Source organism: Furipterus horrens, unplaced genomic scaffold, assembly GCF_987537825.1.
Source record: "Furipterus horrens unplaced genomic scaffold, mFurHor1.1.pri manual_scaffold_8, whole genome shotgun sequence".
Taxonomy (NCBI): domain Eukaryota; kingdom Metazoa; phylum Chordata; class Mammalia; order Chiroptera; family Furipteridae; genus Furipterus; species Furipterus horrens.
The window spans coordinates 72,824,589-73,401,304 of NW_028327178.1; the positions used below are offsets into that span (position 1 = coordinate 72,824,589).

General features: G+C 39.4%; 2 protein-coding genes and 4 pseudogenes across 2 annotated transcripts; 2 read left to right on the forward strand and 4 right to left on the reverse strand.

The window, feature by feature from the left end:
• Positions 1–27,582: 27,582 nt before the first annotated feature.
• On the reverse strand, positions 27,583–50,349 carry LOC150003159 (histone-lysine N-methyltransferase SUV39H2-like; annotated as a pseudogene).
• A 9,435-nt stretch (positions 50,350–59,784) lies between these two features.
• Positions 59,785–99,317, forward strand: BFSP1 (beaded filament structural protein 1). Its single transcript, XM_090285195.1, is given in 11 exon segments — positions 59,785–60,137; positions 64,416–64,476; positions 76,565–76,660; positions 81,097–81,189; positions 87,819–87,926; positions 93,019–93,239; positions 95,923–95,955; positions 95,957–96,006; positions 98,240–98,599; positions 98,602–98,670; positions 98,673–99,317. Coding segments are annotated over 11 exon segments (1,968 nt in total). The 3' UTR covers positions 99,197–99,317.
• On the reverse strand, positions 69,157–69,559 carry LOC150003161 (chromosome transmission fidelity protein 8 homolog pseudogene; annotated as a pseudogene).
• A 19,386-nt stretch (positions 99,318–118,703) lies between the features above and the next one.
• PCSK2 (proprotein convertase subtilisin/kexin type 2) lies at positions 118,704–482,906 on the reverse strand. The gene is made up of 12 exons (XM_090286024.1): positions 482,433–482,906; positions 405,685–405,789; positions 270,831–270,944; positions 268,187–268,295; positions 258,155–258,192; positions 195,970–196,046; positions 175,539–175,627; positions 161,709–161,884; positions 143,725–143,940; positions 141,511–141,611; positions 130,141–130,368; positions 118,704–119,411 (listed from the first exon to the last, which is right to left on the reverse strand). Exons 1-12 carry the CDS (start codon positions 482,607–482,609, stop codon positions 118,925–118,927), a joined length of 1,917 nt encoding a protein of 638 aa, XP_090142150.1. The 5' UTR covers positions 482,610–482,906; the 3' UTR covers positions 118,704–118,924.
• LOC150003163 (nucleophosmin pseudogene) lies at positions 349,063–349,925 on the forward strand (annotated as a pseudogene).
• Positions 482,907–531,049: 48,143 nt separating the features above from the next.
• On the reverse strand, positions 531,050–531,129 carry LOC150003164 (U4 spliceosomal RNA; annotated as a pseudogene).
• Between the last annotated feature and the right edge of the window lie 45,587 nt (positions 531,130–576,716).

Here is a 576,716-nt window from a genome sequence, read left to right on the forward strand (position 1 = left end):
ATTTTGTTACAGCAGACTGAGCTAAGACACAATCATTATATATATATATATATTTAATTTTAAGTCAGTCTTTTTAAAGATCACAGTCCTAACTGACATAAGATTCTCTACTCAAATCTGAGAGGCTATGATGATCACAGTCTAAATAATTCCTCTTCATACCCAATCTATCCTCTTTTCTGTCTCTATTTTTTTTCGAAGCAATTTAAGCAACTGGCATTGTTTACTTAGTTATTTATTGTTTCTTTGCCTTAAAAAAAATATGTGGCACTCTATGAAAGCACAGACTTTATTTTCCTTGTTGCTGAATTGCCAGTTCCTAGAATATCACTTGGCACATAGAAGATAAACACTAAATATCTGCAGAAGTTGTTCAAGTAATTATTCTTTTGAGGGATTCTTCTGTTTACTCTATTGACTTTATTTTCTAAAGGTTAGTTCTGCTTGTTGAGTTGAGTATTTCATTCTCTTAGTTTCATCCCCACCACTTTCCTGAAACTGCTCTTACTGTGGTGCCCAGGCAACTTCATATTGTTAAATCCAGTGGTCAATTCTTAGTTCTCATGTCATTCGACATAGTGAATCACATTTTACCTTTTTCTTGAAACATTTTACCTCCTTGGCTTCCAGAATCCCACACTGTCCAGATTTTCCATCTACCTATGTGGCTATTGCTTTTCAGTCTCTTTTGCAGGTTCTTCCTTTTATCTCCTGATCTCTCATCCCTAGAGTGCCCCCATTATCAGTTCTTACGCTTATTTTCTATCTACCCTCATTTCCTTGGTATTCTTATTTAGTTTCATGACTTTAAATATCATCTCTCTGCTGATGGTTCCTAAATTTGTATCTCCTTTCTTAACCTCTCCGAAGAGCTCCAGACTCAGAGAAGCAGCTATCTATTCAACATTTGCCCTTGAATGTTTGATCAATATCTCAACTTACCATGATTAAAACAGAACCCTGAGATTCTCCCTAAATCTATTGTATAATCCTTCCTATCTTGCAAATGCCAATTTCATTCTTCGTTCTAGTTACTCTGTAGGGGCACCAGATATTCCCTGTAAAAAGTTGCAGAAGTCTTCTAAATATGTAAATATGTAGGGGCTTCAGATGTTCTCTGTAAGAAGTAGCCAAGGCCTGCTAAAAAGCCTTACAAGAAAGGAATGTTATAGCCACTCGGTGATTTACAAGCTAAAAGACCTCAGCTTAGCCCCTATCTCCTTTCATTTGCTTGTAACTTGTTTATAACTCTTGTAAAGTTATGTCTTACAGAATGTCTAGCTTTTTTGCAAAATTAATTGGTTTATAAAGAATGCGAAATGACTAAGAGGCTGCAGCTGCAGATAACCTTATAGCCTTGTGAATTTCTGTTCCTGTTACTGCCAAGACATTCCTGTAGCCCTGCCCAGTCCCGAGGGCTGCTTTCTGCCAAAGAAGAAACAAAGAAGCACAACCCCTATATAAGGCCTGCCCTAAAACCCATTCAAGGATGGAGCTTTGTTAGAAACCATCTCAGGGTCTCTGCCTGAATGCCAGCAATTATTAAAATCCTTTGTTTGCTTTATACACTGCTTCAGAGTGTTCAATCTTGCCTATGTAGCTGCAACAACTCAGGCAAAAATCTTCAAAGTTATCCTTAACTCTTCTCTTTCTGTCATACCCCCATCAGAAAATTATGTTGGTTCTACCTTCATAATTTATCTAGGATTCTCCCACTTCTCAGCACCTCCATTGCTACCACCCAGTCCAATTCACCATCATGTTAAACTGAATTATTACAATAGCTTCTTAACTGGTTTTTTTGCTTCTGTTATTCTTCTTCTTCTCTCTCTCTCTCTCTCTCTCTCTCTTTTTCTTTTTTTTTTTGAATACTTACCTGAAGATATGTTTTATTGATTTTAGAGAGAGGGGAATGGGGGGAGAGAGAGAGAGAGAGAGAGAGAGAAAGAGAGAGAGAGAGAGAACTCATGAAAAAAACATCAATTGGCTACCTCCCAAGAATGAAACCCACAACCTAGGTATGTGCTCTCACCAGGAAATGAACCCATAGCCTTTTTGATGTATAGGACAACACTCCAACCAACTGAGATTCCCAGCCAGGGCTCTGTCATTCTTAACACAGCCATTCAAGTAACCCTATTAATTTGTATTAAGTTTATGCCACTTCTTTGTCAACACTCTTAATGGCTTCCCTTTATTCTCATAGTAAAGCCAAATCATTATGAAGGATTTTGTAGAAACCCTCTAATATTTGGCTCCTTGTTTATACTTTCTGACCTCAGCCCTTCACTCTGCCCTCACTTTCTCTGCTCTTACCAAGACAGCCTCCCCACTCTTCCTTGAACAAACCGGGAATACTCCATTATACTTACCCTTCCCTGTGTTTAAAATGCTCTTCCTTTAGGCATCCAAATAGCTTGCCCATCACTTTCCTCAATTCTCTACTCAGACATTACCTTCTTAATAAAGCTGTCCCTGACCACCTTGTCTGAAATTACCACACACACCTCTATCCTTCCAGTTCTCTTCTCTGTTTTATTTTTCTCCATATCACTCATCACCATGTAATGTAATACATTTTTCACTTGTTTATATTATTGATTTCTATTTTTCACATTTGAATATACCTCTATAAGAACAGTGATTTATATCTTTTCTTCCCACTTCTCCATTTCCAGTGCCTAGAGGAATATTGGCATATGGGAGGTTCGGAATAAATATTTGTTGCAGAAATAAGTGAATCAAATTCCAAAGAGTTGGTGGGAAGACACTGCGGGTATAGACATGATGCCTATAGGACAGCAATCATCTTGTGAACAGGGACACCAAAGCCACATACTAAGGACAACATTGTGAAGAGTATGAAGAAATCTAGATTCCATGAATCTACTGCACCAACCCTGAACTACCTGCCTCTAGACTCCATATTATAAGACAAAAAATAAATCTTATTTGGTTAAGCTATTTTTGTTGGGTGCCTATTGTGTGCATCTGAATGTAGTCCTAGATGCTACCAATCAGTGGCCCAGAAAAGGGTTAACTCTTCTGAGGGTGAAAAGAGAATTGGAACAGAATCTCCCCCAGGAACCTCAATAATTCAAAGATGTGAAGTTGAAGAGGATCCCTTCAATAGTCTGAGAAGGGGTAAAAAATCAGAGAACCTCCAGAAGCAAGTGAAATCATGAAATCAAGGAGGATATGGTCAATAAACTCAAATGTTGATGAGAGGTCCCCAGGAAGGGAAATGGGGTGTTGAACTGAGAACACAATAGGTAGAAGTTGAGAGAACATCTTTTTAATAATTTCTATTTTCTTTGTGGAGTAGCAGGCATGACCACCTGTTGTAGTAAATTTTATGTGTCAACTTGGCTAGACTATGGTACCCAGTGCTTAGTCAAACACTAGAAAGATGTTGATATATGGAGGTATTTTGTAGATATGATTAACACTTATAATCAGTTAACTTTAAGTAAATCAGATTGTCCTCCATAATGAAGATGGCCTCATTCAATCAATTGAACGCCTTAAGCAACAAAAACTGAGTTTTCTGGAGAATAAAGAATTCACCTCAAGACTACAACATTAGAAATCCTGCCCGAATTGCCAGCCTGCTGGCCTGCCCTATGAATTTCGGACTCAAGACTGCAATATCAACTCTTACCTGAATTGCTATCCTACTGTCTTGCTCTATAAATTTCAGACTTGCCGGCCACTCTCCCACCCCATATGTGTGTGTGTGTGTGTGTGTGTGTGTGTGTGTGTGTGTGCGCGCGCGCATTGGTTCTGTTTCTCTGGAAAACCCTGACTGATAACAGCATCCATTGAGAATATGGAAGGTTCAGCATTTGCCCAGTTATTTCTGTAGGCTAAATTCCTGTAAGGATTGTGAGGACAAAGTTCATGAGATATTTAAAGAAGTACAAAGCATATTGTCACTTTGCTTTTTAGAAATGTTATTAACAATATAGATTTCTAAGAATAGTATATGGATGTCTGGGTTCCTGAACCCATATAAACATTAGGTAGATATTTATGGTCTTTTCAATTTTCAACAATTTGTGGCGAAGTACCACATTTTCATTTTATATTCACTGTATTTTGATGAATAGTGAGGTTGAACATCCTTTCGTTTTTTTTTTTTTTTTCCACCACATAACTTCTTTTTTAAACTTCCACAGTTCATATCAAATTCTAAAGTAATTATTTACTTTAGAAACTTGGGCCACTTGTGTATGGCTATTTTCCTTTTCATTTGAAAGTATCACCAACGGTCAGGCTTTGTAATGTTAAATTCTCAACTGTTTCTATTCTTTGTCCACTTTTGTATTGGATGTTTATTTTAATCCTCACCCGTGGATATGTTTTATTATTTTTTTAATTTTAGAGAGAGGAAAGGAGAGAGAGAAAGATAAATGCGAGAGAGGGAACAACATTGATTGGTTGCCTCCCATACACGCCCCAACCAGGGATGGAACCCTCAACCTAGATGTGTGCCCTGATTAGGAATCAAACCCACAACCTTTTGGAGCATGGGATGATACTCCCAACTACTGAGCGATCCGACCAGGGCTCTTTTTTTTTTTGTAATTTTTCTTTATACAGTACTTCATCTTTTATCTACTATGCAAAGTTTTCCCCAGATTTTTGATCAAACTTTAACATTGTTTAAATTTTACTTTTTTTTGTAGCATCAAAATGTTATATTTTGTGTAGGCAAATCTGTCAATCTTTACCTCTGAAGCGTTACAGTCATAGGGTCTCTTAATGATGGAGACATATTCTGAGAACTGCATGCATGGTTAGGCAATTTTTGTTTTGCAAACATTATAGAGTGCACTTACACAAACCTAGAGGGTATAGCCTACTTCACATTGAGGCTGTATGGTACAGCCTATTGCTCCCAAGCTACAAGCCTGTACCCCATGTTACTGTATAAAACAACAAGAGATTACATCAAACGCAAGAGAATGGTGCAATCAAGAAATGAGGTAAACATAAGATGTATGAGGCTGCATGTAGTATAACACAGCATACTGTTTCACGGGAAATTGTTTTTTATAGGTAGAAAGAGTACACTCTAAAATAATGATTAAAAAGGTATCATATAGTATATATATAAACCAGTCACAGATTTTCATTATCATTATCAAGTATTATGTACTGTACATTATTGTATGAACTATACTTTATTATTGTTTTTTAGAGAGGAAGAGAAACATCAATGTGTGGTTGCCTCCTGTGCACCCTCAATTGGGGACCTGGCCTGTAACCCAAGCATATGCCCTGACTGGGAATCAAACCTGCGACTCTTTGGTTTGCAGACTGGTGCTCAATCTACTGAGCCACACCAGCCAGGGCTATATGTGCTATATTTTTAGATGACTGGCAGGTTTGTTTACACCACCATTACCACCAACACATGAGTAATGCATTGCCCTATGACATTGTGATGGCTGTGATATCACTAGATAATAGGAATTTTCAGCTCCATTATAATCTTACGGGACCACCATCATATGTCCTGTCCATCATTGACTTAAACATCATCATGTGGTAAATGATCATATTTATTTTAGAAATGTTGGTCCCATACCCAGCCTTTCCTCTTTCACTTGAAAAAGACTCAAATAATCAGATTATATAATAGATACATTTCTCAATGTAGGAATGGGGTTTATAGGTATTAATTATTTAGTATTTGAACATCTGTCGGGATGCATAGGAAAGTCTTGTTATGTTATTTGTCCTAAAAACTTGAGCTGCTAAAAGCTTGGTGCTTTGAAGAAAAAGAAGGATGCTTTCCTTTTTCATGAATACTTGCCTATTCCACAGCATAGTGAAAAATATTAGGTACACCCTTCACTTCAGGCAATGGTTATTAAGGAAGAGGCGAGCAGTTGAAAGCAGAATTAGGGTTTAAATTCCATACGCTATTCTCAATGCTGTGTTGATTTGATGGGAACTTAGGTACACATTTTCTTATCCTTACCTGCAGACATACTTACTGATTTTAGAGAGAGGGGAAGGGAGGGAGAGAGAGAGAGAAAACATCAGTGTGAGAGAGAAACATTAATTGGTGCCTCTTGTACACACCCCAGTTGGGGCTGAACTCACAACCTAGGCAATTGCCCTAACCAGGAATTGGATCCATGGACCAGCCAGGGCTGTACATGCTTTTTAAAGTTACATAATTTATTTCTTATCTTACTACTTCCATTAAAACTAGCATTGAATGAATAGTTTTTTGTTTTGTTGCATTATTATCACTAGAGGGTTGAGCCATTAAAACAAATATATAAAGGAAACTTCAGTTCATTTAATGATCTGAGAACAATGATGTAGGTTTCTAGCAGCTGTTACTGGCCCTCTCATATCCCCTTAGCACTTGTTTCTAATGTCAAAGGTTGCTTACTCTGAACTTCCTGCTATTTTTTGTCCCATGTCCTAGAGTGTTAGTGCCCTCAGGAACAGCTCTCATTCAAAGATGGACAGGGAGTTGGGGATAAGTACCCAGCTTTCTCACCCTTTGGGTAAGTTATATCTCATGTCTCCTAGAGGTCCCAGATGCAGTGAGCTCTAGTCACCCACATGGTAATACCCCAATATTGGCTGCTTTTACTTTCTTGCCTCACTACTCCGTTTGCCTACTGGTGTCCCAGGAACCTCCCCCAGACACACTACTTGTACTCAAATCCTTACCTCAGTCTCTGCTTCTAGGGGAGCTCAAAACTAAGACAAATAAGTCAGGCTACGTACAGAAAACAATGGCCAATATTTATTAAGCACTTATTATGTACCACACACCATTCTAAGCAGATCTTAAAACTCTCACAACAAGTCTTTTGGGGTGCAACTCTCACCTCCAGCTTATGGATGAGACACGTGAGGCTTAGAAAGATCACATAGCTAATGGGTCATGAAGGATTTAAATCTAGACTATTTAACTTGTGTCTGTGGTTTTAAGCATGGTATATCCTGTGACACAGTATACAAGGTTATTTCAGATATCTTCAGTGGTATATAATTAATGTGCTTTGTGAGGACATTTTGCTTGTAGATGAGCTAATAAGATTGTTTTGCAATTTATCAGGACTAGTAATGTTGCCTAACTTGAATAGTCTGCACTTATCCAACTAAAACCCAAGTCACTGCAATAAGCTTTTCTTTTTTTCCACCCACATCAAGATGTTTTCTTCTGGCTCTTCTGAAATGTAAGTCTGTTCTTATTGTTTTTGTCAAAACTAGCTGCCTAACTGTCATAATTTATTCCCTAATAACCAGCTGAATGGATCCAGGATTTTAGCTGCTTGGTTGTTGTGTGAGGCATGTTCATTACTGGTTTTGAAGACAACATTTCATGGGTTATGGATGACCCTTCATTGAACTGAGATATTCTTCCAGCTGCCGACCTTATCAAGTTTTTTTCTTGGTGGAAGGCAAAATATTATGTTTTTTCCTAGTCCCACTGCTGGTCTTCAGAAAGAGTAAAACAAATGTTTTGTGGTTCCTGAAAATGTTATAAAATTTTTCCCAAGTTAGGTCATTGCAGTTGCAAAATTTTTGTTTGGGTAGAAGACTTGGCCAAAAATAACAGAGCCAATGGGCAGCCATTATTTCAGGGAAAAATGATCTTGAGATTAGCTAGTGATTGCTGTCTTCCTTTCCATTGCAATAGAGACCAATTCCTCCAGCTGGGCCTAAACTATTTTTGAGATAAATCTCTTTCTCTCTTTATAGACATACATTTTAATTTACTGGCTGACTTTTCCAATTTTTGAACTGGCCCCATAAAGTTTTTAAAGGCATTTTAACTTTATAAGGCAATTTATCACACAGTAATTTTCAGAAACTTCTTGCGCCAACTTGAAAACAAAACAAACCATTTTTTCAGGTTGTATGCTCTAATTCTAATCTAGTTTTTAAAAACTGAACACTTAAACTTAAGATATCATTTTGAATAATATACTCAGAAAGACTGATTTTTATCTTGAGCTTGAAGAGACCAGAAGGGCATCAAAAGTGTCTTTTTAGCAATTTCAGCCACTGGCAAGATGAATCTATATTATTTCATAGATAATGTGATGCTGGTAAATGTTAAACAACTGACTTTCAAGAGGAGAAATGTCTTTATTTATAATATTTGTCAGTTTCTGTGGTATAAATACCCTACCCCAAGCTACCAATGAGGTGTCATCCAGCTCCCAAAATTCCTGAAAATTTAACAAAAGGCTCTTATGAGCTTTTAAGAAGCAGCTCTAGAACAACATTGCAGGTGACTCAGCCAAATAGTGCCCCAAATGCAGGCTTGGGAACATGGGTTTGTTGGCACTGTGATGCCCTGGAATTGATATTCAAGGTGACTAGGACATCATATACCAAATCCTGGCAAATGATACTTTCAGATCCAATGTGTGTGTTACCCAAAAACTCAGGTTACATTGAAAAAATAACATACTATGGAAAAATTTGGTCCCAAATATCCTGTTTAATTATTGTTCTTGCAGATACTATGTCATACAAGTAAGGTCATTGAGGACAGTCCAAAGGCATTTTAGAGACAGAGGCCACTCACAGCTCTGCGGCTTGAGTTTAAACTGCTAGTTTCAGCAAAGGCTGACCACAGAACGAAATATGCAGCCAGAATCAAACTTAGATGCTACCCTTTGTAATGCATTTTGTTTTAGGTTTACATCTGAAAAACCACAGCCTTTGAGGATGCCTGGGAAGCATCTTCATTATCTATCACTTGAGGACATTTCCTTTTTTTTCATCTTCTGAAAATAAAAAGCTCTTTTCCAAGGAACTGGTTTTTCCTTTTAGTGTGTCTTGTAACTATAGTCATTCTGCTTACTGGTGCATTTGTTTTCTTTCTAAATGAATATATTTTTGTTCTGTCCCTATTTATTTCCTCTAATGATGAAATACGACATAAACCTAGTCATCAGAGCAGAGTAAATTTCAATTTAGGGTTGCTACTAAATTTGACCATGCCCTTTGAAACAGCCTAGTCAGCAAATGTGGGGTGAGAGAGGCAGGCCTTAGTACAGTTGTTGATAAGAGCTTCATGGTTCATCTGTGGCCAAGTAATATTCAGTTTCCCCATTTAAAAGTTTCAAGAGGAGCCACCAAACATTCAGAAACTATCACTCATTTAAAATTTCTATCTAAGATTCATTCATTCTCTAATTCATTTTATTAGGCACCTACTTAATGTTTGAATCTTTACTAGTTGGTAAATGAGATAGTGTATCTGTCAGGGTTTTTAGTATCCAGCAGGAAATAAATGGCATAAACAAAAGGTTTAACTGAGGAAAATTGAATGAAGGGAAAATATCCAAATTTGTGAGCTGGCTTAAATGCATCAACAAAGCATGGTGAAGTTTCAGGAGTTTGCAATAGCAGGAATCTGTTGCTACCCCTATGCCAAAGGAACAAAGGATGGAGCATGCAATGGGGATTATGCCTTGAGGGAGAGGGGAGCACAAAGGGCATTTCTCTAATCTCCTGCCAGTGACTCCCATTTGCCAAACCTTCTACAGGAAGCCAGGGAGGCAGGTATACAATCTGGAAATACCAGCCTTTTAGGGTTCAAGCAGCCTAGGGAAGGATGAAAGATGGTTCTTTTTGGTGATCCTTTGGTGGAGGATGGCCATTGGGAAATGAATAGCATTGATCTCAACCCTGCCCTCAAATATCTTCATTGTAGTCAGAATAATCATATGGGCTGTTCTGTTAGAATAACTGAGAGGTAGAGCCTTAGCCTGGAGTGTATCTTGACTAAGCCAGTAAGGGGCTTGGGTGTGTGGAACCGAGAACCTCTATAGATGTCCATTTTCATACATTAATATGCATGATCAGTTGAATAAAAAGTGCAGAAGAGTAAGGGAGATGTTGATACTCAAACTGAGGGACACAGGCAAGTGAAGAAAAGGATGGTGTCTGCTAGGTGAGAAGAAAATCCTGATGACAAAAGTTTTAAATAAATGAAGGAGTGTGAGTCAGTAGGCCTCAACCATAAGCAGATAGTAGTAGGTGGAATAATAGAATAATAGTATTCACATCACTTATAGTCTTTTTCCAAATGTTAACAAGTCAGATGGTTGGATAAGTAGTTATTCAAAAATTTAAAAAATGATCTTTGTGTTATTCAATTTTATCCTCACCCGAGGTCATGCTTATTGATTTTAGAGGGGGAAAGGGAAGGAGAAAGAAAGGGAAACATTGATGTGAAAGGGAAACATTGATGTGAAAGAGAAACATTGATTGGTTGCATCTCATACACACCCCAACCAGACCTAGGTGGTTGCTCTTACCAGAAATTGAACCCATGACCTTTTAGTTTACTGAATGATGCTCCAATCAACTGAGCCACAATGGCCAGGCCAGGGCTGTAGTTCTTCAAATATTGGGTGGACCCCTGTGCCTTTCAAACAACGGGAATTTGCATACTAGCTCTTATTAGAAATTTCATTAGGAAACTTTACATGAATTTTAGGTCTGAGAGTTGAAGGCTAGGGCTTAAAATGTATAGATGTAGTATCCTGTACTGTATTTTAAAACTGTACAGAATCTGAAAATAGCTGACGAAGTAGCATAGGATTTCATTCCTCCCAATTTAAGGTCAGAGCTGAGAAGTTGGTAATCTTTGGAAGATAGAGCATCTCTTGTGAAATAGTTTAATTAGTTCCACTTGATATCAATAGAAAAGTAGATATGGATCTATAAAAGCAATAGATGTTATAGATATAAGTTTAAATCTATAAATGGGGGGGACCTCTGGTCAAGATGGTTGCATAGGTAAACATGGCCCCTCTGCTTGCACAATCACATCAAAATTATAACTATAAACTATAGAACAACCATCACTCAGAAGAGTCAGAAATCAAGTTGAATGGAAGTCTGACAACTACAAAATTAAAGAAATCACATTCACCCAGACTGGTAGGAGGAGCAGAGACACAGAACTGGCTGGTGCGACATCCACCTGTGGTGGATAAAAATGCAAGAGGGCCCTGGCTGGTGTGGCTCAGTGGATTGAGCACTGACCTGGAAACCACAAGATCATAGCTTCAATTCCCAGTCAGGGCACATGCCTGGGTTGTGGGCCAGGCCCCCAGTTGGTAATGTGCAAGAGGCAACCACACACTGATGTTTCTTTCCTTCTCTTCTCCCTCCCTTCTCCTCTCTCTAAAAATAAATAAATAAAATATTTTTTTAAAAAATTCAGGAGGGATATCTCAGAAGTGAGGAGTCCCAGCCCAGGATTCCAGTGCCAAGAAGATAAGCCCCCAGAACTTCTGGTTGCAAAACCAGTGGGGATTGAGTCAGTGTAAGAAACTTCTGGAGTCCCAAGCAGTTCTTAAAGAACCCACACACAGACTTAATCACACTCACTCCTGAGCTCCAGCACCAGCAGCATACAGGGAGAAAGTGAAGTGTCTGGCATCAAGGCAAGAGCTGGGGGACAGCCTTCTCCCAGACAGAAAAGTTTTATGTTTTCTGAACCCTACCTGCACAGAGCAACAGAGCAGGTAGGCTAGTGCCATATCTGAAACTTCATTAACCTGGCTAACACTGTTTTCCCCACCTTGGAGATCGTGGAGACTCCATCCCACCCAACCTATTGGCCCAAACAAGCTGCTTTTCCATATGAATGCCTGGACATGTCTCATGCTTCACAACTTCCCAAATTCTCTCAAACAAGCAACAGCCAGCCTCAGTGAACCCCCAGCCACCATAACTACTGCTAAAGGGCCCCAGCCTGGCACTAGCAGCAACCAACCTAGATTCACAACTTGGCTTTGTCCTGGAATCTTCAAGTCCAGTACAAGTACCAGCCATCTCAAGATTTCTTTTTAGCTCAGGCATGGTGGCTCCTTTCAAAACACAGGTGGGGGCTGACCTTACCCTGCACCACCCAGGAAAACACAGAGACTGCACACCCTGTGGACAGCTACAGACCACATTGGAGTACCGCTACCCTGCCCCTGCACAGCTGATTCTCCATAGAGGGCAGGGGTTGGTGGTAAGTGGTCATAGCCAGTCTTTGCAGCTAACTGGTCTGGGTAAATCCCTCCCATTGACCTGCCAATAGTAATCAAGTCTCAACTACAAGAGGAGGGTGTACTCAGCCCACACAAAGGGCACACCTCGAGTATCCAGCTTGGGTGATAAGGGAGGCTGTGCCACTGGACCCTAAAGGACACCAACTACATTACGCCACACTACCAAGAAAGGAAGTCATAGCAGCTCTACCTAATACATAGAAAGAAACACAGAGAGGCTGCCAAAATGAGGAGACAAACGTGGCCCAAATGAAAGAGAAGATCAAAATTTGAGCAAAAGAGCGAAATGAAATGGACATAAGCAATCTATCAGGTGCAGAGTTCAAAATGCTGGTTACAGGATGACCAAGGAATTTAGTGGGGACCTGAACAGCATAAAAAAGATCCAGTCAGAAATGAAGGATATGTTAATTAAAATAAAGAACAATTTACAAGGAAGCAACAGTATAGTGGAGGAAGCTGAGAATCAAATCAATATTTTGGAGCATAAAGAAGCAAAAAACAACCAATCAGAACAACAAGAAGAAAAAAAATTAAAAAAAAATGAGGATAGGGTAAGCAGCCTCTCGGACAACTTCAAGCAATTCAACATTCACATGATAGGGGTGCCAGAGAAGAAGAGAAAGAGCAAGAAATTGGAAATCTATTTGAAAAAATAATGAAAGAAAACATCCTTAATTTTGTGAAGGAAATAGACATCCAAGTCCAGGAAGCACAGAGAGTCCCAAACAAGGTGGTTGCAAAGAGGCCAATTCCAAAACACATCTATAAATAAAATGCCAAAGGTAAAAGATAAAGAGAGAATCTTAAAAGCAGCAAGAGAAAAGAAGTTAGTTACCTACAGGGGAGTCCCCATAAAACTGTCAGCTGATTTCTCAAAAGAAACTGTTCAGGCTAGAAGGGATTGGCAAGAAACATTCAACGTCATGAAAAGCAGGGACCTACAGCCAACATTGCTGTACCCAGCTGTCACGTCGGGATGACTGTAACCAGGATCCCTGCCTCAATACACATGTATTTTCCCAAATCATCCTTATATAAGAGAGTGCCTTAGTGCACAAGTGCTATGCTATTTCACAGTTCTTGTTGGGCCTGTGCCACTTTTGTTTAATACTATATATATGAGCCACTGTTGTTCAGGTAGGGTGGATGATTTGTTCCTGTCTCTTCTGCTGCCATGATAATAGAATAAAGGTGGATGCTCTACTGCTGTCTCATCTGCTACCAAAAGAATAAACTTGGTATGAATTTCCTCTGCAATGCTCCACTGTAGTTTTTTGGTCTTGCTGATCCAAAGTTAACCTGCCTGAAGCTGAGCTCCTGTAGTGTACTTGGCATAGTCAGCAGGATTTGCTGCCGTCTGAAAGTATAGAACAGGGGTTGGCCACAACTGCTCAGGTGGGCTATCGGGTTGGTCCGCCATGGGTATGTGATTCATGGTGGCAACTGTGTTGGAGGCTTGGTGATCCTGCAAGATTGGGGGGTGGAGGGTGGCAGTGACTCCTAATCCCATAAAGGAGGCCCTGCTAAAGATAGGGGCTCTCTAGATAGAAAAGTGCCCAAGTAGGGGCCGGAGCTGCAGGCTGGTTATTTCTCACTGTTCTGCGTAAAACAGTCCAGGAGTTGCTTGTGTTGGAGACACAGGTCTGAGACTTGAAGAAGGACCTGTCCCGGAAGCAGGAAATAAGGAGCTATTAGAGGCAGAAATGGCTGCCCTGAGAGCCCGGATTGGGACCGGTTTCATGACGAGATCAGAGGTACAGGTCATAGACTCCTCAGAGGATGAGGATGATAGGGAGGGTCAGACCCCACCCTGTTTAGGGCATGACTGGTTGTAATGCAGAAGATTAAGACCGAGCATTCCCAAATGGCCAAGGGTCAAGCCCAGCCCCCTCCACAAGTCACAGAGCACTCCACCATGCATCCATACTTGTAAGCTGAACTGGTGAATTTGGAGATCCGATCTGGCAAAAGGCATCAGAACTTAACAGCTTGGTCGCTCAGATTATGGGATGTACGGGTGGACGGCATTTTGCTTTCCAGCCAGGAAATGGGTAAGCTTGCATCTGTTACTACACACCCAGCACTGAGGCATTGGCTGCAGAATGCACATCAGACTCCAGGTAATCATTCCCTGTTAGATTGGATCATGGCAGCTGCTTGCATTACGTGGCTCAACGCAGGGGATTTGCCATCTACGACCAGTAGGTGGCAGTCATATACTGAGTTACAACAAATATTGCAGGAACTGGTAATGAGGAATGCTACTTATAATTTGAGTACTCAGGACCCTGATGAAGAAGTATACATGGCGGGAATGAGGGATTTGGTCCTACAAACTGCGCCATCATAGTTATTCGGACCCTTAGTAGCTATTCTTGCCCTTGATGTAGGCCATGCTATCAGTGTGGTGACAAGAACCACAGCTGACCTAGGGGAGGCAGAAGCTGCTTGTAACAGGAAGGACATGTAGGCAGTAGGGCCTGTAAAGGGAATGAAGGGCCTACTAAGGTCACTAGAACCAAGATGTGGATTATCTCCTGGAGGTAGGAGCCAATAGGGAGAAATTAGACAGAAAGGCTAACAAGGTGCTCTTGGAGCTGTGGCAACACTTGAAACCAGAGCAACAGTTTTGCCCCCTACAAAGTAAGGGAGGGAAAGCAGAGTGGATAATGAAAAGCAATTTGTACCTGAGTTTGGGTTTTGAATCTATTGCAAGATTACTTGCAGAAGACTTCCAGCAAGGCAGAGGACCCACCTGATGACAGACATTGGACTTTCTGGTTTGATTAAGGAGAAGGCTGAGGTACCCACCTAGTGGGACCAAGTGGGGACCGGAGGCCATATGTAGAGCTTGCTATCTATTGGTTCCCACAAAATGTACAATGGGTACTGGTCTTAGTTGACACCAGAGCAAAATGTTCCCTTTTGCATAGAAACCCCAGTCACTTCCCTGGCATGGGAGCCACCATAGAAGGATATGATTGTACTGCTATATGCGTGAAGCAGGTGTCCCTTACATTGGGGATAGGGTGCCTGCCACCCAAGGAATGTTCAGTCTATGTCTCCCCAGTACATCTACATCTGGGAATTGATGTTTTGAAAGGGTTGTGTCTCACTAGTACTGCCGGGGAATTCCATCTTTGTGTTTAGGTCATGAAGACTGTTGTTAGGGGCATGTCAAATATCCCCCACTGGTTTTACCAGAATCATAGTGGGTGATCAATACCAGGCAATACCACCTCCCTGGAGATATGGTATACTATCAAGGAACTGGAAAAGGTCCAAATAGTTCATCCAGCCCATAGTCCTTATAACTCCTTTGTGTGGCCTGTGAGGAAACCAGATGGCACATTCAGGATGACAGTAGATTCGTCGTCGTCGTCGGCAGCCGTCCGTCTCGAGAGACGATGGTGTAGCTTCTTAAGAGTCTATCTGCACCGCCGAGAATGGCTGTGCAGTCCGACTCAGGAGTGACACGGTATCTGTCTCCTCCCGTGTTGAATTGACATCTTGCGATGTCGCTGGAGTGTCCTCTCCAGTGAAGCTGAAGCTACAGAGCCTGGGCAGGGTGATATGGAGGGTCTGCTGTTGCCCATGCAGCAGACCCCTCCTCTCTTCGCAGCTGAAGGATCCAAGGGAAAGACGGAGTCAATACAGCTTGGCTTCAGGTGTGCCGCAGGAGTTGCCGGTGTTGACTACAACGTCAAACCGCCTTAGGGACTCCGGCTCCGTATTTTCTGTCGGGGTTTACTCCCCTAGCCTTTCCCCTGAAGAGGTATGCCGCAAGGCAGCGGAGGTTTTTTGGAATCAGAGTTTTCCTTCTCTGATGTGCCCTGACTGGACAGTAGATTACCAGGAATTAAATAAGGTAATATCACCATTACATGCTGCCATGCCCTCAGTAGCCAATCTAATAGATAAATTGAGCCATGAGCTGGGAACCTATCATTATTTTCTTGATTTGGCTAACGCCTTTTTCTCCATAGAGATAGCAGCTGAGTGTCAAGCTCAATTTGCCTTCACCTGGAAAGGCCACCGATGGACCTTCACTGTATTACCGCAGGGATATCTACATAGCCCAGTACTGTGCCATGGGCTTGTGGTGTGAGATTTAGCCATGTGGCAAAAGCCCCAAATGGTACAATTGTATCATTATATTGATGATATCATGATGACTTCTGATTCTCTTACAGATTTAGAAACTGCAGCACCTGACTTGCTGAAGCATTGCAGCAGTGAAGATAGGCAGTAAATATGAACAAGATACAAGGACCTGGTTTATCTGTCAAGTTATTAGGGGTTGTCTGGACAAGTAAGACAAAGGTAGTGCCAGAGGCAGTAATTAATAAAGTATAGGCATTTCCCACACCCACAATGGTCAAACATCTACTGGAATTCTTAGGTGTGTTGGGCTATTGGAGGGTGTTTATTCCACATTTGGCCCAAATTCTGAAACCTTGTACTGCTTGGTATGGAAAGGAGTCTGATGGTACTGGGAACACAAGCAGGAGATGGCTTTTTCTGCAGCTAAATAGGCTGTAAAAACAGTACAGGTCTTGAGTGTTTTAGATCCAACACGATCTTGCAAGTTAGATGTCCATGTCACACCCAAAAGGTATGGTTGGGGTCTATGGCAATAGCAAGAATGGATTTGACAACCTATTGGGTTTTGGTTGCAACTTTGGAAGAGAGTGGAGGTTTGTTACTTCCTAATTGAAAAGCAACTAGCTGCCACCTATCATGCCTTGGTAGCTACAGAGCCTTTTAGAGGTATTGCCCCCATAAAGGTGACCACAACCTATCTAATAGTAGGCTGGGTGTGTGACTGGATGCAAAAGACCAAAGTGGGGTGGCACAAATGCCCACAGTAGCAAAGTGGGATGAATATTTGCAACAGTGAAGTACCCTGTCATTGAGCCCCCTAAATGGGGAGCTACCAGTGCTAGGGCCCATAGAATACCTTGGGACACAGGAAACTGAAAGACCAATGCCTGAGCTGACTGCCCTTGTGAGTCCCTATAAAGAAGGCCGACACTTTATACCAGAGGATGTTTGGTATACAGATGGGTCAAGCCAGGGGAAGCCTGCCACGTGGAAAGCCTTGACTTTCTATCCTGTGACAGAAATCACATAGATGGAACATAGAACAGGACAGAGTAGTTGATAGGCAGAGTTATAAGCTGTGTAGATGCTTGTCACCAAAGAACGCTCTTCTCTTGTCATTTGCACCAACAGCTGGGCCATGTATTGTGGTTTGACCCTCTCGTTGCCCACATGGCTAGAGTCTGAATAGATGGTGGCTCATAGGCCCTTGTAGCAAGGTCTATAGATGCTAGGGCAGTAGAAATAGGTGACCCTGTACCATGTTACCAGATATGCCCCATTGGCCTCACTTGGAAATGATTAGGCAGATACCCTTTCTTGGGTACAGTGGCTAAAAGAAGCTCTGGACTCAGACATGGCCACCTGGCTCCATAGGCAACTCCTTCACATAGGTCAGTGCACTATGTGGATGGTAGTGAAACAATGGGGATTGCCCCTGACTTTTGATGCAGTGGTACAGGCATGCCAAAAGTGTGTGGACTACTCCAAGTACCAATTATGGCAGGTTCCCTGAGAAAGAGGTGACATAACCCAGGGTGCATTGCCACTGGTAAGACAGCAAGTAGATTATATTGGTCTTTTACCAATTTTGGAATGCTTCCAATATGCTTTGACCTGTATGGATACTGCAACAGGTTTGTTGGTGGCATTTCCCACCAGGCACACTCATCAGCAGACCACCAAGAAGCACTTAGAAAAACTGTTTGCCACCTATGGCTGCCTGCTAATTATAGAGAGTGATGAAGAAACTCATTTTACTAGACAGGTGTTACAGGCTTGGATAAAGGACCTGGGCATCCAATGGAAGTTTCACATCCTGTATAATCCACAGGGGGCTGGCAACATTGAAAGGTATAATGGTTTGGTATGATATTCCTCTCCAACACTCCACTGTCATTTTTTTGTCTCACCAAATCCAAAGTTATCCTGCCTGGAGCTGAGCTCCTACCATATACCAGCGAAGATATCATTTAGAATCGAAGGGTAGATAAAGAGCTTCCTAGGCAGGAAAGAAAACTACAGGAATTCATCACTACCAAACCATTATTATATGAAATTGTAGAAGGACTTATTTAAGAAAAAGAAGATCAGACTCTCTGAAGGGGTAGGCCTCATGATTATGGACTGTGTTATGCATCCTCAATCAGTGACCAAGGAAAGGAGTGCTCTCCCCTATCGACTCTTTGCTTCAACTAACCATGGCCCCTATACAACCGCAAGTACACACCAAAGGTGATATGTTGAAGCCTGGTTTTGGAAGACAAAATAACATTTTCTTGCCCACGCTGACAGACTTGAATCCGGGTGACATGGTGCAATGGCCGTGGCCTTGGGAATTTTGCCACATAGATCAACGATGGATAGCATTAATAGTCCCATGTGGCCAAGGTATTATTCAAGCCAACTTGATGTGTATACCTCGGGTAATAGTCATATGGCTTCCTCAGGTCATGGTGATATACCCAAAGGGTGCAGAGACCACAAGCATCTTGCTGGGCAGTTTTATTCTTTCATTATGGCTAATACATGCCCCTCCAATAGCCTTACATATTGATCCAACAGTAACTCCCCTGGGGTGGGGAGTAAAGGTATAGTATACAAAACCAGGGAGGAACTCTATACTTACTACTGTTATCTCAAGATTCCTCTTTAGCATGCATCCTACCAGACAGGCTGGACCTACCCTTGTTAGTACCATTAAAATATGTTTTTTATCACCCTTAGTGTTGGTCTATAGCAATATATACATGGATTTGGCATACAACTTTGCTGATGTAGCAAATGCCTCAGCGTGCTGGGTCTGCATAGAGATGCCAAGCAGCATTGCCAATGACTTATTGTAGAGAGTGCAACCTGCCAATGACTCTGCATGGCAGTGGCTGTGCCATTGAATTGATGCTGACCCCGCCTTCTCATGGAAGGACACATAGACTGAAATTAAGGTCTTGGTACACAGCCACGTGAATTGTCCAGGTCCCTGGGATGGGCTAGGTTGGCTAATGGCAGTGATGGTTAAGTTAGCATATTCTGCTACCCTGTGTCCAGAATGCCAAAATGGCACCATGCCCAAGATCCCCGTGGCAGTCGGGTGGTTCCCAACACCCCTGTGCCATGAAATCCATGTTATCTCCATTGTGGATTGCTGCAGAAGACATAGGGTTGCCCATGTAGGCATATTCCCGGTTCCTTGGGGGACACTATGGTGTGCAGGACCCACAGATGGCTCTATTTGCCCTTTAATTGGACAGGATGCTACACATGGCGGCAACCGTATGTTCCAGGTCACATCTTATCTATTCTGAAGCAAGTGCCTACTAATGGGGAAACTTTTAAGGCTAGGCACCAGGTAAAAAGAAATGCTTCATAATTCTATCCATTAGCCATGTTCTCCCCTTAGGGTGCAAGCATAGTCACAGAGGCAGAGGTAACTGCCTTGGCCAAGCATACAGCACAGGCCTTTAATGTGATTCATTGCATCTTGTCCCTTCTCAATAAGGAGTTGGGCAGCTGCACAATATAGTGCTGCAAAATAGAGTGGCACTAAGTATGTTAACTGCTGTGCATGGAGGGGTATATGCTTTGCTCCACACAGAATGCTACATGTATATCCCTGATGCTCAACACAATATATCCCTTGTTTTACTAGAATTACAGGATGAGATGATGAGTATAACCAAATTCACCCATGACCTGTTGGGGTGTTGATGGGCCTCCCTAGCCTCTGGATATGTACAGTCTTAATTACAGCTCTATACATTAGAGTTGGTATTTTCTTTTGTTGTTGCAGCTTATATTGCTGCTATAGAATTTGGATACGATGCTACAGTCTTCTTGCCCAGGGCCCTATTTAGAAGAACTCTGTCATGCAGATTGTAAGGTGTGAATCCTGGAGGGATATAGTGTTGTGTCAGGATGACTGTAGCCAGGATCCCCGCCTCAACATGCATGTATTTTCCCAAATCATTCTTATATAAGAGAGTGCCTTAGTGTGCAGGTGCTATGCTATCTCACAGTTCTTGTCAACCCTGTGCCATTTTTGTTTAATACTCTGTATATACGAGCCTCTATTGTTCAGGTGTGGTAGATGATTTGTTACCATCTTGCCAGCCACCACAAGAATAAAGGCAGATACTTGGTGCCTGTATTGCCTGCTGCCATGAGAATAGAATGAAAGTAGATACTCTGTTGCTGTGTCATCTGCTGCCTTGAGAATAAACTTGGTGTGAATTTCCTCTCCAATGCTCCATTGTTGTTCTTTGGTCTCACCAAATCCAAAGTTAACCTGCCCAGAGCTGAGCTCTTGTGGTATACCAGGGTAGATAAAGAACTTCCCAGACAAGAAAAAAACTGAAGGAATTCATCACTACCAAACCATTATTATATGTTAAGGGGACTTATTTAAGAAAAATAAGATCAGAACTATGAACACTAAAATGGACAGCAAATACATATCTACCAATAATTGAATCTAAAAAACAAACTGAGCAAAAAAGTAGAACAGAGACAGAGTCATGGATACAGAGCATGTTTTGATGATGCCAGATGGGAAGAGGGTATGAGGAAATGGGTGAAGAAGGAGGGGATTAAGAATACCAATAAGTAGTTACAGAATAACCATGGGGATGTAAAATACAGTATCGAAAATGGAATAGCCAAATAACCTACACGTGACCCATGGACGTGAACAATGGTGTGGGTATTGCCTGAGGGAGTGGGGAGTGCTGGGTTAGGGAGAAAAGGGGAAAAATTCGGACAACTGTAATAACATAATCAAAATATAATTTAAAACAGTAAATAGTATATTAAAAATCTATAAATAGATATTTCTATTATAAATGTCTTCATGGATATGTACAACAAATTCCTTGGGGTCCATTTCCTAAGTGATACAAAGCAGGGTGTAGAACATCCTTAGGGCAAAGTTGGCATGTCAGTTGGCCAAATATGGCTGGATTATACATCAAACCACTTGACAATCTATTCCCAGAAAAAAGGGACTGTGGTTCAGATGGAGGCTGACCCACCTTGAGAGTGGTAATAGGTCTGTTTAATAATATAAATAAGTATGGAGTACAAATATGACTAGCATGGCCAGATTTAACTCCACAAGAAATTATAACCATGAAAAAGACTTCTTCAAACTCAGTCCTGAGGGTGGCGCCTGTTGGGATAGTGATTCATTCCTGCATCCCTGAGTTCATGGGTATGACAACTTGAAAAAATGTTAAGTTTATTGGTTTTTTTGAGGGAGAGAGGAAGGGGGAGAGAGAGAGAGAGAGAGAGAGAGAGAGAGAGAGAGAGAGAGAGAGAGAGAGAGAGAGAGAGAAACATCAATTTGTCGTTCTACTTATTTATGCATTCTTAGATGCACCCTGACTGGGGGTCAAAAATGAAATTTTGGTATATTGGTATGATACTCTAATCAACTGAGTTACCCAGCCAGGGCATGGCCCCTTTTCATACATAACCAGAGTGATGATGAATAAGTAGGTGTGATAATGTCTACACAACATTCCAAGTCCGTGTTCCATTGTTTGGTGTTCAGGGAAGGCAAGTCTAGGTTCTTTTCACAATCCTTTAGTCATTAGTGATGTTAAACTTCACCAATGTCATCAACAAAATCCAGTTTGCTGAGATCTGTTGAATCAAAGGAGTGTTTGTTCATTTTCTTGCTGTCACTAAGAAATATTTTTTTCTCAGCACAATTTTCCCAGAGGTGTTTGGGATTTGGGGAAGTAACTTTTTCTTATGTTATAATTTCAAACTTACAGAAAACTTGCAGGAAGAGTACAGGGAATTTCCACATATATTCTTTACTCAAATCCACCAATTATTTACTTTTTATTCCATTTGCTTTATTATTCTATGTAATTATATATGTTTATAATATATATACATATTTTTAATTTTCTGAACTATTGAGAGTAAGTTGAACAGAGTACCTCATTATTTCTTAAACTAGAGTGTATGTCCTAAGAATAAGTCATTTTTTGGAGGTGGTATAAGGGATAGAATGGGCATTAAAAAAATGTCATTTTCTTTTTTTTTTTTTTTTTTCAGATTTAATGTGTTTTATTGATTAAAATATTACATTTGTGCCAATTTCCCTTCCCTCTGCTCCCCTCCACCCGGTGGCCCCCCTCCCTCCAGTTGTCCCCCCCTTTTAGATTATGTCCATTAGTTGTGCATACAGTTCCTCCCAACCTCTCTCCGTCTATTCCATTCCCTCTTACCATGATCCCCAATTCCTATATCATCTCCCTCCCTCTCCCCACTCCCCCTCTCTGTTGACCTCCCCCCACTATGCTTCCCTTACCCACAGTTCCTTTTCCACTCTCGTTGCCTGTTTCGTTTGCCTTTGTTTCATCTCCCTAGCTTCTGTTTTTTAAACCAGTCCCTTTAACCTCTCATATAACAGTGGTTTGGATCTAATGAACTCTTTCAGTTTTATTTTGTCCTGGAAACACTTTCTCTGTCCTTCTATTCTGAATGACAATTTCGCTGGATAGAGTATTCGTGGTTGTAGGTTTTGGATTTTCATTACTTTGAATATTTCTTGCCAGTCCCTTCTTGCCTGTAGGGTTTCCCTTGAGAAGTCAGCTGATAGTCTAATTGGGACCCCTTTGTACATAATTCTTTTCTTCTCTCTTGCTGCTTTTAAGATTCTCTCTTTATCTTTAATTTTTGACATTTTGATTATAATGTGTCTTGGAGTGGTTCTCCCTGGGTCCAGTCTCTTGGGAACTCTCCTTGCTTCCTGGACCTGCAAGTCTATTCCCTTCCCCAAGTCTGGGAAGTTCTCCTTTATTATATTTTCACTCAATTTTTCAAGTTCTAGTTCATCTTCCTCATTGTCTGGCAAACCAATGATTCTTATGTTGGGCCTTTTATAGCTGTCCCAGAGGTTTCTGATCCTCTCATTGTTGCTTCCTATTTCCTCTCGCTGCATTGGTTGACTGCTTGTTCCTTCTCCATATTCCAGTTTGTTGAAATGAACTCTGGATTCCTCACCTTCTGTCTCGTATGTGGTTTTGTTCCTTTCGTTATGAAAGTTTTTCGCTTCTTTCATATCTTTTTCCTGCTCTTTTGTGAATTCTGTAAGCCACCTGATAACAATGGCCCAGAACTGAGCCTCTGACAGGTTTCTTATCTGTTCATCTGTCAGGTTCTCAATCTGCTGTCTGGTGAGTTGTGCCACTGGGATCTCTATATTTGTCTGCCACATTTTGACAGATGCGTTTTGTTTTCCTGGGCTGGCTGTCGGGGGCAGTGCCTGTGTACGCGTCACAAATCAGCGACCGGCCGGCGCCTGCCTGTCCGCGACCTATTTCGCAGCCCTGTGGTGCTTTCTGTGGGGGCGGGGGTCCAAGATGGATTCACACAGTTATTCAGCTAGGAGACCGGGATCCGTCCTCCCGCCCCCCTGGGCCTCACTGTTCAAGGCGATGCTGCGGCTGCTTTCCCCAGCGCCGGAGTCGCGCACGCCAGGGGCTTGATTGGAGTCCCGCACGCCAGGGGCTTGATTGCCTTCGGGATTTTTCGCTGCCCCGCCGCTGTCCCAGGTGCGACCGCAAACAGCGCTGCCCTCTTTAACTCTTACCTGCCCAAATGGCACCGCTGGTTTATAACTTCATGTGTTGGGCTTCCGTGTAGTTTTATTTTCTGGAATTTCTAGTTATCCTTTGTTTTGAAGTAGTTGTATTCCTCTATAGTTGTAGAGGGAGACCTAGCGTGTCCGTCTAAGCCTCCATCTTGGCCGGAAGTCCAAAAATGTCATTTTCTTAAATGACATAACATAATACAACAGTCAAGATCAGGAGTTTTAACACAATATGGTTATCTAATCCATATTCCATATTTAAATTTCATCCAATATCTCAATAATATTCCTTTATAGTTGTTTATTTTTTTCTGGTCTAGAATCCTATCCAGGATCATGTATTGCCTTTAGTTGTCATGCCTTTTGTTGGGCTCATCAATCAGAGACTACAGGGAGCACATCTGTCTTCAGGCAAATTAGATTTGTTGATACTTGCTTAAGTTACTATATTAGATCCAGAGAAAAGCAGGTTGGGCACTTAGTGCCCTCCTGTCTTTGATGGTGTCTGAATCCACGGGCTTCACTTTACAGAAAATCTTCAGAGCCAACTATGTGTGTGAGAGAGAGCCTTGCTTCTGAGTGTGTTTCTCCATCAGTTGCCACCCTTCATGTTTACTCATCACTTAGGGGGCAGTTGACCATGCTTTACAACATGTCTTTAGAGCCTGGGGCCTGATGGAGAGACCAGTTTAAGGAAGGAGGGACCCAGAGGTGTCTGCCCTTTGATTTTGGGGTTCTTGATCACCTTACTTGAAATGAGTCTTTCCAGGCTGACTGCCTTTTGAATTGATCCAATTTGATGGAAAGACTTCAATATCTGGGGACACATCTGCCCTCTCTGCTACGTGTAGTGTCACCCTTGGGGCCTAGAGCCAGGGTGTTCATTTTTAGGGCAGCATGGCCCTCTTGTGGCAGATATTTGACATTGTGTGTCCTGGGAAAAGGATGGACTATAAAATATTCAGAATCAGACTGTTGGAGCAGTGTATTAATTTGCTGGGCCTGACATAACAAAGTATCACAGACTGAGTTGCTAATAACAGAAATTTATTTTTTTGGACTTCCGGCCAAGATGGAGGCTTAGACTGACACACTCGGTCTCCCTCTACAACTAAAAAAGAATACAACTACCTCAAAACAAAAGATAACCAGAAATTCCAGAAAATAAAACTACATGGAAGCCCAACGTACGAAGTTATAAACTGTGGTGCTCGTCCAGACGGGTAGGAGGGGTGAAAAATGGTGGTTCTGTCTGTGGTAGCAGCAGGCTTAGTGGTGGGACTGCGAGAAACACCAGGCGAGCAAACCTGGCTGCAGTCAACTCCTGGCAGCTCGCGACCCCAATGTTGGGGAAGGCAGCCCCCCCATTGCCTTGGATGGTGAGGCCCAGAGGGCAGGGCAATGGATCCTGGTCTCTCAGCGGAGAGTAATGAAAGGAATCCATCTTGGACCCCCACCCCCACACAAAGCACCACAATGTGGTGAAAAAGGTCACTGATCGCCGCTGGTTGCCAGGTATTGACGAGTGCACAGGACCCTGCCCTGTATAGCCTGCCCAGGAAGCAAAGCTAAACACAAGTCTGTCAAAATGAAGCAGACAACGATTGAAATCCCAGTGATGCAGCTCACCAGGGAGCAGATGTGGAATCTGACAGATGAACAAATAGGAAACCTTTCTGAGGCACAGTTCAGAGCTATAGTTATAAGGTGGCTTACAGAATTAACAAAAGATTTGGAACAAGACAGGGAAGGAATGAAAGCTACTCATACTGAAACAAATGAAAACACATACGAGACAAGTGGTGAGTAAATAAAATCCAGAGATCAAATCAACAAGCTGGAACATACAGAAGGAACAAACAGTCAACAAGTCCAGAAAGGGGAAACAAAAAGTAAGGAAAGTGAGGAGAGGATCAGAAACCTCTGGGACAGCTATAAGCGATCGAACATTCGAACAACAGGATTGCCAGAGGGCGAAGAAGAAGAACTAGAAATTAAAAAATTATGTGACAAAATAATGAAACAGAACTTCCCAAACTTGGGGAAGGAAATAGACTTACAGGTCTAGGAAGCGCAGAGAGTTCCAGAAAAATTGAACCCAGGGAGAACCACTCCAAGACACATTATAATCAAATTGTCAAAAGTTAAAGATAAAGAGAGAATCTTAAAAGCAGCAAGAGAGAAGAAAAGAATCATGTACAAAGGGGTCCCAATTAGACTATCAGCTGATTTCTCAAAAGAAACTCTGCAGGCAAGAAGGGACTGGCAAGAAATATTCGAAGTAATGAAAATCAAAAGCCGACAGCCACAAATACTCTATCCAGCAAAACTGTCATTCAGACTAGAAGGGCAGAGAAAGTGCTTCCAGGACAAAGTGAAACTGAAGGAGTTCATTAGAACCAAACCACTATTATATGAGATGTTAAAGGGACTGGTTTAGAAGAAGGAGGATCAAAACTATGAACATTAAAATGAAAACTGCATCACAAGAACCAACAACAGAAGCTAGGGAATTAAAACAAAGGCAAACTAAATAGGCAACAAGAGTGGAAAAAGAACTATAGGTATGGGGAACATTTTGGGGCGAGGTCAGCAGGGAGGGGGAAGGGGGAGAGGGAGGGAGATGGTACAGGAATTAAGAAGCATAGTAGGAGGGAATGGAGTAAATAGGAAGAAGTTGAGACATGGACTAAAAGGGGGGGACAACTGGATGGAGGGGGGCCACCTAGTGGAGGGGAGCAGAGGGAAAAGAAATTGGGACAACTGTAACAGCATAATCAATAAAAGATATTTTAAAAAATTTATTTTTTTATAGTTCTGGAAGCCAGAAGTCTGAGATCATGGTGTCAGCAAGGTTATTTTTTCTGAGGCCCCTCTCCCTGCCCTGTAGACAGCTGCCTTTTCCTGTTTTCACATGGTCTTCCCTCTGTATCTGCCTGTGTTGTAATCTCTTCTTATAAGGATACCAGTTATATTAGGATCCACACAGTTGACCTCATTTTGCTTCAATTACCTCTTTAAAGGCTCTGTTCCAAATACAGTCATGTTCTGAGGTCCTGGGGGTTAGGGCTTCAATATATGAATTTTGAAGGACACAATTCAACCTGTGACAAGTAGGATGGAGATCTTAGGGATTCTTTAGCTAAAATTCATCATTTTGGAAATTCTCTACATTGCTCTTTGTGTCTGTAAAAAACTGAAAGCAAACTCAGAATGTACGATATCTTAAAATTTTTCTTCTACACTTAATTTAAGACCTCACATTTCTGTATCATTAAGATCCCAATGTTTTAATGAAAGAAAAAGAAAGTAGAGTATAATTCAGCATCACCTATTTGTCTCCAATTCAGGTACTACAGTATTTACAATAATAAAGAGATAAACAGAAATGTAACATAATAACAAAAATAAGACTTTGTATATTTGTACAAACTGAATTAACTATTTTTCTAAATTCAAGCTGAATGGAAAGTTGAATGTTTGATTTTAGCAGTTATGACATTATCAGGTTAACACTTAAAACACTGAAGGAGGCATTTATCAACACAGACTTCTTAAGATACGCTGATTTGTAAATAGTTTTTCTTTATTGTTTGGTATCTAATCACTAATTAGGTATAGTTCAAACTAGTCCATGTGACCCTGTGTTCCTCTGTTCAGAAACATCGGTAATGCATTTTGGCCAATAGTCTGAAAAAGGAATTGCAAATTAACGTAGTGTACAATCTTGATAATATGAAAAGAGTCCCAAATATTTATTTTTTAAAATGTTAACATTAGAAAAACACAAAACTACAATTATCCTCAGCTCTATTTCTTGAAAATTCTATTGAGGTAACCTCTGCAAGTCACAGCTCCACATTTGCACACAGTTCTGACTCTCTTGGCTGAGCTGTAGTCAATAGAATCTGAAGATATATCTCCACAACCTTCCATTTGGAATCAAGTGAGCTTTTCTCGAACATTTATGGTTCTTGTGGAAAATAATGCTATTCAGGGAAGACAAGTACTGAGGTTATCAAAGAAAACATTAAATACTGGCAGATTTGAGTCACAAGTGTGATTCCCAAAATGAGACACGTTTCCATATTGAGCTGCATTCACTGTGAATTCATCAGATTCATAGTTCATATCAGAGAGATATATGATTCCTAAATTGTCATACAACTGCCTTCATTTGTGATGACCTCGCCAACATATTCCATTACAACACTCATTTTTAAAATCTTCACAGTGATTTTTACACCCTAGCCACAGCCATTGCTAGTTAGAAAGATGCAAACTGAGTGCTGTGTGCCTTTTTGTACAATCCTGTTGTGACAATCAGATCCACATTCATATCTTGAGCTACATTCATAAATAGGGGATTTTAATTTGTTGGTTTTTATTATAAGGCTGCCTCATTCAGCAGGACAACATTTCTCAAGAAAGCAATCTGTGCATAAACAACTGAAGGCAGCTTCATTTACTAAGCTGATTCCAGGAGAGGATTTGCATTCATTAATGTAGTAGAAGTCTGAAGATGGGCCCTCTAAGTCAACAAATGATATTTAACAAGTATCATTCTTTTATGATTTTTTTTCTTCTGTTGAGTTCATCTTGCCATCTCTGCAGAGCTATCCTTTGTTTAGAGTTCTTTAAAATGTATTTAGCAACAGCAAGTTTCAAAGTTTTGTTATTGTTTAGTCATTGCTTTGCCTTTTTCTTTTTAATTAATTAATTTTTTATAACAATTACCCCCTCTCAGACTTAAGACCCTTTATAATCTTATAAAAGACAATGGTCGAAGGTCTCGTGCTCCTCTAGCTGCTTCAAGCTGGACATGGTCATCGTCCTACCTACCCTTTGGTCCAGAAATCTCTAATAAGAGTGGGGGTATGAAGGGGCCAGTCGTCTTCCCACATGGGAAAGGATCTTGCAGACTCCAATTCAGTTGGCTGTACCCTGCTATTTTGCCAAATTCACTTATTATGTCAAGTAACTTTTTAGTGGCATCTGTAGGGTTTTCTATGTACACTATTATGTTGTCTGCAAATAATGACAGTTTTACTTCCTCTTTTCCAATTTGGATGCCTTTTGTTTCTCTTTCTTGTCTGATTGCTGTGGCTAGAAATCTAAGACTATGTTGAATAGGAGTGGGGAGAGTGGACATCCTTGTCTTGTTCCTGACCTCAGGGGGACTGCTTTCAGTTTTTGCCCATTGAGTATGATGTTGGCTTCAGGTTTCTCATATATGGCTTTTATTCTGTTGAGGTATGCTCCCTCTATTTCCATTTTGCTGAGTGTTTTCATGATAAATGGGTGTTGTACTTTATAACATGCTTTTTCTGCATGTATTGATATGTTCACATGGTTTTTGTTTTTCATCTTTTTTTATGTGGTGTATTACACTTATTGATTTGCAAATATTAAACCTTCCTTGCATAGCTGGGACGAATCCCACTTGATCATGGTGTATGATCTTTCTAATGTGTTGTTGCATTCGGTTTGCCAATATTTTGTTGAGGATTTTAGCATCTATCTTCATCAGCAATATTGGCCTATAGTTTTCTTTCTTTGTTGTATCTTGACCTGGTTTTGGAATTAGAGTAATACTGGCTTCATAGAAAGAGTTTAGGAGTCTTCCCTCTTCTTGGATTTTTTGGAATAATTTGAGAAGGATAGGAGTTAGTTCTTTCCTAAATGTTTTACAAAATTCACCTATGAAGCCATCTGGTCCAGGGTTTTTTTGTGCCGGGAGTTTTTTTATTACTGCTTGAATTTCACTAGTTGTTATTGGTCTGCTTTGCCTTCCTTTACCCAAGGTAAGTAATTATTCTTGTCATTGGAGAATTGCTGAAGTAGTAATGGGCACTTGAGATTTTGCAAAGGTTCCCAAGTATTTGTGGAATCTGGCTACCCATTCAATTTTACAAGATAATATTCTTTATCTTCCTTGCATCTCTATCTGGGATAGCATGACATCCACTCCTATGCAGCCAACTCAAGAGAGGGGGGCAGGGCTGAGGGGCTGGAACCTAGAGAGGGTGCTCTCAGAATGCACCTTAATTGAAAGGGACAGTTCAAAACTCTAGAGTATGATATTGACTAAAATGGAAAACTATGCCTATTTTACTCAGGCTTTTAAAATGTTTGTTTGGTGAACAATGTTTATTTGAAAATTTAAAACGTGTCATATATTTAAACAATTTTAAATGGAACTAAAAATATGTGACAAACATAAAACCTGGTATATTATGTTAATTTCTGTTATATATGTACTCTTATATGACTGTAAATATCTGGCATTTTGTTTTTCTGCTACCATTTATGTTTGTTGTAAACACTTTTATTTATATCATATTTTCCACATTTAATAATGATTACAATTTTTCAATCGTTATAGTTTATTTTCTTCTACTATAACTGCGCAATTGACTAAACCATTTTCCCCTCTGCCCCCTCCCTCTCTTTGCTATTATACATGTATACAGTTATAAAGTAAAGCAAGTAATATTTATTAAATGCCTACACTGCAAAGTATAGGGAAATTATACATTTTGCAAATGTTTTTGAAAATAATTTCCAATTTTCTAAGAAAAATTACCAAAGAGCACAAACATTCACATACTCAGATTTATCTGTTGTTAATATTTTGCCCCAATTTAATTCTTACTCTGTCCATACATTTTTATATTTATACATGCAATTTTTCAGAATTATTTAAGAATGAGTTGCATATATCATGGGTTTTATCCCTAGTTTAGAGTATATTTTCCTTAGGGTAAAGATACTATTTTACTTGATTGTGGTATAATCACAAACATCAGTAAATTTAACACTGATACAATTCTTTTATCATCTACTATCCACATTCCAATTTTTCAATGCATCTAGTCATGACCCTCATAGCATTTTTTTCTCCTCCAGTACAGGATCCAGTCTAGGATCTGTATTGCATTTAGATATTATTCTTGTCTCTTTAATTTTAATTGGGGACATTTTTATAACCTCTCTTTTTCTCTTGTAATATTTTAAAAATATTTTTAAAATTGATTTGAGAGAGAGAGAGAGAAACATCTATTTGTTGTTCCACTTATTCATGCATTCATTGGTTACTGCTTGTATGTGCTCTGACAGGGAATTGAACCTGCACCTTTGGCATATTGGGATGACACTCTAATCAACTGAGCTACCTGGCCAGGGCTTTCTTTGATAATATTAACATTTTAAAATAATATAATCCCTTTCTGTTTTTATTACTAGAATGTTCCTTCTTTGGGGTTTGTCTGGATGTTTCCTTATGACTAGATTCAGACAGTACATTCAGGCTATGCAGACAGAATATAGGATGCTGTATTCTTCTCAGACAAACCAAGAAACTCTTGACAGTGAAAGAGGGTGCTTATGTTGAGATAAAGGTTTAAATGTGGATTGTCTTACTGAGATGTATGATGCCTATATTTATGTAAGTGATTATTCCCATTTTATTAGTACTCACAGTGGGAGAAGGTTGGTTAAATCACTTACCAAGGCCAGAATTTAACCTCAGGGCTTTGTGACTGTCACATCAACCCACTTCCCAGCCCCGCCCCAAAGTAGTGTCATTTAACTATATTTAGTGCAACTCTTACATATCTGATCACTCACCAAGTCCTGTGAATTCTGTATCTACACACCTCTTGAATTAATACATTCATTCAGCAACAATTTCTTCCTCATGTATATGATCTTTATTTCTACTGAATAATCCCCACCAGTGGTGTAGTCATTAGGGTTGTTGATAAATATGCCCACTCTCGCTCCTCCCAGGCACATGGAAGAATTGCACTTCCCAGTACCTAAATTAAGGGTGGCTGTGTGATTTTGTTTGGCCAACCCTATGTAATTGAGTGGAAATGTTATAAGCCGGTTCATGCTCTCACTCTTGTCTTATGATGATCAACAATGTTCAAGATGGTGGCTGCCTGCATAGTCTGTATGCTAGAGTAAGGATGACATAGAGCAGAGGCCCCAGCAGAACTTAAATAAGCATGTACCATGAGTAATAAATCAATGCTCATTGTTTTAAACCTCAGAGATTAGGGGAGCCTTTGTTATTGCAGTATAAAGTAGCTTATGTGAGCTGCTTTACCAGCCTGCCTTGTTTTTGTTTTTAATTTTTGAGAGTCAAATAATGCTATAAAGTTTAATTTTATAATTTTATAATAATTTTATTGGTTCTGAAATCCCAGAACCAATAAGTTTTAGCCCTGGGTATTTAACTCTATATTAAATATTAAACATTCTATAATTCTATGCTCTGTACTAAGATAATACTGTTATTTCTTGGTTTACCTCTTATAGACATTATTATCTTTCTGCTATGAAACATGAAGAATGAATCCTTTTACATGTATACCTTTCTCACTACCATTTCCTTTCTCCTAATTATTTATATCACCATTTTTGGTAAATCAATAATTAGTGTTTCATCAACAAAACCATGTCTATGTAGTTTTTGTATTGAGTCAAGCAGAATACTTTGCTTATATTTCATTTCTTCCTCAATTTTTTGTTTTTCCTGGAATTAATAATTGCCTTGTTTTTAGTTTGCTCATTTGTCTAGGGCACTCATCATTCATTTCCTCAAACTTTCTAAGAGAAATATGTAACCTACCTCAATAGTTATTTCTACATGTTAAATTGTCATTTTATGTTTGTTTTAGAGACTTATATTAGAAGAAAGTATTAATATCCAATGGACTCACATATGATAAGATAAATTTCAATAACTGGTATAACTTTAAATATATCCTAGATCCATCACTTTTATTTTATTTTGCAGTTTTGGTGAGTTATGACTGATATATTGTACTGTATAGGTTAAGGTATACAGTATAATAACTTGACTTACATATATTGTGAAACTATTACTATAATAAGTTTAGTTAACATCCATCATCTCATATTGATAGAAAACATTTTTTTACCTCATGATGAGAAATCTTAGGTTCTAATCCCAAAACCAGGTCAAGACACAGCAAAGAAAGAAAACTACAGACCAATATCACTGATGAACACAGATGCTAAAATCCTCAATAAAATTTTGGCAAACAGGATCCAACAATACATCAAAAAGATCATACACCATGATCAAGTAGGATTCATCCCAGGGATGCAAGGATGGTTTAATATTCGCAAATCAATAAATATAATACATCACCTAAACAAAATGAAAGACAAAAATCACATGATCATATCTATAGATGCAGAAAAAGCATTTGATAAAGTACAACACCCATTTATGATGAAAACACTCAGCAAAATGGGAATAGAGGGAGCATACCTTAACATAGTTAAGGCTATATATGAGAAGCCTGAAGCCAACATCATACTCAATGGACAAAAACTGAAAGCATTCCCCCTGAAATCAGGAACTAGACAAGGCTGTCCACTCTCTCCACTTCTATTCAACATAGTGTTGGAAGTCCTAGCCACAGCAATCAGACAAGAAAGAGAAATAAAAGGCATCCAAATTGGGAAAGAAGAAGTAAAACTATCACTATTTGCAGACGACGTGATAGTATACCTAGAAAACCCTATAAACTCCACTAAAAGACTACTTGATATAATAAGTGAATTTGGCAAAATAGCAGGGTACAAAATAAATATACAGAAATCTAAGGCATTTCTGTACACCAACAATAAAATATCAGAAACAGAGGCAAAAAAGGAAATACCATTTACTATAGCAACAAGAAAAATAAAGTACCTAGGAATAAACTTAACCAAAGAGATAGAAGACCTGTACACTGAAAATTATGCAACATTGAAGAAAGAAATTAAGGAAGATACAAATAAATGGAGGCAAATACCATGTTCTTGGATGGGAAGAATCAACATCATCAAAATGGCCATACTACCCAAAGCAATTTACAAATTCAATGCAATCCCTATTAAAATACCAATAACATATTTCACAGACCTAGAACAAATCCTCCAAAAATTCATATGGAACCAAAAAAGACCCCGAATAGCAAAAGCAATCTTGAAACAGAAGAACACAGCAGGAGGAATCATGATTCCAGACATCAAACAATACTACAAAGCCACTGTGATCAGAACAGTCTGGTACTGGCATAAGAACAGACATACAGATCAGTGGAACAGAATTGAAAGCCCAGAAATAAACCCAGGCCTCTATGGTCAACTAATCTTTGATAAAGGAGGAAGGAACATAAAATGGAATGAGAAGAGCCTCTTTAACAAATGGTGCTGGGAGAACTCGACAGGGACGTGCAAAAAAATGAAACTAGACCACCAACTTACACCACACACGAGAATAAACTCAAGCTGGATCAAAGACTTAAATGTAAGCCGTGATACCATAAAAGTCCTAGAGGAAAACATAGGCAGGAAAATTTCAGATATCACATGTAACAATATCTTCACAGATACATCTCCTAAGGCAAGAGAAATAAAGGAAAAAATAAACAAATGGGACTACATCAAACAAAAAGTTTCTGCTCATCAAAAGAAAATATCAGCAAGATGAAAAGGAAACCAACCATATGGGAAAACATATTTGCCAATGATATCACAGACAGGGGACTGATCTCCAAGATATATAAAGAGCTTATACAACTCAACATCAAGAAAACAAACAACCCAATTAAAAAATTGGCAAAGGACCTGAACAAACACTTCTCCAAAGAGGACATACAGAAGGTCCATAGGCACATGAAAAAATGCTCAACATCATTGGCCATCAGAGAGATGCAAGTAAAAACCACAATGAGATACCACCTTACACCTGTCAGAATGGCCATCATCAACAAATCAACAAACAACAAATGCTGGCGAGGATGTGGAGAAACAGGAACCCTACTGCACTGTTGGTGGGCATGCAGACTGGTGCAGCCACTATGGAAAACAGTATGGAATTACCTCAAAAAACTAAAAATGGAACTGCCTTTTGAACCAGCGATTCCACTGCTAGGATTATACCCGAAAAATCCTAAAACCCTAATTCAAAAAAACCTATGCACCCTTATGTTCATAGCAGCACTGTTTACAATAGCTAAGTGCTGGAAACAGCCTAAGTGCCCATCTGTAGATGAGTAGATCAAAAAACTGTGGTACATCTACACAATGGAGTACTATGTAGCAGAAAGAAAGAAGGAACTCTTGCCATTTGCGACAACATGGAACCAGAGAGAATTATGCTTAGTGAAATAAGCCAGGCAAAGAAAGCAAAGTACCATATGATATCACCTAATACAGGAAACTAAAGAGCAACACAAACAAACAAACTAAATAGGCAAAGACTAGAATAGTAGTCAGTAGGGGGGAGGGGGGAGGGAGAGAAGGGGGTAAGTAAGGGAAGGGTCAGGTCAAGGAACGTGTATGAATGACTCATGGACATGGACAACGGGGAGGGATATAATTGTGGGAGAAGGGATGGGCTGGGAGGGGGGAGCAATGGGGGAAAAATGGGACAACTGTAATTGAATAACCAAAAAATAAAATTAAAAAAAAAAAAGAAAAAAGAAAGCCAAGTATGGCTGTTAACAACTTAAAAAAAAAAAAAAGAAAAAGAGAAATCTTAGGTTCTACTCTCCATTCCTTTTGAAAGTGGATAATGCCACAGCAATAGCAACAGGGCTCTTTACCTACCGCCAACTTGTATATGCATCCAAATGCCCAGATTGCCCTCAAAATCAGTTCCTTACCTAAAGAAAGCAGACCACCTTTGATGGAAGTTGATTCCATATATTGAGGCATGGAAAAAAGCAGGTGTGTCTAGTATATCTCATTTCTAGCAAGCAAGGATGTTTTCCAGAGCATTAGAAGCATTGCTTGAAGAACAAAGGAATCAGTAAGTGGGACTTCAACTGTCCACGTTGGAATAACATGCACATAAAATAATTAGAATGAAGATAAGGTTTAATTAAAATAAGTGAAGCCATGGCTAGGTGGCTTGTTTGAAGTGTTGTCTCATATACCAAAATGTCGTGGGTTCGATCTCCAGTTTGGGTGTGTACTGGAGGCAACTGATCAGTGTTTCTCCCTCTTGCTCCCCCCCCCCTCTAAGATGAATAAACATGTCCTCAGGTGAGAATAAGAAAAAAAACGTAGAGCCCATAAAATACTACTTACAATATTAATCAAAAGGCAAGTTACACAAAGTATTCTGAAAATATTTGTAAAACAAAAGGAGAATGATTATAGATGAAGCTTAATATTTATTGATCTTAACAAGAAGGAAAACATTAATGTGTATGGATATTTTGTTTCTTCTCTGAATCTTGTGGAATTGTACAGTGCATGAATGTGTACCTGTTTCTATATCTGTTTCTATCTGTTTAAACAGGAAAAAAGTGAGTCCTGTTCTCTTTAATCTGTTGTAGGAGCTGCTGCGGACACCCATTACATCCCTGAGCACTGACTATTCCCATGCTTGCTGGAAACTCTTCCCACTGCCAGCAGCTGTGTCTCTTCCCCACAGGGCTTCATCTGGCTATTGGAATACATATGGAACCTATTCTGCAGGCCAGAAGTGCCCCTTAGATCAGCCCTCAACCAAAGGGAATGGTAGGGAATCTTCAGCTTCCTTCCCTTGGGTGGAGTGGCTGAGCTGTCTGTTCTAAGCTGTCTCCCAAAGTCTCCACCAGAATTAAACTGCATTTCTCCACCATGGAAACTTGCCTGTTATCACAAACCTTGCTTTGCATATCCCCTCTTCCTCCAACCTCCATACAAGGGCTTCATGGCACCACCTCTCAAATAAACTATTTACCTATTAACTCTTGTCTCAGAGTCTGCATTTTGGGAACCCAAACCAAGTAGAAAAGAAATCCAGCTGTGGATTAGCACTGGTTTCAGGTTTTATGGCCAGTTAAAAAACAGATTTAAAAATATTTCTCGAAGTCACAAACCAGCCAAATGTCCTACAAAGAAGACCTAACTATACCAACTTAGTCTCTTTTCTCTTAGGGAATGAAAATCCTATTAATTATATTAAAATTCTAATACAAAATATTTATGCTCTTAATAACATCAACAGATGGGGACAAAATATCATGATAGCACTATTGTCCTAGTATAGGACAGTATAAATTATACAAATCTGTATTTTATTGGAAAACACTGTTTCAAAAACAAAAACTAAGTGAAAAAGAGAGATTATAAATCCCATGATATAACCAGTAAAACTTTATTATAAGATGGGTCTTAGTCTGATGATCAATGGCTTGATTTGAATTACCTTGGACCACACAACCATGTTCCATGTTCACCCAAAAGCCAAGTAGTAAGCATTTCAAAATCAGTATCTAAATGAGATTTTTTCTCTGAAGTCATTCAGTTTCTGTAGGAAATAATCCCAACTCTGCCTGGGGAATATGTGCCAGGTGACCAGCCTCCTGGGAGTGAAGTGATGAAGGGGCAATGGGGTAGCACTCAGTTCAGCCTTTCCTATGCATCTGCTCCCTTAAGCCCTTGTTCAGTATGGCCTTATCCTGCCCTTGGTTATACCTGGTGACCTTGAATTTAAGATCTCTCTTGTTCAATTTCACCAGGGAATAACTACCAGGATCCCTGTCATGATGGGGGTTGGGTTTAGTTACTGGATTTGCAAGAATGTAGTAGATTAAATTCTAACTCCTTTTTATGCAGACTCTCTGTCCACCCTCTGGAGTTTCAGCTCTACTCTTCATCCACACCTTCATACATCTAGTACATCCAATTCCTAAGCTTTTCTGAGATTCTCTCACATAAATCACTTGTTTTTTTTCCCATTTCTCTCTGTAGGCTCTTAGGTTTCAGCTTTCTCCATTCTGCTAAATCAGTTGCCACTACTCTATTTCTTCTCAGTCTTTCAAAATATGTTGACATATTTTGTGCACTGTGGTTTTTTCTTTTCTTTTTTTTTTTTTTTTGAGAAAATATACTGAGGTGTACTGGAACTGACATCCAAAGGACGACATGGGAAGATGTTGGTGGTGATAATGGCAGCAGATATTAGACCAGTGGTGTCAGACCAGACCTTGGTTCAGCAACCTCAGTACTTGAGTTCTTGTTAGAAAAGAATACAGAGTCAAGACAAAAACTATAAGAGAAAGTTTATTTAGAAAGTCACAGAGGTAGAAGAAGTGAGTGTTAGAAGAAATGGACTCAGGAAACAAGTTACAGAGGTAAAATAAGGGCCTTTGGAGTTTAGGACAGAGGAGGGTAAGGGTAATGCAACAGGTGGAAAAGGAGAGTGAAGGGAAGGGGAAGGGAGAGCACCCGGGTTCTATATCCTAAGGGCTTTTACTGGTGGACATTTTAGGGGCAGCCCCAAGAAAAGATCTCAATAGAATATTTATCAGCTTTCCAGGTGTGTCATTTCAGGATCATGGTCTCCGTTTGTTACCACAGACAGTCAATTGGAGCACTGGGGAGGCTCCCTTATTGGCCAAGATGGTGGCAGGGGAGGTTCTTACACTGAGCACATCAAAATTTAGAAAGATGAACGGGCAGGACCTGAGCATGCCAAAAGCTAGCAAGATAATAAGATAGAAAAAAAGCCTTCCCCTGTGTATCCCCATAAGAATGGCAGGCTTTAGCAGGAAGGGGAGATAGTCTCTGAGACAGGAGTCCACCCTTCTCCCAGGTCATGTGGAACCTGAATTAAACCTCTTAACTTTTGCACCAGCACCTGCCTCACAAGTTTGGTTTTCATTGTAGCAAGCAGCCAAATCTTCATTTTCATGTGTGTTTTGGGAAGGTAACAGGTTTTAAGTGATTCTGCTGGGACAATGTGGACTTTGATAAGCCTGAGAGGGTCCAGGCTCGAGTTGCAGCTGCCCGTGCCAGGCTGACCCCTGGAGAGGGACTGTGGGGACTTTCCAGGAGGTGCTGAGAGCTTTTCTTGGTAAATATCCCTGCACTCCTTCTCAAGGGATCAGTTGCCTGAAATGCTTGGCTGGTGAAAGGAAACAGGTTCCTGGGAGCAGACAGACTCCCAAGACTGGGTAAGTCAAACCAACATGCACACTAGGGGTCTTCTATCCCCACTGCTAGGGTTTTGTGCCACTTGGGCTTTGTGCCATTTGGGCTTCATGCCATTTGAGTCAAGTTAGGGCTGCTTGCATATTGGTTGGCAGGAGATAAGACTCTAAGATGTGCTTGTGAGTACTCTTTTGGAATAAGGAAATTATGGATTCAAGTTCTGTTTATATGTTCCCACTTTGTCTGGGGTCTTGCTATGGTTATGGTTTGCGGTTTGTACTTTTGTGCCATCAGGGATTGTTCTGTTTTGAATACTGAAGGGAGCTCACTGGGCTGAACTCTGTCAGAGTGGTCCATTGGTACAGCTATGATCCAATGACTAAAAAGGAATTGGTTTTCTGCTGTAACACTGCTTGGCCTGTGTATATTTTAGACTAATAGGAAAAATGACCCTTAAATGATTTCCTAAATTACTACCCCATCACACAATTGAAATTGTTTTGCCAATGGTCAGTGAAATGGGTCAAAATCCCTTATGCCCAGGCATTTATGTCTTTACACAATAAGAATTTTGCAAAGAAAGGGGACAACTTAATGATGCAGAGAAGAGAATTGGTTTCAAAACTCCTCCCTGATAATAAGACACAAGAAGAAAAGGAAAATGAGGAAGTGAGTCTCTTTAATGTCCTGAACCTGCAGCTCCCAGGATTAGCATCAGAAAGATTTCCCCCATCATCACCCTCACTGCTAGATGCCCCTGAAATAGGACCCAAAGGGATGACAACCTTACCTCTGTTTGATAAAGGAATGGTCTCCTCAAAGACCCAGCAAGGCACCCAATTTGCCCAGGGAGCATCTCTATCTGGAGAAGGACAATTTCCTTTGGGGCAATACTTTAGAGGCCAGTCCACTGGCTACTTTTGGGCCTATAACCCATTTTCAGCTTTATACTTACAGAACTGGAAGAATTCCCTCATATAGGAAGAATGCTCAGAAAATGGCAGATTTTATCCCCTCCACTTTTGCCATTTACTATCCAAACTGGGCAGAAGTAGAGGCTCTCCTTAACATCCTGCTAATGGCAGATGAAAATCAGCTAGTTATAAGTAAGGCTAAGGAAGGGGCTCATTGCTTCCATCAAGAGAATCCCAACAGGACCCCCAAACTAGCTGGGGCAATGCCCTTGACCAAGCACAACTGGGACGCAAATAGCAGGGACCTTGCCTCTCTAGAACATTACAAAAGTTGCATATTGAAAGAACTTATGAAAGGGGTGTCTAAACACAAGAGCCTGAATATGACATGTGGAGGAAAGGTTACACTGGTGGCAAGGTCCTTGTTTTCCCAGTTTTGTCCTTTTCTAGGCACCTAGGGCCTTCTGTCCTGGTGACCTACTGTCCTGGGCTTTGCTCACATTTATCTAACTGCATACCACAAAGAAACAAAAGAAAAAGGCCAACAACTACAGAAATAGAGTTTATTAAGGGAACTTATAGACAGAAGCAGAGTCTTGGTCAGCAGCAAGACAGTGAATATCCATAAAACAAACTATATGAGGTTTCAGGAACATAAGTGGCAAGGTCTTGTTAATAGCTATATATTGCAAAACAGTAAACAACTTAATGGGGCTGCTTTTCTATGTAAGAACTTCTTTTTTTTTTTTTTTCCAGGTAATATGGGCCCTCTACTCTCAAGAGAGGATATCTTGCTTCTTAAAATGGAGTTGGTCACATTAAGCACTAAAACCCATTTTGCCTAACATCGTTTCTTCCTTATTTTTGTGGAGTTTCATTCTAAAAAGAAATGTGTTGCTACCATTTTTTTTGGTGGGATTGTCAACATAAGAGACACTTAAACCTGTAGAGAATTTTTATGAGTTTACCTGAGCCAAACTGATGACAATTGCTGGGAAGCAAAATCTCAACAGATTGAGAAAATGCTCCAGAGAATGCCAGTTTTGCACCTTATTTTATATATTACAATCAGGAGGAGGCATAAGGGGTTACATGAAATCCATTGGTGATAGATTAGAGAGGCAGGAGAAAACAAAGTGGGGAAATCTTTGGGATTGGATAAAAAGTAAAATAGATAGACCCATACTTCTTTTACATTTGTGGGCATAGAATAGTTAGCAGTTAACAATTACTACAATAACAAGGAGTTTTCTGGTCTCTTCTCTGGTAGAGTGAGGGGTCCATAAAAAAGAAAAGAACCCTGAAATTCAAAAGTATGTCATCCTAGATACAAAAAGACAATAGACAGGCTCAGTTAAGGTAAAGACTGACCTTTGTCAGGGAAGATATTGGCCTAGGGCATGAATACCTGCCACAACTTACTTTTAGTTAGAAAGTTTTAATTTCACACTGTCCTATGTGGTTACTTTAGGTCTCTGAATTTCTAAGGCCCACCATGCAGGCCTGCCCTGAGCTTAGGTTTCATATGTAGCCCACCTTTCATCCATAAGGTTTAGGGGAAGGAGTAGATATAATGCCCCTGCTCAATCCATTACAACTAATAGGAAGCTCAGCCATCTCTCAAACTTTCCTTTTGGGGTCCCTACTTGGCATGCACACCTAAACTCAGCTTCACCACTTTCTGAGAGCACATAGCTGATTCCACTGCACTTCACACCAGGTGCTCTCTCACCCTGCAAATTTTATGCTGTTGTGTCTAGAATTCTAACTTCTTTACCAACCCACACACTAATCACTGAGGCTTCCTTAATACAAACCTCAGGATTTTGTAAAGATCTCTGTTTCAGAACTTATCTTAGATTTTTTTGTGTTGTTGATGCATGTGAGGTCACTCACTTTATATCCGGGGTGGAGTGTAGGAAAACTCACTGTAGATGCAGTATGGCTCCAACAGCAAAGGCGTCAGGAAATATTGGACTCTGTTTAATGTGCTGTGGCTGCCTAACTCTCTGGAGCCTCAGGCTTGGCTGACCACCCAGAAAACTGGAACAGCGCCCAAAGATAAATGTCGTGCCCCCAGGGAGGAGGTTAGTGAGTGCATAGAGTGTGAAAACTGCCTGATGTTATCTGTTAACTTAGGAATGCGTTGTTCTTTCTGGTGGTCTATGTGACTACCCATTGTATGGTTTTACTAGTAACCTGTATAAAAAGAGAACCTGTCCTGGGAGGGGGTGTGGATTTTTTTCTGGTCCACTACCATTCAGAGCAGCTGCTTTGCTCATGTATGTAAGTTTCTCCTATTAAAGCTCTTAAGACTTTGAATAAGACTATGTGTCAGTTCTTCAGAACCGAACCTGAGCTAGACTTTTGGGATTCTCCCCAACAATTAGCTAGGGGCAAAATGGGGAAAAATGGGCTCTGCTGGGGGAAATCCTAGGTTGACCAAGTGCCCATGCTTTGGGCCAGCCGGCACAAGCACGGGAGACTTGGAAGCCTGTGTGTGAATATGGAGACACTCCAAAAACACCTGCTGGAATAGCAGGGTTATGGGAGAGGCTGTGGGTAGACAGCTAGTAAATCAAGTGGCCCAGACTGTTGTAGGCTGAGAAGAAACTGAGAGAGCCAGAAGATGGACTGATATTTGGGCAACTGGCAAGAAGGATGGGAAGTGTGGAGAGATTTAACGAAAGTGGGTGCACCATCAGAGAAAATTGACAGACAGCCAAATGCTGTTTTGGTACAACGGTGACAGAAACTAAAGCCTGATCAGTAATTTCAGAAGCTGCCACCTAAGAAGGGACCTCACATGGACAGGAACCAGGTGGCACCATCTGCTTCTCTGTCTGCTCCACCTTCATAAAAGGAGCTTGAGCAGCTAGACTATGAAAATGGGCAACCTCCCTTGGTAAGGATGGTACAGGGGACTGGAGGCCCCATGTAGAGCTTATCATCCATTGGATGTCACTAAATAAACAACAAGTCTTAGCTCTAGTAGATACTAGAGCCAAATTCACATTGATTTAAGATAATATGTATAAATTTATGGGCCATATTACTGTTATAGATGGCTATGGGAGTAGTTCTGTAAAGGTAAAGCAAGTTCGCTCTGTATGCAGATTGGTCATTTGCCCCTGAGGTCCCATCAGGTGTTCATTTTACTCCTGCCTGAATATATATTGGGCATGGATATCTTAGCTTGATTAGGTCAAATATCCACAACAATAGGAGGCTTCTGTTTGCAGATATGAGCAATCAAAGCCAAGCTCAGGGAAAATGGACCTCTGTGGAGCTCTCCGTGCTGCAGTTGCTTATATCATTCAATTATGTATTGAATGAAGTTAGTGAGCCTCTGGGAACATATCAGTATGTATTAAATCTTGCTAACACCCTCTTCAGTATTCCCATGGACTTGCAAAGCCAAGACCAGTTTGCCTTCTGCTGGAATGGAGAACACTGGATGTTTTGGGTGTTACTGCAAGGCTACCTGCATTACCCCACCATCTGCTATGGCCTAGTAGCAAAAGATATACATATGTGGAAAGGTGCAGAGGGGTAGTATTACATATTATACTGATGACATTATGCTAACTGGTAATGATCTTGCTATTATACATTAAGTGTCAGAGAGTCTACTGGAGCACCCAGAAGGCTGGGTGCTCCAGTAGACCATAAACTGCAACAAGGTGCAAGGGCTTGGTCCTCTGTCTAACTCTTGGGAGTTATCTGGTCTGGTAAGACAGAAGTCATTCCAGCTGCTGTACTGAATAAGATTCAAAATTATCCTATGTCAGAATCAGTTAGGCAACTGCAGACTCCCTTGGAATTGCTTCGATATTGGAGGCCTTTTATTCCCTATCTAGCACAGCTATTGCATCCCTTGTATAGATTAGTAAAGGAGCAGTTGGGGATTGAAGACAAGAGCACACTGATGACTTTACCAGTGCAAAAGTGGCAGTAAAACAAACTCAAGAATTAGGGGTAGTGGATGCAACCATCCGCTGTGAATTTAATGTTTCTGCCTATCCAGAGGCCGTTGGGTGGGGCTTATGGCAAAAGCAGGATGGGAGGAAGATGCCCCTAGGTCTCTGGTCCCAATTATGGAAGGGAACTGAACAGATAGTTCTATGGAGAAGCAATTGCTGGCGGTGTACCTTACTCTACAGCATGTAGAGAGTATCACAAAAGCCTTGCCAGAGACACTAAGGACACAACACCCCATTGCTGGATGGATCTGGGAATTTGCTACACCCCAATTGGAGGTGGTCAGTTCACCACCCTGTACAAGTGGTATGTCTACCTGCAGCAACAATTTGCTCTATCAACTAGTCTACTTAGTGCTGAGCTGCATGCCATCTTGGGTTCAGTCATATATATTAGTGAAATGCTAGTGGACACTGACATGGGTTTGTGGACACACCAACCATTAGAGTTACGTATTAAAGAAGGTCAGTCATGCCCTGACCGCTGTGGCTCAATTGGTTAGAGCATTGTCCATGGCTGAAGGGTTAGGGGTTCTATTCCTGGTTGGGGCACATACCTAGGTTGTGGGTTTGATCCCTGGTCTGTGCGTGTATGGTCCCCAGTCTGGGTGTGAGGCAGCTGATTAGTGTTTCTTTCTCAGATAGATATTTCTTTCTCTCTTCCTTCCTCACACCCTTCCTCTCTCTCTAAAAGCAATGAAAAAATGTCCTTGGGTGAGGATAAAAAAAAAAAAAGAAGTTCAGTCACTAATCCCTGTGACTGCCTAGTACACTGATGGGTCCACTAAGGGCAATACACCCCACTGGACGGCAGTGGCCATACAGCCAAATAAAGACATTATATGGTTAGATGAAGGAGGCCAGCAGAGCAGTCAATGGGCAGAGTTGCCAGTGGCTTGGATGGTACTGATGCATGAATCAAGCCCTGACAGTTGGGCTGTTTACAAAGGCCTAACTTTGTAAATGTAACAACTGAAAAACAACAACTAGGAAGTTTAGCACCTTCCCCTAGAGCAGCAGTTCTCAACCTGTGGGCTGTGACCCCTTTGGGGGTCGAATGACTCTTTCACAGGGGTTGCCTAAGACCATCGGAAAACACATATATAATTACATATTGTTTTTGTGATTAATCACTATGCTTTAGTTATGGTTGGCGGTTACCACAACATGAGGTACTGTATTAAAGGGTTACAGCATTAGGAAGGTTGAGAACCACTTTCCTAGAGGAAGCTGAAATGTGGAATGAAATTTGGGAAGGGATAAGAGGCTTGAAGGTCACAGTGTACAATGCACTGGCCCACAGTATTATGTCGCCTCTGGAGAATCAGAAAGTGGATCAGTTGGCCCAAGTCCAACACATAGAGGAAAGCAATGGTGCTCAAGAAGTGACCTGCTGGCTACATAGAAAGACTGGGCACAAGGGGGTACATACCATTTGGGAAATTGCCAAACAGATGGTCATGAAACTCCCCATGTCCATATTAAGGAAACATGCCAGGAGTTACCGCTTGTTCTCTTGAATGTGAGACAATTACTATGGCATATTGGACAGATAATGAGAGCAGAAGCACCATCCATGAGATGGCACTTGGTTTACATTGGAACCTTGCTATTGTCTCAGGACAGCAGCTATGCTCCCATTAGACAAAACAGTGACTAAGGGCACCCCCTTTATGATGATTTGGAATATTATCATTCCTCCCTTCGTGTTAGTGCCCCCAGTCCCCTGTCTCCTGGCTAGAAACTTGATGTGGTATTGCAAACCAGGGTAGAAACCACTCCCAGGCATGGTTCTTAGTACAGATGATGAAGTAGCCTGTATTTTGCCTGAAACTTACAATTTATTATTGTTAGTGCCTGTAACTTCTTTGTCCTTCTGGCCATAGCATGCAAGGTAACCTATTTGCCATCTGGGCTCAGGTTGGCGGCACTCCAAAATGAGAGAGACTGCTGGGTCTGCAGAGAAATGCCCTCTTCTTCTGCTGATGAACTCCCATGGAAGATCCATCCTGCTCACCTTACTTCCTGGTGTGGGCTTGCTAGCTGGAGACTTGGAGACTCACAGTGGTCACTGCAGATTTCCCTCTGTCCTGTTATGTAAACACTGCTTTTTTTTTTTTTTTCCTCTTTCATGGAATAAGACTTTTAGTACTATAATCTATTCCCTTGTGTGGGTGGCTATCCTCCATTACCATAGTTCTTGCCCATCTTCCCTCCTACTGCCTTACTACTTATGATGGGAGTCACTTTATAGGTGCTTTTGCCCCTGTTGATTGCCTAATTAATATAGCCTTAAATGACACTCAGTGACTTCAATGCCAAACACCTAATAGAACTGGACCCTTATTAGTGCTTGCAGGGTGGCTGTGGACATGGGCACTTAGGGTTGGCCTTACCGGCTGTCCAACTGAACAGACACATGTAAGCTAGGATGGCCGTGTACTTGTCCAGTTACATCTGGAAGACTCTGGACACACCCTCAGCTAATTTGCCTGCCATGGATGCCCATTGGAGGGGAAACAAGCATGAGACACGGTGTATGTATCCTTTATCATTTTTCTCCCCACCTATAGCCACTGTTAGCCTATAATGGCAAATCACTGCATTAGCTAATCATACTGCCAATTCCTTAACAGTTATAAATAAGTACACCACAACTCTCTTAGATCAAGAAACTGTGCATGGCTTTAGATATACTTAGTGCTGCCCAGAAAGAAACTTGCACTCTTATTCGTAATGATTGTTGTGTATCTATTCCTGATAATTGTTATAATATGTCCCTTGCTCTGACCCAAATAACTAATCAAATCTCTACAATTCAGCAGTTAGGAATTAATCCTCTGTCCACTTGGTTTTAATCTTTATTATTGCCTTGGAAGAGGAGTCTATTAGGCATTATTATTGTTTGTTTGTTAATTATGCGGGCATCTGTGGAGTATACTGCTGTTGTGCCTTCAGTTTCCAATCCATTATGGTGCGAAGGGTCTGAGGGAATTTGTGAAAGATTGACACATGAAATGAAAGGACCCATATTACATCTAGGTGGAGTCTAAGGTAATTCACTTTAGATGAAATATGGTTACATCAGCAAAGGTGTCTGGGAAATATTGGACTGTTCAATGCTCTGTGACTGTTTAAGTCTCTGTGACTACTTAACTCTCTGTAGCCTCAGGCTTGCCTGACTACCCAGAAAACTGGAATGGCACCCAAAGAGAAATGTCATGCCCCCAGGAAGAAGGTTAGTGAACGTGCAGAGTGTGATAACTGACTGATGTTATCTGTTAACTTAGGAATGCATTGTTCTCTCTGGTGATCTATATAAATCCTCATTGTGTGGCTTTACCATTAACCCCTATAAAAAGGGATACTGTCCTGGGAGAGAGTATGGATTTTCTTCTGGCCCACCACCACTGGGAACAGCTGCTTTGCCCATGTATGTGAATTTCTTCTATTAAAGCTCTTAATTTGAATAAGGCTATGTGCCAATTTTTCAGAATCGATTCTGAGTTTAGAATTTTGGGGCTCTCCCCAAACAAAGTTAAAAAAAGATTTTCTATGGAAAGTAACCTCACAGGGCGACCTGATCATAAATTCCTAACTGGGCAGGTCATGGTGGGTAGTCATTACCCAGGTCTGTCCATTGTTATTGTGCATATAGATTAACACATCTTTGAAATACCAGAAGAAATGTCCCTCCAAGGGGTTATTAACCCTCAAGAAAGCACACAATTTTAAAAATTATCCTGTAATCCAATCCCTGCCTGACTTTCTCCAATCTTATTTATGTTCGCTCATTCATAAACTTCAAATGCATAAAAGAAGCTGGAAAACTCTATTTTTCAAGAACATTTGAGATCTTGCCCCCTGGCATATGTAATCAGTTTTGCTCAAATAAACTCTTGTAAAAATTCTCTACAGGTGTATACGTTTCTTGTATTAACAGTGTCTTCATTAGTTGGGTAGGAATTTGTCTCCTGCACCTTGAGGGTTGGGACCTGACCTTGTTCAATATTGATCTTTCTAAGAATATGCTTTGTGAGTAGATATTTTCTAAGTTTTTATACTATAGAATAAATTGAAATTACATTTATTCCTTTGTTATATTTCTGGGATACAGTTTTCTCAAATGGGATTATTATGTGTGGTAGACTGAATTTCTAGACCCCATTCTTCACTCCAGTGTAAGAGAGTTACACACTCACAGCCTTACCATTTCTGTTGCCTGCCTCCTTGCCTTGGCTGAGGCCATGTGATTTTCTTTGACAAATGAGATGTTGAAATGAGTTTGTGTGGAGAGGCATGCTCTTGTCCTTTTGTCACTGGTGGTTCTAGAGGAATGAGAGACATTTAGAGCAGAGCTACTCCAGCTAATCATAAGACCTGCAGCTTAAAGAACAGCTACCCAGCTGGCCTGCAGACCTGGGACTGTAGCAATACATACTTTTGTGTGCCACTTAGTTTTGGGGTCAGTTTGTCCTGTAGTGATATCTGACTGATACATGATGTCATAAGGAATGAATGATTTTACAACCCTTGTTCTATGTTGGTTTGCTCTCTAGGAAACCTACAACCACTTTACCATGCCATCAACATGGTATATGTATACTTGCATATATACTGACAAGGGTCTCCTTTATTTCATCACCAAATTTATTTTTAAATGGCTAAAGAAAATAATAACCACACTGCCAACACAACTTAGACATTACATAGCTTCAATTCAGACTGAATTTATTACGTTACAGTCTTTTTGGAGCAATAATAAACCCAATGGAGATCTGTGTAATTTTCTTGATCTTTGGTAACCATGAGTTTATACTATAATTATGTACAGTGCATATAGCTGTTAATCATATAGTACTACTAATCCTTATTTTTATAAAAATAGCCTTGGTAATACTTTTTTAAATTGGAGATATGACAAAATATTTATATTTAGTAACATTTTAATTAAATGCTACTATTTTTTTCAGCACCTACAATTTACTTTTAAATTTGTGAAAGTCTAGCTTTATTTTCATAATACAAATTAAAATAAAATATAGTGGCCAAAATATGTCATATCTTTGAGAGTATGACAATTTATATAATCTTAGGCTATAAGGATTTTTCTCTTTAGTTCAAATAATGTATTATGAAAATGTCTTGATGGAGCTCTAGTTGTTTCTCCCACTCCAGGAATGATATCAGAATCCAGAAAAGCAAGGGTGACACTGAAGCAGGATAGTGAGAAGCTAGGGAAATTTCTTGGCAAGTGAAATAAGGGAAATTGAGACAAAAATAATTAAACAAGGCCAAAAAATTTGAGCAACTTACAGACAGCTAAAATCACAAACTTTTATCTTCTCTAACCAAGGCCACTTAGGAGCAAATGGTTTACACATTCCAGACCATCACAGGGCAGACCAGCCTCAGTCCCTGTCCATCTTAAATGATGTTTTTTTAAAATAAAACCAACTGGAAAAATAACTCTGATCCCTCTATACACACATTTTGATGAATCAACATATTGAAGGTCACAACTGAAAAGGTAATAAATATTCTGTTAAGGCCCTCCACTGAGACCTCTCCTAGGATTCTGGCCAGCCAAAGAAAGATAAAAAGCCTCAAGACAAAGAATCCAGTGTGCTTTCACTGGAACATGGGCATGCCTTGTATGTATCTCTGCCTATTTTCTCCTAAACTCTGAGGGATCCCTTGAGACTTGCAGCCAGAGGAGCACTGAGCAGTGGAAGCTCATTCAGGCTTACCTCCTGAACTTGTCTCCAAGTCCCCCTTTTCTCTGTCTTTCTCCTGTTGCTTCTTCTACCTTAAGCCTTTCTTTGTTTCACTGTCCCCAGCTTTAATAAACATACTCTCAAAATCACTGGGACTCATATTGTGAAATCTTTCCTACACAAAGTCGAGAACCCACACACCACTGGCAAGATTAAGACAGACCCTATAGGGAACCAGTCCGCGTGGCAGTGGCGAATGTAGCTCAGCCCTGGTCCAGAAAACTGACAGGTGCGAGGCGGCACACAGGATCCAGGCCCACAGATCGGCTTTCCTCTGGGAATCAGGCCTGCATTGTATCTAGGCTGCTTTAAAGCTTGCTTTTGCTAAAACTCTCTTACCCTAAGGTTGAGAACAACAGATGTTCAGCATATAACCTTGAAGTAACTTCCTAGGGTTTATTCTGAGCTGTTTCAAGGACAGGATGTGGCCAGCTTGCCCATCCTTATCATCCCCCTGCATGCACAACATTCTCTTCTTTTCTATCTGTAAGCTATAACCATTTAAAATCATTTTAGTATGACAATTTATGACTCTCTTAGATGTAATTTCCCAAGAACGGTAATAAAAAGCCTCTATAGGCAAGGGTCAAGGCGCTCTCTCACCTAGAGGGTGGCCATTCTGTCTCTTTTCTCCATGGGATTAACTGAGTCCATGTCCATTTGTTTTCCCCTCATCCACAATGCCGTAGACCCCGCTGGTCAGCGTCTGCAACATCTGGTGCCCAAACAGGGACTTGAAGAGGCTATGAGCCATCATTGTGGACAACACACCAACTTGTTTGGAGTGTGCGCATCAGTCCAAGTAAAGGTAGATGACACCGAGTGCTTTTTGGTAATGTCGTAGCGTGTGCTGAATATAAGAGAAACAAGAATCTCTTCTTTCAGGCCACCTCTTGTGATCCTTTCAGCTTGCGCCTTTTCCCTCCATCCACTCTCATAAAGAAAGCGCATAGTTAATGAGTGTTTCAGTCTTGACCAGACTCCAAAGGTCACTTTCAGGAAGCAATTATTGTCAGTAATAGGATTTTTATGAGAGTGTTTGGCACTTGCCAAGCTCCAAAGATAAAAGGCACTTCCTCCCCTCAGGTATTCCCACGTGAGTGGGGACCTTGTGTGGGTGTCTGGGATTAATTCCTGAGATGTGAAGGGGCCTTACAGGGACCTCCAAACCAATTTAATATAATTTCTGGCTCATCTAGGGAGGTACCATATAAAGATTGGACATCTAAGTGCTGTGAGCCTCCCCACCCCCAGTTTTAGATTCTTGGGGGAGAAGCCAAGACCCATAAGCAGGGTTAGGGTACCCGGAGTCTCCAGCAGCCCTCCCTGACCATGTTATACCAACAGCCCATCTTTGACCCACCACACAGTTTTCCCCAGCAGTTAGCTAGTTAAAATTCAGCAGGAGCAGCCGAGATCGAGAAGATGCAAACTGAAAGCAAAATAGACCTTCTTGCCAGACAAGAATGGGCTCCTGTTTATCCAAGGAGCAGGAAGTTTACTTCGTGTGCTATAACAGATTCTCCAAGGAGCAGGATGTATGGTAAAGGAAGAGCATCTCATTCAGCTTTTGCAAATTATAAAGGAATACTACCCTGCTGTTCCTGACAAAGGAATTCCAGATAGTGAAGTTGGGGAAAAGGCAGGTGACAAGGTAAAATCTCTACAGTATAGTATTGTTTCTATTAAAGTTCATCTGATTAATTTACTGCATACTGCTGTAGCTCATAGTGCTGTGGTCTCAGAAAAACAAAGGAAAAGTAAAAAAAATAACTCAGGTTTAGAAGGCGCTGCAGCTGTGATGGAAGTAGGAGAGGGGGATGGAGAAGGGGACATGCGGAAATTTGCAATCCCTGCCAAACCAATTAGGTTCACTGGCCCCTTCCGCCTGGGACCTGGAAGGCCACAATAGCTCTTGCCACCTCCGATGGCTAACACAGGTCCACCTACTCCTGCCTGACCTAAACCTTGACAATGGCTTTAAAACTAAGGTTTTGTCTAATAAAATAATTATATAATGTGGTATATTATTCAAATACTCAACTAATGTTCAAAAATTCATGTCTCTTAATGCTAAGAACTAATTTTTGTCAGCCTATATTAATATTATATACTTTTTAATACCACTTTAAATAAATAGTCAAATATCATTTCATAATATATATTCCTTGGTTGACAGAATTTCCAAGATTTAAAACTTAAAAGACTTCCTTGGGGTATTTTAAAGAGCCCTTAAAATATCTCAAGAATTTATTATTTTCTTCTTACCAAAAAGAAGAAAACTCTAGACCAATCAGGCTTAATACATTTTGAAATAATTGGAAAGCTTTGTCAGATAAGGAAATTTGATAAAAATCTCCAAAAGTTTACAAAGTTCTAATTATTTATAATTCTAATAATTATTTTAGAATGTTATATTGCAAAATTACATATATTACAAAACACCTAATCATATAAGTCTTTAAAACAATAACTAAACTCTAAACCTAAAAACAATTGGCTAATACCTTTGCTCATTTACAGCAATCTATAGCCCAGGCAGGCTCACAAGTAACTCCTAAGAAAGTACAACAATCAGAGCCTTGGTGACCTCAAGTGCTCCAAATTAATTCTCCAAAGTCTTTAACTCTCAATAACCTCCAACAATTGTTAGGCATTATCAATTGGCTAAGGCTTAGCCTTGGTACAACTACCCATCAGCTTACTCATCTTTTTAACACCCTTAAGAAAGACCCAGATTTAAATTTGTCTCATACTTTACCTCATCAGGCTCTAAAAAATCTAAATATTATAACCAGCATATTAAAACTAGGCAAATAGATACAATTAATTCTTCTTATCCCATCAGACTTTTCTGCTTTCCTATATTATACTCCCCTACAGGAATTCTTGGACAGCTGCAGTCAAAGCTCACTCTAATTAAATGATTATTTCTTTTCCATCAACCTCAAAAAACTATAACTATGTATGTCTCCGCCCTTTGCTAGCTAATAATCAAAGGGTGAAATAGAACTCAGCAATTATTTGGCTATGATCAGGAGGTATTCACTTACCCCTAACTCAAGTTTATTTACAACAGCTTCTTAGCCACTCCCTAGATTGTCAATGTGCAATAGCTAATTATGTGGAAAAAGTCAAAATCAATCTTCCTTCAGATAAACTTTTACAAAATATACCTCAATTGAATCTACATATTAAAAGCAAAATTAGTCCTACCCCAATATCTGAAGCAAAAGCTATGTTTATAAATAAATCAGGAAAAACTGGAAAATAAATAAGAAGAAAAAGTAAGCATATAAGTGTTTAAAATATTGTAAATTTTAGAACTAAAAACCGCGGCCCCCAAAACGAGCCATGCCAAGCTTGCTGTCTCCTCTGCTTCTTCTCTAACCTCTGTGATGCTGTCTAAAATCACTAGATAATAAAAATAGTCCACTTTTAAACACACTAAAGGAATGCAGTTATCACCAAAAATAAAGTTGTTTCTCTTTTTCTAGCAGAAATGGAAAAACACTCTATAATCCCAACTCCCTCCTGGGGAATAGCTGCCTTTGTTTAACCCCTTAATTCTCCCTTGCTATTTTACAGAAATAGGCTTGTCTCCACTTTACATCCAAAAAGTCCTAGGTTTATAACATCATCAAAGATGAAATATTAGACTTCTGGCCAAGATGGAGGTGTAGACAGTTGCGTCTCCCTCACAACTAAGAAGGAATACAACTACCTCAAAACTAGAAACAACCAGAAGTTCCAGAAAATCAAACTGCATGGAAGTCTAGAAAACAAAGATATAAAGAAGAAATACTCATCCAGACAGGTAGGAGAAGCGGAGCCAGGGTGGAGACGATGTGGTGTGGTGGCAGCAGCAGCAGTGGTGGCAGTGGCAGGCTGCCAGAAAACAGTCACACATTTTAAAAAGTTGGGAGGCACACCTGGGGAGTGTTCCCAGCTCCTAAACAGACCTCACAGCTCACCGTCCCAGAACCAGGGAAAATCAATCCTCATTGCTTCTGACTGTGCAAACCAGTGGGAGTTGGGGATGGAGGCAGAAACTGCCAATCTCAGCAGAGTCCGCTTGTTTAAAGGGCCCCCATGGTCCTAGAACGTTTTCAGACCCACCCACTCTTGGAACAACGGCCAGGGCAGCAGCTAGAGGGGTGCCAGTCTGGTGCAGAAATGGGAGAGGTGCTGGGAAAAGGGGTGAGTGCTGGTCAGGCAGCATTGTTCCCTATCAGACCCCTTCCCCACATACAGCGCCACAACGTGGTGCAACAGGTTGCCCTGTTCTGACGAATCCCTAAGGCTCTGCCCCTTACAATGCAACAGGAGTGACAGCTCCACCTGGGATGTGGAGGCAAATAAACACAAGAGCCTGTCAGAATGAGGAGACAGAGAAGTATGGCCCAACAGGGGGAACAAATCAAGGTTCCAGTGGGAGAACTAAGCGATGAGGAGATAGCTGACCTCACAGATGAGGAGATAGACAACCTAACAGACGCAGGATTTAAAACACTGGTGATATGAGGTGGTTGGAAGTTGCTCTGTCCGGCAGAGGCTTCATGATCATGGCAGAACAAACATTTCCCCAGCATATTTTATTATGTCTGGGGGAAGGAAGGTGGCTGCCTCTCTAGTGGAGAATAGCGATTAGACCTTCTTCCCTGGAGCCTTTTATTGAGGAGGATACACATGAGACATACAAGGTCAAGATTCATGAATCATCAATAGCTTTTAGGTGTTTGGATAACAGTTGACAATAACAGATTATGTGTACCAGTACAGAGGGCACAGTGACCAGTCTGTGTCAAGGTCGATCAAACATCTTGATGCCACACTGGCATTAGGTGCAAGGTTTCATACATTCCTTGCTAGAGATTGTTTATGTTACATTAAAAGATAAGCAGAGAAAATTCTAAAGCATAATAAGCATTCTTTAAATCCAATTCCTATGGAAACCCTCTGAGGGGTATTTGGTTATGTTCCACACACAGCGTTATGTTGAGACTTAAAGACAAGCACAGCCGGAGAGCCAGCAGCAGTTATGCTCAGGTGGGGCTACAATTCCCTAAACAACAAGGAGTGGTTCCCTACAGTGATAAAGATGCTCACAGGCTTGACAGATATGCTTGAGTACGGCAAACGCATAAGAGAAGAAGTGAAGGCTATGCTAAGTGAAATGAAGGAAAATTTACACAAAACCAATGGTGAAGAGAAGGAAACCGGGGTTCAAATCAACAATTTGGAACATAAGGAAGAAAAAAAAAAAAACAGTCAACCAGTACAGAATGAGGAAGCAAGAATTGAAAAAAATGAGAAAAACTTCCCGAATTTTGTGAAGGAGATGGACATACAGGTCCAGGAAGCACAGAGGGTCCTGGGCGAGCTGGTCCCAGAGGGGACCACACCAGGATGCTTCATGATTGAGGTGCCAAAGATGAAAGATAAAGAGAGAGTCCTGGAGGTAGCAAGAGAGAGGCGAATCGTTGCCTACAGGAGGGTGCTTATAGGACTATCAGCTGATTTCTTAGAGGACACTTTGCTGGCAGGAAGGGACTGGCAAGCAGTATTCAATGTGAGGAAAGGCAACCTGTAACCAGGATTACTCTATTCAGCAAGGCTGTCATTCGGAATGGAAGGGCAAATGAAGTGCTTCCCAGACAAGGTGAAGCTAAAGGAGTTCATCATCACCAAGCCATTATTATATGAAATGTGAAAGGGACTTACTTAAGAAAAAGAAGACCAAAGCTATGAACACCAAAATGACAAGAAACTCACAACTATCAACAACTGAATCTAAAAAATAAAAACAAAACCCAGCTAAGCAAACCAGAATAGGAACCGAATCATAGGTATGGGGATCATTTGGAGGGTTATCAGCTGGGAGGGGAGAGGGGGAGAAATGGGGAAATGGTGCAGGGATTAAGAAGCATAATCAGTTGGTACAAAATAGACGGGGAAGTTAAGAATAATATAGGAAAGGGTGAAGCCAAAGAGCTTATATGCATGACCCATGGACATGAACTAAGGGGGGTGGTATTGCTGGAGAGAAGTGGGGTACTGGTCAGAGGGGAGCAAAGGTGAAAAAAATTGGAACTACTGTAACAACATAACCAATAAAGTATACTTAAAAAAAGATGAAGTCCTGGCTGCTGTGGCTTAGTGGATTGAGCATTGGCCTGTGAACCAAGTGTCGCTGGTTCGATTCCCAGTCAGGGCACATGACTAGGTTGCATGTCCGGTCCCAGTTGGGGGTGTGAGTGAGAAGCAACCACACAGTGATGTTTCTCTCCCTCTCTTTCTCCTTTCCCCTCTCTCTAAAAATAAATAAATAAATAAATAAACAAATAAAATTTTTAAAAGAAGATGAAATATTATTCCAGCCAAGGCCCTATAACTGGATGTCTCCACAGTCTAACAGACTAAAAGTCTAGTTTATGAGTTATTATGCAAATTAACCTTTTTGCACAAATTTATTCATTACAGGTTTATCATTCCAACCGAAGAAGCCTCTGCAGCTGCTCCAACTAGGGGACCAAGTCTTACTGAAGACCTGGAAGACTCGAGACCCTGAACAGCTGCTGGTTAAACATCCTGTTGCAGACCTGTATTGATTAGGAAATTCTGACCTGACTCTCAGCCACAAAATTTGCTGTACTGTAGCTGGGAGAAAGACAGATTGCCCTGGTCACTAGACAACAGCTCACCTGTGACCCCAGATTCTCGAGACTATATATCACCCCACTAAAATAAAACTCAAGTCAGCATTCTCAGGCTGACATACAACATCATTTACAAAATGCCTTTTCCACCATCCTAAAAGGCCGAATTGATCGGCTACAATTTGAACTCCATCAACAACATATAGACATTAAGCAGCTCACTAAGCAAGAGGTTTTCCAAACCCTCCATGATAATCTCAGCTAGCTAAACCCAAAGAACTTGTTTGATGGACTTAACCTAAGGGTGTAGGTCCTAGGAGCCACCAGTTGCTTACTGATTTTAATAATACTCTGTGTGCTTCGCTGTATTTGTAAACTATTTTCCCAGGGTCACGTAAGAGACCAGCAAGAAGCAAGCTTTGTAGGTCTTATTACTATAGTTGACCTAACTAAAAACAAGGGGCGGGGGGCGAGGTATAGGGAACCGGTCTGTATGGCAGTGGTGAATGTAGGTCAGCCATGGTCCAGAAAACTGACAGGTGCAAGGTGGCACAAAGGAGCCAGGCCCGCAGATCGGCTTTCCTCTGGGAATCAGGCCTGCATTGTATCTAGGCTGCTTTAAAGCTTGCGTTTGCTAAAACTCTCTTACCCTAAGGTTGAGAACAACAGATGTTTAGCATATAACCTTGAAGTAACTTCCTAGGGTTTATTCTGAGCTGTTTCAAGGACAGGATGTGGCCAGCTTGCCCATCCTTATCATCCCCCTGCATGCACAACATTCTCTTCTTTTCTATCTGTAAGCTATAACCATTTAAAGTCATTTTAGTATGATAATTTATGACTCTCTTGGATGTAATTTCCCAAGAACGGTAATAAAAAGCCTCTATAGGCAAGGGTCAAGGCACTCTCTCACCTAGAGAGTGGCCACTGTGTCCCTTTTTGCCATGTGCATTTGTTTTCCCCTCATCCACAATGCTGTGGACCCTGCTGGGCCCTGACTCCATCCAGTAACAACATTATAATAGTAACTGTGCATTTGTTTGCACAAAGAGTAGATTCTTCACAAATATGCACAAGAACTTTCTACATACAACACACCTCACAATTTAGTGAGACATGACATTTTATTTTGCTTTCATTATTAAGAATCCTTACCACAAGGAGCACTCCTGAATGCCAAGTTATATTGTAATTAAGAAAAAGAACTGTGGACCTCTGGTCAAGATGGAGGTGTAAGTAAACAGCCTCACCTCTATGCACAACTATAGCAAAAAACACAGCTACACCACAAACCAAATATCATGCAGAATTGTCAGAAAATGAACCTGTTTGCAAATCAGACAACCAAGCACTTAAAGAAGCCACATTCATCCAGATGGGTAGGAGGGGCAGAGACATGGAGAGGTGTGGAGAGGCATAGGGACACAGAGTGGTGCAAAGAGGTGCAGAAATGAAAGTGGATGATCCCATATCCACATGTGGTGGATAAAAGATATGAGGGATGCCTTGGGAGCATGGGATTTCACCCCCAGTCCAGATCACCCAGCCCAGGAAAATAAGTCCCCATAAGTTCTGGCTGTAAAAGCAAGTGGGGGTTGGGACAGTGGAAGAAACTGCATCCTTTTAAAGGACCTGCAATGGACTTAGGACTCATGTAGACCCACCCCTCTCTGGGATTCAGCACCAAGGCAACAGCTGGAAGGGCACCAGCAGCATATGGGGAGAAAGTCAAGAGACAGCATCCTTCCAGGAAATACTCTGTAGCCCAGGCAGCAGCATTAGCCTCTCTTCGAGCCCTCCTCCACACAGAGCAACAGAGCAGTGACACAGATCGCCCTTCCCTGGTGATTACCTAAGGCTCCACCCCATACAACTTAACAGGTGCACTAAGATAAGGAGTCAAAGCAGCTTTACCTAATACACAGAAACAAATACAGGGAGGCTGCCAAAATGAGACAATGAAATATGGCCCAAAAGAAAGAACAGAACAAAGCTCCAGAAAAAGAACTAAATGACATGGAGATAAGCAACCTATCATATGCAGAGTTCAAAACACTGGTTATCAGGATGCTCAAAGAACTCATTGAGTACTGCAACAGCATAGAGAAGACCCAGGCAGAAATGAAGATTGCATTAAGTGATATAAAGAAAAATCCACAGGGAATCAACAGTGGAGGGGCTGGACCAAGAATGAAATCAATGACTTGGAACATAAGCAAGAAAAAAGCATTCAGTCAGAACAGCAGGAAGAAAAAAGATTTAAGAAAAACGAGGATAGGCTTAAGAATTAAACATTCAACCAGAACAGAAAGAAGAAAAGAGAATGCAAAAATAATGAGAAGAGGCTTAGGAACCCCTGAGACATCTTTAAACGTACTGACACCTAACTCATAAAGGTGCCAGAAGGAGAAGAGGAAGAGCAAGAAGTTGAAAATTTATTTGAAAAATAATGAAAGAAATCTTTCCTAATTTGGTGAAGGAAATAGACATACAAGTCCAGGAAGCACAGAGACTTCCAAACAAGATGGACCTAAAGAGGACCATATCAAGATACATAATCATTAAAATGCCAAAGTTTCAAGATAAAGAGAGAATTTTAAAAGCATCAAAAAAGGAGTTCCCATATGACTGTCAGCTGATTACTCAAAAGAAACTTTGCAGGCTAGAGGGGATTGGCAAGAAGTATTCAAAGTGATGAAAAGAAAGGACCTACAACCTAGATTACTCTATCTGGCAAAGCTATCATTTGAATGGATGAGCAAGTAAATTGCTTTTCAGACAAGATAAAACTACAGGAGTTCATCATCACCAAGCCATTATTATATGAAATACTAAATGGAATTATATAAGACAAAGAAGAAGATCAAAATAATGAACATTAAAATGGCAATAAATTCACAACTATCAGTAATTAAATCCAAATAAACTAAGCAAACAAGCAGAACAGGAACAGAATCATAGATATGGAGATCATTTGGAGGATTATCAGTTGGAAGGGGGAAGGGGAGAATGGGAGGAAAGGTTCAGGGCTTAAGAAGCACAAATGATAGGTACAAAATAGGGGAATATTAAGAATAGTATAGGTAATGGAGTAGTCAAAGAATTTACATGCATGACCCATGGAAATGAATTAAGATGGGGAGGGATTGCTGGATGGAATGCGGGTACTGGGTGGAGAGGGCAAATGAGAAAAATTGGTACAACTGAAATACATGATCAATAAAATATATTAAAAAAAAGAAAAAGAATTGCTTAAGTAGTCAGAAAATGACAATATTAATAAGAAGTTCTGTAATTTAAAGTTTGACTGAAAAAGACAAAGTGAGGGGTCCTTGGGCTCTTCAGCTAGTCCAAGTTTAATAGTCTCCCTTGGGCTTCCTTCACAATCCCAGTGGAACCAGTGAAAAGAAAGTCATGCCCTTCTTGTCCTCCTGACCCTCCATTCAATCATATAGCAATAGGTTTTAACAATCACGGAACAAAAACCTCATTGCCCAATTTAACTTTCCAAGAACTGGAGCTGTATGGTCTGTTAATCCAGCTCACAAAAGCATGCCTGCTGCTCTTTTATTCTCCCGGAGGCTAGACACAGTGTTACGTTCAACAGCTGATTAGCTCTGGAACGTTCCAGCAGCGTGCCAGGGGCCTCCAATGTTTATTTAGCGGGCTGCTGGCTCTGCCAGGGCCCCGCTGGCGTCGGCTTGCTGCCCTCGCCCACAGAGGAACCATGTACAGGCGCAGCTACGTCTTCCAGTCCCGCAAAGAGCAGTACAAGCGCACCAAGCAGGCGCCCGACAAACTGGCCGGGAGCTCCGCCTGTACGCCCAACCTGGCTGCGCTGCAGGAGCTAGGCGGCCGCGTGGTTGCCCACGTCCAGCGGGCCCCCGCACTGGAGCAGCGCAACGGTGTCCTCCAGCTGGACGCCTTTCAGCGCATGCGCGAGCTGGCCTATTCCGAGGACGCACTTGTCCGCCAAGTGGAAGGCAACCGCCTGTGCGCCCGATACCTGGCGGCTGAGCACGCCCAACTGGAACGCCGGGGCGCAGAGGCAAAGCGTGCGTTCGATGAGTACCATAGCAAGTAAGCATCGGTTGTGGGGGGAAACTGAGGCAGGGCAGGGGCGGCACCCGCGACGCGGATCCGAGAGCAGGCTCCCACCCGAGGTTGGAGGGCCATCTCTGGTTGCAGACTCTCACCCCAGCGGAGAGGTGGGGGCATGTGCTTGGTGCATTTACCTAAGATAAGACTAGTTTATATTTTGATGGCACTTAACAGTTTACATGAAACTTTATTTACTTTTAATATGTTTTAAAATATAGGTATAATTTACATATAAAATATGCACAGATATTAAGTACATAGTTCAGTGAGTTTTGACAAATGTACATACCCATGTAACTACCAAAACAAGCAAGATACTTCCTCTGTCCAGAAAGTCCCCTTCTGCCCTTTTCAAGTCAATCTTAAATTATCATATCGCCCCCCACCCCCGCAAAAAAACACAGAGGCATCCAGTGTTCACATTCCTATCACAATAGATTAATTTTGCCTGTTCTAGAATTTCACAAAAATGAATTATTACAGATGTACTCTTATATGTCTGGCTCCTTTTGCTCAGCACAAGGCTTTTGAGATACAGTAGTTATTTAATCCTCACAGCCAGTTATAGATGGTATTGCCTGCACCTATTTAACATGAGGGTTCTGAGCCTCAGAAAATGTAGGGATTTGGAGCAAGGACACTCAGCTAGTGAATTGCTGCACTGGGACTGGGTTGAAGTGATGGGCATGCTACATCTAATTGTTTTCGCTGCATCACACCCAACACCTGGAAATTGCTGTTCAAAGTACGGTCCATGGACCAGTAGCATTGGCATCACCCAGGAGCTGGTTAGAAATGGCGACTCTTGGGCTCATCCCAGAGGTCCTGAATCAGAAACTACATTTTAACAAGACTTCCTGGTGATTTGTAGTTTAAGAAGTTTCAGAAGCCTTGGTCCAGGGCATAGTTCTACTTTCAACTGACTGAATAATGTGTTAAAATCAGCTACTAAAAAGAAAAAAAGATAGCAATTTGTCAGCATCTTTCCAAGTTATGAATGCATGTGCTCTTTGACTCAGCAGGGCCATATCAAGGAATTGACTCTATGATACTCCAGCAGAAGTCAAGTTTGTATCTATAAGGGTATTCACTGCCATGGGATCTGCAGTAGCAAAAGCCTGGAACCAACCTAAATAACTATTAATAGAAGACAGATTATAAAATTGTGCTTCATTCATATAATGGGATACAATGCAATTGTAAAAAAGCAAGAATAGTGTGTTATTGACATTTATTTTTTAAAAAGGAGGAAGAGTAGAGATATTTTTGCTTGCATAAGGAAAAAGCTGACAGAAGCACACACACAAAACTAATGACACTGGTTACACGTGGGGGATAGGGAGTAAGAACTGGGAGACAGGCAGGCGGGAGATTTTAACTGAATGTCCTTTTATATAGTTAAAAATACTGTTTAACCATGTAAGAGGTTTATCCATTTTAAAATTATATAAATTAATTTAAAATATATAGATGTCAAGGCTCCACCCTGGACCTCAGGTAGAGCCCAGGAATTTTAATTTTTCTGACCCCCCTGGTAATTCCAGTGAACACCTTAGTCTAGAGTAGCCAGAGGGCTTTCTCCAGACATGTTCTCTGTTTGAGTTCCACACTCTCAGTCCAAATCTTGAGCAGGTTATTCAACATTATGTACTGAGGATATTTATCAGATCAAAGCATGGCTTCCATTTATATCAGTCCTCCTGTTCTGGTTTTGATTCAGAGACAAACATATTTGGAACTAGAAAAAAGGACCTGAAAATTCCCATTACAGTCCTTCATGGGAAAACTGAGACTTGGAGAAGGCCTTTGGGTGGCCGGACTTGAACCTGGATTTTTTTCTTGCCCTGGGTCCATACTCATTCTAGAACACTGTCTTGGAGAGGTCATTCTTGGACTCTTGTGGAGTGCGATCCAGTGATAGGACTAGACCTCATTCAAATGAAGCTTACGTTCTTTAGAGCAAAGGCAAGTGTACACTGGTTCTGACACCCAGCTCCAATAGGAGCCTCTAGATCCCCAGATGGCTTTCACCTTGGTCGTTAGACCACAGCCTACTGTGATTTGGCTGGGCAAGCATGACTCCCTTGAGCCCCCGAAGGAGAAATGGCCATATTGAGTTCTCCTGATTTCACTTGGTTCTGAGTTATATCTCCACCATGGAGCAGCCCCTTCGGGTTCTGTGATTTATTTAATAATTCCCATTAGTTTACTTCCTCTCTTGCCCTCTTGGGGAAGTTGTGATATTCTGATGGAGGTAATGGGATTTGAAAATTATTATTAAAGCCATAATGCATAGATATACCACACCAGGTTTGGTTTCACATTCCAGAGGGGAGTTGATGGCTAGCCAAAGCAGGTGAAAATAATGCAGAAACAGGAAGGTATATGCAGCCTTCTTAGGTGTATTTACTACTTGAATAGGTTAATAATTTCAAAATCAGGTCTTTAGCATGTCAAAGACTAAATATAATCAAACTAAATAAAAATGAATTAAAACATCAAAATACAATGATGAATATAGTCAACTGTGCAGATTGCTGAAAACCAAGCTAATTATGTAAAACAATGAGATAATTGAAGCCAAAGTATTTTTTCACTTCATGAATTCACTTATATATTCACTTATATGAATATATACGAATATATCTAATTGTTATTATGAATTTTTATGATGAAGTCACTTTTCTTTGATATAATATATAGACTTTTCTATAGCATGAAAATCATGTTATATGTTGTTTATCAAACCTATTTTTAAGCTAAAGAAACTCTTAAGCTGTTTCTAGCAGAAAAAAGCGATGAGAAAATTAGATTTTCTCAAAGCCAATTAACCATTTAAAAATAATTTCTGGCTCCATTATAGCCACACACTGCTAAATGTGACATCTCGGTGTGAAATGTAAAACTTGTACAACTATATTCTTTTTAAAGAGAGAAAGGTTGTGCTCTTGATGATTTAAAGTATTTTTAAAAATTATTTTTACTTATTTTTTTAGAGTGAGGGGAAGGGAGGGAGAAAGAGAGGAAGAGAAACATTGATCAGTTGCCTCTCTTACTGAACCCACAATCTAGGCATGCGCCCTGACCAGGAATCAGACTAGTGACTTTTCACTTTGTGGGACAACATACAACCCACTGAGCCACACCAGTCAGGGTTGTGCAACTCTGATTTTATTTGATTTCACGCCTCTCTTAGTTGGGAGTCTTCCAGGAGCAGAGCCTGAGACAGAGGTTTGAGGGCTAAGTAGCTTTTCTGGGAGGTGATGTCAGGGAGTGTAGGTTGGGGAGTGAGGAAAAGACAGGAAGGGAAGGCAGCTAACACTGAGTGCATTATTTAGCAAGTCACCATTGTGACAGCTAGGACTAACCTTTGGGGTGGAGGACACATTTTACATGTCCCAGCTGAGGGCAAGAGAACTGGGTATTTATGCACCATTCATCTTCCTGCCAGGGGCGCCCTGGCCCATCCAGCCTGTGCTGCTCACTGACCCAGAACAGGCTTTGATGTGCAGGGAAGATACCACAAGGGTTTCCCTGCCCTATAGATAGGTCATAAAAAGTTATTTCTGGTGATAACTCTCATTAAGGGCAAGGCCCCTAATTTAAATTCTTTAACGGAAAGGGAAAAGTTTCTTGTGTGCCCACAGGGTCTTGATTGCCTGCAGCTCAAAATAATTCACATGCCAGAGTAGCACATTTTGGGGCAAGCTGTTCTGATTCCCTTTAGTGGGAAGAATAACTGCTTTCTTCCAGGGTTTTGTGAGGATTATATGGCATAATCTAGAAACACTGACACATGTTGCTAAATACGGTAGTGCAGGAAATCCAAACAAGGTCAGGTTAATGGTGTTTGTTGTAGATCCTGCAAGGCAGCCTCCCAGTCTCTGTGCCACTGTTGTGTTTGCTTGAGTTACAGGTGTGCTAAAATGTGATTTCCTCAGCCTTGGGGTGCCTGGTGGGGGTTGGTTGGGGGATTGCGGCAGGGCCTCCACACTGGGAGATTCCTGTTCCATTTACTGCTCCCAGTTACCCTGGGCGCAGTGCCCATGGCAGCACTTCCTGTGTGTGTCGTGCAGTGAAAGAGATTGGGAAGCAGTGTGCTTGGAAGTGTAACATCAGCTTCTGCCTTAAAATTAGGAATCCCTAATTTTAACAGGGCATAGTACTCATATCAGATTAAATTTAATGCTGATTGTGTGATCAGCACTTGTGGAATTATAGAAGCTGCTCAGCTTTCACTTATGTGTTAATTTTCAGGTATGAAAATGAATGTGAATGTCAACTGTTGCTAAAGGAAATGCTTGAGCGTCTCAACAAGGTGAGCTGAGCACATCCTTGGGTTTGAGTAGATTAATGACAGGACTGGACTAAATGACTGCGATGAGTGTTTCCCACACCTCCTCTTCATATTATTTCAAGATCCACCTATTCCTTTTGCTGTCACTATCTTTCTTGACCTAATTTCACCTAAATCTTTGTGTAAACTCATATACCCTTGTGGTAGACACTCCTCTAACACAAGATACAGGATCTTGAGAGAGAACTTATACTATTAAGCTTACTGCTTGTGCTGGGCTATCAAAACGTGCTAGCATTACAGTGACTGGTTTTGTTTTGCTCTTCAGACATCCTGGTCCTAAACACCAAACTTAGGAGGGAACTTACTTTGGGCAGTGCTTATTTGGATGCAATTATACCTCTATTCCTTTGGCTAAGAGTCTTGAGATTACTTCTCCACAGGAAAACTTTCGAGAGAGCACTGGAAAAAACTTCCATTTCCCCTGAAGCTCCTCACTCTTGAAGTAGCCACGTAGGGGACACCAGGGATTCTTAGCTTCTTGCTGGAGACACTCCTGCAGAGGTTGTGTGGAGTTGTTCTTTGCAGGGGCAGCTTCCTTCTTCTGAGCCTCCATTATCCTGACAGATTAGATGTTTTGCTTATCAGGAGAACCTGACTACCAAATAGCAGAATAATCCTGGACCGTAGAGGTTGGATAAATCAAGGATGGTAAATAGCTATAATTATTCTTTCCTGATCATTTCAGAGCTCAAATGTCAGAGCACAAGGACCCACAGAGGCTGTTTAGATAAAGTTTGGTTGAAGGGTTTCTCATTCAGGGTCCATGGCTGCTCTTCCCCTCTCCCTCCCTACCCTGCCCATAACCTCATCAGAATTGCTGATAAAACATACCCCCTTCCCTTCTGTGCACTGATGTGGCCTAGAGATTCTTTTCTACATGGAACTCCAGGCAACCACTTCAGACATTCAGGGTTAGCTCAGGATACTTGCTTTCTGTGGCTTTGTTCAACCTCAGTTGTCTAGGATTAATCTGCTGGTTGGTGGGAAAGTCAGAAGTAAAATCTGCGAAAACTGAATTTTGCTTTGTCTGTGTTACCTACCACCTGATACTTCTGTGCTCTTCTCTGTGTGAACATATAATGTATTGTCCAAACTAGGACACTGTGTTAGAGGAGGTGCAGTTTGTGTGATAGAAACTGGGACTGTCTCAGGCCCACTGGAACATATGAGCACCCCAATACAAACATAAAAGGTGGGAGAGAGTGTGCTTCAGTGATTGGCCTTGTCTCAATAGTTGCAATGGCCCCAAGCCTGGAGCTGGGATTTGGGCCTTAGTAGCATGTGACAGTACCCACTGCTGACACTAGTAATTTATCCCATTTTTGTTTTGGTGGTGATCCCAGGTTTCCAGATGGGGTTTCTATCCTGTCCACAGACCACCTTCATCAGGGACATAGATACCTGACACTCTTCAGGTAAAGGCCAGTCTAGCCTGTCCTCAACACCCCCCACATTTTGGTTTGAGTGTTTGTCCTTGCTGCATGAAGAGTTCTCTCTGGAGTCACCTCTAAGGTTGTTACACACCAGGTGTCATTATGTGCATTCCATAAATAAGGAAAGTGACACTGGATTTAAAAACAAGCTCAAAGCCTTCTGTTTTTCTTTTATTATAAAAATAATGTATATTCTCAGTAGAAAAGATAGTAGAGATAGTGAAAAATAAGGGAACAGCATCCTATCATTTCCCCCACTCAGAGAACACAGCTGTAACACCTTTATGTACATTGGGACAGTGTGTGATGATTGAAGTATCATCCTTGTGAGAATGTTATGAAAGGTTCTGGGGAAATATGCTACCAAGAACATGGGTGAGGGCCAGTTCAGGACATCGCTGTTGCTGTTCCTGGGTCCAGGGAAAGACACGTCTGCCCACAATGGGCTGTGTTGTCCAAAAAGGAGTTCTTGTTAATAGGGCCCTTCACACTACTGCTGAGTATCTGTGAGACTTTGGGTTAATTGCCTCATCTCTCAATAATAATAGTTCCCATCATCATAGGAGTGGCTGTGTGCCTACTGATATTAAATGACTTAACAATGTATGTGACTTGCCCATCATCATTATGAATACAGAGCACTTGCTGTGACGGATGCCAGCTTAGTTTTCTCCAGATTGTGGGGTATATAACCATGGTGCAGGGGGAGATGATCTTAGATGGTGCATGGAGGAACAACTTTTTTTTTTTCCCCTCTCATCCCATTTATTAAAGAAACAGTAAGAAAAGATACAACGCAGGAAAAACAACCATTCTTTCACATCAGGTTGAACAAAGCACAGTGATTTCTCCCCTTCACCCCACAACCCTCCACCCCATGTTCTATCCACATCAGTGTAAATTCTGAGGTTCTTTGATTGGGAGTACCAGTGGAGAGAGAGTTGGATGAGCAGGGGAGCCTTGATTCTGGACTCCTCTAAGTCCCAGAGAAGGAAGCTGCAGGACCAATCATCAAGTGGACATTGTATTTGGTGGGTCGTTAAAGTGGTTGCTCACCTCCCTGTTCTGTGTCTAGCGCCCAGGGAAAGGTATGGCAGTAGAGGATAACCAGGTCCAAGGTGCCCAGGTCACAGCTGCTGAAGCATGGTCCGTTCACCAATGCAACATTTCTAGAGAGCAGTGAGCCAATTCTCCAGTGGTGAGCAGAGGACTACATATGAATTGGGACCTGCGGGTCAATGAATCCCTGAGGAAAGTCCACAAGAACAATTCAAGAAACTAGTAAGAAACAAGGGGCAGAAAGTTGTGGGACAAAAGTACAGCAGGCTTTTGGAAGGCTGGAGATCCTTTCTCTTGAGGTTAGGATCATTCCCACCTGCTGTAGTCCTTGTCCCACAAATAACATTTCACCTTCAATCAAGAAAGAAGCAGAACTTGAAAAAGATGGCCCGTCTGAACTTGAGCCCCAGCTGTGTACTTCACACTGTAGCTCCATATCTACCCTTTTGCCTAAAACACAGCCTCTGCACAGAACCACGATGCCTGGAAACCAAGGTGGTCCTGGAGAGAAAATGCTATTTAAGGGGGTAACATTCCATTTGGGTACATTGCAGCTATTGGACCCCCTGGTCTGGGGAAAGCAGCTGGGTTTATGCCAGGGAGACTGCCTGCTCTAGGAAATGGGACCAAAGTCTTGGCTACAGGGCCATTCATCCTTGGAAAGGAAGTTGGGTTTAGACCCAGGGTCCCAGTTGGCCTTGCAAAAGGAGCTGGGTTGATACCCACAGGGCCTGCTGCAGAAGAGCCCAGAGGCCCAGGAGCTGACCTGGGGAAAGTAACCTGACCAAGGCCTAGTGGGCCAGTAGACCTTGGGAACATAGTTGGACTAGGACATTGTAAGTCAGTGGCCCTTGGGAAGTTAGCTGGGTTGGGCCCTAAAGGCCCAGAGGCTCCTGGGAAAATTGCTGCATTTGTGCCCTGGAGGCCAGCAGACCTCTGGAAGGTAACTGGGTTTGAAGCCAATGTGCCAGAAGACTGAGAAAAGGCAGTTGGGTTCAGTGCCCCTGAACCTGTCCCTCTTGGAAAGGGGTTAGTGTTTACCCCCATGGGGCCAGCTGGCCTTGAAAAATGAGCTGAATTAGGGCCTATGGGGCCAGCAGCCCTTGACATGGGAGATGGACTTGGCCCTGGAAGGCCAATTCCCCGAGAGCCAGGACCCGAGTTTGAGCCCATGGGGCCAGGCAGGTATTCTTGCCATGGAAGATGGGCTTGTGCCCATGTTTCCAGAGCCTGTGAGAAAGAAGCTGAATTTGCTCCTAAAAGACCTGCTGCTCTTAGAATGGGGGCAAGATCTAGGCCTTGAGGTCCAGCCATTCTTAAGCTAAGACCAGATCCTGTGCCCAAGAGGCCACTTGCTCTGGCATCCAGATTAGGACCTGGGCCCAGGCCACCTGCCCTTGGGTTGGACCCAAGGCTTGGGCCCAGGCCACTTGCTCTTTGGGTGGACCCAAGGCTGGGGCCTGGAAACACACCCAACCTTGGGGCAGGGTTTGTACCTACAAAGCCCGATCTCAAATTGGGACTTGGTCCAGGGCCCAGGCCAATGGGCATATCATTGAGAGGACCATTTGCAGAAGTCAAGAGGACACTCGTTCTCAGATTGGGTCCAGATCCAGGGCCCATGGGGCCACCACTTCTGGAGTCAGGACCTGTTCCCAGGAGACCACCTGCCCTTGAGTTGGGCGTAGGACCTGGCCCTGGGAGACCCCCTAACCTTGGGTTAGACAGAGGCCCTGGGCCTGGAAGAGCCCCTGCTCTAGGGTTCAGAGCTGGGCCGGGGCCTGGGCCTGGGCCCAAGAGGCCACCTGGCCATGGGAAAGAAACTGCACCTGTGCCAGTGGCATTCATTCCCCTTGTAAAAGAAGCCATGCCTGGGTCACGAGCACCAGCAGGGAACGGTGCTGGATTTGAATCCAATGAACCTGATGAAGATGGAAAAGGAGAAGGGTTCCTTGGAAATGGGGCCAGATTTCCACCAAGAGAACCAGTTGGCATAGGAGGGAATCTGAGATCATGCCCAGTGGGTGGCCTGTGTTTAGAACAGGACCCCCCTGTGGTCCCAGGGAACCATCGAGCCGTCCTCGAGATGGCAGTGGAGCACGAGTTCAAGGAATTGGCCACTCTCTAGGGAAAATCCGGGGTTCTTTCATACTTTTTTGGGAACATTGGTGATAATGGGCTTGGGGAGAGTTTTGAAAAGAATCTTGTTTTTGATGAGTGCTGTCACGAAGTACCAGGTGCCAGTCTCGCAGCCACGCTCATCACAGTCCTGCTCCCCAGAAGTGTGTTTGACAAGGACCGCAAAAGGTTTCTCCAGGTGAGTGGTTTTCCCATACAGAATATGATGTCCCACGATCACAGGGATTCCCTCAGTGGTGTAATGTAGGTCTCCCAGGAGGTTTCCAGCTAATCCAGTGCTGTAGCGGGCCTCAATCTCCCCCTGTAGCTCCATCAGCCAGGCCTCCAGCCCCAGCACTGGAAACAATAATTTGCACCATGAGCCTCTGTCTTTAAAAAAGCAACTGAAAATAAGCTGCAATGGTGGCCACCAAGCGCAGCGTGGCGCGGCCAACGGGTGACAAACGAACCTCCTGCCGCCGTCGTCGCCGCCGCTGCAAGCACTCAGGAACAACTTTTTAATAGTTGTGCATTTATTTTTATGATTACCTTTCTCTATAGTAGGTGACATAAAAAAGTTTCTTTTGAATTACATGCAAGAAAGAATGAATCAATTTGAAGAAAATACAGGGTATTTGAATAATGCAATAAGTGGTACTCAGATAAAGTGGAAATCATGAACACAGCACGCAAGTGCATTGAGTCGGGAGGTCATTCCACTAGGTTGTGGGAGCCTTGAAACAGCCTTGTGGTTGTTGGTTCACCCCCCAAGAAATGACCTAGTCCAGCCCCCTCCCTTTGCCAGTAAGGAAACTCACCCTTAAGTTAAATAACTTCAGAGCCTCACCACCCACCTGTGACAGGTAAAAGTGGGAGTAGGGTCTTTGTGTCCATGGTTCATTTTCCATCCCTGAAGGATAGTCAGGGAATCTCTGTCTCCCATGGGACAGACACAAAGCTAGTATCTCTGGTTAAAGATGGTCCCTTCAGACTTGATGTTAGTGCCCTGTGCATCTTCCCTGGGCCACCCCCACAGTCACTCAGACATGCTGAGCACACTGGCAACTTCCTGTATCTCTCTGGCTATGGGAATGTGCATGGTCTATAGGAGGCATAGTCCAGAAGCATGGGCATTAGCATTCCAGGGTGACCTTCAGCCACTGAGGGACAGGAGATGGATGAGTCCTTCAGCTGGCCCACCCCTTGTAAGAACAGTTCAGAGGCAAGCTTCCCAGTGTCTCAGTTGTTCAGTGTGATGACCTGCTTATTACATACTTTTCTTGGCTTTCTTCCTTTCCTTGTATTACGCCTGCTTCCCCTACCAGTGCTCCTGGAATCACCTCTCAGATAAATGACATGTCCCTCATCCTTGCCTCGGGGTCTGCTTCTGAGGAACCCAAACTGAGAGAACCCTTGAAGGGTGGGCAAGTGAAGGCTGGACCTTGAGGTTCTTTGTCCATTGAGATTGTCAGATGAGAAGAAGGGGGTGAAATGGAAGAGTAGAATTCACATCTTGGCTGATCATAGCAATGATTTTGGTTGACAAATCTTTGAATGTCTATGCACATCATATCAGCAAGGTTTTGACTATCAACTCAGTCTCAATGCCCATTTACTTTTGTCTTGTGGAAGGAATTGCCATAGGAAATGGGGTACAGCTGGCATCATTAACCTAGTCTGTGAATCTTGCTTGGAAAATAATCACAGTGTATGTAACAGGACTGATTACCATTGTTTTCACAAAATTGCTATCTATTAATACCTCCTATGTAATTATATCTTCATTTAACTAAAGAATTATGGTATGTTTAATAGCAAGTAAACTGGAGCAAGCCACTATTTGCTATGCACTTTGAAATGAAATAAATTCCTCAACATACGACTAACATACTATAGCCAAAGTTATTCAGATTTGAAAACTTGATGTAGTAAGAATTCTTGATGACTTTTAAGTATTTGAGTTTGGTCAACCTCTAAGACTCATTATATATATATATATATATATATATATATATATATATATATATATATATTCCTATAATACCTCTAGGACTGTGTGTTTGTGTAAATAAAATATACATAATATCACATCTGGATACATATATCTGGGAATATATACATATATATTCCAATAATGCCTGATGTTGCCTATCTTAAGAAAATTATAAGGAGCAGGTTTTATTTTTCTCTCTTTTTTTTTCTTTAAAATCTGCAGAAGTTAAAAATGATGTAGGCTCTACTCAAATGCTTTCCATATGATTCGTGTATCTTAAACCTGTAGAAAAGAGTGAGAGGCAAGGGAGTTTAGGGAACAAAGCATGGGCAGGGAGCCTTTACCTTCATATGCTGAAAATTCCTCTGAGACTGGAATAAAGTTCTAGAGCAGAGAAGGAGAGGGAACTGGGAAAGGGGAGTTTTGGAGGAGGTTAGGGGTGCAGAGGCCCAGATAACGGAAGGGCAGAGGAAGAGTGAGGAAGAATGTAGAGGGAGAGAGAGCAGAGTCAGGAATGAGGCAGTGGAGAGAGAGGGTGGAGAGTTGGCAAACACGCCCAGCATCTTTCTCCAGGCCAGACTGAGCACCTGGGGGCAAAGTGACCAGAACATTTTTGGAAAGGTTTTTGACATCCAGGATCAAAGTAGGTATTGTTGGACTCGACTTCCGGCCAAGATGGAGGCCTATACAGACATGCTGCATCTTCTTCCACAACTAAGAAGGAATACAACTACCTCAAAACTAGAGACAACCATAAGTATCAGAAAATCAAGCTGCATGGAAGTCCAACAAACAAAGATATAAAGAAGAAATACTCATCCAGACAGGTAGGAGGGGTGGAGCCGGGACGGAGAGGACGTGGTGTGGTGGTGGCAGCAGCGGCGGCAGTGGCAGGCCTGCGGAAAGTGCGGTCTCATGTTTAGAAAACTAGGGAGGGACACCTGGGGAGCGCTCCCAGCCCAGCCCAGACCATGCAGCTCATGGTCCCACCATCAGGGAAAATGGAGTCTCATTGCTTCTGACTGTGCAAACCAGTGGGGGTTGGGGTGGAGGAAGAAATTACTGGTGTCTCAGTAGTGTCCGCTTGTTTAAAGGGCCCCCGTGGCCTTAGAACATCTGCAGATCCACCCACTCTGGGAACAACAGCCAGGGCAATAGCTAGAGAAGCACCAGTCCCATATGGAAGTGGGAGAAGTGCCTGGAAAAGGGGCGAGTGCTGGGCAAGTGGCATTGTTCCTTCTCAGACCCTTCCCTCACATACAGCACCACAATGTGGTTGCCCTGTACTGACGAATACCTCAAAGCTCTGCCCCTTAAATATAGCAGGTGCGATGGCTCTACCTAAGACACAGAGGCAAACAAACACAGGAGCCTGTCAAGATGAGGAGACACATAAGTTTGGCCCAAAAGGGGGAACAGATCAAGGTTCCAGTGGGAGAACTAAACGACAGGGAGTTAGCCAACCTCACAGATGAGGAGAAAGCCAACCTAACAGATGAAGAGTTCAAAACAGTGGTGATAAAGATGCTCACAGGCTTGACAAATATGCTTAAGTATGGCAAACGTATAAGGGGAGAAGTGAAGTTTATGCTAAATGAAACGAAGGAAAATCCACACAAAACCAATGATGAAGGGAAGGAAACCAGGGTTCAAATCAATGATTTGGAACATAAGGAAGAAAAAAACAAACAGTATAGAATGAGGAAACAAGAATTGAAAAAAATGAAGAGAGGCATAGGGACCTCTGGGACAACTTTAAACATGAAAGGGTGAAACCAAAGAACTTATATGCATGACCCATGGACATGAACTAAGGGGGGTGGGATTGCTGAAGGGAAGGGAGATGCTGGGTGGAGGGGAGCAAAAGAAAAAAAATTGGGACTACTGTAACAACATAATAAAATACACTTAAGAAAAAGTAGGTGTTTTTAATTAAACTTAAGTAACTAGAGATCTTAATGAACTTGAATATTCATTTTTTAACAGTGTCTTTTTTGTTTGTTTTGAGTTGGGCTGCTCAGAGGTTGGATTTTGGGCTGGGTATAGATACAGACAGTGGGATTTTTAAAAAAATCCTAACCTGAGAATTTGTTTTTGTTGATTTTAGAGAGAGAGGAAGAGGGTGGCAGGGTTGGTGGGAGAGAGAAAGAGATACAGAGAAACATTAATGTGAGAGAGAAACATCGATCGGTTGCCTCCCATGTGTGGCCTAACCAGAGATCCAACCCACAACCTTTTGGTATACAGGACTATGCTCCAGCCTACTGAACCATCCAGCCAGGGCAGACAGTGGGCTTTTTAATGCATTTTTAACATCTCTATGAGTGGGTTGGCAAGGCTGATTTTTCAAGGGTCCATTGGATTCTAGTTATTTCTCCAGACCCTTCCCCAATAATAGTCTAGATCAGCAACTCTGAAACTTCTGTGTACATTGATATCACCTGTAGTGCATGTTAAAACAGATTCATGGGCCCTGATCCTAGAAATTCTAATCCAGTAGGTCCAGGAACTGCCAGAACTCTAACATTTTAAATTATTTCCCAGGTGATGTGGTCCAAGGGCCACACTTTGAGGACCACTGACCTAGATCTAAAACATACACCATATCAGGGTTGAAATGCTTGCTAAAACTAGACTATTGAACCAGAGCCTTGATTTGGAAAAATCTAGATACTTCTGCTGGTGGAGCTTTTGAAAATGCCCCTGGCTACATTCAAAGCACAATAAAAATAAAAGTGTCTACACATTTCTGAGTTCCCAAACCATCAAAGGAAAACACTTCCAAAGAAATTCTTCTCAACATACAAGCAATTGCACATTCCAGTGGCACCTACTTACCTTTGGGATTTTCTGGGGCAGTTCATCAGATGATTTTCTCTAAGGAAGAGAATGTGCTTGCAGAAGTATCTGGTTTATCTCTTTTGAGGACAAATGTTGTTGGGGCTTTTATTATCTCTATGAGCAGTTTTAGAGGGTTGGCTGATGGGACCTATGAGTGGTTGTTTTGGCATGATCTGAAGAGGGAGGAGAGGGAAGAATGACTGCTGAGGATGGGGTGGGCAGAGAATTCTCAAATATCTTAATTTTTATAGAAAATTTATCCACAATTGATATGCAATTATTTGAACTGAAGAATAAAATCGGGTTTCAAGTACCCTCCATGTTATTGCTAATAAAGGGATCAAGTACTCAGAATTTTAGAAATAGAGAAGGGACCCTAGAAGTCATTGATTCTCAAACTTTTTAAAGCATGGTTCTCAACCTTCCTAATGCCACGACCCTTTAATACAGTTCCTCATGTTGTGGTGACCCCCAGCCATAACTAAAGCATAGTGATTAATCACAAAAAAATATGTAATTATATATGTGTTTTCCAATGGTCTTAGGCAACCCCTGTGAACAGGTCATTCGACCCCCAAAGGGGTCATGACCCACAGGTTGAGAACCGATGTATTTAAAGCCATACTCTTCAAACAAAATATCCTAGACAAGTCAAAGTATAGGGTCAAAGCAGAGATACTCTTCTTAGGGAGATGATGGTGGAACAGGCACCCCACCCACCCAGCAACCCTCCATGCTCAGAGCCCCTTCAAGCAACTCCATAGAACCTGAGGGCTCTGCCAAATGCAGCTCAGAAACTAGTCTGCCCTCACAGATGGGGAGGCTGAGGCCAGATTGACCCAGAGGGTCATGTATTCTATAGCTAGTTAATGAACATTAACAGAAGACAGTGGGACTGGAATCTGTCTTAGGCTTCTCTCTACTAGTTGGGAGTTGAGTGCTGAGTTCTCATTCCACTTTCTGAGACTGAAGAACTTCAGCTCTGAACTGTCATGCAAAGAGGTAGGCCAGCTGAGGGCCTCATCCATCTTCTGTCCCTCAGTGGCTGAAGGTCATTGCTGGAGTGCTAATGCTCACACTTCTGGACTATGCCTCCTGCAGATCACGCACATTTGCATAGCCAGAGAGATACAGGAAGCTGCCAATGTGCTCAGCATCTCTGAGTGACCTTCGGGGTGGCCCAGGGGAGATGGACAGGGCATATCAAGTGTGGGGGCCATCTTTACCCAGAGACACTAGCTTTGTCTCATGGAAGACAGAGGTTCCCTGACTGTCCTGTCTATACCTGCCACAGATGAGCTCTGGATTTGGTGATCCTTTCTTCCTTTTGTCTTGTCACCCAGTGTTGACATCCTTGGTACCCATGAAGGGATTTCAGAATCTTCAGAGGAAAGGACTTTGTAACTGTAAATTAGAGTATAGAGAGATTGGGGGATTCACCCTGGAGCAGAAACTTGGAGGACTCACTGAGAAGGAAGGGGATGTTCCACTGTGCCTAAAATTAATCCTCTATAGACCTGTGTTGTCCAGCCTGGGACCAACTGTCAGTGCATGGCTGGGAGTGATTGAAATGCAGACCACTCAAATTGTGATGTGTTATAAAGTGTAAAATTATACACCAGGTTTTAAAGATCTAGCCTGAGAAAAAGAATGTGAACTACTTAGTAATAACAAAAAATATTGATTACATGATGAAATGTCAATATTTTTGGTATATAGGTTAAAAGAAAATATTAAAGTTGCTTTCACCCCTTCTTTTTATTTTATTTAATGGGCCTACTAGAAAATTTAAAATTATGCCTGAGGCTGCTGTTTTGGAATAAATTAATCTTTACTTGCATAAATTATGCAAAAAGGAATACTTTAATATACATTCCTAATGGTTGTAAATTAACTGACTTGACCTCGTAGAATTATTAAGTTCTTAAAGGTAAACTCTTAAGTTCTTTTTGGTAGATAAAATAGCTTCAGGAGTTTGAATTGGGTGAGGGATAGTCAGTCCTCTACAACTTTCCTGACATTTCAGACCAGATCCATACATGTATATATTTCTGAAATAATGATTTATTTTGCTGCCTGCCCCCCAAAATTCATACAGCCTGTTTTCTCAGCTCTATGAATTCCTGACTCTCTGATGTTTTAGCTGCTAAGGCAACACTTTGCATGAAAAGTTCATTCAAGGCAGGTGGGCCAAGAGTGAGGATCCTGGTATCTTTAATTGTCAACATCAGACACTCTCATATCTTCCTTCTCCAGTGGGCTTTTACAGGAGCAATTAAGGAATCAAGTGTCTTTCCTAAGAGACCAAGCCAGAGGCCTTCCTATTAGTGGTGACAATAAAATGTCTTCAGGCATTGACCAATGTCCCTTTGGGGGCAAAAATCACTCCCCATTGAGAACTACTATTCTAGACCGGTCCAATGGGCTCACCCAACACCTTTCTAGAAATGCAGAATCTTCGACCCCTCCGAGACCTACTGAACAACAATCGCATTTTAGTAAGACCCCAGGTGGTCCATGGTATACATATCTGGCCAATTTTACACCCGTCTTGGCTGCCTGCACTGTGCCCCTGCATGTTCAGATGTGTGACTCATTGCAGGAAGCCGATGAAACATTACTGCGTAATCTGAGCCTTCAGAATGAAGCCCAATTTCTGCAGGATGATATTAGTGCAGCAAAGGACAGGTACAAAAAGGTAACCATGACCTTCTGAAGCTCTTCACCCAGAAAACCCAGTTTGGGTTTGGCTAGGCAGTCCCAGGCACTTGTGGCTGAAAGGTGAAACTGTGAGAGTGGGTTACTTTTGTGTGCATTGTTTCTGAATTAAGTGGGTGATGGGTTGGTTGCTGGACAGCTGTTAGCCAGATGTGTGTAGAGGAGGAGGCAATAATGTATTTGGGTTGGGTGTGAGGAAGATAATTAATATCTGTATAGTATATTACAGTTCACAGAGTGATGTTTTTATAGACCTGTCTTGATTAAGCTACAGCTTGTCAGTTGTTTCAGCTCAGAAAATGCAGAAATGCAGAAAGTACAATATATATATATTCTAACCTTTCCTCTGAGCCAGTTAATTGAGGAATACATGCCATTCAGCAACCTCCTCTCATGTAATGCTCTTCTCTGCCCCCCAAACCTGCCAGCTTCTTCTAGGCCTGGTTTTGGTGGGGGGCTTTGGTGTACTGGAAAAATCAAATTCTGGAGCTGTGTGATGATGCGTGAGTAGCATAACCTCTCTGAGCTCTTTTATCTTCAAAATGCAAACAACGGACTCTCCTTTCTGCATGGCTGTGTGGTTATCTCAGTGTAGCTGACGTCTCCAGTGGGCTCTGGCCTACCTCTAACTGCCAGTATTTACAGCTCTACTCCAGGACTTGTTTGAATAAACGGAGGAGCCAGGGTTGCCTGGGTAGATGCTGCGTCTTCACGTGATGCCCCGGAGGGGCTGCGGGCAAAGCAAAGACAGCTGGCGCTCATTGCCGTCAACAAGACCTTCCTCATCAATCCCGGCTCTGTCTGGCCGTGTTACTCCCAGCCCCAGCCCATTTGAAACCAGAAGTCAAAATCCGTGGGACAGGCCCATAGATGGAGAGCAGGATGGCAGCTTGTCTGTGTGTGTATTGGGGGGCCGGGGGAGGGGGAGCAAAAAGGAGAAAGGACTCCTGGACGTGGAGAACAGTGAGGGGATTGCTGGGGGGAGGGGGCATAAGGGAACTAAATGGTAACGGGAAAAAATACAATACAGATTAAATTAGAGAAACAAAACCCATCCACAGCCTTAACTGTGACAGCCAACAGGTTGGCGTCCTTTAAGAGGAAAGAGGAAACCCTTGTCCGGAATATGCTGCTCTCGTCCTTGCAAAGGATCCCTTGGTGTCTTAAAATAATAAAATGGCAACTTCCTTGTAAGCCCCGAAGCAATCTCCTGGAAGGAATGATAGCACTTCCAGGATTACAGAGGACGTGCTGGGAGAAATTGAGGGAAGGAGAAATCTAGGGAAGGGAAAGATAGTTCATCAAAGTTCACATGGGTGACAGCGCTTTTATGGGCCTTGGTTACGGCCGCGTAGCCCAGCCGGGAGGAAGAAAAACTCTGAAAATCCCGAATCCCATCAATTTTACAACTGAGACGTGGCGCAGTTCTCAGTGTCCTTGGCGCATCAATCTAATTACTCACACAGTACTTTGCAGAATGATCAGGGTAAATAAAACCAAAATAAAACCAAAAGGCTTGTTAAACTGGAACTCTCCTACCACCAGAAAACCCAACATCGAGCAATTATTTCCATGTGATAATTTAAACGATATGATCATTTAACTACCATACTCAATGGGAGACTTGTTTATCCTCTGTGTGCTCCCATGTAGCTGTCTTGGGAAGACTTTCACTTTTAGGGACAACAACATTTAATTAAGGCAGCAAAAGAGAGAAGACAGAATGATCACAAAACCAAAACAAGGGGCAAATACCACCTTGACTCTCTTCTGCCCTCTGCTGGGTATTGTTTATATGTTTGGCTCAGTGGATTGAGCGTCGGCCTGCGAGCTAAGTGTCGCTGGTTCGATCTTCCAGTCAGGGCACATCAGAGAAGGAAAACTCTGACTCCAAAAAACCTCCGCTGCCTTGCGGCATACCTCTTCAGGGGAAAGGCTAAGGGAGTAAACCCCGACAGAAAATCCGGAGCCGGAGTCCCTAAGGCGGTTTGACGTTGTAGTCAACACCGGCAACTCCTGCGGCGCACCTGAAGCCAAGCTGTATTGACTCCGTCTTTCCCTTGGATCCTTCAGCTGCGAAGAGAGGGGGGGTCTGCTGCATGGGCAACAGAAGACCCTCCATATCACCCTGCTCAGGCTCTGTAGCTTCAGCTTCACTGGAGAGGACACTCCAGCGTCATCGCAAGACATCGATTCAACACGGGAGGAGACAGATACCGTGTCACTCCCGAGTCGGACTGCACAGCCATTCTTGGCGGTGCAGATAGACTCTTAAGAAGCTACACCATCGTCTCTCGAGACGGACGGCTGCCAACGACTCCAGGACTTTCTATAGGCAGCAAGGGCTGCTCCACCTCATGGGGAGTGTTGGGAAATTAATGCCCTTGGGAGCAGCCTTAGTCAATGATGGATGTGAATTGCTGGATATGTCCCCCAGCTCCCTCTTACCTGCTGTTCTGCACTGGCTCCCGGAGATCCCCACTGGGCCAGAGCTTCAGGGGCCTGAAGCAGTAACTTACCTGATAGCACACCCCTTCTTGGCTGCCATCTCTTCCCTGTCTCACCTCTTCACTCCATTACTCATGTTTACTGGCATCTTTGCCCAAGGAAATTGTTTGTACTCAGACTGTTTTCTTAGGATACGTACTTAGCTCAAGCTGCTATAACCAAGTACCACAGCTTCGGTGGCTTATAAGCAACAGAAATTTATTTTTTATAGTTCTGGAGTCTGGAACAACCAAGATCAGGATGCCAGGCTAGTCAGGTTCTGGTGAGGGCTCACCTGGCCTTTCCTACGAGCATGTGCTTGGAGAGGGGGTGGGGGGAGAGGGAGAGAAAGAGAGAGAGAGAGAGAGAGAGAGAGAGAGAGAGAGAGAGAGAGAGAGAGAGAGAGAGAGAAGAGAGAGAGAGAGCCAGCTAGCTCTCTGGTGCCTCTTCTTATAAGGGCACTAATTTCATCATGGGGCCCCACCCTCATGACCACATCTAAATCTAATTATTCCCTAAAGGCTTAACCTCCAAATACTATCTTACTGGGGGTTAGGGCTTCAGCTTGTTGAATTTGGCAGGGACACAACATTGTATAATAGTGTCCTTCTGGGGAAACCTAAACTGAGGCTACATGATAATTCAGGTGAAGCACCTGGTATAACCTGGACCTTGGCCAGTGCTCAACAAGCCTTAGAATCTCTTCCTGCCTCAGTGTGTACCTGCTTCAGCATGAAGGCAGTCCTCTTGCTTTGCACTGAAGGGATGTTCCCCTCCCTTTGGCTTCTTCAAACTTACCATCAGTCTGGTTCCTCCTTGTCTCCTGCCTTCCTGACTCTGCTGTACTTTCTGGAATCCTGGGAGCAGTGCCTAGGCCAGTTTTTAGCAGCTCAAAACATTCTTCAGGGCCATTAACAACAACAACAACAACAACAGCAACAGCAACAACAACAACAGTGACCACTCACACGATGATGCTTTCATACCTCATCTCATTGGATCCCAATAGCAGTCTCATGAGATAGTGTCTTAGACCAAGTTCTCCCCATCAGCAGACCCTGAGATGGTGATTTGTGTCTGTGTATGTGTGTGTATGTGCGCACGTGCGTGTGTGCATGTGTGTGTGTGATTGCTTGCTGTTTCGATGGAGAGCACCCAGGCGTAGGGGAAGGAGGAAGCAGAGTGGGACAGCACAAGGGTAGGAACTGGACTGGAGTCCAGGCTTAGCTGGAGCCTCACTCTGATCCCATCACAGGGTTGGGGGCTCTGGATCATGAGTCACATCACAAGGTTGTTCCCACCTTCAGGCAAGAGGGCTGGTCTTTTGTACTCCTGTGCCAGCTAGTCACTGCTTTGTGTTGGGGATGGGACCTGATTGGGAGGAGCTGAGCCACTTCCTGGGCAAGATAACCATTGTCTGGCCCAGGGCAGGTCTCTGGAGGGAAACAGCTGTGAGATATTATTAGTCCTCAGCACACAGCTGGGCACAGCTGACCTTCAGATTGTTATCTTCTATTGAAGACCTGAGTTTTAGGAGGTATAAGTAGCTTGCCCAACTGACCAAATTCTGTCCTTTGAAGCACTGCCTAGTTCTGGTGTCAGAAAGGGTTCTTTGTACCCTTTGGGGCTTCTTTGTTCTGCACCTCTACTTTTCTCTCATATCCCTACCTGCAGGGCTCGATGAAGACAGCAATAAAGCATCCATGTAAGGGAAGGAAAATGGTGAAGTAAACCACGCCTCAGTTTATTCATCTGTGCCGCTGATTCTGTGATGATTAAAGATGTAAAGTGCCCTCTGCACAGATCACAGCCTGTCCTATTTGTGACAGTGGAACATGAGAAAGCATTTGTCCCTGGGGTCACCTAGTCCTGGAGGGAGAAACTTGGGCAGTTCAGGTTTTAATGAGAATGCTTTCTTTCCTTCAACAGAATCTTCTGGAAATTCAGACCTATGTCAGCATTCTGCAGCAGATCATCCAGACCACCCCTCAAGTATCTGCCATTACAGGTGGGATGAGGGAGGTAAGAATTGGAACCCATATCTGCAGATTTTTCTTACAAAACCATGGGCCTAGTTGACAGACATGCAGGGAGAGGTGGCAGGTCAGACAGCACAGAGCTGTGGTGGGTTAACTCCTCCTCACACCAACTTCACATTCACATCAGAAGTTCACCCTTATTCTTCTATGCACACTGTGAGCACTGCCCTTTAGACATCTGAGGACATAACTGTGTCCCTGGTCATTTTCTTAGAAGTTTTCTCTTGAGAATCCTGGACTATTCTTCCTCGTACAGTTTATAGAAATTGCAGACTGTTCCCAATGTGGTGGAGCCTTGCTGCATTGCCACCACCAAGTTTAGGAGTTTGTGTTGCTTTGGGCCTTTGAAGTGCTCGGTATGTCGGGTATTTACTTGTTTTTGCTTGTTGGACTTCTCATAGGTATGTTGTGCATCTCACTGTGGTTTTAACTGCCTCCCCTAGAGACTAATGATGTTGAACATTTTTTCATGTCCTTATTTGCCATCTCTATATTTTCTTTGTTGGAATATCTCCTCAGGTCTTTTGCCCATTTTTAAGTTGGGTTGTTTGTTTTCTTATCCCTCTTAAGAGTTTGACCATAAAATTTGAAAACAGAGAGCCTCAGATAATTAGTGACTATATTTTTAAGGTCTGGCTCTGCTAATGATTATGCAAGTTTATGGCTTAAAACCTATTTGAAAAGGGTAGATATTATTGAATCTGGCTTTTTAAAAATGGAAATTTAGAGGTAAAACATTATTCCCAACAAAATGTTCCACATTCCTTCTCCACTTAGCTCTCTATCTGCTCAACAGGATGCTAGTGTATTTTTTTCTTAATGCATTTTAGGGATTTTGTGATACATAATATGATACATTTAAATATACACTGAAGAGGATGCAGATTAAAACAAAATGTCGTTGTGAAATTTCCAGCCAAGTTGGAGGCCTAGGTTGACATGCTCCATCTCCCTCCACAACTAAGAAGGAATACAACTACCACAAAACCAGAAATAACCAGAAGTTCCAGAAAATAAAGTTGCATGGAAGTCCAACATATGAAGTTATAAAGAAGTGGTGCTCATCCAGATGGGTAGGAGGGGCAAAGCTTGGGTGGAGAGGTCAAGCTGTGCTGGTGGCGGCAGCTGTGGTGATGGCAGCGGGACAGTGGTAAGCACAGACACCCATATTTAAGGGGAGGTGAGAAGCACCAGGGGTGCACTCCTGGCTGCAGACCAAACCCATCAGCTTGTCATTCCAATGCCAGGGAAGTCAGACTCCCATTACCTTGGACTGTGAGGCCCAGAGGGCATGGGGATGGAGGAGGAGGTATCCAGTCTCTTAGTGGAGAGTGAATGGCAGGAATCCATCTTGGACCCCCGCACTCACACAAAATGCCACAATGTGTTGAGAAGGGTCACCCGGTTGTGATGAGTGCACGGGTCTCCTCATGCTATAGCGTAGGAGGTGTGACAGCCCCGCCCAGGAAGCAAAGGTAAACACAAAACTGTCAGGATGGCACAGATCATGATAGAGATCCCGGGGACGCAGCTGAGCAGAGAGCAAATATCTAATCTAATGAAGCAGCAGATAGGAAATCTTTCTGAGGCACAGTTCAGAGCTTTGGTTAAAAAGAAAATGCTTACAGAACTAACAGCAGATCTTAAAGAAGACAAGGAAGGAATGAAGGCTAGTCCTGCTGAAATGAACAAAGACACATATGAAACTAGTGGTGAGGGCAAGAAAACCAGGGATCAAATCAAGAAATCGGAACATAGGGAAGGAACAAACAGTCAACCAGTACAGAAAGAGGAAACAAAAAGTGAGGAAAATGTGGAGAGGCTCAGAAACCTATGGGACAGCTATAAGTGGACCAACATCTGAATCATAGGGTTGCCAGAGGGCGAAGAAGGAGAACTAGAAATTGAAAAATTATTTGAAAAAATAATAAAGCAGAACTTTCTAAACTTGGGGAAGGAAATAGACTTACAGGTCCAGGAAGCACAGAGAGTTCCAAAAAAACTGGACCCAGGGAGAACCACACCAAGACACATTTTAATCAAAATGTCAAAAATTAAGGATAAAGAGACTCTTAAAAGCAGTAAGAGAGAAGAGAATTATGTACAAAGGGGTCCCAATAAGACTATCAGGTGATTTCTCAAAAGAAACTCTGCAGGCAAGAAGGGACTGGCAAGAAATATTCAAAGTAATGAAAAGCAAAAACCTACAACCACGATTACTCTATCCAGTGAAGCTGTCATTCAGAATAGAAGGGCAGAGAAAGTGCTTTCAGGACAAAGTAAAACTGAAGGAGTTTATCAGACTCAAATCACTGTTATATGAAATGTTAAAGGGACTTGTTTAGGAGAAAGAGGATCAAAACTATGAACATTAAAATGAAACTGTATCACAACAACCAACAACAGAAGCTAAGGGATTGAAACAAAGACAAACTAAGTAGACATCAGAGTGGAAAAAGAATGATAGGTATAGGGAATATATTGGGGTGAGGTCAGCAGGGTAGGGGAAAGGGGAAAGGGGAAAGGGAGGGAGATGGTACAGGAATTAAGAAACTTAGTAGGAGGGAGTGGAGTAGATAGGAAGATGTTGAGAAGAAGTATATGCACAACCAGTGGGCATGGACTAAGGTGAAGGACAACTGGAGGCAAGGGGGAACAAAGGGAAAAGAAATTGGGACAACTGTAACAGCATAATCAATAAAGCATTTTAAAAAATAATGTCATTGTGTCCCTAGTTTGGAGGTTGCGATATTCTGGTAAAGGGTTTTGTGGATAGGTCAACTGATAAGATTCTGTTAAATTTGTTTTCGTTTTCGTGTTTTTGATTTTGGTAAGGATGACTTAGACAGTGGTTCTCAATCCTGCTGACATCTGGAATTGCCTAGAAGTCTGCCCAGACCACACCCCAAGTCAATTAATTGACCACCTGTAGAACCAGTGGGATAGGGTAGCTGACTGCTTTGAGTTATTTGTTTTAAGTTAATTTTTTTATAGTAAAGCTAAAGAAATCCCCAAATTTACTTTCAAAAGCACTCTGCCAAGTTTCTTCTAAGAGACATGAAAGTTGCTTTTCAGGACCTTCATTGGAATATTTTTGTCCACTAATGACCATTTCAAGTTTCTGTTCTTCTCAAGTGATGTAACCGAGGTTGCTACGAAGGCCTAAAGTAGCTTTTTATAAAGCCTTAATTTTCTTTGTCAGCAATTTCTTTCCAGATATATCATTTTTATTTTGCAAACATATTTTTTTTTCTTGTAATTCAAAAGTGTTTTACACCAGAGCATGCTTTTAAAATAATACCATCTTTTCTTTGTAATGAAATTGTGAGATTATAGAGACTGGATTTATTTTGAGAGCATCAATAATCATTAGTGATCATCAGCATTGCCCAGGCACTTAGAAATTCATAACTTGCATAAGAATATGCATTTTAGCAAGATCTTTAGGGATCCATATGAATGTTAAAGATGGAGAAATAGATTTAGAAATCATCACTTTTTTTTTTTTTATTAATCTTAGATTAAAACTTCTACGTACAGTTAAATGGTCACTTTCAGGTTTGTTTCATTGATTCTTGTTAGTGTCCTAGAAAATGTCTGTTACATTGATTCAAATGAGAATATAATTAGCGGTGCTAATTATACGAACACAGGTCAATTGATTAATGGGTCAATAAGCATAATGTCAGTACCCTGTAGCCAGAGGCTGCTAGCTACACACCTGTGGTCACATGAAGCTGAGCTCATTTTCCATTGCAGGCAGGGAGGGTGTACAGGGTAGAGACTCAGGGGCATCCTGTGTAATCTGTGGGGAGGGGTCAGGTAAGCAGGGCCCTTCTCTCAGTTGGGTGCTCACAGGAGGGGCTGGTTCTATGATTGAGTATCTTGATAATTTCTGTCAAGGAGGCAGAGGAATGGAGTGTGACTAAAGCTGTATTTGGTGGTTAAGCAGCATCTCTTATGTCAGTGGGGAGAGTGGATGGTTGGCCATTTTTGGGGTTGTATAAACGTCTTTTGGTTTGAGCTCAGACAGAGTTACAAAGGGCCTTGTTTCTATCTCATTCCCCCACAGGCCCTGAATAATATCTTTAGACAGTGGGGGAGGCGTTTTTATGTTTATAGTAGGGAACACCATGGCCTAACAGTTAGTGTCAGCTAGCCGCTTACAGCTGCAGAGCTGTCTTTTTTTCCTCTTCAGTAAATTTCCAAGGGTCACCTACATGAGAGGCACCCTGTGGGCAGCTGTGGGGAGGGATGTAAGATGAATAGGAGCTGGGCAGGGAGGAAGGTGGGGCCAGAGAAGCAGGCAGGGTGCTGGAGGGGGGCAGTGTAATAATGTGTTTGCACTGGGTCTGCCTCCATCCTGAGGCTGCAGGGCTAGAATTCACAGTGTGTTATATATCCTCCATCTACTGGCACAGAGGGGCACGAGGTCCCTTCTGTTCCCGGTCATTCTCTTGTCTGTATCTTTGAGGCAGGGAGGTGGGGACTGAGACACAGGAACAAAGAGGACAGACACAAGCAATCAGAGGCAGAGAACCACCGAGGACATGCATTCCTTCATGCACCAAGAAACACAGAACTAAAGACACACAGTTGAGAGGGTCTTTCTGCAGCTACATCTCAGGTCCTACTTTCCCCATGGGGTCAGGCCACAGGCACAGACTGTCACGTCCTCCCTTTAAGCATGGCTGTCTTGCTCTAGCTGACTTTGTGTCTGTCTTGTTGCTCCAGCCACTTTGCAGGGTGTTGGAGAGCAAGGGACTGCCTTAAACATGTGGCCTTGAATATGGGTGCACTGGGAAAATGCTTGTTTCTGATTTTGTCTGGCTGCGAGGCTGCACACTCTATGTCAGAAGGCACTGCTTTTGAGCAGTTAGGCTTTCATGGAGCAATTTGGACATTTTCTTTTCTTTTTTTTAAGTATATTTTATCGATTATGTTGTTACAGTTGTCCCAATTTCTTCTCCTTTTACTCCCCTCTTCCCAGTACCCCACTTCCCTCCAGCAACCCCACCCCCTTTAGTTCATGTCCATGGGTCATGCATATAAGTTCTTTGGTTTAACCCTTTTCTATATTCTTCTTAACTTCCCCTGTGTATTTTTTACCAACCAATTATGCTTCTTAGTCCCTGCACCATTTCCCCATTTCTCCCTCTTCCCCTTCCCAGCTGGTAACCCTCCAAATGATCCTCATACCAGTGATTCTGTTCCTGTTCTGGTTGTTTGCTTAGTTTGTTTTTGTTTTTATTTTTTAGATTCAGTTGTTGATAGTTCTGAGTTTGTTGTCATTTTAATGTTCATAGTGTTGATCTTCTTTTTCTTAAATAAGTCCCTTTAACATTTCATGTAATAATGGCTTGGTGATGATGAACTCCTTAAGCTTTACCTTGTCTGGGAAGCACTTCATCTGCCCTCCCATTCTAAATGAGAGCTTTGCTGGATAGAGTAATCTTGGTTGTGGGTCCTTGCTTTTCATCACATTGCATCCTCTCTGCACTGACTCCGCCCCTCCTACCTGTCTGGATGAGTATTTCTTCTTCATATTTTTGTTTGTTGGACTTCCATGCCGCTCAATTTTCTGGAACTTATGGTTGTCTCTAGTTTTGAGGTAGTTGTATTCCTTCTTAGTTGTGGAGGGAGACGCAGAATGTCTATCTAGGCCTCCATCCTGGCTGGAAGTCTCGATTTGGACATTTTCTAATAGACAGTGGAGAGGTCTGTTGGAAACCATATTCCTGCTCTGCAGAGTATGGAGAAGTTGAGGGACTGACTTCCAAGACATTCTATGGAACATCAATAGGTGATGCAGCTCCCTCACCATTTCCCTGGCTTCCCTTATGCCCCTTGACTTCTGCTTTGTGCAGCAGTGATGTTTTAGCACAGTCAGTGGCTCAGGGCTCAGGCTGACTGTGCTGTCTGCACAGACACAGAGAATAGACCCCAATGAAAAACTGCGTTCCAAGTTTTTCTTTTCATAGTAGGGAAGGTGCCTTGTCCAGTATCTCTTATCCAGTTACTGGCACTATCAGCTCTAAAATGCAGGTCTCCCGACATTGTTCTGCACTTCTTATACTCACAATATTAATGCTCAAATGCTGAAGACAAAGTGTAAAGGTATTAACAGTGGCCATGATGGGTCTGTCTTAGTCAGCTTGGGCTGTTGTAACAAATTCCATAGACTGGGTCACTCAAACAACAGACATCTATTTCTTATAGTTCTGGAGGCTGTAAGTCCAAGAATATGGTGCTGGTAGATTTGGTTTCTGGTGTGAACCCACTTTCTGGTTTGCAGATGCTGCTTTTCTGCTTGTCCTCAGGTGGCCTTTGGTGCAACACAGAGAGATGGAGAACTCTGGTATCTTTTCTTACAAGGACACTAACTAATCCCATACTGGGGCCTCACCTTCAGACCTCATTGAAACTTAATTATCTCCCAAGAGTCCCACCTCCACATACCACCCCACTTGTGGTTAGGGCTTCAGCATATGAATTTGTGGGGGTGGGGGACATAAACATGCAGAATATAACAAGGACCCTTGCTCCTTTCTTTTTTGGGTTTCTTCATTTTTCAAGCATGTGTGAGTGCTGAGTCTGGCCTTCTTTGTGTAGGAGAAGCTTCTGAACACACAAGAGGTGGCTGCCTTGCACGGTCAGCTAGAGGAAGGCTGGGAGGCACTGACTCTCCTGCAGGCGCATAGAGCTGAGCTACAGGCCCAGGTAGGCCCCACATCCTTTTGTCTGCTGCTTCCTGTTGGGCATTCAGTCACACATGTGAATCAGGGTTTACAACATGTTTTATTTAGTGTCAGGTGCATGCGCACAAGTACACACGTATTCAGTTCAGTGATTCTCACAAACTAAACACAACTGTGTGCCCAGCCTTCAGCACCAGAAACAACACTCTGAATAGGGTGACCAGCTGTCCTGCTTTGCCCTGGACTGAGGGTTCTCTCAAGGATGCAGACTGGAAAAATCCTGGGCAAAGGGAGTTAGTGGTCATACTAATTCCCAGCCCCTCAGAGAGTCTCCTTGTGCCCCCTCACATACCATGGGTAAGGCTGTCTGCATAATCCACTTTTTGCTTAGTTTAAACTTAAACTTGTTTTTAAAAATAAGAAGAAAGACACATGTTGGATTATTTATTTATTTATTTATTTTTAAAAATTTTATTTTTTGGTTATTCACATGTTGGATTTTTATTCTATACTTCCTCAAATCTATGCTTCCTGTTTCTCTTGTCATGACCATACATTTCTCCTTTGAATTTTGATTACAAACCTGGGAAAGAGTACTTTTGTCAGTATTTTTTTTATTCAGAATTTGTTAGTAGAAAGTTCACTTTCCCTTTTATTTGAGTGAATCCTATTTTGAAAACCAAACTCAACAGAAAAGCTCAATCCTGATTTCAGCGTATACCATTCTGATGACTTGGTAGTGTTTGGTTTCTTCTGAGGCCCTAAAAGAACAGAGAGAAGGGGTATATGTGTGTGTGTGTGTGTGTGTGTGTGTGTGTGTGTGTGGTGTATTGTATATATATGGTATGTATGTATTATGCATATCTGTGTGTGTGTGTGTATACACGTATATATGTGTATGTGTGTGTACATGTGCACACACACATGTGTGAGAATTCAGAGGAATCCACTGGAATTAAAAAAGAAATTGACAACACTAGACGAAGATAGGAAAAAAATTATAGAATCCATGACAGGTAAAAAGGTAGGATTTGTTTTATAAAACCTTGTTTTAAATAAATGTGTATGTATATTTAAATATATATAGTTGTTCAAACACACACACATATTTGTATGGTATGTATGGTTCATGATGTAAAATGTGTTGCTTCCTGTGGCCCTTGTTATAAAGTTGAAAAACACTGTTCAGATTCTGAGAAAGATGAGAGCCCAGCCTAATGTGATAAATTCTAGTTCCAGGGTAAAAGAATGTTTCTCCCTCTATGTACATATGAGTAGTTGTTGAATATAAAAATAAAACATTTCATAAAGGATTAACCTACTTTCTGAGAATATGAAACAACCTGTAGTTGCTGCAGAAAGGCTTACTCGTTTTACTCTGATGTTGTTTTCTTTTTCTGTGCCATGACCCCACTGGTGGTCTGGAGAAGCCCCTGGACCCCTTCTCAGGAAAATGTTAAAGCATATAATAACAATAAAGTAAATATAATTAAAAGGAAACCAATGATATTGAAACATTTATCAAAATATTGCCAGATCACATCCTACGTAATAATACATGTGCTTATATTAAACACAGTAGTCTCTCCTTATCTGTGGTTTTACTTTCCGCAATTTCAGTTATCTGCAGTCAACCATGGTTTGAAAATATTAAATGGAAATTTCCAGAAATAAACAACTCACCAGTTTTAAATTGAGTGCTGTTCTGAGTAGCTTGGTGAAATCCTGTGCCGTCCAGCTCCCTCCCACCCAGGATGTGAGTCATCCCTTTGTCCAGCGTCTCCACACTGTATATGCTCCATGTCCATTAGTCATCTACTGATGACTAATACCACTGTCTTGGTTTCACAGTGCTTATGTTCAAGTAACCATTATTTTACTTAGTAATGGTCCCCAAGCACAAGAGTAGTAATGCTGGTAGTTCAGATATGCCAGAGTAGCTGTAAAGTGCTTCCTTTAATTGAAAAGGTAAAAGTTTACTACTATCTGCATTTTCAGACATTCACTGTGGGGCCCTGGAATATATTCCCTTGCAGATATATATGTGCAAACTCTAGCAGTGGGTCTAATGAAACACAGGTTTGTATTTGTTTTCTCTTTCTGCCATAATGAATTACCACAAATGCAGGGCCTTAAAACAGCACTTCTTAATCTCAGAGTTCTGTAGGTCAGAAGTCTGGGCAGGCTCAGTTGTTTGCTCTGTTCTAGGTCTCACAGGCTGAAATAAAGGTGTTGGCCTGCCTGGGCCCCCTTAATTGGAGGCTCTTGGGGTGAATTGCTTCCAGTGTCATTCAGGTTGTTGGCAGAATTCAATTCTGTGTGCCTGCAGGACCGAGGTCCCAATTTCTTTGTCAGCCTTTGGCTAGGAGTTGTTCTAGAAGCCACCCACATTCCTTGGCTATGCCCCCCTCTATCTGCAAAGCCACAGTGCTGCAAGTCTTGTGCACTTAGTCATTCTGACTTCTGCTTTTAAGCGCTCATGTGATTAGAAATAACTAGAATAATCATTATATTTTTTAAGGTCAACCATTAAAGTACCTTAATTACATCTGCAAAGTCCCTTTGGCTGTGTAAATATTCATGAGTGTAACACCAAGGGGCAAACGTCATAGGGACTGAAATTTTGCCTAATTAGCTTCAATTAAAATACAGATGTGGCTAGGCCTATCCAAGAGTTTCTGACTCAGTAGGTCTGTGATGTGGCCCAAGAATTTGCATGCATAAATTTTCAGGTGTTGATGCTGGTTCAGGAACCATGCTTTGAGAACACTGAAGTGAGGTGGGTACCATCTTGTGTCAGAATGTTCTACACCTGGTCTACCCGAGTCTCTTGCTTGCACCCTCCACAGCCTTATTCAGGAGGTGTTCATGGCTGGCTTTTTGCTGATTTAAAAAAGATTTTAGTGGCTTCGCAACGTAGTAACTAAACTGAGTGCTCAAAGTGATTTGGTAGCATGGCCAGCTATGACTGTGGGACTTGGTGGGGAACAGGGGAGGGAGAGCCCTTTGGACCTGAGGGCTCCAACTTGGCAGGGCTGTGGCAGCTGGTTCTGCCTGTGGTTAGGGCATATGATGCTTCCAGAACCCTCCGTAGCAGGGGCCTCACAGTGATGTGTCTGAAGTAGCAGCATCAGCATCACCTGGGAGCGTGATAGAACTGCAAATTCATGGACCCATCCCAGATATTCTGAATCAGGAGCTCTGTGCTGGGGCCCAGCAAGCTCTGTTTCAACAGGCCCTCCATGTGTTTCCACAGGCTCAAGTTTGAGAATGTTAGTCCACAGGATGAGAGACACAGCGTTGATCCCTTTGGGGATGGCACTTCTTATAGGGGGAAGAGAAAGGGCAGGTGCTTCTGGTTGCCTAAATTGCATTGATGAGAATTTCTGTGACAAGAAAGTGAAAAAATGTCATGTGTTACTTGGAAAGCGTGAACCTCCCAGCTATCAGGATATTCTCATTGAAGTCGGTTTGCACCACCTAGTGGTAGGGTTGGGAAAGACTGCGTAATCAGTAAAGGATACTTGATTCCTTCCATTTCCTTTCTTAAAAGAAAGACCTTGGACCCAAAGGAGCCTGGTGACCTAAGAGGACTGAAGCAGGAGGTTACTCCACTAAATGGGGCTTATTGTGAGGTGCTGTCCTGGGTCCCTGTCTGCCCCTGCTGTGCAAAGGCAAGCCCCATAGCTGTGCTTGAATACTTAATATTTTGTTCAACATTTACTGAGAAGTTTAGGATGATGTTCAAGTTGCCGAATGGCCCACACCTTCCACCTGCCTCACTTCAGTATTCACTTGGCTGCTCTTCTGACAGAAGCCCTGGGTTGGCTGTGGGCTGCTGTCTCCTCCTCTGCCTCTCTGACTCCTCCTGCAGTTCCTGGCATCTGCTCCTTTGCTCATCACTTCTCCTCTTTAGTCCCCAGGATCGGTTCCACTACCTCCTCGAAGACTTCTCTGAATCCTTTAGCACCACGGGGCCTCTCTCTGTGCTCCACGATGTCCTGGGCATGTCTCTGTGCCCGAGCTGCTTCCCCCACTGGACTGTGGCCTCCTACAAGGAGGGTCTGTGTCTCATTCTCCAGCAGCCAGGCCTATCCACTGGACAGTGCCCTACACCTGTGCTGAGGTTGCACACATCAGAGACATTGCCTTAGTCCCCTTGGAGCTGGTGAAAGTAGAGCTCTTATTATTTTTCCTCAATACTCCTCCATCTGATGAATAGTTTAAATGATTGAGTTCTAAAGCCCACATTGATGTGGACCTAAGTCCAGTTTTATAAACCTGGTCAGCACTTCACCAGACTGTGGAATCTTAGTTTACTCAGGCAGAACCATGCAGAGCATCAGAGCCACTCACAGGTTGCAAGTTGTCCATGGAGCCTCCCTCCCAGGGCAGGTGACCCTCCTACTGACTCCATCACAGGACAGCTACCAACCAACCACCAACCCATGAGATATAAAGAAAGATCATGCTTGCCCTGATGGTCCAAAGATTATAGATGACGTTTTGCTAGTTCCTGATCTCCCAATTTGTGACAACCCTTTGATATCCTATTTACGGTTTAAAAGTTTGTTAAGTGAAAACACTTAGGGAGGGGCCTGATGGGGGTCACACTGAGTCCCCTGTGTCTTCTGTGAGAGCAGGCTGGTGATACTTGCCTATTGATCTGTGGGAATGGGGAGTCTTCCCTGGGCCTTGGAGTGTGTGTGTGTGTGTGTGTGTGTGTGTGTGTGCGCGCGCGCGCGCACATGGGTATGAGCATGCACACTGCTTGCCTACAGCTAGGAGGAGGCATAGGCAGCAGGGTCTGTGGTTTCTGAAATTGTCTCAGCCTGTAAAGGTGGGTCTGAATCCAACTGCCTGTTTGCCACAGTTCCCTCATGTGTAAAGTGGAAATAACAACTGCCTTTGGGTGCTGATGCAGGTGTAAGGAGAGGAGCTCAATTTTCACATTCCTCCTTGGTTTAAGGATTCAAAAGTGATTCCATTGCTAATGAGAAATAAGCAAACAAAACAAATACAACTTGACACACTGAGTCCATATTTTCCCTATGAAGTCTGAGTTTTAAGGGAGAGGATGTGATGGGTTTTCTTACAACTGTCTTTGCCCACAGACAGCGACCCTGGAACTGGCTATTAAAGATACTCACGAGTGTTATGATGATGAGATTCAGCTCTATAATGAACAGATCGAAACTCTGCAGAGGGAGATTGAAGAGACTGAGAGGAGCTTGGAGAAGTCTCCCTATGACTGCCAGCAGGTGGTGGTCGCCCGGCAAACCCTGAAGAACGAGCTGGACCAGTATCATTGGATCATTGAGAATGAAGGCAACAGGTGTGGTCACTGAGGGGCATAGAGACTGCCTCTCTATCCATGCTGTTCACTTACTTATACCACAAATTTTTGTTGAGTGCCTCCTGTGTGCCAGTTCTGTGCAGTGGGGATGTGGCAGAGAGTGAAACACAAAAATCCATGACCTCATGGAGCTTGAATATTAGTGGGGGTGACTGATGAATGAATTTGTAATGGGGAGTATGACCTATGACCAGTGCTGTGGAAGAGATTATAGCAGGGAAGAGTGGAATGGAGATGGGATGGTGGTGAGAATGTTTGAAATTTTGAGTTGGGCAGTCAGAAAAAGTCTCAAGCAGAAGGCTACTTTTTACTTTACAGGCCTCTGGGGACCTAACTGTCTCAGCAGATAGGGTGATCAGGAGTATTTATAAAGAGAAGCTGCAGGTGAGGTTCCTAGCACAGTGCCTGGCACTGCACAAGTGCTCTGAGGTGTTGGTACTACTGCCAGCATGATTTATACCACCTGGTTGGGTCTATAAGGTGGACATTCAATATGCTATCTGTTTTTATCCATAATGGAGCTTTGACTTGAACTCCACTCACTTCAAGCTGGGAAATAAATGTCTATCTCTAGCTCTGTCTCTATCTATTTGTACATCATCTACATGTATAGCTTTACCGACACCTACATCTAGTCTACATCATCTATGTCTACATTTACATCTGCTTCTACACCATCTACGTGTATGTGCACCTCCATGCCTACATCTACATTACCTACATCCTCTACATCTCTGTATCTTCCATACCTATACCTATTGATATATCATATATATCTGTATTTATACCTACACTTAAACTTACATCTACATCATCTATACTTATATCTACAACTATATTATCTACGTAGAGAAGGAAAACTGATTCCAAAAAACCTCCGCTGCCTTGCGGCATACCTCTTCAGGGGAAAGGCTAGGGGAGTAAACCCCGACAGAAAATCCGGAGCCGGAGTCCCTAAGGCGGTTTGACGTTGTAGTCAACACCGGCAACTCCTGCGGCGCACCTGAAGCCAAGCTGTATTGACTCCGTCTTTCCCTTGGATCCTTCAGCTGCGAAGAGAGGGGGGGTCTGCTGCATGGGCAACAGCAGACCCTCCATATCACCCTGCCCAGGCTCTGTAGCTTCAGCTTCACTGGAGAGGACACTCCAGCGACATCGCAAGACGTCGATTCAACACGGGAGGAGACAGATACCGTGTCACTCCCGAGTCGGACTGCACAGCCATTCTCGGCGGTGCAGATAGACTCTTAAGAAGCTACACCATCGTCTCTCGAGACGGACGGCTGCCGACGACGATTATCTACATCCTTGCCTACACACTAATTATCTACATATGTATCATTTATATCATCTACAGTCACATCATCTAAGTCTATACCTACACCTATATCTACATCATCTACATGTACATCTACACCTACATCTACATTATTTACATCTACATTTATATTATCTATACCTATATCATCTACCTCTATATCATCTCTACTCACACCTAACATATCTACATTATCTAGATCTACATCTTCCTCATCTATATCTATATCCACATCTACATCTTCTATATTTGTATCTTCATGTACACATACATCTACACTTACATCATGTACATGAACATCTGTAACTACAGCTGCATTATTTGTATTTAAGCCTACATATATGGCTGTGTGAATATTCATATCCATATTTATGTCTGTAATTATCTACAGAAAGAAGATTGGGCAATGCCACTTCATATAAGACATCTGATTCTCTATTAAGTTCTGATTCTTTGATTCATTCTTGCTGATATTTTAGGTTTAGATCGAATTAAAATAGAAGCACACAGAAGTACCCAACAAGGAACAGTTCTTCCTTTTTCTCTGGGTGCTCTGTCTTGGCTGCAGATACTTGAATGTTTAACAGGAAAAACAAGATTTTTTTCCCTCTTGTTATGATCGATATATCGTGCATAATTCCATATTATATGTATGCCACAATGAATGCTTTATGCACACATTTATGAAAATAAATCTTGAACAGGAGTTTAAATGTCCTTGTGAATTTTTTTTGTTTTGGAGGCAGGGCTTCACAATAAGGTAATTGGACACCCCTTTTGTTGGTTTGTATATAACTTCTAATTTTAACATACTTATTTCAGATTGAATGAGATGTTGCAAGAATAGAACAAGGAACTCCTGAATGCTCTTTACTCAGATTCATCAGTTGTTTACATTTTGTCTCAATTGCTTTATCCTTTTTCTCTTTATTTATATATAATGCATATTATTTAAAAAAACAAAAACAAATTGTAGATATCATACCCTGGTTGCTCTAAATACTTCAGCCAGGGACGGCCACTGTTTTATTTAAAAAAAAAAAAAAAAAAAGAACAACAAAAAAACCCTCTCTAACTCAAAAGTAGCATTGTGAGATTATAAGCAATCCCCACTACAGTTTTTCTGTGTTTCATAATTTATGACTTGAGCTCAAAGAAATGATTATTTCCTTTATATCCTCATCCAGTGTGCAAATGTGTATGTGGTTCATGAGAAGTTTGATCTAGACAAAGCTTTTCTCCTTTTTGCTCATAATTAGAGGGCCACTGTTAGTTAACCCCTGACCATCTGTTGGCTTTATGGATTAAAGATGGTGACCACGTCTTTCTGGTTCTTTCTGCGAGGCTGAGCTCCATCTTCATGGAAATGCCTGTCACTGCTCACCACGGGCCATGGAGTCTCTCTCAGCCCTCGACTCAGCGCGAAAGGTAATGCTTTCAACCTTGGCTTCTGCTGTTTTCTTCCATTGAAAAAATGGAAACAATTAAGTGGCTTTCTTCTTGAACTTAACATTTAAGCTTCCTTCCAATCATCAGGAAATTAAACACTTTTAGGTGGGGTTTCCTTCTCCACCTCTCTGAGGTATTCCCACAGGTGCTAAGGGACTGAGCCAAAAAATTCACAAGAGAAAAATCCAACTGAGTGACAGACCACCTTGGGAATACAGAGCACATGCTCAATTATTGCTCATTTTCTTTTCTGTTCAGAGCTGAGCAGAAGTATCTTGGTTGGCAAGTGTGGCTTCTGCCTTTAACATTTGGTCCTTTGGGGATGGTTTCACCCACCTGTGAGATGCCACCTCACAGGTGAACCTCCTCAGTTCTGAACTAACAAACAGTATTCTACACTGTGTTCTGGGAGAAGATGGTAATATTGGTTTCCCATTTTTTTTTTTTATATTAAGATTTAAGATTTTATTTATTGATTTTTATAGAGAGGGGAAGGGAGGGAGAAAGAGTGGGAAATAAATGTCAATGTGTGGTTGCCTCTCCCATGCCCCAACTGGGGACCTGGCCCACACCCAGGCATGTGCCCTGACTGGGAATGGAACTGGCAACCCTTTGGTTTGCAGGATGGCACTCAGTCCACTGAGCCACAAAGGGAAGTTTTCTATTTAAGAGTGCCTTCAAATCCCCATGTCTCCAAAAGCTCAGAGGGATTTGTGGAAATGGGGGTCCAGAGTCAGAACACTGTTGGAAAGGACAGTAGTTCCCAATCCCCAGACACTCAGGGCCAACTCTAGGGCTGTGTGGCCCATGCACATGGTGCTGTACTCATAGTGGTTCCCACCCTGGGCTTACTGCTCTGCTGTTGGTGTCTTGACATTCTTAATCGTTTTGAAGAGGGGCCTGCCTTTTCCTTTTATATGGGGTCCCAAAATTCTATAGCTGGTCTTTCAAGCAGCCCCCACCCTTCTTCCATATTTGCTCCCTGCTGGTGTCCTTTGATGTGTCCTTCTCTGTATCTCCTCATTCCTTATGGCTTCATGGCCCCCATTTCCTGTTCACTCTTCCCTCTCATCGGGAGTCACGCTAGATGCCCTTGCATTGCCTTAGTCCTCTGCTTAACAGACGGAAGGAATGGAGAAAATCTTTGGGATGAACAAGTTAAAAAAAAATTACTTCCCTGCCTGAGGTGGCTCAGTGGATTGATTGCTGGCCTGTGAACCAAAAGGTTGCTGGATTGATTCCCAGTGAGGGCACTGGGCCAGGTCCCTGGTTGGGGGTGTGTGAGAGGCAATCAATTGATATATCTCTTGCACATCAATGCTTCTCTCCTTCTCTTTCTTTCTTCATTTCCCTCTCTCTATATAAATGAATAAATAAATTTTAAAAAAGTCACCATGTGAGTGAAACAGAAAAGCTTCCTGGATGAGGCAGGGTTCTATTTCTATGTTTTCTTAAACTTTTAATTTTTCCTTTTAGCTAGTCTGAGGAAATAAATATGGTCCTGGGAACAGGTGGTTCCTATTAGTTCTGAATTTAATAGCATCAGTTCCCCTTTTTACCCAGGAGGATGGGGATGCTGGTCAAGGGATGATCATATTTATTTAGCTTGGGATGCATGTGGAGCAAGGGATTTTTCCACATGCAGACCTTTTGGATTGATATGATTCCCATTCCTGAGGCCACTCTGAATATGTCAGAGGCCCAGGCAGTTCTGCCGTCCTTTCTTCTTTGGGGAAGTCCAAAGTGGGAATGACTTCATGGAATGGATTTCCATCATCTAGTCTATGGATCCACGTAGTCACTAGGAGCTCAGCAGGGGTCTGGGATGGGAATGAGGTGTTGCTTCCACCAAGTATTATTTCAGTAGAATCATGCATCTCAGTAAGTTGTACCCAGTGGGATGGAAACTGTGAGAGTCAGAATAAGCAGCATCTTCACTCTTTTCTGCAAGCCCAGAGGTGACAGGTAACTTGTCTAAAGTTACACAGTTGGTGGCATAGCTGGGTCCTTAACATGTGCCATGGATGCTACAGATCTAGACCTCTTTCCCCATGGCTTTGCCTCATGAGTAGTAAATCCACCATAATGCTAGGCATTGGTCTCTAAGACAGGTAGCATAATTTTCAATGGACACAGTTTCTTCCTCTTTCATTGACAGTTGTATTTGATTTATTGCCTCTTTACTTTTAAATTTTGTTTATTTATTTTTAAGATCTCGCCAGGGCTGTGCAGGATATAACAACAGCAAAACCAAGACAAAAAGGCCTCTCCAAGAATGTTCCAAGAAAAAAGGAGATAATAGCTAAAGACAGAGGAGATGAAAGTTTGGAAGATGCACAACTGAAAGGTCTGGAAGACACAAAGCCAGTGCAGGTGGTAGTTAAAGAAGAAGAAAAATCTAAGCTTGGATCAGGGGGTGAAGAAGCAAGTCCTCCCACCCCAGAAGGGGCTCCAGAAGACATGCCAGATGGAAGACAGATAAGCAAAGCCTTTGGGAAACTCTGTAAGATGGCCAAGGAGAGAGTGAGAAGCCGCAAGGAGCCTGAGCGCCCAGCTGACCTCTACACCAAAGGTGGTCTGTGCTGGTCGTCGGGGATGCCGGTTACATGGACCCCGGATTCTGTTCCTTGTTTGTCCCAACCAGGGCAGAGTTGTTTTCTTCCCTGAGGATGACTCTCTGCATTGTGACACCACTGTGGAGCCCTCTCTCAGGCAGCCCCAACCCCTTCCGGAGAATGGACAGGGGTGTCCACAGGGGAGAGGAGATGGACACTCATCCAGTCATCATACTGCAGACAATTAGATAAACACTGAAGAACTGAAAGGTCCCGGGGAGAAGCATGATGGCCAGAAGGAGGAGGAAGGGCTCAGGAGGCCCTGTCTCGTGGTCATACCTGGTCCAAAAGGACCGTCTGCACCCCCACCCCAAAGGACTGGGGCCAGTCAGGGTGGATCTCAGGGGCAGTGGGATAGGAGCAGCAGCTTCCAAGAGATAAGTCCTCCCAGGACTTTGGCATATAAGAAAGTGGAAGTGATGGAATCCATTGAGAAGTTTTCAACTGAGAGCATTCAGACATATGAAGAAATCACTGTAATTTTGGAGACTATGATTGGAAAGACAAATGCAAACAAGAAGAACTTGGGAGATAAAGGCCCTCACCATGTCTAGGCTCATGGGAGAACAATCTATAGGCCACTGTAGGGGGACTGCTTTGATGTTGTAGAACAAATGATAAAGAGTGAGGGCTCCTGTTTGGATTAGACCATAGTTGGCCTGTTTGGCATTGCCAATGAAGCCTTAATTAAAAAGTATTTTTTGCTTGCACATAATTTTTCTAAATAACAGGGGCCCTGGGAATGTAGGTGGATCAGCCACACTCAGGACAGGATGATCTGTTAAAAGGCCACCAAGCTGTGCTCGTTTAGGAAAGAGACATGCCCTTCCTCATGGTCCTGAGACTCATTAGAGACTCAGACAGTCCCTGGATTTCACACAGAAAATGCTAGTTGATAGCAGTGGTTCATTTTTATTGCATTTCAAGCACATGTTCATGCTCATGTGGAGGAGTGTTTTGTTAGAGGTAAAATGATTAAAGGTGCTTGTCTTAGTTTGGGTTTCCCCAGAAGCTGATCCTGAATGTAGGTTCTTAGGGATGTGATCTCAGAAGGCACCCATAGGGCAGTGGAGAGGGAGACAGGGACAGAAGGCAGCCAATAAGAAGTGTGCTACCAGGTCAGTTAGCACTGTGGGCAGCTGGAGCTCAGTCTCTCCTGAGGGATTCTGGGAGATGAAATAGAACATGTGCCACAGAATTATCTTGCCCGAGGGGTGAGGGAGAGGGGTTTTCATCCACCATCTTCTGTTAGCCAATGGGGAGAGCTGCTCCCAGAGGGTTAACATGGAAGTACATGGAAATGGTAAAGGTCATGGGGATATAAACAGGACACCAATACCAGCTGCCATAGCATATGTTCCAAATGTCCTTTAGTCTGACTTAAAATTTTCTCAGAGATTGCAATCCTAGGTCAGATTTCAAAAAGCAAAGTCAAATGTCACCTCATAGTTTCCTGTTGAGGAATTAATTCATTCAACAAGCACTTATTGAGGATACACTATGCCAGACAGTGTGCTATGCTGGTAAGGAGAGACTTGCAGATTTATTAACAATTACCATAATATAATAAGCTGGGATGTAACTGTGCATTATCTGTGTATACATGCACACACACACACACATGCACATGTGCACATAGGTACCTCCTGTAACACATCCTAGGAAATAGAAATTTTTTTTTAAAAGACAAGTTACATTTATATTTCTTTTAAGATTTTATTTATTTATTTTTAGAGAGAGGAGAAGGGACAGAGAAAGATAGGAAGAGAAATATTGATCGGTTGCCTCTCTCACACCCCCAGTTTGGGACCAGGCCTGCAACTCAGGCATGTGCCCTGACTGGGACTCGAACCAGCGACCTTTCAGTTCACAGGCCACACTCAATTCACTGAGCCACACCAGCCAGGGCAGAAATTAGTTTAAACCAGAATCTTTACAGAAATTTTTACGTTGCCTTTAAATATCTATTTTTCTACTAATGGTCCACAAGTAACTTTTTATTTACACTGATTAAAAATGTCCTCCCTCACTGTGTCGGTGCTCCAAAATACATTAAGGGCTTAGATGGATTGGTGCATCTGCCTAAACAAAAGCATCTGGCAAGACAACTACATATTCTTAGAGGAAAGTTGATGGAGTCACAAGTTAAATTCTCTTATTTCTTTGTTATGAATAGTAGGGAATATTAAAATAAATGGAGTCACCTTTCCTTTCTGTTTAGATCTTTAAAAACCTTATTCTGAATTTATTTGAGGTTTTGATTTCAATTAAGACATATACTTTTATTTTTTTAAAAAGATGGAGAACCTACTCCATTGCAAAGTTTTAAAATATTTATAATTTAAATGCTTTAGAGAGAATGATGGAGATCTCTGGTAGTCTCCAACAGGCTGCCTAGGCCCAGACTGGTACATGATCTGATGCCACCAGGGGCAGATCCAGGAAGTGCAGATCAATCTAAGAAGCAGCAACAAACAAGAAAAGTCACAAAAATGGGGAGAAGAGGAACAAACCCCCACCAAAAGGAAAGGAAGAATCCCCAGAAAGAGTGCTAAATGAAATAGAGGGAAGCAAACTATCAGACATGAAATTCAAAACATGGATTATAGGGGAGCTCAATGAGATCAGTGAGCTCAAAGAAAACTACAAAGAACTCCAGGAAAATTACAAGGAATTCCAGGGAAACTACAAGGAACTTACTGAGAATTATACCTGCATGAAAAAGGACGTAGAAGCTATCAATAAGAGCCAGGAGCAAATGAAGAATACAATTAATGAACTGAAGAACACAGTAGAAGGAATTAAAAGCAGGCTAGAAGAAGCAGAAGATTGGATCAGCGAGCTGGAGGACAATGTAGAAAAAAAATTCCCAGACAGTGCAACAAAATGAAAAAAGACTGAAAAAGAATGAAGAGGTTGTAAGAGAGCTGCAGGACAACATGAAACATAATTATATACATATCATAGGAATTCAAGAAGGAAAAGAAGAGGAGCAAGGGACAGAAAACCTGTTTGAAAAACTAATGACAGAAAACTTCCCTAACTTGATGAGAGAAAGTCATGCAAGTCCAGGGAGTACAGAGGGTCCCAATGAAGATGAACCTCAACAGGCCCACTTCAAGACACATTATAATTAAAATGGCAACATTGAATGACAAAGAGAGAATCCTAAAAGCAGCAAGAGAGAAACAGCTAATGATATACAAGGGAGCTCCAATAGGCTATCATCAAATTTCATCAGAAACACTACAAGCCAGAACGGAATGGCAAAAAATATTCCAAGCAATGAAAAACAAAGGCCTACAACCAAGAATACTCTACCCAGCAAGGCTCTCATTCAAAATGGAAGGTGAAATAAGGAGTTTCCCAGACAAAAGAAGGCTAAAAGAATACATCTCCACCAAACCAGCATTGCAAGAGATGCTAAAGGGTCTGCTTTAAGAAGAGAAGAAACAGAGAGAGAAAGAGAGGAACACAAGTACAAAGGGGGGAAAATGACAATGAATAAGTACCTATCAATAATAACCTTAAATGTAAATGGATTAAATGCACCAATCAAAAGACATAAGGTAGCTGAAAGGATTAGAGAGCATGACCCACCTTAGAACAAATGATCTACACAGACTGAAAGTGAATGGATGGAAGAAAGTATAGACATAGATATGAAAAAAAAAAAAAAGCTGGGGTAGCAATACTTATATAAGACAAAACAGATTTCACAGCAAAGGACATACAAAGAGACAAAGAAGGACATTTCATAATACTTAAGGGAAAACTCCATCAAGAAGATAACCCTTGTAAACATATATGCACCCAACATAGGAGCACTGAAATATGTAAGGAAAATTTTGAAGACTTCAGAAAGAATATAGACTGCAATACACTCATAGTAGGAAACTTTAACACCCTATTGTCAACAATGGACAGGTCTTCCAAGCAGAGAAACACCAAAAGTATTGAGGCATTGAACAACACTCTAGATAAAATGGACTTAGTTTATAAATATATATATAGGACTTTTCATCCCAAAGAAGCAAAATATACATTCTTTTCAAGTGCCCATGGAACATTTTCAAAGATAGGCCACATGGTAGGACACAAAACAAGCCTCAACAAATTCAAGAAAATTGAAATTATATCAAGCATCTTCTCAGATCACAATGCCTTGAAACTAGAAACCAACCTCAAGGAAAAAACTCAAAGACATTCAAACTCATGGAGAATGAATAACACGATATTAAATAATAAAGGAGTTAACAACGACGTCAAGGAAGAAATCAAGAAGTTTCTGGAAACTAATGATAACGAACACACAACAACCCCAAACCTATGGGATACAGCAAAAGCAGTCCTGAGAGGAAAGTTTATAGCAATACAGGCCTACCTAAAAAGGATAGAAGAATCTTTACTAAAAAACCTAACCCTACAGTTACAAGAACTAGAGGAACAACAACAAACAAAGCCCAGAGCGAGTAGAAGGAAGGAAATTATCAAGATCAGAGCAGAATTAAGTGACATAGAGACTGAACAAACAATTCAAAAGATCAACAAAAGTAGGAGCTGGTTCTTTGAAAAGATAAACAAAATCGACAAGTCTTTAACCAGGCTCCTCAAGAAAAAAAGAGAGAGGACCCAAATAAATAAAATCAGAAATGAAAGAGGAGAAATCACAACCAATACCACAGAAATAGAAAGGATTGTAAGAAATTATTACGAACAACTGTATGGCAAGAAATTTGACAACCTAGATGAAATAGAGAAATTTCTGGAAACATATAATCTTCCAAAACTGAATCAAGAAGAAGCAGAAAGCCTGAACTAGTGAAATTGAAGCAGTAATCAAAAAACTCCTGGCACACAAAAGCCCTGGACCAGATGGCTTCACAGGTGAATTTTACAAAACATTTAGGAAAGAACTAACTCTTATCCTTCTCAGACTATTCCAAAAAATCCAAGAAGAGGGGAGACTCCCAAACTCGTTCTCTGAAGCCAGTATTACCCTAATTCCAAAACCAGGTCAAGACACAACAAAGAAAGAAAACTACAGGCCAATATTGCTGATTAACATAGATGCTAAAATCCTCAACAAAATATTGGCAAACCAGATCCAGCAACACATTAGAAAGATCATACACTACAATCAAATGATATTCATCCCAGGGATGCAAGGATGGTTTAATATTCGCAAATCAGTAAACGTAATACACTACATAAAAAAAAAGGAAAGACAAAAACCACATGATCATATTAGTAGATGCTGAAAAAGCACTTGATAAAGTACAACACCCATTTATAATGAAAACACTCAGCAAAATGGGAATAGAGAGAGTATACCTCAACATAATAAAGGCCATATACAAGAAACTTGAAGCCAATATCATACTGAATGGGAAAAAATTGAAAGCATTCCCCCTGAGGTCAGGAACAAGACAAGGATGTCCACTCTCCCCACTCCTATTCAACATAGTCTTGGAAGTTCTAGCCACAGCAATCAGACAAGAAAAAGAAAAGGCATCCAAATTGGAAAAGTGGAAGTAAAACTGTCATTATTTGCAGATGACATGATAGTGTACACAGAAAACCCTATAGACTCCACAAAAAAGCTACTCGACATAATAAGTGAATTTGGCAAAATAGCAGGGTACAAAGTCAATATTCAGAAATCGAAGGCATTTCATTACACCAACAATAAAATATCAGAGATAGAAACTAGAAAAGAAATTCCATTCACCATAGCAACAAGAAAAATAGAGTACCTAGGAATAAATTTAACCAAGGATGTAAAAGACCTGTACTCAGAAAACTACATAACACTGAAGAAAGAAATTAAGGAAGATACAAGATAAATGGAAGCATATACCATGTTCATGAATGGGAAGAATCAACATTATTAAAATGTCCATACTACCCAAAGCAATTTATAGATTCAATGCAATCTCTATTAAAATACAAATGACATTTCTCACAGACCTGGAACAAATTCTTCAAAAATTTATATGGAACCAAAAAAGACCCTGAGTAGCCACCGCAATCTTGAGGAAGAACACAGTAGGAGGAATCACAATACCAGACATCAAACTATACTACAAGGCCACGGTAATCAAAACAGTCTGGTACCAGCATAGGAACAGACATATAGATCAATGGAACATAATAAAGAGCCCAGAAATAAACGAAGGTCTATATGGTCAACTAATATTTGACAAAGGGGGAAGGAACATCAAATGGAGTGAAAAGAGCCTCTTCAACAAATGGTGTTGGGAGAACTGGACAGGGACATGCAAATAAAATGAAACTAGACCACCAACTTACACCATACACCAGAATAAACTCAAGATGGATCAAAGACTTAAATGTAAGCCATAGCACCATAAAAGTCCTAGAGGAAAACATAGGCAGGAAAATTTCAAATATCCCACATAGCAACATTTTCATGGATATATCTCCTAAGGCAAGGGAAATAAAGGAATGAATAAAGAAATGGGACTACATCAAACTAAGGAGTTTTTGCTCAGCAAAAGAAAACATCAGCAAGATGAAAAGGGAACCAAGCATATGGGAAAACGTATTTGCCAATGATACCTCAGACAAGGAATTGATCTCCAAAATATATAAAGACCTTATACAACTCTAGACCAAACAGACAGACAACCCAATTAAAAAATGGGCAAAGGACCTGAACAAACACTTCTCCAAAGAGGACATACAGAGGGTCCATAGGCATATGAAAGAATGCACATTGTCACTAGCCATCAAAGAGATGCAAATAAAAACCACAATGAGATACCACCTCACACCACTCAGAATGGCCATCATCAACAAATCAACAAACAACATGTGCTGGTGAGGATGCAGAGAAAAGGGAACCCTGGTGCACTGCTGGTGGGCATGCAGACTGGTGCAGCCACTATGGAAAACAATATGGAATTTCCTCAAAAAACTAAAAATGGAACTGCCTTTTGAACCAGCAGTTCAATTGCTAGGATTATATCAGAAGAATCCTGAAACACCAAAAGAACCTATGCACCCCTGTGTTCATAGCAGCACTATTTACAATATCCAAGTGCTGGAAACAACCTAAGTGCCCATCTGTAGATGAGTGGATTAAAAAAACTGTGCTACATTTCCACAATGGAGTACTATGTAGCAGAAAGAAAGAAGGAACTTCTATCATTTGCAACAACATGGATGGAACTAGAGAGAATTATGCTTAGTGAAATAAGCCAGGCAATGGAAGAAAAATACCTTATGCTATCACCTATTATAGGAGAGTAATGAACAACACAAACAAATGAGGAAAATTGAACCAGAGAATACAGTGAAGATGCCAGCCTGTTAAACCAAGCATGCTGTGGTCTGGGGACAGCCAACTGACCTGGAGTCTGCAAGATCCTTCCCCATGTGGGAAGGCCACCCTCCCCATCCACACCCTCACTGTTATTAGAGACTTCTGGACCCAAGGGTAGGCAGGACGACGACCATGTCCAGCTTGAAGCAGCTAGAGGAGCATGAGACCTTCCACCATTGTCCTTTGTAAGATTATAAAGGGTCTTAAGTCTGAGAGGGGGAAATTGTTATTTTTTATTGTTATAAAAATTAGTTAATTTTAAAAAGAAGAATATAGGAAAGGGTGAAGCCAAAGTACTTGTATGCATGACCCATGGACATGAACTAAGGGGGGTTGGATTGCTGGGAGAAGGGGGATACTGGGCAGAAGGGAGCAAAGGGGGAAAATTTGAACTATTAAATAGAAGAGAATGGTGGAAACCATTAGCTGGAATCCAGAATATACTAGGAATTTGGCCCAGTGTATATATTATATTCAGCTTAAGCCACTGCAAACCTTTTTGTTTTCCCCATGAAGTCTTTTTTTTTTTTTCTTTTGACCATGTATTTAGTTAATACTTATATTTTAAAAGGCAGGGGTGTCATTTTGGAAAGAAAGTCATTTTTATATTTAATCATCAAAAATGAATTGAGGACCTGTTCTGTGTCAGGCATAGTTCTGGGCACTGAGGAGACAGCAGTGAGCAATCAGACATGGTTCTGCCCTTACAGATATGACATTCTGGTGGAAGGAAATATACAAGCAAGATAATTGAGTAAAAGAAAATTAGAGACAATACTATACAGGACATCAACAGGGTGATGTGTAAGTGTGACTGGGGGTCTATTTTGGATTGGGTGGTCCAGTGAAGATCCCATGGATGAGGTGGCATGTGATCTGAATGACAAAGTGGATCAGTCATGTGCAGATCCAAGGGAAGAGCATTTCAGGCAGAGGGAACTGCATGTGTAAATTCCCTGGGGCAGAAATGAACTTAGCCTGTTCAAGGAGGGAAAATAAATGGGATTGTAGGAGGACAATGGAAGGAGCTGAGTAGAGACCAGGTAAGTACTATTTTTTGGCAGGCTCACTTCTGCCTGAAAGCCAGTCTCCCAGTGTGAAATGTAGGGGCTGCCTGCAGTGGATACATTGGAGTCCAGTCAGGTTCTTTGTCCATCCCGGAGCTCTAATTGCTGCTACTCCACTTTCTGGTGGGTTCTGTTTTCCCAAAGAAAACTGCAGTGGGTTCATTTCCTGGCCATTTCCTCTCCCTGAGGCCTCTGAAAACAAGCGCTTTAGTTTATAAAAAGCATTTCTTGTTAGGAAATATAGGAGCTTAGAGCTGGCCTGTTATTATCATTGATGACAAGAGAATGCTGAACTTCAACCAGGCCTTAGGTAGCTGAAGTGCTAGTGTGCGGTTGCCTGATCCTAACTGTTGTACCTGAGGCCCATGGCCTCCTCTTTCTGACTCAGCCTCAGGTCCAGCATGGACGCTCTCCTGAAGCTGCCTCCCCGTGGAGAAGCTGTGTCCTGGCTTTCCACCCCTCCCATTCTTTAAGCATTGGAGTCGATGGCCAGTAACTGCTGTCATTATCAGCTGCCCTGTGTGCTGACCTCCCATGCCCCCCAACTCTCACTGTTCTGGTTTTTGCTTAGGCTCCCAGGGGCTCCAAGCCCACCTTTCTATATGCTGGTGCTGGGCTGGAACCTGCCAGCTCCTTCTTGCTTTGACAGTGTCTTCCTGGTATGGGAGAGTGAAGGGCTGGAGGAGGGAGAAGCGAGCTGTCCCCATTGCCACAGCAGCACCTCTTCACCCAGCAGTGGTTGCACTTCTTGTAGCAGTGGTTGGATCCATATTTTAGTTTTTCCAACATTTACAGAACCAGCCCCATGATCATCTCCACAGAGATGCCTGCACCAGACAGTTGATGCCTCTCCACAGAGGTCTGGGTCTTCCAGTGGCTGCTATGTGCACTCCCTCTCCACCCATGGGCATGAAGGGCGAGTCAGGATGTGGTGTCCCCTCCCCAGGACCCAGCATGATCCAAGCAAGTCCCTGATTCCCTCCCATATTAGGTTGCTTGGTCCTTATGATACTTCAGTTCTCTTTTGCCTTTCTAATTAAGTAGGTAATACTTCTTTAAACTACTTAGTTTACTGTGCTTTATATTTAATTCTATTATTATCACTGCTGGGATTTTTGTCTCCTGACTGGTGAAGGAAGGGGCATGAAACAGGAGGGAGGTGCCAACATAGGCAGTACTAACCAGCTGCCATCGCTGAGGGTGACTGGGGTTCTATCCCACTAGGGACCCCCAAAGAGACCTGGTAGAACATCTTCAAGTGGACTCAACAGGAGGCAAGGAGGCTGAGATCTTTCTGCACCAGCTCCATTCTTCCTCAGGTGAAGTAGTCCTGGGGCATTGATCCCCTGACATTTCTTCTTGTAGCACAGCAGGTCTAGTGCATCTCTGCAGGCAGAGAGTACCCTGGCATACATGAAACTATGTACAGATTACCTCTTTTGTGGGCCAAGGAGATATTGGATTGGCCAAAAAGCCCCCCCCCCCATAATATGGCTCTAGTAGTGTTTAGTTGTCTTTAACTTCATTTGGAACAATTTTGTTAGATTTCATTGTGACAGCTGTCATATTACCATGCATTAAAAAAAAGAAAATTGGTGAATTTTTGTGTAGCCACTTTAATGTTGAAGTTGGAAGAAAATATGCAACATTTTAGGCATATTATGCTTGGTTTGCAAAGTTTCATGCTGGAGGTTTCTCATTGGATGATGCTCCATAGTTGGGTAGACCAGTTGAAATTGACAGTGATGAAATTGAGACATTAATTGAGAATAATCAGTGTTCTACCATGTGGGAGATAGCCAATGTACTCAAAATACCCAAATCAATAAAGTTATTGGTGAAAATGAAAAATGTGTCTTTTATTTTATGGAAAAAACTAAATAGCATTTTTGGCCAACCCAATAGCTATAGGGCAGAAGTTAGCAAACGTTTTGTATGAAGAGCCCGATTATAGGCTGTACAGTGTCTGTTAAAACTGTTCAACTCTGCCATTGTTGTATGCAAACAGCCACGGACAATAAAAAAAAGATAGGCATGATTGTTTCCCTTAAACAGGCAGCATGCTGGATTGGGTCCTTGGGCTGTAGTTTGCTGATCCCTGATGTAGGTTGTGCACCAACAGGGTCTAACACAAAATTCAATTTACATAACAGAAGACACTTCTAACCTGGCATCTCTTCCTTCCTTCCCCTTTCACATTGGAAAGTTCCACTGAGGTCTCTGCTTGACTTGAAGCTTATAAGAATGGATCTTCAAACCATCATTATAATCAAGTTTATCCTAAAATTGTATCATGGGTTTGTAGTTGGGGTCTTGCTGGTGAATGAAGTCACCTTAAACTCATATGGCATTTGGCACATTGATGCTGAAGGACACCATTCAGGTGAATAGATTAGTACAAATGCTTGACTCCAATTTCTTATGCTTGGCAAATAGATGCCACAAAAACTTAAGTTTGATTCAAAGAAATAGCGTTTTTGAAATGATACAGGAGACAGGTCCTTGGTTAATACCTTCACTGTGCTGTGTACTCACCAGTCACAAGCCCCTTCACCTACATGTTCATGTCCTTACGACCAGGAGCTTACCAGATGGCTTATCTCTCACCTGTTGTTGGTTAGTGGCTCCAGAATATGGGGCCAAAAAAGAAAATGGGTTGCAGCCTCTTCCTTCTATCCAGCTTGGAGTAGCCCATGGGGTGTCCCCTTGGGTGGAGAGGGACAACTTTGAGGGCGCCATAAGATGGGGCACTCCACCCTGAAATGGTAAACATTGGTTGGCCTCAATTGGTGATGCTTAACATGAGACCTGAGGAATTTCCAGCCTTAGTTGGCTGTTCTGGCATCTAAAACTCTGTGGGCTGGGATTTCTAATTGCCTGCACCCCACCCCAAACCATGCAGGACTGAACATTATGAATTTAGCAATACAGAGTCTTCATTTCTTTGGGCTGAGTGATTTCTTGTGGTCAGTTCATTCTGTGCCCAGGTTCACAGTGAATCTCTTCTAAGTTTTAAGAGAAAGATAAAGCCGGCAGGTTAGTTTGGAAAATTTGCCTCAGATCAGACCTTGATTCCCTGTCCCTTGTAAATCCTAAATCAAATTCAGTGTTTTTTGAACCCAAGGGAAGAAACTCTTAGCAACGAAATGCACAGATCTCTAGTGGAAGAACTTGAGTATTAAGCTGATTAATTTGCAATTCAAAGAGGGGGGCCATCTTCCCTAGAAATATAGGTGCTGGTATCCCTTATTCTGATTACCCCCTCTCCTGGTGTTAATGTCCTTGGGAGGCCAAATAAAGCACCAGGAAGCTGTGGGTGGGTGTGGAATTAGACCATTGGCAGGAGAACAGTGTTTCAAGGCACTTTTCTGGGGATGGCTTCCCCAGTGTATTGGACTCTGTCCTCAACAGACTTCAGTTCTTCAGAGACTGAAATTCCCCTTTTATACCAGCCTCTGTGTTTCCCTATGTTGAACACCACCAGATATTGTCTGCCCACTTTCATCCCAGACTTTCCATTTTTGTAATATTCCATCAGCTGAGTGCAGGCGCCTCTTAGTGCTCTTTCTGTTTACTCATTCCTTCTTTTATCCAGCTGGCTACAACCAAATAACCTTCGTTGGCTCAGGACACATTCTATGCTGATGTTATTCAAACTCTGAGTTTTTAGAACTTCTTATTCTCTACCACAACCTCTGTTTCTACTCTTGGCTTTTTGATTTTTAGAAATTTCTATCAAATTAAATTCTTTGTATCCAAGAACTTACTCTGGTTGTGAGGGTACCAGTTTCCTTAATCCATGATCTCTCTCTCTCAATATAAAATGCTTGGCTGTTTCCTAAAGGTTTTGTAGTGTGTGGTTTTCATGAGATCACTCCAACTAATGAAATTGTTAATCACATGAAAACCACTTTTATTAATTTATAAGTGACAATAATAATGACATGTCATAGTAACTCTGTAAGAATTACCATTTATTAAACTCAGTCTTTTGGAAATCAACTTTTGAATTGAAGTATTGAAAAGCAGTATCTCGATTTGTCACAAGATCAGACTTTGTACCTTACATCTTTCAATATATGTCTTTAGTCATAGGCTCTCTTAAGATTTTACTAATTGGGTATGATAAGTATTGTATCATAGGACACATTTGAAAATTGTTTTTACAATGAAATATAAATACATTAATATTTTATTAAGAGCTATTTAGATATGCTGGAATAGCATGTAGTCACATAGGATACAGCCAGTTTATAATACGATTTACGGTACTTTCCATGAAGAGAGGTTGCCATATAAATCAATACTTAAGAATATGTCTTTAGTGTCGACCTGTGAACCACGTGTCACATGACTAGGTTGCACGCCAGGTCCCCAGTTGGGGGTGTGTGAGAGGCAACTGCACATTGATGTTTCTCTCTCTCTCTTTCTCCTTTCCCCTCTTTCTAAAAACAGATAAATAAAATAAAATAAAATAAAGTAACCTTGTTAAAAAAACCAATGAAACAAAAGGTGTTACTATTAAAAAAATATATATCTTTAGGGCATGTCAAACTCTTTCTATGGGAGACAGTTTAATGCTTATCAAACATTCTGTTAGTTGTCCTACATTTCCCAGTTGCTTAAATTTAAGCAGGGTTATTGAGCAGTAATGGCCAATGCACAGTGGGTCAAGCAATGTGTGAGCCCTTCAGGTTGAACATAAAAAAGTAGGTAAGAGTCCTCCATGAGTTCTCTTCTGCATGGATTGTAGGCACCTTGTGTTATGATTACGAACCATAAGATTGAAGATTGAAGCAGCCTGAATCCATGAGTCACTGCATGAATGTCTGTGGCCTTGGAGAGTCACCTAAACCCTTAGTGGGATTTATATGAATAAAAATTGAACATCTTTTTGTGATAAACCATGGAGATTCTGGGGCTGTTTGTTACTACAGTATAACTTAGTTTGGCCTGATGAATATATCTTAGAATGGTGGTTCTAAAAGATTTTGACCATGACCCATGACCAACAATAAGAAATGTATTTTACATTGTGAGCCAATTCACACACTTAGACATGAACACACATATACACCCCTAAAAAACATATTTCAGGAAAAAATGCTTATTATTTTATTCTATTCTATTCCACAATGATGGTCTTGCCGCCCCTAAGTTTATTTTATTTTACAATCAGGGATGTAACTTGAGTTTTAAAAATGCTGCTATACGTGTTATGATTTATTTGCTAATTATGAATCATATATATATATATATATATATATATATATATATATATATATATATGAAAGCAGGCTTTTTAGATCTCTCCTTGGCAACTCTTTATTATCTGCTCCTAGAATGAATGGTGGTGTTTTTATGTAATAGATATCACATCCCACATAATTTCTGGAAGGTAATGTTTTATTGTTAAGTCTCCTAATTTACATGTCTTTTAAAATTTATTTAAAAAATTTTATAGGGAGTAACAATGTTAACTTGATCAATCATTATTTACTTATTTTCATTTTAAAAATAAATGACTATAAATATTTCTTGCATAAGGATCAGGGGTATCATAGAAACCCCACCAGCTAGACATATTTTAGTGTTAATACTAATACTAGTGCAAAAATTGAATAGAAATCAAATATTTTTATATAGCTCTCTCTATATATATTTTTTATTTTTAAGTATATTTTATTGATTATATTGTTACAATAGTTCCAATTTTTTCCCCTTTGCTCCCCTCCACCCAGCACCTCCCCTCCCCCAACAATCCCGCCCCAAGTCCATGCCCATGGGTCATACATACAAGCTCTCCTGCCTCACCCTTTCATATATTCTTCTTCTTTTTTAAAAAATAAATAATTAATTAATTATTTTAACAATAAAAAATAACAATCCCTCCCTCTCAGACTTAAGACCCTTTATAATCTTATAAAGGACAATGGGCGAAGGTCTCGAGCTCCTCTAGCTGCTTCAAGCTGGACATGGTCGTCGTCCTATGTACCCTTGGGTCCAGAAATCCCTAATAAGAGTGGGGGTGTGGAGGGGAGGGTGGCCTTCCCACATGGGGAAGGATCGTGCAGACTCCAGGTCAGCTGGCTGTCCCTGAACAACGGCATGCTCAGTTTAACAGGCTGGCATCCTTGTTGTATTCTGGAGGCAACAGATTTGGCAACGGGGTTAAAGGACATCGTTCAATCCATAACCACTAGATGACAAAAGACAGGTATTAATTTTTCAATGTCCCACATTAGGGAAAAGAAGGGTTTCTTGGGAGGAAGGTGTGCCAGGCACATCTCACCTGTCCAAAACCCTTTTGCCCATTATACTTAGTTTGGACTGAGGGAAATATTTTAGGTTTCCCCCCTCTCAGTCCTCTGGGCTCTTTCTGTCCAAGACTTTAGGACAGAAAAGAGAAACCAGTTTTAAAGTGAAGCCCACAGACCACCCCATTCTTCACCAACCCAGCCACTTAGTTCAGTCTAACCATTGAGTCTCAGGAGGCAGCGATGCAGACAGGATTAAGTGAGGCCTATATGTACAGACAATCACTCAGGTAATGAGATCGTAGGCTTATGCCCTTCGAAAACAGGGAACACATGTTAATTTATGTAACATAACCCACATACAACTCTCTAAATCTGTAGGACTGTCTTATCGGAAAGACATCCAGTTGCAAGGCACTTGACATTCTTCTTGTCTGTAAATTAAACATCCTTGATAATGCCACAGACATAGTTTAACTTTCAAATGAGAACAAATTTTAAATGAAAAGAAACCTTAAAGATGGTTAGCTGCACTACTTTACAGTCCACCACTGAGCATTGTGATTTTCCTTGAATAATGATTTTTCTCCCTAAGATTACCCTCCTTGTCATTAAAGGGACTGCATTAAGTCCATTTTTAATTTATCCTGTTCATTTGCATAAACACAACAAGAGCAGAAAATGATCACTTATGATCTTTAGTTCCACTTTGTTGGAACTTACGCAAGGAACATTTAGGGTGACCTTCAGTCTGCCCTTCAAGGCCCAGAAGCAGAACCACATACCTGGCATTCAGCCTTGCCTGTAAACACCTGTGTTTTCCAAGTCCTTCTGTTTTTTCCATTGTGCCTTAAGGTCCCATCTAGCCATCTTTCAGGAAAACAACCTTCATTCCTTCCCTGGAAAGATTGCCATGAACCGCGCATCCATCCAAGGTACCAGGCCTTTTATCTCATGGACTTTTATTACCTTTGAAAGTCAATTCCAGTTCCTCAGGGCTTTTTGGTAAGAACCAAAGCCCAAGCATGTCTCCTTCAGGCATGACATTCCAGTCAAAGTCTTAGTTAAAAAAAAACAAACCTCTATTAACAACTGGTCTTACTAGTTTTATGCAAAGAAACCTATGTCATTACTTACTTCTTTGGAATGCCAAACTCTGGAGGGATCAGATAGAGAGAAAAATATACAATGTGAAGGAAAATCCTTGCCTTTCTAATATTCCCTGAACTTGCATTGCCATTCTTTATATTTTCATTTTTTCCCCCACTAAAAATTATTTTGTTTGTTTTTCCATTACAGTTGTCCCACTTTTTTCCCCCTCTTGCTTCCCTGCACCTTGCCCCTCCTTCTCCCACATTCAGTCCTCACCCAGTTGTCCATGTCCATGGGTCATTTATACATGTTCTTTGACTAGACCCTTCCCCTTCTTACCCCCTCCTCTCCCTCCCATCTCCCTCTTTGTTACTGTTAGTTTATTCCTTGTTTACATACCTCTGGTTCAATTTTGCTCATTTGTTTGTGTTGTTCATTAGTTTCCCGTAATAGGTGATAACATAAGGTATTTTTCTTTCGTTGCCTGGCTTATTTCGCTAAGCAAAGTTCTCTCTAGTTCCATCCATGTTGTTGCAAATGGTAGACATTCCTTCTTTCTTTCAGTACTTATTCATTGTCATTTTCCCCCTTTGTACTCATGTTCCTCTCTGTTTCTTCATCTTTTTAAAGCAGACCCGTTAGCATCTCTTGCAATGCTGGTTTGGTGGAGATGTATTCTTTTAGCCACCTTTTGTCTTGGAAACTCCTTATTTCACCTCCCATTTTGAATGAGAGCCTTGCTGGGTAGAGTATTCTTGGTTGTAGGCCTTTGTTTTTCATTGCTTGGAATATTTTTTGCCATTCCCTTCTGGCTTGTAGTGTTTCTGCTGAGAAATCTGATGATAGCCTTATTGGAGCTCCCTTGTATGTTATTAGTTGTTTCTCTCTTGCTGCTTTTAGGATTCTCTCTTTGTCTTTGAATGTTGCCATTTTAATTATGATGTGTCTTGAAGTGGGCCTGTTGGGGTTCATCTTCATTGGGACCCTCTGTGCTTCCTGGACTTGCGTGACTCTTTCTGTCCTCATGTTAGGGAAGTTTTCTGTCATTAGTTTTTCAAAGAGGTTTTCTATCCCTTGCTCTTCTTCTCCTTCTGGAATTCCTATGATACGGATATTATTACGTTTTATGTTACCCTGCAGCTGTCTTAGAGCCTCTTCAGTCTTGTTCAGTCTTTTTTCATTTTATTGCACTGTCTGGGAGTTTTTGTCTAAGTTGTTCTCCAGCTCGCTGATCCAATCTTCTGCTTCCTCTAGCCTGCTTTTAATTCCTTCTATTGTGTTCTTCAATTCAGAGATCATATTCTTCATTTGCTCCTGGCTCTTATTGATAGCTTCCATGTCCTTTTTCATGCTGGTGTAATTCTCAGTAAGTTCCTTGTAGTTTTTCTGGAGTTCTTTGTAGTTTCCGCTGATCTCATTGAGCTTCTCCATAATCCATGTTTTGAATTCCATATCTGATAGTTTGCTCCCCTCTATTTCATTTAGCACTCTTTCTGGGGATTCTACCTTTCCTTTCGATGGGGCATCGTTTCTCTGTCTCCCCATTTTTGTGACTCCTACTGTTCGTTGGTGCTTCTTACAATGATCTGCACTTCCTGGATCTGCCCCTGGTGGCATCAGATTTTGTACTAATCTGACCCTAGGCAGCCTGTTGGAGACTTCCAGGGATCTACTGCCTTTGTCTGTCTTCTTTAGTTGTTAATCTACTCAATCTGTGATTAGCCATCAGGCTTAAGGACTGTGGGTGTGGCAGCTTAATTCCTGTAGGCTGGGCTTTTGCTTCCCCTCAGGCTGATGCCACTTGGTGGGGAATGGTCTGCCTGCAGTGTGGGGATGAGTCAGCACTGGGACCCGGTCGGCCGCTTCCCCAGTTCTCCCCTCAAAGCCACCACACCAAACTCTCCCCAAGCGTCTCCAATCCTCTCTGCCTTCTCTCTGCTCGAATCCAGGGTAAGTGGGGGCCAAAATATTTTTGTATGTGATCTGCTTAAGAGCTCTTTGTCTCCAGCTGTTACTTTCAGGCCAGCAGTAAAAACCCTGAGGCTTTTCACTTTTCAAAGCTGGATGCTACCTTACTTTCTGCTCTGTTGCTGTAGGCTGGGAAGCTCAGCTGGGGGTTTAGACCCTGCCCTTCTCAGGGGGAACCCCCTGCTGCTGAGCTGTTTCTCAGTCCCTTCAGCTGCCACCTGTGGGAGCCCAGCCAGCCCTTCCGCGTCTCTGCACTCCCTACCAGTCACGTTGTGATGTAGTGGCCTTTTCTGTCTCTCTGTGGTTATAAGACTTCTCTCCAGCTAGTGTTCAGTTAGGTTATTCCAGATGAGTTCTCCAAAATAAGTTGTAAATCCAGACTGGTCCTGGGAGGAGGTTAGTGCAACTTCCACTTACTCTTCCGCCATCTTGTTTCTCCCCGCTCTCTATATATTTTATATACTGTGTTCTCATATCAAACCTTGCCATTTCTATTAAGCAGCTGATAAATTACTCTCTGATTTCAAAAATTATACCACAACTGTGAAAATATTGACAACTATTTTATATTTTTGCTTCTAAATAAGTCATTTAATGTTTATATAGAGCTGCAAAATGACAGAGGTGATACAATGGGAATCAATGAACATTTTCACCTGAATTTACACTGGCCTTTTTCTTCAGCCAGAATGATCTTGATCTTTTCTGAATATTCTTTTAAAGATGTATATGGTGTCTGTTTCTTCAATAAATACATATACACACATTTTCTATATATGTGTGTATATACATTTAAACAAGTGTATGTATAGACACATATACACACATGTATATAGTATACATGTGTATATATGTATTTCTTTGTGCACTTATACACACATGCACACATAATGTCCTTTGGTTTATTTTCAGACTGTAAATGTGAAATTAATTTTTGATGATTTCCATTTATTTTTTTCTTTAAATCTAAATGGTTTAAAAAGACCTTTGCAATATGTAATAAATTTCTTTTAAAATAATATTATTACATTTTAAAGCATTACATAGAGAGTGTAATATGGTGCTACAGAAGACAGAAATTCATGCCAACCTGGCAGGGGGAGGGGAGAAAATGAGTTTTCCAGACTTCTCTCTTAAAGTCACAACCTTCAGGGAATGGAACCTAGTGCTCTGGTGTTGCTGGCTTTGAGGAAGGGAACTCCAGGGTTAGCTATGTGCTCCCAGGGGAAGGGAGCAATGTAGCCAGAAGTCGTTGATCAATTATTGGGAATCAAAACAAAAAAATTTCTTGGGAGTGAGTGGGCACTGGGATTGGGGATGAGGATATAGTCTTTGAGTAGGAAAACAAAGTGTCAGCAGGTTAGAAAGCATTTCTATTTGAAAGTGAAATGGTGTGATGTCTTTTGGGGTTGACAGAGGAAAGGAATGTATCAGTTTTAGATGACCTGTTAAACACCCTCATGGATTGCTTAGTTGTCAAGATGATAACTATGTTTTCCCAACTAGGGTCTTCTCTTGCTTCCTTCAGGCCTCACATTACTGGAGAGTGACCTGGCGTAAAATATTGCCCTCCAATCATATGTTTTGGAAATGGAAGCCCAAGTTCATGTGTGAAAAACTGTCAAAAATACTCACCAGGCCTCTTTCTTACATGAGATTAAAAAGTCTCAAAATGAGTTAGGAAAAGGAATGTTCCTGGGTTAGAAACTACTATGATGTGTTGCCAGACCTGCCTTGCATTTTTTCCTCTTGGATAGCTATGTGAGAAACCCCAGAAAATTGGGGCTGAGGTGAACTCTGTATAGACCAAGAGTAACTTGGGCTTCTCTAGAATATTTTACTGTAACTCAGAGCAGTAGCTGGTGAAAAGACAGCCGAGCTACATAGGTTTTATCTTTGTCATGCTGGCTGAGCAGGACAAGTTATGATGTTGGCATTGGTGGTAAGGTTCCAATGCTCATGCTTTTTGACTCTTCCTTCTCCAGGTATTAGGGCTCTCATGGATGGCATCTTTTGAATCATGCCATCTTCATATACACCACTGAAAAAATCTTGCTAAGTTCAAAACATCTTTCCCCAAAGCATTTACAGCATCTCCTGTGCTTTAAGAGATGAAGAGCTCACCCTTCGTCACAATCTTTGATTTTCTTTTTATGTAACAGGTCAGTTGAGACCATGAATAAATGTTCTTGGAGTCACTGTGTATAGCTTTTTAAATACATTCTTTTTTCTTCTCAGATATGAAAAAATAGAGGGGAAAGTTGTCCCAGTTTTGTTCTCAGGATAACACCTGTTTAAATGACACAAATAAAGAGCCTAGAGTCACAAATAGAACATAGGTGTTTGTGGGAGCACTGTATTTCGGACATAGAATAAAAAAGATTCCTTCCATTGTAATGAAATTAATCATTGACAGTGAGCGAAGCTTCAGATCAAGAAGTTGGAATTGCTTGTGTGGGGGTGACAGTCGCTAGGTGCCTGACAGAGTATGGAGTGAGGATGGAGGCAGAGATTGGGGAGGGAGGGAGGCTCTGGAGCAAGGGTACAACACTAGTTCTTGTGTAGGATGCTTTTCAGACTTCTCTCTACAGCTTCATCCAGCTCTTCCTCCAGCTCCTCCTTCTTAGACATGGCCAACTTGGACTGGTAATCCCTCACAACCTGGTCAATGTAAGGGGCGCTCTGTGTGCCATGCAACATCAGTGTCCACTCCTTCAACACCCCCTTCTGGGGTGTGCTCCCAACAAACCCCAGTTCCAGGGTCCAGATTCCTCGGGCATCTTCACCCCAAGTGTGGGTGGTCATGAAAGGCCATTTGTCAAAGCCCACCTTGGAGTCATCATCCCTTGGACGCCGACTCAGCAAAATAGACTTGGTACCCATAGGGGAAGTCATGTTGATGTTTAGATCTCCTCTCCTGGTTGCATTGACTGTGATGACAGCTTGGACATGCTCAAGGTAGCGGACAAAATTTTCCTTCCCTTCACAGGCATCAGTGGTGAGGGTCAGCACCAACTTGCCAGTGGATGGTATTTTCCTGAGGGCAAAATAATGAGGAGATATGGTAAGGAATGGGCATATTACATGAGGGGTTTCTGAAGACAACTTCAGGTAGCAGAAAGAGCAAGGGCTTTGAGATTAATCAGACAGACCTGGGTCAATTCCTACCCCAGCTATGTGAGTATGAGCAAGTTGCTCATTCTTTTTGAATCTCCATAATGTAGCAGGTACTGTTGATGCCCCTCCCACTTCTCCTAAGTCACCTCTGACTTCCCCTACAATGGTGGCTTCCGTGTATCCTGACTGCTTCCCACCTCAGGTATCAGCATCTTCCAGCTTCTCTCATGGAGCTTTCCTCTGTTCTATGGGAGTTTGCTCAGTCTGTGTGCAGGGCAGCCCAAAAGTGTCAGTGATTTAACTCCTCAGGGACAATTCTCTATGAATGACTGACAAGGTGGTGGATAAGTATAGCCTAGCTTCTCTGTTCTTCAATGGGGTAACTCCGTATCCCCAGTGGAACCGAGCCTAGTTGCTCACAGTGGCAACTTGCTCACCAGTGTACTCTTTGTTGGCTTTTATTCCTCTGTCTTGTCTCACATCTCTACTTCCCCACTTGTGTTTCCTGGGATCATTTCTCAAAAAATTGTTAGCACCCAGCAAGATACAAAATTAATATTCAGAAATCCGTTGCATTTTTATATGCCAATAATAAACTATCAGAAAGAAAGTTTAAAAATATCCCATTCACAATTGCTTCAAAAATAATAAAATACCTAGGAATAAATCTAACCAAGAATGTAAAACATCTGTACTCAGAAAATTATAAGACACCGAAGAAAGAAACTGAAGAAGATACAGGTAGGTGGAAGCAAATATCATGTTCATAGATAGGAAGAATTAACATCATTAAAATGTACATACTACCTAAAGCAATCTATAGATTCAACATAATTCCTATCAAGATTTCAATGACATACTTCACAGAACTAGAAAAACTATTTCAAAAACTTATATGGAATCACAAAAGGCCCTGAATAACAACAACAATCTTGAGAAAGAAAAACAAAGTTGGAGGAATCACACTACCTAATATCAAGCTATACTATAAGGCCATAGTAATCAAAACGTAATGGTACTGGCATAAAAAGAGACACATAAGTCAATGGAGCCCAAAATAAACCCACAGCTTTATAGTCAATTAATATTTGACAGAGGAAGCAAGCACAAACAACGGGCTAAAGACAGTTTATTCAATAAATGGTGTTGGGGAAATTGGACAGATACATGCAGAAAAATGCCATGCACAGGAATAAATTGAAAATGAATTAAAGAGTTAAATGTAGACCTGAAACCGTAAAAATCCTAGAGGAAAACATAGGCAGTAAAATCTCGGATGTTGCTTGTAGCAATATTTTATCTGGTATATCTCCTCAGGCAAGGGAAACAAAAGAAAAAATAAACAAATGGGACTACATCAAACTAAAACATTTTTGCACAAGGGAAACCATCAACAAAATAAGACAAGCCAATGAATGGGAGAACATATTCGCCAATGCATCTGATAAGGGGTTAATATCCAAAATTTTTAAAGAACTTACAAAACTCAATGCCAGAAAAACAACAATTCAATTAAAACATGGGCAAAGGACCCGAGTAGACACTTCTCCGAAGAGGACATACAGATGGCCAACAGACATATGAAAAGATGGTCAATGTCACTGATCATCAGAGAAATGAAAATTAAAACCACAATGAGATATCACCTCAGACCAGTTAGAATGGCCATCATTAACAAATCAACAAGTGCTGGCGAGCATGTGGAGAAAGGGGAAGACTTTTGCACTATTGGTGGGAATTCAGATTGGTGCAGCCACTGTGGAAAGCAGCCTGGAAATACCTACACAAATTAAAAATGGAATTGCCTTGTGACCCAGTGATTCCACTCTGGGAATTTATCTGAAGAAACCCAAAACACTAATTTGAAAGAATATAAGCACCCCTATGTTCATTGCAGCATTATTTACAATTGCCCAAATGTCCATCAATAGGTAAGTGGATAAAAATAACTGGGACATTTACACAATGGAATACTATTTGGCTGTAAAAAGGAAAAAAAAATCTACCCTTTGCAACAGCATAAATGGACCTGGAGAACATTCTGCTAAGTGAAATAAGCCAGTCAGAGAAAGACAAATTTTGTACCATATAGTTTCACTCATATGTTGAATCTAATGAACAAACTGAAATAACAAGCAAAATAGAGACAGACTCATAGAAAGAAAGCAGTCTGACAGTTCTAGGGGTGGGGATGGGAGTTAGGGGGGATAGGGTGATCAAGCAAAAAGCAAAAAGGACTTATGGACATAGAAAACAGTGTGATAACTGTGGGGGAGGGGCATAAATGGTAACAGAAAACATACGATAAAAAAATAACAAAAAGTTGTTAGCACCCAAGTCCCATCTCAGGGTCTACTTTTGGGACAACCCAGACTGAGACAGAAGCTCATAATGACTTTCTCTTAAAGTGCTAAGTACCTAGATAAATAAAAGCTATTGCTAATGTGATTGTTATTGTTATCATGAAAAAAACTGAAATTGGGTTAATTAATCCTAGTGAAAGACAGTCCTTTGAAAAATCAGAGAAATTTGTGAGTCTGGGTCAATCTAAGCATTTCAGTTGTCTTTACATACAACCGATATCCTTTAAGGTGAGATACTTAAAGGCTCTTGCACCAGAAACATAATAAAGGAAATTATTATTATGGAGATTGCATGGTGTTATGGAAGCACTCTAAACTTTGGGAACAAAACTATTTGGGTTAGATTTCTGCTTCTACATTTACTGGTCAGGAGACTTTGGTGAAGTTATTCAAATACTTGAAGTCTCACTGTTACTATGGGTAGGTTTTCTGAGGTTAAATAAGACCATTCATGAAAACACTGAGCACAGTGCCTGGCACATGGTGCTAGTTCCTTCTCCTTGCTCTTTACTTATGTCAATATCTTTCCTTGACATGGCTTTAATGTTGGAGCATAAAATGGTAAATATTTTTAAATACATCTTGTAGAGCACATCTACAAAAAGATGCTCATCACACACATGGCTCAGAGCCAAGCCTTGGTTCTGCATTATCTTTAAGAGTCAAGGCCGCAAACCTGAAGCTTACCTTGCTGCTCCTTGATAAAGGCAAGAGTCTCCTGAGAAACTTGAAAAAAGTATACTTAAACAGTTTCAAGGAGTGCTGCCATATGCACTCTGCATGGACGCTGATGCTGAATAATGCATGAAGCATCCATTGGCCTCAGAGATTCAGTGATAAAGGTGCAGATGGCGTTCCCAGCACCAACTCTGGGGAAATCATTCAGTTTGGTGAAAGACAGGCATTAGGCCAGGTTTGAAGGTCAGAGTATGGATAACTATTACCTGGATCTCTCAAAGAAGATGCTGTATACTCAGACCCTGTTATGTCAGACATGTAACAGGTAGCTGATAAATCACTAATGATCATTTACATGACAGCCCTCAGGCAGAAAGCTATGAAGGATGGACTAAAGTTCTAATTGTGGGCAAGGCATCTGAACTGTCTGAGCTGATTTTCCTTACCTGTACAATGGGGATATTACTTCCTACCTTGAAGAGTTGCTGTGAAAGTAAAATATATACACACACTCACGTGCATTGTTTATTTACAAATGTCTAGACCAGCACTGGCCACTAGAACTTTCTTCAGTGATGGAAATGTTCTATATCTGTTCTGTTCAATATAGCAGTCACTGGTCACATGTGGCTATCAAGCACTTGAAATGTGACTAGAATGAGTAAGGAACTGAATTTTTAATTAATTTCATTTTAGTCATTAATTTATATTCATTTAATTTTGTTAAATAGTCACATGTGGCTAGTTGTTTCTGTATTGAATAACACACATCTAAACTGTTTGTGTACATCAACTTTAAACTTGATAGCAAACCACCACTCAGAAGGTCTCTGGGGTTTCTGCATTTGCTGTGGCTCACAAGGTCTAGGAAAAGCAGCTGGGGAAACAGTGGATCCTGCTAGGCTAGTTTTCTGGCTACCCTACTGGAGGCTTCTGGAATATCCAGAATCTTAGGTGTGAGTGAATGCCATATTCTGCCACACAGACAAGCAGGCAGGTCCAGAGTGGAGGATTTTCTTCTAGAGTGGCATCTCGGAGGCTCTGGAACTTTCCAAGAAGCACGTGGTGGTAACAGAGGTTGACTGGGGAGCCCATAGTGGAAAGAGAGACACCAGCTCTGAGTCCTGAATTGAGTTTAAATTCTTTTCCTATTTTGCAGGCCAGGCCACCTTGAAAAATTAAGAAGGAAATTTACAAGCCAACACATGGTGACTTTTACCCTGAGTAATAGCCATTCCAGGTGGTATAAAGCATCACTAATCATTGTCAAATGCAATAATCACTATTATCACAAGGATTCAAAACACAAGCTGGATTCTAAAAAATTTTATTTTTTGTCCCCATTTGCATCCAGAGCACTTATGGACTGGAGTTCACAGAGTGATAGTCCCTTTACAAGTCAGTTTGTGAAAACTCTGGCAGGAAAGTGACATTGTTTCCCTGGGGAAAAACTGAAAGTAGTTCTTTATTGGCTAAGAGTTGGAGACAAGATGGGCACTTTAGCTGGAAATCAGATCCACAGTCCCTACCATTCAATGGATTTTCTGTAAATGCACAACAAGGTCCCTTGCACAAGAAAGAAGTTATTCCAGGCTGGGATGATCTTGTATGATCAAAGGAGAGAAATAGGGATCGGACCAAGCCTGAGACAACCATCAGGCACATCATGGCTAAGTGGGTTTCACCAGACCAGAGTGCTTCAGCCAGTTTCCCTCCATAGCTGCTCTGAGCTTTGGTTGCCAATTAGGCTCTCAGGTCTCCCCTTCTCTGCAGAATCACCCTCAGGCAATGGGAGTGGCCATGACTGGCTTCTCACATACTCTGCCAGGCTTGGTTGATGCCTGGCAGATATAGGAATATATATATGCCCAGTGCTGCTGATACTGGATAAATTTTCTAACAAGTTGTAAACTGTTGGGATGGTCACATCTCTGGGCCTCAAAGTGGGGACAACTGCGTGGTGCTGTTGATGCTCTGCTCACTGCCCGTGGTTGGTCCAGTGCAGATGTGCACAGCCAGTGGTATTTTTCCCTCTTATTTAGTCAAGCACCCTTCACTGACTCTCCTGATAAAATCTCTTTAGAAAATTGCTTTTCAAATTGACTGTTTTGCTGGGAAGACGAATGTTGAGGAAACCCATAAACCTGACAATCACCATTCACCCCTCTCAGAGGCTGTTTTTGTGCACATCACAGAAAGTGGCTGTTGCCTGGGCTATTGATCACTCCATCCCAGGCCCTCAGAAATGCAATTCATGGTGATAAGGGCCTCCTCTGTCAGGGCCTCAGCCAGCCTGGGCATTGCCCTACAGACCTTCCTGTCCAGCCTCTGAGTTTTCTACCAAAAACATTTGCCCTAAACATAGCTCACTTTCATCTGAGAACAAATTCAGATGCAGAGTGGATGAGAGAGCAGAAGGCACTGAGGAATGCAGAGCCCCTCCAACAAGGCTATGCCTCAAAATTCCCTGGCAGGTCCGCTGGTCTTATTGCCACCATTTAGACATCTTCTTTGTACCCGGGTGATGCTGGCTAAATAGCCACTTATTCATTCATTAAAAAAATATTTATTATGTATTTACTAAGTGCCAGGTGCTGTTATACGCTCTGAGGATGAACCACTAAACCAGACAGACCAGGTCCCTATCCCCATGTAGGGCCCAAACGAGTTAATCCTGAAATCCTCTCTGATTTCCTTTTAATAAAAATACTGCTGCTAATACTGGATAAATTTTCTAACTAGTTGTAAACTGTTGGGATGGTCACATCTCTGGACCTCAGATTCCTTAACTATAAAATAATGGATATGGACAACATATTTCCAGCATTGCCTTTGGCATCAAATTCGAAATTTATGTGGATTATGACAGAATTTTAAGCATATACAGAGACTGGGAGATAAATTGTCATTCATCTCAGCACAGGCCCTCCATCTTTCTCCTCCCTTCCCCCTCACTCACAAACCCAGAGGGCTCAAAGATCAGTAGAGATCCACCCTTCTTGTCCAGTGCAGCCTTAGAAAATAAGGTCTGATGTCAACATGTACCTCGATTAATAGGCCTCAGTGCATCCAAGATGACCGTTCCCCTAAACACTGCAACCGAGCTACTTTCCTGTTCATTATGAATATAGCCAATGTGCAACTAACTGTAGACACAGCTCCAGTGGCACTGACTATTGACGATGTTTTGGCCCCCTACTGCTGGTGGAGCCTCCATGAAAGCACAAACACTGGAAGCCTTTACTTCTCAGCAAGTTCTGCTTCATAAATCTCTCTCTTTGCAATAAGGGAGAAGTTCCAGGTCCCAGGGCTTTGCAGACTGGATAGGCAGTGGAGTTGCTCATTCTCTGAATTAGAACAATTTACTTTATCTTGCTGAGCCACTGTTTTCTCACCTGTAAAATGAGACTAGTGATGCTAACCTTCTGCCTTCTGTGATTAAATGACATGGTGGGAGAAAAGTGCTGGCTGGCTGACTGAGAGCATTTCTTAGTAGGAGGCAGCCATGTGCCTGCATTTTCTCAGAGCCTCCCTCAGACAGACAGCCTGGCCTCTGGAGTGTCTTACTGTCTGTGTGTGGAGAGTGAGCAGGGGGCCCGAGTGAAAGAGGTGCTGGGGGAGAACCAGCTGTGAAATGGACTGGCCCAGTTTCCTGCACACCCCTTCATGGAGTCAATATTAATAAATTTACACTTCCCATTCTTTTTGTGCTATCTAGCATCTCTCTATTACCGTGTGATCACCCGATGTGTCTTAGAGTCAAGCTAAGATGGCGGCCACTAGACTTGTGTGGCTATTTAAATTTAAATGAACTATTACTAAAATTAAATCAAGTGGAAACTTTAGTTCCCTTTCACACTAATTACATTTCTAGCACTTCATAGCCACAAGCTATTGTATTGGACACTCAGAGAACATTTCCACCACTGCAGTAAGTATCCTGGACCTTTCAAGTCACTCAGATAATTCTGACCTTTAACAAAGAAACCACAGTTGTCAATGACTGCTTAATGTTTACACTGGGTAAAGTTAGTTATGGTGAATAAGATTTATCCTTCAATTCTCCATTTCGATGGTAGTTTCCAGTCTTGTCTCTATTTGGTCACTCTTTTCATAGACCCAGCAGTGATAGGGTCTTTGGACCAGCATTATGGCATTTGAGAATGGGAGACCACCCACTAGGTGGGTGTTTCAGAGTCCTGGTGGGGGAGGGTATTAAAAAAATCTCCCCAGGTCCTTCTGATTGCCCTGAGCTTCATCTTCTCCACTGGAGAATCACTGAAATACATTGAGAAGCCTCACAGGGTGGAGTTCTAGAGTCAGAGGTTCTGGGTTCAAATCCTAGTTTGGCTGCTCAGTTAGCTGGGTAACCTTTGGCATGCCCTTAATCTTTGTGAGCCTCTTCTCATCCCTAATGACACTCCTGAGCCAATGCAGGGCTTCTCTAATATAGGGCCTGAGTGCACACTAGGAACTCATTAAGGTCAATGTCTTATGTTGAAAAAAGCCTGGGGTTTGCATTCATCTCTTAGGCTTTATGCATCAGCTCAGTTTCCTCACCAGTAAAAAGTACGTACCTCCTGGGCTTATGAGGATTAAATATAATCAACGTATGTAAAAGGCCGCATGCCAGGCACACAGTGATGCATCTTCCTGAGACACAACATGGGACTATGTTAATATTGCAAAATATTCACACCCTGACTGTGAGGTGAGGCACACCCTGAAAAACAGGGTGTCTATGAAGCTTATGTGATTGTTAAGTGCATGACACATAGTAGGTGTTCATAATGGTTCCTTCTGTGAAACTGACTGAGTCAACCAAATTGTTGGGGCCACATAGAAGCCTGTCTTCAAGTGGAGTGATACAAGGACAAACAGAAATGATCTATGCACACGGCAGCCTTGGGGAAACTGATAGGAACTCTGCAGAACTCTGATATATTTTATATGTATCATGTGGGGCTTGTGATGATCTCTTTTTGAAAAGTCAGAGGGTTGAAGCTTTGCTTTCCCATGTAGTGCTGTTGAGATTATGAACTAGTTCCTGGGAAATTAGACACAGTCCTGCAACAACCCAATGGGCGCCACTTTGTAGGAGCTCCGTGAATGAACACATAGGGTGTTGACTCATGGGAGGGTGCTGCCAATTAAAAGGAGACACGATTTTGAATTCATGTATGAATTAGGCAAATATGCATCCAAAATTTTATGAGATTATTATCTTACTTTTTTCTAAAGTTGTGAACTCCGGGTGTCTACAGTCATGAATAAGAGGGATAGGCAAAGTTACCTTTATTGAGTGCCTACGGTGTGCCAGCTCTATGCTGATTGTCTCACTAAAGTCTTCCAGCAGGTGAAAACAGAGATATTAGCTCCATTTTACTGGTGAAGGAAGAAAGGAGAGGTCCTTGTTTGGTGGCCCATATAGGCAGAATTCAAGGAGTATATAAATTTATGTAGAAAAGCCCTACATCTTACTTTTCACTAACTTATAATGGAAACAGCTTCTTCTTTGATTATTAATACAGAGTCTTGCCAGAGTGGTATTAGAACTTCCTCAGTTTCTCACCAAAAGTTTATATCCTATTATAGTTTTTGCAGTTATCTTGAAGTAGCATTTTGGTTATTATCACTGTTTTGAAATTATCGTGGCCATTAGACTTGGCACTAGGAGTGGCATAACACATTTTTACTTAATGTATTGATAAAATGAAGGACATATATCACTTCATCACAAATTTGTTTTTAAAAATTTATAGCTGGTTTCAATATATTTGGCTTTCTTTGTAACACCATGTATTTTATCTAAAGCATATAAAAACAGTATACTGAGATGTGGCTCATAGATTTCACCATACTGCCAAACGGGGTCAGGGTACAAAGGTTGAGAATTGCTAAAGTAGAGGTTCTGAAAGCCAAGTATTGTCTAATTTCATGAAATTAAGACTTGAATCCAGGTCTGGGTAAGTTATTACAGAAGCTTCAAGTCCTTTTCCAAGACCAAAGGGAAATGGAGGGGAGGATGTATTGTGAGAGGGCTCTGACTCCGGCTAAGCTCAGATGATCAACAGAAAGAAGACCAGGGCAAGGGATGGTTAGAGATGTATTTTACCACCATTTACTATCAGTTTCCCCAAGGTTGCCGTGTGCATAGATCATTTCTGTTTGTCCTTGTATCACTCCACTTGAAGACAGGCTTCTATGTGGCCCCAACAATTTGGTTGACTCAGTCAGTTTCACAGAAGGAACCATTATGAACACCTACTATGTGTCATGCACTTAACAATCACATAAGCTTCATAGACACCCTGTTTTTCAAGGTGTGCCTCACCTCACAGTCAGGGTGTGAATATTTTGCAATATTAACATAGTCCCATGTTGTGTCTCAGGAAGATGCATCACTGTGTGCCTGGCATGCGGCCTTTTACATACGTTGATTATATTTAATCCTCATAAGCCCAGGAGGTACGTACTTTTTACTGGTGAGGAAACTGAGCTGATGCATAAAGCCTAAGAGATGAATGCAAACCCCAGGCTTTTTTCAACATAAGACATTGACCTTAATGAGTTCCTAGTGTGCACTCAGGCCCTATATTAGAGAAGCCCTGCATTGGCTCAGGAGTGTCATTAGGGATGAGAAGAGGCTCACAAAGATTAAGGACATGCCAAAGGTGTAGCCTCACAATGGAATATGACAGCAATGGGAATAAATGGGCTATTACTACACATAATAACTTGGATTGATCTCAAAAACATAATGTTAAGTCAAAGAAACCATGCAATTTAGTCAGATAAAGTCCAAGAACTGTAAAACTAATTTTTGGGGACAAGAATGAAAACAATGTCTGTCTATGGCATGTGGGGATTAACTGGGAAGGGACGCAAGGAATCTTTTTGGGGTGATGAAATGTTCTAGTTCTTGACTGGATGGTGGTTACACAGGTGTATATACTTATCAAAACTCAAATAAATCACTTAAGTTCTGTTCATTTCATTGTATGTATATAATACCTTAATTAGAAATAACAATGATAAAACCTGCTATTTCTAATTTATTGATTGTGTTCTGTTTACTGATCTGGAAGCTGATTATACTGGATGGTTTTTGCAATTAAAAATAATGGCATAAGGCACTAAAACAGTTAACTCTCACACCTACAAATAGGGGTTCCCAGTTCCAAAACTGTGTTCTATGTAAGTGGCACACCCCTCCCTCCCGAGTTGTGCAATTCTATAGCTCAGTCTCTCAGCCTGGAAGCTGGTTGTCCCTGAATCAAATCTAGTACATCATCCCTGGCTGGTGTGGCTCAGTGGATTGAGCATCAACCTGTGAACCAAAGGGTCACTGTTTTGATTCCCAGTCAAGGCACAGGCCTACATTGCAGGGCCAGTTCCCCAGTTGGGGGCATGTGCGATGCAACCACACATTGAAGTTTCTCTCCTTCTCTTTCTCCCACCCTTCCCCTCTCTCTACAAAATAAATAAATAAATAAAATATTTTAAAAAAATCCAGTACATCTTCCTGACACGGAGAGGTAACCTGATGTTGACCCCAGTACCATGGCACATTTTCACATGCAGCAGAAGAACCACACCCCCACTTACTCAGGGTCCTGCACCAAGCCTCCCACGCAGTGGAATCTCTCAGGCACGGTTTTCCAGTCTTTAGCCATTTTCACCATGGCGCCTGCATCAAGGACCCCATACCCAAATAGGTGATTAAACTCCAGGCCGACTCCATTTCGCCGCCACTGATGAACCTCATCATGAAGCTGATTTCGTTTCGAGGTGAGCACAGTCAGATGCTGCATGTCTCTCCAGGTTAGATCCAGGCTGCACACCGGAGGCAGAGAGAGTTGGAGAACAAGGGCAAAGGGGTAGGCAAGAGAGGGAGAAAGACACAATGACTAAGGCAGGGCAAAAACCCCTTGTAAAAATTGGAACATCTATGAACCCCCAAATCTAGGGAGAATTTCCATGCTAATTTAGAACCATTTTATATATATGTCAATTTTTAAAATCTTGCATTTTTTACTTACACTTATTTCAAATGTCATTTTAAAACACATACTCTGAAATGGATAAAATGAAAAAACTGACAACAGTAAATATTGACAAAGATGTGAAGTAACTGGAACTCATGTACTTTGCTCACAGGAGTGTAAATTATTGCAACCACTTTGGAAAACTATTTGCTATATCTTCTTATGTTGTCTATATACTTAAGCTACGGTCCAGAAGTTCCATTTCTAGGTATGTATCCCATGAAAATATGTGTATACATTCACCTGACACATGCACTAGAATGTTTAAAGGTCCAAACTGTGAAGCCCTCAAATGCCCATCCAGAGGAAACTAAATAAATAAGTTGAAATATATTTATAGAATGGGGAATAATACTATAAAGCAACAAGAATGAATGAAGTATAGCTACTCTGAATAATAAGGATGAATCTCACAAATAGAACGGTGACCTAAGCCAGGCATGGAAGAGAATTTATAGTATTATTCCACTTGTTTAAAGTATAAGCAGGCAAAACTAATCTATGTTGTTAGAGGTCACATTAATGGTTAGTGAGAGGACACAGGGCCTTCTGGATTCTAACAGTACTGTTTCTTGATCTGGGTGTTGGCTACATGCATATGTTCTATTTGTGAAAATGAGTCTGTCACTTCTTCAAGGGCAGAGACAATATCTTTTGCATATTTTTATCCTCAGTATCCAGAACACAGGACAGCCATTGGCACACTGTTCAGTGACAAAAACAAGTTTACCTGCAAATGCTATTGTTTTTGGAAATTAGTGTCTAATGTTACTCGGTGTCTGTGTTTTTCAAACTGCAAATCATGACCCATTTGTGGGCTAGGAAATCAACTTATTGCACATGTTACCAACCTTGGATGTACATTAAAATCTTTTGGCAAGGGCATTTAAAATCCCACTGCTTAGGCCACACCTCAGACCAATTAAATCACACTCTGCAGGAGTGGAACACAGGTATTAAAAATTGTTAACACTTCCCAGTTCATTCCAATAGATAGCTAGGGTTGAGAACTAGTGGTTTAATAATGGGACTATCATTAAAAAATGAATGGCATAGAAAAGAACTGTATACATTTCATATGGAAAACTACTTTTTTCATGGAATTTTTGGGAGGTGTGTGTGTGCGTGTGTGTTGGGTTGCAATGCAAAATTTATTTCTCACTGAGCATCATGGTCAAAAAAGTTGAAAAATCCATAGTCTCTTCAGAATTCAAAGGACTAGGAACAACATAACTCTGATAAAATTTTGATACATGCAGTGTTCATTGGTTCAAAGCTTTGAATCAGAGCCAAAAAAATTCTTATGATTCATATGTTCTTGAAATGTAGATCTTTAGCTTTTAAGGAGAAAGTTTCAAGGAAGGTCAATCGTTATTTGAGAAAATTAAGAACTTATCTTGGAATATGATTCCCAGGACCCAGATAAATGGTGTGAAACTTCCTGAGGTTGATTATCACCAAAATTTTGCTCAGTGTTTTGCCAGCATGGGATTCTGAATTAATTAAACTTAAAATGGTTTATGGTTGACAAGTAAAGGATTTGGTGCTTTGAAGTGACCTGAGGACTAACTGGCAGGTAGAGTATCTCTCATCTTTGCTAGGGGTCTGCCACAAAAATGTGCTGCGCTTCCTGACATTTGGAGAAGGACTCCCTCAGATGTTTCTCCATGGACTTATTATCATGGGGTATATGAGAGAGAGAATGTGTCAGAACAAGGATTTTCTCACTTCCAAAATAAATCAGAGCATAGTTCACATTCCGATGTAATTGAGTTTGTGATACTGTTTGGCCAGTCATTTGCATCTCTCAGAAAAGTAAAACTACATCCCTCCTAGTTCCCTCTTCTGAGCAATTTCAGAACTGACAGAATAGATTATTGTGTAAACTAGCTATTTTATCAACCTGCTTTTAGCTTTAATTCTATCATAGCAGTTCAAACATCTTAGATAATGCCTATTAAATAATAAAAAATATTAACAGAGTATCTACAATATAAAGGTCACTGCATTAGAGGACAAGTAATGGGACATATTCTTCCTTGATCTCAAATATTTCTTATAATAGTTGCGGAAATAAGACACATATATGTAGAAAAATACAGCACAATGAAATGATTCCATGAATGCCTATTCAATGTCCACCATGTCCAGGCACTGTGCTAGCTCTGAGTACATTGTAGGAAAGTCCCAACCTCAGGTGACAGACACATAATCAATATTTAAAAAGGGAATAAACCATGATGAGATGTTACTTATGTCTGTTAGAATAGTTATTATAAAAAATACAAAAATAAGGAATTCTGGCAAAGAAGTGGATAAAAGGAACCCTGTGCACTGTTGGTGGGAATGTAAATTGATGCAGCCATTATAGAAAACAGAACAGAGAACCCTCAAAAAAATTAAAAATAGAATTACCATACGATTCAGCAATTCCATTTCTGGTAATATATCCAAAGGAAACAAAATACTAACTTGAAAATATATCTGCACCACATATTCGTAGCTGCATTATTTATAGTAGCCAAGACATGGAAGCAATATAAGTATCCATGAATGAGTAGATGGATAAAGAAGTTTTGTCCATTATATATAAAATGGAATATTATTCAATCATAAAAAATGAGGAAATCCCGCCATTTATGACAACATAGATGGACGTTGAGCATATTATGCTAAATGATATTCTAGACAGATTAAGACAAATACTGTATAATTTCACTTGTATGTGAAATCTAAAGAAAAAACAAACAAATCCAAACTAATAGAAAAAGAGATAAAATTTGTTGTTACCAGAGTTAGGGGTGGGAGTGTAGAGGCCTTGGAGGAAGGTGGTCAAATTGTATAAATTTCCAGTTATAAGATAAATAAGTACTAGGGATGTAATGTACAATATGATTACTATATAGGACAGTTGTTAACGGAGTAGATCTTAAGAGTCTCATCACAAAGAATTTTTTTTTCTTTTTCTTTTTATTGTATCTATATGAGATAATGGATGTTAACTAAACATATTGTGTTAATCATTTCACAGTATATGTAAGTCAAACCATCATGCGGTACACCTTAAACTTATACTGTATAATGCTGTATGTCAATTATCTCTTGATAAAACAGGAAATAAATAAATAGAAAGGGAGAGCTGTCATGAAAGGGGTCCTAGGATACCAAGGAAGGCAACAGTAGAGCCTGTTATTCTGCCAAGGAGGTCTCAGAATGTGGTCCTCAAACCCCCTGTGTCAGAACCACGTAGCGGGTACTGACAAATGCAGATTTCTGGCCTTAACCACAGCTCTCCTGAATCAGCCTCTTGGAGGTTGTGAACCTGAGAATTTGAACTTAAGACAACCTGATGATTCTTCTGTGCACAGATGTGTGATAACATTGGTCTAAAGAGGCAGTTCTCAACCTTGGCTGCATGTGAATCAAACATTAAAAAATAATGATGTCAGACAGTACCCAGAGATATTGATTCTATGGGCTTGGCCAATATGCAGCCAAAAGCTTAAGCAAAGTTGGTCCAGGGGGGTGGTTCCTAACTTCTTAGGCATTACTGAGATGTTTGCTAAAATTCCAGCTTTCCAGGCATGATTTTGGAGGTTCTGAGTTGTGGATCTGACATCGACTTGGAGGTCTGTTTTTAACAAGCATGTCAGGGCTTCTGATTATCAGGAAATTTGAGAAACTCAAGGATCTCTTAGGAAGTGACATTTTAAGGCAAGATTAAGGGTACTAGCAGGAGTGACTGAGTGAAAAGATAAGGAAGGGGAAGGTTCTAGGGGAGAGAAGCTTCTGGAAGGATATCGTCGGCAGCCGTCCATCTCGAGAGACGATGGTGTAGCTTCTTAAGAGTCTATCTGCACCGCCGAGAATGGCTGTGCAGTCCGACTCAGGAGTGACACGGTATCTGTCTCCTCCCGTGTTGAATCGACATCTTACGATGACGCTGGAGTGTCCTCTCCAGTGAAGCTGAAGCTACAGAGCCTGGGCAGGGTGATATGGAGGGTCTGCTGTTGCCCATGCAGCAGACCCCCCCCTCTCTTCGCAGCTGAAGGGTCCAAGGGAAAGACGGAGTCAATACAGCTTGGCTTCAGGTGCGCCGCAGGAGTTGCTGGTGTTGACTACAACGTCAAACCGCCTTAGGGACTCCGGCTCCGGATTTTCTGTCGGGGTTTACTCCCTTAGCCTTTCCCCTGAAGAGGTATGCCGCAAGGCAGCGGAGGTTTTTTCGGGTCAGAGTTTTCCTTCTCTGATGTGCCCTGACTGGAAGATCGAACCAGCGACACTTAGCTCGCAGGCCGACGCTCAATCCACTGAGCCAAACCAGCCAGGGCTCTGGAAGGATATAGAGGCAGGAGAAAGCAAGCATTGTGCAGGTGATTAGCTTAAGATAACAGAGGAAGGCAGAAGCCCCAAGTATGACAGGGAGGGTGAACCAGGGTGTTCATCCACATGAGAACACTGGGACTTTATCTCAATGACAGCCAGTAAAGGCAGAGTGAGATTATGATTTGATCTTTATAAACAATTCCTGGGAGAATGGAATCGAGATGTGTGGGACTGGAAAACAGGGCCATACTAGTCAGAGGCTGCTACAGGAATCTGGCCAGGTATAACCATAAGGAACATAGCTGGGAGCTGTCACAAGGCCATGCATGAGTAAGTCATAGGTGAATTATCAATAAAAACTTATGTTCATGCTGTTGGCTCCAATTATTCATAGGACCTGTGATATTCCAGAGATAAATAAATGTTAGTAGATGGGTCGTAGGCTACTCAGAGTAGACCAGCTGGCTCTTGGTTTAGAGCAAGCTCCCACAGAAATCAAAGTGGAACCCAGGCTTCTAGAGGAGACAAAAAGGATGGTTACACTTTCATTTGGAGAGGCCAGAGCTCCAAAGAAAGAAGTCACTCAGGACACTGGAGAAAATTTTGGACAGATGTGGCAGAGGTCTTGAGCAAGGAGAGTGTGGGGCTATTGGAAAAGTCAGTCCAGAGCCCAGGAAGAGACTGGCCTCCTGTGGCTGAAAAAAGAATCTCGTACCAGGAAAACTAAGGGCTGTTTCTTAAACCACCTAAAGCTGGTCCTGGCAAGTGAATTATATGCTTTAAGATTGTTCACCTGTGTATAATCAGCAGCCCTGGATATCCTGTAGAGCCCTCCACTTGCCAAAATTTATAGTCAGGTTATGAACTTCCTGCTAAGAAGAGTAAAGTACAAAATATTGACTTTTTTTTTGGTGTTCTCTGTTTGTGAGGGCTGCCCATCACCACTGTGTTTCAGAGTTCTTTTATTTATGGTATAAAATTCACCTGGACCCGATTTTCCTCCTAATGATAAAAGTAACAAAGGGAATTCAGGAGAGAACATACATCTTTAGAGGACTTGAAAACTGAAGTGTTTTAAAGAGGTTGTAGTATTAAGGTCGGAGGAATGACTTCTGCTAATGTCTGGTAAATGCTAGAAGCCAACAAAATCTTAACCCTGTACATATTGGGTATGATCTTTATCTGAACAGAGTAAGGTATGTGAACCTGAGCAAATAGCTTCATTCCTCTGGGCCTCCTTGTTCTCTTTGTACAGAAGAAGAGATATTTGAAGTAGTGAAAGATCTGTTTGTTTTCTTTCACCTTTAAAATTCAGTCTATTCTCTAAACTCTGACAGGATTATAAACCAATTTCAAAGTTCTAGATTATTTCCAGTCTGAGAAAAAGAATGCATTTCTAAGTCAAGCTAGTGTTTTCTCCACAGTCTCTATTTGTCTAACTACCATGAACTGTGAGAAAAAAAAAAAAAAATTCCAGTTTACTTGTTGCCCTGGTGTACCTATGATGTGCAAAACCTCATACTGAAGAAATTGAAACCTGATTTTGTGCATAGTTTTTGAGGAAGAGTCAGTTCATTCACTTCAGCCTATTGCCCTGGGCAGAATGAGTAGTGAGAACCTCAGTCCAGGTGGTGGTTCTTCCAAATATCATAGTTGGGCCAGGGGAAGACCCTGGGGTTGGAGCCTAGGATCCCTAGGGTTTATATCTCAGGTCTGCTATTTTTCAGCCTTGTGAATATAACAGTCTGAGGCTCAGGGTCCCCATGCATAAAATGGGAATAAGTCCTTAGAGGTTTGTTGTAGGGTATAAATGCAGATCATTGGGTGAAAAGTAACTAGCATGGTACTGACCACTTAATAAAGAATTTATTATTATTATTAATAATAAAATCTATCTCATATCAAGCATCAATATAAGTTAAAAGAGAATAGGCACTATTTCCTGGTAAAGTATTGGTCACAATATTTAAAAGTAAGTGAAAGCTTTTCAGCTTTAAGGCATATTCAACCCTCAAATAAACACATATCCAATTAAAAAATGCACTTTCCTACAAGCATGACTTTTTGAAGCAATCCTACAATATTTCAGGAAATCATAGGAGACCTTTTGATGATTTAGCTCTTTATTTTTCTGATAAGACAACAGAGATCCATCCATAGGAGGTAAGTGATTGCCCACTTAGTTGCTGGAACGTGCTAGCAATTTTCTATTATATCTATCCTCTTTCTTTATTAAGAAAAACCTCAATTTTACTGAGAACGGCAATGCTATGAGCTACATAGCTATATTTCCCAGCCTCTTTTGCAGTCTGAGGTGGTCATGTGACATTTCTGGCCAATGAGAAATAAGCAGAAGCCACTGGGTGGAGTTTTTTGAAAAAACCTTTAAACGAGGCTGACTCAGCTGGTGGATTTCTTTTTTCCCTTTACTCTCCTCCTCTTTCTGCCTGAAATGTAAACACGATGACTGGAGCTCTAGCAGCATCTAGAAAACATGAAGGTGGGAGAGGAGAAATCCAGAAACAGCTGGATTCGCTGATTCCTGGTAGACCCCCATACTTGACCTGGACTTCTTATATCTTCCACCTGACAGAAAAATAAACCCTTTTTGGTTTAGCTATTGTTATTTGAATTCTATGTTTCCAATCTCGATCTAATACCAGCACCTGATCAGAGCCCGAGTCTAGATATTTACATTCTGCATGACAGCACCCTGATTCATAGGTTCATATAGCCATTGCCTTACTGAGTGCCACACACCAGTACACAGACAGCAATGGGATGGCTGCTGATGTAGCCTCTGGAGTGATGTTGAAAAGACAAATTCTTGGGACATTCATTGCTAGGGATTTGTATTCAGTGACTCTTGGAGGACAGTTGGGAATCTTTCACTTTCAAAACTCCCCCTAGTGCTCAACTTCATTAGTTATCAGGGAAATGGAAATTAAAACTATAATGCAATACTACTGCACTCATAAGCATGGCTTAAATGTAGAGGACTGACAATACCCAATGTTGGCAGGGATGTGGAACAACTCTAAGTCTCATACACTGCTGGAGAAAGTGCCAGTGGGTACACCCACTTTTGAAAACTACTTGGCAGTGTCTACTAGAGCTGCACATATGTATACCCCCAATTCAACATTTTGATTCTTTAGTAAACACCCAACAGAAATGTGTCCATAGCTTCACAAAAAGACTTGTACAAGAATGTTCATAGAAATATTACTCGTAACAGCCCTAAAGTGGGAACAACCCAAGTATCCATTTATAATGGAGTCATACTCCACAATGAGTATGAATGACCTATAACCGCACACAATAGCATGAAGGAATTTCTCAGAATTTCAGAGTAAAAGAGTACAGACTGGCACTTACATAACAGTCTGCTTCTTGATTTGGGTGCTGGTCACGTGGATCTGTTAACCTTATAAGAAGTCATTGAGGTATACCTAATATTTGTACACTTTTCTCGGTGTCTATTATACTTTGATAATGAATTTACATGTAAAAATCCATCCTTTGGAAGGTCAGTTTTGGAAACATTGTTCTAGTCCAATATGTGGGCCACTTTACTATGGATGGTTCTTTTGAGCCCCAAATGTGCCTCTTTATGACATCTGTCCCTCAAACCTAGCTCCACCTCTAGGACGACACAGAAAGCCCCAGGTCATGGAGAGAACCCCAAATGAAGGTGGTAGTTACCCCGAACACACCCACTAAAGAAATTCTTTGAAATTTCTCTAATATTGGTCACACTGGGAAATGTGAACAAAATTCCTTGTGACTCAAGAAGCCATTTTCAAGCTTTTAGTGGAAAACTACTCGATAAGACTGAATAATGGTGGTGACTGGGCAGGACAGAGGAAGGGTATCCTTTTTTCCCTGGAGTCAGGGGGGTGACTGTTCTCTCTTTTTCATAGTATTGAAGGGCATACACTGAGACAGTATAATTTGTTTACTGCATTCACATTGCTTTGTAAAAGTTTTTAACTGGACCTCCAGGAGGGAAAGAGCCCTTGACTGCTGTCACATGTGTCACCAAGGACTCCCCATTGCCTTGTCTCAGGATAGAGAAGAGCTGTAGGAACTGTTCCTGAAGAGTCTTTCCTTCCTTGTCCCTCTGAGCTCTCTCTTGGGGCTGTTTCATGCTGACCAGTGGTTTTAACTGCTGGCTACTGGAGCCCCTCTGCCTACAGGTGCAGAAAGCCAGAGGTCTCTGGAGTTTATGTCCTTAGGCATGACTCTTAGCCAAGGACTGGCCAGCACAAGAACATGGCAGCCCAGCTCACTTGCCTTGAGGGAGAAGAAACTCTGAGGCATAAAAATTTATACTCCAGTGCTCTCCATGGGATCAGGCTGAGTCCTGAACTTCTGAAACTGCATACTTGCTTGGCTTCTCCCCATCCCTAACTTGTTTCTTCTACTTCCTTCTGGTCTCTCCTCGGAGTCCTTACTTAAGAAATCACTTGCAAGAAACTCATCTCAGAGTGTGCTTCCCAACTCAGGTTGTTGGTACTCTGAGGGATTCCAGGACTGGCTCCCATGATGGGCTTGAAACACCTACTGCCAGCTATCCTTCTTTTCTGCTCATGACAATAGAGCACTAAATTCATGGCCATTTCTCTAAGACAAAGTGTGCCTAAGTGATGTCTGCACTCTCTTCTGTAAGGAATTCTACAAGTGTGTGCTCAAGAAAGCTGGTGCAGAGCCCATGAATCTGTCTAGAGATCCAGTGGCCTTGATCCATCACTTTGATTTATTTAGGCTGTCCCTTTGCATGCATATAGACCTGGGCAAGTGGCTTTTTGCTTGCTAAGATCCAAGGAGACTTTGAGTCAAGTTCTACCCTCTTAGATTTAAAAAGAGACCAGAAACTCCTTTGTGCCTTTGGAGCACTCCTGCTCCTGTTTTCTGTCAGGCTCAGTGGCAGGCAGCAGCCTCATCTACTTGTCTGCTCCCAGATTGAGCGAGCAAAGCCAGCTCAGGCTCCAGGGCCCAACAGCTCTGCAATGACGAATTTCATCTTCAGGACATGCATGTAATCTGTGAGTAAGTTTTGGTCTCTGCACTTAATAGGAACTCTTTTATCAGTGTCCATCCCTTGGTGTCCTAAAATTTCCACCTGACTTTTGTTAAAAGAATCGAAGTTTGGTTTGGTCCAAAGAGAGGAGTCATTTCCAATTTGGGGCCTTGTCTGTAAAAGGAGGATGATTATGCCTATCTTGCTTGAAGGCAGAGGGTTGGACTAGATAATCTTTCAAAGTCCCTTCCTATTCTAGGAAGCAATTCTTGCATCTTTTGCAAATCAAAAATGCATATGTGGAGAGAGACAAGCAGGGCTGCCTGGAGATTGATGCTCAAAGCTCCAGTTACCTAGCAACAGCTGAGTGGTCTGGGGTGGGGACTTAATTCTGCTTTTCCAGGAGTCTGAATCTAACTTCTCACAAATTGCTGGTGTTGATTTCTCAGACAAATCCCTGCACGGTAGCCATTTGCACCCACACCAAGTGTGTGGTGCCTGAAGCTCACATGTTTATTGCTCAAATACAAGGCCAGCCTCTGGATTTCGCTAGGAGAATATTGTGTCACAGGTAAACAAGTACCTCAGTTGATACTTACATCCAAGATGTGCCCAGCAGTAGTGATATGTGGCCTTTCTGTGGGATGGTGAGAACAGAGAGGGTGGTCACCTCTTACCTGTAGCTTGGAAAGTTTCCCAGTAAAGCCCATTTCTTGGTCTATACTGTGTGACTTTGACCACCTTGTCTCTGTTAAAAAGTGAATTCACCTTACAAGTTAACAAATCTTGAGTGGGAGTACCCCGTTTGACACATGTTATGAAATACCTTCCTAGACACCCAGCTTGGAAATTTTTTTTCATTTAGCTGATTGTATTACTGGAGTAAAATAGCCAAAGAATTAGTCAAAAGATAAAGAGAAGTTTTTAATAAAGAAAAAATATCTACTTGCTCCTATCTGGTACCTGAGCAAGAGGCTGATATGTGTGGTTGGGTGTTGGGGTCATGTACTCTCCTAGGGATGCACTCTCCCAAGGGGTACTGCATCAACGTTTCTTTTCCCTTCAGGAAGGAAAGGCACTCCCAAAGAGGGAAGAATAAATAGGCTCGGCTAAAGCTTACCTAAAAGGACAGGCCATTAAAGAGAGTGTTTCTTTGTATCTAAGATTCATGGAGAGATTATGAGACATGTTGAGCCAAGATAACCAATATATGAGTGATCCCTCCACAACTCTTCTTAAGAGGGGGAAGGGAATACCTTCTTAATGGTCAACCAAGTTTTAAAGAACTTTCACAACGAGGAAAACCTCACTTTCAATGTCTGTGATAGCCAAGTTTTCATTAAAATCATGCATGAGCCACAGGAATTTTCCTTCCTCCTCTGTAGAATCCTCAAGTGGGCCTATTGTACTTTTGTGGTATGTATGTGTAAGACTTAGAAATGCCCACCAGAGCTGATTGATTCTGATTGTTCACAGTCTTTTGCACCCATTTTTGCCTCCATGGGTACCTGGTGTTGGGTGGAGAGACACATATTAGTTCACCCTGCAGAGTTGGCCTTTGGCCCTGAGCTGGAAACATACTTAGCCTCTAAAGCCAGAGCAAACACTCCAGCTGCCTCTGGAGCTGCTGCAGATGTTCCAGAATGCCTCAGAGTGCAGTTGCCATACAAATCTGTGGTTGCCTGAAAGGGAAGATATTGGGTAATGAGTCACACTATTTTGAACTCCAAAACGATATGGACCAGAGGATTATGTTTTATTTTACTTAAACTCTGCCTTGTTCTGAAGAAGATTAAGATCTATTTTGCCATACATTTTATCTGTGTTTCCTAGCAGCTCATTCAAAATGGGATACACAATCAGTTATATTACAGTGCCCACAAGATAAAAACAAGCCAATTGTTCAGAGAAGCATATCTAAAGCTATTCCAGAACTAGAGAGACATTTATTTTCTGGATCCTACAATGAGACACGATAGATGGAGAGTCACAAGTCAATACCACCACCATAGTCAATAGATGGTGGGCTTTGTTGCACTGTGATTCGCTTGCAAAAAGCCCAAGGGCTATTGCATCAACATTTCTTTTCCCTTCAGGAAGGAAAGGCACTCCCAAATAGGGAAGAATAAATAGGCTCAGCTAAGGCTTGCCTAAATGAACAGAGTATTAAAAAGAAAATGTTTCTCTATATCTAAAATTCATAGAGATTCTTAGACATGTTGAAGCAAGATAACCCATATATGAATGACCCCCTCCATAACATTTCTAAAGCGGGGAGACCTTCTTTATGATAAATCAAGTTTTAAAGAACTTTCACAGAGAGGAAAACCTTACTTTCAATGTTAATGAGAGCCAGGTTTTCACTGAAATCATATATGAACCACAGGAATTCTACTTCCTCTGTTTGTAGGATCTTCAATGGGCCTATTATTTTGAGTTTTGAGGAACAAAATATCAAGGAGGTTTAAGTGCATATATTGGGGAAAAATTACAATATTCAGGGAAAACTCAAGGCCCTTCCTTAGCTCTAGTAAAAAGAGAGTCATAGATAAGGTTGGGGACAAAGTGACACCATTGGAAGTCCTTGGGTTAGGGAGTAGAGCTTCTGGGGGATGAAAGAAGCACTACAAAAAAACACAACAACAACAAAACAGGATTGGGGCCTCCATCACTCGTCCTTTCTACTCTGTTCTCCCTTTTGTCCCATACCTCTCATAGGATAGGAGAGGCTGAAGTCTACTTCGCTCAGAAGGAGCTGGCACACTCTCTGTTCTTGCTCAAGATCAGGTGGGGGTACAGGAAGTCTCAGGGAGGGAACCAGGCCAAGGTCTGTGTCTCTTGTAGGTAAATGATCTCCTTGCTCACAAGAGAGCCTGGCCAGCTTGCCAAGGTAGAGCCCAGGTGGGAACTTGGAATAGAAGCACTGGTTGGTAATAATGACTGTGTTCTGAGTTCTTGTCCTCCTTTTCTGGGAAGCCCCAGCTGAGGTGGTGGCCAGTCAGAATGCAACTGACTCAGAAGGACTGTTGAGCGACCTACTAAATTCCTGGCTTTCAGGTCTGAGGAAATGCTAATCTGTGAGTGAAATATCCAGAGAGAGGAGAGATCCAAAAGGGTTCATTATATTCAGCAGATATTTATTTTTAAGGGGCTTGGAAAAATTCGCCATTATACCTAGTTACCTAATAAAGAAGAGCTACTCAGAAAAGTGCAATAAATAATGTAAGTCTGTGATTTTTAATCTTTTGTTTCCTCCATCACTGACTCATTTTAAACTATGATAAAAACCAATACTCTTTCCCTGAGAAAATACACATGTGTGCCCAATTTTGGGAAGTTTATAGCATGGATGCTATTTTGTAATTAGTGTAATACATGGATGGGTTTTTGGTTCAGATAGGGTGGTGATGTGGTGACCCAGTTCTTTATATTAGTTCTCCTTATTTGTGACCTGCTGGGGCAACTTTTTGATAAGCCGGGCTTTATCATTATTTGTAAATCTTTATTATTTGTAAATCAAAACAATAAACAAGAAAGGCAATTTGTGGAAAGTGAGTTGAAAGGGGTCATCATATCCTTGCTTTCAACATGCACACCTTATGACTTACATATGTCTCTACCTTGATAACAAAGCATTAACAGGCCTCAAAGAGAATGAATCTCCCCTCAAGACATGCGATGACTTTTTAGGGAAGTGGGTTGCTCCCTTTCCTTCCATGATATTACAGTGTCTGTGCATGAGGTCACAGTGCCAGTGCATTCCACAGCCTCAGGGGGGCCATTGGCTACACTCACCACTCCGGCCTCGGGGTTTCTCTTCCTTCCATTGCTGAAGGTGGAGGCCAAGGTGGAGGAGCAGCTCTCATCATACAAGGCCGTCCTGCCATCGTTGATGGCCGAGTTGATGGAGATGGTCCACATGCTCGAGGCATAGCCATCGCAGTTGCAGTCGTCATAGCTGCCACCGTCCCCAGAGGCCCACACATAGATGCTGCCTTTGCCACCTCGACCCTAGGGGAGGAGAGAAGAGATGTTGCCAATTCCTGTGCTTGCAGGCCCTGGGACTGCAGGGGGGTCCTGCCAGGGGTTGGGGTTCCTGGCCTGGAAGGGACTGGACTTGGGGTTTGTGAGAAGCTCAGTGAAATGATTTGGTTCTGTCTGCCCATGAAAACCACTATCATCTAGTAGGGCACCCTGAGTATTTCTTTTTCCAGGAAGGATTCAGTATATAAAGTCATCCAAATTTACAATTTAAGCTGGGGATAAGGTGATGAGAAAAACTCGAAGAATCTCTGTAAAATTTACAAATGAACTGCTTTTAAAAAGTCAAAGTATATGGAGAGGAAAATTTTTAAAAAAATCCCCATAGGTGTAATCATTATCTAATTCTTGTGTATCCTTTCAGACATTTTTCAACAAAAAATGTGAGTATATATTTATACTTAACTATATAATACAGAAAACATATTTATATCTTTTATCTTACATAAGCATTTACAGATATAGATATTATAAATATAAAATACACATTTTATGCCAAAATATAAAAACATTACAAATCATACATATATATATATACACATATACACATAATATGTATGTGTATATATCCATGTGTGCACATACACATATATATACACATGTACAGGGTGGGCCAAAAGTAGGTTTACAGTTGTAAGTGCATGAAACAGTTTGTTCTTGTATTACTATTAATTATTATTTTCCATATGAACAACTATAAACATACTTTTGCACCACCTTGTATATGCATATATACAAAACATATGTATATATACATGTAAATATGTGCTTATATACAGACATATACATATTTTTTACTCAGTTGGATCATACTAGAATTCTTTTAAACATGGTTTTATATGACATTTTACTTATGAAGGAGGATACCAGATATAGAGAAAAAGTCCAATATAACCAAGTAAAACAGAGCAAAAATAACTTGAAACACAGAATGATATGCACAATGTTATTACCATATGCTAATTAGTTATAAACACCAAGCTTAGTCATAAATTCTGATAGTTTGCATTGTTTTTCTGGTTTGAACAGAACTTTTTTTTCCCATTCCCTGTCTTCTAGGAGTATTTTCTCTACCTTCACTACCCAGAAGTGGCCATTCCTTCCGGCTTCCTGTTTTCTGATCCAGGATGATAGGGGTGGGGGCTACTCTGCTTTCCTCTGTGTGCTGAGTAGAGAGCAGCCATGCCGTGGGGGAGGTGAGCAGCAGGTATACAGCCTTTCCCTTCTCCATAGGCTGACCCAGGTCACCAGGTAACCCTCTAGGGGCAAGAAGACAGAAACTAGGGCAGAGAAAGATTGTCCCCTTCTCTGGTCACCAGGGATCCAGGGTCCTGACTCAGTGGTTTTTAAGGGTGGATATGCCAAAAGGAAAGAAGATGACTGGACTACCTCCAGGGTCTTTCTGCCTTCTTCATGACCATGAGAAATGACATTTCAATTGCTTCTCACAGAAATTGGAGTTAATTAGCCTGTGATTGATTGAGTCGATATGTTAACAATGATTTATTCAACCACTAGCTGAGGACTGTCCTCAGAGTCTTTGGTAAATCTATACTGGAAAAACTCCACCAAAACAAGCAACTGCTCTCAGAAACCAGAACAGAGAGGGAAACAGATCATCCTGACAGCTAGTGCAGGGATCACACTCCCAAACAGACTCAGATGTGTAGGCTCATTGTCAAGAAATAGCACGCTCTGAAAGCGAACCATATGAAAACCAGGGTAAATGGATCTTTCTCCTGAACCAGTGCACAGGTGGGCTGCTAGTGAGTGTGGGAGATTGATTGTGACTAATATTTCAGGGTTCTCTGTATTCATGCCCCTTTATGTCTTTGCAGTCCTGCCCACCAAGAGGACGGCTCCACTTCCCACCCTTTGATTTGGGGCTGGCCTCTTGTCTTGCTTTGTCTAACAGACTGTGGTGGAAAGTGATTCTGTGTCAATTCTGATCATAGGTCTCAAGAGGTCCTATGCACTTTTCAGAACTCTGTTTGCACCATGGGAACAAATCCGAGGTTACCTGCTAGTTGATGACAGATATTGCTCAGTCAAATTCACTGTCTCAGCTCACAGCCAGTGTTGCCAGGCTCTGAGGAAGGCCATTCTATACCAGTCTGTAGCTCCCTCTCTAGCGGACCACAGATGCATGGAGCGAGCGCAGCTCAGATTAGCTGAGGCTGGTCCAGATCAGCAGAATAACCTAGCTCACCTGTAGACCATAAGCAAACTTGAATGCTGGTTATTCTAAGCTACTGAATTTTGGGGCAGTTATGTGGCCTAGTTCACTGATGCACAGAGAGCAACTCAGAAGAGTAAGCAGCAAATGTTAGTTTTGTATTGTAGTAAGTATAAGATTTGCCTACAAGAATACTTCTGTTCCTAGGAATATTAAACCTGTTGTTCTAAGCAAGAAAGAACACATGAGAAAATAATTATATTCTTTTTTCTAATGACTGGGTATTAGCACCAGTAGTTCCAGGGTAATATGCACCAGTGAGGAAAAAACCCTAGTTCTGGAGGAAGATAAGTGGGGATAGTGCATCTGTAAGAAGATTGAGAGCTGGTTATGGGATGGGTCTGTTATTGGCATGCCTCACTTTCCTGCAGTAAAAATAATTTAAATAGAGCCACTCTACAGTAAATTCAGAAGTGCCATCCTAAAAGATCTGTCTTGTACCTCTCACTTCTTAGACCTTTAGAATGTTAAAATAGGGCATAAAGCAACATTGTATTTCAAACAACTATTTGCAAAAATGACAAGAAAGCAGATACTATAGAGACTGAAAATGAAAAACATTTTTTAAAATTAGCTTCACTATGCTAGCTTATCTGCACCTATAGAAATTTCTTCCTTTTATTGATGTAATGGTTCCCCTTCCCTTTCTCATAAATATTCCTTGCCTTTGCCTCCTAATCAGAACACTTTCAGTTTCTTCTGCCTGAATCAGTGCTTCCTGAACAGCTCTTCTTTTAGATCACAAACAAATGCTTATTGCCTCTCTATTTGCCCTTTTCTTTTTAGATTAACACTGTTAAAATGATGTCCTAAGATCAGTTCTGCTCTCAGCTTCACCTAAACAGGAACTGGGCAGCAATCAAGATACAACAACTATGACCCACATTCAAACAGGAATCAGTTGGAGGATACAACAGAAGAAACTAGGATGATAATGAGAGCAAGCACTTCTACGGCACTTACTCTATGTCAGGGACTGCTCTAAGTCCTTTATATATTTACCTAGTGAATCCTCACAGCAATCAGCATCAAGTTACACCAGCTACATGAAAGATAAAGTACCCAGGAAGAAACTAAAAAACTGAAAAAAAAGCTGAGTACTAAATAAAATTTTGAAACTCAATGGAAGGACAAATGACTTGACCTATTGGAAAGACATCAACATGTCATGTTCTTGGCTAGACAACATTACAGTGATGTCAATTTTTCCCAAGTTAACTTATAAATTTAACATCATCCTAATAATTATACTGTATCATTCAAGATTCAGTTGGACAAACATTGCCATACTGGATAGTCCAACAGAGAGAATTTTATCTAGGGAACAAGTGGCAAAGAAGAGCCCAAAACCCAAATGGACATGGGAAGTCACTCAGCAATCAAATTGGGAGGAGATGGCTCAGGAGCTTGAATTGTGGGCAGAAGCTGGGTCTGCCAGAGTGGGCTGTCTTCTGGGGAGTCTCCTGCCCTTATTCTGCAGCACATGGTCAGAGAATAAAATGGCAGATCTGCCCTTGCTGTTGACATTGTAATTTCCTGTTCTCCTTCTACTCCCCTTAGTACATTTTTTCTTTTCTTTTACATTATTTTATGGTATTTTTTTCATTACCATATATTCCCCTTACCCTCTTCTCCCACCTTCACCCAGCCCCTCCACCTTGCAATCACCACACTGTTGTTCACATCCATGAGTTATTTTCCTTTTTTGCTCATTCCCATTACCCTCCCACCAAAACTTGTCAGCCTGTCCTATGAGTCTGTATTTTGCTTGTTTGTTCAGTTTGTTCATTAGATTCCACCTATGAGTGAAACCATATGGCATTTGTCTTTCTCTGACTGGTTTATTTCACTTAGCATAACATTCTCTGGATCCATCCATGCTGTTACAAAAGGTAGAATTTTATTCCTTTTTATGGCTAAGTAGTATTCCACTGTGTAAATGTACCATAGTTGTTTTACTCATGCATTTACCGGAGGCCACTTTGGCTGCTTCCAAATCTTGGCTATTATAAATAATGCTTTAATGAGTATAGGGGTGCTTTTAGTCTTTCAAATTAGTGTTTTGGGTTCCTTGGGATAAATTTCCAGAAATGGAATCACTGAGTCATAAGGCAGTTCCATTTTAATTTTTGAGGTAACTCCATATTGCTTTACACAGTAAAGGCAATAATCTGCATTATCACCAACAGTGCAAAAGTCTTCCCCTTTTGCCACATCTTTGCCCGCACCAATGTGTTGATTTATTGGTCATAGTCATTCTTACTGGTCTGAGGTGATATCTCATTGTGGTTTTAATTTTCATTTCTCTGATGTTTAGTGACATTGACCATCTTTTCATTTGTCTTTTGGCCACCTATATGTCCTCTTTGGAGAAGTGTGTATTCAGGTCTTTTGCCTATTTTTTAATTGGGTTGGTTCTTTTTGGTGATGATTTTTAAAAGTTCTTTATACATTTTGAATATTAAACCCTTATCAGATGCATCAGCGAATATGTCCTCCTATTCAGTGGGTCATCTTTTAATTTTGTTGATGGTTTCCTTTGCTGTGCAAAAACTTTTTAGTTTTATGTAGTCCCATTTATTTGTTTTTTCTTTTGTTTCCCTTGCCTGAGGAGATATATCAGAAAAAATACTGCTATGAGCAATGTCTGAGATTTTATTGCCTATGTTCTTATTCTAGGATTTTAATGGTTTCCCATCTAAAATTTAAGTTTTTAATTCATTTTGAATTTGTTCTTGTGTGTGTCATAAGAAGGTGGTCTAGTTTCACTTTTTTTTTTTTTTTGCATTATTTGTCCAATTTTCCCAATACTATTTATTGAATAAACTTTCTTTAGGCCATATTATATGTTTGCTTCCTCTGTCAAATATTAATCGGCTATAAAGGTATGGGTTTATTTCTGGCCTCTCTATTCTGTTCCATTGATCTAAGTATCTGTTTTATGCCATTACCATGCTGTTTTGATTACTATGGCCTTATAGTATAGTTTGATATCAGGTAGCATGATTCCTCCAACTTTTCTTCTTTCTCAAGATTGCTGCTGCTATTTGGGGCTTTGTTTTTAAAACATTTGTCTAGTTCTGTGAAATATGTCATTGGAATCTTGATAGGAATTGTATTGAATCTATAGATTGTTTTGAGTAGTATGTACATTTTAATGATGTTAATTCTTCCTATCCATGAACATCATGTGTGCTTCCACTTATTTGTATCTTCTTCAATTTCTTTCTTCAGTGTGTTATAATTTTCATAGTGCAGGTTTTTTACATTCTTGGTTAAACTTATTTCTAGATATTTTACTGTTTTTGAAGAAATTGTGAAAGGGATTATTTTCTTAATTTTTCTTTCTGATAGTTCATTATTGGCATATAAAATTCAACTAATTTGGCTAAATTAAAAATGGACTTAATGCAGTCCCTTTAATGACAAGGAGGGTAATCTTAGCGAGAAAAATCATTATTCAAGGAAAATCACAATGATCAGTGGCAGACTATAAAGTAATGCAGCTAAACGTCTTTAAAGTTTCTTTTCATTTAAAATATGTTTTCATTTGAAAGTGAAACTATGTCTGTGGTATCATCAAAGATATTTAATTTACAGGCAAGAAGAATGTCAAATGCCTTGCAACTGGATGTCTTTTCAATAAAACAGACTTACAGATCTAGAGACTTGTTTGTGGGTTATGTTACATTAATTAACATGTGTTTTCTGTTTTCAAAGGGCATAAATCTATGATCTCATTACCTGAGTGGTTGTCTGTACATATAGGCTTCACTTAATCCTGTCTGCAGCACTGCCTCCTGAGACTGAACAGTTTGGCTGAACTAAGTGGCTGGGTTGGTGAAGTATGTGGTGGTCTGTGGGCTTCACTTTAAAACTGGTTTCTCTTTTCTATCCTAATGGCTTGGATTGAAAGGACCCAGAGGTCTGAGACGGGGGAAACCTAAAATATTTCCCTCAGCCCAAACTAAGTATAATGGACAAAAGGGTTTGGACAGGTGAGATGTGTCTAACACACCTTCCTCCAAAGAAACCCCTTTTTTCCCTAATGTGGGATATTGAAAAATTAATCCCTGCCTTCTGTTATCTAGTGTTTATGGATTGAATGATGTCTTTTAACCCTGTTGCCAAATCTGTTGTCCCCAGAATACAACAAGGATGCCAGCCTGTTAAACCAAGCACGCCATTGTCCGCGGACAGCCAACTGACCTGGAGTCTGCACGATCCTTCCCCATGTGGGAAGGCCACCTTCCCCTCCACACCCCCAATCTTATTAGGGATTTCTGGACCTGAGGGTAGGTAAGATGACGACCATGTCCAGCTTGAAGCAGCTAGAGGAGCTCGAGATCTTCGCCCATTGTCCTTTATAAGATTATAAAGGGTCTTAAGTCTGAGAGGGAGGGATTATTATTTTTTATTGCTAAAATAATTAACTAATCATTTATTTAAAAAAAGAAGAAGAAGAATATATGTAAGGGTGAAGCGGGAGAGCTTGTATCTATGACCCATGGACATGGACTTGGGGGGGGATTGCTGGGGGAGAGGGGGTGCTGGGTGGAGGGGAGCAAAGGGGAAAAATTGGAACTATTGTAACAATATAACAATAAAATATACTTAAAAATAAAATTCAACTGATTTCTGGATATTTATTTTGTATACTGCTACTTTATTGAATCCATTTATCAGCTCTAATAATTTCTTGGTGGAATCTTTAGGGTTCTCTATATATAGTATTATGTCATCTGCAAATAAAGACAGTTTCACTACTTCTTTTCCAATTTGGATGCCTTTTATTCCTTCTTTTCTGATTTCTATGGATGACTTCCAGTATCATGTTGAATAAGAGTGGTGAAAGCAGACATCCCTATCTCATTCCTAATCTTAAAGGGAACGCTTGTAGGTTTTGCCAGTTGAGTATGATGCTGGCAGTGCTTTTGTCATATGTCACCTTTATTATGTTTAGGTATGTCCCCACTACTCTTACTTTGTTGAGAGTTTTTATCATAAATAGGTGCTGGATTTTATTAATTGCTTTTTCTGCATCTATTGATATGATCATGTGGTTTTCATCCTTCATTTTGTTTATGTGGTATATCACACTCATTTATTTGCAAATGTTGTACCAACCCTGCATTCCTGGAATAAATCCCACTTGATCATAGAGTATGATCTTTTGGATGTATTGCTATATTCAGTTTGCTAATATTTTGTTGAGGATCTTAGCATCTATGTTCATCAGGGATACTAGCCTACAATTTTTTTTTTGTAGTGTCTTTATCTGGTTTTGGAATTAGGATAATGCTGGCATGATAAAATGAGTTTGAGAGTCTTCTCTCCACTTGAATTTTTAAAAATAGTTTGAGGAGAGGTGTTATTCCTTTCAAAATATTTGGTAAAATTCACCCGTGAAGCCATCTGGTTCTGGGCTTTTGTTTCTTGGGAGTTTTCTGATTACTGCTTCAGTTTGACTAGGTGTAATCTCTCTATTCAGATACTATGATTCTTCCTGATTTAGTTTTGGAAGATTGTACATTTCTAGGAATTTATCCATTTCATCCAGGTTATCCAATTTGTTGGCTGTATAGCTGTTCATAATATTTTCTTACAATCCTTTGTATTTCTTTGGTGTTAGTTGTTATTTCTTCTCATCCACTTCTGATTTTATTTATTTGGGTGCCCTCTCTTTTTTTCTTATGAATCTGGTTAAAGGTTTGTCAATCTTGTTTTGAAGCTTTTGGGGCAGCTTGTTACAACAGCATAAGATAGCCTCTCTTGACTGATACAGTTCATCCTGTTTACTTCCATTTAGATTATATTAGATAGAGCTTTAAAAAAAACTCTCTGTATTACAGTCTCTGGTACTTTTATCCCAAACCACTGATAGCCATTTGTATAAAATTAGAACATTGCTTTTTCCACTTTCCTTACTCTTGACAACTTACTCTTGACAACTTAACCACCTGCTGAATTGCTTTTTACTTTTTTAGTGTGAATAAAAACTTTCTGATTTGAAAGACTTTAAGCACTACAGAAGTAGCGTGAATAGTATAATGATTCCCGATGTATCCATTACTCAGCTTTAACAATGATCAGACTTGCAGAAGTTTTTAAAGATTTTATGTTATAATATATATTATTCTTGTTTTATAAAATATTTCCCTTTGTGTTTATGCTTAGAGAGTCTCTCTCTGCCACAATATCAGTGATTGGATTATATTTTTGTGCAGCTGTTTATGTTTTTATTCTTTATCTACTTCTTTTCCATACATGGAGTGGTAGAGGAGGTGGTGAAGTCATACAAGGTCTTAAGTAGGGGCAATGGGTGAATGGATCCTCCTGAAAGGAACCGGCTTACTTTCAGAGAACTGCTGGCCACACTTATAGGGAGAAAGAGGTTGGTTCCAATTTATGTTTCTTCAAAAACAGATGTTGAGACAAAGAATTGATAACAGCTAGTTAATTTGTGGAGAGATAATCTCAAGAAGCATTAGTGAGTGATGGAGGAGCATGAGATGGAAGAAGAAAAGACAACCAAGTGTGAGCTGATGCGCAGGTTCCCCTCACAGACAACTGGGCTCAGTCCCTCTGGAGACCTCTTGTGAAACTGCCACTAGGACAGAGAGGCTGGCGGTGGTCCCTGGGGCGTTAACTCCCCTTGGATATGCACCGAGGAGCTGCTTCCATGGGACGCTCAGGCAGAAGAGCGGAGAGAGGATGGCTGGTTCCACGGGAGCTGCACCCCGCAGTTGACCTTGGGCATCACACAGTCTGTCTTGGTGCCCTTGTCGGGTCTGTGGAGTTCACCAGGAGTGGGGTGAGGGTCTCAGAATTTCAGGGAAAGCTGAACAGAGTACTGTGCAGTCACCTGAAACCCACCAACTCTGGCTTCCCTTTCTTACCAGAAGTGAAAGGACGAATTGTAGCTGCAGCAACCTTTTCAGAGGCTGAACTATATACTCCCCGCTCTGGCAGCCCCTGTTCTGTTGCCACCCTTTATTTGGTTTTAGAGCATAAATCAGGGCTCATGGAGCATTTCAGAGAGCTCTTGGCAGGAGGCATTCACTGTTTGCCAGAGGCCCTGGCCCTTGCTGCCACCGTGTCAGACCCACTGCTCTGATTAAATTTCAGCAGGCAGCACCTGGGCCTCACCTGGCCCATTCCTGATTAATCACTGTCTCCCTAGGCAGCTCCCTCCCTTTTCTGGATGGTGGCTTTTGAGCCAGTTTCTTAGAAGTGACCCCTCTCTAGTACATTCCAACTTGATGATCTGGGATCTGCGCTTGTGCCCTTTGCAACCCCTTCCAGGGAATAAACAATCAATGCTTTGTCTGATCTGTACCTCAGAGAATTTTCTATTGTCTTGCCTTTAAAGATTCCTAAGATTCTCCCCTTGGTAGAAACCCTGAGTGTGATTAATAAGAGGTTGGGGTGTAGTCATCAGAGCCAGCCAAAGACACACCAGGGTTACTCTGGGTTGCTGCATTTCCTCAAGATGTGGAAAGAAGTTCATGAATCAATTGTCACTTTCAAGGCCCTCTAGTGTTATCTGAATTCTTCTGGTTATTAGAGCAAGATAAGATGCTGTGTCCCATAATGGCTGGCTTTTGTTGCTCCATCAGTCTCTATGGAAGGGCGATATCTTTTTCTGATCAGCAAGCACATGGCCTGGTCTTTTAATACCCAGAGAGTAATGACTCTGGGTCTCTGATTAGGTTTTACTCAAATTGCACTTGGGAGATTGTAGCAGAGATGGCAGTAGATATTAGCTCATATCCTCTAGACCTCGTATATTCTGTGCACTGGGGATTTCCAAATGCTAGCATAGGCATCCCTTTGTCTAAGAGCTTTATCCCAAGAGGATGAAGGCTGCTCTCCACACCTGCTCCTGGGCTGAAAGTACTGAAGCATTCACTTAGACAATGACATTAACCCCAGCTCCCTTGTCATCACATGGGGTAACTTCAGTGTGTGTTCTACATGGTCTGCCAGTTCCCCAGTGGGATTAAGCTCTAGTTGCTCAAAGTTGGCTCAATAGCATATTTATTGGTCCTTGTCCTTTTCTTCCCTATCATATTTCCTATTCACTACTGGGGGTCCCTTGATTTCCCAAATTAACTGCTTGAACTCAGTCCTTGTCTCAGGGTCTGCTTCTGGAAGATCCCAAACCAAGACAGAAGTTACTTATTAGATATGTCATAATTTGGGAGTTCCTGACTCACCCACTTCCCACATAGAATGTGAAGATTGCTTTAACTGTAAATTCAACATGTAGACTACGAAGTTAAAGATGAAAAGACTGACCTAAAGGGGAAAAGTTCTCCTTTTTCATTCCTCTCATCTTCTCTTTGTTGCCTCAAGTATTTATGGATCAAACTTAGGAGAAGCAAACTCAAATCTCTAGGGAGCCAAGTAGGTAATTTTTTTATGTGAAGCAGATGTAATAGAATTGGGAATGGTGGGGTCTCTGGCAAACAGTACACTCCACATAAAGGTCTCTTATCCTCATTCCTTGTCCTCTTTCTTTTTATAATTAATATATCAGTCAAACAAAACCTATTTTCAGAATGTTAAATTTCAAAGGCAAGCATAAGAACTGCCTTTGTATAGAAGGTAATTATTTGACTCTTTTGTTTAGGTGGAGACCACCTTTCAGAGGTGGATTTTCCTTTTTAGTAGACCAGACAACTGAAATAACTGGAAGGAAGTACAATAGGAATACATAGCACTATTCAAAAATGTCACCTTGAATCCAGAAAAGAATAATCCTCACAGCCTGGGGGCAAATCAAATGAGAAATCATGTAATTCTTTTTATCATGCTCACTTCACTTTCTAAAATATTTACATGCTGTCACCTGAAGATGTCATAACAATTTTTTCTCTTAATTTTCAGCGTGTTTAGCATGCTTTGCAGAACAGTCACACTTGAAAAGCCCTTTTTAGTTGCAGCAGGGGAGGCTACAGATGGAGGAGAGAGAAATGCCGAGACTTGAAATGCTATGGAGCAGTTCAGAAGGGTGTGGAAAATGACAGGAGCCACCCAGGATGTGCATCATTGAGTCCCATCTGCATTGTAAATTCTCACTGAGGGCACATATCACCTACTTGCCTGATTCTCTTTTGGCCTCAAGTGTCAAAAATTACTTCTCAGTGAAAATCCATGTCTCCTGGGGAAGGGGGACATCTGCCAAATGTTCCTCTGGGTATCTGCTGTCATATGGCTTGGGGCTTGGATGTGTAACTCTTTCTTTACAGCCACACAGTAAATAATGCAGTAAGGAAACAAGCTGTTTGTATTTAAGTTTCATCCTAAAAACTCCCAGGCATCTGGGCATTGAAATGGGGCCACACCACCACCACCTCTCCCAGGATCCTATTGGTAGACCCCCCCTCTGTAAACAGCATCAAGCCATTCAAATGTCAGATAGGCTGAATGTCAATGGCTGATTGGCATAACCTTGTAATAAAACATGATTTTGTTACTTACTCAACAGGCCCCATCCTAGTGTCAATATTTAGCCACTGTCATGGATGCTATTTACTTTCAAGGACTCAGTCTCCTATTTCAAAATTGTGTTTATGGGATCCTTTTGATGAATGCTGGAGTGCTGAATGGACTAAGGTGTGAAGTCTTTAGTTGAATTACTTAGAAAAGTTTTTCCTGCACAGTCTTGGGAAACTTGTCATTTTTGGGAAAAACAAAGTGTTTCAGGTGTTTTTGCTCTTCGCAAAGGGAATTTCCATACTTCTGAAGACAAAGCTGGCCTTTTGTTACAGGAAGAATAAGTGGGCATCTTACTGTTCTAGTTGAATGGAAGCCAGCAGTCCTCTAACCAGGGTGTGCTGGCAATGCTTAGCAACTGGCTCTCTGAAGGCGTCACACAAAATCACTATTTGCCAATTTTCATATCTAATTTCAAGCTACCAATATGATGTCATCAGGAGCCAACTCCAGCATGACACTGCCCCTAATGCAGAAACATTTTCCTCTCCAAGTATTACATCATAAGAAATTTTGCATGCTTCCCCTTTGAGGGATCCTGTTAGAAAATGGAGGAAGGATACTTTCAAGGTCCCAGATGAGAAGAAAAAAGATGCACTTAGATCAACTATCATCCATCTTGATTATAAAAGAGAGAGCGAGGTAACATCAAGAGTAACCTGGAAAAGAGTTCATGTTTCCATGCTGCCTGAGTCTTGCCACATCCCTTTTTTGGCTGTCTGTTCTAGGACTGAAAATTACATTGATTTTCTAGGGCTCCTTGGTGGTATAAACAACAGAAACATATTGTCTAGAAGTTCTGGAGTCTAAAAGTCTGAGATCAAAGTGTTGGCAGAGTTGGTTCCCTTTGAGGGTTGTGAAGGAAGGATCTGTTGTCTTTCTCTTAGCTTCTGGTGGTTTGCTGCCAATCTTTTATGCTCCATGGCTTGTTGAAACATAAACCCAATCGCTGCTTTCATCTTCTCCTGGCATTCTCCCTGTGTGTGTGTCTATATCTAAATTACCCTTTTCACACACACACCAGTCATAGTGGATGAGGGGCCCACACTGTTCTATATAGTATGGCCTCATCCTAACTCATTATATCTATAATGACCCTATTTCCAAATACAGTCACATTCTGAGATACCAGGGATTAGGACTTCAACATATGAGTTTTAGGGGACACAATTAAACCCATAACAGAGAGGGAGCATATGGTCTCAGACTTGTGTTTATATCTTTGAAAGAAGTCAACAGCTCAGAAGAAACTTCATCTGAAGACTGAAAATCCAGCATGAATATAGATGACTGTCACCTGATGTTATTGAGATAGAAAAGAGAGGGGCTGTGCTAGCAACCTTGTAATTGTCCTCTGACCCTTCAAGGTCTAAATATTTCCAAAAGAACTGCATTTCTTACTTTTGGAACCTAGCATGGGGAAGGGTGTCTCCCCTAATTGGGCCAAAATCAACCCTAAATTATTGGAGTGGGAGCAGATGGCAGCTGGGTAGAGGCTGTCAGGTTGTAATAAAGGAGGGTTCTGATGGAGCCCTGTCCAAGCAGAAGTACTGTGTGAGATAAACCTCAAGGAAGAGAAAAGATGGATTGAAGAGATGAATATACAATGTCAGTGAGAAACAGGCAAGGTGAGAGTGGCCATGCCTCATAACTGTGGGGCCCTAGTGGGGATCTCTACTCTTTGGCTAGCATCGTGCAACCACCTTGAGTCTAGGACATCTGTCTGGTCCCAGTCTGTATGAGGTCCTCCCTGAACCTATCCCACTGCCCTCAACACTCCTCATGCATCCTTACAGCAATAAACACCTTCAATTGCCCTACCTGGGCCTCTGCTCCTGCAACTCAGAGACACACTAGAGCATATGACTTAGCCATCTACACATCCAATGTACCACCCTGATGAGAATATGCAGCAGTATTACCTCCAGAAAATGAGTTGCCACTATTGCCCTTTTCTATACATTGTGGACTTTTTTAAACAATATATCTTATGGTCTTATTATCTTAGGGTCAAATGATACAGATCCTAGAGATCAGTTAGAGTGGCACCTCTCAAACATGAATGGGATTCTGTTAAAATGCATCAGGTGAGTGGGTGGGGTGGGGCTGAGATTCTGCATCTCTTATAAACTCCTAGGGGGTGGGCAGTGGCCACACTTTCAGAAGCCTTGATGTAGCTATTTTACAGAAGAAGAAATGGAGAAACTAAGTGACTAATATGAAGTCCCACAGCCAGCAAGGGACAGTATCTAGGTTAGAACCCAGATCTCCCAGCTCTCAAGCTCAGTTCTCCATTTGTTCACACTAATAATTTAAAACAATCCCCACACAAAGGAAGCAGACCTCCTTTAATGCGATGTGAGTCATCTCATGAAGATGGAGTTGTGGACAGGCCAGCAGACAAGCCTGTCATTCTGAGCGATGATTCCATTCATGTGCTTCCTCCCATGTGAGCTGTGACAGTTCTGATTGGAAGAGAAATTGTGGCTGGAAGGACACAAAGGCCTTGATGGGCCTGGCTGTGTTCCAATAAAACTTGATTTTCAAAGAGAGCTGGTGGGCTGGATTTGGCTTGTGAGCCAAGGTTGGCCGACCCCTGTTCTGAGGTTGACTTACTGTTTACTGTTGTTTAGGGCCCAGATATTGTCAATTTTTGTCCAAGGAGAACTTTAGTTCATTGATACTAGTAATGAGTGTAAACAAGCAACAATTTGATGACACAAAGTTAGATTTTTTTATGTCCAAATTTATTCTAATTGAATTGAGTGCATTTCATCAATTTTTTAATAAATTTTATAGGACTTTGCATTCAAAGGCTTAGATTCAATAGGATTACAAAAATGGATGTAGGAACAAAGGCTAAGGAATGATTTTGGAGGTCATGATTGCTGATGAGAAGGAAAGAAAAGGAGTAGCAGAAAACCTAACCTGAAAATATCTATGTTGTTAAGTACAAATTTAGTTCTGAGCTTCCTGGAAGCCGAGGAAAAGAGCAAACACTAATGGGTTAATGTCATAGAGTGATTTCCCTAGAAGCAGAACTAGAGGTAGGGACTTGGATGCTCCAGACATATTGAAGGAGAGCTCTCAGGAGAAACCTGTGAGTGAGGGAGTAAAACAGGTGAGGCAAGGAAAGGAACCCTAAAATGATGTGGTCTTGAGTAAAGTTAAGCATTGATTGGCTTGATTCATTAGGAACTCTGGAGAATAAATTTCACTCCAGAGTCGTCCCTGTGGGAGACAAGCAAGCTGGCTCTTTCTGTCCTGAATCTGTCCATCATTGACCATGGGCTGCCCCATGGGTGTGGACAGAATCTTCTGGGTGAGAAAAATTCCATCAGCTAGGGCAATTCTCCAGGAAAGGGGCAGTTGTGAGTCATCAGCAGCAGACACAATAGCCACCAAGAACTTTCACTACAGTTATAGACTTCTATATGACTTTTAATCTTTCAGCCATCAAATTTCGCTTATGTATCAATTCTATATCTATATAGTGAACTGATCTATCATGGTTTCAAGTCCTAGGCTATTCCTGAGAATTAGCTGGAGAAGAAAACGTGTTCTCTGACATCAGGAAATGTATAAAAAAGTAGCCTTTACTATTATAAAAAAGACAAGAGATAACAAGTGCTGTGGAGCATATGGGGAAAAGAAAACCTTGTGCAGTTGTTGGAGGGAATGCAAACTGGTATAGCCATTATGGAAATCAGTATGGAGGTTCCTAAAAAACTTGAAACTAGAACTACTTTATTACCCAGCAATCCCACTTCTGGGTATACAGGGTATGGCAAATGTAGGTTTATAGTTGTTAGTACAGAAAATAATACAGTAATTAATAAATAATAATAAAAAATAAGCCCTGCATTTTGTGTACTCACAATTGTAAACCAACTTTTGCCCTGCCCTGTATGTTCATGGGCTATGAAATCAGTATGTTGAAGAGATATCTGCTCCGCCATATTTATTGCAGCATTATTCACAATAAACAAGACATGGAAACAACCTAAGTGTCCACCGATGCAAGAATGGATAAAGAAAATGTACATATATAAAAAATAGAATATTATTCAGCCACAAAAAGGAGAAAATCTGTAACTTGTGAGAACATGGATAGTAAGTGAAATAAATCGGACAGAGAAAGACAAATACTGTATGATCTCACATATGAAAACTGAAAAACCAAATTCACAGAAACAGAGTAGAATGGCTGTTGCCAGGGGTGCAAGGATTGGGAAGGTGTTGGTCAAAGAGCAGACATTTCCATTTATATGATACATGAATTCTGAGTATCGAACATACAGCATAGTGACTACAGCTAAAAAATAAAGCAATGCTTAGCATATGGTAACTCTTCAAAAAAAAATCTAAAAGAAAAAGTAATCTTCAGCTGTCTGCTCTAATTTTCTTTAATATTTTTACCTTTTCAGGCTACTGTTAAACATGCAGTGTTTTGTCCATATATGTCTTTTGGTGTCATCAATGTATAAGTAATGAATTTATGTGTTCTTTACATACAGACTGTAAACATTTTAAACATATACACAGAATGGATTCATTTTACAATTTATTTATGATAATAGTAGTTTATATACCCAAATATGGCTATAGTCATTTTGTCTACTTGAAATTTGTCATAATCCAAGAAGCAAAATTTTAAGTTCTTAAAATGGCTTTTCCAAAGTCCATATTCTAAACTTCTTACAGTTGTTTGTCCCCTCACTTAGGATTTAATTACTCTTACTCTACACACCACTGTTGTAATCTTTGGGATGTGATTCCCACACTATAGTTGATTAAGACAAGAAAATGGAAAGTATGGAGAAGACACTGATGTCAACCCCATGGCAAGTCCAAGCCTCAAAGTGCAGGCAAAATGACTACACCCCCATGTAATGGGTGTGATGGCACCAACCAGGAGTAATTCTGAATTCAGCCCATTGCAAGAACATGTGAAAATACAACATTTTGGTAATCCAAGTCATGAGTCTTCCAGCTGAGGCTCAGGAAATGTGCAGCACAGACAAGCATCTCCACTGGGCCCATCTGAATTACTGATCCACAGATTCCACAAGCCTAGTAAAACTGCTTCATGCCACAAAGTTTTGGGACTGTGGGTTTAACTTCCATAATGACCAGGGCAAGCACCGGCCCTTTATGGGGCATTTCCCAGTTTCAGGCACTTGCATATTTATCTCATTTACACCTCACAATGATCCCAGGAGGAATGTATTGTTATCACCATTTTACAGGCAAGAAAACTGAGACAGCGAGGTCAAGTCACTTGCTGATGGATGCTCGGACACTGGGCGGCACAACTGGGACCTGACTCAAGAGAGACTAATCCAGCAGCCTTGCTGTCTTGTCTGGGGTGGCCGCTGCCCTGGGATCTCAGTGAGGGACTCTGCTTTGTCTCGCTGTGCAGCCAGACTCTTAACAGTGACCCGCATCTCCCCGCTGCCCTACCTCTGGGCTCTGCCTTGTCCCATCTCCTTGGCTCTGTTCCTGTGCTAATCTCAGGCAGGTGCGGCAACAGAGACGCGGGGCTCAGACCTCCGGCCTGGGAAAACCGTGGGTTTACAGCCCCCCGCGGCTGCGCCTGGATCTACACTGGGTTTGCACAGACGCCCCGCTGCCTGTGGGCTGCTCTCGCCAAGGCTGGCGTGGTGGCGGGGGTCGCTAGTCAGGTTCCTTCCTGCGGGCACCAGGGAGGAGTAGGACCCTCCTTCTCAGAGACCAGGCCTGCGTCACTGTCTGTGTCTGAAGGCGCCCCCTGCCTCCTTCAGCCACCTCCCCTTTGTCTTCACAGGCATCCCTTTCAAAAATCTGCACGCGTAACCCTGTTTTGGGATCCATTTTTCTCAGAAGCTGAGCTAAAGCAAAGGGTGACAACCACACCTCCGCCCACTGCCCTGTCCTTTCCTCCTCTATCTTCACCTCTTCTCCACCTGCTGTGCGCCCCACCAAGTGGTGGACCAGGGCTCGGTGGCAGGAACGACTGTACCTTGTTCACACCATCAGCCATTGCCTGCAGCGTGAGCTCTCGGGGCCCATCCACCGTCTTCCCGTTGTCTGTTGGTCCCCAGCTAGCGCTGTAGATGTCGACCAGCTGGGGCATGTGGCTGATGGAGGAGGCTTCGATGATGTCCGTCATAAATGGCTGGTCCAGCATCCGGATACCTGTGGACATGGGCAGGTAGGTAAATACGACTTTTTGGTCCCCAGTTCACAGGAGACATCGGGTGGCGGGGAGGGCTCAGATCAAGGTTATGGTTGGTGGATTGCCCTGGGGATTTCTGCAGAATCCTGAGCCTAACTTGTGTGTGGCGTATGGCTTACACCTTCAGAGGATCAAGAAGGAGGCACAGACTGGCCCACCCATTCTTTTTAGATCCCACCCTCACCTTTCTTTTTGTAACTATTTGAAGACAACTATATTCGCCTAGTAAACTTTACTAGAATTCCCAATGGGGAGAGAACCACTTCTGTTCAAGACATTCCTAGATAAACTTGCTTCTAAGTGGAAGGTCAGGCTTCGAGAGAACTGGGTGTTGACTGGAGCCAAGTTTCAGAGGAGAAATAAAGCTACTGTGCATGATAGTGAGGGGGAAGCAATAGATAACAGATATTTAAGGAGAAATTCCAAAAGGCAGAGAGTGGGGCAGGGCAGGGACAGTGTAGGTCATCAGTGTAGGTTCAGAAAAGAGGAACTCTCAGTTGCATTTTATCTGACAAGGGACTTTGGGAAGGGCAGAAATGTTGCATAGCTTATTCTAAAATACACTAATAATGGGTTCATGTTACAAACCCCTTCTCTTTGTCCCCTATGGCATCTTTGTAAAGTTGGTGTTACTCTCTGATGCCTTGTGTGAGTTACTTCTTGCTGGGCAGTTGAAAAGAAGCAGAGTCCTGCAGTCCTGGATTGTGCATGTGGTGGGGGTAAACTTGAGCTGGGCAGAGGAACACAGAGAAGGGGCATGCCTGTAGGCACCTGTGATTCACATCACCCTGTGACTGGCCCTAAAAAGTCTCTTCAGAGTTAACTCAGCAGCAGCCGGTGGGATGGGCTTTTTGTACCTCAAAACGTTGGTGTTTGGTGCCATATTGTTCTGTGCTTGATACACTATTTTGTGGCAAGGAGCCTAGAATTTTAGTACACCAACTTGAATCTTTTTGTCAACGGAAATTTTGAAATGAAGGGGCTGGGCTACACACAGTCAAAGCTTGGATGCTGATACTTCTTATTTTTCCCCATGGTCAAAGGACATTATTACACAAGCATCATTCTCTAACATGGTATGTGAATCAGTTTAAAGAAGGACAACTATGGTTCTTGCAGGATGTGTAAAATTGACATAAAATTGTCTTCTCTCTTAAGAGTCTCTCATTTCTCTTCAATGTTTCATAGCCCACCCCTTGGGTATGCATTGCAGCTTCCACCAGGACTCGCCCTCCTCTTGACTAACCATAATATGTGTTCAGCAGGCTTTTCCCCAGAAGACTTTCTGGATCCAGTTCTCCAGGTTTTCCATTAACACCACACTTTCAGCCTTCTTTTAACATTGTTTGTATGTTTCATTCAGCACAAGGTAGCAAGGTCTTTGAGTACAGGGTATGTGTCTATTTTGTTCACTTCTGTGATGCAGGGCATCATCATGGTTCTTGGAATTTATCTTAAGCTTGATAAATATTTGGTAAATAAATGTATAGTATTATTACTTAATTTGGTTGCTTTTCTCCCTAACAGAAACAATAGCCCAGAAGAACAAATAAGAACAGGTTGAGATTTCCATCCTCTGCCATAACTTATAAATCAAGTCACCATTTTTTCCAACAAATATATATTTATGAGTTAACATTATTTCTCCTGGAGGAAGCTTATCCAAAATAAGCATGGTCTGAACTTTCTGGGAGTTGAATTTTATGGTTCATTTTATAAAGAATAGAAAATTTAAAACTCCATCTTTTGTTTTTTGTTCATCTATATTTTATTATTTAAAAAATTTGTTCAACAAAAGTTGCCCACAGGTCACAGAATAAACTAAATAGTACAGCTTCTTCCTGGCTGGTTTGGCTCAGTGGATTGAGCGTCGGCCTGCGAGCTAAGTGTCGCTGGTTCGATCTTCCAGTTAGGGCACATCAGAGAAGGAAAACTCTGACCCGAAAAAACCTCCGCTGCCTTGCGGCATACCTCTTCAGGGGAAAGGCTAAGGGAGTAAACCCCGACAGAAAATCCGGAGCCGGAGTCCCTAAGGCGGTTTGACGTTGTAGTCAACACCGGCAACTCCTGCGGCGCACCTGAAGCCAAGCTGTATTGACTCCGTCTTTCCCTTGGGCCCTTCAGCTGCGAAGAGAGGGGGGGTCTGCTGCATGGGCAACAGCAGACCCTCCATATCACCCTGCCCAGGCTCTGTAGCTTCAGCTTCACTGGAGAGGACACTCCAGCGTCATCGCAAGATGTCGATTTAACACGGGAGGAGACAGATAACGTGTCACTCCCGAGTCGGACTGCACAGCCATTCTCGGTGGTGCAGATAGACTCTTAAGAAGCTACACCATCGTCTCTCGAGACGGATGGCTGCCGGCTGCCGACAGCTTCTTCCTGTAAGAAGTCATGCTCACTTTGTGGACAAGGAAATATCACAGAGACGATGGTACTCACTTTCTTGCAATAAGAAACTTCAGATGGTTTTGAATTTGTCTAGTGCTCAGATGACCAGGACTGAACAGCCACCTTAAATGGAAGGTGAGACAAATTTGACCCTGGCCAAAGTAGGCCTGGACTGTCCCACTACCTGCCAGCCAATAGCAACACTGGATTTTGTCATACAGCCAGTGCATGGTGCATCCAGCTGTGTCCTGTACCCTCTCTCTTTGCAGCTCTTATCCCTTTGTCTCTCCCCCTTTTCATCCCCTCCCTGGCTCCCTTTGTGCAGCACAGAACATCAGAGCTGGTGTGCATTAATCTTCTGACTGTTTCAGCATCAAGAGAGACAAGGGCAGCCACAGATCGGAAGCAAGGCTCTCATTTATATTCAGGGGCCAGGCGCCTGACATTTTTTAATCTCGTTAAGCTCTGGAGGAATGAGGCATATATTAATTGAATGAGACACAGCATTAATTTTTGCAAGTGACTGCACCATTAGCAGCCAAGACACAGGCTCAGGGTGACCCAAAGGTTTTTAGGGAGAGCTCCTCCTCTGTCTCTCGGTACTCTAGGAGCTACAGGAGGACAGAGAGGGAGGACATAGAGAACGCATGAGAGTGAGAGACAGAGTCAAAGAGGGAAGACCAGGGAGCTAGGATGCAGTGTCTTCACATTTGTAAAAATGCTCTGCTGGCTAATGTGACTCAATGGTGAGGAGACATGGTGCACATCAAGCATCTATTCCTCCATCCCCCTAACCCCCCGGGCCTGATCACCACATTAATGACCAGTGGTGGCTCTGCATCTCCCTCCTCTCTTCTTTTAGGTTCTGAGCCTCATGCCTGTCTGCACAATTTACACTACTGCTTGCCTATAGAGCAGCAATTTTCAACTGGTGTGCTGCAAGAATTTTTAAAACATGCAATACCTATTTAGGCAGGGGCACTGACCTCTTTTCCCTTAGACTGCCAAATAAAAAAATGACAGAAGTCTACAACAACAAGAACAACAAAATAGCCATCCGCGGTAAATGCCCTGTCTTGAACTATAAATATGTAGGTCATGTAATAGAGTAGGATCTTATTGGTCATGTTGTATAATAAAGTTGCATCTGATTGGTTAATTCTTGGTACCAGAAATCCGCATATACAAGTATAGGCATCTGATTTGTTAAAAAGTCACGTTGGAGCAAAAAGGGTAAGTAATTATTATTATTGGCACGACTAAACATCGACATTGCGGCTCTACAGGAGACCCGGTTGGCCGACAACGGAACTATCAGAGAAACCAACTACACCTTCTACTGGCAAGGGAAGTCTCCGGACCAACCAAGACAGCACGGTGTTGGGTTCGCTGTGAAGAACACGCTTGTTAACTCCATAGAGCCACCCACAGGAGGCACAGAGAGATTACTTACCCTCCGATTGTCAACAACTTTCGGCCCAGTCAGCATTCTTAGCGCGTATGCCCCAACCCTCTGCGCCACCACTGAAGAGAAAGAACAGTTCTACCATGCACTGGACAAAGCATTATCCAAGATCCCCAGAAGTAACGCTCTTTATCTCCTTGGAGACTTCAACGCAAGAGTAGGAGCCGACCACATGGCCTGGCCCACCTGCCTCGGAAACTTTGGGAGAGGAAAGATCAATGAGAATGGTCAGCGACTGCTTGAGCTTTTGTGTCACCACAGCCTGTGCGTGACAAACACATTCTTCAAGTGCAAAGAGATCCACCAGGTGTCATGGAGGCACCCCCGCTCCCGCCACTGGCACCAGCTTGACCTCGTCATCACCAGAAGAACGGATATTGGCAGCACCCTCCTCACCCGCAGCTACCACAGTGCAGGCTGCGACACGGACCATGCCCTCGTGGTAAGCAAGGTGCGCATAATGCCGAAGAGGTTGCACCACTCCAAGATGAAGGGTCGCCCACGCATCAACACCAGTTGTGCCAGCAACCCAGTTAAGACCCAGCAATTCATCAACAGGATGGAAGATGCACTCGGCGAGGGAATGGCGGCAGATGACATTATCGAATCCAATTGGCCACGTCTCCGCGACGCCATATACAACTCCGCCATTATTGCTTATGGGAAGAAAGAGTGGAAGAACGCTGACTGGTACGAGGCTCACTGGGAAGAAATGGAACCCGTGATCGAGGCTAAGAGGAAGGCCCTACTGGCTTACAAGGCCACGCCCACTCCCAGTACACTTCAAGCTCTACGGGCTGCCAGGAACAAAGTCCAGAAGACCGCCTGCCACTGTGCCAACACCTATTGGCTAAACCTGTGCAGAAGCATTCAGGAAGCCGCCGATATAGGCAACGCACGAGGAATGTATGAGGGTATCAAGAAGGCAACAGGCCCAATCCCCTCCAAGATCGCCCCCCTTAAGTCCAAGACAGGTGAGGTCATCACTGACCAGGAACAGCAAATGCGGCGGTGGACCGAGCACTACCTCGAGCTGTACGCGACGAGGAACATCGTAACAGACACTGCTCTTAACGCCATCCCAGACCTACCAGTCATGGAGGAGCTAGACACCCCACCTACTGCGGCAGAGCTCGGCAAAGCCATCGACCGCCTCGCTTGCGGGAAAGCACCAGGAAGCGACGGAATCCCTCCAGAAATCCTAAAGAGCGGGAAACCAGTCCTGCTACAGCCGCTCCACCATCTACTCTGTCTCTGCTGGAAGGAGGGTTACATCCCCCAGGATATGAGAAACGCCAACATTATCACCATGTACAAGAACAAAGGAGACCGCAGCGACTGCAACAACTACCGGGGCATCTCTCTCCTCAGCGTCGTCGGCAAAGTATTCGCCCGGGTCGCTCTTGCCCGCCTGCAGACCCTTGCTTCCCGCGTCTACCCAGAGTCCCAGTGTGGCTTCAGAGCTGGCCGATCAACAGTGGACATGATCTTCTCCCTACGTCAGCTGCAGGAGAAGTGTCACGAGCAGCATAAACCACTCTACCTCGCCTTTATCGACCTCACGAAGGCGTTTGATCTGGTCAGTTGAAGCGGACTCTTCAGCTTGCTATGGAAGATTGGCTGTCCACCACATCTGCTTGCTGTGGTCATGTCCTTTCACGACAACATGCACAGCATGGTGTCCTACAACGGCGCAACCTCTGAGGCCTTCCCAGTCAGCAGCGGAGTAAAGCAGGGCTGCGTCCTCGTGCCTACGCTGTTCGGAATCTTCTTCTCCATGCTCCTCCAATACGCCTTTAAGGACTGCAGCGAGGGTGTCTTCATTCACACCAGATCCGATGGCAAGCTCTACAACCTGGCCCGTCTACGGGCCAAGACCAAAGTCAAAGAGGTGCTCATCCGTGAGATGCTCTTCGCCGACGACGCAGCCTTGACATCACACTCCAAAGAGGGACTCCATCAGCTAGTCACTTGCCTTTCCCACGCATGCAAGGAGTTCGGACTAGCCATCAGCCTGACGAAGACGAACGTTATGGCTCAAGGCACGGGGACTCCCCCATGCATCACCATCGACGGATACACCCTGGAGGTTGTCAACGACTTCACTTACCTCGGGTCCACCATCTCGAGCTCTCTGTCAGTTGACTTGGAGGTCAACCGGAGAATCGCCAGGGCAGCCACAGTTATGGCCAAACTGAACCGGCGAGTGTGGAACAATCCCAGCCTCACTGAGAAAACCAGACTGCGCATCTACCAAGCCTGCGTACTCAGCACTCTCCTCTATGGCAGCGAGACGTGGACCACCTATGCAAGGCATGAAAGGAAACTCAACAGCTTCCACATGAGGTGCCTGCGATGCGTCCTGCATGTCGCCTGGCAGGATAAGGTTCCCAACACCGAGGTGCTGAAGCGAGCCAACATGAGCAGTTTGCATGCAGTTCTTAGTGAGAGACGCCTCAGGTGGCTCGGCCATGTCAAAAGAATGGATGCAGGCCGTATTCCCAAAGGCCTCCTCTACGGCGAGCTAGCAGAAGGCCAGAGGATGACAGGGCGCCCAAAACTGCAGTTCAAAGACATCTGCAAAAAGGACATGACACAATGCTCCATCAATCTCAACACATGGGAAGTTCAAGCAGACGACCGCCTAGCCTGGAGGCTCGCGGTCAGGCAAGGTACGTCACGCGCAGAGGCTGCGCGCAAAGAGGAGGCGGTCCAGAAAAGATCGAGGCGGAAGCAGCGTCAACAGCAGCAACAACAGCCATCTGCCTCCACCTGTAACAAGTGCGGCAGGGATTGTCACTCACGAGTCGGACTGCACAGCCATTCTCGGCGGTGCAGATAGACTCTCAAGAAGCTACGCCATCGTCTCTTGAGACGGACGGCTGCCGGCTGCCGGCTGCCGGCTATATTATTGCTATATTGCTATATTTTTGTAAATCAATAAAAATTATACCTATTTTTGTCAGATCATATATATATATATATATTTGGTGTGACATGGAATTTTAATAATTAGTTTATGTGTGCCATCAGATGAAAAAGGTTAAAAATTGCTGCTCTATGGGGATCACGGCCCTGGAAGAAATCTTTTCTTCCTCTTTTCCTGTTACAAAACATGAGCTTGTACCTGACACCAGGAAATGCAACATCTACCCACCAACCTCTTTATCTCTAACTGCCACATTTAGCACTTATGGATGTTAATCAGCAAGCTAAGGAGCAAATTCACATTGATCAAAGTTTTAAGGAAATGAAAATGTTATTTATTGTACTAATGGGTGATTTTATTGATTTATTTAAAAACTCAGATAAAAAATGTGTAAACCCAAATATGTAGATGCAGTTCATTGCTGGTAGCAAAATTCCAGGTTATTTTAACAATGATCAACAGTGTGATTTTCAAACTCTTCAGAATCTTTGGTCAAGGGGATTTCATCCTGAAGCCCAATAAATAAATCTTTATGTTCTAGCTTAAAAAGGAAGGGAGGTGTTGGGCCAATCGCATCTCACCTGGCTGTACCCTGTGGCTGACAGGGATGATGCTGTAGAGCCCACCCTTAAGTCTCTTGCTGTGCCCTGTCCCAGTTACTCTCTGCGACTTGGCTTTGTTCTGTCCCTACCAGCAATCATTATCTGATATTATCATGCTTATTTGCTCATTGTCAGAGTCTTCTCTTAGACTATCAGCTATGTGAGAGCAGGTATTTTGTCTGCAGGCTCACTTGCTGTATCCTGTCAGCCACACCAGGACTGGGCATGTGGTATGCACCCAACAGCAAGGTCCAGGTCTCCTTGGAACTGTTGATTTGATTGGAATAAAGGAACAGAGGTAAGATGGTGCTGGTGGAAAAGGAGATATTTTATTTATTTACTTTTAAAATATGCTTTATCGATTATGCTGTTACAGTTGTCCCAATTTCTTTTCCCTTTGTTCCCCCTCCATGCAGTGACACCCCCCCCAATGGTCCACCCCCCACTTAGTCCATGTCCATTGGTTGTGCATATAGTTCTCAACATCTTCTTGTCTACTCCACTCCCTCCTACTATGCTTCTTAATTCCTGTACCATCTCCCTCCCTTTCTCCTCTCCTCTCCCTGCTGACCTCCCCCCAATACGTTCTCCATACTTATAATTCTTTTCCCACTCTCGTTGCCTACTTAGTTTACCTTTGTTTCAGTTCCCTAGCTTCTGTTGTTGGTTGTTGTGATACAGTTTTCATTTTAATATTCCTAGTTTTGATCCTCTTTCTCCTAAACAAGTCCCTTTAATATTTCATATAACAGTGGTTTGGATCTGATGAACTCCTTCAGTTTTACTTTGTCCTGGAAGCACTTTCTCTGCCCTTCTATTCTGAATGACAGCTTCACTGGATAGAGTAATCGTGGCTGCAGGTTTTTGCTTTTCATTACTTTGAATATTTCTTGCCAGTTCCTTCTTGCTTGCAGAGTTTCTTTTGAGAAATCAGCTGATAGTTTTATTGGGACCCCTTTGTACATAATTCTCTTCTTCTCTTGCTACTTTTATGATTCTCTCTTTATCCTTAATTTTTGACATTTTGATTAAAATGTGTCTTGGTGTGGTTCTCCCTGGGTCCAGTTTTTTTTGGAACTCTCTGTGCTTCCTGGACCTGTAAGTCTATTTCCTTCTCCAGGTTAGGGAAGTTCCGCTTTAATATTTTTTTCACATAATTTTTCAATTTCTAGTTCTTCTTCATCTTCTGGCAACCCTATGATTTGGATGTTGGCCTGCTTATAGCTGTCTCATAGGCTTCTGAGCCTCTCTACATTTTCCTCACTTTTTATTTCCTCTTTCTGCACTGGTTCACTGTTTGTTCCTTCCCTATGTTTTGATTTGTTGATTTGATCCCTGGTTTTCTTTCCCTCACCACTAGTTTTGTATGTGTTTTTGTTCATTTCAGCAGGACTAGCCTTCATTCTTTCCTTGTCTTCTTTAAGATCTGCTGTTAGTTCTGTAAGCACTTTTATAACCAAAGCTCTGAACTGTGTCTCAGAAAGATTTCCTATCTGCTGCTTTGTTAGATTAGATATTTGCTGTCTGGTCAGCTGCCTCACCGGAATCTCTATCATGATCTGTGCCCTCCTGACAGTTTTGTGTTTACCTTTGCTTCCTGGGCGGGGCTGTCACACCTCCTATGCTATAGGGGGCAGAGCCCCATGCACTTGTCACAACTGGGTGACCCTTCTCATCACGCTGTGGTGTTGTCTGTGGGGGTGGGGGTCCAAGATGGATTCCTGCCATTCACTCTCTGCTGAGAGACCGGGAGCCTCCTTCTCCATCCCCACCCACTCTGGGCCTCACAGTCCAAGGCAATGAGGGTCTGCCTTCCCCAGCATTGGAATCACAAGCTGACGGGTCTGGTCTGCAGCCAGGGGTGCTCCCCAGGTGCTTCTCACCTCCCCTTAAATATGGGTGTCTGTGCTTACTGCCGTCCTGTAGCCATTGCTGCTGCACAGCTTGGCCTCTCTGCTCTAGCTTTGCCCCTCCTACCCGTCCGGATGAGCACCACTTCTTTATAACTTCATATGTTGGACTTGCAGACCTCCATTTATTTTCTGGAACTTCTGGTTATTTCTGGTTTTGTGGTAGTTGTATTCCTTCTTAGTTGTGGAGGGAGATGGAACATGTCAGTCTAGGCCTCCATCTCGGCCAGAAGTCTGAAAGGAGCTATTTTAGCTTCCTAGATAGAAACTGCATCAGCTTTGGTCCTTAAAGCCTCATGCCATTAATCTCTTCACTCCAATCATCCATGCATACTTCCATTCAACAGTAAAATTTCTACTGTTTATAATGGGTTTCTTCATTGGCCCTTCTTTTTTTTTATTTTGTCCTTGCTTTCGGCTGTTCAGGAAATAGGGGTTGAGCACCCACTGTGTGCAGGCCTTGTGCTAATTGCTGAGGCGTGAAAAAAGACAGACATGGCCTTTCTCCTCATGGAGACTGTCATCTACCTGAGGAGAAAGTTATGAATATATACAACAACATGCAATAACAAAAATATGCAATATCCAATAGTAGTTACAGTTGGGGTAGAAAAGTTCAGCAGGCTTTAGGTGATGTGGGAGAAAACAATGGGAACCTGAGAGCTGAAGGATGAAGAGAGGTGGCTCAGTACAGTGTAGGGATGGAGTATTCTGGACAGAGAGAAAAGCATATGCAAAGGCTCAGTAGTAGAAGGAGTGTGGCTAATACTTTCTAGATTATAGTTGCTAGGAGGCTTTATTTAAATTATATGTACCCAGAGACTAACCATGTATGAATGGGAACTTAATGTTCAATGAAGATGGCATCACAAATCAAAGGGACAGGCTGGGTTATTAAAGAGTGGAAACACTGACTCACTATTAAGAGAAATATAAAATGGGACTCCCAGTTAGCATAATTTACAAAGGTGGAATCCAGTTGGACTAATGACCTCCTGTAAAAGTTTGGAAGAAGGTATTTGCATTGATTAAAACTGATCAGAGACTAATATCTAGGACATAACATGAATGCTTGCAAATCAACAAGAGAAATACAGGATCCTCAATGGGATAATGAGCCAGGTTTATAATAGAGGAGAACCTAAGAAGCTAACAGGCAGAAGAAGAGTTGTTCAATGATTTTTAATCTTTTTTGTTTACCTTTGGAAGACTTATTTCATAATCTCATCTGTTTCCTTTCTGTTTCTAGACTAAGATTCTACAGCACTATAATTTTAGCCTTTTCTTGAAGACAAGGTGAAGAGAGACCCAGGACCCTGGAGGGACTTGGGATATTCGCTGCCAACACCTCCCCAACCTGTAACACCTTGACACCACCAGAAGCTAGCAAGAGCTTAGTAAGCCACCAGGTGGCGCTCCACACATCCCTAGCTCATTTAATATTAAAAAACAGCAAAATTTATAATTGCCAATCAGAATGAACAAAATGTTCCCCCTGAATATGTAAGATGGAGAAACGCGAAATTCTGCTTTTGTTGGGATTTTGAGTAACCCTTCAGCACTTCCTCATGACGATTTCCTTTTTGCTCCTCTGGGGAAGCCTAGAGAACACTGGATGTCCTAACCTAAGGGACACAGGACAGGGTATAGCGCTTCCTGGCCCTTGAGCAGTTAGAATCAGAGTGAGTGGTTACGGAGGAGCAAAGCTGGGGTTTAGGGAGTGGAAAGGAGAGAAAAGGAGGCTGCTTTGCTGAAAATCTTTGTGTGGCTGGGCATGCCTCCCACCAGCTCTGGTCTTGGTTTCTGTAATCCCAAAGCATTGCTGTGAGGGTGTCAGGGAGCACGGGTCCTGCCTTTGAGATACCAGGCTGCATTCACCCGCCTATGGGTTGGGGGTTAGTCAGCAGGTGAGATGGAGGCTGCTGTACTCTGCCTGGATCCACTACCTCCATCTGCATGGTTTTGCCTGGGGCCGTCCTCTCTGCTTTAGGAGTTCTTTTTAGCTCAGGTGAGCTGTCAGGCTGGGCAGGCCAGGGTGTTCACGTTCAGCAGCCTTCCCCACCAATGAGGGTCAGCCTCCTCACCTTGGGAGGGGTAATTTTGAGAAGTATTCCCATAGTCACTTAGGTCCCCAGTAGTCTATGAGAGCAATCAGCTCATCTACACACACTGCTGCTTCCTTTCTTTCTCCACCTTTCCCTTTCTCTGGCTTCCTGGGATCATCTTTCAAATAAACTTGCACCTGTAGGTAAACAAAATTTGCTATCACAAAATGTGTCTCTCTGGCATGAGGATTATTTTATTTTTAGGAAACAAAAGACTCAAGAAGAACCTTTGACCTTCCCTCTTACTGCCTAAAAGAATTTAGGTAGAGGGCCTGTCCTCTTAGGTACTACAGGGTAAGGTGAAATAGGTGTGGCAGGGCCTAGAGATCAGAGTCTGCTGTCTTTCATTGTCTCTGCATGGCCCAGCAAACATTTGTTTACCAAACACTGGCTTTTCCATTTCCTTGTGAATTGCTTTATTCCCCTTCAAAATCCCAAAATACTACCCCCTTCTCCTTAGCTCAAGATGGCATATGAGCCTCAACTGCTCTATCTGTTCTTCGGCCCCATATTCTTATGGAACCCCTGTATATATGCATATAATTAAATTTGATTATTTTCTCTTGTTAATCTGTCTCATGTCAATTTTATTCTTAGACTAGCCAGAAGAACCTAGAAAGGTAGAGGAAAATTTCTTTCTCTCAGTTTTGGTGTCTGGCTTTGCATCTAGGAAATGCAAATTAAGAGAGCAGTTTAATTATGTACATTTGATTAGCAGCTCAGATGTTTTCAGAGTTCAGATAATAGAGGAACAGACAGAAGAAGCAGATGAGTAAAGGAACCCCAATAAACCTCCAAAACATATTGAGCTGTTCTAACTCTTAATTTTTGTAGGCAGTGTAGTTTTAAGAAACCCTTGTTTAAAAAACCAATTACTTTGGGTATACAGAGCCTTCAAATCTATTTTGAAGATCGTCACTGGGAATGAGAAATTCAGGTTTGAATTTTTCAGTTGCCTCCAGTTTTGCCTTGTGAATAGAGGACACACCTCATCTCAGCTACTGCACGAGGTACAAACCTAGATTATAAAATATTACTTGGATGATATTCTTTCCCTGCTTTCAAAATGGCTTCTGACCTTTTAATGCTAGTATTTTGGATGCACACAAAGTAAAGAGGGCTGAAACGGGAGGGACAAAGCCTCCTCTATTTACATTTCAGAACCTTCCAGATATATTCTTTTGTGAAATTCAGCACCTAGCTCAGGGAAGCTTCTTAGTGAACAGTGTTGAAAGAGGTTAATTGTGTGTCTGTATAAGTTGCTCTTGCTTTATTTAGGTCCCTAGAAATGCAAGTGTCAGCACAAAGTATGTTTCTGGTTCCATTAAATCACCAGGAAAAATATCAAGACAGTTGTAAAAAAAGAGAAACAAGGTTGGGTGAGTAATCCTTAATAAATTAAGAACCAATTTGATGCTAAATTTAGAATGAGCCAGGAGCCACTCCATTCTCGTCTTGTTGAAAGATTATGAATCCTGCTTTTTCATCCTTTTCTCTCTCTCTTTTTTAGGATGGGCACTTATTTTGGTTTCTAGTGACTTGCCACTCTCATTTCTAAAGCCTTCTGTAAAGATTAAATTGTTAAATATCTTTCTTGTGGAACCTAGTAAAAAGTTCTAGGTAGAATATCTTTCCTTAAAGATGAAATACATTGTACAAAACACAAAGAACAGAAAACAATTTTGAAGATTCCAAGTATGTTTATAACAATTTATACACATCTCCTTGTAGTCTACAGTCTTTGTTTGAATCTCATTAAAATGTTTTTGATATTGACAAGAAAGAGTACAGAAAATACAATTTCATTTATATAAAGTTTAAAAACTGGCAATAACCAATGTCTGCTCTTAGAAATCAGGATTGTGATTATTTTTGTGTGCATGGATAGTAACTGGGAGGGGACACAAGGAAGGCTTTTGGACTCCTGGTAATGTTTTATGTTTTGGCCAGTCTGTAAAAAATCATTGAGCTATATGTTTGTGATCTATGCATTTTTCTGCATATTACACTTAAATAAAAATTTAAAAGTTTGTTAATATTGTAATATAGGTTAAAATAAAAATAATTTTTCATTCTTGTTAAACCTATGTGTCCCAGATCTCCTGCGGCAGTGGGAATTTTTTCCAGGCCTTGGCCAGCCCAGAGACTAGGATAATGCATTGTGGGGCTGGTTGCCTGAACTGGGGCCTGCTATTCAGCAGGGACAGCTTACCTGCGACCTTGGAGTTGTAAGCCACTCCGACGCCACAGATATTGTTGTTGGCTGCGGCAGAAACTTCCCCTGCACATCGGGTCCCATGGCTGTGGAGAAAAATAAAGACAAATTACAATTTCAAAAGACTCTGGAGATGGTTCCTTAAATTCTATCACTTGGAAGCAATTTGGTTCTTTTCAATGACTCAGTTAGCCCTAAGCCAGCACTTGACCCACCTGATTTTCCATCTGTGTATCCCAGTGTCCCTTTTTTTTCTCCTCCCACTCCAGCTGCCTTCTTGACCTTGGCTTATTTCTACTAAAAGAGGCTTTTCAGAACATTTCAATCTTGAAATTTGATCTTTACTTTAAAATTTTAAGTATCTTTCTGCACAAAACACATGAATCTTTGGTGAAAAAGAAACACCATATAAAACAGATTTGTACTGGTTGGAAGAGCTCTGATTTTTTTTTTTTTGAAACACTAGAATTGTGGGCTGATGCCTAATTTCAAGGCTGGCCCATCCATTGGGGTGTAATGCTTCCTGTCAGTAACAGGATAATGCTTCTTAATTTTTTTTTTTTTGATCACAGATTCCTTTGAAGATGTATTGAATGATATAGATTCCCACTTTGCTCCAGGAATTAAAAAAGCATATATTGCAACATTTTGAATAGTTTCTAGGGGTCCATAGAAACTTCGAGGCTGATCAGATTAAGAACTCCAGGCATTTATTCGATAATCTTTCTAAGGTTTGCCTGGCCTTGTAATTCTGAGCAAGGCCTTCTCAGGGCTCATGTTCTAGAATGTTCTCTGCAACAGATGCTGTAATTGCATTCATTTTCTCCCTTTTGTTTTTTCTCTCTTCCTTTATACCACAGGTTCCAAATAGTTCTTCCCTTCCTGTGTGTATTTTCTCTCTCCTTGAATTGGCCTTGTGACTTTGGTTGATCCATAAAATGCAGTGGAAGGATGATGAACTACTTCTTAAAAGGTCTGGAAGCTTCTGCTTCCATCAGCTGGTGCCAGCTGCCATATAGAGGAGCTTGAGTTAGCCCACAAATGAATGGAGCATCTGGAGAGAGGCCCAGCAACACCCTCTAATGTTTCAACACCTTTGATGAGGCGCCTGATGTGTGGGACACCTTCCTCCTCCAGACCAGTCAGATCACCCCAGTCAGCAGCTAGCAGAAAGAGATGGGCTGTACCTGCCCAGGTTACAGAATTGTGAGCAAATAAATGTTTGTTCTTTGTTAAGCCATTAAGTTCTGGGGTATTTTGTTAGTGGCACTAGGGAACTGAAATAAGCATAAACTCTTAAGTCAATCAGAATGCCGTGTTTTACTCCTAAACAGCAAGATGTGAAAGTCATCTGAAATTACCAGTCCTGACCCTGACAAGTTCATTTTAAAGGTATATGAGGCAGCTAATGGATAAAATGGTTCCATTACCAAGTCTGCTGGAACAGTGTAAGCACAGCCTGCTGAAGGGCCAGTTTGGGGAGGGCTGGCTTTTCCACTTGCTGCTCAAATTTTAGCACACAATAAGGAGATGTGGGTGTAGGGGTTGACTGGCCATAGGGGCCCTAGGCAGTCTTGATTTATGCAGTATTGACTAGTGTACTGTTTGCGACATCCTCTTGGGGCAAGCAGAGCTATTGCACCAGCCCTTATAGTACACACACAAATGTATTCACACTCACTTTTTTCTTTGTATGAATAAAAGTAAATCCTGCCTCCATAAAAACTATATACATCCTGGGCTGCAAGTTCCATTTGAAACAAGAATAAAATCTGTATATTGTGTCTAAGTAAACCCTAAAGTTATTATAGAAGTTGGTGCTTGTGGTGAAAGGTCTATGAAAATTTACAGTGTTGAGCAAATCACTGCCTACTAGTCTAACTAGTCTAACTTTTCTATAAACCACATCTGAGTTCTTGAGAAGATTCTTAGTTAGGGTGTAACTTGACAGGAGTGTCGTGGACATGGCTTTCATGGTTACTGCCTTCTTATGACAAATGCTGAAGAAATTGATAACTAAAGTGATGATGAACAGCATGAGAGCGCACACATGTATCTATATACATAAAATGATATATATCCCCCTTCATATTGATTCATATATACATTTAAATGTACATATTTATTTTATTCATATATTTAAATGAAGTAAACATATAGGTTTAAATGTATACAGTTAAGTATATATTTAAAGCATATATTTATTCTATATGGATATATTCATGAATATAGTCTTATATATTTATATATTTTACTCATGTAATATATACTTATACATTATCTATATAACCACATATTATATATTTGAATATATACTTATATAAAATACATACCATATATAAAGTATATATGTGCTTTATATATATATCGTCGGCAGCCGTCCGTCTCGAGAGACGATGGTGTAGCTTCTTAAGAGTCTATCTGCACCACCGAGAATGGCTGTGCAGTCCGACTCGGGAGTGACACGGTATCTGTCTCCTCCCGTGTTGAATTGACATCTTGCAATGTCGCTGGAGTGTCCTCTCCAGTGAAGCTGAAGCTACAGAGCCTGGGCAGGGTGATATGGAGGGTCTGCTGTTGCCCATGCAGCAGACCCCCCCTCTCTTCGCAGCTGAAGGGCCCAAGGGAAAGACGGAGTCAATACAGCTTGGCTTCAGGTGCGCCGCAGGAGTTGCCGGTGTTGACTACAACGTCAAACCGCCTTAGGGACTCCGGCTCCGGATTTTCTGTCGGGGTTTACTCCCTTAGCCTTTCCCCTGAAGAGGTATGGCGCAAGGCAGCGGAGGTTTTTTGGAATCAGAGTTTTCCTTCTCTGATGTGCCCTGACTGGAAGATCGAACCAGCGACACTTAGCTCGCAGGCCGACGCTCAATCCACTGAGCCAAACCAGCCAGGGTTTTTATATATATATATATACACACACACACACACACACACACACATATTTAAAAAAAAATGGATACTGATTAAATGTGAATTGCTTCCTTGCTGTTTGGCTCATACAGAACAAATAATTTTTAAATAAAAGTTTAAAAATTAATGCCATGTCTAATTTGACTGAGCACTAATTTCCTTATTAGTTAATGATCAGCCTTGTCAAGAGCTTTCTCCTAAGACCTGAACTGTGCAATTAGGCCATGCCTGGGCTAGTCAATGCTTTCATCGACAGCTGTGGAGAATGCAGAGGTACTGATGAAAGCAGAATCATGTGTGGAACCTGCTCTATGAGGCTCAAGAGATAGAAGGACCAATAGCCATCTGCTAGTTACTGAGTGGTTATTTATTAATAGGTACTGTGCTCAGTGCTTTCTTTACCTCACTTGCTTTAATCCTCATAGGAGGGCTACCAGTAGGTACTGCTTCATTTCACAGATGTCAAAGCTGACTCTTAAAGGTGCTGCTGGTTCCAAGGTGCACAGCAAGAAGGTGACTGAGGCAGGTCTGAGACCAGCACTCAATTACTGAACCACCCCACTACCTTTCCCTACAGTGATAAGTTCATCTCTAACTGAAGACTGTTCACTGATGTCTGGAGACAAATGCAAGTAAACTTGATTGAGCAAATAAAAGGCATTTGGATCCTTCTATATTCTTGATTTTGGTCTTTAAGTGGGGAGATGAATGTCATGGCCTTTCTAGAGGAACATATGGGAAGAAACATTTCATTGCTAGATTAGGCAACACTAATTAATTATAAGCAACTAGTAGAGGCTTTGTCCACTTGTTCATGACACCATCTTTTCCCATTTCTGGTCCTTTGTAAGCTTTGTTCCCACTGCTTTGAATGCTTTTCCCTCAATCCCGCCTTCTTGATTGTCTCAAGCAAATGTTTTTGCTCCCTGAATATCAGGAAAATATTCTTCCAAATCTATTTTCATTTGGTCTTTTTACTTTCTAAAAACATTCAGTAGCTCCCTGTTGCCTCTATAATAAAACATAAACCTGTCAGAAGTGAACATAGCTATAGAGGGTGAGGGACAAATATGGTTGCTTGATTTGCCTCTTTCTAATGAGTCAATAGGAGGCAAATGACAGGAGTCATGGGTGTGTTGCATTGCCCAAAATGGTCCCAATCTACTACTCTCTTGGATTCATGTCCTTGGCAATGTGATTTTTTTACTCCTCCCATGAAGAGTGGAGCATACTTCTCCCTTCCTTGAGTCAGTCTGTCCTTGAGATTTGTTTTGGCCAGAAGGATTTGGTGGAAATGATGAGCTTAGACCTCAAGAGGCCTTGCAGCTTCCCCTTTCTCTTGAAACCATGCTCAGGTGTCATGTGAACATGTCCAGGATTGCTTATTAGATGATGAAAGACATGCAATCCTTTGTGCCTGTCACCTCAGCTGATAGCCAACCTTCCAGCTGACCATGAACACATGGGTGAGCCCAGATACAAAGCTGAGCCTGGTTCATATCAGCAGAACTGTCCAGCTGACCTATAGACTTGGGTGCAATTGTCAGTGCTTATTGTTTTAAGCTAATAAGTTTTGGGATGATTGTTATGTGGCATTATTTGGCAATAGATAACTGCTACCCTGGCTGGTTTGGCTCAGTGGATTGAGCGTCGGCCTGCGAGCTAAGTGTCGCTGGTTCGATCTTCCAGTCAGGGCACATCAGAGAAGGAAAACTCTGACCCCAAAAAACCTCCGCTGCCTTGCGGCATACCTCTTCAGGGGAAAGGCTAAGGGAGTAAACCCCGACAGAAAATCCGGAGCCGGAGTCCCTAAGGCGGTTTGACGTTGTAGTCAACACCGGCAACTCCTGCGGCGCACCTGAAGCCAAGCTGTATTGACTCCGTCTTTCCCTTGGATCCTTCAGCTGCGAAGAGAGGGGGGGTCTGCTGCATGGGCAACAGCAGACCCTCTATATCACCCTGCCCAGGCTCTGTAGCTTCAGCTTCACTGGAGAGGACACTCCAGCATCATCACAAGATGTCGATTCAACACGGGAGGAGACAGATACCGTGTCACTCCCGAGTTGGACTGCACAGCCATTCTTGGCGGTGCAGATAGACTCTTAAGAAGCTACACCATCGTCTCTCGAGACGGACGGCTGCCGACGAGATAACTGCTACAATAGATAAGCAGGGCTGGTGGGACAAAACATGGTTAATCTGTGGGATAATGGAGTTAAAACCTGGACTTTCATGATGACTGTACTGGGACTTCTCCAGACAACTGCAGTTGCTACAGAGATGTCCAAGTAAAAAATGGAGGCCCTGCCCTGATCCTGGGGATCTCCAGTGAGAGAGGGCAGGCACACTTCTTCTTTCCATGTTGTTGGCCTTTCTTTAGAGTGATTGGTCATCTTGCTTATCCTTTCCAGCCAAAAGCATGTTTTTCTATATGTGCTCCATTCAAGACATAGAATAAGATATACTGAGCAATGTGAATATAACAAATATCATTTATTGATACCTACTGTGGGTTTGCCACTGTGCTGAGAGTGCTGACTGCATTATTTTATTTAATCCTTGCAACAAACTCTTATTCCCATTTTAAAGAAGAGGGAGTTGAGGCATAGAGATATTAAGTCACTTATCATTAGGAAGAAGAACCAGAATTCAACTCAAATATGTTGCTTCTAAACTCCTGCTCTTAACCATGACTTTGACTGTCAGAAATTCCTGACTATCAAATATTCCTGACTATGAGAAATGTGCAAATAAAAGTGTAATGGTTTTATTTTATGTGTCAACTTGGCTGGGCCAGGGGGTGCTCAGATATTTGGTCAAGCATTATTCTGGGTGTTTCTGTAAGGTGTTTTGAATGAGATTAACATTTATATAGGTAGAATTTGAGTAAAGCAACATAAATAATTCTGTGTATGACCAGTCAAGGCATCCTAGATAGCCTCAATGCCAAAAGAACCTGTAATTACAGGGCTCATTCATGTGTTTTATATTGGTATATATATTTTATTTTTTAATTAATTAATTTATTACCCTCACCTGAGGATATGTTTTAAGAAAATTGATTTTAGAGTGAGAGGAAGGGGGGAGAGAGAGAGAGAGAGAGAGAGAGAGAGAGAGAGAGAGAGAGAGAGAGAGAAACATTGATTGTTTGCTTCCCATATGTGTCCCAACCAAGGACTGAACCTGCAACCTAGTATGTGCTCTGATTGGAAACTGAACCCAAAAACTTTTGGTTTATGGGACAATGCTCCAACCAACTGAGAATTGCAGCCAGTGAGGTATATATTTTTAAAAGAAATAAACATAAAAAGATAAAATTGAAGCCCTCCTTGAACCCATTATGCCTCAGAGTTGACCACTACGCTAAGTTTGACAACTGGAACACCTGTCCATGAATATTTTTATGCAATTACCTTATAGTCAGATCTGCATATACATATGTTTTCAAACTTTATATAAATGTTTCATAGTATATGATCTATTTAAATTTTGCTTTATTCATTTGTATTTTTGAGTTTTTTCATGAACTCATTTTTAGTGCTGTGTATTCATATATAAATATGCTGAAATTTACTTATTCATACTAATAATAGGTTTTCAGATTGTTTGCAGTTAGCTTGCTATTAAAAATAATTGAAAGAAAACATTCTTGTATATTATTTCATTGTGCACATGTGGAAAGTTTCTCTGGGGGTATGTATTGGGTTGGCCAAAAAGTCCGTATGGTTTTTTAAAAAATATATTTTATTGATTACACTATTACAGTTGTCCCAGTTTTTCCCCTTTGCCCCTTCCACCTGCTACCTCCATTCCCTCCAGCAATCCCCCACTTAGTTCATGTCCATGGGTCATGCATATAAGTTCTTTGACTACTCCATTTCCTATACTGTTCTTCACACCCCACTGTCTATTTTGTACCTACCAATTTGTCCTTCTTAAACCCTGCACCCCTTTCCCCCATTTTCCCCCTTCCTCTCCCAACTGATAACCCTCCAAATGATCTCCATATCTGTGATTCTGTTTCTGTTCTGCTTGTTCTCTTAGTTTGTTATTTGGATTCAATTATTGATAATTGTGAATATATTGCCATTTTACTGTGCATCATTTTGATCTTCTTTTTCTTATATAATTCCCTTTAACATTTTATGTAATAATGACTTGGTGATGATGAACAACTTTAGTTTTACTTTGTCTGGTAACCACTTTATCTGCCCTTCCATTCTAAATGATAGCTTTGCTGGATAGAATAATCTAGGTTGTAGGTCCTTGTTTTTCATTACTTTGAATACTTGCCAGTTCCTTCTACCCTGCAAAGTTTCTTTTGAGAAATCAGCTGGCAGTCTTATGGGAACTCCTTTGTAGGTAATTGTATGCTTTTCACTTGCTGCTTTTAAGATTTTCTCTCTATCTTTCACCTTTGGCATTTTAATGATGACGTGTCTTGGTGTGGTCCTCTTTGGGTCCATCTTGTTTGGGAGTCTCTGTGCTTCCTGGACTTGTATGTCTATTTCCTTCATCAAATTAAGGAAGTTTTCTTTCATTATTTTTTCATATAAGTTTTCAACTTTTTGCTCTTCCTCTTCTCCTTCTGTCACTCCTATGAGTTGGATGTTGGTACATTTAAAGTTGTCCCAGAGGTTCGTAAGCTTATCCTTATTTTTCAAAATTATTTTTTCTTCCTGTTGTCTGATTGAATGCTTTTTCCTTCTTTGAGTTCCAAATTATTGATTTGATTCTCAGCTTCATCCTCTCTACTGTTGGTTCCCTGTAGATTTTTCTTTATTTCACTTAATGGAAACTTTATTTCTGCCTGGGTCTTTTTTATGGCAGTGAGTTCCTGGAGCATCCTGACAACCAGCATTTTGAACTGTGGATATGGCAGGTTGCTTATCTCCATCTTTTTCTGAATTTTTTTTTGTGTTCTTTCATTTGGGCCATATTCTGTTGTCACCTCATTTTGGCAGCCTCCCTATATTTGTTTGAATGTAGTAGGTAAAGCTGCTTTGATTCCCTGCCTTAGCACACCTGTTAAGTTGTACCAGGCAGAGCCTTAGGTAATTGCCAGGGTGGGGCAGCCAGTGTCATTGCTCTGTTGCTCTGTTGCTCTGTGTGTGGGAGGGTTTGCAGAGGGGACAATGCCATCACCTGGCCTCTGGAGTTTTGCCCATGAGGAAGCTGTCTCCCTACTTGCACTTCACTTTCTCCCTATATGCCCCTGGTGCCCTTCCAGCTGTTGCCCGGGTGCTGAATCCCAGAGAGGGGTGGGTCTGCATGAGTCCTAAGTTTATTATGAACTCTTTAAGAAGATGAAGTTTCTTCTGCTACCCCAACCTCCACTGGCTTTACAGCCAGAAATTATGGGCACTTATTTTCCTAGCGCTGGGACACTGGGCTAGGTGGTCTGGACTGGGGCTGGGATCCCTTGCTCCCGAGGTATCCCTCCCACTTTTTGTCTACCACACGTGGATGTGGGACTGCCTGTTCCCATCTCTGTGCTTTTCTGCACCTCTCCCCATCTCCACTCCTCCTACCTGACTGGATGAATGTAGATTCTTTAAATACGTTGTTGTTGGACTTCCACACAGCTCAATTTTCTGACATTTCTGCGTGGTATTTGTTTCGTAGTGTAGCTGTATTTTTTGCTAGAGTTGTGCCCAGAGGTGAAGCATATCTACCTATGCCTCCATCTTGACCAGAAGTAAGAGTATCAGAGTTATCCCAATTTTCCCTCTTTACCCACCTCTCCCAGCACCTCCCACTCTCTCAGGCAATCCCCACAACATATGCATGGGTCATGCATATATGTTCTTTGGCTACTCCATTTCCTATATACTGTACTCTATATCCCTATGGCTATTCCATAACTACTTATTTGTACTTCTTAAGGTGAGGTACCCCTCACCTCTTCACCCACTCCCCACCCACCCTTCTTATCTGGAAACCATCAAAACTCTCTCTGTATTCATGATTTGGCTTCTGTTCTTATTTGTTTGGTTTGTTTTTTAGATTTAATTGTTGATAGATATATATTTATTTTCATTTTATTGTTCATAGTTTTGATATTCTTTTTCTCAAATAAGTCCCTTTAACATTTCATATAATGATTTGGTGATGATGAGCTCCTCTAGTTTTCTCACATCTGGGAAGTTCTTTATCTGCCCTTCAATCCTAAATGATATCTTTGCTAGGTAGAGCAGTCTTGGCTGTAGGTCCCTGCTTTTTATCACTTCGAGTATTTCCTACCAATCCTTTCTAGCCTGCAAAACTTCTTTTGAAAAAATCAGCTGACAGTTTTATGAAAATTCCCCTGTAGGTAACTAAGTGCTTTTCTCTTGCTTCTTTTAGATTCTCTCCTTATCTTTAACCTTTAGAATTTTAATTATGATGTATTTTGGAGTAAGCCTCCTGAGACTCTCTATGCTTCCTGAACTTACAGGTCTATTTCCTTAATCAAATTAGGGAAGTATTCTTTCATTGTTTTTTTTTAAAAATAGATTTCTAATTTCTTGCTCTTTCTCTTCTCCTGGCATTGCTATAATGTAAATTTTGTAACACCCGAAGTTGTCCCAGAGGCTGCTTATACTATCCTTTTTTTTTAAATTCTTTTTTCTTCTTGGTTGTTTTTTGCTTCCTTATGTTCCAAATCATTTATTTGATTTTTGTCTTCATCCACTCTACTGTTGTTTTCCTATAAATTGTTCTTTATTTTCAATTAGGGTAGCCTACATTTCTGACTGGGTATTTTGTCCTCACTAAGCTCCTTGAGCATCTTTTTAACCACTGTTTTGAACCCTGCATCTGATAGGTTGTTTATCTCCATTTAGTTTAGCTCTTTTTCTGGTGTTTTGATCTGTTCTTTCTTTGGGCCAAGTTTCGTTGTCTCCTTGTTTTGGAAGCCTCCCTGTGCTTGTTTTTATGTATTAGGTAGAGCTGCTTTGACTCCATGTTTGGTAGTGTGGCCTAATATAGTAGGTGTCCTGTACAGTCCAGTGGCACAGCCCCCCCCCCCCCCCCCGTCACCCCAGCTTGGTACTTGAGGTGCATCCTTTGTGTGGGCTGATTATACCCTCCTCTTGTAGTTGAGACTTGGCTGCTGTTGGTAGATCAGTGGGAGGGATTTACCTGGGCCAGTCAGCTGTGACTTCTGGCCACCCATCTTTGCCCTCTGTGGAGGATCAGCTGTGCAGGTGTAGGGTGGTCTGTAGCTGCCCACTGGCTGCGCTGGCCCTGGGTTTCCTGGGTGGTGCAGAGCAAAGTCAGCTCCCACCTGTGTTCTGCCTGGGGCCATCCTACCTGAGCTATAAAGCAATTTGAGATGGCTGCTACTTATGCTGGGCTTGGAGACTCTTACATGAAGCCAAGCTGTGAAGCTAGGCTGGGTGCTGCTAGTGCTGTGCCTGAAGCCACTTAGCAAGAGGTTCTAGGGGCTGGGGGCTCACTGAAATCAGCTGTTGCTTGTTTGAAAGAATTTAGGAAGTTGTGAAGCATGCGCCAAGATGAGCCATTCATATGGAAAAGCCATTGTTAAGAGCTGTAAGTTAGGTGAGATGAAGCCTCAGAAGATGTTCAGGGCAATGTTAGCCAGGTTGATGAAGTCTCAGATGTGGCACCAGCCTGCTAGTTCTGTGACTCTGTGTGGTGAGGGTTCAGAAAATGAACGATGGCTTCTGTCTGCCTTTCTGTCTGGGAGAAAGCTGTCCCCCAGCTTTCACCTTGATGCCAGACACTTCATTTCCTCCCTGTATGCCACTGGTGCCTTTCAAGCTGCTATTCTGGTGCTAGAGCTCAGAGACAGCGAGTCTGAGTAAATTTTGTGTGTGATTTCTTTAAGAAGAACTGCTTGGGGCTCTAGAAGGTTCTCCACCAACTTAATTCCTGTTGCTTTTTGCAGCTAGAAGTTATGGGAACTTATCTTCCCAGCACTAGAATCTGGGTTGGAGGGCCTGGTGTGGCGCTGGGACTGCTCAGTCCCAAGATACCTTTCCTGAAGTCTTATCCACCGCACACGGATGTGGGACCAGACTGTTCACATCTCTGCCCCTCCTACTAGTTTGGATGGATGTAGTTTATTTAATTTCATAGTTATCAGACTTCCATTCAACTTGATTTCTGATAATTCTGAGTGATGGTTTTTCTATATTTTAATTGTAATTTTGCTATGGTTGTATGAGGTGAGCCTTGTCTGCTTATGCTGCCATCTTGACCGGTAGTCTAGTTTATATGCTTTTTTTTTTTTCATAAAATAAAAGACACATTTTTCATTTTCACCAATAACTTTATTGATTTCGATATTTTGAGTATGTCAGCTATCTCCCATGTGGTATAATGTATATTGTTCTCAATTAATGTCTTGATTTGATTGCTATCCACTTCAATTGGTCTACCCCAATTGGAGCATCATTCATTGAGAAATCTGCAGCAAGAAACTTCACACACCACTTTTGACATGTTTGATTAGCCACAGCACCTTTTCCATACACTGCACAAGTCATTTTTTTTGCATTTCAGTTGTGTTGTAACCTTTATTGAAATAATAAAGCAAAATATGCCAAAAATGTTGCATGTTTTCTTCCACCTTCAATATTAAAATGGCTACATAAAAATTCACCAATTGTGGTAAGTTTTTAAAAAATGCACGCTGATATGACAGCTGCCACAATACAATCTAACAAAATTGTTTCAAATAAAGTTAAAGACAACTAAGCACTACTAGAGCAATCTTATGGTAAAAACTAAAACTTTTTGGCCAACCTAATACATAGTGGTGATAACAGGTTTATGGATATATACTACCTCCTGCTCAAACATTCTTGCCAACATTTAGTATCAGCAAAGTTTACCATTTTTGCTGGTCTCATTAACTGGTGTGAAATGGTATCTTGTTGTTTCATTTTGGATTTTCCTCATTACTAGGGAGGATGAGAATCTTTTTCTATGTGAACTCACCCAGGTGTTCTCTTCTGTTAATCATTTGTGCATTTCTTCTTTCCATTTTTCTATTATCTTTTCTCTTTGATTTGTAGCCATTCTTTATATGTTTTGGACATTTAATCCTGTTCTTTTTATAAAACGCATTGCACATATCTTCTCCTAATCTGTGACTTGTCTTTCAACTTTGTTTATTGTGACTTTTCTTGAAGAAAAGTGTTTAATTTTAACATATTAAGGTTTATCAATATTTTCATTTTTCTTGTGGTTTAGTGTTTTGTTTAAAAAAATCTATTCTTTGGATCATAAAGATATTTTTCTACATTTTAATTCTAAAATATTTCTATACATTAGGTCTTAATTATCTTGGATTTTATTTATGCTGAGAATGTGAGGTGGACACCTATTTTCCATTTGAATAACTAGCCTTATTTATTAAATATCAGCACACCATCCTTTCCTCATTGTTTTAATTGCTATATTGGTCACATCTTTTTATATGGGGTGAGGGTGGGGTCTGCTCTTGGCTCTCTATTCTTTCTTGCCCTTTTTTGTTCTCCCTGTGCTAACTCTGCTCTCTTATATTTATTATGGTTTAAAAATATTTTGATATCTTGTAGGCAAAGTTTCCCTACCTTGATGTTGTTGTTGATCTCCTCTCTTCTTCATATTCATTCTCCTCCTTCTCCTCTCCTATCATTTTTGTCTATTCCTGGCTCTTTGATTTTCTATATCAATTTCAGGATTATTTTGTCTAATTTAACAGAAAATACTATTGAGTTTAATTAAAATTGCATTGACTTAATAGGTGAGTTTGACACCTTTATATTGTTACATCTTTTTTATTCATGAAACTAGTGTGCCACTCTATTTATCCAGGACTCCTTTCATGTGTTTTCTAGGTTTTATAATTTTCTCCTTAATGTTCTCACATACTTTTTCTTAGATTTATAATTATTTCAGTGGCTGTGAGATATGGCATACTTTTAAAAAAAGGAGATGTTAGGCAGCATTCTTATTTGTCCCAGCATTAGAGAGTATGCCATCAAAGTTTCACCATTAAGAATAATATTTGTACCCTGGCTGGTGTGGCTCAGTGGATTGAGCACTGGCCTGCAAACCAAAAAGTTGCTGGTTTGATTTCCAGTCAGGGCACATGCCTAGGTTGCAGGCCAGGTCCCTAGTTGGGGGCATGAGAGAGGCAACCAATCAATGTATCTCTCACACGTTGATGTTTCTCTCCCTCTCTTTCTCCTTCCCTTCCTCTCTCTCTCTAAAAGTAAACAAATAAAACCTTAAAAAAAAGAATAATGTTTGCTGTAGGTTTTTGATAGACAGTATTATCTTCAGTTAATTAATTATCTACTCAACTTTACCCAGGCTAGATTTTTATCTCATTCATTGGGATTTTATTCCAGAGGCTGTATTTTTCAATTGCAATTGGTTCTTTTTCATATTCATGTTTATTTTTGCTTGTGTTTCTACATCACTTATTTTTCTTTTTAAGCAGATGTTATTCATTCTGAGCAAATGTACAGATAAAAAGTATAGTGGTTAATTTTATGTTTTAACATGACTGGGCCATAGGGTGCTTAGCTATTTGATCAAACATTGTTCTGGGTGTTTCTGTGAGAGTGTTTTAAACATAATTTATTTTAATGTCTTTTTAAATACTCTCCATAAAGTTAATTGCACCTGTTTAAATTTATATCCTGTTTTTTATTTTATTGAATGTGTTTTTTTCATATATTTTTTGAAATTTGGTTTGCAGGCTAGTTTTGAGTGGGAGATTTTTTTCCTCCTCTTTTTTCTCTCCCTTCCTTTAAGTCTTTGTTCCTGGCCAATGATTTTATGGTTGTTTTGACTCCTTAGTTCTATATTTCACAGCTTCAGCTTATAATGGTGTTTTAGGGCTCTGGATTCACAAAGATATTGGGAATAGTATAGATTTATTCAGCAAGCCAGGGGGAATCTTAGCCAGGTTCAGCCATCTAGTCTTCACTCTTCTTAGGGCTACAGATTCTTAGATGACCAACGTTTCATAGTGGCCAGCTCCAGTCTTTTAAGCCATGTCTTTGCTGAAAGATGTTTAAGTGTTGGTTATATTTGAGCTGATATGCAGAGATTAGCCAGCTAGTTTGTCATCAACTATGTATGCTGGCTAATGTCCAATGAGTTCTACAGTGTACAACTTTTGGGTTTCAAGAGTCTTGATTAAATAGGTGAGGGTGTGCAGGTGCTTTTGGGGGCAAGACTCGGGTCTGCTGACAAGTGCCCGGTGCTTTATGGAGGAGTAAAGAGGCTCTCTAGCTTTCTGAGGCTAGATGCTAGGCTTTTTGATTTCACCGTTAGATTAAGTTTTCCTCATGCATACAAACTACCTTTGGATATAATTCCTCTTTCAATCAACAATGCAGATACACAGGCACCAAACTCTTGCTATAAACTTTAGCCTTGAGCTGACTATTATCTAGTTTCTGTCAAAATCTCAAATGAGAGAATGGATGTCTGAGAAAAATGGGTGAATGACTGGGGCATTCATTAACTCGTTTGTCATAAATTCTCATTTCTGTGTAACTGGAGACCGTTTGACTTAGCTCCTTAGAAATCCCTTCACTGAATTTCACAATTATATTTGTTGCCATTTGGCAGTGCCTACCTTGTGCCTGTACTAGGTGCTCTGTATACATGTCTCTAGTCCCTCACACAAACCTTCAAGGTGGAGTTTTACTTCCATTTCATAGGGAGGAGAAACTGTTTCAGAGATTATTTATTTCATATCAAATAATTAACCTAATACTCTACTTGCCCATTACAATCTACTGTATATCTCTCTGTTAAAATAATTGCCACTTGAGCACCATATATGGCATGCATAATATTGGTTTCCAAAGTAGAAATGATTATGCCAACATACAGATAATTCTTTTATAATTGTTATAATTCTTTCTATAACCCCCAAATCTGTATTACATCTATTTCTTTTAGCTGAAGGGAAATCTTAAATAATCAAGACTTGTCTAATAAGGTAGGGTACTAGAAATAAAATTTAAAAACATTCTTGTGTTTTTTTCCCAGTGACTCAGAATAGTGAAAAAAATTAAACTCTATTGTATTCCATTGTGCTCTGGATTGGATATAGGAAGGGTTTATTACAACAGCAACCTTTGAGCAAATATTGGCTTATGAGATACAATATTCCCCCATTATCTGTGGGTTCACTTTCCATGTTTTTAGTTACCCATGGTCAACTACAGTCTGAAAATATTAAATGGAAAATTCCAGAAAAAACAAGTTTTAAGTTTTAAACTGTGTGCCATTCTGAAATCTCTCACTGTCCTGCTCTCTATCCCGCCCAGAAAATGACTTTTATCCCTTTGTCCAACATAGCCATCTTAGCTATCAGATTGACTGTTAAGGTACCACAGTGCTTGTGTTCAAGTAACCCTTATTTTACTAATAATGCCATATTCACATAACTTTTATTACAGTATACTATTATAATTGTTCTTATTATGAGTTATTGTGTTAATCTCTATACTGTGCCTAACTTACAAATTACATTTTATTGTAGATATAGAATAAAACCTAGCATATATAGGGTTCAATACAATCTGTGATTTCAGGCATGCATTGGAGGTCTTGGAATGTATCACCAGTGGATAAGGGAGGACTACTGTATTCTCAAAGCTTACATAAAAAAAGTTAGATTAGGTCTTTGAAAGCAGTTTGAGTTTTATTACCCACGAGGTAATTTCAGAATTATCTATAGAGACAGAAGGAAAAGACATTTGTCTATTTCTAAACCATTAAGTGTCACCAGGGTAAATTATCAGTTTCCATCAGTATGCAAATAGCCAACCAGAGACGTCCATTTTTCTCACATGTTCATCTTTGGCTTGTCACATAGAGTTCTTCAAAATGAAATGTGATTTTTAATATGAAAAAAGTTAATCACTGAAAATCTTTATTATTTGAAGGTTTAACTAATGCTATCAATCAAATGAACTTATATATAGGTAAATGTTCCTCATCAACCATTTTTCCTTCCTCCAGTCCCCCATTTTGGTTGCTTGAGTAATAAATGTCTTTTCTCTTTCTAAATTTATAGTAAACTTTTGCAGCCAGGAATTGTATCTAATCCAGTATTTCTTACTCTTTAGAGCTCAATAGATAAAATGAGCTGCACCCTGTGATGCTCCATCAACATTGCCGAGGGCAGGGATGACATTTCAGTTGTGAGTGCTTGTCAAAGAAATGTTATGCAAGGGGGACTTTTATGGACAGCAGCACAGTAATGGAATACAGATCTGCAATGCATCACTACACATTGACCTAAAACCAAGCAACGCTGGAGGATTATTGACAAAGTAAGGGCTGCAAACCTTGGGAGAAGCAGGAAGCTCTAACATAGACAGATGTCAAGGTCACTCAGCATTTCAGCATAGCTGAGAAAGTGTGCCATCTATCTCTCCACCAGCCAATCAATATTTGTTGAATACCAGCAAGGAAAAAAATGTGTTATTGGCTCCTGATACCTCACAGCAAATCAGTTATATATGTTTTGCACATTGTTGATGCTCATTAAATGTGTATTATTTTGTATCTTTTTGCAGTTTGGGTTATTATTACTATTATTATTTCATTTGGCTATCTGTATTTCTCTGATGGTAAGCTAGGAGAAAATTATACTCCTGTTGCAAATTTCTCAAATGTTTCAAATATAATACCAGAGCTCAGATACTGCACATAATTATTAAATGGTTCACAGTAGAATAAATACAGTTGCTCTGCTTAAAAAAGAATAATCCTATAATAGAAAATTAGGTACAGGGCAAGAAATTCTAATACACTTATCTGCTAAAAGCAATTCTGCATATATATGAAGTTTGTTTTCATATAGAGTCCTTGGTTTGGAGTTTTAAATATGTTCCTAAATAAATGTACCCTTGAAGGAAAAACAAGTTTACAAATAAGTATAAAGGGGATGATATGATAGTTTAGAATGTTGGAAAAGCTCAGGAGAGATACACTGCTCTTTGAACTTGGTTTACCAACCAAGGGAAACATTTTATTTGCTTGCTTGAGAGAGCCCCTTGTAGTTCATTTTATTTTCTGCTTTTTATAGCAATGAGAACCCTGTGATGGAGAGCTACTGCCTTTTCCTGTGCAGCAGTTTCTTCTGAGTCCTAACTGGCCTTTGTGGCAGGCAGTGTGATTGGAATAGCAATAGCAGCAAGCCCATTGCTGGTCAGCATCAGTCAGCAGTTTATCAGAATCATGCTGAAATGAGCTTTCTCAAGAGCCCCAAGTCTGTGGAACAGAGATGGGGCCCAGAAGAGAACATGGCATGCCTTTGTGATTGCATAGCTGCCCAGAGATTCATGCTGGATTGGTAGTGAACCCTTACAAAGGCAAGTGATGGGCTAAGAGCTTCTGGAGCCTCTGGAGAACAACATTCCTTGAGTGCAATAGGAGGGTGGTCCATGTCTATGCTTCTGGCCCAGTTTGCTACCCAACCACAGAATCTCTCCTTCTTTTTTCCCAGAAACCTGTCCAAACCTTTCATGCTCACTCTTCCATGAAGTCTCCTTAGAATGCTGCCCATGCATCAGTCTCTAAATCCCAGACAAGTTATCCAGGCCACTTTGTGAACATGTTTGTACTTCCTGCCTCCCATTCTGCACCTAAATTTTATCCTTACTTCAGAACACCCTCTACCCACCAACTCTACCTATTACCTTCATTGAAATCCTAGACTAACTGCCATATTTTCAAGGAAAACTGTCCCAATTGTGCCAGCCAGAGATAATTTTGCATTTCTCTATGCTCTCCAAAGCATCTTTATTATAAGGCAGTGCATGTAATGGACCCCTCACTGGTGTCAAATCCTGTCTCTACTACTTATTAGCTATGTAACCTTGCACACAACTTACTTAACCTGTTTGTGCTTCAACTTCCAAAAAGGGGGTAAAAATGGTAATATCTGTTTCAGAGAATTATGATGAGAAATAATTGAATTAATATGTGTGAAGAATGCCTTAAACCTAGTGAACCTAGTGACTGCTTAATAGTGCTTAATAAACATTAGCATTTTTTTTGCTCTTGCTATAGATGCCCAATAGTGATTGTGGCATCTGTCACCTCCTCATATGACATTGCAAGTTCTTCAGCAATTTGCATAACAAAATGAACAGTTTCATGAATACTGAACTAAAGTCCCATTTCTGTTTTTTGCCTCTTTTTATGTCCTATACTTTTACAATTTACTTCTTGTTAAGGAAAATATCAAAGATATACAAGAATAGAGTGTACTCATTGCCAATTTTATCCTCCCTTCTGCCCCAAACCCTAAGCTATATTGAAGAAAATACCAGGCAAAATATTTTATCACAGGGTAAATTTTTAATAAATGTATCCTACACTCATGGGAAGGCTGCTTTTTTCTAATTCTCCTTGTGCTAAGGAGGAATCATCTCTGGAACAGAGTCAACCTTTTGAACCATGAGTCTTTACAGAGCTGTGGGCTTGAACTTTGACCCACTGTCCTACCATAATCATTTACCATAGTAGTTATGTTTTGAGAGGCCATGCTTTAAACTGTGGCATGATTTAATCTTTGTAACAAGTCATGATGACTGGGAATCTTTGAAAATGATTTGGCCATTGGGAAAAGTGCCATTTATTATCAACGTAGACACTGTGTCTTGAACCATTGGTTCCCTAGGAGGCAAGGATCATTCCCATCTGACTCACTATAACTGTGTCTCAGGCAATTGAACACTTGAGAATTTTTTACCACTGATAATGAAAAATTTTATTACACTAAGTGCTAATTAGTTCTAGCTAGAATATTTTAATTAGTTTAAAATTGTACTTCCAAGAACACAATGAAAATTAAAATATTTAAGATAGAAGTTGTCACTTTTTTTTAAAAAAGAATACTCTTATAGCATATCACACAGGAAGAGTTGCTTTGGGGAAGGTTGTGTTGGGTTCAGGAAATGGGGTAAGGAGGAAAATCATTCTGTCAGTTATATTTTTGTGCCTAAATAATCCCATCAAAGGTTAATTTAGCATCTACTAGCTGCAGAGAGATGGCAAGTAACTGGCACACATGTTGTTACTGCTCTTTCTGAAGTCAAGTGGACAAATGGTAACCAATCATGGTGAAACCAGGCAATCCCTCATGGCCCTTCTCAACACATTGTTCCTACCATCATTCCCAATTACAGCTCACCCCTGGTTGAGTGACATCTATTCGGTAATGTCTTATAGGATTTAGGGTTATAAGTCATGAAGGTAAAAGACATTTCATGTCAAAAGTTCTCAGACATTTTTATACATCCTTACCCCTTAAGCACACACTTCCAAACACTGCATGATCATTTTAAAGCTGTAGGTGAAGTTGATAGAAAGTGAATGGTGTTATTGGACATCGGTTAAATATGTCACGAATTTGAATTGTATTTTTTTCTTTATTTTTTTTTCTGTAATTGCCAAGACTTCCAACCTGTGTGCTCAGTCTGCACCCTAGACATTCTCTGGTCAACTTAATTGAAGGGACAGAGTGTAAGCTACCTCGCCACTGACTGGTCATCATACTTCTTGTCTTTTATAATAAAAATTATGCTTATAAAAGAATGGTATAATTTGGAATTAAAGACATTTATGAATCTTGGGTTCAAATGTTGGCTTTGACATATACTAATTGTTTGACCAAAGAAGTCACTTAACTTTTCTAAACCTGTTTCCTTAACACTATACTGAGAATGACAACATTTGTTTTATGTACCATGAGTTTGTCACGAGAAGTAAAAGAAATGAGTAAGGTGCTGTGCACATAATATATTTTTATGCAATTAATTGAAGTTCATATGTTTTCATGAACTTCACCCAAAAACATCAATAATAGGGTAACACTAGGTTTTAAAGTATGGTATTCTTTGGTTCAGCAAGCCATAGATCTTTATTGCTTGAAATTTCTTACATGCACTCAACCATTTAGGCAAAAATGTTACTTGGAAAAATGAGACTGCATTTACATGTTTAGTAGCCAAACAGGCTGAAGAAAATGGATAGAATGTTGAAGAGTTTTACATGGTTGGATGCTGAGCAAAACTTCAAACCTCTGCCAGTTGCACTTACCGTTTTGTTGAAAGGGACTACATGAACTTCATGAGGTTATAGCAGAAATGCTTTTCAGAAAAATACAGATGCAGACTTGTGGGGCAAAGAAATTCTCTACTCCTGTTTCCACAGATCAAGTGAAATCAGCATGCTTTAAATCACTTTGTGGCAGTTGTGAAAGGCTTTCTTATGATTTCTATTTCCTTCTCTCTTTAATACAGTGGTAAATACTTCCTTATTCAACAAGACAAATTGCCAGCCGATAATTCTAGAGGAGCACTGGAATATTTTAAGAAGTCCAAGAATTTAGAGAATGAAGCCACGAATAAGAAAAGTCACAATGTAATTTAGTGAAGCATTGAGATTGTTTTGCTTGTGATTTTCAGCCTTACAAACAAAACAAAGCAAAATAAAACCCCAAACCTAAAGTCAAAAGCACCTCATAGGTCCAGTTTACCTGTTAAACCAGTCATCTGTGTATCGAGGGTAGGGATAGGGGTCGTTGCTACTGAAGTCATAACTTGCTTCGGCATTCTGAAAAACACAAGGGGTCTCACTGGGTCAATAAAGACAGAGGCACAGGCAAAAAAAAAAAAAAAAAAAAAGTGCTGCAAGACACGACTATTTCATGTTTACAGTCTCTTTCCGGTGTGGTGGGTTACTGTTCTGCTTCAGATCAGCCCTTGCAAAATGGTGACAGACTGAAGTGTGTCTTTGGAACTTTTCATCCCCTCTTTACTCCCTTTTGAAGTTTCCTCATTCCATCCTATTTCAGGCCCTCAGAATAAACAAATTTGAGTAATATGCTCTCCAGGAGTGTCTCCATTTTAAGTTGTTACCACTTGTGGGTAAATAGGATTAACCTGGAATCTAGGGCTTAAGTTAAGCTTCTTTGAACTGATGGCCAGAATGTTCTAGTTCTCATGTCACAAATGAGATGGCCTTTTGAGTTTTTTTGCTTCATGCGGAAGGCTCATTTCCAGCTTCTTGCTTCAGACTGACTTAAGGCTTATCTTCTTTATACCTATGGGTGTTAAACCCCTGCCAAGCCCCTAATATGACCACATTATCAACCTCAGTTATTTATTCAACTTACTGTTTTGTTGAAAGGGACTACATGAGCTGTATTAAGGTTACAGCAGAAACACTTTTCAAAAGCATATCATTAAGAGACTAATATATGCAGGCACTTTTCCAAGTATGGGAATTAAATGATGATATCTCTGCCTTCAGGTAACTTATAGCCCCACTGGGGGGCAAGCATCAATCAAGATTGAACAAATAAATATGTGACTGCAAACTGTGAGTACTCTTAAGCCCTATAGTATTCAGTTAGAAGTTTAAATTCTGTGCAATCCAACACCTCCATTCCTCCCCCCACCGTGAGTCTTTCCCCATAGAAATCAATTATGTATTTACTTAAATTCTCTTTAAGTAATTTTATATTTTAATTTTTTCTATTTAGATATTTAATTGGCTAGCCTTTTATTTTGGTCTATGGTGGGAGATGATCCAGCACCGTTTGGTGACCAATCCATTCCTTCCCCACTGCCTTCTTTGCTTGCCCAGGGTTGCTGAGTTCTGTGAAGTTCCTCCTTCCTTAGCCTGTTCTTCTATCCTTTGTGTGAGATCTGTAATAAAAAGCCCAGATGGCTTCCTGGCCCACAGTGTACACTGGACTAGGAAGCACCAGGTTAGACACCTATGCCAGCTTAAGCATCTCTTGATTCCATGGGTCTAGAGACATTTTCAGGAATTCTGCTCCTTTATGAGGTAAAACACTTTAACTTGTGCTTCACTCTAGTCTGAAAACCTAATGGAATAGTGGCATAATGTTTTTAAGAACAAATCAACCAATTCCATTAGTTTGTGTTTCCATTTGTTGGATGACAGAGTTGTAATATTACTTTATTTTAATGTTCCTTGGGCAGAAGCCACCTGAAATTTGTTCAGATGTTTTTTAATTTTTAAGTTTTTAGCTTTACTCTGGTATAATTGATATACCAAAAATTCCACATATTTATGTACACATCTTGATGAGTTTGGGCATATGCATACACCCATGTTACCATTACCACAACCAAAGTACTAAACATTTCCATTACCTTGTGTTCGTGTGTGTGTGTGTGTGTGTGTGTGTGTGTGTTGGTAAGAACATTTAACATGAGATCTATCTTCTTCACAAAATTTTAATTGCTTCATATTTTATTGTTAACCATGTTGTATAGCAGAGATCTAGAACTTACACATTTGCATTACAGGAACTTTGTACCCAATGAAAACCATTTCCTCATTTCCTCTTTCCCACAACATTTTATTCAATATTTGACCCAGCCATTCTACCTTGAATCTTAAACACATCTATTCTTTATCCCAGAATCTAGGCTTTCCCTTGACACCTTGCCTTTAGAGAGGACAGTTTTCTGTCTCCACTGGCCATAATTATAGGCAAGATTTCAGTTTTTCTCCCCCTCAATTTAGATCCCAAACTATTTTTATTCGCCTTTAAAAATTTAATTCTCATCTGGCCAAGATGGAGGCCTGGACGGACATGCTGCGTCTCTCTCCACAACTAGGAAAGAATGCAGTTGCCTCAGGACTGGAGACAACCAGAAGTTCCAGAGGACTGAGCTGCATGGAATAAGCAAGGATGTGGGGAAGAAATGCTCATCCGGACGGGTGGGGGTGGGTGGAGCCGGGGCAGAGAGGGTGCAGTGTGGTGACAGCAGCAGCAGAGGCAGCGGCGGGGGTGAGGGGCCAGCGGAGAGCGCAGTCATACATTTTGAGGGGTTGGGAGGGATACCTGGGGAGTGCTCCCAGCACCAGACCAGACCACGAAGCTCACAGTCCCAGCACTGGGGAAAATAAAGCCTCGTTGCTTTTGACTGTGCAGGCCAGTGGGGGTTGGGACAGAGGGGGAGGCTGCTGGTTTCTCAGCAGAGTCCACTTGTTTGGAGGGCCCCTGTGATCCTGGAGCATCTGCGAGCCCACCCATTCTGGGGATGGCAGCCAGGGAAGGGGCTGGAGGGGCACTGGTCCCATGCCTGGGGGGCGGGGAGGTGTGGTAGTGAGTGCTGAGCTGGCGGCATTGTTCCCTCTTAGACCTCTCCCCCACACACAACACCACAACGTGGTGAAACGGGTCCCCCTGTACTGACGAATCCCTAAGACTCCACCCCTTACAATATAACAGGAGCGAAAGCTCTACCTAAGACAGAGGCAAACAAACACAGGAGTCTGTCAAGATGAGGAGATAGGGAAGTATGACCCCAAAAGGAGAACGAATCAGAGTTCCAGTGGGAGAACTAAGCGATGAGGAGATAGCCAACCTAACAAAGAGGAGATAGCCAACCTAGCAGATGCAGAGTTCAAAACACTGGTGATAAAGATGCTCACAGGCTTGACAGATATGCTTAAGTACAGCAAACGCATAAGAGAGGAAGTGAAGGCTATGCTAAATGAAATGAAGGAAAATCCACACAAATCTAATGGTGAAGGGAAGGAAATCAGGGTTCAAATCAATGATTTAGAACATAAGGAAGAAAAAAAAAGTCAACCAGTACAGAATGAGAAAAAAAATTGAAGAAAAATGAGAGGCTTAGGAACCTCTGGGGAAACTTTAAACATGCCAACATCTGAACCATAGGGGTGACAGAAGGAGAAGAGGAAGAACAGAAACTGAAAGCTTATGTGAAGAGGTAAGGAAGGAAAACTCCCCAAATTTGGCAAAGGAAATAGACATACGAGCCCAGGAAGCACAGAGAGTCCCAAACAAGCTAGACCCAAAGAGGACCATACCAAGACACATAATCATCAAATGCCAAAGGTGAAAGATAAAGAGAGAATCTTAAAAGCAGCAAGGGAAAAGCAAAGAGTTACCTACAAAGGGGTGCCTATAAGACTATCAGCAGGCAAGAAGGGACTAGCAAGAAGTATTCAATGTGATGAAAAGCAAGGACTTACAACCAAGATTACTCAACCCAGCAAAGCTATCATTTAGACTGGAAGGGCAGATAACGTGCTTCCCAGAGAAGGTAAAACTAAAGGAGCTCATCATCACCAAGCTATTATTATATGAAATGTCAACGGGACTTACTTAAGAAAGAGATCAAAATTATGAACACTAAAATGACAACAAACAACTGTCAACAACTGAATCTAAAAAATAAAAACAAAATCCAACTAAGCAAACAAGAATAGGAACAGAATCATAGGTACAGGCATCACTTAGAGGGTTATCAGCTGGGAGGGGGAAGGAGGAGAGATGGGGAAATGGTACAGGGATTAAGAAGCATAATTGGTTGGTACAAAATAGACAGGGGAAGTTAAGAATAATGTAGGAAAGGGTGAAGCCAAAGAACTTATAGGCATGACCCATGGACATGAACTAAGTGGTGTGGTATTGCTGGAGGGAGGGGGGAGTACTGGGTGGAGGGGAGCAAAGGGAAAAAATATTAGGACTACTGTAACAACATAATATATAAAATACACTTAAAATATGAAAAAAAATTAATTCTCTATCTGGTCTATAATCCCTGTCTTTGAGAGATCCTTTCAAATTTGGCTTTTATTCCCTTTGACTTTCTTCAGATATTTGAATCTCAATTCTTTTGAGAGATACTATTTTGAAATCATCACTTATTTGTCTTCCTTAAGTATGTTTCGTTACGCCTAATCTTCCCTGAATTGTTGAGATAAGAGGATTCTTACATAAAGTTGGTGGGATTGGAATATCAAGAGAAACACAGGTTAATACTTTTTAAAATTTTTTATTTATGCACCTCCATGTTCATAGCAGTGCTGTTTACAATAGCGAAGATTTGGAAACAGCCTAAGTGCCCATCAGTAGATGAGTGGATAAAAGAACTATGGTACATCTACACAATGTAATACTACACTGTAGAAAGAAAGAAGGAACTCCTACCATTTACAACAACATGGATGGAATTGGAGAGTATTATGCTAAGTAAAATAAACCAGTTAATGAAAGACAAATACAATATGACCTCACTGATAAGATAAATCTAATGAACAAAATAAACTAATGAGCAAAATAGAACCAAAGGCATGGAATCATGGAACAGACGGACAGCTGTGAGAGGGGGAGGGGGAGGGGGAGGTGGGAACTGATTGAAAGAGGGTGAAGGGATTAGTCAAAGAACACATATGAAGGACCCCATGGACATGGACAACAATGAGGGGACTGATTATGGAGTTGTGGGAGTGGGTTGGGTGGAGGGTAGACAAAGGGGAAAAAGTGGGACAACTATAATAGCATAAAAATAAAATATTAAAACAATAAAGAAAATATTAAAAACTTTTTCTTCTGTGTTTCAAAGCTGAGGTTGAAACCTAAGCAGTAGATTTGGAAGACTACTTCTAAGTCTGATTTATTTCTCCATAGAGATTAAAATTCCCTGGTTAGGGTGAGTTGGACATAAAATTCAGCATGTGCAGCGATTGTGGGACCTTCACAGGGACCCTGAGTGCTACCACTTTCTTCTGAACTATGTACTTGGAGTGGGATGATGTTATGTTGTAATGTCCAACTTCAGAGAAATCTGAAGCTCATCTTTGGATAAGGACATGGAGCTGTAAATCAAAGTGGCTCTGTAAGGTGTCTTAGCTGAGGAGCTTGGGGTAGCCCCGCTCTGTATTTCTGTGATCCTTGTTATAGAGCAGGGAACAATGCAACATTTTTTTGAAGGCTGATTGGTGAGAACATGACAGTGAGAAACATCTGGCCTAGAAAGTTCTGGGGTCAGGACAATGAGGATGCAGGGTTCAGGCAGGGTCTGCATGAGTTGACCTCCCAGTAGGCATGGGGATGCATGCAACAGGGGAGTTCAGGATGGACAGAGGATGAGACAGGAGCACCAGGATCCCTAATCCCTCTCCTTAATGCTATGCTCATCCTTTGAAGCTTGATGGCAATTCCAGAGACAAGAAGATGGTGGGATTGAGGGGACCTGAGTTGACTAAGGTCAGGTTTCTATCATTAGTGCAATTAGGCTGGTAGATAAAAATTAAATTCAATTAGAGAAAAGTCAAATCTGAATTTTCTGCAACTTTGCATTTGCTGCCTGAGCAATTGACCAGTTTCCCATGCTCTCCACCCTGGCTCACCTTTCTGGCTCATAACCATCACCTGTGTTTTGGGGTGAGGCCTTTTGGTGCTCATTCCTGATTCTGGAGAAAATAGCTTTCCTTGAAGTGGTTGGGGGCTCTTGAGAAGAATTGGGGAGTTCTGACTGCAGAACTGGTAGCCAAGAATCCAAGGAACTCTGAGACCATTTTTGTAACAAGAAGAGAGATCATGTATTACCTGGGGTCAACTTCATCTCTAAATGTTGAAATGAATGATGACTTAGGAAGTCTAAGTATTTTGTTGTGTTTACGATTAATTTGATGACTAATGCTTAATTCCTTGCATAACAGTAAATACTGAGTAGTAAATAAGGCAAACAGTTGTTATTATTTTGCTGTATGTTTTATGGCCAAAAATCAAATGGTTTATGGCAAGAAAAAACAGTAAGCAATATTTTGCAAAGGCTTTGTTTATAGTTTTATAGCCCAAACCAAATAATTTATTGATTTGAATTACAGTGTTGTCTTCCATGAAGTTATTTGTGTACAGGAACAAATTAAACTGATCTTGAATTATCCTGGGATTTTCTAAGATAGCCATTAACACTGACGTTTGAGGGGAAGGGGTATCTCTGTAAATTTAACTCTGGTCATCCTAGGCTAAGCTAGAAGCTTGTTTTGGTTTGAACTCTTCTATAACTTCTTCCTAAAATGCATTAGTCTATTTTATTGCTTTAGAAAATGCTAGATTTTTTTGTTAACATAATTTAATTATTGATGATTCAAGATCAAAATGATTCAGTCATTAAGAATTGAATTATCATCACACCATGACTCAGAAAATGAGAAGATTGGGCTAAATCCATATTGAACTAAGGGCTTCCCTGGAAGTTATGAACTTAATTTTTGAATATTTAAATGCATAGCCCCCCCCCCCAAATTGGCTAGAGTAGCTCTTAGCAAGAAAGTTTAATAATTAAGGGTTTGGCCATAGTTTGCACTGTGCACTTTTCCATCAGATGGCCTGTCTGCACACTAACCTAAGAAAGGATAAAGGACTTACTTAGATTTGTTAAATGTGAAGCACTGCATTTGTGTGGCCACCAAAGGCATAGGTACTCACATGGCACATATCAGACAGTAGAGCTGGTCTCACTGTGAAAGTTGGTGGTAGACCCAGTGGTCACTATGCCTATTGCTTCCATTGCTTTAACATTCTCAGAGAAGCTTCTGAGACTCTGGAGACCAAGACCTGACACTGCCACCCTTATCCCCAAATCTGGAATTTAATGGCTCTGGTTCCAGTGGACTTTCCTTGATTGGTTGCATAAGACAAATGTATCAGCAAACATCATTTTTGGAGCAGAGAAAGGAAGAGAGGCAATAAAGGCAGATAGATCTGGTTTTGAACTATACTGTTTGGCCTAGGCAATTTTCTTCTGTTTTAGAAACTGTAGTTTCCTCATCTTTAAAATGCAGATGATAAAACTGTAACTACTTGGTTGCTGTGAGGATAAAATGAAGGAATGGATATAAACTGGCATGTATGTTGTCTAAAAAGTATGGGTGTTCTCTCACTTCTTACTTCTTTTGTGTCCTTCATTTCTTTGATCACCTATGGCTAGGGTCACAAAAATGCCTACAGGCCAAATCTGGCTCACTACTTGTTTTTGTAAATAAAGTTTTATTGGAACATAGCCAAGTCCCTTTGTTTATAGATTGCCTTTGGCTGCTTTTACACTGCAACAGCAGACAGATAGTTGTGACAGAAGCCCACAAATCTTAAGATATTTGTTATCTTTTGTAGAAAGAGTCTGTGAATCCTTGGATGACATCCTCTCTACATTGCTGGGAGTTTGAAGTTTACCTCTTCTGGGTTCACACCAATCAAATATGGGTTATCAGGTATTCTTGTGGTCAGAAACTGGGGCTCACCAGCTAGAGTGCTCATAGAGGCAGTAGAGAGCCCCACTAACATTTCCCAACTCTGCTAAGCACTGGCTGAAGGCTTCTCCTAAGGGCACCAACCTTCTAACTCTTCTTTCTTTCCATCTGCAGTGTCCTTTCTATTCCTATGGTCAGAGCATCACCCTTGGAGAGAGGCAGGTGTTTGCAGTTAACAGCCCTCGGCATGCAGAAGCAATCATCCAAGTGATATGGGTATATATGGTGTCTGCTGCACAAGGCCTCATCAAACTTTCACTTTTAAATGTGATGCCACCTCAACATTTTGTCAATACCACACTTTTGCAATAGGCCACTACATTTAATGTGGGGGTCCAGTGCTATGATTGAACAAATGTATTTAGAGCCCTGAGGAGCAAATCTGTTGTCTGAATACAAAATAGGAAAGTGGTATCTTTAATCAGGGCTGCCATGTACAGCCCTGCAGATTGTGCTCAGCATAAGGGTGCATGCCCACAGGAGCAACTGTGGGCTGCGCTGGGTCTGCAAAGCCATTGCCCTGAGGGAGGGCTTTATTTTATTTATTTTATTCTATTTAGTTTTAAATTAAAATATTATTATTAAATTTTGATTTATTTTTTATTGAATGTATTGGGGTGACAGTGGTTAATAAAATTATATAGGTTTCAGGTATACAATTCTATAATACAATATCTGTATGTTGTATTGTGTGTTCACTACCTAAGTCAAGTAAGTCTCCTTCTGTCACAACTTATCCCCGTTTTGCCTTCTTCTACCTCCCCCTACTACCCTTTCACCCTTTCCTCTGGCAATCATCATACTCTTGTCTGTGTCCATGTGTCTTTCTTTCTTTTTTTCCTTTGCTTTATCCCTTCACCCTTTTCACCCAGCCCCAACTGCCTCTCTTCTGACAGCTATCAGTCTTTTCTCTGTATCCATAAGTCTGTCTCCACTTTGTTAGTTTATTTTGTTCATTAGAGTCCACATATAAGTGAAAATTGGACAGAAATGTGAAAAATAAAGAAACTAGACCATCTTCTTACATCATACACAAAAATAAACTCAAAATGGATTAAAGACTTAAATGTTAGACTTGAAACCAAAAAATCTTAGAAGAAAACATAGGCAGTAAAATCTCAGAATTTCTTGTAGCAATATTTTTTTCTGATATATCTCCTCAGGCAAGAAAAAAATTACAAATGGGGAAACATCAAACTAAAAAGTTTTTGCACAGCAAAGAAAACCATCAATAAAAATGATTTTTCCATTATTGTACATTTGGCATACAATATTATGTTAGTTTTAGGTGCACCTGGGGTGGGGCTTTAAATTGTAATTGGTCAGCCCTGAAGGGCTACCCTTTTCTCATTTGTCTGCTCAGAAGAGGGTAGATTTTCTAATTTGTTTGCTCAGAAGGAAGGGTGCTGTTCTGCAACTTACCACTGATAGGTAACACTTTTAAAAAATTTCACACAAATGCATTATGTAAGTACTGGCATATCTTTGAGCCATGGCAAGAAATAGGTCTTTCTAGTTATTGACATATATAAGCTCAAACCTCAGAGAAACTGTACAGGTGAGACAAGGTGTCCCCTGTGAAATGTCAAGTAATGCCAGACTTACATAATTTGTCCAACAATAGGAGTTTATGATTGTAAGTACAGCATGGCATATTAATAGTTGGCAATGTAATTACATAGCTATAGGAACTCAGAATAAGAGAGTACATTGCATTTGTCCCTTTATTCTGGCTTGCTGCTTTCCCTGAAGGCATTTAACTAAATAACCCAGCTAGGATCTGTGTAACAATATTAGATGAAATTGTACTGTGTTCCTGAACTAATGAAGGAGAAATGAGCTTCCCCAGATAGACTCTCAAATTGCAACCATATTGCCCTGGAACAAAGCTCATCTGTATGGAAACTGAGCAGTGAAACAGCCCACCCAGTCTATTAGAGTCTAAAGAATTTTGCTCTTGTGACTACTTGCACCTAATATGGTCATGGCAGAATGTTCCCAACTGTGCCTATTTTTATTTTCCTCAAATAATTCTCCCACATTCACCGGTTTAATGATAATATTCAGCTTACTTTAGACTAAAACCAACACTAAGAGAATATATGTCTATATAAAGTCTGACTATAAAACTTAATGAAATTTGATGTTTCTCCAGCACTCAAAAAAAAAGTTAAAAACAAAAAAAGATGCCCAGTCAGAAAACTGTTTGCAATCTTTCTTCTATAGTTTTGACATTTACAGATTTTTCCAGTGACAGAATAGTACTTTCTGATTGTGGATTTGACCCCTCCTATCATCACTTCCTTCTTACTCTTAAAATTCCAGCAACTTTTCTAGTCACTGGATACTCTCTAGGTGAGAAGAATGATGCAACATAATAGCCAGGCTGGCCAGTATTACCATGCCCCAAACCATGTGCTGGGCTTTGTGTATTTTCCAAATAGGAGAAGTTCTATCCTCTGGCTCTCAATGACACTCTTTTCAGAATATTTGAGAGAGGTTCTAAGCACTAACCATAAGAGGAGATAGAAATAATAATTTCTAATGGTTAACACAAAGCTCTAAATTAATAGAGTGCCTTTAAGTTTTTCAAAAGCATTTAAGTACTCTCATTTTATTTAATATTCTCTAAAACCCTGTAGGGTAGGAAAGAAGATGTACTGGAGGAAGAAGAAGAGCTGTTACTGTCTCTGACATAATCAAGGCAGCATGTCTGGTTAGCTTCTTTAGAGTTATTTCTGCCTGCCCATGCCTTCTTGGCTTGTCTTGCTATTTTATAAGGCCAATGAAAACTATATTAGGCTAGACTGAGGCAAATTCCCAATGCACGGAGTTTAATAGCCTCCCTAAAAGTATCAGTTCCCGGGGCTGACCAGATGCATTGAGGAGAAGGTGCCACTCACTGTAATTAAATTCAAAGAGCTGGCTCTAAGGTAGGGTCCAAAATTTGTTCAGAAAAAATTTACATCTTCATTTTCATGAGCTTCCAACTGAAAGTTAGCATTTCTTTCAATTCTGGTTGTAGACAACAAGCTATGATATTATTAGCAGTAGCTGTGAACTTGTCACCAATATGTACTTTCACATCGCATTCACTGGGGAACACAATTTTCGTTGAGTTAGATCTGACACTTGTTTTTGATTAACTTTTGGCATCTGAATCCAAAAATGACCTGAGTTTTTTCTCTGCCACATAAACGTTTTAAGGTACAAGACACCATCCCTTTATTCCAAAAATCATACAAAATGTACATACAAAGGAAAATAAAGAAAATATTACCTGAATATACTGTTTAGAGTTATTTTATTCATACAAAGGCAATATATTGTTACTGTAAGTCAAATTGTATACAAGTAGTAAAGTTCTGCTACCAAAGATACATATTAAGGTATTTTATCTTTTCAAAGGACAGGATAGGAAATGCCAAAATGAGACACTTGAAACAGTCTCCTTCAGTTGGCAAAGCTTTAACAAACTGCTTCATGAAACACAGTTTTATGTGCAGAGGTGGGAATATAATGTTCTTTCTGTCAACAAGTGGCTCATGTAGAATGTTTGGATCAGCAGGTTTGAGGTCAGATCTTGGAGGCCAATTTGACTCCACCCAATGCTTCTCATGAGCTCTGTTGTTCCACATACACAGAAAACAGGGGTACTTGGTGTATCTGTATTGCTGACCAAGAAGGAAGTAGACCATTTGAAGGTCAACACAGATGATCCAATTGTGCTTGTGATATTGCAACAGATCAATGACTTCCTTTATGTCTTCACATTCTTCATGGAAACAAACTGAATGGCCAATTGGGACTGCACCAAATAAATTGCCATTGTGAAGGAAGACACACTTCAAGCTCTGCTTTGAGCTATCAATGAACAGTCGCCATTCAGTTGTGTTACATATTGGAATTCCCAATTCTTCCATTAAACATGTATGTTATGGCAATACACAAAGCCACTCTCAGTTCGAAAGAACTGCAGAAATGCACTTTCTCTTGATTGAAAGTAGGATACCTTCACTCTTTTTTCAAGCAAGTTTTTCTCGTGTAATCTTGATCTAGGAGTTCTGAAGCCTTTTTGGATAGTCCCAAATCTCATGCCAAATCATTCAACTCATGCTGATCAAATCTCTTACGACCTGAGTCATCTTAATTTCAAAATCTTCATCATTACTGTCACTTAGTTCTTCACCATAATTCTGTTTTTTGAAAGAGAGTAGTTCAATGAAAACTGGTACTGGGATTTCAGCTGAATGAGGCACTGGGCATATAGCTGATGGTAAATCAGATACTCTATTTTACATTTATTTTTCTTGTTATATCCTTATGTTTTCACTATACAAAAGTAACAGTCACTTGAATGATCTCTGGGCTCTTGCCAAACCATAGGTATACCAAATGGCAATTTATCACATGTTCCCTTTGTCCACATGCGTAAACTCTTGACACTCTGCTTGCACACCTTGTGCAGGGCCCAAGACTTATCTTGATCACTAAGTTTTACTTTAAAATATGCAAAACAGGCATCTGCCTGACAAATGCGCTGATGTTGGTCTTTTAACTGGGAATGGTGAAACTACCACAGATATAACAAAATGAATTAGGGTTGTTTAGGTACTTATGATGAGAAGTAGCAAAGGCAGACATGATCTGAAGGAAAGGAAATAAGTATGTATGTAAATAAGAGAAATAAATTCTGCTAACTCCTTGTATACAGACTAGAACTCGGACTACACTTTGGAATATGATTCACTATATAGAGCGACATACAACCTCTCATCACACTGTCTGATGTGTAACTAAATAGCCTAGACAAGTATGAACCTGTTGCTTGTCTCCAAGGTCATCCTCCACCCCTCCCCACTCAAGGGAGATTTGCTCTCAGCCAATAGGAGAGCACTAGTGCTTCCCTTGATCCAGGCTTGATCCAACCTAGAATGGTCACATTAAGATAAGCTGTAGGAAAAAAATTGATATGATAGAAGAAAACTAACTGCATTTTGAAATCAGCATGCCTATTTAAGTCTAAATCAACTGAGAAATCAAACTCAACAGGAATTATGTTAAAAATAGTTCCCCTGTGTTATAGTTGTGGCAGACATCTTTTCTACTCACTCTTACCTGCCACGCAGTTTTGTCACTTAATGTATTATTAAAGAAGAGTACATATTACCATCTCGCAAATGTATGTTTTTATTTGATAATTGTACTTCAATATAATTGCTGTCCTCATTTATCCTATTACAATACTATTCTGAGAAGGATGAGAAAGAGGCACTTGTGTATGTGGGTAGTTAGTGTGCAAACTGGTGCAATCTCTTTGAAGAGAAATTTTACAATATCTAACAAAATAAAAGATCCATAGACTTTTTAACCCAGGGATCCCACCTCTAAGAATCTATCCTAAAGATACACACTTGCCTATTACATGAAAGATTTGCTTTTAAATGTATTCATGGCAACAATGATTACAAAGTGAAAGACTGAAACGGCTTAAGTGTCCAAGTGGGAGAAAACAAATAAATGATGGTGGTCTCATCCAATGCAAAACTTCAGTCTTGGCAAAGGATGAGGTATAAGGCTTGCAATGAACTCCTTCCCAGGAAATACTGTTAAGTAAAAACAACGACAACAATAACATGCAGCATAAAGTACATAGTGAGCTCCTGTTTGCGTAGAAGAGGGGAATATACTTGGTGGTAAATGCATATAGTATTTCTGGAAAGATACTTAAGAACATTTTTTATGGTGCTCTGCATTTAGGAAGAGAGGTGGGGTCTGAGGTAGAAGAAGATATAATTTTCATTGTGTAACCTTTTGTTTTGTGTAACTTTTTGGTCATAATAATAATAGGTAACATACTGGGTTGGCTAAAACATTCATTTGTTTTTTTTTTTCCTTAAGATGGCTCTAGTAGTACTTAGTTGTCTTTAACTTCATTTGAAACAATTTTGTTAGACTGTATTGTGACAGCTGTCATAACAGCGTACATTAAAAAAAACTTTTCAAAACTGGTGAATTTATGTGTAGCCATTTTAATATTGAAGATGGAAGAAAATATGCAATGTATTTTTCAGCATATCATGCTTTATTATTTCAAAAAAGGTAAAAACGCACTAAAATGCAAAAAACAATTTGAGCAGTGTGTGGAGAAGGTGCTGTGACTGATCAAATGTGTCAAAAGTGGGGTGTGAAGTTTCATGCTGGGGATTTCTCACTGGACCATGCTCTATGACCTCAAGTTGAAGTTGACAGCGGTCAAATTGAGACATTGAGAACGATCAATGTTATACCATGCGGGAGATAGCTAACATTCTCAAAATATCCAAATCAAGTGTTGAAAATCATTTGCACCACCTTGGTTATGTTAATAGCTTTTTTGTTTTGGTTCCACATAAGTTAAGTGGAAAAAAACTTGATCTTTATTTCTGCATGTGATTCTCTAATTAAATGTAACAAAAACATTCCACTTTTAAAACAAATTGTGATGGGCAATAAAAAGTGGGTACTTTACAACAATGTGAAATGGAAGAGATTGTGAGGCAAGCAAAATGAACCACCATCAACCACACCAGAGGCCAGTCTTCATCCAAAGAAAGTGATGTTGTATATATGGTGGAATTGGAAGGGAGTCCTCTATTATGAGCTCCTTCTGGAAAACCAAACAATTAATTCCAACAAGTACTGCTCCCAATGAGGTCAAGTGAAAGGGGCACTTGACAAAAAGCATCTGGAATTAGTCAAGAGAAAATGCATGCTTTTCCATTAGGATAATGTAAGGCTTCATGTTTCTTTGATGACCAGGCAAAACTGTTATAGCTTGGCTGGGAGGTTCTGATTCATCTGTCATATTCACCAGACATTGCACCTTTGTATTTCCATTTATTTCAGTCTTTACAAAATTCTCTTAATGGAAAAAATTTCAATTCCCTGGAAGATGGAATTATGAAGTTGCCAAAAAGATGGTGGAAAGTAGTGGAACAAAATGGTAAATACATTGCTGAATAAAGTTATTGGTGAAAATGAAAAATGTATCTTTTATTTTTACTTAAAAACTGAACAAATGAAGCTTTGGCAAACCCAATACATCACATGTTTATTTTGCACAAAAGACTCTTAGATGCTTTGTATGCATTAGATGTCCTTAGGTGATAGGACTCATCATGAGTCTCATTCTATGAGCAGGGAGACTGAGGCACAGACCCATTGAATATTTTGCCCAAGGTCACACAGATTAGAAGATGTAGAGCAGGGACTTAGACCAGGCAGACTGGTTCCAGAGGTCTCTCCCCTAACTGTCAGTTCTGCCTCTCTGCGTTAGACTGATAACCATCTTACTATACTGCTTGTGTTGTTTAAAAGAGAAAAACTAATACAAATAAAAAGTAATAATTTAGTGGATTTACTTTTTAAAATATCAATAGTTCATTCTGTTCAAATCCAAGTATGTAAGTTGAGCTAATGGTTTAACCCCCACTCATGAACACCCCTCATGAAGGAGCCAGAAAGCACATTTCTTATTTCATATGATCCATCCATATTTTAAAAAAATAATTTATTCATTTGTTTATTTATTTATTTATTTATTTATTTATTTATTTATTTTTAGAGAGAGGGGAAAGGAGAAAGAGAGGGAGAGAAACATCACTGTGTGGTTGCCTCTCACTTGCACTCTCAACTGGGGACCTGACGTGCAACCTAGTTATGTGCCCTGACTGGGAATTGAACCAGCAGCACAAGCCGACACTCAATCCACTGAGCCATACCGGCGAGGCTGATCCATCCATATTTTTAAACAGCATGGCTTTATCTAGTAAATTCTCCCCTCTGAGGTAGATATAATGCTTTTGAGGCCTAAACCAGTAAGTATGCCTCCGACGAGAAATCAAATTCCCATTTTCAACAGCAAGAAACAGCCTATTCCTTTTTTTCTCTGTTGATTATATTGTTTCTCTTAGAAGTAGTTCTTTTTTTTTGAAAAAACAAACAAACATCACACTATATATAAGACAAATGAAATTGATAACTGGATTCCTCAAAAACTGAAATATCGGAAATACTGCCTTTTTCCCAGATGCTTTTCAGCAGATCTGGTGACCCTTGGGTTTCTGAGTCCAGTTTGAAAAATCAATGGCTGAGAGTTGTGTTCCATGAGGCTTGTACATGTTGCCTTCTGCAATATGCCATTGCAGGGCCAGACTGTGACTTTTTTAAAAATGATTTTATTTATTTATTTTTAGAGAGAGGGAAAGGAAGGGAGAAATAGAGAGAGAGAAACATTGATTGGTTGCCTCTCCTATGCCCCCTGATGAGAGACTGAGCCTGAAACCCAGGCATGTGCTTGACGGGAATTGAACCGGTGACCTTTTGTTTTGTGGAACAATACCTGACCAACTGGCCACACCAGCCAGGGCAGATTATAACTTTTATCAAAACACTCCTCCAATCCTTCTTATGCCAATGACAAGTCTCCATTAGTGCTCCTGTGTCTTTAATTCACTGCTCCCCCTTTTCTAATTTATCTTCTTAATTGACGGAAGCATTGGCAGGCAGCAACATCCAGCTTGAGTTGCTTTCATTGCATTTATGTTGACAGTTACTTCTTTTTATGTCAAGGGACATTGGTTGTTTGTTTGTTTTTTATTTAGAGGAGTGATTTATAGTTTCCCTTTAAAATACATTCATTTATGTTAAAAAAATGAGTCAATGTAAGGAAATGTACCAGGTAAATAATAGCACAAAAATAGCAAGTTTTGACGGTGTGCTCTGATGGCAGGAGTAAGAGCAATGGTAATATTTATGGCTTTGACATCTCCAGTTATCAGCAGAGTCAACTTTCAGAGTGGACTGAATATCTATACAAGGGATCTGAAAGAACAATGGAGAAGACTTTTGCCCTCAAATTTCAGTCTTGTCACTTGTCTTTTCAATATTATGGCTTCAATTTTTTACATTACTGTTGGCCTCCATATTCATTCATTCATTCAGACAATCATTTACTTATTTTTTCATTGCTGAGTACTAACTACTTGTTGGGCATTGTGCAATAATACCAAGTCACTACTGGAGAGGAAGATGCCCTTAGCTCAGGTTTCTTGCCCTTAGCCCTCAGTTATGGACTGACAATCGAGTTTGCAATGTTATCAGCTAACAGTGGTTCTCAATTCATACTTAGCAATAGAATTTTCTGGGAATCTTTCAGAAATATAAATACTTAAGGGACCCCTAGATTTAATTGATCAGGGTTGGGGTCTAGGCATCAATAGTTAAAAAAATAAAACTATTCAGGTGTTTCTGATACATATGCAAGGTCAAGAACCACCGAGCTAACACCTTTTTAATCACTCATATTCTGACTCCCTTGCTGCTTAAAGTGGCTAGTGGACCAATGGCACCGACATCATTGAGAACTTGTTAGAAATACAGAATATCAGGCCCTACTCAGACTGACTGAACCTGAATCTCCATTTTAACAGGATCTCCAAGGGATCTGTGTGTGCAAACTGATTCTTTTACTTGTGAAAGAAGTGTGTGGGGCTAGGTTTCCTTCTGGCTCTTCACTTCCACCCCACATATCCATAACCTCCCTGATAGAATCTTCCCCTACTTGTCCTCCTCCCCTTCCACTTAAACTCATTGACAGGAAGAAATCAAATTTGATAAGCTGTTCATATCTTAGCATGAATAAATTTAGTACATCATTCTCCCCAATATTATTTGCTTTAATAGAAGAGAATGGACATTGGAAAAGGCTAAATAACTCTATCTCTAAAAGTAAAGATTGAAAGGTGGTATTTTGGAAGTGTCAGGAACTTCTTAGCATCTCTCAGACAGAAGTTCCTTCTATGGAGAAGGTCAGTTTTGAGAATCGAGTTGTCACAATGGATTCCTTTGGTTCTGAAGGAGAGGCCTGATGAACCAAAGCAAACAACAAGAACAACAACAAAAAGCAAGATAAAGTATGTGATTCTTATATGAAAGATTACTGGATTCTCTGTGCTTCTGGAAGGTGAGGGCTGTTGAGGGGATCAATTCTGCAAGAAAGAAGAGTAAAAGTTCAAAATAAAAGCTCTCCTGCTGTGAAATAAATTGTGGTGAATATTAAGGTATGAATTAGTTTTTCCTCCTGTTGCTTAAAATAAAGTTAAAACTTCAAAATACACTCAGTTATAGACAAACTAAATGCCAAGCTGCCTTAGCAGCAATAGGAGTTAAAACAGCTTTTAAAATATATTTATATTTCAATGCATATTTATTGTTATATCCTGACTCTGCTGAAAAGAAATGATGTTTCCTATTCTAATACATGACACAGACAAATGAAAGTTAACAATATAGTAAGATATAATTTGGATTTAGTAAAAATGAGGGTGCATATATGTAACCACATGTATGCTGTAATTCTGTGCTTAGTCAATGCTTGGCCTCATAGTCCAAACCTGACTGCTTTGAGCATAGATAGTGCTTGAAGCCAATCAACATTCATGACCCAATTTACTAACTGGTCAGCTCTCCAGCCCTCTGTTAGCCCTGCTGAATTTTTTCTCTTTCCCAGTGGCCTTCACTGTTGAGGTGTCTCTGTGCCCCACCCCCAACTCTCACCCCTACAATGACAAAGTTGACATTAAATGAGTTGTGTGAAAGTAGCTCGTTGCTGTGTTAAAACTTTATCACTTTATTGGTCTTCACTTTAGGAAGAGTGGCGCAGGAGCAATGAGTAAATTAGGTTGAAGGAAAGGAAAACACCTGGGTTTAAGAAAAGCAGTTGAATTTAGTCTTGATACGTTAATAAGAGGGTAAGGAGAACACCGCACTGGATGACCACAGGGATACACTCTAGGACCCAAGACAGAAGGAGGGCAGCCAAAAGATGGGCTTACAACAGCTGTTGCTATGGAACTTTCCCAGGTAGTATATTTAAAGGGCCAGGAGCAGCCAGCTCGAAAGGCAATTCAGAGCTGATTCTCGCAGTTCCACAATGACTGAGCGTGCTGTCAAGGCCCTGCAGTAGAAACAATACAAATCAGTACAAAGTGAGCCAGACACCATTCTGAAAAGAGAATCAGAAGATAATGTAACAGCCAGGGTCTAAATTTGTGTTGTCAAGGTGACGAGGGACAAGTCAATTTGTATTTCCCTGTTTTTGGCTGGGTGTTCTACAACATTGTAGAGATAGGTGCTCAAGGCTTCTCTACCTTTGCTTCCTCTGAATGTTCTGTTCACCTTTGGATGGCTGCTGAGGTCAAGGCCACTATCTCTGATTCCAGGTGTTCTGGGAGAGAGGGAGATGCTAGTTTATAGCCCTCCTTGTGCGGCTGATTACACAACTTCAGTATCACCTGCCTCTCTTTTTCCAGCCCTAAAAATAGCAAAGATGAGTTCACTGATAGCTGAGTCACCTCATGGAAGGAGCCGTTCTGTCCAAATATCATTTATGGGAACTTTGACTTAAGTATGTATTTTTATCCTGTCAAAGGCATAGTAATATGAATAATAAATATATTACACAGGAATATGTTGCTATTATACATACACATATAAGTTTTATATATGTATATAATTCAACACAAAGTGATTCCAGTTTAACCTACAGCAGTTTTGAGACTTGAGTACTGTAACCCCACTTTACAGATAAGAAAACTGAGGCTCAATCAGTATAAGAAAACTAAGGCTCAGTTAAAAGTGGCTTAGTACTAAAAATTAGATCTTCTGACTCAGGTTCATTCTCTTTGTACTGTGGGGCATCTACAGCTCTTTCTTATGATAAAAATAGAGGAAAAAAATACAATACTGAGCATCTTGCTTTTTCTAGCACCCTAAGCGCTGAGTAGGAGCATAAAGACCTAAGAGGGTAAATGATAACCAGATGGGAAGATTCAGGGCTTTGGGATGCCACTTGTTTTGTAGCCATAGTAAATTAAACTCAAAAACTTGTCATTCATCTCACTTGTCACTTTTTGCTTCAAACAGTTAATCTCATATTTGGTGGTCTTTTTTAGGACAACCTTCCTAAGAGAAGATGGAAATAGTGTTATGACCTTGGGATATAAGTGAAAAGGAAACACCAGGAATATTATAAATATCTCAGTGTTTATAGCTGGAAAAAGCCAAGTGGATCAGTTCTCTTTCATGAAGAAACTTGTTTGAGTTTTACCTTTAAACAATATCAATTTTTGTTCCCAGTTAATGTGAAAAGTAATACAAAAAAGTACTAATCCCCAACTGTTCTGGAGAAAGAGTAAATGCACTTCTGGTTCCTTTCACAGCTATTTGTCTTTTTAATTGGTATTGAAGCCAAAAAAACAGTTGTCATTTGTGATGGGAATCCAGCTTCATAATTCATAAACTATGGAAAAGTGATTACAGCTTTCATTTGGAGGCTGCGCACAAACCTTATTAAGTTGCTACAAGGATGGTGTACCAGAATCCACATTATTCACAGAATCACTTTGTGCATAAGGTTGTATCTTTTGAATTATGGACACTGATCTCTTAGGAAGGAAATACTCCTCCCTAGACCTTTTGGGAATGACATGTTTTGGATTCATGGTGTTCCTTGCCACCCATATTGCCACCACTATTCTCAGCATTTCAGAAGACCATGAAAAGTGGTCACCTGGCCCCTTACCCTTCCCAGTCCATGACCTTCACCTCCAACTCTAACAACTCCATTTCATCATGTTCCTTGATCTTCTCATAACCCAGAATAGAACTGCTGAAATCACAAAAGTGCACATTTTGTTATCCACCCTCCACTGCATCGTTTTCCCCTTCTTTCCTTCTCTAGTTAAACATATGTCTCTTTGGGGCCTGCAAATTACTCACCCACTCCACTTTGTTTTTCAATTTCTCCATCTGATTTTGCATTTACATGCTTCCTATCAACACTACACGACATCCGTAGGAGTTTTCAGGGTTGAGTTCTTACTCTTCAGCTTCACCAAAGGCCATTAATGATTGTCTTACTACCAGTTTCTCTCCAGCTTAGGAGTCACCAAACTTTTTCTGGAAAGGGCCAGAAGGTAATGTTTTAGGCTTTGTGGGCCATATGGTTTCTGTGATGACTCACCTCTGCCTTTGTAGTGGGAAAGTAGCCAACAATGTTATGTGAACAAATGAGTGTGGCTGTGTGTTCATAAAATCTTATTCACAAATAGCAACAACAAAAAGGCAATGGATAGACTGTAATTTGCAAAACCCTGCTAATTGTAAGTTGAAGTATGTCTCCTCAAAAAATTATGTTGAAGTAATAAGTCTGGTAGGAAAGATATAACCCCAGGGAATGTGATCTTACTTAAAATAGTGTCTTTGCAGAAGTAAACAAGTTAAGTGAGGCCATACTAGATTAGGGTGGACCTAAATCCAATGATTGATGTCCTCAGAGAAAGGCCATGTGAAGGGACAGACACAGATATACACAAGGAGGAGAACACCAGATGAAGATGGAGACAGAAATTGGAGTGATGGGTCTACAAGCCAAGGAAAGCCAAGGGTTTCCCACTACAACCAGAAACTAGGAGAGAAGCATGGAACAGATTTTCTCTCAGAGTTCCCAGCCCTGCTGATACTTTGATTTTGGACTTCTAGCCTCCAGAACTGTGAGACAATAAATTTCTGTTGTTTTAAGCTACCCAATTTTTGGTAGTTTGTTATAGAAGCTCTAGGAAATGAATCCATGGCTTTGGTATTATCATTTCCCTGCATGTAGCTCCATCCATACCTATTTTCCAAGCTGTTGCATCTGTTTGAAATTCTCTCCTCCTTGAATATGGCTCAACTGAATCAGCTTAAATATCATTTCATTTAAGAAGAGCCTTCCCCAACAGGTAACTTGTGGGAGTGGGGAGTGCAGCCTGGAAAGCGGGCGGCTGGAGGCAGTGGCGCTGGGTGGCGCTGAGGCCCAGGAGCCGCCAAAGCCAGCGGGAGCCCGTCCCCATCGTCTCCCTTCTCTCCCAGTCCTGTCCCTGTCATCCGTTCCTGCAGCAGAGACATCCAGCATGGGAGAAAAACATTTTTCCTGTTCATAAAAGTAATTTGAGGAGAAGATCCAAGATGGCAGAGGAGAAAGTGGAAGCTACACTAACCTCCTCCCAGGACCAGTCTGGATTTACAACTTAATTTTGGAGAAATCATCTGGAATAACCAACCAAACACTAGCTGGAGAGAAGTCTTATAACCACAGAGAGACAGAAAAGGCCACTACATCACAACGTGACCAGTAGGGAGTGTGGAGATGCGGAAGGGCTAGCTGGGCTCCCACAGGAGGCAGCTGAAGGTACTGAGAAACAGCTCAGCAGCCAAGGGATCTCCTTGAGAAGGGCAGGGTCTAAACCCCCAGCTGGGCTTCTCAGCCTACAGCAACAGAGTAGAAAGTAAAATAGTATCCAGCTGTGAAAAGCGAAAAGCCACAGGGTTTCTTGCTAACTGGAGAGAAACAGCAGGAGAAAAATAGCTCTTAAGTGGATCACATATGAAAATATTTTGGCTCCCACTTACCCTGGCTCAAGCAGAGGGAAGGCAGAGAGGACTGGAGACACTTGGAGAGAGTTTGGTGTGGTGGCTTGAGGGGAGAACTAGGGGAGCAGCCAACCAGGTCCCAGTGCTGACTCATCCCCACACTGCAGGCAGACCATTCCCCACCAAGTGGCATCAGCCTGAGGGGAAGCAAAAGCCCAGTCTACGGGAATTAAGCTGCCACACCCATGGTCCTTAAGCCTGATGGCTAATAACAGATTGAATAGATTAACAACTTAAGAAGACAGACAAAGGCAGTAGATCCCTGGAAGTCTCCAACAGGCTGCCTAGGGCCAGACTGGTACAGGATCTGACGCCACCAGGGGCAGATCCAGGAAGTGCAGATCATTGTAAGAAGCACCAACGAACAATAGGAGTCACAAAAAAGGGGAGACAGAGAAACAACACCCCATTGAAAGGAAAGGTAGAATCCCCAGAAAGAATGCTAAATGAAATAGAGGGGAGCAAACTGTCAGATATGGAATTCAAAACATTGATTATGGAGAAGCTCAATGAGATCAGTGGAAACTACAAAGAACTCCAGGGAAACTACAAGGAACTTACTGAGAATTACACCAGCATGAAAAAGGACATAGAAGCTATCAATAAGAGCCAGGAGCAAATGAAGAATATGATCTCTGAATTGAAGAACACAGTACAAGGAATTAAAAGCAGGCTCGAGGAAGCAGAAGATCGGATGAGCGAGCTGGAGGACAACTTAGACAAAAACTCCCAGACAGTGCAACAAAATGAAAAAAGACTGAACAAGACTGAAGAGGTTCTAAGACAGCTGCAGGATAACATGAAACATAATAATATCCGTATCATAGGAATCCCAGAAGGAGAAGGAGAAGAGCAAGGGATAGAAAACCTCTTTGAAAAACTAATGACAGAAAACTTCCCTAGCATGAGGACAGAAAGAGTCACGCAAGTCCAGAAAGCACAGAGGGTCCCAATGAAGATGAACCCCAACAGGCCCACTTCAAGATACATCATAATTAAAATGGCAACATTCAAAGACAAAGAGAGAATCCTAAAAGCAGCATGAGAGAAACAACTAACAACATACAAGGGAGCTTCAATAAGGTTATCATCAGATTTCTCAGCAGAAACACTACAAGCCAGAAGGGAATGGCAAAAAATATTCCAAGCAATGAAAAACAAAGGCCTACAACCAAGAATACTCTACCCAGCAAGGCTCTCATTCAAAATGGAAAGTGAAATAAGGAGTTTCCAAGACAAAAGAAGACTAAAAGAATACATCTCCACCAAATCAGCATTGCAAGAGATGCTAAAGGGTCTGCTTTAAGAAGATGAAGAACCAGAGAGAGACAGAGAGGAGCATGAGTACAAAGGGAGAAAATGACAATGAATAAGTACTTATCAGTAATAACCTTAAATGTAAATGGATTAAATGCTCCAATCAAAAGACATAGGGTAGCTGAATGGATTAGAAAACATGACCCACATATATGTTGTCTACAAGAGACCCACATTAGAAAAAAAGATCTATATAGACTGAAAGTGAACAGGTGGAAAAAAGTATTTCAAGCAAATGGACATAAAAAAAAAAAGCTGGGGTAACAATACTTATATCAGACAAAACAGATTTCACAGCAAAGACCATAAAAAGAGACAAAGAAGGACATTTCATAATACTTAAGGGAAAAATCCATCAAGAAGATATAACCCTTATAAATATATATGCACCCACCTTAGGAGCACCCAAATACGTAAGGAAAATTTTGGAAGACTTTAAGAAAAATATAGACAGCAACACACTCATAGTAGGGGACATTAACACCCCATTGTCAACAATGGACAGATATTCAAAGCAAAGAAACACCAAAGATATTGAGGCACTGAACAACACTCTAGATCAAAAAAACTTAGTCGATATACATAGAACTTTTCACCCCAAAGAAGCAAAATATACATTCTTCTCAAGTACACATGGAACATTTTCAAAGATAGACCACATAGTAGGACACAAAACAAGCCTCAACAAATTCAAGAAAATTGAAATTATATCAAGCATCTTCTCAGATCACAATGGCTTAAAATTGGAAATCAACCTCAAGGAAAAAACTCAAAAACATTCAAACTCATGGAGAATGAACAACATGCTATTAAATAATGAAAGGGTTAATAATGACATCAAGGAAGAAATAAAAAAGTTTTTGGAAACGAATGATAATGAACACACAACTCAAAACCTTTGGGATACTGCGAATGCAGTCCTGAGAGGAAAGTTCATAGCAATACAGGCCTACCTAAAAAAAGCTAGAAAAATCTCTAATAAAAAATTTAACCCTACAGCTATAAGAACTAGAGGAAGGACAACAAGCAAAGCCCAGATCAAGTAGAAGGAAGAAAATCATCAAGATCAGAGCAGAATTAAATGACAATTCAAAAGATCAACATAAGTAGGAGCTGATTCTTTGAAAAGATAAACAAAATCGACAAGCCTTTAGCCAGGCTCATCAAGAAAAAAAGAGAGAGGACCCAAATAAATAAAGTGAGAAACGAAAGAGGAGAAATCACAACCGATACCACAGAAATACAAAGAATTGTAAGAAATTATTATGAACAACTGTATGGCAAGAAATTTGACAACCTAGAGGAAATGGACAAATTCCTGGAAACATATAGCCTTCCAAAACTGAATCAAGAAGAAGCAGAAAGCTTGAATAGACCAATAACAACTGGTGAAATTGAAGCAGTAATCAAAAAACTCCCGGCACACAAAAACCCTGGACCAGATGGCTTCACAGGTGAATTCTACAAAACATTTAGGAAAGAACTAACTCCTATCCTCCTCAAACTATTCCAAAAGATCAAAGAAAAGGGAAGACTCCCAACTCTTTCTCTGAAGCCAGTATTACCCAATTCCAAAACCAGGTCAAGACACAACAAAGAAAGAAAACTACAGGCCAATATTGCTGATGAACATAGATGCTAAAATCATCAACAAAATATTGGCAAACCGGATCCGGCAACACATTAGAAAGATTATACACCACGATCAAGTGGGATCCCAGGGATGCAAGGATGGTTTAATATTCGCCAATAAATAAATGTAATACACCACATAAAAAAAAGAAAGACAAAAACCACATGATCATATCAATAGATCCAGAAAAAGCATTTGATAAAGTCCATTTATGATGAAAACTCTCAGCAAAATGGGAATAGAGGGAGCATACCTAAACATAATAAAGGCCATATATGAGAAACCTGAAGCAAACATCATACTCAATGGACAAAAACTGAAAGCAGTCCCTCTGAGGTCAGGAACAAGACAAGGATGTCCACTCTCTCCACTCCTATTCAACATAGTTTTGGAAGTTCTAGCCACAGCAATCAGATAAGAAAGAGAAATAAAAGGCATCCAAATTGGAAAACAGGAAGTAAAACTGTCATTATTTGCAGATGACATGATAGTATACATAGAAAACCCTATAGACTCCACAGAAAAACTACTCAAACTAATAAGTGAATGTGGCAAAAAAGCAGGGTGCAAAGTCAATATTCAGAAATTGAAGGCATTTTTGTACACCAACAATAAAATCTCAGAGATAGAAACTGAAAGAAAAATTTTATTTACCATAGCAACAAGAAAAATAAAGTACCTAGGAATAAACTTAACCAAGGAGGTAAAAGACTTGTACTCAGAAAAATACATAACACTGAAGGAAGAAATTAAGGAAGATACAAATAAATGGAAGCATATACCATGCTCATGGATGGAAAGAATCAACATCATTAAAATGTCCATACTACCCAAAGCAATTTATAGATTCAATGCAATCCTTATTAAAATACCAATGACATTTTTCACAGATCTAGAACAAATACTTCAAAAATTTATATGGAACCAAAAAAGAGTCTGAATAGCCACAGCAATTTTGAGGAAAAAGAACACAGTAGGAGGAATCAGAATACCTGATATCAAACTATACTACAAGGCCACGATAATCAAAACAGTCTGGTACTGGCATAAGAACAGACATATAGATCAATGGAACAGAATAGAGAGCCCAGAAATAAACCCAGGGCTATATGGTCAACTAATATTTGACAAAGGGAGAAGGAACATCAAATGGAGTTAAAAGAGCCTCTTCAACAAACGGTGTTGGGAGAACTGGACAGGGACATGCAAAAAAAATGAAACTAGACCACCAACTTACACCATACACCAGAATAAACTCAAAATGGATCAAAGACTTAAATGTATGCCGTGACACCACAAAAGTCCTAGAGGAAAACATAGGCAGAAAAACTTCATATATCCCATGAAGCAACATTTTCCCTGATATATCTCCTAAGGCAAGGAAAATAAAGGAAAGAATAAATAAATGAGACTACATCAAACTAAAAAGTTTCTGCTCAGCTAAAGAAAACATCAGCAAGATGAAAAGGAAACCAACCATATGGGAAAATATATTTGACAATGATATCTCAGAGAAGGGATTGATATCCAAAATATATAAAGAATTATATGACTCAACACCAAGAAGACAGACAACCCAATTAAAAAGTGGGCAAAGGACCTGAACAAACACTTCTCCAAAGAGGACATACAGAGGGTCCATAGACATGTGAAAGAATGCTTAACATCACTAGGCATCAGAGAGATGCAAATAAAAACCACAATGAGATACCACCTCACACCAGTCAGAATGGCCATCATCAACAAATCAACAAACAACTTGTGCTGGAGAGGATGTGGAGAAATGGGAACCCTGGTGCATTGCTGGTGGGAATGCAAACTGGTGCAGCCACTATGGAAAACAGTATGGAATGCCCTCAAAAAATTAAAATGGAACTGCCTTTTGAACCAGCAATTCCATTGCTAGGATTATATCCAAAAATCCTGAAACACCAATTCAAAAGAACCTGTGCACCCCAATGTTCATAGCAGCACTATTTACAATAGCCAAGTGCTGGAAACAACCTAAGTGCCCATCTGCAGATGAGTGGAACAAAAAACTGTGATACATTTACACAATGGAGTACTATGTAGCAGAAAGAAAGAAGGAACTTCTACCATTTGCGACAATGTGGATGGAACTAGAGAGAATTATGCTTAGTGAAATAAACCAGGCAATGAAAGAAAAATACCTTATGCTGTCACCTATTACAGGAAACTAATGAACAACACAAAAAAATGAGCAAAATTGAACCACAGGTATGTAAACAAGGAGTAGACTTACAGTAACAAGGGGGAAGGTGGGAGGGAGAGAAGAGGGTAAGAAGGGAAGGGTCTAGTCAAAGAACATGTATAAATGACCCGCGGACATGGACTACTGGGTGGGGACTGAATGTGGGGGAAAGGAGGGGCAGGGTGCAAGGAAGCAAGAGGGGGAAAAAAAGTGGAAAAACTGTAATGGAAAAACAAACAAAAAATTTTTTAGTGGGGGGAAAAAATGAAAATATGAAGAATGGAAATGCCAGTTCCGTGAATATTAGAAGGACAAGGATTTTTCTTCACACTGTATATTTTTCTCCCTATCTGGTCCCTCCAGAGTTTGGCATTCTAAAGAAGTAAGTAATGACTTAAGTTTCTTTGCATAAAACTAATAAGATCAGTTGTTAATAGAGGGTTGTTTTTTTTTTGACCAAGTCTTCAACTGGAATGTCATGCCTAAAGGAGACATGCTTGGGCTCTTGTTGTTACCAAAAAGCCCTGAGGAACTGGGATTGACTTTCAAAGGTAATAAAAGCCCACGAGATAAAAGGCCTGGTACCGTGGTTGGTTGTGCGGTCCACAGTAATCTTTCTAGGGAAAGAATGAAGGTTGTTTTCCTGAAAGATGGCTAGAAGGGACCTTAAGGCACAATGGAAAACCAGAAGTACTTGGAAAAGACAGGTGTATACAGGCAAGGCTAAATGCCAGGTATGTGGCTCAGCTTCTGTGCCCTGAAGGGCAGACTGAAGGTCACCCTAAGCGTTCCTTGCGTGAGTTCCAGCAAAGCAGAACTAAAGATCATAGGTGATCATTTTCTGCTCTTGTTGTGTTTATGCAAATGAACAGGATAAATTAAAAATGGACTTAATGCAGTCCCTTTAGTGACAAGGAGGGTAATCTTAGGGAGAAGAATCATTATTCAAGGAAAATCACAATGATCAGTGGCAGACTATAAAGTAGTGCAGCTAACCATCTTTAAAGTTTCTTTTCATTTAAAATATGTTTTCATTTGAAAGTGAAACTATGTCTGTGGTATCATCAAAGATATTTAATTTACAGGCAAGAAGAATGTCAAATGCCTTGCAACTGGATGTCTTTCCAATAAGACAGTCTTACAGATCTAGAGACTTGTTTGTGGGTTATGTTAAATAAATTAACATGTGTTTTCTGTTTTCAAAAGGCATAAGCCTATGATCTTATTACTTTAGTGATTGTCTGTACATATAGGCCTCACTTAATCCTGTCTGCAGCGCTGCCTCCTGAGACTCAACGGTTTGGCTTAACTAAGTGGCTGGGTTGGTGAAGTATGTGGTGGTCTGTGGGCTTCACTTTAAAACTGGTTTCTCTTTTCTATCCTAATGGCTTGGATCGAAAGGGCCCAGAGGTCTGAGAGGGGGGAAACCTAAAATATTTCCCTGAGCCCAAACTAAGTATAATGGAAAAAGGGTTTTGGACAGGTGAGATGTGCCTGACACACCTTCCTCCAAAGAAGCCCCCCCCTTTTTTTTCCCTAATGTGGGACATTGAAAAATTAATCCCTGCCTTTTGTCATCTAGTAGTTATGGTTTGAATGATGTCTTTTAACCCTTTTGCCAAATCTGTTGCCCCAGAATACAACAAGGATAACAGCCTGTTAAACCAAGCACGCAGTTGTCCAGGGACAGCCAACTGACCTAGAGTCTGCACTGTTGCAGGAACACAGATCTCTGGGTAGGGGCATTCTCATGCCCCTCCACCCAGGTGGCATCCCATGACTCAGGAGATGATGAGCAACTCTTGTCTCCGCCTTCAGCTTTAGGCTGTCGAGGCCACTGAGTCGTGGAATCCTGGGTAAAACAGGTTCTGTTGTGTACTCCATCTACTTCCTTGTTAATGAAGTCTTAAAATGGAGCTGGCCTTGAGGATTAGTGGATCTGCCTTGCTTCCTTGATAGGTGCTAGCTAAATCAGGAGTTACCCTGGCCGTATTTTACATATTAATGACACTGTAAGAATTCTTTCACTTGTAAAATTCTCCTGTTGTTGGCTGGAATGTCACACCCCCCGTTCTATTTTTAGTAACTTTTGAGACCCTAATAAAAAGAGGATGAGGCTTCTCGCTCTCCGCTGATGGTCTGAGTGAGCCACAGTCCTCCGTTCGTTACTGGCCAATAATCCTGCCTGCCGGATTTATTTCAGCGTCCGAAATCACAACCAATGCTACACTGCATGATCCTTCCCCATGTGGGAAGGCCACCCTCTCCTCTACACTCCCATTCTTATTAGGGATTTCTGGACCAAAGGGTAGGTAGCACGACGACCATGTCCAGCTTGAAGCAGCTAGAGGAGCTTGAGACCTTTGCCCATTGTCCTTTATAAGATTATAAAGTGTCTGAATATCTGAGAGGGAGAGATTGTTATTTTTTATTATTAAAATAATTAATTAATCATTTATTTATTAAAAAAAAGAAGAAGAATATATGAAAGGGTGAAGTGGGAGAGCTTGTATGTACGAACCATAGGCATAGATTTTGGGGGGGATTTCTGGAGGGGGGTGCTGGGTGGAGCGTAGCAAAGGGGAAAATTGGAACTATTGTAACAATATAATTGATAAAATATACTTTAAAAAAAAGTAATTTGAAATTGTTACAGAAAATTGGGAAATAATGCCAGATGTGTATAATCCTATCACCTAGGGGCAAAGATCACTAACATTTGGCTTATTACCCTCACATTATTTCTTTACAAGTTTTTTTGAGATATTATACCATCAATGGTTTTTAATTTGGGGGTGGTTGGTAAAGGACCCTTTAAAGTATATTTTAAAATCCAAATTAGAAACCCTTGCTTGATATATAAATATGCCTAGCCCCTTTTTCCTGCTAAACATTATAAAATAGGTATTTTCTTATCATTGTGACCTTTCTTAAATCTCTAAATTGTTAAGGTTTGAACTGTGTTCACCTCCCTCCCCCCCAAATTTATATGTGGAAGTCCTAACTCCCATTACCTCAGCTTGTGACCTTACTTAGAGATAAGTTCTCTATGGTAGTAACCAAGTTGAAAATGAAGTCATTAGAGTGGACCCGAGTTCATAAGAAGAGGAAATTTGGAGACAGAGGCACATAAAGGGAAGAGACCTAGAGAAGATGGCCATTTGTTGGTCAAGGAGAGAGGCCTGGACTAGATTGTTTCCTCGTAGCTCTCAGAAGGAACCAAACACAGTTACCTCAAACTTCTAGCCCTCAGAATGCAAGACAGTCAGTTGCTGTTGTTTAAGTCACCCAGACCTAGCTATTGAATACACTGTTTATCTAATCTTACATTCTACAAGCATTTGGATGAATATTTACTTTGTTTCAGGCACTGTGTTGGATGTCAGGAATACTAACTCAATGAAGTCAAGTTCCTGACCTTTAAGGTGCTTAGGCTGGCACACACGGAATGAACCCTGGGCCATGCTATGATGGGCAATGCACAGGGCATCATAGGAGCCCAGAGCTGGGCTAAGGATGAGGGCAGACTTCCCAGGAGAAGTACTACTTGACCTGAGTTTTGAAGAACCAGCAGAAGCCTATTGGTCAACTATTATTCTATTGTTGACCATTTGTTTAAACGTCAATTTCCTGGTTTTTTTTTGTTTTTTTTTATTATTATTTATTTAGAATAGATTCTTAGTAATGCATTACTGAGACAAGAATGTGAACCTTGAAACATCATTTTTAAGGCAGTGTAATATTTTATGAGATGGAAATTTTCTGATTTATTGACATCCTCTTTTATTGGATAGAAATCTCCTTGTTCTGTTTCCAGTGTTTTGCTATTATAAATAATGCTGTAGTGTACATCTTTTTGCATAAATTTTTTCATAATTAGATTTATTTCCTTAGCAATAGAGTTAGAAATACAACTATGGTCTTAAAAAGGTCAAATTGTTTTTTCAGAATGCTGATTTACATTCCCATTGATAATCAAGTGAAATTTATTAACAAAAAAAAAAAAAAAAAAAGCCTTCCCCATATGACACTGTACTATGTATGGATAGATGCCCCTTTATCAGACTCACCTCACTTTTCCATCCATTCTAGTTCACTGAAAGTGGTTCAGGGATGTGGACTGTGTCTTTTATTTGATGCCACTATGCACATAGCGGACTTTCGATGTATTGTGAATAAATAAATTAATTAAAAGACAAATGATTATCTAAATCATTTTGTATACGCCAGTACCATTTGATGTGATGGTGATGGGAGTTATGAGGTGATCTTGCTCATTTCTGTACATTAACAGAATTACTAAAATAAGATTTTTAAAATGTAATTGAGCAGAACAACACAAGTATGTTTTCAAGAGTTTCCAAACCTTTAAACATTCACCTTTCATTATTTGTGTTTTTGTACATTAAATGTTAATCTCCCCAAACCTCCTTCTTTTATGTGCTAGCAGCATAACACTTTATTTATACCACATTTAGCTATGGTGGTGTCATAAGTGGCATAATTTGCATATTTGAATTGCATTTTTCCCTTATTATTTTAGAAAAACAAGTTGAAGATGAAATAAGCTGACACTAGGGAAAAACAGAGGTCTCATAAACTTAATTCAATTGAAACAAGAGTGAAATCATTAGATGTGCTACAACAGCAAACCTTTAGCTTCCATCCAATACTCATTGGATTTAACTCAGCTATGTTCAATTGCTATAGAAAAGAAGAAACACTTAAAACTATTCGTCTTTTTGAAGAAAAATCACCAAAAATAATGACTGAGTTGAGATGTAATAGAATTTTTTTTTAGCTTTCTGAAAATAAAATTACATAAATTTACATTTAATGTTCAAGTTTGGAGACTGCATATATTTTTAAAAATTTCAAATGGAAAAGTAATCAATTTCCATTTAAATTTACTTCATTTAGTTAAAATCCCAGTATGTATCTATAAATCCTTTCTAAAATTAAAAAAAAAAGGATTTTATTTATCTATTTTTAGAGAGAGAAAGGGAGGGAGAAAAAGGGAGAGAAACATCAATGCGAGAAAGAAACATTGATCTGTATCTCACATGCACCCCAACCGGGGACCAAATCTGCAACCCAGACACATGCCCTGCCTGACGGGGAATTAAACTGACGATCTTTGCCTTGAGGAATGACACCCAACCAATGGAGTTACACCAGTCAGGACTATCTATAAATCTTTATAAAACTTTTAAGATACAAATACTAATGGGACAAGGAAAGAAAATGAAGTGTTTGATTTAGCTTGACTTAGAACATAAAATAAAAACAGGCAAGTGGTTTTCTGGACTCATTGGATGGATGCATTGGAGTCCACATCCTTATGCCATGCTGGGGATGCAGCTAGAATGGATGTCCAGATAAGCCCAGATCACAGCCCATTCACTCCCAGACCCATGTACATAAGAGAAGACAGTATTTATGGAGAAGGACATTCCCAACCCCAGGGACAACTGAACTGTTTCTAGTCTCCTTGCACCCTGAGCACAGTTATATTTTCTAGAGATTAAAGAGCAGTCAGTTTACCATATGACCCAACAATCCCTGGATAAAGGAAATCTTAATTTCACACAAAAACCTGTATGTGAATGTAAATGCTGACTGTATTTCTAATTGCTCAAACTGGAAGTCATTTAATGTCCTACAAATGGAGAGTGCATAAACAGACTGTGGCACAACCACATAATGGAATTCTACACAGCATTCAAAAGGAACGAGTACATGAATCAACCACATACATGAATCCCAAATGCACACACAAAAAAAGCCAAATGGAAAAAGCTATGTAGACTGTAGGATTCTAAGTATGTGGTGACATTCTCTAGAGAAGGCAAAACTATAGGGACAGAAAATAGATCCGTGGTTGCCAGGAACTAAGGATGAGGGCTGGAAAGGTGTTGACCACAAGGGACAGCATGAGGGAATTTTGGGGGGTGATGGGGATGTTTATTCTCTTCATTGTGATGGTGGTTACACAATTTTATATGTTTGCCAAAACTCATAAAAGAGTGCACCAAAAAAAGTAAATTTTACTTTCTGTAAATAAAGAGTGAATTAAAAAAATAGCGATTGGCTACCTAACTAGAATGATTTTATGTGACAGTAAGTAAAGTGCTCTTATCCTGGTGGAGTATTATAAATGATTTCTAATCATAGCTTTGGAATGTACTGCCTTTTGGCTCAAATATATATTTTTCTCTATTCTAAAGAACTATTTCCCACAAAATTGACTACTAGGGGGGTCATGACTTCTCTCTTAGTCAGCAAGATGGTGAATTGTTGCCTTTGGTGTTTTTCCTGTTTTTGCATTTCATCACAGAGATAGGCTCTTTCCTTCAGGGTCATATTCTTTCAGGTTCAGAAAGAGTTTAAAATCATTTAACAAAAATAATACCTTTGGGGATACAGGCAAATGCATTTGTTGGAGATTGTCCTATTTCCTGAAGGGCAAGCTATATAAGACAGTGTTCCTTTGGGATGCCAAAGCAGGATGAAACTCTGTTTATGAGAGCCCAACACACATTTTGGAAAATGAGAGCTGCATTCTTTTCTCAGTTCAGCCCAGTTTGGAGTTCTGGTTTTCCTATCCACACCAGTAACTCATTACTCAAAATTTAGATTGAGGTTTGGCTGGCAAGGGAGGCTGCCTTCAATTCATTTTCATCTCTGGTTAATTACTGTAATGGACACAACACTGTTTTCATCGCTAAATTTACTAACCAGCAAATGTTCAAGTCATAGGCTCTCAACTCTCATTAATCTCATTGCTTCAGAAAAACGTTTTTTAAAAAATCATGTGTTTTATTTCCTCTTTAGGGAAATTTCAAGTCAGCAGTAAAAATACAGATGTGCTGGCCTTAGCATCACCTTCGTTTTTCAAGGGCATTGGAGAGATTTGACCATTACAACATTCTCTCCACCTTCCCTTCCCTTATTGAGATGAAAATAGAAGTGAGGCTCTTGGGAGGATTTTAAATTGATTCCATCTTTTCTGAGAATAATTTTTTTTATGAACCCTCACCTGAGGATATGTTTATATTTTTTAGAGAGAGGAAGCAGAGCAGGGTGGAAGGAGAGACAGAGAGATATGTGAGAGAGAAGCATCAATTGGCTGCCTCCTGTACACTCTCTGAATGGGGATCGAACCTGTAACCTAGGTGTGTGCCCTGACTGGGAATCAAACCCACAATCTTTTTCTGTATGGGACAATGCTCCAACCAACTGAGCAACCTGACCAGGGATTCAGAGAATAATTTGATAAAGTTTATCAAAGCTAAAGTTGTATGTACTTCTTGGCACAGAAATTTCACAGTAGGAATTTATTCTAAAAAGACATTCACACAAAAATTTAAAGATCTATGTTCATAATAGTTTATAATTGCAAAACATTGGGGGAATATCAATATGTCAATTGTTAGGGGCTTGGTTGAATCAGTTATGGTGTTTCCAAATTACGGGAGAAAGTATGTTGTTAAATAAAACGGCAGATTAAACAATATGATCTACTGTATGATTCCAGTTTGGGGAAAAAATATGGAAGGATCTACACAAAACTGCTACATCACCCAAATCAGAAGTGAATAGTATTCATAGAGGAGGGGTAGGAGAGGAGAGAGAAGGGAAATTGCAGTTTTTATCTTATCTAATTTTTGTAATGTCTGAATCAGAGAAGGAAAACTCTGACTCCAAAAAACCTCCGCTGCCTTGCGGCATACCTCTTTAGGGGAAAGGCTAAGGGAGTAAACCCCGACAGAAAATCCGGAGCCGGAGTCCCTAAGGCGGTTTGACGTTGTAGTCAACACCGGCAACTCCTGCGGCGCACCTGAAGCCAAGCTGTATTGACTCCGTCTTTCCCTTGGACCCTTCAGCTGCGAAGAGAGGGGGGGTCTGCTGCATGGGCAACAGCAGACCCTCCATATCACCCTGCCCAGGCTCTGTAGCTTCAGCTTCACTGGAGAGGACACTCCAGCATCATCGCAAGATGTCGATTCAACACGGGAGGAGACAGATACCGTGTCACTCCCGAGTCGGACTGCGCAGCCATTCTCGGCGGTGCAGATAGACTCTTAAGAAGCTACACCATCGTCTCTCGAGATGGACGGCTGCCGACAACAATGTCTGAATCTGTTTTAAGATGAGCAAGCCTCACTTCTATATTAAAAATGGAAATATGGGAAAAGAGTGATGAAATTCTAAGAACTTGATAATCATAATTAAACAATATCCCCTTTAGTCTGTACAGTGATAGCAATTGGGAGTTCCCAAGTGTCTTGATATCTATTATCTTCTTTTCTTCTAGAGACGACTGAGGGAGGTGAATGGACATACATCCTCTGCCAGGTGGGTAGTGAGAAAGCCAATCTTTCAGGGCATGAGCAGGTTCTCACTCTCATTCTTTCCACATTCCCAGAATGTTTTCAGCTGTAACTGATTTCTGAATTGTCTCTTTTGCCAATAGGTTATTTTTAAAACAGCATTTTTATTGAGATATAATTTATCTTTAGTAAAATATGTGATGTTAAGTGTGCAGCCTGATGAGTTTTGGCAATGTATACACCTATATGACCTTGGAAAATTCTCTCATGCCTTTCTCAGTTAATCTCCATTCACCTTGGTCAACCACTCTTTGATTTCATTCACTATAAGTTAACGCTGCCTTTTTTTTTTTTTAGAACGTCATGTAAAAAAATGAAACAAAGGGTATGTACGCTCTGTATTTTTTGTGTGTGTGTTTGTTTGTCTTCTTTAGCTGAAGTGCCTTTGAGAGTCATCTGTTTTGTTGTGTTTATCATTAGTTTGTTCCGTTATTTGTGGAATAGTATTTCATTGTGTGAACACATTAAAATTTATTTATCATTTCACTTGATGGACAGTTGCATGATTTCCAGTTTTTGCTAATACAAACAAAGCTTCTATGAACATTCTTGTTTATATCTTTTTAAAAATATATTTTATTAATTATTCTGTTACAGATGCCCCAATTTCTTTTTCCTTTGCTCCCCTCTGACCAGTACTCTCTTTCTCTCCAGCAATCCCACCCCCTTAGTTCATGTCCATGGGTTGTGCATATAAGTTCTTTGGCTTCACCTTTTCCTGTATTGTTCTTAACTTCCCCTTGTCTATTTTGTACCTAACGATTATGCTTCTTAATCCCTGCATGATTTCCCCATTTCTTCCCCTTCCCTGTCCCAGCTGATTACTCTCCAAATGATCCTCATACCTATAATTCTGTTCCTATTCTGGTTGTTTGCTTAGTTTGTTTCTTGTTTTTATTTTTTAGATTCTGCTGTTGATAGTTGTGAGTTCATTGTCATTTTAATGTTCATAGTTTTGATATTCTTTTTCTTAAATAAGTCCCCTTAACATTTCATATAATAATAGTTTGGTGATAATAAACTCCTTTAGCTTTATCTTGTCTGGGAAGCACTTTATTTGCCCGTCCATTCTAAATAATAGCTTTGCTGGATAGAGTAATCTCAGTTATTAAGTCCTTGTTTTTCATCACTTTGAATACTTCTTGCGAGTCCCTCTTGTCTGTGAAGTTTCTTTTGAGAAATCAGCAGATAGTCTTATAGGTAACTCTCTTGCTGCTTTTAAGATTCTCTCTTTATCTTGAACCTTCGGCATTTTAATGATGATGTGTCTTGGTGTGGTCCTCTTAGGGACACTCTGTCCTTCCTGAACTTTTCCTTTGCCAAATGTGGGGATTTTTCCTTCATTATTTTTTCACATGTTTTGAATTTCTTGCTCTTCCTCTTCTCTTTCTGGCATTCCTATGATTCATATGTTGACATGTTTAAAGTTGTCCCAGAGGTTCCTAAGCCTCTCCTCATTTTTTTTCAATTCTTATTTTTTTATTCTGTAATGTTTGAATGTTTATTTCTTCCTTATTTCCAGTTTGTTGATTTGAACCCTGGTTTCCCTTCCTTCACCACTAGTTCCCTGTGGATTTTCCTTTGTTTCACTTAGCCTAGCCTTCCTTTCTTCCTGTCTGCATTTGCCCTACTCAAGCGCATCTGTCAAGTCTATTAGCATCTTTATCACCAGCGTTTTGAAGTCTGTATCTGTTAAGTTGGCTATCTCCTCATCGCTTAGTTCTCCCACTGGAACCTTGATTTGTTCCCTATTTTGGGCCATACTTCTCTGCCTCCTCAACTTGACAGCCTCCTGTGTTTGCCTCTGTGTCTTAGATAGAACTGTCTCACCTGTTACATTGTAAGGGGCAGAGCCTTAGGTATTTGTCATATGGGGCGACTCATTTCACCACGTTGTGGTGCTATATTTGGGGGAGGGGTCTGAGTGGGAACAATGTTGCTTGCTCAGTACTCACCCCATTTCTAGGCACTTCTACCACTTCCTGTATGGGGCTGTTGCCCTGGCTGTGATTCCTAGAGTAGGTGGGTTTGTGGACATTCTAGGACTTTAGGGGACCTCTAAACAAACAGACTCTGCTGAGAGATCGGCAGTTTCTTCCTCTGCCCTAACCCCCAGATGGAAGCAATGAGGCATTATTTTCCTGGTGCTGGAACCATGAGCTGCATGGTCTGGTCTGGTGCTGGGGGTGCTTCCCAGGTGTCCCTCCCTACTTTTTTTAGATGTGTGACTGCACTTTCTGCTGGCTGGCCACAGCTGCCACCACTGCCACCACATTGCTTCCTCTCCGCCCCAGCTCTGCCCCTCCTACCTGTCTGGATGAGTATTTCTTCTTTATATTTTTGTTTGTTGGACTTCCATGCAGCTTGATTTTCTGGAACTTCTGATTGTCTACAGTTTTGAGGTAGTTGTATTCCTCCTTATTGTGGAGGGAGATGCAATGTGTTTACCCTATGCCTCCATGGTGGCTGGAAGTTCTGACTTCTTGTTTGTATCTTTTTATGAACATTGCTTTCATTTCTCTTAGGTAAACACTTAAGAGTAGGATTGCTGATTGTATGGTAAGTGTGTATTTAACTTTGTAAGAGACTGCTGAACCTTTTCCCACAGGGATTGCAACCATTAGCAAGGCAGGTTTTGTCCCTGCAAATACTAATCTTAGGTACATCTGTAGGTATTTTCTTATAGAGCAAAGACTAAAGGAAACTTTCATTAGTAACAGTAAACATGGTACTGTGCTCTTATCCATTTGAGCCCCTGCCCATCCCCAGGTAATAGAGACACTATATAAGTGAATGAGTGCTGGTGAGTCCAGAAGACTAGTTTCTCTGACTTTTGGCTAGTGGTCCCTGGAGCTATGAAGTCTAAGAAGTCTCCAGGCCTGAGCATATTTTCACATCCTTTCCATGTACCAAAGAGCTTTTGCTTCTTTAGGTTCATACAGTTGATATTCATTGTTGGTCACTTGGGAAATCTTCGTCTCTTTCTCCTCTATTCTTTTCCTCTATCAATTGTGTTGTAGAGATAAACAGCTATGGGAACTGATGACCCTGCATATTTCTTTGCTACAAGCACTTCCCCATTCAGCATTTTTCAGGGTGTGCTGCTTGCACCATGGGCTGCACAGGGGAGATTTCAGGGGCTGACTGTATCTCTTTTTAATGATTGTTCTGACTGTATGGAAAATGAGGTTTTTCCATTTATGCTGGTAATGTACAGTTACCTTTAAATACAGCTTAAGTTAACTTTAAGTTAAAATTGTGGGTCGATTAAGTGAAAATGATTAAATAAATCATAGCACAGTGGGTCATATTTAGAAAACCTCAGATCTGGTCCAATTCCTCACTAGCTATGTGTTTAATCATCATAATCAAAAGAGACTTACTAAGCACCCATTGTCACTTAGGATGTAATGAACCCCAAAGACAACATGGATCCCTGTTTGAGATGGAACATCAGTGATACTGTTACTAAATATAGTCTTGTCAAAATCTTTATAATACTTAACTCTCCATGAAGTACAAAAAATCCGAGCATTCAATTAATTTCCAGATCAATGCTGCATGCTTTCTGATTAAGCATCGTAAATGCTATTTGGAGCTCTCTGTGGGCTGGCCTGGGTTCCTGCTGATGGTGGAGCGAGGTGTCAGAATTGCTGCTGAGTCCTTTTCTGTGTTTCCTACAGACAAGAGTCCTTCTAGACCCAGCAGCCTGAGCTTACAAGGTGCCTAATGAGGCCTACAGTATTTGACAATATTTTTGTATGTTCCTTTTAGAGACATTTGTTTTGTGGATATCATCTTATTTTAAATGTTCTTTATTTGTTTGTTTGCTTTTAAGAGAAAGAGGGAAGTAATATTTAGGGAGTGTCTCCTAAATTTGGTATACTTTACATTTTCTCCTTTTTTTTCTTTTAAAAGCACAATAGCTCTTTTGCGCAGACTCTTTCTTCTAGAAAAATTCCCCTGTAGGTCTCCATGCTTCCATTCTCACCCACCCTCAATCTGTCTCAATAGTGGACAGATCTTTGAAAAATATCAAATCCTTCAAGTGTGTCCCTTGCCCCCACCTGTGGCTTTATCCTTTGCCTCTAGGATGAAGTCACAAATCCTTACGACTCACAAAGTCCACACAACCACATCCTTTTCTACTTCTCTAGTGTCATCTCAGGTCATTTTCTGTCTGGATTGATATGTCCAAGGTCCTTTCCTAACACACATACTAACTTTTATTTAGGCCCTTAAAAAGGCTGAGCATATTCCTGCCTCAGCGCCTTTGTACAAACTGTTCCCGTTGCTGTCAGATACTTGGCTGACTCCTCCTCTTCCTTAAGGCATCAGAGTAAGTTTCTCTTCTCCAGGGAGACCTTCCTGCAACAGCAGACCAGATCAAATTCTTCTTGTTAAACACGTTTATAGGATCCAGTATTCTTCCACCATGGCAAAGCACCACAGTCATAAATAAATAATTATTTCTGTTATTATTGATTCTTTATTATCCCTTCTAGATAATAAAGTCTTTCAGAGTAGGAACTATGTCTGCTTTATTCATTAACTCATCTCTGCCTTCAAGCTGCCCCTAGTAATTCTTGCTTCCTGGTATTTATGACCTTGCTTTAGAGTCTCCCACAATGAACATAGCTGACCCTTATAACCAATAGGATTCTGCAAAATAGTGGTGGGTAATTTTTGAGGCTAGATCATGAAAGACATTGTAGTTTCCATCTTGTTACCTCTCTAGGACCAGATACTCTATGGAAAATCAGCTGCTATGTAATGAGGATACTCAAGCATTTCACAAAGACCCACTCAAGGGGAGGAACTGAGTCTCCTGCCAAGAGCCACTCCCATGTGAACCATCTTGGAAGTGAATCCTGTAGTCCCAGTGGCATCTTCTGATTACTGCAGCCTTGACCCTGCACCCTCATGAGAGACCCTGAACCAGCACCATCCAGGTGCTCCTGAATTCCTGATCCATAGATATGTGTGAGATAAAAAAAATATTTGTTATTTTATGTGTCCAAGTTTTGGGGGTAATTTGTTAGCAGCAATACATAACTATTACAACATAGTTCCTGGTATAGTATAAGATTCAATAAATAGTTATTGAATGAATACATAAAAACATTTTACAATATATAGTTCAGTAGTATTAAGTATATTTACACTGTGGTACAACCAATATTCAGAACTTGCAAAATTGAAATGCTATACCCATTTAACAGTAACTCCTCATTACCCCATCCCACCCATCTCCTGGCAACCACCATTCTTTTTATGTCTCTATGAATTTGACTACTCTAGGTACCTCATGTAAGTGGAATCATATGATATTTGTCTTTTTATGATTGGTGTATTTTACTCAGCTTAATACTCTGAAGGTTTGTTCATTTGTGTTGTCACATGTGATAGACCTTTTTTCCTTTTTAAAGATGAATGATATTTCATTGTATGTATATACCACATTTTGTTTATCCATTCACTTGTGAATGGACACTTGAGTTGCTTTCACCTTTTGTCTATTGTTATGAAATTGGTTATGTATTATAATTTTTTAAATATTTATTTTTTATTTTATCCTTAAATATTTTTCTTTTGAAACAGCCCACGTGCCCATCAGTAGATGAGTTGATCTAAAAACTGTGGTACATTTACACAATGGAATACTACTCAGCTGTAAAAAGAAGGAAATCTTACCTTTTGCAACAGCATGGGGCGAACCTGGAGATTATTATGCTAAGTGAAATAAGGCAGTCAGAGAAAGACAAATACCATATGTTTTCACTTATACGTGGAATCTAATGAACAAAATACACTGACAAACAAAGTAGAAAGAGGCATGGTTATGAGGAACAGACTGAAAGCTGTCAGAGGGGAAGGGGATTGAAAGGCTGGGTGAAAGAAGGTGAAGGGATTGAGCAAAATAAAAGATATACATATATATATATATATACACATATATACACACACACACACACACAAACACACATACATATATATTATATATATAGATAGATATAATATACAATACATAGACACAAACAACAGTGTGGTGATAGCCAGAGGGAAATAGGAGGGGGTGGTTGGTGGAGGTGGGCAAAGAAGAAATAGATGGGAATGGAAAGAGACTTTGCTTTGGGCAATGGGTGCATACATTTGAAACCTGTATGGTTTTGTGAATCAATGGCATTCCTATAAATACAATAAAAAATAAAGAAAAACAAAGAAAAAGCCATTGAAAAAATATTTTTCTTTCTTGGATGTTTTATAATGTACATAGCCCATTATTATAGTAGTACAACATACACTGTGTGAATAAATGATTGTGAATATATTTGAAGAGCCTACTCAAAAAATTTTATAGATAACGATGTGTGATTAAAAAGTTTGGCGGTATCTGATTTTATAAGTTTAATAGGTGCTGTTCGATGCCCCATTTACAACTCCTGGCTTTTAGCATTTTAATGCATATTGACTCATTCCTTGACCAGACTTCCATCTCTTTATCCCTGGAGCCCAATTTTCTCATAATCTTTGCAGCCCAGTACAGGAAATTGCCCTGCTCTCCATCAATGACTGATAGGAGTTGGTATATTAATACCCCAACACTTTCCCCTCATAGGGCCACACAGCAGATCTGAGCTCCAGGTGCCTACACATCACACCTGTCTTGAGTCCCTCCACTACTTGTGCTCCCTGGGACCATATCCCAAATTAACTACTGGTCTGTGAGTCCATTCACAGGGTGAGGTTTTGGGGAGATTCAAAGACAGTTAATTAACTCACAACTCTTTGAGCTCACTGTGCCACAGTGAATAATGTAGAGTGTCATGTGTGAAAAAAGAGCATAACTTTGACTTTATGTCTGTTATTCTCAAAATCAAGTCAAATAGTTTCAAACTACTTGACAATTTCAGTTCCTTGTAAAACCAATTCAGCTTTTGTTTCTTAATCAGTTATTTTATTGGAAGGAAGGAGAGTTTTTATAAAGTTTTAGAATTATGACAGACAAGTCCAATTTTCTCAGTTTACAAATGAGGATGCTATGCCCCCAAGATGTTTAACAGTTTGCCAGATGTCACATAGCTAGAAAGTGAAGCAGCCATGTCTAGAGAGTTGTATTGCACTCTCTGGGCTCATGTTTCTGACAGAGCCATTTTTCTATCTCTTGTTAGACAACTGGTTAACTCAGGGGATTTTGGCAGATTTTTCTTAAAGAATTAAAATGTAAAAACTTTAAGCTTTCTGGGTCTGATGGTCTCTGCCACAAAAATTCCACTTTGCTATTGTACTTTGAAAGTATCCTTAGACAGTAAGTCAACAAATGGGGACTTCTGGCCAAGATGGAGGCTTAGACTGACACGCTCTGTCTCCCTCCACAACTAAGTAGGAATACAACTACCTCAAAACCAAAGATAACCAGAAATTCCAGAAAATAAAACTACATGGAAACCCAAAGTATGACGTTATAAACCAGCGGTGCTCATCTAGACTGGTAGTGTAGGGGCACCAAATAGTCCCTGTAAAAAGTTTCAATATGTAAGTACATAAGGGCTTTAAATGTTCTTTGTAAGAAGTAGCAAGGACTTGCTAAAAGGCCTTGGAAAAAGGAATGTAAGAAGGAGTGTTATAGCAATTAGTGATTTACAAGCTAAAAGCACCTCAGCCTCTATCACCTCCCATTTGCTTGCTTGTGTCTGGTTTATAACATTTGTGAAGGTTGTGCTTTGCAGAATGTCTAGTCTTTGAAAATAAATTGCTTCACAGGGAGTTCATCCCTGGCTGAAAAGCTATGCTGCCACTGAAGATAACCTTATAGCCTTGTGAATTTCTGTTCCTGTTACTGCCAAGACATTCCTGCAGTCCTACCCAGCCCCCTCTTCCTAAGGCTGTTTCCCACCAAAGAAGAAACAAAGAGACTGCACCAGTATAAAAACCCAGCATTTAGACTCCATTGTAGGTTGGAGCATGTTAGAGACCTGCTCAGGGTCTGCCCAACTCCTGGCCATTATTAAAAATCCTTTGCTTAACTTTATACACCGCTTCAGAGTGTTCAATCTCGCCCATGTAGCCGTAACAGTAGGAGGGGTGAAATTGGAATCGAGATGGAAAGGTCGGGCTGTGCTGTCCACGGTAGCAGCGGGGATAGCAGCGGGACTGCGAGAAATGCCAGGGAAACAGTCCTGGCTGCAGTCAAGACCCGGCAGCTCGCGATTCCAATGCTGGGGAAGGCAGACGCCCCATTGCCTTGGACGGTGAGGCTGTAGGGAAGGAGCCTCCTGGTCTCTCAGTGAAGAGTAATGGCAGAAATCCATCTTGGGCCCCCACTCCCACACAAAGAGCCACAGAGTGGTGAAAAAGGTCACCGGTCGCCTGGTAGTGACGAGTGCATGGGGCGCTGCCCCTACAACCTGCCCAGGAAACAAAGGTAAACAGAAAACTGACAGGATGAAACAGACCATGATTAAAATCCCAGTGATGTAGCTCACCAGGCAGCAGATGAGGGACCTAACCAATGAGCAAATAAGAAATCTTTCTGAGGCTCAGTTCAGAGCTATAGTTATAAGATGGCTTATAGAATTAACAAAAGATTTGGAACAAGATGGGGAAAGAATGAAAGCTAGTCACACTGAAACAAAAACACATACAAAATTAGTGGTGAGGAAATGAAAACCAGAGATCAAATCAACAAGTCAGAACATATGGAAGGAACAAACAGTCAACCAGTGCAGAAAGAGGAAACAAAAAGAAAGAAACACAAAGAGAGGCTCAGAAACCTCTGGGGCAGCTATAAGCGAATGAACATTCAAATTATAAGATTGCCAGAGGGCGAAGAAGAAGAACTAGAAATAGAAAAATTATGTGAAAAAATCTTAAAAGCTGCAAGAGAGAGGAAAATAATTATGTACATTGGGGTCCCAATTAGACTGTCAGCTGATTTCTCAAAGGAGACCCTGTAGGCAAGAAGGGACTGGAAAGAAATATTCAAAGTAATGAAAATAAAAAATCTACAACCACGATTACTCTATCCAGCGAAGCTGTCATTCAGAATAGAAGGGCATAGAAAGTGTTTCCAGGACAAAGTAAAACTGAAAGAGTTCATTAGATCCAAACCACTGTTATATGAGATGTTAAAGGGACTGGTTTAGAAGAAGGAGGATCAAAACTAGAAACATTAAAATGAAAACTGCATCACAACAACCAACAACAGAAGCTAGGGAATTGAAACAAAGGCAAACTAAACAGGCAACGAGAGTGGAAAAAGAATTATAGGTATGGGGAACATATTGGGGGGAGGTCAACAGGGAGGGGGAAGGGGAAAGGGAGGGAGATGGTACAGGAATTAAGAAACTTAGTAGGAGAGAGTGAAGTAGACAGGAAGATGTTGAGAAGAACTATATGCATAACCAATGGACATGGACTTAAAGGGGGGGACTACTGGAGGGAGGGGCATCACTGGGTGGAGGGGAGCAGAGGGAAAAGAAATTGGGACAACTGTAACAGTATAATCAATAAAACATATTAAGAAAAAAACAAATGAGCATGGCTGGCTTCTACTAAAACTTTATTTACAAAAACATTGGCAAGTTTGTGGGTCATCGTTTTCCAATCCCTAGGTGAGATTATAGAGGAGACAAAGGTCCTCTTTGTCTTTATATCCAAGAGAAATATTTTAATTTTCAGGCTCTATTTATAGTTATTTAGTATTTATTAGTTGTTTTTAAATAGTCACTTAAATAATATACAAGTGTGCTTTCCTTACACCTAAACAATAGCTTACTCAGTCCCAAGATATATCATTGCCACTTGTCTTCTCTCCTGCCCACACCCACCCCCTTATTTCTGTAATGTTAATCCTGCACATTAGCCCTTCCAGGCCTGGGAGATATCATCTTCTAGTCACTAGTTATAGTATAAACAGCACACATACAGATAAGACTTCTCCTCCCCAAAAGATTGAAATGGGAGTGTATTTTTCATTGTGTCAATATTAATTTTCATAGCTTTGTGTTCAATATTACTTTTTATATTCATTTCAACACAATGGAATGAGTCTAATTTGAAGTGATAAGACTCATTTGCATTTAAATTGATATTTTAAGCATTCTCTGTGAGGAGAAAATAGTATCCATGATCATAATTATAAGCATTGTTTCCAGGTCAGGTTTTTTTTCCTTAGGAAGGATTTGTAAATATAGTGCATTGAGTTTAATATTAATTATGATGATGAAATAATACCACATATTCCTAGAGAGAGCCCTATGACTAGAATTTCAGATTTTGTGAATTCCCTTCTCCTAGTGGCAGAGTGGATAAGCAAAGCATATTAAGTAAGAACATGTCAATGTGAATCTTTAGAAGAAAATAAAAATATTTTAGACACTTAAAAGAATATGAAAAACCTAGGTTAATTGTTTATCTTGAAAATGCATGCTTTGAGAAATCAAAAGGCTATTGTTAAATGTATGTCACACAGATGAATGAGTTGAAAGCATCAGGACAACTATTCCTGTTCTTTTTCTAGTTCTTGCTCCCTTGTGGGGCACTAGTCAGCCTGTATAGACGTGTCTTTTGTGCCTCAGTTTGTGACTATGAAAAAAGATACCAGTTCTCCCTAGAAGTTGGGAAGCACTAAGAAGTGTTCATTTCCAATGTAGTCTATTTTCCTGATGGCACCGAGCACAAGCTTTTCTTTCATAGTGAAATGTTGTGTTTGCTGAATATAAATAAATAATTTCTACTAGGAGAATAGAGGGAGGAGCATAGCAAAGCCAGAATAGGAATTTTTTTTTTTTAAGGAGAAAGCAGGGCTAGAAAAAATTAAGGGTGAACAATAAAGAAAAATAGAAAAGCAAAGCATCCCTTCATCAACCAGTCAGTCATCCAACCCATACTTGTTGGTCATTTACTCTATTCCAGCCACTGTGCTGTGCTGAGGATGAAGAGGGTGAGCAAGACAGATGAGATCCCTGTGCATCTACAGCTGATATTCCAATGGGGGGCACACAAAACAAGAACCAAAAACATAATTATAGACTATTTCAAGAGCTAGGAAGGGACTAAAAACAGGAATACTTAAATTGAGATGGGTTCAACTGTGGGAAAAGTGAGTGTATGAAGTTTCTAAGTCTTGAATTATGAACAATCCTGGACGTGTAGAGTCTAACATTTAGTGAGTAAGCAGAAGATAGGCTGAATAGGTGCTTGGAGCCAGAACATGTGAAGCCTCACAAGGAAGAAGAAAGATTGTGTTCCGAGTGTAGGTGGAGCCACCAGATGAGTTTTACTGGGGGAGTGATGTGGCTTCTGGTACTTTCTTTCCTCTGTAATGACCTTTCTGGTTATTGTGAGGAGAAGGCATTTGAGAGGGCAAGAATGGAAGCAGGAAGCTGAAGCTTTTGTGGGGTCCAAGAGGTCAGTGTTTGAACTGGAGAGAAGCAGATGCATTGCAGAGTAGACTGGACCAACAGATATGGTGGCTGAGGGGAGAGAGGAAAGGAGTAAAAAATGACTCTCATGTTTGTGACATTAATCATTGCCTCCATGACAGTGTCATTTTGTTTAGCCATGGGAGCCTGGAGTGGAACTAAGTTGAATAAAGTCAAAGTGATAGATGGTGAACTTCATATTTCATTCCTCACCTGGCTGTGTGAGCTAGGGCAGCTTACTAACCTCTCTGATATTCGATTTCCTATCTAGAGGACAGATAAGAAAGTGCCTACTTCATTGATTACATCCAATTTAAATGCGATAAAGCATATAAAACATGAGGTTGGGTGCATAGTACATACTCAACAAGTCCTGAGTACTAAGACTGCTGTGGTTCAGAAGAAGCCAAGGAGGCAAAAGGTACCAAACAGTAGGGGTCAAAATATCAGAACCAAGGCAAGGAAAAGAGGTGAAAGAGGTGAGAGAAAAGATGGATCTTATACTCAGTTGACCAACACTCAACTCTCCCTGAGGGTGTTGATGGATTCGTGAGCTAAGACCAAACAAGCAACAAATGAAAACTCCCAAACCAAATTGCCATGTATAATAAGATAATTGTAATTGCTAGTGAGGTTTTTTATTTTTTAATTGATGTGTTTATGAACTTTGACTCTGGTTTTATTCACAGAGCATTCATTCTTTGTTTGTAAAGTGCCTCATAAGTATCCCAAGGTACTGACTGCATTAAATAACTCAGTGACTGTCTAGTCAGCATGCTGCATCCACACAGGGACAGGCTCCTTTTCACCGAGTCTTCTGAAACATTCTCTACAAGTTTGAGGGAGTACATGTGTGTGTATATCTGTGGGGTATAATGGAGAAGAGAAGGAAGGGCAGTCCAGAATCAGTACCAGGAGGGCATCAGTGCCTTTAGCATCCTGGGGAGGTCACTTTATGTTTTCTGATAGATTAAGAAAGACCCATTGTTAATATAAGTTATAGGGACAATCATTATACCCCCTTGATTCTGAAGCAGGGAAGATGATCTCCCTGTTTTGCAGATGGGAAAACTGAGGACCATGAAGATCAAACAATTCAATTTTGCTCACAGTGACTCAAGGGGAATCCTTGAACTAGTGTTCCCAGAATAGCTTACAGCAAACCTCTTATTTAAAAAATTGGCAATGTTTGAGCTATAAAACATAAGACTTCTATTCCCATAGCTTAATGAAAACATCTCCCACACACTGTAATACATCTTATTCTTCTGCCTTGCAGAGCACTCATTGTGTGTGCGCGACATTCAAAGTACAGAATTCACCATCAAAGTACAGAACTCACATCATGGTGAGAAAAGTTGCTCAGAGCCAAGCACTTGGCTTCAGGTTTTAGTTGTAGGCTAGTAATTAAGGGCTCTTTCTTTTGGTTAGTAATTAAGGGTTCTTTCTTTTGTGGACAATAGTTTCCTGTAGGTTGGGAGCCAGCAGGATTACCATGGTTGAGAAGCAAATCCTATTTCTATGTCACAGATTCTCTCCGTCTTGGCCATGCAGGATGAAAAACTGCTTTGCCTGAAGCACCAGGTTGATCAAAAGTAAGGAGGATCCCCACAGCAAACTGAGATGAAGACTATGGGCAAGTGACTTATTGAAGTTGTGCTGCCAGGAAACCAGTGAAGGAGTGAGGGAGGCAGAATTGCATGGGGAGAAAGCCAAACCAAGATGTGATTTTGTGCATGTCCTGCAGGGGGCCCTGGAGGGTTAGTTACAACTAAGCATTTTTCCAGCCAGAGTGAGACAAGGTTTCCATGCTCTCACAGGCAGTCTCAGATGTATGGGTGCCAAGAGGAGGGTGGATATTGCAGACATATCAGGTATCTGTGTTTAGAGCAAAGCTGGCTCCAGTATCCCTTGGGTAGTCCTCCAAAAAGAGCAAAAGGTGCTGGTAGAGGAGGCAAAAAATGGACCAAAGCCAGAGTGGGGCACACAAAAAGTGGTACAAAGAATTTAGAACAGGCATAACCTGCCCCAGATGGCTCCCTCTGGTGTCTGAATGTGGAATTGTAGGTGGCAGAAGGTGGTTTGGGAGGACCTGGTAGGGAGAAGGTTGCATTGAGAGGGGACAAGAGGCTTGAAGCTCTGTAGAAGGACCCAGGTGATTTTCTGTCTGCGCCAGACTTAATATGAGCACTTGGAAGCATCCAGATGTGTGCCTCCTTGCTGTGCTAAGGGCTGGCACTGTGTGGGAAGCAGTGCAGCCACGCATCAGGACTGGGGATGTTAGAGACCCGAGTTCCAGCACTGGCTCACTCTAACCTGCTGCCTGACCTCTGGTATTTCATAGTCCTGCTGGGCCTCAGTTTCCTTCTGTGTAGTGAGTGAGGAACTGGACCCAAACACCTCTTAAATCCCTTGAAGTGTTACAAAGTCCACCTTTCTGTATTCCCATTTGTTTCAACTGTGTTAATTTGAAGGCAGCAAAAGGAGATTAAAACACTGGTATTATCTTCACATCAACCTAAAGTTTATGCAGTTCCAGCTTTGAGAAAGCATGTGAGGGAGAACTGAGGAACTCTGTGTGTACCTGAATAAGGACTGAGAAGTCCCAGGGGATGGATTTTGGCTACATAGATCCACATCAAAGCCCACATATTTTTGCTCACTGTGCTGCCTGATGGGCTTTTTTTTCCCCTGGGTTTTCTTGTGCAAGAGTTTTGGGCTCATCCAAGCCATTGCTGGCCACAGATCTGGTTTACCTGGGACCCCCTGAGCCTGCAGAGCTGGGACAGTGGCTGAGGAGCAGTGCCTCACCCCAACCCCTCACAAGGTTTGTGCATTCCTCCAGGCAGAGGGAAAACACCATTCTCAAGGAAGATGGCCTGTGTTGGTTTTCTACTTCTGCTTTAAAAGTTATTATACACTTAAACAGGGTGAAACAACACAAATGTGTTACAGTTTATTATGGTTCTGTGGTCAGAAGTTTGACACCCATATCAGGGAGCTAAAATCAAAGTGTTAGCAGGGTGGTGTTTCTCCTGGAAGGCCTTAGGGAAGACTTAGTTTTCTATATTAATTTAGGTTGTGGGCAAAATTTAGTTCCTTATGACTGAGGACCTCATTTCCTTGTTGGCTCTGAACTAAGAGGCATTCCCAGCTTCTGGGCTGCCTGTATGCTTTGGCTTGTGTCCCCTTCCTCTGTCTTCAATGCTGGGTTATATCCTTCTTGTGCTTCTAATCTCTTCTGCTTCTCCTTCCATGATCACATCTCTTCTGCTTTCCTTTCTCACTTTTAAGGACCTGTGATTCAATCTGGTGGACCTGGGGAATTCTCCCTCTTCAAGTTAATCTTAATTTCATCTGCAAAGTCCCTTTTGCCATGTAACCTGACATAGTCACAGCTTCAAGGATCAAGTCATAGACTCATTCATTCATTCATTCATTATATCACTCATTCATTCAGCAAACAAATAGTCATTGGCCACGTGTTTTGTTGCAAGTCATGTGTTAACACTGAAGATGTGGAGAATAATGGGCACAGGCCTTGTCCTCACTCAAGAGGACACAGAGATGGAATGCCTGGGTAGTGATGCTGTGGTACCTGCCCAGATTCCCTTTACTGGGTGAGTACACTCAACTCCAGTGCTGGGAGTGTTGGCTGCGAAAAGGTCACAGCTGTGTCCTTCTTATAGTAATTGTCTTTGGAAAAATGGGGTCAACAAGCCCAGGAAGTTACATAGGGCCCAAGAACTACTGGAAGTCAGTGATTGACTGACACAGGTTTACAAAATGCTGATTCTCTTCTTCGGGCAAAGAACTACTCTATATGTGGCTACTCCAGAGTTCCCTGTGGGGTCAGGTTGAGGCTAGATTCTATCCTCAGCTGACCATCTTTCCTTCCTCCTCTTCTCCTGGGAACACTCATGCAGTGAAATCACTTCCCTATCTCAGATGCTTTCAGGATATCCAATCTATGGTAGTTAATGATAATAATAAGCAGACTTATCTCTTTCACCATCTATCTCTGATGTGTGTTTATGTGTATTGTGTATATTTTACTTCTTTAACAATAAATAAACATAAATTTCATACTTTCTATAGGTTCATGCATCTATGTCTAATGAGGCTATATTCATAAAGTGTCCTTTAGAGCTAAAATAGGATTCTCAAACAGACAATGGTGCTCAAAGTACTTTGCATTCTGCAATAACTATTACTTAGCTTAGAGTTGGATTTAAAAGCAAAACAAAAGAAGGCTATTCATCATGAACATTTGGCATACTTTGTAATAACAGGAGAGTGGAGAGAAAACATGAAAAATTAGGATAACACAGTAAATGCCACCTTTTAATTTATTTTTCAAAATGCCCTATATGAATTCATTGTGTATCTTTTATGCAGGAAGAGAGGAGGAATTTAAGGGCATGAACTTTGAGTTTTCACTACCTTAGATTTATGTCTTCCTCTGCTAAGTTCTAGCTATGTCACCTTGGGTAAGTTGCTTAACTTGCACCTTGCACCCATTAATGTGGGGTGTTCTATGTTCTGGGAGTATTTATAAGGACCCTATGTATACTACTTAATTGACTTATAACCATCAATAAAATCAGTATCATATTAATCCAGTGAAGAGGTGAGACACAGAGAGGTTAGCTTTTCTAGGTTCACATAGCTAGCAAGTAGCTGGGGAAGGATTTGAACTCAGGGAGTCTAGTCCCTTAACTTTCATACCAGAACTGTGGCTTTAAGGAAGTACACTGTGGAAACAGGCACATGAAGATAGGGAGAGAGTAAAATGTATGTCACCTTAGTATGTGCAGCATTTTTCATCATAGCTGCAGCAAATTATTATAAAATAATTATTTGTAGGGTGTGCTCTAAGCAAGGCTTGGTCATGTCAGGGTTTATTTTTTGCTCTCTTGGTTAAAAATGCAAAGTAGGAAAATGTGAAATGTTTCACATGTTGAGAATTCAATGAGTGTATACTAATATAAGAAAGAGAGTAAGAAAGAAACAAAGGCAGTGGAGAAAATATTTTTTTTTATATTTGCATGAATGACTTTTGTAGGTTATAATGTAATGTAAACATTGCTATACTTTTCCAGAACAGGCTTGCTTGGTGATAAGCAGAATAAAATCTTAATAGTGTCATTGCATTCATCCATCCTTTCATTTATACATCCATCCATCCATCCATCCACAATTCAGTCATTTATTTATGGAAGAATCTCTATTAATGATCTCCTTGGGAATGAAGTCTATAGTTCTCTCATGAACAAGAGAATTGGAAGACATTATTTTGGTCTTAAGTTACTTAAATTTAGTTGCAGAGGTGAGACTCTGTCATTGGCCTTTAGAGAATTTGGGGTGAGAAGATGATTTCTGTGGGCAAATTTTATCTAGGCTCCTTGATAGACACAAATCTCCAGATGCAAATCAGTTATAATCCAATCACCCTGTGTTCAGAATTAGATAGATCAAGCTTCTAGATGGATTCATATGCTATAGCAACACGAGAAAACATTCTTTAAGTGCTTTTAAGTATCTCTTTGTCTCTAACTTTCAGGGCTGACTTGCTTGTTCTTCATGCCACATTCTCATAGTGGGCGGTGTTTTAATTTCCAGGACAGCACAGAGCACATTTATTGTAATCCTATACTCACACATGTGCGTCTCCCATTGAATTTTGAAATCCCTGAGTACAAGAACCATATTTTTTACATTTTATAATACAGGTTCCTAATACAGAATCTTTCATACAGAAAGAAATTAATACAAGTGTCTGAAATGTTGGCTAGTGTCAATGGAACAAAGACTGGGCAATGTGAAAAATTAATAGATTAGATTTTTTTCTTAGCTTTCACCTGTAAGTCTAGACCCAAACAAGTAGTTTCATTAGAGTTAAACAAGATTTTGTTTTCTCCCATTTTTATATCAAAGTTTACTCCTGTAAAAGTAGACAGATGCCTCTACTACATGGGTTGAGCCAGGCGATAGACATTTTACTGATGGTCTGTCCAAATGATTAAAAGAAAGCTTTTTCTCCTAATATTCAGTGTGCCTTCCTGGTGATAAAGTGCTACTATGATGTTACCAACATTAGAAGTACATTGAATAAAGGCACAAAGATTGTTTAAACCTCAAATTTATATGCAATATTAATATGTCCTATTTAAATATTAATTAGTCTAAAAACCTAGAGCAATGCATGCAATCAATACTTTACAGCACTGAAGTCATTCAGGGTTGAGTACTGAGCCCATCTCCAACAGGTGCCCTTTCATCATTGTGGCCACCTGCCACTTGGAGACCTGATGTGCACATGGTTGCTGGGCTTAACGGCACTTCCTTCAGGCTCTGCTGTGGTAGCCCTTTAGAGTGCTCCAAAAGCTCCTCTTCGGAGAAAAGTGCAGGTCCTTAGTGGTAGGCTTTTATTTTTTTTGGTAAAATAGCAACTCTGGAATATAAATAATGTTCCAAATTTTGAACTGAATCAAAGGTATAATGCATCTTTCCCCATCTGGGAAATTAACTGCATTTCCACCAAACAGGAATTTTAGGCATTCCAGAAATGAAAGAGCTCTTGGTTATTTGCATGTGAATATCCATACTGAGAATTATACTCATATTTCCTTCAGGCCTTTGACTATATGGACTTCAGTTAGTTCTATGGTCCTCTATTACCCTCATCAGGGAAATGATTTAATGGGAATGGGGTGGGAGCATCTCCTATGAGGTAACTGAGAGCTGGGAGTGAGAGGATTCTGCATGCTAGAGTTCCCCATCATCAATGATAGAGGTTCATCATATGATTTAGCTCCTGATTTTATTTACAATGTATGAACGATGAATTAGTAGTCAATGCAATTTAGCAAGTCTTTATTAAATGCCTGCTTAGCACTGTGTTAAATGTTAAGGGGAACACAAATGTTACACAGAACACACTTTCCTACAAAGAGCTTGTGATCTAGTCCTGATATCACCGTATGTTTTAAGGAAATAGCATTGTCGAATGAACAAATGAATGAATAAAGTGCCAAAGTGAATGATGAGCTTAATCATCCAAATCTGGGACTGTTTTCAAAGAAATACATGTTATGAGACCTATCCCTAAAGATTTTGATTTAGTAGCTCTAGAATAGGGCCAGAGAAATCTATATTCTCTTTAGGCCGGAATGGGCATCAATTACTGTGGGAGGACCAAAGAGGGGGTCTAGCGTGGATTACTGTAACAGTTGCTACAGTAAAAACAACCATAAAATGTCAGTAGCATATCACAATAATCTAGGAGAAAGATGACCTAGGCTAGGCTCAGCTGGGAAGCTCTGAGAATCTTGGCTGAGTTTTCTTGCTTCTCGTGGTTGGCTTGGGTCAGCTGGTATTGGCAGAACTCCTCTGCAAGGCAGATCTGCTTCTTACTGCAGTTCTGTAGGTTGACCTAGGTGGCTGTGCTTTGGGCTTTGACAGCTTGGGTGGCTTTTTTCCACATTTCTCTCATTTTCCTCCTGGGTCCAGTGGGCTAGTCTGGGGATGCTCTTATAATGAAGATGGTAGAGGCATAGGAGGGAATGTGGGAACACAAAAGGCCTTTTAAGGCCTCTGAACTGGCACCGACACTTATGTATAATTTTGTCACATGGCCCAACTCAAGGGATGGGAAATATACCTCCCCCTTTTAGAGGGAGGTCTGCAAAGCCCCATGGCAGAAGCTGAGGTCTAGGGAAAGATGAAGAGTTGGAGCCAATGCAATCTTCAATATTTGCTGTAAATAAGAATTTGTGGGGAAATCTCAAGAAGAAGCATGTGAATCTGTACAGATTCTCAGCACAGGATCTTGGACCTGCTCAGAGGGTGACCCACAGTTTCCAAGATGAAAGATGGAGGCCCTAGTTCAAGAAGCAGTCCATCCTTCCTGTCATCAGGGCCAAAGCTGGTGTCCCACTCTGTGATTAGGAGATGTCATTTCCATGGCCTGGAGGAAACTTCAGTTGGAAAAATTGCCATTTTAGAATCCCTTCATTCACTTTGAGGATTAGGCCTCCCTTATGAATATCCATGAATATCCTTTTAGCTCAAAAAGCTGAGACAGATGAGTAGATAAGAAATTCTGCAGTGTCTGAGACACTCTTCTTCATTTTTACATCCCTGGTCATGGGCAATGGGTCTTCTCTCTCCTTTTATCTTTTGTTCGTTGGATGTTCTTTTAAAAATGAACCTTTTATATTTTCAAATAAATCTTTGAGATTTATCTTGGTAACCTTTGCTCTTTGGTCTTTGCTTTCCTAGCCTCAAAATCTTACACTTAGTCTGGATAAGGTGCCCTTTTCCTCTTTTTTGAGAACTTTGAGCTTACTGGGGAGGGCACTGAGCAATTCCACCAGTTTCCTGAGGCATGATCATGCTTCCTCTTCATCAATGACAACCTGTCATTGTGCACAGTTGTAATCTCAGCTTTTTTGAGAGGGAAAATCAATGTTTATTGAGCATCAGTTATCTGGCACACCCCCCACACATGGTACCTCAATGGTACCGCACAGTAAATCTGATATTCACTTTTCCCATTTCAAAAGTGAGGAAATAAAAGTTCAGAGAGATTTAATAGGTTAGTCTAAGGTTGTACCACTATGAATTAGGGAGCCAGGCATCACACTCAGGTTCAACTCAGTTTCCACTGTTTCCACTTACCCTTGCATGCAGGCTGACTTCTGTCAGCACTTGCAACTCTTCACCTGAAGACTTTCTCTGTCTGATGAACCTATTATTCTTGGATTATGGGCAGACCAGAAGAGCTGGGGAGTCAAGCGACCCAACTCCCCAATCTTGTGCCTGCTCATGGAACATATCTCTCAACTAGACTGACAAGAGTTGATGGATAACTTTGAGGGGGTCTGTCTACACTGCTTCCCAGAGTTGTATGGTGAGAGTATGCTCCTTTGTCCTCAGTGGTAATGGGCTTTATAACACACCCTTTTCCAGCTGCTCTTCCTTCTGGAATCACTCCTCCCACCCCCCAACTGGTGTTTCCTGGGGTCTCCTCTCAAATAAACTACTTGCCTTCCAATCCTTGTCTCAGATCTGCCTCTGAGAAAATCCCTACCCACAACAAGAAAACTCTTCGGATTTAACAGACTCACTAGCCACTTCTTCACCTTTGTAGCTTCAGCAGAGCAGGCTTTGGTCAAAGCAGGAGATGCCTGGCTCCAACCACACCCACCCTGTGGGAGCTGAAACCTCAGTCACATCTGTCATATTCTTGGAAAATTTCTCCTCTATTCCTGGAAGGACTGCTGGACTTGAACCAATGCTGTGAACACAGGCACATGATTATCACTGGGTGGGGCGACACAGTAAACCGATGAACAGCCTTTTAGCTTGCTGGCCCCTCATCTGTGAGACACATCCTACACTAGTATTCTTACTGACCTCTGGCTTCTCTCTCTTCCTCTGGGGCTTGCACATAGCAGGTCTGATACACAACAATCAGAGTGTATTTGAGTGTATATCCAGATTGCACAGAAAGGATGGAGTAAAGGAACTCTGATTTTGACTTGGCGTCCTGGCCAATACTTATTTCATATTACTACTATTGGGATGGAAAAAGGAGAAGTTTAATTATTTGGGATAGTGAGCATTTACCAGTGGGACTGGATCCCTCAGATTAAATTCAATTATAGGACAATAGAATAATAATTCAAGCAGCTATTATTATCTTTTGCTCCTAACTGTCAACAGATTGAATGTAAATTTGTTGAATTAAATTAACACCAATGACTCAAATTTATATATTGATTTGTGTTTTCAAAGGACTTTAATTCTCAGTTTAAATGGAAAGAACACCGGAATACTAGTATACTCATTCTTTTTAAATATACAAACAAACAAGCTTTGAAAATAATTCTGGTTTGGGAAACATTTTACCTGGTCTGATTATGAATAAATGTTTATCATCTTTGTCTAGGAACCTCTGCTAGAGTTTTCATTTCTCCCTGAAAATAATTGATAGCAAGAAGAAATTCTCTCCAAACAGCACATTTCTGTTTGTTTTAACCTTTAATAAATTTCTGAGTCATCATCTCTGAGGCAGATATTGCAAGTACCTGGCCCATATCCCTTTGGCCTATCCTCTCATGAGGTCTGGGTGTCTGTACCTGCATCTTTTTGACAAGGGCTGTGGGAAGATAGGATGTGCTGCAATTTTAACACCTGCTGGGACCAGCTCTCAACCAATGACTGACAGAGGTTGCTGTATAAATACTCCAGCTTCCTAGGATATCACATCCTGGGTGGGATAACTCTGGCACATATTTTATACTATCCCTCAGACTCCCCAGTGGGATGAAGTTCCAGCTGCTCCCTTGTTTGAATAGGCATTGTTTATTAGCTGCCTTCCCTTCCATGTTTCATTCCCCACTCTATTTTTTGTTTCCTGGGATCACCTCTCAAATAAACTACTTGCACTCAAACTCAGGGTCTGCTTCTGAAGGAACCCAAACACAGACCTCCCCAAAGTACATTTCACTAGAAGGGCATCAGGCTAGCTCATCACATCCAAGCCATTAAGTCACCTAACAAGGTGTGAAGCTGTCTGTTAATACTTTGCTCAAACAATTTTTGAGCTTATTACTGTCCACTGATTTCATTGCTCTCCTGGGCAGGTCTCCTCCACTTACCATCCTCATTCTGCTAATTATAGTATAAATTTTTAATTAAAAATAAAAAAAGATAAATTTCACTAGTAGCTTTAAAGTTGTCACACTCAACTCTGCACAGGGTGAGAGAGACACTGGGACTGGTAAAAACCAGTTCAGGTTCAGCTTCTCTGCTGAGAAATTCAGAATGAGATATTTGGGGCTCTCTGCTCCTCCTGTTCAACAGACAGCTGTGTATTCCTATGCAATGCCAGCATCAACCCTGAGACATGATGGTGAAGGTTGGAGTGAACGGATTTGGCCATATAGAGCTCCTGGTTACCAGGCCTGCTTTTTACTCTGGCAAAGTGGATATTGTCACCATCAATGATCCCTTCATTGACTTCCACTACATGGTCTTTATGTTCCAGTATGATTCTACTCATAGCAAGTTCAAAGGCACAGTCAAGGCTGAGAACAGGAAGCTTATTGTCATGGAAAGTCCATCACTATCTTCCAGGAGCGAGATCCCACCAACATCAAATGGGGTGATGCTGGTGCTGAATATGTTGTGGAGTCCACTGGTGTCTTCACTACCATGGAGAAGGCTGGGGCTCACTTGAAGTGTGGAGCCCCCTTGTTTGTGATAGGTGTGAAACATGACAAGTATGACAACTCCATGAAGATTGTTAGCAATACCTCCTGCACCACGAACTGCTTGGCCCCCCTGGCCAAGGTCATCTTTGACAACTTTGGCATTGTGAAGGGACTCATGATCACAGTCCATGCCATCAGTTACACCCAGAAGACCATAGCTAGCCCCTCTGGGAAGCTGTGGTGTGATGGCTGAGGGGCTGCCCAGAATATCATCTCTGCATCTACTGGCACCACCAAGGTTGTGGGCAAGGCCATTCCTGAGCTGAATTGGAAGCTCACTGGCATGGCCTTCCATGTCTCCACCACCAATGTGTTGGTTTTGGATCTGACCTGCCACCTGGAGAAAGATGCCAAATACAATGACATCAAGAAGGTAGTGAAGCAGGCATCAGAGGGCCCTCTCAAGTGCATCCTGCGCTATACTGAGGACCAGATTTTCTCCTGTGACTTTAACAGTGACACCCATTCCTCGACCTTTGATGCTGGGACTGGCATTGCCCTCAATGACCATTTTGTCAAGCTCATTTCTTGGTATGACAATGAATATGGCTACAGCAACAAGGTGGTGGACCTTGTGGTCCACATGGCCACCAAGGAATAAGAGACCCCTGGACCACCAGCCCTAGCGACAGGAAGAGAAGCCCTTAGATGTTGGGGAGTCCTTGCCTCAAATAGATCCCCCAACACACTGAGAATATCCTAACCTCCAGTTTTCATCCTAGACCCTCTAAAGAGAAGAGAGGCTTAGGGAGCCCTACCTTGTCATGCACCATCAAGTTCACTGTACCCCTCCCTCCAAAAAAAGAGTGAGATATTTGGATGTTCAGTTTTCTCACTTATAGCAGAGATACAGAAAATCTGTGATTAGATTACATAATTTGTAATCTGCTATGTAATTAGATATATTTTTTGTAAGGTTCCAAGCATTTGATACATATTAAAGACTAGGACCTTCCTCTGGATAAAAGATGTAAAAACACAGTTTTGTACAGAACTTACATTTTCTGTTCAATTTTTACATGTCATCTACTTTAAGATTAGTGTGGACATTATCATCTCCTCAACAACATCCCTGCAAACTGGTCATCGACACTCCTCTTAAACATTTTCATATACAGAGAACTCATTACTTTCTGGGAGACCTAATTCCTTCTACTTATTAACCACAATAATTAGACAGTTCTTCCTTGAACTGAACTAAAATCTTTCTCCTGCAGTTGTCACCCGCTGGTGGAAATTTTATTGGGAGAAATTACTGAATTACTTGAATGCCTTATCCCACATAGAGAATTGGAAATATTTAAAAATATATTTAATGTGCCCTTTAAGTTGTTTCTTTCTCCCATCTTTCAGCTTTCCTTAGTAGGTTGTGGTTTAGAGTCCCTCTACTACTCTTGTCTATCTGTCACACTTCCTCTGAGAATGATATGCCCATTGGAAACAACCCAGTTGTCCAACAATTGGGGATTAAAGAGTTTAAGTAAATTGCAGTGTGAGGAAATGATGTATAGCCCTATAATCATGTTCTGAAGAATATTTAATGATATAAAATTGTTCATGACATAACAAGTGGAAAGGACATTCTGTATATGTCACAAGAGCCCCGTTTCATTAAAAATATACATGCAGAAATAAAAGTTCAAAAATATGTTACAATATTAAGAATGGTGAAATGGTTTGTTTTGACTTGTTTTATACTTTTCTAAATTTTCTACAGAGAACATATATTTATTTTTAATTAGAAAAATGTCTTTTGGAAAGAAGCATAGAAAAAAAAAAAGAAAAAAGAACACAACATTCATAGAACCCATAGACTTTTTCAGGTACATTCTGATATTGCAGAGTTGAGAGGAGCTGGTACCTTGCAACTTGAATACCTTACTTTCCCATTTCAGCTTAGGGTTTTGGCAGCTGAATCTAATGTTGATTAGCATTGTACCTTCAGTTTAGCAGTGCCCCAGAGACTTTTTTCCCTCTTGAATTATTATCTCTTCTAATCTGGTAATTGGCATCAGAAGCAGCCCCTCACAGAAACATCTGGACTAGGCAGAAAGAAGGGAAGGATGCCCAGGTCAATCTCTGTGTAAGTGGCTTTTGCGAGGACTGGACTGGCAGGAGTGAGGCCAGTTTTCCAGACTGACTGGCAGCCACCCCACCTTGAAGCCCTACAAGCTGCAAGATGGAGCAACACAGGTTTGTGAAAGTGAGCAGAATACTGTTTGGCTGCTCTGTGAGGTGCTGGTTCCTGGAGATGGGAGAAATCTTGTGCAGCTACAGCTCAGCTGAGAGGAGAATACAATGCCTCTGTGTGCCACCCCCTGCAGGCTATTTTCTCTGCCATTTCTGTCTAAGGAAAAGCCTCTGAGTATCAGAGCAATGGAGAAAATGGAACACATGCGCTTTTCAATCTCCCTTTTGGAGAACTCTCCAGGGCCCTGCAGTTACTGGGGAGGCAGAGAAGGGGAGGCAGAGAAAGGGAGGGTATTAGAGGAGGCAAACAAAGCTCTATGTGGGGCAGTCCTTGTAAAGAAGCAAAAGAGACAGACAGGCAGACAGCTCCATATGTGCCTGCAGTGGGGGGAAAAGGACACAGGAAGGAGAGGAAAACCATTTCCTTAGACTCTGCAGATGGGCCACTGAGGCAGAATCTACAATTCATAGGTGGTTCTTTATTGTCTTATCTACAGGAGTGAATTCTCATCTCTTGGAATAGAGTTTGGATTCATTTCTGTCATGTCTCTTTGAGTGCATATTGGCTGGACTGTGCAAATGCTTCATTTAACTTTTAAAAAAATTATTAAAATGATGCCCAGCTCAATGTATATTTTTGTAGATTTATAAGACCCATGCAGTAAATAGAAATCCAGCCCACAGATGCTGTTTCCTTGCCCAATGCACTAAACACATGGAAAATCTCCGTTCTCTTTTTGTAATGTGGACACACACATCTTCCTAGACAAATGACCCAGAACGTGGACCCCCAAACACCTCTGCTTGTTAACCACCTTTTATTTACTGAAGAACGTGTTCTCTAAAATATGATCTCTTCAACTACTAAAATAACATTTTATACTTAGATCTGTAGCTTATGAACGTGTAGCTGAGTAGTGGTTTAGATAATTTTAAGTGAATACATCAGTGCTTGACTTCCTGTGGTTAAAATAAAGCAATTGCTTGTCTGTCTTTAAAGGTGTTGTATGTTTTGTCAGCGAAGCAGAGTGACTTGCTGGGTCAAAGTCAGAGCATGTGGTTCTAACCCAACAGCATTTACCATGCCTTTCTTACTTGTCAAGGTAAACTAAATGCTCTACATAGTGTTGTGGGGAACAGTAAGTATGCAGTGCTCATAAGCACAAAAATAATAAAAAAGATGATGCTCTTGCTTTCATACAGCTATGGTTGTAATGTAAGTTACTACACTTCTTTGGCATTTTGCCATCAGTTTTATCCAGCAAAAACCCAAATGGCTCATTTCCATCCTTCAATTCAATATCCTTAGCTAGAGTTAATTTTAAAACTTGCCAAGGTCCTCTCTTATTTGCCCCTCCCTGTACCTTTTTTCTTGGCAGTCTGTTCTTTCAGACCTCAAGTTTCCTTCTTTTCTTCTCAGAAAGCCACCAGCTTTTTCTGTTGCCAGACCCCATGCTTTGTCTGTTTCTTTTTCTCGAGCTGTGTCAGCTTAAGTGTGCATGCAGATGCATGCATGCACATATCCCCATGTGCGTGTCCTCTGTGCATGTGTGTGTGCATGTGCACGTGGATGTTGCTGATAACAAGAGACACCAGAACACTTAAGATGCACATGCTTCCCCACACAGGTCAGCTTTTACTTACATAGTTCGAGGCCAGGTCCGGGTGGAGATAGTCAATTCCTGTGAAAAAATGACAATAGCACAGGAATGAAAGGTTAATACCTGCTGCTGTCCTCAGGAAAGCTATTCTAGAAAGATCCCCTTTTTTATGTGCTGCCACTAGGAGACACTGTGCCTGAGGCCCCAGCCTTGTGTTTCACTTCCTGAGAGAGAGTGGGTGGGCTACACTGCCCAAGTGGAGAGACAGCTGTCACCAGATGCATCAGAGGAGTGAAGCCAATTAGAACTTGGAGCCTCAGAATAACACTTCTGCCACAAATGTCAGCAGAAAGGGGCTTAGTGTGTATAAGATAGATGGCTCATTAGGGTAGTGATCTAAGAGAGATTTGTAGAAATCTTGACATTTCTAAAGCATCAACTGGCATTTCTTCTGAAATGAAATGGCCCAGGGGAGGAAAAGCAATTATTATTTAACAGGGGCTGGACAGCAGTTGATTAGGAGATGGTTCTCTGGCATTGAGATAATAAGAGTAACATGGCTGGGCAAGAAATGTTATTAGGCAAAGGGCAGATGGTCTCCTGCGAGGTGTCTGGAGTGGGAATTGATGCTTGTCTTTCCAGAATGTGGCTTTTCTGGAAGCCCAAGACCTCTAGTCTCCCAGCAAGGGTCCTATGCTTTCTCCTGCATGTGGACTACCTTATTACCCAATAGTTATTCCAATGGTAGAATTATGGTCCTTGAGCTGCTGGCTTCTATCAGACACGTGGGCCTCAGAAAGCACCCTGTACTTCAAGGGCAAATTGAAAAGTTACCCTCCATGTCTGAGAGCCATATAATCATTGTAGTAGTTACACCTGAGCATCCAGCCCTCCAAGAAGCTGTCCAGGTTCCTGCAGTACCTAGCATAATTGTCATAAGTGTAGGTTTTAGAATCCAAGATTTGAGTTTGAATTCCAGCCACGCTGCCAACTGGCTGCAGGATTTCAGGCAAAATGTTTGGCCTCTCTGTGCTTACTTTCTTCTTAATCTCCTGGAGGTGAGAAGAGTGTGGTGTGCTTGTCCTAATGGTATTTAACAACTTTATTGGGTTGTACTATTTTAAAGTCAGAGTATTATTAAGTCTCTTATAGCTGTCATCTATGCATGAATACTAAGACCAGGTCATAGTTATAGCTTTGTTCTGCAAAAAATAACTTGTATCAGGATGTATACAGTTGACCCTGGAACCATGCAGGGCTAGAGCAGCCAACAGCTTGGGCGGTTGAAAATTAACATATAACTTATGTCAACTCTCCTCATGTGTGGCTTCCCAACCACCATTTGACCCTTGAAGAATGCAGGTTTGAACTGTGCTTACCAATAGAAAAGCCTGCTTATAAGCGGACCCATGCAATCAAAAACAGCATTCTTCAAGGGTCAGCTGTATTTCTAAACATTTTTTCTTTGTTTGTTTGTTTGTTTTTTCTGGTTGCACAGGTAATTTCTGCTAACTACTTTCTGGACTGGGGGTCACTGTTCTACAGAATATGGTTTATATCTCATTGCTTATATTTTGATATCCAAAACCGTTATTGTTACACACTGATTTCTATAGCTTGGGAGAATATAGCTGGTCAATTCCTGCCCACTATTCTCTGTCTCCTCCTCCCACTCCCCTTTCAAGGACTGTTAAAGGACAGGGGTCAGAAGACTTAAAGACTAACGTTTTAAATGTATGCAGACCTGTGTTCTGGACCCTAATTCAGAGATGGCTAGTTTAGGCTGTGGGTTAAATTGGGGATGAGCACACAGACTGTGGGATCAACATAACCAGTTTCATTTCAGGCTCCGATACTGTAATATTTGTGTGGTTTTGGCCAAATGACATAATCTCTCTGAACCTTGGTTTTTCTTCTTTGAAATGGAGATATTATTTACCTTGCAAAGCTATTTTCAAAATTAGAGCCAATTCACTGAAAGTGTTTAGCTTGTAGTAAATAAACACTTGCTAAAGTATGTTTCTATCATCATCATTAGTACCATTATCTACCACATCACAAGAGTTATGTGAATAATTCTGAAGAGCAGACATTTTTTAAAATCTACTTGGTTTTAGAATGTTGTATTGAAATTAAATTATTGTTTCTATTTGCACATATTGGTTAAATTTTGTGACCTCACTGTTAGGCAAAAAATTTCATAATATACAGGTAAAGTAAAAGGAAAATGACACACACACATGCACACACAGAAAATATATATTTTTTCTAATAGAGTCAATTTTTTTTCTCTTTTTTACTGTTCAGCCCTCTTCAGTGCCTGCAATTCCTCTGGTATAAGACACTATGGGAGACTCAGGGAGACAGTCCTACCATAACTTCAAACCCATGCATGGGGAGTCAATTTTTAAAACATAACTCCATGTTCTGACAATGTAAGTTGTTTTGGAGAGGAATTTTCCAAGAAACAGTAGTCTCTTTTCTAGGAAGGGAAAATATTGAGCAAAGAAATAATTTGAGATCAAAAGGAAACTAGAATTAAAACAAGATAAATTTAGCCTAATTAAAACAGCTTTAATTAGGTTTAGTCCCTGGCTGGTTTGGCTCAGTGGATTGAGCGTCGGCCTGCGAGCTAAGTGTCGCTGGTTCGATCTTCCAGTCAGGGCACATCAGAGAAGGAAAACTCTGACTCCAAAAAACCTCCGCTGCCTTGCGGCATACCTCTTCAGGGGAAAGGCTAAGGGAGTAAACCCCGACAGAAAATCCAGAGCCGGAGTCCCTAAGGCGGTTTGACGTTGTAGTCAACACCGGCAACTCCTGTGGCGCACCTGAAGCCAAGCTGTATTGACTCCGTCTTTCCCTTGGATCCTTCAGCTGCGAAGAGAGGGGGGGTCTGCTGCATGGGCAACAGCAGACCCTCCATATCACCCTGCCCAGGCTCTGTAGCTTCAACTTCACTGGAGAGGACACTCCAGCGTCATCGTAAGATGTCGATTCAACACGGGAGGAGACAGATACCATGTCACTCCGGAGTCGGACTGCACAACCATTCTCTGTGGTGCAGATAGACACTTAAGAAGCTACACCATCGTCTCTCGAGACGGACGGCTGCCGACGACGAATTAGGTTTAGGGGAAGACTAAGTGTTAAGTTAGAACAGACACAGACTTTGTTCTGAGAAAGAAAAGATTATTTATAGAATTTTGAAGGATGACAGACATGATTCAAAAAAAATAAAATAAACCATTCTGCAGCATACCAAAAAAAAAAAGAAGAAAAAGAAAAAAATCATAATAAACAGAAAATGACAATCTTATAATTTACTAGTATTTTAATAGTTTTGCATGCTTGATTACCTTTTGGGGGAGAATGTACTGAATATATCTACTAAATAAGCTTATATTTCCAAATCTTGTATTATTAATATATTCATTCTTATATTTCATGTATTTGTTTATTTTCAGCAATGAATAACAGACACTATACGCATCCTAGAAAAATAATTTGGACACTGAGCCTGAGCTATACAACTCTTTATGGTTCATGATCTGCAGAGGACACCTATTCATTGCCAGCCAATCACAATGAATGTGGTTCACAAATTAAAAATACTTAGTTATACTTTTGTTCACAAACCATTAGTATCTTGCCAGTAGTCTGAAGTCTAATTCACAATAGCTGAAATTTCCAGGAAGCTCACATGGTTCTAGAGATCTCAGGAAATTAGCAAAAAGCTCCATGTACACATTCCTAGTTAGAATGTTAATAGTTCAGTTGAGATGTTTTACATCTCAGGACCTTGGTCCTAAGCCTAGTTCCTTTCATTGTTTTAAGAAAGCTAGCTCCTGGAACTATCCCCATTGACTTGTATGTTGCTGAGGAGTAAACCTCAATGGACGAATTTTATTTTTCAAAGATGGTGGTTCAATATCCCAATCCTATATGGTCTTCTCCAATATGATAATGTCATTCCCCTCCCATCTCAATTATAGGTAAGTCTATTCTTTTCTCTTTAGTCTAAGTGGGCTGTGATTGCTTCTATAAATAGGGTATAGTGGAATGCCATTGCATGACTTACAAGGCTAGGTCATGAAAGGCCAGGCATTTTCTACTTGTTTCCTTTGGACACTTGCTTACTCTTCAGGAAGCAAGTTGCCATGTAAGAAGGCTGTGTGCAGTCACTCTGTTTGACAGCTGATATCCAGCAGCAGCCAGCATCGACTACCAGCCTGAGAGTAAGCCATCCTGGATGTTCAGCTCAGTCAAGACTTCAGATGACCACAGTCCAGTCAACATCTGACCTCAGCTGAATGAGAGTCCTCAGGTGAGAACTTCCCAGACAGGCTCTTCCTATGCCACAGAATTCATGAGCAAAATGTTAGTTACTTTAGCTACTACATGTTGGAGTCATTTGTCACACAGAAATAAGACCTGAAATGGACATCCTGTTGGACTTTCTGAGGACTGTGAAGCCCAAGTTAGGAGAGAAAAATGTTGCTTTTGTATGTGATGCAGAGTCCTAAATCTCTCAAAAGAGTGTGGGTGAATGTTTTCCTTAAGCTTTGACCTCCACTTACTCAGATGAGATCCTATTCACAAAGTCCCATCAGGGAGGTGGTGAGTCAAGAATGGGTTCTAAGCACTGAGGATTTTGGTTAGGATATGTTGTGAGACTGGGCAATTTCTTGCCTTCCTAAACCTCAGTTTCTTTATATGAAAAGTGTAGATATAATAATATTAACCTTAGAGGATAACTGTGGCTGTGTTTCCAAAACACTAAGTAATATATATTATATAGTGAGTACTGTACTCAGTAAATGTTAGTTTTAATTGTTACTTTAGCTTGAAACTCTTTCTGATCCTACCTCACTGGCCTTCAACTTTACTTCCTTGGTTCCAGTTGATATCCGCTAAAAGTCTTAACCATACCATCCCTGACTATCTTTGACATTAAAAGCCAGCTGCTTGCCCTTAATTATGCCTGAGCTTGTGACTCTTGACCATCCCCATGTCTTGTTATGGTCACATCACATTTTCCACGTCATATTTCCAACACTAAACAATTTCATTACAACAAAAGAGATAAATTGTCATCATTAAGTGGGGTCCCTGTTGACACCTAATTGCCTGAAATGTCAGACACTTAAGGAATGCTTTCTGTTCTTCCTGGCAACAGTTAACTGTGGAGGAACTCTCCCAGTAATGTGTATTGTATTAAAATGATATTAAGTTGACCTAACTGAAGGCACCTGGTATTTATTGAGCATCAATCAAGTCACTGGATCCAGGAGAGGGAATGATGACTGAGTTTTGAGATGGGAAACCAGAGAAGGATGAATAACTATTAAAACTAGGCTATCAAAGCATAGGGAATATAGTCAGTAATATTATAATAATGTATGGTGGCAGATGGTTACTAGACTTATCACAGTGATTATTTTATAAGTGATGTAATTGTTGAATCACTATGTTGTACACATGAAAGTAATATAACATTATATTTCAACAACACTAAAAAAATAAAACGGGCTATCCACAAATTAAATCTTCCATATGCAGATAATAGAATATTTGCCAAAACAGGCCAAAATATAAAAAGCTAATGCTTTATAAAATATTCCATTACTTTGCTCTTAGGTGTCAGGGTCAGCATCTGTGTCTGTCTTGAATCTTGCTTTGCATTGTTATCTTGCTGAGAATATATCTGGGAAATGATGCCATGCCATTCACATGTCCAGGAAGTTAAGAGAAAATCCAGCTTTGATGCCCCAGCCTCACCTTCATTGCTTCCCATTTCTAGATGATGAGGCAAAGATGTTCAATTGACAGGCATGGTGAGAGGCTGCTGAGCATCTGAATTTATCCTCATCGCATGGGAGGCCATGCATGTCCCCAATGTGCTCATTTTGCTTATAACCAGTGGATTTGGAGAATGGCTTGGCAGTCCTTTTTTTCCCTCAGTTGTCACACTGAATTAAAAATTGCCACAAATCTTTTTCTATCTCTGCAGCACGAATCAGAAATTCCTCTGAAATTTGGCCCTGAGAAGGTTGATCCAACAGATGTGGCAGAGTGACACTTGCCCATTTCAGGCCCAGATTTTAAAAAGATTGTCAGCTTTTGCTTCTCAGAATCCCTGTTCTTGGGAGCCCTGTGCCATTTGTAAATAAAATCCAGCTACCTTTCTGGGGAGGTCACATGGTGTGGAGAGGCCGTGGGACTGCATGGAGTGGGATAGGGCCCCCAGGTGAACCTGATCCCAGCCATCTTCTGACTCCAACTTCATTAAAGACACCAGAAAGGCCAGCAGCAGAATTATCCAGCTGAGCTGGGTCAACCCACAGAACTGTGAGAGATACCAATATGGTGGTTGTTTAAAGCCAATTAGTTTTGGGGTGGTTTGTTTGACATTAGTAGATGACCAAAACAATGGAGAAGTTAGGAGTTTTAAATGGGAGGCAGAGAGTTTGCTTTTTTGGAATCCCAAAAGCCACTAATAACAGAAGAAATAACATCAAACATATTCTGCCAAAACTTTCTGAAGGACTTGGCCTTTCAAGTCAGGAAACGTGGAGCAGAGTCAGGAGTCATCTTTGCTATTTATAGAAGGCATGATGGACACTCAGGCAAGGGGGCCACAATTAAAGGGTCCTGAATCAGGCATCACAGTTGTTGGAGGTTTCACATGAGCGATGTGCCTGCCTGTTGTAATTGTAGTGACATTTTTAGGGTGCTTTTTTAATACCTAGCAGGGGGTACATGGTAGATATACTCTATGAAATCGTCATTACAGTCTACCGTAAGCAGGTTTTCCCCAAACCTAGGTGCATCTTTCTCATGGGCGAGCTGGCCTCATACATTTTGGTAAACAAAACATTAGGAAGCAAGAGGCTATTATAAGCTCCTGACATGGTGCACACACACACACTGTTGTGTAGAGCTCCCTTCTTCTCATGAAAGCCATTGGCCACTGGAGGAAGTTTTACGTCTACTTCAAAATATTGAACACTCTAGAAAACAATGAGGACTTCCGGCCAAGATGGAGGCTTAGACGGACACGCTTGGTCTCCCTCTACAACTACAGAGGAATACAACTGCTTCAAAACAAAAGATAACTAGAAATTCCAGAAAATAAAACTACACGGAAGCCCAACATATGAAGTTATAAACCAGCGGCGCCCTTTGGGCAGGTAGGAAGAGCAAAAGTGGGTGGTGCTGTTTGCGGTCACACCAGGGACAGCAGCAGGGAGAACAATCCCAGCGGCAGGGAGAACAATCCTGGCTGCAGTTGAACCCCGGCAGCTTGCAACCCCAACACTGGGGAAAGCAGCCACCGCATCACCTTGAACAGTGAGGCCCAGAGGGCGGGAGGACGGATCTCTGTCTCCTAGCGGAATAACTGTGTGAATCCATCTTGGACCCCCACCCCCACACAAAGCGCTACAGCGCTGCGAAATAGGTTGCGGATAGGCGTCAGTCACTGGGTTGTGACCACAAAGCACCACAGCACAGCAAGAAAGGTTGTGGAACGGCGCCAGTCGCTGGGTTGTGACCACAAAGCACCACAGCGTGGCGAAAAAGGTTGCTGGGCCACAGCCGGTCGCTGGGTTGTGACGACAAAGGGCCACAGCACGGCAAAAAAGGTTGCGGATTGCCGCCGGTCGCTGGGTTGTGACGAGTACACAGGCACTGCCCCCTATAGCCGGCCCAAGAAAACAAAATGCATCTGTCAAAATGAGGCAGATAACTATAGAAATCCCAGTGGCGCAGCTCACCAGGCAACAGATGAAGAATCTGACAGATGAACAAATAAGAAACCTGTCAGAGGCTCAGTTCAGGGACATTGTTATCAGGTGGCTTACAGAATTAACAAAAGATCTGGAAAAAGATGAGAAAGAATCGAAAAACACTCATAATGAAAGGAACAAAACCACATACGAGACAGATGGTGAGGAAATAAAATCCAGAGTTCAAATCAACAAACCAGAACACAGAGAAGGAACAAACAGTGAACCAGTGCAGAGAGAAAAAATGGGAAGCAAGGAAAATGATGAGAGGATCAGAAACCTCTGGGACAGCTATAAAAGGCCCAACATAAGAATCATTGGTTTGCCAGAGGGCGAAGAAGATGAACTAGAAATTGAAAAATTAAGTGAAAATATAATAAAGCAGAACTTCCCAAACTTGGGGAAGGAAATAGACTTACAGGTCTAGGAAGCACAGAGAGTTCCAAAACAACTGGACCCAGGGAGAACCACTCCAAGGCACATTATAATCAAAACGTCAAAAGTTAAAGATAAAAAGAGAATCTTAAAAGCAGCAAGAGAGAAGAAAAGAATCATGTACAAAGGGGTCCCAATTAGACTATCAGCTGACTTCTCAAGGGAGACCCTGCAGGCAAGAAGGGACTGGCAAGAAATATTCAAAGTAATGAAAATCAAAAACCTACAACCACGAATACTCTATCCAGCGAAATTGTCATTCAGAATAGAAGGGCAGAGAAAGTGTTTCCAGGACAAAACAAAACTGAAAGAGTTCATTAGATCCAAACCACTGTTATATGAGATGTTAAAGGGACTGGTTTAGAAAAAGGAGGATCAAAACTATGAAATCTAAAATGAAAACTGCATCATAAGAAACAACAGAAGCTAGGGAATTGAAACAAAGGCAAACTAAACAGGCAACGAGAGTGGAAAAAGAACTATAGGTATGGGGAACATATTGGGGGGAGGTCAGCAGGGAGGGGGAAGGGAGAGAGGGAGGGAGATGATATAGGAATTAAGGATCATGGTAGGAGGGAATGGAATAGACAGAGAGAGGTTGAGAAGAACTATATGCACAACTAATGGATATGGTTTAAAAGGGGGGGACAACTGGAGGGAGGGGGGCCACCGGGTGGAGGGGAGAAGAGGGAAGGGAAATTGGGACAAATGTAACATTATAATCAATAAAACACATTAAAAAATAAAAAGAAAACAATGAGGCATTGTTTTTATGTTGCTGGTTAATGAGCCCACACAAAGACAGCAGCAATTTTAATCACTCTGACTTCTCTTATTTTCCCATTAATTCTGCTTCAAAAGCTTGCTTTAGAGAACATAATATTCTTTGAGGATCTCCAGAAGGGAAAGTCTCCATCCATTGTTTCACTTTTGTATAGTCTTTATATGTAATTGGATCAAAACTTCACAGTGGAGATTTTGCTGGAAGACCCTGGAAGACCCAGATGTCTAATGAAGGGCAACAGTACATCCTCAATGAGATGACTACATGGCAGAGTTGCTCATTGGCAGAGCCAAGGACATGTGTAGTTAGAAAAAACACTAATTCATCCAACCCATTGGTTTTCATATCACAAACTACAGAAAACAAAGCTCTGTTAAATCTTTATCTGGCAGGCATTTGGGATAAAATAACATGTTATAGGGGGATTGTGTCATAAAATGTTATCAAAGTCTGCTTTACACGAGTTCATTCTGAAAGTTACAATAAAGTAAAAAATTCTCCAAACCCCAATCCTGCTGCCTAAACACTATTTCATGGATCTAGAGAGCCACACTGTCTAATAGAAATTCTGCGATGACAAAAATGAAGTTGGCTTGAATTTCAGCAGCTGTTAGACCCATATAGCTATTGAGAAATTGAAATGAAGCTAGGATTTGAATTTTTAATTTTATTGAGCTATAATTATTTAAAGTTTAAATGTAAATAGCTAGTGGCTACTACATTGGACAGTATGAACCTAGAAAAATAGATGGTAAATATAAAGAGGTTTAGAAGATATTTTAAGGTAAGATATAAACAGTGGCTTAATACGAACATTGAATGGTGATCAGGTTTTATTTGTTTATTTTTTTAGTTTTTTGAATTTGTTAATTCAATAAATATTTGTTAAGGGTATCCTTAAATTTGAGGACCATGGATTTAGAAGGAGATGAGAGTTTGGCCACAGTAAAAATGGTCATCAGGCCCAGCACTTGGCTATTCTGCCTCCAAAACAATGACTCTTTCCCATTCTGAAGGTATGCACAGACACACTTACTTCCAAATGATGTAAAAGTATTGCAATACTCACCATCATCCATTATTCCAATGGTAACACCTTTTCCTGTGTAACCTAGTTCCCAGGCTTCTGCCACATTCAAATCAAGGCCAGGGGTTCCATCAGCTTGTCCAGTATTGATCTGGTACAGGAATTCCAAAGCAGAGAGTCTTATTAATTTGTTGTAGTAAAGCACCTGTGTAAATGTTTGCTTGACTTTCTCTGCAGCCATCTGATATTTCAGGGCCAGCTCAAAGGCCACATCCTCCATGAACCAATACTTTTGTTTGTTTCCCCACCCCTCTTTTAACTTTCTCTCTCCAGTTTTTGAAACATACAATTGATGTTTTATATTTTTATAAGTATGCAAACACAGTTTCAATTCTCCCATCTTTTATGACCAGATTGTGATTGTTAAGCTCCTTAGAGCTGCCATTGCAAGAACCTCCCCAATTTATTCCTTATGTTTTTAACTTAGCACATATTGTCTTGGATTATTCTTATTTGAATATGATTTTCTTACTACATACATAGAAGGAGATGCTCTATGTACATTTGTGATTTTAGTACTACAATACCAATTGTGCTTAAAAATATTTGTTAAACTGAATTAAAGATAGCTGGCTCAACTTTAGTGCATATTCTGATACTATATATCATTAGAATATATGAGTATATATTAGCATATTCTAATGCTATGTATTTATTGTCTATATATAACAAATCACCCCCCTTTAAAAATCCAAAGATGAAATAAAGGAAAACAAAGAAAAATCTCAAATAAATGTGCTCACTTTCCTTTTTCCATGCCTCTTTGTTCTGTGCAGATTTTTCCCAAAGATGAATAAAAAAGAAATAGTGTGACATCAGAGTTTGTACTAGCAAAAGCTACAGTGACCAATTGGCTATTATGGTATTGCTGAAACATTATGTGAATGTCATTAATGTTCTTCATAAAAATGGCCACTCTTGCCCTGGCCAGGTGGCTCAACTGGTTGGAGCATTGTCCCATACACCAAAAGGTTGTGGGTATGACTCCTGGTCAGGGCATATACCTAGGTTGTGGGCATCATTTCCAGTCAGAGCAAGGCAACAAATTGATGTTTCTTTCTTAAATCGATGTTTCTCTCTCCCTCTCTCCCTTCCTCTCTTTCTCTAAAAATTGATAAAAACATATCCTTGGTCGTGGATTTTTTTTTAAAAAAGGCTACTCATTTTCTTCTAGGCATATATTAAGCTTATACCTCTCCATTCCCTTGGAAGTGAGAATGATCACGTGATGGTTTTGGCCAATGGAATATGAGCTCATGTGTCATTTGTCACATCTATGCTGAAGCTTTAAGAGCTAGTGTGCAATTTGCCCCTTTCTTTCCTTGATGTGCTCATGAAAGCAGGGATCAAGATGGAGTAGAGATGGAGCTTGATCAGCCTGAGTTCCTGAGGGATTATGAAACATTGGATGTGTAACATGAGCAAGAAACTTTGATTTTGTTAAGCCACTGTGATTTGAGGGTTGTTATTGGAAGAAACCTAGCCTATTCTGAGTGATACAAATCATCCCTCTGAATCTGAGGAGGATTGATACCGAAATCCATGGATGCTCAAGTTCCTTATATAAAATGGTATGGTATTTGCATATAACTAGTGTTTTGCTTATAGGTTACAACAAGATAGGCCTACAAATCACTTCATTTGTGTGGATTCAACATAGTGCTCTGCATGTGGCAGATTCAAGTTTTGCTTTTTGGAAATTTCTGGGATGTTTTAAAGAATATTTTCAATTCCCAGTTGGTTAAATTTGTGGATGCAGAATCTGTGGATATGAAAGGCTGACTGTATATATACATTTATTTAGTTACCCAGATGGGACTTTTAGAATTTCATACCGAAAAGCATAAGGCATAGTCAAGTTCTGAAGCCCCAAGAGAGGGTTTGTGATGCATTCTTATAATGCAGCCATCCACAGGATCTCTATTTTCTCTCTTGCTTAACATCTTTTAATCTTAAATAAAGCTTCACTCACTCCTTTTCTCTCAATATGCCCCGCAGTTTTGTTTGTTTGGAGTCCCTGAGCTCTTTTTAAACATAACTCACCCAAATGGATAGACTCTTGGTAAGCCATAAAATATTCACTTCACCAGGCCGACTAGGTTTCCCTGCCTTGAACCCTACATCAATGAAGTCTCATTGAACTGTCATTATTTTAGGAAACACTGATAAATGCTACTTTTGTTACTTTAGTCTTCTAGGTCTCTTGCTTGTCTCGTGAAATCACCTGAATCTTTCCCTTATGCTTGTGGTTTCATCATGTCCTGCCATTGCACAGATTGTTGAGACTCCAGATTACTCTCCCCAGACTTTGATTTGACTTTTACACGTTTTTGCAAGTTTTCACTCATACACTGGTGCACTTTTTCAGAGTCTGGAGGACTCCGATCTGCTGTTGGTAGCTGCTTTGACCCTAGGAGACCCTGGCTACTTAGCAGTTCAGAAGAAAGCAGATTAGAGAATGAGATGCTTGGGTGGTGACAGAAAATCAATATGTATCAGAAGGGACAGAGCGGTTCACTGAGTCAGATGCTGGCTGACACCCCAAAGAATAATGAGGAAATAGAAATGAATCTTTTATCCAAGGTCTCAAAATGAGAGACCTTAGGAATAATACAGAGACACTTACCAGATACCATTGCTTTGTAAATAGAGGATCATTCATGTTGGTGTCGATCTCATTGATATCTCTGTACCCTCGCTTTTTTCTGTGGAATCCTTCTTGTTGCAAGGCCATCTTTACCTGGAATTACAATAGTGACATATTACCTGAATATCAACCTAAACATCCCTCTTTTAAAATTTATTTCCATGAATTCAAGTTGCATTTAAATGTAAGTTGTTTATTTTCCTCAGCTGAAACCAAGCTCATCTCATATACAACTTTATGATTATTTTCCAAGAGCATTTATTTTTTCCTGCAGTGATGGCTCTAAGTAAGTTTCCTTGAAATAAGAATTAGATCAGGAAAAACATTCTCAAGGAAGATAAGGTGGTAGGGTGATTAAGTAAAATAAAACAGCAAGGGAACACTTCTCTGAAGAAAAGGAGAGTGATATAGGTTCAGGGAGGGAAAGAGTGAAATCTTACAGATTATTTTTTCTGGAGGGCTTCCCAGCCTTCCCATTTGTTTACAGTACTGTGCTATCACATTTGGGAATCCACCAAAAACAAAAACAAACAAAAAATCTGTGTGTAGAGCTAGTAAGTCAATAGCAAAGCTCTAGGAGGTATTGAGGGAACTCTGAAACTGATGGATTGCACTGCTGTTCTTGCAATAACACTTCATTTTTGGACAATAAAACAGAACCTTAAGTTCTTGGATGGAAAGAAAACTTAGGAGCTGAATTAATTCAGTCAGGCTCCTGGCATCAGCTAGGCTATGTCTCAATCAGAAAGTGTCCTTTCACTTGGGCAAAAACTAATTTGTCATCCAATAGTTGTGGCCAGTTTCTGAAGTCTACAAACTCAAGGACTATGCCAATGTATAAAAAGTGTGTGCTGAATACTTATTACTTTTAAAAATTATATTTCTCTTTTTCCAAATCTCCCCAGTATATTTGTAGGATTACCTTGAGTCTACCATGTTCTGTGTTAGTGGGAGTGAAATTTGAGGCACCTGCCTTGCTGTAAAGAAACTGAAGGCTCTCTCTGCTTCCAAGGTGCCACAATGAGTGTTTCTCTTCCAGGATCTGGATCCTATAGGCAAGCCCTGGGGCTTCCTCAAGACTAATCCTGAAGCCTACCATAGATTGTGTGCTCCTCATACCTTTCCAACAAATTCTCTTTTGCTTAAGTGATTCCTGTTGCTTGCAATCAAGAACTCTCAAATGGGACAAGAGTATCCAAGTCAAGATGTGTGGTGGGTAGGTAAGAATGAAGAGATCACCGATGTGCCCCAAACCCATCCCTTCCTGCTTCCCTGGAATGTGGAAGAGCACTGTGGGAGGGGTAACACCCCACTTCCTCGCTCTACACACTCACACAGAAGGCCTGGGGCTCATTTGTCAGAAAAACTCTAAACTCTATGCAAAATGCTATACATGTAGAAAAGAAATGGCAGGCATGGCATTTGCTCTATCAGTTCTTTGGAGGTATTCCAGCAAGAGACATTCACTGTGGCATGATTTTAGAAAAAATTCCCAAAGAAGTAGCAAGAGTATTGAAAATGGGATAAATGTATATATTTTTTATAATGGCAAAATCTGGACACAACTAGTATCCATCAAATGGAGATAAATTACACACACACACACAAATATGTATATATATAAATGTATGTGTGTGTATTTGTGTTTTGTGCATGTAATACGTGTATGTCTTCTGAGAAGCAGATGCCAAGATGGGGTTAAACATTCAAGGAGTTTATTAAGAGAAAAAATGCAAAAAACTGTGTTGCAAGTCTGGCCCCATAAAGGGAAGAGTGTCCAAGTTTGGGCAAAACTGTTTTTGACTGCCCCATTATCTAAAGAAGGTTTGGCAAGGCTGTTGGGGATCCAGAGTCAGTAATGAGAGGACCCCTGTGTCTCCCAATGGTAGGCCTGCCTCAGCACTCCTTCTGAGCTCAGTCACTGGCTGGAGCAGCCATGGCCATGTGGCTTGTTGCTAACATGGTGATAGATTTCAGAGTGCAGCAGCTGGTGTCCCTGGTCAATTACTCTCTCTGGAGTCAGAGGTCTTTGCAGCATAGTCTCACAGCTGCCACAGAATATATGTGTCTCTGTGTGTATGTTTATTCATTAGTGCAGACCATTTACAATGTCCAAGTCAATGTAGTTTTCAACCTGTAAAGAATCAGACACATCTCTCTTAAAATTCCCCTTTCCTTTATTGTGAAAGGAAATACAATAGTGCACCCTTATCCATATTACAAGATCAGTGGATGCCTGAAACTGCAGGTAGTACTAAGGTTTTTCCTATATGCACATACCTTTACATTTTCTTAAAAAAGCACTTTACAGCTTCTTTCTGGCATATCGGAATTACCAGCATCACTTGTGCTTGGGGCCGGGCAAATTAGAGTTATCTGAACACAAGTACTGCGATACCTCCTCAGTTGATCTTATAACTGAGAAGGCTACTGACTAATAAGAGGGTGAGGAAGAGCATACATTGCATGGACACACTGGACAAAGGGATGATTCACATCCTGGGTAGGTTGAAGTGGGACAGTGTGAGATTTCAATAATTTCCTCAGAAAGGAGTGCAATTTATACTTATGAACTGTTCATTTCTGGAATTTTTCATTACTATTTTCTGACCATGGCTGATCACCAGAAACTGAAACCATGAAAAGCAAAGTCATGGATAAGTGTGGTTACTGTACTCAAATAAGAGTGCCATTTTATCTTGGAAAGGAAGGAGCCTGAATTCGGCCAGCTCATCTTCCCATTTTGGCTCCACTGCCAGGCCTTTACCTGCTCTACTCACTAGTGAGAGGCAGTGACTAGCTTTCATTGAGGGATTCCCATTGTATTGGATTCATTGTCACAAATGAATTCATTGAGATAGCACCCACCCTTTGATAGGATCTTTGCTAAGCAAGACTGTCTACAATGTGAAAGTTAGAAAACTCGGATCTGTAGGTTGTTTCTCAGCAGCATAAAAACAGGAAGACTCATCAGATTTCATCTTTTTAAATAACAGTACAGAAATAGCTATTTCAATATCGCTCCAAATTTAATTAGACCAAGTGCATTCTAATGATAAAACTGTTTAAATTCATTTCCATAAAATTAATTTTTAATTCATAAATTAGGTTTTAATGGAGACCAATAATGCTTTGGAATGTGGCCATCTCTGGTCACCACCTCTACTTGCATCTCAGGAGTGCCAAAGCAAGACTTAGGTATCTGCAATTTTGCATCTTGTGTTTCCAAAAATCAGGACTCATAAGACTACAGATGGCTTTCTGAGTACATTAGCTTATTTTCATGTCCTCAATGAACCCCAGCTACAATTCCAAGAGAGATGAACATCTTTAAGACATATATTTATTTACTACACATAAGTAACTAGAGAACAGGTTTTTCTTTCCCTCTCCTACAATGATACTACATAATACCATCATTTGCTTTTATTTTTCTGGGTTCTTTTCCAATCTGAATTTGCATTTAATCTAATTTTTATACAATAGTAATCATATTATAGATAAAATTGTGTTTTCTTTCTAAACTAAGTATCCAACCATGAGAATTTTAATATGCTCCTAAATAGTGCTCAATTTTAATTTTTTATGGCTATCTAAATATTCCATAGAGTAATGTACCATAATTTACCAACGATTTTCTTCTTATTGGTCATTTGGATTATTTTCTATTATTTGTAAAGTTGCCTGGAGCAGAGATGAGGTTATAAACTATTTTTAAAGACCTATGATTTCATTTTAACATACTTCCCTAACTTGGTCCATGGACCTGAACATTTATGTCAGTAAAAAATATAAGAAAGCAGTGTTTGTTATTGGGTTATTAAAAATGAACCGATGAGTATTCTACAATTCTGCTTAAATTTTTAAACCTGAATTTGAGACATGTGCACAGAACAAATTTTACCTGAGCAACTCCACCATGACTTTCCCCTTCCATCCCTCTCTTCAATTAAGAATTTTTCAGTATTCTGAAAAATGTTTCTCTGCATTTACAATGTGCATACTAAGATAAAGCAGATTCTATCTCTGTACATTAGCATCCTATTTTAAAAGTTGCATTAGCAAGGTAATTTCACTACATTTAATCTTCTCAACAAAACTGTGGTGTGGTTTAGTTACAGTTGAGTAAACAGAGGTCCAGCAGTTGAAAACATGGTGGAGTCACCCAGGTTGAACACTTATAAATGCTATGAACTTTTCACTAAGCAACATTGCCTCTCCCTAAGACACAGAACACAGTCAACTTTACAGTATCTGGGATGGCTGGACACTGGATGTATCTCTCTAAGGATCAGGTCCTGGATTGCTCCCTCACTGGCCTGATGATTAAACAGCTGCTAATTAACATTGACTGTGATGAGCAGGGGAGGGGCCAGGAGAAAGGAGAGCAATGGGGAAACCCACATCAAAGGGCATAGGGAACATCTTGGATTGAAGTGAGCATAGGAACAAAACTGACATGTTGCTCAAAATACTGAAGTTTATGAATCCACAGTTCCATTGATTGTGTCACACTATTATTTTCTGTACTAAGAACTGTTTTATTTACCAATGTTATGAGTTGATTTGTGTTCTCTTAAAAAGTCCTAACATGTTCACCTGTAAAGTGGGGATAAGGTCTAATAATGACTAGCATTTATTGAGGGATGGCTGAATCAACCCCATCTACACCTTGATCTTGGACTTCCAGCCTCCAGAACTGTGAGGCATGCATTTTTGTTGTTTAAGCCACCCAACTTGTGGTACTTGGTTATGGCAGACCCAGCAAACTCATACAATGCCCCAGGAACCTGGTTGTACAGTGTGCATACTTCACTATTGCATTGTGTTGCTTCTATGCTCCTACTTTATACTGAGGTTTTGGTGAGAATAAAATGAGATAATTCATATAATGCATAACATCTGGCTCACAGTACATACCCATTTTATGCCTACAATTGCTACTATAATTATTGCTAATGTTATAATATTTCAGGCCTAGAAGAAAGGCAGTGGGATTGTGTCTTCCCTTGTTGCATCTCATCTCAGGCCAGGCATGTCTTATTCCAAAGCAGACCAGAGTGCCTTTGATTCCTTCTTCTTGCTCTTAGTTAGTTGAAGACAAATCAAAGTAAACATGGAAAGAGAAACCAGCTGGAGTCCATTTCCATGTGTGTGCTGAATGCAGAAGGCCCACCTGCAGGAAAAACACAACTCCTTTCTTTGCCTTTGCCTCTCCCAGGGAGTGTGTTATACCAGTGTTTGAACTGATGAGCTGAGCACAGCTTGTGAAACAAGGAACCCAGGAAATGCCATTGCTGGGGTGATGTGGAAGATGATGGAGGAAGAAGACCACTCTTAAGCTCAGATGTCCTAGTTAATCTGTTTTGTTACCAACTGCTGGCCTTGGTTGTCAAAATCCACATAGAGATCTAGAAATGAGAGATGTATGGGAAGGAAAGATGTGACCCAGGGATGTCAATGTTGGGAGGGAGAATGAAGGAAGGGAACAGGCAAGAAATGAAGTTTGGCTATTTAATTTTCCTTTTTGAGCAGGCAGGGATGACTTTTAGAAAGCCCAACTATAGGCAAATCACAGGGCTTAACTTTTCAAAGAACAGGAAATTAAGCCACAATCATGCCTGAATGCAGTGTATTGATCACCCTCATTTAGAAGTTTGCCCATCTTGCAAGAATGAAGATGATCAATTGAGGAGAGAGGATATGGCTGCATGCCTCGGGCTACAGTTCCAGTCACTGCTTCTCACTTACAAGATATTAACAAATTGCTATCTATCAACTGAAGCCCCGTATACAAGATATACCATGAGATAAGTCAGTGTAATTAGGGAGGGCTCAAAAGATATTTTTAGTGGATTGAAGTACAGAGGCAACTGACTGGAATGCTTTCAGCAGCTCCCACGTTTGCTGGAACATTTGCATCTTAAAATCATGCACTTCCACATGATTTTAATTTTCCTCTTGCTTTTGTTTCCAGGATGATGGGGGAATGTCATGAGTTGGACTTAAGGGGTCATATTAAGGAAAAGAATATTAAAAGATGGTAGGTGCTGTGCCAGATGTGGAGGTAGGAATGGTTTGACTGGGATAGGCTTGAGAGGACAATTTTCTAGGGATGCCAGGTACTGCTAAATGCTATTTTGGCCAGAATAACACAACTCTCTTAATGCGGTTCTTCTGAGAGGTAGGTGTGGAAAAGAAGCAAAGCAAGGCTAAGCTACCTTAATTTGTTAATATTTTAGTAGCTTTGCACATGGATACAATGTAGCCAAAGAGAGGCTATGTGGGACTCATATACAGCTATGTTTTCCATCACAGGTGGGCAGAGGGCCTCAGTCTAACACAGAATGTTCCTGGGAGAACATATGGGAGGAGGAGCAGAAAGATGAGAGGGAGAAGGGGAGTAGTGAGGTGAAGGCTCTGCCTCTATCCACTTCAGCTGTGGCCCCACCACAGTGCTCCTCCTTTCTGGGAGGGCACTTGGGGGTGAGAAGTGAAGAGAAGTCATCAGGGCCCATAGAGAATGTGCTCACGGTGCCAGCTAGGAGTGAATAGCTGTAGCACAGCACAGGAACACAGATTCCCAAAGCTTCATCTCCTGCAAAGCCTGCACCATGACGCTGGTGCCCTGTTCTTTTCTGCTAGTGAACCAGAAGGAAGATGCTGGGTGGGGATGTATCTAGGATACCTAGTCTGAATTCTATGCTGGTGGGAGGGCTCACTGATGTGCTTCTGGAAGGAACAGGTCAATCTGACTGAATATGCAATGCAAGCCTCATTAATTAAGCTATCTATGGCTGGAAAGTCTCTTCAGAGAGCGCTAATAGAGTACCAGGGGTGTTTGATTAGGTCCTATAGGTCACTTACCTTTCCTCTGTTTCCATGATCACAGGGTATGATGGGAATCCAGCCTCAGCTGCTGCTCCTCAAATGTGTGTGGGGAAAAGAGGGGATAGATGGAAAGTGTGGGTGGTTTGATCCAAAGTCATAACTCCACCAAGTGCTAAAGACCATACCCTAAACACAATGTGGTGTGGTGAACAAGCAATATATTTGAAATAAAAGAAATGGGATCAGGTCCTAGGTTGGTTTCTTCTCATTTGTGTGTGTCCTGAGGTAGGTTCCTCAAGTGCTCTGAATTGTGTTTTCTTTCATCTAGAGCACAGATTGGCAAATCCAGCCCACTGCCCTTTTTTGTAAGCCAAGTTTGTTGACCACAGCTATGCCTATGTGTTTACATCCTGCCTCTGGCTGCTCTCATGCTACAATGGCAGAGTAGAGTAGTTGCAACAGAGATCATGTGGCTCACAAAGCTTAAAGTATTTTCTCTCTGGCCCTTTACAGAAAAATTTTGTAGTCCCCTTGATGTATGGCATGGAGATGGTGGAATTCTTGAACATGTAGCCTTGACAGTGAAGATCATGTGAAATAACCTTTTCTGCTTCTGTACTATGAGACATATTATAAATGTTACTGTCTGTAATTATGATGCATAATATGTCTATGAAATCCATTTCATCTATGAGGGTGGAAGTAGGGGCAGAATTTTGATTAGTAGTACAAATGATTTGATTTGAGGGGCACAAAGAAAGCTTCCAGTGAACCAAGTCACCTTTCCTGGGCACATGCACACTAACCGAATTCCAGCCATGCAGAGTTCAGTTTTCATTTTAAGCCTTCATTATCCAGGTTGATTATGTTTCTATTTGAAAAGATTAGTAAAACAAGTCCTCTGGGAAAGACAATGCATACAGGTGTTATTACTTACTACTACACATGTGTGAACTCATTAATTAGATGGCTTTTCTCATTGATGCTGATTGAGATTGGTGCAAGGAAGAAATAAAAGTATATGGAAAAGGTAAATTTGAAACTCTTGAGCAGTGTTCAGCAAACCAGGGAGAAGAGCTACTGAAAGCAACAACAAAGGATACATAGCTTAAAATTATGTGTCACTAGAAGAGGGAGGATTGAGACCAAGGGGATGAAAGGGCATATGGAAAAATTCTCCTAAAGTTGTTTGCTGCTAAACATATTCTTTACGCACAACACATCATCAGCATGAAGGATGCACTCACCATTTGTTTGCTATGAAAAGGTTGCAGTATTGTTTCTTTATAAGTTTTCAGTGGGGAACAACTCCAAAAGCTGCTTGCTAGAGAACACAAATAAATTCTTGAAAATTCACCATCTCTTTTTCACAAATTCTGACAAAGGTTTGATTTTTGGATTCAGACAATAGACTATAGAGTTAAAGAAGAGAGAAGATCCAAGAGACTTCTGGAGGAGATGGAGGCTAGATATGCTGCATCTCCCTCACAACTAAGAAGGAATTTATATCACTTCAAAACTAAAAAACCCAGAATGTCCATAAAATTGAACTACATGGAAGTTAAACAAGCAAAAATATAAAGAAGAAATATACAACCATAAAGGTAGGAGGTGCAGAGTTGGGACAGAGAGAACAAGGTGTGGCACTGTGGCAGCAGCTGTGGGGATGGTGCTTGGTGGCAGCAGTGGCGGCTGGCAGCAGTGGCAGTGGCACAGGGACAGTAGCCATAGTGAAAGCACAGTCATACATTTTAAACCTGGGAAATAATTCCAGCCCCAAACCAGACCGATCTTAGCTCCAGACCAGATCATGCAGCCCACAGTTCCAGCTCTGGGGAAAATAGAGCCACATTGCTCCTGACTGTGAAAACCAGTTGGGGTTAGGGCAGAGGAAGAAACTTCCAGTCTCTCAATGGAGGCAGCTTGTTTAATATTGGAAGGGGAAGTGCCTGGAAAATTGGAGAGTGAAGGGCAAGCAGCACTTTTCCCTCTTAGACCCCTCTCCCACATCCAGCACCACAATGTGGTTAAACAGGACACCAGCACTGATGAATACCTAAGGCTCCACCCCTTAAAACATAACAGGTGTGACAACTCTACCTAAGGCACAGAGGCAAACACAGAAAAGCTGCCAAGAAAAGGAGACAGAGAAGTACTATGCATAAGGGGGAGCAGATCAAGTTTCTAGTGGGAGAACTGACCAATGAGGAGATAGCCAACTTAACAGACAGACAGTTCAAAGCATTGGTGATAAAGATGCTCACAGGCTTGACAGAAAAGATTAAGTATGACAGGGAAGAAATGAAGGCTATACTAAGTGAAATGAAGGAAAATCCACATGAAACTAGTGGTGAAGGAGAGGAAACCAGGGTTAAAATCAATGAAGTGGAACATAAAGAAGAAATAAACAGTTAACCAGTAGAGGCAGAGTAAACAAGAAGTGAAAAAAATGAGAAGATGCTTAGGAACCTCTGGGATAACTTTAAACATGCCAATAGTTGAATCCTAGGGGTGTAGAAGGAGAAGAAGAAGAGCAAGAAATTGAAAAGTTGTGTGAAAAAATAATGAAGGAAAACTTCCCTAATTTGGGGAAGGAAATAGACATACAGGTCTATGAAGCACAGAGAGTCCCAAAAAACCCAGACCCAGGGAAGACCACTCCAAGACACATCATAATTAAAATGCTAAAGGTTAAGGATAAAGAGAGAATGGTAAAAGCAGCAAGATAAAAGAAGGGAGTTACCTACAAAGGTGTACCTATAAGACTATCAGCTGATTTTTCAAAAGAAACTTTGTTGGCAAGAAAGGACTGGCAAGAAATATTTAAAGTGATGAGAGGCTAGGATTTATAACCAAGATTACTCTATCCAGCGAAACTATCATTTAGAATGGAAAGACAGATAAAGTGCTTCCCAGACAAGATAAAGCTAAAGAAGTACATCATCACCAAGCCCTTATTATATTAAATGTTAAAGGGACTTATTAATAAAAGTAAGATAAAAACTATGAACATTACAATGACAACAAAATCACAACTATCAACAAAAGAATCTAAAAAATAAAAACAAAAATACACGAAGCATACAACCAGAGTGGGAACAGAATCAGAGGTATGGAGAGCAAGTGGAGGGGTGTCAGCTGGGAGGGGGAAGAGGGGATAAGGAAGTAAATGGAGCAGGAATTAAGAAGCATAGTAGAAGTGTGCAGATAAGACAGGGAGATGTTAAGAATAGTACAGGAAAGTGGTAAAGTCAAAAAACTTATATGCACAACCCATGAACATAAACTAAGAGGGGGTGGGACTGCTGGAGGGAGGAGGGTGCTGGGAGGAAGGGAGCAAAGAGAAACAAAGTTGGGACAATTGTAACAGCATAATCAAACATACAAAAAAAAAAAAGAGAGAGAGAGAGAGAGAGAGACAAGATTCACTTCCTCAGTTCTTTCTTTTAAAGGACATTTAATTTTAATCTTCCTCAAAGGTTCAACACTTTGTCAACAGCAACACCTTGTCAATTCTTTCCTCTTTTTGGTATTTCATTAGCTGTCAATGGAACAATTCCAGGTTGACAGGGTGGAAAAGAGAATGTGTGTTGAAATTGCAATTGGCATATGTGAGAAATATTTGGGGGCTGGTAACTGGGCATTCCCTCACCAGGCAGCTAGAGAGTAATTCATATGTCAAGCTAAGCAGCCTGTGAGTGACAGAACACAAACAAGGAATAACATTCAGAGCAAGTGATTCTTAACACACTTCTACTTATGCATGGAACACCCAGTGATGCAGCATTAATTAGCCCAGCACTGTGATGAAGAACAAATGAAAAAAGCAATGAGTCTACTTTATAGTAGTGCTCCTGAAAAGTACAGAACCAACTACATACTTAGAGCTTCCCCCTGAAAAATGTCAGGGGAAAACAGCTTTTCATTCTGTAGCATCTTAGTTTTCTATGGCTGCTGTAACAAATTACTAAAACTTAGTGGCTTCAAACAACACAGATTGGATGTCAGAAGTCTAAAATCAAGGTTTCAGTAGGGTTGAGTCCATTTCCTTGCCCTTTCTTCTTTCCACAGGCTGCCTGCATTCCTTGGCTCATGGTCCACTTCTACTAATTTCAAAGGCAGCAACAGTGAGTCAGCTTCTTACATGATATCACTGTGACCTCCTCTTCTGTCTCCCTCTTATGAAACCTGGGCTTACTGGTCCCATTGGGATAATTTAAGATAATCAATCTCCCTATCTTAAAGTTTACTGATTAGGAACCTTAATTACTTCATACCATGTACCATAACATATTCACAGGTTCTAGAGATCTTTGGGGGGACACTATTCTCCCTACCCATGCAGGAAGGGTGCTAATATCATGTTGAAATTCGTTCGTTCGTTCGGCAGCCGTCCATCTCGAGAGACGATGGTGTAGCTTCTTAAGAGTCTATCTGCACCGCCGAGAATGGCTGTGCAGTCCGACTCGGGAGTGACACGGTATCTGTCTCCTCCCGTGTTGAATCGACATCTTGTGATGACGCTGGAGTGTCCTCTCCAGTGAAGCTGAAGCTACAGAGCCTGGGCAGGGTGATATGGAGGGTCTGCTGTTGCCCATGCAGCAGACCCCCCCTCTCTTCGCAGCTGAAGGGTCCAAGGGAAAGACGGAGTCAATACAGCTTGGCTTCAGGTGCGCCGCAGGAGTTGCCGGTGTTGACTACAACGTCAAACCGCCTTAGGGACTCCGGCTCCGGATTTTCTGTCAGGGTTTACTCCCTTAGCCTTTCCCCTGAAGAGGTATGCCGCAAGGCAGCGGAGGTTTTTTGGAGTCAGAGTTTTCCTTCTCTGATGTGCCCTGACTGGAAGATCGAACCAGCGACACTTAGCTCGCAGGCCGACGCTCAATCCACTGAGCCAAACCAGCCAGGGTCATGTTGAAATATGAAGCTGGTTATTGACTAATTCTACTGAAGATATCTGTGCAGAGATGAAAGAAGTATGAGGGAGACACAGAGCACTCATATTTATTCAGAAAAAGAAGGAAAGCAGTCAGTGACATTATTTGATGGCAAAGTATTAATAAAAGGGTCCTGTTTAGTGATGAAAGGTTAATAGTGGCATAATCATAACTCTTATCAACAGTTTCTGCATAACACTAGCTGTGGAGAAATGGCTAGTCTATAGGTGAGGATCTTCACCCTTAGACATATTAACAGGTTGAACCGATTGGCTTATATCAATTAAATAAAATTGACAGTATATATAGATGTAAAATGCTGTTTTTATGTTTAAAAAAAATTGTACAGTTCCAAGAAAGAGAAGAGTGCCTTGATGGGAAGGAGGTTTTAGCTGATCACTAGCTTAATGTGAAAGAATAATAGTAGTTAATGTCAGTGAGTAAAATGTAAATTCAAACTCCAGATGCTTTAGGAGAAGTAGAGTCCCCAATGGAGGGAAGGGCAGATGTTTTTGAGGTATTTGATGAGGCAATACCTATAAATGAGCTGGTTGAGTTTTGAGGAAGGGATCCAAAATCTGCAAAATATCACATCTAGCAAACAATATGTGTAAACTTAGCATATGGGGTGGACTGCAATGGCGAATTCAGATGGGCAGTGTCTACTAAGTGTTCCAGATGGTGAATTGGTTGGGCACAAATCCTCTAAATCCTGTTTCAGGAAACTTTACCAGTTAAACTATACTATTTGTATTTATTTACACCCCCACCCCCATCCATCTCCCTTAAAGGACTATATTTCTCTGCTCAGTTTATACTGGGCTTGGCCATGTGAATTGCTTTTAACTTATGCTAGCATAGTTGTCTACCCATTGACTTCTTGCATTTCAGTCTTGTCTGTGAGAACAATATGCCCAATGTACCCTGCTAGGCCCCAAAGAATAAGAGACATCTGAAGTATAGCTGTTCAGGTTAACCTACACATTTTCACCTTGTAGTTCAAGGAACTGCTCCAGTCAACCCAGAGTTGTATGGGCACAAAACAAATGCATCTTGTTGCTACTGAATTTTGACAGAGTTTGTTACACAGCATTTCTGTGGTCATAGCTGATTGATACATTGACATTAAGTATTCTCTTTCAATCTTAGAATATGATTACATGTTTCTATTTTCATTGGATATGATTGTATTTGTTCTAAAGGCTTTCTGAGTTTTTAATAAATTTCTGATGTTAAGGAAGACATATATGATTTTAAACAAACATCCTAGGACTTAAATATTTAATATGTTTTTATTCATATGAGGAATTTTTACATGCTAGTTTGAAGAGTACATTTATAGGTACAAAATGTTCAGTGAAACAATGTCTATGTTTAAAAAAAGGGGGGATTGGAGAACATATTTGACAATATATCTGATAAGGGATTAATATTCAAAGTAACTTACAAAACTCAACACCAAAAAACCAGACAACCCAATTAAAAAATGGACAAAGGACCTGAATAGACACTTCCCCAAAGAGGACATACAGATGGCCAGTAGAACATGAAAAGATGATCAATGTCACTAACTATCAGAGAAATGCAAATTAAAACCACAATGAGATATGATCACACACCTGACAGAATGACATCATCAATAAATCAACAAACAACAAGTGCTGACAAGGATGTAGAAAAAGGGGAACACTCTTGCACTGCTGGTAAGAATGTAGATTGGTGCAGCCACTGTGGAAAGCAGTATGGAGATACCTCAAAAAAATAGAAATGGATCTACCTTTTAACCCAGCTATCCCACTTCTGGGAATATACCCAAAGGAACTCAAAACACTAATTCAAAAGAACGTAAGCACCCCTATGTTCATTGCAGCATTATTTAAAATCACCAAGATATGGAAGCAACCCAAGTGTCCATCTGTAGATGAGTGGATAAAACAACCATGGGACATTTACACAATGGAATACTACTTGGCTGTAAAAAAAGAAGAAAATTTTACACTTTGCGACAATATGGTTGGACCTGGAGAATATTATGCTAAGTGAAATAAGCCAGTCAGAGAAAGAAAAATACCACATGATTTCACTCATATGAGGACTGTAATAAACAAATTGAACTAACAAGGAAAAAGGGGACTGACTCATAGGTGGAGAGCAGGATGATAGTTGGGGAGGGGGAGATTAGGAAGTAGTGGGATTGAGCAAAAAAGGAAAGGGGACTTATGGATATGAACAATAGTGTGGTGATTGCTGGGATGAGGGGATATAAGGAGACTAAATGGCAATGAAAAATTACAATAAAGTTATATATAAAAAAATAATAAAACATAAAAAGATGGGGGAGGGAAAGACAGTACATCATGTCTTTTAATAGAGTAACAGTTTCAAGAAATATAGCACAGTTGTTAAAATGATTAATTCACTACCAATTAAAATAATTGTCCATATTTTATTTCAAGCAGAAACACAAGTTATATAGAAATACATATAGCATTTTTATAAAAACATGAACACAATAATTGTGTGTACGTGTGTGTATGTGTGTTCATATGTATGATCAAAACAAAAAGTCTCAGAGGAGGAGAGATCCAAGGTGGCAGAGAAGTAAATGGAAGCTACACTAACCTCCCAGGACCAATCTGGACTTACAACTTAGTTGTGGAGAAATAATCTGGAATAACCAACTGAACACTAGCTGGAGAGAAGTCCTATAAACACGGAGAGACAAAAAAGGTCGCTTCATCACAATGTGACCGGTAGGAAGTGCAGAGATGCAAAAGGGCTGGCTGGGCTCTCACCGGTGGCAGTTAAAGGAACTGAGAAACAGCTCAGCAGCCTGGAGTTACCCCTGAGAAGGGCAGGGTCTAAACCCCAATCTGGGCTTTCCAGCCTATAGCAACAGAGTGGAAAGTAAAATAGTATCCAGCTGTGAAAAGCAAAAAACCCCAGGGTTTTTTGCTAACCTGAGAAAAACAGCTGGAGAAAAAGAGCTCTTAAGCAGATCACGTATGAAAATATTTTGGCACCCACTTACCCTGGGCTCAAGTAGAGGGAGGGCGGAGAGGACTAGAGATGTTTGGGGAGAATTTGGGGTGGTGGCTTTCAGGGAAGAACTGAAGGAGCAACTGACTGGGTCCCAGTGCTGACTCATTCTCAATACTGCAGGCAGACCATTTCCCTTCAATTGGCATCAGCCTGAGGGGAAGCAAAAGCCCTGCCTACAAAAATTAAGCTGTCCCGCCCTCGGTCCTTAAGCCTGGCGGCTGATCACAGATTGAGTAGATTAACAACTAAAGACTTCCCTAACTTGATGAAAGAAAGAGTCATGCAAGTCCAGGAAGCACAGAGGGTCCCAATGAAGATGAACCCCAACAGGCCCACTTCAAGACACATAATAATTAGTGGCAACATTCAGAGACAAAGAGAGAATGATAAAAGCAGCAAGAGAGAAGCAGCTAATAACATACAAGAGAGTTCCAATAAGACTAGCATCAGATTTCTCAGCAGAAACACTACAAGCCAGAAGGGAATGGCAAAATATATTCTAAGCAATGAGAAATAAAGGCCTACAACCAAGAATGCTCTACCCAGCAAGGCTCTCATTCAAAATGAAAGGTGAAATAAGGAGTTTCCAAGACAAAGGAAGGCTAAAAGAATACATCTCCACCAAATCAGCATTGCAAGAGATGCTAACGGGTCTGCTTTAAAAAGATGAAGAAACAGAGAGACACAGAGAGGAACACAAGTGCAAAGAGGGAAATGACAATGATAAGTACCTATCGGTAATAACCTTAAATGTAAATGGATTCAATGCACCAATCAAAGACATAGAGTAGTTGAATGAATTAGAAAGCATGACCCACCTTAGAACAAACGATCTACACAGAGTGAAAGTGAAGGGATGGAAAAAAGTATTTCAAGCAAACGGACATGAAAAAAAGTTGAGGTAGCAATACTTATTTCAGACAAAACAGATTTCACAGCAAAGGCCATAAAAAGAGACAAAGAAGGACATTTCATAATACTTAAGGGAAAACTCCATCAAGAAGATATAACCCTTGTAAACATATATGCACCCAACATAGGAGCACCCAAATACATAAGGAAAATTTTGAAAGACTTCAGGAAGGATATAGACAGCAACACTCTCATAGTAGGGGACTTTAACACCCCATTGTCAACAATGGCCAGATATTTAAAGCAAAGCAACACCAAAGATATTGAGGCATTGAACAATACTGTACATCAAATGGACTTAGTTGATATATATAGAACTTTTCACCCCAAAGAAGCAAAATGTACACTCTTTTCAAATGCACATAGAACATTTTCAAAGATAGACCACATGATAGGACACAAAACAAGCCTCAACAAAGTCAATAAAATTGAAATTATGTCAAGCATCTTCTCAGATTACAAAGGCTTAAAAGTAGAAATCAACCTCAAGGAAAAAACTCAAACATTCAAAGTCATTGAAAATGAATAACATGCTATTAAATAATGAATGGGTTAACAATGACATCACAGAATAAATCAAAAAGTTTCTGGAAACAAATGATAATGAATACATAACAACCCAAAACATTTGGGATACAGTGAAAGCAGTCCTGAGAGAGAAGTTCATAGCAATACAGGCCTATGTAAAAAGAATAGAAGAATCGCTAATAAAAAATGTAACCCTACAGCTACAAGAACTAGAGAAACAACAACAACAACAACAACAAGAAAACTCAGAGCAAGTAGAAGGAAGGAAATCATCAAGATCAGAGCAGAATTAAGTGACATAGAGACTAAACAAACAATTATAGATCAACAAAAGTAGGAGCTGGTTCTTTGAAAAGATAAACAAATTCAATAAGCCTTTAACCAGGCTCCTCAAGAGAAAAAGAAAGAGGACCCAAATAATTAAAATCAGAAATAAAAGAGGAGAAATCACAACCGATACCACAGAAATACAAAGGATTGTAAGAAATTATTATCAATAACTGTATGGCAAGAAAATTGACAACCTAGATGAAATGGACAAATTTCTGGTAACCTATAATATTCCAAAACTGAATCAAGAATAAGCAGAAAGCTTGAACAGACCAATAACAACTAGTGAAATTGAATAGGCAATCAAAAAACTCCTGGCACACAAAAGCTCTGGACCAGATGGCTTCATAGGTGAATTTTACAGAACATTTAGGAAAAAACTAATTCCTATCATTCTCAGATTATTCAAAAAAATCCAAGAAGAGGGAAGACTCCCAAACTCGTTCTATGAAGCCAGCACTACCCTAATTCAAAAACCAGGTGAAGACACAGCAAAGAAAGAAAACTATAGGCTAATTTTGCTGGTGAATATACATGCTAAAATCCTCAACAAAATACTGGCAGACCAGATCCAGCAACACATTAGAAAGATCATACACTACATTCAAATGATATTCATCCCAGGGATGTAAGGATGGCTTAATATTTGTAAATCAATAAATGTAATACACCACATAAAAAAAAGAAAGACAAAAATCACATGATCATATCAATAGATCCAGAAAAAGCATTTGATAAAGTACAACACCCATTGATGATGAAAACTCTCAGCAAAAGGGGAATAGAGGGAGCTTACCTCAACATAATAAAGGCCATATATGAGAAACCTGAAGCAAACATCATACTTAATGGGTGAAAACTGAGAGCATTCCTGCTGAGGTCAGGAACACTACAAGAATGTCCACTCTCTCCACTCCTATTCAACATAGTCTTGGAAATTCTAGCCAGAGCAATCAGACAAGAAAAAGAAATAAAAGGCATCCAAATTGCAAAAGAGGAAGTAAAACTGTCATTATTTGCAGATGACATGATAGTATACATAGAAAACCCTATAGACTCCACTTAGAAACTACTCGACATAATAAGTGATTTTGGCAAAATACCAGGATACAAAGTCAATATTCAGAAATCAAAGGCATTTCTTTACACCAACAATAAAATATCAGAGATAGACTCTAGAAAAAAAATCCCATTTACCATAGCAACAAGAAAAATAAAGTACCTAGGAATAAACTTAACCAAAAAGGTAAAAGACCTGTACTCTGAAAATTACATAACATTGAAGAAAGAAATTAAGGAAGATACAAATAAATGGATGTATATACCATGTCCATGGATGGGAAGAATCAATATCATTAAAATGTCCATACTACCCAAAGCAGTTTATAGATTCAATACAATCCCTATTAAAATACCAATGACATATTTCACAGACCTAGAACAAATAGTTTAAAAATTTATTTGGAACCAAAAAAAGAGCCTGAATAGCCGCAGCAATCTTGAGGAAGAAGAACACAGTAGGAGAAATCACAATACCTGATATCAAACTATATGACAAGGACCTGAACAAACACTCCTCCAGAGAGGACATACAGAGGGTCCATATATATGAAAGAATACTCAATATCATTAGCCATCACAGAGACGCCAATAAAAACCATAATGAGATACCACCTCACACCAATCAGAATGGCCATCATCAACAAATCAACAAACAACCTGTTCTGGCAAGGATTCAGAGAAAAGGAAACCCTGGTTGACTGCTGGTGGGAATGCAGACTGGTGCGGCCACTATGGAAAACAGTATGAAATTTCCTCAAAAAACTAAAAATGAAACTGCCTTTTGAACCAGCATTTTCATTGCTAGAATTAGAAGAATTTTGAAATACCAATTCAAAAGAACCTATGCATTCTTATGTTCATAGCAGCACTGTTTACAATAGCCAACTGCTGGAAACAACCTAAGTGCCCATCTGTAGATGAGTGGATCAAAAAACTGTGGTACATTTCTACAATGGAGTGCTATGTAGCAGAAAGAAAGAAGGAACTTCTACCATTTGCAACAACATGGATGAAACTAGAGAGAATTATGCTTAGTGAAATAAGCCAGGCAATGAAAGAAAAATACCTTATGCTATCACCTATTACAGGAGGCTAATGAAGAAAACAAACAAATGAGCAAAACTGAACCAGAGGTATGTAAACAAGGAGTAGACTAACAGTGACAAGGGGGGAGGAGGTAGGGAGAGAAGATGGTAAGAAGGGGAAGGGTCTAGTCAAAGACCTGGTATAAATGACCCATGGACATGGACAACTGGGTGGGGACTGACTGTGGGAGAAGGGGTGGTCAGGGTGTGGGGAAGGAATGGGGAAAAAGTGAGACAACTATAATAAAAAAATAAACAACAGTTTTTAGTGGGGCGGGGGAAAGAAAATATAAAGGATCGAAATGCAATTTTAATGAATATTAGAAAGACAAGGATTTTCCTTCACATTGTATATTTTTCTCCCTACTTGATCTCTCCAGAATTTGGCATCCTAAAGAAGTAAGTAATGACATAGGTTTCTTTGCATAAAACTAATAAGACCAGTTGTTAATAGAGGTTTTGTTGACCAAGACTTTGATTGGAATGCCATGCCTAAAGAAGACATGCTTGGGCTCTGGTTGGTACCAAAAAGACCTGAAGAGCTAGCATTGACGTTTGAAAGTAATAAAAGCCCACAAGGAAAGAGGCCTTGTACCTTGGTTGGTTGTGCGGTCCATGGCAATCTCTCCATGGAAGGAACGAAGGTTGCTTTCCTGAAAGATGGCTAGATGGGACCTTAAGGGACAATGGAAAACCTGACGGACTTGGAAGACAGGTGTTTACAGGCAAGGGTGAGTGGCAGGTATGTGGCTTAGCTCCTGTGCCCTGAATGGCAGACTGAAAGTGACCCTAAAGATTCCTAATGTAAGTTCCAGCAAAGCAGACTTAAAAATCATGTGTGATCATTTGCTGTTCTTGTAGTGTTTATGCAAATTAACAGGATAAACTAAAAATCAAGTTAATTCAGTCCCTTTAATGACAAGGATGGTAATCTTAAGGAGAAAAATTGTGATCAAGGAAAGTCAAAATGCTCAGTGGTATACTATAAAATAGTGCAGCTAACTGTCTTTAAAGTTTCTTTTCATGTAAAGTTTGTTTTCATTTGAAAGTTAAACTAGGTCTGTGGCATCATCAAAGATGCTTAATTTACAGGCAAGAAGAATGTCAAATGCCTTGCAACTGGATGTCTTTCTAATAAGACGGTCTTGCAGATTTAGAGACTTGTTTGTGAGTTATGTTGCATAAATTAATGTGTGTTTTCTGTTTTTGAGTGATTGTCTCTACGTATAGGCCTCACCTAATCCTGTCTGCAGCGCTGCCTCCTGAGACTCAGTGGTGTGGCTGAACTAAGTGGCTGGAATACAACAAGGATGTCAGCCTGTTAAACCAAGCACACCGTTGTCTGGGAACAGCCAACTGACCTGGATTTTGCAAGATCCTTCCCCATGTGGGAAGGCCATCCTCCCCTCCACACGCCCACTCCTACTATGGATTTCTGGACCCAAGGGTAAGTAGGGTGACAACCATGCCCAGCTTGAAGCAGCTAGAAGAGCGTGAGACCTTTGCTGATTGTCCTTTATAAGATTATAAAGGGTCTTAAGTTTGAGGGGGGAGTATTGTTATTTTTTATTGTTATAAAAATTAATTAATTAATCATTTAAAAAAAAGAAGAATATGGGAAATGGTGAAGCTGGAGAGGTTGTATGCACGTCCCATGGGCATGAACTAGGGGACGGCGGAGTGGGATTGCTGGGAGAGGGGGCGTGCTGAGCGGTGGGGAGCAAAGGGGGAAAAATTGAAACTATTGTAATGATATAATCAATAAAATATACTTTTAAAAATGTCTCAGAGGATAGTGGAAAATATTGGACATCTTTAGAAAATGGTATTGGAGGAAATTGGAGGGGTAACATTTTGTTTTTTGAGTATCCACTTAACATAAAAAAAGAAAGGAGATGGGTTTTTTAAATTTCTATTTCTGTTCTTTTTTTATATTTTCCAAAATTACAATGATGAATATGGGTTTCTTATGCTTATATAATTAAACCTTTTTATTTATACACATTGTTAAATGCTATTGGGCGTTCATGATATCTTAGAATAGAAAAATTGACTAATATCACTGGCTAGAACAGAGACAGAGACAAATGCATACATTATAGTTTTGTCCAGGGGAGCTCTGGGTCCTCATTATAATAAATTACTTTTTCTTGAAATAATGACAAAGAGCAATCTTATTTTCCTAGCAGAAGAGAAGAAACCCAAATCCATAAAACTGAGAGAAAAAAACATAAAAAAAGACAACACCACCAAAATGTAAATTGACGAAATGTATAACAAGAAATTGAGAAGCACTAAAATGAAAATCTGTTTTGAAAGCAACAAAGAGCAGAATTAACAATGCAGAAACTGATTGTTAATAAAAAATAAATAACAGTTTTATCAGAAAGGGAAAATTACAGATGGGTACAGGACATAGAGAAGAGAAACAGATGCAGCATAAAAGTTACAGTTACCTTGGGAGATGGGAACATTCCTGAATATTTTCTCACTAGCAAATATTACTAATCTCTAATGGGAATAATCTAAGGTCAGATAATCAGTTCATGGGAATTCTAAGCTGCCTGTGCATTTTTACTTCAGAAATGTTAACAGCTCCTTGCTGATAAGCCTTAAGAATAGGAGATAAAGGGTGAACTTTTGTGTCTCATTTGTGCTTAGTGCAAGCATCTGGTGGAAACCAGTTTCTGAGGTCTAAGGGAATAAATGGGTTACAGAGTAGACAGCAACATGTAAGAGTGGGTTGCAGAGATATTATAAAGAACAAAAGTTGAACCTCAGATCCTAAGAGGTCCAAAATATTACCTTGAGCCTCTTCCATTACTAATATTCACTGTAAACTAGAGTAAACTGAGCCCATAGTCTACCCACAGCCAGAAGCTACTTCGCTCTTTCCTGTTGTTGGTCCTTCTACCTGAAGAAGGGATAGTAGAGGAGCCGGACAGAGAGGGGAGCAGCTTGAATTCAAGATCCCAAATTTACCAGGCAGCTAGCTCCTCATCTGGGAAGGCTGCCAACAATCAATTGGAAAAAAGGAAATCCAGAAGCACTGAAATATACAAAAGCAAAACACCTGAGTACAGGGGTGGGCAAAAGTAGGTTTACTGTCATTGTATGGCAAGACATACAGGTTATGATTGTAATAATACAAGAATAAACTCTGTGTTTTGCCTACTCACAACTCTACACCTACTGTTGCCCCACCCCTGTATGTAGATGGAAAGGCTCAAGAACATTCTGACAAGTTTAATAACAGAATACTAAGCCATATTCCAGGGAATGTTTGAATTGTAATGACAGATACAAAATCTGAGAAGCATTCAAGCAGAGAGGAAAAAAAAAAACAGGTTAGCCACAAAAGAATAGAAAACCAAACTGAGCTAGACCTTCCTTGCAATGCTAAATGCCAGAATTCAAGGTGGAAATGTAGACAGGTCAAGAGGTGAGTGTGCTGCAGCTGCAGCTTTTGCTGTTGCATAACAATACTTTTTTTTTAGCCTGGACTTCAAGGTGCCCAGATCTGGTAGGGCAACTCTGGCCTTGAAGCCCAGGCTAAAAGAATTGTTGCATTCTACAGAAAGAAAAAGGTGTTTGTGGCTACAGAAAAGAATCCAGAACTTAGACATTTGTGGGAGTGAAAGAAATTATCCTAGTTGATTCTCTGTCTCACCTGCAAATCTCTGGTTATAGAGAAGAAATGAGCAAGACAAATGTATAGGACAAAGGGAATGACATTGTTCACTTGGCCAGACATATCTGAAGTTCCTAACCCACTAATGATAATCTTTACATTTTATGCATCCCCAGCCCTTGAGTCACACCCAGTAATTGAGTCCTTCCAACTAAGACCCCAGAAATGTCAAAGGCAAGCCATTCCTCTGTGCCATGCCCAAATTCCTGATCCCCCAGAATCTGTGAGTGTAAGGACATAGTTGCTATAAGCCACCACATCTTGGGGCAATTTGTTATGCAACAACAACAAAAATTAAGTTTCTTCTCGAAAGAAAGAGCTGGAATCCAGAGAGACCTCGGGTGTGGAAGTGCCTGAGTTTGGGGACAGGTAGTATTACTGGCTGGAATTCCAGTGCCTCCTGACCTCCAGCTTCCTGTGTCTGAGCCCAGGGTCATCATATGCAGAGTTGAGATGTTTAGGCTTTATTTTCCTCATTCTTCTATCTCAATGCTTTAAAAACCTTTATTATTCATTTCAGAGAAAGCAAAAGAATTTTATTTTTGTAAAGTAAGATAAGATGACTTTCTCTTTTCGTTCTTTCTAGAAATTAAATAGAAAAGCAAGATTTGTTTTCTGGTTTGAAATAAAAATCCTGAATCCTGTTGTCATCTACAGTGGAAGGTAAAATGGATGTTCTTCAAACTAAGTGCTGAAAATGTGCTCCAACCACAGAGCTTAGTGAACCTAACCTATTACAGTATTTTCCTTAAAAACGTGTAAAAATCTAAAATCAAGCCCAAGAATACTGCACTAAGGTTTTCACCTTTTCTATTGAAAATAACAATCCACTTAAATTCAGAAAATCTGGTAAAATCATTCAAACTATCACTCTTTGAAGATTCTCCTTTTGTTCCTTGAGGCAAGTTTTCTGGAAATGCACACTGTAGACAGAGCAAACTAAAATCCCTGGGAGCCTCTCCACACCTCCTCACTGGTTTCCTTCTTGTGGTGTGAGATGCAGGTGATTTCCAGACTGTCTCCCCCCCCCCCAGCCTCCCCCCCCTTTTTTTTCTGAGCAGAGATAACCACATTTCAATTTCCCTGGGTGTCAATAGTAATACAGTGTTCATGGGCATTTTCTTGAATGTCTCTATATTTTAAAAATTCTGTGTTTATTTGTCACTACTGGGACAGAGTAAGATGGGCCTTTCTTATAATTTCCAAGGGAACAATCAATTTTGTACTTGGAATCCTAGGATGAATACCTATCCTCAACACTCCATTTACCTCAGCCTTCAGTCAGCTCTCTTTAGTTAGGGCTAGACCTTAACGTCCATGGATTGGCTGGAAATATTTTCCATGATGCTACTTAGTACCATCTGTGTAAGGTATATTATCAACTGGCAAATAATAAAGGGTGAACAATGTTGTGTACTTTCTGATCTAAAACCAGAGTGTGTGTGGGGGGAGCACCTGATGCTTAACCAGCTTCATGTTCAGAAAGCCATAACTTCCTTTGTTGCTCCTCACTTGATCTGTTTCTATGTGGTCTGCCATTTGCCTGATGTTTTGCTCAGCACCTGGTAAGCAAAGAGCTTTCAAAAAATGTAGAAAAGAAAATCAATATCTCTGCTTATTTAGACAACCTTTCACTATTCAGTGACATTCACACAGTGCTGGGGAGGAAAGCAGGGGATCAATGCATCTTAGGGACCTAGACAAGCCATTTGGTCAATACATCTAAGCAATCGATGGCATTCAACTAGTTGCTAGCCTGGATTCAAGTGACTCTGTTTTTATAAAAATGGCTTGAAGAAACAACCCCATCTACCTGCATTTCTCTTATAACATACATCTCTCCAGCTGATGACAAGCAGCACTTTATTATCCTGTTATAAGCTAATAATTATAAAATTCTCAAAATAACACTACATGCAAGATACTTCACAGTTATTATATGTCTAGTCCTTTCAGCAATCATATAATACAGTATTAATATTGTGATAGCTTTAAAACATGTCTATAAATTCTAGGATGGTCTTCCCATCAAGAGCTAGGGCCTCTGCATCTTCCCTTGCTCCAAGTGAGCTTGTGACTGTTTCAACCAGTAGACCATGGTCGAAGTGATGCTATCTGGCTTCTAATACTAGGTCAGATAAGGCCACTTTGTTGTTTTGATCTAGGGAAGCCAGTTACAAAGTAAAGAAGTACAACTAACTTGACACCACCATGAGTAGGTGCTCTGGTCAGTGTCCGTGGCTGGGCTGCCAGCTGGTAGCTGTGTGAGTGGCCCAAGTGACTGCAGCCATATGAGACACCAAGTGGAAACTGCTGAACCTTTCCCAGGTTTTTGACCCACAAATATGGAGCAAGTAAAATTCTTGTTGTTTTACATGTCTAGATGTGGGGGTAATTTGTTACACAGCAATAGTAAGCACTACAATTATCCATCATTTTATGAGTGAAGAATTTGAGCTTCACAAAGCTTGAGTAACTTGCCCAAAGTCACATAACTTCAAAGTTGCTAGTTTTATACCATATTTGTCCCAGTCTAAAACCAATGTCCTTTACTCTATATCAATGCTTTTCTAATTAGCCTGTTAATTGCAGGGGACACCCAAAATGACTGAAGGTGTGAAAATAAAAATGAAATACTGATATTTTATATGCTTCCTTAATTATCAACTTAGTAGCAAAGATCTCCATCCCAGGTTCATGAATGTGAATGAAAAAATACTGGTCACACAGTTCTAGGATCTCTAGACTTATCTCAGGGAAGAACCCTTGGGTGCTCTTTTGCCAAGGTATTCCACCCCTCACGGACACCTTCTTATTGACCCTCCAAGCTCGATCTTTACCATCAGCTTCTCTGCCAAAAAGTCAGTCATCCCCTTTCTTCGAGCAAACAACCAAAATCATTGACTACCATGGTCACAAACACCGTCCCTCAGTAGTCATCTCATTTGATTTTTGTCACCACACCAGGAGGGAAGTATAGCTAACCATATCTTGTGGATGCAGAAGTCAGGGCTTAGAGGAGTTAAGTGACCTGCCCAAGTTAATTGGTAAATGTAAAACCACAATATTCTGACTCAAATTTTACTGTGTTCCTTCCCATTGTCCTCAAAATACAAAACATTTAGAAATAAATTCTAGTTCAGTGCTTCCAGGGTAGCTGGAACTTTCTTATTTTTATGACTTTGGTGAGAAATATTATTCCCACTTCAGGAGGTACTCCATAGCCAAAGCAAAGCTATTTCCTACTTAAAAACCTTTACCAGAAACCCAGAGTGCCCATACATTGCTCTCCCAAACCCCTAACCTTGAGGGTGTGTTGGCAGAAATTATTTCAGACACAAATAACTTATATTGGTATGTAGTACTGATAAGCATACTACCTGGGGCAAGTTATTTAACCTCTCCATTTCATCAGATATAAACTGAGAGTGTGAACCACATGAACTCAAACATTCTGTGAACTTACTATGGATACACAGTTATCTGGAGTTGAAGCCATAAATATATGATGTGACTTATAAAGACATGGCAATAATAAAAATATTAAACACTGAATAACTTACTATGTACTCAGCAGAGCACTAAGCACTTTACACGTATTTAATCCCCCTTACTATCACAATCTCCATTTATAGATGAGGGCATAGGGCCTCATTCACTGTGGTCATAGTGAATGAGGGAGGATATGAACCCTGGCTATTTGGTCCCAGAGGCTATATTCTTACATCACTTTTAAATATTACCAGATAAGCCTGAAGATAATAAATTTTATAGGAATTCAGAGGGGAAGAGGAACATTTCCATGTGTGATGATCATCATACTCTTGTTTTCCTGCCTGGTGTCCACCTTCTCTCCATAGGCATCTTTGTGTCCTGACATCATGGAGGGCTGCAAGTGATGCTCCGAAAGACCACAGAATGTGAAACATGAGATTATGTAAAAATTAATTACATACATTTAAAGCACAAGTCATGGTGGTTCTATTTCCTTTTATTTTTTAAACTTTTTATATTGAACTAACATCCCCAAAATAGTAAAACCAGTGCATACCACACTTACCATACTTGTTTTATCATTTTCTGCCCACCCCCCACATTTTTCTAAACCATTTGACAGTAAGTTGCAAATAGTATGGCCCCTTAAGTTTAAATATGTCAGTGTGTATTTCCTAGAAACAATCACGTTCTGTTACATAACCACATTTCAGTAGTGAGAATCAAGAAATGAACATCGATAAAATGCTATGATCTAATCTTCACATTTTATTCAATTAATGTCCCATTAATGTTTTTTATGGCAAAAAAATGATCCAGGTTCCAATCTAAGATGATTTATATACTTTTCAAAAGGGAAAATATTGCAAACTTTTCATTCCTAGAGAAACCAAAGCCAAAGATAATAAGGAGCAGTCGGTCCTCTTGGAAGACATAACTATTGTACATTTAGTAAAATAAAGGAAGAGTTCACATAACCAAGATGGTGAAAACTACAGTAGTCAACTTGGATTTAGCAGGTCAGAAACAGTAAATGCTGTACATAGCTGTGTTTGTGTTTCTCAGTATCCTTTAAAGCAGTGGTTCTTACTTTTAGAAGCAGCATCAATATTTCTAAAAAGCTAGTTAACACACAAATTGCTGGGTCCCACTTCCAGAGTTTCTGATTTGGTAGGTCTGAAGGTGGTGGTGCTGAAAGTTTGTATTTCTATCAAGTTCTCAAGTAATGATGTTGTTGCTGGTCCAGAGGAACACAATTTGAGAACCATTGTTCTAAAGAAACCTATGTCAGATGGTGCAGCTACCCAGAAATTTTATACTGTGGCTTAATCAATGATCTCTTACTTATCAAATCCAATATCTTATTCTCAATTCCATTTAACCTTGTGATAGAGGTGGATATAGGGGAATTTCTCTACTTGTTGGAGGCCTCCTGTTTTTTCCATGATACTGCAATGACTCCAATTCCCACCCTGGAAAATACTGAGAAAATATTATTTATATGGGAGGTCCATTGAGTGTGAAATTTTCAAGGCAGATGTTATTTGTGTTAATCAGAAACACACTCACAATGTAGGTTGGTCTCTGTAAATGTCCTGAAATGATAATAAATATGGCTATGACCTGAGAAGTTTAAGAAAACTTTGAAATTAAGGTAGTATATAAAAATAATTTTATATGCCATATGAATTCAAGTGTTAAGGCAGGGAACCATGCCCCAGATAGAACTGAGTCTTTTTCATCTTTCAATATCTACATCTCAACTCTGGTACTTTAAAACTGTGACTTTGGGCAAGTTTCTTAACCTCTCTGTATTTTCTTTCTCATCTACAAATGAGGGGTAATAATAAAATTTACTTGGGGTAGCTTAAATTTTTGTTAAGCAATAGTCATCCTTTCTCCCTTAACCTATGTGGGTACTTCCCATCCATTGATTATAGGCTTGGTCATGTGACTTGCTTTGGCCAGTAGAATGTGGGGGTAAATATGGGGCCTAAGAAAACCTAGGCCATAAGGGCATCATGTATTCTTGTTTTTCCTTTGGGAATTTCTGACCTCTGTCAGATAAGCCATTCGCCGGCAGCCGTCCATCTCGAGAGACAATGGTGTAGCTTCTTAAGAGTCTATCTGCACTGCCGAGAATGGTTGTGCAGTCCGACTCGGGAGTGACACGGTATCTGTCTCCTCCCGTGTTGAATCGACATCTTGCGATGACGCTGGAGTGTCCTCTCCAGTGAAGCTGAAGCTACAGAGCCTGGGCAGGGTGATATGGAGGGTCTGCTGTTGCCCATGCAGCAGACCCCCCCTCTCTTCACAGCTGAAGGATCCAAGGGAAAGACGGAGTCAATACAGCTTGGCTTCAGGTGCGCCGCAGGAGTTGCCGGTGTTGACTACAACGTCAAACCGCCTTAGGGACTCCGGCTCCGGATTTTCTGTCAGGGTTTACTCCCTTAGCCTTTCCCCTGAAGAGGTATGCCGCAAGGCAGCGGAGGTTTTTTGGAGTCAGAGTTTTCCTTCTCTGATGTGCCCTGACTGGAAGATCGAACCAGCGACACTTAGCTCACAGGCCGACGCTCAATCCACTGAGCCAAACCAGCCAGGGGGAAGATAAGCCATTAAACACAAAATAATAAGATAAATTGAACAATTAAACCCAGATCTTAACCAGACAATATATATAATCATGGAACTAAGTGTGTTTTGTAAATTTTCTATGTTCTTTATATAGAAGTAGCTGACTGATACATAGCCTTATATTACTATTGAACAACATATGGGGATTGACTGAGGGAGTAGAGAGGGTAGGGCTGGGCGGTGGTGGGAAATGGGAAAAAAAGAGTGGGAACAACTGTGATAGCATAAATAAGAAAAAGTACATCGTTGAACACAAAACGATTAAATATGATAACAAAGGCAAAAACTTCAGAACAGTACTTAGCAATGTAATAAATACTCGGTACCTGTGAGCTATAATGATTATTATATGTGGTGCCTAGGCCATTGAGAAGGTTTTGATAATTGGGGGGAAAGAAATCCTTCCTTGACATCTAGTATCCAAGGTCCTTCTTATATGTCCTAAAACCCAAGACCTGGGTTCTAGCCTATATATTTGATCTTGACCCAGTTGCTTTATTCAATGATTAAGTGACCATTTAATATCCAATAGATTTGAACACTTCTGCCAAACCTCATAGGTTGTTTTCCTTTTATTTTTTCAAAACACATCACATGACTGACATTAAGATACTTTGAGATTCTTACTCTCTCTTCAAGAATGAAAGCTATCCTGAGTAGACAGATTATTCAGTGCCCCAGGATCTGTTTGTTGCAAGTATCTTTAAAAATACCCCTCCTTATGAGGGAAGAGACTGAATCTTATATTGGGTTTTCAAATTGGTCACAAAATTTTATTTGAGATTCTTTAATTATATGTTCATTGCTTTACTTGCAAGGCACGTCTCCTCTGAGAGTAAAAGAAACAGAGTTTGTCAACAGAAGACCAGGGTGTAAGAGACTCAGCCTCTTTTAAGCTGTGACCTGGGGAAGTCATTTAGCTTCTGGATAAGATGAAGATGATTCTCATAAAAGTATAAGCTGTAAAGGGTTCTTTGAGAATCCAATAGTGCAGTGAAACAGTTTTTAATACATCTTTTGGAGTTAGTGTAAATCAGAATAGCCCACATGTAGTGTACTCATATGTTGGAAGAGTTCATCTGATTCTAAGTTGGGCATGCTGTTTGAGCCAGGAAGTCCCCTTCTAGATCTACAGTATTCCCTCACTTACTGCGGGTATTACATTCTAGACCCCCCCGCAATAGGTGAAAATCCACAAAGTAGGAACCTTACATTTATTTTAGTATTTATATATATCTTAACCTGGCTGGTTTGGCTCAGTGGATTGAGCGTCGGCCTGTGAGCTAAGTGTCGCTGGTTCGATCTTCCAGTCAGGGCACATCAGAGAAGGAAAACTCTGATTCCAAAAAACCTCCGCTGCCTTGCGGCATACCTCTTCAGGGGAAAGGCTAAGGGAGTAAACCCCGACAGAAAATCCAGAGCCGGAGTCCCTAAGGCGGTTTGACGTTGTAGTCAACACCGGCAACTCCTGCGGCGCACCTGAAGCCAAGCTGTATTGACTCCGTCTTTCCCTTGGATCCCTCAGCTGCGAAGAGAGGGGGGGTCTGCTGCATGGGCAACAGCAGACCCTCCATATCACCCTGCCCAGGCTCTGTAGCTTCAGCTTCACTGGAGAGGACACTCCAGCGTCATCGCAAGATGTCAATTCAACAGGGGAGGAGACAGATACCGTGTCACTCCCGAGTCGGACTGCACAGCCATTCTCGGCGGTGCAGATAGACTCTTAAGAAGCTACACCATCGTCTCTCGAGGCTCTGTAGCTTCAGCTTCACTGGAGAGGACACTCCAGCGTCATCGCAAGATGTCGATTCAACACGGGAGGAGACAGATACTGTGTCACTCCCGAGTCGGACTGCACAACCATTCTCGGCGGTGCAGATAGACTCTTAAGAAGCTACACCATTGTCTCTCGAGACGGACGGCTGCCGACGATATATATCTTAAGGCTTTATAAACCATTCCTTTGTTAACCTTTCCCACTCCCTTATTAACCATTTCCACACTTTTATAAACACTACTTACGTTTTAAAACATATTCTACACTTTTAAACCTACATAACTTTAACAACATACGTATACAGTACTGCAAAATCCTGCGATATAGCAAAAATCTGCAATAAATAATTAAATATAATATTTTTAAAAATCCTTCAATACAGTGGCTGCGATAAGTGAACCATAATATAGAGAGGGACTACTGTATACGTGATCTTTGGGTGATTACCTATTATCCATTCTCCATTTCCTGGCTCTCACTACAGAGACTAAAATAAGCAGACACATGTTTACTCTCCTTTCCTGTGACTTGGGAAAGACACATGAGCTGTTCTGGCCAATGAGCTATAAGAGGGATATCTGGGAAAGATATTTTCCCCTCCATGGATAAAGGAAGAGCTCTTTCTCACTTTTTCAGCCATTCTTCTCCTTCTTGATTTGGAGGCTGGTGTAGCAAAGATGCACGCTGTCAACTTATAGCAACCATCTTGCAAACATGGTGGGTAGGTTGAGGAAAATGCTAAAACATCAACCTGGAGCCTGGGTTGTTAGCTGCTGGTCTAGCCTTGGAACCATCAGTTTTCAAAATCCAATTTTTCTCTTACATGAGCTAATTATAGCCTTAATTATTTAAACCTTTATTATTTCTGTTACTGGCAGTAAAAGAACTCTTAACTGATATACCATTCTATAGTCAGTCTCTGTCTCTGTCTCTTGCTTTTACACACATGTGCACACACACACACACCATACACTGAATATATACAGAAAGAAATGTTTAGGACTGCATTGTCATGTAGGTAGCCACTGCCCATGTGGCCATTAAGCACTTGAAATGTGGTCAGCCTGAATTGAGATGTGCTATTTAGTATAAAATACACACTCAATTTGAAGATTTAGTACAAGAATATAGACTATCTCACTATAATTTTATATGGATTACATGTTGAAATGATAATATTTGGGATATATTGGGTTATGTAAAATATATTGTAAAAACTAATTTCATTTTTTTCTTCACTTTTAAAAAATGTGTCTATTTAGTATCATGTACCAATTTAAAGGATAGAGTCCAAATTAATGATAATTATTTCTGCAGTGCAGAAGTGAAAGAAGAACTTTATATACAGAGGAATTTTTTCTCTATATAATTCTTGAATTTTCTACAGGGATTGTATATTTGTAAATCTCTTCTGTGAGTTTTAGAAATGTGGAACAAAATAAAAACAAATGAATAAATATATGTAATCATGTCTTGTCAATGATAAAGCTATGCACATGGTAGTTGTAAGGGTACAGATTTCAAACTTAATCATGTTTTTTTGAACATTATATGCACTTGAATATAGGTACCAGTCATTTTAAATCTCTACAACCTTAAATATCAGACAAAGCAAACAGAGAAATGCTCAGGTAGTGTTTGTGGTAATAAAAAAGAGTGTGTCTGTTTTTTTTTTTAATCAGCAGAAACCTATTTGTAAAATGAGCTTGCTTTTGAATAATATTTATGATATCAGTGTCAAAAAATTTAAAGGTGTCTTATAAAGAAATTAAAGGTTTTTTGTTCAGCTCATATATACTGTAACTAGCAATGTATATATATAATTAACTTTCACTGGTAGAGCATAGCAACTTGTCAAACATCCCAAACTCATCCTGGATCCTGCCTTTTTGTTATGCCTTGGGAGGTTTATTTTTCTCCAAAAACCTCTGAGTCATTGAATTTCAGATTTGCTATTGATTTATTCCTTTGGAAAGTTTGCCAAATACAAAGATAAATTGCTTGGCCTATGTGATTAAGGGAGAATAATGGTTTTTTAAAATTCAACACTGTTTAACTCTTTAATTATTACGTTTAATTAAAAAGCAGCATATGATTCTCAATCTGCTAATGGAGCTGGAAAGCAAAATAGCAACCACCAGCGTTCTGGAACCAACGGAGTGTAATTTACCAGCCTGGCTGTGGAGAGGGTGGAGAGCCTGCAAGATGTCTTAGCTCTGCTGTCTGCTGGGTTCTGCAAAGTTATGATGGTTGATGGTAGGGGTATATGCTGAAGTCTTTGAGTGTTATTATATAATTTTCCACAATTCAAGCAGTCTAATCATTATGCCCACAGCTCAGCCATAGGTTGGCTGTGTGATGTTGGGCAAGTCAATTCCCCCTTTGGAACTCATCTTCCAGGACAGTAACACAGTATTGGTCTGAAAGGTTATCTCCAAAATCCTTTCAAGCTTTGAACTTGCCTTCTCCTTCTCTCCTCTTCTTTCCCCTTCTGCATCGCTTTCTTTCTCCAAATGTTCAGTGTAATTAGTAAAATGTGGATCCTCTAACATTTAAAACCATAGTTAATTATCTGTCTTACAGATGTCTATACTACTAAAATTATGTTAAATTATACATTATATATAAAATTATATATGATTTTATATATACCATTAAATTATGTAAGTACATGTTTAAATCCACATATAATTATATATTATAAATAATGCATAAGATATATAAAATTAAATACAATGATATTTTAAATATATGTAAATATATGTATATATGTGTATATATACATTTAGATATACAGATACATATATACATATATATGTGTGTATTAAAATTCACATACATGGATAAGAAACTTATTATGAAAAACATGCACATAAACTGAGACTCCAAAAACTTCACTAGGGAGAAGTCAGAAAAAAGAGTAATGTAATTATATTTCCAAATCTGTAATAAAACCTAAGTTTAAAATGTTTTGTAACTACTGCTTGCAAATTTAATTTTAGAGAGTAAATGGTGAGCTTAAGTTCCCTTTTACCTTCTTTGTTTTTCCATTTTTCTGCCATCTGTAAACTAGGACTCCTTAAAGAATGAAGTAAGAATTCATTGTGTTATTGACTAGAATTTTAGTACAATTGCTCTAGGTGTAGAGTCAGACACAGACCTAAACACACAGCCTGTTAACAAATCTCTTCTCAACATGGGCATAGAGTGCATGTATGAAAGTATGATTTACTTGGATTTATTGAGGTGGCAGTAAATATATTTGGAAGCACTGAATTGTATTAGAAAAACATGACCGAGCAATTAAAGCTTTTTCTCAGTGAAATAAATGCTATGTTTGCCAACAATCTCTTTCTCATGCATTAATATGGAAAAAGTGCTTTACAAAAAAATGGTAATAAAAACCAGCAAATACCTTAATTTGTGTTATTATCCCAGCCAATATTAAATTCAGGAAAGCAGAATGGCACTAGTGGGGGTCAGTGATAGCAGCTATGCCAGTGAGCTGCCTGTAAACTCAGACAGCTAGCAGGCAAGGAGTGCAGAGCATCAGTTCTTTCCTGGGTATTTGGTAGAGTGGGGGTGGGGATGGAGGTATATGATCTAGCATTTTGTTAAATCTTTGGAGGATACAGGATGTATTCAAATTGGCCCCTGCCTTCAAGGAACTTACAGTAAGGCTGAGCTACCCTAAGAAAAGGTATATGGTTATATGAAAAAGGGCTTCAGGTATTCAGAGGAAGAGCAATTGATGAAGGCTGTAGCAGTCAAGAAAACTTTCTTGAAGGAGGTGGGATTTAAATTAGATTTTGAAGAATAAATGTAATTGAAATGGACTACCCTGATCCCATTGTAGCTGTGGGTTTTTAGTTAGCCTGTTTACATATTGTTACTCCAAAATCATAGAAGTTTGATTTTGGGTCACTCAGTCTAACTTTCTTCCTGTACAGATGAGGAAACAGAAGTGGGAGGGGAATGAGTATAGGACATATGTGCTGAGAAGAACAAGACCTAAGTGGAATGAGGCTGGAAGAACCCCAAACAGAAGGTCTCTGTGGGCTGGGGCAGGCAGTTCCACATCTTGGGCTGCTATAGGCAGCAGGGCTCTCCTGGTTGACAGGTGACTCTGAAAGGAGCCCTTTCTACATACAAGGTCCATCCAGAAGGCATCCAGCCATGCAATGTGAAAAATAGAGACATTTATTGAAGAAATAAAAGATATAAGAAACATTGTACACTAGACAATGACACCTCAGTCCCCTTCAAAGTAGGCACCTTGGGACCTCACACAGTTCTCCAAATCACCATTAGCTTCCCTGTCACATTTTCCTGAATCTCATTGATGGTCTGAGATTTCTTCCCTTTCAAAGGTGATTTTAGTTTTGGGCAAAGCCAGAAGTCTCAGGGTGCCAAATCTGGGCTCTAGTGGGGCTGAGTCACCTGGGTGATCTCATGCTTCACTAAAAACTCTGCACGAGACATGAGGAGTGAGTGGGCATGTTGTTATGATGAAACTGCCGATCACCACTTGCCCGTAGCTGCGGTCTTTTGAATCATCTGAATAGATTCCATGGAGGAATGTTCAAGCTTTGCATTTGTTGCTCTTGGCTTGGTCATTTTGAATGGGACACAGTACATGTGCTCACTCAAGGCACCTACCACTTCCACTAACTAGTACAGTAAAATTGTCATTGTTCTAGCATGCTCATTCAAATCAGCTCTCCTTGGTCCCAGGTTATATCAATGTTGTGCAAACCATTCTTGTTATATTAACAATGGCTGGACTTTTCAGATGGACCTCTGATTTGGTTTCTCAGGTCAGTATAATCTCTGATTTCAGAGTATCAGAAAAGGGACTTTTGCCCCTCTTGTTTGCAATCTAACCTTTACAAGATGGTAATAAGTTTAAGTATTTATGAATCTAGATAAGAGATTATTCTTGCTATCACAAACCATATTTTATCTCTTACTGCCTTTTATTTAAATAAACTATTTTTTATTAGAAGGATTTTAGATTTCCAAAAAAGCTGAAGTGCAGAGTGCCTGTTTACCCCAAATATAATGTTAGTATGGTACAATTCTTACAATTAAACATTATAATTAACTAAAGTCCATGCTTTATTCTAAATTTTCTTAGATTTTACCTAATGTCGTTTCTCTGTCCCATTATCTCATTTAGGATTCCATATTACATTTTTTTCATTGTCATGAGACGTGTATGCCTGGGTTGGCCTATTGGTGGCAAGAAAAAGACGAGAGTCACATGGAGCAGAGCCATGGTCAGCTGAGCCTGGCTTAGACCAGCTCACCCCAACCACCTTGAAGGTGAATGAACAATATTTAATAATTTTTTTTTAGCTTCTGAGCTTTGGAGAACTTACTGAGTTCAGTTACCTGATACTTGCTGTAAGGATGATTACATTTAAGGCTTTAAAAATCTTTAAAAATTTATTAAAAAAATTTTTTTGGAACATATAATCAAGGGGACCATGTGCCTCATTTGGTTATTCAAATGTCTGTTGTGAAGGGATAGGTTTCTCACTGAAAATCTGAGTTACCTCATCTCTGATCCAAAAGGACTATTAATAACCTATATAGTGATTTAGGTAAAAGCCCTGGCTGGTTTAGCTCAGTGGATTGAGCGTCGGCCTGCGAGCTAAGTGTCGCTGGTTCGATCTTCCAGTCAGGGCACATCAGAGAAGGAAAACTCTGACTCCAAAAAACCTCCGCTGCCTTGCGGCATACCTCTTCAGGGGAAAGGCTAAGGGAGTAAACCCCGACAGAAAATCTGGAGCCGGAGTCCCTAAGGCGGTTTGACGTTGTAGTCAACACCGGCAACTCCTGCGGTGCACCTGAACCCAAGCTGTATCGACTCCGTCTTTCCCTTGGACCCTTCAGCTGCGAAGAGAGGGGGGGTCTGCTGCATGGGCAACAGCAGACCCTCCATATCACCCTGCCCAGGCTCTGTAGCTTCAGTGTCATCACAAGATGTCGATTCAACACGGGAGGAGACAGATACCTTGTCACTCCCGAGTCGGACTGCACAGCCATTCTCGGCGGTGCAGATAGACTCTTAAGAAGCTACACCATCGTCTCTCGAGACGGACGGCTGCCGACGACGACGATTTAGGTAAAATCTAAATGGAGCTGCTTAAGAATGTGTTCATTAGTTCCTTCAATAGCTGTTTATTTGGTGCCTAATATATGTGCTGGGCCTTCTGTTTGGTGCTGAGCATATAGGCATAAACAAAAGTAAACACAGCCTTGACCCTCAGGAAGCTGACTTTATGGGAGGGATGTGCATAAAAGTACAGTTATAGGAGGGATGTGCATTCAGTTATAGAGGCTCTGACCTACTTGCTGTCTCAGGAAAATCTTTCCCGAGGGAAGCTAACCTGAATTCTGAAGCAGCAGAGAGCTGAATGGGCAGAAGAGGGAAGCATTTTGTGTCAGGAGACCAGTACACTCTGCAGCAGGAGGAAGCATGGTAGCTTCATGGAGCTGCACAATGTCTGGTAGGACTGGACTTCAGGGCAAGGAAGGGCCTGTGGGGCAGGAAGGAGCTGTCTTCCAACTGCCTAGTATACACACACTGATTCTTTGGGCTGTTCCCACTTGCCAGTGAAGATGCTGAAGAGGAGAAGAGATTCCTCTCCTCACATCCCAGTAGCATGCTTTTACCACAGAAACTGGCAGCTGGAAAATGATCAGGACCAAGGTGTGATGGGGTCTACAGGGGTGTCTGACACAGGTGGTTCTTACAGCAGGGACTTAGCTGCTTATCTCTGAATCAGCCTGGTTCCCAACCTTCTAGCTGATTCTGTAAGAGAGGCCCTTCTAATAAATTCCTTTTCTGCTTTAGTTACTATTGCTAACACTATTCCTGTTGCTAAAGCCAAGAACTCTGACAAGGTGGTGCCAGATCATTCTAAGTGTTACAGGTTATATTAATGTGACCATTAGCCTAAGAAAACTAGAGGTGTGAGGTAGGAGAGGCTACTGCCAGATTGCAGCAGTAGTTAAAGCCTGGTGTCTCCAACTGAGAACTGAGTTCCTCCAGAAGAAGGCACAAATGGAATTGAGTACAAACAGCTTATTTGGAAGGTGATCCCAGTGAGCACCAGGGTGGAGGAAAGACAACCATAAAGGGTGTTTCTTCAGGCCAGTTATCACTGTGGGCATCTGGGGACAGTCTTTCTGGGAGCTGTGAGAACAACAGAGAACATGTTTCAGAGATTTCCCATTGAGAGAGGAGGGCGCTGGGTGTTTATCTACTAACTCCCCTTAGTAACTGGCTGAGAGGGCTGCTTTGGGGAGAGGGGAGGAGAGTTTGGTTTTGCAGTCCAGTAAATAGCAGTTAGAATCTTAGCTTGCCTTCATGGTTTTGTAATATTGGGATATTACTTAACTGCCTGCTCCCAGAAGTACCTGCTTCTAGAACAGAAGATTGTGAACCAACTGTATTAATTTGCTCAGGCTGCCATAACAAAATAGCAAAGACTGATGGCTTAAACAACAGAAATGCATTTTTTTTGCAGTTCTTGAAGCTAAAAGTTAAAGAGCAAGGTGTTTGCAGGGTTACTTTCTTCTGAAGTATCTATTCTTGGCTTGAGATGACTGTCTTCTTCCTCTTTCTTCATGTGGTCTTCCCTCTGTGTGTGTTTGTGTCCTAATATACTCTTCTAATGAGGACACCCTTAAATCCATTTTGGATTAAAGCCCACCTATATGACCTCATTTAACCTTTTTACAGACCCTATCTCCAAAAATAGTAGCATTCTCAGATACTAGAGTTCAGAGCTTCAACATATGATTTTTGAGGGGATACAATTTATCTCATAACACCAGTTAAACAAGTTACTCTTCAAGACTTCTATAAAAATCTTTACCTATATGTGCTCACCAACTCCAAGTAAATAATAATAAAGCCATAAATTCTTTTCAGTCCCAATAATTCCCCTGCCTTGCAAGATCCACCTCAAAATCATGCATCTCAAACTCTTAAAACCATTTTCTGTCAAGGAAAGTTCTTCCCTACTGCAATAAGTCTAATAAACATAACTTTGCTTGATCAGCAGGTTTCTCTTGGTGGTCTTTGGGTAGTTGACAGGATCAAGTCAAATGATAAATGAAGAATCTATCAATAAATGTTAGGTTTTTTTTATTTTAGTCCAATTTCATCTCAAGAGAAAAGATTTCAAAGCTTAAACAGTAATTTTTATTTTCTTCCTTTTGTTATACCCAATTGACAAAATCTTACTTCACAGACCTTCTGTCTCTCCACTTTTTTTCTGACTAAATCTATGTCTTATACAAGTCAGCAGTTTCTAAATTATTTTCAACTCTTTCTCATAGTCCTTGGAATGTCAGAATCAATTAGAGGTCAGTCAAAGGTTTTTTTTGTGTGTAATACAATTTTGTTGAACATGACAGCTATTGGGAATTTTGCAGACTCTAGCAATTGAATATGAGTTATGGAGCCAACTACTATTTTAAATTATAAGAAAATGGAGAATAATCTCTCTCTCTCTCCCTGTGAGATCAGAGGATAACACTCTTTGCAGTAAAAGTAGTACTTATCACAACTTGATTTTATTAGAGCCACTTCTTTATTTGTCTGCTTTTCTTCAAAGCAAAAGGTGACTGGAAGGGAAGTGTTGTTTTATTGGCTTTATACTTCCTATGAAATCTGAGATAGATATTTTCACAGAGTAAGACTTCAATATAAAATTGATGAAATAGGACTGAATTTTGTCTTCAGTGATGAGGAGAGTATTGGAGAGTGAGGAAGGAAGAAGACAACATTTGTGTGCTTCTGGTGGATGAACTGCTCAGCATACTTCCTTTTATTCCATCCTTACCACAATTCTGTGCAGTCAGAGTTGCTATTTCCTTTCAACAGATGAGGAAACTGAAACTTGAAGAGGATAACCTGACCAAGATCACAGTTGAGGTAAGTGGTAACAACAGAATGAAGTCCAGATATACTATTCTTCCTAATGGAAAGTAATAAAAAAAAAAATCTTGAGTATCCTGTTGAGTCACTTGGATAGATCACATTAAAAGCCAACCATGTATTTAAGGCAGCTGAGGTATTATTAGTTTCCATAAAAATGACAACAAAATTATCAACCAAGTAGCAACTGAGGGGAAAAAACAAAAATAATCAAAAGGGTCATTTGATGCCATAACATTTTGCTCATGTTAATGTTGTTCTGCTTTTCATGTGTTTGCCTTTGTTTTAGTCACAGTCTTTATATGTTTAAGTTATCCTGACTTTCTGGTTGGTTCTCCAAGGATGGTTAAGGCAGAAGGACCCCAGGCTTTCCCACAATCCTTTTGTATTCAGCTTGTAGAAGTTGAAAACTGCCTCCTGTAAATTCCTGACTCTACCTGAGGACCCTTCTCAAATGCTAGTCCCATGTCTAAGGAAACCAAATGTGCTAAAGAATTAATTCTACTTGGAGCACCCATCACCAGTACCTGCCAGGGAGTTGGTATATAAGCACCCCAATCCCTCCTTGCTGGGTGGGGTAACTCTGGGGATTACCCTATATAATCTCCCTAAGTTCCTTAGGAGGCCTGAACCCCAGTTGTCCTTGGTGGTAACTTGTTTGGTAACACACACATTATAGGTTTTGTTCCATTTCCCATTCTACTCTCCCCACCCCCAACTACCCCTGGGCACAAAATTCCCTTAAACAAAGTGTCATGGACAGGGAGTGGGGACACAGGAATTCAGCTCTCTTCTTTCTTGGTGAGTGTTAACTGCAGTGATGAAAAGAAGATGCTATGTTCATACTACCCAAAGCAATTTATAGATTCAAGTCAGTCCCTATTAAAATACCAGTGGCATATTTCACAGACCTAGAACAAATACTTCAAAAATTTATATGGAACCAAAATAGACTGCAAATAGCCACAGCAATCTTGAGACAGAAGAACACAGTAGGAGGAATCACAATACCTGATAACAAACAATACTACAAAGCCACTGTAATCAAAACAGCTCGGTACTGGCATAAGAACAGACATATAGATCAATGGAACAGAATGGAGAGTCCGGAAGTAAATGCAGGTCTATATGTTCAACTAATATTTGACAAAGGAGGAAGGAACATAAAATGGAGTGAAAAGAGTCTCTTTAACAGATGGAGTTAGGAGAACTGGACAGGGTCATACAAAAAAATGAAACTAGACCACCAACGTACACCACACAGTAGGATAAACTCAAGATGGATCAAAGACTTAAATGTAATACATGACACCATAAAAGTCCTAGAGGAAAACATTGGCAAGAAAATTTCAGATATTCCATGTAGCAATATTTTCACTGATACATCTCCTAAGGCAAGGGAAATGAAGGAAATAATAAACAAATGGGACTACATAAAACTAAAGAGTTTCTGCTCGGCAAAAGAAAAATTTAGCAAGATGAAAAGGGAACAAACCATATGGGAAAACATATTTGCCAATGATACCTCAGACAAGGGATTGATATCCAAAATATATAAAGAACTTACACATTTCAACACCAAGAAGACAGACAGCCCAATTAAAAAATGGGCAAAGGACCTGAACAAACACTTCTCCAGGGAGGATATACAGAGGGTCCATAGGCATATGAAAGAATGCTCAACATCACTAGCCATCAGAGAGATACAAATAAAAACCACAATGAGATACCACTTTACACCTGTCAGAATGGCCATCATCAACAAATCAACAAACAACATGTGCTGGCGAGGATGTGGAGAAACAGGAACCCTAGTGCATTGTTGGTGGGAATGCAGACTGGTGCGGCCACTATGGAGAACAGTATAGAATTTCCTCAAAAAACTAAAAATGGAACTGCCTTTTGAACTAGCAATTTGACTGCTAGGATTACAGATGAAGAATCCTGAAACCCCAATTCAAAAGAACCTATGCACCCGTATGTTTATAGTAGTGCTATTTACAATAGGCAAGTGCTGAAAACAGCCTAAGTGCCCATCTGTAGATGAGTGGATTAAAAAACTGTAGTACACTTACACAATGGAATACTATGCAGCAGAAAGAAACAAGGAACTCCTGCTATTTGCAATGACATGGATGGAACTAGAGCAAATTATGCTTAGTGAAATCACCCAGGCAACAAAAGAAAACTACCATATGATATCACCTGATACAGGAGACTAATGAACAACACAAACAAATGAACAAAACTGAACAAGGAACAGAGTAACAGTTATCAGGGGGGAGGAGGTGAGGGAGAGAAGGGTTAAGTAGGGGAAGGGTTTAGTAAAAAAACTAATATAAATAACCCATGGACATGGACAATGGGGTGGGGATTGGCTGTGGGAGAAGGGGTGAGCTGGCTGGGGGGGCAATGGGGGAAAAATGGGACAACTGTAATAGAAAAACAATAAAAATAAATTTTTAAAAAAGATGCTGATTCCCAGAAGAAAGGGTCTGAAGACAGAGAAAAGTCATCTCCTTGAGGTACCTCATGGGGAAAGAATCTAGGTTTGGGAATACATCCTATGCATTCTATATTGTTTCTAGGAATGACACGAATGAAAACTAAGTGTCTCCTGGGCATAACCTCTTTCACTGGGAAAGCCTCCATGGAAGGGCATCATAGTCATATATCTGACATGTTAATATGAGGAGTGGTGATGTCAGCAAGGAGAGATGCATTTAAAGACCAAATAGAAATGAGAGATGAGAAACTGGATAGACACAACTAACCCTAGAGCTTTGCCACCATGGTCCTGAGATCAGCAGCATCTGGGAGCTTGTCAACAATGCAGTCTCAGGCTCCATCTCCTGCATCAGAATTTGCATTTTTACTAGATCCCAGATGATTCATATGGAAATTAAAATTTGAGAAACATTATTTTATGCATCTAAAAATATATAAGGAAAGTATAATATCTTTAACTTTTGCTTCTCCTCTCATTAAATCTATATATTTACCTGCTTATCTGAGCTTGGTTTTTTTCTTTCTTAAAATAGAATCTCTAGTCCTATAGATATTTTGCCTCAGCATAAATAATTTCACCTATCATAAATACTAAATCAGATGGCTGGAGATGGAGTAACATGTTCTTGCTGGCTACTGGCTCCATTAGATGCTACAGCTGTCTCATCTACCTCCATACTGTTTCCAGTGCACACCAGATTTCTGTGTGAGGAGGCCAGAAGTAACTGGAACTGCTCCAGATAATGTATGCTTCTCATTCATTCTCAGTGTCACATCTCTCAGAGAGCTGGTTGTCCCTGGGCCAGGAGACCCAGCTTTCAAGACATCCAACCAAGATGGAGGCTTAGACTGACATACTCTGTCTCCCTCCACAACTAAGTAGGAATACAACTACCTGAAAACCAAAGATAACCAGAAATTCCAGAAAATAAAACTACATGGAAGCCCAATGTATGAAGTTATAAACCAGAGGTGCTCATCTGGACTGGTAGGAGGGGCGAAATCGAAATCGGGATGGAAAGGTCAGGCTGTGCTGTCCACGGTAGCAGTGGGGATAGCGGCAGGACTGCGAGAAACACCAGGGGAACCATCCCAGCTGCAGTTGAGGTCCAGCAACTCGCAATTCCAACACTGGGGAAGGCAGACCACCCATTGCCTTGGACTGTGAGCTGGTCTCTCAGCGGAGAGTAACAGCAGGAATCCATCTTGGAACCCCGCCCCCACACAAAGCGCCACAGAATGGTGAAAAAGGTCGCTGATAGCTGCAGGTCCCCGGGTAGTGACAAGTTCACAGGACTCCGCCCCCTACAGCCCGCCCAGGAAGCAAAGGTAAACAGTAAACTGTCAGGATGAAGCAGACCATGATTGAAAACCCAGTGACGCAGCTCACCAGGCAGCAGATGAGGGACCTAACTGATGAGCAAATAGGAAATCTTTCTGAGGCTCAATTCAGAGCTTATAGTCATAAGGTGGCTTACAGAATTAACAAAAGATTTGGAACAAGATGGGGAAGGAATGAAAGCTAGTCATACTGAAATGAACGAAAACACATATGAGACAAGTGGTGAGGAAGTGAAAACCAGAGATCAAATCAACAAATCAGAACATAGGGAAGAAACAAAAAGTCATCCAGTGCAGAAAGAGGAAACAAAAAGGGAGGAACATGAGGAGAGTCTCAGAAACCTCTGGGACAGCTATAAGCGAACGAACATTCAAATTATAGGATTGTCAGAAGGTGAAGAAGAAGAACTAGAAATAGAAAAATCATGGAAAAAAATAATGAAGCAGAACTTCCAAAACTTGGGAAAGGAAATACTTACAGGTCCAGGAAGCACAGAGAGTTCCAGAAAAACTGGACCCAGGGAGAACCACTCCAAGGCACATTATAATCAAATTGTCAAAAATTAAAGATAAAAAGAGAATCTTAAAAGCAGCAAGAGAGAAGAAAAGAATCATGTACAAAGCAGTCCCAATTAGACTATCAGCTGATTTCTCAAAGGAGACCCTGTAGGCAAGAAGGGACTGGCAAGAAATATTCAAAGTAATGAAAATCAAAAACCTACAGCCACAAATACTCTATGCAGTGAAACTGTCATTCAGAATAGAAGGGCAGAGAAAGTGCTTCCAGGACAAAGTAAAACTGAAGGAGTTCATTAGATCCAAACCACTATTATATGAGATGTTAAAGAGACTGGTTTAGAAGAAGGAGGATCAAAATTATGAACATTAAAATGAAAACTGCATCACAACAATGAACAACAGAAGCTAGAGAATTGAAACAAAGGCAAACTAAGTAGGTAACGAGAGTGGAAAAAGAGCTATAGGTATGGGGAACATATTGGGGGGAGGTCAGCAGGGAGGGGGAAAGGGAAAAGGGAGAGAGATGATACAGGAATTAAGAAGCATAGTAGGAGGGAGTGGAGTAGACAGGAAGAGGTTGAGAAGAACTATATGCATGACCAATGGACATGGACTAAAAAGGGGGGACAACTGGAGGGAGGGGTGTCACTGGGTGGAGGGGAGCAGAAGGAACAGAAATTGGGACAACTGTAACAGTATAATCAATAAAACATATTTAAAAAATTAAAAATAAATAAATAAATACTAAATCAAACTACAATATTAATGATTCTAGATGCTTTCCAATGCCTTCATAACTAATGTATTATCAAGGTAGTTATGTGATCTTGGGCAAAAATGTGAGCCATCTGAATTTTAGTTGCCCTATCTATCAAAGGGAAGGATTTGGATGTGAAGATCTAAGATCCATTTTTTCCCATGTTTGCCTGATTCTAAGTCTCTACATTTTAGTCTTATAGATATAGATAAAAATGTTTCCAAGAACAATTCATGGTAGATTGTTGGAGTGATGGCCCCAATTTATTCATACCTCCCCTGACTATTTCCTGCCCACACTGGTCCTGAGCCTGGCTTTGTGGCTTGCTTTGGTCAATGGGACATAGCAAACAAACATGTCATAAGCAGAGACTTGAAACGTGTGTGCCTTTGGGTGTATCCTCATTTGATGCACCTGGGAACATTGCGACCACCAACACGTAAATAAACTCGGGCTGGCCTAGTAAAGGTAGAGGACCCAGTAACCCGTGTCTCCCCAGCTAATACTTAGCACTAAACTTCAGACATGTAAGTGAGGCCATGCCAGACCAATCAGCTCGCAACCCTGCCACTGGCCTACAAGCAGAAGATCAACCTCATCGAACCCATCCTAAATGGCTCAGCCAGAGAATCAAGAGCTAATAAATACTATTGTAAGGTACTATACCTTGATGGCTTGTTACAAAATAAAAGCTAACTTAATATGACTTCTTTGTTTTTAGCACTGTGTACCAACTTCTTATAAGGGTGTAGTTATTTAAATGGGGCATTGTGGGAGCCCACACATAAAACGTAATATTTATAATCAGAAATTAGTTTCCTCCCTTACAATTGACTCTTTAATGGCTCATTAATGATTGATTCTTGGTTGACTATACCCTATTTGATAAAAAAAAATAATAGATGTTTATCTCACAATGTTAGCAGCACACTACTGTCTCAAACACTGGCTCAGAAATAAACATTGCACATAATGAGATGGGGACTTTTTTTTCTTGTTTTTCTCTCTCTTTCTGATTGCTGAATTGAATGATCCTGCACCAGGCAGTTCTGATTGTATGTGTACTCTTCCCATGGGCTTCTCATCTAAAGTACCAGATGTATTTCCTCTGTCTCTCTGAAGAAATGACAATAGGAGTAAATTGTGGCCCTGTAGCTTATTCAAAGCTGCTGAAAGCAGAGGCGAGCTTCAGAGAAACCCAGCAGAACTTTGACATCTTGTAGGCGTACCTGGCAGACAGTGGTTGTTAGGTGGAATGCCCTGTGGAGATGAAAAACCACCAGCCACAAGTGGCTTGGAGCCATAACGTTTAGAAAAGGACAAGAATAGTAATTTCCTGACTTAAATCAAAACAAACCAAAACAACTCTCATGCTGTAATCACAGCCACTTGACATCACCCAGCTCATATACAATGCAGAATGCATTTTGCCTCTGAAACAGGGGCTGGTAATGTTGTTTTCTGTCTATAGGGGACCTGGACAAATAAAAATCATGATGGCAATGGAGTCAACTTCAATACATTTTGGATACCAAATGCCAATTCATCAGGAGCCAATCACATCTTTCATCTCTCATAGAGGGAAGGCAGGAAGGAATGTTCCTACAGAACCTCAGATAACCAAATAACATATTGGAGTGCAAGATTTAACATTGGGATTTTCCTTTTGCCACATTATGGATGGAAATGGAACTGCAAATGTTCAGTCCTCAAGTTTTCTTCGGCATTCTGAACTGTGCTCCTGCTGGGAGCTCATTGTAAGCAAATAAGTCAGCATGTAACCTGGATGGCAAATCTTTAAACGCATCTAGTCATCTAACTAAGTTACATCCAAAATCAGGAAGAACACTGGAGATGTCTGACATATCAAAACAAATTTGAATGACATATCACCTTTTAAGGAACTGTCCGTAAAACAGAATTAGGCAAATGTTTTTTCTCTTCTGACTTATATTATTCATTTGTGCTACAGGCTGTCCTTCAGCTATTTGGTGGTTATTGATCTTTCCAGCAATACCTTAATTTGTCCTTGCTGCACCCAGACCCCTCCTTTAAAAAAGCGTACTTTCTTTGTTAATTTCCAACATTTTATGTGTTGTTTACGTGTTCTTTTTTTAAAAATTATTTACTTATTTGTTTGTTTGTTTGTTTATTTATTTTACTTTTAGAGAGAGGGGAAAGGAGAAAGAGAGGGAGAAAAACATCACTGTGTGGTTGCCTCTCACTCGTGCCCCCAACTGGGGACCTGATGTGCAACCTAGTCATGTGCCCTGACTGGGACTCAAACCAGTACATGTTCTTTTTAACACTCTTCCTATATCTATTTTGGAATAACATTTTATTATTTTTGTTTTGAGATACTTATTTTTCTTCTTTCAAAAAATATCTTACAATTACAATTGAATGTAGAAATGGATACATAGCTATGAATGAAAATGTTTCAGGAGGATGTTAGAGGGGTGGAGGGGGATTATATTGAGGTGAAGAGGAACAGATGGCAGCTGCTAGTGAAAGAAAAACACCTCTAATAAATGAGTATTTATTTACCCATTTTTCAAATCTAAGTTTGCCAAGAGGGGCACTAATGGACACAGCCGGAATCAGGCAGAAAAGACAATAGAAAACTGCAGGAAACTGCCTACTCTGGTGAGAAAAGGAGAGACAGGTCAACTGAATAACCTGAATGGATATTGAACCTCTCTAATTGCAGAGTCCACAGAGATGTTCCAGGGAGGAAAGTGTGAAGGGGCAAACATTATTAATGTATAAACATCCACATTTTCCCCTTCTTACATCATTACCTTTTACTGGGGAACAGTTGAGTCAGCTCGCAAACTCTTCTTTATTACAGAGAGTTTGGAAGCTGAGAGAAAATGAATGCATGTGGAGAGGCCAACCTGATTCACCTAATAAGAGCTAGTTGGGGAAAGAGTTTGTTGAGCGAGAAAACAAGCCTTTTGGGCAGTGCGTTCAGTGACCTTGGAGATGTTAGGTCATGAAGAAAGGATGTGACACTCTTAAATAGCTAGAGAAAAGGTTGTAGAGAAAAATAGACTCCAAGACATGCTCCCATTAGTATTCTTTGAGAGAGGTCAGCAAATACTTGAATTAATTTTCATTACTTTTGGCCATTGGAACTGGGAATGCAGCACTGGGTAAGACTAGGCTACATGAAGCCCAAGAATTATTTACATAACAAAATCTCCTTCTGCATTCAACTCTTAGGACCTCTCCATCACATCACATGCCACACATTACAACTATAACACTGCATATTACAATATTGGAAATATAGAAAAGGGGCCTTTGTTCCTTTGATAATTAGCACAAGTTGGTGCTATTTTATGATTCTAACTCTCTTGTAAGGATGCAAGGTTTCTATATCAACCCAAATCCCGAGAAACGATGCTAAGTTGCCAGCCCTCTGGTTTCCCCTAAGAATCAGACCCTGATTCCAGAGGAGTTCATTTGGTGATGGCTCCAGAAAACTCTGATAGGGGAAGGGAAAACAGGGAAGGAAAAACAGTAGAGGGCATGTTTTTAAGCCTAATGTCTTAAAAAAATTGTGCAAGGCCTTGCTGAAATGGTATTTCACTTATTCATGCACTTGTAAAGAAACTGAAACACACAGAGGTTGATACATATACAAACACATGTTTATGTGTATGTAGACACATACACACACAAACCAAATAAGTTTAAAACACTTGAATGACTTGGATAAATTACTCTGTACTCATGGTGTTTTTTGCTTACATCAACCTGAGTCAGGAACAATCCAGATGGAAGGAACATGGAAATGTTTGACAGAAGTAAAAAGGTGTAGAGACTGTGGGGCCAGAAGCTAATATTTATTGAGCAGGCCACCCACACAGGTGCTGGGTGTTTTTTGTACATTAACACCAAACTCTTTGAGGTCAGTCAAAGACTGGAGCCCAGAAAGCCTGATGTCAAAGGTTGAGTTCTTAACCTTTGTGCTGATCTTGCTCCTCTGTGGTGGGGAGGCTGAAAGGCAAGAACCATGCTGTCAACAGTAATGATAGAGTTGCTAATAGTGAAGTCCCTGTGGTTAATCTTTAACACGAGAAAATGGACATCACTTTGTTGTTCAGAGAACTCCTAGCTACCTTGCCCCTGAGCACGTTTGGCAGGTGTATGCAGCCAGCCATGAATTCACATTGAGGTGGTGGACTAGCCATTGGGTGAACCCACAGGGGAGAGAGGAGGTTAGGAAGTCGGAGGACTCATGCTCTACAAGAGGCCTTGAAGTAAATTTATATTCAACCAGCTCCAGTTTTACCCCAACATTAGGATTTTCTTTTTCACACTCGTTCACTTCAAGCCTGTGGTGTGATGAAAGATGGGCATGTTCATGACGAGAAGCGCTGCTCTGATTCTCTGACCTGTTTGGGGCTCATGGAGCCATTTCTGCTCCGTCACGGTGGCTTCCTCTTCTCTTTGGAGTGCGGGAGTGGGTGGAGAAGCATAGAGACACCAAAAGGCAGGAAGAGGTAACTGACATTGCCTAAGGTCTTGCAGGGCTCCCGGGTCACTCAGGGACCTGTGAGAAGTATACCCTGAAGCATTTGTGCTGAGGAGCGCCCCCTTCTGGAAGGTGGGAGCTTCTCCCAGAGGATCAACTCAGAAAAGGGTCAACTATCAACCAAGTTCAGTTTACTTCAGTAAATAATTTTGCTAAGACTGATATTTGTTAGATTCTTTAAAAAGCTAATTTACAGTTTTTTTCCCTCCACTTCTCTAGTCAACTTCTTTCCCCAGCCGTCCCCACCGTATCCCAACCAGCATATTCACAGACACCACTGTTTGGTGAATCTGACAGTTTGTCAGCTTCATGTCAGGAATTACCTGTTGGAGATCCCTGCGCCTCAGGTATTAGGCTGGCATTCCTGATTGAAGGATACACAGGGAGGGTCATACTGACTTTTCAGCGACCACTTTTTCAAGTGGTCCTATTGCTTATTTCTCTGGTTTATTTCAGAAAGGATTTGAGAAGTTTTGCAGCATTTAATACCACTTGTTGTAAGAAAGTCCTTCCTTATGTCTAGTCTAAATTTCTATGGTTGCAATTTAGCAATCAGCAAATCCCCAGAGAACAAATTCACTAACACAAAAGAACATTAGATACAAAAATATGCAGGGGGTCACTGTTAGGTTAGTGAACATTAAAAAAGTATCTGATAATGTTAGTGGCAAAGACAACATATGAAAATTTAAATTCTGAGACCAGTGACTATCAGAGACTGGAAGATTAGATAGTTTTAAAAAATTGTAAAATAAGTCAATATTCCCTACTAAAGATATTTTAAAAATCATTCAAAAGCAAAGATCAGTATCTTTGTGTTCATCTGGTTTAATATGCAATAAAAATAGAAAATAAACTAACCTGTATAGACAAACTAAAAACCATTCTCCACTTAACTTTGAGTCACTGCACATAAACCAGTTTCTTCCTTAGCATGGTCACACCTGAGGCAATAATTGTAGGTTATTGAGACCATAACTCAGAGCATAACATTAAGCCCATAACTGCCAAACCAACACAGCTCCTACCTGGATGGTAAACATTTCCTGGCACTGAAGCATTTCACTGCCCGTAGATTTGGAAAACTGTCCACTGGTGCTCTAGGTTTGAATTTCAACATCCCTGCATTGCTCTCTTGGCTGAAAAATGAAGGGTTTTTTTTTTTTTTTTTTTTCTTTCAGATTTTACTTTCTGCATGTGAGCTAGTCATTCCCAATCAGGTATGCAAGCTTGTGTCTTTTTTATCTAGTAGAAAAGGTTCTTTAAATGGGCTTGGGCTTGGACTTTTCAATGGGCTGATGTAACAAACATCCACACTATAATTTTTTATTACTATTTAAAAATAATTTTTATTGATTATGCTATTAGAGTTGTTCCAATTTTTCCCCTTTTGCCCCCGCCCACCCAGTAGCCCCCTTATCCCTATCCTTCTTAGTTCATGTCCATGGGTTCTTTGGCGTCTCCATTTCTTATCTTGTTCTTAAAATCTCCCTGTTTATTCAGTTTGTATTTCTTAATCTCTGCATCCTTTCCCCCATTCTTCCCCTTCTCCCTCCCAACTGTTAACCCTACAAATGATCTCCATATCTATGTTTCTGTTTCTGTTCTGCTCATTTGCTTAGTTTGTTTTTTAGATTTAATTGTTGATAGTTGTGAATTTATTGCTATTTTAATGTTTATAGTTTTGATCTTTTTCTTAAATAAGTTTATTTAACATTTCACATAATAACAGCTTGGTAATGATGAATTTTGTTAGCTTTACCTTGTCTGGGAAGCGCTTTATCTGCCCTTCCATTCTAAATGATAGCTTTGCTGGATAGAGTAATCTAGATTGTGGGTCTTTGAGTGTCATCAGTTTGAATACTTCTTGCCAGTCCTTTCTACCCTGAAAAGTTTCTTTTGAGAAATCAGCTGACAGTCTTATGGGAACTCCTTTGTAGGTAACTCTTTTCTCTTGCTGCTTTTAAGATTATCTTTTTATCTTTAACCTTTGGCGTTTTAATTGTGATGTGTCTTGGTGTGGTCTTCTTTGGGTCCATTTTGTTTGGATCTCTCTGTACTTCCTGGATTTGTATATCTATTTCCTTCACCAAAATAGGAAAGTTTTCTTTTGTTATTTTTTCAAGTAAGTTTTCAACTTCTAGCTCTTCCTCTTCTCCTTCTGACATGCTTATGATTCAAATGTTGTTACGTTTGAAGTTGTCTCAGAGGCTCCTTAGCTTATCCTTATTTTTTTGAACTCTTTTTTCTTCTTGCTGTTTGATTGAATGTTTTATTCTTCCTTATGTTCCAAATCATTGATTTGATTTTTGGTTTCATCCACTCCACTGTTGGTTTCCTGTAATTTTTCTTTGGTTCACTTAGTTTAACCTTCATTTCTGCCTGGGTCTTTCTTATGCTATTGTAGTACCCAATGAGTTCCTTGAGCATCCTAAATAAGCACTGTTTTGAACTCTGTATCTGATAGATTGCTTATCTCCATTTTGTTTAGTTCTCTTTCTGGAGTTTTGTTCTGTTCGCTCATCTGGGCCACATTTCTTTGTCTCCTCATTTGGGAGCCTCCCTGTGTTTATTCCTATGTATTAGGTGCTTTGACTCTCTGTCTTAGTAGCATAGCCTATTGTAGAAAAACGCATTCATAAATTGTATGGGGTGGAGCCTTAGGTAATCACCAGCGTGGGGCAACCTGTGTGAACCAGGTTGATGGACTCTCAGATATGGTGTCGAGCTCTGTAGCTCTGTGTGGGGGAGGGCTCAGGAAATGGGCAATGGACACTTCTTGTCCTCTGGAGTTTTGTTCAGGAGGAAGCTGTCCCCAGCACTTGCCCTGATGCCAGACACTTCTGTTTCTCCCTATATGCCACTGGTGCCCTTCCAGCTGCTTCCCCAGTGCTGGAGCCCAGAGGGAGTGAGTCTGTATAAGTCCTAAATTTGTTGCAGATCTTTTTAAAGGAGACACTTGGGAATCCCACAATTTCTTCTGCAGTCTCAACCCCCACTGACTTTTACAGCCAGGAATTATGGGGACTTATCTTTCTGGCACAGGAACCCTGAGCTGGGTGGTCTGGTATGGGGCTGGGATCCCTCATTCCCAAGGTATCTCTCCCAATTTTTATCCCCCACATGTGGGTGTGGGACCACCTGTTCCATGTCTTTGCATCTTCATGTCTCTGCATCCTCCTCCCTTCCTACCCATCTGGATGAATGTGACCTCTTTAATTACTTGGGTGTTGGACTTCCATACAGGTTGATTTTCTGATGATTCTGGGTAATACTTTGTTTGTAGTTTAGTTGTAATTTTTGGTATGGCTGTGTGAGGAGGTGAGCTGTGTTTACCTACGCCTCCATCTAGACTGGAAATCCCCACTTTTATGTTCTAGTCTGTCAGCATCCATGTTGTAAATGTTGCCTTGCCATTAACAGTAGTTGAATTGCAGAGAGAAAACTTATAAATTATGGTCCATTATTGGGTGAATCACCCAACAGTGATCCAGAAAGTAACTCTGGAGCCCTTTCCCCTCTCCTGGAAGCAATCATGTTGGGAATTAGATTGATGAAGAGGGACAGTGACTTTTTTATCTTGCCTGCCAACCTCTCTCTGCTTCCCCCCAAAAGAAGCCACTGTAAAGTGTAATGCCATTGTTGCCTGCAGGTTTTTAGTATTGCTGGTGGCCTCCTTGGAAACAACAAATAAGATCTTTTTTCTGGTCCTCTCTGGTGATGGGCGTCAGGAACAGCAGCAGTGGGAGGGGGAAGGAGGGCATACCCCTGAAGAGACAGTTTTATAAAATCTGAGGAATAGTTCCTGAGTACTTCTGGAGCTGTGTTGTCAGCCACTGGCCACATCATGTGTGGCTTTGGGGCACTTGGAATCTGGTGGTCTGAACTTATGTGTTCTGTGAGTGCAAAGAACACACTGGATTTTTAAGACTGAGGATGAAAGTAAGAATGTAAATGTCCTATGAACATATTTTATAATTTTGAGTACATATTGAAATGATAGCATTTCATATATATTGAGTTAAATAAAATCTATTATTAAAATTATATCTTAATTGTTTTGTCTGAATTTTTAAATGTACCTAATAGAAAGTTTAAGATCACCTACATGGCTCACTTTATATCTATAGTAGATATTTGTCTTTATGGTGAATTCAGAGAGAAAGTCACTTTGACCAGAATAAGTGACCCAAATTCTCCTTTTGGGAAATAAAGTGAGTACTTGTGAAAAGAGTCTTGAGTTTGAGATTAATGAAAGGGAGGGGAAAAGAACTTGATTTTGAGATATAAAAATCTAACAGTTTTAAAGTTTCAGACATAGGGTTGCATCTGCTACATTTCATAGTTTAATGGCAATTATTTGGGGGCAGATTTGGTGGTAATAGCTAAAATATTGGAAACACCTTACACTAACCTATTGCTCTGTTATGATTGCATCTATTTTCTCACAGTCTTAAAGAGAAACTGTACATAGGAGCTTGGAAAATTTCCCAATAAGGGCAAGTTTTTGTTGTCCTGATAATGTCCAGGCTTTTGTTCATTTTTTTTCTTTTTTTTTATTGCTTGAACACTCTGTGTCTCACTTTCTCACTTGCTAAAGATGTTAATATTTGTTGTGCTGACTTCATAAGATTGATACGTGGATCAGATGAGTTCCTGGGTTTGGAAAGTACTAAATGGTTCTTAAGGAGTGGGTCATTACTGGCTCTTAAAAGATATGAATGATGGTCAAAGATCTGCTTCTTGAAAAATTACAAGAAATAAGGAGTTCCTGTTTCTTTGTCTCTGAGATTGTTGTTATTCTGTGATTGCTCCCACACTGATTTCATAACTCAAGGCTGGCAGGAGGACTGGACCAGATTAGAGAGCTGACTTCTGAGTTTTGAATTCCATAAAATCTAGTCTCCAAACCTGAAGAGGAAAGACCACCTTTAAATGTCATCTACGTTATAAAAATCTTTTGATGAGAAGACATGTTTTCAGCCAAAATAGATAATTCTCAATTAAAGAGGCAGCAGAGCAGTCAGGTTAGACTACCTAAATAGAACGTCTTTTTATATTTATCTGGGTCCCTTTGTTTAGTTAGGCCTGATTTGGGCACATACTGAATGGAGAACATGGAATATATGCCAATTGTAGAAGCAGGGAAAGAGAAAGAGAATTATTCTCCAGATATTGCTAAACCTATACCATCAGATTTGGTACCATTGTTTTATGTCTCACAGCTTCCTATTTCACTCTGGTCTAGGTTTCTTTCACAGGGTCATAGATTTCATCTATGGAGGTCATGCTTCCTGAAAAGAGACTCTTTCAGGGTCAGAAGATGTGGATTCTTGCCCCATTCCCGATCTATTGATTATGAATCACATAAAGAAGCCACATCCATCATTATCAATATGCACTTTAATGGCTCAAGGTGATAAAGATGCTCACAGGCTTGACAGATATGCTTGAGTATGGCAAATGCATAAGGGAAGAAGTGAAGGCTATCCTAAGTGAAACGAAGGAAAATTCATACAAAATCAATGGTGAAGGGAAGGAAACTGGGGTTCAAATAAATGATTTGGAACATAAAGGAGAAAAGAACAATCAACCAGTGCAGAATGAGGAAACAAAAATTGAAAAACCTGAGGAAAACTTTCCAAATTTTGCAAAGAAGATGGACATACAGGTCCAAGAAGCACGGAGGGTCCTGGAAGAGCTGGACCCAGAGGGGACCATACCAGGATGCATCATGACTGAGATGCCAAAGGTGAAAGATAAAGTCAGAGTCCTGGGGGCAGCAAGAGAGGGGCAGAGCGGTGCCTACAGGGGGGTGCCTATAGGACTATCAGCTGATTTATCAGAGGACACTTTGCTTCTTTATGCTTGTTTATTATTACCAATGTTTTTTTATTTTGTGATAACATCTAAACCTCCAGACATAGTTCCCAGGCAAAATGGTCAAACTTCAGACATCTGCTTTTGCATTTTAAGCTTATTAGATAGCAGCAAATGTTCCAGAGTATCATTAAATAAGCAGATAATATGGTGGATAAAATGACTCCTGGATGGAAATCAGAAGACCTGATTTTAAACTTCAGCTCTTCTGTTAACTCTGTGGAATTCAGTAAGGATTAATAGATTGTATTTGAATCAATAAAGTATCTTCTAGCTTGTCAAATATATAAGGCTTTCATTTTCTCCTTGTTACCATAGTTTTATTACTTTATGGTCATGTGAAAAAAAGACCCTTTCTTCATTCACTCACTTCTCACCTGGTCATGAATTAAGCAGCTGAGGTTGCTAAGTCCTTCATGATGAGTCTCTGGCCAATCTCACCAATTTTATGTTAGACTGTAAAAATGGTCACAATACTTCACTCCTGCCTATATATGTCACTCACTCCCTTTACAATTTAATTTTTTTGCCTCTTCCTATCAATAGGTGGAGTATATTTTCCCACTCCTTGAATCTGGGATGACCTTTTTGACTTGCTTTGATATTTATTCTTCTGCAGTGAAATTTGACAGATGTGAGGCCTCAAGAGACATGGCAGCCTCTGCGCTCCCTGGGACCTTTTGCAGTCTCCAAGTTGAGATAGCCTTCTGGGAGATGAGAGACTACAAGGACCAGAGTAGTCAGCTCAAATGTCCTAGCTGAGGCCCTGGCATGTTAGGGGTCTTGGCTAAGATCAGCAAAGTTGCCTAGATAACCTAAATCTATCCAGATGTATGAGGGAGTCACCTAGCAGAATTTAACCTGAATTATTGAAATGTAGATTCGTTAGCTTGAAAAATCATTGCTGTTTAAGTTGTTATGTTTTGAGATGGTATGCTATGCAGCAATAGCTACTATAAAACTTTCTACACTCCAGTAACTTTGGCCTTCTACTATTCCTCAAACACACTGAATTTTTATTTTCGTCAAGGTCTTTAGGTTGGTTCTCATTTTCTAATCCAGTTCTCAGCTTAATTGTAACCTCTTTGGAGAGGCACTTTGTCTATTCTTTCCACCTAATTATCTTCTATCACATTACCCTGTTTTAGTACTTTATATAGTATTAACTATTTCCTGTATTAAAAATTTTTTTTAGTTATCAGCTATCTAACTTAATTAGAATGTAAACTCCATGAAATTAGGGAGTCCAAGGCCTAGAATACTGTTGGTATATGATAGGGCAATTAAAACATTGGTGAAGGAAGAAAACGCATTCTTTAACTCACCACAATTTGGCAGAAGCAATATATAAAATCTAGGTAGTTGTTACCGACCTGTACCAACACAGTTATTATAGCTCCTATTCTGACCTAGCCATTTCAGCCTGCTCCTGATACTGCCGACATTACTGGTGGGGTGTATGTGTCATATTCCATAATGGCTCATTAACTCTGACCAGGCTGTTCACTTCAGAATGACCTTTGACACACTCTCATTCATTCCCCAAGGCTTTCCACTCAACTTTCAATTCTTCCCTCTATTCATCTCTGGTCACTAAGGAGAATTATATTCCCTTATCTACATTTTTAGAACTCATAACAAATATTTCTATGATATTCTTCTACATTAGCCTGAAAATTCATTGAAATTAAAGACTATTACTCACTCAACTTTATATTCTCAGTGCTTAGCAAGAAGTCTCTATAAAAATATTTGACATACTAAATGAGATACAATCTAAAATAATTATGCATAGTAGAGGAACTTATAACTTTACAACTTAACTTGGTTGACACTCTTGTTTCTAGGGTTGACCTAGTTAGGTAAAAATATTTTAAAAATTAACATCTCATACCAGCTTTATTGGAACGAATGAGTAAACTACATCTTGAATACTCTCTTCTCAAACTACATTTGGATTTTGTAACATTTTGATTCATAACGTCTTGATTTGAAAGTTTTATCTAACTATCAACATAGTTTCAAGAGAGATCTTTCTCTAAGACTTGTGACAAAAGCGTTATAATTAGTTCTGACAGCATTTTTTTCATGAAAGTTATCAAGAATGAAAGAGTTTGTACACAGCCCATCACATATTGCTCTGAATTCTTTACATAAGGTATAAAAAGGATTTTGGAGTCATTGAAAATGTCTCTGTCAAAGAACCTGATTGTCTACCCAGGCCTTGCCCAGGTGTAGTGTTAATGAGAAGCAAAGATGGGGTTGGAGGACACTGTTTCCATGGGATACACATTTAAACTTAGAGAATAGCAGTTTCACTTGCAAACTCCAATGCCCCATTGGTAGTGTAAATCACTACCTGCCTGGGGCCATCTGTTTGAAGGTGAGGGTTCAAATGATTCTCTTTGGGCAGCTTCAACCTCTTATATCAGTAAGTATTACAGGTTCACTCACTAAAGGACTTATTACAATTAGTTAATTTATTTTGGCATACTTCAATCATTCAGTGTCGATGCCAAGTGTAAAAAAAGTCATCTAGCTAACATGGGTAATTTATCTGAGAACAAAAAAAAAGCTGAGGAAGTAAAGAAATTCACTTGGCACAAATTGCATTGCTAATACCCTATAGTTGAAGTGAGATAGATTGTATTGTTCATCATTACGTTCATGTAATTGTTTTAGAAAGCTCTATAAAATAGTTCATTCTAATAAATCCAATGTTTAGTATCAAGACACTATTCATGAAAATTCTGCCCTCATTTTGGAAATAACACTTTTGCAGAAAAATGTCTGGTTAAGAAAATACTATGGAACTCACAATAAGAATGCCTGAGAGTAATGAAATGCATCATATTATATTTACCTTAATGACAACAAAAATACTCTTTTTTAAAGTATATTTTATTGATTATGTTGTTACAGTAGTCCCAATTTTTCCCCTTTGCTCCCCTCTGCCCAGTACCCCACTTCCCTCCAACAATCCCACCCCCCATAGTTCATGTCCATGGGTCGTGCATGTAAGTTCTTTGGCTTCACCCTTTCCTATATTATTCTTAACATCCCCCTGTCTATTTTGTACCAACCGATTATGCTTCTTAGTCTCTACATGATTTACCCATTTTTCCCTCTCCCCTCTCCCAGCTGATAACCCTCCAAATGATCCCCATACCTATGATTCTGTTCCTATTCTGGTTTGCTTAGTTGGATTTATTTATTTATTTTTTTAGATTCAGTTGTTGATAGTTGTGAGTTTGTTGTCATTTTAGTGTTCATAGTTTTGATCTTCTTTTTCTTAGGTAAGTCCCTTTGACATTCCATATAATAATGGCTTGGTGATGATGAACTCCTTTAGCTTCACCTTCTCTGGGAAGCACTTCATCTGCCCTTCCATTCTAAATGATAGTTTTGCTGGCTAGAGTAATGTTGGTTGCAGGTTGCCTTTCATCACATTGAATACTTCTTGCCAGGCCCTTCCTGCCTGCAAAGTGTCCTCTGAGAAATAAGCTGATAGTTCTATAAGCATTCCCTTGTAGGCAACCCTCCACCTCTCTCTTGCTGCCCCCAGGACTCACTCTTTATCTTTCACCTTTGGCATCTCAATCATGATGCGTCCTGGTGTGGTCCCCTCTGGGTCCAGCTCATCCAGGACCCTCCATGCTTCCTGGACCTGTATGTCCATCTCCTTCACAAAATCTGGAAAGTTTTTCTCATCTTTTTCAATTCTTGCTTCCTCACTCCGCACTGGTTGACTGTTGTTTTCTTCTTTATGTTCCGAATCATTGAATTGAACCCTGGGTTCCTTCCTTTCACCATTGGTTCTGTATGGATTTTCCTTCATTTCACTTAGCATAGCCTTCACTTCTTCCCTTATGCATTTGCCATACTCAAGCATATCTGTCAAGCCTGTGAGCATCTTTACCACCAGTGTTTTGAATTCTTCACCTGTTAGGTTGTCTTTCTCCTCATCTATTAGGTTGGCTATCTCCTCGTCGCTTAGTTCTCCTACTGGAACCTTGATCCATTCCCCCATTTGGGCCATACTTCTCTGTCTCCTCATTCTGACAGGCTCCTGTGTTTGTTTGCCTCCATGTCCCAGGTAGACCTGTCGCTCCTGTTATGTTGTAAGGGGTGGAGTCTTAGGGATTCGTCAGTACAGGGCAACCTGTTTCACATTATGGTGCTGTATGTGGGGAGGTGTCCAAGAGGGAACAATAGCACCAGCCCAGCACTCACCCCATTTCCAGGCACCTCTCCCACTTCTGCACCAGATTGGCACCCCTTGAGCTACTGCCCTTGCTGTCATTCCCAGAGTGGGTGGGTCTCTGGACATTCTAGGACCGTGGGGGCCCTTTAAACAAGTGGACTCTGCTGAGACTGGCAGTTTCTGCCCCCACCCCAACCCCCACTGGTCCTGACTGTGTAAGTCAGAAGCAATGAGGCTTGATTTTCCCCGGTGCTGGGACCGTGAGGCTCAAGGTCCAGTGAAGAGTTGGGAGTGCTCCCCAGGTGTCCCTCCTGACTTTTTAAAATGTGTGACTGTGCTTTCCGCTGGCCTGCTGCTGCTGCCACTTCCACACCACATCTTCTCCACCCCAGCTCCACCCCTCCTACCTGTCTGGATGAGTATTTCTTCTTTATATATTTGTTTGCTGGACTTCCATGCAGTTTGATTTTTCAAAACTTCTTGTTGTCTCTAGTTTTGAGGTAGTTGTATTCTTTCTTAGTTGTGGAGAAAGACACAGCATGTCTGTCTATGCCTCTGTCTTGGCCGGAAGTCTTCCGTTTATTTTTGAACTATTGGATCCTGGTTGTTGGTAAATGTCAGGGATCTTTCAGTTTGGAGATTTCTAACAACATTTTTTTCTTTTTGGTTAGCAGCAAAAAATGCACCAAATAATCATTATCTTTCAAACTCCTTAATTGAAATTAAAATAAGAAAAACATTCCTTTGGGAATATATGCAAGTTGCTAATGAGCAATACAAGAATAACATATAGCCAATTATAGTATTGTACCTTATTTATAACCTTGGTATTTTTGAAAGTCATAAATAGAATTGGGCTATAAAATGAAATGAAAGGGCCACTTTCCCCTTATAATATTTTAGGTTTTATGAGAGTGTTTATATTAAAACTGTGCAAATAAAAGGTGAACTCAAATGTATGGCGACGCCCCATTTTTCCAAAAAGAATATCCAAAAAATGTTTTATGGGCCATGTGAATTTAAAAGCTTTTTGGAATATGGATTAACCAGTCATGTCTCCTCTTGGTAATTTTTGTTTACACACACCTAAAATCATGCATACATAAAGTTGATTTTAAATCATTGCTTTTTTCACTGTCATGGTTTGTGATACTACTTTATACAAACTCTTTCCAGGTGCCTTGGATACAAGGTCTTTCTCTAAACTGCATTTTGAGTCATCAAACAGGTGTGTGAACAGGGCTTCCAACACTTCATTGTCATTGCAATGATCTGCCATAGCACTTTCTAAATCCACATATGATGCCAGAATGGAAGTTTTATTTTACGTCCCAAATTCCTACTTATACAACACCAAACTGCTTTCTTCTCATAGGTCACAGTCTCTATCCAGTCCTAATGTCTTGCTTTTTAAATTGATTTTTAAAAGCTTGTTTGCGATAATACCTTCCTCCTGCCTTGAAGTGCAAGGCCATATTCCAGGCACTAGTGGTTATGTCTTAAGTTTATTTGCTTCTTTTTTTCACTTGTTTCATTGGGTTACTTCTACAAGCATCCAAAATTAACACTGGGTAAAATTAAGACAAGTTATGTCTCTCCCATTTATAAATTTATTTTTTAAGAATTATAAGTGTAGAGCAACTAATATTATAAGAGGCTTTATGAGGGCTTCACCTTAAGTCAATCTACTCCTGTATGAGGGTTATTTTGGTAAAACCTCAACTCACATTGGAACAAAAGCAATATTTTATGAATTATTTAGAACATTAATAAAAATCCTTATAGGCATTATTAATAAAAGATGTGTGAAATGAGAATATAAAAAAATAAAAATATTCTCATTTTAACAAAAACCAAATCCTAAAACTTAACTCTTTCTTAACCACCCCTGTACTTCTTAAGTGTCCAGAGAGAGGGCTGAACACATATTGAAATCTCACCCTTCCAAACTCTTGTGGAAATGACCAAAAGGGATGTAAAAGTAAAATCTACACACAGGTTGTAAACTAGGGAGTGTACCCAGAGCTGCCTGGCCTTTTGCAGATTCAGTGCAGAGGGGCTGGGCAGGAACCTGAGGAGAGGACTCAGTTGTGCAGGCCCTGGGAGACACATTTTAATCCCATCAATGCCACTCAGAGCAGTCGCCCACAGCAGTGCAGACTCCAGGCTATGATGGGCACAGATGGCTTGGCTGCTACAGAATTTTAATGAGGGTAGCATTTCTGGGGAGCTGCAGAAACCCTGCTGGGGCTAATTCATGGCTACTCAGCCAAGGGGGTAGAGGCAGGCTAAAGGACCATGCCTGGGGCTCAACACTTTCCCCTGGGTCTCCAAACAAGTGGAATCAAACCAGACTGAATTGCAGCTTTCACTCCTTTCCATGGGCCTAAAATATGTGGACAGCAAGTAGTCTGTCAGGGATCCACCTGGTGGAAGCAAGAGAGGGTTAACACACATCTGCCTTCGTGAGGAGGAACAGAGACATCCACCCTCCTTAAAAAGGTTGGGCTGGTCATTCATTCATTTCTAAGACTTAGATCTGATGCTCTCCACCAATACAGATTCACAGCAAGGGTAAGAGAAAAATGAGCATGCTTCTAATTTCTAAACAGGTTCCTGAAAATTGAGCTGAGAGCCACCCAAAAGAAATATTTTGTTATCAGTAAAGATTGAAAGAAGAGCAGAAACAAGGTTATTATTATTTTCTTTATTTTTTCAACTGTAGTTTTTCCATCACCATTTATTCCCCCCAAATGCCATCTCCTCTTCCACCCACCTCCACCCCTGCAATCACCACACTATTGTTCTTGTCCACGAGTTCTTTCTCTGTCTCTTTTTTTCTTTTTTGCTGGATTCTTCCATGCCCACCACCCAGCTCTCCCAGGAGCTGTCAGCCTGCTCTCTTTGAGTCTCTCTCTGTTTTGCTTGTTAGTTACGTTTGTTCATTAAATTCCACATGTAAGTGAAATCGTATGGTGATTGTCTTTAAACTTAAAATCTCTGTGCTAGAAAAATGTAGGAAATTGGATTAGTGAAGGAAAAGGTAAATTTGAGAAACTCTACCAGAATTTTGAAAAAATGATAAAGATATAGAAATAATAAAACAGAGATGGAAGGTGGATTAGGGATATCCAGTATTGCAAAGATGTCAATTCTTTACACATTAATTTGGAAATTGAATGCAATCAAAAATTCCAAAAGATTTTTTTAATTGGAAAAAATTATTTCAGAATTCTTTTTAAAAAAATTAATAAGCTTGGATGTTTGTTAAAAGTAATTGTAATGACAGACAACTGGCAGGTATGAAAGTATAATTATATAGTCAAAGTAATGAAAACACAGGAGTTAGTGCAAGAGAAATTAGATTCAGTGAAATAAAATGTACACTCCAGGAACTGGCTCTTTCGATTAGAGGGGAAAATGGACTGTTCAATAAACCATATTGTGAGAATTGTTTAACTATTTGAGTGTATTTTATAACATGCGCCAAGATAAATTCTGATGGGTTAAAATTATTACATGTAAAAAGTAACTCAAGACAATCAGGAAAATATCTGATCCCGGGAGAGAAGAGGTGTTTCTGGTAAAAAAGTGAAGGAAGAAATTATAAAGTAAAAATTTTCAAAAAGAAAATGTAACTTTCTATATATAAAAAAATCTGGAATATGAGTAAAATGTCAATGATAGCTTAAATATCATAGACAAAATCTTTAAAAAATATATAAGGCTACTATAGTAAAGTATATTTGCCTAAGAGAAAAAGGAATAGAAAAATAGGCAAGATAAGGGCAGGCAATCAACAAAAGAAAGTGTAAAATGTGCAAATGTGTGGGTAACATGCCGACTAGAAAAAAGTTTCTTCTCAGAAGAGAGGGAAAGACTATCACTAAACACCTCATCTCCTCCAGTAAGTTTGTGAGAGTATTGAGAACATGGGCTCTAACACTGGAACTTAGGGAAGTATAGTTATTCACCAGAGTCTACTTGAAAAAAAATTGCTTAAAATATTTGTTTGCCAGTCAAGGCATAAAAGGCAATTAAATTTTTAATAATGATGATATAAAAGTACTGTCCGTAAAAATAATTTAAATATGATCTGTGATACTAATTTACCATAATAGCAACAAAATCTCTAGAGCACAGTTTCTCAATCTCAACACTATTGGGATTTGGGGCTGGATAATTTTGTGCTGTAGGTGCTGCTTTGTGCACTGTAGAATGATGAACATTGCTCCCGGCCTCTCTATCAGATGGAGGAGCAGTGTCTCCCTCCCCAACTATTGACAGTCATAACTTTCTCCAGGCATTGCCAAGTGTCTTCTGGGGGCCCAAATCATACCTCATCTCCCTAGTGAGAACTGTTCCTCTAAAGCTAAATTATAAAATGTAAACTATGAGGTGGGAAAAGCTAAATTTAAAGCTCCTACCTACATCAATTGAAACTGGCAATTAGCCAAGTGGAGAGGACATAACAGCATGCTGAAATTTAGTATCTTTCTCAAAGACAACTTAATAAATATTGTTTGATAGTTGATATTTTATAAAGAAAGATGGGTTCATATAGCAATTAAATTGTTTAAATTTTTATATAATCATAAAGATAATAAAGCTAGATAACAGCTTTCAAAGCCTGAGAAGGAAAAGAACAATAAAAATATAATCCATAAAATAAAAAAGAAAAGAAACTAGTCTAGAAGTCATAAGAACAAGTATATTAGTTTTTATTATAAATGCAAATGCTCTGTTGAAAGACAAATTTTTTTATTTGAGATTAAAACCCTAAATCTAATTGTATGCTATAAAAAAATAACTTAAAAAGTAAAGACGAAGACTTCTGGCCAAGATGGAGGCCTAGACTGACACTCTCTGTCTCCCTCCATAACTAAGAAGGACTACAACTACCACAAAATCAGAAATAACCAGAAGTTACAGAAAACAAAGCTACATGGAAGTCCAATGTATGAAGTTATAAACAAGTGGTGTTTGTCTGGATGGGTAGGAGGGGTGTAGCCGGGGCAGAGAGGTCAAGCTGTGCTGGCAGCAGCAGCTGCAGCAACAAGCAGCAGGACTGAAGTAAGCACAGACACCCGTATTTAAGGGGAGGCAAGAAGCACCTGGGAGAATCCCCAGCTGCAGACCTGATGCATCAGCTTGCAGTTCCAACACCGGGGAAGGCAGACCCCCATTGCCTTGGACCATGAGGCCCAGAGGGCGTGGGGATGGAGGAGGAGGCTCCTGGTCTCTCACTTGAGAGTGAAGAACAGAAATCCATCTTGGACCCCCGCCACAACACAAAGCACCACAGTGTGGTGAGAAGGGTTGCCTGGTAGTGACGAGTGTACAGGGCTCTGCCCCCAAGAGCATAGGAGGTGTGACAGCCTCACCCAGGAAATAAAGGTAAATAAGAAAGAAAGGATGGCAGAAATCATAATAGAGGTCCCAATCATGCAGCTGACCAGACAGCAAATACATGATTTATTGGACCAGCAGATAGATAATCTTTCTGAGGTTCAGTTCAGAGCTATAGTTATAAGACAGCTTACAGACCTAACAGCGGATCTTAAAACAGGGAAGGAATGAAGGCTAGCCCTGCTGAAATGAATTAAAACACATTCAAAACAAGTGGTGAGGGAAGGAAAACCAGGGATCAAATCAACATATCAGAACATAGGGAAGGAACAAACAGTCAACCAGTGCAGAAAGAGGAAACAAAAAAGGAGGAAAATGAGGAGAGGCTCAGAAACTTCTGGGACAGCTATAAATGAGCCAACATCAAATTATAGGGTTGCCAGAAGGTGAAGAAGAACTAGAAATTAAAAAATTATGTGAAAATATAATAAAGCAGAACTTCCCTAACTTGGAGAAGGAAATAAACTTACAGGTCCAGGAAGCACAGAGAGTTCCAAAACAACTGGACTCAGGGAGAACCACACCAAGACACATTTTAATCAAAATGTCAAAAATTATGGTTAAAGAGAGAATCTTAAAAGCAGCAAGAGAGAAGAAGAGAATTACATACAAAGGGGTCCAATTAGACTATCAGCTGATTTCTCAAAGGAAACCCTGCAGGCAAGAAGAGACTGGCAAGAAATATTCAAAGTAATGAAAATAAAAAACCTACAACCACGATTACTCTATCCAGTGAAGCTGTCATTCAGAATAGAAGGGCAGAGAAAGTGCTTCCAGGACAAAATAAAACTGAAGGAGTTCATCAGATCCAAACCACTGTTATATGAGAGTTAAAGAAACTTGTTTTGGAGAAAGAGGATCTAAACTATGAACATTAAAATGAAAGCTGTATTACAACAACCAACAACAGAAGTTAGAGAATTGAAACAAAGGAAAACTAAGTAGGCAACAAGAGTGGAAAAAGAATTATAGGTATGGGGAACATATTTGGGGGAAGTCCACGAAGAGGGGAAACGGGGAAAGGGAGGGAGATAGTGCAGGAATTAAGAAGCATAGTAAGAGGGAGTGAAGTAAACAGGAAGATGTTGAGAAGAACTATATGCACAACCAATGGGCATGGACTAAGGGGGGAGGGACTGGAGGGTAGGGGCGTCGCTGGGTGGAGGAGAGCAGAGGGAAAAGAAATTGGGACAACTGTAACAGCATAATCAATAAAACATATTAAAAAAAGTAAAGATGAATTATGTACTAATAGGAGAGCAAGGTGATAATATTAATATTGAATGAAGTAGAGTTAAAGGCAAAAAGCACTGAATTGTGTGACTTTATATAGGTAAGAAACTATATTCACAATGAGAATATAACAATGTTGACTGAATGAAATAATACCACATCAAAACACTTAAGATATTCTTGCCATAGCCTGAATGTTTGTGTCTCCCCTAAATCCATATGTTGAAGTCCTAACACTCAATGGGATAGTATTCAGAAATGGAACCTATTGGAGGTGCTTAGATCATGAGGGTGGAGCCCTCAGGAATGGGATTAGTGCTCTTATGATAGAGACTCCACAGGGCCCTTTTGCCTCTTCTATCATGTGAGGACACAGACAGATAAGTGAAAAAGAGGGCCCTCAGCAGACCTTGAAGCTGCTGGAGCCTTGGTCTTGATCTGAGCCTCCAGAACTGTGAGAAGTAAATGTCTGTTGTTTAAGTCATCCAATCTATGATATTTTTGCTATAGCAGCCCGAGCTGATTAAGACACCATGTAAAGGGTAGACGCCAGGGAGCCACTAGGCCCAGGAAGAGAGACACATGGAAAAGAGAGCTGAACCCAACCTGCAGTCTAGAGCATGCAGCCCAGCCACCCTCAGGCCTGCCACTTGGCAGCATTGAACCTGGCTTCCTCTGGGAAAATTCTGTTCCCAAAAAGCCAGATAATGCTCCTATGTTGAACAGTTGCTTTTTTGTCTAAGAAACTCAACCGTGGTACCCAGTCATTCACCAATGTCATCCTGTTCTCAAGTCTCAGTGTTGTTACCAAACTAGTCTCCTAAATCCCAGATCTTCTCGGTTTCCTCTCTAAAGTAAATCTAAGCTCACTTTGGTCATTTCCAAGAACCCAGATCTCTGCTTGACACTCAGTCCCATGTCAACCTCTGCTTCCCCTGCACTCTTTCCAAACTGACCTCTCCCTATTTCTTTAAGGTAAACAGTCCTTTTTTGACTTTGAACTTGAGAGTTCCTAATGAGTACAACACCCAGCACATACTTTGTAACATCCAATTCACTAAATTCTCTAATCAGATGCCAAATCTTAAGTAACGTACCTTATGCAATTGTAATTTAATTAAAATGTTATGAAAACATTAATCTTCTAAAATACCCTTAAAATAAATATATGAATACATTTAAACTTAACTTGCTCTTTACATATGTTGCTCCCTGATGTGCAATGAAATATATTTTCCTTTCACCTAGCATCTGTGAGCCAATAATTGGAGCATTTAAAAATATACATTATGCTTCTGGCCCACGTGCACACCAGCCAGTGTGAGGGAATGCCTCCGTCTGCCTGCCAGCATAGGGGAATGCCCCTGGCCAGCACGGGGGTGCAGAGGAACTCCCCTGGCCTGCATGCTGGCACAGGGGAATGCCACTCACCCCAGCCCTCACGGCCACCCGCTGCCCTGGCCTGCCTGTTGGCTGGCAGGAAAAATCGCATTTGCCATGCTCAACCTGGGCTGCAGCCAGAAGAGGCTGAAATGAACTAGAGGAGCTTTAGAAAACTTTGGACGCTGGTTTGGAGAAAAAGCTGGGGGAACAGCAGACCAGTTCCCAGGGCAGACTCAACCTCAGTGCTGTCTCATAAGTAGACTACTCCCCTTCAAGAGGCATCACCCGGAGGCAGCCCAACAGCTGTCAGAAGTGGGCAGAGTGACTCTCAGTCAGCTAATTTAAGGGAAGGACCCCGAAAAGAGCAACACAACAAAAACAAAAACCAAAATACTAATAGAGAGTCCAAATAAAAGGCATGAAGGGCATCCCAAGATCATCAAGTTAAGGAGATCAAGGAGTCTGCACCACTAAATCACACATATTCCTATCAAAGAAGTAACACAACAAAGGCAAAAAATAAAAGCAGATCAATCTACGAAGCAGAAACAAACAAGAACAGTCACCCAAAATGGGGACGTGGAACAATACCACACCAAAAGGAGAGGGGGAATTCCCAGAATAAGGTATAGATGAAATATAGGCAAGCAAACTATCAGACATGGAATTCAAAACAATAGTAATGAGGAAGCTCAATGAACTTAACAAACTTAAAGAAAACTACAATAAACTCCAAGGAAACTATAAGAAACTTACTGCGAACTACACCAGCATGAAAAAGGACATAGAAACTATCAATGAGAACCAGGAAGACATTAAGAATACAATTTCTGAACTGAAAAACACAGTAGAAGCAATCAAAAGCAGACTAAATGATCAAATCAGTGAGTTAGAGAACAATGTAGAAAAAAATTGCCACACAGTGAAACAAAATGAAAAAAGATTGAAAAAGAATGAAGAGGATATCAGAGAACTGCAGGGCAACATGAAACAAAACAATATCTGTATCACAGGGATACCAGAAGGAGAAGAAGAGGACCAGGGGATAGGAAACCTGATTGAAAAAATAATGACAGAAAATTTCCGGAATATGAGTAGAAAAAAGCCCTCACAAGTACAGGAAGCACAAAGGGTCCTAATGAAGATGAATGCAAGAAGGACCACACCAAGGCACATCATAATCAAAATGGCAACATTCAAAGACAAAGATAGAATCCAAAATGCAGCAAGAGAAAAACAGCAAATACAAAACAAGGGAGCTCTGATAAGACTATCAATTGATTTTTCACAGAAACACTACAAGCCAGAAGAGATGGAAAAAATATTTCAAGTAATTAAAAACAAAGGCCTACAACCAAGAATACTCTACCCAGCAGGGCTCTCTTTCAAAATGGAAGGTGAAAGAATGAGTTTCCCAGACAAAGGAAGACTAAAAGAATACATCTCCACCAAACCAGCAAGAGATGCTACAGGGAATGCTTTAAGAAAAAGAAGAAAAAGAGAGAGGGAGAGGAACACAGGTACAAAGGAAATGAATAAATGCCTATCAATAATAACCTTAAATGTAAGTGGATTAAATGCACCAATCAAAAGACATAGAATAGCTGAATGGATTAGAAAGCATGACCCACATATATGCTGTCTACAAAACACACACCTCAAAACAAAAGATCTGAAAGTGACAGGACAGAAAAAATTATTCCAAGCAAATGAACATGAAAAAAAAAGCTGGAGTAGCAATACATACATCAGACAAAACAATATCACAGCAAAGGCCATAAAAAGAGAAAAAGAAGGCCATTTCATAATACTTGAGGGAACAATTCATCAAGAAGATATAACCCTGGTAAACATATATTCACCCAACATAGGAGCACCCAAATATATAAGGAAAATCTTGGAAGACTACAAGAAGGATATCAATACATTCATAGTTGGGGACTTTAACACCCCACTGTCAACAATGGACAGATTTTCGAAGCAAAGAAACACCAAGGATATTGAGGCATTGAACAACACTCTAGATCAAATGGACTGAGTTTATATATATATCTTGTCTCGTCGTCCTCGTCGGCAGCCGTCCGTCTCAAGAGACGATGGTGTAGCTTCTTAAGAGTCTATCTGCACCGCCGAGAATGGCTGTGCAGTCCGACTCGAGAGTGACACGGTATCTGTCTCCTCCCGTGTTGAATCGACATCTTGCGATGACGCTGGAGTGTCCTCTCCAGTGAAGCTGAAGCTACAGAGCCTGGGCAGGGTGATATGGAGGGTCTGCTGTTGCCCATGCAGCAGACCCCCCCCTCTCTTCGCAGCTGAGGGATCCAAGGGAAAGACGGAGTCAATACAGCTTGGCTTCAGGTGCGCCGCAGGAGTTGCCGGTGTTGACTACAACATCAAACCGCCTTAGGGACTCCGGCTCTGGATTTTCTGTCGGGGTTTACTCCCTTAGCCTTTCCCCTGAAGAGGTATGCCGCAAGGCAGCGGAGGTTTTTTGGAATCAGAGTTTTCCTTCTCTGATGTGCCCTGACTGGAAGATCGAACCAGCAACACTTAGCTCGCAGGCCGACGCTCAATCCACTGAGCCAAACCAGCCAGATATATATATATATATATATGTATATATATATATATATATATATACATATATATATATATAGAGAGAGAGAGAGAGAGGGAGAGAGAGAGAGACAGAGAGAGACAGAGAGAGAGACAGAGAGAGAGACAGAGAGAGTCAGAGAGAGACAGAGAGAGAGACAGACAGAGAGAGAGAGAGAGAGAGCTTTTCACCCCAAAGAAGCAAAATATAAATTCTTTGCAAGTGCACATGAGACATTTTCAAAGATAAACAACATGGTAGGACACAAAACAAGCCTCAACAAATTCAAGAAAATTGAAATTATATCAAACATCTTCTCAGATCACAATGCCTTCACTCTAGAAATCACCTTCAAGGAAAAAAAAATCAAAGACATTCAAACTCATGGAGAATGAATAACATGAAATTAAAGAATGGGTTAACAATGACATCAAGGAAGAAATCAAGAAGTTTCTGGAAACAAATGATAATGAACACACAACAACCCAAAACTTGTGGGACACAGCAAAAGCAGTCCTGAGAGGAAAGTTCATAGTAATACAAGCATATCTAAAAAGGATAGAAGAATCTCAAATAAAAAATCTAACACTACAGTTACAACAACTAGAACAACAACAACAAACAAAGCCCAGAGTGAGTAGAAGAAAGAAAATCATCAAGATCAAAGCAGAATTAAATGACATAGAGACTAAACAAACAATTCAAAAGATCAAAAAATGTAGGAGCTGTTTCTTTGAAAAGATAAACGAAATCTAAAAACCTTTAGCCAGGATACTTCCTGCCAAGATGGAGGCATAGACAGACATGCTGCATTTCCCTCCACAACTAAGAAGGAATACAACTACCTCAAAACTAGAAACAACCAGAAGTTCCAGAAAATCAAAGTAGAAGTTCAGCAAACAAGGATATAAAGAAGAAATACTCATCCAGACAGATCAGAGGAGTGAACCCAGGCGGAGAAGACATGGTGTGGTGATGGCAGCAGTGGCAACAGCAGCAGGCCAGTGGAGAGTGCAGTTACACATTGTAAAAAGTCAAGAGGGACAGCTGGGGAACATTCTCAGCTCCTCACCAGAGCAGCTCACCGTCCCAGCTCTGGGCAAAATCAAGTCTCATTGCTTGTGACTGTGCAAACCAGTGGGGTTGAGACAGAGGCAGAAACTGCCGAACTCGGAGGAGTCTGCTTGTTTAAAGGGCACCCATGGACCTAGAACGTCTTCAGATCCACCCACTCTGGGAAAGAAGTCCAGGGCAGCAGCTAGAGGGGCGCGAGTCTGGTATGGAAGTGGAATAGGTGCCTGGAAAAGGGGCGAGTGCTGGGCAAGCGGCATTGTTCCTTCTCAGACCCCTCCCCCACATACAGCACCACAATGTACACCAACTATCAAATATCGGAGATAGAACCTAGAAAAAAAATCCCATTTACTATAGCAACAAGAAAAATAAATACCTAAGAATTAACTTAACCAAAGAGATAAAAGACCTGTACTTGGAAAACTACATAACACTGAAGAAAGAAATTAAGGAAAATACAAATAAATGGAAGCATATACCATGCTCATGGATGGGAAGAATCAACATCATTAAAATGTCCATACTATACAAACTAATTTATAGATTCAACACAATCCCTATTAAAATACCAATGACACATTTCACAGACCTAGAACAAATACTTCAAAAATTTATATGGTACCAAAAAAGACCCCAAGTAGTCACAGCAATTTTGAGACAGAAGAATACAGTAGGAGGAATAACAATACCTGATATCAAACTATACTACAAAGCCACTGTAATCAAAACATCCTGGTACTGGCATAAGAACAAAGATCAATGAAATAGAATAGAGAGCCCAGAAATAAACCCCAGTCTATATGGTCAACTAACACTCAACAAAGGTGAAAGGAACATAAAATGTAGTTAGAAAAGTCTCTTCAACAAATGGTGCTGGGAGGACTGAACAGGGACATGCAAAAAAATGAAAATAGACCACCAACTTACAACATACACCAGAATAAACTCAAAATGGATCAAAGACTTAAATGTAAGCTGTGATACCGTAAAAGTCCTAGAGGAAAAAATAGGCAGGAAAATTTCAGATATCCCACGTAGCAACATTTTCACTGATATATCTCCTAAGGCAAGGGAAATAAAGGAAAGCATAAACAAATGGGACTACATCAAACTAAAAAGTTTCTGCTCAGCTAAAGAAAACATCAGCAAGATGAAAAGGAAACCAACCATATGGGAAAATATATTCGCCAATGATATCTCAGAGAAGAGATTGATATTCAAAATATATAAAGAATTATATGACTCAACACCAAGAAGACAGACAATCCAATTAAAAAATGGGCAAAGGACCTGTACAAACACTTCTCCAAAGAGGACATACAGAGTGTCCATAGGCATATAAAAAAATGCTCAACATCACTAGCCATCAGAAAGATGCAAATAAAAACCACAATGAGATACCACTTTACACCAGTCAGAATGGCCATCATCAACAAATCAACAAACAAGTGCTAGTGAGGATGTGGAGAAAAGCGAACACTAGTGCACAGTTGGTGGGAATGCAGACTGGTGCAGCCTGTATGGAACACAGTTTGAAATTTCCTCCAAGAACTAAAAACAGAACTGCCTTTTGAACTAGTGATTCCGTTGCTAAGATTCTACCTGAAGAATCCTGAAACCTCAATTCAAAGAACTTATGCACCCCTATGTTCATAGTAGCACTATTTACAATAGCCAAGTGCTGGAAACAACCTAAGTGACCATATGTAGATAAGTGGATCAAAAAACTGTGCTACATTTACACAATGAAATACTATGCAGCAGAAAGAAAGAAGGAACTCCGACCATTTGCAATAACATGGATGGAACTAGAGAGAATTATACTTAGCAAAATAAGCCAGGCAACAAAAGACAAATACCATATGATATCACCTAATACAGGAAGCTAATGAACAGTACAAACAAATCAGCCAAACTGAATGAGAGACATGTAAACAAGGAACAGACTAACAGTTTTTCAGGGGCAAGGGTGGAGGAAGAGAAGGGGGGTAAGGAGGTGAAGGGTTTAATAAAGAACTAGTATAAATAAACCATGGACATATACAACGAGGTGGGGATTGACTGTAGGAGAAGAGGTAGGCTGAGTAAGGGGTGAGTAGTAGGGGAAAAAGTGGGACAACTGTAATAGAAAAACAATAAATAAATTAAAAATTAAAAAAATAAAGTACTTTGAAATACAAAAAGTAAAAAATAATAAAAATATACATTCACTTATAGTTAGGAACTGTGACCAATGGGTCAGTTTGCTTTTTAAAGTAGAAGTAAATTCACCAAACTTCAATGGCAAACTTTGCCATAAAAAATCCTTTCCACACATTTTTTTTCTGATTAAAAAATGTTAATTTATTTAAAGATATGTAATACAAAATCTGCCAGAAACTTAAGATGACCCATTTTCAAAGTGATGCTTTTTAGCTCTGGGGTTCTCTTCCTTTCCTTACAAAAAAAAATCTATTGAAATAACAAAAGGAATGTAAATTTAAGATTAAATGTGCAACAGAGCAGAAAAATCCAGGACAGACTTGATAAACCAGGTTGCTAGAATTTTTGGAAGACAGGAAATAGATGGCATCAAGGTGAGCACAGGTGAAGGGTGATGGAGGATGCCTGTGGTTTTAGTGCATCAGAGGTAGGGATGTCTACCAAATGTCATGTATAGTTTCTTTGAGTTTATTCTCTATCTTTAAAAAATTGGTCATTGTCTTTTACAGTTTAGATAAAAAGAACTTATGATCTATATTTCACAGTTTACATAGGTGACTCACTGTCTTTTGTTCTGGGATGGTTAGAATTTTTGGTGCTGATGTGTGCAGCAGTCTCTGTCAGTGTTCTGCTCACATGTCCCTGGAACCGGTATTTGCCATGCCATGTCTCTGGCCCCGACAGAGTTGCCTGCTTTGCTCAGGTAGCCTTGCTGCCTTGCACAGTTAGTTACATCTTTGTCCACAAGTAATCAGGGGCTGGAGCAGTAGATCCTATGGCTTTGAACCCCTCAGAGCTCTGCACCCTGAGAAGTTGGCACAGCTTAAGCCTGGGTTACTTACTCCCTGCCTCACCAAGCACTTTTGCATGTTCCCTGTGTGGGGAGGGAAGTGGTGCAGGCTACACAGGTTGCTGATATTTTTAATTTTACACATAAAAATGAGCTAGATAACAGAAATACCACTGACATACATATATGTGTAGAAGCAGCAGCTTGAAAGAGGAGACCCATGTGAGTGTGAAGAGCAAATACAGGCATTGATTGCATGAGGCATCGAGCTTTCAGGGTTCTAAGACAGACTTCCAGAATTGGCATCCAGGCTCTCTGCCTGAGCCTCCTGGTGTGTGCAATATTGGTAATAATCATCACACATAGCATAACTATAGAACCCTCACAAGCTTGTTTGGAATTAAATGAGTTAAAATAAATCATTTAAAACAATGCCTAAAACACATTAAATTATACATATTAAAAAAATTGTTTTAAATCCTCCCTTGGGGATTGATTTTAGAGAAAGAGGAAGAGAGAGAAAGATGAAGAGTGAGAGAGAGGGAAGGAAGGAGAGAGAGAGAGAGAGACATCAATGTGTGAGAGAAACATTGATTGGTTGCTTCCCATATGCACCCTGATTGGGACTGAATCAAAATCTAGGTATGTGCCCTGACCAGGACTGAACCTGCAACATTTTGGTGTATGCTCCAGTCAACTTAGCCACCCAGCCAGCACCATTAAACTCTCTTTAAATGGTAGTTTGCCTTGGCCAGTGTGGCTCATTTGGTTAGAACATTGTCCTATAGACTGAAAGGTCATGATTTGAACCCGGGTCAGGGCACACACCTAGGTTACAAATTTAATCCCCAGTCAGGAGACAACTGATTTAATTTTCTCTCATATCAATTCCTCTCTCTCTCAGAGCAATGAAAAGATGTACTCAAGTGAGGATAAAAAATTTTTTTAAGAAAAGAATCCTTTAAAAACTGGTAATTCATTGAAACAACTGAAAAAGCAGGGGTGTTTATACCAATTTTGAGTTCAAATCTCAGTGGAATTTGAGAAATATTTTTGTCAATATTATATGAACAATTTTCCATGAGAAGAGAATGGAGAGGAAAAAGAGAAGCCCTTAAGAAGTTTCAAACAATTGGTGTCCCAAATTTAATTTAAGAATAAAATGGACATTGCTAAAAACTAAGTTAAGCAGTAAGATGAATTCAATGAATTATGAATTATCCCAGAGAATGAGGGAGGGGAGAGAGAGAGAGAGAGAGAGAGAGAGAGAGAGAGAGAGAGAGAGAGAGAGAGAGAGAGAGAGAGAAGGAAGGAAGGAAGGAGGAAAGGAAGAAAGAAAAGTTTTATTTTAGATTGATGACCCTCACTGAGTGACAGACAAAATTATTGAACATAAATTGTATCTTGAGAAATTTCTAAATTTCCATGAGAGAGGAAAAGTCTTATAAACTTTTAGGGCAATACAAAAAGAAATAGTAAAGAAGGGAGAATCAAATTGGACTTCATAGGTGCTGGACGTTTTACTCTGTATTCTAAATACTTGAAGAAAATATAATAAGGTTTACAGAGTTCAGAGGAAAATGAATTGTGGCTCCCAAATTCAATTTGAAGCTCTCTAACTTTTATGTGTGAGAGCAGAAGACACAAGTGATGTTGGATATTCCAGGAAAAGACAGAAAAGGGAAAAAAGAACATCAAAAGACTATAAATTATAGAGAACTTAAAATGAGGGGAATAAGGTACACATAATCAGTGGTTCACAATGAATATGAATGACTTAGAAGCCTACCAAAAGACAAAGGTTGTCAAACTGAATAAACCAAAGCAGATATCCATTCTATACTGTCACTGGGAGACAGTCAAAAACAGGGCTGACAATGTTAATGTCAGGAGAAACAAATTATTTGAGAAGGGATATAGGGACTACTTTATATTTTTAAATGGAACATCCACTAGAGAAATGAAGCAATTAAAAACTTTTACACATTCATTATAGCTTTGGGCTACTTAAATCAGCAAGTCAGAAATACAAGAAAAAAATCAACTGGATGTCAATTATAGTGGAAACTTTACACATGTCTTTCAAAAATTGGCAGATCAGCAAGAGCGAAAATTTATAAAGATATAGAGGACCTATGTATTACAATGAGCGCATAAGATTTAATAGTTAAGTATGAAATTGCTATGTGGATAACATTAAGCAATAAATTCCCTTGAAGCACTTGAAACCTGTTGTTTTAAATAAGTAAAACTTTCATAAAAATGAGTTTTTCATTTTTTAAGATATAATTCAATTAATTCCAAATAATTTTAATGATGAAATTTTATTATATATATTAAATATAATTTTTTTGTAACTTCAAAAAAAAGTATGAAATTGCATTGTCAAACAGATGCTACACATTTTTTCAAATACTAATTTAAAAATTAATTATAGGCTATTTGGAAAGGAATAATAATGAAATATCACAATTGAAAGGCTGTGAGATAAATGCAAATCTTGATTCAAAGAAAAAAATGTTTAATTAGTGCATACAGTAATAAATATATATATGTAGCTTTTTATTAGAAATAAAATTACACAGCATGAACTCGAGAATCAAAAACAATAATTTCAAAGGAAATAGAAATAAAGTTTTAAGATAAAAATGGAAAAAAAATCATTCCTTCCCCCAGAGGTAGTATTGATAAATAAAACCAAATTTTGGTTCTTTGAAAGGGACACAATAATAGACAAACCTTTAAAATTTATAATAAAAAAGAGAAAGAAAAAATGAAAATAACAATACACTAAATTAGGAGTAAACGTATATAATTATAGATGCTGAAAATATTTCTAAGTGATAAGAAAATACTGTATATAAATTACAGCAACAAATTTGATAATTGAGATAAATACTTTTCAAGGAATCTATAAATTACCAACATGGACACAGGAAGTGAATGAATAGACAATACACATTTTTAAAAAATCAAAAAGTTGACAAAGATATAGTTTTGAAGAAGAAAACAGCCCAATTTTAAAAGAAGTTACATTGACCTTCAAGTAGCATGTTATTTTTTTTGCAACTTACACTGTTAAGAAGCACAGGAAAACAGAAAGTTTTCAGTTCATTATAAGAGCTTAACAAATACTCCTTAGGGATACGGGTTTTAAAAATTTTACATAAAGTATCAAAAATTGAATCCAGGGTATAAGAAAGGACAATATCTCATGACAAGTAAAATTTAATTTAGTAAGTTAGGGATGCTTTTACATTAGGAAATCTATCAAAATAATATATTTAATTGATTGTTTAAAAGAAAAACAAACTATAATCATATAAATTTATGTTTCCAAATATGTTTGATAAAGTAATAATATCCATCTCCTTGGGTGGGTGTAAGGATTAAATGAGATAAATTATGTACAGTATAATCTCAGGTTAAGTACATGGCAATAAATGGTGGTGGTGAATATGATTTTTAGAAATTGTAAATGACAAAGAGAGTGTACCGTTTTACATAGGAATGTAGAAACAAGGCTAACGTTCTCATGATAAAACGGATATTATAGACCCTTAAGGAACATATGAACACTCCCTACAGAGATAACAAATATTAAAAGGCAAACTATTTATGCCATCACTGATTGAAGACCTACTTCATGCTAGGCAGTGCTCTGTTCTGCATATACTGCTGCAAACAACATAATCTAGATCACTGTCTTCCCAATGAAGAAGAAATGTAAATCACTGGGAAATACATGAGGAAATTCACTTTCACTAAAAGTCAAATACATGCAAATTAAACTAAAACGAGATACTGTCTTTGGCTTCCCAAATTAAAGAAGATGAAAAGTTATAAAAATACCGTTTGTAGAAATGTGCTAAAAAACTAAAACATTGACACACTGATTAATGCAGCAATTCTACTCCAAGGAATTTATCTTCTTCAAATAATTAGAAGTGTGTTAAAAAGTAGATATAAGAATTTGTTCACAACAATATTCTATAAAGCTAACGTGCTATAAAAAATATTAGGAATGGTCATTGTTCCAAAATAGAGCAATCGTTAACTAAATGATGGAAATAATGGAAAACAAGGCAGCTTTCAAAAACAATATTATAGAAGAAAGTAAAATGGACATTGATTATATCACAGGGTGCTGGTTTTGTAAAATAAAATAGAAAAATAGAGGCACTAAAAAGATATAAACAAAAGATGCTAAGTGATGATTAGCTTTGGCTATGGGTAGTTTTCATTACATGGAATGAATGTGTACCTTCAAAATTTATATGCTAAAGCTCTAACCCCCAATAGATGGCATTTTGGGGAAGGTAATTAGAGTTCAATAAAGTCATTAGGGTGGGACCATCATGATGGAATTAGTGTTCTTTAAGAAGAGGAAGAGAGTCCCTGATACAATTCCATCCTGCATGTCTGTTCTGTGGAACAGAAGTCATTTATCTCCATCTACTTCCTCTCTCACCTAAGTGCATGCTACCACCCAATGGAAGATTTGATGGACATGGACATGAGCCCTCTGAGGTCCCAGAACTATCTTTTCAGTTGTGACCTCATAGCTGACAAAGATTACCACTTTAAGGTGGATAATGATGAAAATGAGCACCAATTATCTTTATGAATGGTCGATTTAGAGGCTGGTGCAAAGGATGAACTGCACATTATGGAAGCAGAGGCAATGAATTATGAAGACAGTCCCATTAAAGTAACACTGTCAACTCTGAAAATGTCTGTACAGCCAACAGTTTACCTTGGTGGCTTTGAAATAACACCACCTGTGATCTTATGATTGAACTGTGGTTCAGGGCCTGTGCATATTAGTGGACAGCACTTAGTAGCTGTGGAAGAAGATGCAGAGTCAGAAGATAAAGAGGAGGATGTGAAACTTCCGAGTATGTCTGGGAAGTGCTCTGCCCCTGCAAGTGGTAGCAAGGTTCCACAGATGAAGTAAAATTTACTGCTGATGAAGATAATCAAGAGGATGATGAGGATGAGGATGATGGTGAAAATGATGATGATGATGATGATTTTGAGGATGAGGAAGTTGAAGAAAAATCTCCAGTAAAGAAATCTATAGTAGATACTTCAGCCAAAAATGCACAAAAATCAAGATTGAAAGATAAAGAATCCTTAAAAAAAGAAAAGAAAAAAAAAAGCTCCTAAAACACCAAAAGGACCTAGTTCTTTAGAAGACATAAGAGCAAAAATGCAAGCAAGTATAAAAAAAGGTGGGTCACCTCCCAAAGTGGAAGCCAAATTCCTCAATTATGGGAAGAATTGCTTCTGGATGACTGACCAGGAGGTTATTCAAGATCTCTGGAAGTGGAAGAAGTCTCTTTAAGAAAATAGTTTAAACAGTTTGTTAAAATTTTCCGTCTTATTTCATTTCTCTAACAGTTGATATCTGGCTGTCCTTTTTATAATGCAGGGTGAGAACTTTCCTACCATGTCTGATAAATGTTGTCCAGATTTCCTTGCCACAAATGTGTTGTCCAAAATGCCTGTTTAGTTTTTAAAGATGGAGGTTCACCATTTGCTTGGTTTTAAGTATGCATGAAATGTTATGACAGGACATAGTAGTAGTGGTGATCAGACAAATGGAAATAGTGGAGAGACAAAGATATACATGTGAAATAAACTCAGTATTTAAAAAAAAAAAGAAGAGGAAGAGAGACAGTTTTCTCTCCCTCCCTGCCATGAAAGTCACAACAAAAAGGTGGAGAGCTGTCCCCAGAAAATAATCTTGGACTTCCTAGCCTCCAGAATTGTTGTAACAGAGTTGAGGCCCTCTCCAAAGGCCCCACAGCTCATGGTTTGGGGGAAGGGGAAAGGAGATATTACAGTTTTCAAGGTACTTTGCATACCTATGATAAGTTGGTAACTAACTAGATAGTAGCTGTGCTGCAGCCTAGGGCAAAAGGGAGAATGATAGGCTTAAGATACTTTTCATAACAATGATGTATGTTGCCCAGGGTCAGCATTTATGATAAGGGCAGAGAGCCATAAAAGGAGAAGGCAGGTAGTCTAAAAAAGATGTAGATGGGGAGTCAGCTAGGAGGTCTAGGATCTAAGGGGGAAGCCACATGGTTTGGAGAGAGTCTCTGCCATGAGGTCCGGAGTAAGAAAGAGGAGACATACTGGGAAACCTGCCTGGAAATCATGGCAGCAGGCTGGAATTGTGGGGACCTGCTTAACCAAGCACGGGTTAGTCAGAAATGCCTGAGATGTTGAACCGTGACCAGAATTATGGAGCTATAGACTTCTGCTTTTTTGAAAGATGGTACCTCTGACTGACATATTTTAAAACTGGCCTGTTTGGCAGAGGGAGGCAGTACTAAGTGTTTTGGGGTGTTTTAAAGGGAGTGGGACATAATAATAGGAACCTGTCAATATTCTGAATCTGTAAAACTTTTAAATAAACCCTCTTTCCTTTCCCACCAATCTTTTGTATTGGGAGTCACGCTTCTTGGTGGTGGTGGGCAATTGGACTCCACAGCTATTCCAGAACAGCATAGGCTGAAGTTCTGTAACACTGTGAGAAATAAATATCTGTTGTTTAAGCCACTCAATCTGTGGTATTTTATTATAGAAGCCTGAGTTAATTAAAGCAAAAGTAAAACTCTTAAAAAATTATGAGGGGTACCCTGCAAAAACTGGAATTTATTTTTAAAAAGTTGTATGTTTATGCTTACATGTTTATTTATTTATTTATTTATTTTTAAAGTATATTTTATTGATTATATTGATACAATAGTTCCAATTTTTTCCCCTTTGCTCCCCTCCGCCCAGCACCCACCCGACCCCGACAATTTCCCCCCCAGTACATGCCCATGGGTCGTACATAAAAGCTCTCCTGCCTCACTCTTTCATATATTCTTCTTCTTTTTTAAAAATTATTTATGTATTTATTTATTTACTTTAACAATAAAAAATAACAATCCCTCCCTCTCAGATTTAAGACCCTTTATAATTTTATAAAGGACAATGGGTGAAGGTCTTGAGCTCCTCTAGCTACTTCAAGCTGGACATGGTCATCGTCCTACCTACCCTTGGGTCCAGAAATCCATAATAAGAGTGGGGGTGTAGAGGGGAGGGTGGCCTTCTCACATGGGGAAGGATCGTGCAGACTGCAGGTTCAGTTGGCTGTCCCTGGACAATGGCATGCTTGATTTAACAGGCTGGCATTCTTGTTGTATTCTGGGGGCAACAGATTTGGCAACAGGGTTAAAAGACATCATTCAATCCATAACCACTAGATGACAAAAGGCAGGTATTAATTTTTCAATGTCCCACATTAGGGAAAAGAAGGGCTTCTTTGTAGGAAGTTGTGCCAGGTACATCTCACCTGTCCAAAACCCTTTTGCCCATTATACTTAGTTTGGGCTGAGGGTAATATTTTAGGTTTCCCCCCTCTCAGACCTTTGGGCTCTTTCTGTCCAAGCAATTAGGATAGAAAAGAGAAACCAGTTTTAAAGTGAAGCCCACAGACCACCTCATTCTTCACCAACCCAGCCATTTAGTTCAGCCAAACTATTGAGTCTCAGGAGGCAGCAATGCAGACAGGATTAACTGAGGCCTATACATACAGACAACCACTCAGGTAATGAGATCATAGGCTTATGTCCTTTGAAAACAGAAAACACACGTTAATTTATGTAACATAACCCACATACAAGTTATTCTTATATGTTTAAACTTCATTTGCCTTCAAAGTACTCTCCATTTAGTGTAATATACATACTGAGACATTTTTTCCACTGCTCAAAACAGTTTTGAACTCTTCAATTTTGATGTCTTTTAGTGCTTCTTTTTTTTGTTTCACCTCTTCTACCTCAACAAAATATTTTCCTTTGATGACTTTTTTTCATCCAGGGAAACAACAACAAAAAAGGTGCTGGGGTAAGATTGGGTGAATAGGGAGGATGGGGCACAGAGGTCATGCCATTTAGGTCAAAAATTACTGAACACTCAGTGTGGTTTGGGCAGGTGCACTTGTAAATCACCCATCATGAAATGGGCAAACGTGTTAAAAGTCTTCAAAAAATAAAAAAATAAAAAACCTCATTGAGGTTGAACATAGCCTCTCATAACAACTCCAGCTAGTACACTGATACAGATGGATTCCTAGATCACTCACCTAGTGGGGGAAGCCTGTGCTACAAGGGGCCTGCCCTCCAGAAGAAAACTCCATTTTTGAGTTCCACTTCATATATATTAATTTTTGAATATAGATTTCTATATATATATACATATATTTATCTATCTATACATATAGATATAGTTATACATATATGGTACCTATACAAAATTATCTATAGTTATACATGTAGGCAAATCGATGTGTTAGGTTTGGGCAAAGGACTGAACAAACACTTCTTCAAAGAGGACATACAGAGGACCAAGATGGCCGCGGAGTAGGGACAGTGTTCTCAGCTCCCTCCTGTTAAGGACAGAATCCAGGAACAAATTTGGAGAGGAGTGAGTGACTGAGTGAGTGTGGGTATCTGATAACGTGAACGGGGAGGAGATCATGGGAGCAGCGTGGAGGGGGGTGGAGGGGTTTATCACAAACTGCAGGCTGAGTCATTCCGAGACTCCGTGCATTTGCAGTATCAAGCCGGAGAGCTCACTAGCCCAGAGTGAATTCTTGTAGGGAGTTAGGGAGAGGATTTGGCCGAAAAAGCCAGAGGAGGGAGAGAACAGTGAACAACCAGGACTGGGAGAAACTGTGATCTGAGTCTAGAGGGAAACATCCTCAGCTGCAACCTCCAACTGAAAGCTCGGCACTCTGGGCAAGCCCAGCACTAGTGCTAGGGCCCTACAGAACAAAGGAGCAGTTTTGGGGCAAGAACGGCAGCACAGAAAAGCTGCTGCGGAACTCTGGACCGGGAGAGAACTGCGTTCTTGAAACCAGTGTTTGCTCTTTAGTCGCGCTAGAATCCCACAGAACAAAAGGCTAGTCTGGGGCTAGGAGGGAAATAGGACACGCAGGGTGTGTAAGTAGGGAAGAGAGCGGAGGCGGAGGTTCTGGAGGGGAGACGGTTTTAGGGCAGGGAGAAGGGGCCACAGGGAAGGGCTGCTGCGGAGCTCCAGACTGGCAGAGAGCTCCGGGGAAGGAGAGTGCTGTGCTGACCGACCACACTAGAGTCCCACAGAACAAAGGGATGGTGCTGTGGCGGGAAGAAAGATAGAGCACGCAGGCCGATAGACAGGGAAGCCAGCGGAAGCTGTAGCTCGGAATAGAGAAAGTTTTGGGGCAAGGAGAAGAGCACAGGCAGGAAAGCCACTGCAAAGCTCCAGACTAGGGGAGAGGCCCTGGGCAGGAAAGGGCCACTGGGCCCGGCACTTTGACCGACTGTGCCAGAGTCCTGCAGAACAAAAGGACGATCTTGAGACAGGGAGAGAGATAGGGTGCGCAGGCATATAGACAGGGAAGAGAGCAGAAGCTGTAGCCTGGGAATAGAGAAAGGACTGGAGGCAGGGCGGGGATTGCTGGCAGGCACAGGCTGGACCAACAGAGGGAAGGAGTAGTTGGACAAGCCTGAGGAGGGCTGAGGCTGCCTCAGGAGGGGACAACTAAATGCAGCTCACAGCAGAGCAGTGGTAGGCCCACGAAAAAAAGACTAGCAATCCCAGAATCAAGCAGAACCCTCCCACAGCCAGCCAACCAACCAGAAAAGATTTGAAACTCATGGAATTTTGAATAGGAGCGGACTCAGGAAGGAAGCAAGGAAAAACCAAAAAACAAACAAACCAAAAATACCCAGAGACTGTGCATAAAAGTTGAATTCAGTTAAAATCCTCATTCCTTTATCTCTCACTCTCTCTCTAACTACCCCTACCGTCAGTCCCTTTTTATTCTCTCTCCTTTTCTCCCCTCCTCTTCCCTCCCTTCTCTCCCCTTAGCATGTCTCCCCTTCATCCTATTCTCAGTTAATTTTATAATTTTAAGTTCTCTCCCTTTCTCACCCTCTCCTTTCTCTGCGCTACGCACCTTCAACTTTATTAAATTTCTTTCTTTATTTTGTCCCCCTTCAGTCTACATTAGTTTTTCTTTCATCTCTTGTCCTTATTTTCCTTCTCTCCCTATACATATTCTCTCTCCCTCCCTTTTCCACTTTATATTCTAATCTCTTAATATTCAAATTATAATTCTAATCTATCCCCCTCTCCCTTTACTCTCCCATTCTTACCCCTTCTCTTTTTCTACCCCATCCCCTCACTTCTTTCTCTACCTCTTGTATTTCTCTCCTTCATCCTATCTTTTGTCAACTCTTCAATTTCAACCTTCCCCTCCCTAATATCTCCTCTTCCTCCTGATTTCCTTCCCTCCTCTGAGCTCTTTTCCTCCCAAACCCTCTTGCTTTCCTATCTCCTATTCCTCTCTCTCTCTATTCACCCTTTCTCTCTATCTTGCAACTTTATATCATGTTTTAATCTAATATTTTTTATAATATATAATTTAAAAAAAAAGAATTTTAATCCAGTCCCCTCTCTTCTACCTCCCCTTCTTCTTTCGTTCTCTCTCCTACCCCTCTCTTCTCTACTTTCTCTCTCTCTTTCCTCTCTCCCTTCCTGTCTTGCTATTTTCTACTCTGTATTTTTATTCTTAAAAAATTCTCTCTCAATCTGTTTCCTGCCTTCTAACCTCCCCAGCCCTCTCTTTCAATTTCTGGCTGTCTGTCTACCTGGATGTCTGTTGTGTCTACCCTACCTCCCACGCTAATCATATAGTATATACCAATTATATAATCCTAATACTATACACTTCCACTTTCTCCACACTGTAACCCTCCTCTCCTTTTCGAACATACAGTGTAAATGTTAATTGCTCTGTTACATAACCTTGATCCCAATTGCTAATATTAATACTCTATCAAATTCCAGCTCAAAAATTACCCTTCCTTCATTTAAAACAACTCCTTTCTGTTTCTCCTAGAAAATAAGAGTCCCAGTATCTCCCCAAGTATATTAACACAGGCGCATTTGCAGCCTATAGTGGGATTGTATTTGGGGGAGACATTGGAGGGTGTGGGTTTCTTGCCTGGGTTGTGTGATTATGTTTTAGCAGCACCTTCACAAAAGATCTCAAGACAAGGTGGGCAGAGTGACTCTCAATCAACTAACCAGAGAAAAAGATCCACCAAAAAGTAGCTGAAATACAACCAGACAGATTAAAGAAATATCATCAAGGACAACGCAGACGGAGATCCAGGAGGGCGGAGGAGTAAGTGGAAGCTACACTAACCCCCTCCCAGGACCAGCCAGTGCTGACTCAGCCCCAGTACAGCAGACAGACCATTCCCCTCCAAGTGGCGTCATACTACGGTGAAATAAAAGCCCTGCATACAGGAATTAAGTTGCCACACCCACGGTCCTTAAGACTGAAGGCCAACCACAGATTGAGTATAGTAACAACTAAAGAAGAGAGACAAAGGCAGTAGATCCCTGGAAGTCTCCAACAGGCTGCCTAGGGCCAGTCTGGTACATGATCTGACGCTACCAGAGGCAGATCCAGGAAGAACAGATCATTCTAAGAAGAACCAACAAACAAAAGGAATCACAAAAATGGGGAGACAGAGAAACAACCCCCCATCAAAAGGAAAGGTAGAATCCCCAGAAAGAGTGCTAAATGAAATAGAGGGGACCAAAATATCAGATACAGAATTTAAAACATGGATTATGGAGAAGCTAAATGAGCTCAGCGGAAACTACAAAGAACTCCAGAAAAACGACACTGAACTCCAGAAGAACTATAAGGAACTTACTGAGAATTATACCAGCATCAAAAAGGACATGGAAGCTATCAATAAGAGCCAGGAGGAAATGAAGAATACGATCTCTGAATTGAAGAACACAGTAGAAGGAATTAAAAGCAGGCTAGAGGAACCAGAAGATTGGATCAGCGAGCTGGAGGACAACGTACACAAAAACTCCCAGACAGTGCAACAAAATGAAAAAAGACCAAACAAGACTGAAGAGGCTCTAAGACAGCTGCAGGACAATATGAAACGTAATAAAATCAGTATCATAGGAATTCCAGAAGGAGAAGAAGAAGAGCAATGGATAGCAAACCTCTTTGAAAAACTAATGACAGAAAACTTCCCTCACATGAGAAGAGAAAGAGTCACGCAAATCCAGGAAGCACAGAGGGTCACAATGAAGATGAATCCAAACAGGCCCACCTCAAGACACATCATAATTAAAATGGCAACATTCAAAGACAAAGAGAGAATCCTAAAAGCAGCAAGAGAGAAACAACTAATAACATACAAGGGAGCTCCAATAAGGCTATCCCCAGATTTCTCAGCAGAAACACTACAAGCCAGAAGGGAATGGCAAAAAATATTCCAAGCAATGAAAAACAAAGGCCTACAACCAAGAATACTCTACCCAGCAAGGCTCTCATTCAAAATGGAAGGTGAAATAAGGAGTTTCTCAGACAAAGGAAGACTAAAAGAATACATCAACACCAAACCAGCAATGCAAGAGATGCTAAAGGGTCTGCTCTAAGAAGATAAAGAAACAGAGAGAGACAGAGAAGAACATGAGTACAAAGGGGAAAAATGACAATGAATAAGTACTTATCAGTAATAACCTTAACTGTAAATGGATTAAACGCTCCAATTAAAAGACATAGGGTAGCTGAATGGATTAGAAAGAATGACCCACATATATGCTGTCTACAAGAGACACACCTTAGAACAAAAGATCTACGCAGACTGAAAGTAAAGGGATGGAAAAAAGTATTTCAAGCAAATGGACATAAAAAAAAGCCGGGTAGCAATACTTATATCACACAAAACAGATTTCACAGCAAAGGCCATAAAAAGAGACAAAGAAGGGCATTGCATAATACTTAAGGGAAAAATCCATCACGAAGATATAACCTTTATAAATATATATGCACCCAACTTAGGAGCACCCAAATATATCAGGAAACTTTTGAAAGACTCCAAGAAAGATATAAAAAGCAACACACTCATCGTAGGGGACTTTAACACCCCATTGTCAACAATGGACAGATCTTCAAAGGAAAGAAACACCAAAGATATTGAGGTACTGAACAACACTTTAGATCAAATGGACTTAGTCGATATATATAGAAGTTTTCACCCCAAAGAAGCAAAATATACATATTTCTCAAGTGCACATGGAACATTTTCAAAGATAGACCACATAGTAGGACACAAAACAAGCCTCAATAAATTCAAGAAAATTGAAATTATATCAAGCATCTTCTCCGATCACAATGGCTTAAAATTGGAAATCAACCTCAAGGAAAAAACTAAAAAACATTCAAACTCATGGAGAATGAATAACATGCTATTAAATAATGAATGGGTCAACAATGACATGAAGGAAGAAATCAAAAAGTTCCTGGAAACCAATGATAATGAACACACAACAACCCAAAACCTATGGGATACAGCGAAAGCAGTCTTAAGAGGAAAGTTCATAGCAATACAAGCCTACCTAAAAAAGCTAGAAGAATCTCTAATAAAAAATTTAACCCTACAGCTACAAAAACTAGAGGAAGAACAACAAGCAAAACCCAGATCAAGTAGAAGGAAGGAAATCACCAAGATCAGAGCAGAATTAAATGACATAGAGTCTAAAGTAACAATTCAAAAGATCAACAAAAGTAGGAGCTGGTTCTTTGAAAAGATAAACAAAATTGACAAGCCTTTAGCCAGGCTCATCAAGAAAAAAAGAGAGAGGACCCAAATAAATAAAATCAGAAACGAAAGAGGAGAAATCACAACTGATACAACAGAAATACAAAGAATTATATGAAATTATTACGAACAACTGTATGGCAAGAAATTTGACAACCTAGAGGAAATAGACAGATTCCTGGAAAACTATAGTCTTCCCAAACTGAATCAAGAAGAAGCATAAAGTCTGAATAGACCAATAACAGCTAGTGAAATTGAAGCAGTAATCAAAAAACTCCCAGCACACAAAAGCCCAGGACCGGATGGCTTCACAAGTGAATTCTACAAAACATTTAGGAAAGAACTAACTCCTATCCTACTCAGACTATTCCAAAAGATACAAAAAGAGGGAAGACTCCCAAACTCGTTCTATGAAGCCAGTATAACCGTAATTCCAAAACCAGGTCAAGACACAACAAAGAAAGAAAACTACAGACCAATATCGCTGATGAACATAGATGGTAAAATCCTCAACAAAATATAGGCAAACCGGATCCAGCAACACATTAGAAAGATCATACACCACGATCAAGTAGGATTCATCCCAGGGATGCAAGGATGGTTTAATATTCGCAAATCAATAAACGTGATACACCACATAAACAAAATGAAAGACAAAAACCACATGATCATATCAATAGATGTGGAAAAAGCATGTGATAAAGTACAACACCCATTTATGATAAAAACTCTCAGCAAAATGGGAATAGAGGGAGCATACCTCAACATAATAAAGGCCATATATGAGAAACCTGAAGTCAACATCATACTCAATGGGCAAAAACTGAGAGCATTCCCCCTGAGATCAGGAACAAGACAAGGATGTCCACTCTCTCCACTCCTATTCAACATAGTCTTGGAAGTTCTAGCCACAGCAATCAGACAAGAAAGAGAAATAAAAGGCATGCAAATTGGAAAAGAGGAAGTAAAACTGTCATTATTTGCAGATGACATGATAGTGTACATAGAAAATCCTTCAGACTCCACAAAAAAACTACTCAACCTAATAAGTGAATTCAGCAAAATAGCAGGATACAAAGTCAACATTAAGAAATCGAAGGCATTTTTGTACACCAACAATAAAAACTCAGAGATAGAAACTGAAAGAAAAATCCCATTTACCATAGCAACAAGAAAAATAAAATACCTAGGAATAAACTTAACCAAAGAGGTAAAAGACCTGTACACAGAAAACTACATAACACTGAAGAAAGAAATTAAAGAAGATACAAATAAATCGAAGCATATACCATGCTCATGGATGGGAAGAATCAACATCATTAAAATGTCCATACTACCCAAAGCAATTTATAGAATCAATGGAATCCCTATTAAAATACCAGCAACATATTTCACAGACCTAGAACAAATACTTCAAAAATTTATATGGAACCAAAAAAAGAGCCCGAATAGCCACAGCAATTTTGAGGAAGAACACAGTAGGAGGAATCACAATACCTGATATCAAACTATACTACAAGGCCACGGTAATCAAACAGTCTGGTACTGGCATAAGAACAGACATATAGATCAATGGAACAGAATAGAGAGCCCAGAAATAAATCCAGGTTCATATGGTCAACTGATATTTGACAAAGGCGGAAAGAACATCAAATGGAGTTAAAAGAGCCTCTTCAACAAATGCTGTTGGGAGAACTGGACAGGGACATGCAAAAAAATGAAAGTAGACCACCAGCTCACAGCATACACCAGAATAAACTCAAAATGGATCAAAGACTTAAATGCAAGCCGTGATACCATAAAAGTCCTAGAGGAAAAAATAGGCAGGAAAATTTCAGATATCCCACGTAGCAACATTTTCACTGATATATCTCCCAAGGCAAGGGAAATAAAGGAAAGAATAAACAAATGGGACTACATCAAACTAAAAAGTTTCTGCTCAGCTAAAGAAATCATCAGCAAGATACAAAGGAAACCAACCATATGGGAAAATATATTCGCCAATGACATCTCAGACAAGGGATTGATCTCCAAAATATACAAAGAACTCATACAACTCAACACCAAGAAGACAGACAACCCAATTAAAAAATGGGCAAAAGACCTGAACAAACACTTCTCCAAAGAAGACATACAGAGGGCCCATAGACATATGAAAGTATGCTCAACATCACTAGCCATCAGAGAGATGCAAATAAAAACCACAATGAGATATCACCTCACACCAGTCAGAATGGCCATCATCAACAAATCAACAAACAACTTGTGCTGGAGAGGATGCGGAGAAACGGGAACCCTGGTGCATTGCTGGTGGGAATGCAGACTGGTGCAGCCACTGTGGAAAACAGTTTGGAATTTCCTCAAAAAACTAAAAATGGAACTGCCTTTTGAACCAGCAATTCCATTGCTAGGATTATATCCAAAAAATCCTGAAACATCAATACAAAAGAACCTATGCACTCCAATGTTCATAGCAGCACTATTTACAATAGCCAAGTGCTGGAAACAACCTAAATGCCCATCTGTAGATGAGTGGATCAAAAAACTGTGGTACATTTACACAATTGAATTCTATGTAGCAGAAAGAAAGAAGGAACTTCTACCATTTGCAACAACATGGATGGAACTAGAGAAAATTATGCTCAGTGAAATAAGCCAGGCAACAAAAGAAAAATACCCCATGCTGTCACCTATTACAGGAAACTAATGAACAACACAAACAAATGAGCAAAATTGAACCAGATGTATGTAAACAAGAAATAGACTAACAGTAACAAGGGGGGAGGAGGGGAGGAAGAGAAGGGTGTAAGAAGGGGAAGGGTCAAGTAAAAAAATATATATACATATGAATGACCCACGGACATGGGCAACTGAGTGGAAACTAAATGTGGGGGAAGAGAGAGACAGAGTGCAGGGAAGCAAGAGGGGTAAAAAAGCGAGACAACTGTAATGGAAAAACAAACAAAAAAAATTTTTTTAGTGGGGGAAAAATGAAAATATGAAGAATGGAAATGCCAGTTCAGTGAATATTAGGACAAAGATTTTCCTTCACGTTGTATATTTTTCTCCCTATTTGATCCCTCCAGAGTTTGGCATTCTAAACAAGTAAGTAATGACATAAGTTTCTTTGCATAGAACTAATAAGACCAGTTGTTAATAGAGGTTCCTTTTTTTTCTTTTTTTTTGACCAAGTCTTTGACTGGAATGTCAAGCCTAAAGGAAACATACTTGGGCTCAGAATGTTACCAAAAAGCCCTGAGGAAATGGGAATGACTTTCAAAGGTAATAAAAGCCCATGAGATAAAAGGCCTGGTACCATGGTTGGTTGTGCGGTCCACAGCAATCTTTCCAGGGAAGGAACGAAGGTTGTTTTCCTGAAAGATGGCTAGAAGGGACCTTAAGACACAATGAAAAACCAGAAAGACTTGGAAAAAGCAGGTGTGTACAGGCAAGGTTGAATGCCAGATATGTGGCTCAGCTTCTGTGCCCTGAAGAACAGACTGAGGGTCACCCCAAATATTCCTGGGGTACGTTCCAGCAAAGCAGAACTAAAGATCATAAGTGATCATTTGCTGCTCTTGTTATGCTTATGCAAATGAACAGGATAAATTAAAAATGGACTTAATGTAGTCCCTTTAAAGACAAGGAGGGTAACCTTAGGGAGAAAAATTATTATTCAAGGAAAATCACAATGATCAGTAGTAGACTATAAAATAGGGCAACTAACCGTCTTAAAAGTTTCTTCTCATTTAAAATATGGTTTCACTTGAAAATTAAACCATGTCTGTGATATCATCAAAGATATTCAAGTTGCAGGCAAATAGAATTTCAAGTGCCTTGCAACTGGATGCCTTCCCAATAAGACAGTCTTACAGATTTAGAGACTTGTTTGTGGGTTATGTTACATAAATTAACACGTGTTTTCTGTTTTCAAAGGACATAAGCCTATGATCGCATTGCCTGAGTGATTGTCTGTACGCATAAGCCTCACTTAATCTTCTCTGCAGCGCTGCCTCCTGAGACTCAAAGGTTTGGCTGAACTAAATGGCTGGGTTGGTGAAGAATGGGGTGGTCTGTGGGCTTCACTTTAAAACTGGTTTCTCTTTTCTATCCTAATGGCTTGGACAGAAAAGGCCCAGAGGTCTGAGAGGGGGAAAACCTAAACTATTTCCCTGAGCCCAAACTAAGTATAATGGGCAAAAGGGTTTTGGACAGGTGAGATGTGCCTAGCACACCTTCTTACAAAGAAGCCCTTTTTTTATTTTATTTTATTTTTTATCCTAATATGGAACATTGAAAAATTAATCCCTGCCTTTTGTCATCTAGTAGTTATGGAGTGAATGATGTCTTTTAACCCTTTTCGCCAAATCTGTTGCCCCCAGAACACAACAAGGACACCAGCTTGTTTAACCTAGCACGCCATTGACTGGAGACAGCCAACTGACCTGGAGTCTGCACGATCCTTCCCCATGTGGGAAGGCCACCCTCCCCTCCACACTCCTACTCTTATTAGGGTTTTCTTGACCCAAGGGTAGGTAGGACGACGACCATGTCCAGCTTGAAGCAGCTAGAGGACCTTGAGACCTTCGCCCATTGTCCTTTACAAGATTACAAAGGGTCCTAATATTTGAGAGGGGGGGGGATAGTTAATTTTTACGAACCAGGGGTATGGACTTGGGGAGGATTGCTGGGGGAGGGGGGTGCTGGGTGGAGGGGAGCAAGGGGGAGAAAATTGGAACTGTTGTAACAATATAATCAATAATTTTAAAAAAAGAGGACATACAGAGGATCCACAGGGATATGGAAGAATGCTCAACATCACTAGCCATCAGAGAGATACAAATAAAAACCACAATGAGATACCACCTTACACCAGTCAGAATGGCCATCATCAACAAATCGACAAACAACATATGCTGGTGAGGATGTGAAGAAAAGGGAACCCTAGTGCACTGCTGGTGGGAATACAGACTGGTGCAGCCACTGTGGAAAACAGTATGGAATTTCCTCAAAAAACTAAAAATTAAACTGCCTTTGAACAAGCAATTCCATTGCTAGGATTATATTTGAAGAATCCTGAAACACCAATTCAAAGGCACCTATGCACCCCTACGTTCATAGCATCACTATTTACAATATCCAGGTGCTGGAAACAGCCTAAGTGCCCATCTATAGATGAATGGATCAAAAAACTGTGGTATATTTCCACAATGGAGTACTCGTCGGCAGCCGTCCGTCTCGAGAGACGATGGTGTAGCTTCTTAAGAGTCTATCTGCACCGCCGAGAATGGCTGTGCAGTCCGACTCGGGAGTGACACGGTATCTGTCTCCTCCCATGTTGAATCGACATCTTGCGATGATGCTGGAGTGTCCTCTCCAGTGAAGCTGAAGCTACAGAGCCTGGGCAGGGTAATATGGAGGGTCTGCTGTTGCCCATGCAGCAGACCCCCCCTCTCTTCGCAGCTGAGGGATCCAAGGGAAAGACGGAGTCAATACAGCTTGGCTTCAGGTGCGCCGCAGGAGTTGCCGGTGTTGACTACAACGTCAAACCGCCTTAGGGACTCCGGCTCTGGATTTTCTGTCGGGGTTTACTCCCTTAGCCTTTCCCCTGAAGAGGTATGCCGCAAGGCAGCGGAGGTTTTTTGGAGTCAGAGTTTTCCTTCTCTGATGTGCCCTGACTGGAAGATCGAACCAGCGACACTTAGCTCGCAGGCCGACGCTCAATCCACTGAGCTAAACCAGCCAGGGCAAATGGAGTACTATGTAGCAGAAAAAAAGAAGGAACTTCTATCATTTGCAACAACATGGATAGAACTAGAGAGAATTATGTTTAGTGAAATAAGCCAGGCACAAAATAAAAATACCTTATGCTATCACCTATTACAGGAGACTAATGAACAACACAAACAAATAAGCAAAATTGAACCACAGGTATGTAAACAAGGAGTAGACTAACAATGACAAGGGGGGAGGGAGAGAAGAGGTAAGAAGGGGAAGGATCTAGTCAAAGAACAGGTACAAATGACCCATGGAAATGGACAACTGGGTGGGGATCGACTGTGGAAATAGGGGTGGGCAGAGTGTGGGGAAAAATGGGGAAAATGTGGGACAAATATTATAAACAAACAAACAAACAAAAATTTTTAGTGGGGGGAAAAAACGAAAGCAAAATAAATTAATAAACGAGCCATCAAATCCCCCTCCCCCAAAATAAAACCCTCACATGTAGGAATGTAAACAAAAGAAAATGTAAAGTATGGAAATGCAAATTCAGTGAATATTAGAGGGACAAGGATTTTCCTTCACATTGTATATTTTTCTCCCTACCTGATTCCTCCAGAATTTGGCATTCTGAAGAAGCAAGTAATGACCGAAGGTTTTTTGCATAAAACTAATAAGACCAGTTGTGAATAGAGGCGTTGTTAACAAAGATTTTGACTGGAATGTCATGCTTGGGCTCTGGTTGTTACCAAAAAGCCCTGAGGAACTAGGATTGACTTTTGAAGGCAATAAAAGCCCATGAGAAAAAAGGCCTGGTACCTTTGTTGGTTGTGTGGTTCATGGCAATCTTTCCAGGGAAAGAACGAAGGTTGCTTTCCTGAAAGATGGCTAGAAGGAACCTTAATGCACAATGGGAAACCTGAAGGACTTGGAAAAGACTGGTGTTTGCCGGCAAGGCTGAATGACAGGCATATGGCTCAGCTTCTGTGCCCTAGAGGTCAGACTGAAAGCCACCCTAAAGGTTCCTTGTGTAAGTTTCAGCAAAGCAGACTTAAAGATCATGTGTGATCAGTTGCTGCTCTTGTGTTTACACAAATGAATAGGATAAATTAAAACTGGACTTAATGCAGTCCCTTTAATGACAAGTAGGGTAATCTTAAGGAGAAAAATTGTGATTCAAGGAAAATCACAATGCTCAGTGCTAGACTGTAAACTAGTGCAGCTGTCTTTAAAGTTTCTTTTCATGTAAAGTTTGTTTTCATTTGAAAGTCAAACTAGGTTTGTGACATCATCAAAGATGCTTAATTTACAGGCAAGAAGAATGTCAAATGCCTTGCAATTGCATGTCTTCCCGGTAAGACAGTCTTACAGATTTAGAGACTGGTTTGTGGGTTATGTTGCATAAATTAACATGTTTTTCTGTTTTTATAGTGCATAAGCCTATAATCTCAGTACACGAGTGATTGTCTGTAGGAATAGGCCTCACTTAATCCTATCTGCATTGCTGCCTCCTGAGACTCAATGGTGTGGTTGAACTAAGTGGCTGGGTTGGTAAAGTATGTGGTGGTCTGTGGGCTTCAATTTAAAACTAGTTTCTCTTTTCTATCCTAATGGCTTGGACAGAAAGGGCCCAGAGGTCTGAGAGTGGGGGGAAACCTAAAATATTCTCCTCAGTCCAAACTAAGTATAGTGGGCAAAAGGGTTTTGGACAGGTGAGATGTGCCTTGCACACCTTCCTCCAAAGAAACATTTATTTTTTCCTAATGTGGGGCATTGAAAAATTAATACCTACCTGCCTTTTGTCATCTAGTGGTTATGGATTGAATGATGTCTTTTACCCTTGTTGCCAAATCTGTTGTCTTCAGAATACAACAAGGATGTCAGCCTGTTAAACTAAGCATGCCATTGTCTGGGGATAGCCAACTGACCCGGAGTCTGCAAGATCCTTTCTCATGTGGGAAGGCCACCCTCCCCTCCACACCCCCACTCTTATCGGGAATTTCTGGACCCAAGTGTAGGTAGGACGATGACCATATCCAGATTGAAGCAGCTGGAGGAGCATGAGACCTTTGCCCATTGTCCTTTATAAGATTATAAAGGGTTTTAAGACTGAAAGGGGTGAATTGTTACAGAGTGGGGTTCCCCCTGAATTAATTCATTAATTAAAAGTATAGTCAAAGTGTTTTTGTTAGCTAATTTTAGTTGTTTTCAGAGATGAATAAACTTCATTTTTTAGAGCATTTTACATTCACAGCAAACTGAATGGAACGTAGAGAGGGTTCCCAGACACCTGTTACCACATGTGTACAAGATCTCCATTTATCTACTTTGGCACTATAGTGGAGCATTTGTTATGTGATGTATTTATTTTTAAGAGAGTAGTTTCATTCTCACCATCTAGTATGCATCTACTACCTCTGCATTATTTTTGTATGCCTAATTGAGGTATATAAATCTAGACCTCAAAAAGACTTTTTAAAAGACCAACTCTATCACCTGTTTTACTCGTCAACCTAGATATTGATTAATCTCACAAACCTAAGAGCTCAAGTAAAGCAGAGAGGCAATATCACTGTGTAAATTTATACCCAAAATAATAAAGGATTTTGTCACTTATTCAACATTGTCTGGGACTGTGACAATATGCCTGGTGAATGAAATGAAATATCTCCTTCTAGGCATAAGGTGGTTTGTATAAACATCTGTTATCCTTATTTTTTTTCCTTCTGTGATCGAATAGAACAGCCCAACAACCATCTTTTCTTTCACCGTAGCCTTTCAGGGTAGCTCTTTGTAATCTTTTGGAATTGCTAACTACCATTCCATTGAGAATGAAGCCAGGTATATTAACTTGGTAGGGCGGCTGTAACAGAGTTCCACAGACTGGATGGCTAACACAACAGAAATTAATTGTCTCATAATTCTGGAAGCTAGAAGTCTGAGATCACAGTGTTGGCAAGGTTGGTTTTTCTTAGGCACCTCTCCTTGGCCTGTAGATGACTGCCTTCTCCCTGTGTCTTTACGAGGACCTCCCTCTGTGCATCAATGTCCTGGTCTCTTCTCTGAGGACACCTGTCAGATTGGATTAGAGTCTACCCTAATGACTTCATTTTAACTTGATTACCTCTTCAAAGACCCTATCTCTAAACACAATTACTTTCTAATTCAACATATGAATTTTTAGGGGACACAACACCAGGCATTATGCTGTTGCAGCCAGGGATGGCTGAGCAGGGGAGGAGAGACCCATCACTGCTGCCTTTCTCAGCCTCCTACAGATTTTTCACCTGTGCCCTTGGAGTTGCACCTGTCTTCTGTCACCCCTGGTATTGCTCCCCATCAAAGCCACCCTCTACTGGACCAGACCATCTCACAGAACCTTTGTCATTCTTATTATTGAAATGCTTTCCTGGATTTTGAAATCAATGGGAAGATTCTTATAAGCTTTTGGGTAACAGGGTACTTGCTAGAGTGCAGATTAAGTGGAGATCTCATTAAAGGACATCCTTACAATGGTATTGATGTCACCTTTCACAAGAAGGGCTCTACTAATGAATCTGGAAAAGTCAACATTCATGATGCCTATAACTACCAGAACCAATAAGTATTGACAAGGATTGAATCTTTATGGGTGCTTTATTCAGATGCCAGAGGTCTGAGAAGATGGCGGGTTAGGTACCCTACAAAACTGTCTTAACATCTCACATCAAGCTGACTATTTTATAGGGAGAAGGAAAGGGTAGGTAATGGATTTGGAAAAAGGTTAATCAGATGAGAGGTGCAGTCCAAAGGTTGTTTTCCTAGTATTTCTCTATCTTCTGAGTAACAATTCTTTATCTGCATCATGGACATTTCTTCCTTGGAACACTGCTTGCAGACCCTCTATGGAACAAAGGTCGAATTGCTTGTCGACTTCCTGGAGTCATATAGGTCCTGCATTCCAGTTCTTGGAATATAGTAGTCCATCTCTATATTGCGGTTCACTTATCGCGGTCTCACTGTGTTGCGGGATTTTAAAAAATATTATATTTAATTACTTATTGTGGATTTTTCTCTATATTGTGGGATTTTGTGGTGCTGTATATGTATGTTGTTAAAGTTACATAGGTTTAAGAGTGTAGAATATGTTTAAGAACATAAGTAGTATGTATAAAAGTGTAGAAAATATTAATAAGGGAATGGGAAAGGTTAATAAGGGACTGGGAATGGTTTATAAGTGTGTGGGAAGGGTTTATAAAGCCTTAAAATATATATAAATACTAAAATAAGTGTAAGATTTCTACTTTGCGGATTTTCACCTGTCGCTGGGGGGTCTAGAACATAATACCCATGATAAGTGAGAAAATACTGTAACAGCTTTTCACGTGCATTAATCACTTAAGCCTATCAACTGTAACTGAAACTAAAATCTTTAACTCTTGAGTTCCCTTATCACTAAGAGCAGAGCTGTCTGTTTGTGGCATGGTCTCTTGAAGGTTCCTGTTTGGCCAGTTAGATTTAAGGTGGAAAGGGGAGAAGACAGGCACAGCTACATGATCCGGTCTGTGCAGCTGGCCCATGGGTGGGAATGAGATCACTTTACATAAGGAAGTCAGGGCATTCTGAAAGAGAAAGAAAATCCATCTGAACCCCAGATTCCAGATCACGTTGCTCTTTCAAGATAGGCTAGGGTGGGTACATCAAGTGTAAGTGTAATAGGGCAAGAAAACAGGACTCCTATGTTAAAGCCACTTTGAGGGTAAAGGCAAGCCAATCTTAAGATCAGCTCCTACACAAGGGGCAGGGGCTCAGGGAGGCTTCCCAACTCCCCAAAGCCTCTCCAGGCCTCCCCAGGCCTCCCATTAGGGTGGCTTGGGGAAACACTGGGAGTCCAGGAGTGGGAATTTTAACTAAAAGGAGCTGTAGGCTTGGTGCCTAAGATGGCACAGTGCCGTCTATGACTGCTAGCGGCATTGTTGCTTCTGAAGCCTCAAAGTTCTTGGAAAACTGAGGCCCTCCTTCTAGAAAGGTGTGTAGATGCACAAGCCACTAGTTAAAAAATTGCCTCAGGATCCAATCACACTGGAAAGGAAAGAATGAACCCTCCTCTTCTTGGTCTGTTTACTTTTTCAGGTTCATTTGCATTACCTTCCTGTCCCCTCCCCAATTTAACACACACACATTCCTTTTATATTAAAACTATTCTGAACATGAAGATCTTTGAAATGCCTCCATATTCAGTATTTAAAGTATTTGTTGCTGTGGCTTACTCTGTCTTACTTTTGGAAATGTATTGCCTTCTCTCAGTAGCCCTTTCTAACCCCTCTGCATGCCAGTTATCATTTGATATGTTTGCTTTGCCCATTAGACTGTGGTATGGTTAATTTTATGTGTCAACAGTTTAGGAGTGCCTGTGAAGGTATTTTTTTTAAAACCATGACTAACATTTAAATCAGCAGGCTTTGACTAAAGCGTATTACACTCAGTAGTGTTTGGGAGCCTCGTCTAATCAGTTGAAGGCCTTAAGAGCAAAGACTGAGGTTGCTGAGGAAGAAGAAATTCTGCCTTAAAAGTACCTTCAGACTCAAGAGAGTACATTAACTCTTGTTGGAGTTTCTAGGCTGCTGGGATGCTCTGAATATTTTGGACTTGCAAACCCCCATAATCACATAAGCCCATTCCTTAAAATATTTTTCATATATATATACACACATCCTGTTGGTTCTATTTTTCCAGAGAACCCTGACCTATATAGACTACCAATATGACCCCCTCCATCAGGATGGAAACAAAGGCTGAAGGTGTTGGGGAGTGAGCCTGGACTATTTTGCAATTTATGAACAAAAGCAAGTGGGCTTCAAAACATTACAAACTTTTATTGAATTCCTGACAAAACCAGGATTTATATAAAATGTCTCCCAAAATATAGCTGAAGGGTAATATTTAAAACACTGTAATAATTGTTACAGTTTTCTTTCTCCAAATGCATTTTAGTAGTTTTTCTTTTTATGTGAAACTTAAGCTCCTAGAATGTATATTTCTCACAAAGCATCTGATGCATTCTAGGTGTTAAATAAAAGGTTAATTTCTCTTAAAAAATCATTTTGGAGAGAAGGAAGATGGCGGAGGAGTGAGGGGAGGCTGCACTTTCAGGCTCCCGAGACTCGTCTGCATTTTGGGCTAATTGCAGACAGAACTTCTCAGTGAGCAGCTGGACACTGGCAGGTGTCGAGCCATGGCACTGCTGGATTAGAGAAAATCCATCTGGGAACAACCTGTTTAGTGAGGATAGCGGAGGAAAAGGGGACAAAATGGGATTCCTGAATGGGGCGGCTGCCCGAGCTGCGGCGGGAAGTACACAAAGGCTTTTTGGCGACTACAGGTTGCCCTGGAGAGGAGTCGGGAAGACAGCGGATCTCTGCACGCTGGCAGAGACGGGACTCGACCAAGTGGCATTGGCGCTGAAGGACAGGAGACAGCGTGCTGCCGGGCAAGTGAGAACGTGATTCTCCTTTATATTTTTCTCTAGTGGACGGTGGAGAAGGGAGGAAAGTTTGGGGGTGGTAGGACATTCTTGAGGAGCGCAGGCGCAGAGGCACGCTCATCCACTCCCCAACCCTACCTCTGGGTCCTGGGGGCGCACATAGGGAAGTGCTCTCACTCACTGGCCCAGGTGCGTGGGGCCGTGAGTCCAGGCGTCCCTCGGACACTCCGCAACAGACATAAGATCAGTGCCCCAACGGGCACAGGGAGGGCCCACTGAACACGCAGAGGACCGTGCGCAGACACCCCTAGCCAGCTCCAGTGGGCGCTGGGCCCCAGGCCAGAAAGCAGACCACTAGTTCAGGCTCTGTTCACCCGCCCAGGCGGGTGAGGGAAGGTGGGCGGCTGCAGCACCGGAACAGCAGGCGGCAGCGACTCACAGACGCTCACTTCCACTGAGCACAAGTGTCCGCGGCCCGCACTAAGAGGAGAGACACCAACTCCCGGAGCTCGGCTCAGCGGGACTAAGGGCACAGGCACACGAGTACGAAAACACCTCAGCCCGGGGACAATAGGCGCCAATCGCAGGGCAAGCTCTCGGGCCGCCTGCACGTGCAGGGACTCGCGCGTGGGGACACCTTGGCGGGAGAGCGGAAACACCTCGGCCGGCAACAATAGGCACCAATCGCGGGGCAAGCCGCCTGTGCAGGAGCGCGCACGCAAGGACACCTCAGCTGGCTCCAGTGGGCAGCAAGGGAGCGCGCCCTGCCGGCAACCGTGGGCGCACACTATTGTGGCAACCGTGGGTGCACACCATTGCTGCAAGAAACAAGAACCTCTGAACCGCCACACTAGACCAGCTATGGACACAGAAAAAGAAGGCGACACACCAAAGCTAAACTGAGTAAAAACATCCCCCCCTTTTTTTTCACTTTTTTTTCTCTCTTTCTTCTTTCTTTCCTTCTTCTTTTTTCTTGTTTTTTTTTTTTTTTTTTTTTTTGGATTTTTTTCCTTCTTTTTTCTTTCTTTCCTCTTTCTTTTCTTTCTTTCTTCTTTATTTTTGTTGTTCTTTTTTTTCTCCCCCTCCAAAAAGAAAAACAAACTTTATCTCTAACGTGTTGCATATAACCTCTCTTTCTCATCCTTTCTCTTTGGTCATTGTTTGTTTGCATGTGTGTCTAGTTTAGCCCCCCTATCACTCTAAATAATAGAATATAATAACTATATAAACACAATACAATACAATCCCACTTTCTTACTATATTATGCATTTTTCCATCCTTTTCTTCTATTTTTATTAACATACAATGTAAATATTACCTACTGGCTTGCATAGTCTCAACCATTATTAATCTATCACCCCCTCTATCAAAAATTATATTTTTCCTCCCCCAAAACAACTCTTATCTATTCTTCTTATAGTATAAAAGCTCTAATCTCTTTACATTTATATTAATACGGGCTCGTTGGCTAACGATAGCGGGATAGAGGGCGGGGGATATTTTTTGAGGGTGTGGGTCTCCTGCCTGGGCTGTGTGTTTATGTTTTTAACAGCATATCCACAAAAGAACTCAAGACAAAATGGAAAGAGTGACTCTCAACCAACTAGCCAGAAGGAAGATCCTACCAAAGAACATCTGAAATATAACCAGAGAGCATAAACAAACGACATCAAGGGTAACTCAAGAACATCAGGCTCAGGATATCAAAGAGACTGCACCACAGAAACCCCCAGATCTCCCATAAAGAATCTCACACCACAAAGGAGGGAAGTCAAAGCAGACCACCCCCCCAAAAAAAAAACAAATAAAAACAAACAAAAAGAATCCAACATGGTAAGACGCAAAAATAACCCCTCAATGAAAAGAAAAGAGGAACCCTCAGAAAGAGAGATAGATGAAATAGACATAGCCCAAATGTCAGACATGGAATTCAAAACAATGGTGGTAAAGAAGCTCAATATACTCAACGTCCTTAAAAACAACTATGAAAACCTCCAAGGAACTTACCAGCAGGTCCAAGAAAATTACAGGGAAGTTGCAGAGAACTACACCAGCATAAAAAAAGACATAGAAACTGTTAACAAGAACCAGGAAAAATTGAAGAATTCAATCTCTGAACTAAAAAACACAGTAGAATCAGTCAAAAGCAGACTAAATGAAGCAGAGGATTGGATTAGTGAGTTAGAAGATAATGTAGAGAAAAACTCCCAGACAATACAGCAAAATGAAAAAAGATTGAGAAAATATGAACAAGATGTAAGGGAATTATAGGATAGCATGATAAGAAATAATATCAGGATCATCGGAATTAGAGAGGGAGAAGAAAAGGAGCATGGAATAGAAAAACTGATAGGAGAAATAGTGACAGAAAATTTTCTGAACCTGATGAGAGAAAAAGTTATAAAAGTTCAGGAAGCACAGAGAGTTCCAATGAAGAGGATCCCCCAAAAACCCACTCCAAGGCACATCATAATTAAAATGGCAACATTTCAAGACAAATAGAGAATCCTAAAAGCAGCAAGAGAAAAACAGCAAATAACATACAAGGGAGCTCCTATAGGCTATCAACTAATTTCTCAACAGAAACATTACAAGCCAGAAGGGAATGGTCAAAAATCTTTCAAGCAATGAAAAACAAAGGCCTACAACCAAGAATACTCTACCCAGCAAGGCTCTCATTCAAAATAGAAGGTGAAATAAGGAGTTTCTCAGACAAAGGAAGACTAAAAGAATACATCTCCACCAAACCAACATTGCAAGAGATGCTAAAGGGAGTGTTCTAAGAAAAAAGAAGAAAAGAACAAGAAAGGAGAGGAACAGAGGTACAAAGGGCAATGAGTAAATACACGTCAATAATAACCTTAAATGTAAATGGATTAAATGCTCCAATTAAAAGACATAGGGTAACGGAATGGATAAGGAAACAGCACCCACATATTTGCTGTCTACAAGAAACACACCTCAAAACAAAAGATTTACATAGACTGAAAGTAAAGGGATATAAAAAATATTCCAAGCAAACGGACCAGAAAAAAAAGCTGGGGTAGCAGTCTTCATATCAAACAAAACGGATTTTGAAACAAGGGCAATAAAAAAAGACAAAGAAGGACATTTCATAATACTTAAAGGAACAATCCATCAAGAAGATATGACATTGATAAACACATATACACCCAACATAGCAGCACCCAAATATATAAAGCAAATACTAGAAGACCACAAAAAGGATATCAACAACAACACACTCATAGTAGGGGACTTCAACACTCCATTATCAACAATAGACAGATCATCAAAGCAAAGAAACACCAAGGATATACAGGTATAGAACAACACACTGAACCACATGGACCTAACTGATATATATAGAACTTTCCACCCCAAAGAAGCAAAATATACATTCTTTTCAAGTGCACATGGGACATTTTCAAAGATAGACCACATGATAGGACACAAAACAAGCCTCAACAAATTCAAGAAAATTGAAATCATATCAAGCATCTTTTCAGATCACAATGCCTTGAAACTAAAAATCAACCTCAGAGAAAAAAATTAAAGACACCCAAACTCATGGAGATTGAATAACATGCTATTAAATAATGAATGGATTAACAATGACATCAAAAAAGAAATCAAGAAATTTTTAGAAACTAATGATAATGAGCACACAACAGCCCAAAACCTGTGGGACACAGCAAAAACAGTTCTGAGAGGGAAGTTCATAGCAATACAGGCATATCTAAAAAGGATAGAAGAATCTCAAGTAAAAAACCTAACCATAAAGCTACAAGAACTAGAACAACAACAACAAACAAAGTCTAGGGCAAGAAGAAGGAACGAAATCATCAAGATCAGAGCAGAACTAAATGACATAGAGACTAAACAAACAATCCAAAAGATCAACAAAACTTGGAGCTGGTTCTTCGAAAAAATAAACAAAATCGACAAGCCTCTAGCCAGTCTTATCAAGAAAAAAAGAGAGAAGACCCAAATAAACAAAATCAGAAATTAAAGAGGAGAAATCACGACTGATACCACAGAAATACAAATGATAGTTAGAAATTACTACAGACAACTGTATGGCAAGAAGTTTGACAATCTAGAACCAATGGACAAATTTCTAGAAACATACAACCTTCCAAAACTGAATCAAGAAGAAGTCGAAAGTCTCAACAGACCAATAACAAAGAAGGAAGTTGAAACAGTAATCCAAAATCTCCCTGCACGCAGAAGCCCTGGACCGGATGGCTTCGCAGGCGATTTCTACAAAACATTCAGGGAAGAACTAACTCCTATCCTCCTCAAACTGTTCCAAAAAATCCAAGAAGCAGGGAAAATCCCAAACTCTTTCTATGAAGCCAGTATTATCCTAATCCCCATACCAGGTCAAGACACAACAAAGAAAGAAAACTACAGGCCAATAGCACTGACGAACATCGATGCTAAAATCCTCAATAAAATATTGGCAAACAGGATCCAGCAATACATCAAAAAGATCATACATCACGATCAAGTGGGCTTCATTCCAGGGATGCAAGGATGGTTTAATATTTGCAAATCAATAAATATAATACATCACCTAAACAAAATGAAAGACAAAAATCACATGATCATATCTATAGATGCAGAAAAAGCATTTGATAAAGTAAAACACTCATTTATGATGAAAACACTCAGCAAAATGGGAATAGAGGGAGCTTACTTTAACATAATTAAGGTTATATATGAGAAGCCTGAGGCCAACATCATACTTAATGGACAAAAACTAAAAGCATTCTCCCTGAATTCAGGAACTAGACAAGGTTGTCCACTCTCTCCACTCCTATTCAACATAGTGTTGGAAGTCCTAGCCACAGCAATCAGACAAGAAAAAGAAATAAAAGGCATCCAAGTTGGGAAAGAGGAAGTAAAACTTTCATTATATGCAGATGACATGATAGTATACCTAGAAAACCCTATAAACTCCACTAAAAGACTACTCGATATAATAAGAGAATTTGCAAAATAGCAGGGTACAAAATAAACATACAGAAATCTAAGGCATTTCTGTACACCAAAAATAAAATATCAGAGACAGAGACAAAAAAGAAAATACCATTTACTATAGCAACAAGAAAAATAAAGTACATAGGAATGAACTTAACCAAAGAGATAAAAGACCTGTACTCTGAAAATTACATAACATTGAAGAAAGAAATTAAGGAAGATACAAATAAATGGAAGCAAATACCATGTTCTTGGATGGGAAGAATCAACATCATCAAAATGGCCATACTACCCAAAGCAATTTACAAATTCAATGCAATCCCTATTAAAATACCAATGACATATTTCACAGACCTAGAACAAATACTCCATAAATTCAAAAAAGACCCCGAATAGCAAAAGCAATCTAGAGACAGAAGAACACAGCAGGAGGAATCACAACACCAGATATCAAACAATACTACAAAGCCACTGTGATCAAACAGTCTGGTACTGGCATAAGAACAGACATATAGATCAGTGGAACAGAATAGAGAGTCCAGAAATAAACCCAGGCATCTATGGTCAACTAATCTTTGATAAAGGAGGAAGGAACATAAAATGGAGTGAGAAGAGCCTCTTTAACAAATGGTGCTGGGAGAACTGGACAGGGATGTGCAAAAAAATGAAACTAGACCACCAACTTACACCACACACGAAAATAAACTCAAGCTGGATCAAAGACTTAAATGTAAGCCGTGACACCATAAAAGTCCTAGAGGAAAACATAGGCAAGAAAATATCAGATATCTCACATAACAATTTCTTCACGGATACATCTCCTAAAGCAAGAGAAATAAGGAAAAAATAAATAAATGGGATTACATCAAACTAAAGAGTTTCTGCTCAGCAAAAGAAAACATCAGCAAGATAAAAAGGAAACCAATCATATGGGAAAACATATTTTCCAATGACATCACAGACAGAGGACTGATTTCCAAAATATATAAAGAGCTTATATGACTCAACATCAAGAAAACAAACAACCTAATTTAAAAATGGGCAAAGGACCTGAACAAACACTTCTCTGAAGAGGACATACAGAAGGCCCATGGACACATGAAAAAATGCTCAACATAATTGGCCATCAGGGAGATGCAGATAAAAACCACAATGAGATACCATTTTACACCAGTCAGAATGGCCATCATCAACAAATCAACAAACAACAAGTGCTGGCGAGGATGTGGAGAAACGGGAACCCTACTGAACTGTTGGTGGGAATGCAGACTGGTGCAGCCACTATGGAAAACAGTATGGAATTACCTCAAAAGATTAAAAATGGAACTTCCTTTTGAACCAGCGACTCCACTACTAGGATTATACCTGAAGAATCTTGAAACACCAATTCAAAGGAACTTATGCACCCCTATGTTCATTGCAGCACTGTTTACAATAGCTAAGTGCTGGAAACAACCTAAGTGCCCATCTGTAGATGAGTGGATCAAAAAACTGTGGTACATTTACACAATGGAATACTATGTAGCAGGAAGAAAGAAGGAACTCCTGCCATTTGCGACAACATGGATGGAACTAGAGAGAATTATGCTTAGTGAAATAAGCCAGGCAAAGAAAGCAAAATACCTTATGATATCACCTAATACAGGAAACTAAAGAACAACACAAACAAAGGAACTAAATAGAATGAAGAGCAGAATAGCAGTCAATAGTGGGGAGGGAGAGGGGGAGAAGGAGGATAAGTAAGGGAAGGGTTTAGTCAAAGAACCTGTATAAATGACTCATGGACATGGACAACAGGGAGGGATATGATTGTGGGAGAGGGGGTGGGTTGGGTGGGGGAGAGAAATTGGGGGAAAATGGGACAACTGTAATTGAAAAACCAAAAATAAAAAAAAATAAAATTAAATTAAAAAAATCATTTTGTTCAGAAAGCTTGCTCCTCCAGTTGCATAGAGTATGCATCTAATTTCCGTATTTGTCTTCAATATTCTTCCTTCTGCCTTTGAAACTCTTTCATTTAACATTAGCATTTGATTAACCTTTTATTCAAGAGACATCTGGATTTTGTTATACACTATTATGCTAATTCTGGCTTACTTCTATTTCAGATAATTTTCAAGTAGCCACATACACCAGGCCAAGTAGTAAGGTTTTCTTTTATTGCTAACTTTTGGCAATGGGGCTCCAGGAAAACCAGTTCCCTCATTATACAAAGCTTGTTCACTGTGAAGACAAGAACAAGCCAGTAGTGATGGTGAGACTTCATTCACTGTTACAGAATTATTTGGAGGAAAGTCTTGTCCATCTATGTCTTACATGTATGCATTTTTTTAGGCTTTGAAGTTTATATTTTCTTTTAACTAAAATTTATAAAAATATAATTTAACTGGAAAGACTAAAGATAAATCTATAGTTACTGTTATATGGCTGTATTGTCAAGAGTTCCTGTGAATTGTGGTAGTAAGATTTTTTTCAAGTGCCCTCTGAGATGATAGTGTTGATCCACAAGTGTATCTATGATGCACTAGGGCCCGAGTGATGTAAACTATAGCCTAACTCTTTGACCTGGAGGATGAAAATTTCTGCTTCTAATTCTTTTTTATTTATTCCTTAATAATTACCTGAGGATATGTTCATTGATGTTAGAGAGAGAGAGAGAGAGGGGGAGAGAGAGAGAGAGAGAGAGAGAGAGAGAGAGAGAGAGAGAGAGAGAGAGAGAGAGATGTGAGAGGGAGACATTGATTGACTGCTTCCCACATGCGGCCAAACATGGGATCAGACCTGCAGACTAGGTATGTGTCCTGACCGGATATCAAACCCATAACCTTTGGGTGCATTGGATGACTCTTTAATCAACAGCCACCCAGCCAGGGCTCTGCTTCTAATTCTTTAACAGTCATGATGGGTCATGGTTGCCAGGGATAGAACTGATCCAGATTTGTACCTCCTCTGGTACTTCCTCAAAGCTTTGGTGTGTAAGTTACTACTCTCATGGTGCTACCCTTTCTGCTGTTTTCTGAAGAAGGAGCTCAAAACACAGCCTCCTCAAGATTTAAGGACCATTAAGAGGTTCATGGTTTGCACATGCCTGTTCTCTCACACAAGGAGAGAACCGGAAAAATGGCAAATATAACTCCTGTAGGTACAGTCAAATGGTCATGTGATGATTATAACATGGCTTAGAGAAAATCAATAAACACTTTCACAGATAGGACAAAGGCACTGTAATAGTAGCAGGTGGTACCTTATACTTGGCCAAACATGAGGGGTGGTTCCAGGAGGTTAGGTGAGCCCTGTTTGTTGAGAAGTAGTCAGAGGCCAAGACAGTGCCACTGCAGACCTTGATATTCTTGTCACATTTTGACCTGTTAGTTCTGTTAATCTCCTTCTTTCTATCCGATGGGAGCAATGTTCTCAATGTGGGGACAATAATATGCTTGGACTCATCTGACACAGTCCTCAGGGGGATGAAAGAACTTTGTAAAATCCCAACCCAATTGAGATGGTGGGGGTGGGGGTGGAGCTGTACATTTAGTGGGATGCCCAAGAGAGCCAGAACTACATGGATACTTGTCAAAGGTTTAAATATTAACAGAGAACATGGATGAGCTGCATGTGTAAGAAACAGGAGAGGTGGATTCCAGCCATGGCTCGATCAGTGATAAGCTGGTGTATCGAGGGAAGGTCAAAACTTCTGTGAAGCTCCTGTTGTTCATCTGTGCTTGAACAGAAGTGAAGTAGATAAGTAATTTCTACTCTATCTGTCCCTAGTCTAGGTGCAGCTGCTATTTTAATTTAGGTGGGGCAAGCAACTGGAAGGGCCTACTTCTGAACTCTAATTGTCCTCTGCCTTTTTCCTTAGTGTGACAAGTTAGCTAGTGACTTAGCATTTCAGCACAAGAAACCAAAGCTTTAAGCACCTGTCAAAAATGCTTACCCTAGAAATCATACAGTGGTCATACTCTAGCTTGGTAGAGAAATAGCTAGAAATTAGGCCTAGTCTAATACATGGATATTTAATATGTAGAAGCTCTGTTTCAGCATGCCTTCCAGTAGGTCCAGCTATATTTGTGCTCATTACGTCAGTCAGTTTCTTCTGGAGATTCAGAGACTGTTTCAACCATCATGAAGAGGTGTGGGGTAGAGGGTAGCAAGAGAAGCTCCAAATAAGATTGTAATTTTTATCATGAAAATTCTAGACATCAGTACATGCCTTGATGAAACTTCTCAAGTATTCAAATTCCTCCCAATCACCCTCATCTGTGAATATTTTTCAGTTTTAGGTCTCTCTATAGTTTAGCACTCAATTATACTCCAGGCTCTTTATGTGTATAACTGTCTGTCTATTCTTCCATCCATCCACCCATGCACCAATCCATCCCGATCCATCCATCTGTCATTGCATCTTTCCTTTCCTGTTTGAATGTAGCACCTTGAGGGAAGGGAACACATTCCTGTTCTGTTGCTCAGTGGGGCAGGACCCATAGAAGGCATTCTTGGCAAATAGTTAACTAGTTTAATTGGGAAAATGGGGTCTAAGCTATCACACTTAGGTCTAGCTCCCAATTCTAACTGTTGTTCAGGCAAGGCCATGAACAATAAAACATTTTTTCCCTGAGAACAGGGAGAAATAAGTGACCTGAGGCCTGAATAAATTTCAAATCATGGTAACTTATCTACAATACTCACTCAGATTCATTCTCTTAGGCCTATATGATTAATAGGGAAAGACAAAGGTCTTAATTTACCTGAAAAAATAAGGCCTGGCATAACAATTTTTTTTCATAGCATGTATGCCCTTTCAAAGAAACTATTTCCACTAGTGGGTCTCCTTTGCTTATCCATTAGTTACTAGGCACTTCTTAGAAACAAAAAAACTTTCCTTTAATTAATGTAGCTTTTCTCCAGGCCTCCTCTGGAGATTTTATTTTTATCCTGAGCTACAGAAATAAGACAACAAAGAAGTATTATTTGGGTGTGAGCTTATCTCTACTTGATACAACAATGGGGCACTTCCCTCTTTCTTTCCTTGAATAAGCTAGCCTTAAAGAAGAGCTAACAATAATATCTGGGTCAAAAACAAGCACAGCCGATGAAAGAAATGGATGTTTTGTACTGAAAATTACATAGGAATTGGAACAAAAAGTACACTGGAAGCCATTCCCCTACCCCCCTCTCATTCCTTCAAATCCTTAGATATTACTGGATGATAGATTTTTAAAAATGTTTAACGGTATTAGAAAATAAGAAAGTGACCCCTTGGTTGAGGATGCCATAAAAATTTCTGAAAGATGAGTCAGAGTAATAGAAAAAATTGCTGGGCAGGAGAGAACTGTTATGGATTGTGGGCATGGCACTGGGAAACTCAAAGTTTAAAGACAGGGAAGAATCCAAGAGCAATAGTCAAGTGGTTTTCTAGGGCATCATAGTAGTGTAAGAAACAAGAAAACTGGTGACTCCCAAACCAGTAGAAAATAATTAGCAGCAAAGGGCAAATATAATTAGAGGGTCTCTGAGCCAGAGTTAATAGTATTAGCATATTTACAAATCAGAAAAGGGGCATTCCACAGCTCAGCACATACGTTTCTGAGGACAAAGGATATCTGAGATCAAAGGGGGGAAGATAGTCATCACCAAACTCTGGGAAATGGGAAAATGTAGCTAGACAGCCCAGTAAACAAGACAGAGAAATTTCAAAGAAGACCTGGAGACAGACCTATAACCAGATCACCCTCAGTTAATTTAGTTAACTGCATTAGATTGTAACTCATGAATATCCAGCACGGAAAAGTGGAGAAGGAGAAGGAGAAGGAGGGGGAGAGGAAAAGGGAGGGTTGCTTTTCTCACATTAGGATAAACACAGGCAACTCCATCTTTTCCGTGTACACCTTGATTTGGCTTTTAGGCTGCGCCCAGAGCTGCAGATCTGTGAATAAACAACTGCCTCAGTTACTGCTCAAGTCCTGTGTCCTGGTTTTTGTTGTGAGCACCTCTCACAGTAGGAATAGTCAAATAGGACAATAGAGAACTTCTTTACAATTCCCAGAGAAAGCCTTTGTTCACAGACAGGAGCAATGAGTGTAGGAGTCAGGTTAAATTGGCAGGGGTATGTCCAGAGGGTTCAGAGACATCCTCTTTTCTATCAGAAAATGTGCTTGAATATCCTGTTTGCTGCACAAGCTGCCCATCACCTGCCATTGCTTGACTAACAGATATAGTATGCACAGGGATTCACAGCAACCAACAGGAAACAGCCATGAGAAGATGAGTATATGATAAAAGGCTGACCAGGGATGAGAAGTCATTTCATCCATGTTAAGTGGACAGAATAATTCGAAAAAAGAGAAACTTTACATGTGGGCATTTATATGCCCAGGTCAATCATCCTGAATTGGTACAATAACTGGGTGAGAAGTCCCTGAGACAGTCTCAGTATTGTGGGGATACAGGTATACAGCAAGAGTTGGAACTAGTTGTATAAAGCACCTGAGTTTGGGATCTTGTCCTTACTGAGGTTTGCCCTCAGGGAGACAGGAGCACCTGACTTCAGAATTCATTGGATTTCCTTCTGGACTCCACTTTTCATCAGGGTCAAGAAGAAGTGTCCAGATAAGAACAGAGTTGCAGGAGGGCTGAAACTTGGTGAGGGGCCATCACAGATATGAGAGAAGTTTCCATGGCATAGTTTGGAGGATTAAAGAGGTTGTCTCCAAAATCTGCCTAATGAATGGGTAGTTGACATAAGCAATAAATGGACTGTGAAGGAGCATCACATGCTTTCAAGGTGAACATCATCAGGGCCATTTCAGGGAATGTAAAAGAAGTCTCCAGGGAAAAGAGGGAGAAGGCAAAGATAGTGGAATATCAGATTTGGCTACAAGTTGTATTTCTAACACTTACTAGGCCTACTGAGCAAATTAAAGTGCAATGGGTAGAGGGATAATCCAGTGAGGTTAATGAAGAGCAAATCAGGACAAATAATTTGTGCAGCAGGCATAGGGTCTCCAAACTGTTGACTTGGGAGTTTATCACTGGCTCTGCTTTAATTGCAAGTATACCTATTTGACCAGCTAGAAAGCTAAAAGTGACATTGAGAATGGCAACTAATCATTCAGGCATCATTTTGATGTTAAACATCTCATTTTAATGATACCTCATTATCACTTTCTGAAGGGAAGAAAAAATGAAGAATCTTCTATTTATCTTAGATCTAAATGATGCTGGAGCATTTTCCTAACCAAAGAATTGTGGAACAAAAGCACCTTCTTATCACAATGTCCCATTATATTTAAACAGAGGTCTCTCACGACTTTCATAACTCATTATTCTGTTCCATCACATGCTATGCCAGGGTGTACTAGATGCAACAACCCATATGCTGGTCTACAGTACATGGGTGACCATTGATACTGGAAACATCGGATATCAAATATCTCAACAGTTGGTGAGTCCATCCCAAAATGGGGTAAAATTAAATGGGGATAGGCATAATTAGTAAGGGCACCAGTGAACTTCCTCTGGCTAACTCTGAGGGTGAAGAGAAGGCTCTACCACACAAAGAGCCCATGTCCAGTTTCTAAGAGACATCATTTTGGGGTGAGGTCTATCAGCCAAGGAATGAAACACTATTTTGACCCATCAGTTTCATTTCTGGTGCTGTCCTAAAGAAATAATTGCACATGTACACAAAGAGGCATGCAATGTTTTTATGTAGTGGAACATTTGAAATAACTTAAATTTCCACCAATAGGGAAATGGTTAAATAAATGGTGTAATACATTTTTGAATGCTATACAGTATTTAATAAGAAAATGCCAATACATATGTTTAAGCCAAGTTCTCTATACTACTAAATAAAAAAAAGAAATTTGCAAAATACCATACAATATGTCCCATTTTGGTTAAAAAAATTCTTAACATGCACAAAAAAATCCTGTTTATTTTCTTATGTACACATACAGCCATGCAGACATATAGAAAAATATCTGAAAGCTGCACATTAAATTGATAATAGTGTTTTCTTTCTGGAAGAAGAGTGAGATTGATGGGGGACAAAGACATTTTTTCTTTATCTTCTGTATTTATTTAGATTTTTAGCAATAAAAATGCATTCATGTATCACTTGTATAATTAAAAATACCTACATAAAAACATATTTTTAAAAGCAGTTTGAATCAATACTTTGAGAGTAGAATCAGCAATTTTAACAAGGAAGTAAGGATATTTACATGTGAACGGGCACCACACAGCCACACCCCAAGACACCTTTATTTATTTTTAACATTTTAAGCTTTGAAGTAGTACTCAATTGTCATGCTAATAAAAAACCAGCAAATTTTCATGGAAAAACAAAAGGAAAAAAGAAATAAATTTTATTACAAAATGAAGAGAACTAAATGCAGAAACAAATTCTAGAAGAATACAGGTTATTTTACATTGTCCTCTACTTTGGTGATATGGAAAAGAAAAAACAAACAAACCATTAATCAAGTGTCATGGGACTGCCATCTGTCTGTACCAGCCAGCCAGACCTTATGCATGACACATGTGTCTTCTCTACTAATTCTTTAGTATTAGGCAAAATACATTATGCTGTTTAAATCCCCATAGTATCATGTAAATTTCAGAGGAGCATCTGAGATACTCAGATTTTTCATCATATTTTCATCTTGATTTTCATTAATATTCAAGGGTGACCTTTGGCCAGTTCATCATTGGAGCCATCTAAAAAGCAGTAGAAATTTTACTTACTGAATAATGCATATTTCCATGGAAAACAGAAAAAATTAAGACAGTAATTAAGGGATTATACATCCTATATTCTGTCAAGGGAAAGGCCAGTTTTTCATATATATACATCTTTTGAAATTGAATCAAGTGAAAGAATGATATATAATACTTAAAAAAGAAGAAAGATCTAAAGTAAAAAAGTGGGTACATTTTGAGATTATAGTGTCCCCCTCTCCAAATTGGTGCTCCTAACTTTTAGATGAGTTTAGACTCAGGCCATCAGCTAGTATTTAATGCGTTTATTATGTATATTTTCACCATGATGGGTATTCTAAAGATGAAAATTACTGATACATAGTTTTTCTCTTCATGGAGTTTGCAGTCCAGTTAAGAACCAATTATTTTGAAAGAACATAAACACCCCTATGTTCACTGCAGTGTTATTTACAATCCCCAAGATATGGAAGCAGCTCAGGTGTTCATCAGTAGGTGAGTGAATAAAACATTATGGGACATTTACATGATGAAATACTACTCAGCCATAAAAAAGAAGAAAGTTTTACTCTTTGCAACAGTATGTATGGACCTGGAGAACATAATGCTAAATGAAATAAGCCAGTCAGAGAAAGACAAATGCCATATGATTTCACTCATCTGTGGAATCTAAAGAACAAACTGAACTAACAAGCAAAACAGAGACAGACTCATAGGTGGAGAGCAGAATGACAACTAGGGATAAACAGGGGAGGTTAGGGGATGGAGAAATTGAGCAAAAAGGAAGAGGGTCTCATGGAGTCTGGTGATTGCTGGGGGAAATGTTATAAAGGGACTAAATGGTAATAGAAAAAATACAACAAAGATAAAAAAGAATCATTTATTCTTTTATCCACTCATTCAGGAATAAGATATTGATCTAAATATGAACAATTACTTATAATTCCATTCAAAAAATGTTATTGAGCACTTGTGTACAATGCACTGGGTTAGGCACTAAAGATAATGAATTAGTCACAGACCTGCCTTTATGAGGCTTACAGTTAAGCGCAGTAAATGTGAAACTGATAATTTTATGCATCATATTTTTGATTTCTGGTTAAATATGATAAATTATACATGCATGCTTGTCTCTGCTTTCTCCATAAACTTCTCTAAAATGAATAAGGAAATGAAAAAGATGCAAACTCATAGGACAAATAAAGTAGGATTAGAGCTATAGCAGATGAATGATGTGAATAGAAAATAGAAGATGGAAAGTAAATTGTCAAGATATCATTGACTTTTTAGAACCAATAAATGAATTCAGTAGAAATGCAATAAAATCATCATATAAAACTCAGTTGTGTATCTATACACAAACAACAACAAACAATTAGAAAAAAATTAGAAAATCTCATTTACAGTAGCAAAAGAAAATAAAATACTTAAAAATAAATTTAACCAAAGAGTTGAGATTCTTGTACAGTAAAAACTATAAAATATTGCTGAAATAAATAAAGTAACACACAAATTAATCCAACAATCTAACTGGCATCTCATCAGATCTAGGTATAATTCTCTTCTACCCCTACTATACAATCAAAGATGCATTGGGCTTTCTACTTATATTAATAATCCTTTCAACCCTAGTCCTATTCTCACCAGACCTCTTAGAAAGATGTCCCATGTTTATTGATTGGAAGAGTAAATATTGTTAAAATGTCCATATAACTCAAAACAGTCTATCAATTTAATGCAATTTCAAAAAATTCCAAAGGCATTTTTTTATGTAAACAGAAAAACACAATTGTAAAATTTATATGGAACTATAAAGGGCTCCAAAACAATTTTGAGGGAAAAGAACAAATCTGGAAATGCATACTTCCTAATTTTAAAACTTATTATAAAGTTACAGTAATCAATCTACAGTAGAAGAATATAGACAGATATGAAGACTAATGAAATATAATAGAAATCCCAAACATATAATTACCAATGTTATCAAGGATGTGGAGAAAGAGAAACACCAGTACACTGTTGGTGGGAATAAGAATTGGAACAACCATTATGGAAAACAGTAGGAAATTTCTTCAAAAAGTTAAAAATGGAACTACCATATGATTCAGCAATCTACTTTAGGGTATTTATACAAAAGAGTTAAAATCATGTTCTTAAAGAAAAATTTTCATGCTATGTTCATTGCAACCTTATTCACAACAGCCAAGATGTAGACACAACCTAAATGACCATTGAACCGATAAAGTGTGGTACGTACATACAATGAAATATTATTCAATCACAAAAAAGGAAATCCTGTCATATTCTACAACTTGTATGAACCTTGGGAACATTGTGCTAAGCAAAATTATCCACTTACAGAAGGACAAATACTGCATGGTTTCACTTATATGAGGTATCTAAAGTAGCCAACCTAATAGAAGCAGAAAGAATGGTGGTTGTCAGTGCTTCTAGGGGAAGGGTAACAGGTGCTGCTCAATGAGTATAGAGTCCAAGTCTCACAGGATGAAAAAATTATAGCAAACTTCTGAACACCATTATGATTACAATTAACAGTGCTGTATCTCACTTTAAAATATGTTAATAGGGTAGATTTTATGTTATGTGTTACTTACCACATACAAATAATGTAATGTCATTGATTTAGCTGTATTGGAAACATGGAACCTAAGTGCATGTCAAGGGCTATGTCAATAAGATATAAGCTGATTTAGACTGTGGCATCCCAAAATAACTGAAAAATCAGAGGCACAAATTATATAAAAAATCATGAGAGAGGTTAAAAACTTGTATGAAGAGTAATTAGGGTTGTTATTTGGGAAATTGAACCAGAAAGCTTCCATGTTGCAGACAAAAGCACACAAAAGATTGGGAATAGATTTCATATTAAAAGTGGGGATTAATTGAAATGGTCTCACTACTGTACTGTGACATTCCCTTCTCAGGATTAAATCACAAAGTGCAAGTAGCCAGACTTTTTTTCCACACTGGATGTAGGTTTATTTTTCTTTGAAAAGCTGATGTGCTCAAGAAATAAGACATACAGTTATTTGGGGGTGGGATAGGGTTGGCTACAAGACAATGGCTGTTATTCACTCATGCACATAGGAGTTCTGATAGATTTTTAAATATAAATGGACAGATAAGGATCATAGGTATTTGAGAAAATGCTCTACAATAAAAGTTCATGCAAATAAGCAATGACACAAGCCATAAAATTGTAAACTTAGAAAAAAACAAATAATATAGGGAGTAGAACAAAAATTTAAATGATAAAAAACAAACACCTAGAGAGAATAAAAATTGCATTAGTGAAACCAGAACATGATGCTATAGAAGAAGAGCAAAACAGAGGTTACATTTAAAAAACATTTATATACATATGACACATGAATATATGTATGTATGCATGTATGTGTGTATGTATTAGAAAATCTCTTTAAAATGTACAGAAGAAGACAAAGGATGTAGAAAGCCAAAAAAGAAAAATAAGAAATCTATAAGATCAATCTTAGCATTTACCCAACAGATAACTGAGAGTTCTTTAGAAAACAGAGAACACAGAAAGAAGTGATCAAAATAATAATACAAGAAAATGTTCCAGAAGTGAAGGGCACATGTCTCCAAATTGAAGAGGCTCACCATGTGTCAAACAGGAATCAGAATGATCAGCAGACCCTCAACAACACTACTATAAGCAAAGACAGTACAGTGAAAATTTAGAGAGATGTTTATTTCCAATATGATAATCTATAACAATAATCTATAACAAGCCAAACTATAAGTAAAGTTGAATGCAGAATAAAAGTCTTAAAAACATTATATCCCATGAGGGACATTATCCACTAGAATAAGAGAGTAAGCTGAGAAAAAGACCTGGGAAAGAGGAATTCAATACCACACAACAAAAAGGGAATTTCGAAAATGAGGATGAAGGAAGTCCTAGGGTAAGAGGTGTGAGCTGATCCAGAGAGTAATTACTACATAGTAAAGCCAAGGGATGGTGGCTCCAAAGTGAGTGACTCAACTAAATAAAGGAACAAATCATTTAATCACGTCTGTTTGACTATACCGAGAGGAGATAGAAAACAGTTGGACAATTTGGGGAGAAAATTAAACACAGAAACACAGCAAACTAAGAAATGGAAAAAAAGGCAATTATAAACTCCAAGATAGAAAAAGACTTTGATAAAGACGAGGGAATTGACATAAGTGGCTGAATTGTGAATAATATTTAAATACTCAAACAATATAAACAATGAGCATTAATTTAGTCCTATATTGTGACAAAACTATACTTAAAAACTGGAAGAAATACAAATATTGCGTGTGTTGCACTTGAGAAAGTTAAATTCTCATCTTCCACAGAAAAATAACCAATAGACTACATTTGGAATGAAAAAAAAATCAACGCATTTTAGTATATACATACTATTTAAAGTGTGGAGTTAACATGCCAAACATGAGACTTGGGAGAGGTATGGCAAAAGATTACTGTTTTTAATGTTAAGTCTTGCATTTAATTTTAAAAATTGTATTATTTTGACAATAATACAACCACCCACTCATAACAGAATGTGATGTGTTTATAATATATGTGTAAAATTATAAAAGGATAACAGTAAATAAAAGTCCTAACAGATATATTTTAGAGATCAATATCACTCACTATGCAATTATATGCTAGAGAATAAAGTATAATAATCATGACTATCATCTTTTGATCACTTACCTTAACATCCATCATCTCATTTAACGCTCACATCCACCCTTGAGATTGGTTCTATTATTATTAGTCACAATTTATAGATGAGATTATGAGAAGCTTAGTAACTTATTTAAACTTACACAGTTGGAAAGTGGAGTGATGGACCTGAGATACAGATTTAAGGCAATCTCCATCAAAATCCCAATGTCAATTTCTAAAGAAATAGAGCAAAAAAATCTGCACTTATTTATGGAACCACAAAACACCCTGAATAAAAAAAGCAATCCTGAAAAAAAAAAATCCAGATGTATTACATTACCTAAGTTCAAATTACACTACAGAGCTATGATAATCAAAACAACATAATACTGGCAAAAAAACAAACAAACAAAACAAAAAACCCAGACACACTGATCAATGGAACGGAATTGAGATCCCAGAACTAAAACCAAAAGCATATGGGCAAATAATTCTTGACAAAGGAACCAAAAACAGACAATGGAGAAAAGAAAGCCTTTTTAAGAAATGGTGCTGGGGAAATTGTAAAGCCACATGCAAAAGAATGAAACTAGATCATAACTTGTTTCCTTGTACAAAAATTAATTAAAAATGGATCAAAGATCTAAATATAAGATCTGAAGCATAGAAGAAAACATAAGTACTAAACTTTTGGACCTTGGTTGTAGAGAATATTTTATGAATTTGACCTCAGAGGCAAGAGAAGTAAAGACAAAAATAAATGAATGGGACTATATCAAAATAAAAACTTCTTCACAGCAAAAGAAACTGATAACAAAATAAAAAAACAACCAAATGAACCAGAGATGATATTTACAAACAACTCCAACAAAGGGTTAATACCCAAAATATATAAAAAACTGATACAACTCAACACAAAAACACACAAACAATCCAATTAAATTGGGCAGAGGACCTGAACAGACACCTTTCTCAAGAAGGCTTACAAACAGCCAATATTTTATGAAAAGATGTTCAACTTCATTAGCTATTAGGGAAATGCAAATCAAATCTACAATAAGATAATACCTCATACCTGTTATAATGGCTATTATCAATAAGACAAGTAATAACAAGTGTTAAAGAGGTTGTGGAGAAAAAGAAAATTGATTCACTGCTGGTAGGAATGTAAACCAGTAAAGCCACTATAGAAAACAGTATGGGGATTCCTCAAAAAATTAAGAGTTTCCTTTTGACCCAGCAATCCCTCTTCTGAGTATCTACCTGAAAAACTCAAAAACATTTATGCAAAAGATGTATGTACCCCTATGTTCATTGCAACATTATTCATAGTGATCAACACATGGAGGCAACAAAGTGTCCTTTGATAGAGGATTTGATAAAGAAGAGTGTGGTGATTACAGGGGTCTAGGGGAGTATAAAGGGCCTAAGTGGTAATAGAAAAAATACAATAACAATTTAAAAAGAAAAAGGTGAAATACTGCCATTTGAAGCAACATGGATGGATCTTGGGAATATTATTTTAAGTGAAATAAGTCAGTCAGAAAAAACCTGAGAACCACATATTTGCACTCATATGTGGGATATAAAACAGAAACTGATAGACACAGACAGACAATCTCATGGTGGTTACCAGAGGGAAGGAGGTAGGGGGAATAATAAAGGGTAAAGGGGGCCAAATATATGATAATGAAAGATGATTTGACTTTGGGTGGTAGGCACACAATGCAATATACATATTATGTATTATATAAATATACATCTAAAACTTATGATGACCATGTGAACCAATGTCACCCCAATAAAAATAATTAAAAATAGAAATGGGGGCTCTCCAATTAAAAAATATCAGAATATATCCAATGCTCCTAAACTTGGCCACAAACCTACCCCTTAGACAGATAAGGAAGTTACAGGAATTCAGAGATGGGCAAGAGCTTTGAACTCATTTTTCTAGACCAAGCATCCCAGCAGACTGCAAATTTCTATGTGCTTCAAGAAATTTAAATCCAGTATGGTTTGCTATTTGTTAAGACACTGGTTTGAATTTGAAAAAAATTTTACTTGAGGTTATTTTAAACTCACTTTCTACACATTTTTAGCCAAGTTATTTTTAGATTTTTCAGCATGGAACTTAAAATACTGCTCTGACTTTCTATGAACAATTTCAGTTTTCAGAGAGCCTTTCCTTCTATCATTTTATTTGATTGCCATGGTAACTCCATGAAATGAGCAGCCGATATCATTGATCATTTCATGGATGGGGAGAGGGGAGGGCATTGAGGACCATAAAAGCAAAGTGACTTTCTGAAACCCACAGACAATAAAATACTTGTAACAGAGTTGTGACTCACAACTCCTGATTCTTCTTTTGATTCTCTTTCTCTTTCTGCCACACACATAGCTTCTCACTTGTCTTCCTACTTGGTACCTACTTATGTCACTGTCCTGATTTTGTCACTTTGATTTTGTCTCACTCCAAAGTTTACACTTTGAAGACCACTTCCTTTAGATTTTTAAAAAAGATTTATTAATTTCTTAAACTTGAATAAACTAGAACAAGTAATAGACTCTTTATAAGGAAAATAATTTTTTATTGATCTTCCAGTAATAACATGCTATTTAAAATATACACAAAATGAAATTTTGTAGCAGTTCTTAATGCTTATAGCTCCTATACAACTGTAAAAGTAAAACTAGTTTATAAGTTAAGTATAAACAATACCACACAATCAATAATATCCAAAGAAATAATTTGACTAAAAAGCAGTGCAAATGTGCTATATTGGGTGCAGTATCGTCAGGGTTTGGTATTTCTGCCATTTTAATATGCTACATGCCATGACTCAGTTCTCCAACACTCATCCCCCTCTGAACTGGTGGGAAAATTGGTTTCCCTTCTGGTTATTTATTGCTGCATAATAAATGACCCCAAAAGTTAGTGACTTGAAATAACTATTTTTATTTGTTTCAATATTTCATGGCTCAGAAATTCAGAAAAGACACGGCTGTGTGGCTTATTTTCAGGTAGCACTGTTAGAGTGGCTGGGGCTTAAAGATTCACTTTTAAGATATTTTTTCACTCCTGTGTCTATTGTCTTGATGCTATTCGGCTTATTTCTCTTCTCACAAAATATCACCCTCTGTATCTGGCATGGCCTGCTAATAGAAGGGCATTCTCAGGGTAGTCATGCTTCCAATATGGCAGTTGGGTCTCAAGAAGCAGGAGTGGAAGCCACCAGGTCAGATAAGAGCTATATCCAGAATTGGCACAACATCATTCCTATCACATTCTACTGGACCAAAAATCACAAAGCTTGCTCAAGTTCAAGAGGATGAGAAATAGACTCTACCTATTGATAGAGAAGGATGGTTAGGTCACATTGCAGAAGAGCACATGTGATGAGAGATGTCAGTTTAACAATCTTAGCAAAATAGAAATGCCCCAGTTTGGCAGAAATGCTCTGTCCTTATTTGTTAGCCAGAGATTGACTGCATGGTAGTAACTTCTGTGAATATAATTACAAACACGAGTACTGAGCTAATGGGAAAGTCTCAGTACCAAAGAATTACCCATAAGAATAGAACATGGGTTTATTCATATTTTTATTACTGTTTTGAATAAAAATACACTATGTAAGGGACGTCAACTATTCCCTATATCCAGTTGGTCTCCCCTTCCTGCACACTTGGGAACACCACACTTTTCAGCATTTTCACATTGAGATATGTGTTGTATCTCTTTCTGGACAATGACTAGTGAGAAGTGATATGTGTCATTTCCAAGATAAGGCATTTAAAAGTTGGTTGAGTTTGTCTTGCTTCCTTATTCTCTTTCTCTTCCAGTGTCCAGAGAGCCAAATATTAGGACGTATCTCAAGATTGCAGAAACTTTAACAGGATCAATTACTGAAAGATTATTAATTAGAGTCCCTGCCAACCAAGTCATACTGGACAGGTAGCATGAGTGAACAACAAACATTTGTATATTAAACCCTTGGGACTTGGGTGTTAATTTGTTACTGACACCTAATTTATGTTATTTTAATTAGTATTTTTATTATTCACAACATTATGTTAGGAAATGCAAGACCCCCAACATCATAAAGTTTGAGGAACATATTTTAACTTACACTAAAACTTTTCATGATGTAGAGGCAGCTGAGGAGAATAAGTAGAGAATTAAGTGGGATAAAATGCAAGAGGTAAATGACAACATCACTTTCTTTTTCTCCGGCAAAAGTTATAATGTATTTGTGAAACTAGTATGTACTTTTGAAGACGAAGTCACACTTCTAGCTTTAAAGTCTTAGGCATTTATTTGTAGACATTTGTGCTTTTATTGTGATTCCATGATAGAGATTAAAAATTAAGGCAACTTATCAAAATGAAAAGGGAACTGACTATATGGGAGAACATATTTGCCAATGATACATCAGACAAGGATTTAATCTCCAAAATATATAAAGAACTCATATGACTCAGCCCCAGGAAGACAAACAATACAATTAAAAAATGGTCAAAGGACCTGAACAAATACTTCTCCAAGAAGGACATACAGAGGGCCCATAGACATATGAAAAAATACTAACATCACTAGTTATCAGAGTGATGCAAATTAAAACCACAATGAGATATTACCTCACACCTATTAGAATGACTATCATTAATAAATCAACAAACAGCAAGTGCTGGGGAGGATGTGGAAAAAGGAAACCCTAATTGTTGGTAGGAATGCAGACTAGTGTAACCACTGTGGAAAACAGCATGGGATTTCCTCAAAAAACTAAAAATGAAACTGCTGTTTGACCCAGAAATTCTTCGGCTGGGAATATACTCTAAGAGTCCTGAAACACCAATTCAACAGAACTTATGAACCCCTATATTTATAGCAGCACTATGTACAACAGCCAAGTGTTAGAAATAGCTTAAGTGCCCATCAGTAGATGAGTGGAGTAAAAAACTGTGGTACATTTACAGAATGGAATATAATGCAGCACAGAAAGAAGAAGGAATTCTTACCTTTTGCCACAGCATGAATGGAACTGAAGATTATCATGCTAAGTGAAATAAGCCAGTTGGTGAAAGACAAATACCATATGATCTTACTTATAAAAGGAATTTAATGAACAAAATAAACTAACAAGCAAAACAGCACCAGAGACATGGAAACAGGAAACAGACTAATATCTGCCAGAGGAAAGGGGAGAATGGTGGAAAGAAGGGGAAAGGATTAGTCAAAGAAAATGTGTGAATTACCCACGGACATGGACAACGGTGTGGGGAAGAACTGTGGGGACGGAGGTGGTGGGCTGGATGGAGGAGGGCAAGGGGGAAAATTGGGACAACTGTAATGGAATAAACAAGAATAAAAAAAAAATAAGGCAACTTATTTAAAGACATTTTGACTTTCATTTTTATTTAATGATAGAGATGGTAAAACAAAGGCAATTAGTAAATATTAAATGACTTGCCAATGTTACATGAGTAAATGGTAGAGAAATTTTTTAAGTGCTCTGATATAAGTCAAATGATAAGTTATACTTTAGCCATGGGGAATATGATCCTTAGCCAATTAGTCTATTTCTGGGATGCCTTGGCTTAATCATTTTAAAAAAATCAATTTGTTAAGTTTTAGAAAAATTTGATTTTGTCCACATGTGAGTGTCACTTGGCACTCTCATGATTACAACTGATGATTGCTCATTGATTTTGGCTCATTGATTAAGTTTTTTCTTGATTAAACATCAACCAGTTGCAGATGTGTAGACAAATTATCAACTGAATTCAAATTATTTCAAAAAAAAACCAGATTGAAAACTGGCTGGTCAGGTGATTTTGGTTGTGTAAGTGGCTGAACTAGATTGCTCTATGGCAAACAAACTGATTGCTCAGAGAACACTGTACATAAACCAATCAACTAGATTCAGAGCTATGTAGTTAAATCATATAAACCCAGTCTTCAAATAGCCTCCCTGGTGAGACACTGTTTTTAATTTAACCTGAATGATATTTTTTGAATTTTGGGTGCTTTATAATTTCCTTTTAATATAGAGTTAGTGTGAAGTATTCCTTATAATTTATATTAATAGATTTTTATCGTTATGGACAAAGGGCTCTGAGTTTTGCCATTTTTTTCTGTCTTATTCAACCTTTTAATTAAGAACTGGTTCAGGATGTTGATCAAAATCACAGATGACAGGAAGCTAAAGGAGACTAAATCAGGATCCAATAAAATCTTGACAGGTCAAAATGGACTCTAACAAGATAAAAAAAAATTACACCTAAGTCCTTGCTTTAGAACCAATCTACCAATCCTCCAAAAATAGATTAATTCACAGCACATTTGAGAAAAACTTAGAAGTTTTTACTAGTTGTAGGATTAGTATTAGTAAAAAATAAGATATATGACTTTTTAAAAAGGCTAATATGACCTTATGGTGCATTGATAGATTAGCTTTCAAATTATGAGAAACTCTGACATCAGTAGATATATCTGGGTTGTGTGTTTTGTCCTCAATGTTCAGAGAGATCATAAAGCACAGGAAATGAGCACCAAGTTCAATTCAAACATCTGAAAGAACTAGGAATGTTTTCTCTGAAGAAAGTTCAGGGGGCATAATAGCTATCTTTAAATGTTTGAAGGGTTCTCACAGGGAGAATGAATTCATTTGGCCTCAGAAAGCAGAACCTGGATTGTGGACCAATGCTTTAAGGAAGGAGGTTTGGGATTGCCTCAAAGAAGAACTTTTACATGGACTACCTTGGCAAATAGTGAAGTCAGGGGCTAGTAATAGAGGTGTCTTGCCAGATACTGGGTCATCCTGTCACGAGAGGTATTACAGCAGGGATTGCAAAATAGCCTCCCAAGGACAAATTTGTTTTGTTGACATATTTTCCTTAGCTTTATAGTTTAAAAATTTTTTTGTCTTAGCCACTAATATTTTTTAAAAGCACAAAGATTTTGCACATGGTTGATATTTTCTGATTTTCTTGAAAAAGTGGGAAATCTTACTACCATGAGCTTCCATTTTTGTGAGGTAACAGTCAGCTGAGGAAGATAATTTGCTCTCTCCTTTTGACAGGGTGTGTGCTCTCTGGTTTTCCACAGTCCTCACTACTCCCTGTTCTATTTCCCATCGAGAGACCAAAGATAATGTCATTCTTCCTCTTGCTTGAGTTTCTGTTTTGCTTACACCCAATCCACTTCAATTTGCAGATTATTTGCCTGGCCTCTCTAGGCATTCAGTTTGTGATCATGTTTTACACAATGATTGACTGGGTTGGAGAATAGGATTTATTTAGAAACCACTGGTTTTCAAAGTATTGATTTTTTTTTTTAGTTGAAATACCTCCACTCCTCAATATCCACCTTACCAAATAAAATCTTATACCGAACTTCAATTTATGAAACATGTTAGAGTAGCTATTAAAGTAGATGGATAACCTCTACCTCATTACCTAATATTTCCCTTGAGGCAAGTAATTAAGGCCCCAGATGAACAGGTTTAAACAACACAGGATTTGAAATTCTCTTCCAAAAGATGAGGATACTAAGGTAAATGCTAGTTCTTCCAAACACTTTGGTGCATTGGCTTAAAGAAAAACCTAATTTCTCAGATGAAAATAAAGATATGCAAAGGAAGGACCATAAACTAGTGGGACTATCTGGATTTTAGTTATGGCTTTGACATTAAACAGTTGGAGGGACTTTAGCTTGCTCCTGGAATCTCAGATTTCAGGATTGGAAGGGGCATTTTGGAGACTAACTAGTTTATACTCCCACTGTATAGGTGAGAAAACAAAAGACTGGAAGGTAAACTGACTGATTGATATCAGAAGTAGTATTAGAACCCAAGAATGACCTGAAGTTATACTCTCTCCATCATTCTTCTGTTCTTGATATACAATTGCTTTGCTTTTCTTCTGTTCTCTGGGAGGGCTTTCCTGTCATTTTTCTGAGGTTTCCTTGCAAACTAACATCCATTAAGCAATTTTTTAAAACATGGGATAGGCTGCTTTGCCTTTTCCAGTCGAATAGAAAACCAGGAATTATTTTGTATTACTTATTTTCTCTCAGGCAATACATTTTTTATTGCTAAATATGACATACTTGCTATAGAGAAGATGAAAAACATAACATTTTCAGTACAGATGATGTAAAACCAATTAAATAAACTCCAGCATTTAGGTTGTTATTCAGACATGAATCTCTTTGCCTAACTGCTGTTTACTTGTTTCTAGACCTGGCTTCACTCCTGTTCTTTCTTCAACCCACAAGGGCTCAAAACTACTGGAAATGGTAAGAATTCAATTTCACTCTATTTCAAAATTCCTTTGGTTTGGGTTATAGATGGTGATGTGATCACAAACATGTCAATAGGTATCAGAAGGGAAAATGATTAAATCAATTAAGAATACCTGAAGATAGTTTACTTTTAAAGAGTGGTTTAAAAAAATCTTTCTGAGGCATATCCAACTCTAAATCTAACTTTGCTCACAAAAACATTATCTCAGGAAAATTCACTAGTTGAAAGGCATACCTATTTTAACTACTTATTTATATCATTAAGGAACATTGATAATCTTCAGCTAAGCATTGAATAAAATTTACTTTAGAGCAATGGCTCAGAGAGTGAGAAATTACTTCGCATGTAGATTTTGGATCTTACTTAACAGGAAATTATTTTAAGAACTCTTATCTTCCTGAAATCCATGAAAATGTGAGCAAGATTGAATCAACATAGCTTGTATTTTTATTTTTCTTACTTGGAGACTGAGGTTATTTCCTTTGGTTTACAGTCAAACTTGGTCTTTCTCATGACTTTTACAGTCTCTTACAATTAAACAAAATAAACTGCCCATCTCAATTTCTCCTCTTATTATGTTAAACACGGGCTGTTTCCCAGTAACTTTGTCTAGCAGCTCTTAGAGCCAGGTCTTGGATTTGAGATTTTGCCCGGTTGGTCTTGAGACCTTAAGAGCTTGATTTTCACCCATTTTGAGTCAAATGTGACTCCCTGCTTTAAAGCACACAACTCAGCCCAAACATAACAGTGTCCAGTTGAAATAAAATTTATGCCACTATTTTTATTTAATGAGCTCATGCATGCACCATGAATTTCAGTAGTATTTGAGAGAAAATAGATTAGACAGAGAAAAATGGAAGAAACATATTATATTGATATCTCTCTCTCTAAGTGCTTCTAGTAAGAAATAATTATAAAGACAGCCAAGTCACTGTGGTAAAATGTGAATGACGAAGGGTACAAGAGTAACCAATCCTGGATACTTTTTATAAAATAGAAACTCCTCTCCATTGACACTAATTCCTCCTCATATTCTGCTCCATTCATCCTCATAACACTTTCACCACCTGCACTAGGACTTCTTAGAATTCTTCCAAAGGAAGATAAAACTTCTCAGAGATCTCTGAGCTTGCCGAAATGGTGTCTTCCAGAATATTCTTTCTCTTTTAGTCATCATGGCAGCATGAACAGTAGTAGGCATTTAAAAATGTGCTCACAACATCTAGAAAAAGCCAGGTTTACTCATTAGCAGTTTTCCCTGTGCCTTTCTGAATCCATAGTAAATAATTCTCCCTTTGTTCCCCACAAATAGTTAATTATAGCACTAGCAGCAACTCTTTGAGGCAGGAAGCCAGGCACATCTGCATGCTCATAGGAGTTACTGAAAGTCACTCCCTCCTGCATAATAAAACCAGCAGATTAAAGCAGATGAGTTTTTCCCACAGGCTGGGGCATGACTGAAGACACCTCACCTCTATTTCTTCCTGCAGCACATTTCTCCTTCTCCCAACACTGTCAAGTCACTCTCAAAATGGATAATACCCCATGGAATATTTGCACCTGCTGAGTCTACCTCTTCATGAGGTGTCTAGAAAATGAAACTGGTCACCGGCTTGGAAGCTAAGCCAGAATTTGCTCCAAATCGGTCTCTTGGCTTCACAATTTGGGCTCAAAGCTTGGTCAGGTTTATGTGCTTACAAATTCATGTTTCCTTCTGATCTAAATGCAATCCCTGGAGGAGGGCAGTGAGGGGAAGCTGGTTGCCTATAGAGAATTGCTGACCCCAGAAGGCATGCAAACTCAAGGCTCAGGGCAGAATTTTGACCCAGATGTTCTTTAGCCTCTGGTGTTATTTTTAGAGGGACCTTGCAGATGTAATTAAGGTTGATAATATGTTGACTTTAAGAGAAGGAAATTATGCTGGGTTATCTGGGTGGGCCCAATGAAGTCACATGAACCCTTAAGCAGAAAAGGAAGCAGAGAAATGTGGGGCACAGGAAGGACTTGAAGGAGCCACATGATATAGCGTTGTTATCAATCACATGTGCAAATACCATTCTTCAATTTCTTTTATACATGCAACCTCTTATCTTGGAGTCTTTTTCCAGGAAATCCAAGTCATGCTTTATTTGTTTTCCTCATTTTCCTCTCTCATTCTTCCTCTTGTTTTTCCTAGGATCTACCTCCCAAATAAATGATCATTTTCCAAGCTAAGGTCTCAGGGATTGCTTTTTTCAGAAACCAAAACCAAAACTGCAATGTCCAATATGCATTCACATTCTTATAATTGTTATTGAATAAAAACGAGAGGAAGCCCTGGAATGGTCCTCTCTGTTCCCTTCTGACTCAGTGGTCTGGTTCCTGCAGAAATGTCCTGAGCCCAATTGTTGAGGGACTCTGCCCTTGCTTTTTCATCACTCATGTGCAGAGAGAGGGTCACTACCTGGCTGGCTGGAGAGGTATGAGCCCAAATGCCTTTCTTATATATGTCATAGTATGTGTTATCACTTGTATTTATAGTTCATTTTTTGTAAGGCATCTTTCCTCTTGGAACCTGAAACACAGAGCATATTCTAAAAGTGTGTGTTTGCTGCTTACAGATTCTTAAGTAGAGGAAATAAAGTGGGAAGAAACAGGGAGGGAAAACAAGAGGAAAGGAGGAAGGTGTCTAACTTTACTATGCTCTTCTTTTAGAGTTATTAGCCCTTTTAAGGTAGTTCCAGTTTTTATATAGAGAATTAAGCTATTTACAGAATAGACAATGTCCAGGTCACTGAAGCGGTGAGATGGTTCAGGTTATATTGAGACAACTGTTGGGAGGTAGATAGGGGGAAGTGTGACACTGGATGTGAGGCTGGAACTTACCTACTTTCTACCAATTAAATTTTTTTATTTAAGTATTTTTCCTGTACCTCTATCTCTCCTTCTCTATCTTATCTTTTACTATCTAGCTTCAATATCACTTTCATTCAGTTTCATACATCTCTGGTTTGCTTTTTTTTCTGTTTGGAGTAGACATGGCAGGGGCACCCATGAACATTGTTTGCCAAAGTGGGAGTCTCTCTTAGGAACTCTGGCTAGTCATAGCACAGTATCTTAAAAACTCAAACACCACCATTTTAGAGTTAGTAAATATGAAAATAAAAAACCTATTCTTTGCTATAAATTCTTATTAAAAGGTACTAAGTCTTTTTAATTTCTATTTTCACCCAATTCACAGGCTGAGAGTTATCATGCATTCACTGTTATGGCAAAGAAAAGACACTCCAAATTCTATTAGTTACCCACTGGAGGAAGGCTTGGTTAACATGCCTCCTCACCACCACCATGACATTTTCTATTTGAAAGTAGATTTTCCAAAAGATAATGGTGCTTTTCCTTTTCCCACTAATTTTTAATCTAAGTGATCAAATAGTTATCTAACATAAACCAAAGAAAAGACACAATATATACAAGTGGCATGTCATTATCATAATAAATACTATGATGGTATTAGGTATTTCAGAAAGATTGGAAACTAAGAGTTTAGTAATTGTGACAAAATGTTATGTGACTTCTGGAGGAAAAGGGTAAATAATTTCTTTGCTTCCAATGAACTGCTGAAGTTCCAGTACTCTTTTCAGAAAGATTTGTGTGGATTGTGAATAAATTGCTATGTTATTTTTCTGATAATCTCATGGGTTCCTTCAAGTCATATTTTCCATGTCATCTATGCTTAATCTTTCTTATCTAAGTCTATGTATCACTATAACAAAATGTTCACCAATCATGGCTAAATTACCTCATTTGAGCTAGATCTAAAAGCATTATCGTGTCATGTCAGAATAGACCCCAAAGTAATTTTAGGTATCCCCAGCTCTGAGAACTATCTGCATCTCAACCATGATAATAAATTCATTTTTGAAAACTATCAATTATTATATTATTAAGTACCGTGAAGAAAAAAAGCTTAGTTCATGCATTATTTAGATGTTTATAAAAATCATGCCAATTATGTCCAGTTAATTTTAAAGAGTAGGCAAAATTCTTTTGTTCTGGTAGTATGGTACTATGAGATTTTTGAATGACTGTCTGGGGAAACTAACTGTTGTGGGTTTTTGGAGTACCCTAAAATTTCACAAATGTGCTCAGAATAAACCCTTGTGAAACAAAAAATAGATCACATAATCCATGTGGCTGCCATCTATGGTGATTAGATGTGAACATACATTTGGATAAGGAAGAAGCTATCTTATACAGAATGCAAAGGAAAATATCCATTCCTTGAGAATGGAACAGAAAAGTTTTCAGTGGACTGATAGGAGTTTCTGATTTATAAAATTAAAAGAGGTTTAACATTGATTTTAAGAGATAGTTGTATCATCTAGTGAAATACTTAGAAAAACAAATAAATGTTTATAATTCTTGAATTAAATAAAACTGCATTCAACATATTAAGTTCAGGTTATTTTTTAAAATTAAATTATTAGACTTCCATATGAGTAGTATATATTGTTCATTGAACAATGTGAGTCTTTATATTTTTTAATGTATTTCATTTCAATGTTATGTCATCAGATGCACAAATATAGTTTGACAGAAATGTGATAAATAATATCAAATAAATTTATTTTCCACTTCTTTTCATGAATTTATAGAACTTCTGTGATTTGATATATAGACCATGATCAAAATTAGGTTTGGTGACAGCATTTGTTGATCTTGCTCTTAGCCAAAATTTAACAAATCTCACAGAGATTTTGAACAGGTGTTTATTCTTGATCTTGATGCTGAGAGGACATTTTTTGTTTGTTTGTTTATTTATTTTTAGAGAGAGGGAAAGGAGAAAGAGAGGGAGAGAAACATCACTGTGTGGTTGTCTCTCACTCGTGCCCCCAAGTGGGGACCTGATGTGCAACCTAGTCATGTGTCCTGACTTGGAATCGAACTAGCGGCACTTGGCTCACAGGCCGACGCTTAATCCAGTGAGCCACACCAGTCAGGGCTTAAGACATTTTTAGTTTTACTATTTCATTCCAATTTTGGATGTATCTGTTAAATCTTCAAATAATTTTAGCTACAAAAACTTTTTAAACAAATTGTTCTTGCTTCAGTGGTTATTTTAGGACTATAAATATGTTAAGGAATATAGTGTTCCATATTTGGAAATTAAAAACTGATCCTTATGGGGTTCTTAGTGGCAAGACTTGGAAGTAATGAAACAGTAATTGGTTTTCTTTACCCACAATTAAGAATGTTCCTAAAGGAAGAGTTCAAGAGAAAGTTATAGGTCTGTTTCCTAATGGATGCACATTTTACAATAGGGGTAAAAATATAAGATAAGAAAAATAATACTATTCTATGAATTAAAACCCTGAGGAAAAAGCTATTTATATACTATATACTCAGACCTGCATTATTCAAAGGTATCCAGGAATAAACAAGACATAGATTTTGCTTTTTAGCATCTAGATTATGTTATCCAACATTCTGCTAATCCTTTTAGCAGTAAGAAATGGAAAGGCAAGTAAACACCTTTAAAATAGTCTATATCAGAATCTATTTTCTTAGCTATTGCCCTGTGTCCTGATGAACAAATAAAGATATATTGATGGCAGCACTTCATTGACCTGGACAAAAAGCACATATAATTTTTTCTAGTCTTTGTCTTGTTTTCCTTCAACATAAAAATTAGTTGGTAAATGAGGGGCAAACATCCTTGAAATTTCTATTCTGAAGTTAGAGCAAAACCAAAAGCAAATTTGTTCTCTACTTTTTTCTTCTTTATTTTTTGGGTTGGTAGCAGACCTTGGTAGTTTCTTCCGCTAAAAATCTACCTAGTAGGTTGAGCCTGAGAGCTCGTAGCAGCTCTATTCTCCTGCTATATGTGCATGGTTCCTTGGGGTTTGCATTCTTCTTCATAAGTTGGAGGACAATCAGTGAAAGAGACCAAGAAGCAATTCAGAGACAGGAGAAAGAAGCAACCTGGGGCTGGAAACATGTTTAAGGTTTGTAGGTCTAGGAGATAATACATTTCAGAGAATGATAGAAGTTGCTTTTAAAATCTTGATTCTTAAAAAGTAAGTTGCAACATCTATGCAAGAAACAAAAGCCTGAATCATAATACTTTCTGGTCACCTGGTCCTTCCCCTTTTCTCTCTATACTTCTATTTACTATTCTTTTAGCAACCTGTTTGAATGTGCTTGAGAGCCCTAAAATTTGAGGTATCCTAATGCTTGACTATTTGCCCATTTTTTCTCACATCGATACTCTTGCACTGTTCATAATTAATACTTTTTGTTGACCAACAGTCATCCCCCCATGTTTAGCTCTCAGCAGATACCAAAATCAGGTGACTACAAAAATATCATGCAGGAAAGACACAGAGCTTAATCTAATTTAAAACAAGGCAGTCATTAATAGAAGTATGATTTTCTTTACAAAGAATTATGAAATTTTATGTTTTATTTTTTCTCTAGAATAACTTTATTATTGGCAACAGCCTTGGCATTTAACCTTAATGATAAGACAGAGAAAAGGTACAGATTTATGATATTCAGTCTCCCTGGGACCTTTTGTTGGTTTTCATGGGCAGGGCAAATGTGTACCTCTACCAAGTAGAGGCAGAGGGCTACCAGGATCCTTATAATAGCAAAGAGAGAATGGATGCATCTTTTGTTTAAAGTTGATAATATTTTGAGGAAAAAGACAAACAATTAGAATCACCAGTGCATGATCTCATTTATTATTACCCAACCCATCTTATTTTTCTTCTCTTTTGGAAACATCACTCTATACTACATGAATCTGTATATCAAAAAAAATATTTTAAGTGCAAGAATAAGAGAATCTTAGTCTACCACTACCAAGAAGTCTCTGAACCAAACAATGACTTCTTATTTTTGGTGTTCTTCAATTATCTTTCCCAGCCCAACCCTTTCAACCATCTTCTGCTCCAGTTTCTTTTATATGTTTCTCTCTGAGTGGTCTTGGGGCAACATCTTTAATCATTAAAAAGGAGAAATCAATGGGACTTATAAGAAAATATGTAAAGAGAAGCAAAACAATTGACCATAAAACATAAGATCAAGATGAAGTGTAGGGAAAACCAGTGTCATAGTGTATCAGAGTGGTCTTTATCTACCATTGCCCAATCTGGATCCACAAAAGAGAAAGTGAGGATCTCTGTCCATGAGCTTCCCAAGGGCATCCCTGGGCACTGAATCAGAACAGTCAGGGTTAGGGTTGCTATAACACAGAGAAGAGAGCTTCTCCCTTAGATAGTGGTTTCAGCTTCTAAAACAGATCCTCTGAGACTGCTTGGCATTGGTTGGCAGTATAGGCAGCTTGGATATTACCCTGAAAGCAAAGATAAAGTGGCTTCTCAGAGTAGAGTTTCCACTACAGAAAATGTGGGATCCCCTGGATTGAGAAATTAAAGAAAAACTGCCTGTGACCTGTCAGTTAGTGATCAGCTGGGAAGCCTGTTTCATTTACATTGCTAATTAAAGCTCAAATTAAAACTAGTCAATGTTCACATGAAAAGCCCCATAAGAATGAGTTTACAAATTCCATCAGCTCAAAAGGAGTCTCATGTGGAAATCCCTAACTCAAACACCTGTCCCTTCTTTATATCCACTTAACTTCAAGAATCCTGGTAAAGAGATTTAATGCTTCAGTGCATAGAAAGCAACTTGCCTGGATTATTAATTTTCCTCTTAGTGAATTGCATAAAGAAAATCAGAATTTATACCATTGAAAGAGTAAGTAAATATATAGGATAGCAACAAAATTTGAAGAGAAAACTTCAGTGAAGAACAAAGTTCCATTCTGAAAATGGGGAGTGAGAACACAGAAAATGTTGCCTCTTTGTGGCTAAGGTAATAGATTTGGTTGCAGGAAAGTTGAATTTAAGCTGCCAGGGGGAAATGAAACCTGGAATCCAAAAACAAGGTAAGAATTGGAGGTTAAAAAAAAAAAAAAAAAAAGAAAGAAAGAAATAGGGTCATGAGTACTAGGAAGATAGTTGAAATTAGGTCAGTTGGAGAAAATAGAAGGGGAAAAGGGGAGCAGAGCTGCTCTTGTAACTGCAACCATACATGGAGACTGAGAAGCCCACTGCCTATTGTGAGCTGATCACTTGCTGTCCCACTCATTTTCCCATTTTCCCATGCTCCTCAGAGCATGTGGATTCACAAGTAGAAACCTTCTATAGAATGACTCACTAAACTGCTTGTTGTTCTTCCATTCATCTCAGGCCAAAACATATTCCCAGGCAATTAGAAGTTCTCACACAGTGATGCAGGAGAAGATAGCCAGTAAAGGGTGGTATCCTTATTTACTCCTCTCCAAGCCCTATAAAGGGTTTACTTATATTAAATGATACACAAGATAGAGGAGTGAAGAGTCCTTGGTACCACTCTCAAAGATGCACTTGATCTATCTCAATGCATTGAATGACTTAACTTCAAAATTTCCTGCCTACCCTCTTTTATACTCCCCTAATGAGCTGGCATATGGTAGCAGAAGTTGAAAGGTAGGTTTCCAGGAAAACTCACCCTAGGATCTCTCTCCAGCTGCTGTTTGTGGTGTAGGCTGCGTCTTCTTTTGGCCTTTGCAAGGCCATTGTGATAAAAGTGGTACAGGCCTTCAGTGAAGGGGAGCTGTGAAGAGTCAAACAAACATGTGACATGATTAGCATCTATGGGTGGCCCCAGAATAAATACACCAAAGATGGACCTGTATGTTGAGGCTCCATAAGATAGAAATGTATATGAGAAAATCACTGACAACTTTATATCAGAATTGATTCTCTATTTCCCTATCACTGTACTTCTTCCCTTTTCTCTTCCTTTTATTATAGTGCCCATTCCCCTTCCTCTCCACACATATCTTCTATTCTTTCTTCTATTTCTTTAGTTTCTACCCATCTTTTAATATCCTCTTCTCTTCCATGCAGCCTTGTTTTTATATTTATACCACACCAACATCTCCATTCTCTTCTCTTGGACTCCATAATAGGTTGCTCCTGCATTTTGTTGTGACCAGCTTGTCTTCAAGCTAGACTGTCTGTCTTCTATCTTGGACATTCTCCGTGGTTTCTTGTTGCCTCTCGTCATGCTGAACACAGTGTAATCATATAAATCTATTTAGTACATGTTGGATGACAGACCAAATTTTCCTCTATTTTCCTTTACTAAAGATTCTTGGAATTATATAGGTGTCAGAGAAAGTTGGAGAAGCCACAATAGTGAGATTTTGTCTAGGACTCCAGGCCTGTAAAAATCTAGGATAACTTAAGAGAACTGAGAGTGGTTCTATGATTCAAGGCAAGTTTGTGAGGGGAGTCTTAATCTGGGAGTCAGGTGACTTGGATATGGCTCATTCTCATTACCATCTAATCTTAGGCAAGTCTTTTCTTCTCTGGGGATATATTTTTCTTCTCCTGCAGGAAAATGGAACCTAAACATTACCAGATCTCTTCCTTTTTCATATATCTTCATATTTATAAAAATATGTTGATTGTAGTTTTTAACTTGATTAATAAATTTAATTGAACCCTTAAAAAATTACAGCCAGGCTTCTGGCCAAGATGGAGACCTAGACAGACACGCTGTGTCTGCCTCCACAACTAAGAAGGAATACAACTATCTCAAAACTAGAGACAACAAGAAGTTCCAGGAAATCAAGCTCCATGGAAGTCCAACAAACAAAGACATAAAGAAGAAATACTCATCCAGATAGGTAGGAGGAGCGGAGGCAGGGCGGAGAGGATGTGGTGTGTTGGCAGCAGCAGCAGCAGTGGCAGGCCAGTAGAAAGCAAAGTCACACATTTTAAGAAGTTAGGAGGGATCCCTGGGGAGTGCTCCCAGCACCATACCAGACCATGCAGCTCATGGTCCCAGCACCAGGGAAAATAAAGTCTCATTGCTTTTGACTGTGCAAACCAGTGGGGGTTGGCAGAGGAAGAAACTGCCCATTTCTCAGCAGAGACCGCTTGTTTAAAGGGCCCCCAGAGTCTTGGAACATCCACAGACCCACCTACCCTGGGAATGACAGTCAGGGCAACAAATAGAGAGGCGCCAGTTCCACACAAAGTGGGAGAACTGCCTGGAAAAAAGGAAAGTGCTGAGCAAACAGCATTGTTCCCTCTCAAAACCCTCCCCCACAAACAGCACCACAAAGTAGTGAAATGGACCACCCTACTGACTCATACCTAAGACTCCACACCTTACAACATAACAGGAATGACAGCTTTACCTAAGACACAGAGGCAAACAAACACAGAAGCCTGTCAAGATGAGGAGACATTGAACTATGGCCCAAAAGAGGGAACATATCAAGGTTCCAGTGGGAGAACTAAGCGACAAGGAGACAGCCGACCTAATAAATGAGAAGATAGCCAACCTAACAGATGCAGAGTTCAAAACACAGTGATAAAGATGCTCACAGGCTTGACAGATATGCTTGAGTATGGCAAACACATAAGGGAAGAAGTGAAGGCTATGCTAACTTAAAAAAAGGAAAATCCACACAAAACAAATGGTGAAAGAAAGGGAACCGGGATTCAAATCAATGATTTGGAACATAAGGAAGAAAAAAGCAGTCAACCAGTAAAGAATGAGGAAACAAAAATTGAAAAATATGAGGAGAGGCTTAGGAGCCTCTGGAACAACTTTAAATGCCCCAATATCTGAGCCATAGGGGTGTCAGAAGGAGAAGAGGAAGAGCAAGAAATTGAAAACTTATGTGAGAAAATAATGAAGGAAAACTCTTCAAATGTGGTGAAAAAATAAAATAGACATACAAGTCCAAGAAGCACAGAGAGTCCCAAACAAGCTAGACCCAAAAAGGACCACATCAAGACACATCATAATTAAAATACCAAGGGTTCAAGATAAAAGAGAGACTCTTAAAAGCAGCAAGAGAAAAGCAGAGAGTTTTCTACAAAGGGGTGCTTATAAGACTCTCAGATGATTTCTCAAAAGGAACTTTGCAGGCAAGAAGGGACTGGCAAGAAGCATTCAAGGTCATGAAAACAAGAACTTACAATGAAGATCACTCTATCCAGCAAAGCTATCATTTAGAATGGATAAAGTGCTTCCCAGACAAGGTAAAGCTAAAGGAGTTCATCATCACCAAGCTATTATTATATGAAATGTCAAAGGGACTTAAGAAAAATATCAAAATATTAAAATGACAACAAACACAGCTATCAACAACTAAATCTGACAAATGAAAACAAAATCCAACTAAGCAAACCAGAATAGAAACAGAATCATAGATATGGGGATCATTTGGAGGGTTATCAGCTGGGAGGAGGAATGGGGGGAAATGGGGAAATGATGCAGGGATTCAGAAGCATAATTGGTTGGTACAAAATAGACAGGGGAAGTTAAGAATAATATAGGAAAGAGTGAAGCCAAAGAACTTATATGCATGACTCATGGACATGAACTAAGGAAGGTGGGATTGCTGGAGGGAAGGGGGTGTACTGGGCAGAGGGGAACAAGGGGAAAATATTGGGGCAGCTGTAATAACATAATCCATAAAAATATACTTAAAAATTAAAGCCAAAATTATGGACTTAAATGTATTTTTCTAGAGATTTAAGAGATAGTTTTCATCAGATTTTCAAAGGGATCCATGAATGAAAAAGCATTTCACTGCTCAAAATACTTTCCATTCAAAACAGGAACCATGCCACACATGGTTTGGAAGAAAAGAGAAGTGGGTGTGGCTGTTTTGTAACTAAGGTTTTACTAATGTAAGTGGGGCAAATTTGAGATTTTTAGGTCAAGTATGCCCCAATATATACATAGAGACCCTTATCAAAGAGTTAAAAATACATTATTGATTCAGTATTTAAGGCAATCTCAGTTCAATCATTAGCTGACCACAGAGCTAACAAGCAGAGATTCTGTTGCACATTATAAGAAGTCACTAACAAAACAAAACAATACAAAAACAAAATACAGCAATAGCAACAATAGCAGAAACAGTAAACCTAGTAACTACACACACACAGATACACACACAGAGACACAAACCTCTGGAGAGAGGTGATTCCAATTTTCAGAGCTGCCACGTTGTATTATTTAAAATGCTCAGTTTCCCAAGAACATTATGAGACACACACACACAAAAACATAAACACATGACCCATATGGATGGAAAAAAAGCAGTCAGTACAAACTTTCTGAGGAAGCACTGATGTTGGACTGACTAAATTAAGACTTTTAATCAGCTATTATAAATACAAATAACTAAAGGGCCCATGTCTTAAAACAAGGAAAGTATTAGAACAATATCTTAGCAAACAGATTATTAATAAAGAGACAGATATTATTGAAAAAGAACGAGTAGAGTTTTTAGAGCTAAAAGTACAATAACTGAAATACATTTTTAAATAAAGGGTCTCCATAGCAGATCTGCATTGGCAAAAGAAATGATCAGCAAACATCAAGGTAGATCAATTGAGATCACTCAGTTTGAGGAAGAGAAAGAAAAAAGATTAAAGAAAAATGAACAGATTAAAATCCAAGATGGTGGAGGAGTAAGTGGGAGCTACACTAACTTCCTCCCAGAACTAGTCTGGATTTACAACGTAATTTTGGAGAAATCATCTGGAATAACCAACCGAACACCAGCTGGAGAGAAGTCTTATAACCACGGAGAGACAGAAAAGGCCACTACATCACAACGTGACAGGTAGGGAGTACGGAGACGTGGAAGGGGCTGGCTGACGTCACACGGGTAGCAGCTGAAGGGACTGAGAAACAGCTCAGCAGCTGGGGATTCCCCCTGAGAAGGGCAGGGTCTAAACCCCCAGCTGAGCTTCCCAGCATACAGCAACAGAGTGGAAAGTAAAATAGTATCCAGCTGAGAAAAGCCACAGGGTTTCTTGCTAGATGGAGAGAAACAGCTGGAGAAAAAGAGCTCTTAAGCAGATCACATATGAAAATATTCTGCCCCCACTTACCCTGGGCACAAGCAGAGGGAAGACAGAGAGGACAGGAGATGCTTGGGGAGAGTTTGGTGTTGTGGCTTTGAGGGGAGAGCTGGGAAAGCAGCCGGCCGGGTCCCAGTGCTGACTCATCCCCACACTGCAGGCAGACCATTCCCGGCCAAGTGGCATCAGCCTGAGGGGAAGCAAAAGCCCTGCCTACAGGAATTAAGCTCCCACACCCACGGTCCTTAAGCCTGACGGCTAATCACAGATTGAATAGATTAACAACTAAAGGAGACAGACAAAGGCAGTAGATCCCTGGAAGTCTCCAACAGGCTGCCTAGGGCCAGATTGGTACAGGATCTGACGCCACCAGGGGCAGATCCAGGAAGTGCAGATCATTCTAAGAAGCACCAACAAACAATAGGAGTCACAAAAATGGGGAGACAGAGAAACAACCCCCCATCGAAAGGAAAGGTAGAGTCCCCAGAAAGAGTGCTAAATGAAATAGAGGGGAGCCAACTATCAGATATGGAATTGAAAGCATGTATTATGGAGAAGCTCAATGAGCTGAGCGGAAACTACAAAGAACTCCAGAAAAACTACAGTGAACTCCAGAAGAACTATAAGGAACTTACTGAGAATTATACCAGCATCAAAAAGGACATGGAAGCTATCAACAAGAGCCAGGAGGAAATGAAGAATATGATCACTGAATTGAAGAACACAGTAGAAGGAATTAAAAACAAGCTAGAGGAAGCAGAAGATCAGATCAGCGAGCTGGAGGACAATGTAGACAAAAACTCACAGACAGTACAATGAAATGAAAAAAGGCTGAACAAGACTGAAGAGGCTCTAAGACAGCTGCAGGACAACATGAAACGTAATAATATCCATATCATAGGAATTCCAGAAGGAGAAGAAGAAGAGCAAGGAATAGAAAACCTCTTTGAAAAACTAATGACAGAAAACTTCCCTAACATGAAGAGAGAAAGAATCATGCAAGTCCAGGAAGCACAGAGGGTCCCAATGAAGATGAACTCCAACAGGCCCACTTCAAGATGCATCATAATTAAAATGCCAACATTCAAAGACAAAGAGAGAATCCTAAAAGCAGCAAGAGAGAAACAACTAATAACATGCAAGGGAGCTCCAACAAGGCTATCATCAGATTTCTCAGCAGAAACACTACAAGCCAGAAGGGAATGGCAAAATATATTCCAAGTAATGAAAAACAAAGGCCTACAACCAAGAATACTCTACCCAGCAAGGCTCTCATTCAAAATGGAAAGTGAAATAAGGAGTTTCCAAGACAAAAGAAGGCTAAAAGAATACATCTCCACCAAACCAGCACTGCAAGAGATGCTAAAGGGTCTGCTTTAAGAAGATGAAGAAACAGAGAGAGACAGAGAGGAACACGAGTACAAAGGGGGAAAATGACAATGAATAAGTACTGAAAGAAAGAAGGAACTTCTACCATTTGCAACAACATGATTGGAACTAGAGAGAATTATGCTTAGCGAAATAAGCCAGGCAACAGAAGAAAATTACCTTATGCTATCACCTGTTACAGGAAACTAATGAACAACACAAACAAATGAGCAAAATTGAACCAGAGGTGTGTAAACAAGGAATAAACTAACAGTAACAAAGGGGGAGATGGGAGGGAGAGAAGTGGTAAGAAGGGGAAGGGTCTAGTCAAAGAACATGTATAAATGACCCATGGACATGGACATCTGGGTGGAGACTGAATGTGGAAGAAGGAGGGGCAGGGTTCAGGGAAGCAAGAGGGGGAAAAAAGTGAGACAACTGTAATGGAAAAACAAACAAACAGAAAATTTTTTAGTGGGGGGAAAAAATAAAAATAAAAAGAATAGAAATGCAAGTTCAGTGAATATTAGAAGGACAAGGATTTTCCTTCACACTGTATATATTTTCTCCCTATCTGATCCCTCCAGAATTTGGCATTCTAAAGAAGTAAGTAATGACCTAAGTTTCTTTGCATAAAACTAATAAGACCAGTTGTTAATAGAGGTTTTTTGTTTTGTTTTTTTTTTTAACTAAGACTTTGAATAGAATGTCATGCCTAAAGGAGACATGCTTGGGCTTTGGTTGTTACCAAAAAGCCCTGAGCAACTGGGACTGACTTTCAAAGGTAATAAAAGCCCACGAGATAAAAGGCCTGGTACCTTGGATGGATGAGCGGTTCATAGCAATCTTTCCAGGGAAGGAATGAAGGTTGTTTTCCTGAAAGATGGTTAGAAGGGACCTTAAGGCACAATGGAAAACCAGGAGGACCAGGAAAAGACAAGTGTTTACAGGCAAGGCTGAATGCCAGGTATGTGGCTCAGCTTCTGTGCCCTGAAGGGCAGACTGAAGGTCACCCTAAATGTTCCTTGCGTGAGTTCCAGCAAAGCAGAACTAAAGATCATAAGTGATCATTTGCTGCTCTTGTTGTGTTTATGCAAATGAACAGGATAAATTAAAAATGAACTTAATGCAGTCCCTTTAATGACAAGGAGGGTAATCTTAGGGAGAAAAATCACAATTCAAGGAAGATCACAATGCCCAGTGGTAGACTATAAAGTAGTGCAGCTAACCGTCTTTAAAGTTTCTTTTCATTTAAAATTTGTTTTCACTTGAAAGTTAAACTATGTCTGTGGCATTATCAAAGATGTTTAATTTACAGGCAAGAAGAATGTCAAATGTCTTGCAACTGGATGTCTTTCCGATAAGACAGTCCTACAGATTTAGAGACATGTATGTGGGTTATGTTACATAAATTAACATGTGTTTTCTGTTTTCAAAGGGCATAAGCCTACGATCTCATTACCTGAGTGATTGTCTGTACGTATAGGCCTCACTTAATCCTGTCTGCAATGCTGCCTCCTGAGACTCAATGGTTTGGCTGAACTAAGTGGCTGGGTTGGTGAAGAACGGGGTGGTCTGTGGGCTTCACTTTAAAACTGGTTTCTCTTTTCTATCCTAATGGCTTGGACAGAAAGAGCCCAGAGGCCTGAGAGGGGGGAAACCTAAAATATTACCCTCAGTCCAAACTAAGTATAATGGGCAAAAGGGTTTTGGACAGGTGAGACATACCTGGCATACCTTCCTCCAAAGAAGCCCTTCTTTTCTCTAATGTGGGAAATTGAAAAATTAATACCTGTCTTTTGTCATCTAGTGGTTACGGATTGAATGATGTCCTTTAACCCTGTTGCCCTCAGAATACAACAAGGATGCCAGCCTGTTAAACCAAGCATGCCGTTGTCCAGAGACAGCCAACCAACCTGGAGTCTGCACGATCCTTCCCCTTGTGGGAAGGCCACCCTCCCCTCCACATCCCCATTCTTATTAGGGATTTCTTGACCCTAGGGTAGGTAGGACGATGACAATGTCCAGCTTGAAGCAGCTAGAGGAGCTCAAGACCTTTGTCCATTGTCTTTTATAAGATTTTAAAGGGTCTTAAGTCTGAGAGGGAGGGATTGTTATTTTTTATTGTTAAAATATTTAACTAATTAATTAATTATTCTTTAAAAAAAGAAGAATATATGAAAGGGTGAGGCAGGAGAGCTTGTATGTATGACCCATGGTTATGGACTTGGGGAGGGGATTGTTGGGGAAGGGGGGTGCTGGGCAGAGGGGAGCAAAGGGGAAAAAATTGGAACTATTGTAACAATATAATCAATAAAATATACTTAAAAAAAAAAGTAAAGCACCAGGGGAGCACCTCTGGCTGCAGACCAAACCTGTCAGCTTGCGATTCCAATGCTGGGGAAGGTATACCCACATTGCCTCAGACTGTGAGGCCCAGAGTGCATGGAGATAGTGCAGTAGACTCCCCGCCTCTCAACATAGAGTGAATGGCAGGTCTGTATTTTAGGCCCCCACCCCCACCCAAAGTGCCAAAGTGTGGTGAGAAGGGTTGCCCAGTAGTGACAAGTGCATGCGGCTCCGCCCACTATAGTGTAGGGGGTGTGACAGCCCTGCCCAAGAAGGAAAGTTAAAACAAACTCTGTAAGGATTGCAGGGATAATGATAGAGATTCCGGTCACGGAGCTGACCAGAAAACAAATACGTGAATTAACAAACAGATAGACGATCTTTCTGAGGCTTAGTTCAGAGCTATGGTTATAAGACAACTTACAGAAATAACAGTGGGACTTAATCAAGATGAGGAAGGAATGAAGGCTAGTCCTGCTGAAATGAACAAAAACATGTATAAAACAAATGGTGAGGGAAGGAAAACCAGGGATCAAATCAACAAATCGGAGCATAGGGAAGGAACAAACAGTCAACCAGTGCAGAAAGAGGAAATGAGAAGTGAGGAAAATGAGGAGAAGCTCAGAAACCTTTGGGACAACTATAAAGAGCAAACATCCGAATTATAGTGTTGCTAGAAGGTGAAGAAGAAGAACTAGAAAAAAAAATTATGTAAAAAAATAATGAAGCAGAACTTCCCGAACTTGGGGAAAGAAATAGACTTACAGGTCCAGGAAGCACAGAGAGTTCCAAATAAACTGTACCCAGGGAGAACCACTCCAAGACACATTATAATTAAAATGTCAAAAATGAAGGATAAAGAGAGAACCTTAAAAGAAGCAAGAGAGAAGAGAATTAGGTACAATGGGATCCTAATTAGACTATCAGCTGATTTCTCAAAAGAAACTCTGCAGGCAAGAAGGGACTGGCATGAAATATTCAAAGTAATGAAAAGCAAAAACCTACAACCACAATTATTCTATCCAGTGTAGCTGTCACTGAGAATAGAAGGGCAGAGAGTAAGTGCTTCCAGGACAAAGTAAAACTGAAGGAGTTCACTAGATCCAAACCACTGTTAAACAAGATGTTAAAGTAACTAGTTTAGAAGAAGGAGGATCAAAACTATGAACATTAAAGTGAAAACTGTATCACAACAGCCAACAACAGAAGCTAGGGTATTGAAATAAAGGCAAACTAAGTACCCAATGAGAGTGGAAAAAAATATATAGGTATGGGGAACGTATTGGGGGAGGTTAGCAGGGAGGGGGAAGGTGGAAAGGGAGGGAGATGATGCAGGAATTAAGAAGCATAGTAGGAGGGAGTGAAGTAGACAGGAAGATGTTGAGAAGAACTATATGCACAACCAATGGGCATGGGCTAAGTGGGAGGAAACAACTGGATGGAGGAAGGTGTCACTGGGTGGAGGCGAGCAAAAGGGAAAGAAATTGGGACAACTGTAACAGCATAATCAACAAGACACTAAAAAAATAAACAAATAGGACTACATCAAACTAAAGAGTTTCTGCTCAGCAAAAGAAAACATCAGCAAGATGAAAAGGGAACCAACCATAAGGAAAAACATATTTTTCAGTGATACCTCGGACAAGGGGTTGATCTCCAAAATATATAAAGAGCTTATACTACTCAACGCCAAGAAGACAGACAACCCAACTTAAAAATGGGCAATGGACCTGAACAAACACTTCTCCAAAGAGGACATACAGAAGACCCATAGATATATGAAAGAATGCTCAATATCACTAACCATCGGAGAGATGCAAATAAAACCACAATGAGATATCACTTCACACCAGTCAGATTGGCCATCATTAACAAATCAACAAACAACAAGTGCCGGTGAGGATGTGGAGATATGGGAACCCTAGTGTACTGTTGGTGGGAATTCAGACTGGTGCAGCCGCTATGTAAAGCAGTATGGAATTTTCTCAAAAAAACAAAAATGGAACTGCCTTTTGAACCAGCGATTCTATTGCTAGGATTATACCTGGAGAATCTTGAAACAACAATTCAGAAAAACCTATGCACTTCTATGCTCATAGTAGCACTATTTATAATAGCCATGTGCTGGAAACAGCCTTAGTGCCCATCTGTAGATGAGTGAATCAAGAAACTCTGGAACATTTACACAATGGAATATTATGCAGCAGAAAGAAAAAAAGGAACTTCTACCATTTGCAAAAACATAGATGGAACTGGACAGAATTAGGCTTAGTGAAATAAGCCAGGCAAGAAAATACAAATGCTGTATGATATCACCTAAAACAGGAAACTCATAAACAACACAAACAAACGAGCTAAATTGAACCAGAGGGATGTAAACAAGGAGCAGGCTAACAATGAACAGAGTGGAATGGAGTGGGAGAGAAGAAGAATAAAAAGGGGAAGGGTCTAGTTAAGGAACTAGTATAAATGACTCATGGACGTGGACAGTGAGGTGGAGACTGGCTGTGGGAGAAAGGTTGGCAGGGTGGCAGGGCAATGAGGAAAAAATGGGGCAACTGTAATAAAAAAACAATGAATAAAAAAATTTAATAAAATGATCTCAAATTAATAACCTAACTTTGAACTTTTTGAAACTAGAAAAAGAAGAGCAAACTAAATCCAAAGCAAACAGCATGAAGGAAAGTAGAGAAATTACTATTCAAGTTTGAATAAATGAAATAGAAAATAGAAAAACAATACAGAAAATAAATAAATACAAATGTTATTTGAAAAGTTTAATAAAATGGATAAACCTCTAAAAATACTGACCAAGTAAAGAAAAGACTTAAGTGAATATAGTCAGTAATGAAAGAGGAGAGAATACTACCCAACCACAGAAGTACTTTAGATAACTGTATACAATAAATTAGACAAACTTGGTAAAATAGATACATTCTTAGAAAGACATAAATTTTTCAAACAGATTCAGGAGTATAGAAAATTTAAATAAGTAAAAAGATTGAACTTGTAGTTTAAATGCTTTCTACAAAATAAAATACAAGCCCAGATGACTTTTCTAGTGAGTTCTAACAAATGTTGACAGATTTCACACCAGTTCCTTGGAAAATCTCCCCAAAACTGGAAGATGAAGGAACACTTCACAGTTCATTTACTGATAGTATTACCCTAATAGAAGAACCAGACAAACATATCACAAGCAAGTAAAATTACAGACTGTCCCTTATAAATATAGACCTCAAAGTTCTCATCAAAATACTAGCAAAATGAATTCAGCGACATATAGAGAATTATGCACCATGACCAAGTGGAATTTATTCCATGGTTGGAAAATTGTTTCAGTTAAAAATCAATGAATGTAATAACCATATCAATAGGATAAAGGACAAAACCACATGATTATCTCGATAAATGCAGAAAAAGCATTTGACAACATCTAATACTTTTATAATAAAAAAGTTAATAAAACAGAATGGAAGGGGATATCCTCTATCTGAAAAATGTAGCAAAAAAATACACAGCTAATATATTTAATGGTGAAAGACTAAATGGTTTCCCTTTAAGATTAGATCAAGACAAAGATGTCTGCTCTTGCCACTTATATTCAGCAATGTACTGGAGATTCTTACCAGGACAATTAGGCAAAAAAAAAAAAAGAATGGAAGAAAAGCCATCCAGTTAGAAAAGGAATAAAAATGATCTCTATTTGCAGAAGACATTATTTTGTTCATAGAAATTCCTGAGAAACTGACAAAAACCTTAGAATTATCAAATGAGCTTAGTATGGTTGCCAGATGTAAAATTAATATACAAATATTGTTTTTATATATGCTAGAAATGACCAATACAAGAATAGAATTAAGGAAACAATTCAATTTACAATAACATCAAATAAATAATATATTCAAGAATAAACCTGACTAAAGAAGTACAAGATTTGTACACTGAAAAGAACAAAACATCATTGAAAGACATTAAAGAAAATCTAGATAAATGGAAAAACATTTTATGTTTATGAATTTTAAGATGGCAACACACCCTATTTTTGCTGATTCTAAAATTGATATGGAACTACAAAGGACCCAGAATAGCTAAAACAATATTGAAAAAGAAGAACAAAGTTGGAGGACTCACACTTCCAATTTTGAAACTTACTACAATATCACAGTAATCAAGACAGTATGATACCAGCATAAGAAAAGACATATAGTTCAATGGAATAAAATTAGGAGTCCAGAAATAGTTTATAATAATCAAGTTAGGGTTAATTTATTTCAATGGGAAAGAATAGTCTTTCCAATAAATAGTGCTTGGATAACTGGATATCAACATTAAAAAAAATTAATTTTGATCCCTTAACACCACATGCAAAATTTAACTCAAAATAATTTATAGCTTTAAATATAAGTGATAAAGCCAAACAATACTTAGAATGAAATATACCTTTCGGTTAGGTATTGATTTCTTAGATATGACATTAAAAGCAAAAGGACAAAAGAAAAAAGTACATACATTAAAATTCAATAAAGTTAAGAATGTTTGTGCTTCAAAGGAAATCAGCAAAAAAGTGAAAAGATACACCACAGAATGAGATAAAATATTTTGAAATCATATCTCTGATAAGCGATATGATATGGAATATATAGAGAACAATTCAACAGTATAGTCAAACAACCTACAAAAACAGAAGGTAGATTAGTGGTTGCCTGGGGCTGGGATGATGCAGGAGTGAAGTTATTGGTAATGGTACAGGCTTCTTTTTTAGAGAGATGAAAACATTCTAAAACCAGATCATAGAAATGATTACACACTTTTGAATATATTGAAAATCACTAAACTGTACATTTTGAAAAGAAGAATTTTTTGGTTTGTGAATTATATCTCAATAAAACTATTATTTTTAAAATGTTTTGATGAATAAATTTGTAAATGTTACTATATGCATAAAGAAGTATTTTCCTCTAGGAACAATCCTAGAAATTCAACCACTCAGTTATAGATTAGATGCATTAACACTTTGATAAATATTACCAAAATTTTTTTCCATAGGTTGTATAAGAACTACCAAAAGTAAATTAAAACAAAATATCCACTTTCCTGTACAGTACTTTCAACAACACTATATCGACATTTTAATTTTTGCTGATTTGGACAATATATGACATTTTGTTTGGATTTCTTTGATCATTGTGAAAGTTTGAGTATCTTTGAGTATCTTTTTAGGTATTTATGAGACATTTTAATTTATTCTGTTTGAATTGCCTGCTTGTGTCTTTTGTGCATTTTTTTATTCCTCGGCATAAGATAAGCTATGTATTTGGTGCTAGAGAGACAAACATAAACATGAAATGGTCTCAGTCCTTAAATAGCTCATAATCTACTAGGGAAATTGGATTTGCACATGGCAGTATATTAATGGTACTCTGTTCGAATGACTTAGCATTAATTCTGAAATCAGACTGCCTTGATTTAAATTCTGTCTCTTCTATTTAACAGCTGTATGACCTTTGGCTAGTTATTTAATTCTTCTTTCTGGACCTCAGTTTATTCATTTGTAAAACCCTTCCTTTTCATCATGAAAATTAAGTGAAATAATGCATAGAAAGGGTTTGAAATAATGCTTGACACACAGTGAGCACTCAATGAGTATTAACTACTATTTTTTATCATTAGAGTACAATGTGCTATAACAGATTTATGGACAAGGAGCCTTTGGAATGCAAAGAAGAAATTATTTCAGTTAGAGAGAACATCTGAAAAATGTTTCATGAAATTTCTGGAGAAAGAAAAAGGTGTTCATACAAAGAGAATCTGAGATGGGCAGATGGTGGCAAGTAGGTGGAAGCTGAGCCCATTTGCTTGTGCCCCCAGCATGAATTTTCAGCTGATCTTCTGACAAGTGACCTGCACAATCAATGGAATCTCAGCTGATATGAATTTTTGAAGCCAGAGTACCAATGATGCTTTGCACAATCCAGTAGGAGATTTTATAAGTTGAAGGGGAAATGCTCTGTGCAAGACACCTGCAGCAGAGGAGAGAAAAGACAGAAAATGCAGTTTAGTGTCTCCCTTCCCTCCAGAAGCAGGGCCCTGGTCCCACACAGGGAAACCACCAACCCTAACTGAAGTACTTGAAAGTATATACAGAGTCTGGGAGACTTAGGCTACACACACACAGTGAGCATACTATAGCACCAGCTGGCGCTGGGAGAGTTCCAGAGAGAAACGCTGTCTCCTAAAACCATTGGAGGCACTGGCAGGCTGTGGGCAGCCCTGACCAAGAGAGGCTTTGTGATTTCGGTGAGTTTGGAGTGCACAGAGAACTGACTGAGGGGTTGGTGATGCAGTGTGGTAGCCACATAGAGATTCTTTTAAGAGGAGCTGAGGTGAGACTAAGCAGGGACCCTATATGCGTGCAGGTGGGCAGTGGCTCTGCCAATAAAGAAACCAGAGTGGAAATGCAGTTCAGTCTCACTGAGTCCAGTTGCACAGGAAGAACAGAAAGTGTCATGCTGAATGAACTGTGGGACTTGATTCAGCATGACTGGTGAACAGGGGGCTGTGCAAAGCTGAGAGTTCTGGCCTAAGTCTCCTGTTAGAGCGGCAGGCTGGGAACTGGAGAGCCATGAACTTAACACCTGGGATTCATTGCAGTCAGGCAGGTCACCTCACAGGTAGGCATGTCCAACTCCACTTGAGGGATTGTGAACTCTGCATATCAGTGAGGCCAGGCTAAAGAGCCCCCTACTTGGTATATACTTGCAGGGGAAAGAAGAAGAAGCTCTGAAAGGGCCTTTTCAGAACTCCTTTCAGACACTACAAGCTATGCTAGTTCCTCGAGTCCTGATCCACTGAAACCAGAAGAAAAGAGATTAGAGACAAGTGCAACAATGGGTGTTCAGGACTTTGCCCAGCCTCAGCTCTTATACAGAGTTGCTGTCAGCACCAAGAAAGAAAGAGCTGTCTCCTTTACACAGATTGGCCCCTCACAGGAAATGGAAAACCAATTCACCAGAAACTATGCATTATTGGAAATATCCTGGGACAGATCAAGAATTGTGGTGGGGGTGCCAGGAAATACTCCTTTAATCTTCCGTTAAGACTGAACAGCACCCCATAGGGGTGACCCAGGGATTCCACCCTCCTGATCACACCAGAGGGCCCCTCCCTCCCCGTCCTGGAGGCAGGTGGAGGTGGTACTGGCAGTGTTCTCAGACATTAGATGAACCCCTTCAAGGTCTTGTGCTGATGGAAAGCCAGCAGGGCAGAAGAGCAGGGACCAGCTAAGCTTGAGGGAGACAGCCATAGGCTGTGGAATGCTTGTAGTCTTGAACAGGCTGCCTAGGGCTAGACAAGGACACCATTTGACATTACCAGGGGTGGACTTGAAAAGAAAACAGTGGCAAACACTAGACTCTGCTGAGATGAATTCCACTCTGGTCTTCTTCATTATTTGCATTATTTTTTCTCCTGCATAACCTTTTAACATTTTTCTTTTCCTTGAAGTTTATTCTTATTATTTCACTATTTTTTCAATTTTAGTTTATTTCAAATCACATATTTAACTCTTTCTTTTCTTACTCCATTTTTCTTTCTCCCCTCCTCTTCTTATTTTTGTTTTAAATATTATTTTTCCCTTTCTATGACTTGTTTCTATTCTGCAATGTTACTATTTCTCCCTCTAGCACCTCAAAACCATTTTTTCTTGCCATTAGTCATCTCACATTATAAATCCCAAATTTTACTGTTCCCCTCTCCTACTCTATTTTCCCTTCCTCTTTCCTTTTCTTTTTTTCATTTTAAATTTCATTTTTTTCCCTCTTAGCCTGGTTTTCATTCCTTACTCTTATTTCTTCTCCTTCTATCCTTTCCAAATTACATCTTACAATTTTTTTCCTTTCTTATTTCCTTTTAACATATAATAATCTTTACTCATTTGTTGTTGATATTGCTGTGGGGGATGTTTTCCTTCAATTTTGTTTCTATTTTTTTAAAACCTCATATTATACTTTTCCCCTTTCTTACTCCATTTTACCTTCTTCCTTCCCTTTTTTTGACACTGTAATTTTTTTTTCATTTTTTTGTATTGTTTCTATTCTCTACTCTTATTATTTCTCTTCCCTCTTCCATCTCAAAATCATTTTCTTTCTGTTAGTCATCTTATGTTTGTTTTTTTCATTCATGTAACCATCTTAATCTCTTTACAGTTTTATTAATATTTGCTCATCTTTTGTTAATAATGTGGTTTTGAGTGAGGGTTATTTTTGTGGATGTGGGTTTAGTCTCCTGGATTGTTTTGTTTTGTTTTGGCAGCACCTGTACAACAGCATACAAGACATGGTGGAGGGAAGGAAAGCCAAGGAATGACCCAACAACAACCAAAACCCAATTGCAATAAGAGAGACTGCATGAACGACATAAAGGGCATTCCAAGAGCATCCAACTCAGGAGATCAAGGACTGCACCACTGACTCCTATAGGTCTCCTATCACAGAAGCCTATACCATGAAGACAGGGAGACAAAGCAGATCAATCTAATATGCAAAAACAAACAAAAAAAAAGTCACCTAAAATTTATAGACAAAGAAACAACCCCCAATTGAAACAAAAGAAGGAATCCTCAGAAAGAGTGCTAAATAAACTTGAAGCAAGCAATCTATCAGACACAGAGCTCAAAATAAAGATTATAAGGATGCTTAAGGATCTCTGTGAGAACTACTAAGAGCTCTGTAAAAGCTATAAGGAATTTAGGAGGAACTACATTAACATGAAAAAGGACACAGAAACTATGAACAAGAGCCAGGAGGAAATGAAGAATAAAATATATGAAATGAAGAATACACTAGAAGGAATCAAAAGCAGACTAGATGAAGCAGAGGATCAAATCAGTGAGTTGGAGGACAAGGTAGAACAAAAACACCCAGACAGAGCAACAAAATGAAAAAAAAAAAAAGACTAAAAAATAATAAAGATAGTTTAAGGGAGCTTCAGGACAACATGAAATAATATTCATATCATAGGGGTACCAGAAGGAGGAGAAAAGGAATGAGGGGTATAAAACTTGTTTGAAAAAAGTAATGAAAGAAAACTTCCCTAACTTGGTGAGGAATAAAGTCACACAAGTCCAGGAAGCACAGAGGGTCCCAATCAAGATGAATCCAAAGAGGCTCACACCAAGACACATCATAATTAAAATGACAAAATTTAAAGACAAAGAGAGAATCTTTAAGGCAACAAGGGAGGAACAGATAATAACATATAAAAGATACAATCATCAGCTGATTTCTCAACAAAAACACTACGAACCAGAGGGAAATGGCAGGAAATACTCCAAGTAATGAAAAGGAAAGGTCTGCAACCAAGACTACTCTACCTAGCAAGGCTATTATTTAAAATGGAAGGTGAAATAAGCTTTCCAGACCAAAGAGAGAGAGAGAGAGAGAGAGAGAGAGAGAGAGAGAGAGAGAGAGAGAGAGAGAGAGAGAGAGAGAGAGAGAGAGAAAGAGAGAGAAAGAGAGAGAAACTAAAAAAGTACATCTCCATCAAACCAGCATTGTCAAAGATGGTAAAGTGACTGTTTTAAGAAGATGAAGAGGAGGAGAGAGAGAGAGGGAGAGAGAGAGAGAGAAAGAGAGAGAGAGAGAGAGAGAGAGAGAGAGAGGGAGAGAGAGAGAGAGAAAGAGAGAGAGAGAGAGAGGGGGGAGAGAGAGAGAGAGAAACACAGGTATAAAGGGAAAAAATGACAATGAATAAGTACCTATCAGTAATAACCTTAAATGTAAATGGATTAAATATTCCATCAAAAGACACAGGGTAAACCCTAGCTGCTGTGGCTCAGTGAATTGAGTCTTGGCCTGAGAGCCAAGTGTTGCTGGTTCAATTCCCAGTCAGGGCACATGACTAGGTTGCACATCAGGTCCCCAGTTGGGGGCGTATGTGAGAGGCAACCAGACAGTGATTTTTTTCTCCCTCTCTTTCTTTCTCCTCTCTATAAAAATAAACAAACAAATAAATAAATAATTAAAAAAAAGACACAGTGTAGATGAATGGATAAGAAAACATAACACATATACATGCTCTCCACAAGAGACCCACCTCAGAATGAAAGATCTACACAGGGTGAAGTAAAGGGGTGGAAAAAATTATTCCAAGCAAATGAACATGAAAATTAAGTTAGGGAAACATTATTTATGTCAGACAAAATAAACTTCAAAACAAAGCCTATAACAAGAGACAAAGAAGGTCTCTACATAATACTTAAGGGAGTAGACCAATAATAAGATACAACCCTTGTAAACATAGCTGCACCTAATGTAAGAGCCCCATATATATAAGGAAAATCTCGGAGGACTTCAAGAAAGTTATCAACGACATCACAGTCATTGTAGGGAATTTTAACACCCCACTATCAGCAATGGATAGATCTTCCAAACAAAGAATCAACAAGGATATTGTTGCATTGAACCAAACTATAGATCAAATGGACTCAATTGATATATACAGAACATTTTACCCCAGAGAAGCAAAATATTCATTCATTTCAAATGCACATGGAACATTTTCAAAGATAGACCAAATGGCAGGACACAAAACAAGATTCAACACATTCAAGAAAATCAAAATCTTGTCAAGCATCTTTCTGGATCACAATGGTTTGAAACTAGAAACGAACCTCAAGAAAAAACTCAAAAATATTCAAACACGTGGAGACTGATAACATGTTAGTAAATAATAAATGGGTTAACAATGAGATCAAGAAGACATCAAAAAGTGTTTGGAAATAAGTGAAAATGAACACACAACAGCCCAAAACCTTTGGGACACAAGCAAAGGGAGTTCTGAGAGGGAAGTTCATAGCAATACAGGCCTACCTAAAGAAGATAAGAAAATCTCAAAGAAACAACCTAACACTACATCTACAAGTACTAGAGGAACAACAACAAACAAAACCCAGAGTGAGTAGAAGAAAGAAAATAATCAAGATCAGAGCAGAATTAAATGACATAAAAACTAAAAAATAATTCAAAGAATCAATGAATCCAAGAGTTTGTTCTTTGAAAAGATAAAATTGACAAACCTTTAACTAAACTCTACAACAGAGAGAGAGAGAGAGAGAGAGAGAGAGAGAGAGAGAGAGAGAGAGAGAGAGAACCCAAATAAATAAAATCAGAAACAAAAGAGATAAATTACAACTGATACAATAGAAATACAAACAATTGTAAGAAATTACTATGAACAACTATATGCCAAGAAATTTGATATCCTGGGAAAAATGGACAAATTTCTAGAAACATACAATCTTCCAAAACTGAATCAAGAAGCAAAAAACCTGAATAAACTGACAACAGCTAGTGAAATTGAAGCAGTAATTAAAAACCACACTAATGCTCTGGACCAAATGGCTTCACAGGTAAATTTTAACAAACATTCAGGGAAGAACTAACTCCTATCCTTTTAAAACTACTCCAAAAAATTTAAGAAAAAGGAAGCCTCCCAAACTCTTTTTAAGAAGCCAGTATTTTCCTAATTCCAAAATCAGGTAAAGACACAACAAAGATGAAAAACTACAGGCCGATATCTCTGATGAACATAAATGATGGATCCTGTAACAAAATATTGGCAATTTAGATCCAGCAATAAATTTAAAAGATCATTCACCATGGTCAAGTGTGATTCATTCCAAGGATGCAGAGATGGTATGATATTCACAAATCAATAAATGTAATACACAATATAAACAAAATGAAGAACAAAAATTACATGATCATATCAATAGATGCTAAAAGAGCATTTGACAAAATCCAGCACCCACTTATGATAAAAACACTCAGCAAAGTTTGAATAGAGGGAGCATATCTCAACTTAAAAAGGGCCTTATATGAGTAATCTACAGTTAACATCATAATCAATGGTCCAAAACTAAAAGATTTTCTCTTTAAATCAAGAACAAGACAAAGATGACTGTTTTCACCACTCTTATTCATGTAATACTGGATGTTCTAACCACAGAGATCTGACAAGATAAAGAAGTAAAAGACATTCAAATTGGAAACGAGGAAATAAAACTGTCATTATCTGTGGGCAACATGATAGTGTACATAGAAAACCCTAGAGACTCCACCAAAAAAAATCTCAACATAATAAATAAGTATGGTAAAGTAGTGAGATACAAAGTTAATATGCAGAAATTGAGGGCATTTTTGTACACCAGCAATGAAATATCAGAAAGAGAAACTAGGAAAAAATTCCAATTACCATAGCAACAAGAAAAATAAAGTACCTAAGAATAAATTTAATGAAGGAGATAAAAGACCTGAGGTGAAATAAGGAGTTTCCAAGACAAAAGAAGGCTAAAATAATACATCTCCACCAAACCAGCATTGCAAGAGATGCTAAAGGGTCTGCTTTAAAAAGATAAAGAAACAGAGAGGGACAGAGAGGAACACAAGTACAAAGGGGGAAAATGACAATGAATAAGTACCTATCAATAATAACCTTAAATCTAAATGGATTAAATGCACCAATCAAAAGACATAGGGTAGCTGAATGGATTAGAAAGCATGACCTACATATATGTTGTCTACAAGATACCCAACTTAGAACAAAAGACCTACATAGACTGAAAGTGAAGGGATGGAAAATAGCAAATCAACATAAAAAAAAAGCTAGGGTAGCAATACTTATATCAGACAAAACAGATTTCACAGCAAAGGCCATTAAAAGAGACAAAGGACATTTCATAATACTTAAGGGAAAAATCCATCAAGACAATATAACCCTTGTAAACATATATGCACCCAAAATAGGAGCACCCAAATATATAAGAAAAAATATGAAAGACTTCAGGAAAGATATAAACAGCAACATACTCATAGTAGGGGACTTTAACACCCTATTGTCAACAATGGCCAGATCTTCGAAGCAAAGAAATACCAAAAATATTGAGGCATTGAACAACACTGTAGATCAAATGGACTTAATTGATATATATAGAACTTTTCACCCCCCAAAAAGCAAAATATATTCTTGTCAAGTGCACATGGGGATAAAAGACCTGTATTCAGAAAATTATAGAACACTGAAAAAATACTTAAGGAAAATACAAATAAATGGAAGCTGTGTTTATGCATTAGAAAAATTAACATTATTAAAATGTCCATATTACCCAAAGCAAACTATAGATTCAAAGCAATTCTTACTAAAATAACAATGGTATATTTCACAGATCTAAAACAAATATTTCAAAAATTTATATGAAACCAAAAAAACCCCGAATAACCTTAGCAATCTTGAGGAAGAACAAAGTAGAAGGAATCACATTATCTGATAACAAGCTATACTACAAGGCCACTGTAATCAAAATAGTCATTCTAGCATAAAAACGGACATAAATCAATGGAACTGAACAAAGAGCTCAGAAATAAACACATGGACAAACACTCCAATCTAAAAATGAACAAAGAACCTGAACAGACACCTCTCGAAGCAGGACATACACAGGGCCCATAGACATATGAGAGGATGCTCAATATCACTAGCCATCAGAGAGATGCAAATTAAAATCACAATGAAATGCTGCCTCATACCAGTCAGAATGGCCATCATTAACAAATCAACCAACAACAAGTCTGGCGAGGATGTGGAGAAAAGAGAACCCTCGAGCACTGCTGGTGGGAATGCAGACTGGTGCAGCCACTGTGGAAAACAGTATGGAATTTCCTCAAAAACTAAAAATGGAACTGCCTGTTAACCCAGTGATTTCATTGTTGGGAATATACCTTAAGAATCCTGAATCATCAATTCAAAAGAGCTTATGCCCCCTCTATGTTCATAGCAGTGTTATTTACAATAACCAAGTGCTGGAAACATTCTAAGTGTCTATTAGTAAATTAGTGTATCAAAAAACTGTGGTAAATTTACACAATGGAATACTATGCCCCAGAAAGAAACAAGAAACTCCTACCTTTGCAACAGCATTGGTATAACTGGAGAATATTATGCTAAGTTAAATAGGCCAGATGGTAAAACACAAATGCCATATAACCTCACCTAATGACCAAAACAGAAGCAGAGGCATGGAAACATGGAACAGACTCACAGCGACCAGAGTGGTGGGGGAAGGAGGATAATATTAGAAAGAAGGAGAAGGGAGTAGTCAAAGAACATGTATGAATGACCAACTGACTGTGGGGACATGGGTGCGCTGGGTGGAGGAGGGAAAAAGGAGAAAAATTGGGACAACTGTAATCAAATAACAATAAAAACATTTTTAAGAGAGTCTTTTTTTAAATCAAAGTGTATATTTTCCTGAGGTTTATATTCTGTAGAATGTGATTAATAAAAAAAAAAAAAAACATAAATTTTTTTGACACTGTTCCTCCATCAAGAGATGAGGCTCAAGGTTCCAACTCTTGAATCTGGGGAATGTGATTTCTTCATTTAAGGGTTTGATGGAAGTGATGCAATGTGACTTCTAAAACTAGGTCATAAGCAGTCATGTGTCTTCTGCTTTGTTCACTAGGTACTTGTGCTTAAAATTCCGAGTTGCCGTTTAGGAATTTTAACTATTCCTAGGCTCCCATGTTATAAGAAAGCCCTAGCAACATTGGGAACCATGGGTTGAGCTTTGGTTGACAATTTTGCCTAGGACAAGCATTCAAGTTATCCAATTTCAGCTGCTAAATATATGAATAAAGAAGCTTGTATAACTAGACTTCAGGCCTTCTTGTCATCCTTTAGCTACTGTATCTTCCCAACTCTGTTCCCATGTAGACCATAGATAAGCCATGCCTACTTTGTCCTAAGTTTATGATCCTAAACTCATGGGCATAATAAAATGGTTGTTTTGTTACTAAGTAGTGGATAACAGGAACAAATGACTAACTGAAAAAAATTTTATTTCTTCAGCTTTCAGGGATGCCCATAATTGAAATTACAATAATATCACTTATGTCTGTCCATCCCGGAGAAGCTCAGATAGTAGCCCTTAAGGGGCATTCATGGCACAAGAGAAAGAGGCCTGAGGAGCAGATATTGAATGCACACTACAGAGCACAGCAAGCATGGCTGGGGGTCTGCTATGTGAATAAAAATCTTTTAGAACATGATATCTTCTGTGATTTAGTTTTTGTTCATTAAAAATTATGTTCTCTAGGACAAATTAAACATAAATATATCATGTGTATTTCCTAAGTCAGTGATTCTTGAATGTTTTCTCTACATAATCCTGCTGATATACTCAGGGTAATGTTAAGATTTGACCCAAAAAAGAGGGAGAGAGGTGAGAATTAAGAAGAAAAGAAAAAGAAAATGTAGATGTGCTACCTTTTGATGTCCAAAGACTACTGCCTCTGACCACTGTCAGGTGGTGTGAACTTGCAGTAGAAAGCAAAATAAATCTGGGAAATTCCAAAACTAGAAAGAAAGTTCGGAGTTATCAAGTGCCAGTGAACATTGGAGGACCATTATTCTGGTTTTGTCTTACCTATTTTCAGAAATGTAATTTGAATGGGAGGAAAAGGAAAACTCTTCCTTACAGTGGAATTACATAAAAAACATAGAATTAGTAATTGAAATTAAATATTTCTTTGTAGGAAATGCCATGTTAATGCCTCAGAAGCATCACCAAAGAATGCTAAAATTAATGTATAATGATACACAGAGAAAAAAATATCTGTATAGTGGAGAAACATGGCAGAGACCAGCTTAACCAAGTGTCTATGTTAACCTCATCAGTGATGAGACATGTCAAAATCAACTGCTTCAGGACATGATGCACTGAAAACGATAAAACATTACTTCATGGTTTTTCTTGCCAAAAATGCATAACTTATATTCAACCAGGAGAAAACATCAGACAAACTCATAACCAGTTAATATTCTTCATAAAAGACAAAGAATTGCATAACTTCAAAATTGGAGAGGACTCAGGAAACATGAAATTTAAATGCAATGCATATCCTGAATCAGAAAAAAATGTGAACAAATTCTGTGGATTAATTAATAGCATTATATCAATGATTTTTCCTAATTTTGGTAGTTATAGTATGGTTATGTAAGATGTTAGCTTTGAGGAAGCTAGATAAAGGATATAAAAGAGCTCTGTGTAAAATTTAAAAAAAATAATCTTTTTACTGAGGCAAAACATACATAATATAGAACTTCTTATTTTAATCAATTTTAAGTGTATTAAGCACATGAAGCATTAATGGACTTAATAAGTATATTAAGCATTAAGTAATAAGTGTATTAAGCATTTAAATACATTCACATTGTTGTGCAACCATCATCAGTATACATCTCCAGAACTCTTTCCATGTCGCAAAACTAAACTCTATATCCATCAAATGATAATTTTCCATTCTCTCCTTTTCTCAACCCCTGACCATCATCATTCTACTCTCTGGCTCTACGAATGTGAGTACCCTAAGTACCTCATATAAGTAGAATTATATCATATTTTCTTTTTGTTTATCTCATATTTGTTTATCCATTCAACTATTGATGGACGCTTGGGTTTCTTCCATGTTTTGAATATTATGAATAATGCTGCTATGAACATGAATGTACTTGTGCAGTACTTTTGCTGCATATTTTTAAGTCTAATATTATTTCCCAAGTGAAACTTTAAAATGTAAAAATGTTTTAAAAATTGAACTTGAATGTAGTTAATAGGACTAATTTTAATCCAGAAGCCCTATCACTTCCTATTGCACATACTGAAGTCACTTCACATGATTATGTTACCTACCTCATTTTATAGAGATAGAATATTGTGGCTCAGGGAGGGGCAGGACTCGTTCAGTTAAATGGAGCTCTCAGCAAAAGTTCCAGGTCTCCTGATTATAAATCCAGCACACTTCCCACCACACTGCTCCTGTGGCTGTCTCATTCTGTGCCCCACCCTCCCAGGACCATGGTTATAAATCCAAGAGATTGTAGGCTAAAATTCCTGACAAAGATGAATGTGACTCAATGACAACCAGGCTGGTGAGTGACATCCCCTATGCTGTGTTGGGACCCACAGCCTGGGATTCTTTGATCAGAGGCACTCTCTTGTCTGTGGAAGAAATGAAGCTAATTGGTCTTATGGAGCTGGAACTGGAAACTCTAGCAATAAACAGGAAAACTGACTGATAATAGTCTTAGAAAATTTCTCTGAGTCCTCTTTGCCTCTTGTTTTGGAGTGTAGATCCCATCTGAGAGGTTATTGTCTGAGAAGATCATTGTCCAAACATGAGGCCCACCAGAGGCAGGGAAAAAATGATGCCATGTGACTTAGAGTGGTGTAGGGTACTTCCTACCTACACTGACCTCAGTGATGTAAAGCTCATGCATTCCTCAGTTTCTTAAGCATAATGCTAATCTCACAAATAGAACAGACATTAAAAACAATCTTAAGACCCCAAACACTTACCTGACTGTCCTAATATGAAACTTCTCATATATGTCAATATTTACATATTTTCAAATGTTTTCTTCATTTAAACATGTACACATGCATACGCAGACACATACACACCCTCCTTTTCTTCTTTTATTCCATCACCTTTTTCTCTTAAGGCAAAATATGTATGGTTCCAAAAAGAAGGAAAAAAAGGTAAGTGAAAAAAGAATTTACACAAAATTGTCAGCTTGAAGGTTCAGGTTGGGTGACAATATAATAATATTGCTAACTCAGACTTCCAGAGTTTTTAGAAATTCTCATTATGCCATAATATTTTGTGGATCCCAGCAGCATTTCTTATTGCCTCTCTTCCTTTGCTTTTGCTTCCTTTTTCCATTTATAACCATGGCTCCAAGCTGAAGCTCCTTTCTGAACCCACACATTCCCTTTCCTCCACAGCAGGGAACCCCAGGGAACTGGCAACCAATTGTAAACAGATAATGTGTGTTGAATCCTCTTGGAGCCCATTTGTGCTTTCCTATAGACTAGAGTTCACTACAGCTCTAGGCAATCCCTGGATACTCCAGAAAGTCTGTGATCGTGGCCTCCACCTCAAATTTTGTGCCTTTATGTATTTACTTGTTTAAGGAGAGCCCACTACTACTTATAGAATCTCAAATTGGCCCAAAACTTATTAACAGTTAAGACTCTCTAGTTCAGACCCATTTATTTTCAGGCTTAGTTGCAAGTTCAGTTTGGTAGAACATTGGACATCATTACACGTATAAATATATTTATAATTTTATTTTCAACAGGAGCTCCTGTCAAGAGATTTAAAGAATAAAAACTAGAAAATAAAACAATACGTCAAGGATTGAAAACTGACTCAGCCGATAACTGCTTGTCAATTTCATGCTGGGTTTTGCATTTTGCAGATGAGCTGGTGTCCTGGAACCCAATGCTTTTTCTTTTTGTCCAGCAATCAGAAGAACATGTGAGGTCTCTGACAGTTCCTTTATTGCAGGCATTACAGTAATCACGCGTGCACCCCTGCCATTCACTTGCTCAGTGCTTGGCGCCACCAATGCTCAGCGCCTGCTGGCACTTGGTGCTGCTCCTCTGTTCACTCCTTGCCCACTGTCCAAACACGAACCTTCCCATGGGGGTTCCTGCTACTTTTATACTACACATAGACAAAGCACTTACTAGCCAAAATATGACATCAATGCTTATATAACTGCGAGTGCTCTGTGCATGTGAATCTAGTTGTTATCTCTATGCAGCCCATGCCTGGGCATCTGGGATGAGGGAGCCTGACTGGACTACATTGTCCTCACAGCTAGATTCTGCATTTTCCTGACATTTCTTGAGGCTGTCCTTGATTTCCATGGAATGTTTGCAATATATATATATATTTTTTTGGATGAGGCATTGAACTCTGCAGTAAAGATGGGGAAAAGGGGAACTGGGGGCGGGGGCTCAGGCTCTGCTCTACAAGTATTTACAAGTCAATGAAAAAACACACAAATATGAAAACAATATTGTGCAATTGACAGAAATATATAATAGTACAAAAACAATGAAGGACAGAAATAGAGATCATGGTTGTGAATTAGTCAGAGGAGGGGAGAGCAGAAGAGAGGAAGGGGTTAGCTGAGAACTTCTATGGAAGAGACAGGGTCAGTCAGTGTGATTTAGATAGTATTAAAAGACCTCACCTTGCCTCAAAACATTGCTGCTCAACCCTGTTCTAAATCTTGTGTGTGTGTGTGTGTGTGTGTGTGTGTGTGTGTGTGTGTATTTAATGCTTAGTCTCATGAAAGTGTAATTATCTTTGGGAGGGATTCCACATCTTATGGCCAATTAAATTTCTCAGCTGAGATTTGCTGTCTGTATGGAGTTCTCTAGGGTGAGAAGGAAATAGAGGAGAATTAAGGGAGTCAGAAAAGGTGGTACCAGAGGCATAGTCCTACCTATATTACAACCATGCCTCAATCTGAAGAAGCTCTTGCTTATAGGTTCTAAATGCACATGGGTACTGATGGACATCTTTCCCCCAACCAAAGGTTCTCCTTCCTAAAGCCTGGACCTAGGGCCACACATTTCAGCTATTTGAATCCTTTCACATATTCCTGTCTTTCTTTGGAAAGAAAGGTGGACACAAATTGGATCCGGAGAATAACAGGTAAAGACCACCTCCTCTCCTACTTAAGACTTCATTTATCTTATGCTTCCACAGGACCATATTAATTGCCTCAGTTGTCAGGCTCTCAGGTGATTCATAAAAAATCTCAGAGAACATGACTGGTGGATGTACATAAAGTAGATAGATAAACCCATGGAGAGAGGCTGTGCCTTTGACAGCGAATGACCCCCAGGGGTCCTCATTGAGGTTCTCTAGAATTAGAGAAAGTCTCTCAGTCACTTGAGTTTCAGTCATGCATTACCATGATAATGTGTGTTATAAATCACCAAGTATCTTAGTAGTTTCAAATAGCAACCATTAATTTAATTCACATTTTGTGGCTCAGAAATTTAGGCTCCATGAATGGGTGTTTAGGTCTTGACTGAACTAGTGCATGCATTTGTAGTTAGCTGCAGTTTGTCTAGTGGGCTATGTTTCCAAGGATTGTTTGGTTGCCTGTAAGTTAGGGCACCTCATTTCTCTTCTGCATGGTCTCTCATCCTCTTGCAGACTTTCCCAGGCCTGTTCTCATGGATGAGGCAGGGTTCCAAAAGTAAATTCAATAGTGCAAGAGACTAAATTGAAATGTGCAAGGCCTTGAGTCTCAGGATAAAATGTGGCACACCACAAATTCTGCCATATTATTTTGGCCAAAGCAAGTCGGAAGCCAGTCCAGGGTCATAGCAGAGAAGACTTCAAAGTTCCAGGGCAATATAAGAAGGTAATGAAGAAGGTCAATAATAAAACCATCAATAAATCAATCTACCACACTCAGTCAGAACATAACAAGAGGCTCACCCTAAAGATATATCACAGAGCAACTCCAGGCATGTATAAAGGTGCTGGTTAATGTCTTGGAGCTTTCTGATTGCCATATCCTGCCAGAACATAGAACATGAATGCCAACATTTTCATATCTGATAAATGGGAGAATTGATGCACCAGGAGAGCCATTTTTAGTGTGAGGCCACAAACCAGGGTATTGCCAGTTCCCAGCAGAACATAACTCAAAGAAGAGATCCATTTATAAATTTACATGGCCACAATATGCTAGGCTCTTCAAAAATGTTATTCCATTTACTGATCATAGCAATCCTATATGGTGGGTGTTATCTCCATTTTAGGTATGAACAGATAGAGGTTCAGAGAAGTTTATTTCAACCCATGTTTGGCTGACTTTGAAGTCCATGCTCTTTCTCCTTCATTTTACCTTTCTCAAAATTTCTTTCTTATGTAGGACCTGTTTCCCTTCAGGTCAATTAGAGGATAGACCTTTCATGTTACTGACATCTATCCAGAGACTATTATTGGTTTCTCTGGATTATATACAAGGCACGTTGATCCAGCAAGAATTCTGATGCTTACAGACATGTCTGAATGCAAACTTTAGAGCAAAGGAAAGGAGAAGCATATTATTCAGCATGATTTTATTTATCAATTAACAAAAAAGTGAAGGGGGTTAACATAATACTCAGATTAAGTATCTATTCCCATCATAAAATAGAAAAAAAAATTTCAGGCAGGATTATATATAAAGTATGAAGCCATGGCTAATATGGGGCTACTCTTATTGACAGCCCAATACAATAAGGTAACAGACCATACTACTAGGTTCACTTTGGACCACACCCACTCCATGAGGTAGGCAGGAACCAACAAGCTCCCACAGTACAGAAAAAAGATACTTTTCACCCAGGCATTTTCTGGCAAACAACCTGAATTTTCTAGCCCACTCTTTAACCAGGAATCCTGTACCTCCCTTGTTTCCTACTTTTCAAATTAGATTTTTACATTTTCATTTTTACACTTGTGATTTACTATCAAAGGCTGATAGTAATTATTCTAAGTGCTCTGATCATCTGTCTTGTCTTGTTCTCATTGTCAGCCAGCCAACTAAATATCCCCAGTCCATACCAAAAGAGCCACTCTAACCGATAGAAAAGTCAAGTGGACCATGCACACTTTATAATAAAAAAAAGGTTTCTTCCTTATGGGAAGATTTATACACAAGGTTGGTTATGTATATAGTATTAAGGAGAAAAAGGATCTTAAGCTTAAAAAAATTGAGCTTAAAAATTGTTATCATCATTCAAAATTATTCTGCTATGCCATAAAGAACACTCTGTCTAGAGACAAACTTGAGAACAGCTGAACTGCAAGCTCCATGAGAACATGACTGTTTTTTCTCACCAGTGTCTACAACGTAGTATGAGCTTTATAAATATTGATCGAATGTATACAAAATATCAGGATGTTCTGGATTTTGGAAAGAGTTGCTAAGTAGCTGTGTGCCTCAGTGGAGATGACTAAGTAGCTCTGGGTGTGGCTTCTTTAGGTATTATTAACACGTTTAATGTTTTGGGGGTCAAGCAGGAAATATAAGTGTATGAATTAGGTATAGGACAATAGGAAATGGTGTGACTTGTGGTAAACTGGAGAGTATATGTCCCTCCTCAAGAAAAACAGATTGAAAGCATTGTGCTGGCTAAACAAAACCCAATTTGTGAGCCAACGAGTGATGCATATTGTATCTTTTAGCTCTAAATAGTCTAGGACTCCAATAAGTGCTTGGCAAAGGCTCATCAAAAGAGAATTGGAATTCGTAGAAACTCATGAGATTAAACTGGGAGTAGAAATACACTCAGGTATTACAGGGGGGGAAATTCTATTATTTTTGTCTGTAGTTGGACCCACACTCTCTGGTGCAGCTACAGAAGACAATAAAGATTAATCACTACAAAACATCAGCTCTGGGGTTGAGGTTCTCTCTAAATGATAAGGAGAAGAAGCAGTGAAAAGTGAAATCTTAAACTGTGAAATTACTGGCTGGTTTCTTCACAAGCAAGCTGTTTCTCCAACACCTGAAATAACTCAGAAGAAGGCTGCACTTGTCCAAGTCAGTATCAAATATAATTTGTTAAGGGAGGTTTATTGGTGCCATAATAAACTCCACATAAATTACAGGGTTGGAAAAAAAATTCATGTTTGACATCTACCTATTATCATCGATTTATCTATCTTCTATCTAACTTTGTAATATGAGAGTAGTGATAACAAGGATGAGTTGATTATTGAAATATTAGCCTCAGTTTCACTGGGATAAAATTATAAGAGCATAGAAAAGGTTGTGAAGAAAAAAATGGGTTTACAGGAAAGAAAGCATATCGCACTTTCAAAGAGTGAATGACTGCAGAAATGATGCTATATTTCTGTTTATTGCCACATAAAGATCTTTACAATATATTGCTTTTGAAAAAAAACATAACAGCATAAGCAAGTAAGGGTCCCACATGGGAAGATGTTCAGTTAATATTTATCTAAATGTTAATAACAGGTGGTGAAATAGGATAGTTTAACTGTCATCTGTTCACCTGTCTCTATTATTTTCTATAATGAGCTTTGTGTACTCTTAAAAGTTGACATATATAATAAAGTTAATTTCATTTTAGAAAACAAAAGCAAGTGTGCTTAATAGTGTCTCGGCATTTTCATACTGGAAATGCCCTAATGGAGTATCTAGCACTGTGTCTCACTTTACAGAAGTTGTGACTCCTTAGCAGGTACCTCCTTGGGGAAAGAACCATTTTTATCTGGGAGAATCCTGTGATGGTTGGTAGAGCTTGAAGGTTAAGAGTGATTTGAATACAAAAAAATCTGCTCTGATGGGAAGAATTTTCTTTACCCACAAGAAGATGGGTTGCCAAGGAAACCTAGAGGTAGAAGAAAGAAAGAGGAGCTGATAAGAGGTATGAGACCTGGCACGAAAAGGGCTACTGCTCATGTCTGAATGTAAGGTTATCCAAGGATTTCTCAAAGGATGTATTGTGCTTACTTTAATGTTGTTTGTGTTCTGCAAGGTAAGTTCCCTCCGCTACATCTTCAGTAAAATGCATTACAATTACAAATGCCTTGGATCTGTGATAGGGTTTGGTTAGTGACGGGAAATCAGAGTAGTGGCTGAATTTCACATCTGAGTTACAATAGTGAAGAATAGAGATCACAGTGGGATGAAGACATAATTTTTTAACTGGGAAGTTTTACTGGAATCAGAAAACTGGATCCAGAGTGAAATTATGCCAGCTCCCACCCTTAGAATTTAAAAGAAAATTGCGTAGGGCTTGGGATTTCTACAGGGCACATGGTGGATGGGAAGTGGGGGTTGAATAGGTCTTACCTAGATCCCAAGGGCTTAGGCATTTCTAGTTGACACCTGAAAGTTAAATAATTTGGTCAACATCACACTGCTCTAGTGGCAGAGGTGAGACAAAACTTTGTGGTTGCTGAGAAAGTTTACTCTCTCTTAGTTTCATAGAGGGAGATGCCTGAATATTAGTTTTGAGTCAAGGTACTCTTGCCGTGTAGTAACTTTTTAGTTTTGAAATAATTTTATACTTACAGAAAAGTTTAAAGAATAAGGTAACGAACTTTCATAGGACCTTAACCCAGAATACATTTTACTACATTATCTTTATCATTATATATATATATATATATTGATTTTGCTGATTTTTTTTAGTTTAACTTTATGGTATTTGTGCTACATACCTGCAGGACATGAGTGAGTCTGTAGGACAAAGGAGCTAAGCTGGGAGACCTAAGCACCTCCAATTCACTATTAGCTAAACTTGTTATCCCAAGGTTTCCTGTGTATGGCTCTTCTGTTATATTTTCTCAGTACCCTTCCTTTCAATGTCCCTTCCACCTAATCAAAAAATCCAAACTCTTCATATGGTCTGGGTGAACCCCACTTAACTGACCCAGTTTACTTCTTTGGCTTCATTTCCCACTCACTTTCAAAAACAACTTGCAACCCTGAAATTCCAGTGTACTTTGTGGCATGTGCTATGCAATCCTCTATACACCTCCCCTCTTTCCTTTTCATCTGTTGAAGTTGTGAGCACCAATGTAATTCACTTCAACTTGACTTTGCCTGCCATGTGAAGACTTCCCTTCTACCGGCAGTTATTATCTCATGTGTACCAAGTCATAAATTTTTCACAAAACCTTATTGTAAGTACTTTAATTGTTTACAAAGAACATTCCTATTTCTCTGCAATTTCTGTATTTTATCTAATTTATGTCCCTGACTTCTTTCCCTTAGCCTATTTGGGAGGTCACCTGCAAATAGTACCTACACATACACATAGTACACATGAGATAGTAAACATATTACCTTCATGCACTCCTCTGCCTGAGGATGTTCTTTGACTTGGAAGCATGAATAATCTACTTGGGGGAGGAAGAAGTGCAAAGGATTTGATATTCTTCAGGCGCAATCCTCAACTAAGGAAGAATTAGAGCTGGTGGTTAAATGTTCCAGTTTCTCCAGTTTGATGAAACAAATCAGAGATGTCATAACTCTCAGAGGGTCTCAGTAGTACAATACAGTATTGTAGTAATGGTCTGCATTTTGTTTATGTATCTTCGTATCAATTCCCTCAGTTAGTTCTCTTTCACACTGACTCTGAGCTTGGCCTGGTGACTTTGGCCAATTGGACTTTGTATGTGACACAAGCAAAAATTTTAAAAGTGTTTGCACATTGGGACTTGATCTCCCCTCAGTATTTCAAAACTTTTCTTCGACAAATGCAATTGAATCCCAATTGCCTACTTGTTACCAAATTTATGTCTCCATGTCTAACATTATACTTGCTTATTTAATGTACATTTTTGTTGAATGAACTGAATATTCTGCTTCTTTAATTTCCCCTGGTATGATTGTGGCTTCTGCTACTTTCTCTGTCCACTAGTTTCAAACTCTAATAACTTCTTTGCTCCGTACTGCTTTTCCAATTAATGGTCAGGATGGTTTTTTCTTTCTGACTTTAGTTGTTGGATCCAAATTTGAGTTCATGCCAAGCCTCAATGAAGACAAAACACTCCAAGGTTCCCTTCAGCCTAATTTTGTCCCATCTCCCAAATGTGGTGCTATTCCTGGACTTCAAGAGATCAGGAACGTCTTCTTTCCCATTCTTTTTGCCACATCTTAAACTCTGTAAGGTCTCCCTTGGTCCCCCGTTCTTGGCTGACCTTCTCTGGAAACATAGCCAACAGGTATGGGAAGCTGGGGTGCTTGGTGGTGGCAAATGTAGCTCAGCCCCAGATTTGGAAAACCACTGGGAGCAGGGCAGCACACAGGACCCACTCCACACACCAGTTTTTCTATGGGGAACCAGGCCTGCACTTCTCTAATAGCTTAAAAGATTGCTTTCTGCTAAAGGACTCCCTCATTCTGGGCTGAGAACAACAGATGTTCAGCGTGTAACCTTTAAGCAGTTTCTTAGGATCTATTCTAGGCTGATTTTTAAGAACAGGATGTGGCTAGACGAGTTATCCTTAACATCCATGCATATGTAACATTCTTTTCTCTGTTATATAGAAGTAATAATCATATAAGGCAATAATTGGCACAATGGTTCATAACTTTCTTGGATGTAATCCACCTAAAGAATTAAGAAAAGCCTATTAAGACAGGGGCAAACTGCGCTTTCTCCTCTAGAAAGTGGCCAGTTCTGTCCCCTCTTCTCCACAGGATTCTTGCAGTTCATGTGCATTTATTGATTTCATCCACAATGCTGTGGACCCCGCTGGTTGGAGGTCTGCAACAAACAGGAACTGACAAGAACTGACTCTTGAATGCCAACTATCTTCTTGTGTTTGAACTTTCATCATCTTTAAAGAGAATTGATAGCCTCCTGATGAAATTTATTCACCACACCCACCGTTAACAGTGGAGAACAAGCTAAGGGCAAGGAAAGATAGGATTTGTGGGTCACCTTATTCTCCTCGGTCACTTAATTTTCCATTAAATCAAAAAATGTTAAGCTATTAATGGCAATAAAGTAATTGAAGTCATTTAACACAGACACAAATTAGAATATTTATAGAACCTTTTCTATCATCCTTGGTCTTTCTGATTGAAGCATCTCAGAAGCCATCTGGGTGCCATTTAATGAGCATCTGATGATAATGCTAAGAATTTACATTTTTTCTTATCAATTATGGTGATATTTATCGACTGCTTACTGCGATAAATATATAGAATTGTGTTAGTCACTAAGGGAGTGATCAAAGAAATATGTTTATTTAAGTAGCTTTTTGAGGTATATATTTCTAAATTTTATTTTTTAATTATAGTTTATTTTCAGTATTTGTTTTAGGTTTACAGCATAGAGGCTAGACAATCATACAGTAATTTACAAAGTGTTCCCCCTGATATTTCTAGTACTCACTTGGCACCATACATAGTTATCACAATATTATTGACTACATTTCCTATACGGTCCCATGACTATTTTGTAACTACTGATTTGTACTTCTTAATCCCTTCACATTTTTTATCAATTTCCCAAAGCCCCCTCCTCTCTGGCAACTATCAATGTGTTCTCTGTTTATGAGTCTGTTTCAATTTTATTTGTTCATTATTTTGTTCTTTAGAGTCGACATGAAAGTGAAATCAAATGGTATTTGTCTATCTCTGTCTGATTTACTTAGTACCATACACTCTAAGTCCATCCACACTATCAAAAATGGTAAAATTTCATTCTTTTCTAATGGCTTAATAATATTACATTGTATGTTTTTTTCTAGGAGTTTTATGGTTTTGAGTCTTATTTTTAAGTCTTTATTTTATTTTGAGTTTATTATTGTATATGGTAAGAAAGTGGTCTAGTTTTAAATTTTGTGTGTATCTCTCCAATTTTTCCAACACCATTTATTGAATAAACTGTCTTTACTTCATTGAAAGTTCTTGCCTCTTTTGTCAAATATTAATAAACCAGATAGGTATGCGTTTATTTCTGGACTCTTTATTCTATTTCATTGATCTATATGTCTGTTTTTATGTCAGTACCATGTCATGTGGATTGCTATAGTTTTGTAGTACAGTTTGATATCAGGTAGGGTGATACCTCCAATGTTGCTTTTTTAAAATCAAAATTGTTGTGGCTATTTGGGGTCTTTCATGGTTCCATATACATTTTAGAATTATTTGTTATAGTCTGTGAAAAATGTCATTGGTATTATGATAGGAATTGCACTCAATCTGTAGATTGTTTTGGTAGTATGAACATTTTAATGGTGTTAATTCTTCCTGTTTATGAGCATGGTATATGATACTGTTTATTTGTATCATCTTCAATTTCTTTATTCAGTGTCTAATATTTTTTTAAATGTGCTTTATTGATTATGTCGTTACAGTTGTCCTAATTTATTTACCCTTTGTTCCCCTCCACCCAATGACCCCCACCCTCCAGTTGTCCCCCCTCTTAGTCTATGCCCATTGGTTGTGCATATAGTTCTTCTCAACATCTTCCTATCTACTCCAATTCCTCCTACTATGCTTCTTAATTCCTGTACTATCTCCCTCCCTTCCTCCATTCCCCCTCCCCGCTGACCTCCCCCCATAATGTTCCTCATACCTATAATTCTTTTCCCACTCTCGATGCCTACTTAGTTTGCCTTTGTTTCAGTTCCCTAGCTTATGTTGTTGGTTGTTGTGATACAACTTTCATTTTAATGTTCATAGTTTTGATCCTCTTTCTCCAAAACAAGTCCCCTTAACATTTCATATAACAGTGGTCTGGATCTGATAAACTCCTTCAGTTTTACTTTGTCCTGGAAGCATTTTATCTGCCCTTCTATTTTGAATGACAGCTTCACTGGATAGAGTAATCATGGTTGTAGGTTTTTGCTTTTCATTACTTTGAATATTTCTTGCCAATCCCTTCTTGCCTGCAGAGTTTCTTTTGAGAAATCAGCTGACAGTCTTATTGGGACCCCTTTGTATGTAATTTTCTTCTTCTTTCTTGCTGTTTTTAAGATTCTCTCTTTATCCATAATTTTTGACATTTTGATTATAATGTGTCTTGGGGTGGTTCTCCCTGGGTCCAGTTGTTTTGGAACTCTCTGTCCTTCCTGTACCTGTAAGTCTATTTCCTTCCCCAAATTAGGGAAGTTCTGCTTCATTATTTTTTCACATAATTTTTCAATTTCTAGTTCTTCACCTCCTGGCAACCCTACGATTTGGATGTTGGCCCACTATAGATGTCCAATAAGTTTCTGAGCCTCTCCTCATTTTCCTCACTTCTCATTCCCTGTTTCTGTACTGGTTGATTATTTGTTCCTTCCCTATGCTCCGATTTGTTAATTTGATCCCTGGCTTTCTTGGCCTCAGCACTAGTTTTGTATGTGTTTTTGTTCATTTCAGCAGGAGTAGCCTTCATTCTTTTCCTGTCTTGTTTAATATCTGCTGTTAGGACTGTAAGCACTTTTATAAGCAAAGCTCTGAACTGTGCCTCAGAAAGATTTTCTATCTACTGCTTTCTTAGATTAGAAATTTGCTGTCTGGTCAGCTGCGTCACTGGGATCTCTATCATGATCTGAGCCATCCTGAACAGTTTTGTGTTTATCTTTTCTTCCTGGGCAGGGCTATCACAACTCCTACGCTATAGGGAGCATTCATCACAACCAGGCGTTTTCTGAGCGTGTGGGGGTCCAAGATGGATTCCTGCCGTTCAATCTCTGCTGAGAGACCTGGAGCCTCCTCCTTCGTTACCACACCCACCGGGCCTCACAGTCCAAGGCAATGGAGGTCTGCCTTCCCTGGTTTTGGAATCGCAAGCTGACGGGTCTGGTCTGCAGCCAGTGGTGCTCCCCAGATGCTTCTTGCCTCCCCTTAAATACGGGTGTCTGTGCTTACTGCTGTCCTGCTGCCATCACTGCTGCTGCCGCGGACAGCACAGCTTGGCCTCTCCTCCCCAGCTTTGCCCCTCCTACCTGTCTGGAGGAGCACCACTTCTTTATAACTTCATACATTGGATTTCCACTTATTTTCTGGAACTTTTAGTTATTGCTGGTTTTGCGGTAGCTATATTCCTTCTTAGTTGTGGAGGGAGATGGAGTGTGTCAGTCTAGGCCTCCATCTTGGCTGGAAGTCTTCTGTGTCTGTTTGCTTCCATGTCCCAGGGAGAGCTGTTGCTCTTACTATGTTGTAAGGGGTAGAGCCTTAGGGATTCATCAGTAACGGGAGACCTGTTTCACCACGTTGTGGCGCTGTATGTGGAGGAGGGGTCTGAGAAGGAACGATGCTTCTTGCTCAGCACTCGCCCCTTTCCCAGGCACCACTCCCACTTTTGCACCGAACAGGCGCTCCTCTAGCTGCTGCCCTGGCGATCTTTCCCAGAGTGGGTGGGTCTGTGGATGTTCTAGGTCTGTGGGGGCCCTTTAAACAAGCGGACTCTGCTGAGAGACTGGAAGTTTCTGCTTCCATCTCAACCCCCACTGTTTTGCACACTCAAAAGCAATGAAGCTTGTATTTCCCCAGAGCTGGGACAGTGAGCTGCTCTGGTGAGGAGCTGGGAACGCTCCCCAGCTGTCCCTCTTGACTTTTTACAATGTGTAACTGCACTTTCCACTGGCCTGCTGCTGTTGCCACTGCTGCCATCACCACACCATGTCTTCTCCACCTGGGATCCACCCCTCCTACCTGTCTGGATGAGTATTTCTTCTTTATATCCTTGTTTGCTGGACTTCCATGCACTTTGATTTTGTGGAACTTCTGGTTGTTTCTAGTTTTGGGGTAGTTGTATTCCTTCTTAGTTGTGGAGGGAGACACAGCGTGTCTGTCTACTCCTCCATCTTGGCTGGAAGTCTCTAATAATTTTTTGAGTGCAATTATTTTACTTCCTTGGTTAAATTTATTTCAGGCATTTTTTGATGCAATTGTAAATGAGATTGTTTTCTTAGTTTCTCTTTTTGAATATTTATTTTTTATCTTGCTAATTTACTAAATTTATCTATCAGTTTTAATAGATTTTTTTGGTGTAATCTTTAGGGCTCTCTATATACAGCATCATGTCATCTGCAAATAATGACAATTTTACTTCTTCCTTTCTAATTTGGATACCTTCTATTTCTTCTTCTCTTCTGATTGCTATGACTAGAACTTCCAGTAATTATGTTGAATAAGAATAGTTATCATGGGTCTTTTTTGTCTTTTCCTGATCTCAAGGGAAACAATTGTAGTTTTTCTCTGCTGAGTAAGATATTAGTAGTGGGTTTGTCATATATGGCCTTTATTACATTGAGATATGTTCCCTATATTCCCACTTTACTGAGAGTTTTTCTCATAAATGGGTGCTGAATATTGTTAAATGCTTTTTATGCATCTTTTGACATGATATATGATTTTTGCTCTTCATTCTGTTTATATGATGTATCACATTAATTGATTTGTAGATATTGTATCAAGCTTGCAACCCAGGAATAAATCTCACTTGATCATTATGTGTTATCTTTTACACATATTGCTGAACTTGGTTTGCTAATATTTTGTTGAGAATTTTAGCGTCTATGTCCATCAAGATTATTGGTCTATAATTTTCTTTCTTTGTAGTGTCTTATTTGGTTTTGGAATTAGGATAATGTCAGCCTGATAAAATAAGCTTGAGAGTCTTCCCTCCTCTTGAATTTTTTAGACTAGTTTGAGTATAGGTGTTAGTTCTTATTCAAATGTTTGGTAAAATTTGCCTATGAAGCCATCTGGTCCAGAGCTTTTGTTTGTTAGAAGTTTTCTGATTACTGCTTTAATTTTACTAGGTGTAATCTGTCCATTCAGATTCTCTGATTCTTCCTGATTCAGTTTTGGAAGATTGTGTTTCTAATAATTCATCCATTTTTTTTCCAGATTGTTCAGTTTGTTGACATATTGTTGTTCATAATGTTTTCTTACAATTCTTTGTATTTCTTTTGTGTCAGTTATTACTTCTCCTCCTTCATTTCTGTTGTATTTGTTTGGGTCCTCTTTCTTTTTTCCTTGATGCATCTGGTAAAAGGTTCATCAATCTTGTTTATCTTTTCAAAGATCCAGCTTTTGATTCCATTGATCTATTGTATTTTTTATACTTTGTTTTGTTTATTTCACTCTGATCTTTATTCTTTCTTCTACCCTCATTGTGCTTAGCTTGTTGTTCTTTTTCTAGTTCCTTTAGTTGTTTACTTGAAAAATTTTTTTTGTTTTTTGAGTTAGGCCTGTGTGGTTATGAATTTCTGTCTTAAGACTCCTTTAGCTGTTTCATATAAATCTGGGGTTGTACTTTTATTTTCATTTGTCTTGAGGTATCTTTTGATTTCTTCCTTGATCTTATGGCTAAGACATTTTTTGTTTAATAACATGCTGTTTAGCTTTCATGTGTTTGTGTTTTTCAGTTTTTTTCTTCTAATTGATTTCTAGTTTCATACCGTTGTGGTCAGAGAAAGTGCTTGGTATAATTTCAATCTTGTTAAACTTATTGATATATATTTTTGAATATCTTAACATAATTTATTATTAAAATGTTCCATGTGCACTTTAAAAATGTATGGTTTGCTACCTTGGGATAAAATGCTCTAAAAATATCAATTAAAGACATCTGATCTAGTGTGTCCTTTAAGGCCACTGCTTTCTTGTTGATTCTATATTTAGAAGAACTGTTTCTTCTTGATTCAGTTGATGATAAACTCCTTTGATGTTTTTTTTTTTTCTTGCTTGAGAAGTTCTTTATTTATCCTTCGATTTTAAATGATAACCTTGCTGGGTAGAGTAGTCTTGCTTGTACATCCTTGCTTTTCATTACTTTGAATATTTTATGCCAATACCTTCTGTCTTGAAATGTTTCTGTTGAGAAATTAGCTGACAATCTTATGGGAGTTCCCGTTTTTCTCTTGCTGCTTTAAAAATTCTCTTTGTGTCTTTAATCTTTGACATCTTAATTATGATGTATCTGGGTGTGGACCTTTTTGGGTTCACATTGTTTGGTATTCTTTGCACTTTCTGGACTTTTGTGTCTTATTTCTTCACCATATTAGTAAATGTATTAGTCATTATTACTTCAAGTAAGTTCTCAATCCCTTGCTCTCTCTCCTCTCTTTATGGATGATTTTATGCTTGATTTTGTCCCAGAGGTACCTTAAACTATCCTAATTTTTAATTTAATTTTATTTTTGCTGCTTTGATTGAGTGTTTTCTATTATATTGTCTTTCAAATTGCTGATTTCATTCTCTGCTTTATCTAATTTATTGTTGATTTCTTATAGTGTATTCTTCATTTCAAATCTGTTCTTCATTTTTTTGACTGGTTTGTTCTTATGGTTTCTATGTAATTTTTAATGCTTACTCTCTTTGTTGAGGTTTTCATTGAGTTCATCTATTCTCTTCCTAAGTTACTTTAACATTCTTATAACTATTGTTTCAAACTCTGTATCTGATATATACTTGCTTCCCTTTCATTTAGTTCTTTTCTTGGGATTTCTCCTGTTTTTTCATCTGAGGCATGTTTCCTTGTATCCCCACTTTGGCTGCTTCTCTGCATTTGTTTCTGTGTATTAGGTAGGTCTGCTATATCTCCTATTGTTGATATGGTGGGCTTAAGTAGTAAGTGTCCTCTGGGTTTCAGTGGTGCAATCTCCCTCATCACCTGAGGTGGTGTTTCAGAAATGTCCCTTTTGTGGGTTATGTGAACCTTCATGTTATAGTTGAGACTTGATTGCTGTTGGCCCATCTGTGGGTATGGTTGACCATTGGGCTGGCTGACTATGAAGACTGACCCAATCACAGTGTATGATGTGGAATTTGCCCCAGCATTTTCTGGTGTTTGCTTAGACCTTTTTTTGGCTGCGCAGCTTGTGGAGCTAACTGGGTCATTCACTAATGTGACCTGAAGCTCACCACTGGGTGTGTTGTTTCTGGGACTCTTGGGAGGGACTCTGGTGAAGTTTGATGTGAGACACAGTCTGTGACCAGCCCTAGGCTACTTGTTTTGAGCTACAAAGCAATCCATAGTTTGTGGCTGCCTTTGCTAGGACTTGGTGTGTATGCGAGGTGCCAAGCTGTGTACCAATCAGCTTCCACAAGCATTGATCCCAGGAACAAGTCATAAAAATCCCCAAGACACCCCAGGATCCACCTCTGACTGCCAGATGCCTGTTAGGCTCAGAAACTGAAAGAGGTTCTGGCAGTTATACAAGTTGCTTGTAGGTTCTGAGTGAGTCACCAGACATGTTGAGTGATGTTTACCATGTTTATACAGATATACAGATTCAAATTTGGTGCTAGTGCTGGGCCTGAGGTCACTCAGCAAAAGTGGCAGTGTACATCAAAGCCACCCACCATCTTCTTGGCACCTGCGAACCTTGTGGTGAGGCGAGGTCTTGAGGAGTCATGAGAATAAGGCCAGTAAAGTGTATTAGGTTAAAACAGACTGAGATTTGACCATGTGGAAGGAGGTATCTGCAAAGATATCTGGTTGGGTGTGTGATGGAAAAATGACCATTTCCCTAGATCATAGCTCAGTCTTTCCCGGTGTGTCTCTGCCACCTCCTGAGTTTTCCCAGACATCCTAAAAAGTCTTCCAAGAATGTATGCACCACAACCCCAGGCTGGCCACAGCTGGTAGACTCCTCTTCAGGGTGTGAGCTTGTCAGGCTAGGGTTATAGAGAATCTGGCAGATAGGACTAGTGAATTCCCTTAGGTTGATGCTTGACTGACGGAAGAGCTTTACCCAGGGAAGATGATATTTTGGGGCAGTATGGAAGAGGAATTCAGCACAGGGGGCTATCCCTTCAGCCCTCTCCCTAAAACCACACACCCTTGTATATTTCTGTATAACTAAAATATGTTCTGAGCCATCTTCCCTTCACCAGAGCCTGGGGTGAGTGACCATGAATGAGATTTTGTGCCCTGGTCCTTTAAGAAGGCACCTAAGTTTCTAGAAGACTCCCATCTCTCCCTGGAAGACAAAATCCCTGCTGATTTGCACAACCAGATGTTATGTGGGCTCCTCTTACCAGTTCCAGTGCTCCAGTTTGGGGGGCCCAGAGTGGGGTTGAGGCCCCTCACAACTCCAGGGGATATACAGCTGAGATATCCTTCCAGATTTTCAGTCACTGCATATGGGAGTGGGACCAGTCCTTTACATATTTCCACCCTTCCTACCAGTCTTGATATGGCTTCTATAAATCCTTGGTTATAAGGCTATTAAGCTAGTTTTCAGTTGTTTATTTAGGTTTACTGTTATATATATAATTTAGTTGTAATTCTTGCTTGATCCTGGGAGAAGATGAATGTAACTTCTACCTACTATGCCACCATTATTGGATCCCCCTCAAAATATGTTTTTATTTAACTTTCACCAAGTATAAGTTCAACAGGTTGTTTTTGGTGCAGAGTCTGTAAATGAGCATCTTTGCTTGGAAAACTGGAATTAATAAAAATTTTAAGAGTAAAATGATGAAAAGTCAATGTCAGTGTCCTGAAATAAACTGGCACTGTCATGCCAAGTTGGTTTATGTAGTTAATTACTCATAGGAATCTCTCACAGTCCACCTAGACCAAAAGGCTGATTCGATTATCCCAATGATGCATTGTCTGAACCACAGGCAGTAAGCAACAAGGTTCAAATGCTCATTGTAAATAGTTAAGAATATAAACATTATATTTGATTTTCTTTTTCCCATGTGTGAAATGAAGGGTTAAACTAATTTCATTATAAGAATGCTTCTTATTGTGACAGACTATAATTCCACAATTGCAATTACTATTTGTAAAAATTTAATGACTATGGATAAAGCAATTAGAATAATTAGCCAGGTATGTCACAATATTTTGGTGGAGTAGCAATTTCTCATTGGTCTGACAAGTGTTTAGAAACCATTATTTATAAAAATCATTAAAAATTCATAAACTTAAATCACCATAAGAGCACTTCTGGCCTTTCCTTCACCACACTTTTTGAAGGAAGTGTTCTCATTTGGTGTTTCCACTATGTCACATATACTGTTACCCTTCACAATTTGGTTTCCTTCTTATAGCAGACACTATTACTTTCCTGTTCAGATCCCTCTGGACCTTCACATTTATTACATGCCAGCCTCTGTTTCTCTTTATCTGAGAGTTTTCTTTGGTCAGCCAAATGCAGCTGTGTTTGAGTATGTGCCAGGTCAAAATACTTGCGAGTCAACACCACCTAGGACTAACTATTAGTCATGAATCAATGTCTGATTATAATTGGCATATAAATTTTCTAGTTCCCTCACTCATCAGGCAAGATGACTGTGGAAAATGTTCTAAACTAGTTCTCAGAGTTTCCCCAAGAGATTGAGCTTAAGTTACCCACAGTGCCTTCCCTTTCTTGTCTCAATTTCTTAACAGTATTTTCTAGAATCACTCCTTAAATAAACAACTTGTATTTAAATCCTTGTCTTGGGTGCTACTCCTAGGAATCCAAACTAAAATATCTCTTTTCTTCCAAGGTATTAAGGCAATTCCTTCAATTTTAATGATGACTACTTTTCTAAACCAGTGGCCATGGTTGCCCCATTCTTTCTCAATCCTCATCTCCCTTCCTTTCACAGTCCAGCACTCTCTGATTCTCTTCCCATATCTCTAACAGTCTAAGTTTTGTCTCCTCTCCTGGCTCCTCTTTTCCCCTCCATATCCAGTTCTTCAAGATTTTGTCCCAGGATATCTCCTTTCTTTTTTTCTCTCACCACTCTTCCTTGGCAATGTTATCTACTGCCATGCCATGACAAAGGTGTATGTGGATGAATGCTTGAACACTTGACTTTAAGTCACTTGACCACTTTCACCTCTTTTTGACTTTAGTAACTCACTTCCATGGACTTTGTCGTTATCTGGAAGTGTTCAATTATTGGACCCTTGAGTTTCAATATCCCACTCACTAACCATAGCATTTTTCCTTTCAGCTCTTTTACTCTTAATCCCAATTTACCTTCCAGTTTTGGAAAATTCAATTTGTCTTTCTCCCCACCTTCACCACCCTCATTTGAGTACTGTTTATGAAAGTGACACTCTTGGTTCTACTATAAATGTATTCTCTCTCACTTGACCACTCAGTACTGCCCAGAAGTCGTTATTGGTTCTTTGTCTGCATGCCCACCCATTCACATTAACAGTGTACAAAATTTTATTTCCCTTGTAGCCCCATCCTATCATTTCTTTCCTCACTCAAAGTATTGACCTTGCCTTTTACACCTTTGAAATAATTGTGACTCCCCATATTCTCCTCTGCAACCTACAAACTAAATTTCATGTGTCCATTTCTCTCTAACTCAGAGAGAGGAGAGTTCCCTATTCATTCTCAGGCTAATCCCTTCACTTTTCAATAAAACCAAGAGATTAACGGAAAGGAAAAATTTGGGATTGAAAATGATCTGATAAAATGACTTATGATGAAATTAGAAGTAATTTTAATATCTATAACTAATATAAGCAATATTATAATTTATGGTTGTAAGTAGAAGGTTAATGTTTCTATGTACCATGATGCCAAAATAATGGTATACTTAACAATAATTGAATGTGGAAATGGAGGAGATGGGAGGAAGTTTTAAAGAGCTAATTGTCTTTCCCTGGCTGATGTGGCTTTTGGTTGGGTATCGTCCTGAAAACCAAAAGGTTGTAAGTTTGGTCCCAGTGTGGGCATATTAGAAAGGCAACCAATCTATGTTTCTCTCCCTCTTTTCCTCGCTCCCTTCCCCTCTCTCTAAAATCACTGAGTATGTCCTTTACTGAGGATTTTTAAAAAGATGCTATGGATCTCATTTTAAAAAGCACATAGTTTAGTTCACTAAAGTTGAAAGATATAATTTGATAAACATGTAATTTGTATACAAAATAATCATAAACTTTAACATATTGTACACATTTTTTTCTTAATTTTAGGGAGATTTGTTAAGAAATTTTTTTATATGACCCATTTATATAAAGTTTATCAATTCAGTTTTCTTTTCATTTCTTTCTGTTAAATTCTAACCATAATTAAATTAAATAATTTAAAATCTAAAATAGTGTGTGTATTATAATCCTAGTTCTGTAAAACAATTTATTTATCTTTTTTATATGCATATTCATTCATACATATCTTCAGTAAAGTTTACTTAATGCTGGTACTAGTTACTTCTTTTATTTTTTAAATTCTTTTTATTTAAATTTTAATTTTTTATTGTTTTATTGTTTTTGTTTTTCTATTATAGCTGTACCATTTTTCCCCCATTGCTTCCCCCCACCCAGCCCACCCCATCTCCCACAGTCATTGTCCACCATGTTGTACATATCCATTGTCATTTATACATGTTCTTTGACTAGACCCTTCCTTTACTTACCTCCCTTCTCTCCCTTCTCCCTCTCCTCTGATAACTGTTATTCTGTTCCTCATTCAATTTTGTTCATTTGTTTGTGTTGTTCATTAGTCTCCTGTATCAGGTGATATCATATGGTATTTTTCTTTTATTGCCTGACTTATTTCCTTAAGCATAATTCTCTCTATATCCACCCGAGTTGTCACAAGAGGCAGGAAGTTCCTTCTTTCTTTCTGCTGTATAGTATTCCATTGTGTAAATGTACAGTAGTCCCTTTCTATATGATGGTTCACTTATCACGGACTCCCTGTATTGTAGGTTTTTAAAAATATTATATTTAATTATTTATGGAAGATTTTTTGCTATATCATGGGATTTGGCGGTACTGTATAGTATATGTATGCTGTTAAAGTTATGTAGGTTTAAGAGTGTAGAATATTTTTAAGAACATAAGTAGTGTTTATAAAAGTGTGGAAAAAGTTAATAAGAGAGTGGGAAAGGTTAATAAGAAACTGGGAATGGTTTATAAGTGTGTGGGAAGGGTTTATAAAGCCTTAGAATATATATAAATACTAAAATAAATGTAAGGTTCCTACTTCGCGGATGTTCACCAATTGCAGGGGAGTCTAGAACATAATACCCATGATAAGTGACAGAATAATATACCACAGTTTTTTAATCCATTCATCTACAGATGGGCACTTAGACCGTTTCTAGCACTTAGCTATTGTAAACAGCGCTGCTGTGAACATAGGGAGCATAAATTCTTTTGAATTGGGGTTTCAGGATTATTTGGGGATAATCCTAGCAGTGGAATTGTTGGTTCAAAAGTAAGTTCCATTTTTAGTTTTTTGAGGAAATTCCATACTGTTTTCCATAGTGGCTGCACCAGTCTGCATTCCCACCAATAGTACACTAGGGTTCCAATTACTCCCCATCCTTGCCAGCACTTGTTGTCTATTGATTTGTTGATGATGACCATTCTGACTGGTGTAAAGTGGTATCTCATTGTGATTTTTATTTGCATCTCTCTGATGGCTAGTGATGCTGAGCATTTTTCATGTGTCTATGGACGCTCTGTGTATCCTCCTCGGAGAATTGTTTGTTCAGGTCCTTTGCCCATTTATTAATTGGGTTGTCTGTCTTCTTGGTATTGAGTAAGTTCTTTATATATTTTGGATATCAGTTCCTTGTCTGAGGTATCATTGGCAAATATGTTTTCCCATATGATTGGTTCCCTTTTCATCTTGCTGATGTTTTCTTTTGCTGAACAGAAACTCTTTAGTTTGATGTAGTCTCATTTGTTTATTCTTTCTTTTATTTCCCTTGCCTTAGGAGATGTATTGGTGAAAATATTGCTACATAAAATAATGAAATTTTCCTTCCTATGTTTTCCTCTCGGAGTTTTATGGTGTCACAGCTTACATTTAAGTCTTTGATCCATCTTGAGTTTATTCTGGTGTGCGGTGTAAGTTGATGGTCTAGTTTCATTTTTTTACAAGTCCCAGTTCAGTTCTCCAAACACCATTTGTTGAAGAGGCTCTTCTCACTCAATTTTATGCTCCTTTCCCCCTTGTAAAATATTAGTTGACCATATAGACCTGGGTTTATTCCTGGGCTCTCTATTCTGTTCCATTGATCTATATGTCTGTCCTTATGCCAATACCAGACTGTCTTGATCACAGTGGCTTTGTAGAATAGTTTGATGTCAGCTATTGTGATTCCTCCTACTATGTTCTTCTGTCACAAGATTGCTTTGGCTATTTGAAGTCTTTTTTGGTTCCATACAAATTTTTGAAGTATTTGTTATAGGTATGTGAAATATGTCACTGGCAGTTAATAGGGATTGTGTTGAATCTGTAAATGCTTTGGGTACTGTGAACATTTTTGTGATGTTTATTCTTCCCATCCATGAACATGGTATTTGCTTCCATTTATTTGTATCTTTCTTAATTTCTTTCTTCGGTGTTGTGTAGTTTTCTAGAGACAGGTCTTTTATCTCTTTGGTTAAGTTTATTCCTAGATACTTTATTTTTCTTGTTGCTATGGTAAATGGGATTTTTTTTCTAGAGTCTATCTCTGATATTTTATTGTTGGTGTACAGAAATGCCTTCAGTTTCTGAATATTGACTTTGTACCCCGCTATTTTGCCATATTCACTTATTATGTTGAGTTGTTTTTAGCAGAGCCTATAGGGTTTTCTATGTACACTATCATGTCATCAACAAATAATGACAGTTTTACTTCCTGTTTTTCCATTTGGATGCCTTTTATTTCTTTTTCTTGTGTGATTGCTGTGGCTAGAACTTCCAAGATTATGTTGAATAGGAGTGGAGAGAGTTGACATCCTTGTCTTGTTCCTGATCTCAGGGGGAATGCTTTCAGTTTTTGCTCATTGAGTATGATATTGGCTTCAGGTTTCTCTATATAGCCTTAATTATGTTGAAGTATGCTCCCTCTATTCCCATTTGCTGAATGATTTTATAATAAATGGGTACTGTACTTTATCAAATGCTTTTTCTGCATCTATTGATATGATCATGTGATTTTTATCTTTCATTTAGTTTATGGGGTGTACTACATTTATTGATTTGCAGGTATTAAACCATCCTTGCAATCCTGGGATGAATCCCACTTGATTGTGGTGTATGATCTTTTAATGTGTTTGCCGATATTTTGTTGAGGATTTTAACATCTATGTTCATCAGCGATATTGGCCTGTAGTTTCCTTTCTTTGTTGTGTCTTGACCAGGTTTTGGGGTTCGGGTAATAATGACTTCATAGAAAGAGTTTGGGAGTTTTCCCTCTTCTTGGATTTTTTGGAATAGTTTGAGAAGGGTAGGCATTAGTTCTTTCCTAAATGTTTTGTAAAATTAACCTGTGAAGCCATCTGGTCCAGGGCTTTTGTGTACCGGGAGTTTTTTGCTTACCCTTTCAATTTCACTTTTTGTTATTGGTCTGTTCAGGCCTTCTACCTCTTCTTGATTCAGTTTTGGAAGATTATATGTTTCTAGAAATTTGTCCATTTTATCTAGGTTGTCAAGTTTCCTGCCATACAGTTGTTTCTAGTAATCTTTTTTAATCCTTTGCATTTCTGTGATATTGGTTGTGATTTCTCCTTTTTATTTCTGATTTTGTTTATATGGGTCCTCTCTCTTTTTGCTTTATGAAGCTGGATAAAGGACTCTCTATTTTGTTTATCTTTTAAGAACCAGCTCCTGCTTTTGTTGATCTTTGAATTGTTTGTTCAGTCTCTATTTCATTTAATTATCCTCTGATCTTGATGATTTTCTTCCTTCTACTCGCCTCGGGCTTTGTTTGTTGTTGTTCTAGTTGTTGTAGCTGTAGGGTAATATTTTTTATTTGAGATTCTTCTGTCCTTTTCAGGTAGGCCTGTATTGCTATGAACTTTTCTCTCAGCACTGCTTTTGCTGTGTCCCATAGGTTTTGGACTGTTGTGTGTTCATTATCACTAGTTTCCATAAACTTCTTGATTTCTTCCTTGATGTCATTTTAACCCATTCATTATTTAATAGCATGTTATTCATTCTCCATGAGCTTAAATGTCTTTGAGTTTTAACCTGGAGGTTGATTTCTAGTTTCAAGAAATTATGGTCTGAGAAGATGCTTTGATATTATTTCAATTTCCTTGAATTTTTTTTGAGGCTTGTTATGTGCCCTACCATGTGGTCTATCTTTGAAAATGTTCCATGTGCATTCAAAAAGAATGTATATTTTGCTTCTGTGGGGTAAAATGTTCTATATACATCAATTAAGTCCATTTGATCTAGAGTGATGTTCAGTGCCACAATATCCTTGGTGTTTCTTTGCTTCTAAGTTCTGTTTATTGTTGGTAATGGGGTGTTAAAGTTTCCTACTATGAGTGGGTTGCTGTTGATATCCTTCTTGTAGTCTTCTAGTATTTTCCTTATATATTTTAGTTCTCCTATGTTGGGTGCATATATGTTTATCAGTGTTATATCTTCTTGGTCAATTGTTCCCTTTAGTACTATGAAATTCTCTCTTTGTGTCTTATTATGGTCTTTGCTGTGAAATCTGTTCTTTCCGATATGAGTATTGCTACCCCAGGTTTTTTTTCGTGTCCATTTGCTTGGAATACTTTTTTTCCATCCCTTCATTTTCAGTCTGTGTATATATCTTTTGTTGTGAGGTGTGTCTCTTGTAGACAGCATATATGTGTGTCATGTTTTTGTATCCATTCCCCTACCCTATGTCTTTTGATTGGAGGATTTAATCGATTTACATTTGATGTTATCATTGACGTGTATTTATTCATTTCCCTTTGTACCTGTGTTCCTCTCCCCCCCCTCTTTTTTTTTTTTTTCTTAAAGTATTCCCTTTAGCTTCTCTTGCAATGCTAGTTTGGTGAAGATGTATTCTTATAGTCTTCCTTTGGCTGGGAAACTCCTTATTTCACCTTCCATTTTGAAAGAGAACCTTGCTGGGTAGAGTATTCTTCATTGTAGGCCTTTGTTTTTCATTGCTTGAAATATTTTCTGCCATTTCCTTCTAGCTTGTAGTGTTTCTGTTGAGAAATCAGTTGATAGCATTATCAGACCTCCCTTGTATGTTATTTGCTGTTTTTCTCTTGCTGTTTTTAGGATTCTCTCTTTGTGTTTGAATGTTGCCATTTTAATTATGATGTACCTTGGAGAGGGCCTTTTTGGGTTCATCTTCATTGGGACCCTTTGTACTTTCTGTATTTGAATGATTTTTTCTCTCATCAAATTAGGGAAATTTTCTATCATTACTTTTTAAATCATATTTTCTATCCCATGCTCCTCTTCTTCTTCTTGTATCCCTATAATATGAATATTGTTTCATTTCATGTTGTCCAGCAGTTCTCTTACACTGTTTTCATTCTTTTTAATTTTGTTTTATTGCCTGGAAATTTTTTCTACATTGTCCTCTGACTCACTGATCTGTTCCTCTGCTTCGTTTCGCCTGTTTTTGGTTGATTCTACTGTGTCCTTCAGTTCAGAAATTGTATTATTTATTTCTTCCTGGTTCTTTTTGATAGTTTATATGTCGTTTTTTATGCTGGTGTAATTCTCTGTAAGTTCCTTGTAGCTTCCGTGGAGTTCTTTGTAGTTTCCCTGGAGTTCTTTGTAATTCCCCTGAAGATCTTTGTAATTCCCTTGGAGTTCATTGTAGTTTTCTCTGAGTTCATCAAGTTCATTGAGCTTCCTTATAACCATTCTTTTGAATTCCATGTCTGAGAGTTTGCTTGCCTCTGTCTCATCTAACTCTCTTTCTGGGGATTCCTTTTTTCTTTTCATTGAAAAGTTGTTTTTCTGTCTCCCCATGTTAGATGCTTCTTGTTTTTCTTTTTTTCTTAGATTTGTCTGCTTTGATTTTCCATCTTTGTGATATGAGACTCTATATAGGAGACCTGGGGGATTCAGTGGTGTAGTATCTTTGATCTCCTAAGCATGATGCTCTTGGGATGCTCTTTATGCCATTTGTTTCAACTGTCTGGTTGTATTTAAGTTACTCTTTAGTGGATCCTTCCCTCTGGATAGTTGATTGAGAGTCACTCTGCCCACCTTGTCTTGAGTTTTTTTGTGGAGATGCTGTTAAAACATAAACACACAACCCAGGCAAGAAACCCACACCCTCCAAAATATCCCCTACCCACAATCATACTATAAGCAGCAAATGAGCCAGTATTAATATAAATGTAAAGAAGTTAAGACTATTATACTATAGAAAAAATAGATAAGAGTTGTTTTAAATGAAAGAAAGATGATTTTTGAGAGGGAAGATAGTAGAATAATAGTAGCAAGTAGGGTGAAGGCTATGTGAGACAGTAAGTAATATTTACATTGTATTGAAAAAGGGAGGGAAAAATGCAGAACGAAGTCAGAAATTGGAAATGTATAGTATTAGGTTTATATAGCATTTATATGCTATATATTTAGTGTGATAGGGAGGATAAACAAAACAGAAAAACAAACAAAAAATTAAAGAGGCAGAATAGGAAGGGGAGAAGGTACAAAAAAGATTAAAGAAAGAGTTTTTTCCCAGTACAACCTTTGGACACTGTCTTCTTTTTCTGGATCTCCCCTTGTTCAAAATTCCATTGGTTTCAAATCTTTTCTGGCTGGCTGGCTGTGAGGAGATCTAGTTGGATTCTGAGGCTGCTATTCTCTCACTCATGGGCCTGCCACAGCTCTCTCCTATGAGCTGCACTTAGTTGAGTCCTTTCCCCTCTGGTCCTGCAGCATCCTCCAGCCCTCCTCAGGCTTGTCCAGCAATGCGGTTCTGCTGGTGAGCCAGTGCGCATGCCAATAGTCCCTGCCCAGCCTCGGGTCCTGTCTCCGCTCCTCCTCCAAAAAAGTCTTTATGTTGCTTCTAAGTTGCAGCACTGGCCTGTGTCCCTGCCTGGCGGAGCCTTGTTGTATGCCTGCGTGTGCCACTTGCCTGCCTGGGGTCCCTACTGAGCCTGTGGTTCCACTGCACCTTTCCCATATGTGCCCCTTTCCCCGACTTAGTTCCACTTTTTTGTTTGGTGGAACCATAGTGTGAGTGCCCAGAGCACAAGGTTGCTAGCCCAGGATTTCCAGCCAAGGGAGTCCCCACTTAGACTCAGTTCAACAGTTTCTCACAGTCTGGGCTGTTCACTGTCTTCCCATGCCTCCTGATGTTTCAATGAAACCTCGCTGACTCCCTCTGGGACTTTGCCGGTCAGGGCCCCTATGGCTGGGGAAAGTTTCCAAGCAGATCCCTGCTAATGAGCCGGTCAGCAGCTGCCCCTTTTGGGTGCGGTGTGGCAAAGGTGCTGGGCGGGAAAGCCCAGCGACTCAGCTTGGAGAGCTTGGGACGAGCTTTCTGCCCTCTTTCACACTGTTCCTACACTCCCTTCCCTGTTTGCTCTAACTGAAATCTGCACTCACTCACTCTGTTTTTGTACTCCAAGTCCTTCCACAATGGGAACAAGCAGACAACACTGCTATTTACTCTGCAACTGTATTCTGCCTCCTAGTACTAGTTATTTCTGAGTAATGAGATTTGGAGAAATAAAAAATATTTTATTCCAGTGCTTTCTGTACTACTTAATATTAAAAAAAAATAATGATAATATTTAATTTTGAAAAAAATAGTACAGTTTTTATGTGATTAGAGATTCTTTTCTCAGGTTATTTAACTTGATTATTTTCATTTACTACATTGAGATATTTGGTGTTCCACAAATTGAAGAATTCATGTGTTTTATTTGCTTGTGTATGTTTAAATTTTGAAAGGAAAGTTGCTCAATTGTCTAAGAAATCTGATATCAAAATAAATTAAATCATTCATTTAACAATACTCACTGTAGGCTTAGTTTTGCCAGGCATTGTGTTTATATAGAAAGCAAGACAATGTTATTTCCCTCAGCTTATATTAAAACTTTGGAACAGTGAAACCGAAGTATCCCAGATTAAAATTATTTTTTCTAGTCATGTAACAACATTTTGCACATGTTTTAAAACTAAGTTATTGTTCTCATGTTCTTGATTTACCCAAATAAATGGTTTTCTATACTTCTCATTTTTCTTTGAACCCTTTCTACCTTGATAGAATGTGAACATTAAGTGAATCTATTTAGAAAAACCTGGGAGAGTTACATATTCACTGGAGTCAGTTTTAAATAATGAGCAACTCTAGGATCCTATAGTTTTCTTCACATTTTTGTCAACTTTCTAATGGAGAAACAACGCATCCTATAATGTTCTTAAATTGATTTCATTCTATGTCAGAAAATTAAACGTTCATGTCAATGTATCACTCTCAACCTAAATTTGTTATATTTCTTTAGTTTCAGCACATAACTACATTATTCAAAAAGTCATGGTCAAATTAGCTTTAGGGTCTTATTTGTCAAGAGAGTTTATTGCTTTTTACATATTGGGTTGGCCAAAGGTTCATATGTTTTTTCTGTGAGATGGCTTTAGTAGTGCTTAATTGTCTTTAACTTTATTTGAATCAATTATGTTAGATTGTATTGAGACAGCTGTTGTATCAGTGTACATTAAAAAAAAACATCAAAATTGGTGAAGCAATTTTAATACTGAAGATGGAAGAAAATATGCAACATTTTTGGCATATAATGCTTTATTTTTTCAAGAAAGGTAAAAATGCAACTGAAATACAAAAAAAAAAAGTTTTATTCAGTGTATGGAGAAGGTGCCATGCCTGACCAAATGTGTCAAAAATGAAATGGTTTGTGAAGTTTTGTGCTAGAGATTCTTCACTGGATTATACTCCATGGTTGGAAAGACCACTTGAAGTCGATAGTGATCAAATTGAGACATTAATTGAGAACAGTCAATGTTATACCATAGGGGAGATAGCCTGTAGACTAAAAATATCGAAATCAATAGTTATTTGTGAAAATGAAAGTGCTTCTTATTTTATGGAAAAAAGCATGTGGACATTTTGGCCAATCGAATATATCTCATGTAGAAGCCTACCATCCTGTAATATACAATAATTACATTTATGATAGAAATGTTAATTCAGAAATAATTTGTTGGTTCTTTAATTATTATTAGATTTTAGCCAGTTAATAATGGACTTCAGCTATAACAAATACATCTTAGTAAAGAAAGTCAAACTTTTACACCTGTTTTTGAACTGTCTTGTGATTATTTGAAACACAAATAACATTCCACTAATTGAATATAGGCTTAAAAAAATGATGTATCTGAGTTCAAATGTAAGATGTAGTCACTGGGGAAAAAAATGCTTGAACTACAAGTTTCATGTTTAATTATTAAAACCTGACTTCTTTGAACAGTTACAGCTGAATATACAAGGGTGGGCAAAAGTAGGTTAACAATAATAATAAATAATGCAATAATTAATAAATAAATAGTAATGCAAGACTAAACTCTGTGTTTCATGTACTCATAACTCTAAATCTAATTTTTCCAACTTCAGTATAATTATTGAAAACTTAACTATAGCATTACTCCCTGATATACTATAACATTATGATCTACAGCTAATCAGACCTCTTGAAATAGAAATTGATGTCTAGATATATTCATTTATTAGAGAAAAAGAGATGTAGTTTTTTCACTTCTTTTGTATTCGATCATTTTAACTGCAGACAATTTTGCCCCTTAAAGAACTCATCTAGTTTACTACTGATAGTTTCTAAGTTGTAAATTGTAGGAAACACAGTATTCTACCTGTCATTGATTTGTAAGTTGTTACTTTATTTCCTAGCTAAATTTCTGCTTATAAATAAATGAATGTTCCAGGGGTAGTGTCTTAAAAACTAGTTCTTCAAGTACCTTCTCTCTGAGCTGATAGTCAAATCAATATCTTGTGATCCAAGTGTATTTGTTAGTCAAGAAGCAGATAAAAAGTATCTATAATGAGCAGGGCATATTGATTGCCAATGGGAGGAACAAAGTATTGAATAGATTTTATGTTCTTGTTAGAGAAGACAAATCACAAACACTTGAAACATTGGTTGATACTGTGAGATGCAAATATAATATACAGGCTCTCATAAATATGTTAAAAGTTCTTGTGATTTGGCTTGGTTGGGTTACAAAGTTTGTAAAGTTACTCTAGCTACTTAAGAAAATGGATTTATTGACAGTATTTTGGTTTGGGTAATGCTAGTTGTTCCAAAGATAAACTCCTAAATCTCAGTGCCTTAATGTAACAACAGTTTAATTTCTCATTCATGTAAAGGTCTTCTAAGTCAGAAATCATGGATGTGGGTTCATTTCATAGTGCAACTCTGCCATGTTTTGTATTTGGCCCCAAATTTACTGTTCTTAGTAATATCAAGCCTCAGAAGAGGAAAAAAATATGGAAAAATCAATCTATGGGCAGCTTTTATGTATCAAGTAGGAAGAGGTGCAAATCACTTATGCTTACTTTACATTGGCTAGAATTATCATAAGGTCACATGTAGAAGAGTAAATTAGTTTGATTATTAGCTTTCAGCCTCTGTCATATGTTTTTGCTGGTAAATGGAGCTGGAAAGTTATTAAAAACACAGATGAAATTGAAATATCTGTCTTTATCATGGCTTGGGTGGGCTTTCTCATCCAACTAGATTCCATTCTACTCTCCTTAGCAACTAGTAAGTCAAATTTGCTAAGGAAGCCAATATAATTAGTTGGAATAGTTACCATGGCCTATAATGAGTTAAGTACACTAAATTATTTGAGCCAGGCTATCTCATAAACCATTGCTAACTCATGGATGGATTGTCATTGGGCTGAATGTCTATTCCTCATTCAATCAATTGTCACTCCTGAGAAAGTGCAACCCACATTGACTTCTTGAGTAACAAAACGTGACTATGCATTTACCTCATTGTTATTACTACTACCAATGATAGTTTTGTTTATTCTGTGCACTCCCACTGTATCCAGAACCTTACATTCATTGTATTATTTGTTTTTCACAACCATCTTATTATATTAATCATCTCAAATAAAAATGAGCTTTGAAGGATTTTTCATAACTTAACCAAGTTTCCAGTACCATCTAACTCCAAATTCCTTCATCTTTACATTTCAATGTTACTGTTCCTGGTTTTCTTTAGCCATAAGAGAAGTATTGGGTATAGCGAATGATGTGACAAATATGAGAGGTGTTAAGGGAAAGAAACAGATTAAATGCACTAAAAATTCCAAAGAGATATAGAATATGCTGATCTAGGACAACCAGAGAAGGCTTGAGGAATAAACTTGGACTTGGCCTAAGGCATAATGTATTAATTAGTTGGACACAAAAAATATTCATGCTAACCACTTTGGGGAAGTAGGGTTTGGGCTATTTTCCTTACATACCATAATATTAAGTCTTGTAGTTCTAGAAAGATTGTTCTTTGAGAACTTCTTAGATAGAAATCCTTTTGAAAATACTTAGGGTTTTTTAAAGTATATTTTATTGATTATGTTGTTACAGCAGTCCCAATTTTCCCCTTTGCTCCCCTCTGCCCAGTACCCCCCTGCCCTCCAGCAATCCCACCCCCCTTAGTTCATATCCATGGGTCATGCATATAAGTTCTTTGGCTTCACCCTTTCTTATATTATTCTTAACATCCCCCTGTCTATTTTGAACCTACCAATAATTGTGCTTCTTAATTCCTACATCATTTCCACATTTCTCCCCATCCCCCCATCTAGCTGATAACCCTCCAAATGATCCCCATACCTATGATTCTGTTCTTATTTTGCTTTGTTTAGTTGGGTTATGTTTCTATTTTTTAGATTCAGTTTTTGATATCTGTGAGTTTGTTGTGTGTATAGTTTTGATCTTCTTTTTCTTAAGTAAGTCCCTCTTACATTTCATATAATAATGGCTTGGTGATGATGAACTCCTTTAGCTTTGCCTTGTCTTGGAAGCACTTCATCTGCCCTTCCATTCCAAATGATAGCTTTGCTGAATAGAGTAGTCCTGGTTGCAGGTTTCCTTTCATCACATTGAATACTGCGTGCCAGTCCCTTCCTGCCTGCAAAGTGTCCTCTGAGAAATCAGCTGATAGTGCTATAGGCACTCTGCCTCTTTCTTGCTGTCCCCAGGACTCTCTCTTTATCTTTCACCTTTGGCATCTCAATCATGATACGTCATGGTATGGTCCCCTCTGGGTCCAGCTCGCCTGGGACCCTCCATGCTTCCTGGACCTGTATGTCCATGTTCTCCGCAAAATTTGGGAAGTTTTCCTCATTTTTTTCAATTCTTGCTTCCTCATTCTGCACTGGTTGACTGTTTTTATCTTCCTTATGTTCCAAATCATTGATTTGAACCCCAGTTTCCTTTCCTTCACCATTGGTTTTGTATGGATTTTTCTTTGTTTCACTTAGCATAGCCATCACTTCTCTTATGTGTTTGACATACTCAAGCATATCTGTCATGCCTGTGAGCATCTTTATCACCAACGTTTTGAATTCTGTGTCTGTTAGTTGTCTGTCTCCTCATTTGTTAGGTTGGGTATCTCCTCGTCGCTTAGTTATCTCGCTGGAACCTTGATCCTTTCCCCCTTTTGGGCCATACTTCTCTGTCTCCTCATTCTGACAGGCTCCTGTGTTTGTTTGCCTTGTGTCCCAGGTTGAGCTGTCACTCCTGTTACATTGTAAGAGGCAGAGCCTTAGGGATTCATCAGTACAGGGCGACCTGCTTCACCATGCTGTGGCGCTGCTTGTGAGGGAGGGGTCCAAGAGGGAATAATGCTGCCCACCCAGCACTTGCCCCACCTCCAGGCACCTATCCCACCTCTTCACTGGATGGGTGCCCCTCCAGCCACCACCCTAGCCATCGTCCCCAGAGTGGGTGGGGCCATGTACATTCCAGGACCACAGGGACCCTTCATTCAAGCAGACTCTGCTGAGAGACCAGCAGCCTCTGCCTCCGGCCCAACCCCCATGGTCTGCACATTCAGAAGCAATGAGGCCCCATCCTTTCTGGTGCTGGGACTGTGAGCCATGAGGTCCAGTGAGAGTAGCCAGGAACGCTCTCCAGGTGTCCCTCCTAACCCCACAAAATATGTGACTGCACCTTCTGTTGGCTAACCACTGCCGCCGCCACCACACCGCATCTTCTCTGCCCCAGCCCCGCCCCCCCACCTGTCTGGATGAGCACTTCCTTTCTACATCTTTGCCTGCTGGACCTCCATGCAGCCCAACCCTCTGGAACCCCTGGCTGCCTCTAGTTTTGAGGCAGCTCACTCCTTTCCAGCCATGGAGGAAGACACAGTGTGCCCATCCATGCCTCCATCTTGGCCAAATGTCCCCAAAATACTTAGGATTTAATCTATATCCTTTTGCCCCTATCCAAACCATTCCCCTATCCATGGAAAATACAGCTAGAGAAATCTTCTTTTGACTGACAATTGACTGCATGATAAATTGAGATAAAATTATAAAGTCTGGATTTAATATTTTTGGAACATTAGGACACCATAAACAGTGTGAGACTAGGTTGGAATAGTTCAAGATGACAGTGAAGGAGATTCTAAACTCACTTCTTCCCACAGGCACACCAAACAGCAATTCCTCCTGAGAAACTGAGGGCTGACTGAATAGCTTCTGCACAACAAATGAGAGAGGGATCATGCAAGGAACTTACCCTAATAGGGTGTCTCACATTAGAGAGGGATATTACTGAAGGGCTTATGCACACACTTGTCTGACCTTTGGCTTAGTGAAAAAAACAACTGTTTAAAGAGCATCTAGATTATACATGGTGGAAATCCGTTTACTAACCCTAAAGCATTTAACAAATGGAGGGGAATGAGAGGAGCTTTCTAGGGTTGGAGGCACCAGCAAGTACCATTGTTTATGTTCCTCCTCAATTTATAAAGTATGGGCTAGAGCTTGGATGAAGCACTCTACGTTCAGTCTAAGAGTTCTAATTGGCCTGAAAGGCCACCACAATGTGTTCTGGCTCACCTCAGCAGGTGCATGCTCCAGCTCTAACCAGATGGCCTAACAGGGTACATCTGGTGTCATGAGCCCCAGGCTTCCTAACTCACTGCAGGCTCTGCTGCAGCCAGCTGGCCCATCAGGGTCACATCAGTGCCATGAGCCCTGAGAAAGCTCAGCCAGTACCCATCCTAGCTCCAGTCAATTGACCTGTAAGGGCAGCCCCAGTGACACATGCATTTACTCCAGATCCAGCAGGCCTGCCAAAGCACCCAGAATGTTCAGCCCACACAGATGTTGTTTATATACAAGGCCATTACTTCATGACTGGGACATGTCACTTTTTTCCATTTAGCTCATGGAGATAAATACAGAAAATCAAACATAAAGAGGAGATAATGAAATATATTCCAAATGAAAGAATAAGATAAAATCCAGAAATGGAAATAAGTAACTTATGTGATAAATAATTCAAAGTAATGGCAAATATGCTCACCTTTGAGAACAAATCAGAGATAAATAATACAACAATACAATAATTGAAATTGAAAACACACTAGAGGAAATAAATATCAAATTAGATGATACATGTAAGTGCAATAGCAACCTGGAAGACAAAACAGCAAAGAGAAAAAGAATTTAAAAACACAAATAGTGTAAGGGACCTCTGAGAAACACTGAGAGTAGTAATATTTGCATTATAGGTGTTCCAGAAAAAGAAAATAGAAAGGAGCAGAAAATTATTTAAAGAGATAATGGCTGAAAACTTTCATAACAGGGGGAGGAATTGGGTATTTGAGTCCAGGAAGCATAGTTCCAAATAAGATTAACCAAAAGAAATACACACCAAGACATATTGCAATTAAAAGGGCAAAAATTAAAGATAAAGAAAGAATCTTAAGGGCAGCAAGAGAAAAACAACTAGTCACATACAGGGGAAACCCTATAAAGCTATGAGCTAATTTCTCAGCAGAAACTTTGCATACCAGAAAAGAGTGATAGGATTTATTTAAAATATTGAAAGAAATGAACCTACAACCTAGAATAGTCTACTTGGTAAGGTTATCATTCAGGATTGAAGGAGAGATAAAAGTTTTCCACACAAGGAAACACTAAAGGAGCTCATTACCACTAAACTGGCTTTACAAAAAATGTGGAAGGGTCTTCTTTAAGTGAAAAAGAAAAGGCCATAACCAGAAAAAAGAAAATATATGAAAGAAAAGAAATATCACCAATAAAAGCAAATAAGTAGTATTCACCAACTAAAAAGCTGGTATGAAAGCTAAAATACAAAACATCAAAATCAACTATATTTAGAATAAAGAGTTAGGGGATACACACACAAAATTTCTTAAATATGACATCAGTTTTTGGGAAGCAGGAGTAAAAATAAAGTGCATATAAAATGAATTTGGATTTAAATGTATATAAGCTTAAAATAGGTTGATATATAGGTATAAATAGATATAGATATAGATTAAGCTCATGGTACCCAAAAAAATCCAAAAACCTACAATGAATACAAAAAATAATAATAATACAGAAAAAAAAAACACAGTAATAACACACACACACACAAAAAAAAAAAACCACAGCAAACTGCAAGATAAGAAACCAAAGGAAAAAGAAAGGAGCAGAGAAAAACTACAAAAATATCCATTAGACAATTAATTAAATGATGATAAGTAATATCTATCTAAAACATCTTTAAATGTAAATAGACTAAGTGATCCAATAAAAAAAATAGGGTGCCATTATAACAGATGTAGAGTGATATGTCATTGTAGTTTTGATTTGCACTTCCTTAATAACTAGTAAAATTGATCATCTTTTCACATATCCATTGGTTATTTATATGTCTTTTTTGGAGAAATGTTTGTTCAGATCCTCTGCCCATTTTTTAATTGGATTGTTTGTTTTATTGTTTGTTTGGTGTTGAGTTGTATGAATTATTTATATACTTTGGATATTAACACCTTGTTAGAGATGTTGTTTGCAAATATCTTCTCCCGTTCAGTTGGTTGCCTTTTTTGTTTTCTTGGTGGTTTCTTTTACTGTGCAGAAGCATTTTAGTTTGATATAGTCCCATTCATTTATTTTTTCTTTTACTTTTCTGCCTTTGGGGGCAAGGTCAAGGTCCATAAGTTTAGTAGTTGTGTTTTCTTTTGTGTAATTTATTGTTTCAGGGCTTATATTTAAGTCTTTGATTCATTTCACAAGCATTGGAAAAGTTGTGGAGAAAAAGGAACCTTATTAGCTACTGGTGGGAATGTAAACTAATATAGTCACTATGAAAAACAATATGGAGTCTCCTTAAAAATTAAGAATATAGTCACCATATAACTCAGCAACCCTTTTTCTAGATATCTACCTAAAATTTTTTAAAACATTTATTTACAAATATATATGCACCCTTATGTTCATTACAGCATTATTCATGGTGGTCAAGACATGGAAACAAGTAAAGTGTCCTTTGACAGATAATTGGATATAGAAAAAGTGGTACATATATATACTGTTAACCATAAGAAAAGACTTAATATTGCCATTTGCAGCAACATGGAGGGATCTTGAGAATATTATCCTAAATAAAATAACTCAGACAGGAAAAGCCAAGAACCATGTGATTTCACTCAAATGAGGATATATAATTAAAAGCAACAAATGAGAAAAGGAAACAAAAACTCAATGAAATAGTATGGTGGTTACCAGAGGAAAGAGGATGGTAGGTAGTAAAAGGTAAAGAGTGTCAAATATATGGTGGTGGACACACAATGCAATGTACAGATGCAGTATTATAGAATTGTACACTTGAATTCATATAATTTTATTAACCAATGTCACTCCAATAATTTAACTTAAAAGAATAAGGTGGCTAAATTGATTTAAAAAAAAGGTTTACCTGTATGTTGCCTACAAGAGATCTACACCACTAGAAAGACATACAGAAACTGACAGTGAGGGTATGGAAAAAGATATTTCATGCAAATAAAAATGAAAGAAATGAAGTAGCAATGTTCATATCAGACATAATAGACTTTAAAATAAAGACTATAAAAAGAGATATGAAAGGGAATTACATAAATATAAAAAGGTCATCCCAAGAAGTATATAACATACATAAATATTTATACATCCAATATAGAAACACCTAAATATATAAAGCAAATATTAACGGGCATAAAAGCAGAAAATGTCAGTAAGACCATAATAGTAAGGAACTTTGATATTCAACTTACATCAATGAGTAGATCATTTAAACAAAAAAAAGGAAATATTGACTTTAAGTGATTTATTATATCAATGGACTTAACAGATTTATACAAAGCACTTTATTCAAAAAGTGCAACATGCACATTTTTCTCAACACCACATAGAACATTAATTAGCACAGATCACATTAGGCCACAAAACAAGTCTTAATAAATTTAAAAAGTTTGAAGTCACATCAAGCTTCCTTTCTGACTACAAGTGTATGAAACTAGAAATCAAGTACAAGAAGACTATAAAGAACACAAATGCATGAAGACTAAACAACATGCTACTAAACAACCAATGGGTTAACAAAGATATCAAAGAGAATAGTGAAACAAGTGGAAACACAACTTTCCAAAATCTATGAGCTACTACAAAAGCAGTTCTAAGAGGGAAGCTTATAGCAATACAGGACTACCTCCAGAAACAAGAAAAATCCCAAACATTCTAACTTTATATCTACAAGAACAAAATAATAAAAGCAAATAAAGCCCACAGTTAGTAAAGGAAGAAAATAATAAAGATAAGAGCAGAGATAAATGAAATACAGACCAAAAAACCTATAAGAAAGAGCAAGCAATGAAACAAAAAGCAGATTCATGGAAGTATAAACAAAATCAACAAACCTTTAGCCAGACTTTTCAAGAATTAAAAAAAAGGGCTCAAACAAATAAAGTCAGAAATGAAAGAGAAGTTCCAATGACACCATAGAAATACAAAAGTTCATAAGATACAATGTACAAACAATTATAAGCCAACAAATCTGACAACCTAGAAGAAATGAATACATTTCTAGAAACATATAACCTTCCAAGACTGAACCAGGAGGAAATAAAAAAATTGAATAATGCGACTTCTAGTGATGAAATTAAATCAGTAATAATAGTAATAGTAAAAATAGTACTACTACTACTACTACTAATAATAATAATAATAATAAAACTGCCAACAACAACAACAAAAGCCCAGAACCAGATCACTTCATAGATGAATTTTACCAAACATTTAAATAAAATTATCTATCCTTCTCAAACCATTCCAAAAAAAGAAAAAGGAAGGAATACTTCTAAAGTTATTCTGTAAGCTCAGTATTTCCCTGATACCAAAACCAGATACTACCAAAAATAAATTTAAAAAACTGCACACCAATATTCCTAATGAACATAGATATAAATATTTTCAGCAAAATATAAGCAAATCGAATTCAACCATACATTAAAAGGATAATACATCACAGTAAAGTGGGATTCACCCCAGGGATGCAGAGCAAATCAATCAATATCACATTAATCAAACAAAAGTTAGAAATTTTAAGATCATCTCAATAAATGCAGAAAAACAATTTGACAAAATCCAACATCTACTTATATGATAAAAACTCTCAACAAAGTGGGTATAGAGAGATTATACCTCATAACAAAGGCCATATATGACAAACTGATAGCTAACTACATACTCAAATGGTAAAAAGTTTCAGCTTTTCTAAGATCAAGAACAAGAAAAGAATGTACACATCGATTACTCTCTTCAACATTGTACTGAAAGTTCTAGCCACAGCAGTCAATCAAAAAAAAAAAAAAAAAAAAAAAAAGAAATAGAAGTATCTGAATTGAAAAAAAAGTCATATTGTCACTGTTTGCTAATGACATCATATTATATATAGAAAACCCTAAAGACTCTATCAAAATCCCATTAGAAGTAATAAATGATTTCAGTAAAGTTGCAGAATACAAATTTAATATACAGAAATTTGTTCCATCCCTGTATACTAATAACAAACTATGAGAAAGAGAAATTAAGGAAACAATCTTATTGACAATGGCATCAAAAAGAATAAAATACCTAGGAATAAATTTAACCAAGGAGATGAAAAATCTAAAATCTTTAAGTCACTGACGAAATAAATTAAAGATGTCGCAAATAAATGAAGGCTATATTGTGCTCATGATTTTGAATGATGAATACTGTTAAGATGACCATACCACCCAAAGAAATCTGCAGATTCTGTGCACTCTCCATAAAAACTCCAAAGGCTTTTCACAGAATTAGAACAAATAATTCAAAAATATATAGGTAACCATAAAAGAGCCTGAATGCCTAAAACAATCTTGAGAAATAAGAACAAACTTGGAGGTATTATGATTACCGATTTCAAACTATACTACAAGGCTATAGTAATCACAAAAATGGACACACATAGATCAAAAGAAGAGAACAGAGAGCCCAGAAATAAACCCACACTTATGTGGTCAATTAATCTACAACAAAGGAGGCAAGACTATACAACACAGAAAAGACAGTCTTTTAAGTAAATGGTGCTAGGGTTCAGAAGATGGTGGAGGAGTGAGGGGAGGCTGAAATTGCTTCCTCCTGAGATCTGTCTGTGGTTTGAGCTAATTATGGACAGAACATCTCAGTTAACATCTGGATACTGGCAGGGGCTGAGCCTTGGTGCTCCTGGTTCAGAGAAGACCATCTGGAAGCGACCTGTTTGGTGAGGACAGCAGAGGAGAAAGGGATGAGATGGGATTTCTGGCTGGCTTGGCTCCCCGGGCTGCAGCTGGCAATGTGCATAGATTTTTTAGTGACCATAAGTTTCCCCTGAGAGGAGCTAGGAGGAGAGTAAGGCTCTGCTTCCTGGCAGAACCAGGAGTGGGTCAGGTGGCATCTGGCTCTGGGAGGCAAGAAACAGCATACTTTTGTGTGTGTGTGAATGTGTGTGTTTTTTTTCTTTTTCTCTTTTGATTTTTTTTTTTTTTTTTTTTTTTTTTGCAGACAGGGGAGGAGAGGCTAAGGGTGGAGCAATATTCTTGAGGAATGCAAGTGCAGAAATGCACTCACCACTCCCCAACCCTCCCCCTGGGTTGTGCAAGCACACACACAGAAGTGTCCCAGTCTGCCTGCCCAGGTGCACAACCAACACACCTGCCAGTGTGCAGAGGTGGCTTTGGTCCACTCCAACAGGTGTGCAACTAGTCAGCCTACTGCCAGCTCATGCCCATACAGAAAAGAGCCTTGGATCTGCCTGCCCCTGTGTGCAACCTCTCAATCTGCCACTGGCTTGCATGAGGGAGGACACTCGCCCCTGGCTGAGGGTGAAGTGAACCAGAGGCATTTTTTTAAAAGCTTTGGGTGCTGGATCTAGAGAAAGAATTGAGAGAACAGCGGACTAGATCTGAGTAAAAAATCATCCCCAGTGCTATGGGAGCAATCACTTAAGCAGACTACTTACTCCCCTCCAAGTGGCATCTACTGGAAGCAGCAGCTCAACAACTGTATAAAAGAAGGTCATACCACAACGGCAGAAAATAAAAGCAGATCAATTTAAGAAGCAGAAACAAATAAGACCAACCACCCAAAATGGGGAGGTGGAAGAACACACCATCAAACAGGAAGAACACACCACCAAAAGGAAAGGAGGACTTCCCAGTAGGAGGAGTAGATGAAATAGAGGCAAGCAACCTACTAGACATGGAATTCAAAACAATAATAATGAGGAATCTCGATGAACTCAACAAACTCAAAGAAAATTACAAAAAACTCCAGTGGAACTACAAAGAACCCCAGGAAAGCTACAATGAAATTATGGAGAACTACAACAAAATAAAAGGGGACAAGAACGTATCATTTAGAACCAGGAAGAAATGAAGAATACAATTTCTGAACTGAAGAACATAGTAGAATCAATCAAAAGCAGACTAAATGAAGCAGAGGATTGTATCAGTGAGTTGAGGAACAACGTAGAAAAAATTCCCAGACAATGAAACAAAATGAAAAAAGACTGAAAAAGAATAAAGAGGGTTTACGAGAATTGCAATGCAACATGAAACAAAACAAAATTCATATCATAGGGATGCAAGAAGGAGAGGAAAAGGAGCATGGGATAGAAAACATGATTGAAAAAATAATGATAGAAAATTTTCCAAACGTGATGAGAGAAAAAATCATGAAGTCAAGGAAGCACAGAGGGTCCGAATGAAGATGAACCCAAAAAGGCACATTCCAAGTGATATCATAATTAAAATGACAACATTCAAAGACAAAGAGAGAATCCTAGAGGTAGTAAGAGAAAAACAGCAAATAACTTACAAGAGAGCCTGGATAAGGCTATCAACTGATTGCTCAACTGAAACATTACAAGCTAGAAGAGAATGGGAAAAACTATTTCAAGCAAGGAAAAGCAAAGGCCTACAACCAAGAATACTCTACTCAGCACAGCTCTCTTTCAAAATGGAAGGTAAAATAAGGAGCTTCCCAGACAAAGAAAGACTATAACAATACATCTCCACCAAACCAGCATTGCAAGAGATGCTAAAGGGAATGCTTTAAGAAAAAGAAGAAAAAGAGAGGAAGAGGGACACTGGTACAAAGGAAAATGAATAAATACCTGTGAATAATCCATTAAATATAAATGGATTAAATGCTCCAATCAAAAGACATAAGGTAGTGGAATGGATATGAAAACATGACCTACATATATGCTGTCTACAAGAGACACACCTCAAAACAAAAGATTTACAGAGACTGAAAGTGAAGGGATGGAAAAAAGTATTCCAAGCAAATAAACATGGAAAATATCTGGGGTAGCAATATTTATATAGGACAAAACAGATTTCACAGAAAATGCTATAAAAAGAGACAAAGAAGTACATTTCATAATACTTAAGGGAACAATTTATCAAGAATATATAACCCCGATAAACATATATGCACCCAATATAGGAGTGTCCAAGTATATAAGGAAAATCTTGAAGGACTACAAGAAGGATATCAACAGCAACCCACTCATAATAGGGAACTTTAACACCACATTATTAACAATGGACAGATCTTCAAAGCAAAGAAACTCCAACGATATTGAGGCATTGAACAACACTCTAGATCAAGACACAAAAAAGAAAGAAAACTACAGGCCAATATCGCTGAAGAACACAGATGCTAGAATCCTCAACAAGGTATTAACAAACCAGATCCAGCAACACATTAGAAAGATCATACACTTCAATCAAGTGGGATTTATCCCAGGGATGCAAGGATGGTTTAATATTTGCAAATCAATAAATGTAATAAACCACATAAACAAAATGAAAGACAAAGCCACATGATCATATCAATAGATGCTGGAAAGGCATTTGATAAATTATAACACCCATTTATGATGAAAACACTCAGCAAGATGAGAATAGAGGTAGCATACCTCAACATAATAAAGGCCATATATGAGAAACCTGAAGCCAACATCATACTCAATTGGCAAAAACTGAAGGCATTTCCCCTGGGGTCAGGAATAAGACAAGGATGTCCACTCCCTCCACTCCTATTCAACATAGTGTTGGAAGTTTTATCCACAGCAATCAGACTAGAAAGAGAAATAAAAGGCATCCAAACTGGAAAAGAGGAAGTAAAACTGTTATTATTTGAAGATGACATGATATTGTACAAAGAAAACCTTATAGAATCTACTATAAAAACTACTCGACCTAATTAGTGAATTTGACAAAATAGCAGGGCACAAAAACAATATTCAAAAGTCGAAGGCATTTCTGTACACAAACAATAAAAAATCAGATATAGAAACCAGAACAAAATTTCATTTACTATAGCAACAAGAAAAATAAAGTACTAGAAATAAACTTCACCAAAGAGATAAAAGACCTAACTTGAAAAACTACACAACACTGAATTAAGAAATTAAGGAAGACACAAATAAATGGAAACAAATACCATGTTCTTGAATGGGAAGAATCAACATCATTAAAATGTCCATACTACACAAAGCAATTCATAAATTCAGTGCAATCCCTATTAAAATACCAATGACATATTTCACAGACTTAGAACAAGTACTTCAGAAATTTATATGGAACCAAAAAATACCTGAATAGCCACAACAATATTGAGGAAGAAGAACACAGTAGGAGGAATCACAATACCTGATATCAAACTATACTACAAAGCCACTGTAATCAAAACAGTCTGGTACTTGCATAAGAACAGACATATAGATCAATGGAACAGAACGGAGAGCCCAGAAATAAACTCAGGTCTATATGGTCAACTAATATTTGACAAAGGGGGAAGGAACATAAAATGAAGTGCGAAGAGCCTCTTCAACAAATGGTGCTGGGAGAATGGGACAGGGACATGTAAAAAAATGAACCTAGACCACCAAATTATACCATATATCAGAATAAATTCAAGATGGATCAGAGACTTAAATGTAAGCTGTGATATCATAAGAGTCCTAGAAGAAAACATAGGCAGGAAAACTTCATTTTTCCACTTAGCAATATTTTTACCGATACATCTCCTAGGCCAAGGGGAAGCAAGAAAAAATAAACAAATGAGACTGCCTCAAACTAAAGAGTTTCTTCTCAGAAAAAGAAAACATCAGCAAGATGAAAAGGGAACCAACCATATGGGAAAACATATTTGCCAATGATACCTCAGACAAGGGACTGGTCTCCAAAATATATAAAGAACTTACACATCTCAACACCAAGAGGACAGACAGCTCAATTAAAAATTGGGCAAAAGATCTGAACAAACACTTCTCCAAGGAGGATATACAGAGGACCCATAGACATATGAAAGAATGCTCAACACCACTAACCATCAAAGGGATGCAAATAAAAATCTCAATGAGATACCACCTCACACCACTCAAAATGGCCATCATCAACAAATCAACAAACAACCTTTGCTGGCAATGATGTGCAGAAAAGGGAACCCTAGTGCACTGTTGGTGAAAATGCAGACTGGTGCAGCCACTATGGAACACTGTATGAAATTTCCTCAAAAAACTAAAAATGCAACTGCCTTTTGAACCAGCAATTCCATTGCTAGGATTATGCCCTTAGAATCCTGAAACCCCAATTCAAAAGAACTTATGCACCCCTATATTTATAGCAGTGCTATTTACAATATCCAAGTGCTGGAAACAACCTAAGTGCCCATATGTAGATGAGTGGATTAAAAAACTGTGGTACATTTACACGATGAAATACTATGTAGCAGAAAGAAAGAAGGAACTCATGCCATTTGCAATAACATGGATGGAACGAGAGAGAATTGTGCTTAGCGATATAATCCAGGCAATGAAAGACAAATACCATATGATATCACCTAATACAGGAGACTAATGAACAGCACAAACAATTGAACAAAATTCAACCAGAGACACATAACCAAAGAACAGAGTAACAGTTATCAGTGGGGAGAAGGGGGAAGACAAGTGGGTAAGTAGGTGAGAGGTTTAGTAAAGGAACTAGTATAAATAACCCATGGATATGGACAATGGGGTGGGGATTGACTGTGGAAGAAGGGATTGGGCAGGAGGGGATGGGGGAAAAAGTGGGACAACCATAATAGAAAAACAATAAAAATAGATGAAAAATAAACAAACAAACAAACAAATAAATAAATGGTGTTATGTAAACTGGACAGATAAACCCCTCCCCCAAAATGAAACAAGACAACTTTCTTATATCATATACAAAAATAAACTTAAAATGGATTAAAATCGTAAAATAAATGTAAAAACTGAACCATAAAACTTCTAGAAGTAAACATACAAAGCAAACTCTTTGAAATTGATCTTAGCAATAATTTTTTTTTATATATCTCCTTGAGCAAGGGAACAAAAGCAAAATCTTAAAAAATGGCACTACATAAAAAAAAAAAGCCTTTGCACAAAGAAGGAATCATCAACAGAACAAAAAGATAACCTACTGAATAGGAGAAGATATTTGCAAATGATATATTCAATAAGGTGTTAATATACAATCTATATAAGGAACTCATGTAATTCTTCATCAAAAACTTCAAACAATATGATTTAAAAATAGGCAGGGGACCTGAACAGACATTTCTCAAAAGAAGCTATACAGATTGCCAACAGACACATATAAAGATGCTCAGATCACTAGTTATCAGGGAAATGCAAATCAAAATCACATCAGTCAGATTGTCTATTATCAAAAAGTCAATAAATAATAAGTGTTGGTAAGTATATGGAGAAAGGGGAACCTCCATGCACTGTTGGTTGGATTGTAAATTGGTACAACTATTATAAGAACACAAAATTCTCTATATTCAACCATAGAACTACCATATGACCCAGCAATTCCACTTCTGGGTATTTATCTGAAGAAAATAAAAACACAAATTTGAAAAGTTATGTACACTCTTATGTTTATCACAGCATGATTTAAAATTGCCAAGATATAGAAGTCACCTAGGTGTCTATCAATAGATTAATGAAGAGAATGTCACACACACACAAACACATGCACACACACACAATGGAATGGTAGCCATGAAAAAGAATGAAATCTTGCCATTTGTGATAACATGAATAGACGAGTGTATAATGCTAAGTGAAATAAATCAGAGAAAGACAAAAACCATATGATTTCATTTGTATATGGACTCTAGAACAAAAGGTAGAACAAACAAAACAAAACAGAAACAGACTTATAGAAAAAGAGAACAAACTGATAGTTGCCAGAGGGGGTTGAGTAATGAGGTTGGGCAGAAAAGGTGAACAGGTTTGAGAAGTATAACCTTACAGTTATAAATTAATAAGTCATAGTGATATAAGGTACAGCCTGAAAAATGTAGTCAATAATATCTTAGTAATTATTTATGATGACATATAGTTATTAGGCTTATGGTGATCATTTAATAAGGTATATAAATATCAGATCATTATGTTGTATACATGAAACTAATATAATATTGTATTTCAAATATACTTTAATAAAAATGGCTGATAATATATATATATAAAATACACCTATCTGACAACAGATTCCTATCTATCATGGATGTAGAGCTCCTACAAACTAGAAACAGGCAATCCATGAGGAAAAATTTTAGGGCAAAATACCTGAACAAATACTGTTTAAAAGAGAATATCTAAATTACCAATTATCATATGAGGAGACAATTCAGCTTCAGATGATCATCAGGATAAGTTAAAAATCACAACGAGACACTACATCATACCCACCAAATTAACTGAAAGGACAAAGTTATAGAATATCAAATGCCAGTGAGAATGTGGAGCAATCAAAACCCTCACACACTGCTGGTAGAAATGAGAATTGGCATAACTACTTTGTGAAACTGTTTGTCAGTTTGTCTTTGGTAGACAGAATTCTGAGATGGCCCCAAGAGGTCCACACCTTAGTGTACATGCCCTGTAAAATCCTTTCCCCTTGAGTGTAGGCAGGACCGTGAATCTGTTGAATTGATTCACTTTAGTGATTATATTACATTATGTGACAGAGTTGAACATATTTGTCAACTATAGTAAAGGTCCCAAATCTGTTTAGTTGAGTTGATCAAAATATCAAGAGAAATTATCTTGGGTGGGCCTGACCTAATTAGGTTAACCCTAAGCAGGGACTGGGCCCTTCCTGAAGGAAGAAATTTGACCTGTCAGAGTGTGAGAAGGCCTATTAATGAGGTCATGTGGCAAGGTCATGAGAGTAACCTGCAGCAGCTGAGAGTGGTCTTGGTCCAGTAGCCAGAAAAAAAATTCTAGTTCTCTAACTACAAAGAGCTAAATTCTTCCTAAAACCTGAATATGCTCAGAAGTGGATTTTCCTTTAGCTGTGGCTCTAGAGGAGGCCAAAATCTTGATTTCATCCTGGGATGCCTTAAACAGTAGATCCAACTAAAATGTGCCAGATTTCTTATCCATGAAAACTATGAAATAAAAAAATTTTGTGGTTTTAAGCCATTACATTTGTAGTAGTTTGTTATACAGTAATAGAAAATATGATGCAGTTTCATAAAGTTGAATATGTATGACCCTTGACTCAACAATTCTATTCCTAGGAATGATCCCAATAGAAAGAAAGCCATATATGTTTTCAACAAAATACATCCACTGCAATATCCACAGAAGCAATATTTATAATAGCCTAAAACTAAAAACTACTAAAGTGAGCAAGAGGGGACTTATGGAATGTTGATAACATTTCATTTTATTATTTGGGTGCTGGTCACACATACGTGTTCAGTTGGTAAAAATGTATTAAGCTGTGCTCTTTCCTAAAATATATTACATTTCAATAAAATTAAAATGACCAGAAAATTTTTATTCTATTACACAAGAACACAATTATTATTAATTAAAAAAAAACATTTATACATATAAAAGTACATGATTTTACTTGTGTAATTATCCTAGCCTCAGTCCTACATAAGTAAAACACAAAACATACCATAGAAAAACAAAAACATCTAATTGCCAGTTGTTTGGATTTTTATCTTAGTTTTTCTTTGATTTTCAGTGAGCTAACAGATTGCTTTAATAAATGTTTTTGTTTTCTTTTTCAATGAAATTAAATTTGGTAGTATATTGAGAATTTTAAGGCACCCTTTGGAACAATGCCTTTGTTATTGTAAATTCACTCACTCTCCCAGACATATGCATCTTCTCTGATGAACATACATTTTTGGGCTAACCCATGATAAAATAGAAAATTTTAGTCTCATCAAACCTCTTGGAGAGTAAAGTAAAAGATATTTTTATTCCATTTTAGAAAGAAAACATAGTGGTTTTTTCATGGTCTTGTAAAAGTACATATATGGTCTTGCAAAATAATTAACAAATACTTACTGAATACCTCATATACAGAACACTGTGCTAAATATAGGAACTATAAAAAGACATAGTATACTGTTTCTTTTCTTGGTAGAGTTAAGATCTGCTGAAGAAATACATAGTAATACACATTAGTTGATGATGTAGGTTTATATGGGGTAGGGTAAAAGTAGGTTTACAGTTGTAAATATGTGAAAGAGTTTATTATATTATTATTTATTAATTATTGTATTATTTTTCATATGAACAACTGGAAACCTACTTTTGCCCTGTATGTTAATGCCAAATAAGTATTAGATAAAAAAGAAGTAATAAGGACAAAAAGGACAGGAAAAATAACTACTTTAAAATGGTACTCTAAAGGCAGAGCTCTTGGCAGTCAGGAAAGGCATCCTGGAGGCAGCATAATAAGAAAACAAAATTATTTTTGGTAGAGAAAATTTGGTTTTAAATCTGACTTTTTTTCACCTTCCAGATATTAGCAATTACTTAAATTCTTGAAACTTCTTCATCTGATAATTAGGGATGATGCTAATAATTTCTACTTCATAAGTTTGTGAGATCAGATAAGTTAGTAAAATAGCAGCTTCTTCTAGTCTGCATAGCTGACCTTTCTTTTAGATGAATAAATAATTACTGAGACTCTGGTGTCTGACTCTGAGTATTGGAGAAGATGGGACAGCGGGGAGTGGGGAGGTATACTAAGTATTGGGGGTTTAAAGTAAAAAATGAATAACAAAGTTGACAAAAGTACAGTACAGCATGCTGAAAACAAGACAGGACGGTGTTTGGGAAACCTGGAGTAATGAATACAATTAAGGATGGTTTGTTAGAGTCTGGCAAATCCAATAATATACTGGCTACAGTGAGGAAACCAGAAATAAAGATATCCCTTATAATGGGAAGACAATACTTACAACCATTTTTGCTTACATATATGAAATAGAGAAGTGAAGTGATGGCTGTACTAGCTTATGTCATGTTGGCTTTGCTTTTTGCCCACAGGAATTTGGAGAAGGGAAAGCTCATTGTAGTCCATAGCATCGGGAAAGATTGGAGCTCAGTCTTGAAGAGAGGGTGGGACATGGATCCAAGGGAGAAAAAGGGGGTTTATTCTAGACAGGTGTAGCATCCTGCAAAGATTCATCAAATAGAGATATCTTGCTTTAGACTTATTTTTACTTTATTATGAATAAGAGCAAGGATCATTCAGATAAGAGATACTACTTCTGAGAAGTTATGGAGAGGTAAAGAAAGAAATGGCAATTGTAAAATCCCATTTCTCCTAGAGAGAAATGGCAGATTTGAGGCTGTGCGGCAAAACTAGTGGGCTCCTCTCTAAGAAATAATGGGGGATAAAGAGACTTAGGTATCTGATTTCACCCAAACTATTAGTTCCCTGAGATTTTAAGGTATTTTGAGATGATTCAGACTCATTTCTATTGAAAATGTCTACACCTTCTTGCTCAAATTTCATGATCAAAACTGAAATCCTTCATCAAGTTTTTTACCTCTATACAAAAAAGTGACCCTCTTGGACAATTAATAAATTAAGTCATTATCAATCTCAGCTACACCTCGATTTGATTAAATTTCAAAGATCAGATCCCAGGGGCATATTTTCAAAAGGGGAAGTAAAGACCAGATAGCAGTGTCTCTTTATACAATAATCGCAATATCTGCTTACACTATGAAATAGTGCATTGTTGGAGGAGAGAGTAACACTATTTCTGCATCAACTGAAGTCCTTTACACTCACGAAATAAAGAGACTGATGCCACATCCCTTTTCAGTGTACTCCCAAACCCACAGAACAATTAGCTTGATTTGGTAAGTACCGAAAGGGTTAAAGAGCATGAGTTCATCTCTGTAATATCTGGGTTTAAATCCCTGATTGTTGTTTTTCTGGGGCTGGGGGAGGTTTATTGGGGCAATTTTCTTATCAGCACCATGAGCTTAATAATACTAGTAGCTTCCTAAGAATTGTTGAGAATATTAAATAATGTATGTAAGGACTCCAGCACATAAAGATGCCTTATAACTGTCAGTTAATAACAATCACTACTATATTTATGGTGCCTGGGTCCTGGATCTTGCCAACTTTTGTCAGGGGTAGGGTAGGGAAGCAAGGAAAGGGTCTGCTTGCTTATTGTGTTTGCGGCACTCTTGAAACAGCCCCCAGGCCTTGGGCCAGAACGACGGCGGGCTGCTTCCTCTTCTGGTGTCTTCTCTCCCCTGCTCCACCTACGCTTCCCAGGAGCAACAGGTTCTCTCCTGCAAGACCCGCCCGCGCTCCGCTAGTAGACCTGGCGCCTCCTCCCAGACCTCTGACAAACTCGCTGTCAAACCCGCCTTGGGTTGAAATCGCGGCTGCCAACGCCCTACGGAGGCGTGAGAGCCCGCAGCAAGTGAAGGAACCCTAACCGAGGCTGGGAGAAAGGCAGGAGGGGTGGGAAGTCGGGAAATAGGGACTGATTGGAGTCCCAGTTCTCGCTGCCCTTGACAGGCAAAAGCAACAATAGAAAGCTCTGACCGCTCATCTAACACCTCTCTCCTGGGATCAGGAGGAAGGAGATGGGGCCCGGACGGAATCCACAGACGTCCACCAAATTGCATCCTATATTTTCCAGGTTGCCCTCGCCTCGGTTTCTCCCTGCACGCTCACTCTATCCCACCTTTCTTCAGGTACCTTAAGGACACTTGAGATCCCTGCCAACGACATTTCTCAGGAAGAACAAGTAGGTTAACTACAGCCTCCATCCAGTGCTCTCCTCTCCTTTACCCTCCTCTAATGGGAACCTTGGACTCTTCGAAGGAGTCCCCAGTCGTTTTAGACTGAAAGCCTTATCCTGCTGTCTAAACGGTTGGACTCTGCTAACTTTTTGGAGTAGGGATCCCCGCATTCTCCTGGGAAAGCCAAGCTGGTCGCCCACATACCAGGAGAGCCACCCCGACTTCTCCGCAGGGAACTCCCCTCAAAATCTACCGTTTCAGCTTCTACGGTTTTGAATTGAGAACTTGAGAGTTAACAAGGAGTACGTTTCTGGGGTGGGCTGTGGTGGGCAAGGGCGAGAGGTTTCGCCCCGATTTTGGAAAACAAAACCAGTTCAAGTCTCTAAGTTTCCTGGAGCCAGGAAGCTGCTTTCCCTGGAAAAGAGCAGGGACTCAAGTCACCGGGAGGGAAGTCCTCCTGGCGCGGGGTCCGAAAAGCATGGAGATGATTTGCAGTGTCCAAGCTTCTGGCCCTGTATGTCAGAAACTATTATTTCTCTGGAGGTGGGAGGAAGGGTTAGATATATCTCTGACAAGACAGCCAACGCCAACCTCAGATGTTCAGCACCTCATCCCTCCATCCACAAGCAGCGCTGAGAACTTGGTACCTCGGCCAGAGTCCGGGCGCAGAACATTGTTTGAAAGGTGTTATCCTGTTTTCACCAAGGCAAAGAGCAATAAATTATTTTTATGACTTTGGTAGTACAATTTGAAGGACATTTTAATTACATAACCCGTGAAAGAACACTGGAGGCAATGTCGTGTTGAAGAGCCGATGGCAGAATGTCTGCATCGCAGGAGAAAGAGAGAAAACTTGCAAATCTGCAATGAGATTGCGCAGGGCTGTCCCCGTGTTGAAACAATATGCGAAATGAAGGGAGATCTTACCTTTCGGACTCCAAAGCCGTGTTCTGCTGCAACTTGGCGAGCTTCTTTCTCTCCTCCTTTTTGCAACTCCACAAGAAAATGATTCGTGAAGACCGGTCTCCTGGCCGATGCAAAAACCATGACACAGAAGAGGAGCCCCGCGGCCGCCTTCCACTGGGAGACACAGCCACCTTTCATCTTTCTTAGGGAGTGAAAAGTGATAGGCGCGCAGGCTGGCGGAGCAGGGGGCCCGGAGGAAAGGTGCAAAGAAAAAAATATATATATAGTTTTTGGTTTGTTTGTTTGTTTTTTAAGTGAATCTTTGTGTAGAGAAAGAGACTGATTAGGGGCTTGGAAAGCAGCAAATCAGTGTATGCTCTCTAGCATCTGGCTGGCGGGGAAGCCGTGTATTCAGGCGGCCCGGCTCTCTGGCAGAGGTGCGAATGTGAGGAGCTGTGTGTATCTGAGAGAAAGAGCGAGTGTATGTCTGTGCTTGATGCTAAATCTGCATTTTCAGCTCCTCCTCAGCTCCAATTCTACTGGGGCTGTAGGAGAGCACCAGCCTGGGTGACGTGCGCCCGCCGGCAGCCAATGAGGACCAGAGAAGCGGCGGGCCCTGCCCTGGGCCATCCCCGGCCCACCCCTGCCCGCCCCCGACCCGGCGGGTCCGCCTCCACCAGCAAGGGTCACAGCACTGTGAGCCCGCGCCCCTGCCACTTCCAGCACCCCGGAGAGCTCCTCCATCTCTCCACCCAGCCTGCCTTGCTCCCAGGAAAATCCCCCAACTGTAATTTGGTCGGCGGCGCCTGAGTGATGTCATTGTTTGTGGAAATCTGTAAGGCTCTGGTAAGGGAATTACGATGTGTGCCATTCTCTGAGGCCCCGAGGGGAACTAGGGCACCGTCTCTCCTGCCTCCTGCTTATTTTTCCCTGCAAAACATCTCTCTCTCTCTCTCCCTCTCTCCCTACACACACACACACACACACACACATACACACACACACGGAAAACCTGCCTCCCCGTCTGTCAATAACAAAGCAAATTCAACCCTCCTCCCTCCACTTTGGGATAACACCTTTGCTCCCCTTCCTGGCACTGAGAGGATTGGGGAAAACAGCCTTCTTGAGGTGACTGACTCATGGGGGCCAAGATGTAGGAATGAGCCTTATTTATTTATTTATTTATTTATTTATTTATTTATTTATTTATTTCAGTAGGTTCCGGGCTGATCTGGAACTAAGCAGCTGCGAAGCCTAGCAGGAGCTAAAGCTTTCCCCTACCAGTGCTTGTAATTAGATGAGAGACTACCAGGAGGCTGAGCTGCTCTGCGGAGACTACCTTCAACAGAGCCAGGGTTGGGATAGAAACACCTGGAAGTACATTCTCAGATTTGGGGGCATTGAATGCCCAAGGACAGCGAGAGTGCACCTGCGGGGAGGTGTATCCACCGATCCCAGGAGCTGGAACAAGACTCCAGTTGGGTGCCCGCCAGTTGGCTATTCAGTCAGACTGGCAGGGGTTCAACTAAGTTATCTGGTTAAGAAACATGAACTCACATTCTACTAACTGCTTGCAACCGGCTTCTTCTTGCCACAAAGAAAGCAGAGACACAATGTCTGCAACAAAATGAGGATGATTAAAAAATAATTTTCACACAAGATATGTGTACTGATTTTAGAGAGATAGGAAAAGAGAGGAGAGGGAAGGAGGGAGGCAGAGAGAGAGAGAGAGAGAAGGAGACATCGGTTGCCTTTGAAAGGCACCCAATCCGGATCAAACCACACCCTTTTTGTGTACAGAACTGTGCTTCAACCAACTGAGCCACCTGGCCAGGACATGAGGGCGATTGTTTTAAATAAAATCAAATACTGTTGAGTTACAGAGTATGTACACTGATTTCGATTATCATTTAGCTCCAAAATTCAAAATTCTGCTGTACTTGGGTAAGAAAGAGGTTAGAGACCTTTTCCCTAGAGATTTATGTGTATGTTATACACACATACACACAGATTATATTGACACATTGCACACACACACACACACACATATCTATTTATATTTACAGACTTTCTTCTTTTCATTTTAACATGAAGTCAGAACCTATAAAAAGAAACCCTATTTGATAGGAATATTATACACTTAATGCCATGGGACATACTGTCTTCAGAGTAGATCTCATTGCTGATATATAGCATTGATTTCCTTTGAGATCTTTCAAACATTGCCAAATAAAAGTGCAGGCATTACTGAAGAATTTGATTAAAGTCTAGGAAATTATTGTTATTATTAGTAGTAGTGGATGTAGTAGTATTACTACTATTTGGATTACTTTAAGAAAAGCTAAGTGAGGTGCTGAGCAGGTGCTAGGACATAGGCATAAAGTTGAAAGGGACCAAAGTAGAAGCAAGGTTTCTACAAAACTATTTATAAGAGGGAACAGAGCTACTCTCAGTTTCTCAGTTCCTTACTGCTCAGAGGCTCATTTCTGCTGAGACTTTTTTTGTTTGTTTGTTTGGTTACGCTATTTTACTTGACAACCTGCCATCCAGTATGCATCTGTTTGATTTTAACACAGTTTTCTTATGCAGAGACCTTCAACTCTTTCTGTTCTCTTTTCCTGATATTTTATCCACATTTTGAATTAAAGTACTGGGCTGGTATGAATAACTTCTAAATTGTTTTTCTTATTTTGTAGTGTCCTTTGAGAAAAATGGCACCAAAGATAAAAATTACATTAGCTAGATAAACAATCATGAAGAGCATTTCAAAAGCAGCAACAGAGATAAAAATTTAAGTCTTTAGAAAAATAGATCATCAAATAAGTCAATTTAGAAAATTATAGGTGTTGTGAAATAGAACTACTAATATAGCTAAATTTCTCTGAAAGTGAACATGAAATATTTACTATTTTTTTGAAACCACAGAGCAATACTTCATTTCCTAAATAAATTCCTAAGATGAAATGTTAGTATGTGTTAAATTTTATGTATCTGCATTTTAATAATTAAAACGATGTAATATGGGGTACTAGCTAAATAAAGCCTGGATTGATGATTAAAACAAGCCATTTTTAGTAGTTTACATAGAATACAGTTTATCATAATGTTGTCAGAGAAGCATAGCAAATAAAAATACAATTTTGTGATATAAATGCTAAGCATCTAATATGTAACAATGTAGTAAGCAAGTGGAGGAAATTTATTGATTCATTAATTGTTACTTGAAATACAAATACACAAAAATGTGCATACATAACATACATTGATTTTTTTTTAGATAACTATTTCTAAGCTCCTATTTTTTTGTTCAAATATAGCAACATTGGAGCAATAAGGTGACATAAGAGAGAATGCCAGTAGAATCTTTCAAGGACTGAAATGGAATTCAGTTGACGGAAATTATTGTAGGCTCTGCTGTCACTGACTATGCCACTCGGGCCAAAACATTGCATCTCTCTAAGTCTCTATCTCCTTATATGTTAAAAGGAGACAGTCTGATTAGATAACCTCCAGGTCCAAAACCTTGCAATTTCAAACAGATGACAAAGTAAAGACTATAATGTAGAAAGCATCATCAATAGTTTGAGAAATGTTGAGGACAGTCATACATATTTAAATAACATTATAGTGGCTAACAGACCCTGGCTGGTTTGGCTCAGTGGATTGAGTGTCGGCCTGCGAGCTAAGTGTCGCTGGTTCGATCTTCCAGTCAGGGCACATCAGAGAAGGAAAACTCTGACTCCAAAAAACCTCCGCTGCCTTGCGGCATACCTCTTCAGGGGAAAGGCTAAGGGAGTGAACCCCGACAGAAAATCCGGAGCCGGAGTCCCTAAGGCGGTTTGACGTTGTAGTCAACACCGGCAACTCCTGCGGCGCACCTGAAGCCAAGCTGTATTGACTCTGTCTTTCCCTTGGATCCTTCAGCTGCGAAGAGAGGGGGGGTCTGCTGCATGGGCAACAGCAGACCCTCCATATCACCCTGCCCAGGCTCTGTAGCTTCAGCTTCACTGGAGAGGACACTCCAGCGTCATCGCAAGATGTCGATTCAACACGGGAGGAGACAGATACCGTGTCACTCCCGAGTTGGACTGCACAGCCATTCTCGGCGGTGCAGATAGACTCTTAAGAAGCTACACCATCGTCTCTCGAGACGGACGGCTGCCGATGAGTGGCTAACAGACTTATTTTTATATAACCTCCCCCCAAAAGTGTTATACTTACTAACTTTGTGGATTTCAGGAAAGAATAACTGGATGGACTCAGTACAAGTCATGAAAACCATCAGTATGTTGAGGTTCTTCCTATTTAAGATACTGTTGTATCTGTAGAGAAAATACGAGTATTTGGTTCTAGTATGGATGTGCCACATATACCTCCTAGAGTCTCTTTGAGGTTATTGTCCTGCAAAGACCAGAATATTCCTATTTTATGACTTCATAACTGTAAACCAACAAACCTGTGTGTAATTAAATGAACCCAAACCACCTGAGGTATGTTTGATATCCTCCCACTCAAATGTACTTCCAGGGAGAAATTTCAGCCCAGAGAGCTTTAGACCAAGGGAAACCCATCACTGAAGAGGAGAGAGAAAGCTAGAAGTAGCCCGAGGAGGGGCTTCTGGATCTTTGAGTATTCTTTTGACCATTATGGAAAAGATTTTAGTTTATGTTGATTTCTTTTCAATCGGGTGAGTTGTAATCTGAAAGGAAATAAGACATATACAACAGAAGGTACAATTAAAAATACAGCCTTGTTAAAAAGTCTGTTCAGGCTTTGCCCTTTCTGTTGCATTCATTCTGAGCACTTTAAGTGTGATAATAATAATTTAATTGGGTGCCTGAATTCTCTGCTATCATACTGTATTACTAACCCTTGTAAGTTGATTCTTCCTAATGACCCTGCCCTCTCTGTCCCTTCCATCCCAGCTCATACTCAGGCTTTTTGAAGCATTGTTATCACTTTTTGAATTGCTGACAAATTTTGAACTCAACATTGGTCAAGTTTTTTAATTTTCTCCAGATATCACTTCATATCCCTGTGGCACTTATCTACAGTCTTATACTTGCTGTAACTTAAAATGTATGTTCTCAGAAAATTTTAATTAGTACCTTGGTATACACCTCCTCCTCCTAAATCATTGGGATTCACTTGGTCCTGCCTCCAATTCCTATAGTTTTTACCAACTTACACCATTGATTAAATGACCTATCTCTAGTTTTTCTTCAGTTGCAAAGTCTTAGCTGATTTTTTTTAAATCTAAGTCATCTTAAATTAATATAATGGGGAGGACTCATGGGGCTTTATCAAGTGCTTTATTTTCATCAAAGCATTGAATCCACAGTGCTTTGGGTTGTATTCATTTTATAACTTCATCAACAAGCTATCGAATTTATTCAGACTAAGTGACTCTTCATAAACAAAAGCTACTCATTGTTTCATTATATTCCAGGGCAGTAAAAATTATTTTTGTGCTAATTTAGGTTCTATTATTTTAATAAAATTTGAAGTAGCTAAACAACGAGGACCAAAAGTCTTTTTAATCTTCTTTTATAAATTAGGAACATATTACTATTCATTATCTTTAGATTCATTTTAGGTCTACAGGAATACAAAATAATGTTTGATCCCTGGAAAATTAATTAGTTATTTCTCAGAGCTTATTGAAACATAGCTTATTATCTGTAGAAAGTGATTACTTATTCATAAATTTTCTATCTTGCATTATTTCCTTTTTTTTTCATGGTCTTTAAAAAGTATGATAAATGTTCAATTCATTTTTTGTCTGATTATGGAGATTATTTTTTACAGGGAGATTTTTGTTTTTGCTTTTCAAACTACCTACAATGTAGACAGAATTAAGCAAGAACAAAGTACATAGCTTGTTGGCAATTATAAACTGGACTTTTAGAAGATAAAAATGTTATCTGTAAAATAAAAGTTCCAACATGAAAATGTATATACTAGTTTTTTAATCTTTACCTGAGTATATGTTATTGATTTGAGAGAGACAGTGAGAGAGTTATCAATACTAGAGGAGAAACATTGATCAGTTGCCTTTTGTGTGTGCCCTGGCTATGGATCCAACCTGCAACCTAGGTATGTGTTCTGACAGGGAATGAAACCCACAACCTTTTTGCTGTACCAAATGACACTTCAACCAACTGAGCCACCTGGTCAAGGCTAAATGTATATACTAGTTTCTCGAAAGATAATTCTGCCATTGTGATGAAACAGCCAATTCTAGGAAAGTTCTTACTTATACTTAAATTCTTTGGGTAAATACACACTATTTAGTATTGATTTGAACAACTTCACAGAAGTAGAAAAATTGATGTATTATGTTATTTAACATGTTGAATAAAGAGCTATAAATTTTTGCCTGTGCCCTCAGATATATAATTTTTTCTTCTGAAAATATTTTATTCTTTCATGGTTTTAGAAACATAGCATAGCTTATTTTTAGAAAAATTCACCATACAATATCCATTTTATCTTCTATGATACTAGAGAGTTGACCAGAAAGTATACCTTATAAATATATTTCTAAAATGAGCTACTCAAAACAATACCTAGTAACTTTTATATATTTATTTTTTCTTTTAAAATTTTATAATCAGGAGATTATAATTTGTATAAGACCTAATCACAGTATTCTTTTTTTAAAAAATAATTTATTTATTTATATTTATTTATTTATTTTTAGAGAGAGGGGAAAGGAGAAAGAGAAAGAGAGAAACATCACTGTGTGGTTGCCTTTCACTTGTGCCCCCAACTGGGGACCTGACATGCAACCTAGTCATGTGCCCTGACTGGGAATCGAACCAGTGACACTTGGCTTGCAGGCTGATGCTCAATCCACTGAGCCACAGCAGCCAGGGCTTAATCACAATATTCTTAATTTGTAATAATGCACTCCATGAAGCATTAATTTATTTATGCTAGTGGTATACAGTTCACAAGCGTATGTATCACAGTGTTAAAAAAAAAATAGTAACCATCCTTTACAAATGAATTATTTCTCATAAAAAAATTCCGAGATATGGCGTTTTGGGGGGAATGATCAACAATTTGGTAACATTGTCACAATTAGCTAAAGTTTTACTTGCCATTCTCCTCCCACTCTCCCAGATGTAACAGGGCCTGAACTACCCAGTTTGCTAGAATCCTCACCCAACCTCCAGGTTCATGTATTTTACATTCATGACTTGGTCCATAAAGCCATCTAAGTTTGTGGCTTTTTGTTTAAACAAGCTATGAGGCCTCAATTGATTTTTCTATAGAAATTTTTATAATGTCTTTAATAGAATACATTCAAGTAACATTGAAGTATGAGTATAATCCCTAAAACAATCATTAGCATAGATCTTTAAAAAAACCTAACAAATTATACTCAAACTTTCAGAACATAAACTTTTTGAGAAATGGAAGTAGTCTTCGGCAAAAGTACTTGATCCACATCAAATAACACAGAGTAGATAAACAAGTATTTCTTCCCTTCTCTGTTAGTGAAAAACTTTGTCAAAGTCCAATATGGTTAGCTTTTCTTATGTTCTGTATTTTTCCAGAAGAATGGGGAAAATAGAACCAAACTCTCCAATATGAAAAGAGTAAGATAAAGATATAGAGTATGGATTATTATAGATAGATAGATAGATAGATAGATAGATAGATAGATAGATAGATAGATAGATAGATACTGGCTGGTTTGGCTCAGTGGATTGAGTGTCGGCCTGCGAGCTAAGTGTCGCTGGTTTGATCTTCCAGTCAGGGCACATCAGAGAAGGAAAACTCTGATTCCAAAAAACCTCCGCTGCCTTGCGGCATATCTCTTCAGGGGAAAGGCTAAGGGAGTAAACCCCGACAGAAAATCCGGAGCCGGAGTCCCTAAGGCGGTTTGACGTAGTCAACACCGGCAACTCCTGCGGCGCACCTGAAGCCAAGCTGTATTGACTCCGTCTTTCCCTTGGATCCTTCAGCTGCGAAGAGAGGGGGGGGTCTGCTGCATGGGCAACAGCAGACCCTCCATATTACCCTGCCCAGGCTCTGTAGCTTCAGCTTCACTGGAGAGGACACTCCAGCGTCATCGCAAGATGTCGATTCAACACGGGAGGAGACAGATACCGTGTCACTCCCGAGTCAGACTGCACAACCACTCTCGGCGGTGCAGATAGACACTTAAGAAGCTACACCGGGAGATCCAAGATGGCGGAGGAGTAAGTGGAAGCTACACTAACCTCCTCCCAGGACCAGTCTGGATTTACAACTTAATTTTGGAGAACTCATCTGGAATAACCAACGGAACACTAGCTGGAAAGAAGTCTTATAACCACGGAGAGACAGAAAAGGCCGCTACATCACAACGTGACTGGTAGGGAGTGCGGAGACGCGGAAGGGCTGGCTGGGCTCACACGGGTGGCTGCTGAAGGGACTGAGAAACAGCTCAGCAGCCGGGGATTCCCCCTGAGAAGGGCAGGGTCTAAACCCCCAGCTGGGCTTCCCAGCCTACAGCGACACAGTGGAAAGTAAAATAGTATCAGCTGTGAAAAGCGAAAAGCCACAGGCTTTCTTGCTAGCCGGAGAGAAACAGCAGGAGAAAAAGAGCTCTTAAGTGGATCACATACGAAAATATTTTGGCCACCACTTACCCTGGGCTCAAGCAGAGGGAAGGCAGAGAGGACTGGAGACACTTGGGGAGAATTTGGCACGGTGGCTTTGAGGGGAGAACTGGAGGAGCAGCTGACTGGGTCCCAGTGCTGACTCATCCCCAGTACTGCAGGTAGACCATTCCCTTCCAAGTGGCGTCAGCCTGAGGGGAAGCAAAAGCCCTGCCTACAGGAATTAAGCTACCACACCCACAGTTCTTAAGCCTGACAGCTAATCACAGATTGAATAGATTAACAATCAAAGAAGACAGACAACAGCAGTAGATCCCTGGAAGTCTCCAACAGGCTGCCTAGGGCCAGACTGGTACATGATCTGACGCCACCAGAGGCAGATCCAGGAAGTGCAGATCATTCCAAGAAGCACCAACAAACAATAGGAGTCAAAAAAATGGGGAGACAGAGAAACAACCTCCCATCAAAAGGAAAGGTAGAATCACCAGAAAGAGTGCTAAATGAAATAGAGGGGAGCGAACTATCAGATATGGAATTCAAAACATGGATTATGGAGAAGCTGAATGAGCTCAGCGGAAACTTCAAAGAACTCCAGAAAAACTACAAGGAACTCACAGAAAATTACGTGAGCATGAAAGGACATAGAAGCTATCAATAAGAGCCAGGGGGAAATGAAAAATACGATCTCTGAATTGAAGAACACAGTAGAAGGAATTAAAAGCAGGCTAGAGGAAGCAGAAGATCGGATCAGCGAGCTGGAGGACAACCTACACAAAAACTCCCAGACAATGCAACAAAATGAAAAAAGACTGAACAAGACTGAAGAGGTTCTAAGACAGCTGCAGGACAACATGAAACGTAATAATATCCGTATCATAGGAATTCCAGAAGGAGAAGAAGAAGAGCAAGGGATAGAAAACCTCTTTGAAAAACTAATGACAGAAAACTTTCCTAACATGACGAGAGAAAGAGTCACGCAAGTCCAGGAAGCACAGAGGGTCCCAATGAAGATGAACCCCAACAGGCCCACCTCAAGACACATCATAATTAAAATGGCAACATTCAAAGACAAAGAGAGGATCCTAAAAGCAGCAAGAGAAAAACAACTAATAACATACAAGGGTACTCCAATAAGGCTATCATCAGATTTCTCAGCAGAAACACTACAAGCCAGAAGGGAATGGCAAAAAGTATTCCAAGCAATGAAAAACAAAGGCCTACAACCTAGAATACTATACCCAGCAAAGCTCTCATTCAAAATGGAGGGTGAAATAAGGAGCTTCCAAGACAAAAGAAGGCTAAAAGAATACATCTCCACCAAACCAGCAATGCAAGAGATGCTAAAAGGTCTGCTCTAAGAAGATAAAGAAACAGAGAGAGACAGAGAAGAACACGAGTACAAAGGGGAAAAATGACAATGAATAAGTACTTATCGGTAATAACCTTAAATGTAAATGGATTAAATGCTCCAATTAAAAGACATAGGGTAGCTGAATGGATTAGAAAGAATGACCCACATATATGCTGTCTACAAGACACAATGGAGTTCTATGTAGCAGAAAGAAAGAAGGAACTTCTACCATTTGCAACAACATGGATGGAACTAGAGAGAATTATGCTTAGCGAAATAAGCCAGGCAACGAAAGAAAAATACGTTATGCTGTCACCTATTACAGGAAACTAATGAACAACACAAACAAATGAGCAAAATTGAACCAGAGGTATGTAAACAAGGAGTAGACTAACAGTAACAAGGGGGGAGGGGGGAGGGAGAAAAGGGGGTAAGAAGGGGAAGTGTAAAATCAAAGAACATGTATAAATGACCCACAGACATGGGCAACTGAGTGGGGACTGAATGTGGGGGAAGGGAGGGGCAGGATACAGGGAAGCAAGAGGGGAAAAAAAAAAAAAAGAGAGACAACTGTAATGGAAAAACAAACAAAAAAATTTTTTTTAGTGGGGGAAAATGAAAATATGAAGAATGGAAATGCCAGTTCAGTGAATATTAGGACAAAGATTTTCCTTCACGTTGTATATTTTTCTCCCTATTTGATCTCTCCAGAGTTTGGCATTCTAAACAAGTAAGTAATGACTTAAGTTTCTTTGCATAGACCTAATAAGACCAGTTGTTAATAGAGGTTCCTTTTTCTGAACAAGCCTTTGACTGGAATGTCAAGCCTAAAGGAGACATGCTTGGGCTCATGTTGTTACCAAAAAGCCCTAAGGAACTGGGAATGACTTTCAAAGGTAATAAAAGCCCGCGAAATAAAAGGCCTGCTGCCATGGTTGGTTGTGCGGTCCACAGCAATCTCTCCAGGGAAGGAACGAAGGTTGTTTTCCTGAAAGATGGCTAGAAGGGACCTTAAGGCACAATGGAAAACCAGAAAGACTTGGAAAGGACAGGTGTGTACAGGCAAGGATGAATGCCAGGTATGTGGCCCAGCTTCTGTGCACTGAAGAGCAGACTGAGGGCCACCCTAAATGTTCCTTGGGTAAGTTCCAGCAAAACAGAACTAAAGATCATAAGTGATCATTTGCTGCTCTTGTTATGCTTATGCAAATGAACAGGATAAATTAAAAATGGACTTAATGTAGTCCCTTTAAAGACAAGGAGAGTAATCTTAGGGAGAAAAATCAGTATTCAAGGAAAATCACAATGATCAGTGGCAGACTGTAAAGTAGGGCAGCTAACCGTCTTAAAAGTTTCTTCTCATTTAAAAAATGGTTTCACTTGAAAATTAAACCATATCTGTGATATCACCAAAGAGATTCAAGTTGCAGGCAAGTAGAATGTCAAGTGCCTTGCAACTGTATGTCTCCCCAATAAGACAGTCTTACAGATTTAGAGACTTGTTTGTTGGTTATGTTACATAAATTAACATGTGTTTTCTGTTTTCAAAGGGCATAAGCCTATGACCGCATTACCTGAGTGATTGTCTGTACGCATAAGCCTCACTTAATCCTCTCTGCAGCGCTGCCTCTGGAGACTCAACAGTTTGGCTGAACTAAATGGCTGAGTTGGTGAAGAATGGGGTGGTCTGTGGGCTTCACTTTAAAACTGAATTCTCTTTTCTATCCTAATGGCTTGGACAGAAAGGGCCCAGAGGTCTGAGAGGGGGGAAACATAAACTATTTCCCTCAGCCCAAACTAAATAAAATGGGCAAAAGGGTTTTGGACAGGAGAGATGTGCCTAGCACACCTTCCTCCAAAGAAGCCCTTTTTTTTTTTTTTTTTTTTCCTCCTAATGTGGAACATTGAAAAATTAATCCCTGCCTTTTGCCACCTAGTAGTTATGGATTGAATGATGCTTTTTAACCCTTTTTGCCAAATCTGTTGCCCCCAGAACACAACAAGGATGCCAGCCTGCTAAACCAAGCACGCCGTTGTCCGGAGACAGCCAACTGACCTGGAGTCTGCATGATCCTTCCCCATGTGGGAAGGCCACCCTCCCCTCCACACCCCCACTCTTATTAGGGATTTCTGGACCCAAGGGTAGGTAGGACGACGACCATGTCCAGCTTGAAGCAGCTAGAGGAGCTTGAGACCTTCGCCCATTGTCCTTTACAAGATTACAAAGGGTCTTAATATCTGAGAGGGAGGGATAGTTATTTTTTACGAACCATGGGTATGGACTTGGGGGGGGATGCTGGGGGAGGGAGATACTGGGTGGAGGGGAGTAAAGGGGAAAAAATTGGAACTACTGTAACAGCATAATCAATAAAATATATTTAAAAAAAAAAAAAAAAAAGAAGCTACACCATCGTCTCTCGAGACGGACGGCTGCCGCCGACGACGATATATATATATATATATATATATATATATATTGTTATCAATCCGTGTGTTTTTGTCTGTTTGGAAAAGGAATGTTTTTGTTTTTAAATTTTAGATATTTTAAATCATGGTCCATTTTAAGCCTCTGGTTCAATTTTAGATCAGAACTGAGGTTGGATTGTTGTTTTGCTTATGACTGATAAGCTGTTTTGTGTATTTTTATGCAAGGTAAGAACTGATTTAGCAAATCTTATGTGGTAGATCTGTAAAGGTCAGATCACAACCCTGAACCTGGTCATATAAGGAGGCCTAATTATCATTAGGGGCCTCATTTTCTAAGGAGAAGCCTAACCTTTAGGAGAAACTTGGGCTATTAAACCCATTACAAAACCCTCCTGTTCTCTAGGTTTAGAATAATACTTCCAATTCTTAGTTTAAAGAGCCCTATTGACACAGAAGTTAGGTAACTCCTTCGGTGTTAAAAGGTGAAATATTGAAGAGAGGATAGAGAGCCATGTGGGAAGATTGTGAAGCTGAAAGTAAAGGTTCTTTTGTTCAGTGATGACTCTGTGTCACTTTAGCCATGTGACCTATGGTAAATCACTTCATTTTCTAGACCTCAATGTTAATTGGGCATAGGGATTAATTGCTTAGACTGATTATGGCTAAGATTCTGTTTAGGGCTAATTTTCAATGATGATATTCTAGATCAAGCATTTATTTCCCTCATGCACCTTGTATCTCTTAAATTCTACAGGCTGCATGAGTTGTGCAATGGTATATGAAGCACAGCAGTGTAGTTATATGATTTATAAAGTTATTATAATATCATTGACTGTATTAATACATACAAAGAACAAACTGGTGGTTGCCATACTTGTGAGGGATGTGGGGATAGGCAAAATAGGTAAAGGAGATTAAAAGGTACTAACTTCCAGTTATAAAATAAGTCAAAGGAATATAATGTACAGCATAGGGATATAGTCAATAATATTGTAATAATGTTTTATGGTGATAGGTGGTGACTAGACTTTTCATGGCAATGTTTATTTTTTTCCTCTTTATTTTTATTGTTGGCACTATTACAGATGTTCTCATCCACCACCACCCCTTTTGCCTTCTTCCACTCAGCACTCATCCCCCTTCCCTCTGGCCATCACCACACTGCTGTCTGTGTCTAAGAGTTATGTATATATATTGCTTGGCTAATACCTACACCTTCTTTCCTCCAGTTCCTCCTCCCCTCTAAAAGCTGTCAGCCTCTTCCATGTGTTCCCTGTTTCTGTTTTGTTTGTCAGTTTATTTTGTTCATTAGATTCCACATATAAGTGAGATCATATGGAATTTGTCTTTCTCTGACTGGCTTATTTCACTTAGCATAATAATCTCCAGGTCCATCCATGCTGTCATAAAAGGTAAGATTTCCTTCTTTTTTACAATTGCGTTGTATAAATACACCACAGCTTTCTTATCCACTTATCTACTGATGGACACTTGGGCTGTTCCTAGATCTTGTTGATTGCATATAATGCTGCTATGAGCACAGGGGTGCATATATTCTTTCTAATTAGTGTTTTTGTATTCTGAAAATACATTGCCAGAAGTGGGATTGCAGGGTCAAAAAGCAGTTCCATTGTTAAATTTTTGAGAAAACTTCATACTGTTTTCCACAGTAGATGCATCAGTCTACATCTCCACCAACACTGCACTAGGGTTTCCTTTTCTCCACATCCTCACCAGCACTTGTTTTTTGTTTTAATTTTTTTTTTGATTTTTCAATTACAGTTGTCTCATTTTCCCCCTTTTCTCCCCCCCACCCAGCCGACCCCTTCTCCCACACTCATATCCCTTCCTGTTGTCCATGTCCATGAGTCATTCATAAACGTTCTCTGACTAAACTGTTCCCTTTCTTACTCCCCTTCTCTCCCTCCACCTCCCCCCTATTGACTGTTATTCTGCTCCTTGTCCTATTTAGTTTGTTTGTTTATGTTGTTCTTTAGTTTCCTGTATTAGGTGACATCATATGGTATATATTTTTTCTTTGCCTGGCTTATTTCACTAAGCATAATTCTCTCTAGTTCCATCCATGTTGTCACAAATGGCAGGAATTCCTTCTTTCTCTCTGCTGCATAGTATTCCATTGTGTAAATGTACCGCAGTTTTTTGATCCACTCATCTACAGATGGGCACTTAGGCTGTATCCAGTACTTAGCTATTGTAAACAGTGCTGCTATTTGTTGATTTATTAATGGTAGCCATCCTGGCATGTGTGAAGTGATATCTCATTTTGGTTTTAATTTCCATGTCTCTGACGAATAGTGATGTTGAGCATGTTTTCATATGTCTATTGGCTATTTGTATTTCCTCTTTGGAGAAGTGTTTATTCAGGCCCTTTGCTCATTTTTAAATTAGATTGTTTGTCTTCTTGATGCTGAGTTTTATAAGTTCTTTGTATATTTAGGAAATCAACCCTTTATCAGATGTGTCATGGGCAAATGTGTTATATTATGTTGTGGGTTCCCTTTTCATTTTGTCGATGGTTTCTTTTGCTGTGCAGAAGCTTTGTACTTAGTAGTCCCATTTCTTGTTTTTTCCTTTTATTACCCTTGTCCTAGAGATGTCTGAGATTTAACTGTCTATGTTTTCTACTGGGATTTTTATGGTTTTGGAACTTACATTTAAGTCTTTTACCCATTTTGAATTTATTCTTATGTATGGTGTAAGTTGGTGGTCTAGTTTCTTCTTTTTTTCATGTACCTGTCCACTTCTCCCAAAACAATTTATTGAGTAGACTGTCTATTTTCCATTGTATGCGCTTGCCTCCTTTGTCAAATATTTATTGACCATATAGACATGTGTTAATTTCTGGGCTCTCTGTTTTGTTATTGATCTATATGCCTGTCTTTATGCCATCAGTAGGCTGTTTTGATTGCAATGGCCTTGTAGTGTAGTTTAGTATAGTTTTATATCTTGTATTGTGATCCCTCCAATTTTTTTTCCTAAAGATTGCTGAAGCTATTCAAGGTTATTTTTTTGTTCCATCTAAGCTTTTGGAATATAATTTAGATCTGTGAAATATGCCATTTGTATTTTAACAGAAATTGCATTGAGTCTATAGATTACTTTGGGTGGTATGGCCAATTAAATGATGTTAATTCTTCTAATCCATGAACAATGTATATGCTACTACTTATTTGTATCTTCTTCATTTTCTTTCTTCAATGTCCTATAGTGTGTCAAGTATAAGCCTTTTACCTTGTTGGTTAAATTTATTCCTATGTATCTTATTTTTTTTGTTGTATCATTAAATGGGGTTGTTTTCTTGGTTTCTCTTTCTGATAGGACATTGTTGATATACATTTTATTTAGCTATTTTTCTGGAGATTCCTATTGTTCTTTCTTTTGGACCCTATTTCTTTGTCTTCTCAGTTTTGCAATCTCTTTGTATTTGTTTTTACGTATTAGATATATCTGCCATGACTCCCAGTCTTTGATTGTGGTCTTATGTAGCATATGTCCTGTTGGACCCAGTGGGGCAGTCTCCTTCATCTCTCTCTCTCTCTTTTTTTTTTTTTAGTATATTTTATTGATTATGTTGTTACAGTAGTCCCAATTTGTTTTCTCTTTGCTCTCCTCTGTCCAATAACCCCCTTCCCTCCAGCAATCCCACCCCACTTAGTTCATGTCCATGGGTCATGCATATAAGTTCTTTGGCTTCACCCTTTCCTATATTATTTCCCCTGTCTATTTTCACCAACCAATTATGCTTCTTAATCCCTGCACCATTTCCCCATTTCTCCCCCTTCCACCTCCCAGCTGATAACCCTCCAAATGATCCCTATACCTATGATTCTGTTCCTAATCTGGTTTTCATAGTTGGATTTTGTTTTTATTTTTTAGATTCAGTTGTTGATAGTTGTGAGTTTGTTGTCATTTTAACGTTCATAAGTTTGATCTTCCTTTCCTTAAGTAAGTCCCTTTGACATTTCATAGAATAATGGCTTAATGATGATGAACTCCTTTAGTTTTACCTTGACTGGGAAGTACTTCATCTGCCCTTCCATTCTAAATGATAGCTTTACTGGATAGAGTAATCTTGGTTGTAAGTCCTTGCTTTTCATCACCTTGAATACTTCTTTCCAGTCCCTTCTTGCCTGCAAAGTTTCTTTAGAGAAATCAGCTGAGAGTCTTATAGGCACCTCTTCGTAGGAAACTCTCTGCTTTTCTCTTGCTGCTTTTAAGATTCTCTCTTTATCTTGAAACTTTGGCATTTTAATTTTGATGTGTCTTAGTGTGGTTCTCTTTGGGTCTAGCTTGTTTGGGACTCTCTTTGCTTCCTGAACTTGTGTATCTATTTCCTTCACCAAATTTGGGGAGTTTCCCTTCATTATTTTCTCACATAAGCTTTCAATTTCTTGCTCTTCCTCTTCTCCTTCTGTCACCGCTATTGTGCGGATGTTGGCACATTTAAAGTTGTCCCAGAGGTTCCTAATCCTCTCATTTTTTTCAATTCTTTTTTTCTCATTCTGTACTAGTTGACTTTTTTCTTCCTTATGTTCCAAATCATTTACTTGAACTCTGGTTTTCTCCCCTTCACCATTGGGTTTGTGTTGATTTTCCTTTGTTTCACTTAGCATAGCCTTCACTTCTTCCCTTATGTGTTTGTCATACTTAACTCTATCTGTCAAGCACATGGGCATCTTTATCACCAGTGTTCTGAACTCTACATCTGTTAGGTTGGCTATCTCCTCATCACTTAGTTCTCCCACCATAACCTTGATCCATTCCCCCTTTTGGGCCATACTTCTCTGTCTCCTCATCTTGACAAGCTCCTGTGTTTGTTTGCCTCTATGTTTAGGTAGAGCTATCACACCTATTCTGTTGTTAGGGGAGGAGGCTTAGGTATTCGTCAGTACACTGAAACCTGATTCAGCACGTTGTGGTGCTGTATGTGGGGGAGTGGTCTGAGAAGGAACAATGCTGCTTGCTCAGCATTCACCCCTTTTCCAGGCACTTCTCCCACTTCTGGGACTGGTGCCTCTCTAGCTGTTGCCCTGGTTGTAGTCCCCAGAGTTGGTGGGTCTGTGGATGTTCTAGGACCATGGGGGCCCTTTAAACAAGCGGACTCTGCTAAGAGACTGTAAGTTTCTCCTTCCACCCCAACCCCTACCAGTCTGCATAGTCAGAAGCAATGAGGCTTGATTTTCCCCACTGCTGGGATGGTGAGCTGCGTGGTCTGGTCTGGTGCTGGGAGCACTCCCTAGGTGTTCCTCCCGACTTTTTAAAATGTGTGACTGTGCTTTCTGCCAGGCTGCTGCTGCTGCTGCTGCTGCCACCACCACATCGTGTCCTCTCTGCCCCAGTTCTGCCCCTTCTACCTGTCTGGATGAGTACTTCTTCTTTATATCTTTGTTTGTTGGACTTCCATGCAGCTCAGTTTTCTGGACCTTCTGGTTTCTCAAGTTTTGAGGTAGTTGTATTTCTTCTTAGTTGTGGAGGAAGACACAATGAGTCTGTCTAGGCCTCCATCTTGGCCAGAAGCACCTTGATCTCTTGAGGTGAGTGCTCTAAGAAGGTTTTTTGTATGGGTTATGTGGGCCCTACTATTGTAATTCAGAGAAGGAAAACTCTGACTCCAAAAAACCTCCGCTGCCTTGCGGCATACCTCTTCAGGGGAAAGGCTAAGGGAGTAAACCCCGACAGAAAATCCGGAGCCGGAGTCCCTAAGGCGGTTTGACGTTGTAGTCAACACCAGCAACTCCTGCGGCGCACCTGAACCCAAGCTGTATCGACTCCGTCTTTCCCTTGGACCCTTCAGCTGCGAAGAGAGGGGGGGTCTGCTGCATGGGCAACAGCAGACCCTCCATATTACCCTGCCCAGGCTCTGTGGCTTCAGCATCATCGCAAGATGTCAATTCAACACGGGAGGAGACAGATACCGTGTCACTCCCGAGTCGGACTGCACAGCCATTCTCGGTGGTGCAGATAGACTCTTAAGAAGCTACACCATCGTCTCTCGAGACGGACAGCTGCCGACGACCGACTATTGTAATTGAGTCTTGATTGTTTTGGGCCCATTGTTGTGTAGCATTGACCCTAATGTTGGCTGACTATGAGGCTCAATCCCAACAACAATGTGCGAGCTGTTGTGCAGGTGTGGTCTCAATGTGGCTTCTGAAAATTCTTATTTATAAGACTTCTCTTCAGCTATTTCTTAGTTGGTTATTCAAGGTGATTATTTCCCAGTGTATTTGTAGCTCCAGTTTGGTTTTGGGAGGTGTTGAGTCCAGATCCACTTATTCCACTGCCATCTTGAAAAACTTCATGATGATGTTTAAAATTTTGAATCACACTGTTTGTCAACTAAAATTTATATAATAATGTATATGAACTATAATTCAATTCAGAAAAAAACCCAAGAATAGTAGTCAACTATTTCCACTATATGCTGCGTAATAAATCACACTAAACCTTTTAAAATAATTTTTTAATGTTTTAATTACTATTGACATATAATGTTATATGTCAATATTAGTTTCAGGTGTACACTTTAGGGACTAGACATTTATATAGCTTACGAAGTTATTGCTCCATATATCTAGTACCCATCTGACACCATACACAGGTATTACAATATTATCAACTATATTCCCTCTGCTGCACTTTACATCCCCATGACTATTTGAAACTACAATTTGTACTTCTTAATCTCTTTACCTTTTTCATTCATCCCACCAACCCCTTTCCCATATGGCAACTGTCAAAATGTTCTCTTCATTTATGAGTCTGTTTCTGTTCTGCTTCTTTGCTTATTCATTTTTTTAAATTTCACATATAATTGACCTTATCTGGCATTTTCTTTCTGTGACTTATTTACTCAGCACAATATCCTCTAGGTCCATTCATGTTGTTGCAGATGGCAAGATTTTATTTTTTAATGGCTCAGTCATATTCCATTATATATATATATACCACCTCTTTTTTATCCATTTATCTATTGATGGACACTCAAGATGCTTCCATGTCTTGACCATTGCTAATAATGCTGTAGTGAACATATCGTTGTGTGTTTTTTCAATTTAGAGTTTTAGATTTCTTTGGATAAATACCCAGAAGTGGAATTCTGGGTCCTTCCTTCACTCTTATTAGAGCCTTTATTTTAAAGTCTGTTTTGTCAGTATAAGAATTGCTATCCCAGCTTTTTTCTTCATTCCATTTTCAAGAAATGTCTTTCTCCATCCTGTTACTTTCAGTCTGTGTGTGTTTTTTGAACCGAAGTAAGTCTCTTTTAAACAACATATGTAAGGGACTTGTTTTGTTATTGATTTAGCCACCGTATATCTTTGGATTAAAACACTTAATCCATTTGCATTTAAAGAAACTGTTGATAGATATGTCTTCATTGACATTTTATTATTTATGTTTTATATTTTCTTTTTTATTGTATATTTTAATTGAATTTATTGGGGTGACATTGGTTTCAGGTGAGCAACTCAATAATACATCACCTGTATATTGTATTATGTGTTCACCACCACAGATCAAGTCTCCTTCCATCACCATTTATCCCCCTCGTTACTCTCTTCTACCTTAGCCCGCCCCCTTTTTCTCTGGTTAGCAATATACCATATTTAATGAGGTTTTTTTCCATTATTCCCTTCACCTTTTTCACCTGGTTCCCCAAGACCCCTTCCCTCTAACAACCATCAGTCTGTTCTCTGTATCTATGAGTGTTTCTATTTTGTTTGTTAGTTGATTTTGTTTATTAAATTCCACATATAAGCAAAATAATAGGGTATTTTTTTCTCTGACTGGCTTATTTCACTAAGTGTACCCACTCTCCAGGTCCATCATACTGTCACAAAAGGTAGGATTTCTTTTTCTTTTTTAATGTCTGATTACTATTCCATTGTGTAAATGTACCACAGCTTCTTTATTCACTCATGTACTGATGGACATTGAGCAGCCCCCAAATCTTGGCTATTGTAAATAATGCTGGAGTAAACATAGGAGTGCATATATTGTTTCAAGTCAGTGTTTTGGGTTTCTTCAGGGATATTCCAGAAGTGGAATTTCTGGATCATAAGGCACTTTCATTTTTAATTTTTTGAGGTAACTCCATACTGCTTGTCATAGTGGCTGCACCAATCTGCATTCCCACCAACAGTGCAAAAGGGTTCCCTTTATCCCACATCCTCACCAACACTTGTTGTTTGTTGACTTAATGATGATAGACATTCTGTCAAGTATAAGGTGATATCTTATTGTGGTTTTAATTTGCATTTCTTTTATGATTAATGACATTTAGCATCTTTTTATATGTCTATTTGCCAAAGATGTTCTTTTTATTCTTAAAGATGACCCTTTATCATTTCTTGTCATATAGGTTTGGTGGTGATAAACTCTTTTATCTTTTCTTGTTTGGGAAGATTTTTATCTATCCTTCAATTCTAAAAAACAGTTTTCTGGGTAATGTTGATTGCAGAGCTTTGTTTTTCATCACTTTGAATATTTCTTGACAATACCTTCTGACCTGCAAAGTTTCTTTTGAAAAATCAGCTGACAGCCTTATGGGAGCTCCCTTTTAGGTAACTTATTGCTTTTCTCTTGATGTTTTTAAGAGTCTCTCCATGTCTTTAACCATTTTCATTTTAATTATGGTGTGTCTTGATATGTGCTTCTTTGGGTTCATCTTATTTTGGACTCCTCTGTGCTTCCTGAACTTGTATGTCTACTTTTTCACCAGGTTAGGGAAGATTTTGTTCTTATGTTTTCAAATAGGTTTTCAATCCTTGTTTTCTTTCTTTTTCTCCCAACACCCATGATGTGAATGTTAGTATGCTAGAAGTTTTCCCAGTACCTCTTTGAATTATCCTCATATTTTTTGGATTTTTTTTTTTCTTTTTGTGTTCTGATTGGATGGATTTTTTCTTCCTTATTTTCCAAATTGCTAATTTGATCCTCTGCTTCATCTGTCCTAATGCTGATTCCCTATAATGTAATCTTCATTTTGTTATTGTGTTTTTCATTTCTGACTGGCACATTTTTTATTTTTTAGTAAACCTCAAATTTTAGATTTTCTATCTTTTTGTTAAAGTTCTAAGCTTTTCAACTCTTACCCTAGGTTCATTGAAAATCCTTATAACCAGTGTTTTGAACTCTGCATGTAGAAGATTATTTGTCTCCATTAATTTTTTTTTTTTTGAAGGAAAGGAAGGGGGAGAGAGTGGAAGTGAAATGTCTATTTGTTGTTCCATTTGTTTATGCAATTATTGGTTGCTTCTTATATGTGTACTCATTGGGGCATCAAACCCACAACATTGGTGTATCAGGATGATGCTCTAACCAACTGAGCTACCCAGCCAGGGGCTTGTCTCCATTTTATTTAGTTTATTTTCTGGAGTTTTTTCCTTTTTGTTCCCATTTGTGACATGTTTCTTTGTCTCTTCATTTTGTCTGCCTCTCTGTGATTCTTTCTATATATCAAGTTGAGCTACTGTGTCTCCGGATCTTGGTAGAGTCTCCTCATGCAGTAGGTATCCTGAAGGACCTAGTTGTGGCACCCCTCTTCCCCAGTCACCTGGTCTGGGTGTTTCAGGTGCATCCCTTCCCCATTGAACTGTCTGCAATTTCCTGTAGTAGTTGAGCTTTGATTGCTTTTGTCATATCAATTGGAGTGATTTACCCCAGGCTAATTGGCTATGTGAACCAACTGAAACCACCATGAAGAATCTGCTGTGCAGGGGCATATTCCATGGAGAAAGACTTATTTCAGTAGGGCTCTGGTATCCACTGAGTCCACCCTTTATGTGTGTCCCTTATGGAGTTGCTTGTGTGCTGTTTGGGAGTGGTCTGAAGCTGTCCACTGAGTGTGCTGGCTTTGGGGATTTCTGGGAGATGCAGGCCAAGGTCATCCACTGCTTAAAAACTACCTGGCATAATCAATAGAGTCATCTGCAGGTGGCTCCTACCTGTGCTACGTGGGAGAGGCTAAGCTATGAACCAAGGTTAACTGCCACTAGCGTTGGGCCTGCAGCCTCTTAGCAAATGGTATGGGGCACTTTGAGGCCATATGCTGCTTATTTGAGAGGTTTTAGGAAAGTTTGCAGCATGAGCCATGACAGGCCATATATATGGAAGCCACTGTAAATGGCTTGGTAGGCTTATAAATTGGGTGAGGTGGGGTCTGAGGAAATCACCAAAATGGAGTCAATAGTGTTAGCCAGATTGATGAAGGCTCAGACATGGCTCCCACCTGTTTGCTGGCTCTGTGGGGTAAGGGCTCAGCAAAGGAACAATGGCCTCTGCTAACACTTATGTCTAGGGAAAACCGGCCACCCCAGCACCCACAGCCCTCACCCTAATGCCAGATAATTCCATTTTTACTGTATATCTGGTGCCTTTCGTGCTGCTGCCTCGGTGCTGGAGCTCAGGGTCGGTGAGTTGCAATAAGTCTGTGTTCTGGCCCTTTAAGAGAAATGCCTGGGACTTCTTTAGCCCTCTGCCTCACTCAGCCACAATCCTTGCTTATTTTCAAAGGCAGAAGTTATTGAGACTTCTCTTCCTGACACTAGAATCCCAGGCCGGGGGGCCTAATGTGGGGCTGGGACCCCTTGCTCCTTAGGAGGGACCTGCATAGCTGAGATATTCCTCCCGATTTTTAACTGCCACACATGGGGGTGGGACCAGTTTATTGAGTCTCCACCCCTTGTAAGACTTCTGTTCAGCTAAATTTCAGGCATTTCTAAGTGATGGCTGCTCTATAGTTGTGTTGTAATTTTGATGTGGTTGTGGGAGGATGAAAGTACTGCATTTACCTACTCCTCTTCCTTGACCAGAAGCCACTAAACTTAATGGCTTGCAACAAATGTTTTATTATGTTACAATTGCCTGTGGTCTTGTTGATTTAGGCCAAGCTTGGCTGGGTGGCATTACTTCAAGCTATATGCTGGCTTAACTTGGCTCTAGCTGTGAATTTGATTTAGACCTTCACATGCATGTTTTCAGAAGCCCAGACTGAAATGGCTGTGGTTACCTGAGGCATGCTCTTCTTATGACTTATCACTGGAGCTCAAAACCCAGCTCAAGCCATGGAATAATACTTAATGCCTTTGTTGCATCATGTTTACTAGTACTCTATTGGCCAAAGCAAGTCACATTTCAAGCCTAACTTTGTCCATAGTAATAGAATGAGGAGAGAAAATATTTGTTGAACAGTAATACAAACTATAACACCAAGTAAAGTCCAGCATCTATAGAATGTTTTTTATTGAAAAGCCTATTTACAACCCAATTTAAATGATAAAAACCAATTAAGTAATTGGCTCAAAAACCATTTTAAAGGTTTAATTTTTAAATTAATATTTATAATTAATCTAGGGTATGTTGTTCTAAAATTTGAAAAAGAACATTTTATTAATTTTATTTCTGTGTAGAATGATGAATTACTCTCCTTTTAGAGACCTCAAACATTAGAGTGGGTGTCCCTTTGGACATTTTCTTCAATATAAGCAAGTAAGTATTTCTGGGGTCTCAACATAACTTGAATGGCAATGTTCAGTGTGAAAATCACATAAGTAAGGCTGACTTTTCTTCTCAAAATGGATTAGCTTAGATTAAATCATAATAAATTATGTGATGCCCCAATCTGAGAAAAGATAGTGCAATTTAGTTATGTAATCTTTAGACTTATAAACACATCTCAGATTGTAGTTTCCCACTTATATTAATCAGAATTTTCTTCTTCCTTTTTCTTCTTCCCCTTCTCTTCTCCTCCTTTTCCTCTCCTCCTCCCTTCCTTCTCCTCCTCCTTTTCCTTCTCCTTCTGCTCTACCTCTCTCTCCTTCTTCTTCTTAATTATAAGTGACAGAATGATAGCTCTAGCTGACTTAAACAATGAAGGAAATTTCTTGTTTTAGATCCTTGAAAAGTTTTCTACCAGGATATACAAATTCAGATAATGAATCCAGACTTTTCTCCATTTTCATATTTAGGGTCTTTTATCCTCTTTGCTGGTTTAATCTCAGAGAAAAGAGACTTTTCCCCAAGTACGTTTTATAGAAATTTGGAATAGTTTATAAACTTGATTGCAGTATGTGACCAATTCCTCCATAATATAGAGTCCAGAGGATTAAAATCAGCTACTGGCTAGACCTATGTGTTGTGCTTTCTCCTGGAGCAGACATATGACCTGAATTTCATCAACTGATGATAGAGGAGTATTTATTAGACCAAAGAATACAAGGGAGTTTCCCCAGAGAAAGAAAGGAGGATATTAGATGGATTAAAAAAACATATATTACAATTCTTGTTAAGCAAAGATAGATAATGCATTAAGGTGAGGCACAGTTTATGAAGCATATCACATTGAAAGGTGTTGACTAAAATAATGTAAAGTACAGCATAGGGAACATAGTCAATAATATTGTGATAACTGTATGGTGCCAGGTGTGTACTAGAAACATAGGGAGAAACACTTGGTAGAGTATATGATTGCCTAGTACTTTGCTGTACACCTGAAACTAATACAAAATACTATTGAATATAAACTGTGATTGAAACATAAAATTTTAAGATAAAAAAATAAATTAAATAAAGCTAAGATGTAAATGGCCTGGCATTATACCAGCACATCCTTTAAATGTTGGATAGAGAGAATTATATTTGATGCACTGGTTATTTATCTGTGTCTGTTCTGAAGAAACATTACTTTTGCATGGGTCCAACAGTCAATGAGAGCTCTTAGCCAATAGTATGAACCAGTTACAAACTCATATCTCATGACGTCAATGATGGGATGACTCAGCTGGTTAGAGAATGGTGTAACACAATCAAATCATGAGTTCAATCTTTATGAGGGGCAGTCAGTCATTTACCATGTTATAATATGTAAATGCCAGGATTTAAATGGTGATAAAAATAAGTCTTTGAAAATATTTATGCTAGAATGTCTTCATTTTTTTTTTCACTAGCACAGGAAGTGGGGCTCTTGTTCTTAGTTCCACATGAGATGGCAAAAATAACCTCAACTTTCAGAATTGCCAACAGTAGATTATGTATAATTACATTGTTTTTTCAAAGTTCCCTTATTATTTACCCTCTCATCTTTCCCAGGAGTCATGTACCAGGAAAAGCTGACAAGTTCCCTTGGCAAGAAAAGATAAATAAATAAGGAGCATGAGCTTGTGTCTTTTAGCAGAGGTGATTTGTCAAAAACCATAACACCGTGGCTGTTTTCAGATTTTAAGGGTTATGCTCAATCTTAATCAAGAAGAATTTAAAAAGCTAAATCATTGAATAAATTGAGAAAAACATTTGGTAGAACATGAAGTCAGTTGTTCACATATAGCTGAATATATTGGCCTGAAGGGATTTCAAACATATGCTAGAGTGTTAGGCAACGGTGAATTACCTACTCATGTTTGTCTAATTTATTGAGTAGTGAGTGGTATTGAGTGATGAATCCCATAAAGAAAATTGACTTTGATACTTGAATGAACAAAATATCTGAGCAAGTGACCCCTGAGGGTAAGGTACTTATTATAAGTACAAGATGGTGAATATGGATAAATTGGGTTCTACAATACAATCCAAGTTTACAATATCTTTGTAATTTTCAACACTGCTATGGTTTGTTATGTGGATTTCAATTATGCATATTTTATCTGTTTGGTTATTTCTGTTTTCCCATTTAGATCTACTCTCCACTATTTTGTAAAGTGTGCTGTGCCCTGGGTGGTTTATTTTTATGGACCACCTCAATGAGATTCATTGTTTTATGGCTTCCTATTAGATTCAGCCAACTGGAGGAACTATTAAGTAATTGGAGAATGGGGTAGAGAGATCGAGTCAAGGTTTTTACTTTCTAGGATCCCTCTCTGTTTGGTTACCACATATTGAGTTCATCCTTTCCCTAAATGTCACACAAAGCCTATGATTCCACTAACCACTCCTTTTCCTTGTTTCTTCAGGCTCCAATGTGTTGTAAATCCCAGGGGCTTGACTATGTTCATTGGATTTGCTTGATCTTTTCACACATCCATAAACAGCCCCCTAATAAACTCTCCTCAATTACTCTATCTGCATATATTATCTCTTTCTTGCTAGGATCCTGACCAACATATTACATATGTAAATTATAAAATATGCTATATATTTTCAGGACATATAATACATTTATATTCAATTTACTACATATGTAAACACAGCACTTGTGATTAATATAATAACTAAAACAAAGTTCAGCCTCTGGGAGGCCAGCAGGGTAAAAACAGTAAGTATTGTAAGAACAAACAAACAAATTAAGATGTGAAATATATTGGGGTCAGTGGAGTACCTTAGGAGGCATGAAGAAAACGGAATAATCATGATTTAGGGCAAAAGTTGCCAGGACCAAAGCTCAGCAGCCACGCAGGCAGTCGCTCTGTCCATGGTGCTGGAAGAGTCCATTCTGCTTTGTATTATCCCTTTCCCTCTGAAGACCAAGTAAGCTGAGAGAATTTTTTTTTAAATATGCTTTATTGATTATGCTGTTACAGTGTTCCAATTTCTTTTCCCTCTTCTCCCCTCCAACCAGTGACCACCCTCCTTCCAGTTGTCACCCCCCCACTTTTAGTCCATGTCCATTGGTTGTGCATATAGTTCTTCTCAATATCTTCCTGTCTACTCCATTCCCTCTTACTATGCTTCGTAATTCCTGCATCATCTCCCTCCTTTTTCCCTCTTCCCCTCACCATGGACTTCCCCCCACAATATGTTCCCCATACTTATAATTCTTTTTCTCCTCTCATTGCCTACTTAGTTTGCCTTTGTTTCAATTCTCTAGCTTCTGTTGTTGGTTGTTGTGATATAATTTTCATTTTAATGTTCATAGTTTTGATCCTCCTTCTTCTAAACAAGTCCCTTTAACATCTCATATAACAGGGAGTTGAATCTAATGAACTCCTTCAGTTTTACTTTGTCCTGGAAGCACTTTCTCTGCCCTTCTATTCTTAATGACTGCTTCGCTGGATAGAATATTCATGGCTGTAAGTTTTTGATTTTCATTACTTTTAATATTTCTTGCCAGTCCCTTCTTGCCTGAAGAGTCTCCTTTGAGAAATCAGCTGATAGTCTAATTGGGACCCTTTTGTACATGATTCTTTTCTTCTCTCTTGCTGCTTTTAAGATTCTCTCTTTATCTTTAATTTTTGACATTTTGATTATAATGTGTCTTGGAGTGGTTCTCCCTGGGTCCAGTTTTTCTAAAACTCTCTGTGCTTCCTGGACCTGTAGGTCTATTTTCTTCCCCAAGTTCGGGAAGTTCTGCTTTATTATTTTTTTCATAATTGTTCTATTTCTAGTTCTTCTTCTTGACCTTCTGCCAACCCTATAATTCGAATGTTCATTTGCTTATAGCTGTCCCAGAGGTTTCTGAGTCTCTCCTCATATTTCTCACTTTTTGTTTCCTTTTTCTGCATTGGTTGACTGTGTGTTCCTTCCCTGTGTTCCAATTTCTTGATTTGATCTCTGGTTTTCCTTTTCTCACCACTTGTCTCATATGTGTTTTTGTTCATTTCAGTATGACTAGCCTTCATTCCTTCCCCGTCTTGTTCAATATCTTTTGTTAGTTCTGTAAGCTGCCTTATGACTATATCTATGAACTGAGCCTCAGAAAGATTTTCTATTTGTTCATCAGTTAATTCCCATATTTTAGTTTTGGTTAGCTGTGTGATTGGTATTTCAGTCATTATTCCTGCCATTCTGACCGTTTTTGTTTATCTTTCCATCTTGGGTGGGGCTGTCACACCTCCTACGCTATACTGGATGGAGCCCCGTGCACTTGGCACAACCAGGTGACCCTTCTTTACACACTGTGGTGCTTTGTGTGAGGGCAGGGGTCCAAGATGGATTCTTGCCATTACTCTCCGCTGAGAGACTAAGAGCTTCTTCCTCCATCCCCACACCCTCTGGCCTCATAGTCCAAGGCAATAGGTGTCTGCCTGCCCCAGCATTGGAAACGCGAGCTGACAGGTCTCGACTGCAGCTGGGAGTGCTCCCCTGGCAGTCTTGCCACCTGTCACTGCAGCTGCTGTCAGCAGCACAGCTTGATCTCTTTGCCCCTGTTTTGCCCCTCCTACCCGTCTGGACAAGCACCACTTAGTTATAACTTCAGACATTGGACTTCCCTGTAGTTTTATGTTCTGGAACCTCTGATTATTTCTGGTTTTGCAGTAGTTGTAGTCCTTCTTAGTTGTGGAAGGAGACAGAGCGTGTCAGTCTAAGCCTCCATCTTGGCAGGAAGTCCTTGCTGAGAGAATTCTTTTATTTTTATTTTTATTTTTTAAGTATATTTTATTGATTATATTGTTACAATAGTTCCAACTTTTTCCCCTTTGCTCCCCTCCGCCAAGCACCCCCTCCCCCAGCAATCCTCCCCCCAGTCCATGCCCATGGGTCATACATACAAGCTCTCCCGCTTCATCCTTTCATATATTCTTCTTTTTTAAAAAAATAAATAAATAAACAAATAATTTAACAATAAAAAATAACAACCCATCCCTCTCAGAATTAAGATGCTTTAAAATCTTATGAAGGACAATGGGTGATGGTCTCATGCTCTTCTAGCTGCTTCAAGGTGGACATAGTCATCATCCTACCTACCCTTGGGTCCAAAAGTCCCTAATAAGAGCAGGGATGTGCAGGGGAGAGTGGCCTTCCCACATAGGGAATAATCGTGCAGACTCCAGGTCAGTTGGCAGTCCTCAGACAACGGCGTGCTTGGTTTAACAGGCTGGCATTCTTGTTGTATTCTGGGGGCAACAGATTTGGCAACAGGGTTAAAAGACATCATTCAATACACTAGATGACAAAACACAGGTATTAATTTTTCAATTTCTCACATTAGGGAAAAGAAGGGCTTCTTTGGAGGAAGATGTGCCAGGCACATCTCACCTGTCCAAAACTGTTTTCCCACTATAATTAGTTTGGGCTGAGGGGAATATTTTAGGTTTCCCCCATCTCAGATCTTTGGGCCCTTTCTATCCAAGCCATTAGAATAGAAAAGAGAAACCAGTTTTAAAGTGAAGCCCACAGACCACCCCATACTTCACCAAACCAGCCACTTAGTTCAGCCAAACAGTTGAGTCTCAGGAGGCAGCATTGCAGACAGGATTAAGTGAGGCCTATATGTACAGACCATCACCCAGGTAATGAGTTCATAGGCTTATGCCCTTTGAAAACAGAAAACACATGTTAATTTATGTAACATAACCCACATACAAGTCTCTAAATCTCTAGGACTGTCTTATTGGAAAGACATCCAGTTGCAAGGCATTTGACATTCTTCTTATGCGTAAATTAAGCATCTCTGATGATACCACAGACTTAGTTTAACAATCAAATGAAAACAAATTTTAAAGGAAAAGAAACTTTAAAGACAGTTAGCAGCACTACTTTATAGTCTACCACTAAGCACTCTGATTTTCCTTGAATCACGATTTTTCTCCCTAAGATTACCCTCCTTGTCATTAAAGGGACTGCATTAAGTCCATTTTTAATTTATCCTGTTCATTTGCATAAACACAGCAAGAGCAGCAAATGATCACTTATGATCTTTAATTCTGCTTTGCTGGAACTTATGCAAGGAACATTTAGGGTGACCTTCAGTCTGTCCTTCAGGGCACAGAAGTTGAGCCACATACCTGGCATTCAGCCTTGCCTGTATACACCTGTATTTTCCAAGTCTTTCTGGTTTTACATTGTGTCTTAAGGTCCCTTCTAGCCATCTTTCAGAAAAACAACCTTCATTCCTACCCTGGAAAGATTGCCAAGGACCGCACAACCAACCAAGGTACCAGGCCTTTTATCTTGTGGGCTTTTATTACCTTTGAAAGTCAATCCCAGTTCCTCGGGGCTTTTTGGTAACAACCAGAGCCCAAGCATATCTCCTTTAGGCATGACATTGCAGTGAAAGTCTTGGTCAAAAAAAACTCTAGTAACAACTGGTCTTATTAGTTTTATGCAAAGAAACTTATGCCATTACTTACATCTTTAGAATGCCAAACTTTGGAGGGATCAGACAGGGAGAAAAATATACAGTGTGAGGGAAAACCCTTGTCCTTCTAATATTCAATGCACTTCCATTTCCATTTTTTATATTTTCATTTTTTCCCACACTAAAATTTTTTTGTTTGTTTTTCCATTACAGTTGTCCCACTTTTTCCCCCCTTTTGCTTTCCCGCACCCTGCCCCCCCATTCAGTCCCCACCCAGTTGTCCATGTCTGTGGGTCATTTATACATGTTCCTTGATTAGGTCCTTCCCCTTATTACCCCCTTCTCTCCCTCCTGCCTCCCCACTTTTTGTTGTTAGTTTATTCCTTGTTTACATACCCCTGGTTCAATTTTGCTCATTTGTTTGTGTTGTTCATTAGTTTCCTGTAATAGGTAATAGCATACGGTATTTTTCCTTTGCTGCCTGGCTTATTTCGGTAAGCAGAATTCTCTCTACTTCCACCCATGTTGTTGCAAATGGTAGAAGTTCCTTCTTTCTTTCTGCTACATAGTACTCCGTTGTGTAAATGTACCATAGTTCTTTGATCCACTCATCTACAGATGGGAACTTTGGTTGTTTCCAGCACTTGGCTAAATAGTGCTGCTATGAACATATGGATGCATAGGTTCTTTTGAAGTGGGGTTTCAGGTTTTTTCAGATATAATCCTAGCAATGGAATTGCTGGTTCAAAAAGCAGTTCCATTTTTAGTTTTTTGAGGAAATTCAAAAACTGTTTATTATAGTGGCTGCACCAGTCTATATTTCCACCAGAAATGCACCAAGGTTCCCATTTCTTTGCATCCTAGCCAGCACAAGTTATTTGTTGATTTGTTGATGATGGCCATTCTGACTGGTGTGAGGTGGTTCTCATTGTGATTTTAACTTGCATCTCTGATGGCTGGTGATGTTGAGCATCCTTTCATATGTCTATGGACCCACTATGTTCTCTTTGGAGAATTGTGTGTTCGGTCCTTTGCCCATTTTTTAATTGGGTTGTCTTTCTTCTTGGTGTTGAGTCATATAAGTTCTTTACATATTTTGGAGATCAATTCCTTGTCTGAGATATGATTGGCAAATATATTTTCCCATATGGTTGGTTCCCTTTTCATTTTGCTGATTTTTTTTTCTTTTTGCTCAGCAGAAACTTTTTAGTTTGATGTAGTCCCATTTGTTTATTCTTTCCTTTATTTCCCTTGCCTTAGGAGATATATCAGTGACATTATTGCTATGTGGGATATCTGAAATTTTCCTGCCGATGTTTTCCTCTAGGACTTTTATTGTGCCATGGCTTACATTTAAGAGTTTGGTTCATCTTGAGTTTATTCTGGTATATGGTGTAACTTGGTGGTCTAGTTTCATTTTTTTCATGTCCCTGTCCTGTTCTCCCAGCACCATTTGTTGAAGAGGCTCTTTTCATTCTATGTTCCTTCCCCCTTTGTCAAATATTAGTTGACCATATAGACCTGGTTTTATTTCTGGGCTCTCTATTCTATTTCATTGATCTATATGTCTGTTCTTATGCCAGTACCAGACTGTTTCGATTACTCTAGCCTTGTAATATAGCTTGATATCAGGTATTGTGATTCCTCCTACTGTGTTCTTCTTCCTCAAATTGCTGTGGCTATTCAGGCTCTTTTTTTGGTTCCATATAAATTTTTGAATTATTTGTTCTAGTTCTGTGAAAAATGTCATTGGTATTTAATAGGTATTTCATTGAATCTATAAATTGCTTTGGGTAGTATGGACATTTTAATAATGTTGGTTCTTTCCATCCATGAACATGGTATACACTTCCATTTATTGTATCTTCCTTAATTTCTTTCTTCAGTATATGTAGTTTTCTGAGTACATGCCTTTTACCTCCTTGGTTAAGTTTATTCCTAGGTACTTTATTTTTCTTGTTGCTATGGTAAATGGAATTTTTCTTTTAGTTTCTATCTCTGAAATTTTATTATTTGTGTACAGAAATGCCTTCGATTTCTGAATATTGACTTTGTACCCTTCTCTTTTGCCAAATTCACTTATTAGGTTGAGTAGTTTTTCTGTGGAGTCTATAGGGTTTTCTATGTACACTATGATGTCCTCTGCAAATAATGACAGTTCGACTTCCTCTTTTCCAATTTGGATGCCTTTATTTCTCTTTCTTGGCTGATTGCTGTGGTTAAGACTTCCAAGAATATGTTGAATAGGAGTGGAGAGAGTGGACATCCTTGTCTTGTTCCTGACCGCAAGGGGAATGCTTTCAATTTATGCCCATTGAGTATGATGTTGGCTTCCGGTTTCTCGTATATGGCCTTTATTATGTTGAGGTATGCTCCCTCTATTTCCATTTTGTGAGAGTTTTCATCATAAATGAGTGTTGTACTTTATCAAATGCTTTTTATGCATATATTGTTGTGATCCTGTGGTTTTTGTCACTTTGTTTAGTTGGTGTATTACATTTATTGACTTGCACATATTAAATCATCCTTGCATTCCTGGGATGAATCCCACTTGATCGTGGTGTATGATCTTTCTAATGTGTTGCTGGATCCAGTTTGCCAATATTTTTTTGAGCATTTTAGCATCTCTGTTCATCATCAATATTGGCCAGTAATTTTCTTTCTTTCTTGTGTCTTGACTTGGTTTTGGAATTAGGGTAATACTGGCTTCATAGAATGAGTTGGGAGTCTTCTGTCTTCTTGGATTTTTTGGAATAGTCTAAGGAGGATAGGAGTTAGTTCTTTCCTAAATGTTTTGTAAAACTCACCCGTGAAGCCATCGGGTCCAGGGCTTTTGTGTACGGGTAGTTTTTTGATTACTGCTTCAATTTAATGAGTTGTTATTGGTCTATTCAGGCTTTCTACCTCTTCTTGAGCTAGTTTTGGAAGGTTATATGTTTCCAGAAATTTGTCTATTTCCTCTAGGTTGTAAAATTTCATGCCATACAGTTGTTCATAATAATTTCTTACAATCCTTTGTATTTCTGTGGTATCAGTTGTGATTTATTTTTTTTCATTTCTGACTTTACTTCTTTGGTTCCTCTCTCTCTTTTTCTTGAAGAGCCTGATTAAAAGCTTGTCGATTTTGTTTATCTTTTCAAAGAACCAGCTCCTACTTTTGTTGATCTTTTGAATTGTTAGTTTAGTCTCTATGTCATTCAATTCTGCTCTGACCTTAATGATTTCCTTCCTTCTACTTGCTCTGGCCTTTGTCTGTTGTTCTTCCTCTAGTTCTTGTAGCTCTAGGGTTAAATTTTTTATTAAAAGTTCTTCTAGCTTTTTTAGGTAGGCCTCTATTGTTATGAACTTTCTTCTCAGGACTGCTTTCGCTGTTTCTCATAAGTTTTTGGTTATTGTGTGTTCATTATCATTTGTTTCCAGAAACTTTTTGATTTCTTCCATGATGTCATTGTTAACCTATTCATTACTTAATAGTATGTTATTCATTCTCCATGAGATTGAATATATTTGAGTTTTTTTCTTGAAATTGATTTCCAGTTTTAAGCCATTGTGATCTGAGAAAATGCTTGATGTAATTTCAATTTTTTTGAATTTGTTGAGGCTTGTTTTGTGTCCTACCATGTGGTCTATCTTTGAAAATGTTCCATGTGCACTTGAGAAGAATGTATATTTTGCTTCTTTGGAGTGAAATTTTCTATATATATTGACTAAGTCCATTTGATCTAGAGCGTTGTTCAATGCCTCCATATCCTTGGTGTTTCTTTGCTTCAAAGATCTGTCCATTGTTGACAATGGGGTGTTAAAGTCCCCTACTATGAGTGTGTTGCTCTCTATATCTTTCCTGGAGTCTTTCAAAAATTTTTTTTACATATTTGGTGCTCCTAAGTTGGGTGCATATATGTTTACAAGGGTTATATCTTCTTGATGGATTTTTCCCTTAACTATTATGAAATGCCCTTCTTTGTGTCTTTTTATGGCCTTTGCTGTGAAATCTGTTTTGTCTAATATAAGTATTGCTACTCCAGCTTTTTTTTCATGTCCATTTGCTTGAAATATTTTTTCCCATCTCTTCACTTTTAGTCTGTGTAGATCTTCTGTTCTATGTTGGGTCTCTTGCAGACAGCATATATGTGGGTCATGCTTTCTAATCCATTCAGCTACCCTATGTCTTTTGATTGGAGTGTCTAATCCATTTACATTTAAGGTTATTACCAATAGGTAGTTATTCATTTTCATTTTTACCCTTTGTATTTGTGTTCCTCTCTGTCTCTCTCTGTTTCTTCATCTTCTTAAAGCAGACCCTTTAGCATCTCTTGCAATGTTGGTTTTGTGGAGATGTATTCTTTTAGCCTCTTTTGCCTTGGAAACTCTTCATTTCACGTTCCATTTTGAATGAGAGCCTTGCTGGGTAGAGTATTCTTGAGGGTAGGCCTTTGTTTTTCATTGCTTGGAATACTTTTTGCCATTCCCTTCTGACTTGTGTTTATTTGAGAAATCTGATGGTAGCCTTATTGGAGCTCCCTTGTATGTTATTAGTTGTTTCTCTCTTGCTGCTTTTAGGATTCTCTCTTTGTCTTTGAATGTTGCCATTTTAATTATGATGTGTCTTGAATTGGGCCTGTTAGGGTTCATCTTCATTGGGACCCTCTGTGTTTCCTGGACTTGCATGACTTTCTCTCCTTATGTTAGAAAAGTTTTCTGTCATTAGTTTTTCAAAGAGGTTTTCTATCCCTTGCTCCTCTTTTTCTCCTTCTGGAATTCCTATGATATGGTTATTATTACATGTCATGTTGTCCTGACCTCTTTATTTTTGTTCAGTCTTTTTTCACTTTGTTGCACTGTCTGGGATTGTTTTCTATGTTGTCCTTCAGTTCACTGATCCAATCTTCTGTTTCCTCTAGCCTGCTTTATATTCCTTGTACTGTGTTCTTAAAATCAGAAATTGTATTCTTCACTTCTTTCTGGCTCTTATTGATAACTTCTATGTCCTTTCTCATGCTGGTGTAATTCTCAGTAAGTTCCTTGTAGTTTCCCTGGAGTTTTTTTTATAGTTTCCCTGGAATTCTTTATAGTTTTCCTTGAGCTGGCTGAGCTCATTTATCTTCCCCATAATCCATCTTTTGAATTCCATGTCTGATACTTTGCTTCCTTCTATTTCATTTAGCACTCTTTCTGGGGATTCTTTCTTTCCTTTCGATGGGGGATTGTTTCTCTGTCTTTCCATTTTTGTGACTCTCATTGTTTGTTGCTGCTTCTTAGATTGCTCTGCACTACTTGGATCTGTCCCTGGTGGCATCAGATCATGTACAAGTCTGACTCTAGGCAGCCTGTTGGAGACTACCAAGGATATACTGCCTTTGTGTGTCTCCTTTAGTTTTTAATCTATTCAATCTGTGATTAACCATCAGGCTTAAGGACTAAGCGTGTGGCTGCTTAACTCCTGCAGGCAGGGCTCTTGCTTCCCCTCAGGTTGATGCCACTCAGAGGGCAATGGTCTGCCTGCAGCACGGGGAATTAGTCAGCACTGGGACCCAGTTGGCTGCTCCCCAAGTTCTCCCCTCAAAGCCACCACATCAAATTCTCCCCAAGCGTATCTTCTTCTCTCTGCCTTCCCTCTGCTTGAGCCCAGGGTAAGTGGGGGCTGAAATATTTTCATACATGATCCACTTAAGAGCTCTTTTTTTGCAGCTGTTTCTCTCAGACTAGCAAGAAACCCTGTGGCTTTTTGCTTTTCACAGCTAGATACTATTTTACTTTCCACTCTGTTGCTGTAAGCTGGGAAGTCTAGCTGGCGGTTTAGACCCTGCTCTTCATAGGGGGACCCCCCAGCTTCTGAGCTGTTCCTCAGTCCCTTCAGCTGTCACCCGTGGGAGCCTGACCAGCCCTTTCATGTCTCTGCATTCCCTACCAGTCAAATTGTGATGTAGCAGCTTTTTTTGTCTCTCTGTTGTTATAAGACTTCTCTACAGCTAGTGTTTAGTTCTGCTCTTTACTTTTTCTGTGCAACCCACATCCCTTTTAAGATAATTTTGTTTTTGTGGTCCTTTGGCAATAGTAAGTCTTTTGAAAAGATACCTTCTATATTCACCTTTAAAATTTACTAATTCATCCCAGGACCCTTGCTCTGGACACTATGAATTTTCATAGGCCCAGTGGGTGTCTGATATGTTACAAGGCAGGAAGAATGTCATTACACATTCCTACATTAATATCATCAGGAAAATAGCATCGTGGCTATGACTTGACTGTAAGTGCTAGTGTGGAAGACCAGTTCCTGCAAGATACAAGAGGCTGTGCATTGGGTCTGGGCAAGAGAACTAGGTCAAAAGATAGATTGTGGCTGTTCTTTTACTTCTCTTCCTTGAACTTGGTGATTGATAATAAGTCATATGGCATGAATCTCCAGGCTGGTCACAGTATCAGGTTGCTACATAATCTCCAGGACTTATGAATACACACATATCCAATGGAGAGAAGCCACACAACAAAGAAGGCAATTATTTCTGGTGATTAAAATTTGCCCCAATCTGTGAAATCACCAAGATTTATTATATCAAGGGAGTGCAAATGAAAGAGAAAGATTTAAATAAATATACAATCTGATACCTTCAGGATTCCCCTCAGTTGGTAAGAAATGAGCAGCAGACAAGTGACTTAGTGGCTTCCATTACGAACATCCTTCCCATGTGGCTTAAATAAAAGCCAAGTGGTTTTTCTTTAAAAAAGGATCAATTTTATCAATATAATTTTCTGACCATCTATATTTTTAACTATGAAACACCATCTTCACTGGAGAAAATTTCTCGAATGAAATTGAAAATCTAGAAAAACCTGCTGTAACTCTCTTTCTTTCAGTTTCTTCTTGCTCACCCACTTTACTTGCCTCTTAAGTTTAGTATAGGGCATGTGTACTGTGATGAAATGGAACTCTGATAGGATGCTGCTGGACCTGACCACATCCCCAAGGGAGGCCACTTCCCAAACCTAGATTGATAGGCAAGTGTGAAAGCAAGTATTCTTATCTAACTAAGGGTTGGAATTTGGGGAGAAACTGTGGAACCAGTGCTGGTTACCTGGTGTGTGTTTGTAGGATGGGCATGCCAATGGTTTTTAGCCTTTGTAATTATTCAACAAATTATTGTATAATTAAATGGAGCTTCTAATCTTTTCTTAATGAAACATAAGGGGAAATAATAGGGGTATAAGAGACTTATGACTTTTCATAGTGACAGAGATATCTTTTATCTAGAACCATTTGAGTCTGTTGGACATTTGTCAGTTAAAATTTTTCTCAATCCTCTATGAAATTGGGGACATGAAAACCACTCTTATTTTAATTTTAGTTAAAGATTGTTAGCAAAAGGCTCTTTGGACATAAACATGAGACCAATTAAGCATCCCTGTTATATTATTTTTCTCATGCAATCTTCACAATTGTATGTGTTAATCATTATTTCTGCCTGTTATAGATAAAAAAACTGAGGCCCAGGGTACTTTTATAGCAACAGAGTGTAACTCAAAATGAGGTCTCCAGGTGTCTAAACTTTTAAATCCATGCTGTACCTAAGTGTGTAGTCAGCAATACTGAAGTGGGAAAAGTGGCAAATGAGTTCATTACATCCTCAGGATAAATAAACTGACCACAACAATTATTTGTTTAAGATTCTATGGTGTATACCTTTCACCATGGAGAAAGCACCCAGAGGAAGTATTTGCCATCATCTCTCCATAGTTCTAGGAACCTAATATCTAGTTGGGAGATCAAAGTTTGGACACATGACACGATAACCAACTGACTAAAAGCTGAGAGTGCTGTATGTCAAATCAGTATAGAGAGAGACTGAAATAATCACAGATCCCTTCTTCATGCAAGAGGCAAATCTTAATGTGAGTCAGGAAAGCAAGAAAGTGTCCAGTGTGAGAAAGTTGTTGCAGGGGATGTTATCAAATCAGGGGTAAAAATGAGATGGCTAAGCAAAAAAAAACCCCAGTTATAATTAAGGTTTTAATAGAAGTGAGAGAGACTGATGAGGCTGGAAATAGATATTGGGCCAGATTATGGATGGACATTGAATCCCAAAAGGAGAAAGTTTATTTTCATCCTGTACAACAATCTTACTTGTTCACATATCTTATCAGCAAAATATAGACAGTTGCAACTAGTGTGTTTAAATACATAAATATGTATATATATATATGTGTGTGTGTGTGTGTGTGTATATATATATATATATATATATATATATATATATATGCTAACCCATCATGTATATTATGTAACACCCCCCAAATATTAATTTAAAAAATAAGGTAAAATAATTTTAATTAATTAATTAATCTCTTAATTGACTACTGGGGTGACATTGGTTAATAAATCATATAGTTTTGGGGAATACGATTCTATAATACCTCACCTGTATTATATGTTCATCACCCTACATCAAGTCTCCTTCCATCACCATTTCCCCCCCATATTCTCTTCTACCTTTCCCCCAACCCCATCCCCTCTGGTAATCACCATACGGTTGTTTGTGTCCATGAGTTTTTGTGTTTTTTTTTGCTTAATCCCTCTACCCTTCTCACCCAGCCCCTGACCCAACCTTCTTAACAGCTGTCAGTCTGCTCTCTATCTATGAGTCTGTCTCTATTTTGCTTGTTAATTAATTTTGTTCATTATGTTCCACATACGAGTGAAATCATACGGTATTTTTCTTTCTCTGATTGGCTTATTTCACTCAACATAATATTCTCTAGATCGATTCATGCTGTCACAATGGGCAATATTTTCTCATTTTTAAATGGCAGAGTAGTATTCCATTGCGTAAATGTACCACAGCTTTTTTATCCACTCATCTAGTTATGGACATTTGGGCTGCTTCCAAATCTTAGCTATTGTAAATAACACTGCAATGAACATAGGGTGTATATATTCCTTTGAATAAGTGTTTTGGATTTTTTTGGATATATTCCAAGAAGAAGAATTGCTGAGTTATAAGGAAGTTCCATTTTTAATTTTTTAAGGTAAGTTTATACTGCCTTCCACAGTGACTGTATCAAACTGCATTTCCACCAACAGTGCACTAGGGTTCCCTTTTCTCCATGTCCTCACCAGCACTTGTTTGTTGATTTACTCATGATAGCCATTCTGACAGGTGTGAGGTGGTACCTCATTGTGGTTTTAATTTGCATTTCTCTGAGATTAGTCACATTGACAATCTTTTCATATGTCTATTTTCCAACTGTATGTCCTCTTTGGAGAAGTGTCTATTCAGGTCCTTTGCCCATTTATTAATTGGATTATTTGTTTGTTTTTTTATGGTGTTGAGTTTTATAAGTTCTTTAAGAATTTTGGATAATAACCCCATATGAAGTATACCATTGGTAAATTTGTTCTCCCATTTAGTGGATTGTCTTTTCATTTTGTTGATGGTTTATTTTGCTGTAAAAAACTTTTTACTTTCATGTAGTCCCATTTTTTTATTTATTTATTTTTGTTTCCTTTGCTTGAGGTAATATATCAGAAAAAATACTACTATGAAAAATGTCCAAGATTTTACTGCCTATGATTTCTTCAAGGATTTTTGTGGTTTTGAATCTAACATTTAAGTATTTATTTATTAAGTATATTTTATAGATTATGCTAGTACAGTTGTTCCATTTTTTTCCCCTTTGCCTCCTCAGCCCAGTACCTCCGTTCCCTCCAGCAATGACTCCCTCCTTTAAAGTTTACTCTTGTGTATGGTATGAGAAGGTTGTCTAAATTTATTTTTTTTTGCATGTATCAATTTTTCCTAACATCATTTATTGAATAGACTATCTCTTCCTCATTATATGTTTTTGTCCTCTTTGTTAAATATTAATTAACTATAAAGGTGTGGGTTTATTTCTGTGTTCTCTATTCTGTCAAATTGAAAGATGGTTTCTAAGGTGTTGGAGAATTACTCAGCACAGGGATCCTGGCAGCTGCCCCCTTGACAGTAGGGACAGAGTCAACACTTTTGCATATCTGCCCTTCCTACCAGTCTTGATATCACTATTTCTGTAAATTCCTGGATGTAAGACTTCCCTTCAGCTAGTCTTCAGTTGGTTATTTAGGATGATTATTCTATAATTTAATTGTAATTCCAGTTTGGTCCTGGGAGGAGGTGAGTGTAGCTTTCACTAGTCCATACCATCTTGGATCCCAGGACAAAATAATTTTAAATGTCTTATAACTGATGTGGCCAACATATATTTAAGCTAATGTTCATTGTTATGAAAAAATTATTTAAATCTATACTTCAAGTAGTTTTCTATTTGGAATTGTTTGTGTTTTTTATTTTTTATAATTTTAATTTTATATTATTGGTTTGAACGTTAAATATTGTATTTTTATTCTTTAGTCATTTACTCCTAAGTTATTAAGACCAACTAATAAGCTTATCTGAAACTGATCTATAACTGTGTCATTGCTCTGGGAGAACAAAAAGAATGATAGATTTTTGTTTCATCCCTCATTCCACTTTTGGCTATATTGGGATAATCTGGAATTTGCATTGAACATTTTTATAGCTATACTTATTTATTAATTATATAATGAACAGTAAACACTACACATCCTTACTTCCCATAGGTCATTGCTTTGTCTTAGGTTAACTTCTCTCTTTTCTGAAGATTTCAGCAAAATGTGTTTTTCTCCCTGATACCTCACACCACAGAGAATACTAATATTTTGTCTTTGCAATTAAATTATAGTTTTATTGAGTATAAGTCTTACTTCTACGTCACTTTACTTTCTTACTTAAGTTTTAGCCAATATTTTTTCTATGATGAAAAACTTGTGCTTATATTTACTAAATCATTTTTGAAACAACCTTAAAACAATCTTTTGGTTATATAATTAATCAAAGAAACCAATAATTTGGCTTAGAAAACTTTCATTACATAAAACATGCCTCAGTGGCCTAAAACATTTTTCATATTTTAATATTCTTCCAATTTTTATTCTCTTAAAAGTATAAAAATGACTTGAAATTATAATATCTATGAGGATACTATTTTTTCTGATCTGATATTCTAGCTAAACAGATCTTTAAGACAAAATAAATAGCACATGGCTCCTAAGCACAGAGTGGAAATTCCTGAGATTTAATGTATGTATTCATTTTGGCAATTGACCAAATGTGTCTGAAATAGTCAACTAAGTTTTTTTGAAAAATGCATTATGATTTCAGTGCTATTTCTGTTACAATTAGCTTCAAGGATACCTATTAGTCAAATTATGTATCTGTACATTTTCAAATTACTGTGGAATTGGTTAACTGATATAGCTTGTGTTGTTGAAGAAATATTTTTGAATTTTGGAATATGGAAAATACTGCAATAATCAGTGACACATTATTTTCTTGTTTGTAAAAAATAATATATTTGATCCTCAGATCCAAGAAATGGCAGAATCCCACCTCACCTCTGAGGAATCAATTAAAATGGCTTTGTTCTGCTTTTTTATTGACCATTAAACCCTGTCTAAACCTAAATGTCTCTAATTGTCCAGTGACATTGACATCCACTGGTGAGATTCACTAGTCTTTAGTTACATATAATAAGAGACTTACCGTACAACCTTTAGAATTAAAAGCACACCAAAGCAGGAGAGAGCCACAGAAGAAATTGTGGTCCAAAGCTTTTGAGTGGAGGACACTGGCACTGTCTATGTCCCCATTCGTGAGTCCTTATTTTGATCCTTCTCTGTCTTTGATCCTCTTCTCAGAACATCCACCGAAGTTCCAATTCATTCTAAACTTTGGATTTCAGTCCTGGAGAGGGTCAGGATATGGATTCTCTTGTGTGCTTCTAAACTGAAACTTTATATCATTATAAAGCTGAAATTCAAGTAAATCAGGTATTTTTATTTTAAGTTCACAAGTGAGAAAGAGTCTTCACAAAAAGGTGGGTGATCCTTTTGCGTTTATGCAGCTTAATCAGAGACGAGCTCAATCTGATTCCCATGCTGCTGATCACTGCACTAATTACAGCAATCTCTCTGGAGCCTTCAATTGAATGTGGACCTCTCTGTTTCTGATATAAATTTATTCTTCCGCATGACATGTAAACCTTAATTTAGTGAGAGATAAAAGAGAATCATACAGGAAGCATAAAAATTATGTTGTATGGAAGTAAAGCTGAAACCAATCAGTTAAATTAAAGCTTCACCTTGTCTGTAACATCTGATCTTTTTCCTGCCACTCCTCTGTTTCATTAGCACATATGAAGTTTATTCTCAGTATGTGTCACATACTGAGGTATGTGAACTATATTTATGAACACATACATACGAGATTTTTGCATGCCCTTTGCTCAATGTGTTTAAAGTCTTTTTTTTCCCTCTGTGATACAATAACAGAGATAAAGATTAAATATGTATAAATCTGTTGATTTGCCTTTATTTTTTTTAAATGTTTTTTATTGATTATATTGTTACAACAGTTCCAGTTTTCTCCCCCCTGCTCCCCTCCACCCAGCACCCCCCTACCCCAGCAATCCCCCCCAAGTCCATACCCCTGGTTCATAAAAATTAACTATCCCCCACCTCTCAAATATTAGGACCCCCTGTAATCCCGTAAAGGACAATGGGCGAAGGTCTCAAGCTCCCCTAGCTGCTTCAAGCTGGACATGGTCGTCGTCCCACCCACCCCTGGGTCCAGAAAACCCCAATAAGAGTGGGGGTGTGGAGGGGAGGGTGGCCCTCCAACATAGGGAAGGATCATGCAGACTCCAGGTCAGTTGGCTGTCTCCGGTCAACGGCGCACTCGGTCCAACAGGCTGGCGTCCCTGCTGCGTTCTGGGGGCAACAGACCTGGTGAAAAGGGTTAAAAGACATCATCCAATCAACAACCACCAGATGACAAAAGGCAGGGATTAATTTTTCAATGTTCCATATTAGGGAAAAAAAAAAAAAAAAGGCTTCTTTGTAAGAAGGTGTGCTAGGCACATCTCACCTGTCCAAAACCCTTTTGCCCATTATACTTAGTTTGGGCTCAGGGAAATAGTTTAGGTTTTCCCCCTCTCAGACCTCTGGGCCTTTTCTGTCCAAGCCATTAGGATTGAAAATAGAAACCCGTTTTAAAGTGAAGCCCACAGACCACCCCATTCTTCCCCAATCCAGCCATTTAGTTCAGCCAAACCGTTGAGTCTCAGGAGGCAGCGCTGCAGAGAGGATTAAGTGAGGCTTATGCGTACAGATAATCACTCAGGTAATGCGATCATAGGCTTATGTCCTTTGAAAACAAAAAACACGTGTTAATTTATGTAACATAACCCGCAAACAAGTCTCTAAATCTGGAGAAGAAACTTTTAAGACGGTTAGTTGCCCTGTTTTATACTCTACTACTGATCATTGTGATTTTCCTTGGATAATAGTTTTTCTCCCTAAGGTTACCCTCCTTGTCTTTAAAGGGACTACATTAAGTCCATTTTTAATTTATCCTGTTCGTTTGCATAAACATAACAAGAGCAGCAAATGATCACTTATGATCTTTAGTTCTGCTTTGCTGGAACTTACCCAAGGAATATTTGGGGTGACCTTCAGTCTGTTCTTCAGAGCACAGAAGCTGAGCCACATATCTGGCATTCATCCTTGCCTGTACACACCTGTTTTTTCCAAGTCTTTCTGGTCTTTCCTTGTGCCTTAAGGTCCCTTCTAGCCATCTTTCAGGAAAACAACCTTCGTTCCTTCCCTGGAAAGATTGCTGTGGACCGCACAGCCAACCATGGTACCAGGCCTTTTATCTCACGGGCTTTTATTACCTTTGAAAGTCATTCCCAGTTCCTCAGGGCTTTCTGGTAACAATCTGAGCCCAAGTATGTTTCCTTTAGGCTTGACATTCCAGTCAAAGACTTGGTCAAAAAAAACTGTTGATTTGCCTTTAAATCTTTGACTAACACATTGTCAATTATATCCCAAGGTTTCAGTTTCTTATTTCAACAAACAAGTTAGAGTGAGAAGTTGAGCAATTTGCTTAGTTAAGTTCCTTCTAGATTTAAAAATCATATGATTGCCCAATTCTTCCAGGATCACTTGAATTCTTAACACTTGATGTATGTATTTCCCTATATCTTGACTATGAAATCCTGTAGGCAGCAAAACCCCACAGGAGGCATTGTCCAGTACACTTTGTAGTAACCTTGACAATAAATTCAAAAACGATGGCAGAGAGCTAGAAATTTTTTTCCATGTTTATTTCATTTTTTAAGTAAGTTTTTGAGATGTAGTTTCTTCAAACAGGATTCTACTTTATTAAGGTATTATCACATGAAGAATTATTAAAATGTAACTTAAATATATGCATCAAACTCTAAAATAACAATTTTATCCTAAGGCTTTTTCTAATACAAGCCTGAGTCATGTATATTTTGCTGGGTAACATCAACACATTTGCCATGTTAAATTCAGTTTATTAATCATATCCAACTAGAATAGAAATGAAAAGAAAAAAGAATAACTCAATAGAAAAATAATTAATCTGAAAGTTATTATTTTAAAAGAAGGAAAATAATATCAATTGGGGTTGCTTCAATTTTTGATGATTTACAGTAACTGTTCTAATGCCCAGCAGGTACCATTTGACATCTTCATCTCCGGTGTTGTGAAGAGATTAGCACTTACTGGTATTGATTTAAACTAGGATTTATACCAGGACTGTCATTTTTATGAAAATCACAATAAAAGAGATTAGGAAGAAATTTCCAAGTGGCCTGGGTCTAATCAATTGTAGAATGCTTTCATTGGGAATTTGCAATTTCACCAAGCAGAAAATTAAAATGCAGAATAAACATCAGGAAATGAAATTCACATCAGGATTTAAGAATGGTGGCTAGGCCAAAATCAAACCAAACCACACAATAAGACACAGACTATATACTTTAGCATCACTGTGCTAGTTTTCCATGGAATTTGAAAAAAATCTGTGAAATACAGCATTTAAAAGCCTACTTAAGTAGGTGCTGGGAGAACTGGGCAGGGATATGCAAAAAAATTAAACTAGACCATCAGCTTATATCATATACCAGAATAAACTCAAGATTGATAAAAGACTTAAACATAAGCCATGATGCCATAAAAGTCACAGAGAAGAACATAGGCAGTAAAATTTCATATATCCCATGTACCAATATGTTCACTGATATATCTCCCAGGGCAAGGGAAATAAAAGAAATAATAAACCAATGGGACTATATCAAACTAAAAGTTTTTCCTCAGTGAAAGAAAACATCAGCAAGACAAAAAAGTAACCAACCATATGGGAAAGATTATTTACCAATGATACCTCATGCAAGGGTTTGATCTCCAAAACATAAACAACTTACATAACTCAACATCAAGAAGACACACAATCCAATTTAAAAATGGGCAAAGGACTTGAACAGACACTTCTCCAAGGAGGATATACAGAGGGTACATAGGCATACGAAAGGATGCGTAACACTTCTAGCCATCAGATAGATGCAAATTAAAACCACAATGAGATACCACCTCACACAGGTCAGAATGGACACCATTAACAAATCAGCAAATAAGAAGTGTTGGTAGGATGTGGAAAAAAGGGTACTCTGTTGTACTGTTGGTGAGAATGAAGACTGGTGCAGCCACTATGGAAAACAGTATGGAATTTCCTCAAAAATCTAAAAATGGAACTACCTTTTGATACTGCAATTCCACTGCTAGGATTATACCCAAATAATCCTGAAACAGCAATTCTGAAGAACCTGTGCACCCCTATGTTCATAGCAGCACTATTTACAACAGACAAATGCTGGGCCTAGTCTGAGTGCCCATCACTGAATGAGTATTTCAAAAAAACTGTGGTACATTGCCCTTTCAGGGGACTTCCAGCCAAGATGGAGGCATAGACTGATATGCTCTGTCTCCCTCCACAACTAAGAAGGAATACAACTAGTGAAAAACCAGACATAACCAGAAGTTCCAGAAAATAAAAGTACATGGAAGTCCAACATATGAAGTTATAAAGTAGTGGTGCTCATTTGGACGTGTAGGAGGGCCAAAGCCAGGGTGGAGAGGTCAAACTGTGCTGGCAATGTCAGCTGTGGTGATGACTGTGGGATGGTGGTAGCACAGACACCCATATTTAAAGGGAGGTGAGAAGTGCCTGGGAAGCACCCCTGACTGCAGACGAAACCTGTCAGCTCACGATTCCAATGCTGGGGAAGGCAGACATCCATTGCCTCAGACTGTGAGGTCAGAGGGCATGGGGATGGAGGAGGAGGCTCCCGGTCTCTCAGCAGAGAGTGAACTGCAGGAATCCATCTTGGACCCCGCCCCCACACACAAAATGCCACAGTGTGATGAGAAGGATTGCCTGCTAGTGATGAGTACATGGGGCTCTGCCCCCTATAGCATAGGATGTGTGGCAGCCCTGCCCAAGAAGAAAAAGTGAACACAAAACAGTCAGGAGAGCACATACCATGATAGAGATCCCAGTGATGCAGCTGACCAGACAGCAAATATCTAATCTAATGGTTCAAAAGATAGGAAATCTGTCTGAGGCACAATTCAGAGCTTTGGTTATAAGAATGCTTACAGACCTAATAGCAGATCTTAAAAAGACAGGAAAGGAATGAAGGCTAGTCCTGCTTAAAAGAATAAAAACACATAAAAAATAGGGGTGAGGGAAAGAAAACCAGGGATCAAATCAACAAATTGGAACATAGGGAAGAAACAAACAGTCAACTAGTGCAGAAAGAGGAAATGAAAAGTGAGGAAAATGAGGAGAGGCTCAGAAAGCTATGAGGCAGCTATAAGAGGGTCAACATCCAAATCATAGGGTTGCCAGAAGGTAAAGAAGAAGAACAAGAAATAGAAAAATTATGTGAAAAAATGATGAAACATTGGGGAAAGAAATAGACTCACAGGTCCAGGAAGCACAGAGAGTTCCAAATAAACTGGTTCCAGGGAGAACCACACCAAGACACATTATAATCAAAATGTCAATAAATAAGGATAAAGACAGACTCTTAAAAGTGATGAGTGCACAGGGCTCTGCCTGCTATAGTGTAGGAGGTGTGACAGCCCCATCCAGGAAGCAAAGGTAAACACAAAACTGTTAGGAGAAAGCAGCAAGAGAGAAGAAGAGAATTACATACAAAGGGGTCCTCAACACAGCTATCAGATGATTTATCAAAATAAACTCTGTAGGCAAGAAGGGACTGGCAAGAAATATTTAAAGTAATGGAAAGCTAAAACCTACAACCATGATAACTCTATCCAGCAAAGCTGTCATTCAAAATAGAAGGGCAGAGGAAGTGCTTCTAGGACAAAGTAAAACTGAAGGAGTTCATTAGATCCAAACCACTGTTATATGAGATGTTAAAGGGACTTGTTTAGGAGAAAGAGGTTTAAAACTATGAACATTAAAATGAAAACTGTATCACAACAACCAACAGCAGAAGCTAGAGAATCAAAACAAAGGCAAACTAAGTAGGCAACGAGAGTGGGAAAAGAATTATAGGTATGGGGAACATATTGGGGGGAGGTGAGCAGGGAGGGGGATGGGGGAAAGGGAGGAAGATGGTCCAGGAATTAAGAAGCATAGTAGAAGGGAGTGGAATAGATAGGAAGATGTTGAGAATAACTATATGCACAACCAATGGGCATGAACTAAGAGTGGGGGGACAACTGGAGAGAGGGAGTCACTGGGTGAAGGGAACAAAAGAAAAGAAAATCAGGACAACTGTAACAGCATAATCAATAAAGCATATTAAAACAAAGAAAAAAAGCAAAAGCAAATAAAAAACAGCGGTACATTTATGTAATGGATTTCTATGCAGAGGAAAGAAAGAAGGAACTCTTTTCTTTTGTGACAGTATGGATGGAACTGAAGAGTATTATGCTTAGTGAAATAAGCGAGGCATCAAATAAAAAGTACCACATGATCTCACCTGATACAGGAACCTAATGAACAAAACAAATGAACAAAATAGAACAAAAGGCATGGAAACAAGGAACAGACTGACAGTGACCAGAGGGGAGGATTGAGTGGGTGTAGGGGGAAAGAAGGGGAAGGGTCTAGTCAAGGATTTAATGTAAATGACCCATGGATATGGACAACAGGTTGTGGATTGACTGTGGGAGAGAGGTGAGGTTGGAGAGTCATGGGAGAGCAATAATGGAAATATGGGACAACTGTAATAGAACAAAAATGAAAAAAATGGAAAAATAATAGAAGTAAAATAAGATAATAAAGAAACTTTGCCTTGTTGGTGACACATATAATTTATCTCTATAAATTTTCTTTCAATTAGCAATAATTGCACATCAGATAAACTTCATTGGCTACAATACTACCACTGTGCAAAGCTCTATACATTTTCTTGAGCTTTTTTCGTTACTTTGAAAAACTTTTATCCTTTTGAGTCATATGTTTAGAATTTGTTAGGAAAAACCAGAGCAGTTAGTTTTCTTCACTGCTGAGGCAAAACCTTTCTGGGCACACTACTGAATGTCCCTATGAATTAAGATATTTTGTAGTCTGGTGAGAAAGGCACTATTCCTAGCCCTGAGTTTTTTCCTCTAGTCCTTTTGGATGCTCCATTTCTCGGTTTCAGGAAAATTTCTGCATATGCTGATCAATAATTTGCTGAATATTCATGTGGGTTTCTCTGCAGATTTCTGGAGTTCTCTCTGTCTGCAGATCTGTTCAGTTGCCTTAGTTTTCTTGAACAGTCAACTTTATTTTCTAAACTCAGGATGTTTGCTGGCCTACACCTTGGTTTCTGTTGGGTCAGTGCAGTGCACTGCTGTTTTTAGCACAATTACCATCTTTGATGCTGAGTACTCAGGGACGCTTATGTGCCAGCTGATTTTTCAGTCTTGGAATGGCTTTAGAGATTTCATGGTTGCTGTGGCGGGAGAAGCTTAGAGGATTTCCAAGATATCTTGTGCCTCTATGTGAGTATGTCGGTAGCCCAAAGTGTAATTTTGCATCCATGTACCACTGGCAAAAACAGGGATAATTTTTATTTATTTCCCTCACAAGTATCCCACAATTATTCTAACCTGATTGCTTACCTGTCCCTTAAAAGGGAATCTTTCCTGATTCCAAATATGTGGGGATATCCTGCAGTTGCTCCCACTAACAGAGCCCTCTGTTGCAGTCTTAGCTTATGAGGAAGATGGTCAAAAGCATGAAACAAGTGTCAGAGTGCAGTGTGGGGGTTGTCTGTAGGGGGTTCTCAATGCTGCAGGTTCCTACAGGGTCCCTTAACCCTACCTGGGAGCCAAGGGAATGGGGGACCAGCTGGTGACTGATGCCTCAGACTTTAGGGACTCAAATGACACTAGAACCAAAATTTACTCTTATAGTTGCTTTATTTTTATTTTTATTTGTTTATTTTTTTAATTTTATTTTTTGGTTTTTCAATTACAGTTGTCCCATTTTTCCCCCATTGCTCCCCCCTCCCAGCCCTTCCCTTCTCCCACAATCATATCCCTTCCTGTTGTCCATGTCCATGAGTCATTCATACACGTTCCTTGACTAGACCCTTCCCTTACTTATCCCCCTTTTCTCCCTCCCCCCTCCCCCCTACTGACTACTATTCTAGTTTTTGACTATTTAGCTCATTTGTTTGTGTTGCTCTTTAGTCTCCTGTATTAGGTGATATCATATGGTATTTTGCTTTCTTTGCCTGGCTTATTTCACTAAGCATAATTCTCTCTAGTTCCATCCACGTTGTCGCAAATGGCAGGAGTTCCTTCTTTCTTTCTGCTACATAGTATTCCATTGGATAAATGTACCACAGTTTTTTGATCCACTCATCTACAGATGGGCACTTAGGCTGTTTCCAGCATTTATCTATTGTAAACAGGGCTGCTATGAACATAGGGGTGCATAGGTTTTTTTGAATTAGGGTTTTAGGAGTTTTCGGGTATAATCCTAGCAGTGGAATCGCTGGTTCAAAAGGCAGTTCCATTTTTAGTTTTTTGAGGTAATTCCATACTGTTTTCCATAGTGACTGCACCAGTCTGCATTCCCACCAACAGTTCAGTAGGGTTCCTGTTTCTCCACATCCTCGCCAGCATTTGTTGTTTGTTGATTTGTTGATGATGGCCATTCTGACTGGTGTAAAGTGGTATCTCATTGTGGTTTTTACTTGCATCTCTCTGATGGCTAGTGATGTTGAGCATTTTTTCATGTTTCTATGGACCTTCTGTATGTCTTCTTTGGAGAAGTGTTTGTTCAGGTCCTTTGCCCATTTTTAAATTGGGTTGTTTGTTTTCTTGATGTTGAGTCATATAAGCTCTTTATATATTTTGGAGATCAGTCCCCTCTCTGTGATATCATTGGCAAATATGTTTTCCCATATGGTTCGTTTCCTTTTCATCTTGCTGATGTTTTCTTTTGCTGAGCAGAAACTTTTTAGTTTGATGTAGTTCCATTTGTTTATTTCTTCCTTTATTTCTCTTGCCTTAGGAGATGTATCCGTGAAGATAGATATTGTTATGTGGGATATCTGAAATTTTCCTGCCTATATTTTCCTCTAGGACTTTTATGATGTCACGGCTTACATTTAAGTCTTTAATCCATCTTGAGTTTATTCTCATGTGTGGAGTAAGTTGGTGGTCTAGTTTCATTTTTTTGCACGTCCCTGTCCAGTTCTCCCAGCACCATTTGTTAAAGAGGCTCTTCTCATTCCATTTGATGTTCCTTCCCCCTTTGTCAAATATTAGTTGGCCATATAGACCTGGTTTTATTTCTGGGCTTTCAATTCTGTTCCACTGATCTATATGTGTGTTCTTATGCCAGTACCAGACTGTTTTGATCACAGTGGCTTTGTAGTATTGTTTGATGTCTGGTATTGTGATTCTTCCTGCTGTGTTCTTCTGTTTCAAGATTGCTTTTGCTATTCAAGGTCTTTTTTGGTTCCATATGAATTTTTGGAGTATTTTTTCTAGCTCAGTGAAATATGTCATTGGTATTTCAATGGGGATTGCCTTGAATCCATAAATTGCTTTGGGTAGTATGGCCATTTTGATGATGTTGATTATTCCCATCCAAGAACATGGTATTTGCTTCCATTTATTTGTATCTTCCTTAATTTCTTTCTTCAATGTTGCATAATTTTCAGTATACAGGTCTTTTATCTCTTTGGTTAAGTTTATTTCTAGGTACTTTATTTTTCTTGTTGCTATAGTAAATGGTATTTTCTTTTTTGTCTCTGTCTCTGATTTTTTATTGTTGGTGTACAGAAATGCCTTAGATTTCTGTATATTTATTTTGTACCCTGCTATTTTGACAAATTCACTTATTATATCGAGTATTCTTTCAGTGGAGTTTATAGTATTTTCTAGGTATACTATCATGTCGTCTGCAAATAGTGATAGTTTTACTTCCTCTTCCCCGATTTTGATGCCTTTTATTTCTTTGTCTTGTCTGATTGCTGTGGCTAGGACTTCCAACACTATGTTGAATATAAGTAGGGAGAGTAGACGTCCTTGTCTAGTTCCTGATTCCAGGGGGAATGCTTTCAGTTTTTGTCCATTGAGTATGATGTTGACTTCAGGCTTCTCATATATAGCCTTAATTATGTTAAGGTATGCTCCCTCTATTCCCATTTTGTTGAGTGTTTTCATCATAAGTGGGTGTTGTACTTTATCAAATGCTTTTTCTGCATCTATAGATATGATCATGTGATTTTTGTCTTTCATTTTGTTTAGGTGATGTATTATATTTATTGATTTGCGAATATCAAACCATCCTAGCATCCCTGGGATGAATCCCACTTGATCATGGTGTATGATCTTTTTGATGCATTGCTGAATCCTGTTTGCCAAAATTGTATTGAGGATTTTAGCACCTATGTTCATCAGTGATATTGGCCTGTAGTTTTCTTTCTTTGCTGTGTCTTGACCTGGTTTTGGGATTAGGGTAATACTGGCTTCATAGAAAGAGTTTGGGATTTTTCCCTCTTCTTGGACTTTTTGAAATAGTTTGAGGAGGGTAGGAGTTAGTTCTTCCCTAAATGTTTTGTAAAATTCACCTGTGAAGCCATCCGGTCCAGGGCTTTTGTGTGCAGGGAGATTTTTTATTATTTTTTCAATTTCCTTCTTTGTTATTAGTCTGTTGAGATTTTCTACTTCTTCTTGATTCAGTTTTGGAAGGTTATATGTTTCTAGAAATATGTCCATTTCTACTAGGTTGTCAAATTTCTTGCCATATAGTTGTTTGTAGTAATTTCTTATAATTGTTTGTATTTCTGAGGTATCAGTCATGATTTCTCCTCTTTCGTTTCTGATTTTGTTTATTTGGGTCTTCTCTCTTTTTTTCTTAATGAGCCTGGATAAAGGCTTATTGATTTTGTTTATTTTTTCAAAGAACCAGCTCCTAGTTTCATTGATCTTTTGAATTGTTTGTTTGGTCTCTATGTCACTTAATTCTGCTCTGATCTTGATGATTTCCTTTCTTCATCTTGCCCTATACTTTGTTTGTTGTTGTTGTTCTATTTCTTGTAGCTTTAGGGTTACATTTTTTATTTGAGATTCTTCCATCCTTTTCAGATATGCCTGTATAGCTATTAACTTCCCTCTTAGGACTGCTTTTGCTGTGTCCCATAGGTTTTGGGCTGTTGTGTGTTCATTATCATTAGTTTCCAGAAATTTCTTTGTTTCTTCTTTGATGTCATTGTTAACCCATTCATTATTTAATAGCATGTTATTCATTCTCCATGAGTTTGGATGTCTTTGATATTTTTCTTGAGGTTGATTTTTAGTTTCAAGGCATTGTGGTATGAGAATATGCTTAATATAACTTCAATTTTTTTTGAATTTGTTGAGGCTTGTTTTGTGTCCTACCATGTGGTCTATCTTTGAAAATGTTTCATGTGCACTTGAAAAGAATGTGTATTTTGCTTTTTGGGGGTGAAAAGTGTTATATATATCAACTAAGTCTATTTGATTTAGAGTGTTGTTCAATGCCTCAATATCCTTCATATTTATTAGCTTCAAAGATCTGTCCATTGTTGATGATAGGGTGTTAAAGTCCCCTACTATGACTTTGTTGCTGCTCATATCCCTCCTGAAGCATTTCAAAAATTTCCTTACATAGTTCGGTGGTCCTATGTTGGGTGCATATATGTTTACAAACTTCATAATTTCTTGGTGGATTGTTCCCTTAAGTATTATGAGATGTCCTTCTTTGTCTCTTTTTAGGGCCTTTGCTGTGAAATCTGTTTCATCTGATATAAGTATTTCTACCCCAGCTTTTCTTTTCATGTCCATTTCCTTGAAATACTTTTTCCATCCCTTCACTTTCAGACTGTGTAGATGTTTTGTTCTGAGGTGGGTCTCTTGTAAACAGCATATATGTGGGTCATGCTTTCTAATCCATTCAGCTACCTGATGTACTTTGATTGAAGCATTTAATCCTGTTACATTTAAGGTTATTTTTAATAGGTGCTTATTATTGTTATTTTTCATTTCTATACTTGTGTTCCTCTCTGTCTCTCTCTCTGTTTCTTCATCTTCTTAAAGCAGACACTTTAGCATCTCTTGCAACGGTGGTTTGGTGAAGATGTATTCTTTTAGCCTTCTTTTATCTAGGAAACTCCTTATTTCACCTTCCAGTTGAAATGAGGGACTTGCTGGGTAGAGTATTCTTGGTTGTAGGCCTTTGATTTTCATTGCTTGGAATATTTTTTGCTATTCCCTTCTGGCTTGTAGTGTTTCTGTTGAAAAATCTGATGCTAAGCTTATTGGGGCTCCTTTGTATGTTATTAGCTGTTTCTTTTTGCTGATTTTAGGATTCTCTCTTTGTCTTTGAATGTTGACATTTTCATTATGATGTGTCTTGAAGTAGGTCTGTTGGGATTCATCCACATTGGAATCCTGTGTGTTTCCTGGACTTGCGTGACTCTTTCTCTCCTCAAGTTAGGGAAGTTTTCTGTCATTAGTTTTTCAAAGAGGTTTTCAATCCTTTGCTCCTCTTCTTGTCCTTCTAGTGTTCCTATTATATGGATATTATTACGTTTTATACTGCCCTGCAGCTGTCTTAGAATCTCTTCGTTTTTTTTCAGTCTTTTTTTATTTTGTTGCACTGTTTGAGAATTTTTTTCTACGTTGTCCTCCAGCTCGCTGATCCAATCTTCTGCTTCCTTTAGCCTGCTTTTAATTCCTTCTATGGTGTTCTTCAATTCAGAAAGTGTATTCTTCATTTTCCATTGGCTCTTATTGATAGCTTCTATGTCGTTTTTCATGATGGTGTAATTCTCAGTATGTTCCTTGTAGTTTCCCTGGAGTTCTTTGTAGTTTTCTTTGAGCTCACTGAACTCATTGAACTTCCTATAATCCATGTTTTGAATTCCATGTCTGATAGTTCGCTTACTTCTATTTCATTTATCATTCTTTCTAAGGATTCCTGGGGAATATAGGCTTCGGGTTTAGACCCCATACTTCTCAGGAGGATTCTTTTAAGCTGAGATAATCTTCTGGATTCTTAGCCTCTGCTCCTGGGGGTGGGGCTAACCCTTTTTCCATCTCTGCCCTTCCTATAGTTATTGATGTTGTTTCTTCTGTAAATCCTTGGTTATAAAACTTCTCTTTAGCTAGTCTTTGATGAGTTACTGCTCTATACTTTAGTCGTAATTTCAGTTTGATCCTTGAAAGTTGTGGGTGTAACATCCACCTACTCTCCTGCCATCTTGGATTTCCTCTATAATAAAAGCACTTAACAATAACTTTGTGATAGCAAGAATGTCAGTATATAGAAAGCTTTATACTTTGCTGCTTGATATCAAATAGTACACTCACTATGGCAGGCAATGGGAAATATCTATAGATTGTCATTGTACATTTGTAGGCCAATATCTTCTGTGAATATATTGCAGAGATATACTCACATTTATGTACTATTTTTGTATGTCCAAGTTTATCATATTTTGTGGCTGACATAACAGATTACCATAAACTTAGTAGTTTAGAACAAGAGAAATTCATTGTCTCATATTTCTTGAGGATAGAAATCTGAAATCATTATCATTGGAATGAAATGATGTCAACAAGTCTATGCTTCCTCTGGAAGGTGTAGGAGAAAATTTGTTCCTTATCTTTTTCCACTTTTGGTGGTTGCCAGCATTCCTCAACTTGTTTACATATTACTCCATTTTTTTAAATTTTAGCATCTAAGCTGATTAAGCTTCAATGTCCTCAAAATTCTTCTGATTCACTGTGGAAAAGATACAATAATACAAAGCTAAGATCAAAATAACTACTTGGGGCCACCAGATATTGGAATAATTGAAAATAAAACATTAATTTTATGACAACATTTTGAAACTTGGGTCAAAATTTTCCTTCTTAAAGGGACTTGGTTTTGTGGAAGAGCTCCAGCAAGATATAAAATGCATTATCTAGACCAGGTGGTCAAGGACCACAGGGCCAGGTACTACTGGTCTCCTGTGTTGGCTTTAATAATATCATAATGAATCAAGTATTTGATTTGCTGAAAGTTAGGACACATATGAGGTTTATTCTTCATCATCAGAGACTGTGGCTTCTTTAATAGGTCTGCGTGGGCCATGAGAGGGACCTTGTACACTATAACCCTCTACGTGGACATAGAGAAACTGCTTCATGCAGCTGGGGAAGGTCTCCTAATCAGAGGAAGTTGGGTGAGAGTAGGCTGTGGGTTAGGAAGATTCAAGGTAGAGACAAATCCCACGACCCCTAGAGATGTTTGTGGTTTGTGCCTTTTGAATTCCATGCTTCAATCTCTATAGGGTTCAGGTGAGTTTCTGGTCCTTGGACCTTTTCATTTATTTTTTATTTAAGCTAGTTTAAGTTTCCCCTTCTGGCAACCCAAAGAGGACTGACTGAAACACAAGTTTATTTTTCAAAATTCCTTCTCCAAATGAAACATATGAATATTGTATAATCTGAAATCAATGCTATAACACCTAGAAAGGATCAATAACATTATTATATTAAAGTAAAATTGTTATTACAATGATTAAATTGCCAAATACTAATGGGGAGCATAAGACAGTGAGTGACAAGAAGCCACTTTAGACTGAGGCATAACTTTGTTTTAATCTTGACTTCATTGTTTACTTGTGTGACTTGGGTCAAATAATTTAAGCTTTCTGAGACTACGTTTTATCTGTATGTGAGAAAATTAGCACATTCCATTTTCCTGAGAGGATTAGAGATAATACATGTGCAGTTCTGAGTGATGTACCTGGCACGTAGAAGATGCTCAATAAATAGTGACTGATCATTGCAACAATGCATGCACCAGCAATGAATTAGTTAATTGTGACTGTCATGGCAAATTTTAGAGTGAAGTGAAAACCATACTTATATAAATGGACTAATCTGAAATCAGCAATTGTAGAAATGTCAATGACCATATTTGTGAGAACAGTTTAAGTGTATATGGAGATGTAAACACATTCTTTTTGGATGAGAAAACTAACTAACAAAGAGTAAAGATATTGAGGAATTAATTGATGAAATGTATATTGTGTCACATAGAAAACTTCACCTGGGGTGGTATATCATGAAAGCTGACAAAGAAAGTAAAGAAATGCCTACATACTGGCTAAAGGAGAGACACTAATGACAGTTATTACAGGAACTATTACAGATGTGCAAAACAGATGAGTTAATTTTCAAATGCTCTTTGGGGATTAATACATTTGAATATCAGAATCCCATGTTTGTGTTATTTTATCTAAGCCTGTATGGCTATGTGATCTCAAATCACAAAAGATATTTGGTTGCTTCCCATGAAAAAGTTGAAGTGCTTTGCTCTATGTCTGAAAGTGCAACTTATGGTTGCAAATGCTATTAAAATGCAGATCTTGATGAAACAAATCTGGAGTGGGGCCTGAGATGCTGTGTGTTGAACATGTTCTCAGATGACACTGCTTGTCTGTGGACCACAATTTTTAGTACAATGTTCTAGGTGACAGAACAAATCATTGGTGAAAATAATTTTTAATCATTCTTCTAGATTTTCCACTTCCACCGAGCAGTGTTTACATATTAATGGTTGAGAATGGAAAAGATCCCAGAACAATATACTCCTGAAACCTATTTATAAAACCCTTGGCACTGGAGAAGAGTTTTGGACTTGAAACCTCCAGGCACCAGTTTTCTACTTGACATCCAAATTAACAAGCCATTGCCTGCTCTCTTGTCTCTCTACACCTTGGGTGAATACAGGTAGCAGCCTATGATATTATGTCACACTAGGGTCTGTAATCCTTTGAACTGTGGCATTTCATTGTCACTTAGCAGAAGTTGCTGGTTATAAATATTTAACAAATTTGTAATTAGCTCATCTACCAACATAATTACTGAAATGGAATAAGCCATTAAATAAAGTTTCTAGGATTATGTACATAAGCCTTTCTTATTATACATGCTTAACATCTGTTTTTGTTTTTCTGTCTTATGGCACCACTCTTACTAATTTCTATAAAACCCTATGCCACACCTTACTGCCTTCTATCGACTCATACTGTGCTAAGTATGAAGATAAAGACATGTTTCATATTGTGGCAGCACCACCTGATGCAAGGTTACCCTGCAGTGAGAATGCCTAGAATCTTCTAATTTCTCATTGATTTGGTCTTTGGTACAATTAGCAAATTTCCCAAGTTTATTTCTCTGTTTCCAAAATGGCATTACTTATTTTTATCTGCTTGATTTATGCTAATTTGCTTGTAATGCAGATTAATTAACAATATTAAAGTTGCAGAGAAAGAGGGAAAGTACTTGATTTAAAGTCCAGAAATCTTGCAATTCATTGGTCAGGCAACTTTGTGCCTATCTTGTTTGCAAACTAAAGACAATCATTACTTCCTCATATTTAATTATTTAGATTATAGATTGTTCTCTTAATTCTGTCAGATACAGCTTCCAGCTACTCCTTTAAAGAAATAAATTTATAAAGAAAAATAAAGGATTTATTATATGAAAGGAACTTGTAGGGTGGGACAGAGAATCTCCTTCCTTTCTTCTATCCAGAGGAAGCTGTTTCTTTTTTGGTGGTGAAAACTCATAACAGGGACACGAAAACACTTGAGCTTGATCCTCGAAACAAACAAACAAACAAACAAAAAACAGTACACCACTCAAAACAGACACTATTATATGCTTTGACTATTAATCAGTTCTGCTGTTAAATGGTTTTTATTTTTTCTAAGCACATTTCAAACTGTCATCAAGGCAGAGTAGGTCATATTATCTTTCAACTCTTGGCTGAATTGTGCTGCTGCTTTGTTGATAAATCCCATACTCTGTTTTTCTTAGTTTTTAGAAAATAATCTTGAGGGTTTTTTTCACACAGCTTGTATTTTTAAAAAGCACTATGTCAGAAGTGCAAAAGCTACTGTTAACAGTAGTCGTGCTACTTTGCATACAACTTTGAATAGGAGTAAATGACTTTAATGTTTGCAAAATGCTTTCACAGCATTAGGTCACACATTCTAATGATAATAGCAGACACCTTTTACTCTTCAGGATGGATATTTTTTAACCCTTTTGCTCACGGAGTCTGGGTCTTAGTTTTTAGTATCATCCCAGTATTGATTATGATCTGAGGACCAGTCCTATGAGTCAGCAACATGCTTGCCTTCCCAGTTCTTTTCTATTGCTTATCATTAGTGCTAAAATAATATTTGAACATTTGTCATTTATTCATTAATTCAGTTAATCTTTCATCCCATAGTCATTAGGCACCCAATATCTGCAATGTGCTCGATTGTGTAAAAAGAGAAATAAATGTGCCAACATTACTACTCTGAGTTCAGTGTAATGGCACTGTCAAACAGAAAAGTCAAGGCCCCAGATATACCCTGGGGTAAGAGCCTGCTGGAGGTAGGCATGGCCACAGATCACCCAACCAGCTCTGTTGGAGTTGGTCATCAAATGTTTCCAGTGGATAAGTCATTAGGGGTGAATGTCATTAACCAGGAGAATTGGTGGTGGACAAGGAGGGTATTTCAAATAGGATTGAAAAGCAAAGATTTGGTGACCAAAACAGGATGGCCTATAAGCAACCACAACACAGCAATGGATTTTGTATTCTACTAAGATACAGTTATTTGTTTAATTCTTTATTATGGAAATTAAAAAATATACACAAAGTTAGAGGCAATGGTATAATGAAGCCCCATAGGGCCATCACCCAGCTTCAATGAGTTTGTGTTATTAAAGGAAAATGAACTTTATATTTGTTGTTAGCTTTATGGCCTAGGAACCCACACAACAGAACAAAAGAGAGGACCCAGAAATAGGATTGTGTTGACATGGAAACTTGACAAATAACAGATCTGTGGGGGGAAAGTGGAGTATCCAATAGATAGTGATGTTCTAATTATCTTATTTGGAAAAAAACACATTGTGACTCTTCCTCCACTATCTATGTAAGTATAAATTTCAAGTTGGATTAAAAACCTGAATATAAAACACAAATTATTAAATTATTTTGAATAAACTATAGAAGATTATGGACTTAGTGTAGACAAATACCTCTTAGAGTTAAAAATCACAAACATTAAAGAAAAACTGATAAATTTAACTATACTAGGAAAAAATACTTATGTTAATTGTAGGCCAAATTAAAAATTAAAAAAACAAGCCACAGTTCTGAAAAAAAATTTTCTGAAATGTATGCAATGAATGTTAGTGATTAGGATTCAATTCAAAAATATATAAAGAACTTTTACGAAGATGAACAATTTCATAAAATAATTAATTACTTGAGCACTCAATTTTTAGAAAAGAAAATGTGAATAATCAATGAACATATGAAAGTATTTCAATTTAACTAGTAATCAGGAAATTCAAATCAAATTCATTCTGCTCTAGGGTGGGTCACATAGGATTCACTGGTATTTGTAATGTTTTATATCTTAAATTTGATGGTGGTTACATGGTGTTCATTATGTTATTCTTTATGCCTTATGGGATATTTGCAGGTTTATGTCGTCGTTGGCAGCCGTCCATCTTGAGAGACGATGGTGTAGCTTCTTAAGTGTCTATCTGCACCGCCGAGAATGGCTGTGCAGTCCGACTCAGGAGTGACACGGTATCTGTCTCCTCCCGTGTTGAATCGACATCTTGCGATGACGCTGGAGTGTCCTCTCCAGTGAAGCTGAAGCTACAGAGCCTGGGCAGGGTGATATGGAGGGTCTGCTGTTGCCCATGCAGCAGACCCCCCCCTCTCTTCGCAGCTGAGGGATCCAAGGGAAAGACGGAGTCAATACAGCTTGGCTTCAGGTGCGCCGCAGGAGTTGCCGGTGTTGACTACAACGTCAAACCGCCTTAGGGACTCCGGCTCCGGATTTTCTGTCGGGGTTTACTCCCTTAGCCTTTCCCCTGAAGAGGTATGCCGCAAGGCAGCGGAGGTTTTTTGGAATCAGAGTTTTCCTTCTCTGATGTGCCCTGACTGGAAGATCGAACCAGCGACACTTAGCTCGCAGGCCGACTCTCAATCCACTGAACCAAACCAGCCAGGGCTCAGGTTATATACCATAGGGCTCAGAAATATACCATAGGAAGTTAACTCTTTTTATATCAGTTAGCCTATGGTAAAATTTGTTTTGGTTATATGTCATTTCCTTAGAGTCACAGTTTCCAAGAAGCTTTGATATCATTAAGTGAGGACTTATCGTAGGTAATATATACACATAAAAAATACATATGCATATATACATATATTATGTATATGTTTTATTTCATTAAATAAATAAGCATAAAACTCTTTGCAGGGTTTAATTATTTATTATAAGCACCCTTTTGAGAATTGCATTGCATGAGAACAATACAGTTGAATTTGGTTCTTTCTAGAAACCAAAATTGACCTAACTCAATATAGCCTTGGTTTAGAGGAAGGTTCAGAACATAGGGCATTCTGTGTGTAACTAGATGGATGACCCTGAGGCATGCCACTAAGCCTCTCTAGACCTCAGTTCCCTCACTGGTATGTTGAAGGCTTTGTATGAAAGGCCCACCAGCACTGCCTCTTTCTTTTACAATTTTATATTATGACAGCATTTCTCAAAGTGTGTTGGAAAGAATCTATGAGATGCTAATCAGTATTTTTTAGAATAGAGCTCTGTTATCAAACAAGTTGGGATCACTTACTGTTGTAATGTGCCATCCTTTTGGGAGTGTGGATGTGCAGCGTGGAGGTGGGGAAGGAATAGAAATGCTTGTGGGAGAGAAGCCAGGGCAAGGATTTGAAGATATGTTCCTTTGTGCTGTCGCACTTCTGGCTCCCAGGACGTGGGAGTCATTTATTTGACAGACATTTATTTGATCCCTTTGTGTAGCCAAAGATAATGAGACACAGGAGCAGGGACTAGGAGACCTTCTGTTTCATGCTTCCAAAGTCCCTTCTTTGGAAGTCTGCTTAGGTTGAGGTCATATATTGCTTTGGCCTGTGAGGAAACAAATCCAGCTGGCTGCACCTGCTTCCTGCTCAGAACTTAGCAGAGCTAACTAAAATTGGGAGAGGCTCACACACAGCATGGGTGCCTTCCTTTGTGAGGCTAGTAATCAACTTCATCCTGGATTTTTGTTTTCTGCCAAAAGCAAATGTGCAATGAATAGGTGTATGTTCTTGGGTACTTCAGTCAACCCACCCTGGGTTTCACCTTTAAAAATCGGAGATTTGAAGACTTCCAGCCAAGTTGGAGGTGTAGACAGACATGATGCATCTCCCTCCACAACTAAGAAGGAATACAACTACCTAAAAACTAGAAACAACCAGAAGTTCCAGAAAATCAAAGTGCATGGACGTCCAGCAAATAAGGATATAAAGGAGAAATACTCATCAAGACAGGTAGGAGGGGCAGAGCCCAGGTGGAGAGGACGTGGCGTGGTGGTGGCAGCAGTGGCAACAAGAGCAGGCCAGCAGAAAGTGCAGTTATACATTTTTAAAAATCAGGAGGGACACCTGGGTAGTGTTCCCAGCTCCTCACCAGAGCAGCTCACTGTTCCAGCTCTGGGGAAAATCAAGCCTCATTGCTTTTGACTGTGCGAACCAGTGGGGGTTGAGACGGAGGCATAAACTGCCAGTCTCAGCAGAGTCTGCTTGTTTAAAGGGCCCACATAGACCTAGAATATCCACAGACCCACCCACTCTGGGAACAATGGCCAGGGGAGCAGATAGAGAGGTGCCCGAAAAAGGGGCAATTGCTGGAAAAGCAGCATTGTTCCTTCTCAGACCCCTCCCCCGCATACAGTGCCATGGTGAAACAGATTGCTCGTTACTGATGAATCCTGAAGGCTCCGCCTCTTACAATGTAGTAGGAGCAACAGCTCTCCCTGGGACATGGAAGCAAACAAACACAGGAGACTTCCAGCCAAGATGGAGGCCTAGACTGACAAGCCCCATCTCACTCCACAGCTAAGAAGGAATACAACTACCACAAAACCAGCAATAACCAGAAGTTCCAGAAAATAAATGGAAGTCCAACGTATGAAGTTACAAAGAAGTGGTGCTCATCCGGATACGTAGAAGGGGCGAAGCCGGGAAGGAGAGGTCAGGCTGTGCTGTCCTTGGCAGCAGCAGTGACAGGGCAGGACAGTGGTAAGCACAGACACCCATATTTAAGGGGAGGCGAGAAGCATCTGGGGAGCATGCACAGCTGCATACCAGACCTGTCAGCCTGTGATTCCAAAGCTGGGAAAGGCAGACCTCCATTGCCTCGGACTGTGAGGCCTTGTGGGGGTGGGGATGGAGGAGGAGGCTCCCGGTCTCTCAGCGGAGAGTGAATGGCTGGAATTCATCTTGAACCCCGACCCCTGCAGAAAACACCCGGTTGTGACAAGTGCACAGGGCTCCCCCACTATAGCGTAGGAGATGTGACAGCCCTGCCCAGGAAGCAAAGGTAAATACAAAACTGTTCAGGATGGCACAGATCATGATAGAGATCCCAGTGACGCAGCTGACCAGAATGCAAATTTCTAATCTAACGGATCAGCAGATAGAAAATCTTTCTGAGGCACTGTTCAGAGCTTTGCTTATAAAAGTGCTTACAGACCTAACAGCAGATCTTAAACAAGACAGGGAAGGAATGAAGGCTAGTCCTGCTGAAATGAACAAAAAGACATATGAAACTAGTGGTGAGGGCAAGAAAACCAGGGATAAAATCAACAAATCGGAGCATAGGGAAGGAACAGTCAACCAGTACAGAAAGAGGAAATGAGAAGTGAGAAAAATAAAGAGAGGCTCGGAAACTTAACAGACAGCTATAAGTGGGCCAACATCTGAATCATAGGGTTGCCAGAAGGTGAAGAAGAACTAGAAATGGAAAAAAATATGTGAAAAAATAATGAAGCAGAACTTCCCTAACTTGGGGAAGGAAATAGACTTACAGGTCCAGGAAGCACAGAGAGTTCCAAAACAACTGGACCCAGGGAGAACCACACCAAGACACATTATAATCAAAATGTCAAAAATTAAGAATAAAGAGAGAATCTTAAAAGCAGTGAGAGAGAAGAAGAGAATTACATACAAAGATGTCCCAACAAGACTGTCAACTGATTTCTCAAAAGAAACTCTGCAGGCAAGAAGAGACTGGCAAGAAATATTCAAGGTAATTCAAAGCAAAAACCTACAAACCACGAATACTCTATCCAGCAAAACTGTCATTCAGAATAGAAGGGCAGAGAAAGTGCTTCCAGGACAAAGTAAAACTGAAGGAGTTCATCAGATCGAAACCACTGTTATATGAAATGTTAAAGGGACTTATTTAGGAGAAAGGATCAAAACTCTGAATATTAAAATGAAAGCTGTATCACAACAACCAACAACATAAGCTAGGGAATTGAAACAAAGGCAAACTAAGTAGGAAACGAGAGTGTGAAAAGAATTATAGGTATGAGGAACATTATGGGGGGAGGTCAACAAGGAGGGGGAACGGGGGAAAGGGAGGGAGATGGTGCAGGAATTAGAAAACATAGTAGGAGGGAGTGGAGTAGATAGGAAAATGTTGAGAGGAACTATATGCACAACCAATGGGCATGGATTCGGAGGGGGTCGACAACTGGAGCGATGGGGGGTCATTGGGTGCAGGGGAACAAAGGGAAAAGAAATTGGGACAACTGTAACAGCATAATCAATAAAGCATATTTAAAAATAAAATATAAATAAAAATGGGAGATTTGATAAGATTATTTTTGAAGCTTTTTAAAATTCATTTATTACCTAAAACATTTATTAACCCGATCTGTCTTAGAATTTGATTGAAGACATCAGTTTAGAAGTAGTCAAAAAGAGAATGGTTTAGTAAGACATTCAACTCACCAAAAATAGTTACTGAGGATCTACTATGTGGAACATTGTTTGCAATGCTGAGAAAACAGCAGTAAACAAAAATAGACAAAGTCCTCTCTCTTGTAAAGATTAAATTGTAGTGGGAGGTAATAAACAAACAACAACAACAAAAAAAACCTACATGAATATCAGGTATTGTGAAGAGTGAAGAAGAATAAGAAAAGAGAATATATGAACAGAGAGTGGCAGCAAGGGTCGTTTTGTATACAAAGTTCATGGAAGACCTCTGTATGGAGGTGCCATTTGAGCAGAAAGTTTAATGAGGGGAAGGGTGAGCCATTCTTGGTGGGAAGAGTGTTCTAGGTAGAGGAAATGACATGTGCAAAACCCTGAGGTGGGACTGTATCTGGCATGTGTAAGGAACAGCATGGCAGTAGGAAGACAGTGGCTAGAAATTAAATGAGGGAGCTAGTAGGAAGTGGTGAAAATTCTGAATTTCATCCAGAATGGGATGGTAAGTCAAAAGAGAAAACCAAAAGGAGAATTGAAGTGACTTAAAAAATGTTTGGGGAAAAAGATTTTCTCTGGCTTCTAAAAAGAGAGTTGCTTGTGGGGAGTGGGCTAGGAGAGTGGAAAGCAGGCTCTCAATTGGAAACCATAGAGTGGCCCATGAGAAGGATGATTTGCAGTAGGTTTTGAGTGAAAATTTTGAAAAATCCCATGGAAGTACTCAATTGGCTCAGCTACGGCCAGATAACAGGTTTCTGTGACTGGCAGCTCCTCATCAGACCCCTTGCTGGGACAAGAGAAGCAGTGTCCAGAGAAAGGGGTGGATGTCAACAGTGGCTGTGCACTATGTCATTGGAGAGAGAAAAACAAAATAAAACAAAACAACAACAACAAAAAAAGCCACAATGGGAGTAAAGAGTAGGAGAGAAGACATAAAGATTAAGAGGGACTTCTGGCCAAGATGGAGGCCTAGACAGACACACTGAACCTCCCTCCACAACTAAGAAGGAATACAACTACCTCAAAACTAGAGATAACCAGAAGTTCTAGGAAATCATGCTGCATGGAAGTCCAACAAAGATATAAAGAAGAAATACTCATCGAGACAGGTAGGAGGGGCAGATCTGGGGCAGAGAGAATATGGTGTGGTGGTGGCAGCAGTGGAGGCAGTGGCAGGCCAGTGGAAAGTGCAGTTGCACATTTTAAAAAGTCAGGAGGGACACCTGGGGAGCATTCTCAGCTCCTCACCAGACTGCGCAGCTCACGGTCCCAGGGATGGGGAAAAAATCAAGCCTCATTGCTTCTGACTGTTCAAACCAGTGGGGGTTGGGGAAGAGGAAGAAAATGCTGGTCCCTCAGCAGAGTCTCCTTGTTTAAAGGGCCCCCATGGTTCTAGAATGTCCACAGACACATCCACTCTGGGAATGATGGCCCACATGTTGATGGACAACAGCAAGAGAGGTGCCAGTCCCATACAGAAGTGGGAGAAGTGCCTGGAAAAGGGGCAAGTGCTTAGCAAGTGGCATTGTCCACTCTCGGACCCCTCCCCCACATACAGCACCACAACCTGGTGAAACAGGTCACCCTGTAATGACGAATACCTAAGGCTCTACCCCTTACAACATAGCAGGTGCAACAGCTCTAATACACAGGCAAACAAACACAGGAGCCTGTCAAGATGAGGAGACAGAGAAGTATGGTCCAAAAGAGGGAATGGATCAAGGTTCCAGTGGGAGAACTAAGCAATGAGGAGATAGCCAACCTAACAGAAGAGAAGATAGCCAAACTAACAGATGCAGAATTCAAAACACTGGTGATAAAGATGGTCACAGGCTTGACAGATATGCTTGAGTATGGCAAAAGCATAAGAGAAGAAGTGAAGGTTATGCTAAGTGAAACGAAGGAAAATCCACACAAAACCAATGGTTAAGGGAAGGAAACCAGGGTTCAAATCAATGATTTGGAACATAGGAAGAAAAAAGCAGTCAACCAGTACAGAATGAGGAAAAAAAAATTGAAAAAAATGAGAAGAGGCTTGGGAACCTCTGGGACAACTTTAAACATGCCAACATCTGAACATGCGGGTGCCAGAAGGAGAAAAGGAAGAGCAAGAAATTGAAAACTTATGTGAAAAAATAATGGAGAAAAACTTCTCAAATTTGGCAAAGGAAATAGACATACAAGTCCAGGAAGCATGGAGAGTCCCAGGTGAGCCAGACCCAGAGGGGACCACACCAAGAGACATGATTAAAATGCCAACAGTGAAAGATAAAGATAGAATCCTAAAGGCAGCAAGAGAGAAGTGGAGAGTTACCTACAAAGGGGTGCCTATAAGACTATCAGCTGATTTCTCTAAAGACACTTTGCAGGCAAGAAGGGACTGGCAAGCAATATTCAATGTGATGAAAAGCAATTACCTACAACCAAGATTACTCTAACCAGCAGAGCTATCATTTAGAATGGAAGGGCAGATGAAGTTCTTCCCAGACAAGATAAAGCTAAAAGAATTCATCATCACCAAGCCATTATTATATGAAATGTTAAAGGGAATTATTTAAGAAAAAGATCAAAACTATGAACACTAAAATGACAACAAACTTACAACTATCAACAACTGAATCTAAAAAATAAAAACAAAATCAAACTAAGAATAGGAACAGAATCAAAGGTATGGGGATCATTTGGAGGATTATCAGCTGGGAGGGGAAAAGGGGAAAAATGGGGAAATGGTGCAGGATTAAGAAGCATAATCGATTGGTACAAAATAGACAGGGGGAAGTTAAGAATAATATAGGAAAGTGTGAAGCCAAAGAAGTTATATGCAGGACCCATGGACATGAACTAAAGAGGGTGGGATTGCTGGTGGGAAGGAGAGTACTGGGCAGAGAAGAGCAAAGGGAAAAAATTGGAACTACCTTAACAACATAATCAATAAAATATACTTTAAAATTTTTAAAAAAAAGAGTTGTGTTCCAAATTAATTCATCACATAATCATTATAATTTTTAAAACAAAGAACATAGGTTAACTACATTACAGTAATTCTTTCTGTGACATAATCCATTATTGCTGTGCTTTTATTATTTCTTATGTCTCAGGAACTGAGTGAGGGAAAAGGGGTCACTACATTGAAGATGGAGGATATTAACAGTAATGACCTGTTTATCATTGTTACTTCAGTCTTGAAATGTCTTTTCTTGCCTTCAAAATGTCCATCTGATGCATCACTTTCTTGTTTCTTTTCTCACAGCTTCCACACTCTGTCTGGAAAACCCTCCTTCTGCTTTCAGAAAACACAAGTCCCACAGGATCCAGTACACAAAGAGGGCCACTGACTTAGCAAAAGAGAGAAGTCAGAATTAGCACAGTGTGCATGGGCCGTACAAACTCATGCTGAATGTGGGGTGTTGGGTGGAGTCCAGATTGTGCTGGGTATAGAAACCAGGCAGAGACCATAGGCTCCCTATGGCAGGTAGGGGTTCCTGAGCTGGGCATGGGAAGATGAAAGCCACTTTAGACAAACTGGATCTGGGATAGCTGATGGAAAATCTGGGGTAACAAGCAGAGGCCAGGAGGACAAGGAGGAATTATGGCACTAGCTTCACCCAAGATAAGGAACCCTTTCTTTTAGCATCCTGACAGTGAGAAAAGTGTAAAGGGCACAAATCTCAGGTGCATTTTAGAAAACAAAAGTAAAATTATGTTATTAAAGTGCAAGAAGCAGTCTCCTCAGCACAAAATAGAAATAAGCCAAAGTAACCTGGTTAATCTGCCATTGTTGACATGTTTTATGCTCTAACTTATATTGAGACAATGCACCAAGTACTGTTCTCAGGACTTCATAGGTATTAACTTATTGCTACCCCAAATAATCCCATTTTTCAGATCTCCATCTTGAAATGAATGCTTAGGAACAGAGAACTTACATAATGGAGCTAGGATAGGAACCTGAGCAATCTGATTTCAGATGCCATGTTCTTAATAACCTTAATTTCAGTGTAGAATTCTGAGAGCTGATGTTGTGTACCTTTGTAGTATCTCATACCTCACTTTTGATAAATGTTAATTACATATAATAAATTCACTCCTAATGGTTCACTGAATTGGAAATGGCAGCCATTTTTTTATGAACATGTCAGACACTTCAAAATGTATGCCCACCTCATCTTCTATGCTGAAATGCTTTTATTAACATGCATAAGAAAATATGCAGCATCTGCTGAGGCATATATACATTTACACAAAGGTACACACACATAAAACCAGCATCAAATGGCAACTGGGGAAATTCAGTCTCAGGAGAGGACTGGGTTCTATTTGTCTGTCACATTCATTGCCAACTGCGAGTTAAGCAAATCATTTAATTTCCTTTTCCATTGGCTCCTACCTCTGTTGTAGGAAAGCACCAACAGTCTAAATTCAGGATCAATTCTGAAGAACTGACATGCAGATTTATTCAAATTCATAAGAGCTTTAATAGGAGAATATTACATATGCAGGCAAAGTAGTTTCGCTCCCAGTGGTGGCTGGCTGGGAAGAATACATACCCACTCCAGGAAAGGGTTTTTCTCTCTCTCTCTTTTTAAAGATTTAATTATTTATTTTTTAGAGAATGGGAAAGGGTAAAAGAAAGAGGGAGAAAAACATTGATCTGTGGCCTCTTGTGCACCTCCAACTTGGGACCTGGCCTGCAACCCAGGCATGTGCCCTGACCCAGAATTGAACCCATGACCTTTTGGTTTGCAGGCAGGGTCTCTTTTTATGGGGGCTTAATAGTAAAACCATGTGGTGGTCAGTCAGGTAGACCACCAGAAGAAACAATGGAGTTATCACACTCTATGCTTTCATTAACCCCCTTTTTGGGGTATGACATTTATCAGCCAAGCCTGAGGCTGCAGAGAGAGTTAAACAGTCACAGAAGGTTAAACAGGAGTTCAACATTTCCCAGCCACCTCTCTGCTGGAGCCATGCTGCATCTCTGAGTTTCCTTATAATCTCTTTTAACATACCATTGTTGAATGAACTCAGAAAGGGTCTGTAGGCTTTGGCTAGAAATAAAAATTTATTCAAGGGTTTAGGAATCTGTAAAATGGGGACACAGCTAGGCAAAACCCAAAAGTGTTCCAAAGAAGAAAGAAAACTTGAGTTCTTATAGTAAAAGTGCATTCTTGAGGTTAATTAGTCCTGCATTCTTCATGCTAGTATGGGTGCAGGATGGTTATCCATCAGATGTCAGGCAGTCTGGAGAATGGATGCCAGATGGTCTAGAGCAGCGGTTCTCAACCTGTGGGTCGCAACCCCTTTGGGGGTCGAACGACCCTTTCACAGGGGTTGCCTAAGAACATTGGAAAACATATATATAATTACATATTGTTTTTGTGATTAATCACTATGCTTTAATTATGTTCAATTTGTAACAATGAAAATACATCCTGCATATCAGATATTTACATTATGATTCATAACAGTAGCAAAATTACAGTTATGAAGTAGCGACAAAAATAATTTTATGGTTGGGGGTCACCACAACATGAGGAACTGTATTAAAGGGTCATGGCATTAGGAAGGTTGAGAACCACAGGTCTAGAGGATGGATGCCAGGAGATGGGCCACATCCAATGGTCTGAATAATAAATGTGAAGTGGATGTCAGGTGGCCTGGATACATCAGTCCTTCAGGTGGCAGACCGTTATCTGGAGGTCTCGTGCATGCCCAGATGTATATCCAGGCATTGACATAGGACTAGAAAGTTCGAAAAGTTTAAATTCTGAGACTCAGTAAAACAAGAAGTCTTTCTGCATGCCTCAAATTTCATAATGCTAATAATTTTAGAAGCTTGGTTAAAGTGACTTCATTATATATATTCCCCATCTTCAGTCTTTTCTCACCATCAGAGAGTTATTTCTTTTTTTAAATTAATTAATTTGTTTATTTTTATTTATTTATTTTTAAAGAGAGGGGAAAGGTGAAAGAGGGGGAGAGAAACATCACTGTGAGGTTGCCTCTTACTGGTGCCCCCAACTGGGGACCTGATGTGCAACCTAGTCATGTGCCCTGGCTGGGAATCGAACCAGCGATACTTGGCTCACAGGCCAACGTTCAATCCACTGAGCCACAGCAGCCAGGGAGAGTTGATATTTCTTAGCCAGGACCTCATGAAAACTGTGCAGCATAACTTTCACAGTCATTTAAATTCATAGTCTGGAGCAAAGATAGCAATGGCCATGTTTGGTGGCCTAGGTTAGAGGTTATCTATAAGTGTGTTGTTATTTAAGAGCTACAGAGGACAGCTTGTTTAGAAGAAATACCAGTCCACTCTATTTAGATTCAAAACACCTGCATTTAGAGAAGTACAAATAAACAGCTGGTTCTTTCCTGTTTTCTGCAAACAAAGTGCAAATTTCACCTTTGTTCATTGTTTTTCAGGTTTTAGCCTCTACACCTGCCTAGACTGGAGGCAATGCTCCATCAACAAAATTTGTTTCAATTTCTTCTGCATATTCCAGAAGTGTATATCATTCCTATCATTCCTGTATATCCACCCAAGTGCACAATTTATATTACTGGGATTTAAAGAAATATGAATCTGGCCTTACAGACAAAATTGAGAAGAAAAAGAAGATTCACTTCACTGCCACACATATCCCCTGAAGCAAGCCTTTAAGATGCGTAGCTTGTTGAAGAGAAAATGTTGTAAGTAAAAAAAGGAATTTTTAAGAAATCTAAATTTCATATTCTCCTCCTTATGTACCTGCTTCCACCCCTGGCATGTGTGGGTCAGCAAAGTGGATTTGGATATTCATCTTTCCATCTCCTGCAGCCCTGTAGAAGGGAGCTGGGACTTCCTCATCCAAAGCAGGTTTTCAGCCCTGTTTGTACATTAGAATCACCTGAGGAGCCTTAAGTGTCCTACACTAGGGTCCCACCCCAGCCCTACACAACTGTGTGTCAGGGAGTGGGACCCAGGAAGGCAGTATTTAACATTTGCCATGTTACTTCAGTGGACATTGGGGTTCATATTACTGTCTGATGACTTATTCCTATGTTGGTTTTGCTTTTTTGTTTATTTCTGTTAAACCCGTCTTTTCTTTTGAGCCACATAAAATCCCCCCTCTTTTATTTTTAAAGAAGTAAGATTTTAATATATTTATTGATTTTAATGAAGAAAGGAATTATCTGTAAATTTTAGATTTCATTTTGGAGAATAAAAAGATGAGGTGCAGAAGCAAGTAGGAATTCTTCCCCAGAAATGTAAATAAACAAAAAAATCACTTTTGCTCCTAGGCTTTGAGAGTACAAGATGTGATAAAGTGGCAGAAAGGACTGTGAACATTTGAATTTTCAAAAAGCTTTATATTTTGTTTGTAAATTATGAGAAGAGCAGATTTCAGAAATCTGATTTAGAAGCAAGTTGCTGAAAAGTTTTTTTTCCTTAATATTAAGTAAATATTGGAAAATCATAAATATAGAGAACAAAGAGGAGTGCTCTTTTCAATTGGAATTCTTCAATGCTATAGTTTTCAAAGGAGAGGTGGGTAAAAAAGAAACTGAGAATTACAAATCCCAAGTATTCTTCCTCCCCTATTAATCTATTTAGCCTGAGGTACATGCTCTAGACTCAAGATACAGTATTCTCTCACTTATCATGGGTATTACGTTCTAGATTGTCCCCGTGATAGGTGAAAATCCATGAAGTAGGAACCTTACATTTATTTTAGTATTTATATATATTTTAAGGCTTTATAAACCCTTCCCACACACTTATAAACTGTTCCCAGTTCCTCATTAACCTTTCCCTCTCCCTTATTAACCTTTTCCACACTTTTATAAACACTACTTATGTTCTTAAACATATTCTACACCCTTAAACCTACGTAACTTTAACAACATATGTATACAGTACTGCAAAATCCTGTGATATAGTGAAAAATCCATGATAAATAATTAAATATAATATTTTTAAAAATCCCGCAATACAGTGAGGCTGCGATAAGTGAACCACGGAATAGAAAGAGAATAGTGTATTCTCACTGAGGCTTCTTCATAGTTTGTATCTGAAGAACACAAACCATGACTGCATGGAGAACCTTGTTGTGACCCCTAAGATGAAGTGGGTGGGTTTGACTTCTTGTTACCAAGGTAAACTCTTTCAATAAGCCCTGAAAATATCATTTCACTATGTGAAGGTCTGTTTTCCATTGCACATCAATACAGTCCATTGATAATACATTTACATAAGAAACAATAGACACACATAGAATCCCCTTGATTTTATGAAGTGCAACTATTCAAAATGCAAACATATAACTATAAAAATACTTAATCAGCATTAGTTGTTTCATCACAATATTTAAGGCAGTAGTTTAATATAAAGATTTTAAAAAATCAGTTTGTCCTATTCCCCCATTTCACAAATGAAAAAACTGATTCCCAGAAAAATTAAACTATCAGTTCAATGTCTCAAAGCTTTATTAATGGCAGAATAGGGGACTAAAACTTGGGCTTTCTGAATCCTACTCCATATTTTCATCACTCTCTATATTTTTTTAAATTTAATTTTATTGTTTTTCTATTACAGTTGTCCCACTTTTCCCCTGTTGCTCTCCCCCCAACAAGCCCACCCCCTTTCCCACAGTCATTCCCCATGCCATTGTCCATGTCCACGGGTTATTTATACTAGTTTTTTTACAAAACTCTTCCCCTACTCACCCCCCATTGCTACCTCCCCCCACTCCCCGATAACTGTTATTCTGTTCCTTGTCCAGTTTTGTTCCTTTGTTTGTGTAGCTCATTAGTCTCCTCTATCAGGTGATATCATATGGTATTTTTCTTTCATTGCCTGGCTTATTTCACTAAGCATAATTCTCTCTAGTTCCATCCATGTTATCGCAAATGGTAGAAATTCTCTTTTTCTTTATGCTGCATAGTACTCCATTGTAAAAATGTACCAGAGTTTTTTGATCCACTCATCTACAGATGGGCACTTAGGTTGTTTCCAGCATTTGGCTATTGTAAATAGTGCTGCTATGAACATAGATATGCATAGGTTCTTTTGAATTGGTGTTTCAGGATTCTTTGGATATAATCCTAACAATGGAATTGCTGGTTAAAAAGTTAGTTCCATTTTTATTCTTTTGAGAAAATTCCAAACTGTTTTCCATAGCGGCTGCACCAGTCTGCATTCCCACCAGCAGTGCACAAGGGTTCCTTTTTCTCTGCATCCTGGCCAGCATTTATTGTTTGTTGATTTGTTGATGATGGCCATTCTGACTGATGTGAGGTGGTATCTCATTGTGGTTTTAATTTGCATCTCTCTGATAGCTAGTGATGTTGAAAATATTTTTATATGCCTTTGGACCCACTCTAGGTCCTCTTTGGAGAAAGAAGTGTTTGTTCAGGTCCTTTGTCCATTTTTTCATTGGGTTGTCTGTCTTCTTGGTGTTGAGATGTGTATGTTCTTTATATATTTTAAAGATCAATCCCTAGTCTGAGGAATCATTGGCAAATATGATTTCCCATATGGTTGGTTCCCTTTTCATCTTGTTGATGTTTTATTTTGCTGAGCAGAAACTATTTAGTTTTATGTAGTACCATTTGTTTATTATTTCCTTTATTTCCCTTGCCTTAGGATATATATCAGTAAAAATATTGCTGCATCAGATATTCAAAATTTTCCTGCCTATGTTTTTCTCTAGGACTTTTATGGTGTCACAGCTTACATTTAAGTCTTGATCCATCTTGAGTTTATTCTGGTGTCTGGTGTAACTTGCTGGCCTACTTTCATTTTTTTTGCACATCCCTGTCTAGTTCTCCCAGCACCATTTGTTAAAGAGGCTCTTCTCACTCCATTTTTTGTTCCTTTCCCCTTTATCAAATATTAGTTGACCATATAGACCTGGGGTTATTTCTGGGCTCTCTATTCTGTTCCATTGATCTATATGTCTGTTCTTATGCCAGTACCAGACTGTTTTGATTACCATGGACTTGTAGTATTGTTTGATATCAGGTATTGTGATTCCTCCTACTGTGTTCTTCTGTCTAAAGATTGCTGTGGCTATTCAGGGTCTTTTTTGGTTCCATATAAATTTCTGAAGTATTTGTTCTAGGTCTGTGAAATATGTCACTAGTATTTTAATAGAAATTGCATTGAATCTATGAATTGCTTTGCATAGTATGGACATTTTAATAATGTTGATTCTTCCAATCCGTGAACATGGTATATGCTTTCATTTATTTGTATCTTCCTTAATTTTTTTCTTCAGTGTTCTGTAGTTTTCTGAGTACAGGTCTTTTACACCTTTGGTTAAGTTAATTTTCTTGTTGCTATAGTAAATGGGATTTGTTTCTGTTTTCTATCTCTGACATTTTATTGTTTCTGTATGGAAAGGCCTTTGATTTCTGAATATTGACTTTGTACCCTGCTATTTTTCTGAATTCACTTATTAGGTAGAGTAGTTTTTTGTGGAGTCTATAGGGTTTTCTATGTACACTATCAGGTCATTTGCAAATATGACATTTTTACTTCCTCTTTTCCAATTTGGATGCCTTTTATTTTTCTTTCTTGTCTAATTGCTGTGGCTAGAACTTCCAAGACTATGTTGAATAGAAGTGGGGAGAGTGGACATCCTTGTCTTGTTCCTGATGTCAGGGGGAATGCTTTCAGTTTTTGCCCTTTGAGTCTGATGTTAGCTTCAGGTTTTTCATATATGGCCTTTATTATGTTTGAGGTATGCTCCCTCTATTCCTATTTTAGTGAGTGTTTTCATCATAAATGGGAGTTGTACTTTATCAAATGCTTTGTCAGCATCTATCGATATCATCATGTGGTTTTTGTCTTTCATTTTGTTTATATGGTGTATTACGTTTACTGATTTGAGAATATTAAACCATCCTTGCATCCCTGGTATGACTTCCACTTGATCGTGGTGTATCATCTTTCTAATGTGTTGCTGGATCCGTTTTGCCAATATTTTGTTGATGATTTTAGCAGTTATGTTCATCAGTGATATTGGCCTGTAGTTTTCTTTCTTTGTTGTGTCTTGACCTGGTTTCGGAATTAGGGTAATACTGGCTTTATAGAACGAGTTTGAGAGTCTTCCCTCTTCTTGGATTTTTTGGAATAGTCTGAAAAGGATAGGAGTTAGTTTTTTCCTAAATGTTTTGTAAAATTCAGCTGTGATGCCATCCAGTCCAGGGCTTTTGTGTGCCAATAGTTTTTTGATTACTGTTTCAATTTCACTCTTTGTTATTGGTCTGTTCAGGATTTCTACTTTTTCTTGATTCAGTTTTGGAAAATTATATGTTTCTAGAAATTTGTCCATTCCATCTAGGTTGTCAAGTTTCTTGCCATACAGTTGTTCATAGTAATTTCCTATAATTCATTGTATCTCTGTGGTATCAGTTGTGAGTTCTCTTCTTCCATTTCTGATTTTCTTTTTTTTTTGTATGTGTCCTTTCTCTTTTTTTCTTGATGAGCCTGGCTAAAGACTTGTCGATTTTGTTTATCTTTTCAAAGAACCAGCTTCTAATTTTATTGATCTTTTGAACTGTTTGTTTAGTCTCTACATCATTTAATTCTGCTCTGATATTGATAATTTCCTTCCTTCTACTTGCTATGGGCTTTGTTTGTTGTTGTTGTTATAGTTCTTGTAGCTGTAGTGTTAGATTTTTTATTTGAGATTCTTCTATTCTTTTCAGGTAGGCTTGTATTGCTATGAACTTTCTTTTCAGGACTGCTTTTGCTGTGTACCATCGGTTTTGAGCTGTTGTGTGTTCATTATCATTAGTTTCCAGAAACTTCTTGATTTCTTTCTTGATGTCATTTTTAACCCATTCATTATTTAATATCATGTTATTCATTCTACATGAGTTTGAATGTCTTTGAGTTTTTTCCTTGAGGTTGATATCTAGTTACAAGGCATTGTGATCTGAGAAGATGCTTGATGTAATTTCAATTTTCTTGAATTTGTTGAGGCTTGTTTTGTGTCCTACCATGTGGTCAATCTTTGAAAATGTTCCATGTGTACTTGAAAAAAAATACATATTTTACTCTTTAAGGTGATAAGTTCTATGTATACCAATTAAGTTCATTTCATCTAGAGTGTTGTTTAATGGCTCAATATCCTTGGTGTTTCTTTGCTTCGAAGATCTGTCCATTGTTAACAAGGGGTTTTAAACTTCCTACTATGAATGTGTTGTTGTTGATATCCTTCTTGTAGTATTCCAAGATTTTTCTTATGTATTTGGGTGCTCCCATGTTGGGTGCATATATGTTACCTGGGCTATACCTTGTTAATGGATTGTTCCCTTAAGTATTATAAAATGTCCTTCTTCATCTCTTTTTATGTCCTTTGCTGTGAAATCTGTTTTCCCTCATATAAGTATTGTTATTTCTGCTTTTTTCTCATGTCCATTTTCTTGGGATATTTTTTTCCATCCCTTCACTTTCAGTCTGTGTAATTATTTTGTTTTGTGGTGTGTCTCTTGCAGATAGCATATATGTGGGTCATATTTTCATATCCATTCTGCTACCCTATATCTTTTGATTGGAACATTTAATCCATTTACCTTAAGATTATTATCGACAGGTTTTTATTCATTTCCCTTTGTACCTGTATTTCTCTCTCTCTCTTTCTTCTTTTTCTTAGAACACTCCCTTTAGCATCTGTTGCAATGCTGGTTTGGTGGAGATGTATTCTTATAGTCTTCCTTTGTCTGGGAAACTCCTTATTTCACCTTCCATTTTGAAAGAGAGCCTGGCTGGGTAGAGTAGTCTTCGTCATAGGCCTTTGTTTTCATTGCTTGAAATATTTTTTGCCGTTCCCTTCTGGCTTGTAGTGTTTCTGTTGAGAAATCAGTTGATTGTCTTATCAGAGCTCCCTTGTATGTTATTTGCTGTTTTTCTCTTGCTGCCCTAGGATTCTCTCTTGTGTGTGAATGTTTCCATTTTAATTATGATGTGCCTTGGAGTGGGTCTTTTTGGGTTCATCTTCACTGGGACTCTCTGTGCTTCCTGATCTTGCATGACTTTTTCTCTCATCAAGTTAGGAAAATTTTCTGTCATTACTTTTTCAATCAGGTTTTCTATCCCATGCTCCTCTTCTTCTCCTTCTTGTATCCCCATGATATGGATAATGTTTTGTTTTATATTTTCCTGCAGTTCTCTTAAACCCTCTGCACTCTTTTTAATTCATTTTTCATCTGGCATTTTTTTTTTCTACGTTGTCCTCTAACTCAGTGATCTGATCCTCTGCTTCATTTAGCCTGCTTTTGATTGATTCTACTATGTTCTTCAGTTCAAAAATTGTATCCTTCATTTCCTCCTGGTTCTTGTTGATATTTCCTATGTCCTGTTCTTATGCTGGCATAGTTCTCTGTAAGTTCCTTGTACCTTCCCTGGAGTTCTATGTAATTCCCCTGGAGTTCCTTGTAGTTTTCTCTAAATTTGTCAAGTTCATTGAGCTTCCTTATAACCGTTCTTTGGAATCCCATGTCTGATAGTTTGCTTACCTCTCTTTCATCTAGCATTCTTTTTGGGGGTTCCTCTTTTCCTTTCATTGGGAGAATGTTTTTGTGTCTCCCTGTGTTGAATGCTTCTTGTTTGTTTTTGTTTTTTAGATTTGTCTGTTTTGATTTCCCACTTTTGTGGTATGAGATTCTGTACTAGAGACCTGGGGGATTCAGTGGTGCAGTCTCTTTGAGCTCTTGAGCTTGATGCTCTGGAACACCCTTTATATCATTTGTTTAAGTGGTCTGGTTGTATTTCAAATTACTCTTTTTGGAACCTAGTTGATTGAGAGTCACTCTGCACACCACATCTTGAGTTCTTTTGTGGAGATATTGTTAAAACATAAATACATAACCCAGTCAAGAAACCCACACCCTCCAAAATATCCCCCACCCACAAATGAGCCAGTATTAATATAGATGTAAAGAGGTTAAAACTATTATATTACAGGAAAAACAGATAAGGGTTGTTTTAACTGAAAGAAAGATGATTTTTGAGAGGGAAGATGGTAGAATAATAATAGCAAGTAGAGTTAATGCTATGTGAGACAGTAAGCAATATTTACATTGTATGTTGAAAAAAGGAAGGAAGAATGAAGAATGAAGTGAGAAAGTAGAGGTGTATAGTATTAGGTTTATATAGCAGTTATATGTTATATGTTTATTGTGAGAGGGAGGATAAACAAAACAAAACAGACAAACAAAAAAATTAAAGAAGAAGAATAGGAGGGAGAGAAGGTAGAAAACAGATTAAAGAAAGAGCTTTTCCCCAGTACAAGCTTTGGGCACTGTCTTCTTATTCTGGTTCTGCCCTTGGTCAAAATTCCATGGGTTTCAAATCTTCTTTTCTGGCTGGCTGGCTGTGAGGAGAACTAGCTGGATTCTGAGGCTGCTATGCTCTCACTTGTGGGCCTGCCACAGCTCTCTGTTGTGAGCTGCACTGATTGTGGACCCCCCACTGGTCTTGCAGCACTTTCCAGCATTCCTCAGTCTTGTCTAGCAACACTACTCTGCTGATGAGCCAGTGCACATGCCCATAGTCCCTGCCCAGCCTTGGGTTCTGTCTCCCTTCCTCCTCCAAAGAGGTCTCTTCATTGCTTCTAAGCTGCAGCACTGGCTTCTGTCTCTGCCTGGCAGAGCCTTGTTATGCACCTGAATGTACAGAGTTGCCTGCCTGGGGTCCCTACTGAGTCTGGGGTTCCACCACAGCTTTCCCATACAGGCCCCTCCCCATGGCTCAGTTCTGCATTTTTGTTTGGTGGAGCCTTGATGTGTGTAGGCATGTGGGCACAGTGTTGCCTGCCTGGGGTCCCCACCAAATTTGGGGTTTTGCTGCAGCTTTCCCATGTGGGCCCCTCTCTGTAGCTCAGTTCTGTGTTTTTGTTTGGTGGAACCTTGATGCAAGTGACCCCGGGCACAGGGGGTCTCCACCAAGACTCAGTTCACATAGTTACTCATAGTCTGGGCTGTTCTGTCTGCTCATACCTCCAGCTGTTTCAACCAAACATTCTTGCTGACTCCCTCTGGGACTTTGCTGGTCAGCATGCCTACAGCAAGGAGACGTTTCCAAGCCGATCTCGGCTAATGAGCTGGTCAGCAGCTGCCCCTTTCAGGTGTCATGTGGCAGAGGTGTCGGGCTGGGAAGCCCAGCGACTCCTCTTGGAGAGCCCCAGCTGAGCTCTGCTCCCACACTCCAGTCCCATTTTGCGCTCTCTGAAAACCACACTCACTCCACTCCATGTTTGTACTCCAAGTCCTTCTATGATGGGAGCAAGCAGACAGCACTGCTACCTACTCTGCCGCCATCTTTTTTCTCTCACTTTGTATATAGTGTTTTAAATGACCATCTGCCAAGGAGGCAAAATGTATTTTTTAAAAATAGTATTATTCTTAATTTTTAAGGTAGCAATAATTGGCAACAATTCAAAAATATAATGAAGCACAAATTGGAGTAAAGATCATGCAGTCTTTTATTACAGAAGTGATCATTGCTAATGTATATACATATTTTTAATCATCTTTCTACAGACAAATACTATATTTTTCAAAGAGGAAGAGAGATAACACTGTATTATTTTTAACTCACTTTTTCCCCTTTAATACGTTATTGTATATATAGTTTCCATGTCATTAAATATGCATCTACAGCCCCATCTTATTAGCATCTTTATCTCCCTGTGATTTTTGTACACACAGACTCAATAAACTTAACTCTCAAATTAGTTCTGTCCTGAATTTTTTCTGCCTAATTGGTCAGCCTCAATTTGCTCCAGATACAATTCTACTGAGTCTCTGGACCAAAAAGTAAAAAACCATCTTAGTCACAGCCTAATTAAAAGAAGCCAAAGCCCACAGCTCTTAGACCTCAGAAAAGATGCTCAGTGTTGTTTATAATAGGAGAAATGTGTATTAAATCATAATTACCATTTTTCATTTGTTAAATTGGAAAAGATCAATAAGTTTGACAACACATTGAATTGAAGAAAATGCAGAATGTGGGAAATCAGAACTCTCATCTATTGCTGGTAGGAAAGAATTGGTACGCCTCAAAGTAAAGAAATTTGGCAAACTTAAAATCACAAGTACACACATCTTTAAATTTAGCAATACCTTTCTAACTCTAGGAAATATTATTCATATTTATGTTCTCAAGTTAAAAATGGTATGTGCTTGAAGTTAATGATTGCAGCAGAGTTCCTAATCAAGAAATACTGAAACTTCTTAAATAATCATAAATAGGAAATTGATGGCTTATCCACTGAATATCAAACCACATAGCAACAAAGAAGATGAGGAGGACTTCTGTGTACTGATCTGGGTAAGCTCCAAGAATTCTTGTTAAATGAGAAAAGCAAACAACAGGACATAGCATGTTGCCATTTGTGTAAAATGAAAAATATATTGACTTTCTTTTATTTCATCCCCTCCACTAGACAGTAACCTCAATGGGGCAGGGACTGGATCTATTTTGCACAGCTCTAGTACATTCCTGGAATTATAAAGTGCCCAATAAATCATTCTTAAGTAAATTTTTTTAAAAAGAATACCAAGAGATTCCTTTGTCATTCCGAATCTTGAGTACCATGGAAACTGATACCATTGAACAGCTAGCAACTTGGGTCTAAGTTTTGGCAGTCTCCATAAATTAGCAATATATAAGTTGTGTTTCTCATGTCACTTGCATTGTTTATATACCAGTCTGTTTTTTCCTTTTCCCCTACAGATGGCTGCTTTTCTCATCAAGGAGACTGGGAAAATTTAACAGAACTTAAGGTTAGAAAAATGTAACTTCTGTATTAGGATAGGACTTTGATTCTCCAAGTCAACACTTGCTTGGCCTTTTATAAACAAACCCTATGATACAAGTCCTAAATTAGTTCCTAGGTCTCCAAACAAAGGAAGAGGTTGAAAGTAAAAGGAAAATCACTGTCAAAATCTTAACTGCTACTAATTATTAGGTGTTAATGATTCAGGCAGAGAAGGTCTCCTACAAACAGAGACTGAGTAACTAGGACAGAGAAGCCTGGACTTACAACCTTGTTTTATCCTAGGAATAAGCAAAGTGTCTTTGCTGATGGCTTCTATTGTGACACATACATTTTCCAAGCCATCTCTGACCTTTAAAGAGGAAAGCCATAGTCTTCTGTTACAAGAGAGTCCAACCATCTGCAGCCAGTTACTATCAACTCTGTTCTGCAAAAGATGACTCTTGAATTATGGCCTAGGCACACCACTGTCCTTCTCCAGTTATTGTAGCACTGCTTCCTCCCTTTATATTATTCTTTTTATACACAGTATTCAATGTCTTCTGCATATTTCTACATTCCATTAGAAGGGTTAGAGAAACAGGTAACATCATTTGATGGCTCAGCCAGCTTTTCAGAGCTTCAGTGTTCTTGAAGTCTATTCTGTTTGGTTTTTAACATTTTTTAAATTCTTCTTTCTGAGGGCAATAAATGCAAATCTCAAGTGATACAAGATTCAGCTTTGCCTTAGTCTTTGTGCATCCTGATGTCCTGTGGCAGATACTGTCAGGATCCCTTCTATAGCCTCTCACTACTCACCTCTACACTTTGAAAGCAAATAACAGTGATTCTCTTCCTGTGAGCTCTCTTCTTGCCTGTGTTCAGAGAAAGTCAAAAGTGTCAGAGTCAGTATCTCTGGAATCATTTTTAACCAATGATGAATGGGGAACTGATCCCTTAAAATCTCAGTTTTCTTATCCTTCACTTGAGGTAACTTAGGCAAGTTCCCCAGCTGGATTATACTCTAGTTGGCCAAAGAGATAACCTGCTTGATCATACACAAAGTTACAAATGCATTAGTGATATGATATATTACTAGGATAAATCCTAGTTAATAATACATATATCACTTAATCTCTTTTTAAAAAGCAAAAAATATAGTAATAATTTAAATTCATGGATAATGTAGCTGGTGAAGAAATAAGAGAATTCTTTGAAGAGCAGAAATAACAGCAAAAAGTCAAATTCAAGAAGCAAACAATGCTGATGCCAACATTTTCTCTGTGGTTGTCTGATGTCAAATACTCTTGAGTATAGACTAGGAGAACAAAACCTTGCCAATGGGAAGTAGAGTCGTGACCCACTCATGCCTTGGTCTTGGCAGTGAAGGAACATTAAAAATAATACTAATTTTTAAAAGGAGTATTTTAAAATATGTGACCACAAGCTACATTCACCAGGCAGAATTCATGTAACCCATGTGTCCTGAAGTAATCCAAGGCCAGACTGTCAAGTGTTCCTGAATTGGTAGTGGTTCAGTCAGCTAACAGAAACCAAGGTGCCTCCTTTTCAGAGGACCATCAACCTGATTCAAATATCCAAAGCACTCTCAGAGATGAAATTCTAAAAGAAAAGAGCTTTCCTGGACAGTGTGGCTCATTTGGTTGGAACATTGACCTGGAAAGGTCATGGGTTTGATTCCCTGTCAGGGCACATACCTAGGTTGTGGGTTCAGTCCCAGGTCAGGACATGTATGACAGGCAATTGATCAATATTTCTCTCTCATATCAATGTTTCTCTCCCTCTCTCTCTCTCTTCCTTCATCTCTCTCTCTAAAATTAATAAGCATGTCCTCAGGTAAGAATTTTAAAATAATAATAATAATTTAAAAATAATAATAATAAAATAAATTAGCTCAAATCAAATATCAACACACATATGGAAAACAAGGTACCATGAGTAACCATCAGGAAAAATAACAAATAACATGATCAGACTGATAATGACTGGGGATAATAGAATTAACAGAAACAGAACATAAGATAAATAAGTTTAATAAATGTGCAGATATAAGAGAGAAGGAAATTGATAAAGAAATAAAAGACATTCAAAACTGAGCAGGAAAAGAATCAAATGAACTTATGAAGAAAACTGTTATAATTAAAATAATGAATTCATTAGGAGAGGAAAACAGCAGATTAGACACATCTGAGATAAGACTTTATAAGTGCGAAAATACATCTGAACAAAAGTACCCAGAGATGTGCAAATGTAGCACAAAGAGACAGTTGACGGAGAATAGGGTGAAAGGTCTAACATGTGTGACCAAGAATCTTCAAAGAAAATTAAGAAGCAATATGCAAATTAATAGCTGAGAAATTTATAGAACTAATGAAAAATACATGAATTCTCACATTTAGAAAGTAAATTGACCCTGATCAGGATAAATAAAAAGAAAAGTATATCTAAATATATCCTAGTAACTATATAATTCTATATTTTTCTTTAAAAAATCTAAATAGCCAGGGAAAAAGACAAATATATGACAATTACAAGAACTGCTATATCAATGACAATAGAAGGCACAGGATTAGGAAATAAAGTTTTTCAAAGTGCTAATAAAAATATCTGTCAGCACAGAATTGTACTGCCAGTAAAAAATAACCTTAAAAAAAAGGATTAACTAAAGAAACTTACCAACAAAATGAAGATATTTCTACCAATAGATTTTAACTACAAAAACTTCAAAAAGTAAATTTCAAAAAGAAAAAATATTATGCCTGAAAAATTTAAGATGCAAGATTGAATGGTAAGCAAAGAAAATTATAAACATGCCATGAAACATTAATGAAGTTAAAAAATAAAGTTGAACTAAAATCTTTGACAATAGTAGTATAGAAATCAAGAAGAGATTGGAGGTAAAACACTCTAAAATCTTATTTTGTTTGGGTGAATTTTCAACCTTGTTAAGCTATGTTAGATAAATGTATTAGATTTTCTGGGTTACATGAGGAGGTCTTCTGGGCATGAGGGGATTCTGTTTCTAAATCTAGATCCTGGTTAATATGAGCATGTTCATTTTGTGGAAAACCAGTAAGATGTGCACTTGTGACATGTACATGATTTTACATGTAAATAATATGTCATAAAAAATTTAAACTATAAGCAGGGTACTATCTAGGGTAACCATTGAAGTAACAGAAATAAGACATATTTAAGAGGACATGTAATTGCCCAACCAAGAGAGGAAAAAAGTGAATTAGAGAAACACACACACAATCCAAAAGAAGACAAGGTAAAAAGTGAAGTCAAATAAAAAAAGAAACATGAAAGGTCAAATTAAAAAGAAAATATAAGAAAAGCTGGAAAAAATAAATAAATAAAATAATTGGAAAAGAAAAAAAATAGTATAATAAAAGAATTCAAATATATCTATAACACAATCAATATAAATTTTGTTTAAAAACAAAAATTTACAAAGCACCATATGATCTTTTAAAATGTCAAGTCAATGTAATTTATAAACATGCCTAAAACAAATGACATGAGATATTATGCAAGTACTAACTGAAGGAAACTTGGCATAGACATATGTATTAATATTACATGAAATAGATTTTCTTGACAAAATATGGGTCATTAGAAGTTGGTCAAAATATTAATTCACAAAAGCATTACAGGATTTCTAAATTTATATGATATTAATAAAATAGCCCTAAAATAAATACATTTGTTAAAAGACTGGAGGAAATAAAGAAATCTACCAAGGTAATGGGAAAAATTTAACTCTTATTTCTCTATAATTTAATGGTCAAGAAGAGGTGGGGTGGGGAGAACAGAGGATAAAAAGGATTTGAATAATAGCAGGCACAAAACCTTCCTCTTAAAAAAAAAGTACCATCTTTGAGAGAAACAAAAATGTTTTTAAAACATGATTTCAGTACCTGAGATGACAAGAACACCCACATATCTCTAGACGATCTTGTTTAGAATGTTCTTTTAAAACAAAACCAAAACCCTGTGGATATTTTTTCTGATTCCAAAATTGATATAATATGCTTAAATAAAATTATAAGGTAAGTAAAGGCACTGTTAGAAGTTTGCTCTTCCATAGACTCCTTAATTTTGAGTGTAAGGCAGGAAGGGTTTTTAATGAGTCTGTGTTGAAAAAGTCACATACATTATTAAACCCAGTACAGGTGACCCCAGCCTTATTATTTAATTAGGCCTCTCCACTATGCTTTGATGCTTGAAAAATCACTGGTTTGGAATTGTACAGGAAATAAACCAGGTCAATGTATTAGCTAAGGTTACAGGATCCAGTTAAGAGAAGGCTTTCTTCTGCCTAATGCAGCGATTCTCAACCTGTAGGTCATGACCCCTTTGGGGGTCGAACGACCCTTTCACAGGGGTTACCTGAGACCATCAGAAAACACATATATAATTACATATTGTTTTTGTGATTAATCACTATGCTTTAGTTATGGTTGGTGGTCACAACATGAGGAACTGTATTAAAGGGTCATGGCATTAGGAAGGTTGAGAACCACTGATCTAATTAGAGGGTGAATTTAAGAGCAGGGTAATAACTGAACAAATACTGTTTTTATAAATTGGAATTTTCCAAAGTGCCTCTCTCAGCAGAAGTTGATATGCATGCAGCTCTTGAGGGGTCAAAAACTTAAGTAAAAGAGAAAAATGAGATAAGATAGAGTGGGGGTGTATGTTATGATATCCATTCAGAGGCCACAGTGAGAACAGATCCACAGGCTTCAAATCATGTGCTCTAGTTCTCCCTGTCTTTCCCCTGATAAGCAGAGCACAATAGATTTGGCAAAGTATTAGTCATTTCCCGACCTGACAGTGAGCTACTTACAAAGGGTTTGCTGTCTTCTTTCAGAAGAGTTCCAAGCATGAAAAAAGACACTTTAGATGGTTAATGTATTAGTTTTCCATAACAAATACTGTTTATAGAACACAAATTTATTAGCTTAAAGTTTTGTTTTTTGTTTTTGTTTTTTTAGTCAGAGGTCCAATGTGGGTCCGCTGGGCTAGAAGTAAGTGTTGTGTTCCTTTTTGGTGGTTCCAGAGAAGCATTCACATCCTTGCTCATTTGATTGTTGACAATTCAGTTCCTTTCAATTGCAGGACCAAGATGCCCTGCTGGCTATCAGCCAAGGGCTGTGCCCACCTTCCTTGGCTCATGGCCTCCTTGCTCCATCTTCAGAGCCTGCAAGTCTCTGCTCTTTCTTCCATTTTCTCTTTCTTTCCCCAGCTGGGAAAGGTTCTCTAATTTTAGTAATTTATGGAATTAAATTGGAACCACCTCAGTAATGCAGACCCTCTCCCATCTAAAGGTTCATAACTTTAATCATATCTGAAAAGTGTCTTTTGCCATCCACATAAGGTAACATAATCACAAATTCTGAAGATTAAAGGAGGGACATCTTTTGCAGACCTTTATTCTGCTAACCACAATAGGATAAACTGCTAGCACACTTTAGACCACACCATTTGGGGACCAAGTTGGCACTTGAAGCTGCAGAAAAGTCCTTTATTGAGCTGGGAGCCCTTCAGTGGAGAAGGTGGGAGTGTGGTTCTATTCTCAACTCTTTTCCTGTTTTCCCTTTCCCTCTTCCGCTCCCTAGCTTTGGGGTCCAACCCTGGGGTGAGGAAAGCTGGGAAGATTGATCAATCCTTATTGAGCTGTGGGTCTTTGCACTCACTGGCCTGGCCAATGGTTAAAGTGCTCTTTTATAGGTTCTTCAAAGATACCATGTAGGGCCTCTCTCTCCTACCATTCTCTTGAGAAAAGAAGGTACATCTCTTTTCAGGTGATCAAGTGCACCCCTCTCTCAGCCTCTGGGCATTCAACAGAGTGTGTCTAGAATACTCCTACTGAGATCTTCTCACCCCTTCAGCCACACACAAATATCTTTCTCTGGTGACCTCCTTGGTCCATGAGAAATAATTGTGCTCTCTCCACTCTTCTGAGCTGCCTATGATGAGAAAGACTACAGAAAATCAGCCTTCAAGGCTCAGGCATGTGACAATAGGTGGAGGTCCAACTGGAGGTTTTATGAAATGGGGCTCTGTGAAGAGTGGAAGACAACAATCAAGAGTGTGGAGAGGGAGTCAGCAAGTCAAGTACCCAGTGGGGTCTAAGACAACATCTTCATCTCAGGTGGGCTTCCCCAGAAGAAGAGATGAGAATTTGAAGGCAAGCTGTTTCCCTGGAAGGTTCCTTCAATACTTGCAAGGAAGTAGGGACACCATACAAGAAGGGGAAGGTAGACTATAAAAGGTGTGTTGTTAAGTCATCCACAAAATGGGCAACTAAAATTTCATGTCATGGGCAAACCTGAGGAAACTGGAATACACCTCAGAGCTATGTCACCTGAGGTACAAGGGAGCAAGATTTGTACACCCTCTCCTCTCACTCATCTGTTGAGTGTCCTGGAGTCATTTAATACCCGGGCACTTCTGGTCTGTGAAAGCAGAATAGCCTATTTGAAATGTCCCATTCCAGAGACGCAGGAGCAGTCGTCTGAAGTCATCAGCTGCACACTGACATAATAGAGTTCCAGCCAGACAAATGGGGCCCAGAGTGACATGAAAAGGGAGCTTAGAAGAAAAGCATGCAGGGTATTGTTGAACTCTAAGCACTTTAGGGATAGAATTATGTTTTTAAATATGGAGAGGGATAAATTTAGAAGCAGAAAAGAGGATTGCAAAGTTGGAAGATACAGGGTTCACTGTGACTAGGGACCCAAGGCTAACATATAAAACAACAGCACTAGAAACAAGCATGTAAGAAGAGCTCAGGTACATGGCTTAAATGAGAATAAGTGCTGTGGGGAATTGAAGAGACAGAAGTGAGCAAAGCCTTTAAAATGGAGAAAGACTGACTGTGACTGTTTCTTAAAAGATGGATAAGAATTAGCAGAGCTCTACTCAAAACTTGCTTCGATAGCCTCTTTCAGCTCTGATGTTTAATTAAAGCCAAGAGGAAAGAGAGAGAAAAATGAACATGTCAACATAAGAGAGTCAAGGGGTACCTCTGAAGGTTCGTTATATACATGGCCATGGGGATATTCCCTGAACATTTGATGAATGCTACTGAAGAGCTTGGGTTCGCTGAATGCTGATTTTGTCTTAGAGAAAGGGTCCTGTGGGTGTTATTTCAAGGCTGGAAGGATTTTTCTGCTCCCTCTTCTTAATTCGCTGGAGACTGGTCCAGAGAAAATAATTAAGAGTTGTTTCAGTCATTTGTTTGCTTTACCACTTTCAACTACGGACACAGATATGGTGAAAGAGAGGGTGTGCACGTGCATACGGGAAGATACTGTGTTTTTCACTCCATAAGACACATGTTTTTCCCCCCAAAGAGTGGGGAGGGAGTTTCTGTGCATTTAATGGAGCAAATCTTGCATCACAGGCCATGATGTGCGTTACCTGACCTGTCAGCGGTGGCGACAGCTGTTAGAAGAGGAAGCCAGTGGGCCCAAGTGAAAACCCTGGGGATGCTTAAATGTCCCACTGTTCTGCTGAATCTCAGGGCATCTGGTGGGTATGAAGATAGTTAAGAAAGTGGTATCAGTGATTGTGAGCAGCTGAGCTTCATAAGTTCTGACACAGCAATGATGAGTTCCTGGGGTTCCCAGAAAACTAGAACAGTATTTGAACTTTAAAGTCTCTCCTCATTTGTTAATGACTGATGATGGTTCTTACTACCACTGTTGACTACTGTTCACTTTACATGGTTGAAATATTATTTTTTTATATTTTATTAAGTATTTTAGTACACCATTTTGTTCAGAATTTTTTTTCTTGTTTTCCTCCTCTGAACCTAGGTGCATCTTATGGTCAGGTGTGTCTTATAGTGCAAAAAATAAGGTACTTTTTTACATCACCACCATTCCTCCATGCAAATGTGCATGATATTTTCTTGATTATTTAAACTAATGAATCTCTAAGCTATTTTGTTTTAAATTTTTTATTAGGGTATAATTAACATACAATAAAGTGCTCATAATTAAAATATACAGTTTTGATGTTTTGACATATACGTACATGATGAAACCATTACTAAGACTGAAGAGATTGAACCTACTCTTTACCCCAAAGGTTCTTTGTGAACTTTGTTAATCCTCCATCAGTCCTCTCCTACCCCTAATGGCATGCCTGCACCAACTACTGGTTCTCTGTCACTCCAGGTTAGTTGCTGTTAGGATTTTACACTGATGGAAACATACAGTATGTATTCTCTTTTTATCTGGTTTCTTTCACTCCCCATTCTTTTGAGATTAATCTGTGTGTTCTTTTTAATGTATCAGTAGTTCATTATTTTTTATTACTGAATGATTTTTAAGTTTGCAAGTTTGCAAAACAAGGTATTGCTTAAATTTTGAGACATGTTCATTGTATTAGTTTCCTAAGGCTGCCTTACAAATTACCACACACTGGTTGGCTTTAAACAACAGAAATCTATTCTGTCAAAGTTCTGGAGGCTAGAACTTGAAATCAAAGTGTCAGCAGGACCATGCTCCTGCTATGTGTCTTTCTCTTAGCTCCTGGTATTACACACAATCTTTGGTGTTTTTTGGCTTCTAGATACATCATTTCCATCTCTGCTTCTGTCTTTACATGGCATCCTCTCATGTGTCTGTCTTGTGTATCTCTTCTTATAAGGATACTAGTTATATTGGATTAAGGGTTTCTTTACTCCAGTATGACCTCAACTTAACTAATCACATTCGCAATTACTCTATTTTCAATAAGTTCACATTCTGATATTCCATGAAGGACATGAATTTTGGGGAGACACTATCCAACCATTGAACTTTATATAACTGTTAAATTAGAAAGAGAGAATAAATTTTTAATTTTTAATATTTTTTAATTTTACTTTTTAAATTTTTTGATCTATCTGAAAATAACATGAGATGGTAGTCACACTTCCCAAAGTGATTCCCAAATAATTACATATAAAAACACATTTTCTAAAAATATGATAGCATGGTCAAAAAAGTTTGGTGAATTCTGGGTTTTAAGGGGAAAAAGGTGTCGTTACTGAAGCTTTGTCAAATCTTCAGCATGCATAACTAGAGTAAACATGGCTCCTTTCATTGTCTTTCTCAGCACAGCAAAACTTTCAGAGGAGCTACAAAAGAACTAAACAGCAGCTTAAATCTTTAGTGAAGAACTCTTGAAAAACACCACAGGGAAAATATACTACACAAAATACAGTAAAAAAATTCCCCCCAAATCCTCACCCACTTCCCATAAGCCTACTGATCACCTCATTGCAACTGCCCCCAAATTATAAAGTCATTCTACCAGGTCTTTCTAGAAAAAGTCCAGCCATTGTTAATATAATGAGAACAGTTAGTGTGACATTGATGTAACCTGGCAGCCAAGGAGAGTGGACTGGAATGCGCATGTGTGAACAATGACAACTTTACTGTACTAGTCAATGGGGGGGCAGTTGAGTGTGTATACTCTGTGACCATCACATTCAAAATGACTAGCAAGTAGAGCAATGACTCTGCATCATATTTTGTGTTAAACTTGAACATTCCTCCACAGAAATTATTCTGATTACTCAGAAGGCCACATCTATGGGTCACGAGTGATTGGCTGCTCCATCACGACAATGCTCCCACCCATGCATTACGTTTGATACAGAATTTTTTGTGAAACATCAAATCACTCAGATGATTCACCCCCCCCCCCACTGCCCATATTTGGCACACTGCAACTTCTGACTTTGACTTCCTTTTGAAAGGGAAGAGATTTCAGACCATCTTTGAGATTCAGGAAAATATGACAGGGCAGCTGATGGTGGCTGGGAGAACTGTGTGAGGTTCTAAGGTGCCTACTTTGAAGAGAATTGAGGCATCATTGTCCTATGTATAATGTTTCTTATATCTTGTACCTTCTTCAGTAAATATCTCTATTTTTCACAGTAAATGACTGGATACCTTTTTAACAGGCCTCATATTAAATAAACCTTCTCAAGCCTTTTCCCTAAAATAAAATTTGAGCTGTTTTTGTCTCTTGTTCCCTCTTCCCCTTTACCTTCCCAAATTCGCTGCTTTTTCTAATAGAGAAAAATTCATCTTTTAGAAACATCTCTAGTTTTTCTCTCTAAATTTCTCTCTAATGCAAACACACAAACCATTTTAGAATGTACAAAAAGGAAAAGTGGGAAAAGTTGTGAATAATGAGAAGTCTTCTGAGGTAAGCAGTATAGGTGTGGCTCAACCAAGAAAGAGGTGCTGACAGAAGGAAAATGGCTGAGCCTCCAGAGTCTGTTTACCCCAAATGAAACCCCCAAGGCCTTCTGGATAATTCCTAAACAATGGGAATTATTATCTTTGATGCCTCAGTTGGCCTATTCAGAAACAGTCTTCCCAGATGGATTTCTCTCTGCTAGTTCCCAGATAATTCATTTACACAAAAAATTGTGCAGACAAGATAGTTTCATTTTCTCCCTTTATGTCTATGACTATTTTGTTTTTGCCTAATTCCTTGACTCATTATACCAAATGACTCCTTCTTATGTGAGTAAACAATCTGTCTGCAAAATAAATGAATAAGTGTGATGCAAAAAATAACTAACAAATATCTCCAAATTATTCTTGACAGAAAATATTATTTTTCATCCCTGTCACATAAACTGTACTTCACTATGAATATCCAGGTGGGATATACCATGTATTCTAGCTTTTTCTGAAGTTCCACATTTGCCTTAAAGAGCCTTTTTAATGATGCATGGAAGGCTCCAAATACCTATCATCTCTTAATCTGGATTTGACAGTTTTGTTACCAGCTAGATATTGATACAGAGCTGCAATGTTTTTGGTTGGAAACCACTAAAAACGAGGCAACCAGCTCACTGAATGTTTAACATTCACAGGAGTTACTCAAAATTTGATTTTTTCTACCATTTTTATTTTAATGTAAATTCCCTGCTGCTGGCTAAAAATTTGGCTAGATCTAATGAGTTAAGCAATAGACAGCATTATGGCCACTTTGAATACATAAAGTCTTAACTTAAAACTTAGAATGACCAGCCCCTGAGGGTAATGAAATATCTGAATGTGATTTAGTGTTCAGATCTACTATCTCCTAGCCAGGCCCACTCTGGTCTGTCACTTTCAGCAGTGGAGACCAGGGTAGTTTTCCCTTCTTTCCCCATACTATTCCCTCCTCCTGTATCTGTTGACTACAGAGTTGGACCCTGCTTGTGATTGGCCCAGGCAGAGCTGGAATTGGGGAAAGGCCATGTTCTGATACAGTGGGTGTATTTTTCACTTTATGTCAGGACTCTGGAACAGGTGAACAATTGCCAATCCCTCTTTGTGAGTTTTTCTGGATACAGGTCTCATGATGTAAACCCAGTCAGCCATGCCATGTCCATCCCACAGTTCATATGCCTATTGTTGGGGGTTCTCATCATCCATTTCAGGTGGTCTTTTTGCCCAGGACCTGAAAGGGCTCCAGGGTAAAATTTTTTCTTCCAGGGTCAATAGCTGGACCATAGGAGACAGTCATACATGCTATTACCTATTGTGAACAGGGAATACATTTGCATGCAAGAAACATTTCCAGACCACCACCAATGAATTCCACTGGCCTATCCCCTGTCCTCTGAATTTGCTGGGGTAGTAGACAGACTTCCATTTCTTGGGCCTCCAAAGTTCAGGGGATGCATCTCATGTTCTCTGAGTGGTCCCATTGAGCTTTTCCTCCTAAAAAACAGTCTTGAGACGATGGAAAAGGTAACCTCTCTGTACATTTCCCAGCAGCACAGTTTTCTCTACAAAGTTCTCATCCCAAAATCCTCTTGAGCCTCTAGATGAGAAGTCTGAAAGTTCTGAAAATGATTTTTTTTTCTATTTTCTTTGTAGATGATGCATATAGTGATCTGGGACTTCACTTTGGAATTTTATTTTCTATTGTACCTTGGTTCTTATTAGGAACTTCAATTTTAAGATCTTCTTAGAATAATACACATGTCAGAAGGCAAAAATACTAGTAAACCCTTTTTCTAAGAAAAAAGTCAGAAGTTGAACATACCTAGCACTTAGTAATCTTTTTCTCTAATGCTTTACTGACCATTCTCTCTGTATAAATAATGTAGAAGAAAAGACTTATGCAAATATGAAAAAAAACATGCCTCAGGAAAAAAAAAGTTCAATTTTAAGTACTTCTTTGAAGTTTTAAACAGTGTATTCTAAGCTCCAAATAATGTAGATCTAAATTTATTGACTGGGTTTGACTTGAGATTTGCATAGAGTGGGACAGCTGTGTAAATAAAAATGGGTGCTTTTCCCCCAAGATACAGAAAATAGGTGCCCAAAAGGCAGGAGGCAAACATCACCAGTAATCTACTTTTACGTTAAGAAATATTTAAAAATACATATTTATCGAATCTAATCTTAAAATCAGAACTATAATGTATTTACATGATGTAAATATAGCCTCATTTTAAATTTCAACAAGCTTTTAAAAATCAGAAATATAAACTGTAAAATCAAGGTTCTTGTCTAATGGGTTTTGTTTGAGTGTCTTGGTATTTTAAATGTACTGGTCTACAGATATACTTTCTTACGCTTAGCTTTTAAAGAATTGTAGTATATTTCATTACAGATAGTGCTGCGGACCATGAGACGCCCCTGCACTTCCCCTCATTGTACTTTGCTGGACTTCCATGCACTTTGATTTTCTGGAACTTATGGTTGTTTCTAGTTTTGGGGTGGTTGTATTCCTTCTTGGTTGTGGAGGGAGACGCCGCATGTCTGTCTATGCCTCCATCTTGGCCAGAAGTCCTCCTAGTGAATATTTTAATTGAATTATTATATTCTTCAATTCCTGAGGTTCTGTTTTTTAAGAT

Coding starts and splice junctions, on each gene's coding strand:
- PCSK2 (XM_090286024.1), bottom strand. CDS start 482,609: ATGAAAGGTGGCTGTGTCTCCCAGTGGAAGGCGGCCGCGGGGCTCCTC. Junction 270,945..405,684: donor AGCTGGAGAGAGATCCTAGG/GTGAGTTTTCCT, acceptor TTGTAATTCCAG/GTAAAGATGGCCTTGCAACA. Junction 141,612..143,724: donor GAAACCCCGAGGCCGGAGTG/GTGAGTGTAGCC, acceptor CTTCCCTTTCAG/GCAACCACAGATTTGTATGG.